This window comes from Chrysemys picta, chromosome 6 (genome assembly GCF_011386835.1).
Source record: "Chrysemys picta bellii isolate R12L10 chromosome 6, ASM1138683v2, whole genome shotgun sequence".
NCBI classification, from domain to species: domain Eukaryota; kingdom Metazoa; phylum Chordata; order Testudines; family Emydidae; genus Chrysemys; species Chrysemys picta.
This window is the reverse complement of record NC_088796.1, coordinates 49,974,257-50,456,096: the sequence shown is the minus strand read 5'-3', so window position 1 is coordinate 50,456,096 and position 481,840 is coordinate 49,974,257. Positions and strand designations below refer to the sequence as shown.

The 481,840-nt window shown below is 42.0% G+C and overlaps 7 protein-coding genes across 25 annotated transcripts; 3 read left to right on the top strand and 4 right to left on the bottom strand.

The window, feature by feature from the left end:
• Positions 1-45,884: 45,884 nt before the first annotated feature.
• MSH3 (mutS homolog 3) lies at positions 45,885-243,985 on the bottom strand. Of its 9 annotated transcripts, none has more exons than XM_005288185.5 (24): positions 243,745-243,983; positions 236,550-236,673; positions 232,507-232,730; positions 230,805-231,020; positions 228,040-228,156; positions 227,111-227,228; positions 224,608-224,753; positions 223,118-223,284; positions 182,167-182,279; positions 181,012-181,126; positions 165,371-165,455; positions 164,601-164,710; positions 142,495-142,627; positions 134,032-134,219; positions 122,801-122,969; positions 112,765-112,829; positions 111,208-111,324; positions 107,613-107,720; positions 102,845-102,959; positions 97,757-97,914; positions 57,210-57,396; positions 56,879-57,008; positions 52,839-53,013; positions 45,885-46,366 (listed from the first exon to the last, which is right to left on the bottom strand). In XM_005288185.5, exons 1-24 carry the CDS (start codon positions 243,889-243,891, stop codon positions 46,273-46,275), a joined length of 3,321 nt encoding a protein of 1,106 aa, XP_005288242.2. In that variant the 5' UTR covers positions 243,892-243,983; the 3' UTR covers positions 45,885-46,272. The 9 variants fall into 9 exon arrangements, with proteins under 9 accessions (XP_005288242.2, XP_042711815.2, XP_065406220.1 ...); XM_024104527.3 differs by lacking the exon at positions 45,885-46,366 and adding an exon at positions 49,569-49,787 and having other exon boundaries at positions 243,745-243,984; XM_042855880.2 differs by lacking the exon at positions 45,885-46,366 and adding an exon at positions 49,569-49,772 and having other exon boundaries at positions 243,745-243,984.
• A 1-nt stretch (position 243,986) lies between these two features.
• Positions 243,987-280,130, top strand: DHFR (dihydrofolate reductase). 3 transcript variants are annotated; one of them, XR_010588806.1, is made up of 8 exons: positions 243,987-244,341; positions 244,934-244,983; positions 245,530-245,746; positions 248,944-249,049; positions 260,815-260,941; positions 275,776-275,846; positions 279,058-279,173; positions 279,983-280,130. XR_010588806.1 is itself a non-coding variant. In XM_042855883.2 (7 exons), exons 3-7 carry the CDS (start codon positions 245,566-245,568, stop codon positions 280,059-280,061), a joined length of 609 nt encoding a protein of 202 aa, XP_042711817.2. In that variant the 5' UTR covers positions 243,987-244,341; positions 244,934-244,983; positions 245,530-245,565; the 3' UTR covers positions 280,062-280,130. The 3 variants fall into 3 exon arrangements, 2 of the variants coding, with proteins under 2 accessions (XP_042711817.2, XP_005288241.2); XM_042855883.2 differs by lacking the exon at positions 275,776-275,846; XM_005288184.4 differs by lacking the exons at positions 245,530-245,746; positions 275,776-275,846 and having other exon boundaries at positions 244,105-244,341.
• Positions 280,131-303,019: 22,889 nt separating this feature from the next.
• On the bottom strand, positions 303,020-312,162 carry LOC135972374 (uncharacterized). Its single transcript, XM_065550150.1, has 2 exons — positions 304,461-312,162; positions 303,020-303,641 (listed from the first exon to the last, which is right to left on the bottom strand). The coding sequence occupies exons 1-2, from the start codon at positions 304,996-304,998 to the stop codon at positions 303,139-303,141; spliced, it is 1,041 nt and encodes a 346-aa protein (XP_065406222.1). The 5' UTR covers positions 304,999-312,162; the 3' UTR covers positions 303,020-303,138.
• A 3,250-nt stretch (positions 312,163-315,412) lies between these two features.
• On the top strand, positions 315,413-324,671 carry ANKRD34B (ankyrin repeat domain 34B). Its single transcript, XM_005288190.4, has 3 exons — positions 315,413-315,553; positions 321,400-321,532; positions 322,124-324,671. Exon 3 carries the CDS (start codon positions 322,167-322,169, stop codon positions 323,712-323,714), a length of 1,548 nt encoding a protein of 515 aa, XP_005288247.2. The 5' UTR covers positions 315,413-315,553; positions 321,400-321,532; positions 322,124-322,166; the 3' UTR covers positions 323,715-324,671.
• A 28,418-nt stretch (positions 324,672-353,089) lies between these two features.
• On the bottom strand, positions 353,090-422,982 carry FAM151B (family with sequence similarity 151 member B). 6 transcript variants are annotated; one of them, XM_065550143.1, is made up of 7 exons: positions 421,895-422,982; positions 417,923-418,048; positions 415,282-415,447; positions 405,607-405,824; positions 397,911-398,046; positions 393,166-393,248; positions 353,090-353,385 (listed from the first exon to the last, which is right to left on the bottom strand). In XM_065550143.1, exons 1-7 carry the CDS (start codon positions 422,181-422,183, stop codon positions 353,207-353,209), a joined length of 1,197 nt encoding a protein of 398 aa, XP_065406215.1. In that variant the 5' UTR covers positions 422,184-422,982; the 3' UTR covers positions 353,090-353,206. The 6 variants fall into 6 exon arrangements, with proteins under 6 accessions (XP_065406215.1, XP_008165715.2, XP_065406217.1 ...); XM_008167493.4 differs by having other exon boundaries at positions 353,090-353,372; XM_065550145.1 differs by lacking the exon at positions 353,090-353,385 and adding an exon at positions 361,769-361,909.
• On the top strand, positions 363,398-365,774 carry LOC135972372 (pre-mRNA-splicing factor CWC22 homolog). The gene is made up of 2 exons (XM_065550147.1): positions 363,398-364,087; positions 365,149-365,774. The coding sequence occupies exons 1-2, from the start codon at positions 363,550-363,552 to the stop codon at positions 365,757-365,759; spliced, it is 1,149 nt and encodes a 382-aa protein (XP_065406219.1). The 5' UTR covers positions 363,398-363,549; the 3' UTR covers positions 365,760-365,774.
• A 4,402-nt stretch (positions 422,983-427,384) lies between the features above and the next one.
• Positions 427,385-479,381, bottom strand: ZFYVE16 (zinc finger FYVE-type containing 16). Of its 4 annotated transcripts, none has more exons than XR_010588805.1 (18): positions 477,763-477,902; positions 462,370-462,478; positions 459,915-462,154; positions 453,942-454,038; positions 452,219-452,395; positions 451,001-451,143; positions 443,461-443,842; positions 442,234-442,356; positions 440,030-440,185; positions 438,937-439,161; positions 438,393-438,771; positions 436,478-436,582; positions 435,243-435,390; positions 434,043-434,123; positions 433,241-433,403; positions 431,274-431,376; positions 430,462-430,626; positions 427,385-429,449 (listed from the first exon to the last, which is right to left on the bottom strand). XR_010588805.1 is itself a non-coding variant. In XM_065550141.1 (18 exons), the coding sequence occupies exons 2-18, from the start codon at positions 462,437-462,439 to the stop codon at positions 429,288-429,290; spliced, it is 4,623 nt and encodes a 1,540-aa protein (XP_065406213.1). In that variant the 5' UTR covers positions 462,440-462,478; positions 479,361-479,381; the 3' UTR covers positions 427,385-429,287. The 4 variants fall into 4 exon arrangements, 3 of the variants coding, with proteins under 3 accessions (XP_065406213.1, XP_005288254.2, XP_065406214.1); XM_065550141.1 differs by lacking the exon at positions 477,763-477,902 and adding an exon at positions 479,361-479,381 and having other exon boundaries at positions 438,393-438,475; XM_005288197.5 differs by having other exon boundaries at positions 438,393-438,475.
• Positions 479,382-481,840: the final 2,459 nt, after the last annotated feature.

Genomic DNA, 481,840 nt, shown 5'->3' with positions numbered 1-481,840 from the left:
TCCCAGCTGTTAACCATTTTAGATAAATTATAAGATCCTGCCATTTTAATATGCTAAAAGAAAATGGTTAGTCTCCCCTTTACCTCTATGAACACTTCCCAAAGGAGTCAGGAAATAAGTGCCCTGTTTACACTATTTGCTGGGGTAGGGAGATATAATGCTTTGAAGCAGAAAGATACACAGCAGCAAAGAATTTTGGCATTTTGTGACATTCATAATCAATCTCTTCATTGTGTCTTTTGTTGAAAAAAATCCATCTGTGACCAAATTCTATGAACCAGTTAAATAAATTGATTTGTCAATTAACTGAATGTGGTTTTGGTATCTTACATAACTGAAAAGTCATTAATTAACTAAGGGTCAAAACTTGACACCCTGAAAGAAAAAAAATGAGAACATGAAAATGTCAGCATATCTCCATGGCAACTGGATTTATATTATATTGTGAATGTTTACATTTGTCTTTCAGCTAGTGCAAATTTGTCCATAGGAAAGTTTCTTCAGTGGTGCCGTTGCCAATTCAAAACAAATACAATCTGACTCACATTTTCCCATATGTTTTTCATTTACACATTCTTCATCACCGATTTTGTCCATGTCATTAATGGGAAACTACATCTTTTAAAGCACACAGCTCTGATTCTGCAGAAAGACTAGTGTGCGGGTAGATAATTTAACATTTTGTTCCATGGTGCAATACTCCACGCCATATATAATGAAACTGTCACATCAAATATTATGTATCTCCTGTGCTGGACTGTCTTTCCGGTCACACCAAAAGATCAGGGTTCTAAAGAAAGCAGTTAGCAATGTTTTAAGGTATCACTTTTATACTGTAGAAAAAGCAATTTCCATTCTTGTATTTAATTGTTTTTTCCAAATCAATTTGAATTATAAGCTCTTTGGGGCTGAGGCCATCTTTTGGTTCTGTATTCCCACAGTGCCTAGCACAATAGACTCATGGTCTATAACTGAGGTTACTAGGTATTACTGCAATATAAATAACATTTATGGTACAAAGAAAGCAGCTAAAGTGTCACAACTGCTAGGCATGAAACTTCCAGGCTGTGGAACAGGCAAGTCTCAATAATGGTTGCTGGGTTTGGTTTGGTTTATTATTTTAAAGGAAAAAAACCCTGGGCACCACAAAAAAACCCCTAAAACACTTAGAATATATCAGCTTGAACAATGCCTTGCCTTCTAACAGCAACAGTAAGTGTGAGAGACATGGGCATGATAGCAAAGTTATATGGTTCTTTTTAAAAATACTAATTGATTTCAGTACAGTAGTTTAGTGTTACAGACACTTTCTACTGGGAAAAAAATAACCTGCTTACCTGCTGAAGTCAATGGAACTATTCACATCAGTATGGTGAGTAGAATTTGGCACACATGAAAAAGGAGGTAGGTGCTCCTCTCACTGAAACAATGTCCTGTCTCTCTGCTGTGTTTTGTCAGACATGGGGTCCAAGAACAGTTAGCTTAAAATGAAGAAGAGCATTCAGTTTGGGCCTGATCTTGATTCAAGCCGAATTATTTGGTAAGCTCTTGGGGTAGGGCCTATCTTTTCTGTGATGGCAGGTTATTGCACTTAAATAACTTCTGGGGGTAAAATTCATCCCTCCCTGCACAAACGCTACATGACAGAGAGCTTTATGGCAGGGAATTCTATAGGGAAAGGCAGATAGTTATCACCCTCCAGTCTCCAGACAAGTCTCGGAGCTGCAGCAGGGCAGCCCCGCTGCAGTTGCTGTTTCAGCCTGGTGGCTGCAACCACCAAATACACCTGCATGGAGTTTTTGGGACACTGGAGATGCATGAACACTGATTACACTAAAGGTGCTCTTCTTCCTAGAGAAACCATCAAACAAAATGATACGTACACAGCACTGGAGGAATATCCTATGCACCTGTTCATATTAGCTTGCGAAGTTCCTTTCCTTCTTGCAATCCTCACCTCTCCCCAGATCTAGAAAAATTACTTTAATCTCAAGATGTGAAAATGGAATTTTTTTTACTCAATCAAATGAAAACAAAGAAATGACAACAAGACTTTCAATAATGCCCATAACAAAATGGATTAAACTTCTCATTACTGAAACCTATTAGGCTGAGTGTGCATCCCATGTCCTCATATGAATAAGGACTCATATATGGGTATGGAAAAAGAATTCTTTACTAGTGTAGAAATCTGTAAAGCAATGGAATAAAATATCTGACATGTTTTCAATTAAGTATTAATTTTCCAATCCCACAGAACAGAAGCTATTTGAATCCTATTGTAGGAGAATCCTATTGTGTGCAGGGCCCTGTAAGTAGTATTTTCAAACTTTTAAATATCCTGTTCATCACTGACATCATGTTGCTGTTTTGCGAGTTCTTGAGACCATACTTGGATATGTGGTTTCAGCATACCAATCAATCTGGATATTCTTCCCAAATTACTTCGGCTGGGGAGATGGTGCAGGAGTTCTTTTCCTTTGCATTTTTAGGCTTTGGTAAAACACATCTAGGATTAAAAATAAGGAAAGAGATTTCACTGAGAATGTCTCAGCATAAAAATTCCATGAGATGTACTGGTTCCTCCTGCCATAAACACACAGCAGCAGGGGGGAAATCCTGGAGTCTGGATTGGTAGAGCCAATCTGAGGAAAGAATTGGAATTGCCATTTCTTTGTCTGATACTTCATGAATCATGACTAGCCACTACATCCTCAGTTCCCTTTATCCTTTTATATTCCTTAGGCCTGGTATACACTACGAGTTTAGGTCAAATTTAGCAGCGTTAAATCGAATTAACCCTGCACCTGTCCACACAACGAAGCCGTTTACTTCAACATAAAGGACTCTTAAAATTGATTTCTGCACTCTTCCCCGACGAGGGGAGTAGCGCCAAAATCGACATTGCCATTTCGAATTAGGGTTAGTGTGGACGGAATTAGACAGTATTGGCTTCCGGGAGCTATCCCACAGTGCACCATTGTGACCACTCTGGACAACAATCTGAACTCGGATGCACTGGCGAGGTAGATAGGAAAAGCCCTGTGAACTTTTGAATTTCATTTCCTGTTTGCCCAGCGTGGAGAGCACAGGTGACTATACAGAGCTCATCAGCACAAGTAACCATGCAGTCCAAGAATCGAAAAAGAGCACCAGCATGGACCGTACGGGAGGTACTGGATCTGATCGCTGTATGGGGAGAGGATTCTGTGCTAGCAGAACTACATTCCAAAAGACGAAATGCCAAAACATTTGAAAAAATCTCCAAGGGCATGATGGAGAAAGGCCACAATAGGGACTCACTACAGTGCCGCGTGAAAGTTAAGGAGCTCAGACAAGCGTACCAGAAAACCAAAGAAGCAAACAGAAGGTCCGGGACAGAGCCGCAGACATGCCGCTTCTACGCTGAGCTGCATGCAATTCTGGGGGGGCTGCCACCACTACCCCACCCCTGACCCTGGATTCCGAGGAGGAGGTACTCTCAGCCATGCCTGAGGATTCTGCGGACGGGGAAGATGAGGAGGAGGAGGACGACTACGAGCTTGCAGAGAGCACACAGCACTCCGTTCTCCCCAACAGCCAGGATCTTTTTCTCAGCCTGCCTGAAGTACCCTCCCAACCCTCCCAAGGCGGTATCCCAGACAATGAAGCCATGGAAGGGACCTCTGGTGAGTGTAACTTTGTAAATATAAAACATGGTTTAAAAGCAAGCATTTTTTAATGATTAATTTGCCCTGAGGACTTGGGATGCATTCTCGGCCAGTACAGCTACTGGAAAACTCTGTTAACGTGTCTGGGGATGGAGCAGAAATCCTACAGGGACATCTCCATGAAGCTCTCCTGGAGGTACTCCAAAAGCCTTTGCAGAAGGTTTCTGGGCAGTGCATCCTCATTCCGTCCTCCATGGTAAAACACTTTACCACGCCATGCTAGTAGCAAGTAATCTAGTATCATTGCATGACAAAGCCTGGCAGCGTATGGTCCTGGTGTTTGCTGGCATTCAAGCAACATCCGTTCTTTATCTCGCTGTGTTATCCTCAGGAGAGTGATATCGTTCATGGTAACCTGGTTGAAATACGGAAATTTAATTAAGGGGACAGAGGTGGCTGTTCCTACTGGGCTGTTTGCCTGTGGCTGAAAAGAAATCCTTCCCTGCAGTTAGCCAAGCAGTGGGGGCGGGGGCCATTGGCGCTGAGCTTTTCGCATTTGGCTAGCAGGGATCTTCCCTGATACCAGCCACGCGATGGGGGGAGGGGTAAAGCGATCATCCCAGAGAATTGGATGGGGGGGGGGTTAGTTTGGTTTCTGCTGCTGCACGTTAACACGAAAACCGCAGCACTCAACGGGCTTTGCTTGGTATGTGGGAAAGGAGGGCACTGCTTTTATGAAGGTTGCAGAAGCCGAAAGACAATGGCTTACCATGGCCGCATGCAAGCCTAATTCTGTTGCCCGGACCTGCGTCTGTGATCTCTAACACCAAAGCCGCAGGCACTCAATATTAAGATGCAAAATGCGACCTTGTACCGAAATCACATGTGCTATATAATGTGAATAGTGTTGTTCACCGTGAAAGAGTATAAGCATTGTTCTGTAAAATGTATCTTTTTAAATACTTCTCTCCCTTTTTTTCCTCCTGCAGCTGCAAATTTTTCAAGCCTCCCTCCTCCGTCACGAAGGCTATCTCAGATGAGGCGGCGAAAAAAACAGACGCGAGACGAAATGTTCTCTGAGATCATGGAATCGACCCGCAATGAAAGAGCTCATCTGAATGAGTGGAAGGACACGGTATCACAGTACAGGAAAGCTGCCAGTGAATGTAAGGCCAGGAGGTACGAACGCGAGGAGAGGAGGGACGCTTGAGATGAGAGGTGGCAGGATGCAACGCTGGGGCTGCTGCGTGATCAAACGGACAGGCTCCGGTGTCTGGTGGAGCTTCAGGAACGGCAGCAGGATCACAGAGTGCCACTGCAACCCCTGTATAACCGCCCTCCCGCATCCCCAAGTTCCATAGCCTCCTCACCCAGACATATAAGAACGCGGGGGGGAGGAAGGCTCTGTGCACCCTGCCACTCCACCCCAGTGGACAGCCCAAGCAAAAGGCTGTCATTATTTTGAACTTTTGAAGTGGCCTTTTCCTTCCCTCCTCCCAAACCCCACCCAGGCTACCTTGTCAGTTCTCTCCCTCTTTTTATAATCAATTAATAAATAATACACGATTTTTAAACGATAGTGACTTTATTTCCTTTGAAAGCAAGCTGTGATTGAAGGGGGAGGGTGGGTTGCTTACAGGGAATGAATCAATCAAGGGGGTGGGTTTTCATCAAGAAGAAAGGTTTCAGAGTAGCAGCCATGTTAGTCTGTATCCGCAAAAAGAAGAACAGGAGGACTTGTGGCACCTTAGAGACTAACAAATTTATTAGAGCATAAGCTTTCGTGGACTACAGCCCACTTCTTCGGATGCATATAGAATGGAACATATATTGAGGAGATATATATACACACATACAGAGAGCATAAACAGGTGGGAGTTGTCTTACCACCTCTGAGAGGCCAATTAATTAAGAGAAAAAAAACTTTTGAAGTGATAATCAAGCTAGCCCAGTACAGACAGACAGTTAGATAACAAGTGTGAGAATACTTACAAGGGGAGACAGATTCAATGTCTGTAATGGCTCAGCCATTCCCAGTCCTTATTCAAACCGGAGTTGATTGTGTCTAGTTTGCATATCAATTCTAGCTCAGCAGTTTCTCGTTGGAGTCTGTTTTTGAAGTTTTTCTGTTGTAATATAGCCACCCGCAGGTCTGTCACTGAATGACCAGACAGGTTAAAGTGTTCTCTCACTGGTTTTTGAGTATTTTGATTCCTGATGTCAGATTTGTGTCCATTAATTCTTTTGCGTAGAGACTGTCCGGTTTGGCCAATGTACATGGCAGAGGGGCATTGCTGGCACATGATGGCATATATCACATTGGTATTCATCAAGAAGAAACAAACAGAACTTTCACACCGTAGCCTGGCCAGTCATGGAACTGGTTTTCAAAGCTTCTCTGGTGTGCAGCTCTTCCTGGTGTGCTCTTCTAATCGCCCTGGTGTCTGGCTGCGCGTAATCAGCGGCCAGGCGATTTGCCTCAACCTCCCACCCCGCCATAAAGGTCTCCCCCTTACTCTCACAGAGATTGTGGAGCACACATCAAGCAGCAATAACAATGGGAATATTGGTTTGGCTGAGGTCTGAGCAAGTCAGTAATGTGCGCCAGTGATCCCTTTAACATCCAAATGCACATTCTACTACCATTCTGCACTTGCTCAGCCTGTAGTTGAACAGCTTCTGTCTACTGTCCAGGCTGCCTGTATATGGCTTCATGAGCCATGGCATTAAGGGGTAGGCTGGGTCCCCAAGGATAACTATAGGCATTTCAACATCCCCAACGGTTATTTTCTGGTCTGGGAAGTAAATCCCTGGCTGCAGCTGTTTAAACAGATTAGTGTTCCTGAAGACGCGAGCTTCATGAACCCTTCCCGGCCATCCCACGTTGATGTTGGTGAAATGTCCCTTGTGATCCACCAGTGCTTACAGCACCATTGAAAAGTATCCCTTGCGGTTTATGTACTGGGTACCCTGGTGCTCCGGTGCCAAGATAGGGATATGGGTTCCATCTATTGCCCCACCACAGTTAGGGAATCCCATTGCAGCAAAGCCATCCACTATGACCTGCACATTTTCCAGAGTCACTACCTTTGGTAGCAGCAGCTCAGTGATTGCTTTGGCTACTTGCATCATAGCAGCCCCCACAGTAGATTTGCCCACTCCAAATTGATTCCCGACTGACTGGTAGCTGTCTGGCATTGCAAGCTTCCACAGGGCTGTTGCCACTTGCTTCTCAACTGTGAGGGCTGCTCTCATCTTGGTATTCTGGCGCTTCAGGGCAGGGGAAAGCAAGTCACAAAGTTCCATGAAAGTGCCCTTACGCATGCAAAAGTTTCACAGCCACTGGGAATCGTCCCACACCTGCAACACTATGCGGTCCCACCAGTCTATGCTTGTTTCCCGGGCCCAGAATCAGCGTTTCACCTGCCCCATTAACAGCATGATCTCCAAAGCGCCGGGGCCCGCAGTTTGAGAGAATTCTGTGTCCATGTCCTCATCACTCTCGTTGCCGCACTGCCATCGCCACCTCCTCCTCGTCTGGTTTTTCAGGTCCTGGTTCAGCATAAACTGTATGATAATGCACGAGGTGTTTACAATGTTCACGACTGCTGTCTTGAGCTGAGCGGGCTTCATGCTTGCCGTGGTATGGCGTCTGCACAGTTCACCCAGGAAAAAAGGCGCGAAACGGTTGTCTGCCATTGTTTTCACGGAGGGAGGGGTGAGGTTGTACCCAGAACCACCAGCGATAATGTTTTTTGCCCCATCAGGCATTGGGATCTCAACCCAGAATTCCAATGGGCGGGGGAGACTGCGGGAATTATGGGATAGCTATGGGATAGCTACTCACAGTGCAACACTTTGGAAGTCGACGCTAGCCTCAATACATGGACGCACACCGCCGAATTAATGTGCTTAGTGTGGCCGCATGCACTCCACTTTCTACAATCGGTTGCCAAAAATCGAATTCTGTAAATTCGGAGTAATCCCGTAGTGTAAACATACCCTTAGTGTTTGGTTAGAAGATGTTAAAAGAGACACGGAATAGGACAGAACTGAAAGTCAGGAAGTCTGACCTGAGGTTTCTTCACCTCATTACAATGCAGATTATATTGTTCTCTCTAATCCTTTGCCAATGTTCTAAGACAGCTTTTCATTATTGGAGAAGAATATTTGTCCATTTCTCGACTAGATTGGAGCCAGGGTGCACTGTGGGTGTTGTACTTACAGGTGGAGAAAAGAAGAGAGAAGTTCTACTGAAATAAATCATAACGCAAATTGAAGGAGGCAGCGTAATCTAAAACATCATATTTGGATACCTTAATTCTGGCATTCAAGCAATGGGGGCCTCTTTGGCATAAACCCCCACCCCCACCACAATTATCTGTCCTTCAGTACACACATCATTCTGACATTGGAAAAATTAGATATGGGATGAAGATTTCCCTTAAATGATGCACAGAATATTCTGTGAAATATACTCTTAACAATCTAAGTTTTAGTCTGAGTTGTTCATCTGATAATTGACCTACACACACACACATCTTTAGATAACAATATTTTTGCCTTTCATCTGAGATTCTGAAAGCAATCTACCAACATTAACATATTAAACATTATAACACCACTGTGAGGTAGGAAAGCATCATCATCTCCATTTTATTGATGAGGAAACTAAGGCACAGCTAGACCAAAGATAACAGCAAGTCAAAGGCAGAACTGAGAAGAGAGTCCAGATTTCTGACAGGTTTCAGAGTGATAGCCATGTTAGTCTGTATCAGCAAAAACAACGAGGAGTACTTGTGGCACCTTAGAGACTAACAAATTTTTGGGCATAAGCTTTCGTGGGCTAAAGTACTCCTCATCGTTTTTTCAGATTTCTGACAGTAACCTCTAGTTCTGGACGCTAAACAATAGATAATAATTGCTCTTAATATTAATGGTTGAAACATTCATCATATGTGGCTGACAAGTTTGCACAAACATAAAATTGTGATCACTGCAATCCAAACACTAGCTGCTGTTAAAGCAGATGATTGGCAGAGATTGTTACCTATTATAAATGTGTAAGGTGAAGGATTCTGCCAGCTGTTAACTTTTATAAAACTGCAGACTACATAAATAACACTCTCCTCTATTACGAGTAAGATGCATTGGTTTTATAAATTCTCTGAAGGTTACATGGAAGTGCCCTTATAAAAACTCTCTTTGTCAACATAGCAACAGACTGCTGGCCATTCAGAGTAGAAGATTCATGAAGTATATTTCATTAATAGTGCAGTAAAGATTTCTGAAGAATGGGAAAAATAGCATCCTTGGCAACAATCAAAACAGACTGCCAACCTTTCAGTGAGTATTATTGTTAGTCTTGTTCAAGATGCAGCAGGGACCTTGGGCCTGTAAAACCAAGGAATGAATATTGTCCATGACGGTGCTTAAAGCAGACAGCCTTGTTCAAAAATATTGTGTACCTGTGTAGCATACACACACACACACACACTGCTAAACACCAGTGGTTTTCAGCATGTGGTCGACAGACCTCTGGGTGTCTGCAGATTATGTCTAAGATTTCCAAAAGGGTTCGCACCTCCACTTAACATTTTTTAGGGGTCCGCAAATGTAAAGAAGTTGAAAACCACTTGTTTAAACAGATAGTAATAAAGTTAACAAGATACCAAATTTGGTTTCTTGCAGGATGTTAAATATAAAGGTATAAACTCAGCAGTCATGACTGGAATGTACTTTAATAAAAGTGTATGACTATTAAAATCTTCCCCACCTCTGGCTGATGTGACATGTCATAACACTAGAGCAAAGCTTAGAAGTCTTCTGGAATGCAAATGTGTTTTTAATACATGACAAATCCAACATAATGTCACTGTGACCAGGGTCCCAGAGAAGCCACACTGAGGTTACTTAATTAGGGCAAACTGCAAAGAATGGGGCAGATAATCCCCAAAGCTGGTGGTCATTCCAGTACTGAGATCCACCAAGCTAACCTCAGACAGCTTCTATAATACCCTACTGGTTAACTTAGCCAAAACACAGTTCTCTTACAGCAAACCATCCTTAGCCCTCCACCCAGACACCCAAGTCAAATATGATGAGGATTACTAAAATCTTATTAATCATATAAGAAAGTTCTACCAATCTCAAAGGATCAGACATATTACCTCCAAGGTTAATGAATATTTCAGATCTTACCCAAATACACACTTGCAGCCAATCCTTATTAACTAAACTAAAATTTATTAAAAAAGAAAAACAATAGAGTATTGTTTAAAAGATCAGTATACCTACAGACATGAGTACCATTCTGAGATCACTTTTATAGTAGAGATGGTGAGCTTTGTAGTTGCAAAGAGTTCTTTCGGAATTAGTCCCTAGATTATATTCCAATGTTCATATTCACGGTGATCCAGATGGGACTGGAGAGCTCAGTCTTATTACTCAAGCTTCCCTTGCATAAAGCATCAAGCAGATCTGAGATAAAAAGGACCAGTACCCAAGACACCTTTATACAATTCCAGACCTTCTCTTGAGAGCTCGGAGTCTTTAGGCGAACAATAGGCAATCATGGAGACTTTGAAGTAGACCTATTTCCTAAGCATTGCTGGTAATTAGCTACAGGGATTAACATAAAACAATTGTCTGTTTTCCACCATTCGCAGGTGATTTGCTATACATTTCAAAGAGAGACAACTATAGTGATATCACTATATTAACAGTTCATTTAAATGTTAAAATCTCCTTTAATCTCTGAATTAACAGATTACAGCATAGACAGGAACTGTTTGATTACATTGTTAAACTCTAACAATATATATGTAAACACACAAAACCACAAACATTTTCTAATAATATGTCCCTAGAGGTTGAATTTGGGTCATTTATCCTGCAGGTTGCTTAACCCTTTCTGGCCACATGTTGAATGAATAAATGAATGTCACAACATTGACCTGAGTAGGAGAATGCCATAGCCTGGCATGATTTAGAAGATGATAGAAAACTGATGAAGATTTAACAGCAATATCCTGTTTAAAAGAAATTTTGGTGTCAAGAATTGAAAATCTTGCACCCAGTATTAAACACAAAGGGCCTAATTCTGATCTCAGTTACACCAACTTTACACCAGTATAATTCCATATATTTCAGCTGAATCACTCTTGATTTGAAGAGGTGTAAGATCATAATTAGTTAAAAATCTTTATTTAAATGCCAGCTTCTTTATGAGGGCAAAATGTGGGCCAGTGTAATTAAAAGTCAGTTGCGGTTTTGCTAGTCAAAAAAGCACCTACAAAATGCATAGCCCTCAGTTTCTAAAACAAAAGTGAAGTTAGCCCCCAAAATCCTCCAAATGTGGCCAGTGACCAGTTTGGGGGGACCACTTCACTGTGTCTAAAGAATAAAATAAATAGAAATAGTAATAAATATAAATGCAACTTCTTGCAATGAAACCTTCAAGAGTTTAGTGAAATCAACTGTGAGCTACTGATGTATGGATCTCAGCTTAACTTTATTGGTTTACTGTAATAGTCATTGAACACAACTATGTATTGCATTTTAGCAGTTGATCAACAATTATAATTCTAACACATAATGAAACTGATTCCGAAGAACTCATTCAAAGGTTAATTTATGCATTTTTCTAAAATTTATGGTATTTCCCGGTTGGAAAAATGGAAGGAGGCACCTGCACATATTGGGGAAGCCTCCATAGGAGGAAAGGAATAAGGGTTTTAGTACTATTTTGTCCAGTTTAAATACTGCCAACACAACTCCCATCAGTACTCTGGACTTTCTTCAAAAATCTCCCATCCAAACACTGGCCAGCTCTAACCCTACTTAGTGTATGACACATAGCCCAGTCTGTCATGGCTGCAGGTACAACGCCAATCCTTGAATTTGACTGAGAAAAACTGTCTGATATCTCTGTGTACTATTATAGCATCTGAGTGTAACCCCTCTATCAGGTGTTGTCAGCAGCAGCAAGGGCCAGGTTCAAATTACCAAACATCAGGAGCTCAAGCCCACACCCAGCAACCCGGGAAAAACGAAATCTCTTCCCTGGGTGTGCTTAACAGACAATACTTTCCTTTTCACAATCATTAACTCTGAATATAAAACAAGGAAAGATTATTAGGGCAGGGGCTTTAGGGTCTGCAGCCAATGGGACGGCGCTTGCAGTGCATGGAGACACAATGTCCCCCTCTCTCCAGCTGCACGCAGAGACGTTTCAGCAGGCCACTTCTGGGAGCAGTGTGGGGCTATGGCAGGCAGCGCCGCTGGCCAGGAGCTCCCTGTGATAAGTGCCTCCTGGCCAGAGCCTGCATCTCACACCCCCTCCTGCACCTCAACCCCCTGCCCCAGGTGAGAATCCCCTCCTGCACCAAACTCCCTCCCAGACCCCGCATCCCCTCCTGCATCCCAACCCCCTGCCCCAGCCTGCACCCAAACTCCCTCCCAGAAAGAAACTAATATAAGGTAAGAAGTAGAGTATTTTGAATTAACTTAACAAGGAGTAATGGTCTCAAGTTGCAGTGGGGGAGGTTTAGGTTGGATATTAGGAAAAACTTTTTCATTAGGAGGGTGATGAAGCACTGGAATGGGTTACCCAGGGAGGTGGTGGAATCTCCTTCCTTAGAGATTTTTAAGGTCAGGCTTGACAAATCCCTGGCCAGGATGACTTAGTTGGGGATTGGTCCTGCTTTGAGCAAGGGGTTGGACTAGATGATCTCCTGAGGTCTCTTCCAACCCTGATATTCTATGATTCTATATTCTACATATTTTAAGACTGAAATGTAACCACAGAATGGCTTTATGTTAATTAAAAGTCAAGTTTAGTATAGCATTAATAGCCTCGATGCCATAATTGTGATCGTTTTGTTTTAAATTAGGAAAAAGATTTGTATACAGGGGCCCCACAAAATGTAATAGCCCCGGGCCCACAGGAGAGTTAATCCAGGCCTGCTCACAGTATCTTTGGCAGTAGTCCTTCAACTCAATTCCTCACCTGCCAGTGTGAACAGCCAATAAGCAAATGTCCCTTTAAGATATCATTTCGCCCTTTCCCCTTCGGTACACACCACTCACAGTTTGGGGTTTGTGTAGTCCAAGGAGAGCACCTGAGAAAGTCTGTTTCTGGAAATTAAAAAGGGGGGTTTAGAACTATAGATAGCTAACAGAGACTTGTGAAGCAAGTTAGGAGGAAGTGAACAGTTTCTGTGCCATTTACCATCGACAGCAATCCTGCCCTAAGAATTAACAAATCTCAAACTGAGAGACCAATAGGATTGAGGCAAAAACAGAGATTCAATATTAAAAAGGAAGTTGCTCTAAGTGGGAGTCAGGGACTAAGTAAAATAGGATTTGAACTATTTCTGACACTCCGATACCATGGTGATGAGCCTGATATAAATGACTACAGTAAAAAGATTGAACTAGAGCAAAAAAAAAAAAAAGAAGAAAAGGAGAACAGAAGAGAAGTGAGAAGCTACTAGAAGTGCGAGTTAAAAACAAAAATTAAACAAACACCACTAGATTAGTTCTCTGTGAAGAGTTGGGAAAGTAAACTGCCAACCAGTAGAGAAAAAGAAAAGCAACTCTTACTGAATGTAAGCAGGGGAATGGTCCTGCTATTATGGGGAACTTTCCTGGCTTCTGCACTACTCCGGTGAAATGGGCTAATGGAGGGATCTGAGTCCTCGCTCCCACTTCCTTTACCCAGAGGCCTCCCTGCCCTTGAGGACTCCCCTTCCACCCTCCTGACTGGCAGAGTCCTTGTAACTCCGACAAGGCTGGGCTCAGGATTCCTGGTGGGCTCGCCCCCCAACCCTGCTGTGGTCACCTAGGACAGGGGCTAGGGTGTCCCCACTCCGGGGTGCTCTCTCCGCACTGGACACTTTCCTGACCCACTGATTGTTTCATACAATTTAAAGCAAATACAAGTTATTTAATCAACAATTAATTTAAAAAAGAATAAGGAAAAATGGGAAAGGTCAAAGGAAAACACATGTGGCAGGGAACATTACAACAGTGTCTCTGGAACGTCAGGGCAGTTCACAGTCTGTTCCTTGTAGGTCCCAGGCCTCCTTCTCAGGCCCTGGCTGTGCTGCAGGTTGGACATTTGCTCTGGTGGTAGCCACAAACCTCCGGGCTTTGGGTGGTGGGACCCTTCTTCCCAGTGTCAGCCCCCCATCGGGTTAAGATCCCCCTCACGGTCTGGCCTGCAAGGACCCTTGGCTAGGGGTGTCTTTCTGCGCTGGGCCCTTTGCCCAGGGTCCCCCCTTGGCTGTCCCCAGTTGCTCACCGCACCCGGCTTCAGACTGCTCCAGCTCCAGCCCCAGCGTTCTAGCTCCAGCTCCACTCTTCCTCAGCACTGATGCTGCTGCTCTACCTCGAACCCCCTGGGCTGCTCCTCTGGCCCCTCCGGCTCTGTGGCTGCAGCTCTGCTCCCAGCACAGGATTTGCTCTCCCAGGGCTGTGTCTCTGGCTCTGTAGCTGCAGCCCTGCTACCAGCAAAGGGTCTACTCTGTGGGCTGCTTCCGTAACTCTGCTCCCAGCTCTGACCTGCTTTCTGGGCTGCTTTTCTGGCCCCTCTGGCTGGCACAGCTCTGTTCCCTAGCTCAGCTTGGGCCCCTGCTCTCCCCTTAGCTCGGCCCCACTCTGTCTGACCCAGGCAATTCCAGCTAACAAGGAGGACGGGACCCACCCTGGCCTCCTTACTCCCTGATTAGTCTGCCCACCCTGTCAATCAGGCTGACCTGGAGCACTGGCCTCTCCCCATTCTTTTAGTACTGGGAGCTAGCCAACCAAAACACCCCCACTGAATGTTAGTAAGGGGATGACAGTCCCCTTACATGAAGACAATGGAAATCTTTCCACTCACTTTAATGGTTGCTCGAACAGACCGTCAGAAACCATGCGGTGTTAGGAAAGATGCACAGAGGCAGAAGCCTGTACTTGTGGGAAGGAGATTTAGGCCCAATCCCGCTTTATTGTATTTGCCAAGGTGTAGCAGACAGTTTCAAACACTAATGAGATTGGTTCTATCAGTGTTGGATCTTATTCTGAGGCAAGTAGACAACCATTTGCAGAAAGTTAGGGGGAGAACACGTGGTCATGGTACATGTACTGATACAAATAACATAAGGAATTGCAGAATACAGGACAGGTCCTAGACAGCACATTTAGATTAGAGTATTAGGAATAAAGGTTCTAGAGCCTCTCCAGCAACTTTTTCTGAAATGTTCTCAATTCGACAGATAGATTAGCTAGGGGAGAATTAAAAGAGTCTCAAGGTGTGGATGAAAAACTCGTGTACAGCAGACGAGTTTAAACTGATTAGGCATTAGGAAATCTTTTGTAGAAGAAATCTTTTACAGAGGGGTAATCTCCACCTTTACCAAAAGGGAACCAAACTGCTGTCAATCAGAGATAAGATTTTAGTGAATGAAGATGAGGAACAATTTAGGGCAGATAATGAATTCGGCCAGAGACATCACAATGACAAGTAAAATTATGCACACAGGAGTAGGATATAAGACAATTAGAGGCAAATTACTGAGGCAAAAGGTAGCTGAGGGGAGATTCAAAGGAGAATTAGATATTCCTAAATAAGAAGAGGATCTGTGGTTTCACTTAGCAGGATAAAATAGTGACAGCCATCATGCTCATGGTCCAGGCACAAACTGATCACCAGCTAGGGATTAGGTAGTAATTTCCTCCAATACTGCAAAATGAAGTATATGCCAGCATTTTTAGGTTTGCTGGCTTTGGCTACAGGATACTGTATCAGACCAGATGGACCATTGGACTGGGCTGGTGTGTTCAGGCCTATAAGTTATTTGTTTCTCAAAAATGTGTAAAAGGCTTATGATGTCTTAAAACAGCAAATGCAATGATAAACAAAAGGCTTATGAGTTTTTGTTCCTGTTTAAAAGCCTTCAAGAATAGGAATTTGAACGTATACAGAAGTGTCATTTAGTATAGTTATTCATTATATAAATACGGTACTTGATTAAATACAAACAAGATTTCCTTGACCCTGTATATGGAAATATTTGCACAGTGGGTCACATACAGTGAAATTAGATTCATATTAATAAAGGACATGTACCATTGTACATCTAGTGACAAAATAGAGACCACAAATAACCAACTGGGGGTAGCAATGTCAAAAGCAGCAAGGCTGAGAAAAAATTGATATTAAACCTCTTGCAGTGTGATGGCACTGTGAAAATAGCCTGTGATATTCTCTGATGTACAGGGGAGTCTTATATAAAACTAGGGAGGTTATGAGCGCCCCCAGGGCCAGTGCAAGGATATTTTGCGCGCTAGGCAAAACTTCCACCTTGCGCCTTCCCCCCACCCCAAATAAATCACATACATTATACACAATACACGGTCACAGAGTAACATGTTATAATTTAGAATTTATGTTTCCGTGCTTTAAGTTTAGCAAATTTAGAAACAAGTTCCTCCAAGTCAATGCTGTGAGCAATGTCATGTTCCAGGGCCGCCCAGAGGATTCAGGGGGCCTGGGGCAAAGCAATTTCGGGGGCCCCTTCCATAAAAAAAAGTTGCAATACTATAGTAATATGTATTCGGAAATATAAAAAATAACTAGTGAAATACATTCAAAAATTAATTTGTAATAATTTGAAAATACACTAAATACATTATTTAAAAACATTAAAAGCTGTAATGGTATGTATGCATTTGCAATTACATAATGGGCTGTCGCTGCCTGGAGGTGGTGCTGCTGTTGCCCAGGGCTGGGTGGGGAGCTGGGCTCTGGGGTGCCCGGCTCACAGGGGCTGGGCTCAGGGATGTGGGGGGGATGGGGTCGGGGGGTGTCCGGCTCAGAGGGGCTGGGCTCGGAGCTGGGGGTCAGGGCTGTGGGGAGGATGGGGTCGTGGGGTTTCCGGCTCAGAGGGGCTGGGCTCGGAGCTGGGGGTCAGGGCTGTGTGGGGGATGGGATCGTGCTCAGCCCTGGCCCCTTCCCATGCTGCTTACCCCGTCTCCTAGGAGCCTCCGACATACTCATGGGGCAGGGGGAGCCTCTGACATACTCGTGGGGGCCCCTTGTGGGGCCCAGGGCCTGTGGCAAATTGCCCCACTTGCCCCCCCCCCCCGGCAGCCCTGAACTCGAGATACCGGGCATGGCAGAGGCTGGAGCAGGGAGAGGGGGGCACTGGGGAAGCTCAACTCTGCAGGCTGCCGTCCTCTCCAGCCACCCACGCACAAGGGGAGCAGGAGCAGGGACCAGCCAAGGACCAAGGGGGCAGGAGCACAGGCGCCTGAGGCCGAGCTGTGGGGAAGCGCTTACCTTGCCGAAGGCCCAGGCGTCAGGGTCCTCTTTTTTCCTCCGCTCCACCAGACCGCTGCCCAAGGCTCTTTTCTTCTCCGTGCCCCCCGCTGGGGCTGACTGTGGAGGCTGAGCCAGGAGGCAGCCGCCCCTTTCCTCCAGAAGCCCTGCTGTCGCGCCCGTCGCCAGGCTCGTGCCACGTGCGCTAAGCAGAGCTGTGGAGCTCTGCCCAGCCACCGGCACCCCCGCCGGCAATGAGAAAAATCGCATGGGATGGAGTGGCCGCTGCGCTGGGAGAGGGAGTCTGAGCCGCCGCCAGCAGCCCGGGGGTTCCCCTGTGTCCGCGCGCCGCCGGCAGCCCGGGGGTTCCCCTGTGTCAGCGCCTGGACACAGGGGAACCCTCGGGCTGCTGGCGGCACGCGGACACAGGGGAACCCCCAGGCTGCGGGCGGTGCGCGGACACAGGGGAACCCCCAGGCTGCGGGCGGCTCAGACTCCCTCTCCCTCCCAGCGCAGCGGCTGCTCCATCCCATGTGATTCTTCTCATTGCCGGTGGGGGCGCCGGCGGCTGGGCAGAGCTCACATGGTGGGCTGACGTGGTGCGCGGCTCAGACTCCCTCTCCCTCCAGCGCAGCAGCCACTGGAACGCTGTAAAAAAATGGGGGGTGCTGCTTTTTGGCACCCCCAAATCTTGGTGCCCTAGGCAACCGCCTAGTTGACCTAAATGGTAGCACCAGCCCTGAGCGCCCCTATAGGTAGGTCTGATGTGACTGCACCTAGAAAACATTACAGTTCCAAGCTTAAAACCCTTTTCCGAAGGGACAACAATTATGTATTATTTATTCATTTGTCAGATGCTGATGATGTGCTTGTTGGATAAGCTGACATAAAAGTCCCTCTCAGCCCCCATCTCAAGAGGACTGCTGTCTGACCTCCTCACACGTGCCCTCTCTCATCCTAACCCTATTGGCCTCTCTACTTTCAATTTGTTTTCCAGTTAACAGTGATGTTTCATACATTCAGGGCTGACCAGTTCCCCATGTTAGATCTGGGGAGGTAGGGATGCTGTTTTTTAAACAATTATAAGCATGGGATGAGTGTTCAGGTAGTATTGACTTGAGTTTTGGGTTTATTTATTTTTATGGTTTCTCATATGGAAAACAAGTCTGATCCTGAATTTGCAAATTTGGTTGCATATCTTGCAATTGTAGTGATTACACTACTCTACAGCCAAAATGCTTCTGAAATAAATGTAGTCAAACTTTACTAATTCTGGGTCACTGAGAACGAAAATGATGCTTAAAATTGTTGATTGGCTCTAGTTTTCAAGATATGCTATTGGGTCAGTATATATGACCCTTGACTTGGGAATGGCGGAGGATAAGTGAGTTATAAAGGGAAGGGATCTCAATTTAAGCCAGAAATGACTAAAATACATCTTTGACTGGATCTATGAATAAATCTATGACTGGGTTTGGACAGTACTTGCTTTTTAGGCAAAACAATTAATGATGCAATCTGAAGCTGGTATTGGGTCATACATGATATGAATTGCATCATGTTATTCCTAGAAGTCATGGATGATGCAATCATAATGAAGCTTACATCACTCTGCTGAACAAATTGCCCTATATCATCTCTAGAAATCATACAGTGTCGTGCTCTTATTTGTCAGGGTTTGATTTTGCAAAGGGACACATTTCTGTTTAGCCAAAGTGAGCAGAGATGCCTCGTACTTGTGTGAACAGTGCAGATAACTTCTGCTATGTTTGTGGTGAAGTGACTTTTGCATCACAAAAGCGCAGTATAACCACTATGGTTAAGAAAGCCTATCACCTTTCTTTTGGCTGCAAAATTGGAGATCAGGACAAGAGGTGGGCCCCACACATATGCTGCAACACTTGTGAAACAAATCTTCGCCAGTGATTGAACAGGAAAAGGAAATCTATGCCTTTTGCAGTGCTAATGATTTGGAGAGAGCCAACAGATCATACCAGCAATTGTTACTTCTGCATAGTGCCTCCAGTTGGGAAAGGTGTGTCAAAGAAGAAAAAGTGGACTGTGCATTATCCAAACATTCCATCAGTTATACACCCAGTACCTCACAGAGAAGGACTGCCAGTTCCTGATGCACCAGAATCATTCTCACTTGAGTCAGACGAGGAAGAGGAAGAGGATGAAACTTCTGGTCCTGAACCATCAATGTCACAGGACCCACATTTTCTCCCATTCTCCTCCTCTGAACCACACCTCATAACACAAGGTGAACTGAATGACCTTGTCAGGGATTTGGAACTACCCAAGAGTAAGACAGAGCTGTTGGGCTCCAGACTACAGCAGTGGAATCTCCTGGCAGGTGATGTTAGGGTTTCCATGTTCCATGACCGTCAAAAGGAGCTTGTCCCATTCTTCTTCGTGGAAGTTGATCTTGTAGCCTGCAACAACATCGATGGTGTGATGGCAGCCCTCAACATCGTTCACGATCCAGATGAGTGGAGACTGTTCATTGATTCATCCAAGACGAGTCTTAAAGCTGTTTTACTGCATAATAGCAATGTTTTGCCATCAATTCCAGTTGGTCATGCAGTCCATATGAAGGAAACCTATGACAACATGAAACAACTTTTGAGGTGCATAAACTATGACCAACATCAGTGGCAGCTTTGTGGAAATTTGAAGGTTGTTGCTCTCTTGCTGGATACTGCAGACTGGATATACAAAGTACTGCTGTTCTCTCTGCGAATGGGATAGTCGTGCAAGAGATTCCCACTACATCAAGAAAGATTGGCCACTCCGACAGTCATTGGAGTCTGGGAGGAAAAGTGTTCAGCATCCACCACTTGTTGAATCAAGGAAAGATTTTGTTACCACCCTTACACATCAAGCTGGGTCTGATGAAGAACTTTGTCAAGGCCATTGACAAAACACAAGCAGCTTTCAAGTATCTCCGTGGAAAATTTCCAAGGTTAAGTGAAGCTAAGATAAAGGAAGGTGTCTTTGTTGGTCCTCAGATTCGTGAACTTCTTCGAGATGATGCATTTGACCATGCACTGCGTGGCAAGGAAAAGATGGCATGGAAAGCCTTCCAGTTAGTGGCAATAAATTTTCTCGGAAACAGCAAAGCAGACAACTACAGGTTGTTGGTGGAAAACCTCCTCAAGGCATACAAAAGCCTTGGTTGCAACATGTCACTAAAGATACATTTTTTGCACTCTCATCTAGATTTTTTTTCCACCGAACTGCGGAGCAGTGAGTGACGAGCACGGCGAGCGATTTCACCAGGACATTGCAACAATGGAGAAATGCTATCAGGGCAAATGGAGCCCATCAATGCTTGCAGACTATTGCTGGACAGTGACAAGAGATGCTCCATTTAATGAATACAAGAGACAAGCCAAGAAGCGCCGAGTAGACACTGAATAGGACTAAACTATGTACATATTAGTTTTTTGCCTTTTGTTTCATAAAAGATTTTATTTATATAACCCTTTTGCTGATTTTTAAAGTGTTACATAAACAGGACAGGTGAAATATTATCATGTAAAGCAACCATAAACACATGAAAAGACCTAGGTTTACAATTTATGATTAAAACTCTACTATCTACACAATATACATAGACATAAAATGTAAAAACTTAAATATCTTAGAAACAGTAGCCAATTGTTTTAATTGTCATATTTGAATTCAGCACATCAAAATACATAATAAATAGCACATTTTAACTCTGAAGCAGACGACTTCTCAAAAATTGTAGACCAGTGTTATTGGGGAAAGGATTAGAGCCGTTGACCTCACGATGTGCTCTCTTCTCCTGCAGAGACTTCACATGCCACTCCTCAAAAGTGGACATGGCCTCATGGCACAGACCTCTCCATCTGGGTCTGTCCAGTGCCACAGGTTCCCAGGTTTTAAGGTGTATCTTGCATGCTTTGAAGTTGGCCTTCAAGGTGTCTTTATATCTGAGGGTTGGTCGACCTCTAGAGCAGGTTCCCATGTTCAGTTGGCTGTAGAGCACCACTTTCAGTGTACAGGACCATATGTCTGACCCAGCGAACTGGAGCCCTGAGGAGCATGCTCTCAGTGCAGGAATTCGGCGCCTCTCAAAGACATCAGTGTTGGGGATCCTGTCCTGACACTTGATGTTCAAGATAGATCTTAGGCAGCGAAGGTGGAAGCTCTCCAGCTGTTTGATGTGGCATCGGTATAGCGTCCATGTCTCACAGCTGTACAGATGTGAGGTGAGTACAACAGCGTGATAGATTTTTATCTTGGTTCTGAGGCAGATTTCATGCTTCCTCCAGAGCCTGGGAGTGTGTCTGCCAAATGCCAAGCTGGCCTTTGCCAGGCAACATGGCGTTGCTGAAAAGTATGCTACTCAGGTAGCAGAATTTCCTGACCGAGTTGAGAGGTGTGCTGTCAGTTGTGACAATGGGAACATGTTGCTCATGATGCTGGTGATCTGGTGCTGGCTGGTACAACTTTCAGGTTGATTGTGAACCCAAAGCATTTTGAGGCATAGGCAAAGCAATCCACGATAAGCTGAATGTCCTTGAGTGTGTGCACTGAGGGTACAGTCACCAGATTAAGGGTACAGTCCCTGGATTAAGTTTAGAAGTGTGAGCAACAAGGGTGATGTTGTGATGGGAGTCTGCTATAGACCACCAGACCAGGGGGATGAGGTGGACAAGGCTTTCTTCCGGCAACTAGCAGAAGTTACTAGATCACAGGCCCTGGTTCTCATGGGAGACTTTAATCACCCTGATATTTGCTGGGAGAGCAATACAGTGGTGCACAGACAATCCAGGAAGTTTTTGGAAAGTGTAGGGGACAATTTCCTGGTGCAAGTGCTGGAGGAACCAACTAGGGGCAGAGCTCTTCTAGACCTGCTGCTCACAAACTGGGAAGAATTAGTAGGGGAAGCAAAAGTGGATGGGAACCTGGGAGGCAGTGACCATGAGATGGTCGAGTTCAGGATCCTGACACAAGGAAGAAAGGAGAACAGCAGAATACGGACCCTGGACTTCAGAAAAGCAGACTTTGACTCCCTCAGGGAACTGATGGGCAGGATCCCCTGGGAGAATAACATGAGGGGGAAAGGAGTCCAGGAGAGCTGGCTGTATTTTAAAGAATCCTTATTGAGGTTGCAAGAAAAAACCATCCCGATGTGTAGAAAGAACAGTAAATATGGCAGGAGACCAGCTTGGCTTAACAGTGAAATCCTTGCTGACCTTAAACACAAAAAAGAAGCTTACAAGAAGTGGAAGATTGGACAAAAGACCAGGGAGGAGTATAAAAATATTGCTGAGGCATGCAGGAATGAAATCAGGAAGGCCAAATCACACTTGGAGTTGCAGCTAGCAAGAGATGTTAAGAGTAACAAGAATGGTTTCTTCAGGTATGTTAGAAACAAGAAGAAAGTCAAGGAAAGTGTGGCCCCCTTACTGAATGAGGGAGGCAATCTAGTAACAGAGGATGTGGAAAAAACTAATGTACTCAATGATTTTTTTGCCTCTGTCTTCACGAACAAGGTCAGCTCCCAGACTGCTGCACTGGGCAGCACAGTATGGGGGAGAAGGTGTCCAGCCCTCTGGGGAAGGAGAAGTGGTTCGGGACTATTTAGAAAAATTGGACAAGCACAAGTCCATGGAGCCGGATGCGCTGCATCCTAGGGTGCTAAAGGAGGTGGCGGATGTGATTGCAGAGCCATTGGCCATTATCTTTGAAAACTCATGGCAATCGGGGGAGGTCCCGGATGACTGGAAAAAGGCTAATGTAGTGCCCATCTTTAAAAAAGGGAAGAAGGAGGATCCGGGGAACTACAGGCCAGTCAGCCTCACCTCAGTACCTGAAAAAATCATGGATCAAGTCCGCAAGGAATCAATTCTGAAGCACTTGGAGGGGAGGAAAGTGATCAGGAACAGTCAGCATGGATTTACCAAGGGCAAGTCATGCCTGACTAACCGAATTGCCTTCTATGAGGAGATAACTGACTCTGTGGATGAGGGGAAAGCAGTGGAAGTGTTATTTCTTGACTTTAGCAAAGCTTTTGATACGGTCTCCCACAGTATTCTTGCCAGCAAGTTAAACAAGTATGGGCTGGATGAATGGACTATACGATGGATAGAAAGCTGGCTAGATTGTCGGGCTCAACGGGTAGTGATAAACGGCTCCATGTCTAGCTGGCAGCCGGTTTCAAGTGGAGTGCCCCAGGGGTCGGTCCTGGGGCCGGTTTTGTCCAATATCTTCATGAATGATCTGGAGGATGGCATGGACTGCACTCTCAGCAAGTTTGCAGATGACACTAATGTGGGAGGAGTGGTAGATACGCTGGAGGGTAGGGATAGGATACAGAGGGACCTAGCAAATCAGAGGATTGGGCCAAAAGAAACCTGATGAGGTTCAACAAGGACAAGTGCAGAGTCCTGCACTTAGGACGGAAGAATCCCATGCACTGTTACAGACTAGGGACCGAATGGCTAGGAAGCAGTTCTGCAGAAAAGGACCTAGGGGTTACAGTGGATGAGAAGCTGGATATGAGTCAACAGTGTGCCCTTGTTGCCAAGAAGGCTAACGGCATTTTGGGCTGTATAAGTAGGGGCATTGCCAGCAGATCGAGGGACGTGATCAATCCCCTCTATTCGACATTGGTGAGGCCTCATCTGGAGTACTGTGTCCAGTTTTGGGCCCCACACTACAAGAAGGATGTGGAAAAATTGGAAAGAGTCCAGCAGAGGGCAACAAAAAGGATTAGGGGGCTGGAGCACATGACTTATGAGGAGAGGCTGAGGGAACTGGGATTGTTTAGTCTGCAGAAGAGAAGAATGAGGGGGGATTTGATAGCTGCTTTCAACTACCTGAAAGGGGGTTCCAAAGAGGATGGATCTAGACAGTTCTCAGTGATACCTGATGACAGAACAAGGAGTAATGGTCTCAAGTGGCAGTGGGGGAGGTTTAGGTTGGATATTAGGAAAAACTTTTTCACTAGGAGGGTGGTGAAGCACTGGAATGGGTTACCTAGGGAGGTGGTGGAATCTCCTTCCTTAGAGGTTTTTAAGGTCAGGCTTGACAAAGCCCTGGCTAGGATGGTTTAGTTGGGAATTGGTCCTGCTTTGAGCAGGGGGTTGGACTAGATGACCTCCTGAGGTCCCTTCCAACCCTGATATTCTATGATTCTATGACAGGAGCTCACTTTATAGCTATTTGACTACCTTGGTGCACGGCCTGAGTCTCTGTAGATTGAACCCTGTAGAGCCCCCATCCAATCTAAACTGGACGTGTACACCTCTGTCAAAGTCCTGGAATGCGAACAAGAGCATGTCAGAAATGACAATGGCAAAGAGGGATGGAGCCATTATACATTCTTGTTTGGTGCCGTTCGTGACAAGGGAGGCTTCTGATGAGTCACCATATTCCATCACACTGATCATCGTGCCATCATGAAATGAGCTGATGACAGCAAATATCTTCTCTGGGCAGCCAAATTTATGAAGGAGTTTCCATAAGCTCTTGTGATTCACGATGGCAAAGACCTTGGTCAGGTCAACAAACACCACGTACAGGTCCTTGTTTTGTTCATGAGCCTTCTCTTGTATTTGTTGGGCTGCCAAAATCATGTCCATGGTGCCACAGCCAGCATGAAAGCTACACTGGTTCTCTAGATACACCAAGTCCACTAGGTGAGAGACAAGCCTGTAGAGAAAAACCCATGCATGGATCTTCCCCCTTTATAGACAGCAGTGAGATTCCACTATGATTGTCACAGCTAGATATGCTTCCCTTCCTTTTGTATAGATGGACTGTGAAAGCATCTTTATAGTCGGGGGGCACAGTATCTTGTTCCCATATAGTCTTGAAAAGGCTAGTGAGTTTCCTGATCAGGTGGGCACCTTCACATTTTTACACTTCAGGTGGAATGCTGTCGAGGCCTGAAGACTTTCCCATGGACAGCTGCTTGATGGCCTTCGATACCTTGTCTAAATAAGGGTCCATAGATAGCTCCTCTAGGACAGGACGCTGTGGGAGTGAGTCAATGAAATTCAGGAAACCATTAAAGCGTTCTGCTCAGTGAGAGACAATATCACCTTTGCCTGTGAGAAGCCAGTGAACATCTGCTGTGAGGTCAGGGGCCGTACTACTACTGGATTTTGAGTTTTGTGAAAGGCCTTAATGTCATGCTTGCCAGCCACTTCATGCAGTTCTGCAGCCTTCTGCTACCACCAATGGTTCTTCATTGGCCTTAATTGGGTTTGTAGTATATGTTTGGCCTAATGGTACCTGGCCTTCTTCATTGCTGATTTCTTGCCAGGATATAGGACTCTTATGTGGTGTGCATGGTTTCCAGTAGCAGGTGTATCTCAGGGTAATTCTCATTGAATCAGTCTTGGCGTTTCTGCCTTACAAAGCCAAGAACCTTGGACGCTGTATTATATGTGATATCTCTGAGCTTCTGCCAGGTTGCATCCAATGTCTTTGGAGTTCTCTGGGACCTCAGCTAACATACTCTCCAGTGTCTGTTCCAACTTTGCTTGTTTGCTAGGGTTTTTCATGGCAGTCACATTGATCTTCTTTAGTGGCATTGATCTTCTTTGGTGGTCTGTGGCATCTTTTGAGGCACTTTGGTGAGAATTGTAGCGACATGATCCTTCTCACAAGCAAATGGTCCTACCCTACCCCTTACTGTCTTGGCTCATCCTTAGCCTTGTCAATCCAGTAGTAGTAGGTGGAAGCGAGGTCAGGGGCTGTACTATTGGGCCATACACAGAATGGAGTCCTTCCCACCTTCTCAAGGTGGGACTTATCAGTAAGTCTGGTTTCACTGAGGGCAGCAGTGTCTATGTTATACCTCTTCAATGTTTTGGCAATAAGGGCTATTATTCATTCCAGTCTTTGGTCATTGTCAAGAAGAGTTCTGACATGCCATAATCCAAATGTCAATCTGTGAATCTTTGTTTTTTTTCGATCACTGAGTTAGATGACCAGCCAGGAGAAGTAGCCTGACAGGTATAGAAAGAGCAAGCTGTGCTTAGGCTTCTTTTTCAGCCCAAGAGCAGCACTGTGCCTAAAAGGGCCTGCTCTGTCACCTCAGGAGGATACAAGCTCCATACTGCCCTGATCTGTGGAGAACAACCATCACCCTAAGGCCACATGTGCAAAGGGTTGTGACTAAGGACTGCCAGCAGCATCCTTTGCCTGTCCCCATCACCACTTCCCCATCACCACAGGACTCTGGTAAGCAGATTGGGTTAAATGTTAAATGAGTTGAGGCTGAACAATCTGTACTATGAATGCATTTATGTGAGAGGTTTGTGCAGAGCCTCTCTTGCCCAAGCAGCAGAGCAGTTGGCAGACCTGAGGGTCTGTACGGGAAGAGTGAGATGTTCCCGCCTTCCAGTAGTCTTGGGTCACAGCATAGGTAAGTGTAAGTAACTCCTAAACCTCCCTGCCAGGATGATGGTGAAGTCTTCATTGACAATGCTGCAGAACACATTAGTGTTTGTGGAGAGCATGGTGATGACACATATGCCTTCTGATGGCATATGAGGGCAACCTGCATTATATACGCAGTCGTTGGCCAGTCACTTCACCCATGGGCAGATGAAGCTCTTTAGCTCAGGTTGGCAATTCATTTAGGAGAAGGACAACTCTGAATATAAATCCTGCACCCAGGTCAGCTGCCCACTTGTGGCATCTATTGCACCAGTGCGGCAACAGCTGCTTGCATGAGAGAATGAGACAGGGTTTGCATGAACCTCGCTCACTTAAATCCATTCAGAGTGCAGGTTGTTAAGCTTTAACTCATTTTAAACAATTATAAGTGGCGTGAACAAATTCACTCTCGCTGCAAGGCCACTTAAACATGCCTATTTTTCCTTCCTATGACTTGCCTCCATTCAGTGGATCAATCCAAGCTAACTAATGTTCTTTTTTTCCTCATCATCTCCACCCCACTGGGGATGACATCTGACTGACCAAGCACATCAACGTTTCTGTACGAGTGCTCCGGTCCCTCTGTCTGTCAGGATCCTGCAACATCACCGTGCCCTTGGTCTAGACAATAGTGGTGATCTTCTCTTTAAGAGGGGCACAGATCTATATTCCCACTAGTAACACTACTTACCTATGCCATGCTGAGGAACTAGACACCTTTTTTAGGATTCAGACTCAGATTTCCTGCACTGCAATATAAAAGCAACCACTGGTCCATCATTCTGACAACCGTTAGAGAGAAAGGGTGTTCTAAATGATAAGTTTAGTATCTCTTGCTTCTAATGATTTCCATCATGGCACAGTATAATTTTTTCCTGTATGGAAAAAGCTATAAATAGGCACTTATACAGAATATGAACTATTCGGAATTCTCCCCGATGATCATTCTTTTCTAATGCTTCATGTGTAGAGGAGTAAATCTACTTCAATATGTAGGCAGAAGAAAAGGCTGAGTACTTCTCTGAAACTTTATTTTGTGTTACATAAGACTGGTAGATATTTATATCTAGTTATTTCCTTGATATTGAAGATGCTATGAGTTTTAAGTGTCCCTAGATATTTGGATTATTATAAGGAAAAGCAACAATGAGTTTTACTTCCTAATTAACAATTGCACATCCAGAATTTGATAGTAATTTATTTTTTCCTCAGATTTTTCATTTCCAAAGGTTTACACTTTTCTTGTAGAATTTTGCAAACACCCAAAATAAATTGCTTGTTTTTTTAAAAATAGGTGTTTGGCCTTTATAAAACAAGATGATCTTCATTAGAATATAACTATATCACTGATCATGAAAAACTTGATTCTGGTTTTTAATAGCTTTCACTTATTTTAACTATGCTTAGCCACAAAAAAGCTTCTAGAGAGGTCAGAATATTAGTGGAGTTCACCAACAGACTTCTTGATACCTCATCAGAGCAACATAAGGCTATATATGTGATTTTTTAGAAGCAAATATTCCTACTAGGAATTGGTCTATATAATTTGTATTAACAAGATTGGCTAACTTCTAAGATATACATTTATGGGCTAATCCTGATTTCTATTGCACTTGTGGTGTGTGTGCGTGCAGAAGTGAGGGTTCACCAAATGTTTTCTCCTTAGCAATGAGTTAAGGCAAGATATCTCTGAAGCTCACAGGGGTGGACAGGGAGTTGTGGTCAGGTAACTTGCCATCCTGCACACTATATTCCCAAGCAGGTGTCGTGTGCAGGTTAGGGGGCATCTGGCCATCCATTTGGTTCTTATATTTGCTAGCAAGTACCAACAGATGGAGGACGCAAACAGTGGCTCCTATATTCAGAGGAGTAGCTCATATGTGCACCTCAGTGTGTTGCTCAGTTCACTCCCCAAAAAGACTGCCTTGCAATGACAGGATTGCTATTGCAGAGTGTGCACCAGCTAACATCTCTGCTTCTCATCACTGCACCAGGCAAGCTCTTACGGATCACATTTCTTATTGAAATAGCTTGTATATATTAGCTGAGTGATATGCATTCAGGCTTGATGTCCAAAACCAATATATAATCTTAGCTTTGACAAATTCTTATTTCCCTGCATGTCCTCCATCTGCAGAGGAACATAAAAATTATGCAGATTCTAAATTACTTATTTTTTCACTGTCCATAATTAAGATTGCCCAACACTTCCTGTTATAAGACCCTAGTTTCAGTTGCTTATAGCTTTAAGTTGGGCGAAATCTTTCATGTTCCTGTCAGCTTAGAATGATTACATTAGAGAGTTTACAGTGGTGCAGCTGTATGGCTGCAGCTCTGCTGCTGTAAACTCTCTAGTGTAGCCATCGCCTAAGAGGAAAGGTGGTATTGAAGTTGCTACACTAACTCCATACTAACCAAGGATTTCCTTATGGATACTGATCCTAAGGAGCTGCTTCAGACCTTGGAGCAACAGAGAGCATCAAAAGCAGCGTCCAGGATCAGAACCAGCAATACTGTCCTAATGCAACAAATAAGCAACAACTCTAGTAAAACCCAAGAAACAGAGTGGTTCATCAGAGAGCAGCATCTTAGAGTCACAAACGCACACAGAATGGATTGTAAATGTAAATTCAAAGGAAGAAAATCATTGTAAGTCAACCAGTTTCCAGTTCTCCATCCTCAGGCAATGATTCAGAAACAGCAGCTGGGCCTCCAGTTTTTTTGGTTAAACAAACACCTTCATTTCCTCTGGGTTTCAGAAAACAAACATTGACTGCTGAAATTCACCTTCAGCTTTGCTCTGTGTAACATAATACTATTCATCCTCAGCTCTCACAATAGTTTCTAACAGTGCAAAACCTTGGCATCGTTTCAGAGAAGGTGAAAATGATCTGGGCATGTCTACACTTTAGAGATCAGTACCTCTTGCAACAGTGAAAATTTTGTTTCTGACACCTAGTAATTAACGTAATATGAATATAGTTCAGAACCAATACATTTTCCCCCCCATTAATGTTCTAGCTGAGAGAAATCTAACTGGTGCCTGTCATGGGGTATACAAACCCCACACTGAGCCAAAAGGGGTTAAAGGCCAGTACTGGGCCCATGTTGCCCTGCCCCTCCAACCCTGCAGAGCATGCTCCAACTGGAGAAAGAGTTGAAACGGGAGAAACCCAGCTCAGAAGGGAAAAGGCTGGGGGGAAGGAGGACAGATCTACCCTGAAGGCTGCTGACAAGGGTGCTGCGGAAGCCTCCCTGAGGGAAGTGAGATTATATGCTCAGCCCGGTTGAGGCTGACAGTTTGGTTACCTTTTATTTTTACCTTATCTGGGACTGAAAGCGAAGAGAGGAAAGCGGCCATAGGAAGTGACCCAGGGAGGGTAACTCAGAGGCCACCTTCAGAGACTAGATATTGTTGACTCTCCTAGGGCCCTGGCCACAACCCAGTGGAATGGGCAGGCCCGGGCTCCCCTACCACTGCCCCCACTACAGGAGGGACTAGAACCACTGTACTCCTCACCACACTGCAGAGTAAAGGAGGACTAGGCTAACCCACCACTAAAAGGCTGACCCACAAAAGGGGGGGGAGAACTAGTTGAGCTAACCACTAGGCTACCTAACCCACCAAGGACTATTATATGTGGTTGTGAATGGTGGCCCTATAGTGTCCCAGGCTTGATAGTAGGCCAAGGGGGAAAAATAGGTGATGTCATAGGTGCTGGAACTAGGGGTGCTGACGTATCCCCTGGTTTGAAATGGTTTCCATGGTATACAGGGTTTACAGTTTGGTTCAATGGCTCTCAGAACCCCCACTATACAAATTGTTCCAGCTCCCGTGCTAGATGTCAAGAAACTGTTAAAATGGGTTCTCAAGAGCCAACAGCAGCATGCTGTCCGGCAGCAGCAACAGCAAATTGTTCCAAAGGCTCTAGCAGCTTGCTGTCCAACAGCAGCAGGCAGCACAGCAACAGCAAGAACAGCAGCAGCAACTCATCCTGCAAATGACGATGCTCCTACAACCACCCAGGATGACCTCAAGCGTAACCCAGGAAGGGGAAATGCCAATCCATGCCCACCCATCCTGGTAAAGTTGACCACTGACAACCCTGATGTGTTCCTTGTCATATTCAAGAGGGTGGCTGTCCTGGCCTGATGGCCCAAGGAGAGCTAGGTCACCCTTCTGGCCCTCTACCTGACTGGAGTGGCCCAGACAACATATCAGGATCTCGGTGCAATGACTGCCCAAAACTACATGCAAAGCAGTCATCCTCAATGCCTTCAGCATCTCACTGGAAACCTACCAACAACAGTTCCACTTTGAGAAATTTCCCCGTGGCATGCGGCCACAGGCAGTCACCCAGAGCCTGAAGGAGCACTGCTGGTGGTGGTTCCAGCCAGAGGGATGTACTGGGGTTCAGGTGGGAGTCATAGAACAATTCACCCAAATCCTTCCAGTGGGGCTGGGGGGAGGCATGAGTGGGTGGAGAGACATCAACTGGAAAGTTTGGCAGAGGCAGTGTCATTGGCAGAGAACTACTGATGTCCCTTGGGCTGGAGGCTCAAACACTGAAAGTCAGCCCTGTGCGCTTCTGGTCCCTACAGAGCGCTGATGCCCAAATCCTACCAAGGTCAACTAGGGGAGCTTGGATACCCAAACCTAATGGAGAGGGGGGCAAAGGCTAAGAGAAGAGCCTGGAAATCCAACCCCACTTAATAAGAGGGCTCCTGCAAGCCTGGACAAACAACGTTATGCAAAGGGATCTCCGCCTTGGGAGAATCAACCAAGAAACCCACTCCTTCCATTGGGAGCTGTTTCGCACGTGGTCAACAAGGACATTTCAGAAAGAACTGCCCATTCATGGACTGTAGTTACAGGCAGGCCTGGACAGCCAATAACAGGGCTCAGAAGAGGGGCCTTGCAAAGATGTTGGTCTCAGTATAAATAGATAGAATAACAGTAGAAGTCTTTAAATCATGTTTTGAGGACTTTAGTAACTCACCTAGATGTTATGGATCTATTACAGGAGTGGGTGGGTGAGGTTCTATGGCCTGCAGTGTGCAGGAGAGCAGACTAGATGATCATGATGATCCCTTCTAGCCTTAAAGTCTATGAGTCTATGGGTCTACATAGGCTGATAGTCTCAGACTGTAGCCAGATCCTGGTCCAGAAGAGGCTGGTGGGAACCGGAGGTAAAGCTGAGGATATACACTACCTCTGTAGGACACAGGTCATAAGACTTCCCTGTATTGATTCCTTCAAGACCAAGAACCATGCTTGAACAAGAGCATATCTTTTAGAGAAAAATTTCCAATCTTTATTTAAAAATTTCCAGTGATGGAGAATCAACCACAACACTTGCCATGTTGTTCCAAAAATTAATTACCTTCACTGTTAGAAATTTACCCCTTATTTCTAGTCTAAATTTATCTAGTTTAAACTTCCCGCCATTGGATCTTGTTATATCTTTGTGTGCTAGACTGAAAAGCCATCTGTCATCAAATTTCTGTACACCATTTAGGTACTTATAGACTGTGATTAAGTCACCTCTTTAACCTTCTCTCTGATAAGCTAAATAGATTGATCTCTTTAAGTCTTTCACAATATGGCATGATTTCTAATTCTTTAATTGCCCTCATGGCTCTTCTCTGAACCCTCTCCAATTTTTCAGAATCCTTTTTGAAGTGTGGATACCCCACCTGGACATGTTATTCCAATAGCAGTCACATCACTGCCAAATATAAAAGTAATATAACTTCTCTACTCCTATTCACCATTGCCCTGTTTATACATCTTCATTCAATAAAAACAGGAGCAACATGTAGAAAAGTTCCTGTTCTTGATGCAGGAAGGGAGCTGAATATTCATGTTGGGATCTGCTTGTCTTTGGATCACAACCAGAGACAAGCATGTTATCCCTATTGGGAAAGGACTTAACCGGTAGAACCACACTAGGAGGAGCACTTGATAGAGCACTTGTACTGTTGAGTGAGAACTGTTCTCAAAGAGTCTGTCAATACATTATCTTTCCCTAGTAATTGACACATTGGATCCATGCAGTCAGGTTACTAATCTTTAAGAACAGGAAATTTCCCTGACAGAGATATGTGTAAAGAAATAGATATGTGTCCAAGGCACAGAAGGGGGAGTACCACCGGAACTTCTAGAGAGATTAGAAAGAGCTCTGTCTCTGGAACCCAAAAGGTGTGTACAATGTACCTCATGGTGTTAGTACAATCAGATAATATTTGGCAGTCCTGTTGTCCAGAGTGTATGACAGGTGGCAAACCTCATTCACATTGTGGCAAGAAAGTAAAGTTCATACAGTGTTAAGTGAAGGTGATCAATGTCTCAGTCCTTAGGTATGACTGTTCCTTCCAAGATGGGATCTCAGAATTAACAGAGCTGAGATGAAAGTTTTAGCCTCATTCTAAGGGAGCCTCTGATCCAGGAATCAGTTCTTAGCCTGTTAGATCCTCAGCAACTCTATTCTTGTAAATTTGGTTCTGAGCAGCTGAATTTCTGCTGGACAGCTTAGCCCAAGAGAACCTCAACAGTTCCTACCGAGAACCAAGGGAATCGACAGTTCTGGAACTAAGTAAATAGCCTTTTAAGACTTCTGCTAGTAAGAGAGTCTAAGAGTGGATCCACCCTTCTCTTCTTGCCTACAGAGTGAGGGTCTGATAAGTGGAGCAGTGGAAGGGGAAAGGCCCTCTCCCAGGCAAGCAAGGTACTGAGTGTGTCTGCCTGAAAATGGCCAAACAGAAAGCACAATGTGAAAATACTGTCCTGTTATTGAGAGATCTATCATGATGGATCTGATCAAAAGCTTGTAATGCATTTCCCCTTTTCTCTGTTGTGAGGATTTCACACTGGATGTACTTGCTCACACCACTATGAAGGTCAGAGAATCAGTAAGGCAAGCAGTTCAGCAAAGATCATGGTGTTGGAACTACAGTACCAGACTCCACTGACCTGGGAGGATCTGAGGTCTTGGTGATACCGAACCACTAGACAAGTGACTCTCAATAGACAAAGGTGTCAGATACTCATGCTGGCTGGATCCCAGACAACCAGATTCTTTCTTGGCAATGGTGCTTGGCAGTCCTTCATGTATGACTGTTGTATCTGGATCCAGGCTCTGGTCCTGGATCCATGTTTGACTGCTAGATCCAGATGAAGGCTTGGTTTTTTGCTCTAGATCTGGATCCATACTGTTAACCACAGATTTGTACTCAGCAGTCAAATCCAGATTGTTTTTTTTCAAGCAATGAATCTGTGCTTGGCTGACAGTTTTCCTATTTATTTAAGCCAAAGCTTACCTCAGCTAATGCAAGGCGTTATGGGATACTTAGCATAAATAAACAGGATTATAATAAAGGTACAGGCCAATTTGGGCTATATAACTGTTATATTAATGCTTAATATACATACTTAAATGCCTGGAATATATATTGCAGATAATATTATCAGCATAATATTAGTCAACAACGTAGAGCTCTGACAACAGAACCTATTACTGGATCTCTAAACACAATCATATATGAAAAATTTCGGAAATCCTGCATTTTGTCTTAATAAAAGATGCATTTTATTCAATACTTTTCCCTAAAATGCTCACTTTCCATATCTGAGCTCTACCAGGTAGAAATTAAGAAAAATAATAAACATTCTTACTATATTGTACATAGACCGAAAATACTTGATAAGTTACCTTACAGTAAATTTCAGCAAATAAATGTCACCTCCATTACAATGAACGGTCCTACTGCAGTAGCTAACTTTTCAACACTATATTCTCTGCAGGCACTCAAAGAATTGCAAAGACTTTCATACTCCTCCCACCATCTTGTTTCTCTACATACTTCTAGACACTTTTGCAAAATAAAAAAGCTTGAGAATTATTCTTCTAACTAAAGAAGTTATATGCCAATAAGGAAGATAATTGGTACTGATAAAATTGAGGATTGACATTGAAGATTCTATAATAATGTTCTTATATAACAGAAAAAAAATGCAGAGACAACGTATATAGCTTTCTCTTTGACTTTCCATGACAACGCTATACCAGTTTTTGTTATTAACCCTCAGCATTGGGATTTCTAATGCACTAAGTTGCAGACAGCAAGTACTGAGGCATTAACATCTTTGTGGTAGACAACATTATCAATAAGGGTGACTCAGGAAAGGCATAGAGAAAGCATTTATGAAGGGGGTGACAATATTTAACGAACAGACAAAAGCTGTAAAGTGTACAGGTTTTCAAGAAGATGGTATCCTTAATATATGCACAAGGGTATTTTCCTCATGTTTCACAACTAAATATCACATTGTATGAACTTTAATAGAATACCTTTGGCACAGGTAGGCCACATCCCTAGACCAAGACTATCGTGAGGATAGCAAAATGTGGATACTCAAAAAAGGAAGATAAAATGCAGATTCAGACAGAGCTTTCGAACTCCCACAGGAACTAAGGACCATCACAAACCTCACCATCTTCCACTCCAAGTGCAAGGCGCATTTGACCTTGCCTTCTCTAACAAACAGCAACATTTGTGGGTGTCTACTGTTGTGACAATTGGTCTATAACTTTTGCCTGGTTGGGAAATGAAGTCAAGTTACATCGCCATCCGTACCAGCTGCAGCTGAATCCCAAACACCACCTGAGATGAAACTGGACCAAACTTCAACAGCAGCAGCTCCAGCTCATCTCAACTTACTTTTTCTCCTTTCCTCAAAAGGACAGTTATTATCAGCTTTGATACCATCTAAGAGACTGTCAAACAAGGGGGTTTTCCTTCTAAAACTCTCTCCTGCTAAAGGGAAAGGAAACAAGAAATGTTAAGATAAAAGCATTACTTAATACTTTAACTTCAAACTGTTTTTACTTCTTTTCTCTATCTTTAATAAAAGGTTAAAAAGATTTGTAATGATATGTTTGCCATGGTACTTAGCAAGCTGAGGTTTCTGTATACAAAACTCCATTAACACCATTTAATGTTGGACAGTGTCTTATGAGCAAGAATGCCAACCTCAGGGCAGACTGTTAAGAAGCAGGGTACAAACCCCAAACTGGTTGTGAATTCTATAGTAGAACCTCAGAGTTACAAACACCAGCGTTACGAATTGACCATTCAACCACACACCTCATTTGGAACCAGAAGTATTCAATCAGGCAGCAGCAGAGACCCCAAAAAAGCAAATACGGTACAATACTCTGTTAAACATAAACTACTAAAAAAATTAAAGGAAAGTTTAAAAAAAAAGGATTTAACAAAGGAAACTATTTCTGTGCTGTTTCATTTAAATTAAGATGGCTAAAAGCAGCATTTTTCTTCTGCATAGTAAAGTTTCAAAGCTGTATTAAGTCAATGGTCAGTGGTAAACTTATGAAGAAATAATAACGTTTTGTTCAGAGATACACCATTCCCTAGGTATTCAAAACTGTGAGGTTCTACTGTAAATAGATTTCACCAACCAAGCAACAAGTCTAAATGCCTCAGGCACTGGACAGCCTTAACATGGAGTTCCAGACAGGCTCCTTGGACATTCCAATCTGTTTTGCCACCCAGGCATGCTTGACTCTGTGATAGATGGTCACTTTACACCAAAGATCACAAAATATTCAGATTACTCCCAGTCCCAAAGTCACTTACCTCAGGTCCAGTTGCATCTTAGATCTCACACCAAAGACAATGTTAGCAACCAATCCTGTAACAAACTAACTAAAGGTTTCTTAACTAGGCAAAGAATTGAGTTATTTACAAAGTGTGACAGACCCAGACCAGTGAGGTACAGGAGTCTGGTAGAGGGCAAATATACTGGTCACTGGATGAATAGTTTTCTGTTCCCTGAGTGACCAGAGCACGGGCTGTACTAGAGTAATCAGGAACCTGCTAGAACCAGTTAAGGCAGGCAGGCTAATTAGGACAGCTGGAGCCAATTAAGAAGAAGCTGCTAGAATCAATTAAGGCAGGCTAATCAGGGCACCTGGGTTTTAAAAGGAGCTCACTTCCGTTTGTGGTGCGAGTGTGAGGAGCTGGGAGCAAGAGGCGCAAGGTGCTGAGAGTGACAGGGAGAGCGTGTGCTGCTGGAGGACTGAGGAGCACAAGCGTTATCAGACACCAGGAGGAAGGTCCTGTGGTGAGAATAAGGAAGGTGTTTGGAGGAGGCCATGGGGAAGTAGCCCAGGGAGTTGTAGCTGTCATGCAGCTGTTACAGGAGGCACTATAGACAGCTGCAGTCCATAGGACCCGGAGTAGAGGGCGGGCCTGGGTTCCCCCCCAAACCTCCCAATTGACCTGGACTGTGGGTTCTTCCAGAGGGGAAGGTCTCTGGGCTGTTCCCCAACCCACATGGTGAATCTCTGAGGCAAGAAAATCCGCCAATAAGCGCAGGACCCACCAAGATAGAGGAGGAACTTTGTCACAAAAGTTAAAGCTGGTAAGCATACACACACACAAATGAGATCCATTCTTAAATTCAAAATGTAATGAAAGCTTCTATAATAAGCAAGCTTTTATGTCCTTTAGGTCTAACCCAAGCCAAGAAGCTTATCTCTTGCTTATGTTAAGGTACCTTTGCCTTATGTTTGTTTATGTTAAGGTACCTTTGGAGTCCAAACAGCATAAAAATACCCTAATTCCTTCTGGTCAGTGATTTTTATCACCACCTCCCTAGACTCCAAGCAGATGGGATAAGCACTTCTGCACGTGGGTGGGTGGGTGGAGCAATCAAAGTCTCTGTTCCACAATGGCCCATTTGGATTCACTAGACATTCCTGGTGGGCAGGAGATAACTTCTGTAGGAATCCAGAATGTTGCATTAGGTGAAGTTGTTTTCCCTGTTTGTTGAGTTACAGAGTTTCAGAACAAACATTTTACAGTTATAGAGCAAACACTTAAGTATTACCTTATAGCATGGGATACAAATTGTATAAGTAGGATTAATACATGCAGCATCCTACAAGCATTTCATAAAGTCTAAACACATTCTTGTAACGCTAATATCTGTTTTAAATGTACTAACCCACAGGTAAGACAGACTGATTTCCAGCTATGCATTTATCAATGTTCAGTGAGGCCTGGGGCCTTGGCATGAGCTGGCACCTGGTCTGCCAGCATCACAGACAGACAGTGACTGGGTAATCTTAGCACCTTTGGCCAAATTATTCTATCTGAATTAATACAACAGTACACACACACGTTTCCAAAACAAAACACTCCACTTCACATACGTTTCCTGCAGAGAGGATGAAAGAACAAACATGTGAGAGATATTATAGTCTTGTTACTAAATGCAATACTGGAAGGCATTCAGATGCTGTGGGGATGAGTGCAGTATAAGAACCTAAAACAGACTAGGTATTCAACTCACCCTCCCCTCCGCTAATCCTCAAATCAAGAACTCAAATTGCAGATCAAATTTACAGATCTTTGGGACTTAACTTCCTCTCCCAGGGAAAGAGGTAGGGCAGCTTTTCACCCTTTTGACTTAAAAAACAGAGTACCACTTAAATCAATATGCTGTCTTTTACTGAAATTGTATTTTAAATTGTATTTAAAATTAAGATTGGTGAAGTGTGCTGAGACTCAATGAATTGAAAATGCAAGTCCTTTTCATATTCTTAAAGGAGATTACCCAGCCTCTCCTCACTCAGTCACTTGTAAAAGCTCCCGTCATGAGCACCACATCAGCCAAGTTTCTACGTCACCCAAACATTTTATCGAAGGAAAGCAAAAAAACTCATTCATACTAAATTAACATCTTCCTCTTTGTCTCCCAGTGTATCTGGTTTCTTTGTCTGTACTTTAGATCATAAGCTCTCAAAGGACAGGGACAGGAAAGTTCCTTACCCAATAATAGCCTGTGTGCTAGCAGTGTCTCTGACCTTTCTGCTACATATAGGCTATTCCCCACTGCCTATAATTTCTGGAGGCATATCAAAGCAGTAGCACAGCTGCGCTAACCACACCCCTTCTCCCACTGACTGCCAGATGATTTATTCCAAAGCTGTGTAAAAACTTGCAAAAAATAATTAGCAACCAATTCCAATGCCAATCAAGTATCCATATACAGTAAGTCCTTGTTTTAAACTATCCAAATAAAAATGTTGACCCTTGGCTGGAGAACTGTCCATGCTGGATAGAATGAAAATTATTGGATAAGAAATTTTCCATTCTGCGGCCTAGCATCTCCCACAATTCTGCTGTGTATGGGAAGCAGTGTGAAGGGGACAAGAGTAGGGAGGGGTAAGAGACCCAATGGAAAGAAAAAGGAACCACGGACCAACAACTGAATCACCATCCTGCAGAAGTCAGAAAGTCCACTCCATGGTGTCTCATAAAAGGTATTAGCCAATGTCCATGTTGCTTCTCTGAAAATTTTGGCAGCAGAAGCACATACTTTCGGCCCATGAGGTTGCCAAGGATCTTGTAGAATATGCCTCAATTCCTTCTGGTACAGGCACTCAAGATGCCTTTTGAGCCATCCTGCCAGAGCTACTAGCTTGGATACTCTAAGGACTGATACACTGCTCTACAGCCAAAATGCTTCTGAAATAAATGTAATCAAACTTTACTAATTCTGGGTCACTGAGAACGAAAATGATGCTTAAAATTGTTGATTGGCTCTAGTTTTCAAGATATGCTATTGGGTCAGTATATAAAACCCTTGACTTGGGAATGGCGGAGGATAAGTGAGTTATAAAGGGAAGGGATCTCAATTTAAACCAGAAATGACTAAAATATATCTTTGACTGGATCTATGAATAAATCTATGACTGGGTTTGGACAATACTTGCTTTTTAGGCAAAACAATGAATGATGCAATCTGAAGCTGGTATTGCGTCATACATGATATGAATTGCATCATGTTATTCCTAGAAGTCATGGATGATGCAATCATAACGAAGCTTACATCACTCTGCTGAACAAATTGCCCTATATCAGCTCTAGAAATCACACAGTGTCGTGCTCTCTTATTTGTCAGTGTTTGATTTTGCAAAGGGACACATTTATGTTTAGCCAACGTGAGCAGAAATGCCTTGAACTTGTGTGAACAGTGCAGATAACTTCTGCTATGTTTGTGGTGAAGTGACTTTTGCATCACAAAAGCGCAGTATAACCACTATGGTTAAGAAAGCCTATCACCTTTCTTTTGGCTGCAAAATTGGAGATCAGGACAAGAGGTGGGCCCCACACATATGCACACATGTGCAACAAATCTTTGCCAGTGGTTGAACAGGAAAAGGAAATCTATGCCTTTTGCAGTGCCAATGATTTGGAGAGAGCCAACAGATCATACCAGCAATTGTTACTTCTGCATGGTGCCTCCAGTTGGGAAAGGTGTGTCAAAGAAGAAAAAGTGGACTGTGCATTATCCAAACATTCCATCAGCTATACGCCCAGTACCCCACATAGAAGGACTGCCGGTTCCTGATGCACCAGAATCATTCTCACTTGAGTCAGACGAGGAAGAGGAAGAGGATGAAACTTCTGGTCCTGAACCATCAATGTCACAGGACCCACATTTTCTCCCATCCTCCTCCTCTGAACCACACTTCATAACACAAGGTGAACTGAATGACCTCGTCAGGGATTTGGAACTACCCAAGAGTAAGGCAGAGCTTTGGGTTCCAGACTACAGCAGTGGAATCTCCTGGCAGGTGATGTTAGGGTTTCCATGTTTCGTGACCGTCAAAAGGATCTTGTCCCATTCTTCTTCATGGAAGGTGATCTTGTAGCCTGCAACAACATTGATGGTGTGATGGCAGCCCTCAACATCGTTCACGATCCAGATGAGTGGAGACTGTTCATTGATTCATCGAAGATGAGTCTTAAAGCTGTTTTACTGCATAATGGCAATGTTTTGCCATCAATTCCAGTTGATCATGCAGTCCATATGAAGGAAACCTATGACAACATGAAACAACTTTTGAGGTGCATAAACTATGACCAACATCAGTGGCAGCTTTGTGGAAATTTGAAGGTTGTTGCTCTCTTGCTTGGTCTGCAGACTGGATACACTAAGTACTGCTGTTTTCTCTGCGAATGGGATAGTCGTGCAAGAGATTCCCACTACATCAAGAAAGATTGGCCACTCTGACAGTCATTGGAGTCTGGGAGGAAAAGTGTTCAGCATCCACCACTTGTTTGAATCAAGGAAAGATTTTGTTACCACCCTTACACATCAAGCTGGGTCTGATGAAGAACTTTGTCAAGGCCATTGACAAAACACAAGCAGCTTTCAAGTATCTCCGTGGAAAATTTCCAAGGTTAAGTGAAGCTAAGATAAAGGAAGGTGTCTTTGTTGGTCCTCAGATTCGTGAACTTCTTCGAGATGATGCATTTGACCATGCACTGCGTGGCAAGGAAAAGACGGCATGGAAAGCCTTCCAGTTAGTGGCAATAAATTTCCTCGGAAACAACAAGGCAGAGAACTACACGTTGTTGGTGGAAAACCTCCTCAAGGCATACAAAAGGCTTAGTTGCAACATGTCACTAAAGATACATTTTTTGCACTCTCATCTAGATTTTTTTCCACCGAACTGCGGAGCAGTGAGCGATGAGCACGGCGAGCGATTTCACCAGGACATTGCAATAATGGAGAAACGCTATCAGGGCAAATGGAGCCCATCAATGGTTGCAGACTATTGCTGGACAGTGACAAGAGATCTCCATTTAATGAATACAAGAGACAAGCCAAGAAGCGCCGAGTAGACACTGAATAGGACTAAACTATGTACATAATAGTTTTTTGCCTTTTGTTTCATAATAAATTTTATTTATATAAAACTCTTTTGCTGATTTTTAAAGTGTTACATAAACAGGATAGGTGAAATCTTATCATGTAAAGCAACCATAAACACATGAAAAGACCTAAGTTTACAATTTATGATTAAAACTCTACTATCTACACAATATACATAGACATAAAATGTAAAAACTTAAATATCTTAGAACCAGTAGCCAATCACTTGTTTTAATTGTCATATTTGAATTCAGCACATCAAAATACATAATAAATAGCACATTTTATCTCTGAAGCAGGAGACTTCTCAAAAATTGTAGACCAGTGATATCTTGGGTGAAAGAAAATGAATAGAGCGCCCAATCTCCTTGTGGATTCTGTATGCTTGATATGAGTCTTCAGTGCTCTTCTGACATCCAAGATGTGCCATAGTCTCTGTCAGTTACTGTGGGGTTGAACAGAATGAAGGGAGAACAATCTCCTGCTAGGCACATAAAGGAGATTTCACTTTAGGCAAGAACATTTCTGGAGTTCTAAGCACCACTTTGTTCTCACTGAACACACAGTGACATTCCTGCATAAATAAGGCTGCCAGTTCTGAAACTTGGCGGGCAGACGTAATGGCAACCAGAAAACAGATTTTGAGGAAGAAGGTAAAATGGCGATACAGATATCAGAGGTTCAAAGGGATGAGTGGTTAGGGATTTCAACACCAGTGGTAGGTCCCACTTAGGAAAGAACCATCTAACTGCTGGTCTGGACAGTCTAACTGCTCTGAGGAACCTGGATACTGAGGGTTCTCGGCCAGAGAGCCCGAGGATCCTGCAAACACTACTGAGGACTGACACCTGGAGTGCTATGGTGATTGGCTGAAGTCCCTTATCCATTTCTTCTTGGAAGAAGTCCACAATAACTTGACTCCCAGGATCTCTTGGATTTACTCTGTGCTCTTGACACCAAACACTGAATTTGGTCCAGATGGGGGAATAAGCTTTTAGAGTGGAAGCTCTCCTAGAAGAGAGCAGAGTCCCTAAACACTTTGTAAGATAGGCTAACTGCAGCTAATGCTTCCCTTTTGTTATCCTGGTAAGGGTATTCCACAGGGAGCTACTGATTTTTAACCACCAAACCCCACCCTACAGATTTGCACTCCCTCCCGTATCTATCACCAAGGGTGATCTATACTGTAAGGGCCACTTAATGATCTTTCCAATGTTGTTTATACCATTAGCTAATTATTGTAAAGTGCTTTGGATAAAAACGCTATATAAAAATAACTTAATAATAGAAGATTTTTTGTTCTACAAATAAAAGCACACAACTCATATTTTAATATCAGTAGTCTTACCTTTCTAATGCGATAGATGTGCCCTCTCCACCCCCACTGCGGCAGCCCCAGAGCGGGGGCTGGGAAGGAGAAGGGTCTCTCCCCTGCCACAGCAGCCACAGAACACATGCTGGGAAGGAGGGCAGTCTCTCTTCAGCAGCCGGAGCCCTGGAGCTGGGGAAAGTTGCCTCTCCGGCCGCCGCAGCCCTGCATGTCCCAAATTCCCCCCACCCTCTCTTCTCACCCCACTGCCCCCTCCCACCTACCCCCTAGTCTCCCCAAGGCCACCACCTCACCTTACACATGTGTCTTCTCCAGGGTCCAGACATCTAATTAGTGGAGCCATGCCTGCACGGCTCCACTAATTAGGTGGGTGTCCCTTAATTCTCATGTGCCGCCGCCCAGGCGTGCACCTTAGAGGGAAATATCCGCGGACCACCTGAACAGTGGTCCGCGGATCAGTTTGACAACCTCTGATGTAAATAATGATGAGGACAGGACAGTCATACAGAGTAATCTAAATCACTTGGAAGCTGGGTCCATTCAAACAAAATGTGTTTTAATACAGCCAAATGCAAAGTTATACACCTGGAATCCTGTGTACAGTTCTGGCATCCACATTTTTAAAAGGATGTCAAAAAACTGGTTAGGGTGCAAAAGAGCCATAAAAATGATTTGAGGGCTGGAAAAAAATGTTTTACAGTGAGATACTTTAAAGTTCAATTTGTTTAGCTTATCAAAAAAGGAGATTGAGGGGTGACTTGATTATATTGTACAAGTACCTTCATAGGGAGAAAACAGTGGATACTAAAAAGCTCTAATCTGGTTGAGAAAGGCATAAGAACCAATGGCTGGAAGCTGAAGACAGGCAAATTCAAATTAGAACTAAGGCACAAATTTAACACAAAGGGTGAATAAACACCAGAAAAAACTACCATGGGAAATGGTGGCTTATTGTCTTGATGTCTTCTAAGAAGACTTGATGTCTTTCTGGAAGACATGCTTTAGCCAAATACAAGTTAGTGGGCTCAACACAGGAGTAGCTGGGTAAAATTCAATGACCTGTGACATCCAAGTTAGACTAGATACCTAATGCTCCCTTCTGGCCCTAAACTCTATGAACAAGCTATTGATCCAAAGCGCCTTCCTTTGGCAGAGCGAGAGTATGTGGACTGGTAGCAATCACCGGAGAGCTTCCATTCTGCGGTTCCTGAGCTAGTCTACTCAGAGAGAACCACAGCTTTGAGTTCTCCCATTCCATTTGGCTTTCTCTGCCACAATGGAGGACAAATGGAGAGAAGGATACCAGCAGGTGGTGCTATTTGGGGACTGAAATTTCAGTCTTCTAAAGGAGAGAGAAAAGAGAAAATGCTCACTAATGCCCCCAAATCATCTCTGTTGGTAGGGTATTCCAGAGTCTTGGGCCTGCTACTCAGATGGTTGTTTTTCTGCCTCCCTGAAGTTTTTACCTCAATGCTATTAGTCAGTTTGTGCCAGATGATTGTAACTGTCATGATGGATCCTAGATGGAGAAATGATCTTTGACATTGCGTGAGCCTATCCATAAAGGGCTTTGTAGATCAAGACCAAAACCCTGAATTGGATCAAGAAGCCAAAGGGGAACCATGTGCAGATTGTGGAACACTGGCACAAAGATGCTTTCTTCATCTGATCCTGTTTCAAAGATGAGCTATTGTCCATGCTGTTATGCAACACATATAGCTTCCTTGTGAACTTCTTTATCCAGACCTAGGTAAACACTCCAATCTGAAAGTAATAAGTGCATGAACTATTGTAGTAAGTGTTTGTGAGGAAGGGATGGGATCTCTCGGTTAGCCAGAGATGAGGGGAGAAGCTTATGCTGACTGCTGCTATTTGAGTATCCAGAGTCAGAAATGCTTCTGTAATATATTTGGAGGATGCTTTGTAAGCTGCAGAATGATTGCACACTGAAAAAAATCTTTCACTAATAAGGTTGACAGTTACTTTTAAACGTAAAAAAATATTTGTGCAGCTTGGGATTATATTAGTTCTTTACACTGTAAAAGCCATAGCGTTCATTGGCATGATGATACAATTTCAGTCATTTTAAGATCCATTTAAAATGCATTACTTAGAAAAAAAACTGGATTATTTTTTATTCTTGTGAATATAATCAGGCAGGTTCTCATCAGCAGTTTCTCCAATAAAATGACAAAATGCATTTTGTTCTTTCCCCTATAGCAAATGTCCAAAATAATAAGATGTTTAACAAAATGAGTGGAGATTTATAGAAATAAAATAGTTCTATACATATGATAAACATTAATATTTTACTAAATTTTAAATGTATGAACTTTATCTTGATTATGCAACTGTCGGTAGCTGACAGGGCAATGGAACGAGCTATGTTGGGAATTTCCCTTCTGGATCGTATCCCAAATGAAGCGATTAGAGAACGCAGTGGTGTGAAAGATATTGTTGTGGAAAGCAGATATAATAAGATACAATTGGCGGGCCACACAGCACGGTTCACGGACAATAGGTGGACCGCAATCATTACTGAATAGTACCCGCGCGAACAGAAAAGACCACCTGGTCGGCCTCCTAGAAGGTGGGAAGATGACATTGTAAAACGTTTTGGACAAACTTGGAGAAGAAAGGCAAGAATGGTGGACGTGTTGTGATAGGCGCAGTCTTAACGACAGCTGAAGACTGATCGATCCAGGTGATACAGGTGATTTTCATAGCAGCAATACTCAAATCACATTTCGATCTGCAAACTTATGCTTGTACTAGAAACATCTAACATCACTTCAACTAAAAAAAAAAAACTTACAGTCAACGGGACTTTATGGATTGCTACTTCCACAGTTTTGGTTGCACCCTCACTGTCTTACGCATTAACATGCTGATATCACTCTCACACACTGCCCTGGAAGAAACTTAGATGTAGTCTTTTTACAGACTCTGCTAGGAAGTGCCAATAGCAGCAGTAAAGCCAAAGTCGAAACTGAAGAGGCAGCAGACCACTGTGAGCACGGAGAGGAAAAGTGAGCTTGAGCACATTTGGTGCTGTGCTCTTCAAGCCTGCTGATAACACCTTTATAAGCATGAGCAGCAGAACAGAAATCCCCTTATCTCCACACCCAATGCATAGTTTTGCTAAAAATTTTAATGTTTAATTTTAAACATTGTTTAAAGGGTGCTTTACCAGAATCTTGAATATTTTTAAAAATTGGCCAATATAAAAATAATCAAGTTGACAATGTCCTTTATATTACTGAATCAAAGGTAAATATGAAACAATGTAGTGTGTGAATGTGAAGAGCTGCATATCCCTAAATCAAATACAGTGAATGAACAGCTGAATTAAAATTTTCCAGTATAACACACACACACAGCAATATTATTTTCTTCAGAAATCAAAGTACAATAATCTTTAAAGCCATTATTTTATTTTAATAAAATGATTTTCTAACAATTTACAAACATAATTATTAATATTTTCTAGTCACACTGTAAACTTTATCAAATGCAACTAGTCGCTTTGCACTTATTTATTCATTTTTTTAATAAACTAAGAGGGTAGGGTAGAGAAATTCCATAAAATGAGCTTGTCTTTAAAAATTAAATGTGGAGTATATTATAATGTTCCTTGTTTTCAAAAGGTAACCCCCCAATAGATATACGGTCCACTTAACGTATATGAAATTGCACATTATTCAAATACATTACTCTGTACAGTAGTATATTTTGAATTGCTCATATTTTGTTAATTACTACAGGCTTCAAATAGGTAGGATCTGAGGCATTAAAAATGGTCTATTCATTCATCTCCAGTTTCACACACACTATTCCATTTTTGTAGTTCCTGGGAATCATTTATATTCCATATTCTGGCAAAAGATTTTAGCCTTTTTCTGAAAAACAAAACCACAAAAATCAAAATAAGGACATGTATTTAAATTTACAAATATATCAATTAGCCACTGAAAACATGGAAATTGTTTTAAAGTATTTTGCATGCTGTAAAAAAAGGAGCAAGACTTATGAGCTCAAAGTAAAATCTTCCAATAAGTCAAAACACTATGTTAACAGTGCCCACTGTAAATATGTGGGTAAAATTTTCTACAATATACATTTAATATTTTTGGTCACTATGATAGGCTCATGAAATGCAACAAATTATCTTCATGAGGCTGCCACGGTACAGAAAGCAACAAGCAAATGGCACAAAAGACTGAGCACAATATATGTCAATGAAGAGAAATAGGAAAGTGCTTTACATAGATAAGAATGTTAAAAACAATACCAACAGTCATTCAATAGCAGTATATATATTGATATATATATATCAACAAGTATATATTTCAGCAATGGAAGAGACTAGAAGAAATTTGAGATATATTCTCATAATTTGTAAGTAAATGCACACATCCAATTCCTTTTTTTAATTTTTGAGACCCAAGAAAGATAGTGAGTCAGAGAAACTAAGTAGCAGCAAGATATTTAACATGAGTGAGAATGTGTTTCTGATATTTCACATGAATATGAAAAGCTAGTGAAGTCCTTAGATATATCCAATTAATTTTCCCATATAACATGCAATGAGGTACAGAAAAAATTGACGAGTCAGCTGGCCTTGTAGGTCTAGTGGTAGCACAGTATATTGCTATGTAAGGATCCAATTTTGATCCTCAAGATCATGTCCACATTTCCAGATGGGAAGCAGCTGAGAGTATACTAAATTCCAGTGGGAAGGAACCACTTCTTGTCAACTGCCCGTGACCCTATCTGTCAAGAGTCGTGTTAACAGAAGAAGATGCATCTACAAGTAAATAATAGATGCATATTATCTAACTGACCATACTGCACAATTCTAAGAAATCTTTGTATCCCAAAAATATGAGTGCTTTTCTTTTTTTGAAGATTTCATTTTAAAATGTAAACATTCAAAATATTTAATATTACTATTAGAACCCTGTTGGGTATTTTTTGTCAGAAAATGCTGATTCATCAAAAGGTCTCAATTTTGTTCTGATGTAGAATGGGAACATTTTGAAATTTCAAAAATTATCATAGGACAGGAAAACCATTTCCTATGACCTAATTACTATCAGCCCAATAACGCTTTTGTCTTTGACAAAGAGTATATCACAAAGTAATGCTGCAGATCAAAGAAATGGAGATATTTCAACAAAAAGGTTTCTCAACTCAGACCAATAATTGGAACCTGGGTCTCTCACATCCCAAGTGTATGTCCTAACCATTAGGATATAGAGTGAGTTGCTTTCTTTTTCTGGCCCAATTAATATTTAATTATACAAAGGGAAACAGATCCAACAGGAGACACTGAGATACACCCATTCTAGAATAGCCAGCAGTCTGGTGAGTCAGGGCACCTGCCCAGGAAATCTCAAAAATGTTCATGGAATAGGAAAACCATTTCCCATGCAGTACTAATTACTATCAGTCCAACAAAGCTTTTGTATCTGACAAATAGCATATCACAAATTATTGCTGCAGATTAAAGAAATGGGGATATTGTAGCAAATCTGCAATTTTCTTATAATTTTAAGAGTCAGAAATATAAAGCAACAAAACTAATTATTATTAAAAATGGTTAAAGTCACATTCTTTGGGTAAGAACATCTGCAAAACACTGATATTATTAAGATTATAAAACTGAAATTAATGGCATGTATAGATATACTAGAAGAAAATGTTTTTATCAAAAAGTAAAAACTGGAACAAAGAATTAGGCACTATACAGATGGAAAACTTCTTATGATATGCAATCGAATGACATGTTTGAAATTTTGGACTAGATAACACATTATTTTAGGCCCCAGATTCTTGAAGGAATCATGAATAAAAGGATGTTATCTGCAAAGTATATGCAAGAGGTCTACAGCAGCATGTGCACTTCCTGGACCAGTAATACCACCAGACATATTGAAACTGGAGTTTACACAATAAGGTACTTCCTTGTTTAAAAACAGGTGAAGATGATGAAACATCAAAATCATCAAAACAAAGACTGAAAATTATATAAAATTATAATACTATGTACATCGCCTAAATTATGCAAGTAGCTGAAGAGTCTGAATTACATAGCAGTACAGTATGTGGACTGTATGCAAGATTGAATAGTAATTTCCACTTTGCAGTTTATTAATACTATTATTATTTATTCTATTATTTGACAAATATACAATGCTATACAATACCAAGTGAAAACATATTTTAAGGCATATGCATACCATTGCAGTGTTAAGGGTCAGCTATCAAGCATAACTCTACATTTCCTGATTTGTGAATACTTGATCTCTCAACTTTTTAACACTTCATTCCAGAAGAAAAGACCTAAAACTTTTCATAATAAACAATGCTTGTGACATTTTCTGAAGAACTCTGATATCCCTATGGTTTGCAGCAGGACTTTTTACATTTAGCAGGGGAATAGTTTTGAATCAAGGAGGTGCCTTTTGCTGTCATAGAATCTTAGAATATCAGGGTTGGAAGGGACCTCAGGAGGTCATCTAGTCCAACCCCCTGCTCAAAGCGGGACCAATCCCCAGACAGTTTTTTACCCCAGTTCCCTAAATGGCCCCCTCAAGGATTGAACTCACAACCCTGGGTTTAGCAGGCCAATGCTCATACCACTGAGCTATCCCCCCCGTAATTCCATAGCACCATGTAATTCCATAGAGATTAGGCAGAGTTGTAAACTGTTGAAAATCACTATTTTCCATCTGTGGTTCCCACAGTTGAGCTTGGTTTTGGCAGCATACCAAAATCTCATAACATTATGGCAGCGTACACTCAGTGCCCTATTGTGTCACTTCAATATTTATAGTTAGGACAAAATCCAAACATGCAAATGGATTATCTGGATGTTGCCTCAGGGAGATGGGCATTGTACCAGAAAGCAGGAGGCTCTGAGTTCAAGACTCACTTCTACTGACTACTGCTGCAAATTTTGTACCCTTCACAAATCTTATTAAGGAAAACCTCATACCCCACTGAAAGATTTCATAAGTTTGGAGCAGAACCCTGACCTCTAATATGGGAACTCAACTCCCATCTACTTAGCCACATTGCCTCTCAGAAAGAACCCACCGTGATTTTCTCTTTGTCTAGGTTGTCTGTAAAAGAGGCCACTCATATATTTCAGTTTCTTGTGGTGTTGTTGTCTAGTGGCTGGTCCACACAAGATAACAGCCTTCTCCTGCTGACAGCTAGCGTAGTTAGTTCTGTAGTTCAGGTGGTAGAATGCTGTGCTGGAGTACTGAAGGCACAAAGTTCAAATCTTGGTGATGATTCCTGGTGAGGGGTTTACTACAGTTGCCAACAAATGAATTTTTTTTTGCTTTTTATCTTTTTAAAAAACTACATATAAAAAGCTATCTTAAAAGAATAACTATGTAAGCTTAATTATAAGAACTGGAAAATTCAGACAAGCCAGAATTAACATTACCTACTCAACTAAGGTTAGGTTATAACACTGCCTTAGCTGGTTTAAATTTTTTTCTCTTTGCATAGCAGTTTTTAATGACTTTAGAAGCTCACACAGCAGATGATAAAATTAAGACATTTATGAGCAACTTGAGGTTTTACATTTGAATTATGGGCCATATAATACTGACAAGTATAAATTACTGCATAATTTTTCTTCAACCCTTTATATATCTTCTATGTATATATTAAGGTTTTATTGTTCTGTTCTTAAAACATGACAGTATAAGAATTGGCTTTAAGCTCTGTAGACTGCTTAGCTTCAAAGGAATTGTTTGTATCCCAAAATAATTAGGACCTAAAAAATTTGCCCTGGAAATCCTTCTGCCTATATTATTTATGATAATCAGAAAGAGCTTGATCTATATTACATAGCTAAGAGCTGGTTTGATTTGACATTTCAGATGAGAATCAGAAAAAATCATTAAAGTTTGTAGAAGTCATCTTACAGTGCAGATCCATTATGTACAAACCAACAACATAAACAGATGAATCCTTACAGACTTCAACATTTTATGAGTCTTTAAATCAGATGTAGAAAAAAGTATTTACAGTACCTATCTGTACTTCTGACTAACCTGTTTACATACAGTTGTTAAAATGTTATAAGGTCTATAAGAAGTTATGCCAGTTAATACACTAGAGAATCATCCATCACCTATTGTATAAGACAGGCCCAACTAGAGCACCCTGTAGTGGCAGACTAGGGCTGAAACAGTATGCCTTCCTCAGTTTCCCTCCTTGAGAGGCCACAGTAACTCCATGCCAGACTTCTTACCTCAGTCATACCCTACTTTGGGGCCAGTTTATTACCAAAAGAGTGCAAAACAGTTGATAACAAAAGATCCCAAACATAGTCCATTTATCACCCCCCTGCAGATAGTCCTTAAAAATCACACATTCTCTCGTCCATCAACATAGCACATGCCAAATTCTAGCATCTTCCAACACACCTGGGCTCCTTATCACTCCTTTTCTGTCTCTCTCCCAGGATAGCCAACCCAGCCCTTCCACCTGGAGCATAACCCCATTCTTCCCAGTGGGAACCTCCACAGACCCTCTGCTGGGAGATCATCCTCACCGTTCCCCTAGGCCCCCTCTCCAGCATGAAGACATCAGTGTATAAGCCCCTTCGCAGCTCCTTTGCTTTCAGCCCTCTCCAGCCCTCAGCTTTGGATCTTCATTTTAGTGGTTAGCAGACAAATTCCGCTGCTACTCAATGGTCTCCAGCCCTGGCTCTTTGGGCTTGAGGAAGTCAGCCAACAAACCTCTCTTGCTGTTCTCCTGCCTTCAGCCTTTCCCCAGGAACCATGTACAGCAGTAATACTCAGGCCTCAGTGGTTCAGGAGCCAAATTAGCGATCAACATTACCCAACAGAGCCACAGTAGTGTGAATTCACTTTTACATTTACTCTCTCTCAATAAACTTCTCACAGCAAAATGACTGACCAAGTATTATATTTTATCAACCACAATTGGTTAATAACATAGTAATTGGTTGGTTAATAATTAAATCACATCGTGTTTTAATATCTATATTAAAGATATATCAAAGAGCCACAAGAGACACATTAAAGAGCCACTTCGGCTCTCAAACCTCAGTCTGAGTATCACTGATGTACAGCTTCCCTCAGGAACCTCCTAGTCTCCTGGGCTCTGGCAGCTCTCAGCTGCCAGTATCTCACTCCCAGGCAGTTCTCACCTGCCCTTCACCTGACCAACTCCTCCACTGTCTCAGTCTCTTCCCATTTATATGGCCCAGGTGCCTTCTCTTAAGCCTAATTGGGAAGCAGATGATTAATTACAGGTACATTGGCTTCTTCCTTCTTAAAGGGTCAGTGTCACCCTGTGACACCTACGTAATGTACAGTATATGTATAAGCACATATCTGAAGTTCAATATCAGTAAAAACATTAAAATCCCTAAATTTCCGGAAAATGTAAAGTTTTGAGGTTTATTAAAACTAATACAAAGATATACTCTTATTTAAATCAGAAACAAAGCTCTCCAGGTCCTTCTCTATTTTTATAAATAGCTAGCAAACTCTAAACTCTTAAGTAAATAAGTTTAAATTATTTTCTAAATTAAAAATATCTGGGCTAAGTATTTTAAGACATCAACTAATCTTTTTAGTACCTATTAATAAATAAAAAGTTATGTAAATAGACATCACATTTATATTTATTTTCTTCCTGAAGTAAAAATATGTTTTAGACCAGTGGTTCTTAACCTTTACTGCAGCCTGTTCTCGCACCCCTTATCAAAAATCGTTGAAGTAGGTCAGTTCTTTAAACCTAGATATATTTTTTGTTTGTATATTACAGTAATTGTTAAAAAAATTATGTTAATAAATACATAGGTTTGATTAAACAAAGTAGTTGTACTTACGTGCCTGTGCTTAATTTTTGTTTTCTATGTTTTACCTTCTAAAAAAATCTGGCATGTCTCGCACCCCCAGAAAGGGCATCTCACACCCCCAGGGGGTGCACCCCAGGTTAAGAACCACTATTTTAGACGAACAAATTAGCTTACTAAAAATTGCTGTAAAAGATTCAAAATTGTTTCTGCCTACACTGTTTTTTTAAAATATGAACTAGACATACTGCATATTTTAGGTAGTTTAAACCTTTGATAGGGTGACTGAATATACAACTAATTTCAGTTATTTAATTTATAAAGCTTTGATTAAAAAGGACAGCATGATTTCATACACTTTTTCAAGAGCTGTTTTCATTGTATCTTAATTAAGTATTTAAGTGTGTCTGGTATAACTCTTAATGCTCTTTCTGATACCCCATTTACTGGAGAAAGCTCCCCTACTCACATCTGAAGGTTTCATTACAAACAGAAGAATTCATCACAATTATTCTGACCTTTTCATATTCACTAATCCCTCAAGCTCCTTTGATTTGTGAGCTGCCTTCTTTAAGATTTCTTCAGGAACATCTGCTAGTTTAGCAACATTTAGTCCATAACTCCTTGCAGCAACTCCTCTAGTTATTTGATAAAGAAAAGTGATAAATTCAGGATTCTCTTCATCTTCAGATCCTAGAGAATAAGTAAAAAAAAAAATCACTATTGTATCAATAAAACTCAAGGTCCTGAAGATTAAGTTGACAGAACAACAACATATTATCCGTACAATTCATAGAATCACAGAATATCAGGGTTGGAAGGGACTTCAGGAGGTCATGTATCCTCCTTAATAACCATACCCTACAAGGAACATTAAGCCAAAAAAAAGATGGATTATTTCAAGTGCCAAAATGTCTCCTAGCTAGCTAGTATACTTTGCATAGCCCCTTTCCAATAGCTTTATTCTCATTTGGGGCCTGATCATTGAGAAGTTTGTGTGTGGAGAAGCTACAGAATTGGGCCCTATCTCTTTGTAAGGCTGGTAAAGTTACTGATACTAATTTAGGCTACATTTACACTGGACACCACTGCTGGCAACATGTAGGATATGTGTAGGTACACATCACAATGAAAAGCAAGCTTCATCTCACTGTGGTATGTCTCTACACACATCAGTGAAAGGCTGTGGCAGCGGAATGCATTTGGAAAAGGCTCCGGCAGCAGGGAGCTGCCAGAGTCTCTCTCTGCAGCCTCCACCCTGCCAGAGCCTCTCCTCACTGCCAGTCCTTTTTCTGTGGCTGAGGCCTTGTCTACACTAAAGAGAAAAGTCGATCTAAGCTACGCAATTTGAGTTATGTGAATAGTTTAACTCAAATTGACGTAGCTTAGACCAACTTAACACGGGGTGATGTCGATGGGAGACACTCTATTGACCACCGATGCATTGATTGCGGCAACGTCGATCCTCTGGTAAGTATAGACAAGCCCTGAGAAAGGCTCTAGCAGCTCCTGTGGCAGGGAAAGGTGCTAGCAGTGGTGAGACAGTGGGACTCTACACTGCTAAAAGTAGCAGTGTAGACAGGGGAGGCAATGCTCGGGCACGTAGAGAGTGGTGTACGATATGTACCCTAAAGGTTCATATGTATCTTTACTCACCTAAGCAATGCCTCACTGGCTACACTGTTCTATATACCCATGTTGCTGGGGTGTGCAGTGTATGTACCCTACACGCTGCCGTAAGTAGTGAGCAGGGTAGACATACCCTTAGAGTACAGTTTAAATACATAAAACTAGTTCTCCAGAACATAATATCATGTCTCTCCAATATTCCTGAACAGACATGGAGGAGTGGAGAAAGTGCCAGGACTCGTGCACGCTGGGGCTCTGCACACCCAGCACACCGAAAGGCTCTCTGGTCAACAGTGAGTTAGGTGCCTGGGTTTGATTAGAGGAAGAGTAGAGGGTGGGGATGGTGGAGCTGCAGTTACAGTTGGAAGTTACAGATAAGGGTGGTCGTCCAAAGGTTCAGGTGGGAGCACAAAAGTCATCACGGCTGTTGCAACCATGATGATTCCTTTCCTCTGTCCCTGTGGAGATCCCCAGTGCATACCCCACTTATTCAGGCTTTGTGTTGAGAACACACAAGATAAATTGACCCCCAATCACTGCCATTCAATCGTTCCTCTTTTCTTTGGAAAACAATGAGGAGCTCTCAGTGGTGAAGCTCAGGTTGACTCATCCTTTGAGTGCTGTTTTGAACTCAATGCCATGGCTTCAAGCCAGTAGAGTTGTCCTCTGCCATCCCAAAACATGACAAAGAAGGGAGGCCGACAACAAAGCAGGAGAGGTTTAACAGAGCATAAAATAGAGGCTGAGCCAAGCAAAAACTTTGCAAAATACACCAAAAAGTCTAACTCTGTTGAAGTTATTCAAATCTGAAGATAAACAAAAGAAAGAGATAAGGGTAGTAATAGACACCGCTGAGCTCCTGCTCACAGCCTATGATGGTGGTGGGGATGTGGAGGGGCGGGGGGGAAGAGATAGGACTGCACCCCTTATATGTTCTCAGGAGAGGAAACATGAAAATACAGGCAGGGTGCATGCTCAGACCAACTACCGTATTTTCCGGCGTATAAGACGACTGGGCGTATAAGACGACCCCCCAACCAACAGGGTGTAAGAGACAAGTTTTGGCGCATACGCAGGGCGCTTCTTTAGCTCTGGGTTTATTCCCAGAATCATTTATTCCCGGCCCTGGCTGCGCGCTCTCATCCATTAAAAGGCGGGATTCCCACCTCTCTGCTCTCATTTAGCGCAGCGCTTCCCTGGGGCCACCCTGCGGCACTTCCCATAAGACTCCCAGCCCTATGCTTCCGCAGAGCTGTAACAGTCGGCTCCAAATCAAGCCAGTCCGCCCCTTGGTTACCTACAAGCAGAGCCAGCCGCTCGGGCTGCCCTGCCCAGGACGTGCACCAGAAGAGGCGCGCTGGCTACTTAGGAGCCCTGGAAGCGAGCGGGCTGCGCTGCACAAGCTCTGGCCATGGGCTTGGACTTCAGTAACGTGCCCGGCTAATTCCCCCCCGCCCCGCGCTTCGCCGCAGGGTCGGTGCCGTGCCAGCCTGCACATTACACACAGACTAGAGCAGCCCCCCCCCCCATGGTGCGGTGTCCGGTGCGATTGGGCACGTGGCAGTGCCCTCCCTCCCCCCACATGTGGGGCTGGTTCGCAGCCCTCTGGGCCCCGCGGGCTGGGGCTGCAGGGGACCCAGCTTGCCTGGCTTCCCGCACAACACGGCGTCCGGCGCACTGGCTCGGCAGCTGATAGGGCTCAGCGCTGTCTCTGGAGCCGGGACTGTGTTCGCTCAGCGTGGTCTTAATCAGCTGAGCCTCGATGGTCCCCGGCTCGCTCACTCTCTCTGTCCGGGAGCCGTCACCCCTTGGGGCAAGATGCCCTCCCGCCCCCCGCTGTTCGCCCCGATCCGCCCCTGGCCTGCTCCCGTGCGGATCGTGGCTCCCTTTCCCCGTAGGGATCCCCCCGCCCGGGCACTCCGCGGCAGCCGCAGCTGGTTCCCACGCTCCTGTCAGGGCGGGAGGGAGCGGAGGCAGCCGCCGCAGCCCGGGAGACATATGTGGTGCCGCAGATTCAGCTCGGAGGTTTCAGCACCCGGCGTATAAGACGACCCCCGATTTCGGAGAAGATTTTCCTGGGTTAAAATGTCGTCTTATACGCCGGAAAATACGGTAACACTGCTATCTAGAAAGTTAATAGAGCATGCACAATATGAAGAAAGGGGTCCATGTTCAAAGAAGAGGAAACATTTAATATTAATTTTCTTCTCATCTCATTAACATAATGAGAATATCACATCAGCCTGATAACCAGACCATAACATTTAAATATTGATTTTTTTTTTGTGTGAATGAGATAGTTTGATGATCAGGCAGGTGATTCCCTTCATTAGGAATGCCACCGTAGGTATGACATCATAAAAAACATCAGCCAATTAGAGCATGACTTTAGACAATCAGTGCTCAAAATGCATATATCCTCATTTCTTGTCATTTAAATAAAACATAACACTAAGGTCAAATTCTACCCGTTACATGTTGGTTGATGGCTTACACTGACAGAAATGAGAGTTATGTGCATATATGCCAGTGCGAGTTTTTGAAGTAATTACAATTAATTGAGCACACTTTTTAAACCAGTTAGCTTGAGAATATCATGTAAACAATAACAATATATAATATTTTAAAATCTGGTGTTCAAAGTGTACTAGGTGCTGGGTGTACAAATAAGGAGACAAAAGGTTCCTGTTCTGATATATTTACAGTTTAAATAAACAATATATCCTCAGGCTAATTAATCATGAAACAAAGAAATAAACATTTTTCAGTTTTCAAGCAAACAAGAGATTTAAGATATAGACGAAGATTCTTAAAGCAGTCTAGTGGATTCAGACATATATCTTTATCATATTTGTGTTTAAATACCCAAATCTCAACCTATATCTTTATATCCATAATACTAGTAATCTCAGACAATTTCATACTGTACCTTTTTGTTGTTCACTTTCTTCTTCATTCACCAGGAAGGCCATGTGGTAGTTCCCAACCTGCTCTGGGTATATCTTTTCTAGATCACATACTGAAGGGTAGTGAGTGACAAACAGTGTCAATGATTTCACCTACAGCAAAAGAGACACATGTATGAATATTTTTTTAAACAGACGTTTAGCACTGGTGTCCTCTTTTCCATAGCTCTTCACTCTGTGAAGCTGAACATGTGCACATTGCTCCACAAAGGAAAAAACCAGCTTGCAGACCTGCTTAGCGTAGCAGTCAGAGTTCCCCTGCAATACAGATACAAATACATTTTAAACACTTACATCTCTGATAAAATGTTCAAGTGTAGCATAGGCAATAGCAATTCCATCGTGTGTGCTAGTTCCTCTCCCCAGTTCATCCAATATTACTAGTGAACTTGAGGTCGCTTTTCTTATTATCTCTGCTGTATCTGTTAGTTCTTCCATGAAAGTACTCCGACCCTTGTATATGTTGTCTGCAGCACCCATTCTGCAACCGAAAACAAGGCAGTTTGTTTAATTTATTAAATTCAGATCAAAAGACCCTGTGTTTTGGAAAACAAGCATAAAAAACTCAATACTTTTGAAAATCAAATTGGCTTCCTATAAAACTTTTCTTCTTGTTCCAAGGACAAAAACATAGGGCTTGAATTATTATTCAACATCTCATACAATTCTAAACCTCTTTTTAAAAAGTTACAATAATACACAGATGCAAAAGCAAAGACATTCTAAACAAAAGAAATATCCTGTAGTATAATGATATGTAAGTAACAAATGTGCCCTAAAGTGATGGGATGTACTGACCTTGCAGGATTCTAGGGAAGAATCTTTCCAGGTCACCAGTAATCTGGCTTGCTCAAAGGCAAGTAAACCCACAATACCTGTATCTGCTTCAGGAATTCTATAAAACCAGCAGAGGTTTAAACAAGTGAGTTTACTTGGCATGTGGTCCTTGTTATTTTGACAATAAACCCTGCTGGAAGAGCATAACCTGCTTAATATCTCTTGAAAAGGCCCGGGAACTTAAGAGACCTGCTAGCCCACAGTAAGGACTCTAGTGAAGATAGACTGTAATGAAGAATGATTCTTCTATGCTTTGGACAGTTTGTTTCTCTTTCTTGTAAGCACTTTTATTAATGTCAAACAGAGGCAGCAGAGCTGGGACCTGAAGTGGAGAGATCCTGGTGGTGTTTTTTTGTTGGTTTGTTTGTTTATTCTGTTCTGCTAAGTGAATCAAATAAATGTCACATTTAAGGCAAGGGGGAAGACTTCATTAAACAAAGTGTCTGGGTGCCTCATTTATGGTGGGGAAATCTAGGCTTTGTTACAGAACTTAATATTCAGAATAGAAGAGGAATCAAGGCATAGCCGACAGTGGCAGGTATTGGTATTCCCAAATGTAGGTGCAGAATCAACTCATGGCCTCTGGAATTTGCGCACTCAAGCAGTGTTTCACTCTGAAGAGACCTCTGGACAATCATCGTAGTTTGGTCTTGCAAAGAGTAATAGTTGGAGAATGGGAATTAATGTAGTAATTTGTCTCAGTTAAAGAAGCACTCTTGCTGACATCCTTAAAATCATTAGAAGAAAAAGATTTAGCAAACATTGTATGGGACTGAAGAGCAGTCTCCCATTACCCAACATAAATTGATGTGTCTTTATCCTGCCACACAATTGTTTCAGAACTGCTCACTTATAACCAAACATACCAGAATGGCCCCAATGAACTCTTTTTTTGTGTCAGGATCGGTATTGACTTGTCTTTGTTTATTTTCACACTTAATTGGATGAACAGAAGCAGAATCTGCTGGATGAAGTCTGCTACATATTGACAAGACTTCCCACGAATCAGACAGTCATGTCAGACTGGGAACACTTGGATTCCCAGTTTCCTGAGGTTAGCTGCCACTACTGCATGGCACTTTGTGCCCAGCTGTGGACAGACCGAATGGCAGTACTCTATAGTGGTAATGGCAGCCTCCCACTAGGAAGCTTAGACACCTTCTGTGGGCTGGGTGGATCGAGGTATGAAAAGAGGCATCATATATGCAAACTACAGGTGGAATGGCTTTTCCTGTGAAACAAGTCCAGCTTCTTGGTCTCTTTGTCTTTAGGTGTTGACCTTTCTTACCCCAGTGAGTCTTCTCATTGGCTGCTGCCACTACCAGTGAGCCTGGTGTGGTATCAGTGTAAAATTGTTCGAACCCTTGACAGAGGACTTGATAGCAGCAGTCTTCTCTCTAAGATGTTGGAGCCAATGAGGCAGGGGTTTGCCACGGTAGTTAGGAGGGTCTAATAGATCTTCATGTATTGGGAGAGATAATGACCTGATATAGAGTCATGGAGAATATCAAGGAGCTTTTCAGGTTTGTCTTGGACTATATTGACAGGAATCTTTAGGGTAGAGATGACTCTTAATGTCTTGAAATGCTTTACAGTCCTGCTTGCAATCCCTCATCTGATCATGTGTTGGTGATATCTGGCTGCACACACACCTCAAACAACACACACACACACACACACACACACACACACACACACACACCGCTCCATAAAGGAAAAAAAAATCCCTGCAGACGTGCTTAGCGTAGCATTCAGAGTTCTCCTTTAATACAGAAACAAATACATTTAAAAGTGTATGACAGATTAAACACTTACATCTCTAATAAAATGTTCAAGTATAGCATAAGCAACAGTGATTCCTTCATGTGTGCTAGTTCCTCTTCCCAGTTCATCCAATATCACTAGTGAACTTGAGGTTGCTTTGAGGTGAGTTATTTGGGACTGAAGTGCAATACTGAAGTAGTTCCGAGCATAAGGAATGCCCCCTAGAGGACAAGACAGTCAAAGATGTAGAAAGCATAGGGGGCTTGTGGCTAATGGAGAGGGTACCAAGGATCTGTATACTTTTGTAGAAGAAGTGGATGGCAACCTGGGCAGCAGTGACCCAGAGATGGTCGAGTTCAGGATCCTGACAAAAGGAAGAAAGGAGAGCTGCAGAACACGGACCCTGGACTTCAGAAAAGCAGACTTTGACTCCCTCAGGGAACTGATGGGCAGGATCCCCTAGGAGGCTAATATGGGGGAGAAAAGAGTCCAGGAGAGCTGGCTGTATTTTAAAGAAGCCTTATTGAGGGCACAGGAACAAACCATCCCAATGTGCAGAAAGAATAGCAAATATGGCAGGTGACCAGCTTGGCTTAACAGAGAAATCTTCGGTGAGCTTAAACACAAAAAGGAAGCTTACAAAAAGTGGAAAGTTGGACAGATGACTAGAGAGGAATATAAAAAATATTGCTCAAGCATGCAGGGGTGTAATCAGGAAAACGAAAGCACAATTGGAGATGCAGCTAGCAAGGGATGTGAAGAGTAACAAGAAGGGTTTCTGCAGGTATGTTAGCAACAAGAGGAAGGTCAGGGAAAGTGTGGGACCCTTACTGAATGGGAGAGGCAACCTAGTGACAGATGATTTGGAAAAAGTTGAAGTGCTCAATGCTTTTTTTTTGCCTTGGTCTTCACAGACAAGGTCAGCTCCCAGACTGCTGCACTGGGCAGCACAGTGTGGGGAGGAGGTGAGCAGCCCTGAGTGGTGAAAGAATAGGTTAAGGACTATTTAGAAAAGCTGGACATACACAAGTCCATGGGGCTGGATGCAATGCATCCAAGGGTGCTGAGGCAGTTAGCTGATGTGATTGCAGAGCCATTGGCCATTATCTTTGAAAACTTGTGGTGATCGGGGGAGATCCTGGACGATTGGAAAAAGGCAAATATAGTGCCCATCTTTAAAAAAGGGAAGAAGGAGAATCTGGGAAACTACGGACCGGTCACCCTCACCTCAGTCCCTGGAAAAATCATGGAGCAGGTCCTCAAGGAATCCATTTTGAAGCACTCTGAGGAGAGGAAGGTGATCAGGAACAGTCAACATGCATTCACCAAGGGCAAGTCATGCCTGACCAACCTGATTGCCTTCTATGATGAGATAACTGGCTCTGTGAATATGGGGAAAGCGGTGGACGTGATATACCTTGACTTTAGCAAAGCTTTTGATATGGTCTCCCACAGTATTCTTGCCAGCAAGTTAAAGTAGTATGGATTGGATGAATGGACTATAAGGTGGATAGAAAGCTGGCTAGATTGTCAGGCTCAACAGGTAGTGATGAACAGCTAGACGTTTAGTTGGCAACCAATATCAAGCAGAGTGCCCCAGGGGTCGGTCCCGGGGCCGGTTTTGTTCAACATCCTCATTAATGATCTGGATGATGGAATGGATTGCACCCTCAGCAAGTTTGCAGATCACACTAAGCTGGGGGGAGAGGTAGATATGTTGGAGGGTAGAGATAGGGTCCAGAGTTACCTAGACGAATTGGAGGATTGGGCCAAAAGAAATTGATGGGGTTCAACAAGGACAAATGCAGAGTCCTGCACTTAGGTCAGAAGAATCCCATGCACTGCCACAGGCTGGGGACCAACTGGCTAAGCAGTAGTCCTGCAGAAAAGGACTTGGGGATTACAGTGGACAAGAAGCTGGATATGAGTCAACAGTGTGCCCTTGTTGCCAAGACGGCTAACAGCATATTGGGCTGCATTAGTAGGAGTGTTGCCAGCAGATCGAGGGAAGTGATTATTCCCCTCTATTTGGCACTGGTGAGGCGACATCTGGAGTATTGTGTCCAGTTTTGGGCTCCCCAATACAGAAAGGACGTGGACAAATTGGAGAGAGTCCAGCGGAAGGCAAGGAAAAAGATTTGGGAGCTGGGGCACATGACTTATGAGGAGAGGCTAAGGGAACTGGGCTTATTTAGTCTGCAGAAGAGAAGAGTGAGAGGGGATTTAATAGCAGCCTTCAACTACCTGAAGTGGGGTTTCCAAAGAGGAGGGAGCTAGGCTGTTCTGAATGGTGGCAGATGACAGAACAAGGAGCAATGGTCTCAAGTTGCAGTGGGGGAGGTCTAGGTTGGATATTAGGAAAAACTATTTCACTAGGAGGGTGGTAAAGCACTGGAATGGGTTACCTAGGGAGGTGGTGGAATCGCCATCCTTAGAGGTTTTTAAAGCCTGGCTTGACAAAGCCCTGACTGGGATGATTTAGTTGGGGTTGGTCCTGCTTTGAGCAGGGGATTGGAGTAGATGACCTCCTGAGGTCTTTTCCAATCCTACTCTTCTAGGATTCATAGGCTCCCGTATCTTTGATAACTAGAATCAACCCTAGAATCCCTGCCCAGTGTGAGAGGTCTGAATATCCTGACCTAAGGTATCTTGCTGGTGAACTTTTCCTGTTATTCTCAGATTCAGAGGAGAAGAAAGAATACTCCCCATGCAGAGGAAGGGCTGTATCAGTTGGTGCCTGGACTGAGTGAGATGTAGTGGGTACCAAGGATGTACTAGATGCTGATGTACCGGTGGAGGTACTTTTAAGGCGCCAGCAGAGTTGAGTCTGAGGACAGAGAGAGGTCCTTAGCTACTAAGTAAACCTTTGGCATCGCACACGTCAAAGTCTGTGATATCTATTGCCAGTGATGGTACCGATGGAATTGGTTGCAGACAAGATGTTCTTGAAAGAGTCGGTACCAGGGCCATTGGTATTGTAGTCATCGATACCAAGAGCCTCAACGTCACAGAGCCACTACCAGGCAATCTCTGAGGCAACAGAGTATCAGTTCCTGAAGCAGACTGTCTACTGCCTTAATGGGCACTACAAGAAGTCTTCTTAGATCTTGAGCTACCCTTAGACTCAGTCAGTTGAGAGGATCTACGGGCCTTGGAAGTGGAAGGGCATGGAGGAGAGATATGTCTCTTCTCTCTCTCCATCTTATTCATTTTTTTCCCCCCTCTCAAAAGTATTTCCCAGAGCTAGACAATGGGTATGCCTAACTTTGAACTGGGGCATGATTTGCAGCTTGAGGAAATATAACTGTTAGCTCTGATCAGCAGAGTGAATGGCAGGAGGTGCTAGCTGCCTTCGGAAGATACCCATCAGAGATGCTAGGTATGTACTTGGGGCAGGTAGCTCCTCCTGCCACTCGTGTGGCCTCACACAAAAGGCAGTCCTTGAATTTTGGAGATTTATGTTCAGTCATGTCTACTAAAGTGTAGTAAACTAAAGAGTATCACCCAGGTAAACAAAGGAAAAAGGAAACTCTATAAAAATTCCTAACAAGACTCTAAATTAGTCTAATCAAAGGAGTCCTGACCAAAAGCTGACCAAAAGAATCCATTGCAAGGGCACTGGACAAACACACACCAAAAGTGAAAAGTATTATATATGGACAAGCATTTGAAGAAGAATCCTTTTTTCTGACTAAACTATCTTTGTCGCCATAGTGAACTTCCTACACTTAACCTAAATGTCCAAATTTGGGATTATTTTTTATTTTTCCTTCTAATTATTTGGATTTTTCTTACTCTTGATTGGCCATCCATATGTCCTAAGTGTGTGATTTTTAACAATGAAGAATCAATTCAAAACTCTCAGTTCTACCTATCATTCACTTTACCATTGTTTACATAGTTTCCATGGAGCCCTCAAATCTATCTAGCAATTTGTTCATCTAATCTACATTTACAGAAATAAAGATTTTAAGAATTTCCTGACTAAATGTTCAAGCTCTAAGCAGAATGAAGTGGCCATTATCTTTTCCTCATTCGTAGCAATGGCTGTAAAAATAAGTCTACCTCAATCTAATCCAACCGATGAAACCTGATAAAGTTTAAAAATGCCATAAAAACTATTAATGTCACCAATGAAGCAGTATGGATCTAATTTTCTGTAACTGTTCATGAACATTATACTTTTGGAAATCCTTAAGATCATTAACAATCAATAAAATCTCAAGAATGCTTAGAAATAAGGGCTATCAAAAATGTCTGTGTTGGCAACCATTCACACACTAAATGCTGATATCTAAAGCAAATCAAATAAAGCATTCGTTCCATTAATTTAGATTACAATATTTTTATAATGTCACAATTTTTTACAGTGATATTTGTGGTTTAAATTATTGATTTTAATACAAATTTAGGTTAGTGATAATCTTTTTTCAACTCTGAATCAACTTCTAGAAGGCTCTATGTACAATCATTTTGACTTAATTTTTTGAATGTCTGGTTTAGCCCTTGTAAATTGTTCATGAAACCATAATTTTATGCCTCTTTTGTATAGATATAACTAATCTCTTTACTTAGAATCCAAATACCTCTAGCACAGTTGAGAACAGTGGTAAATATTGGCTAGGTTACTATCCTTACACTGGTTATGTTCAAGAGAAACGTTACAGATATTCGTTCAGGCCCTGATCCTGAAAACACTTACGCACGTGTTTAGATCTGTGAGTAGTCCCCATTAAAATCTAGGAGTTTGTAGGTATTTTTATCTGGGTGCCCACAGTATGAGATGGGCTACATTTTTATATTTTATGAATAGAAAAAATATATATATATACCCAGCTATATATATATATATATATATATATATATATATATATATACATACATACATACATACATACATACATACATACATACACACTACACCCATTACCGTGATAGAAAATAGTAGATAGACAGAAAAATGTAGTATGGCTGGGAAAACAATAGTGATACCAGAATGGAAGCATCCAGATATCCTATGAATTATCTATAGTGGCCTTTACTCAAAGCCAGAGGCAGAGAAAGATAACCATGGCTGAATGATAGGCGAATACACAAGGGAAATGCATTGAAGAGCAGGATGTAATATTCCAGATTGCAACAGGAATGTTACCAGCTCCATTTAGTTGTTGCTGGCAGGAGTAGCACATTAATATTAAACTTCCAATTCTGTAGAATTTGTTATTAAAAATATTTATAATATATAAACCCAGTAGTATTGTTATATTTTGTAAATGATATTGTGTAAACATGTAATGTGATCGTGAGCTCCTCCTTAAGTGCTGGTGAGAGATTCATCAGTGCAGAGCAAATGGAGTTTGGCTAGAAACAAATTGCTAGATAAGATCCGAAACATCCAAACAAAATAAAACAATTTTTGTACAATTAAAAGCTCTTTATCTCACTATATTCAATATACAACGTAAAACCTTTTCAGTGGTTATTACTTTTTTGTGAAAAGCTCCAAATAGTAAAGATCTTAAGATACAGACAGTAACAGCATTATTGCAAGAATATTTCAGAACATATTATCTGATGTGCAACAGGATGTAGTTCCATTTAAATCAGTAGCACTGAGTGTTTAACTATGTGCTCTCCACCCTGATAACAGATACATGAAAGCCCACTGGGAGAATGATGTCCCTTAGGCTAGGTCTACACTCGAAAGTTAAATCAACCCAGCTATAACTCTCAGGGGTGTGAAAATTCCACATCCCTGAGCAATGTAGTTAAGCAGACCTAACCCCTGGTATAGACAGTGCTAGGTCAGCAGGAGAATTCTTCTGTTGACCTAGCACTAACTACTGCCTTTTGGGAAGGTGGATTAATTATGCTGACAGAAGAACCCCACCCATCACGGTAGCAAATGGCTATGGCTAAGAGGTATAGCGGTGCAGTTGCAGCTATAATGTTTCAAGTGTAGACTAGCCCTTACTGTGTCTTCACTACAAGGGGGGAGGGGTGCTTTCTTAACTCAAGTTAGCTACATTTACTCAGATTTTAACTCAGGTTAGCAGCTCAAGTTTAACCCCATGCTTCTCTCCAGGGTTTAACTTGAACTGCTAAAGGGAGTTAAAAGCCAAGTGGCTATTTCCTCTTTACTATTTTAATCTGGATTAGCTAACACAAGTTAAGAATACTTTGTTAGCTTGTTTGTGGTCAAGACATACTCTCAGGGTATGTTTACATGGCAATAAAACATTTCTGGCTGGCCTGTGTTAACTCACTCGGGCTCATGGGGCTCAGGCTTTCGGGCTAAAAAATTGCAGTGTACATGTTCGGGCTCAGGCGGGAGCCCAGGCTCTGGGACCCTCCCCCCTTGCAGGGTCTCAGAGCCTGGGCTCCAGCCTGAGCCCAAACATTTACACAGCAATTTTAGAGCCCCGCAGCCTGAGCAAGTTGGGTGTTTTATTACAGGATAGACATGCCCTTAGAGACAAACCGGGTGGCTGCAGCCACATCTCGTTAACATGCGTTTTCTCATTGATAACTGAAAACAATTAAACAATACTGAATGAAACTCTGAAAAATTAGATTAGTGAGAACAAAGGCATTTGGAAAATCCTTGTTTCCAGACAGCTCACCTTTTGTATGTAATGAATGACACATTCATTTCCAGTTTAATGCTAAACCAACTGTACAGTTCAACTGAACTTTAACATTTTACACTTTTATGTTGGCAAGGCTCAATTTGCTTTAAAAGCCCATTTGTCTAAAATACAGATTAGGAAATTGGTTCCTATTGCAGAGGAATGATCTGTCTGCATATTGTCTTTACAGTACTGACTGTATCATCAAATAAGGACATTCATGTCCCCTAGGATGGTTTGGATTCCCATGCACCATAGTAAATCCAGTGTGGCAAGGCACCTCCTTTGCCTTGCCAGGCTCAGCGCTTTCCCCCTCTGGCGATGGGGGGGGGGGGGGGGAGGGGGGAAAGGGGAAAGGCCCTGATGTAAATCAGTCTCTCTGCAGAGAGTTTTTATCCTTCACTCAGGTTTTATTTTCCAATATTTACAAGGTGTGCCTCAGGGTAGGCCCAATCAGTACTCTTCAGACAAACAAAGACACACACACACACACAACAAGGGAATATCTTTCCCTGCCTCCTCCCTGGAGCACTGTCCCATTATGCTGGCCTCTGGGTGCCAGTCCATTAGCTCGGTTATTTTCTCTACAGAGAGTAGAGCAGCCTTCCACACAGAAGCCTCTTCTCCCTGCTAACACTAGCCCGGCTGCAACTCTCACCTCTCCTCCTTCTCTTTCACCAGAAGAGGGTTTTTTTAAATGACACAGGCAGCCCTTAATTGGACTCAGGTGTCCCATGTAGTTCAGCTCATACAGAAAAGGGCCTTTAACATTCTAAGGTATATTAATACCTGCCTTCCCCCCTACCACACACTCTGGAGGCTGTCCAGTCTGACTTTGTCAAATCATGTTTCTTCTTGCTGATTTGGGTCATCATTTATGTCCTTTGGCAAGTTTTAACAATGTACACTCAGCAACATTATTCATCAGGAATGATTAACATTGAAGTAAGTACGCTTCACCCTGAATACATCACCAATGTGATTTACAAAGTTAATACTAGTGCCATGATAAAAGAAAGAGATCCTTTCCATGATCCCAAAAAAGGGAAGTTGAGAAAAGAGTACATAAAATACTCTTCTAAAGTAACCTAGCAATTCCTGTCCTTCCCCCACAAAAAAGCATCTGTGGACTAAAATGTCATTTCAAAAATCAATTTACTAAAGTAAAAATAGGAAGTTATACTAAAAAAATGGAATTAGTGAAGAAGACTGCTTTGGTCCTACTTTGAGCAGAGGATTGGACTAGATGACTTCCCGAAGTCTCTTCCAAACCTAATATTCTGATTCTAAGACAAGGTGGGTGAGGTAATATCTTCCATTAGATAAACTTCTATTGGTGGAAGGGACAAGCTTTTGAGCTTCACAGAGCTCTTCCTCAGGTCTGGAGAAGGTAACCAGAGGGTCCAAGCTAAATACAAGGTGCGACAGATTGTTACACATAAGGGGTTCGCAAGTTTTTGAGATCACTGAAAATGAAATGGCCAATCAACACCTCTGAAGATGTAGAACAACGGAAGCTTGCAGGGAGTATGGTGTCTTACAAATTGTTGTAATGGGTCACAAAACCTCTGTTAAGTCCGTGGTTTTCAGTTTTAATTCTAGCCAAGTTATAAATTAAGTTCCCAGGCTTGTTTTTTGAAGATGATGTGCAGGCTTCCTTTGAGGACAAAGACTGAGAAGTCAACTATGGAGTGATGATTTTTTGAAAAGTGTTTGTCCACAGGTGATAGGATGTTTTTATCTTTTAGCATTTTTCTGTGTGAGTTCATTTGAGAGTGTAGTGAATGTCTGGCTTCATCCATATAGTTATTAGGGCATTTGATGCACTGGGTGAGGTACACCACATATAGAACCCACTAGTCTCCCAGTTCCCATTATGCTATGTCAGGGGTGGCAAACTTGTGGCTTCAGAGCCACATGCGGCTCTTCAGAAGTTATTATGAGGCTCCTTGTATAGGCACCGACTCTGGGCTGGAGCTACAGGCACCAACTTTCCAGTGTGCTGAGGGGTGCTCACTACTCAACCCCTGGCTCTGCCACAGGCCCTGCACCCACTCCACCCCTTCTTGCCCCCTCACCTGAGCGTGCAGTGCCCTCGGTCCTCCCGCACGCCACAAAACAGCTGATCAGGAGGTGCGGGGAGGGAGGGAGAGGTGCTGATTGGCGGGGCTGCCGGTGGGTGGAAGATGCTGGGAGCAGGGTGGGGGAGCTGATAGGAGGGTTGCTGATGTATTACTGTGGCTCTTTGGCAATATACATTGGTAAGTTCTGGCTCCTTCTCAGGCTCAGTTTGGCCACCTCTGTGCTATGTGAACATTTAGATATGTGGTAGCCTTACAGCCTTCCCACCTCACCCTTCCTTAAAACAACAAAGGGAAAAATACGCTTCTCTCCATACATCAAACAATACATACTCAGACTCCCATTTCCAGTGGATGTGCCAACTGGAAGGCTGAATTATTAACTTAATTGTCAAAAAAGTGAAGCTCACCTGTCAGAAAGAGAAGGATCTGACAGTCCAGAGAAACAAAGTTGGGAACTGGGTACCTCGAACATTCCACATCCTCTCCTACCGCAGTCATAAATATCTGAGTGCTACATTTATTTAAACACGATTAGCCTTACTACTTTGTCCACAAAGGTGAGATGGAAGCTAGCATGTATTAGAACATTTACATCCGATGGTCAACATGAATTTTTAAGAGTTTAAAATTGGGCGATCAGATTTGGGACAGCGCTCCAGGGAGGAGACAAGGAAAGGTATTCCCTTGTTGTGTGTGTGTGTCTTTGTTTGTCTGAAGAGTACTGCTTGGGACTACCCTGAGGCACACCTTGTAAATATTGGAAAATAAAACCCGATATATTTTTAAATATATAATGAACAATGATCAAGTTGGTAGCTGATTACAAAAGCCATGTCAATAAATTAATATGTAATACCTCTACTAAAAATAAAGCAAAATTTTAAAAGAAAGATAAAGAATCTACAATTCAGCAAGTATTGCACTAATTAGTCAATGGCAGAAAACTCAAACTTGTACAAGTAAGCATTTAAAATAATTATTTTTAGTAGAGGTATTACAAAGTGTGCCTCAGGGTAGGCCCAAGCAGTACTCTTCAGACAAAGACACACACACAACAAGGGAATACCTTTCCTTATTTTCACTAAGCAATTTCTGTGCTGATTCAAATCCATATATTCATGACAAGAAAAACAATTTACACAAACAGAAAGGATAGAATTAACAAAAATAATCCTTATTCTAACTATGACAGAATGCATTACTGTATTTTGAATAACACGGTGCTAGAATGTTTATTTTTCCATTATTCATGAAGAATGTCCTAACTATAAACATTTGCAAGGTTACATGGATGATATGCACTCAAAGCAGACTTTCAATAAAACGGAAGAAATCCCATTTATGAAAAATACGCTCACGTCATCAGAACTATTATACACTTAATATGCAAATTCTAACTGAAGAAATATACACAGTATGGTAACTATTCTAAATGAATGGAGATACAGTGCCGTATAATAAGAGTTTAAACTTTCAGTCTTTCACTTGTATTTTTATTTTTTACAGTTCAGTACTGTGGACCTGTGATATTCCCAAGGACTGGTAGCCTGATGTTAGTCCTTTTACTACCTGACACCATAAGCCATCAGCCCAGCCAGATTTTGTATGCAATGTGTCCCATGTCATTTTAACATCCATTCTCCTAATCCTATCTTTCAGTAAATTTCTCTCATACCACACAGACAAATTGAAATGACAAGTGGAAGTCACCCCTTAAATTTATTACTTTATAGGCATGGTCAACAGAAACATATTAAAAAAGTGCAATACATCAGATAAATTACAAGCAATTTATCCGATGATCACCTTTAACCTTCAGGACGTGAACTGCATTGATTTTTGCTGAAAACTACTACAAGCCACAAGGTACAGTTAAAAACTTCACCTATCTGTGGTCAACATTCTGTAATTAAAAACCATCAACCTAAATTGATAGAACTGGATAGGATTGTGTTAAAAAACTGCAAAACCATTCTAGTCAGTAAAGTCACAATGAAAAAGAGGTTGCCAACTTCAGTACATTCCTAGTGTTTTACATGGCAGCAAGAGAGATTACAGTTCTTCCAGCAGTTCAGCCACCACTTAAAAATCATAGAATCGTAGGACTGGAATGGACCTCAAGAGGTCATCAGTCCAGTCCCCTTCACTCATGGCAGGACTAAGTATTATCTAGACCAGCGTTTTTCAAACTGTGGGTCAGGACCCCAAAGTGGGTTGCGAACCCATTTTAATGGGGTTGCCAGGGCTGGCTTAGACTTGTTGGGCCCCACCACCCAGGGCCAAACCCAGAGCCCCACCACCTGGAGCCCAAGCCAAAGCCAAAGAGCATCAGCCCTGGGTGGCAGAGCTCAGGTTACTGCCCCCCTGCCTGGGGCTGAAGCCCTCAGGCTTCTCTCCCCCTCCTCCCCTCCCTGCCCGGGATGGTGGGGCTCAGGCTTCGGTCCCCCTTCCTGGGGTCATGTAGTAATTTTTGTTGTCAGAAGGGGTCGCGGTGCAAAGAAGTTTGCAAACCCCTGATCCAGACTATCCCTGACAGGTGTTTGTCTAACTTGCTCTAAAAAAATCTCCAATGATGGAGATTCCACAATATCCCTGAACAATTTCTTCCAGTGCTTAACCAGTTAGGAAATGTTTCCTAATGTCCAACCTAAACCTCCCTTGCTGCAATTTAAGCCCATTCCTTCTTGTCTGATCCTCAAAGGTTAAGGAGAATATTTTTTCTCCTTCTTCCTTGTGACAACCTTTTATGTACTTAAAAACTTATCACGTTCCCCCAAATTTTTTCAGTCTTCCCTCATAGGTCATGTTTTCTAGTTCTTTAATCATTTTTGTTGCTCTTCTCTGGACTTTCTCCAATTTTTCCACATCTTTCCTGAAATGTGGCACCCAGAACTGGACACAATACTCCAGCTGAGGTCTAATCAGCATGGAGTAGAGCGGAATAATTACTTCTCGTGCCTTGCTTACAACACTCTTGCTCATACACCCAAGAATGACATGTGCTTTTTTTGTAACAGTGTTACACTGTTGACTCATAGTTAGCCTGTGATCCAATATAATCCCTGTTTGCAGTACTCCTTCCTAGACAGTCATTTCTGATTTTGTATGTGTGCAACTGATTGTTCCTTCCTAAGTAGAGTACTTTGCATTTGTCCTTATTGAATTTCATTCTATTTACTTCAGACCATTTCTCCAGTTTGTCCAGATCATTTTAAATTTTAATCCTATCCTCCAAAGCACTTGCAACTTCTCCCAGCTTGGTATTGTTCGCAAACTTTATACATGTACTCTCTATGCTATTATCTAAATCATTGATGAAGATATTGAACAGAACCAGACCCCGAACTGATCCTTGCAGGATGCCACTCTATATGCCCTTACAGTTTGACTGTGAACCACTGCTAACTACTCTCTAGGAATGGTTTTCCAACCAGTTATGCATCCCAGTTTTATAATAGCTCCATCTAGGTTGTAATTCCCTATACTTACCTCGTGCCAACTACTCAAGGAAGTATGAGACATTAAGTGAGCTCAAGTTTCCCCATCTCAACAGAGGTAACTCAATAGCATAAACATTTGCTAAAATATTTTTTTTTACATTTTTTTTACATCAGCTTTGTGCAAATACATCACTTGTCATTAAAACAACTCTGTTGACACCTCATTCCTTCCAAAAAGGGAAAAACAAGGACCAAGAAGTAATAAGATCCTTGTCACCCCTCCTCTGGAGGGAATGGAAAGACATCCCCTTTTTTCCTAAACAGTCATAAACCTCCTGGCCCCAAGCTAGGAATATCTAATTTCCCTGCAGCCAATCAGTGAAGTGAAAGCAAATGTGGAAGGAATGAGATAAGCAAAAGGGAAGAGATGTGAGTACTTGTCTGCTAAAGCATGTTGGCAACTCCTGTGACCCCAGGGTACTTTCCTCTTTCTCGTGGCTCTAGTTGTAGGCCTGAGACCTGATCAACGCCCCCCACCCCCCAATATTAAACCAGCCTTGGTTGAAATTCAGGGAGTTCACCACTAAAATTAAAAAAAAAAAAAAGAATGTTCTGCTGCTGATAAAGCTCTCCCACCTCAAGAAAGCCCCTAACAAAAGTTACAGCCACCAAGGTTGTAAAGACGCTGGGAAATTAGGGAGAATACAGAAAGAAACAACAAATGGTAAGATAAGCTCTGACCAGTATTTTATGCTGACTATCTGGACAAATAGAGAAGGTCACAACTAAGTTACAACTTGGGCATAAAAAATAAAATGTAAAACACTTGGGCAGGAAGGAGGACACGTGGGTGCCAGTATGTAATTGGTTAAAATTTTTGTTATTTAGAAGAGTGGAATAATGTAATAGGTTTCATAAATTTGAATTTGAAGGAGGTAGCTAGTTTTACTTATATAATGTAAATAAAAAACAATGCTTTTTGGGAACCATTTCCGGACTGTAGTGCAAGATCAAGCTGCTAGAACTCTGCCGCTCTGCACGACCGTGACATGCAGAAGCATCGCTGGGAACCCCCAAATGATTGGATCCTGACTGGCCATCGGGTGAAATTTGTCTGTATATTGGGAATGATGAGCATAAGAGATGTGCTTGGTATATGTATTCTGTGTGTGTTGCTAATAAATAGATGTTTAGAGGATAACTGTGTAAGGCTCTTTCGCTGGGAAAAGGTTCCACAGACCCGTAGAGCCCTGAGTCACAAGGGAAAGGGCGGGTACTTAAATTAACCAGGTTTCTTCCTGAGCCCCGTGGGTAAGGATAGGTGCCTTACTCTCTGAGCCCTCCAAAGGGAAAGGGTGGGTGTGCTTTAAATTGATTGGGTCACGCCTTAAGCCCTCAGTAGGGTACAGGCAGGGTGCCCTTAATTGAGCTGGTAACAGACTGGTGGAGAATGCAGGCAACCTAGGTCTTTTGGACCAAACTAAATGAGCCTTATGCAGCAGTTGGACAGAATATTTGTGCCCTTTTTTGTCAAGAAGCCTGCTTGACAGAATGAATGCTCCAGGAAACAGAGGAAGTGGAAAACTTAAGTTGAAAAGGAGGGGTGGAAATTGGCAGAGGAACCAACCGTCCTTATAAAGTGGGTAGTGGACTGAGGTCCATGCCCATGGGAAGATGACTCTTTTCAAGGAAAAAATGCATTGGCACATGCATGGAGAACTTGAAGTGTGGAACTCCAACACTAAGAGCAACAGTTGCAGCCTCCTTTCCTATGTAAACATATGTGACCCAAAAGATCCTTTCTGTTGACATTGTTTGAACAAAGGATCTAGCAAACACTGTTCAGTAGCACTAACTATAATCACTAATCAAAGAAGTCACTATGTTTAGTGCTATTATATTTCTGTCAAAATGGACAGCCCATTTCAAAGTTTTCTGGAATTAGAAAGTCTGATTGGCTTCTATGAGGTTTTTAAATATTCACCAAGTTTTCAGAAACTTGACAGGACTAAATGCAATGACTTACAGACACAAAAGCAAAATTATAATAGGCAGTTACAAGAACATTTCTGAGAACACTGCTTTTTTATGCACACATGCATAAGTTATCCAACATCATCTCTTATTTTTAAGATTTTCAGCAGTATTTATAACTTGAAAATTATTTGATTAGAACAAGTTAATCTGCAGTCCTTTACCCTATTCCACAAAAATTGGAATAGCACAGAAATATTCAAGGATTTGAGATATATTCAGCTTACTTGGATTCTGTGTTAAAACAATTTGTATAAGGTTATGTAACTAAAATGTGGATGGAATGCTTTATAACACTGTTTTGGTTAATATTTTATAGTTATTTTGAAATTAACACAAATTAAACATTTTTAAATGTTTAAAACTTGTGGTTTTTCTCTGTATAACATTGCTGGGATTGAGTAATATCTTCACTGCATTTCCATGTCCTGCATGCTAGAGGTGTCAATTTGTGTGCAACATGTACATAGAAGCAAGTATGAGATGCCAGGGATGTTTTATGAAGTCTATATTAATCTGTAATTTTGGAAATATGCTATTATCACCTTGATTTTCTATGTAAAAGTGAATGACTAAATAAGCCGTATAAATTGTGTAGATAGTAATGAAAAAGAACTAATCAACGTATAACTGTCTTGCTATTTTTAAAGCCTGGTTTTGGTATTTGAATTTTATTGCTTAGGAAATTACAATAGTGAGAAAAAAAAATATTGCTTAGCTCCCAAATGAAAATCTTACTCTACTGAGTAAAATGTAGTTATTCTGATTGACGTAGCGTCAAGGAAGGATGAAGCCATATTTTTGGTATCAGTGTTCACTTGTCTAGAGTACAATAACATTCTTATCCTAGAAGCATGCTTAAAATAATGTTAAATTGAATGTTTTGTAAAGGGGAAAGTTAAGCAAAAGGTATGGTTCCAAACTAGGTCAACTGGGGGAAGCTGTTCACTATGGTTCCCATCTGCACCAGCAGCACCACTCTGGGTATGTCTACACTGCAATTAAAAACTCACAGCTTACTTGGGCTCTCAGGCTCAGGCACCGTTTAATTGCCGTGTAGACGTTCAGGCTTGGGCTGCAGCCCGAGCTTTAGGACACAGGTGAGCCTTAACATCTATACTGCAGTTATTACTGCCCCTTAACTCAAGCCCCAGGAGCCTGAGTCAGCAGGCACAGGCAAAACACGGGTTTTAATGGCTGTGTAGACATACCTTCTGGGAAAGCTGACCAGGGGAAAACAAAGGGTCAGAATCCTTAAATACTTACACACATGCTCAACTTTATTACCATGAGTAGTAAAATCATTGAAATCAGTAGGACTACTCATGGTAATAAAGTTAAGCACGTGCTTAAGTGTTTGCAGGATCAGGACCAAAGAAAGGATTCAAATGCAGCAGCAAGGGGAGGGAGATAACTGGAGTATTCAACATGATAGATGAACCTTTCCTTTTTAATCTGGACAAAGTCGTAGATAGTCAGAGAAGCCCAATCTAAATGGTAGTTAGGTTAAATCATGGATGAAAGAACTTCACAAAAACCAGGGAAGAGAAGGAGCTTCACTTTAAGTGACTAATCAAACTTTATTGCAACAAAAATTGACCCTGAGCACATGAGCAAGAGAGTCTGCTCAGGCATCTAAATGATAAGATTATCTGTACCACGTCACAGCACTGGTCAACCCCATCCAGTACCCTATATTCAGCTGTGGCCAATCTCTAATACTTCAGAGAAAGAAAAAAAATCCCAGGATACTTCTGGACAACTGTGCAGTGGGGGAAAAAAATCCTTCTTGATGCCTGCTGAAGCCCTGAAGAATAAGATTTTATTATAGTCATTGACTTAATGCAGAGCTGCAAGTGTTACAAACACGTTGAGAACAATGCAGGCAATCCTGTTCTCCTTAGGGACCATGAAGGAAGGGGATGAACAGGGGGATTCACAGATTCACAAACCCCAAAGGCTAGCCTGAACCCCTGCATATGTAGGCCATAGAACTTCTCCGAGAAGCTTGATTAATGCATGTATTTTAGAAAGATCTCTAATCTTTAAAGACACCAATGCATGGTGAGTCCACCATCTCATGCAATAAACTGTCCCACTCCTAGGAAATTGAGTCTTATTTCAAGGTTGAATTTGTCTAATTGCAAGTTCCAGCTGGACCTTGATATGCCTTCATCTGCAAGACTGAAAACCCCCCTGCTATCAGACATCTTTTCCATATGTAGGCACCTAAACAAAGTGATCAAGTCACCTCTCAACCTTCTCTTCAATCAGCTGAGTAAGCTGAACTCCCCAAGCCTTGTCTCGCAAGGTTTGTTTTCCAGCCCCTCCTTTGTACTCTTTCTATTATTTCCACATCTTTCTTGAAGTATAGATAGCAGAACTGGACACACACTATTCTGGTAGCAGTTTTAACAATCCTGTGTACAAAAACAAGACTAGTTCCCTACTTCTATTTGATATTCCCCTTTTCATACAACCAAGGAACTTATTAACCCTTTTTGCCACAGCATTGCACTGACAGCTCACACTGAATTCTATGTCCCTCTCCGGATCACTGCTTTCCAAAACAGAGTCCCTCATCCTGAAGGTATAACCAGAATTCTTGGTTCGCACATCTGACACCCTGCATGCGGCTGTAACAAAACACATTTTGTTGGACTGTGACCATTTAACCAGCTCATTTAGATCATTCTAACAGTAACCTGTCAGCCTCATTATTTATTACCAATTCCCCTGCGGGAGGGGCTGAAACCCAGAGCCCTGAAGTAGGACTCCGGAGGAGGGGCTGAAGCCCATCTCAGGAGTCCTGCGGCTGAAGCTAGGTAGGAGGGGACTAAAGCCTGCTGCCAGATCCTCTCGCTGAACCAGGGGAGGGGGGCTGAAGCCCGCCCCTGAGGGCTGCAGGGAGGGGCCACTGCTTTGCCCCCTCCCCCATCTCTGTGAAAGAGGCTGTTGTGGCCACAGGAGAACCGCCTGGTGGCCGCATTTGAGAAACACTGGTCTAGATCACTGATAAAAATATTTAAAAGGTTGAGAATCCACATCATATTCCAGACTTGGAAAGAATATTCAGAGCAAGCCAAAACTGATCTGCAAGAGCAGAGGCACAGTCAGCATGGAAAATACTTGTCTTCTCTGACTCAAATAAGTGATTTAAAGCTTTGCCACATGAAAGCTAATGACTTTCAATGAGCAAGAGATGCTGTCAATGTAGTATCCATTTATTTACATAAAATAATGTTAATAATTTAGGTGGACTTACCTTTAATAAAGTTTACAACTTTTACAGCCTCATCAAGTATTTGAGTTCCTATGGCATACTTTGCAGCCAAAGTTGCCCAGTAAACTCAATAACATGCCAAGTGACTTGAGGTGCAATAGACTGGATTCTAGTTACAGTGCTGCTATATTTTCCTGTCATAACTCCTCAGTGCAAATATCAAAAATTCCAACTCAGCTGCAAAAACAGATTGTTGGAAAGCTTCAAAGAATTTTCCCCCCTGTAGCATGTCCTGTCTGCAGACAGCAAAACAGGAAGTCCTCAGGAAGTGGATCCTTCCCATTTACACTGGATAATTGTTGAAATCTAGCAAAAGATGGCATATCTATAGTCTCATATATTTATATTGAGAAGTACTGGTTTCACCTAAACTCTTTGAAAATTGTTGGTTAAAATATATGCAGTCATCTCCGAAGTTATCAGCTGATAGCATCATTACAGAGGGGAATTTGCCTGACTGGAAGCAGCAGATCCGAACATAACATTAACATCACCCAAGCCACAGGATGCAATCAATGTTTCCCCAATTATAGGAGGCTTGGCAGCTTTTAGCATTTTTAGTGACATCAAGTACTCATTCTCCATATTCACCTTTCACGGTCCCTCTGCTGCTTCTCACAGTCCCTATGCCCTGTCCCAGCTCCCTGAATCATAGAGGAGCAGTCATTCTGCTTGTGGGCGTGGCTTCAATCTCACTGAAAACAGTGGGAGGTGGCAGGCTACTTTATGAAGGGTAGCCCCACCTCCACATGAAGATAAATTGTAGGGAAGTGGTGGCAATATTGCTGGCTTCAACCCTGGAATTGAGGAGAGTGTTAACCCAGAACTTGACCAAGCTAATCACAGCCATACTGTGTGCAGTCAGCCACTATTAATTAATACAATAGAACACCACATAGTTAAGGGTTAATTTGGACAAGTAGGGTTTTTGGAGGCAAGGTCAAACAACAGCTGCAGGTTTGCTGTTTCTGCTAATCAGAATGGGAGGAGGGGAGAAAAAAGTCAACAAATTATGAGACTGAAAGAAAATAAGTGGATGGAGATCTTGAGTTTGGGCACCTTTGATATAGAAGCTTATTAAGGCTAAGATTGTTAGGAATGTTTTGTTAATAAGTAGTTTATTGAAGTTAGTTGAAGTGATGACCCAGCAGGGGTCACTATGAGCAGTGTGGTTTGTAAAAATTAGTTATAAAAAGACCAGATAACAGCGAGTACTTTGGAGCAGTTCTTTGAAGCTATCCTGAGAGACTTTTTCTTGACACCATATCCCCAGCGGAGAAGTGACCGATATCTAGAAGATAATAAGGTGATAAGTCAGCATGGATTTGTCAAGAACAAATCACATCAAACCAACCTGATAGCTTTCTTTGACAGGGTAACAAGTCTTGTGGATAGGACGACAGTGGTAGACACGGTATATCTTGACTTAAGTAAAACTTTTGATACTATCTCACATGACCTTCTTATAAACAAACTAGGGAAATGCAACCTAGATGGAGCTACTATAAGGTGGGTGCAAAACTGGTTGGAAAACCGTTCCGAGAGAGTAGTTATCAGTGGTTCACAGTCATGCTGGAAGGACATAACGAGTGGGGTCCCCGCAGGGATCAGTTCTGGGTCTGTTTCTGTTCAATATCTTCATCAATGATTTAGATAATGGCATAGAGAATACATGTATAACGTTTGCGGACATTACTGTGACCTTATTGACATGAACTGTGACTGTATAGATCATTTTTCTGGTTATGATTATGCTGGCTGTATGTGTGTATCATTTTTGTATTTGACGTTATGAATACTGGCTATGTACTTGTATCTGAATATGTTTGATTCTAAGTAGCATCAGTAAAGCATTTGGTCAGCTTCTTCAGAAAGGACTATTCTGAGTAAGTGCCCCATCAAGAAACACTTAACTGACAATGGATTTTGGGAAACGCCAATCCACACCTTATCTTTCCTGGGAATGTTCAATCTAATATGTAAACAATGGTGTTGGCCTGCAAAAAGCTGAATCATTCATGGACATGTGACTTGCCCAGGTGGCTACAAACTCCATCTTGTTGCTGTGATTTTGCACAGAAGAACAAAGGGGTTTCCGCCCACAGGAGGGAGAATATAAAAGGCCCGGGAAGCACTCCATTTTGTCTTCAGCTGGCTCAAGAGATGGCCTCTCCACCCCAAAAAGATGCCTGAAAGAAACTGGGACAAAGGACCGTAACTATGGGGGTGTGAGTGATTGCTGGACCCAGGTCATAAACCACAACGTTGGTCTGAAAAGGATTGGGCCCAGACTAGGAAGGAGTCTAGTTTGTGAAAGAAGCTTATTGGAACATCTCTGTGGTGAGATTTATCTGTATTCAGTTTCCTACTGTATTAGTCTTAGACTTGCTTGTTTTGTTTTATTTTGCTTGGTAACTTACTTTGTTCTGTCTGTTATTACTTGGAAACACTTAAATCCTACTTTTTATATTTAATAAATCACTTTTGCTTATTAATTAACCCAGAGTAAGTAATACTGGGGGAGCAAACAGCTGTGCATATCTCTCTATCAGTGTTATAGAGGGCGGACAATTTATGAGTTTACCCTGTATAAGCTTTATACAGAGTAAAAGGATTTATTTGGGGTTTGGATCCCATTGGGAGTGGGTGCTAGAGACAGGAGCACTTGCTAAACCGTTTTCAGTTAAATCTGCAGTTTGGGGGCGTGGGTCAGACCCTAGGTCTGTGTTGCGGCAGATTAGTGTATCTATCTCAACAAGGCAGGGTTCTGAAGGCCCAAACTGGCAGAGAAAACGGGCTCAGAGGTAGTCTCAGCACATCAGGTGACTGTCCCAAGGGAGTCTCTGTGACCAAACCCATCACAAATACCAAGCTGGGAGGGTGCAAGTGATTTGGAGAATAGGATTAAAATTCAAAATGATCTGGACAAACTGGAGAAATGATCTGAAGTAAATAGGATGAAATTCAGTAAGGACAAATGCAAAGTACTCCATTTAGGATGGACCAATTAGTTGTACACATATAAAATGGGAAATGACTGCCTAGGAAGGAGTACTGCGGAAAGGAATCTGGGGGTCATAGTGGACCACAAGCTAAATATGAGTCAACAGTGTAACTCTGTTGCAAAAAAAGCGAACATAATTCTGGGATGCATTAGAGTGTTGTAAGCAAGACACAAGAAGTAATTCTTCCCTTCTACTCTGCGCTGGTTAGGCCTCAACTGGAGTATTGTGTCCAGTTCTGGATGCCTCATTTCAGGAAGGATGTGGACAAATTGGAGAGAGAGTGCAGAGAAGAGCAACAAAAATGATTAAAGGTCTAGAAAACATGACCTATGAGGGAAGATTGAAAAAACTGGGTTTGTTTAGTCTGGCAAAGAGAAGACTGTCAAGTATGTAAAAGGTTGTTACAAGGAGGAGGAAGAAAAAATGTTTTTCTTAATGTCTGAGGATAGGACAAGAAGCAATGAGCTTAAATTGCAGCAAGGGAGGTTTAGGTTGGACATTAGGAAAAAATTCCTAACTGGCAGGGTGGTTAAGAACTGGAATAAATTGCCTGGGGAGGTTGTGGAATCTCCATCATTGGGGATTTTTAAGAGCAGGTTAGACAAACACCTGTCAGGAATTGTCTAGATAATACTTAGTTCTGCCATGAGTGCAGGGGACTGGACTAGATGACCTCCAAAGGTCCCTTCCTGTCCTATGAGTCTATGATTTTATTTCGACACTGCCTGGATTACCACTGCTTTGGGTTTTAAGACCCTGGGTAACAGCCCCACTGACAGGAATGGGAGATGGTGGCCATTTCGAATATTCATTCATAAGCTGACAGCTTTTCATCGTGAGACAGGTAAAAAAGCTGCACACTCCTAAATTGCTAGAGTTACTATAAAGTTGAATGTCCCCTATGCTTCTGACTGCCAGGCGCTGGGACTGGATGACAGGGGAATGGATCACTTGGTAATTGCTCTGTTCTGTTCATTCCCTCTGGGGCATCTGGCACAGGCCACTGTCACAAGACAGGATACTGGGCTAGATGGACCACTGGTCTGAGCCAGTATGACCACTTATGTTCTTATGAGAGCTGGCAATACTGCGAACTCCAACTCACATGACAGTAATGTGCCAAGTATCACCTCTTCCCTTACATGCATAAAATGTGGATTAAAGTCCACAACTTTACAAATAATTTTGTCACGAAACAGTAACCTGAATGTTATAACCAGTTATCCAGCAGCAATGTCTCTCTGGATTCGCTTCAGTTCAATACAGACCCACTAGTCCTTTCCTGAGAATGCTGTATACTAATAGCTGGTCAACAATTTGCCTTCTCCCTTTGGAGAGGAATAGTCACTCCACACAGTGCAAGTAATGTAACTTGTTCCCAACAGAAAGATCACTAATGTCTACATCTCTTGTCCCAATTTAGTTTCCTGAGCTGAGGACCTAGCATTAACTCCAGTACAAGACAAAACAAGAACAAACAGTGCATCCCAAATGGGAAAAAACTCTATCCTCTCTGTACAATGTCAATAACAGGCTAAATTTTCCAGACTAATGTTCATGATGGTGCTTACAGGAAAGCGAACCCCTTGACCCTCATCCAAATGACCTGCTCAGTTAGCAAAGAGGAAATTCCTGCCCAGCTACAAAGCTAGCAATCAGTATTTACTTAAATATTTCTATATTTAAAAACATATTTTGGTGGGGGAGGGGTGTGAAATTGGACTGAGTATGAATGACTTGGACTAAGCTCTATGCACCACACAAGTACTACTACCTACAGATCATAAAAAGGGGAATATGTGATGAACAGAGCCTTGCCTAGGCTCTCTGCAGCCAGATGAATTTCATTTGATTCATTTCATTCACAGCACGCTATCTGTGAATCTTACAAAAACCAGAAAGGAATTATAAAATTGTATAAAAGGTGTATAAAATCCGGGTAACCCACCAGAACTATGTATTGCCCTGTGATGCCTAAAGAGGATCAAGTTGGCTTTGCTAAGATAGCCCGTCAAGCCTGAACTCTAATAGATAACCCAAACTGCATTCCTCTGCCCTCATAGGAACCAATGACCGCTGTTTATATGGACAAGTTGTGTCTCAGCAGGAAGAAAGATAACATACTATGGAACAGGGAGAGAGGATGTACCTATGCCTCACTGATGCCCATTTTTATTCCTCCACCTCTAAAGCATTGAGCTAGTCAATCTATGATAGGTGGCCTTCAAATCCACCAATGGTAACTTGGTTCAAAGTGTATTCAATGCAACCCCATTATGTTTATGTATTTGGGAGCTGCCTTTCCTATGTTGCAATCCAGTTTGGGTGGTACCATATGTCCCCACTGGAATGCAAAAACCTACTTATCAGTGATCAGATATACTTATTCACAGTATGTGTAATCGCAGAAATAAATCCAATGGATAGGTAGGTGGCTTAGAGAGGAAAGATATTTTTATCCCTTTACCAGTCCCCAGAGTGCTCCATTCCCCTTGGATTAATCCTTTCGTTGATAATCTGTGTTTCCAAGAAACAAATTTTTAATTTAAAATTTCCACTCCAGGGCCTTCAGTAATTGGAACTATTAATTAGATTGTTTACTTGAGCATACTCTTACCTTTAAACTATTAAACTCATTACTCTCAAATTTTGTGACTTGAATCTTGATCAGGTTGATAATAACTACAAGACTATCTGACAGCTGTTCAATGGTCTATGTGAGAAATGGATTGGAGATCTCACTACAGGTCCTAGCAGACAAAGTCTACATCAAAATAATCATCATTCTTGACCTCAGATACTGAACTGAGCTCTCACATCTATAGGATTATCTTCTTTGACAGCGTTGTGGCACATATGCTAAAGCAGTGTTGGGATCCTTACACAGCTGCTGTTTTTATTGTACCTCTCTCTGCAGGTAAATAGGATACCTTAGTTTCCACTGCTGTGAGTAGGGTATCTTTCATAAGCATGCACACGAGTTACTCTTAAAAATATCTTGCAGTTTCAGCATTTGAATGACCAGTGCACGAAAGCATACATTAATCTTACAAAGACTAATATGAATCAAGGGTTGTTTTGAACCAAAAATTAATCAATTTGCTACAAGAAAGATTATAGGCTGGGATTTTCAAACAAACCTCAGAGATTTAACCACTCACCTCCCATTGAAGTCAATGGAAGTTGGGCACCCCTCTGAAAATCTTACCGTCAATACAACAGGTTTAGTTTTAAACTATGATTACTTGAAAGTATTCCCCTTTGCATTGCACAAGTGGAAAATAAAAAAGAAAAGCAATCATTAAAATATCCTCACATTTTCATGTATTCACCTCTCCAATAATAAAGCTGTGTTAACCAATTCAGTAGAAATTAAAGTTACTGAAACTACATTTTAAATGTATGTGTATACTTTGGCTCATGCACAAGTTGTGTGGGCATGCAAGTGAAGACTGTTTTACACATGCACTTTAATAAATGTAAGAGATAAAAGCCATGTGTTCTACAAATAGTTTTAATATATAGGATATGGTATATTTTTGGTGTCTCACTTCATGCAACCACTGATGCATAACCAGTGAGGCTAGTGCACTAAAATATGGAGTACTCTTTGTATTCTGCACTTCATAAGGCAAATGCTGCATCCTCCTCTGAGAATGAGGACAATATCATAGCAGTGGAACTGGCACAGTTTTACTGCACAAAGGAAGGGGCAGGATTTTGGGAAACTACCCAGGGCATTTTCTCAGGGTGTTCCAGAACAGCCATTTAAAATAATAGATTGTGGGTGAGATAAAGCAGGGGAATTCAGGATATGCCATTCTGGCTCTCGCTGACTCTGTGAAACAGCATTGCTCCTAATGTATTATCTGGAAGAAGGATTCTTTCCCCTCCCCCTTTCAATGTGGAAATTCCCAGCACCTATGTGAAATACTTGGGCTGGATACTGAGCATGGGATATGTGTCTATATGCTTAATAATGCAGAAGAACTGCTCATATTCCACTTTACCTAAAAGCAAAATATTTGCTTTATTGTATAATCCTCCCTCTACAGATTTACAATTTTGAATATAATGTAGTATTTAAAGTCAATTTAGAGAAGCTATAATACATAACTGCTAAATATAACCAAAAGAATAACTGTAGTAGCAACCTTTCCATTTCCATGGAAACACCACTTAGAATACAAGACAGGAAATGCAGGAATATGTTAATGTAATAAACCTATATAAATTCACACACTGAAATCACTGATTTTGTGAAATCTACAAAAAGGCAGCATAATAAAAAGCACTGATTTTTAAAGATAGCTACGGGTAGCAGTGTTGGTCCTCTTCTTGTATATTAATCTTCAGACGTCATTCCAAAAACAATCCCTCCCCCAAATAGCTAATTTTTTTTAGTAGCATCACCTCTTAAAGGATAAACTAAGGCAGTCACAAAAATAAATATGGAAGTGATATATTCCTATGTCAATAGTTTTTCTCCAAAAGATTAAAAATCTACCTAGTTTGCAAAATGACAAATTATATTCCCACTTGCAAGCTATTTTACTTTCTGTGGCTCAGTCTGTGATAGTGCAGACATGGGTTATGGGTAGCAGTATTCTAAGAAAAAACAGCCTATGGAGGAACAGCAAGAGATCTGAGGCTGAACTAAAACAGAAAGCCTAAGGGTGAGGTAGGGGAAAGAAGATGAACAGAAACCTCTGACCCTTTCAACCAACTAATCCTTGTGAAGACAGATCTTCTTGTGGAAGCCCAGTTCTAAGAAATCTGCTGTGATGGGCTGTGTCCACAATGCTTGCATATTCAGCCACAATAGTGTCTAGTGAAAGAATGCAGGGAACACCAGGTGGCAGCTTTGCAAAGCCTGTCTGCTAATGGCTCCTCTCTCTCCACTCCAGCCCAGAAGATGGCTATGGCTGTAGTGAAACAGGCTTTTAGTCTCTTTATATAGGGAATTTCTGCAGCCTCATAAACCTCTGATACTGCATCAGGTTAATTTGATCTGAACGTACTCAGGCAGCACAAAACTGTGGATCTGTTTCCTCAACGGTTTCTAATCTGTGAAAGTACACTTTCAGGGCACTCCTGAAGTCCAAGATATGCAATGTCTTTGCTTTTCCTTATTTAAGACAGGGAAACTGGTAACCTGGTTAGGTGAAAGAGAAGTAGGATTTGAACAAAAAACAGGCCAGGTACAAAGGGCCACCTTGTGGCTTTTGAAGACCAAATATGGAGGACTACAGGAAAGTACTGAGAGCTCTCTTATTCATCTCACAGAGGCGATTGCTACTTACTACTACCTTCAGGAACTGCAATTACCACGATTAGCACAATTACCACAACTGTGCAGTTATTCAGGTAAATGGCCACATGTGCACAGATGTACATAATTTGTGCATACAATTTCATAAATACAAGTTGGGTGCCAATTTGTATGCACCAACCTTTGAAATCAGGCCCTAAAGACACATATTCAGACACAAAAATTAGACAAATTCAAAATTTCAAACAAGTGTTGGGAAGCATATCAGTTTCTTTACTGAATCCAACCATTGCTAATATTTCAGAAAGTAAACACTACTGTGTAATATTATAAGTAATGAGCCCAATTTTCAAACATATCCAAGGCTGCCCACAGGACATATTTAGAATACAGTTAGGTCCGATCCATACTACAAATTGTAGTAGTATTATACAAGATCATGGGACATCCATGTTTTTATTATTTACTATTTATATATTAGCAGGGCCATAATCAGGTTAGACAACATTGTGACAAGCACCATACCAACACACACTAAATGGACAGTTCCTGCCCTAGAAAGCTAAGAGCATAACTGAAGGGGTTTTTTTGTGGAGAGGGAGAGGGGGTTGTACAGTTTGGATGGCCTCCACCTCAGTAGAAGGGGAACAGGCTGGTTGGCAGAATCAGAAGGGTGCTAACAATAAACATGGAGGATAAAAAGAGGGAAGATAAGATTACTCATTAGCACAGAATCAAGATGTTGAGAACAAAATTTATCAAGGAACCAAACGACATGAAGAGATGCCCCTGCTATTGAATGAGGTCCTTGCTGGGCATGTACAGGCGGTCAGGGAGTCCACTGGCACCACTGGCCCTGCCATGGGGGCTCTTGCCACTGGCTATGCTGTGGCACCGACGGCACCAGCGGTCAAGTTGGTCGGGGTGAGTCACAGGGGGCCACGTGTGGGTCGAGGTCGGGGTTACCAACGATCTATCGGTACCCTGGGAGCGGTACGATCGATGGTACCAAGAACGACATCTGCCACGGTACTGGGACTCCGATGACGAGGAACAGTGCCGCCTCGAGCTACTACTGCTCGAGACGCTGCGACACCTGGGTCCACGACGACACAGAACTGGCGATCCCTGCTGGGAGTTGTGGGCACGGTGCCTCGAGGCACGAGAGCTGGAGCGTGAATGGCGATGGCGCTCATGTCGTGAGCGGCTATGGTAGCTCCGACGAGAAGGGGAGTGTCTACTGCGCCTGTGCCTTTTCCCCCCGATACTCTCTACTCAATCTGGTGGGTGACAAAAGCAGAGGCCGGAGACTGTGTCCTGACAGGACACTGAGCGGAAAGCGGGCCCGAGAGCGGTCCCCTGACCGACTGTCGAGAGCTCAGCAACAGCTTGCCCCTAGAGCGGGGTCCAGGTGCTGGAAGTGCCCCGGGTACCTGCAGAGTCATAATGTCTCTGGTCACCTGCAGGGCCTCTGGCGTCGAAGGCATCCGGAGGTCCGGAGAGGCCTGAGTCGATGCAACCGGGTTGCTCCACTTGACCTGAGTTGGAGCTCTAGAGCCCGGGGGAGAACTGGGGCTGCCCAACGTGGGTCTAGCCTCACCCCCTGCTTTGTCTCGACACCTCTGAGAAGACAGGGCCTTTCTCTGCTTCTTAGATGGGGAGCAATGGAAGGTGTGAGGGATAACTGTGCACCGAAGACAAGGTGCCCGGTGCCAGATCCGCTCGGTGTACCGGGGTTAGGGCCAGTGCCGACTCCAAGAGAAGGGCCCAAAGTCTAATGTCTCTTTCTTTTTTAGTTCTAGGTTTAAAGGACCTGCAGATCTTACAGCGGTCGCTGATGTGGGATTCACCCAAGCAGCGGAGGAAGTCAGCGTGCGGGTCACTTCTGGGCATCGCACGCCTGCAAGACTCGCACGATTTAAACCCTGGGGCCCCGGGCATGCCCCAGCCTGAAGACTAACTAACTAAGCTGAAACTTATTGAACTAACACACACAGGTACTACTAACAATGAAACGAGTTCTGGGACGAGCTGCAGCGAAGCTGGAGCAAGTAGTTCCGATGCACCTTCACTGGCAGCAGGAAGGAACAGAGGGTTGGGGGAGCATGCGGCTCCCCTTATAGCACACTATAGAGGTGCCACTCCAGGTGTTGCAGCAGCGCTCCCCCTACAGGTACCACTAAAGGAAAAACTTCCGGCACTCGTACACGTGGCGAGCACGCACACCTACTGTGGAATAGACATGAGCAAGCACTCGAAGAAGAAATACTTCTGTTCTGTATTTAGGGAAAAAATGATGCAGTCATATCATATGATAATACTTTTTCCATGGTTGGAGGATGTTAAACTGCAGCTACTACAGTTTGATATTTTAAAATCAGGAGGTTCAGATAACTTGCATCCAAGTGTTTTAAAAGAGCTGACTAAGGAGCTCACTGGACTGTTAATAATGATTTTTCAATAAATCTTGGAAAACTGCAGAAATTCCAGAAGACTGGAAGAAAACTAACATTGTGCCAGTATTTAAAAAGGGTAAACAGGATGACCTGAATTATCCAGATCTGTCAGTCTGACAGCAATCCCAGGGAAGATAATGGAGCGGCTGATATGGGACTTGATTAATAAAGAATTAAAGGAGAGTAATATAAATAATGTCAATCAACAGATTTATGGAAAATAGATCCTATTTTTGTATGAGATTACAAGTTTGGTTGATAAAGGTAAGAATGCTTATGTAATACGCTTAGAATTCTATAAAGTGTTTATTTGATACTGCACAACATTTTGATTAAAAAACTAGAACTATATAAAGTTAACATGCCACACATTAAATGGATTAAAAGCTGGCTAACTGATAGGTCTCAGAATGTAACTGAAAAATCATGAGTGGGTGAGTTTCTAGTAGCATCTCACTGAGATTGGTTCTTGGCCCTATGAATATAACATTTTTATCAATGATCTGGAAGAAAACAAAATCACCACTGATAAATTTACAGGCAATAAAAAAACTGGGGGAGTGGTAAATAATGAAGAAGACAGAGCGACCTGAACAGCTTGGTAAACGGGGTTCAAACAAATAATATGCATTTTAATATGGCTAAATGTAAATATATACATCTATGAACAAAGAATATAGGCAATGCTTACAGGATTGGGTACTCTATCCTGGGAAGCACTCTCTCTCAAAAGAATTTGGGAATGGTGGTAGATAATCAACTAAACATGAGATCCCAGCCCAATGATGTGGCCAAAAGGGTTAATGTGATCCTTGGAGGCATAAGCAGGGGAATCTCGAGAAAGAGCAGAAAGGTTATTTTACTTCTGTTTTATCACTGCTGGAATACTGTGCCCCATTCTGGTGTCCACAATTCAAGAAAAATGTTGAAAAATTGGAGAGGGTTCAGAGAAGAGCCATAAAGAATGATTAAAGGATTAGAAAACATGCCTTGTAGTGAGACACTCAAGGAGCTCAATCTGTTTATTTCAACAAAGGGAAAGTTAAGGTGTGACTTGATTACAGTCTATAAGTACCTACATGGGGAACAAATATTTAATAATGGGCTCTTCAGTCTATCAGAGAAAGGCATAACAATCCAATGGCCAGATGCTGAAAGTAGACAAATTTAGACTGGAGATAAGGTATAAATTTTTAACAGCAACAGTTAATACTTAACCAAGGGTCATGGTGGTTTCGCCATCACTGGCAATTTTAAATTCAAGACTGGATGTTTTTCTAAGCAATATGCTCTAGGAATTATTTTGGGGAAGTTCTATGTACAGTAACTCCTCACTTAAAGTTGTCCCAGTTAACTTTGTTTTGTTATGTTGCTGACCTATTAGGGAACAAGCTCATTTAAAGTTGCGCAATGCTCCCTTATAACATCGTTTGGCAGCTGCCTGCTTTGTCCACTGTGTGCAGGATTCTCTGGAAGAGCAGTCCCTCCATGTGGGGATTAGAACTGGGAGGGGCTGGCAGCCCCTCCCCCCATCAACTCCCCTAAATTCCCTGTAAGGTATGTGGCTCGGCAGCTGCCCAGAAGCAGCTCAGCTGTCCCTCCTGTCGTGCTGCTCCTGCCCTGCCCTCTGCCTTGGAGCTGCTCCTGGGAGCTTCCTGCTTGCTGGGGGAGGGGAGGAGAAGGGTGCTGATATCAGGATGTCCCCCTGCTCCTACACCGCCCCCCCCTCTGCTCTGTACCCACTCTCCACAAAGCGGAGGAGAGGGACAGAAAGGAGGGAGCTTGCTGGAAGCTGCTGCTTCCTGTCTGAACTAGCTGATCTGCTTAAAAGGGCAATGTACTTGAAGTGGGTCAGTGTACTTAAAGAGGCAATGCACATCTCTCTCTCACTCATGCATGCATCCCTCAGCACTTTGGAAAGTCAGCACCTGTGCAGACGTGCATGTGCTGTCAGGAGGAGAGAGTGGTGTGCTCCAGCTGGATAGCGTAGGCTCATCATCATGTTCAGTTTTTGCAGGGAAGTGTATGCAGCTACTGCATCTATTGTGTTTCCTCCCTCCTGCCTCAGTCCATGCTGCCTTGTAGATTGTGAGGCTACATTAACAGCGTATTAAACCTTGAGGCCTCAGCCGAGTGCTAGTTCATCATTTAGCAGTAAGGCATTCCCTGGGAAATATTCCACCCTCTTACTCCACCACCTCAACCAAGCTTCACAATCATTCATTGCTGTGTACAATATTGAACAGTTTGTTTAAAATTGTTTAACATTTATACTGTATATGTATATAATGTCTTTTGTCTGGCAAAAAAAATTCCCTGGAACCTAACCCCCCTATTTACATTAATTCTTATGGGGAAATTGGATTTGCTTAATACTGTTTCGCATAAAGTTGCATTTTTCAGGAACATAACTACAACATTAAGTGAGGAGTTACTGTACTGAGTTATACAGGAGGTTAGACTAGATGATCACAATGGTACCTTCTGACCTTGGAATCTACGAAACTCTGTTACATTATGTAGTATATAAGGATTCTTGAGCATGTGGGATCAAACATTTCCATTCATGGTCTTCTTCAAATTGAAATATCCACCTTGCAATTTTAGACCAAGTGTCTCTATTAAGCAGCTTAGCTTTATTTATTTATTTTTTTAAACACTTTAGGCTAATGCTAGTTTCTCCCTGGGATTATTTGGAATGTTGTTTGTTTATTTACAAGTTTTGCTTCATTAATTTTGACTCAATTAGTTAGCTCTTAAGTACCAGCACCATCACAAGAACTTGACTAATTCTTAGAATGTATCAGGGTGGATAAAAATCAGTAATTTTTTTGATAAAATGCTTTTTGAGGAAAACACTTATCTAAAGATAGTTTTAATTAAGATACATATTAGTTCAAAGATATCTCATCATGGAATAGGGATTATAAATTCTAATTCTATAGCATGAGACAATATATTCATGTAATGTTTAAGAAAAGTTTTGTAAATGAGTTCCAATAGTTCATGGATTAGGGACCCAAATTTATGGAGTTCCAGGGGCTTCTGTATAGATTATTTAGGTTAACTTTTCTATCTACCCAATGGGACTCAGTGCTCAGTCTAGAAGATACTATCAGAGATGCTTAGTTTTGCAGTTTTCAAACTGTGGATTTGTGTCTCCAGAGATAACATGCTTGTTAACAGCAAAAATGGTTTTAAATAAATAATATAGAGAGGTGAAAAATAACAGACCTCAAACCTATTGTCCCTCTGCAAATTTGTGTACACAGAGTCAATCCCTTACCTCTCTCTAAAAGTGCAAAGTTTCAAAAATTTCAATTAATAGAATATTATTGGGGGTGGAATAGATCTGGACAAGAAGAAGTCTGGAGATAAATGTGAGAAAGGAGGGACACGCAGTAAAAACAAAAGTGAAACTGTTTGAGTAGCATATTCCAGAAGTCTTGAGGTCTTTCTGAGTGTAGCCTTCATTGATTTGAGATCTACCATACCATTCTCTCACTAGAAGGGAAAACCTATAATGGCACCAGACCATAAACAAGACCCAGCTTGGGAATATTTTAATGAAATTCCTCTATCTGTGGGTAAGGCAGGCATGTGTGCAAAATGCAAATGGTGCAACAAAGAAATGCAAGGCCTGGTTGCCCGAATGAAACATCATCATTAGAAGTGTTCCTTCTCAGGAGGAAGCTGCGTTGAAGATGATGAAAGGAATATGTCTGAACATGCAGGATCTTCAGGTTGGTAAACTTTTTTATTTCATACTTCTTTCCTAAGGACTGCCTTTCTTCCTTCTGGACTATTCTTGAATTCTCATGTTTGAGCAAAAAATATAGTTGTTACTCTATGGTACTATCCTTTTAGATGCAGTTGTGATAAAAAATTAATAGCTGAAATAGGCAGATCTTCCTTTTACAATTTCACCTTTAAAGTAGTACTGAGTGTCAGTGAATGCAATGAGTAATACTAAATGACCAGTATGGTGGTAATAATTAAATAACTGCACTGACTTATTTTGTTTAGGAGAATCCATCCTCAACATATAGGATTCTGAAAACTATCCACCTTCAAGATCACCATCATTTTCTATAGTTTCTGAGTTATCTGCCAATGATAGTGTTTCAGTCACATCGTGTATGTCACATAGCCCCAGTCTATCACCTGTAGCAAAAAGAAAAAAAATTCTCCATCATCCAGAAACAACCATAGATAAGTTTATAAGAACCAGCAAATTACAAAAAGAGGTAATTGATGAAAAAATTGCCCAGTTTGTTTATACAACAAACTCTCCTTTCCGTATGATTGAGAACCCACACTTCATTAACATGGTTCAGTCATTAAGACCAGGATACAGTCCACCCAACAGAGCAAATGTCGCAGGCAAATTGCTGGATAAAGTGTATGAAAGAGAAACTGAGCAGTGTACAAAAGGTCTAGAGGCTGAAATTGTTAACTTCAGTCTTGATGGGTGGAGCAATGTCCACAATGATCCTGTTGTATGTGCTTGTGTGACAAAAGAAGAAGGGAATGTCTTCCTTACAGAAACAATTGATACATCAAGAAATGAACACACTGCAAAATACTTACAAGCAGCAGTAGTAAAGCCTTTAACAAACTGTGGGGAAAAAAATCAAACGTCTAGTACACAACTTGGCCACAGACAATGCTGCAAATATATCCAAGATTAGAAGAAATTTAGAAGTCCCAAGCTAATAACATACGGTTGCAGTGCTCATTTGATGCACCTCCTAGACAAAGACTTCAGTGTTCCAGAAATAAAGGTTAATGTTGAAATTGCAAAATACTTCCGTAACAACCACTTTGCAGCAGCTGCTCTGAAAAAGTGGGAGGAACCAAGCTAACTATCCCACAAGACGTGCGATGGAACTCAGTAGTGAACTGTTTTGAGCACTATATCAAGAACTGGCCTAATCTGATGACAGTTTGTGAAGAAAATCGTGAACAAATAGATGGCACCGTCACAGCCAAAGTTCTCAACATTGGGCTTAAGAGAAATTTTGAACACAAGCTGAGTACCCTGAAGCCTATTTCTGTAGCCTTGAACAAAATGCAGAGAAATAGCTGTTTTATTGATGACGCTGTGGAAATCTGGAAGGAACTGAGTGAGATCTTAAAGAGAGAAATATGCAATGACAGAGTTAAATTACAAGCATTAAAAAAACGAATGGGACAAGCACTGTCGCCAACTCATTTTCTTGCAAATATTCTCAATACTCGGTACCAAGGTCTGAAGAAGAGGAGTTGGCTATGACATGGACATCCAACAATCATCCCTCCATAATGCCAACTATAATAAACTTCAGAGCTAAGGGTGACCCATTCAAGAAATATATGTTTGCTGATGATGTTTTAAAGAAAGTCACACCAGTCACTTAAGCACTTGGATTCAGACAGTTGAACTGATAATCTCACTTTTAACAGCAGTAGCTTCTTCTGCCAGTGTAGAAAGAACATTTTCTTCCTTTGGACTAATTCATTCCAAATTGAGAAATCGTTTGGGACCTGAAAAAGCAGGAAAGCTTGTTTTTCTTTTCCAGATTATGAACAAACAGGAAAATGAAGGTGAAGACGACTGAGTTAGCGGCAGAAGCCAATATTTTAAGTTTCTCATGTTGACCTGGCTGACATAGTCTATTTAATTTTTTTTTTTAATATTTCATTTAACTATTTAAGTTAAAAACAATTTTAACAAAAACAAACCTGATTTTAAAAAACTTGAATTTTTAACTAAATTCAAAAATTCATATGCTTGTTTTGTTAAAATATTATGTTTGCTGTTAAAGAAAAAAATCCAGAATACATAACGTTGTTGATTTAGTTAAATAAAACAATTTAAATGTCTGTCTGGAGATGTTCTCCTCCTAATACAGCATAGCAAGAAAATCCTCCAAATATTAATGATTAATCTGTTGAATTGGAGATAGTTCACCTCCCAATGACTTCATAAATATCTGCTTCAATTATCTTTGGTAAATGAAATAACCAAACAATCATTCATTTTCTGATACAGTTGTAAAACTAATCTGAAAAGTTTTCAAAATAAATCACTTAAAAATGTATAGTGTGTACCTTCTAAAAATGAAACCTACATCTATCTCTGAGTTGTGAAGAATATGTATTAAGTTTATAACAACCAACAAGAATGCACTTTTATGTAGAAATCCATGATTAAATCGAGTCTTCCTGATTTATTTAAATCAATTTGATTTAAATAAAATCCACATTGGAATGTATTCATCTGGTGTTCATATATCAGTTTTTGGCAAATTTCACAGTAATTGAAGAATGCCATATCCAGCTGATTCTGCAAACTAATTTAGTTAGGAAGAATATAATTACCTGGTTGGAATTCGATCAGGACACCAAATAACATCTCTCCACTCTTACAAAAAGAGCTATGGGATTCTTAATGACTACAGCTGGTCAGGATACCAGATGAATGTCTTATGTGAAAGACAGCACATCCAATACCACAGTATTCCCTAATACCGTACAATAATGGAGCATTGGTTCAGCATTGACTCAAGAGGGAAGAGAGTCAGCTAGTGAGTCACTAGTTCTGTTTCCTACAGCATCTAAGTCTTTCTTGGAGGTCTTCCATCAAAGGACTGACACAGTCCAATCCTGCTTAGCTTGAAAGATCTGATGGGAACAAGCACATGGCATGGTTGACATGACTGCAGGCAAAAATTATAAAGGTCTATGCAAAAACATACATCATGCTAAAGAAAATATTTAGCATCAGAGCAATGAATAATACAAGCAGTTGAAACTCAAGACACATTGAATGTGAGTTCAGACTGTGAAACAAAGGACACACAATACACTGACTCTAATGACCACATAACCAAATGCCACTAATAGAGACACTTATGAGATATAAATTTCTCAATATCTCCAAAGATGTAACCTTTCACAATGGCAGCTGAATACAGGTGAAGGAATGGGAGTAAAAAAGCATCCGAGTAACTGGTGGAAAGTGGGGAAAAAAAGAGAACTTTTCTGGACCAGTCTGAGTCATTGTCAAATGACATCCAGTAACCACCCCAAACACACCAAGAAACCTGCTCTCTACAGCTAGGCACTCACATACCACAGAAAATGGTCCCAGTATAAAGTCCGGCATATACACCTTAACATGCTCAAAACCGCCTTCACTAAACAAGGACACTCCACCAGAAAGAAGTAGGTTGCATCATGGAACAGGCCACTCAAATACCCTGAGAAAACCTGCTTCAATAGAGAAATAAAACCCCTTCTGACCGCACACATAGTTGTCATCCACCACCCCATCCTGGAACCCATACAAACAATTACAACCCATACAACCCATCCACCACCCCATTCCTGGACCCCCCTCTTCTGGCCCTCAAGCAACCCTCCAACCTCTCCAAGCTAATCATCAGAAACATGCGCCCCACACCAACTCAAAGGGGCACCAGACCCTGCCAGAACAACACATGCAAAACCTGCAGACATAGCTCCACTGCTACAATGATCAACATCCCCACAACGTACCTTTCAAGATCAATGAGCCCTACACATGCTTAGCACAACATGTGGTGTACCTCATGCAGTGCACTAAATGCCCCAATAACAACTATGTGGGTGAAACCAGACAATCACTACATTCTCAAATGAACTCACACAGGAAAATGATAAAAGACAAAAACACCATATCACCTGCAGGTGAACATTTTCCACATTTTCACTCTGTATCAGTCCTCATCCTCAAAGGAAACCTGCACAACACTTTCAAAAGACGAGCTTAAAGTCATAACTTTGTTAGACACTAAAAATAATGGACTGAACAGAGACACTGGATTTATGGCTTATTACAACAACCTATAACCCACCAACAATCCCCCTTGCTGTCTTCTCACCTCCTCCCCGGCTTCCTTTTCCCCTTACGATTGGAGTGGTATCAACAGGCCACCTCACCTTGAATGTTCCCTTGAAATATGTGTTAACTACTTATGCTAAACAATATGTTCCACCTTGTATTTAGCTGTAACACTCTGAATACATTTTCCAGACCTGAAGAAGAACTCTATATAAGCTTGAAAGTTTGTCTCCCTCACCAACAGAAGTTGGTCCAGTAAAAGATATTACAGTAGAACCTCAGAGTTACAAACTCCAGAATTAAGAATTGACCGGTCAACCACACACCTCATTTGAAACTGGAAGTATGCAATCAGGCAACAGCAGAGACCAAAAAAAAAAAAAAAGCAAATACAGTACAGTACTGTGTTAAATGTAAACTTCTAAAAAAAATAAAAGGTAAAGTTTTAAAAATATTGACAAGGTAAGAAAACTGTTTCTGTGCTTGTTTCATTTAAATTAAGATGGTTAAAAGCAGCATTTTTCTAATGCATAGTAATGTTTCAAAGCTATATTAAATCAATGTTCAGTTGTAAACTTTTGAAAGAATCACCATAACGTTTTGTTCAGAGTTACATACAACCTCCATTTCTCACGTGTTCACAACTCTGAGGTTCTACAATATTTCACCCACCATGTCTCTCTAATAAAAGGGTTGGTACATTCAGCTACCTTTATGCAGGAAGCCAAAAATTATCTTTAAAACTTTCTCTAAATGGAATGTTGTTACCAATGCAATAAATAACATACCTTACAAATTTCCATTTCCCATCAGCAAAGGCTTATTCGGTTGATTAATAACACATTTTGACCTTAGGTTTCTAAGTATGAGAAAACAGGTAGGAAAAAGACAGCTAATAGCTATTTTGATGTTTCAACTCCAATTAACATCTAGTAAGGTAACAAATTGTTTTCTAAATTCATTAGATTGCTTGGCATGAAAGTGTATCATGTGATATGTTGTTCCTTCCAACTATGAAAACAATGAGATATAAAAATGCAACATTTTTATACAATAAAAATATTACTGAGAGATTACACAAACTCCTTTTTTCCCTAACTCTAAAAGGTACTCAAATGCCACAGTAATGGGCACTGTAGGGCCTAGTCTACACTGCAGGGATGGGAGGGGGAATCGATCTAAAATACGCAACTTCAGCTATGAGAATAGCGTAGCTGAAGTCGACGTATCTTAGATCGACTTAGAATCACTTACTTCGCGTCCTTGTGGCGCTGGATCGACGGCCGCCGCTCCCCCGTCGACTTTGCTTCCGCCTCTTGCCAAGCTGGAGTTCAGCAGTCAATGGGAGAGTGATCGGGGATCGATTTATTGATCCCCGATAGATCGATCGCTACCCGCCGATCCGGCAGGTAGTGTAAACTTACCCTAGGAGAGGTTATATAGAAGAGATCTCTCCCAGAGGAACACGTTATTTTTGAAATTTAAATTCTTTGGCTTCAGCAATCTGACCTTTTTGCAGTGTGAGAGAGAGAACCAAAAAGAGAGGCAGAAATGGGGTGGTGGGGGGAAAAGGGGAAAAATCACAGCAGGATGTTTGCTAGAATCTATTACAGCTACAAAATACAAAAATTTGGGGTTTGTTAATATTCTTACAACTTTATTCAGCACTGTTTTTTAAACAAATCTGACATTTTGTGCAAGTTGAACTGGAATGACTATTTTTTTAAAATGAGGTAAGGTACAGTAAAATGAGGTAAGGCTCAAGGATAACACAAAATATGTGGGACAAAATTTTCAAACTTAACTGTCTACAGTTAGACACCACTGTACTTGGCATGATTTTCAGATATGCTGAGCATTTCCCGCTACCATTCACTTCAGTGCAAGTAGCAACTGCCTACCATCTTTAAAAATTAAGCCAGAAAGATTCTGTTTAAAGATTCAGACTTTAGGCATTCAGGTTTAGACATTTTGGCCGGATGTTTTATTGAGGGGTAAGAAACCAGAAAGTGGATAATTCATTTAAAAATAACATAATTTTGAAAAATATAATTGCATATGTAGCCCTAAGTTAAATAATGAAACTGTACTCAGCAGTGCAAAAACTGTACTACAGTAATTCCATTCCACCCTCCACTCCCAGAACATAAAAGAAGTTTTGATCGATTACCTGGTAAAAATACCATCCACAACTCCAACTGTGGACTCCTCTGCAGGAACATAGGAACCAATCTGTGCCATGATCGTGATCAGTGCAACTTGTTTTATGTAGGAGCTCTTTCCACCCATGTTGGGTCCAGTAATTATCATTACCCTTTCTTTGTCCCCCTGGAAAATGCAAAACAGCTGTTCAATATACACTATTGAGATGGAGTGCTTATTTAACTGACAGTATGTTTTACAATGATGTATGTACAAAGGGTATGTTCTCAATATTTAATATGCCTTCTACATAATAAAGTTCTTTTCCTGAGGGGAAGAAGCAGCAGCTTAAAAAGAAAATTATTTACTTCTAATAATAATTCTTTGAAGAAACCATTTAATAGGATATCCACTTTTGTTGCTCCGTGTACAGTGTGACACTAGTGGGAATTCCCCTAATTTTATAAGAATGTTGACTCTGTGCTTGAAAAGGCTGTATTTTCTAATATGATTCGAAATTTATCCTTCCATCCCACACTACATTACTACAGTAATAATGGTGCAAAACACTACGTTTTACAAACCACTACTGCAGCATTAGAACGGCCATACTGGGTAAGACCAATGGTCTATCTAGCTCGGTATCCTATCTTTCGACAGTGGCCAGTGCCAGATGTGTCAGAGGAAATGGAAAGAACAATACAATTATCAAGTGGTCCAGCCCCTGTTTCTGGCCATCATAGGCTTAGGGACATCCAGTGCAGGGGTTACATCCCTGACCATCTTGGCTAACAACCACTGATGGACCTAACCTCCACGAACTTATCCAATTCTTTTTTGAACCCAGTTACACTTTTGGTCTTCACAACATCCCTTGGCAATGAATTCCTCAGGATGACTGTGCGTTGTGTGAAGTACTATACTTCCTTTTGTTTGTTTTAAACCTGCTGCCTATTAATTTCATTGGGTGACCCATGGCTCTTGTGTTATGCCCAGGGGTAAATAACACTTCCTTATTTACTTTCTCCAGACCATTCATGATTTCATAGACCTCTACCATATTCTTTCAAGATGAACAGTCCCACTCTTTTTAATCTCTCCTCATATGGAAGCTGGTCCATACCCCTATTCATTTTTGTTGATCTTCTCTGTATGTTTTCCAATTCTATCTTTTTTGAAATGGGTGACCAAAACTGTATGCAATATTCCAGGGGTGAACGTACCATGGATTTATATAGTTGCATTATGATATTTTCTGGCTTATTATCTATTCCTATCCTAATGGTTCCTAATATTCTATTAGTTTTTTGACTGCACTGCACATTTTGTGAGATCCCTTTGTAACTTTTCACAATCGGCTTTGGACTTAACTATCTTGAGTAATTTTGTATTGTCTGCAAATTTTGCCACTTCACTGTTTACCCCTTTTTCTAGATCATTTATGAATATGTTGAACAGCACTGGTTCCAGTACAAATCTTGAGGACCGCACTATTTATCTCTCTTCACTATAAAAACAGACCTTTTATTCCTACCCTTTATTTCTATCTTTTAACCCGTTACTAATCCATGAGAGGACCTTCTCTTTTTACCCGTGACTGCTTACTTTGCTTAAGAGCCTTTGGTGTGGGACCTTGTCAAAGGCTTTCTGAAAGTCCAAGTACACTATATCCACTGGTTCACCCTATTCCACATTCTTATTGACACATTCAAAGAATTCTAACAGATTGAGATATGATTTGACTCTTCCACAACATATTGTGTTCATCTATGTGTCAGATAATTCTCTTCTTTACTATAGTTTCAACCAATTTGCCTGGTACTGATGTTAGGTTTACTGATCTGTTATTGTCAGGATCAATGCTGGAGCCTATTTTAAAAATCTGCAATTTCATATTTGAGTTCCTGCAGAACTCTTGGGTGAATACGATCTGGGCCTTGTGACTTATTACTGTTTAATTTATCAATTTGTTCCAAAATCTCCTTTATTGACACCTCAATATGGGATAGTTCCTTAGATCTGTCACCTAAAAGAATGGCTCAGGTGTGGAACTCTCCCCCACATCCTCTGCAGTGAACACCAATGCAAAGAATTCATTCATTTCTCTGCAATGGCCTTGTCTTCCTTGAATGTATCTTTAGCACCTTGGTCATCCAGTGGCCCCACTGACTGTTTGGCAGACTTTCTGCTTCTGATATACTTTAAAAAACACAATAACCACCTTTGCTATTAGTTTGTGTCTTTTGCTAAATTGCTCTTCAAGTTCTTTTTTGGACGGCCCAATTATACTTTTGCACTTGACTTGCCAGAGTTTATGCTCCTTTCTATTTTCCTCAGTAGGATCTGACTTCCAATTTTTACAGGATGCCTTTTTGCCTCTAACCACCTCCATTACTCTGCTGTTTAGCCATAGTGGCATTTGTATAGTTCTCGTTTTGTTTTATTTTTAATTTGGGGAATACATTTGGTATTATCATGTTTTCAAACAGTTTCAAATGCAGTTTGCAGGCATTTCACCCTTTTTACTGTTCCTTTTAATTTTCATTTTTATAGTGTACTCATTTTTTTTTGTAGTTCCTCTTTCTGAAGTTAAATGCTACTGTGGTGGGTTTCTTTGGTACTCCCCCCCCCCCCCCCCTCAAGGATGTTACATTTAATTATATTATGATTGTTATTTCTGAGTGGTTCAGCTATATTCACCTCCTGGACCAGATACTGTGCACCACTTAGGACTAATTCAAGAATTGCCACTCCCCTTGTGGGATCCAGGACTAGCTGCTTCAAGAATCAGTCATTAATGGTGTCTAGAAATTTTACCTCTGCATCCCATCCTGAGGTGACATACCCAGTCAATATGGGGATTTTATTGGTTTTTTTTGGTGTGTGTGTGTGTTTGTAGCCCCTCTTATCTCCTTGAGCATTTTACAGTCACCATCACCATCCTGGTCAGGTGGTTGATAGCATATTCTTACTGCTATACTTTCATTATTCAAGCATGGAATTTCTATCCATTGAAATGTGATTCATTTAAGATTTTTACTATATTTGACTCTATGCTTTTTTCACATAAAGTCCCATTCCCCCACCTACAAGACCTACTCTATCATTCTTATATATTGTGTACTCTGACATTACTGCATCCCATTATCATTCCACCAAGTTTCTGGGATGCCTATTATATCAATATCCTTGTTTAATACTAGGCAAGTATACCCATTTTAGTATTTAAACTTCTAGAATTTGTATACAAGAATTTATCAAATGTGCCTTCATGTAATATAACTGAAGGGGACTTTTTTTATTTGGCAGTTTCTCTTCAGTTCCTACCTGTACTTCATCAAGTTCTATCCTTTCCTCTTTACTAGGACCTAAAGTAGCCCCTTTAATAAACCTTTCCCTAAGGAATGCCTCTGCCCAATCTGTCTACTCCTCTGCATCTCTCAGCTTTCTCCCAGCCCTTATTTGGACTGACTATTGTATAACACTAATATTTTTTCTTTCATAAGGACTACCCTGACAACACTTTAAAAGCTGTTGCAAATGTACCAATATTAACTGCCAATATTTTTAAGTATTCACAGTTCTATAACTTCATCAGTATTTTAAAATGTGTCCAGTGATTAACACTTAGACTTAATTCCTCTCCTAATAAAGAGTCTAGAATTCTCATAATTTCTATTTTTAATTTGGATTATTTAAGTGATATCCCTGTTTCTGTACATGAAGAAAGAATCATGGTACTTCTAGGACTCCCATCATCATATCTGACCACCACCCAAATATTCAAAAATGGATATATCTCTATTTCTTATTTCCCAGCCTGTAGAAGAAATAGCTTGTTTACACAAATATGTTTTGAAGTAATAAAATCAACTTTTAGATTTGAAGTCCTATCATAAACTTGATACATAGGAAGAATAGTTCATGAACATTTTCAAGACGAGATCAAGGGAGGAGGAGACATGTTCATGTTATGGCCCTGATAGAAAAGCTCTAGCAATAGTTTCAGGCAGGTAAAAAACACAGTTCAAGGCATTTCTGCAGGCACAGTCTCCTGATAATTCAAACTGTTTTATTTAAAAATAGAAGCATTTTGATGAACTAGGTTCCAACCCACCATCCACAGAAAAGTAAAGAGAGCTGGAAACAACACTAGAATCAACACTGATTATGCCAATATCACCGGATTCTATCTATTGCTTCTGTAACATATGAGTTGCTAAATTATAACATTAGAACATGGCTAACAGAAAAATGTAAGATGATTATTGAATAAAACGCCAGATTTTTTAGAAATACCTTTTGTAATTAGTTCTGAGTTGCAGAAGAATTTGTTAATGTTCATTTTGCACTGAAGCAACATACAACACTTTTATATCAACATTCTTTAATAGCTTTGAAAAATAATTCATATGTAAATGTATGCAGTACAAGGTAGAATATATTTTACCATAGCAACAGTTCCATATCAACACCTACAATAAACATAGAAAAATAAAGTATGCAAAGGCAGCTGATGTTCAGAAGTAGGTTGAAAGTATTTATTTCTGTTTGTACAAAGCAGAAGTGTAATATTACAAAAAAAATTTGAGGTGAATATTTAGTGGCAAGGATTAAAAGACCTTGCAATTCCTGAGAGAGATTTTAGTTTCTCAGAACTTAACACGTCCCTTCCCCCAGCCAAAATCATAATAGATATGTTTCTCAGAAACAACCATATAAAATAAAAATATGATCTAATATTTTTCTGCATTAGCTGTATGTTAATACAAATCTTTTGTAATAATGCTTATGTTCCTTAGAATAACCTCTTAAATTACATTTTTCCCAACCCTAATCATACTGTCTTTTGAGGTCACCTTTTCAATTTGTTTGTGCCACTTGTGTGAATGATGCTGTAAAAGTGTGCAACTGGCTGTTTGAAATCAGCAAAACATTGATAATCAAGCAATGTGGTAAAACAGATGTGGACATGGATTCAAGAGAGATCTTTTGAAATGCAAGCAAGCAGCCATCTGTATAATTAAATTATTTATTTAATTTCCTGGACCAGAAGCAAATTCTAGAATCCTTCCTTTGACTGATATTCAATCCCTCATTATAGCCCCATACTTACGGATAGGTTGGTGCTGTTTGGAACATACTGATCTTGTTCTCCTAGCAGTATATCAATCACAGGGTGTCTGCCATTTTTTATAATTATTTTTTCCCCTTTATCTTGCACAACTGGTCTGCACAAAGAAGTAGACGTCAGTACACTGTTCATTACATTTAATTATTTAGGAATATCATGATGAAATCTTAGGGAAGGCATTCTAAACAGCAGACAGATATCTTTTCAATAAACCATAAACAGATGAAAAATGAATTCTAGTGAAGAGTTATGCAGAATCCATGATTCTCACACAGACGGCAGATGTGTGGATTTGTGGGACTTTTAAAAAGAGGTGTGAAACATTATGGGATGCAGATAAAATTATGGGATGGAGAAAACTGCATCCTGGGGCACTGAAACCATGTTCCCAGTCACCCCTGCGCAACTCATTTGCTCCCATGAAGCACTGCAAACCATTCCCAAAACACACTGCACTAGATGGTGGCGAGTTGCACAGTGGGATAGTTACCCATGGTGCACTGCCCTGTGCATTGATGCAAGCGCTTCTAGTGAGGACATGCATTGCCGACACAAGGAGTGTAAAGTGGACATGCACAGGTGATTTAATTACTGCGGTGACTGTATGTTAATGTAACTTAGGCCTGGTCTAACCTACAGAATTAGGTTGACATAAGGCATCTTACGTTGACCTAACTCTGTAAGCGTCTAGACTAAAACGTCCCTCCCACTACACCCACTTAATAACTCAATCTTCACGAGAGGCATAGTGCTTAAGTCGATGTAGATAGGTCGACACAGTGTCTGTGTAGACAGTGCCTTGCAGTGCTGACAGCTGGAGCCCTGCGGCCCCGGGGCTGACAGGCAGGGCAGCGGGACGATAGCTGTCAGCCCCGGGGCGATGAGGGGATTACAGTGGACGAGAGGCTGGATATGAGTAAGCAGTGTGCCCTTGTTGCCAAGAAGGGCAACGGCATATAGGGCTGTATTAGAAGGAGCATTGCCAGCAGATCGAGGGAAGAGATTATTCCCCTCTATTCAGCACTGGTGAAGCCACACCTGGAGTATTGCATCCAGTTTTGGTGTGTGTGTCCCCCCCCCCCCCCCCAGAAGGGATGTGGACAAATTGGAGAGAGTCCAGTGGAGGGCAACTAAAATTATTAGGGGGCTGGGGCACATGATTTATGAGGAGAGGCTGAGGGAACTGGGGTTATTTAATCTGCAGAAGAGAAGATTGAGGGGGAATTTGATAGCAGCCTTCAACTACCTGAAGGGGGGTCCCAAAGAGGATGGAGCTCGGCTGTTCTCAGTGGTGGTAGATGACAGAACAAGAAGCAACGGTCTCAAGTTGCAGTGGGGGAGGTCTAGGTTGGATATTAGGAAACACTATTTCACTAGGAGGGTGGTGAAGCACTGGAATGGGTTACCCAGGGAGGTGGTGAAATCTCCATACCGTGACAGACCCAGACCAGTGGGGTACAGGAGTCTGGTAGAGGGCAAATATACTGGTCACTGGATGAGTAGTTTTCTGTTCCCTGAGTGACCAGAGCAGGGGCTGCACTAGAGTAATCAGGAACCTGCTAGAACCTGGACTGTGGGTTCTCCCAGAGGGGAAGATCTCTGGGCTGTTCCCCAACTCACATGGTGAATCTCTGAGGCAAGAAAATCCGCCAATAAGCGCAGGATCCACCAAGATAGAGGAGGAACTTTGACACAATACTTAGAGGTTTTTAAGGTGTGGCTTGACAAAGCCTTGGCTAGAAGGATTTAGTTGATGTTGGTTCTGCTTTGAGCAGGGGATTGGACTAGATGACCTCCTGAGGTCTCTTCCAACCCTAATACTCTATGATTCTATGATGAGGCTCCGGCTGTCAATGCCCCACAATGCCTGACTTAAGTCAGTGCAAGCGCACCTGATAAGGATCTGCACCAACAGAAGGAGCATAGTGTGGACACGAAGAGATGATTTAATTACTGTGGTGGCTGTAACTCGATCTAACTTAAATTGATTTAATTTTGTAGTGTAGACTTGCCCTCAGGGTGTCACAGCTAAATACAAGGTAGAACAGATGGTTTAGCACAGGGATCGGCAACATTTTGCATGCGGCCCGCCAAGGTTCACCGCTGCAGGCCAATGGGGGCTGTGGGAAGCCGCGGGCAGCACATCCCTCATCCCACGCCGGTTCCCGCAGCCCCCATTGGCCTGGAGCGGCGAAGCGGCCAGTGGGAGCCGCGGTTGGCCGAACCTGCGGACTTGGCAAGTAAACAAACCGTCCTGGCCCGCCAAGGGGCTTACCCTGGCGGGCCGCATGCCAAACGTTGCCGATCCCTGGTTTAGCATAAGGAGTTGTAAAAGACCACTCAAGGTGAAGTGGACAATTAACACCTCTGTAGTCGTAGGACAAAGGACATTCAGACACATCTAACAAACTATTAACAGCCCAAAAAACACTGTATTAGCATTTCAACTATCAAGAAGAGTTCAGAGAGAGTACTGAATGGGCTTCTCTATTATGCAAGATATTTTCACAGGGATTATTCATAAATGCTGATTCATAGCTTGACAATGTACTTTCAAATTATTGTAAAATTTTGAAATTTAAAAAAGTAAATCTGCCTAACAAATAGTGACTGTGCTATTATGACACACTATTTTAGAAAAATTAATTCACTGTCTATATTTTTCTAGTCATTCATTGAAGTCATTCAAGTTTTTTAAAATTAAATAATTTACGATGGAATGCAATGAAGTATCTTTATAGCAACATTTCTTAAAATTCTGCAAATTTACAGTTTGTGAAAATTGATACAGAAACACAAGACAGACATTATATCCAAAATATTCAAACTCAGAAATGCTAAAGTGAGCTAATGTGAAGTTCCGAATTCCAAACTTTCTTTCAGTAGCCCTCAAAAATTAATTATTGACATCTTCCCTGTGGTTAACACATTAGAGAATTGTAGTAATTCCTTCTGAAGCTTAACTGATAGGCCTGCTCCCTGCCAGTTTAAAAGCTCTAGCCACTGTTTAATATTTGATGAATTATTTAAAGTCCCCATAGTGAATTAATCAGATCTTAGTTTGTTTTCTCATCTGAGTATACAGGAGTAAGATACCAATTCTCTGTAGACCTTGACCGAGATAAGCAAAGTTCTCAAAGGTCCAAAAGTGATCAACATTAGAGAGAGCTGACTTCACTTACACGACACACATTTAAATACACTTCCAAAGGGCTCTTTTTTCTAAAGCAATTTTCTGCTAGCTTGCAGATGAAGCCAGCTCACAGTTTATCCATTTACCTATAATTTATTGAAATTTAATAATATTAAGTAAAATATATTTTAATTGTTTAATATATCCAACTGTTACAATATCTCACAATAGCATTATTATTTATTCCTTCAGTATGACTTAGGAAAAGTATTCTTTTGCAATGATTTTGAGGTATACCTAATTCTACTTTAGTAAATTTGTTGAATATGTTTAGAATATTTTGGAAATCAAGACAAATTACGTAACAGAAAATTATTTAGCTAAATACATTTTTGTTCTACTGTTAATTGTTTCCACTAAGCTTTGTATTTATTTCTGCATAGGAAAGGCATTTGAGAAAAGTTTTAAGTGGGTATACAAACCATAAGCCATCAACAGAAGGGAAAATTTGTGGGCTGATAAATATTAGGACTAATAGTTTGAAACACTTAAAGCTCTCATATAATCTGTGGAAATCATCATCTGCAAATATATATTCTTTGTTAATAGAAATGTTAGTACTAAAAAGAGAAAGATCAAAAATTTTTGTATTCTAAATATAATAAAACAGTCTTATAAGAACGGGGCCCCAGGGCTGCTGCAGGCAGGGAGAGGGCTGGGTGGAGTCCTCTGACCCTAGCCCCAGGGCAGCCTGCACCCCAAATTTCTCATCCCCGGCCCCACCCCAGAGCCCGCACCGCCAGCTGGAGCCCTCACCCCACACCCAACCTTCTGCCCCAGCCCTGAGCCCCATCCCGCACCCCAAACCCCTCATCCCCGGCCCCACCTCAGAGCCTGCACCCCCAGCCAGAGCCTTAACCTCTCTGGACCCCAAGCCCTAACCTCTGCCCCCTCCCACACCCCAAACCCCTCATCCTGGCCCACCCCAGAGCCCACAGCCCCCCACACCCCAGCCCTCTACCCCAGCCCTGAGCCCCCTCCCAAACTCCAAACCCCTCGGCCCCACCCCTGCCACATATCACCTCCATATTGGTGCACAAACAAAATTCATTCTGCACCTGGATATAAAAGATTTGCCGGAACATTGCTTTACACCAATATTGAAAGCTTTAGCAGAGGTGTTATTTGGTATGTCAGCTGAGGACCACTAAATTGAAACAGACTGAAAATTGATCAGCACTGCAGACATTTCAGGACCTACTCCCTGGAAGCATAAAGCTTTGGCCCCAATCCCTACACAGATTTACACAAATTTAATTTGACACACTGTGAACACTTCATTTGAAGACAATGGAACTATGCACGTATGAGTAAATTGTTGTTGATAAAATGCAAGTCTTTCTAAAAACTTGGTTTTGTCTTTGCATTATGTAATTTAGATGGTAAACTCATCAGGGTTGAGACCATGCTTTAGTCTACGTTTGTAAAACAATGCTGAAACTTATAGTACTATCAACATATTTATCAGTACATTTTACTGTACTAAGTACGTCAGATCAAAGCTTATTTTAATATTCTACCTTTTAAATCAATAAACAACAGTTTAAAACTGATTACCTGCAATAGGCTCCTTGTTTAGCAACCTTGGCCAATGAGAAAATGCAGTCAACAGTTGCTAGGTGACTGACCGCCTTCAACACAGAGTGATAATATTCACTAAAATGACTATATATGTATAGAAGGGAGAAAATAATGAATAAAATAAATAAATAAATAAATAAATAACTTCATATGAATCCACATGTATTGTCAAAAAATAGCCTTTGCTTGGCTCTCACAGGGCTCTTATGGTATTAAAATTGCACTAAAATCAAATCTCCCAGCAGTCTGTCAAACTTATAATGTGAGAACTCAATCTTAATCATGATGAACTTCATATTCATAGTGTAACCTGGTATTTTTTCTGCACATTAAAAGGAAGGCAAAATGAAATTAATTAGCGAGTATATAAAGGATCTGCAGCTGATCCCTGCTGCCTAATGGACTCTACAAAAATGCTCCTGTTTATCACAGTGGCTGACTGAACTCTGTCAGTCACTTCAACTGTAAGTTATCGTAAGAAAAAAAAATCAAAAAATGTGTCCTGACACAGGAGCTCTCCAGGGTCTCTGACAAAACAAGGCTCTTCACCATGGAAAGTTCATAATTTCATTTCCCTTTCTGAGTACAGTTCCTTCAGTACATGTATGAAGTTAACAGAGGCAAAAGACAAAGTTTTCAGTAGACTCATTCCCTTAGCCTTAATACATTTCTTCCCTTTCCTGTTAATTAATTTACAGTAGGAAAATGTAAAGGTATCTACAGTTCTACTTGTAAAGTTGGAAACATAACGGAAATACAAAACAGTGTAACTCTGATTTTTCCATCTCTATACTGCTCTAGCAGCAAATGTGGGAAATTCACCAAAATGGAAGACAATTTGAAGGGGAAGAACTCAAAAAATTAAAACAGATCATAAATGAAAGTATCTAAACTCCACAGATGAGAACCAAAGTTAAGAGGCTTAAGGCAAAAAAGATGTGAATCCAATCACTGTCCAAAGAGGTTTAAGCCAAAAAGTCGGAAGAATAACTTTTAAACTAGGGCTGTCAATTAATTGCAGTTAACTCACACTATTTACTCAAAAACATTAATCACGATTAAAAAGTTAATCGCAATTAATCACAGTTTTAATTGCACTGTTAAACAATAGAATACCAATTGAAATGTATTAAATATTTTGGATTTTTTTATATTTTCATATATATTCTATTCTGTGTTGTCATTGAAATCGAAGTTTTTTATTCAAATATTTGCACTGTAAAAATGATAAACAAAAGAAATAGTATTTTTCAATTCACCTCATACAAGTACTGTAATGCAATCCCTTTGTCGTGAAAGTGCAATTTACAAACGTAGATTTTTTTTGTTACATAACTTGTTCAGCCAATCGCTAAGACAAACAAGTTTGTTCACATTTAGAGAAGATAATGCTGCCCTCTTCTTATTTACGTCACCAGAAAGTGAGAACAGGCATTTGCATGACACTTTTGTACATGCTAAACATTTGTGTGCCCTTTCATGCTTCAGCCACCATTCCAGAGGACATGCTTATGACGCTTGTTAAAAAAAAGAATGCGTTTAAATGTGTGACTGACTCCTTGGGGGATAATTGTATGTCCCCTCCTCTGGTTTACCCACATTCTGCCACATATTTCATGTTATAGAAGTCTCGAATGATGACCCAGCACATGATGTACATTTTAAGAACACTTTCACTGCTGATCTGACAAAATGCAAAGAAGGTACCAATGTGAGATTTCGAAAGATAGCTACAGCACTCGACCCAAGGTTTAAGAATCTGAAGTGCCTTTCAAAATCTGAGAGGGATGAGGTGCAGAGCATGCTTTCAGAAGTCTTAAAAGAGCAACGCTCCGATGCAGAAACTACAGAACCCAAACCACCAAAAAAGAAAATCAACCTTCTGCTGGTGGCATCTGACTCAGATAATGAAAATGAACATGCGTCGGTATACACTGCTTTGGATTGTTATCGAGCAGAACCCGACATCAGCATGGAAGTATGTCCCCTGGAATGTTGGTTGAAGCATGAAGAGACATATGAATCTCTAGAGCATCTGGCACATAAATATCTTGCGACGCCAGCTATAGCACTGCCATGAGAACATCTGTTCTCACTTTCAGGTGACTGTAAGTAAGAAGCAGGCAGCATTATCTCCCATCAAACCTGTTTGTCTTAGCGATTGGCTGAACAAGAAGTAGAACTGAGTGGACTTGTAGGATCTGAAGTTTTACATTGTTTTGTTTTTGAGTGCAGTTATGTAACAAAACAAAAAAAAGAAGCAGGCAGGATTATCTCCTGCAAATGGAAACAAACTTGTTTGTCTGAGCAATTGGCTGAACAATAAGTAGGACTGAGTGGACTTGCAGGCTCTAACGTTGTACATTGTTTTATTTTTGAATGCTGTTTTGTTTGCACATAATTCTACATCTGTAAGTTTAACTTTCATGATAAAGAGATTGCACTACAGTATTTGTATTTGGTGAATTGAAAAATACTATTTCTTTTGTTTTTTTACAGTGCAAATACTTGTAATCAAAAATAAATATAAAGTGAGCACTGTACACTTTGTATTCTGTGCTGTAATTGAAATCAATATATTTGAAAATGTAGAAAACATCCAAAAATATTTAAATGGTATTCTTATTGTTTAACAGTGCGATTAATCATGCAATTAATTTTTTTAATTGCTTGACAGCCCTATTTTAAACTGCTATGAAATTCAAAGCCCACTTTTGATAAACAAAGAACAATTTGAGTAAACTCTACCTACATATAAAACTTCCATCATATGGAAGTAGTGAGGGGCAGTATTACTGAAATAATGTTTCTAATGAAAGCACAGTTGTAGATAATAAGATGGTTAAAATCCAAGATGTATGCTTGCAGAGAGTCTGAACAATTATCTGAGACACTGACTGTGGATATTCTGAACATCCTCAACACAGAAACGTATCAGTATTATTATACGTTACAGCAAATTATGCCTTAATTCTTCAATAATTAAACACAATGATGAACTCAGGCAATATTTTAATATACTATAATGTCTTAAAAGGACAGTCAGCTTAAAAATTGTACATTACAAATGTCTTTACCTATGTCACTAAAAACATTTTTGACTATTAAAAGTGAAAAAATATTAAAAATTCAATTTGCTAGTTACAATGGATGACCTTTGTTTTCTTTTTCAGTTACTTTGAACTTGAACAATAAAATCACTAAAGTCAGTTTCACTTTCTTTTTAAATCAGTTGCCTTTCAGGATCTTAGTGCTGCAATATTTAGGTTTAAACATAGCTCCCCAGTATTTGATTTGTTTAAAAACTGATTTCATTGGCATTTAAAATACCGAGGAAACATTCCTGTTAGTCTTAGGTTTTATAAAATCTTATTTTAAGAGCTTTAAATTTAGGACCATATTTTAGTTTAGTTTCTCATAAAGCAGTCTACAAGAAATCTAATCAGCAATTTCTTCTTTTCATTTTGAGAAACATTTTCTTCTCTTGCTTTCATAGTTAGAAAAAACAACAACAACAAAAACCCAAAACAAACCAAAAACCATCAGATTCTACTTTTCATTGTAAACTCACTCTAAAAAATTTAGCCATTCAGCATTGCAGTCAAGGACTAGCTGCTCCCGGAGCTGATTCAGATGTCTGTAATTCTCTACAATAAAAGGAGAGTGGAAACGGCTGACAGCTTTTGTGCTAGAAGAGAAGAAAAAAAAGCAAGGTTACTAAGCAATCAATTATGCCATCAATGTGGAAAATTAGACTAGTTTTCTTATTCTCTGTGAGCCTTGAAAATAAATAGATATAAAAAAATGCATGTTCTATTATTGTAGTGCTGAACTCTCTTGATTCCAATAATCTTTATTGTAAATAAAGTACTTGGTTACTATGGTGCATTCAGTGCAGAAAGCTTCTGAAATACATTTCAGAATGGAATATAAATGGCCAAAGAGCATGGCATACAATATTCTGCTTAGCAACAGAGGTTTATCTTCTTTAAAAAAGCACAAATGGGTGACTTTTTGTGACTAATAGTGATTGTACTTATAACATAAACATCAAACAATTTCACAATGATGACCTCACTGAGGAAGATTTATTGGTAGCCTAAGGCAAAGTTAGTAAACACAGGCTGTGTGTTGATGAATGCTAGTTTGATTTGGGATACCTTTTTAAAAAATAAAATCTCTTTTTTGACATTAGCACACATTATCTTGCAAGTTACAGAGTAATTATAATGTATTGTTTAAGACCTTAGTTATAGGCTACTGTATATACTTTTCTTATTGTTGCTCTTCCATAAACCAATAGCCAAACAGCACGTAACTGGAGCATGCTTTATTATGCCTATTACTGGGTTAGATAATATTAAAGAATATTATTCCTCTCTCGATTACCTTGACCATTCAAGTACTAAGTGACCTTGCTAGTCATCTGTGCAATTGTGATCACATATTACATTTTTCATTTTTAAGGTGCTCAACACACTATTTAAATAATACATCAGAAGTCAGAGAAGGAAAAAACCAATTAGATCATCGAGTCCATCCTCGTCTCATCGACCAGAAACTCCACCCCCCACCCAAATAGCTAAAGCAATTCTTATGTAATATAATCAACAAAGCAAGCAAGGAGTGTAAAATGACATTTTAATGACAATAATTTCATTCAGATAGCCATCTAAAGATATGACATTTGTGTAAGTTTATAGCTCTGAATAAATAAATATAAAACCCACCATGATTATGTGAATAGGGTACTGTGTGTGCATGTATGTGTACACACACACATATGTATAGCATATATATTATGGAATACAAACAAATTAAGAAAAATAATTTGCACACAAATTTCTATTGAGGTGGGTTTTTTTTTTCAGGGTCAAATATAATATTGTTGTTAAAGCTCTATCCTGCTAAACATTTCTTCCAGGAACTCAACTTCCCAGTATTTCACAGACTTTACTATAACTGTGTTACTTAAAGGGTTTTTTTTTTTTGTTTAATTGCTTTTTAAAACTGTTTAAGGTTGGGCAAATAGAAAAATATATACTACCTACATTTTAATAATAAAAGAAGAATTATATTATAGTTCTGTCTATGTGTTTGAACAAAAATTAAAGACATTTTTACATACCTACCAACCTTAACCCAATCCGAGGGTACAGAAGATAAGAGTGAATTCTTGACTTCTATCAGAAACTAAAATAAATAAAAAATGTTTACACTTTAAAGATGTGATTATTAGACTATTCAACCAAGTTCTTCATACACAAAAATGTCTGTGTGCAAGGAATATTATTTGACTCCTGGTAGAGTTCACAATTATGATGAACTATGTCCACATGCTTAAGAAGACACAGCCCAGCCCCAAATATATTCAAACTGGGGGGATTTTGAAGAAAACATCCTGTATGCCTGGGGTCTGCACAAACAAGTTATCTTTTTTCATTCTCACTCCAATCTCCCATACAGAAAACAAATCCCTTTTCTCTGAATACCTGATGGCCATTAACTAGCCAGAGGCTAAGTTCCAGCATAATCCATGCACAGTTATTTCTCTGTATACAGTGGATTTATGCAAGCCCTTTACTCTGACTGGCTACTGCAAATGCCCCTATTCTGACTGGATACTGTGTTTAGAAACCCTCAGTGATAGGTCTACAACTAACAGGGATTCATAAACTCCTGACCATCTTCCCACTCACACTAACCTGAAATATCAAATACAATCCAATTTAAAGAGAGATTACTTTCTAAGTAGGAGTCTTCCACCAGGGTAAATGAGGAATTGGGGAAGCAATACATTCAGAAGACAGGGTTTAGTGTGGGTAATGGGGTAAGGAAAGTGTCAGAAACTGAGGCAGCTATATTTGCTGTGGGCATGGTGACTGAGAATTAAAAGGAGTGGTCAGAGAGTGTGCAGAAATTCATAGGAGACAAGTACAGCATGGGGGTAAAAGTAAGAAGAGAACATTTCAGTATAACAACTTGAAGCTGTGTCCTCTTAACCCAGTGATAACTGGAGCTGGTTGGAAATTTTTCAAAGGAATGTTTTTCCATTGGAAAATGCCAATTCATTAAAATCAAAATGTTGCTGATTTCTTTCATGACAAAAATAGACAATATACGAAGTGACCTTCTCCCGCACTTTGGTTTCCTCCCTTCTCCCCACTACATTCTCCTCCTCCTCTCCAGTCACAGATGCAGAAGATTCTCGTCTGTACTTCTCCTCTAGCCTCTCCACTTGCACCAGGGTCCCCAACCCATCCCATTTTCATCTCCTCCCATACTCTTCTCTTTAACCTACAGGCCTTTCCCCTAACAATACAGACATGCTTTAGTCTCTCCCATCTTAAAAAAAAATCCTTTCCTTAACTCCACTTGCCTCTCCAACCACCACCCCAACTCTCCCTTCTTTTCACTCCTAAACTCACCAAGAACACAAAGTGTAGAGTGTTCACTTTATATTACTATTTTTATTACAAATATTTGCTCTGTAGAAAAGATGAACAAAAGATATTGCAACCTAGAAGTCGAAGCATGAAGGGGCATATGAATGTTTAGCATAGCTGGCACTTAAATACCTTGCAACACCAGCTACAACAGTGCCATTTGAATGTCTGTTCTCACTTTCAGGTGACTAAGTAAGAAGCGGGCAGCATTATCTCCCATCAAACCTGTTTGTCTTAGCGACTGGCTGAACAAGTAGAAGAACTGAGTAGGCTTGTAGGCTCTACAGTTTTACATTGTTTTGGTTTTGAGTGCAATTATGTAAAAAAAAATTCGACATTTGTAAGTTGCACTTTCATGATAAAGAGATTGCACTACAGTACTTGTATGAGGTGAACTGAAAAATACTATTCATCTTTTTTACAGTGCAAATATTGGTAATCAAAAATAATCAAGTGAGCACTGTACACTTTGTATTCTGTGTTACAATTTGAAATCAATATTTGAATATGTAGAAAAACATCCAAAAATATTTATAATAAATTTAGATTGGTATTTTATGATCAGTGCAATTAAAACTGCGATTAATTGCAATTAATTTTTTAATCAAGTTAATTTGTTTTGAGTGAGTCGCTTGACTTAACTGCGATTGACAGCCCTACAAACAACGTATGTTATACAATTAATTAGATACCAGAACATACTACTTTGGAATTTTTAGTCAATTGTGACCTAAATGAAATACTACCAGATTGTCGGGGCTTTCTCGAAAAGAGCCAGAGACTTTTACACTTCATAGTAGTATATTATTATTTATGCTATGCCAGAGATGGTATTTTCTAAATAAGAACAAAAGGTCACTAATTCCAAAACTTTACAATTGAAACTAAATTATCACACCCAGAAAAAATAAGTAATGGGTCAAGGGAGAGATGTGGGAAAGAGTAGGTTAGAACAGTGAAGATTATGTGAAATATTTATTGTTACATATTGTGTGACCCATGTTAGTTATTTTTTTAAAAAGTCAGTAAGTGAGATAGACTTGAGAAAGAAGGGAGGTGTTCTCAGATGAAAGAATTCTGCTGTAAAAAGAATTTTCAGCAGAGATTAGATTAATACACAATCCGACCACCTTTAGGACATACTGCAAGACTCCCCTATTTGATAAAGCTTTTCCACTATAACCACTATGATTTAGATAACCAACCTTCCCCACCACACGAACACAACCCAGCAATCACCCCAAACATAGCCTCCTGTAACCAGGGAAAGAAGAACAAGAACAGAATACTCCATGAAGTCTACTATGGACACACTATACAGCCCTGTTTACCTGGGAAGAATTTAGATGCTACAATTGTCACTATAAAATCCCTAAAATAGATTAATTAGATAATGAGATAGCTACAGGTAGGAGCAACGCTGTGTAGGGGCTTGAAAGTGAAGAGAGTAAACTGTTTCTAACAACAATAGGGTTGCTGGTATGCTGGTTTTACAGCTTTTTAAAACAGCTTGCCTCCTGATTAACTTCAATATATTGATATGATGGAGCACTGCAATCGTCCCATACTCTGTCCATATTTATTATCTAATGAACTCAAACAGCCTACAATCACCAAATTAGTCAGTATGTGTTCCTAACACCTGTAGCAAGAAGTGAATGTAGAGATTTCAAGATCTCCTAGAAATACTGAATGCTAATGCTTTTTCACCCTTTAATTCTTAGCTCAATCAGATAAGCACTTAGAGTATTTTATTAAATGGTAGCTGAAGCACTGCTTATGCCATACAGGAAGCAAACAGTTGCCAGATGCAGCAAATACTTTCTAATCCTTGCATGAAACAAACAGTGCTGCTATCACTAACTGGACAGCCCTCTGTTCTGTTTTGTGCCTAAAATGAATTGCATTAGATGTCTGGAAACAAAAGATTAGATAGATATGGGTGTAACTTCATATGTTATGGAAAAATACATCTGCCAAATGGAGCTTTATCTGAATTCCAAAAGGAAGTTACCACAAAATTTACGTCAATAGGAGTTGTGGACACCTACTGCCTCTGAAAATCATGTCCCGTGCTTAGGTTCTTAAGTATGGCTTTAGAAGCCATTCTTTAAGCATCTGGTTTATAAAATTTTGGCCTATGGTTCTCTACAGGATGATGCGTTTTCTACCCAGAATGTCCTGATTGGAAAGGTGAATAGCTAAAGTCTTTCCTACAGCTTTCCAGGAGAGTATACCCCTCTTCCTCAACAAATGCCAGCGAATACGTCTTTCAAACTAAATATGAACAGCAAAGCTGTGATGTTATGGGTGTAATATAATCGCTCATTGAAAGGTGACAGGGCCAGAAAGAGTTAATTGCCTCCCAGACTGACCTAACCCATGGCTGAACTTTAGAGACTGGTTAGGAAGATATGTAAATGAACAGAGCTTTGAAATTCAAGTTTGCATTGTTAGAGATAGAAGGATAGATGTTTGCTCAGGTCTTGTGATGTAAGCAAACAAGTCTTGTCTATTGCTACAGCTTTGATTCAAAGATCAAAAAAGGAATATTAACATTTAGGAAGATACTTGAGTGAAATAGTATTATTGTCTATAGGTCTCTTTGAAGGTTGTGGTAACCTGTATCTGAACTGTTTAATGAATAAATTACCCTGTGCTAATTGCCAGGATGTTTGGAAGAAGGAGAGTTAAGCCTATTGTTTTCTCAGGCCAAAAGGCTGCTGGAAATGTGTAAGAACCCTGGGACACGATCGTGCTTCATCTCAGATCTGCTTTGGGTTTCAAGAGGAGGAAACCTTAAGACACAAGGATTGAGATCGCCAGTCACTGACTGGAGTCACCCTGAATATGGGCATTGGACTATAACCTATGGACTATTTCTAAAAGGACTTTTGGTAACTACAAGCTCATCTCTGCTGTGTATCTGAACCTCAAGAATTGAATTCAAGTCCGTATGTATATTGATCTTTTAACCAACTCTCTCTCTTTTCTTTTTTTAATAAACTTTAGCTTAGTTAATAAGAATTGACTATAAGCGTGTATTTTGGGCAAGATCTAAGTTATAATTGGACCTGGGTATATGGCTGATCCTTTGGGATTGGAAGAACTTTTTCTTTTATATGATGAGATAAGATTTTCAGTAATCAGCATCATATCTGACAGGTGTGTCTGGATGGAGGCCTGAGGCTGGGTACTTTAAGGGAACTGCGTTGTTTGGACTTCTGAGTAACCAGTGAGGTACTACAGAAGCTGTTTTGTGCTGGCTTGGTAAATCTAAGTATTGGAATATCCACCAGCGTTTAGGGTTTGTCTGCCCCGTTCTGTTTGCAGTGCACCCTAATTGAGTGACCTCAGCAGGCTCTGATTGACCCTAATTGAGTGACCTCAGCAGGGTAGCACCGTCACAAAAGCCAAAATGGAAAATAAGTTAAGCAGAGATTTCTAGGGTGCATCCATTACAGAGAAGAACATTACCAGTAATTCACTTTGTCAGAGCCCTTCCTCTTCTCCCATCCTGCGGATAAGACAACAAGCCACATAGCACTCTCTACGAGGATGAGTGGAAGGCAAATAGTGAAAAGCAGAGGTACAGTTATAAGTTAGAAGAATACTCAATTCCCAGCCCTTCAGTAAATTTTAAATGCATCAATTCCCAGCACAAAGAGAATCCCGCATAGCGCAAGGGGAGGAGGAAGGGATTCAGGGTGGGAGAAAAGTAGGGATTATGAGAAACTGAATTACTAGTGAGTAATTTTCCCTTGTCATTCATTCCCTTCTTCTCCCATCTTATCAATAAATGTAGGCTCAACCAGCGGATATAGAAAGCAGTCTCCTACGAGGAGACGGGCTTGCATGAGAAGTGACTTGAAAATCTTTAGGAGTTAACTCTGCCCCATCACCTAAATTCACCTAAGAAAGTGTGATGAAATTGTTAGGCAGGAATTATGTGACCCTTGAGTTTTTCAGTGTAGGGACCTCAGCCCTCTTAGCCCGGAGGTAAAAAGGTGGAGTCATGAGCAAATGTTCACAAGTCAGATTAATACATTACCTTAGTTAATGACTGATACAGGATTGGTAGCCAGCCATCCTACTTTGGGTCTTGGAAATGGACAAACAGTTCTTGTCTTCCTAAAGCAGCTCCCCCTGTGGGCATACACCTTTACCCCGCTATAACGCGACCTGATATAACACGGGTTCGCATATAGCGTGGTAGCAGTGGGGCTCTGGCGGCGCTTTAAAGGGTCTGGGTCTCCGGCTGCTGTGGGGAGCTCCAGGCCCTTTAAATCACCGCTCGAGCCCTGCTGCCGCAGCCGGCGATTTAAAGGGCCTGGAGCTCCCCGCAGCAGCTGGAGCCCGGAACTCTTTAAATCACCACCAGAGCCCTGCCGCCCCTACCCCGATATAACGGGTTTCAGCTATAATGCGGTAGGGATTTTTGGCTTCCCACGACCACGTTATAGTAGGGTAGAGGTGTACCTCTGGGCAATTATGAACAGGGGTCAGGAGGACATCACCACTCTGCTCTTTCCATATTATTATATAGAAAAGAGGTTTTGGCTAGATCAGAGGGGGGGTCTCTAGGGAGGTTCCAGTATGGAAAAGGATGAGAATTTCTTTTTCTTAAAGTTATAAATTTGTTTCTGAAAGTTGTACCAAGTAGGTAAAATTCAGTGGCTCACTCCTTATCCAGAGAATGTAGTTTCTTTAAAGGAAATGAGAGGGATTTGTGTATTGGGTAAACAGGGCACAGGCTCTTTAACAGGGATGTTCAAAACTGTTCAGGAAGAAATTACTGAGGCAATTGAAACACCACCTTGTTATGTGAAAGACTAAGAATGAAGAGTCAAATTAGAAAGCTTAATTCAGCAACATGCTAAACTGAGGTTTAGCAACTAAATGAGCTACTTTCATAGTCAACACAAGCAAGATAAACTTTCATGCATGTCTTCACAGACTCGGAAGCACAGGAGGTCAGTTCAATTAAGGGATAATGCATCTCAAAACTGGTCTCTGTCTTTGAACTTGGAGGAATAAAGGACAGATGCAAAAGCTTACTGGACCTCTGAACATCAAGACAGCTGAAACCAGAACTCAGAAAGGAAAGTTCAGACTCAAATTGAAAAGAAACTCTCAGACTTGTACTACGGAACAACAGGAGGGTGCATGCCTATTGATTAGAAAAGTACATGCAGACCTATGATTAATCTCCTTGAGTGAAGGCTTGAGGGTGAAGTGCATCTCTGTATTTACTTCACTTATTTTTCAGGATATAATGTTCAGGGAGATGGAGCTGAATAATTGAACTAGATTCTGGAGAAAATCATGAGTGATTAGGTGGGCCCCAATATGTGCTTCACTGCAACATCTTGGAGTTTGGAGGACAGGGATTCTGAAGACACTTGAGGCAACTAGGATGGATAATAGGGAATAAACTTCTTCCCCCAATTCCAGAAAGAATCCTGACAATGGGCTAAAGGCCCAAGAGAATCTGGTGTCCCTGGCACACCAATTCACAGAAGGAGTTCCGCACCAATGGGAAAATACTCCCTAGTGCACACCACTTTGCCCCAGGACAAAGGAATGGAACGTATGAGCTCTGGGATTCTCTTTCTCTTTTACCAGAAAGATAAAAAGTAGCAGATAAAAACAGAGCTAAGGTCTGAAACATAGGTCTGCTCTCAGTGCTTCTGGGACAAAGGGAGTTGCAACTTAAAGCCATTATAAAACAACTATCACCTCCTGATTCTCCATATAAACTATCTGGTGATTCCAGATTGTATCCCTCGTTCTGTAGCATTCCCTACAAAAGATTCCGGGTGAGTCATGTGACACTCCAGAGTCTCAGTCTCCCCATCCATAAAATGAAGAAAACAATCCTTTTCTGTCTCCCAGTGGAGTTAACTGTCCCCCCAGTCTCTCACACAACCATTGTGGGTTATGGGAAAACTTGTCTGTTCATCCCACGGGAGTTGACTGAAGTGTTTTGTGTCATTTTAGCCCCCCAACACAGCCAGCTGACCCATTATGTGTCCGCATGCTCCCAGAAGCCAGCGCCAGCAACATGGATCCTGATCTGGAGGAAGAATTTCTCTACCTCGCACTGTTAGTTCTATTTCAGGAATCAGGCAGAGCCCCTGTAAGACACAGGTGGACATTTTACCAGCAGTTTTTAAACTGACAAAGGCACTTCTCAGAGAGTGATTCTCCCCAGGCAGACTGGTGCTTCTGGAGCAGGGCCACAAGCACAGACTGGTTGGATCACATTGTCACGTGGACCTGGGATGACCAATAGTGGATCCAGCACTTCCGTGTGAAGCAGCATATATTCCAGGAGGTTTATGATCAGTTTGTCCCAATATTCCAGTACTAGGACATCCTCATGAGAGAGGCCAGGCTGATCCAGAAGCAAGTTGTTGTAGTCATCTGGAAACTGGCCATCCTAGAATACTATAGTTGGCAGCCGGTATCAAGCGGAGTGTCCCAAGGGTCGGTCCTGGGACAGGTTTTGTTCAATATCTTCATGAATGATCTGTAGGATGGCATGGATTGCTCCCTCAGCAAGTCTGCAGATGACACTAAACTGAGAGAAGTGGTAGATACGCTGGAGGGTAGGGATAGGATACAGAGGGAGCTAGACAAATTAGAGGACTGGGCCAAAAGAAATCTGATGAGCTTCAATAAGGACAAGTGCAGAGTCCTGCACTTAGGACGGAATAATCCCATGCACTGCTACAGTCTAGAGACTGAGTGGCTAGGCAGCAGTTCTGCAGAAAAGGACCTAGGGGTTACAGTGGACTAGAAGCTGGATATGAGTCAACAGTGTGCCCTTGTTACCAAGAAGGCTAATGGCGTTTTAGGCTGTATAAGTACAAGCACTGCCAGCAGATCGAGGGGCATGATCATTCCCCTCTATTCAGCATTGATGAGGCCTCATCTGGAACACTGTATCCACACTACAAGAAGGATGTTGAAAATTGGGAAATGTCCAGCAGAGGGCAACAAAAAGGATTAGGGGGCTGGAGCACATGATTTATGAGGAGAGGCTGAGGGAACTGGAATTATTTAGTTTGCAGAAGAGAAGAATGAGGGGGGATTTGATAGCTGCTTTCAACTACCTGAAAGGGGGGGGTCCAAAGAGGATGGATCTAGACTGTTCTCAGATGACAGAACAAGGGGCAATGGTCTCAAGTTGCACTGGGGGAGGTTTAGGTTGGATATTAGGAAAAACTTTTTCACTAGGAGGGTGGTGAAGCACTGGAATGGGTTACCTAGGGAAGTGGTGGACTCTCCGTCCTTAGAGATTTTTAAGGTCAGGCTTGACAAAGCCCTGGCTAGGATGATTTAGTTGGGAACTGGTTCTGCTTTGAGCAGGGGGTTGGACTAGATGACCTTTTGAGGTCCCTTCCAAGCCTGATATTCTATGATTCTATAGATTTGTGACTAACCAGTTTGGAGCTGGCAAATCAATTGTGGGGGTTGTTGTGGCAGAGCTTTGTGAGGCAATCAGGACTGTGATGTATCCAAAGACTGGAGGCATTACAAATGTTCCTGAAATAATAGCTGGTTTTGAGAGAATGGGCTTTCCAAACTGCACTGGGGCCTCTGATGAGACTCACATGCCTATAATTTGGTCTTCGCAAGGAGCACATAAACCACTGCAGCATAATTATACAGGCTCTAGTCAACCACAGGGGTTGATTCATGGACACTAACATGGGTTGCACTGGCAGGGTGCGTGATGCGAGATCAAGGTTAGGCTTGACAAAGCCCTGGCTGGGATGATTTAGTTGGGGATTGGTCCTGCTTTGAGCAGGGGGTTGGACTAGATGACCTCCTGAGGTCCCTTCCAACCCTGATATTCTGTGATTCTATGATTCTACAGGATAGCAGATGTACCTAGGGAGATTGTGGAGGCTCCTTCATTGGATATTTTCAAAAGGATGCTGGATAGCCATCTGTCTTGGATGGTTTAGACACAACAAATCCTGCATCTTGGAAGGGGATTAGACTAGATGACCTTTTCTATCCCTTCTAACCGTATGATTCTACTCCCCCATTGGTCTGTGTATACCCATCTGCTATCTTATACTTATCCTGCAAGCTCTCTGGGACACAGATCATATTTTTGTTCTGTGTTTGTACAGCATCTAATACAATAGGTCCTGGTCCATTGCTAGGACTCTTAAGTACTACAGTAATAGAAATAATAAATAAAAAAGAATGAGAGAAGAGAGGGACAAATTACAAATTTTTACCAGTTCCTTAAAGATTATTTTTCTTTTCTGTAAAATTCTTTTAATGCTGTGCTTCCTGGTTCAATAAAAATATCCCAGAATATAACATCAGAAATGTTTTACCAAAAGTCTCAATGCAACCATGTTAACAGTCTTTGGAAGCCAAATACTGATGGAAGCAAACTATTCATGAACCAAACTGAACTGTACTAAAAAGAATTCCATCCCCACAAAACCCTGAAGACACTGCAAAGACAGAATATCCATGGTGAATTAAATAAAAAAGCGGTAAGGTAAGGACAATATTATTAAAAATAACAAGACAATAAGACAATGCATCCCAACAGACTTCTTCTCGCAGCCGGAATTGTTTTTTATCTAGTGACATGGTTTAATTAATCTTTCAGGTAAATGTAAGTTATTTTTTTGGCATGCACTGGTAGGCATATATAAATATCACTTAGGTCATTTTGTGTATTACCTCTTGTCCTGACACTGTAACATACTCTGCATGAGGGTTCTTTATCATTTGTCGTATTTCTTGCAGATGAAATTGGATCTGGGAAATCACCTTCTGAATGTCATCCTTCTGCTTTCTGATAGTAGGGAAGTCTGTAAGATCCTTGAACAATTGGGTTTTATCTCCAGTTCTATTTATAGGAAACAGAAAAATGATGTATTCCAGAATTCTGTTTCGATATAATTGTTTATTTCCATCAATAAACACAAGTTATCTGGTACCCATATAGTTTTGAGTGTACCATATTATGTATTTGCTCCTCTCTCCTTTCAAAATGCATAAAACATGTAACTTCACAAGGAGAAAAACATGCATTCCACAGATATGGTCTAACTGAAAGAGTATACTACACTTATAAATTACACACAGAATAAAGCCACCCATGTTAGTGTTTTTAAATCAAGCACTCAAAAGTTAGAAAATGACAGAATGAAGGAAGCTGCCTGTGCACCTTTATTTTGGCCCCCTTGTGCGTATGCATTATAAGATTGACTTTGATTACATGATCACATACTATTTTTCCACCTTAATAAGTCACTACCATCCCCACCTATAATAGAAATATTTCTAATTTTAGAACAAATACAAAAATATAATCTTCTGATGTCATAGCATAGCTGCCACATTTGTAATCTGATCAGAGATAGAAAAGCTGTTAGCACATCAATAGTACAGCTTCTGTGTTTTTACAGACCTAGAAAAGACATATAATAAAGTGGACAGAAGGATGCTCACACCAGTTCTGAGAAAATATGGAGAGTCTGAGGATTTAATAACTATGGTGAAATGCCCCATATAGATCACCTACAACAGTAATCAGAACATGTTTTGGGACAACACACCCCTTTGAAGTGAAAGTGTATAGTATATAGAGCAGTATAAACAAGTCACCGTCTGCATGAAATTTTAGTTTGTATGGACTTCGCTAGTGCTTTTTATGTAGCCTGTTGTAAAACTAGGCAAATATCTAGATGTGTTGATATACCCCCGGAAGACCTCTGTGTACCCCCAGTTGAGAACCACTGGTTTAACTAATTGTAGTATATAGAAATAGTGTAGTCATTTAAGTAGTTTGTGAGTTCTGTAGTGGTGCTCACTGTTTTTTAAGTTTTAGAAGTCACTAGAAACGACTCAGAGGAGCAATCTGCATTAAGCTAGGCCTTGTATATTTACATATAGTTAATTAACATGATTATTTGGGAGCCAACTGTGCCAAATTAGTGTCGTCTTATTATTTCTGTTGTGCAATACAACACTAAACATAACACACTTTTTTTATATCTGTAACACAAAAACCAACTTTGATAAATTTAGCCTTTTTTCCTGTTCTGGGACAGCGGGTACGGCCAGCGGTAGTTGCAGCGGGGCAGCTACCAAAAGGTCCAGCAGCATTCTAAACCAGTGTTGGCGAGGCCACTTGGGGGCTATTAGGATAACCTTCACCCTTTCCTGTTTGATCTTCATGAGGACTCTGTGGATCAATGGCACTGGTGAGGTGGTGTACATCAGGGCTCCTGATCACGGGAGCAGGAAAGCGTCTGATAGGGATCCCCTGTCCATCCCCCAGAGTGAACAGAACATGTGGCATTTCCCATTCTGACAGGACGTGAACAAGTCCACCTGGGGAGTTCCCCACTTCCAGAAGATAATACTGACCGCCTACAGATGGAGCAACCACTCGTGGCGAGATGAGAAGGTCCTGCTGATATGATCCACCAAGACGTTCCTGGTGCTAGGCAGGTGTGCGGCTATCAGATGAATGGCATACCACACACAAAAATCCCAAAGGCAGAGAGCTCCTTGACAAGGGGCTGAAGATCTGGAACCACCATGCCTGATCATATAATACATTGCGGTGATATTGTCCATCAGGACCTGCACCACTTTGCCCTTCAGGTGGAACAAGAAAGCCTGGCAGCCCAGGCGAACCACTCTGAGATCCCTGACGTTGATGCGGAGGGCCAGATGGTCCCGCAACCAGTGGCCGTGGGTGCTCAGCTCGCCCAGGTGGGCTCCCCAGCCCAGGTCTGAAGCATCGCTGACCGACGGGGTCACGAAGGGGACGCCCTCCAACACCAACCTGGGGTCCAACCACCAATCCAGGGATGATCTGATGTGGTTTGGCACCCTCACTACCCAGTCCAGGTCGTGCCTGTTGGGGATGTAGACCTACACCATGTGCTGGAGATGGAGCCAAGCATGACTGACCACATATGTACACATGGCCATGTGGCCCAACAGCTGCAGGCAGGTGTGAGCTGTGGTGAGCAGGTGGTTCTCTACATGGGAGATCAGGTCCGACATGGCCTGAAAACACGCTTCTGGAAGGAAGGCTCTGGCTGTGTGGAATCGAGAACCGGCCCAATGAACTCTATTTGCTGGATGGGCAATAAGGTGGATTTTCTCTTGTTTATTAACAGGCCCAGGTCACAGCAAGTGGAACGCACCAGATCGAGGCTCCTCTGCACTTACTCCTAAGACCTTCCCTTGATGAGCCAGTCGTCGAGATACAGGAAGACCAGACTCCTCGACATCTCAGCTAAGCAGCCACTGACGCCATACATTTTGTGAATACCCTGGGGGCCAATGAGAGACCAAAGGGCAACACCGTGAATTGAAAATGACGCCCATCCACTATGAAACGGAGGAAACATCTGTGACCTGGGAATATGGGAATAAGGATCCGTCAAGTCGAGGGCGGCGTACCAGTCTCCTGGATCCAGGGAGGGGATGATGGAAGCCAGGGAAACCATGCAAAACTTCAACTTTTTGAAAGGCTTGTTGAGGCGACACAGGTTCAGAATGGGTCTGAGTCCCCCTTTCGCTTTTGGGATTAAGAAATAGTGGGGTGGCACCTGGGTAGAAAAGGTTAAACATCCTGCAAAATAAATAATCCTCAAAAGACACATGGGGAGATAATGTTTGTGTTTTTGTGTATTTACATACGTATGGGTAGGGTGGACAATGTAATTAACTGTTCCTGTCTATGCTGTATTCTAATATTTAAATGAATTGTAAACATGGGATATCTCAGTATTCATCTCTCTTTGAAATGTACTGTGAATGGTGGATGAACAAGTAAATGGCCTTATGTTAATTTGTATAGCCAAATACCGGTGATGGACCTCCTTCATAGTCATCCTAATTACCTTTTGTTCACTGAGGAAATCACAACTTGTCAAAGACGACATGAAGTTATATAAAAGATCCTTGGGTCCTGATTCTGTCATCTCAGATCTGCTTAGACTTCATCAGGGCAAGTTTGAGTCACAAGACTGAGATCCAAGTTATGCTGGTACGCCCTGAATATGAGATTAAGACATTGGACTATGACCTATGAACTGAATTCTAAAGGAACTCTTTGCAACTACAAAGCTCACCATCTCAGCTATGAATCTGCACTTCAATGAAGTCATGTCTGTATGTATATATTGATCTTTTAACCATTCTCTCACTTGCTTTTTAATAAATTTTAGTTTAGTTAATAAGAATTGGCTGTAGCATGAACTTGGGCAAGATCTGAAACATTCATTAACCTGGGAGGTAATGTGTCCGATCCTTTGGGATTGGTAGAACCTTTTCTTTTACATGATGAAATAAGATTTACAGAAATTTTCATCATATTTAACGTTGGTACCTGGATGGAGGCCTGAGGCTGGACCATTTTAAGAGAACTGTGTTATTTGGACTCCTGAGTAACCAGTAAGGTAATAAAAAAGCTGTTTTATGCAGGCTTGTTAAATCTAAGTATTGGAATAGCCACCAGTTTTGGGGGGTTTTGCTGCCCCTTTCTTTGCAGTTCACCCTAATTGAGTGACCACAGCTGGCTCCCCACTAGGACCCTGGTCACAGGCCCCCTTTTGCTTTCAGGATTAGGAAGTAGCGGGAATAGAACCATTTCCCCTTCATGTCCCGAGGGACCTCCTCCACTGCCCACAGGCGCAGGAGGTTCTCGACCTCTTGGACGAGGAGTTGCTCGTGAGAAGAGTCCCTGAAGAGAGATGGAGAGGAAGGGGCGTCCGAAAATTGCAGGGTATAGCCCTAAGATATTATGTCCAGCACCCAGTGGTCCGAGGTGACCTGCGAACAGACCTAACGGTAGGCATGAAGATGGCTGAGGAAAGAATAAGGTGGATCTGGGGAACTGACTGAGGTGTCACTCTCAAGCTCACCTTCAAAATGAGCGCTTCTGGCCCCTGGGATGCTTTGCCGGGTTGGACTGCGTGGGTGAGTGAGAGGAGGAAGGGCAGCGACAACTAAAGCTCATGTCTCTATCCTTTCTCCTTGCAGGCACTTGATGAGGCTGCCAAGGCCTTGGTGGCTTGGGCGGCTGGAACTGCTTCTGAGCAGACTGTGGCATATGCATACCCAGCGAGTGAAGGGTGGCTCAAGTGTCCTTCAACCCATGCAGCCTCGCATCCGTTTGTACAGAGAAGAGACCATTTCCAAGGAATGGACGGTCCTGGATCGAGGTCTGCATCTCTTGGGAAACACTGGCGGTCTGAAGCCACCGCATCCCACACCATTTGGAGGGAGCACCTAGCCGCTGCGGTGCTTTCCTCCACTACGGTGCCGAATTCTTGGGCCAGACCCTGCGGGAGGGACTCCTTTAAACTTATGGAGGGAGTCCCATAAATTAAAATTGTACCTGCCCAATAGGGCCTGATGGTTCACCACCCGGAATTGGAAGTGGAATAAATTTTTCTCCCAGAAAGGTCCAGTCTTTTGGCCTCTTTATTTTTGGGAGTTGAACTAGTGTGCCCCTGCTTGTCTTTTTCATTGGCTGCAGAGACAACCTGTGATCCTGGAGGTAGATGGATATAAAGGTACTCGAACCCTTTGGCCGGGACGAAGTACTTTTTTTCGTCCCTTTTGGAGATGAGAGGGATGGAAGACAGGGTTTTCCAGAGGGCCTTGGCAATTTTCAGGACCACATCATGCACTGCCAGGGTAGCAGCCAAGAGGACATTGAACAAGTTGTCCACCTGTTCGGCCATCTCCTCCACCTGTAGGCCCAAGTTCTAGGCCACCCGTCAAAGCAGGACCTGGTGTTCCTTAAAACTGTCCAGCGGGCTGGCCCTCGAGGGTCCCCCACCTACCTTGTCTGGGGATGAGGATGATGACTGACCACCAGGGGAGGATCAGGGGCAACATCTCCCATGGGGGAGGGGGAGTTTGGGGGTAGGTGCAGTCTCTACCCCAACTTCTGAGTGGGTCTGTCAAGGTTCCCTCCCCACTCTGAACTCTGGGGTACAGATGTGGAGACCCGCATGAAAGCTCATATTCCACCAGCTTAGGTTAAAACTTCCCCAACGCACAAATTCCTTTCCTTGGCCGGTATTGCTGCCACCACCAAGTAATTTAAACAAACATTCAGGGAGGGGCCACTTGGAGCCCTATCCTCCCCCCAAAAAATATCCCTGCAAACCCCTTCACCCTCTCTCCTGGGGAGGCTTAAGAATAATATACCAACCAATAGGTTAAAGTTAGTACAGACCAATCCCTAGTTTTTAGGACACTGAAAATCAATCAGGTTCTTAAAAGAAGAATTTTATTAAAAAGAAAGTAAAAGAATCACATCTGCAAAATCAGGATGGGAAGGTAACTTTACAGGGTAATAAAAGATTTAAAACACAGAGGACTCCCCTCTGGACTCAACTTTACAGTTACAAAAAACAGGAATAAAACTACCTCTTAGCAAGGGGAAAATTCACAAGCTAAAACAAAAGATAATCTAACGCATTTCCTTGCTTTACTTACAATTTCTGTAATCTTAGATGCTCATTTCAGGTATGTTTTTAGGAGATGTTTTTTCCCTGGTCCCTCTCTCTGTCCAAGAGAGCACAAACAAAGAGAGCACAAACAAAACTTCCCCCCATCAGATTTGAAGGTATCTTCTTTTCCCATTGGTCCTTCTGGTCAGGTGCCAACTAGGTTAATTGAACTGATAAATCCCTTACAGGTAAGGGGATTCTGTACCTCTGGCCAGGAGGGATTTTATGTTACTGCATACATAAGGGTTGTTACCCTTCCCTTTATATTTATGACAGGATCTCATGCACCGAGCCCAGTGCCGCCAGCTGTTGCTCCGAGGCGGTGGCAGATGACCAGTGCGAAGGAGGCATCACCATGACTGGCACTCCCCATGCACCCCAATAAGGCCACTGTGCTAGCCACTGACCGTGCTGCCAAGGCGGCACTGTCGACGTGGTCTTGGGTGCCCAATGGCGCCGATGGGGTCTGAGCGAGGGGTTGAACCTCCCTTCCGTGCCAGAGGAATCCCCTTCCAGCGACCACAGTGGAGCCGTTGACACCTGAGTCTGCCTGCTGACTGTTGCCACCAAAGATCGGTGCCTGTAACAAGGGAACCAGTGTTGGAGCCGGGGTCACCGGAGACGAGACAGCGAGTGCTCCCACTGGGCAGGCGACCGAGATCTGTGCTGAGAGGACAACCGGCAGGAGGGCGAACGGTGCCAGTAGTACCGAGACTGGCACCTCCCTTTAGGCAATCCACGCTGAGATGGCAGGGACCGCGATTGTGGTGCCGAGGACCGAGGGAGAGCTCCAGAGGATCTGGACTGCAACTCCAGCAATCTGCAGTGAGTAGGTGGAGAGCGCTGTCTCGTCTTGGGGATCAGCGACGCTCCATTGCCCCCTGAGGGGTCTTAGCATCTGGTTTGCCCTTGTGGGAAGCCATTGCCGTTTCCTGCAGCGTGTGCTGTGTTGGCGGCGCAGGTGGAGGCCTCTGATCTCTCGGCACCAGGGGAGCTTGGGAAGGCACTGGTGCCGTCAGGGGTTTGGGTCCCATACTGCTCCCAGTAGTCGGTGGTGGAGCTTCTAAGGGGTTAAGGACCCCGACTGGGGAGACATGGACAGGTGGCTCTGGAGGGGCCGGGCAGCCCCTGCTGTGTCCCTTCCTATGGCCTGTCTTGCCTGGTGTTGGGGAGCTGTGCCTTCTTGCTTCCTTCTTGGGTGCCGAGGTACTCGGCGAGTCTTGGCGAGATGGCTTGGAAGCCAGATGAAGGGCAGACTCCATGAGGAGAGCCCACAAACAAATATCCTGCTCCCTCCGAGTCCTGGGCTGAAAGTTCTTACAAATATGGCACTTGTCCTTCGTGTGTGATTCCCCCAAGCACTTGAGGCAGCTGCTATGGGGGTCACTTACAGGCATAGGCCTGTTACAGTGTGCGCTGGGCTTAAACACGGGAGACCAGGGCATGCCCTGCCTGGGGCAAAGCTGCCGCTGGGACTCTAACTTCTAACTATATTTAGCAACTACTTAACACTAACTACTATAAACAAACTATTTACAAGGCCGTAAACTATTTACCTAAGACTCGAGTCAGTAGAGACAAAACCACTAGCCCTTGCTATAGAAGGAAAGGCACTCCGACCCACCACCACGGGCGGTAAGAAGGAACTGAGAGGGCGTAAGGTTGGCAGTCCCTGGTATACCGACGCATGGACACGGCATTCAAGGGGGCGCCACTGCTGACCCTACGGATATCGCTAAGGCAAAAATCTCTGATGACCGCGCAAGGGGTGCACGCATCCCTAGAATGGAATCAACATGAGCAAGCACTTGAAGAACCATCAATAAGGAGCTGGTACCAAATACAAGGAGTTGGGAATAAGGCCTCATGATCAGCCTTCAGTACAATCCTGTTTGTCACATTGATGGTCTACGTCAACAGGAATAACTCAAATGGAAAAAGCTGAGACGTTTGTATCTGCAGATGACATAGAAATATAGGCATCCTCAAAAGAAAACACTAGAGGAAATTGCAAATCAGTGGTATGACCAGCTAGACAGGCATGGGATAAAAGTGAGCACAACTAAGATATAGGTCACGTGGGTCAGTAGAGGTGCTGCAGGGAAATTGGACAGAGATTAAGTAGCAGGGATAATCCGACTAGCAAACTCATGTACCTTGGTGCCTGCGTTATGGAAGATGATGAGTTTGAACACGAGATACAGTCTAGACTCTAGAGTGCTGGGAGAGTGTGGAGGTGTTCTTCATGACAAGCATACTGAGACTGAATGACCAACTATCCAGAACAATGGCGTTTCCTGCAGTGTTATATGGTGCACGACCATGGGAAATTAGGAAACAGCAGGTTCAACTTCTACAGGTGTTTGAGATGAGATGTCTGTGTGTCATGAAAGGAGTTACTTGAAGAGACAGATTTTGAAATGAAAGTATTAGGACGGAAGTCAAAGTCCCTGATGTAGCTGATAAAATCCAAGAAGTGTGACTCTGCTGGTTTGGATACATAGAGAAGATGAATGAAGGGGACCTGGTGAAGACAGCATAGTAGGAGAGGTTAGTAGAAAAGAGAGCCCAAGGAAAGCCAAAATAGTGATGGATGGATTGCATCAAAGAAGATGGGAAGCAGGTGTACCTTAGCGACCTTGTGCACTAACAAAGATGACTGATGCTTGCATGACAACCTGACTCCAGTCAATACGATAAGGGGAAGAAGATTATTATGTCATAGCTGTGAAATCTGATATCTGAAGAGAAAATAAATCCAGGCATGTTACAAATAGTAAAAATAACTAAAAAACCCTACTTTATTGTACCTAACCCAAATTCCCTTTTCACAAAAACAAAACTTGAACTAGAGCCAATAGCATAACATTGAGATGAGCTCTGACTCGGAGATCCTAATATAGATATTATACAGGAGAAAGTAAAGCCTGCATTTTATAATACTGTATTTTTCAGAAACTCTTACTGCTGATTAGACCTATTTTCAGAGGAATTGTAGGAGAAAGACAGCTGCTAGCCGGCTGCTGTCATTGCCTTGTGCCGCCACCTACTGAAAACAAAAAGGGCAAATTTCCAAAAATGGCAACTGCAGATATTTAGGCATTTTTAGGGTTTTAGAGTCAGTAGTACTTTTCAAAAGAATTTTTAGGAATACAATATAAAATATAATAACAAAAACAACAACACACACAGAGTGTCTATATATATACAAAATACATGATGAACTGTGGTAAAATACAGGTTTTACTGGCACAAGTATGAAACTCCTGCATATGTTTGAAATGCATAACAAAGCCATGAGTGAGTTTTCCTGGTTAACAAAAACAAATTCAAATAAACCATTTGCATTATGGTATGTGATGATATTTTCTGTTTATATTCTTTTAGAGGAAACTTTGGATTTAGAAAAAAATTAGACTAACATTTTCATTGGTACTATTTTTTGTATTACTCCATCTACAACAGCAAGCTGTCTTAGTTACCATGTACATAGTGATAGAAAAATAAGAACTTATATTTTTAAAACTTCTAAAAAGTAGCTATAGTAAAGATTTTCCATAAATCAGGTGGTATGATGATAAGGTCTTCTATCTCACACCCTGTCAGACCTATAAATGAATGCTACATATCAATAGAAAACCTATAATCCCAGCTATCCAACAGGACACAGCAAGTGTTTCTAACCTTTTAATTCTCTAATTGCCCTTAAATCTGTCACTGGTCCAAGAGCAAATATTGGCAGTCCTAGATTTTGGCTCAGTTAATTTTTCAATCCCTGCTGCGGAGAAAGATGAAAACATTTTTTGTAAATTATTTTAAAATTAACATCTATTTTAAAAGTACTCAGAGATTTGGAATATGAAATGTAATCCTGTTAAAAAATAGATTAACAGGCAAATCATGAAGAGCACATCAAGAGACAGAAGGTGCAAAATAAATAAAATTAATTTCAGGGCAGCTTATTTTGTTTGAAGCAAGGGATTTATTGTATTACTGTGCTGCCCAAATATAGTATAAATAATTATATACATAGCACTTTTCATCAGAGGATCTCAAAGCATTTCACAAACTAAGTCTCATAACACCACTATGAGGTAAGTGGTATGTCCATTTTACAGATATGGAACCTTCAGAAAAAGGTTGAGTGAAATTTGCCCAATTTCACACAGGCAGTTGGGGCAGAGCTGGACCTAAAACTTAGAGGACACACAATTTCAAGCTCATAATGTCCATTCTATAAACATATTATGCACAAAAAGCTACACTGAAAGAATATTCAAGTTTTAAAGTCAACCTCTCAAAACTGGTGAGGAAAGCAAAGGGAGAGCATTGAGAACACAGGAGAGACTGTTTCCCTTCTCTGAGTTCCTGTGCCTGGCATCAGACTGCCATCTGGAACTAAGGAGAAGCAATTGCAGGGAAAATCCTGCTTAGCCCCTGCAGCCCTAAGTTGGAACATGCTCAGTTGTTCTGTGGGGCTAGTGTATGAACAATCCAGTCAGCACACAGGCGCTGTGAGGGGATGGAGCATGCTTAGCACAAGCAGTATTTTCAGAAAATTTAGCTGCTGCCATACTCAAAAAAGTACCTACTAAGCACTTGTGAACTGAGAAAAGGCTCATAACCTGACCTTATTTGGACAAATTTTCACAGTGATGGGGAAAAGGCACATCCCTGACCCCACAGCAACCCTCTCTGCCAAATTTAAAGTCTCTGCTCCAACATACGAAGGTTCTCAGCAAAATGGTTGTAAGAATTTTTTTTTCACATGGACAATGTATTTTCCCCCGAACCTCATTCTCAGAAACAGCTGAACCATTGCCGATACAGACTAACACGGCTGCTACTCTGAAACCTGTCATTCTGGGTGAAACTTTCCAAAAATACTGAGCCTGAAACATTCACCCAGCATGGAAAATTTCAGCCTGAATGGTACTAAGAGTGACACAGCTCAATACAAGATGGAACAGATTGACATAGGTGTTAATTACTTTTGCTAAACAATCTGTTCCATCTTATATTGAGCTGTGACACTCTTATTACGTTTCCCAGACCTGAAGAAGAGCTTGGTGTAAGCTCAAAAGCTTGTCTCTCTCACTAACAGAAATTGGTCCAATAAAAGATATTATCTCACCCTCCTTATCTCTAATATCCTGGGTCCGACATGGCTACAACACTGAATAGGTACCCTGAATGGTTTAAGTTTGGCAACATTATAAGCAACCAAAAACAGGTCTTTTAATGGAAAGTGTCAGGCAACTTTACATATATGTGATTCTACCTGAGCCATCTATAATGTACATTTTGTATTTATATATTACATAAATAAGATAGATTAACCAACATATACAATTCATATATCAAGTAAGTTCAGTAAGAAAGACTACAAGGCATGAAAGAACTGTTTTCTTTACTTACTTGGCTGCTTCTTCATTAAGTATCTTTAAGTATTGTTTCACGGGGCAGAGAAGCTCAGGAATTTCCAAGAGGGCCATCTGCAGTAAAGGAGCTTTCACTTGGCAACGTATAGCTGGAAACAGTGCTTGGAGTTCTGTCTCCAGGCGAGACAAAGTGCTGACTATCAAGAAGAACTCTTGAGTTGAACACTGAAAGTGGAAAAAGTTTTAGTTTAAATTGTTACAACATTGTATGTTCCAGGATACCCAAATTACATCTTGTTTAAATTAAACAATGTTCATAGTTAATTTTTACATATTGAAATACTACTTGATGATCTTATGTTCAAACAGTAAATCTGATGGATTAATGACATATTTATCATTTGTTACTTATTACAGAAGCACCAAAACGGGGCCCTATCGTGCTAAGCACTGTATAAACATGGAGTAAGAAAGAGTCCCTCCCCCAAAGATCATATCATCTAAATAGACAAGACAGACAAAGGGTGAGGAAAAGGGATATAACATATAAGCAGAATGAGCAGTAATGAGGGAGCAAACGGGGTTTGCAGCAAACAACCAATAAGAATACTGAAGAGAATGTCCAGAGTGAAAACTGCAGAAAGCAGTCTGATGCCATCATCAATATCCAACAGTCCCTGCTTAAATTGCTCCTGGAACAACTTTTACCAGATTTAGTCTCAAGCTGGCTCCTCTCTGCAGTTTCTTTCCCCAACACCACATGGATCGGGGGTAGAAGAGACATCACTGTATAAGTCCTAATGCCCCCAGAAAATAATGGGTTTCCTTGCACAGTTCTGGGTCTGGGGGTGAGCAGGAGAGTCCCGCCACCTCTTCCCAGTGCAGCAATACTAGCTTAAAATATCATTCTCTCCCTTTCTCCCCTTAAGCGGGGTGTTATTAGTGATGACCAAATGTTAGATGATTCAACGTAGATCACAGATCAAATGACTTCATATAGTGGATTTAGTTTACTTGCACTACTAAATCTGTTGGACATCAGAAAACTTAAATGTATTTAATCAGTCCTAAAATCACTTATGAAAGCATTAAAGAGTGTGAAGATATGCTGCACAACGATCAGAAAACTTCCTTTTAGACTTTGTTAAAAAGTATGTAAAAGCGTGTATAGTATATGAAGGAACATGGAGTAGGCAAAGTCAGCAAAGGCCTTTACACCATTGAGAAGGGAAGCTTTCCAAAGAGCTGCAGAGCTACAAATATAAATATTGCAGATACCAGAAGATAATGCTCAGAAACCATCCATCAGTTTCTCAAACAGATAAAATATCCCAAGATATTTGCATGTAAACATTTATGGACTCTGATTTTAGAGAGACAACTAACTATACATATAAAACCACAAAAGAGATGCTTTATTTTCATATTAGTCTATGAAAAGATTATATATGAGACAACTCATTCTCATTGGATCACTTATAGCTCTCTGTATGAAGCGAAGATTATATTCTGGTTGGTCCATATCAGCTTTTCAAAAAGGGAAAGCATCAACAGACCTCCCTTAAAAACTGAATAAAATAATTCCTAGTGCTTTCAAAAATTGCTCCCTACAAGCTAAACACAGATTGGGTAATCGATTTTTTCAGATGGCTTCTGAGGAGCATTCCTACTGGAAATAAAGACTTATCACTGAGAACTATCTTACTCACTTTCTTTTATGTGTTACTGAAACCAGAATGAGATTACAGTTATATCACCACCAGCTTGATCTAAAGTTATCTTTAAAAGGAAGTTTCTACGTATCTCGAGAGACTAGTAATTACCTTAAATTCTACAGCTCAGTTTATCTATATACTATTTACCTATATACTGTTTTCAGTTAATAAGAAATTAAGACTTCTATACTTTTATTTCCTTTTTCCAAGGTGAGTATTAGGTTATCCTAAATTAATACTTCTCTGAGTATATATCCAAGTCATAAAACTCTGTAAATTAATTACATGCATATTTGTACCTGTATTTCATTAACAAATTTCAACTTAATTGTCAACAATTTGGTATCAATAAATGAGTCAGAGTGCTGAGACTGGAAAATTTACTATGCTCATTTATCATAAAAATGTAACAGGAATCTTTACAACTCACATGAGAGTGATAGTGTCTTAGACAATTAATATAAGATTGAATTAATAAATTATGAGGTGTTTATGTTTGCTTTAATATTTGATCTATTAGGTATATATTTTAATGATCTTTTGTATTTGATACATTTTCTGAATGTATAGTTTTAATACCCCTTGCTATGTGATATATTGTATATAATTTACACAAGTCATCTTCTTTGGGTTTTATTTAAAACCAAATAACTTTCCAAATTCCCTCACTTAATTTCTTTTTCTTTAACCCTCCTATATATTCGCATAGCCCAGAAAGACAAAAGCAAAAAAAAAAAAAAAAAGTATCTATCCATTTGAAATTTGTTCCATCATGTGAATCAGAAAATACAGATTTTCTGCACAGGATACCCCGAAGAGAGGCAGAGGTCTGTTAGATGCTCTCCTTGGGTACATCTACACAGCAATTAAACACCCGCAGCTGGCCTGGGTCAGCAGGCTCAGGCTGAGGGGCTGTGAAATAGATTTGTAGACTTTTGGGCTCAGGCTCGATCCCAAGCTGTGGGACCCCGCAAGTAGGTAGGGTCCCAGAGCCTGGGCTCCAGCCCAAGCTCAAATGTCTACACAGCAATTTTTAGTTCCACAGCCTGAACCTCATGAGCCCAAAGCAGCTGACCCAGGCCAGCCACAGGTCTTTTATTCCAGTGTAGACATACCCCCTGTGACTTGATGGTATGGTACAAGTTAGAGATGGAAAACACCTATTAGTTCATCTCCATGCAACTGCAGATTGTTCTCTGTGGTATATTTCCTAATGTTTTTGTGTAGTCTAATTTTTTTGTTCAGTCTTACAACACTAAAAACCCCAAGAAATGGTGTTTTTGCTAATTTTCTTAGAAGCCTAATTCACAGCCTACTAAATCTCACTGAGTGGAAGTTTTGTGTGATATTCAACCTAAATATTCCTTTTCTTAAATAAATCCCAGTACTTCTAGTCATGTCCCTTTGCATTCACACTAAATAGCTCCTCTGCCCCCTTGCTGTTAATAATTTTCAAATACGTGTAGCCTTATGTACTCCTCTAGTCATCATTTAACCAAGCTAATAATCTTTTGTCAAAGCAATCCACCCTGCCTCCTGAAGGTATCTGTTGATCTTTGCACTCACTGCAACTTATCAGAAAGATGTTAATGTGGTATTGTCTTACCCCATCATGTAAACACAGTGAAAACAAAATAAAACAAATAATGAAATGACCCTTGAAGTCACCATTCACAGAAAATCTCTGCTATCCAGACTAAATAAATATCAAACTTATGCATGGAATCAAAATTCAAGGTAAAACATGGGGTGGAGAAAAAAAGCTGAAGTCGTCATCTCTACAAACTAAAATGCAGACAATGGATAAGATACTGCAGTAGATTCTTGATGAATGCTACACAGGAAGTAACAACAGTAGAACAAAGCATGGAAGGTATAGACAACTGAGCTAATATTAATCACAAGAGTAACTTCTTGGCCCTATGTAATTTAACATTTTTATCAGTGACCTGGAAGAAAACATAAAATCATCAATGATAAAGTTGGTACATGACACAAAAATGTGGGGAGTGGTAAATAATGAAGAAGAGCACAGGTCACTGACAGAGCAATCTGGATCACTTGGTGTGCGGATCACACATAATATGCATTTTAATACAGCTAATTGTAAATGTCTACAACCAGGAAAATGTCCACATCTAGTCCATACTTATAGGATGGGAGACAAGGTGGACAGGGGAAAAAAAAAATCAATGATTTTTTTTTAAATAAAGGAATCAGATTTTTAAAAATAATTTCAATATGATTTTTTTATTTAAATTAAAATAGGTTTATTTTTTAAATAAAAATGTGTTTTAAATTAAATCTTGAATTTAATTAAAAATATATTAAAGGCCTAAACTTATTATAATTTTGTTGTCAATATGAACGTGTTTTGTATCCAAAATGCTTAAGGTTGTTTTGTTTAATAAAAATAAATGTTATATGTTGTTTTGTGTGTTTAATTAATTTCCAGTTACCATCCTAATGCAGCTCGACACAAAATGTGAGCAAAAAGTTAATTATCTAGTAAATAAAGCAATATATCATTCACCATTTTCTAGCATACTAAAAATGTACAATTAATAAGAATATGAAAATAATAAGCTACACAATTGCTTAAATAAATGTATATAGTTATAGTGTACCCTCCTAGGTAGCAAAAATATGTACTAAATCTAGTGTAAAGGCTCTATTTAGTTGTAAATCAACATGTTTTCATGGTTATGTCAAGCAATGAGAATGCACCTTTCTTTAGAAAATAACTGAAATAAAATGGAAAAGTTGATTAAAATCTATTATTAAATTGAGGCTTTCCACTTGGTGATTTAAATCAATCCACCCTGATCTGAGACTCTATCCCAGGTAGCAGTGAAAAAGATTTGGGGGTTGTGGCAAATAATTAGCAGACCATGAGCTTCCAGTGTGGCACTGCGGCCAAAAGAGCTAATGCAATCCTGGGATGTATAAATAGAAGGCTCTTGAGTAAGAATAAAGAGGTTATTGTACCTCTTTTTACACTGGCGCCACCACTGCTGGAATACTGTTGTCCAGTTCTGGTGCACACAATTCAAGAAGGATAAATTGGAGAAGGTTCAAAGAGCCATGAGAGTGATAAAACGATTAGAAAAACATGCCTTATAGTCAAAGACTCAAAGAGCTCAATCTATTTAATTTAACAAAGAGAAGTGGGTCTTGATTACAGTCTATAAGTATCTACATGGAGGGAACAAATATTTAATAATGGGCTCTTCAATATAGCAGAGAAAGCCATAACATGATCCAGTGGCTGAAAGTTGAAGCTAGACAAATTCAGACTGAAAATAAGGCGTAAACTGTTGACAGTGAGATTTATTAACCATTGGAACAATTTACCACGGGTCATGGTGGATTCTCTAGTACTGATAATTTTTAAATCAAGATTGGATGTTTTTCCTAAAAGGTATGCTCTAGGAATTATTTTGGGGAGTTTTAAGGCCTATATAATATGGGAGGTCAGACTAAATGGTCACAGTGGTCCCTTCTGGCCTTGGAATCTATGAATCTAGATTCCTGCCTGATCACATACTGTCCAAGAGTGTGAATCCACTGGGATTGGTATCTTTGGAGAACTGAGCTTTTAGATACTATTTTATTGCTAGCAAGCTTATAGGTAAATAGTTTCTGAGAGATAATGAAAATACCCCTTATTTACCTACCCAGGTTGTTACTGCATAATACTCTGGTTTGATTTTAGCAACAATGCTGAAAACTGACAGTTAAATATGATACCTTTGAAAAACTGGTTCATTTAGAGTATAAATTGGAACAGAAATGTAATACTGAAAAAATTGGGCTCCATGTAAGTGGGATTCTATCTTCAACAGTTTTTTTTTTTCAATGAAAGATAACACTCACCTTTATTATAAATCAGAAGCTTTGAAAAACAGTAAGAAAAAATAAATAATGTATATGAAGTAGGTTTGGTGGAAGTCAGCGTCTGTTAAAGATCCTCCCTAGATTACACAATGATAATTTTAAACTAACTTTGAATGACCTTTAGTTAGGGTTACCATACGTCCGGATTTTCCCGGACATGTCTGGCTTTTTGGGCCCCAAATCCGCATCCAGGGGGAAAACCCAATAAGCCGGACATGTCCAGGAAAATAGGGAGGGAGGGACCGGCGATGCTCGGCGGGGGCTGGAGCCGCTGGGGCCGGCAGTGCTCGGCCGGGGGTCGGGCCGGCGGTGCTCGGCCGGGAGCCAAGCCAGGTGGGAGACGCCGGGGCCAGAGTCTCTTGGCCTGGGCCGGCCGGAGCCGCTTGGCCGGGTGGGCCGGACTGGGCTGCGCCTCTCCGCCCCAGCTTGCCTGCTGCTTCAGGCTTCCCGCGAATCAAATGTTCGCGGGAAGCAGGGGAGGGGGCGGAGTTGGGGCGGGGCCGGGAAGGGCCGGGGCTGGGGCGGGGCTGGGCGGAGTTGGGGCAGGACCGGGGAATGTCCTCTTTTTGGACCCTTAAAATATGGTAACCCTACTTTAGTATTAACTAGAAATCCATTAAACACTAGAACAATAACTCATAGCTAAGGCTACATTTTAGTTATGGGTATTTTTTGGAAAAGTCGTGGACTGGTCACAGGCAGTAAACAAAAATTCATGACCTGTCCATGACTTGTACTATATAACTCTAACTAAAACTTGGGCCAGGGGGCCACGGTTGCTCTCGGGGGGTGGCCCAGGACCACCACTGGTGCTGGGGGCAGGGGCAGGCGGCGGCGTGTGGCCCGGGACCCCCGCTGGTGCTGGGGGGAGGTGAGGAGGGAGTTGGAGAGGCTGGCAAGGCTCCCTACCCAGCTCCACGCAGCTCCCCAGAAGCGGCCGGCATGTCCCTGCAGTTCCTATGGAGAGGGAAGGCCAAGGGGCTCCGCTCACTGCCCCCACCATGAGCTCTAGCTCTCCAGCTCCCATTGGCCGGGAACTGCAGCCAATGGAACCTGCGTGGACAGTGCCTCCAGGCAGGGGCAGCGCATAGAGCCCCCTGGCCCCTCCGCCTTGGAGTTGCAGGGACATTCTGGCCGCTCCTGGGGACAACCCCTCCTCCCCTCCCCTCCTCCCCCCCACACACAGGTAAGCGCCACCCCGCACCCCAACCCCCAGCCCTGAGCCCCCTCCCCACCCAAACCATCATCAGCCCTGGAGCCAGCCATACTGGCCGCTGCGGAAGTCACAGAGGTCATGGAAAGTCACAGAATCCATGACTTCCGCGACCTCTATGACAGACACAGTGGACAATGGCTGTGAACAATGGCAACCTCTCCACCAATGCTGAAAATGGTTTGGCTGCTGTTGTGCAGAAAGTATGCAAGACACCATATCGATGTGCAATGTCTAGTGCTCTTTCTTGAATACTGTTAAAAACAGTACACTAGCAGCCAAACTGTTTTCAACAAACCCTGAAAGCGGGTCAGAGAGATCCATTGCTCACTGCCACTGTCAACTATAGGTTATCATCCAAGTGAAAAGCTTTTCAAATGAGAAAATGGGACCTAAAAAGGCACTTTATGTGACTGTACAATATCACCCCTCTCGAATTCTAATTGCTACCTTTGGGTCTCTTAATGATGGTATACTATTTTTGGTTTAGAAAAAGTGAGGTATTTCATTGTAAGGCCATTGCATCCATTTTTTTCCTCTGTGACTGCTCATGTTAACCAGGCTAGAAAGGAACAATTATTTAAATCTGCATTTAATATTGTTGATCTAAAATTTGTGATGTTTTTGCCTTGGATAAATGCAGTTGCCACTGAAACGTCTGCATATTTATCACAGATTGAGTTAATGTGATCCAGGAATAGCTGGATTTGAACCAGCTTTTTCTAGTGGATTAGTATTTTTTCCTGCAATATATTCAACTAATTTAGAAATAAGAGACGTGCCTTGCACTCTTGTGATTTAGACCCAACCATGCAGAGCACTGCATATGGGTAGCCCTCTGCAGTCACCCACAGAAGTCCACTTGTCTCTGCATGGGCGTAACACATTGCAGGATTGGGGCACTAGTTATTCAAGTGCTGACTTTCAAATTTTGAAAAAGACTTCTCTTTTTCACCACACCATCTACTGAAATTATAACTTTGCTATCCCTCTGCCCACTTTTTTTTTTTATCCAAAAAGAATTGCCAACCTCTCTAAATATAATGGGGAAATAAAAGAACATTAAGTACAGCACACATGCTATTAGCACATTAACCTGCTTCAACTAAGAATCAGCAGTGTCTCATTACAAGTAATTTTTATTAAAATGTTCAAGCAAGATCTAAATTAAAGAATTTATAAACATATTAACATTCAACTGAAAACAGTAACAGTTAACTACAGCAAAGTAGTTTTCACTTATTGATGTGATTTTAGATAAACATACACCATTTAAAATGTGTTGCTTTAAGGAACAACTGAATGCCATATGATTCCTCACCTGCTAATGCACCCAACAGCTATCATATGTCCAAAGAAATCTATATATTTTGCATCAGTGACATGACCAAAATTTGTAATTGTTATCTAATACTGATATGGCATTTCTGCTTAAAACAATATATTGTCGATCCAATTGGTGTAAAACTGGATTCTACTGAAAGGAAAGAATGTTTGTTATTTTGTCTCCTATCCTGCTATTGTGTGAAACTTAGTCTTAAAGTTAAGAAAAAGTAATTTGAAGTGGATATGTTTAAACATTTCCTGTAAAACTTATGAAAGCACATTTAAGCATACTGACAAATATTTAGAAAACAAGAGTTGGTGATAATGCATTTGATAGATAACTATTTACCTTTTTGTGATAAATACTACAGAGTCCTCTCTCTATGTCTGGCATCTTACACAGATGATTTTGAATATGACCAAACACACTGGATTCTGACAGGAGAATTTCAGACACAGCATCAAGTCGGGCATTTATTTCACTGTAAAACAACAATCATGAGATCTGTAATGAAAATTCCAACTTCTTCAAGGAGGGAACGTGGTTGTCCAACATTTTGGACTATGGCTAAGCCCATGCTATCATATTTAAAGTAACATAAAATGTTTAAGACATTACTTATATTTGAGCATGATTAAAATGATCAAAAATCTCAAACACATTCTGGGAATAATTTCCCCAGAGCTCCATGGGGTAGGGTTGTCAAGGTTGCCTACACACTTCTAGGGCCTTCACTGTTCTGGTTACACTGAATAGTGCAGAAACAAGGAGCAGCATGTACAGTGATTCCCACTGGACTCTGTTCGGATATGAATTGTGCCAGGCTCGCTTACAACTATGACAAGCCCCATAGGCTATGGTGGTAGAGTTTATAACTTTAGCGAGACCTACAATCTGAAGTTTACAGCACTTTAAAACCACATAGACTTTATCAGTGTATCTTATTACTTTAATGAAGCCTCAAATATGGTACTGCTCAGACTGAATAAAAGCTTGTTTTTCTTCCCCCACCACTCAAGAACCACATTTGAGGCTTTCCATTGAAGTTCTAGGTTCCCCCGACACAACCTTTAGAAGTTGTGACTTTGGAGTAGGGGTGAAGAAATACAGGTCTGATAGAAGTTACATACAAACTCTGTTCATACTCTTGGGTTTTAAGAGCATGAAAACAGTGCATGCACTTCAACCACTAAGGAAATTCTCAGGAAAAATAAATTTAAGGAACACTGACCATTGAGATTATAATTCCCTTTAAAATAATGTTTCTATATTTTTTTAAAGAAATGCTTAAAACAAAAGAAAGTTGCTTTCAAGTTTCCAGCTCTACCTCTGTTCCTATATCCCCAACTACTCTCCATGTTTGTGTTATACATCTCATTACCGTACCCCATCCACATTTCCAAAACAGACCACAGTGCACCACAATCCACACATCTATATCAGTGGCGCATATCCTCTGCGGCACGATGGACATATTGACAACTTGCCAGGATCCTAAAGGTTCCACCTAATTTGCATAAAAGTCCCTGTCCAGATTTGGATAATGATGTTTAAATTTAAACAAAGACATGTTAGCTAACATATTTTAGTTTATTGGCGTTTAAACACTTATTAGAATCTCATCTCTAGGGATGACTGCAACCAGTCTTCCACAATTATACTGGACAGAATAATATTGAGGGATTTTTTTTTAAGTATGGATGTTATCATTTATGAAGGATATTAAAGAGAAAAGGTGGGTGAGATAGTATCTTGTATTGGACCTGAAGAAGAACTCTGTATAAGCTCCAAAGCTTGTCTCTCACCAACAGAGGTTGGTCCAGCAAAAGATATTGTTCACTGAGATTGTAACTTTTTGGGAAAGGGACCTATCTTTTTTTTTTTTTTTTTTTTTTGGTAAAGCACAACACAAACCCATATATTACAGAAATAATAAATCTGCCATGCCAATCGCCACTACAGATCACTGAAGAAGATCACTACAGATCTGTTGCAAATTCAGGGAAATACCAGGATTCCATACTTTCCAGTAGATTCAAGATCAGGGCACTTGGGCCTTGAAGGAAGCTAGCACCTGCAAGACCCATATACTTGAAATTCCATTGATACACAAATTAAAATGAGCATGTCAGATATGGATGTGCAATCAATACACATTAATATGTTACTAGCAAGAAGTAGATCCCTTTCTTTGCTGCATCCTCAAACTTCAAAGCAATGTCCTCAGAAAAATCTGTAACCCCTTGTTGGCAGACAATTGGGTCAGAGTTCAATTTGTAGACTTCTCAGCTGAGTGTGTCTGATTTGCTTCTCCCATACAAATGTAAAAAAAAGAAAAAATCTCCAGTGATGAAGGGCCTTGATGACTGCTATAACTGCAGAACTTCAAAATGTGATGTCAGTGATGATTTCAACTCCAACACTGGCCTTTTTGAACCAATGATTTTAGGCAGGCAATGTACAATCAAGAAAAACAATTTACTGCTTGTGGTGTCTACCTTCATATTCAAACTGGCTATATTTCATATAATTATGACGAGACAAAGCTGAGGGGTTGCAAACACTTTGGAGGATAGAACTAAAATTCAAAGGGATCTTGATAAATTGGAGAACTGGGCTATAGATAAGAAAATGAAATTCAATAGAGACAAATGTAAGGTCCTACACTTAGGGAAGAAAAAACAAAGGCACAAATCAGAATGGGGGAGAACTAGCTTGGCAGCAGCACTGCTGAGAAGGATCTAGGAGTTGTGGTGGATCACAACCTTAACATGACTCAACAATGCAATGCTGTTGTCAAATAAAAAAAAAGGGGTGTGTGTGCAATTTTCAGTTGCATTAGCAGAGACATAGCATGCAAGTCACAGGAGGGGATAGTACTGCTCTACTCAGCGCTGGTTAGGCTTCAGCTGGAGTACTGTGTCCAATTTTGATCAACAATGTACAGAAAGGATGAAGAGAAACTGAAAGGATTCAGAGGCAAGCAACAAAGATAATTAAAATGGATGGAATGCAAGCTATATGAGCAAAGGCTGAAGGAACTGGGTATGTTTAGTTTGGAAAAGAGGAAATTAAGGTCGGACATGATAGCAGTCTTTAGATACTTGAAAGGCTGCCATAAAAAAAGATGGAGAAAAGTTTTTCTCTCTTGCCATAGAGGGCAGGAAAAGGGGCAATGGCTTCAAGCTACAGGATAGGAGATTTCGATTAAATCTCAGGAAAAACTTCCTAACTGTAAGAACAGTAGGACAACGGAACAGACTGCCTCGGGAAGTCATGGAATCTCCTTCACTGGAGGTTTTCAAAAAGAGGCTGGATTGCCATCTGTCTTGGATGTTTAGACACAACAAATCCTGCAACTTGGCAGGGGGTTGGACTAAATGACCCTTTCGGGCCCTTCTAATCCTATGATTATGTCTCCTAGTATATTTTTAAGACAGAGCAATTGTTTCTTTTCACAGCAAGTAAATGACAGAGCCCTTGTTTTTGACAACTATTTTCACATTAAAAAAAAAAAAAAAAAAACCATGTCTATTAAAAAGTCTTCACAAATATACTTTCACCTGCTGATATACATTGCTAAGCAACATTTTCCAACTTTTTTAACATTCCTCCACCTGTACATGAATCTCTAAAAGAGTCTCCTTCTGTCTCCTCACGCTGGTCCAGTGTCCACGAAGAACGGGTTTGTTGCAGCCACACTTCTTTTCAGCAATTCTTCCCCCCAGGGCTGGTTCTAGGTGTGGGCAAGCAGGACAGTCACCTTGGGTGCCAACTTCCAGAGAGTGCTGTAACTCTGGGTCGTTTTGTTTTTTTGTTTTGCTTTGCTCTGATTGGTCCACCATTTCTGTTCCGCTCTGGCCAGCTGAATTTACTTTCTTCCTCTGCTGCTTGGTCAGACGGTTGAGGTTAAAGCAGATGCCAAAAACATTTTTCCCCTAGCCAGCAAAACAGCTAAGGCCACTCCTGCTTCCCCACCCCACCCACTCCTACATTATCCATGCTAGCCTGTCACCATACTAACCTTTCACCACACAGACACAGGCCATGATTCCTGTGCTCTTCTGACAGTGGCAAGTGACAACCCCAATTCCCATGATAGCTGCAATCAAAAAGTCCATTTCCCTACTAAACCCTAACATTCTTAAGTGTTTGAAAAATCGTATTTTGTCAGCTGCAAATGTTAATGTTAGTTGCAAAATGCGCCCTCTGCTGCAGCCTTTGGATTTCAGTTGTTTTAACTTAAAGAGAGTCCTTTTATTCTCTCCCTTACCTACCAGTACTCCACTCCTCTAAGATAATTTGAGGTTGGAGGCAGCAAATTGTAGGCCTCAAAACTAAGAGGCATTTTGTAACTTTCTCTTCTATATCACCTGATCATAATGGATTAGTTGGATACATCTACTAAAATGATGAGCAATAAAATAGTTAACATAAAATATAATGAGGCATCAGAGTTATTTTTTTCCACTGAAATGAATCAGATTTCTCACACCTATCAGGGCTACTGTTTCAGGATGTCTGCATAAATTCAGAAGTTTATCTTCACAATCAAGAGTTAATAAAAAGAATGGTTACGTACCCTAGAGTAACCATGGTTCTTCGAGATGTTGTAGCAAGCGTGGATCCATTCCATCTGGTGTCCAATCTCCACCTGTGGCCAATCTCTGATGCTTCAGAAGATTAAGAAATAGAATACATACAAGCGCCAACTGTACACTGGGGGGGGGGGGTGGATTTCTTCCTGAAGTGGCTGACTGAAGCATGAGATTTAACTGTAGTCATTCAGAAGGAAGGAATCTGATAATGACCCTAGGCTCAGTCCAAATCTGTAGCCAAGTTCTGATATTTGGTGGCAAACAATTCTATCAAAGAGATCCCCAATGTAGAATATCAGTTCCATGACAGATCTATGCAGAAGCCATTTGTGATTGGTCACTGACTACCTTTGCAGCAAGTCTACTAGATTGCTGCTGACTCCCAAGAGTGAAGGTTCATTGGGGTCACCTGGTTTTGATAGCACCAATTCCAGAACTTGATGACTTCTTGACAAAAGGAGGCAAGAAACATGCAACCTTTGTTTAGTAGCTGTCTGTGAAGTTTTTCACTCCTGTGTTCCAGAGGATAGGCAGGAACGTGATACAAGAGTCTGATGATGCTAAGCTCCCAGACATTCTTATGTTATTCTGTGTTGCCTGGGGACCAGGTTCCTTGGATCTGCTGGTGGTGGGGAGGAAGTGAAAATGAACACTCATTTGTCTAAGGTTATACTGCCCTATGCCTGATGGAACACGGCAAGGCAGCTCCTGAACACTGGCTCCTGATTAGTTCTGGTGTAGTCAAGATGGTCCTGTCAAATATGCTGTCTGGATGACGAGGTGGGATGCGGGAAAGAGGAGGCAGATGACAGGCCTCTCGTGGAGCATTGCAATTGTTTCCACAATGGGTGTTCTGGCTGTCTTCCCTGTCAGTATGTGTGAACACACAGTTTCTGTTGAAGCTGATATTTCTAGGGCTTTCTGTAGAAGATTGGTTTGTATATACCCAGCGATCTCAGGGTGGCCTTGAGTCCTTTAGGGAATGGAACACTTTTTTCAATATTTTCCACTTAAACAAGAGGTCTTGTATGTTGTCCTGGATCTCTCCCAATACCTCAGATGCTAACAACCAGGCAGTTCACCTCATAGTCAGAGTGCTGACTATAAGTCTTATCGGAGACATCCCTAGCTTGACTGTACGGTATTCCAGCAACCATTTATCCTTCTCTGATAATCTCCTTTAACTCCTCCCTTGCATTTTTGATAAGCAGGAACTTATGTTTGGCAAACAAAGCCTGACAGATTGCCACACAGATTTGCTGTGAGGTGGAGAAGTAGATCCAGCTTTTTGTGGTCCTTGAGCACTAATTTAGATTTTTTCCTGCTCTGCTGCAACTACCAATAACCCTGGATTTGGATGGAAATAAAAGCACTGAAAGTTTTTCAGGGGCATCTGTTAGCATTTTTCCATGCATTTCGATGTGTGCTGGATGGTGGCTTGAGTTTGCAAGAGCCCTCTGTTCAGCTCTAATATGCCCTCATTTAAAAGAAGAACAATCTTGGCTGGGGTTGATGCAGTCAAGATGTCAAAGAGTTTTTGTCACTTCTCTTGTATGACCATTGTTTTGATACCAAAGGTCTTCACAGTGCAAACTAGGAGATCATGAAATGTCTTAAAGTCATTGACCACTAGAGTGGGGGCTTGTGTGACCTGCTGGGTGACAATGATGACTCCTTCAGTGGAGACTGGGTATGCAGTTATTCCTCCACTGCTCCTAGCTCTTGAGTGCCATCTGGCTCTAGTGTCAGTGGTCTGGATAGTGATGCCATGAGGGAGTCTGATCTCCTCCCCTTCCTGGACCTACAGGATGGGAACCCGCCACAGGACACTTGAGATAATGGTCCCCCAGCAGAGTCAGTATGGCCTAGTATATGGGTAGTGGCCTTGTTGCGGCTAGTAGGCCCAATGCCATTCGTCTCTTTTGTGGTGGTGCCCTGAGAAAAAGATCTCAGATCCTGGCTCTAGATTCATTAAAAATATAAATAGCTGGCTTTATGATGATCAGGAGAACCGCATGGTTAACTGCCTGCCAGGTGCCCAGGTTATGAATCTCTCAAGACATGTAGGACCTCCATGGTAGCATTCTCTGAAATGCTTCCAGTTTCATGTGCAGGGTCAGTTATGCAGGCAGAACTGCAGGGTCTCAATACATGGATGAGACAATGGTGTAGAGAGGAGGGGTTTAGGTTTATTAGGAACTGGGGAACCTTTTGAGAAAGGAGGAACCAATACAGGAAAGATGGCTCTCCATCTGAACCAAAATGGAACCAGGTTGCTGGAATATAAAATTTAAAAAGTCATAGAGGAGTTTTTAAGCTACTGGGGGAAAGCCAACAGGGGGAGTTTTAAAGGGCTGGGGGGAAGCCAACAGTTGCAAAGTAGGACTCAGCTTGGACAAAGACATCTCACAAGGGAGGATCTGTTAAAGGGTATTCTCTAGCTCCTACTAAAGAGGAAAGAATAGAAGTTGATAAAGAAGTCAGGAATTGGAACCAAGGGTCAGGACCAGGTTATCTGGAGTTAGGCAAGCCAGGTGAAAGGCTGGGCCCACAGGTGAAATAAGGAAGGAGCAAGGCTCAGAACAAGCTGATGCAGGAGCTATCGCAGTCATAGGCCAATGTTTTGAGCAGCTGCTGAGCTGCTGCTTCTGGGCTTAAGGGCCAGTCTGCTGACTCCTCCAACCAATCAGGAAGTCTACTATAGGCCAGCTTCGTTTGTTAGGTTCCCCAGAGACTGGCTCTGCTGCAGGCCCTGATTTGACACATCCTGTATAAATTGGAAGCTAGACTACAATTGCTCTGTTCATTCTGCCAATAGTGACTGGAGATCGCATCACCCCTATACAGTCCAGAAATAAATCTTATCCCATTCATTACACATATGATGGCCACAGACCCCAAAATATTCCATAATCCCAAAAGGGAGCTGTATTTCTTCTCTCTCTCCACAGAGGAATAAAGAGAGCCAAAGTATGCAGGCCCAATCTAGCAGCCCTGTTTACACTTGAAGCAACATGAGAGTGCCAGTTTCAACTATTCACCTTCCACTTCCGTCAGTTCATTTACCATATCACAAGAGGGTTTTCCCCTAATCTACGAGGTGTTGGCTATTTTGGTAGATTCAAATAAATTTACATCAGATTTACTTGAAAGGTTTTGAAACAAACCAATCTAAATGGAGTGCTATAACTTGATGCTTAATGTTTTAAGCATTGCAAGACTTGCTTATTAACACTGTTAGAATTAAAGGCAAAAAGAAAATTCAACCACATTTTGCTCATGGATTAATATGGTAACTGGAAAAAATGCTTTTGTAGAAGAAAACTCTTATACAAGATATGCACCTAGCGATTATTTCATATATACATTTAAAGAAAAGAAACCGTTGGGCCAACTTTCACAAACAAAAAGGAAAGTAAAACTCAAATGTAATAGGTGGCACCCACTTCTCACAAGAATCCCTTCTGGTCAGGTGTGTCTGCTCTCTTTAAACAGTCCCAGCCCTGGTATTGAGCTATCCCCCCAGGGCTTCCTCTCTGGAGGTGATGGTTTCGCCCTCTTGGTCTGTTCTGGTTCCAGCTCTCCAGCTGGGCCTCTCAGCAGTTCAGTTCCCCCTCCAAGGATGTATCACAGTTCAACTGTAGGCTACTTCCCCAGTGGCCTATGGGAGGGACCCAGGCCTGCTCACTACTCTGGTTCCCAGCCCAAGGACCCTAAGAATAGCAGCCACATGCCATCATGTCCCTTTAACAAAAATGCCTTCGATTCCCGGAGCCACTTCCCCATGACCCCAGCCTTCACCAATGCTTAACCCTTACCTCAGGACTCTTTTATGGTCAGGCCCAGCAGCCAGCTACAAGCTCTTCCTCATCCCCCAGCCACTGCCAGCACGGAGTTGTCCATGGTGCTGCAGTTCCCTTTGGCCAGCCAGGAGCACCATCTGTACTCCTCTGGTTCCAACAAGGAACTGACTGTCTCTGGCTCTGCAGCTCCTTTTTATATAGTCCTCCTGAGCCCTAACTGGCTGCTCCCTGAAGCCTCTCTGATTGGCTGCTTCCCCTGAAGCCACTGTACTGCTTGGAGGATTCCTCCTTTCCTAGGTGGCAGGACACTGAGGCCTCCAGCAAGGGGGCTTTGGGCCTAGTCCGCCCTGTCACGCCAAGTTACATCTTTTTGTGCAGCAGTTTCAAACAGTTTATCACCTAAATTACCAAGGGAAGTGGTGGATTCTCTCTCACCTGTCTTCAAATAAAACTGATTGCCTTTACAGAAGATGTACTTCTGCCAAACAAGTTTTTGGGCTCAATATAGGGATAACTGGGTGGAATGTAATGGTTTCTGATACACAGGAGGTCAGACTAGATGATCTAATGGTCTCCTCTGGCCTTAAATTCTATGAATTTATGCTCCTCCCATTCTTCTGGACATTCAGTGTAAGCTCTGCATGTAACACCAGCAGCAACTGGTGAGAGTCTCTACACTACAACTATTAGATGGGAAGGACATTGGACTATGTTAATGATGGTGATGAAATAACTGAATATTTTGAGTTTTGGAGATTTATGAACTTTACTAGGCAATATCGTCAACCTCAATTCCATTTTAAAGAAGAATAAAGAAAAGCAAAGGATAACATAAAACTACTATTGTGACTCCTTTCTGAATTAAAGATTGTTGGATTGCAAAAAGTACACTGTTAATTTATAAACATACACTACTCCAAAACAAAAGTCAACAGTTTTATTATTTCAATGTATTTTAGAGGTAGATTTAAAGCAAAAGAATTACATTTTGAAACATATTGTCACTTTATTTAAATAATTTATTATAATCTGTTCTGGTAATTGTATGGTTTCAATACGTAAACTAGATGCAGATATTCAAAAATAATCCTCCCTTCAGAGGTTAATAGGTACTTTAATCATCCTCACATATGGCTATGTTACTGTAGCTCCAGTAATCTATCACAAAATAAGCATCCATACAGTTTGTTTGTTGTAATCCTCCAAATAAGAAAGGGCCAGAAGAACATCATCAAATGATCTATTTTTTACCTGTAAACAAAACATGTTTTGCTAGATTTCTATTTCAAGAATCACAGATCTGGCAGGGACCTTGAGAGATCTTCTAGTCCAGTCCCCTAAACTCAAGGCAGGACTAAGTATTATCTAGGCCATCCCTGACAGGTGTTTGTCTAATCTGCTCTTAAAAACCTCTGACAGAGATTCCACAACCTCCCTAGGCAATTTGTTTCAGTGCTTAACTACCCCGACAGTTAGGAAGTTTTTCCTAATGTCCAACCTAAACTGCCCTTGCTGCAATTGTGTTTGCAATTGAGTTGCTTCTTGTCCTATCCTCAGAAGTTAACAGGAACAATTTTTCTCCCTCCTCCTTGTAACAACCTTTTATGCACTTAAATAAATAAATATGGAGATATACCTATCTCATAGAACTGGAAGGGACCTTGAAAGGTCATCAAGTCCAGCCCCCTGCCTTCACTAGCAGGACCAAGTACTGATTTTTGCCCCAGATCCCTAAGTGGCCCCCTCAAGGATTGAACTCACAACCCTGGGTTTAGCCAGCCAATGCTCAAACCACTGAGCTACCCCTCCCAAACTATCATGTGTGCCCCCTCAGTCTTCTCTTCTCCAGACTAAACAAACCCATTTTTTTCAATCTTCTATGTTTTCTAGACCTTTAATCATTTTTGCTGCTCTTCAATTTGTCCACGTTTCCTGCAATGTGGCACCAAGAACTGAACACAGGCCTTATCAGTGCTGAGTAGAATGGAAAAATTACTTTGTGTCTTTCTTACAGCACTCCTGCTAATACATCCCAGAATGATGTTCGGTGATTTTTTTTTTATTTTTTTTTTTCGCAACAGTGTTGCACTGCTGACTTATATTTAGCTTGTGATCCACTATAACCCCAGATCCCTTTCCGGAGTACTCCTTCCTAGGCAGTCATTTCCCGTTTTGTATGTGTGTAATTGATTGTTTCTTCCTAAGTGAAGTACTTTACATTTGTCTTTCTTGAATCATAAAATATAACTCCATAAAGAATTTTCTTCCATCCATGTGTGAAATAAAGGTTGAAAAAAATCTACGTTATCAATATTATAAAAGTGTGCTCTCAAATGTACTGTTCAATAAAAATTCTAAACATTTTTGCCTCTTTTAAAGTCAACTAGAAACAGACTAGAATTATCAGATATTTAACCATGTTGGAAGAATTTTGTTCCAAGATGAATATTAATAGTCAACATTATACCTTGGTTCTTAATCTGCTTTTATATTTGTACAACCACTTGCATAAGCTTTCTATCACTGGAAAACCTAAATCTAAAGTTTGTAGATATTCTGCAAACAAGGTAGCCATTACTGGATGATGTGAAATTATCCTACATGTTAGAAAATACTTATTTAGGTCTTTTATTCAATTGCACATTCCTCTGTCCTTTTCACATAGTCTCGAGTCAGCAATTTGATTTTTAAACTGGATTTTTCCAAAATAAAAGCTAGAATAATTTAGTCGATTAAATTGGATGAATGACTTATGATAAATCTCTTCATTTAAGTGCAGTACAATACAACATATACAATGCTGAAACTGTTCTGTAAACTATATAAACATGAGAAAATCTCTAATCAATTGATTTTTAGAAAGAGTTTAGTATTTTAAAGGGACTGGTTAAAATCAAATCCTGAAATATATTCTTATTTTATACTACCACAAGGTATGCAATTGGTCCAGTAAACTAAACAATAACTAAATAAGCATTTGTGAATTTGGTTCCCAAAAAAATCCACATTGTATAATACTGCATTTAAAGGCATCACACAGGAATGTGGTACACTGAGTTACTTACTAAATTTTTAAATTATGTCCTACTTACCAGTGATATAGGTCATCTTAGTTCTAACTTTTACATTATATAAAGCAAAATTAAAATATTACAATTTGTATGTGACTTGCAATTTTTATATGTGGGTTGCAATAAATTATGTTTAAAACATAATGGTTTGACTGAACATTAAAATATAACTTTCTTTCATATAAGGTTTTATTTTATATACTGTACATGTAGAAGTTAAATAATTTCAAATAAAGAATTTATCAGAAGATTCTTTTTACTTACACTATATTGCCCAAAATAACTTGGGCTTTTTCAGCCTAGAAATGGTTGCAAACTATGTACAGTGGATGTATTAAACTAGGATCTGCCATATCACAGCCAATTGGGAAAAAATTTAAATCAACCAATCAGTACAATTCAATGTACAAGAAGTTCAATACACATTAACCTATAAAACATCACATGCTACTTTTTGCAGATTATGCCATACAGGTAGAAGATTACCAATTTTAACAACAATTCAAACAAAAAATCTAATATTCTATTTAGGTGAAGAAAATATCTGAATTTTAAATTCACATAACTGAACAGTTAGACGAGAACAGCAAAACAGAATAAAATATTTGTGTGTGCACATTATGATGTACAGCGTTAAGATTCTCAGGACTAAGGGTCTGCAGTTGGGCCTGGGATCAGCTAACTAGCCGCAGCTGAAACCCCTAATTGGCCAGATCGCCTGATTGGCAAAGTGGTATTGCCAGGACCACTTTTAAGCCTACCTGTAGCAGTTGGCCAGCAGATACTTGGCCACAGCTTTGATCTCTCCTGAGTCTGCCTTGTCCCCAGTTGTGGCCCTGCTGTGCCTCCGCCCTGTCCCAGCCCCTCCTCCTGGTTCTGACTCCAGTTCTGTCTTTGCTCTGACCACTAGGCATGGCCCCCATTGTTTCAAATATTAGGCCTGGCTGCCCATATCCCAGTCCATGACAAAGATGACCTAAAGGTTTCTGTTTTTTACATAGTAACAGGTCTTACCTTCCCTCTTCCTGGTGAAATAATCAAAAAATCTAATATACCTTTTCCTTAAAATGGGGTATTGGGAGAGGTGCAATGCAAGTTTTGATCTTGATCTGCAATTGGCAAAAGTCCTCCAGCAAAAAGAGTGAAGTCAGGACCTGGTAATTCTAATTCCCTTTTGGGGAGGGCTAGAAAAGAATGGGGTTTTTAAAACCTTTTTTTAATAAATCATAAAGGAGCACCAACTAGGACAAACAATATATTTTTGATTTGACAGTCCTCAGACTTAGTTTGATTGTAGGAGAATTTGTTTCCTCACTTTGAATCTAGTTTTACATACACAAAGACTTTCCATATCTTAATTTGTTAGTGGCTTTACTTTACAATTTCTTTGACTAATTAATTCACACCTTTTTTCAGTTTACCCTTTTTCTGTTTTTTTTCTTGATGTTTCTTCAGAACATAGCTTACTGAATAAGACTGCATAATAGTTTGTGGGGTTAAAAATAGTGGGATGCTACTCTTTCTGTTTCAGAAGGAAATAAGGAACAAAATGTTTCCCAGAAATACACATTGTCTTAGTGGAAGAAAACTAGTTCAATTGTCCTGTGTTTTTTTCTGTTTGTGGTTTGCGCAAAATTGGTTTGCTTGAATCTTTTCTTATTCTTGTGTGAAGTTACATTTCTTTTTCAGAAAAAGAGTTTTCAGTTCATTTAAGACATAATTTGAAGTCAAACATCAAAGCACTTTTCGGTGTTATGTGCATAGCAAATAATAATAGATTAATAATACAACGACTAATCACTCTTTAGCTACACAGCAATTCCAGTGTAATTACAATGTGGTTATGATTTTTGTAAATCTGTAATTATCACTAATTCAAACAACTAGGTATTTAACTATGTAAGGGAATTACTATTACCACTTCTCTGGTTTCGTACTTAATACAAGTGTCTTTAGAACCCAGGTACAGGAATTACATAGCATTTATGCTGTAATTACTTTAAGTTATTAGTGAACATTTAGATTATATGCATTAGTGACAATGTCAGGTATCAAAAAGTATAACAAAGGTGGAGTCATACCTTAATTACTATGTAACTTCAGTGAAATTACAGTGTAATCTAATAATAAATTAATCTATTCCTTTAGTTCTGTTCACCTGTTCTTTCTACACAGAAAGGCAATCTAATACATCTCTCAATTTTACAATTACAATTTTTAAAAAAAACACTAACGCTAAATAACTAAAACTTGCTGCCATTTGAAAACAGTATTCTTGAATGGATCTAAAATGATTACTAGTAATATGCAAGTTTTATGAATTTCTATTGCCACATCTGTTAAAAGAATATGCAAAACATCCAAATGATAATCAAGCACATTTGGTTATATTCAAAAACAAATAAAATGTATTTCTGCCATTTGTGCCAAACAAGGGAATTGTTAGCTACGTTAGCGTACATGAATGAATGAATGAATGAATGAATGATTACTGCATTTACATAAAGCTAGAAACAGCGTACAATGGTACCAAAAACACAGCTAGCAAACTGAATAAATTCATGTTAGTAGAGAAAACGGTTGCATCATGCTAACAGACTTTAAGATCTCAGAAATATGTTATAACCTTCACTTATGTACTTAATATTGATAGTGATGCTACAGAATCTTTTTGATTAGGAGGAAAATTTAGCCCATTAAATCCTATGACAGGATTGACAGTATTATCCCGTAAGATGAAACTCTAGTATTGAAAGGGGTATCTAGTGAGCTGTGAACAAAGTCCCTCAAATAACTTGTTCTGCTACCCAGCTGTCTTACTGTGGAGTCAAGGGAGCAATGATGCAGTTAAGCTTGAAAAAATATTTCCATTCTAACTTTAAATTTGGATTCCCACTTTACCCTCTTTCTCTCTGCTCACTCAATACATTTAGTTTGAAACTTCTCAGGTTTTAGTATCTTAGGCCACATTATAATTTTCGGGTACGAAGAATCAAAAACTGATTAACCAAATTTAGAGTTAGGAAACTTTGAAAACTACAAGGTTTTTCTTCTAGGGAAAATTGTTCTTGCCATTTCTGTAGTATGTCTCTTCAAATAAAAGCAATCTTGCTTTACCAACTTCAAATTTGTTCTATGCATCAGTGTTTGACGAAGACTTGTGTATATTGCTGATTTTGCTATTCTTCAAAAGTCAGGGCATTAGTGTTATCAGGACACTAGTCATTTCTCCCTCCAGTCTGGTCAGTAGTACCAACAGTATTCAGATACAGATCTCATTAATTTCAAAATATCCAGGCAGTATTTTCAATTGAGACTGTAATGACAAAACCCTTGTGAATGCCACATTTATGAAATTCAGACATCACAATAATTTATACTTTACAATTTTCATCCACTTATGCCAACATACCCTATGAAACTTGTAAGCCTTACAACTAACCACAGTGAAAAAATAGAGGGATCACTAAAGATAAAGAAAAAATATAGTGGCTTGGGCCACTATGAAAACTCCCTGTGTTCTTGGTTCCTGTCCTAGCTCACAGTCCACTTCTGCTTCCAGTTTGAGGACTTGATTCTGATATTAATTCTGGCTACGTTAAAGACTGCATCTCTGTCTATTTGCAAATCTCAAAACCCAGAACACAGCACATTACAGCCAAACATAGCACATTCTCAATCAGATCCAGCTATGGAACAAACTTATTAGACTAATCCAGAGAGTCTGGACATCCTGGGGTCATGCTACAAAACAATCGCTTTGATGGATCTTTCCTACCATAAGCAGAATGGTATTTACAACAAACACCAGCACTTCCTCAGGAAAACCCTACCCAACTTAGGCAGAGAGAAGAGCCAAAGACTCCACAAAGCTCACTAGGGACCCACCTATGCCAATCTATTAACTCAGGTGTTATGGTAATGGGCACTAATACAAAACCCTTAGATAAATAATAAGAATATATTTTAGTTATGTTTCCAACATCAATCATGCCTATAATTTGCCCCCTCTTCATTTACACACCACACCAGATCTATTCATTAATCCATCATCCTCTTCCACTTTTGCCTAAGAATTCCGTTTCCATAACTTGCTAACCATCACTCACATTTATGGTATGGGCCTGAAACAAGCATCTTTCAATTCACCCTCCATTTTCATTCCAAAGACATTATCTTTCTCCTTACCATATTCTTGGATCACTTTAACATGTACATACTCTTGAAATCTAGAACCCCTTCAATTCTTCCAGAATCAGACCAAACAACCACTTGAATGCAATGCTACCCACACATATGGGCCAGAGATTCTACAGTACCCCATAAAATAGTCATATTGAACTAAAAATCACTTGGTATGGTATATTTATCTTAATTTCTAGTTTAAGCACCTATTCACAGCTCTAAGTGCTTTTATACACTTAAATTATATAACCACTATAATAATATATTCACCATATACAATATAATAGATCTCTGTACAAAATATGACAACCACATTTCTAGGCCTAAAATGACCTTACATTTGACTTCTCACTAGAGCTGTTGGGAGGATGACAATTCCATTTTGTGGCAACTTTTGAGTTTTTGAAGTTTGTTTTTGTTCCACTGTATTACAACATATATTCCAAACAAGAGAGTTTCAGTTATAATTTCTCTGCATGAACCTGTGTGCACGTCACTGTAAATAATAGTGCAGAATGGAATGGAATTAAGAAACACATTCAGAAATGGAGAAACAAAACAAAAAAATTACTTTTGTGACTCCACTTGAAAAGAGAAATGTGATCTACGGGTTTGACCACAGAACTTCCTTCCACACTGAGAGACATGGGCTGGGGAGGGAAAGACTCTCATTGCCCGTTCTTTTCCTGTGTCAAATCAAAGAGCACCGGGGAGGAGGGCAGAGACCAGGACAGCAGTCTACTAAAATTGGTTTTGCTGGGGTGCAAGAAAGAACTTAGGTTGCTTCAGGCTGTGAAGTTGGTCTTTAAACTTCCAAGCAGCTGCACACCCCTGCTTTTCCTACTAGTCCCACCACTAATCAAACCATTGTGAAGAAGAACAGACAGATGTGTTTCTTCCTTTTCCCTCTTCAATTCTTAGGGCTGCAGCGGTTGTGGAGCCAGTGCCTTTGCTCTGGCACCCTCTGCTGACAACCACCCAAGCAATTTCCAACAGGATGTAGAGCTCCTGGAGTGCCACAAAAGAAATTAAGTAACTATTTTAAAACTATTTTAATAAAATATATAGGGTTACCATATTTAACAAATAAAAAAAGAGGACCCTCCACGGGGCTCTGGCCCCACCCATTTCCCACCGCCAGCCCCGCCCCAACTCCGCCCCCTCCTCCCTCCCACTCCCAGCCACACGAAAAGGGCTGCCCGAGCGCTACCGGCTTCACGGTTTGCCGGGCAGCCCCCAGACCCTGCACCCCCGGCTGGCGCTTCCCCAGCACAGCTGGAGCCCGGGAGGGGAAGCCCCCAGCTGGGGGCGCAGGGTCTGGAGCTGCCCGGCAAACCGTGAAGCCGGTAGCGCTCGGGCTTCGGGCAGCCCCCATGCCTCCGGACCCAGCGCCCCCGGCCGGGCACTTCCCCTCCCGGGCTCCGGCGGCGCAGGGTCTGGAGGCATGGGGGCTGCCAGAAGCCCGTAGCGCTCGGCTCCTAAACAGAGCCGAAGAGTCAGGGGAGGAGCAGAGCAGCCGTGGGAGGGGAAGTGCCCGGCCGGCATTTTCCCGGACATGTTCGGCTTTTTGGCAATTCCCCCCGGACGGAGGTTTGATTAACAAAAAGCTGGACATGTCCGGGAAAAAACGGATGTATGGTAACCCTAAAATATACCATGACTGATATATCATATTAATATGGTCATATGCCACGATTCATTTTTACACCAGGTGAGGTCCAGAAGTTCCATCCATCCTTTCTAATCAGAAAAGGTCAGGCATATAATCATAGAATATCAGGGTTGGAAGGGACCTCAGGAGGTCATCTAGTCCAACCCCCTGCTCAAAGCAGGACCCAGACAGATTTTTTACCCCAATTCCCTAAATGGCCCCCTCAAGGACTGAACTCACAACCCTGGGTTTAGTAGGCCAATGCTCAAACCACTGAGCTATCTCTCCCCCTTATTAAAATCAGATGCTACACTGGAGCTCTGGAGAGTACTAAATGTTATATTTACTTTTGTAAAAAAAGCATTCAAGGTGACCTTGGGAATTATAGGCCAGTGAGAGCCTTACGTTAGTATCAGAAAAACTGGTTGAACTAAAAAAAGTTATACAATACCTATAAGGAATATGATATGATAACCAGCATGGCTTCTGTAAAGGAAAAAAGAAACTCGCTAATATATTATGTTTTTTTGAGTATGCCAACAAAATAGTGGAGAACTGGATGATGTAATTTTTTTTTTTTTTTTTAAAAGCCCCTGACAAAAATCATGTACTACATACTAACAAGGAAACTAAGCAGACGTGGTTTAAGAGGTGAAATACTATAATGGATTAGAATTTGGCTGAGACAGAAAACAAAGAACACCGTAGGAATAATGGTCAATTAGCAAAAAAGCAAAAAGATAACAATGGGATACCTCAAGCTTCCATTCTAAAATGTGTAAAGGGAGGCAAATGGAGGGTAATTTTCCAGATAAAATAAAATTATTTAGGTTAGCCAAGTCAAAACAGATCAGTGAAGACCACTCTTCAATTTTCAGCTGCAGTCAGAAAAGCATGCAAAATGTTAGGTTGTATAAAGAATGGGACAGAAAAGAGTGACGTTATTTCAATGGTAGGATCTCAGCTGGAATACCAGGTTCAATTCCAAACATCCTAGTCTCAACAGATATAAAAGAAATGGGGAAGTTCAAAGACAGGCAATGAAAACAGATGAAGACATGGAAAGAATTCATTATTATTATTATTTATTTGCATTCCAGTATTGCTATAGAGGCCGCGTACAAGATCTATGAGGGATATTAGAAAGACCAAGACAGTTCAGTTCAAAGAGGAGAGGAACAACAGGGAATACACTAGAGCAGTGGTTCCCAAAGTGGGGTTCGCAGGACGTTTCAGGGGGTTCGCAGGAAAAAATTCATTAATGGCGGCCAGAGGACCCCGGCATTGGAGGCAGCAGGTGGGACCTGGTTGCAGGGCAGACAACCAGAGCCCCAGGAAGAGCAGGGCCGTGCAGTTGGGGCTGGCAGCCCAAGCCCTGCCCCCGTCAGCGGGGGAGCCGGCAGCCCGAGCCCCAGCGCTCCGGCAGGGCTGGCAGCCCCAAGCCCCAGGGAGAGCGGGGCCGGGAAGTTGGGGCCGGCAGCCCGAACCCTGCCCCCGTCAGCGGGGGAGCCGGCAGCCCCGAGCCCCAGCGCTCCAGCGGGGATGGCAACCCCGAGCCTAAGGGAGAGCGGGGCTGGGCACTTGGGGCCGGCAGCCCGAGCCCTGCCCCTATCAGCGGGGGAGCCGGCAGCCCGAGCCCCAGCGCTCAGGCGGAGCTGGGAGCCCCGAGCCTCAGGGATAGCGGGGCTGGGCAGTTGGGGCTGGCAGGCCGAACCCTGACTTCCGGCAGCGGGGGAGCCGGCAGCACCGAGCCCCAGCGCTCAGGCGGAGCTGGGAGCCCCGAGCCTCAGGGATAGCGGGGCCGGGCAGTTGGGGCCGGCAGCCCGAGCCCCAGCGGTCAGCGGGACCTGCAGCACAAGCTCAGTGGAGCTCAGTTGACCGGGGCGGTCAATGGGGTCCAGCAGCAGGAGCCCCAGGGGGTGTGGATCCAGCAGCCCAGGCCCGGGTGTGGGGCCAGTAGCCTGAGCCCTGTGGTGGGCAGGTTGGCAACTGAGACCCCCAGACCTGCAGGTGGCAGCTCGGACTCCTGTCTTTGTCAGACAGGGGAAGTTGGCATGGAGGGCAGAGTTAGCAGGAACAATGCTGTACGTGGGGGGTGGTCCAAGCTAATTTGTCCCTCGCAGGACACCCTCCTAGGGAGAAACCTCGTGGCGGAAGAAAAGCTGTTTGGGAGCCAAACCAGCCGGAAGCACATTGTAGCCAGTGTAGCAGTGTTAAGGTGCCTCTGTAATTGTCATTCTCTCTGGAGTGCTGTTTTGCTTCAGTGAGACTTGAGTGAATCTTCTCATTTTCTAGTTTGTTGGTTGTTAGCAGTCTGTCTGTGTTGTTTTTATTAGAACTTTTGTACACAAGTTCAATGGATAAGTGGCTGAAAAAGGAAAGTGTAAAGACGCAAGAATCAGCTAGTGTTTCCTCAAGTCCACACTGTGGAAAATCTACGTCTAATGATTATGATGGTCCTGGAAAGTCACTTACAAAGAAAAGAAAATATGATGATGATTATATAAAATATGGCTTTACATGCATTGGTGATCAAGAATGTCCAAAACCACTGTGTGTGATTTGTGGTGATGTTCTAGCAAACAGCAGCCTCAAACCTTCTCTACTTCGGCGCCATTTAGAAACTAGGCATCCTGCACAACTCGACAAGCCTGTTGATTTTTTCAAGCGAAAATTATCTGAGAGGAAAAGTGACATTACCAGTTTTATATCCAAAGCAAGTACTGATAATGAAAATGCACTTGAAGCATCATACCGCGTGAGCTACCGAGCAGCTAAAGCATCAGAAGCCCATACCATAGCAGAGAGCTTGATTGGTCCATGTATAAAAGACGTAGTTCATTGCATGCTTGGAGAAAAGGCTGCAAAAAGGATTGACATGGTACCTTTGTCCAATAATACGTTGTCACGAAGAATTAATGACATGTCAAATAACGTAGAGACCACAATTGTACAGAGAGTGAAAAATAGTCCATATTATGCTATACAGTTGGATGAATCAACTGATGTAGCTAATCTAGCTATTTTGCTACTGTTTGTACGTTATGTGAATGAAGGTCTGGTTGAAGACGACTTGTTGTTTTGCCGACCACTGGAAGAACGTACAACTGGAGAAGATATCTTCAATCTGACTAATGCATATTTTCAAGAAAAGGAAATAGATTGGTCCCGTTGCCTAGGCATTTGCACTGATAGGGCCACATCAATGACGGGGAAGTATACTGGATTTGTAGCTCGAACAAAAAAGGTTGCATCAAAAGTCTCTTGGACTCATTGCAGCATCCATAGACAAGCCCTCGCAACAAAACACATGCCTGAGGGACTGAAGGAAGTGCTGGACAATGCAGTGAAAATGGTGAATTTCATAAAATCATGCCAACAAATTCCAGAATATTTCACATACTTTGTGAAGAAATGGATAGAATACACGATTGTCTGTTGACCCATACTGAAGTTAGATGGCTCTCATGGGGCAAAATCCTGGTGCGCTTGTTTGAGCTTAGAACAGAAATCCTAGTTTTTTTCAACAGCCACCCTTTCCACCTTGCCAGCTGTTTGGAAAATAATGTCTGGCTCCAGAGCCTAGCTTATTTAGCAGATATTTTCTCAAGAATTAATTACCTAAATTTCTCTCTTCAAGGTCTCAATATAACAGTTTTCAATGTGCAAGAGCGAGTTGAATCCATGATAAAGAAGTTGCAGTTCTGGGAAAGTTGTTTGGAAAACAAACAATCAAACTGAGTGTTTCAGTAATCTTCATTACTTCCTGGCAGAACATAAACTTCAGTTGGATCAGTGCACTAAAACGAATATAACTGCACATCTAAAAGGACTTTGCACAACATTCAGGGATTACTTTCCAGCTATATCAGGCGATAATGACTGGATTCGCAACCCTTTTGATGATACCACTTTCTCAACACAGATATTGAACACTGAGGAAAAAGAGAAATTGATTGAGATCTCCTGTGATTACGAACTGAGAAGGAGTTTCAGAAATCTGTCATTGATCAACTTTTGGCTGAGTTTAAGAAACGAGTACCCCCTTCTGGCAGAAAAAGCTGCTGCAGTTTTGTTACCATTTTCAACAACATACTTATGCGAGAAATCGTTTTCCTCGTATGCACATCTGAAAACGAAATACAGAAACAGATTTGATGCCGAACCAGACCTGAGACTATCTTTCTCCAAAGGTTCCGGACTTCAAAGAGCGATGCAGAGCAAAGCAAGCGCATCCATCACACTGAGGAAATTTAAATTTAAAATCCTGGAAATATTCATTTTTAGAAGGGGGTTCACGAGATTTCACAATTTAGAGAAAGGGGTTCGCGGGCTGTTAAAGTTTGGGAACCACTGCGCTAGAGGTATTACAAAAAACGTATTTTCAGAGAAGTTAAATCAGGTGTTCCTATTTACTCGGTCAAATACTACAAGAACAAGGAAATGTTCAATTAAATTAAAAGCAACACATTTAAAACTGATAAAAGAAAATACATAATTTAGAGACATAACAAAAATATCCACAGTTATATTTAATAGAATAAAATAAATTAGGGATATAAACCTTCACATTTCAAGGCACAGGCCAAGCACTGAGTGGCAGGCTTAGGAAGAAACTTTCCCTATGTGCAGCTTATTGGGGGGGAATAACTTAGTGGTTTGAGTATTGGCCTGCTAAACCCAGGGTTGTGAGTTCAATCCTTGAGGGGGCCACTTAGGGATCTGGGGCAAAATCAGTACTTGGTCCTACTAAGTGAAGGCAGAGGGCTGGACTTGATGACCTTTCAGGGTCCCTTCCAGTTCTATGAGATAGGTATATCTCCATATTTATCCTTTGAAGCGTCTGGTATCAGCCACTGTCAAAGAAAAAGATACTGGTCTAGATGGACCACTAATCTGATTCTGTATGACAATTTCTAAATTCCTATTGTTATTAGAACCTTCTTATATGTGCCGTGGCAAAACAGAAATTGACAGATTTACAATGTTCACAATTTAACATAACATGAAGATCAAACTTTTACCACTTAATTACCTATCCTACGTTTTCTACGGACCTCAGATCTTATGAAAAAATAAAGCTGTGCTCAGCAAGCATTATGATTCATAAAGCGCAGGCTAATTCTAAGATAAAGAGTTACTTTACCTAGATTTCATAAGAGGTTGTGTCACCCATTTCTTTAGTTTCCGACGTCCAAAGGAAGTTTTGGTATGATCCAAGACCCACAATAGGCTGCCTTTTGTTTTCATATCAGTCTATGGTAAAAGTAGCAAGACTGTTTTTTATTAATTGAATAATTGAACATATACCTTAAATAATTACACCAATCCAAGTATTAAATAAAATTCATTTCGTTTAGTTTTACAAATACTAGAATTGAACAAGGGCCACTTGTATGCAAAAGTGTTATGTAAAATATCTTCAACAATGAATCAGAAGATATTTAAGATTATTTTTTCCCCTCTTTTAGCAAGCATGCTTTCTCACAAGACAGCCTCACAAAATGATAGAGATGAATTCTACAAATTAAATGAGGTTTGTAAGCATGAGCCAGTGATATGTTGGCAGTGGGAAAAAAAATTCCCCACACTAAAATGCCTGGAATGAAGTTGCTCAAGAGCTTCCAGACTCAGGAGGAGATTTTCAAAGGCACCTGTGGCAGTGGGATCCTTAACTCCCATTAGAAAATCAATGGAAGTTGAGGCCTAACTGCCATTTGTGGCTCTGAAAATTCTCTCCCTTTACGATCTGGTCCTATTTAAAAGCATTTAAAGTTTCTGGGTGAGATTTTCAAATGGGCATAAGGGATTTAGATGCACAACTTCCATTAATTTCATTGGGATTAGTGCAGTTAAATTCTATAGACAGCTTTGAAAATGTCAGACTCTATCAATAAATTATTACATTTTCCTCACCTGATTCTGTAAGATTTCCAGATTTTTCAGTGTTGTCCCATTAATTGTCATGTATTCAGCTTCACTTGATAACTGTTTAAAGTTACTGGGAAAAAACATTTCAGACGTCATATTGCCAGGGCAGAAAGAGACATCAGTGAAACACAAACATCTTAAATCAAACATTGGCTGTGTGGTGCAACATCAAGTAAAAATGGAAAGCAAATCAAATAAACTATACTAATAAAATAACTGCACGTAAATATCATCTTTCAACTAAGGATCTCAATCATGTGACTGACAGGGAAAATAAGGCACAGAGCATCTGAGCAACTAATCCAAGGTCGCACGATGATCTAACAACATAGCTCAAAATAAAACCCAGTTCTCAGATTCCTAGTCCGGCACACTAGCCACCCCTCCCATCTGTAGGCCAGCAGGAAAATGAATGACATGTATTCTTTTACCGGTGTCTAGGGAAGTTTCTATGATGTTTCAACAGAAGAACAGATTTCAGTTTATTTCCCACTATCTAAACAGCATGTGCAATACAGATAACACAGATGTCCTGAGTTCTGAGTTCTAAGAATAGATTTGATCATAATCAGCCATCACAATTATTTAGGGGAAAATAAACATTAGGATATGTTTAATGATTCCATCCTACTTTTAGTATGATGTTACCATGACCAAAATGATATGGCTTTGACTTCTTGACATATTACTCAGCAGAACAGACTAACAGGTTTCTAATGTTTGTACAGCAATTAAAAGCAACTCACAGAATGAAGCCCATCTTAAAAAGTAATCAAGTAAGATATGAAAGTAATTCCTTATACTCAGACACAGGTGTGTAGTGGTTGGGACAGAAAAGGGAGCGCAAAATATTCACTAACATGTTTTGACAAATGAAGTCATGATTGTCTAGCTTAATAATACTGTTGACTGCTCCTTGTACAAAATCTAGGGCACTTGTTAGTCCTCTTAGTTTGGAGAGAATGACTTTTCAGATAGGATTTACAAAATACACCTCTATCCCGATATAACGCGACCCGATATAACATGAATTCGGGTAAAGCAGCGCTCCGGGGGGGGGCGGGGCTGCGCACTCTGGTGGATCAAAGCAAGTTTGATATAACATGGTTTCACCTATAACGTGGTAAGATTTTTTGGCTCCCGAGGACAGCATTATATCGGGGTGGAGATGTAAATCTCCCCCTCCCATTAGACTGTAAGCTCTTTTGGGCAGGAACTGTGTTTTCTAACGTGTCTATAAAATGCATACCTTCGTGTTAATGCCACTAAATAAAATAATTATTACTAATAATCATTATTCTGGATTACAATGCCTTTTCATTGGTAAAGTCAGATAAAGTCAAATACCAAAACAATCTCATATGCAAAACAACTGCATCTTCCAAAATATACAATATTATGAGCAGCAAAACAATCAGAATCAAAGAAGATTATGGTTGAAAGAGACCTCAGGTGGTCATCTAGTCCAACCCCCTGCTCACAACAGGACCAACCCCAACTAAATCTAAATGCTATTCGTTTATTATGTTCAACCATGAGCTGTTGCTATTAGCAAAGCATTAAGTAGGGGTTCTCTTCATTTGGTTCTGAATATCTTTATCCAAACCTGAGTCCCCTACTAAACTTTTCAAAAACATCACACCACATCTTCTTAAGATCCAGTAGGTGAATAACCGACAAACAGAATTTTATTTCCATTTGATGTGTTCAGATTTGTCATAGTATGCTGTTCAACTCTGTCGCCACTCAAGCACATCTGTTCAGGGACTCTGTCTCTTTACCTGTTCCTTAAAGCATAAAGGATGCATTTGGATATTACATAAATAAATTTATAAATAAACAGTTGTAATACTTTGCTCTCATTTTGGTTGCTGGGCTTAGTGTGTGGGTGCTAGGGGGTTCATGTTGGTGGCCTGTGAGACACAGGAGGTCAAACTAGGTGACCTGGTGATCCCTTCTGTCCTTAAACTCTGACTGTAAATACAAAATATGTCCAGCAAGCAGTAACAGCAAGTTCCAGAACTAACATAAATGAAAGTACCCTGCCTCCATTCCCTGAAGCTTAGCTCAAATGCAAGACAAAGTCTCCAAACCAGGGAGGCGCCATATCACTCAGTGGCAAGGTCCAAAAGTGAGCCCTCAGAGCTGCAGGCACTGGGGAGAACATGCTAGGTTTGCTTCTTGATGGTACCATGCAAGATACTGGACAAACTGAAGCAGGCTGCAGTACCAGCGATTGAACCACACTCAAAGGCTGTGACACCAGCACCAGATGAGTGAACTCCTGCACCACCAGGAAATCTGGCACTGAAAGGCACAAAGATCTTGCACCGTTGCATACGCCTCCATTGTCATTGGTACCAAGAGGGTCCCCTGATGCTGCTGTTGTTGCATCAAAGGGTGCAGTACCAGGGGCTGAGATGATACCCCAGCAGCAGTCTGTCTCAACGGCACCAGCCTGGGTGCTGGAGTTGACGAGCCAGCATGAGGTGATATCAGCTCTGCGGAGCACCTCCTCTCCGAGGAGCCGTTATCCCATTTTCCCGCATGCTTGCTGGTTGACAGTGCCGAAGAGCTCAATCATTTGGATGAGTCCTTGGAACCCCTTTGCCGGTGTTTCTTTTTTGGCACCAGGGAAGCAGAGACACGCCATGAATTGGCAATGACTGGAGCAGTACTCCTAACCGAAGTTGATGAACTCAATACCCATTCCAAGCGGGAAGGCTCTGAAGACAGACGCAGGGTGCCATGACAAGGTGATGAAGTCTCATCTCTATCCTTTATTGTTCTGGATTAAAAGTCCCTGCAGATCTGGTGCCTGTCACAGACACAACCCTCGCTGAGGCACGTTAAACACCACGAATGACAGTCAGTCATCGGCTGGGATTTTCTGCAGTCACTGCAAGACGTAAAGCCTGGAGACCAAAGCATTCCCTGGTACCAGGTGTCAGTACCCAGAACAACTAGGAACTGACTGAACTACCAACCATATTAACTAAATTATGCAAGATCAGAAAAATACAAAATAAATACTAGGGCTGTCAATTAATTGCAGTTAATGCATGCAATTAATGCAAAACAAATTAACTAGATTAAAAAAGTCACGAGTAATCGCAGTTTTAATCACACTGTTAAACAACAACAGAATACCAATTTAAATGTATTATAAATATTTTTGGACATTTTTCTACATTTTCAAAAATACTGATTTCTATTACAACACAGAATACGAAATGTACAGTGCTCACTTTATATTTTTTTTTTAATACAAATATTTGCACTATAAAAAGATAAACAAAAGAAATAGTATTTTTCTTTAAGGTTATGAAGCCTGTTGTCCCTTTTCTCTGAAAACAATTAGGGACCTTTGAAAGCAAAGTCCTGGATAGTCTGTTGGACTCTAGGGGTTGCCCAGATGACAACAACCACGAACACCTTCTCATAGTAACAGCTGATGCCATGGTTCAAGCAGCTGAATCTGCATTGTCCAAACTGTTCTGGAAAACAGTCCTACTGACCAGCTTACTATCTACCACCATGACTGCAAACTCCTACCTACAGTTCTCTGGTAACTTGTCTTGAAATTTTATAGCACTCCCCAAGAGAGTGAAGTCACGACGACTCAGGAGTGCTTGTTGGTTTGCATTTCTGAGTTGCGGACTTCCTGAGGAATAAAGTTTGTGCCTCTTTGTCCAGCATGTTGTCCTTGTCTCTCCCACTCATTGGCAGCTGCCACCACAAGAGAACCAGGGTGGGTGGGAGTGGGAGCAGAAATGTTCAAATCCCTGCAAGGGGACGAAGTATCTCCTCTCAGTTTGTTTTGCGATGGAAGGCAAAAAGGTGGGTGTCTACCAAAGAGCCTTAACTGGCTCCATAATGGCTCCATAAAATCAGAAAAGCTACCCTGGCTGGGGTTGCCAATACCAGAATATCTACCAATTTGTGAGCACTTTCATTCACCTCCTCAGTCTCAGTGTCAAGTACAGAAGCCACCCTCCTCACAAGATCTTGATAAGCCCTGTGGTCCTCTGGTGGAGGGTCAGTTGTTGGCTCATAATAGCCTCATCTGGTGATGAGGTATAGGAAACAGCATGCATCTAGGGTGGTGGCTGATATTTGACTTGCGGTGAAGAAGCTGCCTGGGTGACTTCTAGCTGCTCGGTACCAGTGAACGATGCACTCGGTGCCAATGTTTTTGGTGTGCTCTCCATGACAGTGAGCAATACAGCAGGGGGGAGCGGGGTCCTAACTGGAGGGAGAATGCCCCCATCGCATCCAGAACAGCCAGTGATATGCACCTGGAACCCATCCTTGCCTGGGCCATTGATCTTTAGAGGGAGGTTGCTGCATAGCACATGGTCCCAAAGTCTCTGATGAGAGGGTATGTTACCCATCCTGGATGGGATACAGAAGACATCTCCTCCAAGACCAAAGAAGAGTGGGATACTTCTGACAATGGAGTGGCAAATGCAGATGGGTCTGGTGAGAGGTAGCCCAAGCCCAGGGATGGTGGAACCAGAAAAATCACTGGAGGTTTTCCTCTCGAGAGCGCAGGCTTTTGCATAAGCTTGGGTAGCAGTACCGCAGGATCTTGACATAGTGAGGCATGAGAAGGAGGCACTGGTACCATCCTTGGGCGTTCTACTGCTGGTGATACCAGTATGGAGAGACTAAGCAGGTCCCTTGTGGCTGCATAGCATAGCATAGCAAATTAAGGGGATACAGCTATTCAACGGTCCAGATTATATCCCGGAAAATGTCACACTGGGGTTCAATGAATGTTGCCTGCAAGACAAGGTTAAGACTCACAGTCTCGAGGAGTTTGCTGGTGAGGTGGATAGACTGGTGTGGCAGGAAGCAAGCTCTCTTCTTGAGGGAGAGATAACAGCGTCCTATAGTTCTGCACTCCCCGAGAGAGAATCACGTAAGCCCCATGCCATGCTTACTTCTCAGAAACATCATATTATAGGTATGATAAAGACATGTACCGATCTAAGCTTGAGTAATGTGGGACCCAAATTCCAGGGGCAGTTTTGTGTTTAATCAACCTGACTCTTGAGCTCACCAGTGAAGAGTGGCACAAGGCTAGCAACCCTGATGTGGATGGGGACTAGGTACAGGAGTCCAGGGATTCCCAGAATATAAGGGTAAGTCCGACAGCCAGGCCCTGAAGCTTTGAGAGTCAGGGTTGTGTAGAACTGAAGGGAACAGGATAACTGCTCTCTGATTTATCCTGAATTAGTACAAGACTCTCAAAGTGACAGAGGAAGGATGATACCTCAGTTCACCCCACCCAATTGCCTTTACTGCTATAAGACAGCAACAAAAAGAGTCCTGTGGCACCTTATAGACTAACAGATGTATTGGAGCATAAGCTAACATGACTGAATACTCACTTTGTCTGACGAAGTGGGTATTCACCCACGAAAGCTTATGCTCCAATACATCTGTTAGTCTATAAGGTGCCACAGGACTCTTTGTTGCTTTTTACAGATTCAGACTAACACGACTACCCCTCTGATACTTGCTGTAAGACAGTAACTCTGTAGTTAAATCAGGAAAGCAAAAAGGGAAGGCTCCTAAGTACAGCCAGAACATGGGGAAATGGAGCTCAGAGATAGGAGCAGATCACACTAGGGCAGATGTTGTAACAGCACCCTAGGAATAAAAGACACAACTGAAGGAGAACATCCCACCATCAGTCTTGGCTATTGACTGGTTCTCTCCTTCAGGGATTCTATCTACTTGTGAGCGCTACCTACATGGTATCTGACCCACCCCCATCACTACAGTAATATGGTAATATCCAAGCAGGCTAAATGATTACACTGCATAGACAACTTCTCCCGTATAAGGACAAGCACCTTCTATCCCTCATCTTCACTTCACTAATCTCTTATTCTCTTTCATTTACTTTCTTCATTCTTCTATTTGCCAGAACACACCACTTCGGAGAGGCAGACTGGACAGAATAGATGCACAAAAGTTCTAGGCTGAGAAGAAAAAGAAAAAGGAGGAGGGAGGACAAAGTTAGTCCTAAAAAGGGCTAAAAAAAATGACTACTTTGTGTACTGCTTTCTGGCAGCTAGAGTCATTCAGCATATAAGTGTAATGCTGTCTACAAAATGGAAAAAAGGAAAAGGGAGCACAATGCAGATCTTGCTGAGTAACTAACAATGAAATTCACCCTCTCTGTACAGAAGGTGTGCAGCATAAGGTGCATGCCCCATATAAACCCTATTCTAAGAGCTTAAGTGGTACTTTACGTCATGCATAGACTCTGTACTGGGGGGTGAATTTCACCGTATGTGGATAAAATTCTTGTTCAGTTATTCTGAAGTTTTCCTCCTTAAAACTCTTCTTTTTTAGTTTATGAAAGTTTTGAGATGGTATCCACAATGCATACACGTGAAATATTTCTGACTGCAGATCCTGAAAGTTGCATCATTTACTGGCCACTGGTCCCCACTGTACTCTCTAAATTACTCAAACAGGACATTTTTCTGGAAGTTGATGAATTCCTTTCAAATAACTGACACCAAACTCTAGGAAACTGTACTCTAAGAGCTAACCAATACGAAGATTATAACCAGCATGCTTTTTGACTGTTGAAAGTACTAAAGAGGTTTTCAAATGCGCCAATGGGAATTAGGCACCCAACTCCCACTGATTTTCAATTAAAATTCTGTGCCTAACTGCCCTTTGTGCCTCAGAAAATCTCCTGCTAGATGTTATTCACCCTTTTGATAGAAATCACACAGAAATAAAGGGTCATCTAGTCTTACAATATTATAATTAGAATATGCCTCTGTAATAGAGCTGTTTCCTTATTCACTGTTGTATTTAAAAGCCTCTCCTGAAGAGTAATAACAAATCTGGAGTACTTCACGCAAGAGAATCACCTCATTACTTATGTGGGAAAAAACTATCCTGAAAACTAGTTCCATAATTCTCTAAGCAGTCAAAACTGATGTTTAGCAGTTTGCAGGAGCTCTTCATAACTCAAAGGAATGTTTCCTTTGTCTAAGCCTGCTTCCATTAGATCTATAAACTTCTTAGACTGAAAGTTGTATCTCACAGCACACATCATGCTCACTGACTCATTAGTAGATGCTCATTGACCTAAATTCTCTCAGCAACTTTAAGTTGTCTGTCAGTGTGGCAGAAGCATTTATTTTATCTGCTTCATGTAGAATTGCAGAAAATAACAATCTGATACCGCTGCATAAAATGCATTCCCTTTCCAGAAATTAACTTTATGGATTATTTTACTGACATCTTTAATGTTTATTTTTAATATGACTGAAGTTGTAGTTGGCCCAATATTTCTATATGTAACATGTTACTAACAATGAGCAGAGCCCCAGGAAACAAGTAGCTACTAGAAAGGGAGTCCCCATATTAGATAGTCAAGGGAGTATAGGTGACCGGCATCACTTCTTTCAACGAAGTAAAACAGAAGACAAGTTTCTTAGTACAATATCACCAATTACCTCAACACTATGCATTTTCTTTGTAGTGTAACTCTAGGATATCAGGAAATCTTTAAACTTTCCATTCAGGTGCTTTCTTTGTTCATACATTCAGGTCAGGCCTGTTATGTCAAGAGTCACCTATTACATTAATCCTTTTCCTTCCCATTCTGTAATTATACTCAATTTGGAACTTGCAGCTAGTGCAGAATGTGGCAGCCCACTTGTTAAGCAAGGTCTAACACTGAGAGTACATTGCACCTGTACTACTGAATGATTTCCAGGTGAAATTTAAGGTGTTTAAAGTCCTAAGAGGTTTGGGTCCACACTATCTGAGAGAACATCTGCCTTTTTGTGTGTTATTGCAGCAGTGGAAATCATCGAAGGCACTTGAGCCAACACCGTCCATGGCAATACAACACTTTCAAGAATTATAGGTCCTTGACTTTAGAACTCACTCTGCTCCTTTGTTTAGGAGTACTCATATTTGGTGATCTTCTGCACACAACAAGATGGACCTACCTGTTCAACAGGCTCTTTTCAGGTAAATCTGTGGGATGGACTGGAGTGCTGTGACTAAGATGCTGCTTGAGGGATTTGGCATGTTGGTATGGGAGATGATATTTAGAGTTGGGGAGATATCATAAGGCTTTTTTTTTCTTATCAGATCTACAAGGCTTGCTGAGTGTTCCGTTGTTAATATTTTGTATATTTTTTTGGATGGAGGAAAAAGGGGGGCTTTGTAGGAGCAAACCAAATCCAAATAAGCCAAAAATCCAAATATGTTATTCTACACCATGTATATTTTATAAGCGTAAGCAGTTTAGAATCAACCCAATATTAGAAAAATGTTAGAGATTGACAAGCCCAAATATCATCTCTTCTAAAATTCAGATTTTAAAAATTCTCTGTAATGCATAAAAAAAGACGGTTACTCACCGTTGTAACTGTTGTTCTTCGAGATGTGTTGCTCATATCCATTCCATTAGGTGTGCGCGCGCCGCGTGCACGATCGTCGGAAGATTTTTACCCTAGCAACACCGGCGGGTCGGCTGTGGAGCCCCCTAGAGTGGCGCCTTCATGGCGCTGAATATATACCCCAGCCGACCCGGCGCCCCCTCAGTTCCTTCTTGCCGGCTACTCCGACAGTGGGGACGGAGGGCGGGTTTGGAATGGATATGAGCAACACATCTCGAAGAACAACAGTTACAACGGTGAGTAACCGTCTTTTCTTCTTCGAGTGCTTGCTCATATCCATTCCATTAGGTGACTCCCAAGCCCAACTTAGGTGGTGGGGTCGGAGTGAGACATTGCTGTGTGCAAAACCGCTGATCCAAAGGCAGCATCGTCCCTGGACTGCTGCACTAGTGCATAGTGTTCTGTAAACGTGTGGACTGACGACCAAACCGCAGCTCCACAAATGTCCTGGATCGGAACTTGCGCCAGGAAAGCCGTCGAGGACGCTTGGGCCCTCGTGGAGTGAGCGGTGAGGTGCGGTGCTGAGACACCTGCCAGGTCATAGCAAGTCCGGATGCAAGACGTAATCCAGGAGGATAGGCGTTGTGAGGAGACCGGTGAGCCTTTCATTCGGTCAGCCACTGCAACGAAGAGTTGCGTCGTCTTTCTAAAGGGCCTTGTGCGGTCAATGTAGAAGGCCAGGGCCCTGCGTACGTCCAGGGAATGCAAACGTTGATCCTGGCGAGAAGCATGTGGTTTAGGGTGAAAAACCGGGAGAAATATATCCTGGTTGATATGAAATGGAGAAACCACCTTAGGGAGAAAGGCAGGATGTGGGCGGAGCTGCACTTTATCCTTATGGAAAACTGTGTAAGGGGGCTCGGATGTAAGCGCCCTGAGTTCAGAAACGCGCCTTGCTGAGGTGATGGCTACGAGGAAGGCTGTCTTCCAGGACAGGTACAGAAGTGAACAGGTGGCCAGTGGCTCGAATGGAGGACCTGTGAGCTTGGAGAGAACCAGGTTGAGGTCCCACGTCGGAACGGGCTGACGTTGTTGTGGGTACATCCGGTCTAAGCCCTTGAGGAATCTAACGACCATCGGGTTAGAGAATACCGAGGACGCGAGTTCCCCTGGATGGAAGGCCGATATAGCGGCCAGGTGAACTCTAATTGAAGATATCGCCAACCCTTGCTGTTTTAGGGAGAGGAGATATTCCAAAATGAGAGGGATAGGTGCGTGCAATGGGGACGTGGCTCGTTGTTCGCACCAACAGGAGAACCGCTTCCACTTGGCCAAGTATGTGGTCCGTGTTGAGGGCTTCCTACTGCTCAGCAGAATCTGTTGGACAGAGTGAGAACACTGTTGCTCTGCCTGGGTGAACCATGGAGCAGCCACGCCGTGAGGTGGAGTGATTGCAGGTCGGGGTGACGCAGCCGGCCGTGGTTCTGCGTGATGAGATCCGGATACAACGGAAGCGGGATCGGTGTCTGAACCGAGAGTTCCAACAGCGTGGTGTACCAATGTTGTCTCGGCCACGCTGGAGCGATCAGAATCACCTGTGCCTGGTCTCTGCGCAATTTGAGCAGTACCTTGTGGACCAGAGGAAACGGAGGGAAGGCATAAAACAGGTGGTCTTTCCAGGGAAGGAGAAACGCATCCGAGAGGGAGCCCGGAGCTCGACCTTGCAGGGAGCAGAACACGTGGCACTTCCTGTTGTCTTGAGATGCAAACAGGTCTATCTGGGGAAACCCCCACTTCTGGAAGACGGAATGTATGATGTCCGGACGGATAGACCACTCGTGCGTTTGAAAGGACCTGCTGAGCCGGTCCGCTAAAGTGTTCTGGACTCCAGGGAGGAACGATGCCGTGAGATGGATTGAGTGGGCGATGCAGAAGTCCCACAGGCGAATGGCCTCTTGGCATAGAATTGACGAACGTGCTCCTCCTTGCTTGTTGATGTAAAACATGGCCGTGGTGTTGTCGGTGAGAACTAACACACAGCGGCCACGTAGGAGATTGAGAAATGCCTGGCACGCCAGGCGCACCGCCATCAGTTCCCGAACATTGATGTGTAGGGCTAGCTGAGGTGCAGTCCACAGGCCCTGGGTATGGTGCTCGTTGAGATGGGCGCCCCAACCCAGAGATGAAGCGTCTGTGACCAGGTGCAGAGAGGGTTGTGGGGCGTGAAACGGCATCCCCTCGCAAACCACATTGTGATCTAGCCACCATGTGAGGGAGGTCAGGACCGAGTTCAGGATTGTGACCACCATATTCAGGCTGTCCCGATGTGGGCGGTATATTGATGACACCCAGGTCTGGAGTGGGCGAAGCCGAAGTCTGGCATGCCTGGTTACGTACGTGCATGAAGCCATGTGACCCAGGAGGGTAAGGCACGACCTCACCGTGGTAGTTGGGAAGGCCTTGAGTCCCTGGATGAGGCTCGTGATGGTGCAAAAGCGATTGTCTGGCAGGATGGCTTGTGCGCGTCTGGAGTCTAGAACCGCACCGATGAATTCTATTCTCTGGGTAGGTTCTAGAGTGGATTTGTCCTTGTTGAGTAGGATACCCAACTTGTTGAATGTGCGCACTATTATGTGGACGTGATCGCGAACTTGTTCCTTGGTGCGACCGCGTACCAGCCAGTCGTCTAGGTACGGGAACACCTGTATCCCTTGCCGACGAAGGTACGCTGCCACGACAGCCATACATTTCGTGAAGACCCGTGGGGCCGAAGATAGTCCGAAGGGAAGGACTGCAAATTGGTAGTGCACCCTGTTTACCACGAATCGGAGGAAGCGTCTGTGAGGCGGGTAAATAGCAATGTGAAAGTATGCGTCTTTCATGTCGAGGGCGGCAAACCAGTCTCCAGGATCGAGGGAAGGGATAATGGCCCCCAGAGAGACCATGCGGAACTTCAACTTTACTACGAATTTGTTGAGTCCGCGCAAGTCCAAGATGGGTCGCAGACCTCCTTTGGACTTGGGGATGAGGAAATAACGGGAATAGAATCCCCTGCCCCTTAAATCCACCGGAACCTCCTCTATGGCCCCCATGGCGAGGAGCGTAGAGACTTCCTGTATAAGAAGTTGCTCGTGAGAAGGGTCCCTGAAGAGGGACGGGGAAGGGGGGGAGGAGGGGGGGATAGAAGAAAACTGGATAGCGTATCCCCTCTCCACCGTGCGGAGGACCCAACGGTCCGAAGTTATAAGGGACCAAGCACGGTGGAAGTGGGAGAGGCGATCCCGAAAGGAGGGGGGCTGGATCCTGGGGGATGACTGGGGCGCCGTCCTCGACCGCACCTTCAAAAGTTCTGCCTGGGGCCTGAAGGTGGTCGAGGTGGCCCCTGGTTCTGGCCAGGTTGAGGGCCGGTCCACCTTCTTCTACCACCTCGCCCTCGCCTTCGGGCCGAGTCCTGTCTCTGACGAGGCGGGGGGGGGTAGAAGCGCTGAGGCTGCGGCCTAAACGGCCTGCGCTGGGGGCCCACAACATGCATCCCCAGGGAGCGCATGATTGTTCTCGAGTCCTTGAGGCTCTGCAGGCGAGAGTCCGTCTTATCCGAGAACAATCCATGACCCTCAAAAGGCAGATCTTGTAGGGTTTGCTGCAGCTCCGGAGGCAAACCCGAAACCTGAAGCCAGGAGATCCTGCGCATAGCGATACCCGAAGCCAGGGTCCTCGCCGCTGAGTCTGCAATGTCCAAGGAGGCCTGCAAGGAGGTCCGAGCCACCTTCTTGCCCTCCTCTACCATGGCTCCAAACTCTTCCCTGGACTCTTGGGGAATCAACTCCTTAAACTTCCCCATAGAGTTCCAGGAGTTGAAATTGTAGCGGCTCAGTAGCGCCTGTTGGTTCGCCGCTCTAAGTTGTAGCCCTCCGGCTGAGTAAACCTTACGGCCAAACAGGTCGAGTCGCTTAGCCTCTTTTGATTTAGGCGCTGCAGCCTGCTGGCCGTGGCGCTCTCGTGCATTCACTGATTCCACCACCAGTGAACACGGTTGGGGGTGGGTATACAAGTACCCATAGTCCTTAGAGGGGACAAAGTATTTTCTTTCCACCCCTCTCGCTGTGGGTGGAATGGAGGCAGGAGTTTGCCATATCGTATCCGCATTCGATTGTATCGTGCGGATCAGAGGTAACGCCACCCTCGATGGGGCATCTGCTCCAAGGATGTTCACGATCGGGTCGTGCACCTCCACTATCTCCTCCGCCTGCAGGTCCATATTACGGGCCATCCTACGCAGGAGATCCTGGTGAGCCCGAAGATCTATCGGAGGGGGACCCGTACATGAAGTGCCCGCCACTGCCTCGTCCGGAGAGGAGGAAGAGGATGCCTCCGGTGGTACCGGATCCAAGGGGGGGTCCTGATCCCCTTGCTCTTGGGCCGGGGCATCACCTGCACTTGGGTCCCTGGTGTCGGGTGGCGTGGACACCGAAGCCTCCATGCCTCCTGGCGGAGGCCGAGAGATGGTGGATTCTGGGGCCCTTCTGACCGAGTGACCCGAGCGAGAGGTCGATGGTATTGGAGCCCCTTGCTCTTGGTGGTACGCCCACGGGGTCCAAAACGACCAGTGAGAAGGTCCATGAGAGTGGTCCTCTGCCATCTCTTGCCAGTGGCCGAAATTTTGTTCCTCGGCGTGCCCTTGAGGGGGGTATGCCGATCTCGACAGGTCCTCCGAGGACCGAGACACCGATCTAGACGGCCATGGCGGTGCCGAGAGAGATGAAACCATCCCGGTGGGCTGCGGTGCCGCACGGTGCCGGTCCGGAGATGATCTATCTCTGTGCGGTGCCGGCGATCGGTGCCGGGATCGCGACCGGTGCCGATGACCTCGTCGGTGCCGGGAGTCGGATCTGGACCTCGACGAGGACCTGGAGTATGCCCGGTGCCGGGAGCGACCCCTCGACGTCGAGCGTCGACCGTAGCGGTGCCGAGAGCTACGTCTCGACGTTGATCGGTGCCGACGATCATATCGGTGCCGAGACGAAGAGCGGTGCCGCGACGAAGATCTTGGCCGCGAGTACGACCGGTGCCGAGACGGTATTCGGTGCCGGGACTGCGAGCGGCGTGGGGACCTGCTTCGGGACCTGGATCGGTGCCGAGGTTCCAGCCCTTGTGATGGCGGGCGCATCAAGGCAGGTTTCCCCCTCGACTGGACCGTGCGAGTCAACGGTGCAGTCGGTGCCGGTGGTTGAGGCGGTGCCGGCTCCGTGAGAGCTATTAAGTCTCTCGCCGCCGCGAAGGTCTCTGGGGTCGACGGGAGGCACTGTATCACCGCCGGCCTGGGGGGAGACGCTATCTGCACCGGACTCAACGGCCCACTTGTCTGTCTGGTGTGACTCTCCCAGGGACAAATTTAAAACTACTTAACTAACTTACAACAAACTCTAAGACTATAACTATAACTACAACTATGATACAACAAGATAAGCTAGGGAAAGTGGAGAACAGCTAAGCAGCGCTCCACAGTTCCAACGACCGTCAGGGGCGGTAAGAAGGAACTGAGGGGGCGCCGGGTCGGCTGGGGTATATATTCAGCGCCATGAAGGCGCCACTCTAGGGGGCTCCACAGCCGACCCGCCGGTGTTGCTAGGGTAAAAATCTTCCGACGATCGTGCACGCGGCGCGCGCACACCTAATGGAATGGATATGAGCAAGCACTCGAAGAAGAATTCTAAGTTTTCAAAAAAAGGTCTGCAATAATGAAAAGGACATTTGTCAGCTGCAAAATCTACCAACTAAACCTAAGTATTCTGTGTGCTTTGGTTTATTGCCACGCCCACTATTGCTGTCCACCTGCCCACATTATTTTTACAAGACAGTGAGGTAGTGAAACTAGATTTTTGTAAGAGAACAAAGCTATTTCGTGGCATGTAGGAAGCTCCAGGAGGAAGGGGGAGGAGCAGGGATGGGGCACGCTCCGGGGAAGAGGCGGGGAAGAGGCAGGATGGGGTGGAGCAGGGGCAGGAAGAGGCGGGGCAGGGGTGGGGACTTGGGGGAAAAGGTGGAATGGGGGCGGGACCTGGAGTGGAGGTTGAGCATCCCCCAATTAGAGGGGAAGTCAGTGCCTATGCATTTAATGTCTTTCCCATAAATTTATTACATGGTAGTTTACCCACCAATATGGTACCACCCACTAAACTCCCTGGATTTGTCAATGTGTTTTAAATTTTTAAATAGGTGACCAGATTCAGACTCAAAAAGCTCATAAACATTTGGATACATTAAATACACATGTGCTTCAAAAGCTAAAGAGAAAGTGCGTGAAATATTTTTGTAGGAAAATAAAATATCGGCGAGGCTCATGGTCATAAAAAAAATCTTTAAAATGCAGCAGCAGACTTTTGTCCACAAAACCAAACAGAAGTAAAGTTGAGATAAGATGTCTGGGCTTTATTAACAAACTTTTTCATTTCCCATGACAGTATCAGTTTCTGCAGCTTGTTTGTTTTTAATTACATTTGGCTGTAGTACAAGCCAATTTAAATATTGTTAGTACTGACTACAAGCGTATTCTTTCCTATTTCTAATGATTTTTATTGAATATCACTTGATGTTTTGTTAGTGTTAATTAGGAACTCAACTGTAGAACATCATGTTTACAAAGACCAGGTTTATCCCAGAAGCAGGTGCACTAATTTTGTAGAAGGGAAGTTGCCAGCTAGAATTTACAAAATGGCAGATGGTTAAGGTCCTACTTCATTCACAATATTGCGGAAATTGTAGATCCTGCAATATTAGTCTTCAACCACAATTCTGATTTTAATTAGCTTACTTTTCACACTTCACAATTTTGCATACATTTTGAGTATGCAATTAGTACTGCACTAACATTCAATGCCTGTAAAATGTAAAAGGCTAAAGTGACTGGACTTGATTTCTACAGTAATTGTATTAAGACTTTTAGTCTTCTGAATTTTAATATTGTACTTTTTTTTAATTAACATCATATAGTTGCAGCAAAATGTCTGACTATCAAAAAAATTAGCAAGCATGACATAATACTTGAGTGTTTACTCTGGCTTTTCCAAATTACTGCTATTAATAAAGGTCCATTATTACTTTTCCGCAATTTTCCATGTCTTGTCTGCAACTCAGCCACAATTATTTGAAGATCATCCCGCGATTCAAGTAGGGTCTTACAGATGGCACATTTTTATCATTATTTTGATTTTCTGAGATTTATATAAAATAACTTACCTCGGGTTGTAAAGTATCTTTTCCAAATTAAATTCTTTGAGGTACATAATTACTGCTGCCAAAGAGCAAATCACAGGCTTATCCAAGTTTAGGATTATAGACAGTTGTTGAGAACCTGCAAAAATATGATTTCCTTTGTTAAATGATTGCCACTAAAAATTGAGACATGATTATCTATTTTTCAATTCAGTCAAGTACAAATAGAAGATTTTATTGTGAAAGCGTTAAAAATATTGTTTATAAAACAACAAAAATGAACTTTCAAAATAACATTTACAAACTGGGACAGAGCAGTTTATGAATTTGTGTGTTGTTCCAATGCAAATGGGGATATAAAATACTGGACTTTGCACTCAGTTCCCCCCACTCTCCCCTAGAAATTGCTGATCATCAGTCCAGATGATTTATAAATTTACAGACTAAGGCCTTGATCCTGCAATCTGATACATGAAGGTGGCACTGGCTCTGCACGGGTGCACATGATTGCCCATGCAGATCAGGACCTGTTTTGTAAAGTTGCTTTATGAAAGTAGAATTTTGCTTTTACCTATTACTCTCTACTATAACCTCCACCCCAATACCAACAGTATCAAATTTTGCAATAAAATACAGCTCAACATAAAAAGGACTTTTACCAGACTTTACTGCAGAGAAACTGAAACAAGCATAAGCGTGCTTTTTAAACGGTTTCTTATTAGCAGAGTGTTAATTAAGAAACATTTTCATAGGTTTTTGCCAAATTTTCTTCACTTTTTACACAATGTGCGAATTTAAGTTTTCAAAGTAAGTATCTTCAGATTGGGAAAAAATATTAAGAATTCTTTACTACTAGCCTACTGCTCACTTCTCCAGATCACATCATCATTCTTGAAATTTGTGAAATTCCACATCTACTCTCATTCTTCTCCAATTTAGTCAGAGACATAATAGAGGTAACTTCTCAGAAATATCTACAGTACTACATAGTCTTTACATTTCTGCCTTTTTCCAGCTACTGTACTTGTTTCGCAACTATGTACCAGTTCAGAGGGTAGTTATTAATAAATATTTGTATTAGTCAGACCTAGCGGTCCAAGCTCCATTGTACTAGCCTGTATTTGTCTATATAGCAACTAACCAGCACTATAAATTTCAAAGACTTTCTGAATGAAGTACCTGTGGTATCAAGCATTCCTCTTGCATAAAAATCAGTAATCAGCTGGAAAGCATGGCTGTATTCAAAATAAATACTTTCCATCCTTTCTATTCGAATTCTGTCATCTTGTAAACTGGAATGAAAAAAATAATGCTCATTAGTTTTCAATTCTTAATCTCCTTTTACGAACTAAAGAAGGCTCAGACTTCAACTCAATATTTTTTTCCTCTTTCCTCTCTTTTTATTACTAAGAAGCCAGGGGATAGTAAATGAAGACATCAGTTACGGCATCTAATCTAAGAGGGATTCTAAAACAATTTTAACTTTTTTTTTTAAAATTAAAAACCTGCCTTCTCTCCATAAAACACTCTGTATGACTAAAGTTATACTCCCAAAAGTGATTACCTAAAAATGGCACCTTCCTACTCACCGGGCTGTAGTCCACGAAAGCTTATGCTCTAATAAATTTGTTAGTCTCTAAGGTGCCACAAGTACTCCTGTTCTTCTTTTTGCGGATACAGACTAACACGGCTGCTACTCTGAAACCTCACCAGATCAGTTTCCTGAGTGTTTTCAGAACTATATCTTCTGATTTTAATGATGAAACCAATTTTTACAACTCAGAATTGTAAAAACTCTCACAGTCAACACAGTTAAGAGGGAAGGAGCTGATATCTTCCTGGGTAAGGGCTTCTCTACACATGAAACTTCATGTGGAATAAGGTAGGGTGTGAATTTCAAGCAGATTACTATTCCTGACTAACTACATTTGTCAACGCTCTTATTTCAGAATAAGAATCCCTTATTCTGAATTAGCTTAATCCACAATTAAACTACTGGTAATTTGGAATAAACCATCCTTATTCTGGAATAAGAGCATCCACACAAAATCAGGAATAGTTCATCGGGAATGGCTGTTGTGGAATAACTCCTTGTGACACGGTGTACAAATCCTACACCAGGCAAGAAGGGGTTAAAGAGCAGTTTTAGGTTTAGGCAGCCCTGCCACACCTGCAAGGCCTATCAGTCTTGGAGAAGGAGCCTTAAAAAGGGAGAAGCCCATTTCAGTGGGACCCATCCCTGGGAGATGGACAGATCTCCCCCCATAGTTCCCAGGAAGGAGCACTGTGGAGAATGAAGCTGGCAGAGACTTCCTACATGATAGACCTGAGGACATTGAGCTGGCCTACAGCTCACTGGGTATCTCCCAAAAGGAGGGAAGCCACTCTCCCCCAACATATTTCTGTCTTGTCCACCTGTTCATTTCTGACTGACAACTATCTGGGGAAGGGAGCATCATCTTTATTTGTCTGCACCACACCCAACACAATGGGATCTTGATACTTCAGTGGAGTTTCTAGATGTTACAGTACTATACAATATATACAAAAGGAATGGAATGTTTTTCAGACTGATAGGAGGGCCCTTTTTTGTGTATGGGTCCCATATATTAAAAGATGGAGAGGTTACTCATCTTGTCCAGCAACTGGAGTTCTGCAAGATGTCTCTCTCTGTGGGGGCTCCACTTCAGGCATGCCTGCACCACTGATCAGAGATTTTTGGTGTTGGTGCCCATTCAGCCCCATGCATGTGCCCCACACATCCTCATGTCCGTGTTAAGACTATGTTGGGCTGCATGGGCGAACCACTCTCAGTTCCTTCCCCACCACAAAATCCTACCAAGAGAGACTCCAAAGCAGAAGGGAAGGAGTGCAGATAGTAGAGCACCCACAGGGACATACATCTCAAATAACTCCATTTACTGCACTTCTTTGAGCAGTGTCCCTGTGGGTACTCTACTTCAGGTGACTCCCAAGCAGTACCCCTTTAAAAAAGGGGGAAGGGATTGGAGCACAGTCCAATATAGGAGAGAGAACTGAGTTGTCTACAGCAGCATCTGATCGTGCTGCAGGTGCCAAGGCATAATGATTAGAAAAGGTATGAACAGAGGACCAAGCTGCCATTCTACAGGTGTCTGCAATTGATACATGCTTAAGTAAGGCTATAGATATAAATACGAATCTGCTATCACTCTTGAAGGGGGTGGACATGATTTCTGATCACTTTTTTTTTAAACCACCACCATTGACACTAGTGCAGTGAGATATTATTTTCCTTCTTGTTCCTTTAGCTTGTACCAACCTACATTTATATCTACTCTAATATAGTCATTCATTTTGCCAGTGATGACCCTAGGTCTAAGCTACCTAATTTAATATCTATGGTCACCTGAACAATTTGCAAGAAGTCCATCTTAGTATTAAATTCTCCAACATGCACTGAATGCTACCTGGAGCACAGAAGAGTGCAGGCCTTTGAGGCAGTCTTGCAAGAGAGCAGGTCTTTAAATCCTACCCACCCAGAGGCAAGACTAAAGAAATCTTTTTAAAATGGGATTTTATTTTTAGGCTCTATTTATTGTGTCCTCACAATAGTGTCTGTTTTCAAAACAGTGAAGTTTAGGAGTGCCTGGAGAGATAATTTCTTGAAATTGAATTCGAAATAGGAGGTTTTCCTCCACATACTCATAGCCCCACCCACCCACCCTTTTGATAGTTGGCTTGCTGGTTCTGCCCCAGCATTGATTTTTTTAAAGTTTATATCTATTTTTAACAATTATTAGTGTAGTTTGCTGCAGTGAAGTGTCATTTTCTATCATGATACATCAAGTGAATTTCTCTGTCATTGATGCTGTATACAAGTTATCTCCCTCTATATAAAATTTTGGCAAATGAAAGCAACAAACAGTATACCTTGGGTAAAATTTGAAACTTGCAAAGTCACTGAGACTTAGGCTCCTATTTCACTCAGGCACTTTTGGAAAAGTTCCTCTTGTGTCAGAATAATGTTACAAAGGTGCAAGCAAAATAATCAAAGCCTTTAGAAGAAAAAAATTCCATTTATAATATAAGAAATACCTCAAAGTAGAGCACATTTAAAATCAGACAAAAACCAACTCAGATCTTTGTTAAGATCTTTAAGATATCTGGAATATGAATTCTATAGTATTATCGAACATCCGTTTGATACAGATGTAACTGCTATACTTACATAGTATGCTAACAATTTTATGTTTATTAATCCAGCAGCTACCCTCCCTAAAATTCACCAAGACACTAGAAAAACAAAATTTGCTGAAGAAATCATTGATGTTTTTATCCTCTATTCAGTGACATTATTATCCTTAGGCCATTTTTCTGATTATAGCCAAATCACTTATGATGACACTACTCCAGAAACCAATCCCAATTTAAATCAGAATTTTCAACTTCCAGTCAACTTTCATAATCATCATTCTTGTCAAAACCTCTATAAATGAGTTGCTGTTAAACACAGTTTGATATTGATAGTTTCATTTACTTCTGGATTTAAAATTGAGAAGGACCATTAGAAGAAGCCGTTACCCAAAAATAGCCAGTCAAAGAAACCGAACATTTCTAAAGAGAAAACTTTTTTTCTTTTTGTGCCACTGTATGTGTTTTGCTGTTATTCCCCCTATAGCCTGGTGTTGAGCACACACCAGATAATTATAATTTTTAACAAAGTGGAACTCTGAAGTCGTCTAAAGTAAATATCCTTTCTAGGAGGCAAATGGTGGGGAAGGTAACTAGAGTTCATTGTGGAAAGCAGTGTATTAAATTCAAGTGAACTGAAGGAAAACCTGATTCTTTCAGTATTTTTGTCTTTTGTACTGTGTTTAATATGTTTCCTTAAGCACCTAGAAGCATATGTACATTCAAAGACATTTAAGAAAATTGCATGTAGTTTTATCTGTCACTCTGTTAGAAAAAATTGTGTGTTCATTGTTATAATGGATATCTTAATTTCATAGTCCCTTCAACTATAACAGTGGCTGATGGACATATCTAAAAGTTGCCCCAGTAAAAGATACTGCCTCATCCACCTTGTCTCTAGTATCTAAAAATCAACATTTAACTCTTTACAAGAAATAAAAATGGAGACTACTGTTTTGTTTTCTACGTACAAGTGCAGCATAGCACACAGGAAAATCAGTAAAGGGCCCTATTGGTTCATTCTGAACATCAGTTCTTCTGAAAGAGAAAAAGGTAACAATTTTCTGGTGTGGGGGGTTTTGGTTTTTTTAACCAACTAAAATGCATACAGAGCAATTCCCCATGTGATACACATATTGCAGATTTAGAAAGCATAATTTGTTTCGTATAGTGTGCTTAGTGATAGACAAGGCACTAAGACACAGACGAGGCACTAAGACACAAAGTCCCTGTCTGAAAGAGATTGGTTTTCTTAATAGTTGTTAAACAGTATGTGAACAGGCCCTAGTTTACAGTATTTCCTTAAAATTCTTTACTCCTGAAGTGGTCAAATAAAATATAAAATTATGGTTTTCATTTTACCAATTAGTAAATAGCTGCTTTTGATACTTATTACTGAAAAATAGCTTTCAAGTAATGCCAATTTTTTTTTTTGTAAATTAGTGTTCTGTTTTATAGTTTCATAGAGTTTAAAGTCAGAAGAAACCATTAGATCAAGTCTGACCTCAAATAATACTTTTAATACTACCTCCTGTGCACAAAATGTCCTCCTGGTACATGAAGCCTCTACCCCTTCACTCAGTTAAACCCCTCCTATAAAAAAATGTATTCCATGACATCAAAAGAAACTAGATGACTAAATCATTTACAGTAACTCCTCACTTAAAGTCGTCCTGGTTAACGTTGTTTCATTGTTACATTGCTGATCAATTAGGGAACATGCTCGTTTAAAGTTGTGTAATGCTCCCTTCTAACGTCATTTGGCAGCCGCCTGCTTTGTCTACTGCTTGCAGGAAGAGCAGCCCGTTGCAGCTAGCTGGTGGGGGCTTGGAACCAGGGTGAACCGGCAGCCCCCTATCAGCTCCCCACTCCCCTAAGTTCCCTGTGCAGCAGCTGCCTGCAGTTCAGCGGTGTCCCTCCCCCCACTGCCATGTGTGGCTCCTGCCCTCTGCCTTGTAGCCGCTCCCCGAGACTCCTGCTTGCTGTGCAGGGGGGAGGGAAGGAAGAGAGGGACTAATGTCAGGGTGTCCCCCTCCCCCCTGCACCCTACTTACCCCATCTTCCATAAAGCAGGGCTCAGGATGGAAGGAGCTTGCAGCAGGGAAATGTGCATATCTCCCTCCATTCCTGCTGCCTTGCAGAGTGTGTGAGTTAACCTTTGAGGGCTCAGCCCATTGCTAGTTTATCATTTAGCAGTAAGGGAAATATCCCACCCTCTGACTCCTCCACCTCAACCAAGCTTCACAATCATCATCATCATCACTGTGTACCAGTATTAAATTGTTTGTTTAAAACTCTGTGTGTGTGTGTTTTCTTTTGTCTGGTGAAAACAATTTCCCTGGATCCTAACCCCCTCATTTACATTAATTCTTATGGGGAAATTGGATTCGCTTAACATCGTTTCACTTAAAGTCTCATTTTTCAGGAACATAATTACAATGTTAAGTGAGGAGTTAAATAAATAAAATAAATAAATTTAATTACTGTACTTATCTATTACATTTATCTCCTGAGTGAACTGTCATTTGTGTGTCTAAAGGGGTGGTCAAATATTGAGAAATGAGGTCTGAAGGACACTGGTAATAAAGCTCAGAGCTGATATGAGGAAAGATCGGATAATATCATTTCTGCTAACAGTCTCTCTCACAGTTCTGGACATCCTGGCTACTCCCCCATCTCTCTGCAGTTCACAGAGTCAGATCAATGTTTTGGCATGGTCTGACATGGTCTGGCCATACCCCCTCTGCTCCTGCTTGCTACCAGATAAGTTATTCTCAAGCTGTACAAACTGTATAACATATTAACAAATATTCCAGAGATAACTATATAACTATGTACATTAGACAAAGGAGGAGTCTTATGGTAACAATTCCACTTAATATCTGATGTTTGGCTCATGAGCCTTCCATGGTAAGTAGAATTATAAGAGATAAGCATTGCAAGTTTCCCCTTTGACAGTACCGAAAGGCAAACCATCTGAGGTAAATGGGACTAGCACAGTACTGAGCGCTGCAGTGACCTTGCTGTTTTCCCCATGTCTGCTGGCACTGACTGTGACAACTCAAACTGCCAGCAATACTGACACCGACAGGCTTAAGAGATCTCTGGCTATTCGAAATGCCTCTGGTACTGAGATGGTATCAGTAAGATGCGATATCCCAGATGTCTAAGATGCTCCCTCTGGCTCCAGACTCTATGGTACTTCCCTAGGTAACAGAGTTAATGGTGCTGGGTTCTGCAGTGCTGAAGCAGTGCTTAGACTTGGACAGCACTCTACTCTTAGACTTTGGTGCAGGGGATCTTCCACTCTCAGCAGTCTGCTTAGAAGCCTTTTGCCTCTTCTTAGGCACTTAGGATGGTGAGCAATGTTGGGACTCAAGCACGGTAGGAAACACACTCCTGACCAATGCCGAAGCACTTGGTGCAGAGTCTGACCAACCTGGCTCAGATGGAGGTTTAAAGGCCACCTCCATGAGTAGAAACTTTACAGTGGCTTCATAGTCTTCCTTTGTGCAAGACTTAAAGTCCCTAGAAATTTGGCAATGCTCCCTGATACAAGCCTTCCCGAGGCACCTGAAGCAACTTGAGTGCGGGTCACTCAGAGGCATAGCCTTATTGCAGGAAAATCCAGTGCTTTAAGCCAGGTGAACAAGGCATCTTTTGGCACCAGAAATCAACCAAAACTCTCAGATGGGGTAAAACCTAACAAGCTGTACTAAAAACAGTAACACTAAACTATGTACAACAAAACACAAGGGTACACAGTATAAAGAATCCACTGAGAGCACTTGCAAAATCAAGATGAGCAGTTCCAGCAAACTTCATGGGTGGTAAGAAGGAACTGAGGGGGCCTGGGGTTGGCCGAGCCATTTATACCAGCACCACTGGCACATAGCAGCAGAGGGCATTCAAGCTACCCTGACGGGAAGACTTTCCAGCAACAATGCACAGGGCGTGCGCACACCAAGAGTGAAATGGACATGTGCAATCACTTAAAGAAGAAAAGTAAATTTGAGGCAACTTTAATCTGTTAATTCCATTTCAGATACCTAAAAATATTGGTGTGCCCTGTTCTTATTAAGATCTAGTTTTGTTGGGTAGAAATTTTAATCAGCATTGAATATTGTATCCTCTTCATTAATTCCTCTTTAACCGCAACCATAGCAGAGCTAGCCTTCTGCCATAGTAATTGTGATTCCTTCAACATACTTAGCAAACTTGGCTTGAAAAAATAAAATTGTTTTTCGCAAACAGTTTAAGTTACACTAGCTTTAGCTTCCATTTGCTCCTCTTTGATTTTCCTTCACTTTTAAACTTGTAAAAGGTAGAAGTGTGACCTTTAAATCCACAGAAATCTAGTACTTTAAAAAAAAAAAGGTTCAAATCCTTTAAAACTTCAGATCAGATTAACAAAAAATTGCACTGCCATTGACCAAAAAGCAAAAGCCAGAGTCTCAATCAATTCTTCATTGTTTATAATAAATTTAAACAAAATATGGATTTTTAAAGTCACTAACAACACTTGCCTGACATTTTATACCTAGATATGTAGTAGTGAACATATATTGTAGTGTATTTCTGATATTAAGTTAGAATATTATAAAAATAAAGTACATACAGTAAATATAACACTGCAGGCTTTTTCCCCTGCTAAAACCAGATCATATAATGCAAATAGGCACAACAAAAGAAAACGCCTCACTAAGTGACAAACTATAGTCCACTGAAAAGAAATAGAGAGCTATCATTCATGGAAAAAGAACAGGAGTACTTGTGGCACCTTAGAGACTAAAATTTATTAGTGCATAAGCTTTCGTGGGCTACCACCCACTTCTTCGGATGCATATAGAGTGAAACATATATTGAGGAGATATATATACACATATCCTCAATATATGTTTCACTCTATATGCATCCGAAGAAGTGGGTGGTAGCCCACGAAAGCTTATGCTCCAATAAATTTGTTAGTCTCTAAGGTGCCACAAGTACTCATGTTCTTTTTGAAGATACAGACTAACACGGCTGCTACTCTGAAACCTATCATTCATGGAAAACAGCCTTTATTCACAAAAGTAGTGTATGAGTCAAAATAAAAGGTCTCATTTACACAATTGCTCCAGAACTGTGGAATTTGTTACCAGGGGATGTTGTGAAGGCCAAAAGTATAACTGGGTTCAAAAAAGAATTAGATCAGTTTGTGGAGGATAGGTCCATCAATGGCTATTAGCGAAGATGATCCAGAATGCCACCCAATGCCACCTTAAGACTCTGATGTTTCCAGAAGCTGGGAATGAACAACAGGGAATAGATCACTTGATGATTACCTGTTCTGTTCATTCCCTCTTGGGCACCTGGCGTTGTCCACTGTCAGAAGACAGGATACTGGGCTAGATGGACCTTTGGTCTGACCTAGTATGTTCATTCTTATGTACTGCCAGATGCTGGACTGGACGACTGGGGTTGGATCAGTTGATGATTGCCCTGTTCTGTTCATTCCCCTTGATGCATCTGGCATTGGCCATGTAGAAAAACAGAATATTGGGCTAGATGGACCAGTGGTCTGGTCCAATATTGCCATTCTTATGTTCATGTTATGTTTGGAAGAGGGAAAGTAACTGAAAGGAATTATATAATCATTTTAATCAGCTTTTGATTTTTTTCCCCAAAAGCCAGTTATAATTCACACCAATGGTAAAAAATAGGACATAATCTCTGTAATAAGGCTATTGCAAAACACTGTCGGATCAGCTCAATTAGAGAAATTAATAAGAAATGGTCAATATCACAGTTCCACAGCCATAAAATCTATAGTGTCAGTTTCAAACCATGTTTTATATTCCTGGTATATTCAGCTCTAAATTTGGAGACAATGATGTTGCAATTTCTAAATATAATTGATTCAATATTTTCAAAAGAAATATTAAAACACAAAAGCAATTTTTGATAAACACAACTAAATCTGTTTACAGGGTTATTGTAGCTGTGTTGGTCCCAAGATATCAGAGACAAGGCGGGTGAGCTAATACCTTTGATTGGACCAATTTCTGTTTGTGAAAGAGACAAGCTTTCAAGCTTATGCAATCTGAAGAAGAGCTCTGTGTAAACATGAAAGCTTGTCTCTTTCACCAGCAGAAGATAGTCCACTGAATTATATAACTCATAATATATAATTACATAATAAGTTATTACCTAATCCACCTTTTTTCACAACTAAATCTGTACTAATAAGCAAAATGTTTTTAAACATTACCTCATAATAAGTGACATAACTGAAAATACCACAGAATTTGTTTTTATGCGGTGCTTTTCACATTAAAAAGTGTCAAGCTGCTTTAGAAAGTTTAACAGCCAGACCGCACTGAAAATGCCTACAAGGACAGAGGAGAAGGAAACATACATCGGCATGGAAATAAAATGAGATGTTAAACAGCACTTGGGACTTGGAGATGGGCACTTGGGACCTTGGGTTAACATCTCATTCAAAGCACAGCATCTCTAATGCTTCTTCATACCCTCACTTCTTGTCCATAGCACTGCAATGCAGAATCTGCAGATACAAGTCCAAATCTTGGTTTAAAATTTGAACCTACAACTTTTTGTCCCAAAAGACTACATTATTAGAATATACATGTTTTATTAGACAGAGACCTGAAACTGGCATATATCTCTATGAGATAGGATATCTGAACCAAAAGCAGTTTTCTTTCCCTCTGTTCTTCTATGGTATATTACCATTATAATTTTAAAGATATGTCTATTGAAAAAAGCTTCCCTCCTGCCAGATCCTGCAGTGAAGCCATAATCATGTGTTTGTCATCACAGTATGTTGCCACAGAAAGACTGCATCAACAAACTCAGTATTATGACTTAACTGTAGGGAGGAATATACTTCATTCAAATACAAATCTTTGCTACAGTAAATAAACAAGAAAAACTATACCTGACCAAGCCTATAAAAGATGGACACGTTCAATGTTTAAGTATTTTTCCCAGCCCATACTGAAGTCCCCTTTAAAAGCTGAGTATGAGCTGATCTCTGTAGCAGGAAGTGGGCCTGAAACATAAGCCCTTGTATCAGAAGCCTGAACTAAAGTAGTGGTTAAAGCTTTGCTGCTATAAAGCAAAGTTAAGTTGTGAACAAGAGCAGGCCCTGCTCACAGAATCTGGCAAGAACAGGGCTGATATTGCAGAAACACACAATCCTAAGTAGTGCTGGTACAAGAATATACACGCAAACACATTCCAGAAGGGTGGGTACCAGAACACCCTGATACCAGCACATTCCCCAAAGATAACAGGAACACCCTACCCATCGTAAAGATAAGGTCAGGATGACAGCATGATGGATAGAGATGTTTTGATCAAAACAATAAGTGGCACCCAAATACGTCAGAGGGACAATATGTAACTTTTTTGCATTGGGGTATAAAGAGGTATCGCTGAGAAGATGTCGGGGTCTGGCCGAGGGGATAATGGAAAGTCCTGCCACTATCCGAGCCGGTCCATTGTCAGGAGCATACGTGTGCTAATGTACCTGTAACCATTAAGCCTGGGCGTTAGCATTGTGCTTTGTCAGCAATAAATGTGACCAAGTTCCTTTGCTGAAAATTGAGTCTGTGAATTTATTGGGTAGTTCAATTAAAGTCGGCTGTCTCTGCTCTCTGCGCAGAGCTGGGGAAGCATACAGAGAGAACACACACACACAGCCAAACAACTATCAACAACCTTGTGTGTATTTATTGTTATATAAATTATGAAAAATATCACTGGCCCTCCGAACACATTCAAAATTATTTGGAACCTATATGCACAAATGCAAAATATGTAGTACTTTTTCCACAAACAAACATTTTCTTACGTAAGGCTGTGGAAGTAAAATATGTAAAATTAAACACGACTATAAAAAACAACAGATTTCTGGCGTCACTATTTAAGGAGGGTGAACTTCTCCTAGAATCCAGAAGTTAAAGCATTTATTGCACAATCTAGCAGTTACAAATTTTTACACTGAAGTGTGGACCCTACATTTTCAAAGGATACAGATGAAAGGAGAGTCCTAGACACTTACTCTCAGAGCTAGAGGGTAAAGGGGAAGCTGCCAGGAAGCTAGTGTGTGCTGTTGAAATGAATGTAACAAGAGAAATACTTTTGGTGAGTAAATAACACAGGTGAAGAGGATCCTCTACATGTCTGTTAGAACTTGCCTCCATTCTCCCTGCTTTAATTTCCTATGCTTTGGCTACAATCCTACCTGTCAAGGACTAAATTCCCCATCAAAGATGTAACTTCTGCTCTTTCGTTAGCCTGGTTGAATAATACCAGGAATTCCAAACTCTCATTTATCCCCTATATGAATAAGCTGTTTCCACAAACAGAAAAACAAAACACAAACAACTCCTGCACAATTATGTAAACTACGCTGATAGCTCCCAAACTGGAGTCTGGAGTCCACAGGGCTTGTGGTCTGTAGAGAGATGGCAGATCACACAGTGCTTCATCTTTGTTTCCAGCCAATTCTAAAGATGGCCCAGCTCTTTGTTGCAAAAAAGGAGCCTGAAGGCCTGAATGCAGATGGCAACAAGTTGGAGAAGCCAGCCTAACTGCTTCTAATAGGGTCACTGCTACACTAGAGAAAGAAGAGAAAAAATACAGAACCCCCAAAAGAGGACAAGAATCCAGAAAAGCAGCAAATGAGGCAAGCATGGCAGTCTCCCCGGTGGAGCAGAAGGCTGCAGTTTCTATAAACATGTAACGTGATGCCTAATGAGGGCAGAGGGAGCCTAGGAGGCGCTTGGTCTATGCTTTGCCTACAGTAGGAAAACTGACTAACCACTATTTGGAAATAGATGGTAGAATTAAGTAGTAAAAATTAAATGTTATATTAAAAAATTCTGCACACAGATCCATGAATTTGGGTTAATGAGCAGCAGCAAACAAACCTAGAAAATAGAAATGGACAAAAGGCATATTCCAATTCTGATTTTACTACAAAAGGAATGCTATAGTTAAGAACCAACCAGCTTTCCAGGAAATTCTCTCACATGTGCCTGGTACAGATTCTAGGAGAAGAAACTCGAACAGTTCTCATAAGTGGCAGATATCACCTTATACTCATCTGAAGTAAAACCTTCTGCTTTAATAATGCTGTTACAAAATGGACTTTGCTTAGCTGATACTGCATATGATCTTCTGGGATTCCACACAAGTATCAAACAATGATGAGCTAAACAGAAAAGTTGGAAGGTCAAAATAATTGAAGACCAAAACATCTGATTTTAATTTAGATCTGAAATGAAGGCTTCTGTATCACTGCTTTCAGATTACAGTGACAGGTCATTATTCTTGGCAGTCAGGCAGAAAATTTGCAATCATTCTTGAATTTCTTGCTTAAAACAGCCTGTTATTCTAACTAGTTAAAAAGGAAACATACTTGTCTTGAATATTCAGATAGGTTTTTTGTTGTCTAATTCTTAACATTTCTTATTTACACCATTACTTCATGTTCTTTTCTTGGCAATTGATGTCTCATGTTGTAAAAAGTTTTGGGAGTTGCTTTCTTTATAAACCGTATAGACACAGAACTTTCATATTTTCAAAAATCCATTCCGCATTCAGTGTCAGGTAACAATTTAGCAGCAGTTTCTGAATGTCAGCCATGTTGAAAGCCTGAAAAGTCATCAGTAGCAAGACTGAACTTTAAAGAGCCATAATGAAAATTCAGTAAGAATACTGGGATTTCTTTAAAGAAGTCTTTTATCAGTTCTAATTTCATAAACATTTTATTAGCATGTATATCTATAATTAATTACAAATTTCTTAAGAAAATTTAGTTATTTATTTGTAAGGGAAAATATATAGAAATACCACCCCTCTCAAAGCCACTTTCTCTAAGCGCTAAACATTAAGTAACCTACTCATCAAGGAATGTACTTACTTTTCTATATGTTTTTGTTTTATATTGTTTGCTAAATATAAAATAGCACACTATTTATACCTAAATTCTTAGCAAAGAGGCCAGCATGTAAACTCTCTGCAGAATTGTCACACATAAATCATAAAGGAAAGGTGGCAGAAACACACAGTACAGCTGTGGGGGGAAAAAAGGTATTCCAGTATATTAGTGTTGGTATACAAGGCAAAATTCTACACTCAGAGCCACATAACAGCTTTTGGAACTGACACTTTGCTCTCCCTACACACATAGGGTACCTAATGACAGCAGTGGGAATTCTGTAACAGAAAGAGCAAATTACCAGGAGAGAGGTTCACTATGGAAATCCGAAGGCAGATTGCACTATGGGCAAATCCTGCTCCACCATCTCTGTAGGCATGAAAGTCCCCTTATTCAGTATAACTTATTGTAGAGTTTGGCTGTACTGGGCTGGTGAAGGACAGGATTGGCAGAGCCAACATAGGGGCCGTATATGCTTGTACTCCAGAGAGTACAGTTCCACAGCAGCTCCTTTTGCGCTGTTGAAAATGGTGGGAGAAGAGATACAAAGTGGGCCAACAGATCCTCTGCTACACAGTTCTACCAGCAAAATAGGAAATAAAGGTGCTGTCAGGGAAACTGAAGTCTCCGTAGCTGTCATTGAGCTTTTGTGTAACCACTTCGTAGCCTTCCCCACAAAACATCTCAGCTGTGTGTATCTCGTATACTCAGGCTGTGTTTGGGGGACAAGATGTGTGTCTTAGAAACTGAATTATGGAGAGGAATTCACCATCCTAGAGTTCTACTAAGAAGTGTCTGGCTTATAAAACTTTAGCAGACTATCCAACAGGCTAGGGACTGCAGATCATTTGTCCATAGGGAACTAAGATTCAAATCTGGTTGCCCAGCAAGGAACTATGATTGTCTGAATTTCTGGACTGAGATCTCATTCTCTCAAGAAAATGAAATATAGTTGCTGCTGTGATTATTTAATAGCATTTCTCTGTTTGGCACTATCACACAAAAATTTCTCATTCTTTGGTGTGAGAGACTCATCTGGTCTTTAATTCAGTTTTATCCTCACTTTAATATAAAATGCCACTAGCAGAACCAATTTGAGACTGAGTCAGAACTGAGGCTATGTAATAGTTTACCTCAAATTCAAGTAAAAATCCCAAAACCTACTTAGTATTACCGACAACTCTGTAAATTTTGGGGACAGGAACGGTCTTTGTTTGTGGCATACAGTGCCTGTACTGGGACCTCTAGATGCTACCATAATAAAAGTATTAAGTAACAAGATGTTGCGCCTGACAACATCAGTTAAGTCTGCAATTGCAAAAGGCTGTAAAAACAAACACTAGAGAAGCTATACCATCCTAAAACCACATCCTATTGTGTACAGCAGAGGCATCAAGTAATTAAATTGTACTTTATTTTACTACAAAGTGAAACCTAGCTTAATTAGAAATTAAAACTATGTTGGTCTTTCTAGCAAAAATAACAGCCTTTGAACTATGTAGCCTGTAGCTCACAAACCTTATTCACACTTTTAAAAAAACATCCAGCTGTGTGCTGCAACAGCAACTGGTTGCAAAGTTTTAAAAATTGTTATACAGTCTCCTCTATCTTGGCTGGAAAATTAAACTATTGCTTGCCTTTTTACAAAAGATAACTGGCTCTGAGCTATCCAACTGTAGCTACAGAAGACACCCAAACTCTAACTTGTCATCACAGCCCTCTGATTAGGGCACAAATAACACATTTAAACTGAGGCTCAGCTTCAAGCCCACTCAGAGGGAAGTTTTTCCTGGTCTCATTCCCTTCTTCCAAGTTATTACTCCCTGGCTGTAAGGGTTGGAAGGAACCTCAGGAGGTTACCTAGTCCCACCCCCTGCTCAAAGCAGGACCAATCCCCAACTAAATCAATCAGCGAGGGCAGAGGAGGCTCCCCCAGCTACTGCTCTGCCTCTGCTGGTCCGGGTGCAGAAGTGCTCTAAATTACTATTCAGACCTATCTTACATTCTTATACACACCCCAAATGTCACACTAACTTTCACAAACACATAATGAGATTGAGGGAGAGGCTTATGTAATGGAGAGGAGAGGGAAAAGGAGAGAGTGGCTGATGGAGAAGAGGCAATAATTAATGTATGCTAATTGGATGAACAAGAATGGAAAGTGAGCCAATAGAGAGAAAGCAGGAGCAAATTAAGAGGTAAATTAAATAACAGAGGAAATGGAAGTGAGAGACTGCTCTCGTAGCTTCTAAACTTTAACTCTGGCACCCATTCATCACCCATACATACACGAAACTGGTTGTATTATTATTGATTTTAGGTCATTTTTAATCTACAGGCACCTACGATATTTTTTTTTTATTGCTACCACCAAATAAAAATCTGACTCTCAGAAATACTAATATAAAAATGGGATAAGAACTTTCAAGGATTCTGCAATTAAAGCCAGGTGGTGCTCCTTCAGAGATGGCCAACATCTGCTTAGTTTCTGGCTAGAGAAACACAGTTGCAGAGTCTGGTCACAGTTTGTCTTGCTATGGCCCAGTCAGGGCTGCAGACTCAACAAGTTAAAGGGGTTGGTAGGCCACCTCTTTCCCCTCTGTGGGTCACCAGGAAAACAGTCCTGAAGCTGCATCTAAAGTCTCTAAGAGACTGACTTAGTAGTTCCTGATGGTTCCCAGCTGGGTCCTCATTCCATGGTCCGAAACAAGACAGTTTCTCCTTTGCACTTCAGGAAACTAATTTTCATAGATGGACAAAACATTCATATTTCACCCTTGGAAAGAAGACTTCAGCTCACTGAGGTGCTCAAATATGTCAGCTAGACAGACTACGTGTGCTACGCAAGGTAAACTACTGAAAGCATCACCTTCAGTAGAAGCCCATCTATCTCTGTCAGTATGTGGGACAGGGCTGGGAGTGAGTCATTGCTGCTTCAGTGGCCATCTCTGAAGTACCCGCTGAGAAAGCATTCCTGCTGCAGTAGTGAAAGGGAAAATGCAGCCATTCATCAAAACTGATTCAAGAGTTTTACACAGTATTTTAAAGATTTATAACTTGGGGGCGGGGGGGAGGAGGAAGTGGACTACTACTGTTGGATCCCCAAAAGACACACACAACTTTAGTTATGTAGCACTCCCAACTACTAGAACAGGACATTCTGTCTTACTGACTGTTGGTGTTATGTTCTAAAGAGGCCTCACTACTAGTTGACAGCTTAGCCTATCTCCATCCTACACAGAGAAAGGACAAGCCCACACGTATGGACTGCCCAGTATGTCTTGAACTGAGAATTTATAATTTAAAACAAACTGCTTGAGGAGAATCTGGCACAGGGTGTTTTTCATGTGTTGAAAAAAAATTTACCTTACATTTGTTTTGCCATGTTTTTAATAGAAGTGTCTGGACAGAAAACAGGGGACAGCTGGTGACTCAATTACTGTTCTAATTTATGCTTTGATAAGCTGCTACAGATTTAAAAACCCATTAAGTGTGATGAAAATGGACTTGTTGATTTTCCAATTAATTATTTTAGGCTTCCCTTGAAGATTTACAGAAATGCTAAAATATATTGACTTTTCTAATTTATGTATTAAATATTCATAACGATTTTTTCTGTAATTGTCCATATGTATACAATCCATATTTATATTGTTCCTTTAAATAACTCCCATAATTAAAAACACTTTAAATCAAAGGTCAAACAATAATAGGCTACTCAACTTTATTTCAGACTCTATGAATAACTGACACAGGGAAAAGGGAGAGCTTTCACAGCAGGTCACTTCGCAAAGTCTAATGTAGTGTGTAACATCCAGAGGCTACAATAAATGTACTTTCCATGTAACTGCTTTGCAAGTTTGTTGCTATTTTGTGACCAAATAACTGATAGATTTAGCTAGCAGAGAGCATTTGAGAAATGATTTTACAAATAAAGAATAAGTTTCATATAAGTAGATGAAGGCAGATTCAGCTTGATGAATTGCTTGATCATGCATGATCACAAACATGAATCAAGTTTCTGAATTGACTTGATATTTCTGTCTGGTACGTTTTGAGAATCTGAGGCCTCACTTAAATGACACACTATCTCTGGCAAGAATTCAGCTCAAGTCATATTTCCAACACCACTTGACGGTGTACCAAAGCTGCAGGGCTTTACATTGCAGAAGGAAATAAAAATGGTGAAGTGTAAATGGAAAAAAAACCAGCCCTTCGTTCTTCTTTTTAGCCACTTTTCTTCATAGTCATGAAAGAAAGACCACTGAAAACCTACATACTGAGTCCTTGAGCTTGCCTGCCCCCAAGTGTGCGGAAGAGGTAGAGGAGAAACACAAATGTTAACTATCAATACAAAACATTAATCCATGTCCCTTCTTTCTCACACACCTGCCTTTACTATGGGCTAGTCTACACTGGCAACACTGAGCACTGTGGTCGCAGCAGAGCGCTGGGAGAGAAAATCCCACCTCCACGACAGGTGTAGCTCCCAGCGCTGGTGCACTGTCTACACTCGTGCTTTACAGTGCCGAAACTTGCTGCGCTCAGGGATGTGTTTTTTCACACCACTGAGCAAGAAAGTTGCAGTGCTGTAGATTGCCAGTGTAGACAAGCCCTAAGTGACTAAGCAAGGAGCTACTATCATACAACTCAAATGCACAGAAAGTGTTTTGCTAATCTGCGTTTCCCCACCATGGTTTGAATGCTCAAAGTTCAAGAAACCAAGTGGGTTATGGTTCATAGAAAGCTCCTCCGCAGATTACAGAACACCAATTGTTTCAAAGACTATTTCCTATATTTGGAAAATTCTTTTATTCATTCTTGTTCTCCCCCCTCCCCCTCGCAAAAAATGAACAGTTCTAGCTGCAGGCTCAATTTCACTTTCATTTAACCTTTTCCACATGCACATCCAAAAGAGGCTAACTAATTAAAAAAAAAAAAAATCAAGTGGACAGGGATCCATTTTGCGAACAGGGGCCGCTAACAGGGAGTTTCGAGAGGGAGTTCTCCAGATGAAGGAGGAGCAAATACAGGACCCTTGGGGTAAGTGGCTGTCTGTAGTGTGTGTTTGTGGGTTACTTGCTGTGTGGTCTGACCCAGTTTGGCCATTCTTATGACACCCCAGATCATCAAAAATTGACCAATACAATAAAATAGCCTGTTACTAGAAGCAATTGGGATTCAGCTTCATTCATGATAGTGTTTTATAAGTCTTTTCTAAAGGAAACTGTTTTGAAGAATAATCTGTTAGCCATAAATTTGGAAATCCAGGAGCCCAAAGTGAGTCCGACGATTTTACGTGTGTCAGAAAAGAAACCAAGGACTCAAACAAATGCAACTTTAAAAAATAAGTAATGCTCTTTCATAGAATCATAGAATATCAGGGTTGGAAGGGACCTCAAGAGGTCATCTGGTCCAACCCCCTGCTCAAAGCAGGACCAATTCCCAACTAAATCATCCCAGCCAGGGCTTTGTCAAGCCGGGCCTTAAAATCCTCCAAGGAAAGAGACTCCACCACCTCCCTAGGTAACGCATTCCAGTGCTTCACCACCCTCCTAGTGAAATAGTGTTTCCTAATATCCAACCTGGACCTCCCCCACTGCAACTTGAGACCATTGCTCCTTGTTCTGTCATCTGCCACCACTGAGAACAGCCGAGCTCCATCCTCTTTGGAACCCCCCTTCAGGTAGTTGAAGGCTGCTATCAAATCCCTCCTCATTCTTCTCTTCTGGAGACTAAACAATCCCAGTTCCCTCAGCCTCTCCTCATAAGTCATGTGCTCCAGACCCCTAATCATTTTTGTTGCCCTCCGCTGGACTCTTTCCAATTTTTCCACATCCTTCTTGTAGTGTGGGGCGCAAAACTGGACACAGTATTCCAGATGAGGCCTCACCAATGTCGAATAAAGGGGAACGATCACGTTCCTCAATCTGCTGGCAATGCCCCTACTTATACAGCCCAAAATGCCGTTAGCCTTCTTGGCAACAAGAGCACACTATTGACTCATATCCAGCTTCTCATCCACTGTGACCCCTCTTTACTTTTATCATCATTTACCTTTCACTCAGATCCTATGCTTTTAAAATATGACGACGACTCAGGAATTTATGTTTAACAAAAACTACATTTAAAGATGTTCCTGACAAAACTGATCAATGCAGTAAATGGATTTAATGATAAATCTAAAAGGCACAATTCCATACTTCAATCAAAATGCACAGTAGGATAAACCACTAGAAAAACATCTGGAAAAATAAGGCTATCCCACTGTTACATATCAGTTTCTTTCCAGGATTTTCATTTTAAACCAGGATGGATAAAAATCAATGATATTTATTTAAATCGGATTTTTTTGATAAAATGCTTTTTGAGGAAACAAAAACTATCTAAAGGTAGTTTTAAATTAAGATACATTATAGCTCAAAGATATCTCATCATGGAATAGGAATTAGAAATTCTATTTCTATACCACAAGACAATATATTCATGTAATGTTTAAGAAAAGTTTTGTAAATGAGTTCCAATAGTTCATGGATTAGGGACCCAATTTTATGGGGTTCCACAGGCTTCTGTATAGATTATTTAGGTAAATCTTTCTACGTACCCAATGGGACTCAGTGCTCAGTCTAGAAGATACCATCAGAGATGCTTAGTTTTGCAGTTCTCAAACTGTGGATTTGTGTCTCCAGAGGTTGTTAACAGCAAAAATGTTTTAAATAAATAAATAATATATAGAGCTGGGAAATAACAGACCTCAACTCTATTGTCCCTCTGCAAATTTGTGTACACAGAGTCAATCCCTTACCTCTCTCTAAAAGTGCAAAGTTTCAAAAAGTTCAATGAATAAAAGATTGTTGGGAGTGGAATAAATCTGGACAAGGAGAAAAAGTCTGGAGATAAATGTGAGAAGTGAGGGACATACGCTTGTTTTATTAAAATATTATATGTTTGCTGTTGAAGAAAAAAAATCCAGAATACTTAACGTTGTTGTTTTAGTTAAATAAAACAATTTAAATGTCTGTCTGGTGATGTTCTCCTCCTAACACAGCATGGCAAGAAAATCCTCGAAATATTAATGATTAACCTGTTGAACTGGAGATAGTTTACCTCCCAATGACTTCATAAATATCTTCTTCAATTACCTTTGGTAAATGAAATAACCAAACAATCATTCATTTTCTGATATAGCTATAAAACTAATCTGAAAAGTTTTCAAAATAAATCACCGTTTAAAAATGTATAATGTGTACCTTCTAAAACTGAAACCTACATCTATCTCTGAGTTATGAAGAATATGTATTAAGGTTATAACAACCAACAAGAATGCACTTTTATATAGAGAACCATGATTAAATCGAGTCTTCCTGACTAGTGATTTAAATCATGATTTAAATTAATTTGATTTAAATCAAATCCCTGTTTTAAACCAACGTAGCAATGGATTTATGATTAAAATAGTAATGAGAATCTCTTCTACAATGTGTTAAACAACTAAAATATCATTTTAATTAACCAATCATAACTTTTTCACATGTTAATTACACAGTAGTTAGTGCAAGTTGCCAGGTTAAATCCAGCTCAGCTTCATAGCGGCAGAACACTACAATCTGATGGTTATTTGTGGGTTAGTCCAATACCCTCTCATTTAAATCCTCCTGAAGATTCATTTCTACCTGTGCATACAAGAAGTGGGTCAAAAATCAAACTTTTGTAAGTATTTTATTTTGAAAACTCCTAACTAATGTGTCCATGCATTCACTGTATAGCAATTCCTGATTTTCCTCTCATTCCCCTTCTCATTGTTCCCACTTGTGTTATGTCTAAATTAAACTGTTAATCCTTCAGGACTGGTACTTTGTCTTTTTATCTGTACTATGAGATGACTAGCAAATCTCTGGACATTGTAGTACAATATTATTGTAAAATACAGTAATATTAATAAGCTAATCAAAATGTGTTACTCACCTTCATCTACTTCCCAGTAAACAAGTGACAACATCAAAATACCACCACCATATTTAACATCCTTGCTGCAACCTCAGCAAACAAAGGATTGAATTAACATGGAAATTTAATTATCTGGTACTACTGTTGCCTTTTCATACCTGTTCAGTACAAGACTTCAGCCTCCAAGGGCTCCCTCCAGTACTTTTTAAAGGCACTACATTTACACTTCCTTAAAGTTGCAGAGCTCTATTCTGCATTCCTTGCACACACAAGATTCCCACTAATGTCAAGGTTGCTACTGAAACCAAGCCCAGTTCAATGGTGACAAACATAGCATCTGGTGACTATAGGGAATCCAAGACCTCACTGGTAATTAATCTAGATTGTGATCCTACAGTAAGTGCAAGTTTAGAGCATAGCCAAGCACAGTAAGTGAGGCGCATTTATTTTTCAACTCTGGAAACCAAAATTGGAGTCAAAACAGAATAACTCTGATGATCTTAGCCAACTGCAGTCTCCAGCTATCTGAATCACAAAAACACCACACTGTTTGGTATAGTTGGCAGTTTGTATTCTGCCTGGCTCAAACCAGGGCTATTTGTCATTCATTGTCATAAGAATTAAATCCACTCACAAATTTAATTTAAAATCAATAGCTCTCTCTCTCTCTCTCTCTCTCTCTCTCTCTCTCTCTCTATATATATATATATATATATATATATATATATATATATATATACACATACACACACACACAACCACACACATATCCATATATATATTCATTCATTCCAAATAATAGTTTAACAATTACATGATAATTGCATTTTAATACACAATTACAAATTCTTTCTGTAATTAGGCAAGCTCAAAGCACCAGCATTCACCCTGACACCAGCTATAGCCTCAGGATTGATCCTGGCTGTGTCTGAAATCTGTTGGGCCACATTTAATTCCATAAACAGATTGACAGCTCAAAATTTAAAATGCAGCGTGTACACTATTTTTCAGTCCTTTACAGCTCAGGCTTGAAGTCTCACTGTCCACATGTTAATTCTAGAACTTTGCACCAGTAACATGATGCCAAAATTTTACCAAGGAGTAGTTCCCTCAAAAATGTCCTGCACCTGTGAGCAATACATGACCTTATACTGGTAGTCAGTTAGAGAATGTGTCCCTTATAGCTCAAGATGTACAGGCCTCCACTAACTGCTAGCAATCTCTCCAAGCTGGTATGAGGGGCTCAGTGTAGGAGAGAACAAGGCCCCTTGACGGGGGGGGGGGGGGGGAGGGGGCACGCTTGGCAACAGGATAGAACCCCTGTTCTTCAACAGCTCTTCAAACTCAATGCTAGGGCTGAGGCAGGCAGTCACGGGGCGAAGCTGACTGCTTTACACCCATTTGGTGCATGAGCAGATGGTCTATAACGCTTTCAGGTAGCACCGCCATGTCTGTTGCCAATTGTTTCCTCCCTACTACAAACACATCACTGTGCACAACTCTCAATTTTTGGTGATTTTTTGGGACACCCCTTAACTGACTTACTGTACATTAAAGAACTGAGTGTGGGAAAGCGGGGGTTTCTTCAGATTCACCAGCTTTCTGAGGAAGTGGAACCCAGCTATATGTTCTTAATAACATTGATTTACATAGGCTAACATCTTCCAGGCTCTCTCTGCAAGTCAAGGAGCTAGTAGCTCAGGGTTTTTTTTTTTTTTTTTCTTTTTACATGAAAGCTAAGATTTTCCTTCATGGAACCTAAAGGCCATCGCTAACAAGAAACTTATAAAATTTCACTGAAGCCCATCAGAATATTCCTTACAGTATACCACAAAGTTAAAAAAACTGTGATATTACCCGTGTATATACACATAGGTGCAAATATCAATCCTACTCATAAGTCTTTAAAAACAAACCAACTATTCTTTCATTAGGGGAATGAGGAAAAATAATTAAGTTGTATATGCAACATAAAGCATGTTTTACAAAGTGTCTTAACTTCTTCAGTTTTGTAACTAATTCCATTTGGTATCTATCCAAACCCTTCTGGCCTTCTCAGAAAATTACAACAGCTTAACAGATCAATTTGCACTGCAAATCTGAGTTTTAGGTATTTACACAATTGATTAAAGTCTTCTGTTGCCCTTAAATTAAAAGCTTCATTTCTATCAGCTTCCACTTAACCCATATCCTTTTTTCCCCCTCTTAGACACAACTTGAATTTATTTTAAATTAACAATTCAACCAATTTGCTCTTTATGGTGTTTTCTTGCTCCGCCTCAAGGCTTGGCAACAGCGTGTTTAGCAGCAAGTGACTCACAAGGCTCAGGAGAAGCAGGATCTGGCATGCAAACCCTAGTACCTTGCAAATGTGGCTTGAGGGGGTCCCCTATTCACTTCTCAAAACCCTGCATAGAACCAAAGCATTGGGAGCCTGGAAAGGGGCAAATGGAGTCCCCTTCACTCCCCCAAACCCCTGCAGAAGGTCACGGTGCACTGGTAACCTAAGCTGGAGACCGCTTCTCTCCCCAAGTTGAACAGTACCAAGAAGCATGTGGCAGCAGAGCAGGGGCGCAAGAATGGGGGGGAGATACAGCTAGACCACTAAAAATAGACTGTAGCCACAGCACCATGAACAGCGGGATGAGCTAGTTTCCCCAAGTATGTGCCTAGGGTCTTGGACAGGTACAAACTCAGGCAGTTAGCCTCTTCCGCCGCTGGTGCTGCCATGGCTACACACTGTTGTAAGTGCACTAGTTCAATCAGAAGCAGTGTGGGTATGTCTCCTCAAGCTATTAATTATACCTCTAGCTCCAAGTGCAGACATTTAGGCTCATGCAAATTTCCCTGCTGAAAGGTTCTTAAATGCAATATGGAGTCAATAAGGCCTTTTTTTTTTTTTTTGGCATACCATTAAAAGAGAGCCTATTACAATATTGATTATTTTAAATTAGCACATTAAAAAAACCCTCAAATATGTCCCTGTTAATACCTGAATTTGGAAGCACATTACTAATTATGCATTTCTAACAGCAGCTCTAGTTATTATTCTAGATGATGTCCAGAAGGGAAAGTCCACACCTGACAACAGGATTTACTGAAAGCATTTTACCAACACTACAGACAGGGTACATCAAGTTGTAACCTAGAGACAATCATCATAAGCCTGCCAAGGACAAAACTAAACTATTACAGGTGACCTTTAAAAAAAAAAAAAATCCACCCATGTTTGTTCACTTTTTCAGTTTATGAAATTCATGTCCATGAAAACCCACTTCTATTTTGTATTGGTCAAATCTATTTTCATAGTTTTTTATTAAAAAATAATGAATCTGACCTCTCTTACACCTCTCCAAGAAAAAAAGAGAGTAAGGGGTCTTAAGCGCTACCTGCTGCTGATATCACTGCTTTCTGCATGCCAAGCAGCTGCAAATAGCATTCCCTGTTTCTTTAAAAATACACTCCCCAAGATTTTCAAAAATAGGAACCGAAAGTCTAATTTAGACTCCTAAATCCTAAAAGTGCCTAAACAAGTGACCTGATTTTCAAAAGAGCTAGGAACTCACTAGCTCCCAATAAGGTCAATTAGAGGCAAATAGTGGAGAGGCTAACAGAGGGAGTTATCATAGAATCATAGAATATTAGGGTTGGAAGGGACCTCAGGAGGTCATCTAGTCCAACCCCCTGCTCAAAGCAGCACAAGTTGCCAACTAAATCATCCCAGCCAGGGCTTTGTTAAGCCTGACCTTAAAAACCTTTAAGGAAGGAGATTCCACCACCTCCCTAGGTAACCCATTCCAGTGCTTCACCACCCTCCTAGTGAAAAAGTTTTTCCTAATAACCAACCTAAACCTCCCCCAGTGCAACTTAAGACCATTACTCCTTGTTCTGTCATCTGGTACCACTGAGAACAGTCTAGATCCATCCTCTTTGGAACCCCCCCAGTTTGCCTGGGATCTGTCCGAGAGGAGCTACGCTAAGTGCTGCATTAGGGGGGCTGTGCTGGGAGCTGGAGGGGGTGAGTATCTGAGTGTCTGCTGCAGGGACAGTTTGTCAGTTTGACCGTGTGCTTGATCGTTTGAAAAATGTGAATTGGGAGTGCTTTGTTCCAGGTGGGTCTTGAATGGACCTGATTGATTGAGTGGAGGGTAAGGCTTTGAGTCAGGACAACTGCTTCAAGCTAGCAGCCTTATAAAAAGGCAGCCAGTTGTGAGGCAAACAGCAGAGAGGCTAACAAAGGGAGTTTGCCTGGGGAGAGCCCACTAGGATTTCATCTACTCAGAGAAGCCTGTAAGTAACTGCAACAGTTGAGGAAGCTCTTAGAAGGAAGGTAATATGGATGGTGAGCCATCAGCTGTTGTGACCTGCACAGGATGTGCCATGTTTGTCTTTCTTCCACAGGACAGAAGCGACTTAGTCAGTACAGTGCAAGCTGGTCTTCATATTGGAAGGGAAGGTTCAAGGACTGGAGAAACAAGTATTAACCTTGCATTGCATAAGAGAAAATGAAGATTTCCTGGGTAGATATCAGGATATGCTTCTGCGGGCACAACATTCTGAAGAATCAGAGCAGGCTGCGCCATGGGGACAGAAGGACAGTGAAGAAAATTGGCAGCATGTGACCTCCAGAAGAAGGAAGAGGAGTATCCATGTACCAACAATGCAGATACAGGTGAGCAACCGTTTTCATGTTCTCTCCACAGGTCCTAATGCGGAGAGTGGACTAGATGATACATCTGAGGGAAGGGAGCAGAAGGAGACTCCACTGACTGGAAGGCATGAGATGCACTGTCCTAGGGATGGGGGTTCCACTGACCACCACTCCCAAGAGAAGGAGGTAGGTGGTGGTGGTCAGGGACTCCCTCTTAAGAGGGACTGAGTCATTTATCTGCCGTCCCGACCAGGAAAACCGAGAAGCGTGCTGCTTGTCAGGAGCTAGGATTCACGATGTAACAGAGAGACTGCCGAGACTCACCAAGCTCTTGGATCGCTACCCCTTCCTGCTTCTCCACATGGGCACCAATGATGCTGCCAAGAATGACTTTGAGCAGATCACTGCAGACTACGTGGCTCTGGGAAGCAGGATAAAATAGTTTGAGGCACAAGTGGTGTTCTCTTCCATCCTCCCTGTGGAAGGAAAAGACCCAGGTAGAGACCATCGAATCGTGAAAGTCAACGAATGGCTACGCAGGTGGTGTTGGAGATTCCAAAGCCTTCTCTTCGACCATGGGATGGTCTTCCAAGAAGAAGGATTGCTAGGCAGAGACGGGCTCCACCTAACAAAGAGAGGGAAAAGCATCTTCACAAGCAGGCTGGCTAACCTAGTGAGGAGGGCTTTAAACTAGGTTCATTGGGGAAAGGAGACCAAAGCCCTGAGATAAGTGGGGAAGCGGGATACCAGGAGGAAGCACAAGCAGGAGAGGACTCCTGCCTCGTACTGAGAAAGCAGGACGATCAGCGAGTTTTCTTAAGTGCCTATACACAAATGCAAGAAGCCTAGAAAACAAGCAGGGAGAACTGGAAGTCCTGGCACAGTCAAGGAATTATGATGTGATTGGAATAACAGAGATTTGGTGGGATAACTCACATGACTGGAGTACTGTCATGGATGGATATAAACTGTTCAGGAAGGACAGGCCTGGCTGAAAAGGTGGGGGCGTTGCATTGTATGTAAGAGGACAGTATGACTGCTCAGAGCTCCAGTATGAAACTGCAGAAAAACCTGAGTGTCTCGGGATAAAGTTTAGAAGTGTGAGCAACAAGGATGATGATGTGGTGGGAGTCTGCTATAGACCACCAGACCAGGGGGATGAGGTGGACGAGGCTTTCTTCAGGCAACTAACAGAAGTTACTAGATCACAGGCCCTGACTCTCATGGGGGACTTCAATCACCCTGATATCTGTAGGGAGAGCAATACAGCGGTGCACAGACAATCCAGGAAGTTTTTGGAAAGTGTAGGGGACAATTTCCTGGTGCAAGTGCTGGAACCAACCAACTAGGGGTAGAGCTCTTCTTGACCTGCTGCTCACAAACCCGGAAGAATTAGTAGGGGAAGCAAAAGTGGATGGGAACTTGGGAGGCAGTGACCATGAGATGGTCGAGTTCAGGATCCTGAAAAAAGGAAGAAAGGAGAGCAGCAGAATACGTACCCTGGACTTTAGAAAAGCAGACTGACTCCCCCAGGGAACTGATGGGCAGGCTCCCCTGGAAGAATAACATGAGAGGGAAAGGAGTCAAGGAGAGCTGGCTGTATTTTAAAGAATCCTTATTGAGGTTGCAGGAACAAACCATCCCAATGTGTAGAAAGAATAGTAAATATGGCAGGCGACCACCTTGGCTTAACAGTGAAATCTTTGCTGATCTTAAACACAAAATAGCAGCTTACAAGAAATGGAAGCTTGGACAAATAACCAGGGAGGAGTATAAAAATATTGCTCAGGCATGCAGGAGTGAAATCAGGAAGGCCAAATCACAATTGAAGTTGCAGCTACCAAGGGATGTTAGGAGTAATAAGAAGGGTTTCTTCAAGTATGTTAGCAACAAGGAGGTGGTCAGGGAAAGTGTGGGCCCCTTACTGAATGGGGGAGGCAACCTAGTAACAGAGGATGTGGAAAAAGCTAATGTACTCAATGCTTTTTTTGCCTCTGTCTTCACGAACAAGGTCAACTCCCAGACTATTGCACTGGGCAGCACAGTATGGGGAGGAGATGACCAGCCCTCTGTGGAGAAAGTATGGTTCAGGACTATTTAGAAAAGCTCCACTGCATCTGAGGGTGCTAAAGGAGTTGGCAAATGTGATTGCAGAGCCATTGGCCATAATCTTTGAAAACTCATGGCAATCGGGGGAGGTCCTGGATGACCGAAAAAAGGCTAATGTAGAGCCCATCTTTTAAAAAGGGAAGAAGAACGATCTGGGGAACTACAGGCCAGTCAGCCTCACCTCGGTCCCTGGAAAAATCATGGAGCAGGTCCTCAAGGAATCAATTTTGAAACACTTCAAGGAGAGGAAAGTGATCAGGAACAGTCAGCATGGATTCACCAAGGGCAAATCATGCCTGACTAACCTAATTGCCTTCTATGATGAGATAACTGGCTCTGTGGATGAGGGGAAAGCAGTGTTATTCCTTGACTTTAGCAAAGCTTTTGATATGGTCTCCCACAGTATTCTTGCCAACAAGTTAAAGAAGTATGGGATGGTTGAATGGACTATAAAGGTGGATAGAAAGCTGGCTAGATCATCGGGCTCTATGGGTAGTGATCAATGGCTCCATGTCTAGTTGGCAGCCAGTATCAAGCGGAGTGCCCCAAGGGTCGGTCCTGGGGCCGGTTTTGTCCAATATCTTCATTAATGATCTGGAGGATGATATGGATTACACCCTCAGCAAGTTTGCAGATGACACTAAACTGGAGTAGTGGTAGATACGCTGGAGGATAGGGATAGGATACAGAGGGGTCTAGACAAATTAGAGGATTGGGCCAAATGAAATCTGATGAGGTTCAACAAGGACAAGTGCAGAGTCCTGTACTTAGAACGGAAGAATCCCATGCAATGCTACAGACTAGGGACCAAGTGGCTAGGCAGCAGTTCTGCAGAAAAGGACCTATTGGTTACAGTGGACAAGAAGCAGTCCAGTGTCCCCTTGTTGCCAAGAAGGCTAACAGCATTTTGGGCTGTATAAGTACGAGCATTGCCAGCAGATCGAGGGACGTGATCATTCCCCTCTAATCGGCATTGGTGAGGCCTCATCTGGAGTACTGTGTCCAGTTTTGGGCCCTATACTACAAGAAGGATGTGGAAAAATTGGAAAGAGTCCAGCGGAGGGCAACAAAAAGGATTAGGGGGCTGGAGCACATGATTTATGAGGCGAGGCTGAGGGAACTGGGATTATTTAGTCTCCAGAAGAGATGAAATGAGGGGGGATTTGATAGCTGCTTTCAACTACCTGAAAGGGGGTTCCAAAAAGGATGGAGCTAGGCTGTTCTCAGTGGTACCAGATGACAGAACAAGGAGTAGTGATCTCAAGTTGCAGTGGGGGATGTTTAGGTTGGATATTTGGAAAAACGTTTTCACTAGGAGGGTGGTTAAGCACTGGAATGGGTTACCTAGGGAGGTGGTGGAATCTCCTTCCTTAGAGGTTTTTAAGGCCCAGCTCGACAAAGCCCTGGCTGGGATGATTTAGTTGGCGATTGATCCTGCTTTGAGCAGGGGGTTGGACTAGATGACCACCTGAGGTCACTTCCAAACCTGATATTCTATGATGCCCATCACTTTAGAAAAAATCAGGTCCTTTTTTTATGTGCCTAAATCTGGATTTAGAAGCCTAACTTCTGGCCCCTTTTTTTTTTCCTTTAGTAATATTTTGACCATTAGTCTTAGCCAGTTTTACTATTCCTATTTCAAAAAATGGCATACTGCTGTATATTTAATCTTCTAATGCCTTTCAAATTTTGCTGAAGGAGGCTCATAAAGTGACACTTTCTCTTTGAATAAATGCCAATTGTGGACCTACGTATTTTTGCAAATGACAGTGTCAATATAGCAATTCAATTATTCCCCCAATTTATATAAACAAATTTAAAAAATAATTTAATCCATCAACAATAATGTGGGAAGAATTCTTACAATTCCAAATCAGAATCACCTCATACTACTGTTCTCAAAAAGGACGAGGGTGAACAACAGTGGCAGGTAATCTTCAGCCAACATCAGACAAGTTCAGAGCACATATTAAATATATTTACAGCAAACGAAACAGACATCCCAGAAATGCCACAGCGCTTGTTTAGTGCACAAGCTGATGAACCCTGTCTTATGTATGGTGTTTGCACTGGTTTATGAGCAAAGCAAACTTCATTAGTAAGCATTCACTTCATAGACTTATAACGACATGATACGCACATTGGAAATTAAATTATTGGGGGTTACATCATGTAACCACGCCACTGAGATTTTTCTTTAATCCTAAAGCAGTGACATCTCTTGGACGTTCAAACATTTCTAATGTAAAACAAAGTTGCGACTCCAAATTATTACTACTGAAGTCAGCATTTATTTCTATTCACCATCCACTCACATAAAGGACCTCAATTTTATTCTTTATGATTACAAAGGGAAAATTACTTACTAGTTATTCCCTTTTTCCCCATTCTGATAGCTGACTGAGGGACAGAAAGCATTATGGTGCCACCTACTGGAAGCAAGGAGGCAAAAGAATTCCTAAATCCCACCCCTAAGCAGTGTACCTCAACCTCAACCTAAACATCCTACCTTGAGTTAGAGAAACTTCTAGAGCTACAGGAAACAATACACAAGACAGGAAAAATAGTACTAAACAAGCAAGCAAGACCACATTAGTTAGAAGGGAGCAGGGGATGTAGGATGGGAGAAGAGACAATTACAGCAAACAACAACCGGTAAATTATCTTCTTTTGTTCCATCTCTCTCACTTTTCTCCCCTTTGACAATGGATTAATGGACAGACAGCAGGTGTAGCAAGCAGTAACACTAGGAGATGTACACCTCTACCCCGATATAACGTGACCGATATAACACGAATTCAGATATAACGCGGTAAAGCAGTGCTCCGGGGGGGTGGGGCTGCGCACTCCGGTGGATCAAAGCAAGTTCGATATAACGCGGTTTCACCTATAACGTGGTAAGATTTTTTGGCTCACGAGGACAGTGTTATATCAGAGTAGAGGTGTATTTACCTTCTTGTGCTGCTAGCAGGTCTTTAGACAGCAAAAAGAGGTAATCTGAGAAGCAGAGAGGTCAACTGATACATGTAAAGGAGCAGAGAGATGCCCATATTGCCATCTTACACACCTTGAAAATCAATGCTTCAGTGCACACTGTCCATGAAGCAGAGCCTTCTCTAGCCAAATGTCATCTCTCAAACTCAGAACAAGACATCCTGGTGATCTTGATCACAGACCACAAGAACACACCCTTCAACCCTTCTAGCAATAATGATTTTGGATGCTACTTCGCCAGAAAGATAAAACTTGAGTACAAGTTTAACATCCAAGAAGTGCAGCTCATCACATAGTAGCGGGGAATATCCAGGTTTGGACAGAAAGGAGAACAAATTCCAGACAAAGCTGAAAACCTACCTTTCTAGCAAGAACTGAAGGTATGTAAGAGAGAATCTGATACTTAAAGTCACTCACTTGTCAGGCCACTGTCACTGCAATAAGAAAGGCCATCGAAATCTGCCCTAAGCATGCAAAAAAGGTTGTGTCAGAATCTGCAAGATGAAGTACACTCCCCCTGAGGGACTCTCAGATCAATCACTGGTCTTTCAGACCCTACTTGAACACTGACCAAAGGAAATTCAAAGCCCATTGGATGTGCTGCAATAGGGAGGATACAAACACAAAACCTAAGAGGTGAGTGCTATGGTAGAAAGGCCACTGAGTACACTGCAGAGATCCCTCTGCTGTGAGAGGGACAGTGCAACACAATGCACTTGTAGAGAAATGGGGAGGGAGAAATGAGCCCCACAAGAAAATAAAAATTCCACTGAACCTATGATTGCCTAGGCTCGCTAACCAACGCAGAAAAATTGAGGAAAAAGGTGCCACTGAAGAGTGGCAGGGGAAATTAACCTTGCCCAGTGACACAGAAATAGAAGTGCTGGCTTCTGCACTCCCAGCTTGGTGAGGGAAGGTAGAGACTGCAGAGCTAGGAAAGGACTTATAAATGGGTCCCTAGGCTGTGGAGTGCTTAAGAGATTTTATACAAGCAGCCAGAGCCTTGGTTTTACATCTCAAGAAGGAGCAGAGGCAGGAGAAATATTTGCTAGAGCAGGACTTACTAGCAGAGAGATCCACTGAGACACTTCAGATCCTCCAGAAGTGTGGAGGAAGAAAGTTGGATTGACTATGGAGCAGAGCTGCAAGTCCAGGTCTAGTTTAATTATATTTTCTCTATGTATTCAAAAATTATACCTGCTTAGAAAATAGGTTTTGACCTTTTTTTTTTTTTTTTTTTTTTTTTTTTTTAAGTGAAAGGATGTGATTTCACAGACATGTATTTTTTAAATATTTAATCTTTACTGGCATTCAACATACCATCACTTGCTGTCACTACTAGTTCATGTTGACATAAGTCATCATCAGAGTTCCCCCACACTATATTGGACACTCTCAGAAGTCACAAATCTATTGTAGTAGACACCAGCTTACCAGTTACACCTTAGGATCACCACAAAATGCTGAGAAAAGAAGAGAAGTTTGTACACAAAATATCTAAATTTGAACAGCACAAATCTGTTTTCTCCTGCCAATCGCTAGTGCAGGCATGGATAGATCACTAAGGATGAGAAGTGTGCTACCCCAAACTTGCCAACTGAAAGATTTTTTTTTAAATCAACATACTACTCTTATGTGATGTCTCCAGCTCATGCCTTAAATTTCCTTTACTCATGCCAACTTATAACAACTGGTTGAGAGACACTGTTTGTCATCTACTCCCACAACAGCACTGGGCACCAGCTATTTGTCTCCACTTCTCAAGAATAAATTAAAATATATCTTTCATTTCTTAAACTTAAACTTATGCAATCACATAATTAACAGCACTGATATTCAATCAATCAGTGCTCCTACTCATGCAACCTCAAGACCTTTAGAGTCACATGGTCAGTACACTCAAATCAATACATTATTTTTAGTAGCAACTAGACACCTCAAGCAGAACCCCATTGTACTACAAATATGAAATAAAAAGCTAGTACTACCCCAATGAGTTTACAACCTGGTGTTTGGTAAGACACAAAAGGTGGGAGAAAAACAGATGGAAGAATAGGGTACTGGTGAAACATGCATATTTTGTACCATAAGCAGTACTCACTGACCCCCGCTACCTACCACAGTCACAGGGGGTTTAACAGCATCAAGACAGAACAAACTGAAAGAGGGATTTGGGAGAAGATAAGGGAATTGCTTTACTGATTTTTTTTCTGCAAATTTCCCCCATGCTTCAGGGACAGCACATGCAGAACAACTAAGGTGTCTGAGAGACTGCCATTGGTGGGTGGTAAGAGCTAAGAAGGTTGTTGAGGTGAAGAGGGCATTTAGTGCTGCAGTGAGCTAACTGGGCAGCTAGATAGGGAGGGACTAAACTGTAACATGTCTTAACAAATACAGATGACAAGCTTCTGTTTGATGCAATGGAGAAGGAGGAGCTAACATAAGGTGATTTGGTCAGAACTATGAGCCATAATGATCTTAGCAGCTGCATTTCGAATGGATTTGAGGGGAACATCATCACAGTAGTCCAGGCCAGAGAAGATAATGATGCAATCGTCAGGACAAGATGACAACAGCCTGGATAATAATTTTGGTGATGTGATCAGAGAAAAGGCCTCATAGCCGATATGGGTATAGAAAGAAGGCTGAATCAAAGATTACAGACTCAAATAGCTGAGAGAATGATGGTGGTGTCCACAATGATGGAAAAAGAGTGGAAATTCCAGGACTCTGAGGCAAAGATCAGGATCTTTGCTTTGGCCATGCTAAATTTAAGTTCATAGCTGGATATCCACGAGGAGGTGTCAAAGAAACAGGCCAAGATATTGTTTGGGGCACAATTAGACAGCTTGAAGTGGAGAGGTAGACTTGTGAGAAAAAAAATGAAGCCATATTAAATCAATTTTTATGTGGATTTCTATACCTCTGCTTCAAAGAGTTTTTGAGAAATACTAAGGGACATAGTTTACCAAGAAAAAACATTAACTGGGAATGAAAATCTGGGTAGCTAGCTAAAGTGCTGCACCCAATAATTTAACAGTAAATAGATACCACAATTCAATGAAACTGGTTACTCTTTTGAGGATTCTAGGGTGAAATCCTGGCTTCACTGAAGTTAAAGGCAAAACTTCTATTGACTTCCATAGGACCAGTATTTCACCCTAATATTCAGAAGATGCCACCTTAACTTTTTTCCTGCTGTCACATCCCCATATTAAAACAAAAAAGTCAGTTAACGACTACGATAAACATACATGCTGAGCAACCAAGTAATTTTATTTCTGTAGAACTCATCTTTCTTCACCATGTCCACTCACTGTTTGTTACTGCCACTGTTTTGTCATACCTAAATTTACACTTTAAGCTCCTTGGGGTTGGGACCATGTTTTCCTGTTTATTCTGCAAAGTATATAGCACTCCACCACTAGTACACAATAGTCACAAGAATAGTTTACTTATCAATCACATTCTCTTCAAGACCACCCAGGAGACAAACGTAAAAGAACACTGTTAGGTTATATACTGTATTTTATTAAAAAATAATTTTCCTTACTTGTATTAGAGACAGCGCAGGTAGCAACTCTTATAGTTAAGGTTGCCCAACTCTTCTCGTTATAAAACTGTTTTCCGTTGTTTATAGCTTTAACAAACTTTAACCATTTAGGATAAAATTTTCCATGCCAGATGTGCACCTCAAGAGGTATTTTTCTGTTTTTCTTTTTTTGAAAATTTCAGCATAGATTGTTATGCCATTTCTGGGGGCACCAACTTTTTTTGCCCATGTTAATGAAGAGTTGTAACTTTTTTGCTTGTTTGTTTTTAAGAAGTTCTAGTGCCTCCGTGTTTTGGAGCAGGGACTTGAAATTTAGCAGAGGCATCACCCTAGTGTCGAAGATGTGCCTTTTGCTGTTCCTGTGGGAAAATGTCAAGTTATGAGACCTCTGAAAAAATGTCAATTTGCACATTATCAGCAGAGGTTTCTTACCTTGGCATCTAAATCTCCGAAGATTTCCTCCTCATTAAGCATGCTGTAGCCCCTCAGAGTCTGACCAGACTGCACTGTATCATAATGCATAAGCATAATGGAGCTGAATTAAGATTGCATGCCATTTCTTAACTTTTGAGTGCTTGACTTTACAACCTTAACATGCTTTTAATGTAGATTTTTAATGTAATTATTAATAATGCCTTAGAGTAAAACAAAGAATTTTTAAAATATAATATAATCAATATTTTTCTGTTTATCTTTTGTACTTCATTTAGCTTAGAAAATGAAAACAGACTAGCCAGTTTAAAGGGAGTTTCATTTTCTGATTTAAATGGACTAACAGTGATTTAAACTGATTTGTGGAAATGCTTCTGTTACAACCATGAAGCATCAGTGTTCAAGCAGTAGTGCTTCTTGCTGGTTGTAGGCCAATCTAGGACTCTAGTAAGGATTTTCAGTAGATTGTTCATTTGTTTTTTGACAAACGAACCTTAAAGAAACAAGTACCTTCCTGTATAGCTGTTTTATGTCTTTGTTAAGCATTTCTTTGCAGTAAATTCAACTGTGATAGAATTTGTGGGTGTAATAGGGTGGCCTTTAAGGGCAGGAAGCCTGAAGCTAGTCAGACCCATACAATTATCCCTGAACTATTAGGAAAGGAATAGAAAAGAAGACTGAAAATCATAATGTCACTATATAAATCCATATAGTGGAACTGGAAAAGGTTCAGAGAAGGGCAACAAAGATGATCAAAGGTATGGAGTGGCTTCCATATAAGTAGGTCCCTACCAAATTCATGGTCCATTTTGGTCAATTTCACAGTCATAGGATTTTTAAAATAATAAATTTCATGATTTCAGCTATTTAAATCTAAAATTTCATGGTGTTACAATTTTAAGGAGTTGGGGGGTGGGGAGGGTAACAAGGTTAATATAGGGGGCGTGGGGTACTGCTACCCTTACTTTCTCAACCATAGGATGGCTGTTCCATGAACAGGAACTGCTGGAAAGAGATGGATTCCACCCAACAAACAACATGAAGAGCTTCTTGGTAAGTATTTTTTTTTAAGTTACCTTGACAAGAGGACTGGAAGTTGGGGGGGGGGGGGGGGAGTAGATGGAAAAATTACAGTAGGATCATAGGAGGAATCTGCTCAACATCTTAGATTTCTATACAACAAATGCAAGGAGTATGGGGAATGACCAGGAAGAACTGGAAGGCTTGGTACACAGCAAAATTATGACATAATTGGCATCAGAGATTTGGTGAAACAAATCCCATGACTGGAATATTGACATAGTGGGATATAGCTTATTCAGGAAGGGTAGGAAAGGGAAAAATATCAAGAATATATAAATTTGTTCTGAGGTTCAGAAGGATGAGAGAGGCAGACCAGTGGAAAGTCTCTGGGTGAAGATAAAAGGGGAAAAAACAGGGGCAACACCATGGACCACCAAATCAGGAGGTGGAGATAGATGAGGCATTTCTAGAACAAATAAATATCCAAAACACAAGACCTGGTAGTAATGGGGGACTTTAACTATGCAGACATCTGTTGGAAAAGTAATAAGGCATTCCCATAACATTCTCGTAAGCAAAGTAGGTAAATGTGATCTAGATGAAATTACCATAAGGTGGGTGCAAAATTGGATAAAAAACTAGAGTCAATGAGTAATTATCAATAGTTCGTTGTCAAACTGGGAAGACATATCTAGTGGAGTCCTACAAGAGTCTGTCTTGTGTCCACTACTAATCAATATTCATTAATGACTTGGATAAGGGAGTGGAGGGCGTGTTTATAAAATATGCCAAAGGTTGCCAAACTGGCTCGTGAGCCAGTTGCGGCTCTTTTATAGTTAAAGTGCGGCTCTTGGAGCCTCCCACGTTTCCCACATTTCCACCTACCAGACTGGGGACGGGGGGGTGCGGGAGCTCAGGACCTCTGCCTTGCAGCGGGGTGGTGGGGTAGGGGCTTCTGCCCAGCAAGGAGGGGGGGTCTTGGGGCTTCAGCCCCACAGGGTGTGCCTGCCAGGGCTCGGGGCTTCAGCAGGGACAGGGTTGAAACCCTGAGCCCGAGCAGGCACCTCCTGAGGTGCTGAAGGCCCAACTCCCGGCAGGCGCGCCCCAGCTCTCAAACTTCTGAAGATTGTTGTACGCGGCTGGGCACATCAGTAAATTTGGCAACCCCTGAAATATGCATATGACACCAAGCTGTGAGGGTTGCTAGCACTTTGGAGGACAGGATTCAAATTCAAAATGACCTTGACAAATTGAAGAATTGATCTGAAATCAACAAAATTAAATTCAATAAAGATAAGTGCAAAGTACTACACTTAAGGAGGAAAAATCAAATGCCCAAATAGAAAAACAGGGACATAACTGTCTAGGGGGTAATACTGCAGACAACGATCTGGCAATTATAATGGATCACAAATTCAACATGAGCCAATAATGTGATGCAGTTGCCAAAAAGGCTAATATAATTCTGGGATGTATTAAGAGAAGTGTCATATGTAAGACATGAGAGGTAACTGTTCCATACTTCTTGACACTGGTGAGGTCTCAGCTGGGGTACTGTGTCCAGTTTTTGCTGCTAAACTTTAAGAAAGATGTGGACAAATTGGAGTCCAGAGAAGAGCAACAGAATGATAAAAGGTTTAGAAAACATGACCAATTAGGAAAGGTTAAAAAAATTAGGCATGACTTGAAAAAAAGACAACTGAGAGGGGACCTCATAGTCTTCAAATATACAAGAGATATTGTAAAGAGAATGTCATCAATTGTTCTCCCTGTCCACTGAAGGTAGCAGAAGTAGTAATAACAGCTTAATCTGCAGCAAGAAAAATGTAGGTTAGATATTAGGAAAAAAATTCCAATTAGAAGGATAGTTAAGTGCTAGATTTCAGAGTAGCAGCCGTGTTAGTCTGTATCCGTAAAAAGAACAGGAGTACTTGTGGCACCTTAGAGACTAACAAATTTATTAGAGCATAAGCTTTCGTGGACTACAGAAGTGGGCTGTAGTCCACGAAAGCTTATGCTCTAATAAATTTGTTAGTCTCTAAGGTGCCACAAGTACTCCTGTTCTTTAAGTGCTAGAGTACTTTACCAAGGGAGGTTGTAGAATCCCCATTGTTGGAGGTTTTTAAGAACAGGTGGAAAGATACCTGTCAGGAATGGGCTGGGTGTAATTGGTCCTGCCTCAGCACAGAGGGATGGATTAGATGACCTCTCAAAGTCCCTACATTTTTATGATTAAAATCATTGATTTAAATCAATCCACCCTAAAACTAACTTCCATTGTCCAAGAAAATCAAAGAATAGATGTCTGAGATTCCTCTTTCATACTCTCAAAGGCAAAGCTGGTATCTGAGCCAGTTCCACATAGTCAGTGCATCAGTGAGGTTTGAGGGTGGGCCAAGCTATGGACATCAAGCACACAGTTATGTAAATCCAGCGTCCATAAATCACCACCTGAGAGATGTGAAGAACTGAGGCCTTTATTTCAGCCTAAGACTTCAAACAGCTGCTACGTTTCTCCTATGTCCTGCCTGCAATTTGGAGGTGGATTTCATCCCCCAGCTCTCATAGAGTTCTACACACAGAGTCTGTTTATTTTGGCTTTGTGCAGGAACAGGGCATGTGAATTTCATCTTTTCTGCACTGTATTTCTGACAGAAGCCATTTCTTGGCTGAATATCATGGATTTTACACAATTTTAAAAAGAGCCAGTGATATTGTTCTGCCTACAACCTTGTCCATTACTTACAGTATCTTTTTCCATACTAGCTGTATACATGGGCAACAGGACACATTCAATCTCAACTGCGTATTTGACACCTCCACCATAAATTACCTTCGGAAAGTCTCTGACTAAATAATCAAGTGCAAGTCCAGCACATTCAAGAAAAATGAAAGTACTGAATTACATGTGGTTTGGCCAGAAAATCCAACTTGAGGTATTTATGGCATTTTATTCTATTTTTTATTGTAAAGTACATTTAAAGCTGCCTTCCACCACATTTTCTAATTAGCTAACCCTGGCATTGGACATGCCAATTGCAAGTTTGTAATACAAGACTCCAAAATCAGGTGTGTAGTCACAGTGCTAAAGTAGTGTTTCTCTACAGTGGTGATGCCTTTGAAGGAAATCCTGTGTTAATGGTAATATGTTGGAATATCTGCAACTCCACCCATGCTGAGGAGCTATATTATACCTTTTGTCGGCATGGGCAATGAACAGGCAATCACCTTTTTTTTCTTTTTTTTTTCTTTTAAATAAAAAAAAACCCCTAAAACTGCAGACAAATTTGACTCAGTCAACAGGGCTGAGTCAAATATATATACACCTCTACCCCAATATAACGCTGTTCTCGGGAGCCAAAAAATCTTACCGCGTTATATTGAACTTGCTTTGATCTGCCGGCGTGCACAGCCCCACCCCCTCGGAGCACTGCTTTACCACATTATATCCAAATTCGTGTTATATCGGGGTTGAGGTGTATATTAGATCTAATGCGACATAAATGTTTCCAAGCAGGAGGGGAAACAGCATTTTGTCCAATTCGTATCTGACTAGTACAAAGGACTATCAGAAGTCTCTCATATCTCTAACCAAATATCATCTAACCAGATGCACTTTGTAACTGTGGTAAATATAATTGGATATGCTGGCTGCTTAACACATAACAAGGATGAAATTTTTGCAGGTAACATGAAGTATCACTTTCTCTTATACAACTGAGACAACTCCTAAAGAGACACAAAACTGTTCATTTTAGCTGCCTGATAAATAATGTTTAGGACACCTTTTTTGCCAGATTATGCATAAAAGTAAGATCCTAATATAACTATCTGAAATAAAAGTATAACAAAATGAAAATCTTAACATTTCAAATCTAATGTTGAAACATCTGGAAAAAACCTGAAGATCAGCAAAATGTAGAGTCTTCTCCTTAATTCTGAGGAATTCTCCTGAGCTTGCAATAATTGTGTCAACATTCAGTCAATTTAGGAATTTGCTATCCAACATACGAAATAAAAGCTTAAAACATTACTAACAAAACTAGCAGCTGCATTATTTTAAACCGAAGGTATTTTCCCTAGAACAAGAAGTCTATCTTTTTACAAACTGGCACTGTGTAAATTGCTAAAAACTGTCAATAAACCCTTTTGAAGAGAAGTCTATCAATCAGGATATTGTTTTCAAGAAAAAAAAATCTGTTCGTCAAAGCATCCGCTAATCTATTTTTCCATTTGGACAAAGAACAAGTCTTGTTCCCAGCTGCCAGCAATTCCAAACCTCTACAAGTTGGCTAATTTGTTCAAATATTAATATACATCTCTTTCCCATAATTAGGCATCTGTCACTGAATTTTTGTCTTGTCTGGAAATGCAGATTGCACACAACCAATAATGTTTAAATCTAGACAAGGAGAGCTACATTTCAAATTCATATTTTCCTGTTCCTCTAATTCCTATATAAATACAGGAAAGCTGCCGCTACAAATCTATCAGTTGAAAAGAGTAGCAGTCCTACAGGATGAAGTTCGGGAACTCATGGGACCTGCCAAGTTCCAGCATCATCTTTGACTCCCTCTGTGAAAGAAGAAAATCTCTATGGCTTCTTTAAAAGCTAAGAAAACAGTTCCTTGAACATTTGTATACTTATCTTTTTTAAACCATTAAAAAATTAACACTACATTCTCAGAAAAAAATGGCAACCATAAGGAGTGTCAGCAGGACTTTGCAAGCTCACAAGCCACATTTAGAAAGATGGCGTGCTCTTGTCCTATGGTCCCATGGCTATGCTATCCAGCTACAGCTTTATAGTCTATTTTTATCCCAGACTGAATACCACAATAAATTTGCCATTCAAAAGGAGCTTCCAGCCTTCTTTTGAAGCATCTGTCATTAAAAATATAAGGGAAATGTTGAAATGTAAATGATGGAATGGCCGTAATACTTCTGTCCCACCAGTTTTAAGAGAGTCTTATAGGCTAGGAAGTTCAAAAACTTTCCAACAGGTATTTAATTCTCCATGTCTAATTAACAAAAAGAGTGCTATAGAGGGGAAAAAGCCTCAAATCATTCAGAGAACTTAAAGGTATAAGATACACAAGCGGCTCAACATCACATTCAGATACCACAGTGATGGGCACATTAGAACTACTTTTATTAGACAGATAGATCATGTCAGTTAAGGGGATATTTATGCAAACAGTGAACTGTGAAAGTTTCAAAGAAGCTCTTACTTTAGAAACCTATGCATCACTGCTGGCTTCCAGATTCAAAGTTGCAACATAATGTAACAACATACCTTACAGAGGTTATACTGCTGATGAGCCTCTCAGATTGATCCGACAAGTCTGATGGAAGCAGTAGTTCAACTGGCTGCAGGCGCAAAACTCGACTCTCTAATTCTAAGCGAGATGAGGAGTCCTGAAAACTGTCAAAAACCACTTCCCCTGTACTGGGTTGGACTGCCTGTCACATACAAAAATATATAAACAGAGTGTTCACCCTGCCATTGACAAACATTGTATTTTGCTATGGCAGCAGAATCCAAAATGAGTCACTTTTGCTTGCTTCTGAGTGTGCACAACAATTTTTGAGCATCTACCAGCAGGCACATGTAAAACTCAGAGACTAGTTTTGGTTAGTCAACCGTTAAGGTTTTAAAAAATCAGCATGGAAATTTCGCACACACTTAATGGTGTGCTACACAAAAACAATGACTCCACCAGTCCCACAATTTCTTGGTGACATTGGAAAATTAAAAATAAGTACATATTTCAAATGTAGAGAACATAGATCCTATCCTAACAATTTTGAAAGCCCAAATGTTAGACTAAACAGGATGATAATGATGTCTTAAAATATGTTAAGGAGTTTTAATAGCACTGGTTCATTTTACATGTCATTGCCACTATTAAGGGGCAATGCAAATCCACCTAATTGAAAATCTATGGAATTTAGACAGGATTCTCCCTAAAAATGAGATGTCTTTCTAAAATGTGCTTTTACAACTGAGGAGGGACAAGGTGGTTGAGGTAATATCTTTTATTGGTCCAACTTCTGTTGGTGAGAGAGACAAGCTTTTGAGCGAATCTCTCTCTACTATCTTCAGACTGACACAGTACACCACCACTTATAACTGGGATAGATACACAATGGGGTGGTCAGATATCACAATGATAAGTACAATAAAAAAAAATAGAAATAAAATGAATGAATGAACTATCAGTAGACAGAGTGTCAGTTCTCATTTAAGTCACTATTTTCCCAGTTATATAGTTCTAATTTCAGAATCTCCAAGGAAAATCAGAAGTTAAAGTCTAAGAAGACTGTGAATCTCTCATTCCTAACTTCTGTGAAGGAAGAGCAATTTACTGAGGAAACAGGTGTAGTCAGCAACAAGTGTAAGCGTTTTGAACCCTTACGAGGGATAACATTTTAAACATAATTTACAAAACATATTTTAACTCTAACATTGTATTTTTTTTGTATTTGTATAAAACACTGTTTTCAAGCAATTATGCATGAGTAAAAGTGCTATGCCTTGTATACCTGATATATAAATCAGGCTAATCAACTCAAGTGTTTCTGATTATTTTTTATATAAAATGTCTCATTCAATTCACAACTGAATTGAAAGATATAAATACCATTCATTAAAAACTTTGCATGATGTCTTATAAACACCATTACTGTCAGGGGAGACAATCACAAAGGAATTTTAAAACACAGAGATAAATCACAAAATAAGCCCTAACCACAAACTCAGATTCCTCAAGGAAGACAACTTACCATTATGCCTATGACAACATCCCCTTTCTTCTTGTCTCTTAAGCTTTCTTTATTTTCACAGATACAAAGAAGATAGTTATCGGAGACATCAGCTGTTATTTCTTCAACATCTACAGGATCATCTAGCTTCAGCAAGGGGTTCACATTTGATAAATATTAAAAAAAACAACAAATAGTTCACATGGATAAAACCAGCCATGGTTGTTGAAAACAATTTGTTTTCTGGGATAAACATATTACCCAGCACAAACACCAACTTGACAGAGGACAGCCTCCTTCCTACATAAAGCTGACTCAGGTGCTGTGATACTGGTCAATTTCAAATCCCTGACAGCACCAAAATCAAAGTCAGTGGTGATCTTAGGCCCTGCCCCCTGACAAAGCCCCACAGTGTATGCATACATATCATCATCTCAACAAAACACCAGTCTTTATACTACGTCTGCAGTCTTCCATTCAAACAATAGCAGGCTGCTGCAGATACTAAATTCCCTACTGTCTTTGTGCTATCCCTGCTCAGTAAGTAGCACTTTGACTAAGTAGCCTACTAGCCAGCTTGTAAAACTTGTGCAATTGACAATAAAGAGCAAAATCTGCTGATGAGTATCACAGGCCAGGAAGCTAGGACCTGATGTAGTAGCAAGTCTGCAATGGGGACCACCAGTATCCTAGCAGTAGCAGTGGAGAGCAAAAGATCACCTGCATTTATTTATTCCATTCAAACCACACACGGTGTTAGTCATTCAGTGTTGTTCCTCACTCCACTGGCTTTTACCTGAGCCTTCCAACACATTTCAAGAGTAACTAGAGTCACACTGGTGTCTCCGGCAAAAAAACGCCAACAATGGTATTTTATTATAATGCCCTTGCTCCATTAAACAAACTTCTAGTACCCCTTTCCCTAACTGCAGTTTTAGGATGACCTAATCAAGAAATAAATAGAAGATGTGTTTTCTTTTGTCTCTTGTCTCCCTCCTGGCACACAGGATCTCACAAAGAGGGCAAGTGTACCAAACCTGAAGAGTGGTTTTATAAAGCTAGCAGGAAGTAGATAGGACAATGGGTTTAGTCACAAGAAGAGGGAAGTGGATGAGACCACACATCTTACATTGTATAGAGCTAGCTCATCCTGATTTAGTGAGTTCAAGTCAAGTCAATTTTCTTCTTTAGCATTAAGTACCTAATAACTACTTAGTGTGAAAAATTTAAAAGAACCTGTGGGTGCTGGTTGGGGATGGTCACAAAAAACAAAGAAATGGACAAAGTAAAAGGTAGAAAGAAATAGCTGAGCTAGTCAAAAGCCATTTTTAATTCATTTTGATAGCCTATTTCAGTTACAAGAATTAAGGGCAGGCTAACCAATGTTAGATTTTTCATAGCTCATTGGCTTTAGATTCAGGCTCACCTCATTTTGTATGAAACACTGTTGTTACAGTGTCAATAGTACTTCTCCCCTCTTTCATTATTAGGCCATAGGACCCACTTGTGTTGGATTTAATTATGTTTAGAGGTGGATACAATTAAAACAAAGTGCTGACTCCAGACTCTTAATCCTTCCCCCTTTCAAGACCTCTAATTAAGAATTACTAATGCTACACCTACCAACTGGTCAAAAAGCTGGTCAGGACATTGCCAAAGGCACAGCATAAACCCTAGCAGTCCATTTTCTCATTTGAAAAAAAATGAACTGTGGGGACAATGTAATCTCTGTTATACTGCAACACACTTAAAAACCTGAGAGATTTCATTCTTCATGAAATCTGGATGAAGTCCACAGCCTACTTTTGAGTATCATTAGCCTTGTCTTAACAGAACAGCAAACCGATCAGAAACCTTATTTGCTGCTGCCATAGATTTCCTTTTATATTAAAGTGTTGGCCACTAAATATGCACCAGTATAAGGGATTTACAATTTGACTTTTTTATTTTTATTTTGTCATATAAGTAATTCCCCCCTGGGCTATGCAAACAGAAAATTTTGCTCTCATGTTTACTGCATACCCAAAAATATTAAAGGTTAAGGTAAGGAAGCCCTTGATTCTCAAAGTCTCATTTCTAGCAACAAAATTCACGATGCTGATTTCCAGAGGTTGATTTTTTTTTTAAACTACTGGAACTGGATGCACTGTCATTTCCAAAAAGTGTTCCAATAATGCAATCTCGCAATAGATTCCGATGCTATTGCAAAACATCTGAAACGCACAAATATTGACAGTTTTAACATTTCACCATCCTCTATTTTCCAGTCCTATTGAATAATTTCTGCTGTAAATACAGAAGTGACAACAGGTGCAATACAGCCAGAACATTCCCAATGCAGAGGGAAAAAAAACAGTCAGCACTTCCCACCCACTCCCATTACTTAACAGGAACATGCTCTCTTATACTGAAGGACTATGGCAAGAAATCTCAAACACACACAACTTATACTGAACACTGCATAACACAGAGCACAATGAAGGTTAGTATAAAAGCAAAATAATTAACACATAAAAAAAGATATCTTCTCCAATAAGTGTAGATTTGGTATAGAGAGCAGTCAGTTTTCGAGTAAATAGAGAGCTTTTATTTTCTCCAGCTGCCTTCAGTGCTGCAGTTTCCATTTGTTTTACAACTCCCACCTATAATATACACAAATAGAAAATGTTAACTGATGAATGAAAAAAGGATAACCAACTTTAAACAACAACAAAAATTTAATTTAAGCGATCCAACTATTAAACCATAATGTGCTTGTGAGTGGAGAAGGGCTAGAACCAGCCCTACTAATTCAGCCCATCAAGTATGACAGAATTGCAGCTTACCTGCAACTTCCTTTCTCCTCTTGCCCTTACTGTCCCACATTCTATACTGAAACAACTTAGCTTAGAGGTTGATCACCTGTCACCTGCTGCAACAATTCTTTCACTGTAGATAGTAAAGTTCACCAGAACATCAGGCAATAAGAGGTACAAAAAAGACTCACATGAGCATGAAGGGGAAAGGAAGGGAAAGAGATTAGCAACAGAGAGATTAACAACAATGGGAAAGAAGAGAGGAAAAAATATGGGTTGGGAAGAAAAAAAAGAGGAAAACAGAAAGGAGAGAGAGAGAGAGAGAGATGGAGAAAGTGCTTTCTGTCCTACTTTCTATCACTCATTGACAGGCAGAACTGCTTCCAGGAAAGTTAAATGGACCCTGAAATATTGTGAGATCAACAGAGGAGGCCTAAATCAACATAACTAAAAATCATAAAAATTCCAAGACATTGCATATAGAAAGCATTGAATGAAAGGGAGTTTGTCATGTGTTTTTCCAGTAAAATATTAAAAGGTTTCATATTTTATATCTTTCAAAAAAGTGAGACAACATCCATATGACATCAACAAATTCTTTCGGTAAGGAATGAGACTATTTTGGTTTTAACAATATCTAATTAAATCTAAAAATGACCTTATATCCTTTTGCTACAAGTCGCCGTACATGAACAAATAGTCTGTGAGTCGGTATACTGGCAGTCATAAAATTGTGATCCTGATGACAGTAAATGTTTAGCTCCTTCGCTGCAATCTGCAAAGTATGAAAAAAATAAATCAGTCAACAATTCAGGTCACTCTTACTTCACATTCCCTGTCTAGCTTCCTTGATAACTATGATAGAGTTGTGTGAATACAAACTTGTCAAAAAGCAATACTGGAAATCAGCTATTAACCAAAGTTATGGCGGTGTGTTGTGGAATGCTAAGCAGAAGAACTGAATTACTAGAAGACTAAGCATGAAGCAAGAGTTCACAGTCTCAGCATCCTAACCAGAACAAAGGACTCCACTCCCACAGGCTTTACTTGTCAACTTATCAGGATGGATAAAAATCAATTATTCTTTTTAAAAAAATCAAATTATTTTGATTTAAACTGTTTTTTTTTTATTTAAATACATTTTCTGTTTTAAAATAAACCCATTTAAAATTAAAATTGAAAATACAACAGGCTACATTCAAGACCTAAAATTACTATAATCTATTAAAATAATTTAAATTAAATACAAAAAATAAGAAGCGGTACCTATTTGCTGCTGAAGTTTTAAAGATCATCAAACCACTGAACTGATGAAAGTCACTGGCTAAGCACCTGGAACCAGAGTTAGCTGAAGTGCTAAATGAGTTTTTGACAGCAGCGGCATCTTCTGCAGGTGCAGAAGGAATATTTTCTTCATTCTTATTTAACTAGTTCAGTTAAATGACCAGTTCATTCCAAGTCAAAAAAACAATCAGAAGTTGAAAAAAGCAGGAAAGCTTGTTTTCTTCTTATAATCATTGAATAACAAAAGCTAGGTTTGAAAGGATGAGATCTACTAGTCTTGAAAGAATAGTTCAATTTACTAAATACAGATAACACTTCCTTTGTTTAATAAATCAGTTAGCTTTAAATGCAAAACATGTTTTGATAAACTCCACTAAACTTTTTTTTAAATGTATCCAGTACATTAAGGGAGTTTTATTGAACTAATAAAAACAATTTGAAAATACTAGTGCACTTTAATTGAATTTTAATTTCTACAGAGTGCTTGACTCAAAACACAACCAAAAAATTGATCATCTAGTAAAGAAGAAATGCATCATTCACCATTTTTTTGCATAATAAAAAAAATAAAAATTAGAATATGAATAAATGTATGTTAAGTTATATAACTGCTTAAATAAATATGTGCTGATATCGTGTATCCATTCTGATTAACAAAAGGAAGTACCAAATTTAGTTGGCTATAATTAGTTGCAAATCAACCTGGTTAAATGGTTACCAACCAATGAGAATGAACCTTTCTTTACAAAGGTAACTAAAAAGTACAGAAGCAAAACAAGATTAAAATTGTTAATTTAAATCAAGTGTTTCCTGCTTAAAAATATGTTTTAAATCAGTGATTGAAACCACTGACTTAAATCAATCCACCCTGCAACTGATACCTTGAATGAATACCAAGGGCCAAAGAGTTCCCATTGAAGTCCAGTATAAGAAAGCAGTGTAAGTTATGTTACCTTGATAAGCCTAAATAACTATCTAGCCCAGGGGTTGGCAACGTTTGGCACGCGGCTCACCAGGGTAAGCGGCGCGGGTGAGGGATGTGCTGGCCGCGGCTTCCCGCCGCCTCCATTGGCCCGGGACGGGGGCCGCGATCGGCCGAACCTGCCGCGTCAGCAGGTAAATAAACTGGCCCAGCCCCCCACGGTGCTTACCCTGGCGAGCCGCATGCCAAACGTTGCCGACCCCAATCTAGCCCTTGAAACTGCATTTCCACAGTAGCATCCAAGCACCCTCACATGAATAAAATCACAACAGCTGCTAGAAACATGACATTATACAACAACTCAGACATTTTTCTTTCCAGATGCCAGCCCTGTGTTCTGGACAAGCAGATGGGTTTTAACCAACCTGAATGGGCTTCAGGACAGTAAATCTGCTAGCAAATTGACAGACCAAATACCCAGAACAAAGACAACTGGAAAAATGAAGCCTCCAATGGCTAAGCAAAAGTAATTTTCCCTTTGCTCCTAATTATATATGGAAATAGCTCAGAACAAAGGCTAAATCAGTATTAATGATTTAGAGAGATGAGAGAAGGATGTTTATTGGCCATTTTGTAGTTTGCAGACATGTAAGCCATGTTCCTTTGAAATTTTTACCTGTTCATATAGATTACAGTTGTGCAGATAAAGCACCAGATACAATTTCATACCCAATTGTGTCAAACATCCCCTATTAATTTCTATATAGCCCTCTATTAATGAGGGTAGTCGCTATTTGCACAAATATATGCAATTAGGGCACTTGGACATTGCATTTTTCAGAAGAAATCATCAGGTTACAGTCAAGCTAAATATTTTTATTCTGATCATTAGTTCTATACCATAATACAGTTCACCCTTAATTTCTTCAGTTTAACTTTGGTAAACAAGGTAATGTTATTGTAGTATTTAATATTTGCTAATTTGTCAATACTTCAAATAGGGAATACTGTAAATATTGATGTACCTTTTATGTGGTACAAAGACAATTTGTAATGGACACCTTTAGATTTAAAGAGGGCAGATCTTTTGAATCTTGATTACAAGTGTTAGAAAAAGTTTTTTAAATTAAGGTTATCAATGTCAGTGGCCCTACACACAATGTAACAAAGTAATATAAGGTGAGCAACAGTAAGTGCTCTTGGTAAAAGTTACTTACCTCTGCATCTTCTCCAAAGAATCTATACTTATATCCACATTCCACGCACAAAATAGCATCTTTATACTGTTCTTTCATTTCTATGAACTGGAGTTCTAGTGGAGTGTATATGCTTTTGGTTCTTTTATTAAGGAGGTTTGTATTAGAAATATTTTGAGAGCCTTCAAAACTCTTACATGATGCTGAAAATTGATTAAGACTAAAGCATGACTGTTCCTGTGAACAAAAGAGGTATTACAATAATTATGGAGGAACACTCAATTACTGAATACTTAAATTACACTTTTAAAAACATACAGTTCCAGCATCCAGAACTGGCTGTCATACAACTGTACTGAATATATTGAAGCATTATTTCAGGTTAAAATAACAATTCTGTACCTACTGTCAGCTAGTGCAATATATATGCATAAACAATAGCCCAATAAACTTAGAACAGAGATCATGAAAGGAAAACAAAGGATAGAAAGGGAATAAAGAAAAGTTCTGTGACTGATCACGACTGCACACACTCAATCCCACTCCACACAATCACCTTCCAAGAGGTCATCAATTGGCCTCTTCTTCTTCCATCAGTTCTCCATGTAATCAAAATATAAGTGTCAAATCTTATCAAATTTGGTATCTTTCCTTCAACCAAAAATGCAAGTTAACTGATATAAAGTGGGCAAAATAAGTATGGAAGATAATACAGAAGTGCTGGAAGAAAAGCTCTCCTCTGCTGAACAATAACCAGCCAATCCATGAAAAGCAGCACCTCAAACAAGCCGTTATGTGCCTTGGCCTCTAAATCCCCAATCCCACAATCTGATCCATGCAAGAGATTCTTGTGCCCATATGGAGCCCAATGGAAATCAACGAGGCACCAGGCTGATACAAGGTTCTCCTACTTCAACCAGATTGCAGGATCAGGGCTCAAATACTTAGCAAGTACTCCTATTATTGCCTGTTTTGAGAGCACAGGGACCCTATATTCAACTATTTGGTTACTGTGCAGATATCATTCTGAAGTTTTTTCAATATAAGCCTATCTCAAAATACGTTCTGGTCTAACCACATCTTCCCCATTGGGGAACATTATAGAGTATTATAACAACCTTGAATCCCGCTGGGATACGTTACATTCCAGTAATAATTTTGTACTAGTTTCTATGTGAGGAAATTATGAGAATTCTTGCAATCCTTATTATAACACCTGAACTGAACAAGAACTCAGCTGGAAGTCACATTGGAAAGGATGTGTATGTGAATGCAAATAATCTCACCAACCTCCAAAGTACAGGTTGTTACCACCATTTTCTATATTCTAATCTTTAAACATTTCTTATTTAAAACAAATTTCATTAAAACTTCAGAGTGGTAACCGTGTTAGTCTGTATCAGCAAAAAGAACTAAATTTGAAAGTCTCTAAGGTGCCACAAGTACTCCTCGTTCTTTTTATTAAAACTTCAGTTGCAAAAACTGTTTAAGAATGTCACTGAAGACTATCAAGCGCTGTTTTGCTTACTGTGTTAAGAGTTCAGTAAAATGTTAGAATATGAATGTCAGATTCTATCATTGGTACAGTACTGCATAATTTCATGTTGCATTCTGTCACACTGAACTTAAGAAAAACCCAATAACAAAGCCTATATTTTAAACATAAAAAGCACTCCAAACTGCACTATAATTCAATGATTCCTGGAACAGAAGCACTGCATACCTTCTCACTGATCTGAGAACCTGTGTCCTGACAATGAAGAGCACTATTTATTTCCAGGGTTCTTTCCACAAAAGTCGGACATTTTTCCAAGTGCACAGATTGACTCCCTCGTAAAGTATCCACCTGGACTCTGTTACATGGGTGCTTTGAATCACTGCAGAATTCTCTCAGTTTGTCTAATGTTTTCACACATATGCAGGGCCTGGCACATTTCTTAGGCTCTTCTTCATTAGTAAAAATACACAAGGAAAATGTATTAGCAAATTACCTTACAATTAAGATTTCAATGAGATTGACATCAAAGATGAGAAAGACAAGATAGATAATATCTTTTATGGGAACAACTTCTGTTGGTGGAAGATAAAAGCTTCTGAGCTACACAGAGCTCTTCTTCAGGTCTGGGGAAGGATGGATAGTGTCTGTGCTAAATATTAATTGGGACAGGTGGTTAAGCAAAAGGAGTAATGCATGTTGCAGGCAGTCACTTGAAATGAAGTGGACAACTGGGAGTAGATTGTTCTGTGTAAAGGGTCTGGAGTAGATTGTTCTGCGCAAATGGTCTGGAGTGGGCAATTAAAGGGTACCAGGCAGTGTGCTGCATTACAAAAGAAGAAGGCACTCAGTATCTTACCCAACCTCATTAATCTAGCATAAATATTCATCTAAATAACTAGAATAATAAAACAGAGTAACTATTTGTGTAACTGTAGTAAAGATTACATTCACATTAACATTAAACCATAATCAGTCTAAAACAACTAATATTTACATAGCTACATAAAGAAACAGGGTTAACTTAAAAATCACACACTGACAATTTTTAATCTACTCTTGCTACAACTAACACCTACCTGAGGGCTGGTCTACACTAAAAGCTTACATGGGTATAACTATGTCTTTCAGGGGTGTAAAAAAATCTATACTTGTGAGAGATGTAGCTATGCCAACCTAACCCCAGTGTGGACAGCTCTAGGTCAATGGAAGAAGTCTTCCATCAGCCTACTTACTTGCCTCTCTGGAAGGTGGATTAACTACAGTGACAGGAGAACCCCTCCTGCAGCTGTAGTGAGTATCTACAATGAAGTGCTACAGCAGTACAGCTGCATTTGTGCCACTGTAGCGTTTTAAGTAGCGTTTTAAGTGCAGAAATAGCCTTAGTGCTGCTGTAGCACATCAGCGTAGATAATCCACCTCCCAGAGAGGCTGTAGCTAGGTCAACAGAAGAATTTTTCCACTGACCTAGCGCTGTCTACAACAGGGATTGGGCCGGCTTAACTACATCACACAGGAATGTGTCTTTTTCACACCCCTGAATGATGTAGCTGGGTCGACTTAACTTTTTAGTGTCAACCAGGCCTTAGATAATGTCTTGAAAGACATTAGAGAGAAAAAAATTCCCAGTTTGCTTATTTTGTGAATGCAACAGAACTTTGTGTATAATCAGCTTCACTATTTCCCCTGTATAATCCGGGAGGTCCAGGTCCACAAAGAGACTAACATTCAGGCATCTAGAAAATCAGTGGAACAACAAAGCAATCACAAAGCCTGAGCTAGGTGCCTAGCCTCCTTAGACAATGAATGGGGAGAGACAGGCACCTAAGAAAGAGATCCACAAAAGCCAACATACTAGGTGGGGAGCCACCTAAGGGAGATGCCAAAGAAAGGGGGGTGTCCAGGCTGCCAGGAGACAATAGTCTTTGGAGCCAAGGGACTGGATCTCCCACCTCCCACATGAATGCCCTAACCACAGGGCTACAGAAGCGTTCTCAGTCACACACTTATCGAAAGAGGAACAGCTGCAACAGAGGAGACTGAAGAATACTCTGACGGGAGTCTCCTATAGCACAGCGGTTAGGGAATCCTCCTGAGAGGTGGGAGATGCCTGTTCAAATCCTCTCTCCCCCTCAGACAGAGAAAGGAATTGTATCCGAGTGCTCTAACCAGTGGGCTAAGTTATATGCAGTGGTGAAAGTAAGCCAGTACGGTGTACCGGTAAGAGCCAGTATGCCGTGTCGGACCACGGCTTCCCCAGGCTGGCAATTTAAAGGGCCAGGGGCTCCGGCCGCTACAGGGAACCCCAGGCCCTTTAAAGCGCTGCCCGAGACCCACTGCCGGAGCCCCAGGGTAGTGGCGGCAGGGCTCTGTCGGCAATTTAAAGGGCCCGGAGCTCCGCTGCAGTAGCCGGAGCCCCTGGGCCTTTAAATCTTGAATTAAAGGCCCTGCCTCTTCTGGTTGAGGCCACACCCCCTGCTCAGGACTCTGGCGTACCGGTAAGTCCTTTAAGTTACTTTCACCCCTGGTTATCTGGGATGCTCCTCCTCCATCTGGATTTTTGAATGGGGCCCAGTCAAGTACACATACTCAGAGCACACCTACTGGGCCATGCTCTGCAAGGATATCTATCCTCCCCTGATATGAGAATCACATTGCCTAGAGTGGGCAGCAGTGCACAAGCCCACAAGCAGAAACATAGGCATCTAGGGAACTTTTACAGCAAAAATGTAGGTGCTGACTGAGTTTAGGCTTCTATAGGATTAGGTGGCAGCTGAGTGGGGGTTTTGTGGATTGTAAAAGTGCCTAAATCTAGGGTTTGGGTGCCTAAATACCTTTTTGGATCTGGGCCTTAGCTTCCCCTGTTTGTGTGTATCTCACACAGAAGGCAAAAAAATGCTTTTATTTTATTTTTAATAGAGCAAAGTAATTGCAAAGCTACAAAATCAGTGGGGATCTGAGGCTAGTGTACCATCTGAAACTACTTTAGCTACTTATTTTTTAAACACACTATATTTCAAGTTGATAGTACGTCTCGACATTTTTTCACTCTTATTTCTGATGTACTTTCAAGCTCTATAGAAGTGCTGTTCCACATCAATACAGTCCCTTTCTATTTTGAAAAGGATTCTTTCCTCAAAATCTTTAATGGCGTTAATTTAACGGCCTTGTTTTTTTACCAACATTAATTTGTTAGTTAAATGCTTGGTGTAGAAAGAGAACATAACTTTTTTCTTAAATTAGTTTCAACATAATTAGCAGCTATGATTTCTCAACAACTAATGGCACTTTAAAATATATACATTGAATTCAAAAGCCAGTCCCTAAACCAGGGGTCTCAAACTCAAATGACCATGAGGGCCACATGAGGACTAGTACATTGGCTTGAGGGCCGCATTACTGACACCTCCCTCCCCTGCCGCCCTCGGCCCCGCCCCCACTCCACCCCTTCCATGAGGCCTCACCCCTGCCCCGCATCTTCCCACCCCTTCCCTGCCCCCATTCCAACCCCTTCCCCGAAATCCCCACCCCAACTCTGCACCCTCCCTGTCCCCAGGGGGTGTCGGAGGGGTGTGGGGTGTGGTGGGGGCTCAGGGCAGGGAGTTGGGGTGTGGGGTGCAGGAGGGGTGAGGGGTACAGCAAGGGGTCAGGGTGCGGCAGGGGGCTCAGAGCAGGGGGTTGGGGTGCAAGAGGATGCAGGAGGAGTGCGGGGTGAAGCAGGGGGTCAGGGTGCAGGGGGTTCAGCTACAGGAGGGATTTGGGGGGGAGAATCTGGCCCTGCGCGTACTGGGGGCAGGGCAGGCTCCCTGCCTGCCTACCTGCCCTGCCCCCGCAAGAGGCTGGAACGTGGGGAAGGCGGGGGCGGAGGGGCTGTGTGTTTCTGTTGCTTGAGGCACCGCCGCCAGCAGCTCCCATTGGCCACGGTTCCCTGTTCCCGGCCAGTTGGAACTGCTGGGGGCGCTGCCTGAAGCAACAGCCACACACAACCCCTCCACCCCCCTTTCCCCACGTTCCAGCCTCTTCCCGGAGCTGTGCAGGGCAGGGCAGGCAGGGAGCATGCCCTGCTCCCAGTGCGTGTCCAGCCAGAGCCGCTCTGGTAAACACTGGGGGAGGGGGCTGCGAGGGGCTCGCGGGCCACAGAAAATCACCCCGCGGGCCGCGTGTTTGAGACCCCTGTCCTAAACTATATGACAATGTAATTTTAACTTTTGACAATTAATAACTTTTACTCAGTTTCAGTGCCTGCAAGTTTTTGTTTACAATGAACTCACCAACGTCAAGAATCTTCACTGCATCATGGCCTTCCTTTCTATTAGTTTGTACTGGTTTTGTCCTCTTTTTACTAGGTTCATTGTTTTCAACAGCTCTTCTCTTATTTCTGCCAGACTTAGAAGTCTAAAACATTAATTTTTTAAAAGTTAGTTTATTTTCTTCCCTTGTCATATGCTGGAAGAATGAAAAATAGACACCCAAAGAACAAACTTTATCTCTGCACAATAAAGTAAAAACACCAATTTAATTTTCTACATAACACTTAGAATTCTTTGCTATTTTACTATTAACATTTACATACATAACAATTTACATATTAACTAACTGTATATGTATGTATACAATGATTTTTATAATTGGCTAGATTTCTTCCAAACAGATAAAAAAATTAGTTAATCTTGGGGGAATTCCGTGCCACTGCATGTGCACATAATGAATGAGCCGCACATAATTTTAATTTTTTACGCAGAAAAAAGCTGGTCAGAAAGTTGCTGCAGTTCTGTCTTTTGCCCACCAGAGGGTGCTGTGGTGCTAGAACAGAGCAGCAGCTCCTGGCCAGCTATGGAAAAGAAAAAAACTGCCTTCTTCACAGTGCCTGTCGGGCCAGGTCAGGAGACAGGGGCTAGGAGGTCACAGATGGGTTCGTACGGGCTTGTGGGGGAAGACAGATTGGGGCAGAGGCTGATTGGGAGTGGAGGTGCAGAGCCACAGGGGGAAGGGAGGTGCAGGGCCACATGGGAGAAGGGAGATGGCTGAGTGAGATCACAGAGACACATAGGAACAGGGGAGGGAGTGCAGACCCACATGGGGATGGGGGAGTGGGTGTCTGAGTGGGACACATGTGAACAGGGTGTACAAGAACACATGGGGGGGGGCAGGGGTATCTGAGCGGGGGTGGAGGAGCACATGAGGACAGGAGCAGATGTACCTGACTGAATGGGAGAGGCTAAGGGTCAGCCAGGGTCTGCATGGGGGAAGCTCCCTAACTATCCCTCCCTGCCCCCTCTCCCCAAAAAACCTGTTCCATAGTTTTCCTACCCATACCCAACAACCCTCCAAGTTCACTCCCAGGCTCCTTCCCAGCAATTACTTCCATCTCCCTCAGCTCCTCCGTTACCCCTGACTCCCCCAAGTTTTTGCACTGCTTCTGCAGAGTGCAGGAAATACGGTTCTGTATTGTAGTTTAAATTAATTATTACTCAGAGTTCTGTATTAATATGCCTAGTGAGGAATCTATTTGTTAAAAAACATTTCCTGAATCTTTTTTTGTCTTTATTGTTACAGACATACTTGCTGACAGGTATTATGAAATAATGACGAAAAATAATTGAAACTGGTGTGATTACATTGTGTTATTTCAACAAAAAAAATATGCAGAATTTGAAAGTACTGGGCACAGAATTTTTAAATTTTGTTGCAGAAATTTTAATTTTTTGGCACAGAATTCCTCAAGGAGTAACTAGTGTATTCTACAGACAGTAGACAGAACAAGGTATTATTGCAACATAGCTCCAGTCTCCAGGTCACTGGCTCGACTATGTCTACATGTTAGACAAAATCCTTATCCCAATAGAATAACTGGTGCAACATCCTTTGACTTTAATGGGACTAGGTTCTGACCCTTTGTGACCAACATTACCATTAGAAAACTTTTCACTGCCCTACCTGAAATGACTTGGGCCTTCACCCTGCAATGAGGTCTGCACAGACGCCCTCAGGCTTACAGGGAGCTCATTGGAGACTAATTTAGGCCACTGAGGCCTCCTAATGCCATAGGTGATCTTAACACTTTACAAGCAGATAAAAAGGTAAAGTTCTTGATCCCCTCAAAGCTCACAGTGAATAGATATCCACATTATGAACCTCCGCACAAGTGGTATGTTTATTTGCTCTTTGGTAGAGAGGACAAGAATTAATAGTGCATGTAAACTGAACAGGATTGAGGGATATTGGTTTGGGTAATGTTGCATCTGCCGTCAGGAGAGAGAAGATTTTAGTTACCAGGACTATCCATCCAGCATCTTCCATCCATAACTAATCCACTTACAAAATTATCTTTTCTGTATCCATAGCACTTTGTACATAGAAAGTGTGATGAATACATATTTCAATGTTAATTTATCAAAAAGGATTTTAACTATTTGTTGCTACTCATACCAATGAGATTTTTCCTATGTACTCATATTAATATATGTTTCAAATATGAGTAACATTTTTTTTTGTTGGTGGAGACTTGACTTTGAGAACTCGCCAAATATATGAAGACAGATCTGAAACCTTTAAAAGGCTTACTACCATGGTCTATTTTAGTATGATTTCTGGGGGGTTTTCCTTTAAAAAGTATTTTTGACTGCTGATTCTTAAACGATGTAATCAGACAAAACGATTAGCTTTAACTTTCTATGGTCAGTAAATTGATCCGAATATTATAACATCTTCATCCATATAATATTCTGACTGATAAAGACTGTATGTGTATACCGGTTTCCGTTATTTCTTTATATTTGACTATTTCTTGTAATATACAACACATGTGCATACTTCATTCTACAGTTCCAGATATGTATAAAAGCATGTATGAGGGTCTCTTTTGGCACTTCCAACAGTGGTAACATTTTACACGACAGTTTAAAACAGATGGTATGTCACTGAGGAAGTCAAAACTTAATCTAATCCTGCACCCAGTTCAAGGTCTGCTATAAAAAAAGCCACTTGCCATGATATCTATGGCTCTCTGAAAGCATTGTCTGTATGGGATGTGCCCCTTACCTCCCTACAGAGCTGAACTTCTAGAATTTTCTAAAAAGTATTGCCCAGTGAGGCTGCATGAGCACCATCTTCTGAATTGTTCTAGCCAAAGGTTATATCATGGCCATGTGGCCTCAGTTGCCTACTTCTACTTGCTAAATTTCAGTCCTACAAGCAAGGAAATCCAAGGAAAGGGGACAGTAGGCTGATAGCAGAAGCAACACTTTCAAAATACTGTAACACTGTTTCTTCATTGAGCAGAACTCTGTGGGAATCTAGCAAACAACACAGTGCTAAAATGGGTTATGGGGATCTAATTAAAAAGATTGTAAAACTGCCTTCCCAAAGTAAACATCAGTTCTAGATGTCATGTAAAGAGAGTATAGTCATGTAAATGTGGACACCACACAAGATAGCAGCCCTGCACATTTTTTACAGTGGAAACATTATGGAGGCATAAATGTTGTCTTAGCCCTGACAGTCCCTGAGGCTCTCTGAACTCACTTGGACACCTTAGCTAATGCATAACATGTCTAAATGGGATAGCCTAATCCACTTAAACAGAAGTAGAAATAGCATTCCCTTTACACAGCCTTCTAAATCTCTTAGAAGTATCTAAATAAAAAGCCCTCTTTAGATTAGATTCCCCAAGGTGGAATTAACCATAAGGTTAGTGGTCTGAACTTGGATATTATTTTTTATTTAAATTTGGGATGAGAACACAAGACAATTTTGTCTCTTCAAAACAAAGTTAAAGAAGGACCACCTATTAAAACGTGCAACTCACTCGCTCTTCTCACAGATGTAACTCTGATTTAAAAAAAAATCCTATCTTTAGTGACAAAAAGGCTCAAAAGGTGAGTATATCATCACGGCAGCAGCAGACTGATGTTCATTGTAGAACAAGATGTCTGATTGCTAGGAAGCTGATAACCACACCTTTCAAGAATCTTTTGAGGGTGAGAAGACTAAAAAGAGTAGAAAAGCTGACTGGCAGATATGTTGAGATAACACTGAAAACACTCTGACAGATAAGGAAGCTCAAAGACTAAAAAACAATGAAGACTCTAAAATACATTATATGGGCATGGAACACCAACTGCCCACAAAGAAAACTTTTTCCCCTGTTGAGTAGCGTAAATGTTTTTCTAGACTGCAGCAGAAATCTCCTAGACATCTATAGAGCATGCCACATCATACTCCATGCTGCAAGGTAAAGTGATTCTAGATTAGAAGACAAGACTTGAGAGAGAAGGTCTGATGATATTGGAAGAAATGAAGGCTCCTGAGAGAGAGAAGACAGAGATATATCTGCATACAAATACGTCAGACCCATGCTTTATTCCTGAGGGAATTCTGCACCACTGTGCACATGCAGAATTCATGACTCCCGCAGATTGTTTTTTTCTCTGCAGAAGATATATTCTGCTGAAGAAGTGCTGCAGCTACGCCTTTTACCCACCAGGGGCTGCTGTTGCACCAGAACAGAGGGCAGCCATAGCAGTCAGTAGCCAATAGGGAGGAGGAGGGTGCTGTGAGGAACGCAACATGTTAGGAGGCACAGGGGAGAAGGGGACAGAGCAGGGCATGTGGGGCTGCTGGGGAATCAGACTGGGGTTCAGAAGGACTAGTGGGAGGGACAGACTGGGGCAGGGGGTACAAGGACACATGGGGATGGGAGAGCAGAGGGGCTGAGGGTCTGTACTGTAGTTTAAATAAATTATTACTCAAAGTAATAATGCGTCTGACGAAGTGGGTATTCACCCACGAAAGCTTATGCTCCAATATGTCTGTTAGTCTATAAGGTGCCACAGGACTCTTTGTTGCTTTTACAGATACAGACTAACACGGCTACGCCTCTGATACTCAAAGTAATGTATTAATATGCCTAGTAAGGAATCTATTTGTCAGAAAACATTTTCTGAATCTTCTTTTGTTGTCTGTATTGTTACAGACATTCCTGTGGACAGGTATTTTGAAATAAATGAGCAAAACAATTGAAACTGCCATGCTTCTATTGTGTTATTTTGAAAAATAAAATATGCAATATTTTAGGCTCAGAAGTCTCCCAAGAGTAATGCTTGAGCAACATCAATTTACATTAACTTTCTTTCCAACAATGATAAAAGGACCTGCTCTGGTGGTTTCTTAAAATCCTAAACCTCCCTCACTATTAGTAAAGTTCCAGAACCACAAGTCTCAATTGTCATTGCCAGTAAGCCACTGACCCCATTCTATCTGGCACTGAGTTGGGTGTCGGGGTCATTCCTGATTTGCCTTCAAGCTGAAAGCAGCCTGCTCTGTCCCTTCACAGGAATAGACAGCTCTTCAGATGTTATTTCCAGATACTGAGTTTGAAAGGTCTCCTCATTAAGGAAGGCACTGAATCAGTGCTGTTTGTTGATGCAAGTTTACAATACAAAGGTCCTCCAAAATGAGCAGCAAACAGAGGAACGGGAAGGGAAAAACAATAATTCCTGCCTCCAAATACATGGAAGGGCAAAATGCTCATCACTTAAATCTTCCTTTCTTACCTGTGTCTTTAGAGGTCTGATCAACAATGACCAGAAATGTTCCAGGACAGTGGGTCAAGAATAGAAACATAGTTGTGCAGTTGAGCAAACTACTTAACACTTACTATCTATAATACAGTTAATAAAATTTGGGAATTTTTTTTTTTAAAAAGACTCTAAAATCACTCCAGACACAAAAGTCCTTATATGCTCACCTGACTCTGGAAAGGGAAAAAAAAATTAGGCACTTGGGGTCACACAGTTCTTTTATAAACTCAGCTGCAAATATCAGCTGCTGCAAAGATAGTACTTGTGTGGGCCCAAAAAAGCATTGCTTTCCAAAAAGCTTCCAAAGCTTAGAGGAACTGGAGTAGGGGGGTGCAACCCACGGAGTGGGAATATGCAGTAACCGCTTCAAAGAATCTTGAGTTTTACATAGGACAACTCTCAGAAAATAAACTTAAAGCAACCTTATCAAATCCTGAACACCCACTAAATCAGGGAAAATATTTTTTCTTAATTTTTTAAATTATCATTAATCACCATGATACAGAGCTTGGTAAAAAAAGATATTGTGCCTAGGCTGAGAGATTTGCATAATTTGGAAAAGTTGATTTTAAATTTAGTTCCTTTCAGTTTTCAGCTTTATACAAACTAAATATAAGCAAACAAATGACATGGGTTTCCTAGAAGCTTGAGTTCATCTTACACTTCAGTGTTATGTGTGTTTGCAATATCTCAGCGCACAAGCAAATGGAGATAAATGTAGACTTTCTGCTTAACTGCATTTCCTGGCTATTTTGAGTTCTCTGTCAAACCTTACATTATCTAGATTTGAATTAGGGAGAAGAGAGTGAGATGTTACTACTCTCTCTGCCCTAGATAATCATATACACAGAAGAAACAAAGTTTCGCCTCCTTAGCGCTTACCAAGTAGATATTGTATGTGATGAGTTCACAATGAAGTTTAATTCAGGCTATGTCTACATTACAAATTACTTCAGTATAACCTATGTCACTCATGGTTATGAATAATCCACCCCCCTGAGCAACATAAATGATACTGACCTAAACACCAGTGTAGACAGTGCTTGTCCACAGGACAGCTTCTGCCACCAACATAGCTACCACCTCTCACAGAAACAGGAGTTATTAAGCTGACAGGCGAGCACTCACCCATCAACTAAGGGCTTACTTTGGTGTGGAAAAGCCACTCCCCTGAGTAACGTAACTTACACTGGCCTAGTCATCATTGTGGACAGTTCTATGTTAGCGGGAGAAGCTCTCCCACTGACATACCAACTGCCACTCAAGGAAGTGGAGTAATTATACCAACAGGAGAGCTCTCTCCTATCAGAATAGAGCATCTGCGCTAGCAGCACTGCTACATCAGTACAACTGTGCCGCTGTCACGATTCTAATTTCTAGTGTAGATCCGACGAAGTGGGCATTCACCCACGAAAGCTTATGTTCCAATACATCTGTTAGTCTTAAAGGTGCCACAGGACTCTCTGTTGCTTAGGGTAGATTAGTCCTTAAGAATATCGTCATCAGAAGCATTACAGTGTAGACAAGACAGCAAAACACCACAACCGGGGACTCTTCAGCCATACAGCTCTGGTAGTGGTGTTGCTGGCGGGAGGGATGAGGGAGCTAGCCCAGCATTATAACACCAATTACCCAGGCACCACAGCAGTTAAGTGGAGGTGGCATGAGGGGCTCCGAGGCCCCGAGAGACGCCCGGTAGGTCAGGGCCCACCGTGGCGCTGGCAGGGGTTTGTTTATTGCAGTATGTGTGGCCACACACCGACCCAGGGTCACAGCGCGTTAAAAAAAACCCGCCCCGTGGCTGCTGCCCCACACCCGCCCGGCCCAGCGGCCCCTCTCCCTACACCCGTCACGCCGGCTGCCACTGCGCCCCATCCCCGCGCACCGTGTGCGGAGCCGCAGCCTGGAGCCCCTCGCCGCCGCTCGCCTCGGAGCCCGCTGAGGACCCGGCTACGCGCAGGGACCCCACCGGCCGGAAGAATTTACTCAGCACCGACTGTCCGGGGCCGCGGGGCTCTCGCCCCCGCGGCATGGTTGGGAACGCAGGAACCCGCAGCCAGACCCCGCAGGTCCCTGCGCGCGCCGCCGAACACAACAGTGACGCAATCACGGCACCACGTGCAGGTTGGAAAGGGGCGGAGTTAGAAGGGAAAGAGGTTGAACTGCTGCCGGGGTGGGGCTCTGGAGAGAGAGGTGATTGGTGATGTCCGGTCACGTGACGCTTTGCAGTGAGCGGCGTGTTGTCCCTCCCCTTCTCCCCAAAAGGCAAGCACGGCAGGCCTGTGTCGCTCTGCGCATGTTCAGCGCTTCGAGGCTGGACTGTGGCGCGCTAATGCCAAAGTCTGCACGAAGCGGGAGGCTGAACAGACGGGAGGTGACAGCAGAAAGGAAGCGCCATGGTCCGTCCCTTAAACTGCATAGCCGCCGTGTGCCAGAACATGGGCATCGGGAAGAACGGAGACCTCCCTTGGCCCCCACTCAGGTAGTGCGACCCGGGCGAGAGCTGCGCAAACGGACTGCAGTCCTAGCACGCGGTGCCGTCCGTGTCCAGGGGTCGGGTGCCTCTAAAGGGAGCGTGGCGTGCGGGATGTGCAGTCTGCGGGGAGGGGGCTTTCGGCGCCGCGAGACAGGACAGAGGCGGCTCGGCGGGACTACGTGGGGCCTTTTGCCCATGGGTGTCTGAAACCAGACAGGTTAGTAGCAGCGGGACAGGGGCCATCTGCTGGGCTGCGGCGTCTCCTCCAGGAAACGAGCGTGATGGGTCTCAGGCTCGTTCCCAACAGTGGGCGGGTTCGAGGCACGGCGCTGGATTACTCACTGCCCCGGGACTTAGGTCGCAAAGGTCAGGCTTCAGGCATGGCTATACGCAGCCTTCCACTGTTGCTTTCTATGCATCTGTCATAATGCATCCTAGATGAATCGAGGACTTCAGCATGGCACCTCAGGGGCAATAAACTTGCTTACATTTATTTAAAATTCACTTAAAATCTATTTTTATTATCAACAAAAGAAATCCAAACACATTTTTCTGAGTAAACCTACATTGTGATTTTTTTTTCTTGTTCTATTGATAGGAATGAGTTTACGTATTTTCAGAGAATGACCACAACAACCACTGTAGAAGGTAATGTTTGTGTTTTCACTTTTTATGCTTCTACTTATTAAAATTAGTTTCTGTGATGTCACTAAATTGAAAAAAATAGTAACTTTCCTGTCTATATTGCCTTTATTATTTTAGTATAAAATAAATTAATACTTGTATCTTTTCATATTACTGTTATATAGCTATTTACACTGATCATGTCTACTCTGTGTCTTACATTGAACCAAGTATACTTAACAAATAAGTATGCCTGTCTACTTAGTGCACATGCTGTATTGAGATAAATTTTCATAATGGGTTTTTCTAAGAATGTAATTTGACTGGCAGAGTAAAATTCTAATAATTTGCAAATTACAAAGCATAATTAAGCTATAGAAATAGGTAGTTTTCGTCTTGCTTTTACCTACCTGTTAATAAAAGTAGCATTGGAACTATTTAGTTTATTGCAGACTGTAACACTTTATATTCTGAAAAAGTTTGCTTTGTTTTCTCTAAATCAAAACGGGGGACCGTTGCTTTTGGGCTTGGGAAACTAGCACTGAGTGGTGGGATTGCATCATTATGCAGGTCTGGCATGACGAGCAGTGGCTGCAGAACTTTGGGATGCAGAAAGCCACCTTCCAGGAACTGTGTGTGGCGCAAGGACACCAAAATGAGAGCCGCCCTCTTGGTGGAGAAGTTCGTGGCGATCGCTGTGTGGAAGTTGGCAACTCCAGACTGCCATTGGTCGGTCGCGAATCAGTTTGGAGTTGGAAAGTTGACCATTGGGGCTGCGTTAACGCAAGTGTGCAGAGCTATTGACGGCATCCTGCTATGAAGGACTGGGACTCTTGGCAATGTGCATGAAATAGTGAATGGCTTTGTGGCTGTGGGATTCCCTAATTGTGGACGGGAGATAGATGACACACCTATTCCAATGGACAGGCAGGGATGGTGTCCCTAGCCTCTGTTTGCTAGAAACTGGGAATGAGCAACAGGGAATGGGTCGCTTGATTACCTGTTCTGTTCATTCCCTCTGGGGCACCTGGCGGTGGCCACTGTTGGCAGACAAGATACTGAGCTAGATGGACTTTTGGTCTGACCCAGTATGGCTGTTCTTATGTTAAAACTTTAAACTGAATGTTTAAAAATATTCTATATAATATTGGGCTGAATATCAAAACTGCATAATTAAATTATGGCACAGATTTTTTTTTTTTTTATAAATGACTTTTTTAGGGTTTAATTTAAAAAGAGTTCTACTTGATCCCACTACTTTCGTGTGTCATCACATTTAGGAATCTTGGTTCAGATATGACCTTGAATAACCTTGGCTCATCTGGGGTGTGTATGCCAGGACCATATTAAAGATGGCATGTTGTGATTTCTGGAGGGGTTGTGCAAAAATTATATTGCTCTGTGAGCAATGCCAGCTAACTCATTATTAGAAAACTTTCAACCTTCTTAACTGGATAAACCCTAATGTTGATATATTAGCATATGTCTTAACATACACTAGACAATTATCACAGGTCAGTTGTGTGTTTTTGTATTCCCCATAGATATTGTTTGTGTAGTGCTGGTTCTAAACTGACAATGCTAGTTATGTACATATATAAATTTCTTTAAAAGTGTGATGAATTACACTTACATGGCTAAGTTTTCAAACGTCTGATTTGTCATTAAACTTTACACAGTAAACCACTTATTGCTTTTAAAGTCCTAACCATCTCATTTTGTTTAGTGGTTTGGATTGTATGAACAATTGAATGAGTTACTTTGTAATTTAAATTATCTAATCCACAGGTCCCCAAACTGTGGAATGCGCCCCTGTAGGGGGTTGCGGAGGAATGTTCAGGAGGCACAGCAGGGCATGGGCCAGCACCTACTGCGGGAAGGGAGGGAGCGCTACCCAGTCCCAGCCACAGCCCCCTTTCCCCTGTCCACGGCCCCAGCTCCCGAGGGGGAGGAGGGAGCATGACCATGAAAAGTTTGGGGACCACTGATCTAATCCCTTTTTTGAAAAAAGCTCTTATTTCCATAGCTCATTTTCTCTCTGAGATACTTCCTTACATCCTTGTAATACACTTCCTTTTATAAGGGCTTGTCTACACAGATGCTGTGCATCTGGTAAAGCACTGTATGCAAACTACACCAACAGCGTGCATGTGGAAAGCCTGTTCCATTTTTTTCAATTTGAATTGTCTGTTCATATGGTGATGGCTTTTTGCAAATTGAGGGTGTTGTGCTCTCAGAGGGTATCCCATGGTTTTTTGCTTCATTACAGCATGCATCCTGGGACTGTTTTCACTGAGTCAGAATGGCTGCCACCATGGGGCACCCAGAACAGAAGCTAGCAAGTTAACACAATAATAATTAGTAAATTGTAAAGATACACCTCTACCCCGATAGAACGCTGTCCTAGGGAGCCAAAAAATCTTACCGCATTCTAGATGAAACAGTGTTATAGCAAACTTGCTTTGATCCGCCAGAGTGCGCAGCCCCGCCCTGCCGGAGCACTGCTTTACCACATTATATGCTAGTGTTTTAGATGCAGATTAACTCGACTTGAACTAGTGCAAAACTTCCATGTAGTCAAGCCCTATTGAACATCCTAATATCTAATGTTAATTGAGAGGGGTTTCCTTGCTGTAAATCTAATTTAAAGATATTGCGACAAATTTTACCTGATGTTTTCATTCTTGTAAATTTGCCCAACTATGATGGAATGTTCTTGAACAGTGTTCCTTTTAAAGTTATAAATGCTTCACCACAAGCCTAAATCTACCCCCTTTCATCTCATAGTGCAATAGTTATGCATGACATAATTCAGATACATATTGATATGTATCTTTCTATTTTGTTTTCATTGTTGCAAAGAGAAACCTCAAAGTAAAATGCATGGCTTATTAGATTTCAAAATGAAAGTATTAATTGGTGGGGGGGGGATGCAGACTAGTTCAAGAGTTTATACAAAATAGCATTATCACTTGTAGCTGGGGTCCCAGATCTTACAAAAAGAAAGTTTCCCAACAAGTAGAAGCTTTATCTTTACCAGCATTATTGTGCTTGTGTAGCTTCAGTTTACATTTAATTCTATGCATGACTGTCAGTGCTTTCAAATGTACACTTTAGTTTTACACAGTGCATCATGCAGTGGTGGTGGTCTACTAAGCTAGTACACTAAATGCTGGTGTGAATAGTCTAATTTTTGCCACTAACGTTTTAAAATGGTGATGTTAAGTTTGACACACAGTCCAGCTTTGTAAAACAGTCCCATTTAGGTTCAGGTTGTAGGTGAGTTTGTCTCCTAGCTTGCACTAGCTTTCTGGAAATGTTTGCAGTGGCAAAATCGTTTTTCTATAATTTTGTGGGATATAGATCCTACATTTTTAGGGAAAGAGATATTTGAAATGCTTTTAAGTTTAAATATCACATACTGAACATGTTATACCTTGTTTCTAGTGAAAAGAATCAGGGTTCCAGGAAGTTAGGGCCAAATCAAAGCATCCACGAAGCTGTCCTCTTTTGGATAGTATAGATACTCTGTTAATCATAAGTCATACAGTTTTATATTTAAAACTTACTTTTTGTTTGGCTTTTTAAAAGAGTGCATACCAAGGCCTTGATCCTGCAAACACGTATGTATGTTACTTTTATTCACATGAGCAATCACAGGATCTGGGCCTAAGTTTGATCTTTTACTTACTTTTAGTCTTGCTAATGTTTAAAATTTGCACTTGAACATAGGTTTCAGAGTAGCAGCCGTGTTAGTCTGTATCCACAAAAAGAAGAACAGGAGTACTTGTGGCACCTTAGAGACTAACAAATTTATTAGAGCATAAGTTTTCGTGGACTACAGCCCACTTCAACATATTAACTGTTTAAATAGAATTCAAAGGAGATTGGGGGGGATAAATCCACTAGATGTCACTAAACCACCACCTCTGATTCTGTACTAAGTTGAAACAGTTTTTAAAAAATGTTTTGTATATTACACAGGTAAACAGAATGTGTTGATAATGGGTAAGAGGACCTGGTTCTCAATTCCTGAGAAGAATCGCCCCTTAAAAGACAGAATTAATATAGTGCTTAGCAGAGAGCTCAAGTAAGTACAAATCCTGATGATCTCATAAGTAAATGATAATCAGGTTAACTTTGATTACTATTTGTGTAGTGTGTTAGTGTTTCATAACTTAACTTTGGAGTAATACAACTATGAAGTGTCTGTCTTAAACTACCTGGAATCATTTGTAAAATAACATTTTGTGGAGGGGGTAGGATAAACAGAACATGCAGCCTGTCTTTTATGTTCCTTGTAATAGGTCCTGGCCGGGGCTCGACCCTTCCGGGCAGGAGGGGAGCCACACCGACTCACTACTGTGGGAACAAGCAGTCAGTTAGTCCAGAAGCTCCAGCCCTCTGGTGCAGGGGCGGAGCAAAGCCGACAGCTAGCTCAGGGCTCAGGCCCTCAGGTGCAGGGACTGAGCCGACAGCAGTTAGTTCCAGGCTCAGGCCCTCTGGTGCAGGGGCTGAGCAAAGCCGACAGCTAGCTCAGGGCTCAGGCCCTCAGGTGCAGGGACTGAGCCGACAGCAGTTAGTTCAAGCCTCAGGCCCTTAGTTGCAGGGGCTGAGCAAGCAAACAGGTAAGGAGCCCAGGCCTTGGATCAGGGCGGGGCACACACAGTTATGGCTCAGGCCTTTTGGTGCAGGGGCTGAGCAAGCAAACAGTCAAGGTACGCCTAGGCTCTTACAGCCGAGCGTTGGGTGAGGGGGAAGCCTGCCACCTGTGAGCGGGGGTGGCAGGGGGGAACGCAGGCCCACCCACTCCACTGCGTTCCAGCCCGGGGCCCTAGCAGCGGTGACTGCCGCTGCTGGTCAGTGGGGTATCCAGACCGCAACACACTGACATTGGGTCACATTCGTCTGCAGCCTGACCGGGGTCGGCTATCCCCGGGCTACTTCCAGGTTCCCCCTCAGGGCCTACCTCGTTCGTCGCACCGGGCTCAGGCCAGTCCAGCTGCATGGGCTCCTCTCAGCCAGGGCTTGGTGGCAGGTCTGGCAGCTCCGTCGGGAAATAAGGCCAGTTGCACTCGGGCAGCTCCTCCGGGTAGCAGCAGGGGCGGAGGGGTTCTGGTGCAGTCTTGCCTTCAGGGTTAGTGTGGGGGGGCTCCCAGGGTTCCTCCCAGCGACGGGAGCGGATGGGCTCCGACGGCTCCTCCTCGTAGCGGGCCCGGGGTGGCTCGGGCCTCGGAGGTCTCCTGGCCGGGAGCTCCAGGCCGCACGTCTGCTCCCTGTGGTGGCTGGCCGCTGACTGAGCTCTGGCGGCCGGCCTTTATACTTCCTGTCCCGCCCCTTGACTTCCGGGGGGCGGGGACAGGCGGTGGTGGCTCCACCCACTCTGGTGTCTGCACGGGGGCTCCCTCTTCTGGGCAGGAGGGGAGCCACACCGACTCACTACATTCCTCATATAAAACAACGTCTGTTAAGTTACCTATCTTGTTGATTTGTATAGAAAATCCTTTTTGTGTTTGCCTGTCTGTCCATCCTAGGATTCTGAGCTTCTTGAGGCAGGGACCACTCCTTCTTGTATGTCTGGAAAGAACTTAGTGTGGTTCTTTAATAAAATAATTTCTTCTATTGTATATAGGCTTTCATACCACACCTCACCATGGTACCGCAAATCATAGAATCATAGAAGATTAGGGTTGGAAGAAACCTCAGGAGATCATCTAGGGAAATAAAAGATAACTCTGCCTGATAACATAATTTTAAGAGTGATAGTTTTGATATTCAGTTATGCATATTAAGGAACTTTCTCTGTAGCTATTGGTGGTTCTGAGTGCTAACTTTGTCTTCCTGTTCCAAAAGGTGCTAGCAAAAGTTGAAAGATTTTCCCAATTTTCTTGCGTCTAATGAGTAAAATGTATTAAGTGCAAGATATGATCAAACTTCAGACTTAGCTCATTGGTACGAGAACTGAGTAGCATGTCAGTAGCAAAAGTTTGAAAATCTTACTTGGTCCTTAAAGTTGAATAATTTTCCTCCACCTGATCCTGACTTGTTTCATAAATGTGGCTTATTATAGGTGCCGACTTTCTCAGTTCCTGGGTAGTGCTCGGCCCCCGCTCCTCCCCCCAGCACGTTCTGTACGCCGCTGAACAGCTGATCAAGAGACGTTCTGGGAGGGGGGGGCACTGATCCACGGGGCTGCTGGTGGGTGTTGAGCACTCACAATTTTTTTTTTTTTTTCTGTCCGTGCTCCAGCCCCAGTGCACCCACGGAGTCAGCACCTATGACTCTCATACTTTTTCCTTCAATCAGCTTTCTGATACTTGTATTAAGATTAGTTCTTCTTCAAGTAATTGCACATGTCCATTCCACCATAGGTCTTTAGTCTGGCCAGTTTTAAATTTCAGTACTGGAGCTACGCTTCCATCTCCGGGGTTTAAATCATGTTGTTCATGTAGCAAATTGATGCCAGTGAGTGACCCACACCCCAGCTGCCTGAAATGCTTGAGGAAATCCCATGTGAGTGACGAGTGTCACATCTGCAAAGGATTTAAGACTAACTCAGAGAAGGACAGAGTGTCTTCATATAGAGTCAGCATTCTGTCTATCCTTAGTGCCGTCCTTTTCAGAGCAGGCATCAGATACGTAAGAGTTTGTCCGAGTGCTCTGCCTGAGTTGTCTGTCATTGGAGCTGAGAAAGAGGCACAAGATTTCTAGGGACTTGGTACCTAACTCAGCAAGATCATCAGTACTGAACCCTCCCTAAAGGCAAGAATTCCTGGAGGGACTCTAAGAGGAGGCACTTCCCCGAATACTCTTAATCTAAGAAGAGGAGGTTGTTAACCTGTGCCAGCTCCATTGAGATGGACTCCTGAAGTATTCACTGTAGCTTCTTCAGGCTATCTTCTGGAGAAACTGCAAGCCCAAGAAACTATGCTGGTACAGTTGACACTGGAATGGTACGCAGCTACTAGAGAGCTACTTAACTTCTCAATATTGGTTCCAGCGGGGCAGGAAGGCTTCCAGCTGGTTCTGTTGATTAGGCTTCCAGCCTTCAGGCTTCTGAAGCTTGCAGTGCCCTTGCAATTGACTCTTTCCTTGCCTCATAAAACAGTACTGTCAAGAAGAGGGAAGCTGGCTATGATTTCCCTGGTACTACCATCTCCAGAGTCAGGCGCTCTCTCTCTCTGGTGACAATGAGTTCTGCTCCCCTGTTATCAAAGGTCTGAGTCTTCATACACCACAGGTTGGGTCTTATGTGTCTCAACCTAGGTACAGTGTGCATTCTCCATCTGAGACTTATGTGCCATGGGTCTTACAGCAGCCACCTGTCAAGGAGCAATGGCCTGGTTAAAAATGGACCCCAGGACCATGTCAGAGGCCTTTCTGGATCCTATGCAGTTTTTCCCCCAACCTGCCAGGTCATCCCTTCATCCACCTCAGTCTATCTCCTTGGGTGCACGATGAGTGCATCAGCACCAGAAATGTCATCTTCCTATAGTTGATACTAGGACTGGTACCAAGCAAGTGGAAGACATTCCAGCAGTTTCTCCAGCACATGGAAATAGAGCAAATGCTGTCTCAGCATCCATCTGCATCCTCTTACTCATGACCAGATGAGGCTGTAGAGGCAATGAGTGACTCTTCCACATCAGAAGATTATAGCACTCACCAGGACTTATTAAAAAAAAATTGGGCACTACTGATCGATGAGGCAATTTTGGCGCCAATCAAGGTATTATAATAGACCCCATCTTCCCTCCCCACTCCGTAGTGAAAAAAAGGTGGAGAGGAGCTACTCTGTCCATTCTAAGGGTTTTGAATATCTGTACAGACACACCCCTCCAGGCTCTTTAATAGTTGCCAGAGCTAATGCATTGGAGAGGCAAGGACACAAGGCATGCACTCCAAAAGGGAAAGATTCAAAGAGGCTAGATCTTTTTGGTTGAAAACTTTATTCTACAGCAGATCTGCAGGTTTGCACTGCAAATCAACAGGAACGTCTAGGTCAGTATGACTTCACCTTGTGGGATAACATATTGCAGTCCTAAAGACCGGTTACCTGACAGCTGCAGACAAGAATTCATTGTGATTATGGACAAGGGCAAACTAGTGGCTAGAACAGCTCTTCAGGCCAGCTTGGCTGCAGCTGACTCTGTGGCTCGAGTCATGGCATCTGCCCTAACTATGAGAAGGTGTTTGCGGCTGCAGTCTTCTGGTCTTCTGCCAGAAGTTCAGCAGCAGTGGCGCCAGAAAGGGGGGCTCCATGGGGCCATGGCCCTCCCACTTTTGAAAGTGGACAGGCCTGGCCCATCCACTTTTCACCATAGGCCTGGCCCCCCGCCCCTCCTCAACCCGCTGAGGCCCCGCCCCCAAGCTCAGCAGGAAGCAGGAGCCCGACCCAGGTAAGAGAGGCCCGGGGGACCCAGGCAGCTGAGGGAGCCGTGGACCCTCCACCTGCCTGGGGTGGGGATGCCTGAGAGCAGCCCCTGTCCCCGACCCCCACCCAGGGCAGATAGAGTGTCCATGGCTTCCCACAGCTGCCCAGGCAGTTTTTACAATGGCCCAGCTGCGCTTCTCCTGCTCCCAAGGCCCCGCCCCAGGCCAGGCCAGGTGGGTCGGGGTAAGAGCCATGCAGGCAGCTGTGGGAAGATGCAGACCCTACATCTGCCTTGGGCAGGGGACATGGGGTGGGGACTGCTCTCAGCCTCCTCCCCACCCCCACCCCACCCCCGCAGGCAGATTGAGGGGCCTAGGCTCGCTGACCCAGCTCTGGCTTCTGGCTTGGTTGGAGGGACAGGGCCTCGGGAAAGAGGAGGAGTAGGGGGTGGGGCCACAGAGGGAGAGAGGCCTCATTTTTACACACACACACACACACACACACACACTTTTTTAGGAAGAATTCATCACTCCTGTTCAGCAGACCATCCAAGACCTCCCATATGAAGGACCTTTCCTTTTTTCGGACAAAGCAGTTGATAGGCTCCATAGCCTAAAAGATTCAGAAGTGATGCTGAAGTCATTTGCCAGGCAACCACCACCACTTTCGTCTCTTGAAGCAGCTTGTTAGTCCAAACAAGGGTTTTGACATGTTTGTTAAGGACAGACTACCAGGCCCCATAGTGCCATCTGCTCCTGCCACCCTATTTGCCAATCATTTATTCCACTTCCTAAGGGCTTGGTCCCACGTCACTTCAGATCTGAGAATCTTAAGCACGATTGATTTGATCAAAGACTCTACATGCTCTCTTCGCCAATCAAAGAAAGAGCCCACATGTGTGGTGACTCTGTCAGCTTGTTTTCTGTAAGAAGAAACTGTGAGTATGGACTCAAGGAAAGATCCTTCATCTCTGGACTATCTGCTCTGTTAGAATTCAAAATAAGTGAACAAGAAGACTGAGATCCCCAGAGTTATACTGGGTAGCCCTGAGAGACTTTTAGAAACTGACAGATTACTACAGCTCTGCTACCATTTGGAAGACTTTGACTCACCTGTACATATATTTTACATGATTTAATGTCTCAATAACTTTTTCTTTTTCTTAGCTAATAAACCTGTAGTTGGTTTACTACAGAATTGGCCTACCAGTGTTGTCTTTGGTGTGAGATCTAGGATGCAACTTTACCTGGGTGAGTCTCTGGTCTCTTGGGACTGGGAATAACCTGGAATAATTGTGGTGGTTGGTTGGTTGTTTTTTTTTTTTTTTTTTTTTTTTTTTTTTTTGTGTGTGTGTGTAAGTGACCATTTTTCACATAGTCCAGCTTGCCTGGGTGCCAAGATAGACTGGAGTATCTCAGGGGACTATCTGTGACTCCATCATAAGACTATTGTAGTACTTTGAGTGTTCACATTTGGTACTGGATTTGTGAAATCCTAATTATAGAACATACCACCAGTTTGGGATGTCTGTCCTGCTTTTGACAGTCTGCCCTGATGTAGGCATTCATGTTGTGATTCACTCCAGACATTGGGACAATAGTTATCCTAGTTTCCATTATTTCTTCACTGGAGCAAGGGGACTAGTACACTGCCCATGACTTGAAAGACACTTACTTTCATGTAGCGAACCACCAGAAGTCTTTCAGATTCATGTTAAATGGGATCCACTACCAATTTACAGTGCTTCCATTTGGTCTGTTGGGAGCTCCTTGCATTTTTACAAAATGCATGAAAGTGATAGCAGTATTCCTTCAAAAGTCAGGGGTCCACATGTTCCCTTACCTGGACAACTGGCTAGGGAGAGGCCAGTCCAAGTTTCAAGTACTGTCCAGAATAGCCATTATCCAGTCTATCTTTGATGCACTGGGTCTCCTAGTCAATGTGGACAAATCAATTCTGAATCCAGTACGGAGAACAGAATTTATCAGAGCAGTCCTAAACTCTACAAAGGCCAAAGCTTTTCTACTGCAATCAAGGTTTGAAACACTGTGGAGCTTAGTTCTGGAACTAAAATCACATCCTGTCACTAAAGGATGCAGCTGCCTCAGGTTCCTAGGTACATGCTGCCATGCTATGTAGTGCAGTATGCCGGACTACACCTCAGAAAGCTACAAGGATGGCTAGCTTCAGTGTATTTCTCCAAGCAGTCATCGCTTAGACATAGTGGTTCTAGTACCAATACTAATCTTGTCCTCTCGAGATTGGTGGACAGACCATCTGCAAGTTTGTATGGGGGGGATTCCCTTTGCTCCCCTGCAACCAGCACTTACCTTAGTCACAGATGCATTGTCCCTGGGTTGGGGAGCACACATGGAAGGAGGGGTCCTATTACCCGCAAAAATTCTCTGTTACTCGTACACTCTAGGGGCACCCATCCTTACCCTGTTCCTAGGGCTCAGGAACCTTCTGTGGGTTTGCAGGACCTTTTACCAGTGGAAAAAGCCTTACACAGAAATATCCTTATCCTCTATTTATTAACAATTACCAAGTGGAATACACATGCTAAGCATACAATGCTATGCTCACCACTCCTGATCAGGCAGGCAGACTTACCCTGTTAGCCAGACAAGGTCAATCTTGTCTGGATTCTGGTTGCTGCACATCATGTTCGTGCAAAGGATTCTTAGCAGCTTTGATCTTAAGCTGTGTCTTAGAGGTGAGTTCTTCTTCTTCAGGTCTTTCCTTCTTCTTATTCTTCTGTTCCTTCTGCTGGTCTCCTTCTTGGACCCCAGTTTATATAGTGAAACTTGAGTCCTACTTAGCTATACCTTAACCAATCATTTTACTAAAATATTACTAAGCAATTCTCTAATCAATCCTAACATATTGTAAAACAATCATACCCCACCACCTTAATTGATTTACACCTAGCAAAATTAATTGTGACAGAAACAATCAAAGAACCAGAGATCATACCGACAAAAAATAGAGAAATGGGGACCATAAAGACAAAACAATAAAGAAATGAGGATTTCATAACCATAACTATTGATAAGTGATTTCTTGCCAGACCGAATGCTATCAAACTAAGTTTTCTTTAACCATTTTAAGATCTGTTTCTTTATCTGGTGATGGTGGGTGCTAGTAGGATAGGATCACCTTAACAGCCCGATATTAGATTGTTTTAATGTAACTTAGATGGAATGTGAAAATGAGACTTTCTGCTTCTTGGCTAATGGCTGCTTCTCTCCTAATGTGGCTACAGGAAAAGGCCTTATCCGGACAGTCCCTGCAGACTGAGGGTCTTTGGTTTTTCCAAGACCTGAAGGCTCATATAAACGTCAGAGACTTGGGAGTTGTCCATCTTGCAAGCTTGGCCTTTCTTCCACATTTCAAGGGACAGAGTTGCTGTGTTGTCTGTTAATACTAGCAGATTATGTTTTATATGACTAGATAAGGAGGGTATTCTACTCAGTTGTTCCAGGAGGTTATCCTCCAGTGAGAGTTTTACATAGTTGGCTCCATTCACCTCAGAGCTGCTTACCTTCCAGGGGTGCAGAATATGCTCGCAGACCAGATGAGCAGGTCCTTCTCCTGTCACTAAGAGCGGCCATTATGCCTGGACATGGCCAGATCCATTTTCCGACCATAAGTGACTCAGCGGGTTTGCAACAGGGACCAGTAGAAATTTCCATCACTTCTGTTCCCCCAGAGGGTGGGGAGGTGTCACAGTCCAGGTTTATTGACAGGTGCATTTCTGCAGCCCTGGAGGAACACCTTACTATATGCCTTCCGTCTAATTCTTTTACTGCCCAAAGTCTTGTCCAAGATCAGACAGGGCCATGCTCACCTTTATAGCACCAGAGTGGCCTTGGCAGCACTAGTTCTTGACCCTGCTAACCTTGTCAGTCAGACCTCCACTGTCTTTTCCATTGGAACCAGACACCTCCTCCACCTCAACCTGCAGGCCCTCCACTTGACAGGCTCGATGTTTCATGGCTAAGGCTACATTTTAGTCACAGGTATTTTTAGTAAAAGTCATGGATAGGTCATGGACAGTAAACCAAAAGTCACGTCCCATAACCTGGGTAGAGGAGCAGCTGTAGGGGGTGGCCCTGGGGATGCCAGGGCCCAGAGGGGACGCCACAGGTGCTTGGGGGGGCGGGTTGGCAGGGATGGGGCAGGTTCCCTACCCAGCTCCTGGGAAGTGGCAACCTCCAGCTCTTGCTGCCTCCACTCCACCCCAAGCCCTGGTTCTGCAGCTCCTATTGGCTGGGAACTGTAGCCAGTGCCTGGGGCGGGGGCAGCGCCTGTGGGGAAGCAGGTGGAGCTAGGAGCTGAGAAAGGGGAGCCCCCTGTGGTAAGCATCACCCTGCACCCCAATCCCCAGCCCTGAGCCCCCCCACACCCAAATTCCTGCTGCTGGGGGATTGGGGGCGGGGGGCAAGATTGCCCCAGCAGCAGCCAGTGCGACTGGCCCAGGGGCTGCTCAGGCGGCTCCCAGGCCAGCCGCACAGGCTGCTGCAGAAGTCACGGAGGTCACGGCAAGTCATGGAATCCGTGACAAACCCAGAGCTTTATTCAGGGCTAACACCATTAGAAAAGGCTTGCAAAAAGTACTTATAAATAGTAGAAAGCCTTCAGTTAGGACAGGGGTTCCCAAACTTGGTTCGCCGCTTGTTCAGGGTGAGCCAGTTGGAATGCTTCCCTATTCAACTAGGGCACGTGCAGCATCTGCAGCTTTTCTGGCACAAGTTCCTATTCTGGACATTTGCAAAGTAGCAACTTGGTCATCAGTACACACATTTGCTTTTCATTACGTTATAGCCCATCAGTCCAGGAACAGTAAGATTCAGGCCTTTTGTTCTACAATCACTGTTCAAATAGACTGCAGGTCCACCTCCAGATCAATCTGCTTGTGAGTCACCTACAGTGGAACAAACGTTTGTAATCAGTTGAAGAAGAAGAAATGGTTACCTACCTTTCCATAACTGTTGTTCTGTTGAAATGTGTTGCACGTGTCCATTTCATGACCCACCTTCCTTCCCATCTCTGTTGAAGTCTGTATGGCAGGCAGAAACTGAGGGAGGGGGAGGGTGTTGTGGACCGCTCCACCCTTTATATTTTATATCTTCATGCAGAGATGCACAGCAGCAGAGGGCACTCAAGGCACCCTGACAGGTAACGGAAGTGGAGGGGAATCTGTCAGTCATGCGCTGGGCACACACTCACCTGAAGTAGAATGAATGTGTGCAACATATCTCAAAAAACAACTAGTAAGCATTTATTACCCCACATAACATCATTATTCTAGTTCCAACACACGAGAGGACAGCCTAATTGTTGTCCATAATGTTACTTTATATAAGAGAGAGAGGTTAGGGTATTTCCAGGAGTCAGGGAAACTAATTTTATTCCCAGTCACTTACGACTCTTCGTAATAAAGGCTACTGGATTGCTTAATGAGATATAGGTGAAGTGCTTACCTATGCCACCAGTTCATATCCAGTCCAGGCCAACTACAGAGGACCCCATGCTGCAGTGTGTAATATACAGGCAGATTGCTGGGCTCACATGGAGCCCCATTGAAATCAGTGGGTATCCATATGGGTTCAGCAGTCCATCTTCATACTATATAAGGATTGCGGGATCAGGATCAAAAGGTGTTACCCTCTGAGATTTATTAATGTCCCATGTCATAAATTTAATTTTAATCCAGTTCTCAGGGAACAGGTATTCCGTGTTTCTCATTCTCACGTGCATACATCATTATAATTGGCATTAATTGGCCAACTTAGTACCCAGGTCTGGGCCTGGAAACTATTTTACTCTCATACCCCTGGAGCTGGCTCCTCTGGAACATTGTTGGTGGGACAGTCATGGTTTGTTCTGCACCTGTTCTGTGGATGACCCCAATATCCAGAGCAATCAATTCAGCACTCTTCATATGTGCATTCTTGAATTCACTTTAACTTCTTATATATGTGTATGTCAAATCTACATGCAGACATTTTGAGCCTTCTCATACTCTCCCTAGTTCCTGCATTTCATCACATTTCTGTAGTTTCTTGACTGCTTGGTAATTTGATTGCTTTTGTTACTTTTTGCGAGTTTTTTTCTATTTAGTTTTGTTTCATTTTGGGTAGTAATAGCCTTTAAGGGGAAACATATACTTCCAGTTTCTCAGAGCCTTGCTCCATGCTTCTCTTAAGCTACCACACTCCCTAGTGACAAGCAACTCCCCTTTTAACAACAAATGTTAACTTGTAAACATCCATAACCAGAAGCCAATAAATGTAAACATCTTGCAGGTTGGATAATTCTTCATGATTCTTTCTCCACTCTTCCCCATTTTGAGATATTCTATTAATTTATTTCCCTACCCTGCTCAGTAGAGCCAAATAAAAGTAAACTGTAACACATCCAAACACTCTTGAAATTATGCACTTCACATTGTAAATGCTATTCATAGTAAATTGTAGCCAAAATAAAGTAGAAAGGAATCCCACTGGGGAAATGTGTAATGTAGATTAGAGCTTTTCCTAAAGTGATGAGGATGTTTATTCATTTTGCATATAGCAGTCGGTGAAGTTAATTTTTGCAGCTGCTAGAGCCATGCTCTATTGTTATACTTTTCTGTGCAAAGATTGTTGTTGTTTGCGGGGCAAGGGGGGGTTAATTGTTTTCATTACTAAGGAGACAGGAAGTGCATTAAACCAGAATCAGAAACCTTTTTATTTGACCAAAATTGTTAAAACAGTTCAAGAGACAGGACTGTGTGTTAATGTTTGAGAGAACATGTTGACTTCAGGAAATCTGATAGATAGGCCACCCAAACTATAAAGAGTAGCAGCAGGGAGAAAGTATGTTTTCATCTAATTATAGCTACATTACACTGTGCTGCCCATAACTGGGTTAAGCAATGTCACACATCTGCTCCTAGACCTACAGCATTTAAAAATTTCAGCAATCATCCAAAATTTTAACTTTCTCAAGAGGATACCCTATTCAGTATTGCATCCCCCATCAGCCATTGTATCGGTCTACAAAGAGAGGGCCCAATCATGCTCTTCAACAAAACAAACAAACAAAAGCACCTGGACATACACAAACAACCCTAGTGTGTTGCACATAATTCTGTTTTGTTTATGGGCATTTCACTAGAACAGTGGCTCTCAACCTTTCCAGACTACTGTACCCCTTTCAGGAGGCTGATTTGTCCTGTGTATTCCCAAGTTACACCTCACTTAATTAGTTGTTTGTTAAAATAAATTGCTGATTTGTAATGCAGAAGATTCTATTCCACTGTATGGTGGGAACTTTTAATTAAACTTCTTATTTTAAAAAAAAAAAGTCTACCTTGTTGCTAAAGATGGTGTTAAATGTGAAATGTATTTGGACATGTTTATAAACAGAAATTTAGACAAAATATAAAGTAGCTACTTAATTTACACTAACTATCACAAACTTTATTTTTCTAGGGAAACACCAAAAGGAGCACATTATCTCGCCAAAAGTCTGGATGATGCTTTAGTTCTTCTGGACTCACCAGAGTTAAAAAGTAAGATAGACATGGTTTGGATCATCGGAGGCAGTTCCATTTATAAGGTACAGTTGGAACACTAAATTAATACTCTTAAAATGGTATTGTGGGACCATGAGAGGCGGGAGCCAGATGGTTCAGCACTTAGCTCACGCATATAATAACTTGTTATTGTATTGATCAAGTACTTAGGACTAGCACTGGGGATGCTCAAACCCATATTGGCTGGCTCCAACTGGACAGGCAGCTACTAGCAACAAACTCAAGAGTTGACCTTTTTATACCTTATTTATCAGACCTATGACTATTGCCACTATTTCTCAAATCCTTTCCTTTGCTAAAACTGGTTGGAACCATCTTTGATAATTGGGGCCTCTTCTTCGAAGTCTTTCCTCCTATCTTATCAGCCATATTCCAGGTCCAGTATTTGCAATCAAACATACCATCTTTCAAGGCCTTTCCAAAACTGCTACACATCTGCACTTTACACAAACTGCAAAGCATTTATACACTTTTAGCTAAGCTAATTTAACCATTTACATATACTTATCTAATCCTACAGCTGGGCTGCAGGAATGGTCCTGCAATTGCAGCTCATGGACACTAGAAGGTACTGTGGACCTGTATGTGAGCAAAAGGGAGTCTGGGAAGAGCAGGCAAGCAGTGAGGCAGTGGCAGCAACAAGCAGAGATGGTAATGGAGAAGAAAATGAGCGGTGTACCTAGTGTTCTCCACCTAGCAACCAGCCATGCCCCTTGCAGACACTCCCATCCCAAGCCACTCATCTTTCCCCACCCACACAACAGGTTCCAGCTGCCCCAACACCATCCCTATCCTCACAAAGCCACCTCCTTAACCATCATCAGCTTCCTCTGGGCACTCACTCTCTCCACACATACACCCCCATCCTCTGCTTCTCTCCAAAGCTATCTAACCATCTCTAGTGAACATCCCTATAAACCTAGCTACCCACAACCACTGAGCTTCTCCCATCCCCATTTTCTCGCTCCTCCCCCTTGACATTCCCTTCCACAAACTTAGCTTTTCCATAGCTAACTCACAGGCCCCCTTATCCCATTTTTCATCTATTCACCTCACAAATCCATTTGTGCCATCTTCCCACCTAAATACTTACCTACTTTCCAGACACCCTTCAGTACCCACCCACTTACTACATTTGCCAAATTGTTTTGCAAATCTGTTTCCTATCCTGACCACTGTTCGGGGCAAAGTGTATTGGACTTAAGCTGAAGTTTAGGATCAGATACAAATTACTTACAAATAATTCAGTGTGCTAATTGTCATATTTATAACTATTATGCACCAAGTGTTGCACATGGGGCTGCACAAAACTTGACAGCTATAAACAGACACCAAACCCCTTAGAGAGACGAAGTAGGGACCAGCACAGCTGCAATTACACTGCATACTACAATCCCCGTTCTCAGGAGGCTGTAGAGTCGAAAGAGAGAGAACATTTCCTTTCCCTTTCAGCAGGGAGGCGCTTGAAAGTTTTCAGACACCCTTTTAACCAGATGATGTGAAAGATGACCCCTTTCCCTCCAGACAGGATCCAGGATCCTGTTAAGAATCACAACATCCTTCCCTTTCCCAGCAGCTAAGATTAATGGGGAGCTGGGCTTCTCGCAAGGCCTTTGCCTCAGGATTTCTGATAGCTCACAAACACACATTTACTTTTATGTATTTTCCCCTAGCTAGTAGATTTAGTCTCGTAATGGTTTTGAGCACAGAAAAAGATTATCACTGATCATCGATTCTAGATCTATGTTCTGCCAACCTCAGTGTGTTTACAAAAAGGTATTTTTCTTGAACCCCTTCACTATAACTGATTAAAGTAAATTTATATCTTTTCCCTGTAATGGAGAGTAAGGTGTCATTAAGTTCTTATGCAATCATAAGTTCATTTAATAATGGTAAGAAACACATTGAAAGATGATTTTTTTTTAAAAACACATTATTATCACTAATTTGCAATCTGGAAATCATTTAGTGCAGGTTCCCTCCCCCCACCCCCAAGACGCTTACCTAGCTTTATGCCCAAAGTGTCTTGACAACTAGTAAAGGAAAATGTAGAAATAGTATTTCCCCTTCATTACTCAACATCAGAGCCCTCTGCTTCCATTTTTAATGGAGATACCTTTTTTTGGTGGAACTCTTTTCAGATTTGGCATAATTACAAAATAGGAACAAGAGAGTTGACTTGGCTTTTGTCTGCAATTCAGAAGAAAGGGCAAACTAAGCAGAAGTAATTTCTTCTTGCACATCCAGTGGTTCAAAATATGCATTTTAATGTTCCCTCCTCTTACAGTGAATTAATTCTGCACTATAGGCGTCTAACCTCGTTAACTATTTTAGGGTTACCATATTTAAAAAATAAAAAAAGAGGACACTCCACGGGCCCTAGCCCCACCCATTTCCCACCCCCAGCCCCGCCCCAACTCCGCCCTTTCCCCCAAAGTCCCCGCCCTAACTCCCCCTCCTCCCTCCCAGCCACGCGAAAAGGGCTGCCCGAGCGCTACCGGCTTTACGGCTTGCCGGGCAGCCTCCAGACCCTGCACCCCCGGCCGGCGCTTCCCCAGCGCAGCTGGAGCCCGGGAGGGGAAGCGCCCAGCCGGGGGTGCAGAGTCTGGAGGCTGCCCAGCAAACCATGAAGCCGTGAGCACTCGGGCTTCAGGCAGCCCCTATGCCTCCGGACCCTGCGCCCCCGGCTGGGCACTTCTCCTCCCCGGCTCCAGCTGCTCTGCTCCTCCGTGGACTCAGACTTCGGCTCTGTTTAAGAGCCAAGCTGCCCGAGCCAGCGCTACTGGCTTCGGGCAGCCGCCATGCCTCCGGACCCCAGCCGCTGGCTGGGCACTTCTCCTCCCCGGCTCCAGCTGCTCTGCTGGCGCAGGGTCCGGAGGCACGGGGGCTGCCCGAAGCCGGTAGCGCTGGCTCGGGCAGCTTGGCTCTTAAACAGAGCCGAAGTCTGAGTCCGGGGAGGAGCAGAGCAGCCACGGGAGAGGAAGTGCCCGGCCGGTATTTTTCCCGGCCATGTTCGGCTTTTTGGCAATTCCCCCGGACGGGGGTTTGATTGCTGAAAAGCTGGACATGTCCGGGAAAAGCCGGACATATGGTAACCCTAACTATTTTATCTTGTGCACTATTTTGTGCTGCCTTGTAGACAACTATGCCATTTGGATCCATAGCACACCTAACCTAGTTTAGAAAAATAATAGATTGTAAGGTTGATCAAGCCACTTTTGATCAAGTCTGTTTATTGTATCAACATAATAGAATCTGATTTTAAATTTAACTGTTTCTATTATTTCCAATATCTAATCAAGACATTTTATGAAAGCTTGTAACTTACTGAGAAAAATCTGACAGTTGTGCATTTAAACTAGCATTATGATTTTAATTACAGTAACTCCTCACTTAACATTGTAGTTATGTTCCTGAAAAATGCGATTTTAAGCAAAACAATGTTAAGTGAATCCAATTTCCCCATAAGAATTAATGTAAATGAGGGGATTAGGTTCCAGGGAAATTTTTTTCACCAGACAAAAGACTATATTGTGTGTGTGTGTGTGTGTGTGTGTACACACATACACACACACACAAAGTTTTAAACAAACAATTTAATACTGATACACAGTGATGATGATTGTGAAGCTTGGTTGAGGTGGTGAAGTCAGAGAGTGGGATATTTCGCAAGGAATGCCTTACTGCTAAATGATGAACTAGCAATTGGCTGAGCCCTCAAGGGTTAACTCTCACATTCTGCTGGGCAGCTGCTGCACAGGGAACTTAGGGGAGCGGGGAGCTGATAAGGGGGCTGCCGGTCCACCCTGGTTCCAAGCCCCCACCAGCTAGCTGCAATGGGCTGCTCTTCCTGCAAGCAGTGGACAAACGACGTTAGAAGGGAGCACTGCACAACTTTAAACGAGCATGTTCCCTAATTGATCAGCAACGTAACAACGTTAACCGGGACAACTTTAAGTGAGGAGTTACTGTATAAGTGTTTGATGAAAAGTGTAGGTAATATTTTTAGTATTTACATCAGGGATGTACCTTAGTTGGGTGATAAGGACGTCTAGAAGATTACCATGTGGAGGTAGAAAATTATCTGTGGTCCGTGGATACTAAATACCTGCTGATAATTTAAATGAATCATTTTATCCATAGATAGTAGATTTTTAAAGCTTTATTTTGATCATACTACTTTGTGTGACTTAATAAAGGTATAGGGCCAGCTTTTGCTTATTAGATGCAGGCCCATGTTGGAGCCAGTAATGAGTCACCACCTCTTCAATTCAGGAGACAGTGTGCCTCAAAGACAATGCTGCCTGGAGATCCTGAGAAGAACAGCCATTACATCACCCTTTAAGATAATGTAGCCTGTGCTCTTCTCATCTGGTCAGTGTGGGGGACCCTAGCCTCACCTCTTCTCTGCCTCTTTTGGTGTAGGGATACTTAGGTGAGCTCATGGACTACAGATGTTTCTGTTCTCTGAATCAGCATGCAAGCAAAAGAGAGGAAGGACTAGGAGATGTCTCGTGACAAAGCTGGCTTAAAAAACATAACGGGGAGTCCTTGTGGCACCTTAGACTAACACATTTATTTGGGCATAAGCTTTCGTGGGCTAAAACCCACTTCATCAGATGCATGGAATGAAAAATACAGTAAGCAAGTATAAATATACAGCACATGAAAAGATGGGAGTTGCCTTATCAAGTGGAGGGGTCAGTGCTAACGAGGCCAATTGACTTAAAGTGGAAGTGGCCTATTCTCAACAGTTGACAAGAAGGTGTGAGTATCAGCAGAGGGAAAATTACTTTTTGTAGTGACCCATCCACTCCCAGTTTTTATTCAGGCCTAATTTGATGGTGTCCCGTTTGCAAATTAATTCCAGTTCTGCAGTTTCTCGTTGAAGTCTGTTTTTGGAGTTTTTTGTTGAAGACTTGCCACTTTTAAGTCTGTTATTGAGTGTCCAGGGAGATTGAAGTACTCTCCTACTGGTTTTTGAATGCCACAATGCTTGATGTCTGATTTGTGTCCATTTATTCTTTTGCGTAGAGACTGTCCAGTTTGGCCAACGTACATGGCAGAGGGGCATTGCTGGCACATGATGGCATATATCACATTGGTAGAAATGCAGGCGAACGAGTCCCTGATGGTGTGGCTCGTGTGGCTAGATCCTATGATGGTGTCCCTTGAATAGATATGCGAACAGAGTTGGCAAGGGGTTTTGTTGCAAGGATTGGTTCCTGGGTTAGTGTTTTTGTTATGTGGTGTGTAGTTGCTGGTGAGTATTTGCTTTAGGTTCGGGGGCTGTCTCTAAAGGAAATATTGTCCAGGGCATTCTGGCTTGCCCCCTTTTCACTTCAGTAGAGCCTTAAAGAAGCAAGATCTTTCACTTCCTATAGACCACAGCTTAGCAGCATATAGAAACAACCAGGGTGGAAGCTCTCAGAATCTGCTTATGATCCAAACATCATCTTTGACTTTGTCAAAGAATCTACCCTTTCTACACTGCTAAATTGGAGGAGGTTGTGGTTAGAAAGGAGGATCCCAATATGGTAAAGGTTGAGAACTACTGTGATACACAATACTTTTTGTAATTAAATGTAGCAAACAACATTCAGAAATCAGGTTGAGAAAGGAAACTGATCCAGGAACAATGTCAGATATTATTTTAAATAAGGAAAAATGGGTGTGGGGGGTTAGTGGTACTGCCACATAAAAAGTCAAATTTCAGTGTGCAAAAGGATCTGTAAATGTGGAGTGTCTGTTTCTTCACCTAAAACAGCAAAGCATTGGTTAAAGTTCACAACTTTTGTAGTCTTATGTATCTTTCTGTTCTGCTGGAATCCACTTTAGATCCAAAGCTCCCAAGTGGAGTGAATTATGTGTCCAACTTACTTGGGGTGCAATAGATTGGATTCTAGTTGCCAGATCACTGTGATTTCCTACCATAACTCAGGAATAATCATGGCAAATACCAATGCAGAAATGCCACCCTAACTCAGCTCCAAACACAGATTGCTAGAAAGTTTCAGATCTTGTCAGTGGGTTGCAAAAATAGAAAGTCTTCACATATGGATCCTTCCCACTCTCACTGAGCAAATTAAAGTTGGGCTGCAGACATCTGTGGTTTCATTCAGTTCTATAGAGATGTGGTGGAACTGCTCACCTGAACTCCTGTGAACACTGGCCGCCATTTCCTGAATTTGTCAGTTGATTGCATCCTAGGAGGGGAATTGCTTTAACTTGACTGGCCGCAGCAGCAGATGCCTACGTAAGATTAGTTACATTGAGATATGGGTTGCAGTCAATGTTCCCTGTTTATGAGGCTTGGCAGCTTTTACTATTCATAATGATACAAAGTCTGATGGTTAAAGGATTTCATATTTACCGGATAGCCACGTATTAAAAAAGGATTCTGCTTTTATGAACCCATAAGCCTTCAGTTGAGGAATTCAGTGGATGGATGTTTGATCTCCTCTTGGCTCAGTGCTCCCTCTATTCAATGGCTGTATGCACACCCAGAATCCTTTGTCCACTACCATAGCACACCTTTGAAGCGTGTCAGCTACTGCAATACATTCTGGTGTATGCTTTGGTCTGTGTACCCTGGAGAAGAAGCTGGAAGCACACACAGAATGAGGGGGAAATGGTAGAAAAGGGTGAAGGGCAGAAGGAGGACGGTTGTGACTACTCTGCTGCCTGGAACACTGCAGAGAGCATGCACTGTACCCTAGTTATCTTCTCCTTAAGAGGAAGCTGCAGCTAGCTCCCAGCAGGGCAGGGAGACAAATCAAAGTGTCGGATACCTGGCTGTAGCAAAGTAGCAAATTCTGAGGGAAAAATGCTGTGCCATATTGGACAAATATCAGTTTCCATATCTGCAGAATTTGCAGAGTTCATAGGGCTTTGACCAGAATGTAACAAGCCACACCTATGGTATTGGTTTAGGCTACCTGCCAATCCTGACAGGCACCACTGCATCAGTTTATGATGTTTTGTTGTTTAAATTCTCATCTTTTGTTTTGTTCTAAACACAAATATTTTTAAAATGGAGGAAGTGATAGCCTAGTTGTGACGCCCCTGAAATTTGTTCACGACCCCATTTCGGTTTGCCATGTATGCAGTGAGAATCACTGGTTTAATCAAGCTACAGTGGTTCTCACAATTTGCTCAGCAGATCATTGATTAACCAGTAGACCTAAAGAATAAATGGGAGGAGCTGGTCAAGTTTTTAGGTTGACTAGCTAATAACCATGCAGGTCCTTCAAAGGTTCTAAAGTAGTGTTACTTATTGAAAGAAATGTGACTCCATTTCTTTATAAATTTTATTTAATACACTTAAACCAAAAATAAAATCAAGAAAATATCAAAGTTGTTAATAATAAACTAAATATAAAGCAACGCAGCTATCAAGGTCAAATCAACAAATTAATCAACATCAAAATGGAATTAAATCATAAAATGAGTTAAGTCATCAAAGTAGTTCTAGAAATAATCATTCTTTAAGTTTTAAAGGGGATTCTAAGAAAATTATTATCCATTTGGTTATAAACCCAAACTAAAGAATTTTACCAACTTCAGTCTAATCTGTGAGTGGCGGATTAAAAGCTTAATACTGAAACCAGATTAGGTAAAGTCTAAACCACAACTTCAGAGCCAGTTAAGCTTCCTTCTTAGAATTCTATTCTGTTGTGATGGTTAACCTTTTCCTTCAGCTTGAACAGAGGTGATATTATTGTGACTGTAATAACCAGGGTTGTGCGGCACCTAACTACCACCTGCCCTTAGCGTGAGGAAGTCTTGTCTGTGCCTGCAACGGATCAGCTTCTGAACTCAACCAGCCACGGCAACACAAACACTCCCCCCTATGTCTAAAACAGGCCTTGTTCTCTCTTTACAATTTAGCAATAGGTACGCTACAACCCTCAAGCCCTTAGATCATCGCCCTGGAGCGTAAAGCCCCTATTCCACTGGACACCAATAGTATTCACAGATCTGCTGCTTCCAATGAAGCAGTACACACAAGCTTACCAGTTGAGCAGAGCAGAGATCTGTTGTGTAAAACATAGCACTTAGATAAATTTTCACTTGTTTTCACTATAAACTTAAACAAAGGATAGAGATTCAATTGATAGCAAGTAGAAATATTGGAAACAAATTGTTACATACAAAATAAAATCATAACAACATTCTGGAGCCTAGCCTTAATTAAAAGATATTCTCAAGTATTGCTTACCAGCCAGGCAGGTTGCAATCCCTTTTTCAGAAGACAAGACATGCGGTCAGCTTATTTCCAAGGTGAAGGATACAGAGTGTACTTCTGTACTCCAAGATATACCTCCACAATCCATTGTCTTCATTCATAAATAAGGCTAAGGTTTTGTCAGGGATATTTTTAGTAAAAGTTACAGACAGGTCACTGGCAATAAACAAAAATTTATAGAAGCCCCTTACTAAAAATATCCCTGACAAAATGGGGAGGTGAGTTCAGCTCAGCACCCTCTGCTACTGGGGCTCTGGGGGTCCCTGCCTGCTGCAATGAGTGGGAGCTCCAGGGATTGCCCCCCTGCACAACAGCTCCAGGGGGTTCCCCAGCCCCTGCAGCGAGTGGGCGCTCCAGGGTCCCCCCTCTCCCTGCAGGGGCTGGGCTGCTGCAGGTTCCCCCAGCTGCCCACCACACCAGGGTGGGGGCTGAGAGCTGCGGGGGGGCCAGCTGGGATCTCCAGCCCCAGGGCAGAAAATGTCACGGAGGTCAATAGAAGTCATGGATTCTGTGACATAATCGTGGCCTTGCTCATAAATGACTGCCTAGGAAGGCAAGATGTGGACAAATTGGGGAAAGTCCAGAGGACAGCAACAAAAGTGATTAAAGTTCTAGAAAATATGACCTATGAGGAAAGATTGAAAAATTGGGTTTATTTAGTCTAGAGAAGACTGAGCCTGGACAGAACAGTTAAGTACATAAAAGGTATAATATGGAGGAGGGTGAAATTGTTCTCGTTAACCTTTGAGGATAGGACAAGAAGCAATGGGCTTAAATTGCAGCAAGGGTGGTTTAGGCTGGACATTAGAAAACACTTCCTGTCAGTATAGTTAAGCACTGGAACAAATTGTCTAGGGAGGTTATGGAATCTGGCATTGGAAGTTTTTAAGAACAGGTTAGACAAACACCTGTCAGGAATGGTCTAGTTATTACGTAGTCCTGCCTCAAGTGGAGGGGACTGGGACCTATTGAATCCCTTTCAGTCCTACACTATAATTCTATAAACAGAATCCTCTCCTGCTGTTGCTCTCTCCCTGCAAATTTCTTATCTTGTAGACTTCTGTAGTCTTTCAACAGGTGTCAGGCTCAGTATGCAAATAGACCTCTGATGTGAGACATACAATGCTCAATACACACACGACAGAAGGCTTATCTACACTTACATTTTATAACGCTCTAATTTGCTGGCTCAGGGGGTGTGAAAAATCACCCCCCTGAGCACAGCAAGTCTGAGTGCTTTAAAGCGCTAGTGTAGACAGGCTCCCAACACTCAGAGCTAATCCCCTCATGGAGGTGGATTACCAGGAGCACCACTGGGAGAGCTCTCTCACGACCACACTTGCACTTCAAAGCGCTGCCAAGGGAGCATTCCCACGGCAGCACTTTGAAGTTTCCAGTGTAGACATACCCAGAGAGAGAAGCATTTGCAATCTCCTGCTTGAAAGGACCTTGTTTAAGAGGTCACCTCTTGGTTACCTGCCTTCACTCCAAGGCTTGGAGGACCTATTTAAGGAATTACATATCTATACTGAAAATTATCTCACACATGTAACCATACTTCCAAATCCTAAGATTAAAAATGTAAATGGGTTGGGTTATCTCCCAGCTAATAAAAACAAAAGACAAAAAATAGACAAAAGAAAAAGATACAGCTCTTCAGCTCTCACGGTCTTCTGGATTCTCAAAGGAGCTAGAACTTCAGACAAGGATGCAGCTGATGTTGTTTTGACACAGTGCTTTTTGCTGGCAGGCTTCCTTCAGGCACAGGGATGGACTGGCAATTTTAAAATCAAAGTTTTCTAAAATATGCTGTTGTTCAAAAACAGGAAATAATTCAGGGAATTCCTATGGCTTGTGTTATTTAGGAGGTCAGATTAGATCACAGTGGCCCCTTCTGGTTTTATGATTATAAAAAGTCTGGAGTGGCTTGTTTGTCAATGTAACTTCCTCTCCTTAAAGTGGTCAGTCTTATGAAGACAGACATTCCAGAATTACTTCAGATTGGCTGCTGACCTGAAAGGCAAGGCTTCTCAGCCTTATCCTTGATTCTCAGAGTTTGCAAACTTCACAACACCTCCCTCCAAGTTCTTAAAAAAAAAAAAAAAAAAAAAATTAGGCATGAGGCTTACTATGGAGCATTAGATTTGGTCCAGTGAGGTTCAAATAATATTTTATTTCTATCTAAAGATGACTGAGAGGTCTCACTTAAACTACTAATTTTTAAAATATTTGGGATTTTACATACCACAGAGACTAAAAATTCACAATCCTCCAAAAATATAAAAAATCCAAACATAAAACAACTTTTGAGGATGCAGACAGTCCTGTGTGGGTTAAAGGTCTTATGGTGGTATTAGGTCACCCATTTATGTAAAGTCCAATACAAATATCCTATAAAAATAACTGATGAGAAAAATTCCTAGCAACAGAACCATTCATTCACCCAATGAATGTAACAGGGTTCACGACCCACCCCTCTTCCTGGGGGCCACTTGACCTCACCAATAAGGCTCAGAGGCTTCAGGGTTGTGCAGCACCCATGTCTTTATTTACTTAAGGTTGTCCCACCACCATTGTCCATCTATATCAGGGGTGGGCAAACTACAGCCCCTGGGCCGGATCCAGCCCCTCCGGGCTTTGGATCTGGCCTGCAAGATTGCCCCCCGTGGCGCCGCAGGCCCTGCGCCGCTCTCAGCACTGGCCAGCCCAATGTTCCTGCAGCCCCTGGGCCCTTGCCTCCAGGCACCGCCACATGCAGCTCCCATTGGCCGGGAACAGGGAACCACAGCCAATGGGAGCTTCAGGGGAGGTACCTGGAGGCACAGCAAGGGCAGCACGTGAGGAGCCCTCCACCCCCCCCACTCCTAGGGGCCACAGCGCTTCTTGGAGCAGCACAGGGCCGGGGACAGGGCAGGCATGCAGGGAGCCTGCCCTGGTCCCGGTACATGCCGCTGCCACCCCAGAGCCCAAATCTCTCCTGCACCCCACCCCCCAACTCCCTGCCCTTAAGCCCCCTGCCTGCACCATGCACCCCTCCTGCACCCCAACCCCCCTGCCCTGAGCCCCCTCCCACAGTCCACACCCCTCCTGCTCCCCAATCCTCTGCCCTCAGCCCCTTCCTACACACACAGCCCCTCCCACATTCCCTTCCACACCCCTACCCTAGCCCTGCATACAATTTCCCCACTCAGATGTGGCCCTCAGCCCAAAAAGTTTGCCCATCCCGATCTATATACAAGCTTTACAGACAGAGTCAGCCTTCAGCTAGGAGACCTCCAGCTCCCTCCCTGACTGACTTCTCCCTTGCTGCCTCCTGCCATCTGGCGCCCTCCCAGCCTTTATAGCCCTTAGCTTGTCAGGCCAGCAGGTGTTGCCAATCCTCAGGCAGGCATCAGGTCTTTCCATCAGCCCCAATCTACTTCCCTTGATTGGAGCTGACCAGACAGAGGCTAATTAGGTGCTTTTTCACCAGCACCCTGCTACACACTCACCCAGCAACAAAACTAAAAAACACTGAATATATGACTAATGTCCTCGCTTGTCTTGCATACAAGACCCTTTTGCCCAGTTTCAATATTCTTGTATAGGTCAAACAGTTTATCTCCTGAAGTTTTTAACTTGATAAAGGGAAGTTACTTTAAAGCCTCTCAACATTAAACATTTAAAATACAAGTTGTTTAATTTTATATACGATCTGTTCTCAGGCTATTTCTCTCAGAAAACCACAGCAGCCAAACAGTCAAGGATGTTTCCTAGATAACAACTTTCATGTATTATTTGATTATATTTTGGAAATATTAAATATTCTGTTAATTTGGCAACAGAAGAAAATAGGAAGACTTATTGTATTTGGTGGGAAGATTGTATTTTGGGTTGGGTTTTTTTTTTTGGTTTTTTAATTAGGCTGTGATAATGGAAAATAAAAGTTTTAATACATAACACCTTTGGCAACAGTGGATAATTTTCTGCAATGAGCTTTGAACAGGAAAACTCTAAATGCATGCATATTTCTTGTATTTATTTTAAACTAGAAAGTGAATCAGTTTTTTGTTTGGTTTTCATTAAAGATTCTCTTTTGTGATGCTGTTAGACTTGAAGCTGAGTAACACTACAGTGGCTTCTAAAAAGACTTATTATCCAGTATTCACATATCCAGGTGTCTAATATAAATATTTATGTAATAAGTAATTCAAAATGGCAAATATATTCATGTGTTTGGTGAGTCTTTTCTCCCAGTCTTATTTTTGCATTAATTAAGAAGCATCCATTCATACTTGCTTATTCTAGCAAGTCTCTTGCGTATGATTAACTACCTTCTTTAATTGAGCACTTGTTGACTAGCTATACAGGTCAGCAGGTTCCGAAGCCCTTGTGTGTTGTAAATGCCACATTTGCTAAGCTTCAAGTTTCAGTACACAATAAGGCTCTTCTTTCCTTTGCAGGGGAAAGAAAAAGCTTAATAACTTGCATCACTATCTTTACAGATACTTTAGAGGTTTTTTATCATATTAACATTTTAAAATGAATATTTTCTTTTCTTTCTAGGGTTTTATACCACACAGCATCATAATATCTGAGCATTTTACAGATTTTAAAAAGAAATTCATAGCATCTGTTTTTCTCTCTTGCTATTCCGTGTGGAGAGAAACTTATTTAATTTCTGTGCTTATTGTGGGGGAAAAACTAGGTCATAAAAGTGTGGTTTGCCTTTTGTTTTTGAGGTGGAGAGTTTTTTTTTTTGTTGTTGTTCTGATGTATCCCAGCAGTGAGATCCACAGTTACGGGACAGCTGCAGAGAAAGCTCTGTTTCCTATGTTCATTAGTCACACTTTTGTGGTTGACAATTCTATTGTTCCAGTAGAACTTCTGTCAAAGAACATCATCCAGAAGTTGATATGGTCACCAAAGTAGGTTGGGCCATTTACAAAGAGGGCTCCAGAACTCAGGACTGAAGTCTCAGACTTTACACTACACCTCTATCTCGATATAACGCTGTCCCAGGGAGCCAAAAAATCTTACCGCGTTATAGGTGAAACCGCGTTATATCGAACTTGCTTTGATCCGCCAGAGTGCGCAGCCCCGCCCCGCCCCCCCCCCCCCGGAGCGCTGCTTTACCGCGTTATATCCAAATTAGTGTTATATCGGGTTGCGTTAATATCGAGGTAGCGGTGTACTTAATGGAGAACCAGTATAAAAAGCAGAGTTCTTGTATCCTCTATCGATTGTGCTGCTAAGCAGGTGAACTCGTATAGCTTGAACTCCTTGGAACCTTTCTAAGGCTGATAATTTGATCCTTAGGTATATTGCACTGTAGCAATCAAACCCATAGATCATAAATGTGTGGTTCACAATAGCCAGTCTGATAAGGGATTTTGCCCTTCTTAGATAGGCATAGATGGAAGAGTGCCTTTTTCATAAGCATAGCTATTTGTGTATCCATTATCAGTGAGGAATGGAAATTTGTTGTCCTGTGTAATACAGGAGATCTGACTGGATGATATAATGGTCCCTTCTGCCTTTAATCTATGGAGAAACTCTGAGGCTGCAGATGTATGCAACAATCTGAAGATAAGCAAATTTGATGGAGGGTGGAGTTATGGTGGCACTGTTACTTTTTTTGCACCAGAATTACCTTTGTCTTACATAGAGTTAGTTTCAGACAGATGCTGATGAAACCTGGCACTTGGATAGCTGAAAAATATTGTTTACCTCATTTTATTTCTGGCATCTGAATTCATGTGGATGTAACTTCCCCTTGTGGCTTCAAGTAGATGTAGTAGGATGAATGAGATGATGAGGTGGAAGAACAATTTCCCCCTTTAGTTGGTTTCAGAGTAGCAGCCATGTTAGTCTGTATCCTCAAAAAGAACAGGAGTACTTGTGGCACCTTAGAGACTAACAAATTTATTAGAGCATAAGCTTTCGTGGGCTACAACCCACTTCTTTGGATGCATATAGAGTGAAACATATATTGAGGAGATATATATACACACATACAGAGAGCATGAACAGGTGGGAGTTGTCTTACCAGGCCAATTAAGTTGGTGACACTAAATGCCCGAGATCCAGTATTGTAAGAATGGATCTGTACCCCAGTCCGTACACAAGAGTAGCTCATCTATCAGCATGACACGTGCTGCTGTGGTCTTGTCTCAGCCACAAACTAGATTGGGGGAGGGGGTTACAATATTAACAGTAGACAGATGGAGTTATTTATTACTGTTTAAAAGCTGTATTTTCTTTTGTAGGCATGTCTGTTTAAATAGTTGAGATTTCTCCAGTATTCGTTGGTGGTAGGTTTTAGATGAGTACTGGTATCCTTACACATACTTTAGAAAAAAAGGCTGAAACCTTGCAGTATATTTTTTAAACAAAGACTTTTAACATGAGAAAGAATCACAGAACTATAGGACTGGAAGGGACCTTGATAGAAATGTAGTTATATATTCATGTTATCCCAAAACAACCTGCCAGTTCTTATTCTGATGAATTAACATATTGGTTTGACATTCTCCTGGAAAAAATGATGAAGGCAAAGGTTAGTATGAGTCAGAGATGCAATCGCAAATCATGTAAATATAAAAGGCTTTTAAATTTCCTTTTCAAAAGGTACTTGCTGAGATGGTAGGGGAGGATTTAGAAGACTGTTCTTTGAAGAAGTAGTGGGGGAACTTGAATGAGTAAGTGTACCAATATTTCTGTTTTGGCAGAATGAGCAGCTTTCTAGCCAATAGATAATTGGTCGAATCTTTAGGTGCAAGATAGGGCCCTCCCCAATTCATGGTCCATTTTTGTAAATTTCACAGTAACAGCATTTTTAAAATCTTGAACGTCATGGTTTCAGATATTTAAATCTTAAATTTCACCGTTTTGTAACAAAACATGCATATATATTTAAAAACAACAAAATATAAACATGTAAAGCCCTTCATACTCAGTGTTTTGCGAACTGGGGGTCCCAAACCAAAAGGGGGTTGCAAGGCTATTGGGAGGAGTGGTCACGGTATTGCCACCCTTCTTCACCGCCTTCAGAGCTAAGTGGCTGGAGAGCAGCGGCTGCTGGCCAGGTGCCCAGCTCTGAAGGCAGCATAGAAGTAAGGGTGGCAATACCGTGACCCCCTACAATAGCCTTGCACCCTCGTTTTGGGTTTAGACCCCCAGCTTGAGAAATGCTGTATGCTTTTACCCTATAGTATAGGGTACTTTTATAATAGAGTGTAGAGAACCAGATTTCATGGTTTGTGATAAGTTTCTCCTGGCTGTGAATTTGGTAGAGCCCTAGTGATAGAACAGTGGTTCTCAAACTTTTGTACTGGTGACCACTTTCACATAGCAAGCCTCTGAGTGCAACCCCCCTTATAAATTAAAAACACTTTTTAATATATTTAACACCATTATAAATGCTCGCTACAAAGCCGGTTTTGGGGTAGAGGCTAACAGCTTGTGACCCCCCCCCCCCATGTAATAACCTCACGACCCCCTGAGAGGTCTCAACCCCCAGTTTGAGAACCCCTGTGGTAGAGGATTCCAGCTGTGGACAACATATGTAGTGAAAGTCGTGCAGTTTTGCTGTGCAGGGGTGGGTGGGTGGGCGAGCTATGCACTGTCTTTTGTCCCTACTGAAGCAAAAGCAATAGGACCTAGTGCAGATTTCCACCTCAGTCACTCAGTTTAGTTACTGCAACTTGATGGGAGGATTTTTTAGTGCCAACTCACACAGTTATCACAAACGTTGTGGTATTGATAGTTTACTAAAAGTTCCAGCTTTTGCAGACAAATGTTTACATGAGAATCCAAGCTTTCATGTATTTTTTAAAGTTATTTTCAAACCCTTATTAGTGCAGAAAACAGTTTGAAAATGTGACCCAACTACACCTTATAGTCTCAAAAATCAGAAGACAAATAAAGAGAATTTTTTAAAGTCTCATAATTTTTGAATGTTTGGGATTGGCAATAGGAAGGCAAACTCAAGAATAAGTCTCTCAGATACTTGTACTTTGTTTTACATTGTCAGCAGAAGTAAGGGAAGTGAGGTAGGTGTGACTGGTTCTCCCCCCCCCCCCCCCCGCCCCCCCCCCGTGCCACCTGGAACTGGGTTATCATTGAGTCCTCTGTCTCACCAGCCCGGACTCCCTTTCACACTGTTCTGCTGTGACAAGCTGCAAAGCCCTCCAAGTTTGCCCTCACCCAAACAGCCACAGGCAGGGCCACACCCAGCTCTGTTCATGAACACTGGGCTAGCCACTGCATGAACCAACAATAGAGAGGCTCCAGCCGAAATACTTCCAGCTCCCCAGACTAGGACCCCAGGGCCATACCATCCTGCCCTGGTCAAAAACCTGACCAGTATGAATTTATTACCTAATCTACCACTTCTACAAAGGTAAGTGGATATGTACCAACCATTAGAATAATAATAATAAATGGAGATATCCTATCTCCTAGAACTGGAAGAGACCCCGAAAGGCCATAGAGTCCAGCCCCCTGCCTTCACTCGCAGGACCAAGTACTGATTTTGCCCCAGATCCCTAAGTGGCCCCCTCAAGGATTGAACTCACAACCCTGCATTTAGCAGGCCAATGCTCAAACTACTGAGCTATCCCTCCACCCTTGTTCCTGATCTGAGATTTTTTTTCCCCAAGCACTTCACCCAAACCAAACTGTTTTAGTTAAATATACATAAAACAGATTTATTAACTACAGAAAGATAGATGTCAAGTGATAGCAAACAATGTAAATTACCATAAGAAATAAAATAAAAACACAATCTAAGCCTAATATACATGATAGGATTTGAATCAAGCAGTATCTCACCCTGTTAAGTAGTACAAGCAGTTTGCTGACATTTCATACAAAGGCAGGGCTTTCTTCTTTTCTGCCTGGGACCAGTACTCCCCCTCTTCACGCCCTCCCCCCAGTTCAGTCTTTTTTCCTGTAATATTTTCAGCTGTTGTGTTGTAGGGAGAGTGAGGTCTCTTCATGTGTCACTTCCCCCTTTTATATCTTCTTCCAACTTGCTGGAACGCTCTTGCTGTGATCTGGGTCAAACAGTCTCCATTGTGTAGTGCTATCTCTGAGAGGTTTCTATTGTACTCAGTTCCTGGGGTAATCCTTGTGAGTATGTATTTCCTCAGTAGGCCATCAACATTGTTTGGCCTTTTTATTGTTGTACCTGAAAGGCTGCTTGTGGGTGTTCCCAACCTCACAACATGTTTCAGTAGCATATACATAGCAAAACTTTATAACTTCATATACGATAGCACATACAGCTTAATAGGATATTAATGTTCAACAGATTAAGACTTTTAGAATGATACCTTCCCAGGGCATACTTTATACAAAACAAAATCATAATGATATCATCATGGTGAATATTGGGTGCAGCGTGTTTCTTTGGGGCACAGAGTGTCACACTAGGTATTATCACCATTTAAAAATGAGACTGGGGTGAAAAATTAATTACTTGCCCAAGATCATCCTTTAAACTGGAAGGAGCCAGAAATAGAACTAACATTTCCTGACTACCAGTCCCATAATCACTATACATAGAAGACACTGTATACATAGTGTCAGAATTTGTCACAGTAACTGTATAGGGAACCATAAATGTTGCCATTCTAAAACTCTGATCTCTTGGTTCTTTTTGGACATTACACTGGGGATGTTTGGTGCAGATACTGAGGACAAGAATGTGGGGAAATGGCAAAGAAAAGTAGCATTTGAAATGAGAAAGCTACTGGATACTTTTTAATATATACAAGTTTCACTAAAAATAATTCTCAATCAAAATCTACATTAAAAATCTCCATGACAAAAATAATCTTCCATTTTGCCTAGTTGTGGTGTTGTAGAAAGAAACTAAAATTTTAATCCTTTGTTTTTGTTTTTCAGGCAGCAATGGAGAAGCCAGTTCACCAGCGATTGTTTGTGACAAGAATTTTGCATGAGTTTGAAAGTGACACATTTTTTCCAGAAATTGATTTGGAGAAATACAAACATCTCCCAGAGTAAGTATCAAGATATGTTGTTAATCTGGTATGAGAGGCTACAGTACACCTTCAAAGTTGATTCTGAAGTCTTTCATTTTTTCTGCTATTTGAATTATTTTTTAATTTCATTTAGGGCCATGTTCTGTTCTCATTTACTGCTATGTACATTTTCAAGAATTTTTTTTATTTGAATAGTATGGCCCAGAAAGAATATGCCATGTCTAAGGGAAAAGTAATTTAATTCAAAAGAATTAATTAATGGAGTCCTTGTCCAGTGTAGTAAAACAAATTAAGGCTCCAATCCTATAGCCAAAAATGTAAGCCTGATGAGACTGCTCACCTGTGTAAAGTTACACAGATGTGTAAATCTTAGCAGAATTAGGACCTTAATTTGTTTCACACCATTTGACAGAAAAACACCCTACAGTTGTCTCTAAGGGCTTGTCTTCAGTTCCACGTTAGCTCGAGCTATAACTCAAGTTTTGCTCCTAACAACTCCTGTCCACAGGCACGAATCTCTTGTTCAAGTTAAGTGGTTCTTTAAGATTGATCTATCTGGACTGTTTGGAGGAGCGGGGAAGTGGTTGAAGCTCAAGTACTGCTGATGCTGGAGCTAGCAATGCAGTTGGGATGCAGCATCTTGAATTTATCAGCTGCTAAATCTAATCATTCTGCTACTAATCAAATCACTTGCTAAAAAATTGATATGTAATCACCATTCCCATGTTATGGATGGTGTTTTGGTTTTCAGACTTTTCCAGTTTGTTAAAAGTGTTACAGATGATAGTCTATTAAATTATGGGGTTTTGTTTTTCTCCCCTCCCCAGATATCCAGGAGTCCCTGCTGATGTCCAAGAAGAGAATGGCATCCGGTACAAATATGAAGTGTATGAAAAAACTGTTTAGACATAGTTAATGTGAGGTTTATTGCACTAATGCATACTGTCAACATACATTAAAGTTTCATTATTTATACATTTTGTATGGTTACCAGAGAAACCACAATTCTTTGAGTCTAGGCAGCTGATCAAAAGCACATTCAAGTTAATGGAAAGACTCCCATTGACCTCAGGGGGCTTTGATCTGGCCCAAAGGATAGGGAAATAACTGTGGTATCTCCTACCTTGTGTGATGACTAAAAGTAAATTTTAACTTTTTTAATGGCAGCCACAGTGGTATATTACACACTAAACAAATATACTTTATCTGTTTAAAAACCTTCTGGTATGGAGAGGGATGCTTTGCCATAGCCATATCTTACTTGAAGGCTGCTGCAAGAGGTAGACAGTCTAACCCTTTTGGCAAACTGGTCCATTCCAAACTCCACACACAAAAAAGTCAACCCTGTGAATCAGCAGTTGTCAGCAGAGGAGAAACTGTTAAGTTATAAGCAACAGAGGGTATAGCTTTCGTGGGTAAGAACCTCACTTCTTCAGATGCACGAAAGCTTATGCTCCCAATACTTCTGTTAGTCTCAAAGGTGCCACAGGACCCTCTGTTGCTTTTTACAGATTCAGACTAACACGGCTACCCCTCTGATACTTGATAAGTTATTGTAATAGATTACATCTTATGATGGAATTTACTGAATTTATGGGTCTGGCAGAGGACCATTAGGGGTCCTGTTCAACCCTCCTTACTCTGAAGTTAAGGAGCGTTTTGCCTGAGTAAGGAATACTAACTAAAGGCCTGATCCAAAACCCACTGAGTCTATGGAAAGACTACCATTGACTTCAGTGGACTTCGGCTCAGGTCCTATCACCCTAAAGATAGCATTTGTGATTTATGTTCCAAGTACCATAAATGTTCCTTGGTAAATAGGATCTTATCATAAAGGTAGTGAGTTCAGAAATGAATTTGAGACCTCTATTCTCCAAGGTTACAAATATTTAATGTAGGTGAACATTCCTTAGCAGGAGATCTGTAGAGCAGAACTGACAAAACTTGAGTATGAAAAGAAAATTTACATACCAAAACCAGGATGGGTGACAGTTCCAAAAACTAATTTGAAGTTTCCTAATATATTATATACATTTAGATATAAACTCAACATAAGCAATGTATACACCATTCTTTTCGCTCATAGTTTATGTAGTTACCAAAAACCTGAGTGGAAAAAAATAGTCTTGGTTTGTGTAGTTGAGTATAATTTTTATAAGCCAGAAGCCTGATGGTTCAGTTAGCTTTTTTAAAACCCCCCCCCTTTTTTTTTTTTTCTTTTTTTTTTTCCTTTTTTTTTTTTTTAATTTTTTAAGCTGGGGATATTCTGAAGTAAAAATATGCTAAACAGAAATTACAGGTGCCAAGGTAGGAAAATCAGTGTTGATAAAGAAGTATTTATAATACGTCATAAAAAAGTTGGATAGTATTTTTCAGAACTTTAAAACATGAGCATGAAATGTCAAGTTATGGTCAAAGCAGCCCCCATAATTCTTTTCCTGAGCTATAGGTAGAATTTTTTTCCCCCATGCACGAGAATCAGGAAAAAAAAACTAAATAGGCCACATTTCCAAAAATGCAAAAAAATATAAAGGCTGCTCTTATGTGGTGCTGAGAAATGTTGATGTGTTGCAACTCACTGACTTTAACAGGGATTGAAGACAGCACTTCAGCACCTCTTAAAATTAGACCATTAGTTGTAGATCTGAATATAAGCACAGGACCTAATCCTGCAATGTACTAAATCAGAGGTGGGCAAACTACAGCCCACGGGCCACATCCGGCCCACGGGACCCTCCTGCCCAGCCCCTGAGCTCCTGTCCCGGGAGGCTGGCTCCCAGACCCTCCCCCACTGTTCCCCCTCCTCCCCCCGCAGCCTCAGTTCGCTGCACCACCAGCGTAGTGCTCTGGGCGGCGGGGCTCTTGCTGAGCCGCGGCCTGTCCTGGTGCTCTGGGTGGCACGGCTGTAGCACCACCAGACACCAGTGCTCCAGGCAGCGCGGTAAGGGGGCAGGGAGAAGGGGGGTTGGCTAGAGGGCAGGGGAGTTCAGGGTGGTGGTCAAGGGCTGAGGGTGTGGATGGGGGGGCATGGCAGGGAACAGGGGGGTTGAATGGGGGCAGGGGTCTCGGGGGAGCAATCAGGAAAGGAGGGGTAAGATGGTGCGGTGGGGGGCAGTCAGGGGCAGGGGTTCTGGGGGCAGTCAGGGGACAGGGAGAAGGGGTGATTGGATGGGGCAGGGATTCCAGGGGGGCAGTCAGGAATGAGAGGAGGGGTTGGATTGGGCAGCAAGGGGTGGGCAAGGGACAGGGAGGGGTGGATGGAACGGGGTCCTGGGGGGGGGGGTAGGAGGAGGCAGGAGTCCCAGGGCAAGGCAGCAGGGGGCAAGAAGCGGGGGGGGGGAGGGGGGTCGGACCACGCCTGGCTGTTTGGGGAGGCATAGCCACCCCTAACCGGCCCTCCATACAATTTCAGAAACCCAATGTGGCCATCAGGCCAAAAAAGTTTGCCCGCCCCTGTACTAAGTGCTTCCTGCACAACTTGAGTGCCCTTACCTCTCATTCAGTGAAATTATGACTTTCAGCATAAGGGCACTGAGCAGCTTAAAAGACCAAGCTCTAAGCAAGGAACATCACAGATAGTGTGGAATTAGATCTTTAACCCATCACTTAAATAAAAAGTAGCATACCCTTCAATTACGTGGCAAACAGAATAAAGGAAGCAGGTAGATGCTAAACTGAACCCTGTTACTTCAGTTTCCCTAGAAACCAACCCAGGGTTACACTTATATTGGTTTTATTAAATGCTGCTATTGGATCAAACAGAAAAGGGATGGAGCTTATTCATGCACGTACACATTCATTGTATTCATACCCTCATGCACCCACACACTCAGACAGGCGAAGAGTTATTGAAGACAGCAAAGGAAGCCAAGGCATAGTAGATCTGGTGTGTCCGCCTGTAGTCACGGATCCGGGCCGGTGAGCAGGTCAAGAAGCAGGATTCTTCTGGATTGCATTCTACTGGATTGAGCAGAGGCTTTACATAACAAACCCAACTTAGTTTAACTGGACATTTAGACTTGAATTGTGTTTTAAAAGGACAAGTATTAAACTTCGAGAACCTATTGAATCAAAAAGATCAGCGTTATGAAGTCAAAGTTTCTGAGCTTGATTATGTACATTACTTACAGTACATAACTTAAAGGTATGGTGGTAGGAAGAGGGTAATTTAAGTCTGAAAGCATAACATGCTAAGAAAATACAAGCATGCTTACTTAATAATTCATGGTGATATGGAAGCAAGAGGTTGTTGGAACCCTTGACTTGTTCTGAGTGACAGACCTGCCTCTCCTTCCACACTGAAAAGTTCCAGGGAAACTGCAAGTCCCTATCCTGGTGCCCACTCCTCTGCGTTTATAGAATGATCTGACCCTTTGTGTCTTTAAAGGAAAGCATAGCAAACCTATAATCATTCATTTTACTGTACTCTATTAGCTTATTTCTCACCACGCAGGAGCTGAGGAGCTTCTTCCCTTCCTTGTCAGCCACCAACTGAGCTAGGTTCTCCCCTTTTAGCTCTAATCTCCAGGCCTGACACCTTCTTCACTTGTAGTAGGGCAGGGTTGATTTGAGCCCATAGGGCTCTGGTTAACCCCTTCTTGGCCAACGTGGGGTTTGGATTTTGTGTTTGATTGGTTCTGATGGACGTTACAGTAAAATGATCACCTATTGATTAATAGGTATGAGGGAGTTTAAAATTGTATATTTACACATCAAGGAGCTGAAAGAAGGTATATTTATTATCTTTAACTCACACCCTGTTATTTTTCTTGTTAAACATCTCCATCTGCTCAATGATATGTGATATAAACCATTTTAGTTTCCTTAAACTCGTGTGCTAAAGCTAGTTGTGATGTGAAAGAAGTGGAATGTAAGTTACACATTAAGTGGATGCAAGTCTGCCATTTTTGAGGCAGTCTAAATTAATGTAGTTTACATATTCTTCAAGTCCTCTAAATATTAAATTACTTTGAGGTTCCCATTAGATCAATCTGATTTGCCATAAACTTACATTGGAATCAGGAGCAGACCCAAGTTCTTGAAGTCCACCAATGAAAACAAACACCAAATTCAGTGAAGTTAATGGGAGTGCAAGGACCTAACTAGGACAGAATTTGGCTCCTAAATATGCAATCAATCAGCAATTTCAGATATTGGAATTTGTGATCAAGCCACTCTTAATGTACTCAAGTTCAAGTGCTGAAAAGATGGAAATGGAATGAAACTGGGCTCTGTTCTTCAACTATGGTAATTTCTTAGCAGTGAGATGCCTGGCAAATTTACTTTTACTCAGATAGGACATGGAACATTTTAATTGCCTTTATTTAACTGCCTTAACATTTAAACTTGCCTTATATTCATTTCAGCTGACACTGAAGATTGCTCATTTAGTCAGCTCTGTGAAAGATAAAGTAGTTATTGCACATATCTTCTAAAACAGGGGTGGGCAAATTACGGCTCAGCCCGTCAGACCTTCTAATCTGGCCCTCGAGCTCTCGCCGGGGAGCGGGGTTGGGAGCTTGCCCCACTCCATGCGTGCCATAGCTCTGCATGGCTCTCAGAAGCAGTGGCATTTCCCCCCTACAGCTACTACACGTAGCGGCAGCCAGGGGCTCTGCACACTGCCCCCACCCCAAGCGCCAGCTCCGCAGCTCCCACTGGCCAGGAACCGCAGCCAATAGGAGCTGTAGGGGCAGTGCTTGCAGACATGGCAGCACGCAGAGCTGCCTGGCTGGCGCTGCACCTCCACGTAGGAGCTGGAGGGGGGACATGCCACTGCTTCCAGTAGCTGCTTGAGGTAAGCACTGCCTGGAGTCTGCACCCCTGAACCTCCTCCCCAGCCCCAATCCCCCTCTTGACCTCCAAACCCATCAATCCCAGCTGGAGCACCCTCCCAAACCTCTCAGCTTCACCCCAGAGTCGGCACCACCAGCTGGAGCCCTTATCCCCTCCCACACCCCAACCCCCTGCCCAGCCTGGAACCCCCAAACTCATTTCTGGTCCACCCCAGAGCCCGCACCCCCAGCCTGGAGCCCCTGAACTCATTTCTGGCTCCACCCCAGAGCCTACATCCCCAGCTGGAGCCCTCACTCCCTCCCACACCCCAATCTCGTGAGCATTCATGGCCTGCCCTACAATTTCCATACCCAGATGTGGCCCTCAGGCCAAAAAGTTTGCCCACCCCTGTACTAAAATAACATTAGCAACACCATCAGAAGCAAATGATGAGCAGTTTTAGTCTAGTGACAGCAAGCTGAGGAAAAAAACATCAACTTTGTTACAAGCAAATCAAGAGATGAGTTTTATTGTGTCCATTTTTAACTTTGCATTTTCTTCCTTTATGCTCTATTTAAGAAAATTCAGCACAGATTGAATAATGCCCATAGCTTTGTACTGTTTTAATTGTTTTTAAGATTGTTACTAAATGCATTTTAAGAAACTGGAAAATGTTCTGCCTCACTTTCCAGAGAGACCGAGCACCACAATTTGCATTGATTTCAGCAGGAGTTCTGAGTGTTCAGCACCTCTGAAAAATCAAGCCAGTTTGGTGTATCTTACTGGACTAGTGTGCATGAAACTGAAGAAATGGTTGTATTCCTCAGCTTTCTTTCCCATGTAGTTAAGTTTAGAAACTACTAAAAACTATATCAGATTTGCCCACAGAACAATATGTTAACAATTACATTTTCTTATTCTTATTTAGGTTGAGCCAGTATATCTCATGCTAATTTCTTAGCTCATTCCATAGATCTGCACTGAATGCATGACTGTGCAGAATTAACATTTTGGCAATTATTCATCTGACTTAAACCATGTAGAAAATGCCAGCGGTCTTAAGGTTAATGTGTTCATGTTTAACTTACTACATGTGAAAAACTTGGTAACTGGAACCTATGACTTATGAATAGATTTTAAAAAAAAATAGTTTTAGGACTAGATTGTGCCATCCCTTATTCATGCTGAATAGTACCTTAATACAGTGGTTCTCAACCAGGGTTACACATACCCGTGGGGGTACACAGATCTTCCAGGGGGTACATCAATTCATCTAGATATCTACCTTGTTTTACATCAAGCTACATAAAAAGCACTAACAAACTCAGTACAAACTAAAATTTCATGCCGCCAATGATTTATTTAAACTGCTCTATATACACTATACACTGAAATTTAAGTACAATATTTATATTCCAATTGATTTATAATTATATGGTAAAAATGAGAAAGTAAGCAATTTTTCAATAACAGTGTGCTGTGCCACTTTTGTATTTTTATGCCTGATTTTGTAAGCAAGTAGTTTTTAAGTGAGGTGAAACTTGGGGGTACTCAAGATACAAGCAGACTCCTGAAAGGGGTACAGTAATCTGGAAAGGTTGAGAGCCACTGCCTTAATACACAAAAAACAAAGGGGATTCCTTGCATAGTAAGGTACTACATAACACAAGTGAGTGTGACACAACCTGGCCCTTAATTCTTAAATACAGAATGCTATTAGCTGTTTCTTCATTGCTGATGGTACACCTGGAGAGTTGTTTTTGCTCAGCTGTACTGCATAAGGGATTTAAAATTAATGTTGGAATGGAATATTGGAATTCTTTTCTGATATCACTGCCTTCATGTTTCGCTCCATGAGGGAATGGCAAGTGATTATGCTTTGTTGTGTATATTGTTACATTTATGTGTGTTTGTTACAAGAGGATTGAATACCAAGAACATTTCAGGGTGGTAGGTAAATGAAGCTAATGTCCAATTCTCATGTTTGAGAATATTTCGTTACTCTATTTTAATGAAAAATTCTACTTCAAAAGCAATTTCCACCATATTCATGCTATAAGGAACCAGGATTTTTTTAAGTGACAGTATATACACAGAGTATTTAATGTTTAAATGTTTTAATGTTCATTCCCAGATACTTTAAGATATTCACCATGTGGAAATCATTTCTTAAGACAGGTCTTCCGAACATTTACCATGAACAATTATTTTCTTAGCTACAAGACTGACAAAAAAACTGAATGGCTTTTCACCGCAATCCTGATTTTTCTCAATGTAATGGATTGCTCACAAGTAACTTGGACATCAGATTTCTTGTCCATAGGAATCAGAAGAAATTAAGTGGAAAGAGTCTTTAATTGATTTTTTTCCCCAAAAAATAAGGGGAGAACAGAAAAAAGACAAAAGAATAAAAAGACAAAGGAATAGGAAGGGAGGGAAAGGAGAGGAAGGGAAAAGGTTGGGGGGGGGGGGAGAGAATAACATCTGTTTCCATCTGCTAGGAATTAATCAAAGGTTTCTAACAAATAAGCTCAAATCTTCTCAAATTTGTTTGAGGTTTCTGTTCTCCGAAACATTGCCTGCTTTTTAGCTGCCAGGTCACCTGTGCGCTACAAGCACTGCTGTAGAGAACCAAACTTTCCATGAGTCTGAGAGTTTCGAAGATGGTGGGATATATCCCGAAACACAGTTCTGGGAAATAATTTTTAAGGCGATATCCATTACCTGCCTAGGGAGGCTGTGGAATCTCCATCATTGGAGATTTTTAAGAGCAGGTTAGACAAATACCAGCAAATCGCGGCCAATGTAAACAAATTGTGGACGGTCAATGTAAACAAAACTGTCTCACGACCCGCCAACGGATTATCCTGACAGGCCACGTACGGACAGCAGGTTGCCCACCACTGGTCTAGATAACATAGTCCTGCCATGAGTTCAGGGAACTAGACTAGATAACTTCTCAAGGTCCCTTCCAGTCCTATGATTATATTAATCTTCCAATCTACTTCTACGCAGAAGGATTGTATCCTGGGAAGGCCCAACACGTGTCAAGGCTGTATCCCCACTTTGAACTTTAGGGTACAAATGTAGGGGCCTGCATGAAAACTTCTAATCTTAACTACCAGCTTAGCTCTGGTCCCGCTGCCACCATTCCCAATGGATTCCCTCCCTGGGAAGCCTTGAGAAACCTTTCACCAATTCCCTGGTGAATACAGATCCAAACCCCTTGGATCTTAAAACAAGGAGAAATTAACCATCCCCCCTCCTTCCTCCCACCAACTCCTGGTGAATACAGATCCAACCCCCTTGGATCTAAAACAAGGAGAAATTAACCATTCCCCTCCTTCCTCCCACCAACTCCTGGTGAATCAAGATCCAAACCCCTTGGATCTTAAAACAAGGAAAAATCAATCAGGTTCTTAAAAAGAAGGCTTTTAATTAAAGAAAAAGGTAAAAGTCATCTCTGTAAAATCAGTATGGAAATTAACCTTACAGGGTAATCAAACTTAAAGAGCTCAGAGGACTCCCCTCTAGTCTTAGGTTCAAAGTACAGCAAACAAAGATAAACACTCTAGTAAAAGGTACATTTACAAGTTGAGAAAACAAAGGAAAACTAACACACCTTGCCTGGCTATTTACTTACAAGTTTGAAATAGGAGAGACTTGTTTAGAAAGATGTGGAGAACCTGGATTGATGTCTGGTCCCTCTCAGTCCCGAGAGCGAACGCCCTACCAAAAACAAAGAGCACAAACAAAAGCCTTCCCCCCCGCCCGCCCAAGATTTGAAAGTATCTTGTCCCCTTATTGTCCTTTAGGTCAGATGCCAGCCAGGTTACCTGAGCTTCTTAACCCTTTACAGGGAAAAGGATTTTGGAGTCTCTGGCCAGGAGGGATTTTATAGTACTGTACACAGGACAGCTGTTACCCTTCCCTTTATAGTTATGACAACATGTGAACCACAGTGGCTCCAGAAGACCGACATCTCCAGCAGCAGCAGGCCAATGCACTGTAACCTATGTCCAGACCAGTGAGAACAAAATATAACTTTCTGCTGGATCAGCCTTAGTCATAGACCTGTAGTACAGTTTTTATGATTTACAAGGCATTCCCCCATTGGCTAAGATTGAGAGATATCCACAAATTTTTGTTCCAAGCAGGGCCGGCTCTGGCTTTTTTGCCGCCCCAGGCAAAAAAGCCTCCTGCCGTCCCCCAGCGGGGAGCACGGCAGGGGAGGGCCGAGCCCCGACCGGCCAGAGCGCCGGAAGGAGGGTGGAGAGCCCGGCCGTGGCCCCACTCTCCCCGGCCGGCCGGAGCGCCGGGGAAGGGCAGCCCCGCTCTCCCTGACTGGCCAGAGCGCCACCCCCCTCCAGGTGCTGCCCCAAGCACATGCTTGGAGGGCTGGTGCCTGGAGCCGGCCCTGGTTCCAAGCCTGGCACAGGCAATCTAAATTAGAGAGGGTCTTTTGGGGTCAGGAAGTTGTAACAGGCTACAGCTAGTTGGGTGAACCTACAGAGGTCTCTCCACATCAACAACAATTCTGGAGTCTCTGGTGCTCCCGCCATATCATCTCTTGAAGGACATATCTGGTCCTGCTTAAGGAAAGAGTCATTCTTGTACAAGTCATTTCAAGTATTCAGGTCTGAACACTTAGTATAACTAAGGCTTTGTCTGATTCCCCTGCTCACATACACACATGCTAGCTTTCATCAAGCAAGCAGAAGTAAAAATAGCAGTATAGCCATGGTAGCACTGGTAGCAGCAACAGAGAGATGGCTGAGGCATGTCAAGCACTTACTCACCAGTTTCAGACAGGTATGTCCTCAGCATGGCTCGGCTGTGCTTCCACTGCTACTACCAGTGCTTCTCTGGCTAGACAGACATTTATACTCATGCTAGCTTGACAAGAGCTAGCACGAGTATATTTACATGAGCAGGGGAATCACATTCAGAGCTTGCAGTGTAGACATAGCCTATCAGAACTGAATATGGTTTTGTAACCAAAACAGCATCCATTTTGAGAGCTTCAGTAAAATCAGTTGTAGAAAAAACATTGTGTATTCTACTACTCTGGGGACTGAAAGTACATAACTATTAACAGCACAAAATTTCCATTTTGAATTAATCAGTGTACCATTTTAATTATATCTTGATAACTTTGGAACAAATGTCAACAAAAAGTGAAAATAGATCCCCTTTATAACTAACATGTACAGTATTATTTAAAGCTTGTGGTGTTGCTTGGTCAGCTAATGAAGAATTATTGAACTTTAGGAACTTTTGGGAACTCCACCTCCCAGTGACCATCCGGTGATAAGTATATAGTGGTCACCATGAAAAAGCTAGTGTACTGGAGAGTGGTAGCAATGATACCACGTTTTCATCCCTAAACTCACTCCAGAAAGTAAGTGTGATAACTATCTGGCATTTGGTTGCAAATGCTGACTTTAATGTCTGCTACTGTACATTGACTGACTTCACAATTAGAACTCCTAAGAGGACCACATCTCCTAAAAAATCAGTTCCCTGACTTGAAAAATTTTGTATTTTAATTAACAACCACCACTCATCCCCTTAAAAAATATTACAATCAGAGTACTATAAATAGAAAATATTAATAATTTAAATTTTAATGTAATCCTCTCTGTGATTATTTAGTTTGTTCCAGGACAGTTTCCTGTCACTAGAAGCCAACCTCTTGTGCACAAAAGCTAAAATGAAAAGATGGTAGGTAACAGCTTCCTTATGTGCCATAAGCCAAACACCCAAAGTACCTTATCGATACACAATTTAGCTCTCCCCCATTAGTCTGGCTAATTGACTTACATGATTTTCTAACTTCTGACTGTTATGACAGTCCTTCATGCTGTTAATAGTACTGTAGCCTCGGTAAAAAGGAGTAAACTTTGAAGTTCAAGTTTTTTAAATGAATTATTCTAATACGAAACACAGGTAGTTGTCCCAACTCTATCTAGGCTCTCAACAATTGATACATAGCCAGCTTCAGATAATGACTAATATTTCATTAAAAAACTTCCATCTTAAAGAAGTCAGATTTTTCACCTAAATCATTGAATACAAGGTCAGTGATGTACATTTTGTCACAGCTGATTGCACTGCCTGTGCTAATGGTTGTTCTGATAAAATCGCTGGGCCCAATTCTACACCAACTGAAGCGAATTATATGAGCTGAGGGAGAGGTAATTGTCAAAATCATACTGCAAATTCCCCATTAATAATACATTCAGTAAAGATGATGATTTAATGAATGTCTCTATTATATGCCATTCTGCAAAAATATAAAACTGTTTTAATAAAAAATATTATACTTGGGTAGCACCTTTGATATTAGAGGATCTCTGTGTGCTCTCCAAACTCTAATTAAGACTCACAACAGCTCTGTAAGGTAAGTGTCTCTATTTTATAGACTGAGATATAGAAGTTAATGCATTGCCCAGGCTCATGGTAAATCAGTAGCAGAACTGAGAATAGAAACCAGGTCTCTTAGACACCTAATCTAATGCTTTAATCATTTGACTATCCTCCCTCATTGTTATGCTGCTAATGTTTCATGAGTGCTGTGTTGTCCTATGCAGCCTTTTCTGCTGTTTTCAAAAAAGCATTTTTAATTTGTTGTTTTGGTGATTTTTTTTCTTGCTGATAGATGCACTAACAGATTAGATTAGCAAAATAAGGGATCTTTTGATCATATTTCTTTAATTAACCTTGTGGGGAGGAGAGATATGCATTGTTTATGAAAATGTGCCCTTCCTGTGAACTGAATTTTAATTATTTTTACATCTGCCTTGTTCATTTCAATTTAGTACGAGTACCACTTCTTTTTATAATGCACTTTAACTGTGAGTACTCAACAATACCTCAAATAACTGCCACTTTATGCTGTTTGAACAATGTGCTGTGGGAAAATATGACAAATTCGCATTTTAATTATTTTTAAACAAATGTTCAAACTGTAGGTCACCGGGGTCCTGTCCAACCATTCTCTAACATCAAAGACCACGTTACACATTGCAAGCAAAGTATAAATTTTACTTCAGATAATCTTTCACTACTGCAATCTCCTCCTTTCTGGCATAGAAGACTCACTTTGGCACACCTGTTTAATCTGCTCAAAATGCTTCGGAAAAATAATAATGTGACACTTTTCTGACTATGTCTAGCCCCTCTTTTCTTCCCCTCACTGGCTTCCCCTTCACTTTGTATCAAATTGAAGCTCCTTTTCTTAGCCTTCAAGGCCCCACTTAGCCTTGCTCTTGCCTCTATCTTCCCTTGTGGGCTGTAGTCCACGAAAGCTTATGCTCTAATAAATTTGTTAGTCTCTAAGGTGCCCACAAGTACTCCTGTTCTTCTTTTTCCTTGTCTCTTTGACTCCCATCACTCTGCTTAACCAACATAACCAACTGAATCCTTCATGACTTCTCTCACTCATCTCCAGACCTTGTTCCATACAGCTTGGAACATCCTTCCAGACCTGGTCTGCCTTTCTCCTTTTGAGTCAGTCTTTAACACACTTCTTCAAAAGCCCTATATACGCCTAACTGCCATCCTTCTACACCTAGAGAGAAATATTGGCTAATCAATCTGAGAACTGATAAGCAAAATGTTATAGCTAGAATAATTTCATATACCCAACAAAGAAACTAAATATGTCCCAAGCTATGTATGGTGGCAAAACTATTTCTAGGGCTTTTAAGATACAGGATTTTATCTTTTGTGATTGGAACACCATCTTCCTCATCCATCCCATGTGTGGCATACAATGTGGGAGACCCCCAACATGAAGGACACCAGAGTAAATGATTTGTAATTAACATAGTTTTCTACAACTCTGCATCCTTCCTCCATTCATGAATAAAATTGGATGTAAATAACTTACAATAATGAAAGGGGCAGAACTGGTCTGTATGTGATGAAATGGAGTCCAAAGTGAATGCCTATCACAATGAAGAACAGAATAGTCTCCTACAAATGTATCCACTTAACTGCTCAGAGAAGGTGAATGGTAAATGTGGGTCTGTTCAGGAACCATGTTCAGAGAATAGATAAGTTACCCACTTCTTTGACAGGTTTTTTTTTTAGATAGTAGGTACTCAGTATTTTCTAAATCAGGGATTTTTAAGATGTCTAAAATTGGCAGAAAAAAAAAAATCAAGGTATCCAAAATTCACTAGTCTCTTTTGAAAATACAGTCCATAGTCAGAATTTACACAGGACATTCTTCAAGTTTGTATCTGTAGCTACATTTTCCTACTGTTCTCCAAAGAGCAACAGGATACAATTGCCACATTTGTCAGGTACACTTAAGCAGGACCTTACTCCCATAACTCTCCCACTCAAAGTGGGCAACAGATTTTTATTTTGTTGCTTGAAGCAAAAATTACTTATCCAAAATACAACTTTCCCACGTTGTTTACTCTTGTATATTATTCTCCAGATTACTACATGATGCTGTAAGAAGCCATAGATTTTAATTGTGTTCTAATACATGGGAAAATGTGGGTTTTTTCCCCTCAGCTCTATGCAGTTAAGTGCAATGAATAGCGTAGCATGGTGAGTGACAGCATAAGTACCAGTCACCAAGGAAAGTATAGTACAGATATAATTTAATCCCCCTCATTCATGCTTTCCAGAGAACAAAGTGTTCTAAACATGTTAAAAATTAAATATCAAAGAATAATAAGTGCTAGCAAGAGACCTAAAACCAGAGGGTCTGCACTATAGGTGAAAAAAGCAGACCATTGACATTACTGTAACTTGCCTGTTTCTACTAAAAATTTAGAATTGAGTTGTGGGGCACTTTTTGCATCAAAAATGGAAAGCTAGTCATTTTAAATAACTTTGTTTGTGGGTCAATGTTCTAATGCACTGCCACGATCAGACTGCCCTCATGAGCAACATCAGGCACATTTTAACAATAGACCTCCATAAAGTATTTGTGGAGAATGAGGGAGAGATCTGTATTTTGTATCACTGTTATATATACACTCAGTTTACCTCTTTGATATTATTCTGTATGACTCCATGGAGTTAAATCAAATGAGGTTGTTAGGGGAGAACAAAATGGAAAACAAAACAAGGACAGATAAGGCATCTCCAGGGAAAATACCAAGGGTCCTTAAGAGACCGTAAGTGACCTATTAATTGGGATATGCCTACCTGTCTGTCTCCAGCCAGGTTAACAGGCTGTCTTTTCAAGTCCAGAGCCTAAGATAAAAAGAATACTAAGGCTATGGCTACACTACGCAGCTTTTAGCAACACAGCTGTGCTGCTAAAAGTCATGCAGTATAGCTGCTGTTTGTTGGCAGGAGAGCTCTTCCAAAAAGCTTCCACCCCTCACGAGCAGCTTTATCAGCAGGAAAGCGCTCCTCCTGACAAAGCGCTGTTCACACCGGCACTTTTCAATGGTAAAATTTTTGTCGTTCGGGGGGGGGGGGGGGGGGGGGGGGTGGGGAGGGTTAAACACTCCTGAACAAAAAAAAGTATTGCGACGAAGTGCCAGTGTAGACATACCCTTATATGTTAAAAACTCTTCCCTAGAGAAGGGGTGTGAGTAGGCAATTGCTGCTCTGAGAGATGGAGAGAAACCACAGGAGAGCTGTCTGTTTCTCCCAGCCCTGAGATAAAAAGTAGCTGGACTAAGTGGTGCTTATCAAAATTTACCAGGAAAGGATTAAGTTCAGGTGAAATCAGAGGCATATACACTGTTTTTTATTTTAACTCTTTCTCTGCTTCTTATGAACATTTGTTTTGAAGTAGAAATATTATAGTATTTGTTAAATTGTATAGGCCTTTCCCATAAAACTATTATCAGAAATGCAGAAGTAAATTTTTTTAAAGTTAGTCTTTGACATGACCAAAAAAAAAAAAAAAACAACAACCTTTGAGTGGAATACACAAGGTATTTCAAGCTTCAGGTAGAGGAGTAAAAACATATCAAAAAATTATCTGACAGCACAGTAGTATTAAACATCTAGACTGAAACAAAGAAATAGCATGCCAGCTCTGGGTTCTTCTGGGGAATTCTTACTGTAACTCCAGTTTTCATTTGTATTTCTCTCTTTAACCGAACCTTTCTTTAAAATATTTTTAAAAATAAATTGAACTTTTTGTAAAATTTTCCACTTTCAACATTTAAGGGATATGTATTTCAATAGAAAAGGATTATGGATGATCCTCAGCAAACTTGGTTGCCCACCAAAACTGGTAGAGATCATTAGTTTATTTCCCCAGGGGATGCAAGGTCAGGTACTTTTTAATGGAGATCTCACTGACTCCTTTCCCATTTCAAATGGAGTCAAACAAGGCTGTGTCCTTGCCCCTGTACTGTTTAACCTCTCTTCACTCAAGTTCTCAACCATGCTACAAACAGGTTCAACAGAGGTCTATACATCAGATACAGACACAACGGTTCAGTCTACAATCTTATAAGGCTTAAAAGCAAAAACAAAAGTAACAGAACTGATAATAAGAGAAACGCTCTTCACGGATGATTGTGCCCTCCCAGCACACACAGGGGGAGATTTCCAGTGCATCATAGATCGCTTCGCTGAAGCATCAAAATTGTTTGGTCTCACAATCAGCCTGGAGAAAACTGTGGTGTTGTATCAATCATCTTCACCACTCCATGCCATATTTCCTAACATATCCATTAGTGGAATCCAACTAAAGCAAGTTGATAATTTTACCTACATCGGCAGCAACATCTCTAATGATGGATCTCTTGACAAAGAAATCACAAACACGATTCAGAAAACTTCTCAGTCACTAGGAAAGCTACACAGAAAAGTCCTGAAATCCCACAACATAACCCTCTTAACAAAAATAAAACTTTATAATGCTTTTGTGCCCACATCTCTCCTCTACAACTGAGAGACCTGGACACCATATACATGGCATATCAAACAGCTTCTATATGCAGTCTCTGCATATGATTATGGGGATCCACTCACAAGACAAAATTACCAACCTGGAGGTTCACCAAAAATCAAATGCCACAAGCATCAAGGCCATGCTGATAAAAGTCCAACTATGCTGGGTTGGACACATCATTAGGATGCCTGAATATCAACTCCCCAGAAAAAATTTCTATGGAGAATTGGCACAAGGACATCGGAATCAAGGCAGCCCCAGAAAGCGCTACAAGTACAGCATCAAGAACTGCATACACTTCGGTGCAATAAAATCAGATGATCTCGAGAAGGCGGTGTCAAATAGATCAGCAGGGCAAAACACAAACAAACACTCAGAGCTTTCCAAGCCTTTGAAAAGAAAAAAAAAACACCACCAACAACACAGAAATAATCAATTGTTAGCTGCAAGAGAAAAGTATCACACTACTGCTAAAGCTACCAAGATGCTCACCAATGACTTTGCCTGATCTGCTCACGAGCATACGCGTCATGCTTTGGACTTCAGAGTCACTCCACAATCCACAAAAAGAGAGAGCATGAAAATGTCATCGTCGAACCAACGGACTACATGAGAACCATTATCAATGACAGTCACAATTTCAAATAACTAACGAGTGAATATATCTGGTGCTAGAAGAGTTAAATTCTATTTCTCAGCTGACTTGTTAGCAATTTACTTAATTCACTTAAGCATTTTATTTCAAGAGAATTCTAGCAAAACAATAACCACCCATCTGTTACACAATGGTCTAACAAACGTGAGCTGTGAACCATAATTTCAGGTACTATAAAAGTGGAAAGAGAAAGGGAGATGGACTCAGCAGCATTACAAAAATATAAACTCTTAATTTTAGGTCCCATAGAAACTGAAATAATTTGTTACAAATGTACCCAAACAATGATAATATAATTATGACTATCTTTGAGACCTTCTGGACGATGGAGAGATACTGGAGGACTGGAAAAGGGCAAACACAGTACCTATCTATAAAAAAGGTAATAAGGACAACCAGAGAATACAGACCAATCAGCTTAACTTCAGTACCCAGAAAGATAACGGGGCAAATAATCAATCAATTTGTAAGCACCAAAAAGAAAATAAGGTACCGTATTTTCCGGCGTATAAGACGACTGGGCGTATAAGACGACCCCCAACTTTTCCAGTTAAAATATAGAGTTTGGGATATACTCGCCGTATAAGACTACCCCTCTTCCAACGCACACCAAAAAAAAATTAAAAAAACATCAGATTTGATTTCAATATTGTAATTTTAATTCAAATGCTTATGACATGCAGGTACTTAGCAGGAAAACTGTCACTTATAAACATAAGGCTGTTTGTCATCAAACATGTAAACATAAAACAGTGCAAGTGGATTAAACTTTTCCTAATTCACTCTAAAGCTGAAAGGAAGGATAAGACAATAAACCCATGGGAGCTGCCATTCTGTTTGTTTTCTAAGCTGTCAACCAAACTGGAACTGATGATGATAGGAGGAAGATAACAAACAAGAGAGAGAGCAGCAAGTGCCGGGCAAGTCCCTGGCGAGTTAGCAACGCCCATCATAACTGCAAGCTACGGTATTTTTACAGGTTTTGCTGGCGTGACAGTTTCCCTTTAAAAGCCTTCAAAATCCTCCTGTTCGTCATCTGATATCATAAGTACATCAATGACATCTTGTGATACATTTGTAAGGCAGTCATCGTATGGATCGAATTCCGTATCAGATGGTGTGGTCTCAGCTTCGGCTTCCTCTTCATCTTGCCACAAGTAGTCGTCCTCCATACCATCTAATGAATTTGATATGCCACACTTCTTGAAAGACTTGATTACTGTTTCTGCATCAATATCATTGCAGGCTTTTATGACAAACTTGCACAAAACATCCAACTGTGGAGCACGCATGTTTCCTCCTTTTGTGAATGACTTTTCGCCGCTAACCATCCATTCATTCCACTGTTCTTGAATGCGATCTTTAAATGGCTTGTTTAGGCACACATCCAGTGGCTGTACCAACGATGTCAATCCTGCAGGAATAACTGCCGCATCTGTGTTTAGTCTTGCAAGCATTTGCTTGGTGCTGGGAGTTAAATGAGCCCTGAACATATCCCACACCAGTAGACTACATTTTTGAATAAGTCCACCTGGTCGCCTGCTCCATACATTATCAAGCTATAGCTTTACCCCTTCTTCATCCATCCAGCCTTTTTCATTCACATGTACAAAACAACCAACAGGGAACTTGAATTTCGGCATTGTTTTTCTTTTAAAAATAATCATTGGTCTCAGTTTGGCGCCATCAGCTGTGCATCCTAGTACCACTGTAAAACTGGACTTCTCATGTCCTGTTGTTTTAATTAAAATTGTTTTTTCACCTTTTTGATGGACAGTTTTATTTCCAACCATATCAAAATTCATTGGAGTTTCATCCATATTTCCAATACTACTTAACGCATGGCCATGTTTAGTGCGCTGTTGTATTACGTATCGATGGAAACTATTTACTTTGCTATCAAGATCTGCAGGTAATTTTGGGGCAATTTTCATCTTTTTGCCTCAGTACCATATTATGCCTTCCCATGAATCTAGTACACCAGGATACAGTGGCCTTAAATCTGTTGCTGTGATCTGGGTTAGATTTGGCCCACTGAAGTGCAAACAAATGTATTTTATTTCGTGTCACTACATAACCGTTTTGGCGATGCTCATTCACCATGTCTGCTACATGTTTTTCGAGTTCTGGCCAATGTGGAGTGCCTCTTCTTAATGCACACTTACCCCTTGGCATACTCTTTAATGCTTTTTCATTTGCTTTCCAATCCCGAACCATCTTTTCTGTTACTCCATATTGTCTTGCAGCAGCGCAGTTATTATGTTCCATGGCAAAGTTTACAACTTTAGTTTGAAACTGGCTTCATATTTCTTTCTTCTTGCTGGTGGAGCCATGATGGGGTTTTGACTGTTGGACATTTGTATACTGTACTGTATGTACTGGTGCTATACTGTATGAACAGGTACAGATACTGGTGCTGTACTGTATGTGGTACCCAGTATACAACAACCAGCCAATCACGGCAAGTGATGTACCTTACCGGCGATTGGCTGGTTGTTGTATACAAAGCCTGCTTGGATTGGTCAGCTCTCCCTGCCTGCCCAGCCCTCCCTGTCTCCAAGACTATCAGAGCGGTAGCGCAAACACGCCTCTTTCACCCGTCTGGCCCGCCCTTGTATCCTATTACCTCCTTCTCTGCCTCTCAGATCTCGCACATGCGCGCCTGCGCCGCTTCACTGCAGTCCTCAGGAGCGAGATCTGAGAGGCAGAGAAGGAGGTACGGTAATAGGATACAAGGGCGGGCCAGACGGGTGAAAGAGGCGTGTTTTTCTGGGCACAGCGCCGCTCTATCTCTTTTTTCCATACCCCGGGCGTCCCGGACGCCTGCAGCTTGCTCCGCCCTTCACTTACACCTTCCCGGTGAGGCGCCCCCTCACCTCGTCATCGGGCGGGGATGCGGCCGCGGCCGTTTTTGAGCTCCCCCCACCATATGCGGCGACCGCAGATTCTCCAGTCCGGCTCGGAAGTTTCAGCACCCGCCCTATAAGACGACACCCGGCGTATAAGACGACCCCCGACTTTTGAGAAGATTTTCCTGGGTTAAAAAGTAGTCTTATACGCCAGAAAATACAGTAATAAATAACTGGCAACATGGATTTGTCAAGAAGAAATCATGTCAAAGCCACCTAATATCCTTCTTTGACAGAGTAAAAAGTTGGGGGGGGGGGCAAAAAGCAGTAGATATTATATATATTGACTTTAGTAAGGCTTTTCATATGGTCTCACATGACCTTCTCATAAACAAACTAGAGAAATATAACCTAGAGGATCTACTGTAAGGTGGGTACACAACTGACTGGGAAACCATACTCTGAATAGTTATCAATGATTCATAATTGAGCTTGTGACAGATTGGATCACAGAACCCCCCTTGGGAGCTGCCACCTGATGTGCCAAGACTACTTCTGCCCCTGCTTTCCTGCCCTGTCAGCTTAGGACTTCAGTGCCCTGCCTGGTTTGAGCCAGACTTGCTAGCCTGCTGCAAACCCAGACCCAGGTCTGAATCACATCCCCTAACAGCTGTAGGCTTACCTGAAAGCAGTTAGCAGAGGTGTTCTTGTCTTTAACACTCAGATGCCCAACTCCCAATGGGGTCTAAATCCAAATAAATCCGTTTTACCCTGTATAAAGCTTATAGAGGGTAAACTCAAATTGTTCACCCTCTATAACACTGATAGAGAGATATGCACAGCTGCTTGCCCACCCAGGTATTAACGCATACTCTGAGTTAATAAGTACAAAGTGATTTTATTAAATACAGAAAATAGGATTTAAGTGGTTCCAAGTAGTAACAGACAGAACAAAGTAAGTCACCAAGCAAAATAAAATAAAACACGCAAATCTATGTCTAATCAAATTGAATACAGATAATCTCACCCTTAGGGTATGTCTACACTACGAAATTAGTTCGAATTTATAGAAGCCGGTTTTATAGAAATCGGTTGTATACAGCCGATTGTGTGTGTCCCCACATAAAATGCTCTAAGTGCTCTAGTCGGCGGACCGCGTCCACAGTACCGAGGCTAGCGTCGACTTCCGGAGCATTGCACTATGGGTAGCTATCCCACAGCTATCCCACAGCTATCCCACAGTTCCCGCAGTCTCCGCCGCCCATTGGAATTCTGGGTTGAGATCCCAATGCCCGGATGATGCAAAACAGTGTCTCGGGAGGTTCTGGGTACATGTCGTCAGCCCCTCCCCCTCCGTCACAGCAACAGCAGACAATAGAGTCGCGCCTTTTTACCTGGGTTACCTGTGCAGACAACATACCACGGCAAGCATGGAACCCGCTCAGCTCAGCTGAGCTCACCGTCACCATATGTCCTCTGGGTGCCGGCAGACGTGGGACTGCATTGCTACACAGCAGCAGCTGCTAACTGCCTTTTGGCGGTAGACGGTGTAGCATGACTAATAGCCGTGGGGCTGGCAGCCGTAGGGCTGCATTGCACCAGCCCCTTGCCCTTTGGTAGAAGATGGTATATTACGACTGGTATCCGTCGTCGTCATACTGCAGTGGCTGTCAATCATGGGCACCTGGGCAGACATGCTACTGTCTCGATGATGATGGCTATCAGTCGTAGTATACTATTTTCTGCCAATTGCCCAGTATTGTCTGCTAAGCACCCAGAAGAGGCCGAGGGCAATCTGGGTGCTCGCAGACGTGGGGCTGGCAGACGTGGGGCTGCATTGCTACACAGCAGCAGCCCCTTGCCTTTTGGTAGAAGATGGTATATTACGATTGGTATCCGTCGTCATCGTACTGCAGAGGCTATCAGTCATGCTGCACCGTCGGCTGCCAGCTTAAGATGTAAAAAATAGATTTGTTCTGTATTCATTTGCTTCCCCTTCCTCCGTGAAATCAACGGCCTGCTAAGCCCAGGGTTTTCAGTTTAATCTTTGGGGGGACCATTCTGTGTGACAGTTGTTTGTGTTTCTCCCTGATGCACAGCCACCTTTCTTGATTTTAATTCCCTGTACCTGTACGCCATGTCGTCACTCGGCCCTCCCTCCCTCCCGCCCGCCCTCCTTCTCCTGGTCCGTCAGATACTAGTTTCGCGCCTTTTTTCTGACCAGGCGCCATAGCTAGCACTGGGATCATGGAGCCCGCTCAGATCACCGCGGCAATTATGAGCACTATGAACACCACGCGCATTGTCCTGGAGTATATGCAGAGCCAGGACATGCCAAGGCGAAACCCGGACCAGCCGAGGAGGCGATTGCAGCGCGGCGAAGAGAGTGATGAGGAAATTGACATGGACATAGACCTCTCACAAGGCACAGGCCCCAGCAATGTGGAAATCATGGTGTCACTGGGGCAGGTTCATGCCGTGGAACGCCGATTCTGTGCCCGGGAAACAAGCACAGACTGGTGGGACCGCATCGTGCTGCAGGTGTGGGACGATTCCCAGTGGCTGCGAAACTTTCGCATGCGTAAGGGCACTTTCATGGAACTTTGTGACTTGCTTTCCCCTGCCCTGAAACGCCAGGATACCAAGATGAGAGCAGCCCTCACAGTTGAGAAGCGAGTGGCGATAGCCCTGTGGAAGCTTGCAACACCAGACAGCTACCAGTCAGTCGGGAATCAATTTGGAGTGGGCAAATCTACAGTGGGGGCTGATGTGATCCAAGTTGCCAGGGCAATGAAAGACCTGGTGATATCAAGGGTAGTGACTCTGGGCAACGTGCAGGCAATAGTGGATGGTTTTGCTGAAATGGGATTCCCAAACTGTGGCGGGGCCATAGACGGAACCCATATCCCTATCTTGGCACTGGAGCACCAAGCCACCGACTACATAAACCGCAAGGGGTACTTTTCAATGCTGCTGCAAGCCCTGGTGGATCACAAGGGATGTTTCACCAACATCAACGTGGGATGGCCGGGAAAGGTACATGATGCTCGCGTCTTCAGGAACTCTGGTCTGTTTCGAAAGCTGGAGGAAGGGACTTTCTTCCCGGACCAGAAAGTAACCGTTGGGGATGTTGAAATGCCTATCGTGATCCTTGGGGACCCAGCCTACCCCTTAATGCCATGGCTCATAAAGCCGTACACAGGCAACCTGGACAGTAGTCAGGGCCTGTTCAACGACAGGCTGAGCAAGTGCCGAATGGTGGTGGAATGTGCATTTGGATGTTTAAAAGCGCGCTGGCGCAGCTTACTGACTCGCTCAGACCTCAGCGAAAAGAATATCCCCATTGTTATTGCTGCTTGCTGTGCGCTCCACAATATCTGTGAGAGTAAGGGGGAGACATTTATGGCAGGGTGGGAGGTTGAGGCAACTCGCCTGGCCGCTGATTACGCGCAGCCAGACACCAGGGCGGTTAGAGGAGCACAGCAGGGCGTGGTGCGCATCAGAGAAGCTTTGAAAACGAGTTTTGTGACTGGCCAGGCTACTGTGTGAAACTTCTGTTTGTTTCTCCTTGATGAACCCTCCAACCCCCCCCCCCCCCCCACGACCCGGTTCACTCTACTTCCCTGTAAACCAACCACCCCACCCTCCCCTCCCCTCCCTAATTCGAGCACCGCTTGCAGAGGCAATAAAGTCATTGTTTTTTCACATTCATGCATTCTTTATTAATTCCTCACAGAAGTAGGGGGATAATTGCCAAGGTAGCCCGGGATGGGTGGGGGAGGAGGGATGGAAAAGGACACACTGCATTTTAAAACTTTAACTCTTATTGAAGGCCAGCCTTCTCATGCTTGGGCGATCATCTGGGGTGGAGTGACTGGGTGGCCGGAGGCCCCCCCACCGTGTTCTTGGGCGTCTGGGTGAGGAGGCTATGGAACTTGGGGAGGAGGGCTGATGGTTAAACAGGGGCTGTAGCGGCGGTCTCTGCTCCTGCTGCCTTTCCTGCAGCTCAACCATACGCTGGAGCATATCAGTTTGATGCTCCAGCAGACGGAGCATTGACTCTTGCCGTCTGTCTGCAAGCTGACGCCACCTATCATCTTCAGCCCGCCACTTGCTCTTTTCATCCCGCCATTCAGCACGCCACCTCTCCTCTCGTTCATATTGTGCTTTTCTCATGTCCGACATTGACTGCCTCCACGCATTCTGCTGTGCTCTATCAGCGTGGGAGGACATCTGCAGCTCCGTGAACATATCGTCCCGCGTCCTCCGTTTTCTCTTTCTAATGTTCACTAGCCTCTGCGAAGGAGAAACATTTGCAGCTGGTGGAGGAGAAGGGAGAGGTGGTTAAAAAAGACACATTTTAGAGAACAATGGGTACACTCTTTCATTACAAGGTCGCATTTTTCCTCTGCCTGCCGGTTTGGTATGAGAGATCACTCACGCAGTGCCCCAGGCAACATATTTCGGCTTGCAGGCAGCCATGGTAGGCCACAGTCTTTTGGCTTTTTTAACCTTCTTAACATGAGGGAAAGGTTTCAAACAGCAGCGCATTTCCCATATCAAGGATGAATTGGGTTGGCCATTTAAAATGGGTTTTCAATGTAAAAGGAGGGGCTGCGGTTTCCCGGTTAACATGCGGCACAAACCCAAGTAAACCACCCCCCCCCCCCCCACACACACACACACACAATTCTCTGGGATGATCACTTCACCCCTCCCCCCACCGCGTGGTTAACAGCGGGGAACATTTCTGTTCAGAAGAGCAGGAACGGGCACCTCTGAATGTCCCCTTAATAAAATCACCCCATTTCAACCAGGTGACCGTGAATGATATCACTCTCCTGAGGATAACAAAGAGAGATAAGGAATGGATATTGTCTGCATGCCAGCAAACACCGGGACCATACGCTGCCATGCTTTGTTATGCAATGATTCCAGACTACGTGCTACTGGCCTGGAGTACATGAAGGAGAGCTTTCTGGAGATGTCCCTGGAGGATTTCCGCTCCATCCCCATACACGTTAACAGACTTTTCCAGTAGATGTACTGGCCACGATTGCCAGGGCAAATTAATCATTAAACACGCTTGCTTTTAAACCATGTGTAATGTTTACAAATATTTACAAAGGTACACTCACCAGAGGTCTCCTGTGTGCCCTGAGGGTCTTGGGTGAGTTCGGGGGTTACTGGTTCCAGGTCCAGGGTCACAAACATATCCTGGCTGTTGGGGAAACCGGTTTCTCCGCTTCCTTGCTGTTGTGAGCTACCTACAGTACCTCCATCCTCATCTTCCTCGTTCCCCGAACCATCTTCCCTGTGTGTTTCTCCATTGACGGAGTCATAGCACACGGTTGGGGTAGTGGTGGCTGCACCCCCTAGAATGGCATGCAGCTCCGCGTAGAAGCGGCAAGTTTGCGGCTCTGCCCCGGACCTTCCGTTTGCTTCTCTGGCTTTGTGGTAGGCTTGCCGTAGCTCCTTAATTTTCACACGGCACTGCTGTGTGTCCCTGTTATGGCCTCGGTCCTTCATGGCCTTGGAGACCTTTTCTAATACTTTGCCATTTCTTTTACTGCTACGGAGTTCAGCTAGCACTGATTCATCTCCCCATATGGCGAGCAGATCCCGTACCTCCCGTTCGGTCCATGCTGGAGCTCTTTTGCGATCCTGGGACTCCATCACGGTTACCTGTGCTGATGAGCTCTGCGTGGTCACCTGTGCTCTCCACGCTGAGCAAACAGGAAATGAAATTCAAACGTTCGCGGGTCTTTTCCTGTCTACCTGGTCAGTGCATCTGAGTTGAGAGTGCTGTCCAGAGCGGTCACAATGAAGCACTGTGGGATAGCTCCCGGAGGCCAATAACGTCGAATTCCGTCCATACTACCCCAATTCCGACCCGCAAAGGCCGATTTTATCGCTAATCCCCTCGAAGGTGGTGTAAAGAAACCGGTTTAAAGGACCCTTTAAGTCGAAAGAAAGGGCTTCGTCGTGTGGACGTGTCCAGGCTTAATTCGATTTAACGCTGCTAATGTCGACCTAAACCCGTAGTGTAGACCAGGCCTCAGAGATGTTTCAGTAAGTTTTTTCCTCAGACTGGACCCCTTCCAGGACTGGGCACAATTCTTTCCCCTGGTACAGCTCTTGTTCCAGCTCATGTGGTAGCTAGGGGATTCCTCATGACGACTCTCCCCTTTGTTCTGTTCCACCCATTTATATATCTTTTGCATAAGGCGGGAATCTTTTGTCCCTCTCTGGGTTCCCACCCCTTCTTCTCAATGGAAAGACACGAGGTTAAAGATGGATTCCAATTCAGTGACATGATCACATGTCACTGTAAGACTCCAAGCCTTCATTCCAGCCGGACTCACAGGAAGACTTGCCTGCAAACAGAGCCATCCATAGTCAATTGTCCTGGCTGATGGGAGCCATCAACATTCCAAACCACCATTAATGGCCTACACTTTGCATAATTACAATAGGCCCTCAGAGTTATATTTCTAGTTTCAGATACAAGAGTGATACATTTATACAAATAGGATGCCCACACTCGGTAGATTATAAGCTTTGTAATGATACCTTACAAGAGACCTTTTGCATGAAGCATATTCGTTACATCATATTCATTCATTAGCATATATTTATAAAATCATATAGCGTGCAACGTCACAGAGCTGGAAGGGCATATTGAGTGGTGTGCCACTCATAGATCTGTCCTGAGTCTGGTTCTATTCAATATGTTCATAAATGATTTGGCTCATAGCATAAAGAGTACACTTATATAAAGTTGGGGGATGGAACCAATTTGGAGGGGTTATAAGCGGGTTGGAGGGCAGGATTAAAATTCAAAATGACTTTGACAAACTGGAGACAGTCTGACTTAAATAGGATGAAATTCAATATTGAAAAATGCAAAGTACTACACTTAGGAAGGATTAATTAATTGCATAAATACAAAATGAGAAATGACTACCTAAGAAGGAGTACTGCAGAAAAGGATCTGGGGGTTATAGTAGATCACCAACTAAATATGGGTACACAGTATAATGCTGTTGCAAAAAAAAAAAAAAAAAAAGATGACCACTGTGGAATGTATTAGCAGGAGTGTTGTAAGCAAGACACAAGAAGTAATTCTTCCAATATACTCAGCACTGATAAAGCCTCAATTGAAGTATTGCATCCAGGTCTGGGCACCACACTTCAGGAAAGATGTAGAAAAATTGGAGAAAGTCCAGAGGAGAGCAACAAACATTAAAAGTCTAGAAAACATGACTATGAGAAAAGCTTGGGGGGAGAGGGAAGACTGAGGGAGGACACAATAGTCCTCAAGTATGTACAAGGTTGTTATAAAGAGGAGGGTGAAATGTTGTTCTCCTTAGCCACTCAGGATAGGACAGGACAAGAACTAATGGTCTTAATTTGCAGCAAAGGAGATTTAAGTTAGCAAAAACTTCTTAAGTGTAATAATAGCAGGAGCGCCGCCAGCTTTTCTGCCGCCTCTCACGGAGGAGGTGGAAGGTCCCATCCCGAAATGCCACCCCCCACAGAGGCAGAGGAAGGTCCCGCCACCAAAATACCGCCACAGTCGCCGCCCCCCCAAATTGTAGCACCCTAGGCGACCGCGTAGGTCACCTAATGGTTTGCACCAGCCCTGAATGGTAGTTAAGCTAGGGGAGCAAAGTCCTGATCCAAACCCATGGTTCTCAGATCATCTTCACATATGACAATCCCTCTGCATGCCCTGATCTGTGATCTTTCACTTGGTAACATACCCTTGCCCCACTTCTGAGTGGGATAAAAATCAATGGTTCAAAAGTTAATGCTGTTCACCAGAAACCCAGACAGAAGCATGCAGAATCAGATATCACAATGCTGGGCATGGTATAGGAATCTTAATATTAGATATAGCTGCTGCTCCAACCTCAAGCCAGCCACTCCCCCTGAAATCTTGTGGAACCCCAAAAGTTATGGCTATGTGGAGGAGCTACTGGTGGATTAGATACAGTAAGTAGCTCTGTACCCTTTCTTCTAAAATTTTCAGATCCTTTCCATATCTTGCAGTGAAGGGGAGAGGAGGGCTACAATATTTATCTTGATCTATCACATCAGAAAAAGAAAACAGAAGATTAGAGCAGTGGTTCTCAACCTTTCCAGGAGTCTGATTTATACCCTTTTCAGGAGTCTGATTTATCTTGCATACCCCAAGTTTCACCTCATTTAAAAACTACTTGCTTACAAAATCAGACATCACAATAACAATACAAAGTGTCATAGCACACTTACTGAAAAATTTCTTACTTTCTCATTTTGTCTATATGAAATTTTAGTTTCTACTGACTTTGCTAATGCTTTTATGTAGCCTGTTGTAAAATCAGGCAAATATCTAGACGAGTTGATGTACCCCCTGGAAGACCTCTAGGTACCCGTAGGAGTACTCAGATCCCTGGTTCAGAACTACTGGATTAGAGCAAGAAAGTTCAGTAGAAAATAACAAAGACCTAGAATCACTCACTACAGTGGTTTATGCACAGATGACCCAGACCTTTCAGGCGGGATTGTACTCAGGTGGTGAGCCTGAGCAATCTACCCATGCTATCACTGTCACACTGCTACTTTTAGGCATTTGCTCAAGCAGAGCTAGCAGGGCTGGCTCCAGCTTTTTTGCCACCCCAAGCGGTGAAAAGAAAAAAAAAAAAAAAACACAACCCGATTGAGTTGCCGCAGAAGAGGAAGAGACGGAGTGAAGGACCCGCCGCTGAATTGCCGAAGACTAAAGCGGAGCGCTTGAGCTGTTGCCCAAGGGCCACTGAAGACCCGGACGTGCCACCCCAATAACAGACGGCGTGCCGCTCTAGGCAACCTGCTTCCTTCGCTGGTGACTGGAGCCGGCCCTGAGAGCTAGTCAGGGCCAGTGCTACCATTTAGGCAAACTAGGCAGTTGCCTAGGGCGCCAAGATTTGGGGGCACCAAAAAGCAGTGTCCCCAATTTTTTTTTATAGCATTCCTGGGCTGGGCTGCTGTGCAGTTGCCGCTTCACTGTTTGGGGCTGCAAGCCTAGGAGGGGGAGGAGAATTAGAGCCAGGGTGGCGTGCTCAGGGAGGAGGCAGAGCAGAAGTGAGCTGGGGTGGGGAGCTGCCACATGGCCATGAAACTTCCTTGCACCGGCCCTGGAGCTAGTGTGTATACAGCTGCACAAACTGAGAATTACACCTCCCAGTTGTTGTGTAGATATACAGTGAAGGAATCTTCCCCTTACTTTTACTTCTGACCTTATTAATTAAAACAATGCCTGAGATTTATGGATATTTAGAGTGACTGCTCTGATCAAACAAACAAAATACAGGGATTTAGGTCCCCTAGTCAGGAATGTGCTTAACTCTCATTGACTAAATTGAATGGAAGGATGTGCATGTGCTTGAGTGCATTCCTGAATAAATATGCTTTCCTGAAATGGGATTGATTTAAGCACATGCTTAAGTACGGTGCTGAATTAGGGCTGGCTTGAAAAGGCAGGTAGCATGAAAAAAATCTAAAAATATCTAAAATCAGGATGGAAGAATTTGGAAAGTGCATGGCTAATTTAGCAATCCTAGTGCAAAGTATTTTCGTTTAGCAATTAAACTTAATGTGCTATTGATACCAAATGGAAATCTTTAATTAAAAAAACAAAACAAACAAAACAAACAAAAAAAACACACAGCCCTTATTTAGAAACTATTCTGCCTATAAAGTAGGTCAGTGATTTTGTGTTTTCTTCTTTAGTTTTTATTATCAACGACATTTGCAAGAAAACAGTATTTGATACTTAGAAGTTCTCTGTTCTTACTGATTATTCTTCCCCTGAAGTCACAGAACCCCTTTTTCTCCATAGATAAAACTTCTGGTGGTACTTAAAAATACAAGTAACATCCTTCCATGGTGTCAGTTACATTGAATTGCAGCCTCATGGAAAGGGAACTGCTGCTTAGGTGAAAGAACCACAGGAAACTCAGACCCTATCCCATAGGCCTTCAACTTCACCAGATCCTGTGCTGTGTTGCTATTGATTCCTTAACTGCACCTTAGCACTGGTGTTCCCTTTTCAGGGAGTAGTGTTGTGATGGGGAATTTAATGCTGGTCTGAGTAACAAACATTTAGTATGGATTTTCCACTTTTTAAGGGACGTTCCTCTTAACGGCTACTTCTCTTTTGTTGTCAACAATCTTCAGTATTCATGGATCCCACAGCGTGCTCTACTTTGTTGAGAGCAGAAAGTCACTATCTCATGAGTGGTGGTGAAGAGCAAAATTAGAAGATTGGAGGGTGGACAGCAACAACTTGCTACCCACGATGTTCAGTCATCTAATTACTACATCAATCTAGATATTGACTTGTAACATATTAAAAAACAAACAAACAAACAAAAAAAACTGCCTCTCACACAGTCCTACCACAGCATGGTAGTGGGAAGGCCCACTATAACATTAGTCCTACAGTCCCTTCTTTACAGTGTTGTAAGTATTTTCACAGCTACTAATAGTGATGTCAACAAACAAAAGACTAGACTGTGACTTCAGGTGAAGAAAAAATAGCAGGACCAGATGAACTCTTAAGAAACTAAAATACTAGTTTAATGCAAATAGTAATTAAAAAATAAAGTGAAAAATATGAAGTATAATTGCCTCTAAATAGAATGGATCAATTTAATCTGTAGAGTAACTTCATTTAAGCCAGTGGAGTTATACTGGGCTAAACTAATCCCCAGTGTATTTCAAAGTTTTCTGTGAGGCTGCAGCAAGTCTTAATAAAGTGTTGCACTGAATCTCCAATACATTATTTTGGTAGAGCCTGCTTGAAAGAAACTCCCAATTTTATGAAGTACAAGGATACAAGATACAGTAATCTAATCTCTTTGCCTAGCCTTCTTGTCATTTTTTGATGTTGAGAAATTCTCAAGTGCAGACCAGCATCCTTTTTCACTGAAGAGTTCAGGTTGTCAAGAAAATGCTCATCAATTTAAAGGTATTCCACTTCAGAAACCAAAAATTAGAAACCCTCATGTTAGTTCTTTTTGATTAGATCATTAACCACACCGAGGGTCATCTCACACTAGAGAGATTGTTTTATTAAAAATGCTTTTGGGCTAGCTGCTATTTCAATCAATTAAATTGACTTCAACACAGGCTTAAGACTCAGACAATTATTTGATGAAAGGCACTTTCTTCAGATGGGCTGTGATTTTTCCCCTTACTAATTCTGTTCTTTTTTATGTTAGCAGGTACACTGTCTATTGCACAATTGATTATTTACTTTTCTACTATACATTTTCCATTTTCCTTAGAAAGTCTTGACGTGTGCTAAAAACATATATATATTTCTGCTATAATTTTATATTTCCTTCATATGAAAAATCCATATCCTTCATTTGGCCATCTGGCTACGGTGACTGAATGCAGAACAATAAAAATAACTTCTCAGAAAAAAAAGCTTTATAGTAAAATCTTGAGCATGTGGTTTGTGTATGGATTTCAAACGTGAGCCTTTAAATACAGAAAATAACTGCTGATGTCTTGACATGGTATATACACTTTTTGTCTTAATCAAAAAACACAATCCTTGACCAGAAATTATATAGGAACAGGTGTTTTATAACATAGAATAGGAGGAGTCCTTTGCTACAGTCTGATTATACCAATATGCCTAGTGCTACAATATCATATTTTCTAGACGTGTATTCTTTTACAATCTTTAGTTTTGGTGCCAGTGCACACATTTGGGGGGGCAGAGGGAAATAAACTCTAGACATTTCCATACCATATTGGGGCCAGATGGTTAATTCTATAATAAACAAAATGCTGACAAGAGTTAATAAAGGCTATGAGTCAGATACTTAACTGGTGTAAAGCCATGTAGCTCTAATCACTTGGCTTAGAATACAGGAAATTTAAAGGTAAATTCTGCCAACTGAGGTGTCAATGGAGCAAGATTTTATTTGTGCAACATACTCTATAATATTGTTTGAAAGACCCATGTACCTCACTTGTGGCTATTACTCATGCAAGTAATCCCACGGTCTTCAATAGGACTAGAGATAGAAAGTGGGTGAGCCAATATCTTTTATCAGACCAACTTTCATTGGTGAGAGAGAGAGAGAGAGACAAGCTTTCAAGGTTATACAGAACTTTTCTTCAGGTCTAGGAAATATACTCAGAGTAGACTAGTTCTTTAAGTGTTGTAGAACTGGGTTTTTTATTTAAGCTCCTAAAACACACACACACACCAAACACCAGAGAGAAAAATATTTGTCCTGAAAGCCAAAAGCATAAACTAAAAATGTCACATTTATTTAAAAAAGACACAGGGGGTTATGTTCATGCCCAGTGTTACTCTGCTGAAGTAAACAAAGTAACACCAGTGTAAGTGACAGGAGAATCAGGCCCAAAAGTTTCATTTGATGCAATCAACATTACAAAAATGGTCCAAAGACAGTAGAGTACAACTTACATAAATTACACAGTGAATAGAAAACTTGGTGTCTATAACTATAGACAGAGAGAGTACCAATATAATTCCATATAGAAGTTCTAATGACTCTGTACTCCAGAGAGAGTGGTGGCTTATCATCAGGACCCAAAAAGAGCATTATTACCTTTGATTCTTGTTGTTCAAGATATGGCTTTCCTCTGTACTTTGCTACTGCTCTTCTATCTTTAGCCTTCTCAAATGGTGTCTATAGCTCTTTATCAGAGGGGTAGCCGTGTTAGTCTGAATCTGTAAAAAGCAACAGAGGGTCCTGTGGCACCTTTGAGACTAACAGAAGTATCGGGAGCATAAGCTTTCGTGGGTAAGAGCCTCACTTCTTCAGATGCAAGAAGTGAGGCTCTTACCCACGAAAGCTTATGCTCCCGATACTTCTGTTAGTCTCAAAGGTGCCACAGGACCCTCTGTTGCTTTTTATAGCTCTTTAGACATCCTTTCCCTTTAATTTTTTTAAACAAGCAAGTTAATTCTGTGTAAAAACTGCTTCTTGAAAATATTTTATTGTTAACTGTTTGTTGATTCATTACTGTCAAATGTTCTAATACAGTAACATGTAAATTTATACATAAAATAATAAGCAATTAACTGTCTTGCAATTAACTTCAGATCATCTTTTTATTCACCAGAACGAAGCCAAAATAAGGAACAGTATTAAGAATGGTTTACTTTAAAGAAATAAATTTATATTTATGTGTTTATATACCTGTTTCTAAAGTTTAATAGTTATTTATAAAATTCTTTAACTACACAAGAGAAGAATGGCTCCACTTTTCCTTTGAAGAAGTTCTTAGCACTGTGTGAGTAATATTAAAAGGAGCTAAAAAGGTAGGAGTGCTATAGATCATCCAAAAGACAAACAAATATGTGGAATAGACTGATAATAAACATTGACATCATCTTCATAATAATATGTATTGTGACAAAGTTCCTCCTCTGCCTTGATGAGTCCTGCATTTTTTGGCAGATTTGCCCGCCTCAGAGATTCATAGCAGCCCTCAGTTTGGCCATTTCTGCTAGAGGCTCAAGTCTGCCATTCATTCAGCTAACCTCATCACTAGCCAGCATGGGGGAAAATGGAGAACAATCTCCACAGTCTCTAGTGGACCACCTAGTGGATTGGGGACAGGCCAGATCCCTTTCCAGATTAGGCCTTCTCCTCTGGTCAATTCCTCTTATGTTCCATCGGGAGTTGGAAGGATGGGGGGGGGAAACCCCAGACCCACCCTCTACACCAGGTTCCAGCCCAGGGCCCTATAGATAGCAGTTGTCTACAATGTCTCCTGTATCATCTGCAGGACAGCTACAACTCCTTGGGCTACTTCCCCATGGCCTCTCCCCAACACCTTCTTTAGCCTCACCACAGGATCTTCCTCCTGAAGCCTGATCACACTTGTACACCTCAGTCCTCCAGCAGCACACCTTCTCAATCCTTTTGTATCCTCTACTAACGGATGAGAGGTCCTTTTTAAACCAGGTGTCCTGATTAGCCTGCCTGCCATAATTGCGTCTAGTAAGTTCTTAATTGGCTCCAGGTGTCCTAATTAGCATGCCTGTCTTAATTGGTTCTAGCATGTTCCTGATTGCTCTAGGGCAGCCCCTGCTCTGGTCACTCAAGGAACAGAAAGTTATTTATCCAGTGGCCAGTATATTTGCCCTCTACCAGACTCCTGTACCCCACTGGTCTGGGTCTCTCACAAAATACTTACAGTAACTTAACTAATACTTCCTCAGTGCTGCTATATTCCCTTATTTAATATGTCACCCTTTCTTGGTTTTAATATAACAAGCAACATACTATCAATTAGTATGTTTATATTTATGAAAATGTAGCTAAAAGGGAACAAAAATATTCAACATGAATTTCTAACAATATTCCTAAAAGTTCACTTTTCTGAACTGTTGAGGTAGTTTATTCTTTCTTTTTAAAATACTCTTCCCTCTGCTATCCTAAGCATACTAATTTAATGAGCAAGGCATACAAGGACAGGAGCCAGAACAAGTGGGTGGGTGTGTGTAAGAGCTGCAGTAGCTACAGTGGGGAAAATGCTCCCAGTAGAAGCATTGATGAACCATCCAGAAGTGTACACCGCCCCCATGTCTTATATAATGCACACAATAACAGGTCTGAGAAGAGCAGTAACCTTTCTAAAGAGTGAGCGTTGTGTGCCTATGCTTTCCCCAGCGTGTTCAATAAAGAGCTGGTATTAACAATGGGAGGATAGGTGGGAGGATAGAGAGAAAAAGTAAGCAGAGATCATTAAAGAGCCAGCGCACAACAGCAAGCGTGTCCTTGGACAGTCTTAAAACTTGGCTTTTCAGACGTCAAGAGCACAAAGAAATTAAGCTCTTCCCGCGCAACCTTGAGATGTTTGTTAGCACGGGGCGTTATTCACAATAATTCACGCAGTTTTAAGCTTTAGTCATAATATTGACCTGACCTCATCACATGCAATTTAAAAGGTAACAGAACACGATTCTGCGACACCGCCCCCCTTAAAACTCACCCCTGCCGATGCCTCGGAAGACACTTGACAACGGCGAGGCAGTTGCTGCGCTGTGGCTGCTGCTTTGTTTTCCTGCACTGGCTGTTTCGCTGTTCCCCTGGTCTCCCGCCTCCCACGCGTGTGCGTTGTATTCACCTGGTGGCTTTTGCCACCTGCTGCGGCTGTAAACTCCTTGGGGCAGTGGCTGCCTAAAGAGTCCAGCACGTGGCGCAAGGGGCCTGGATCCCCGATTGGCTCCCCCAGTAGAGAGACATCAGGGGGAAGAGCAGCCCGACAGCGGGGGCTGCTTCCATTAGCTTTGCTTAAATAAAGTTCACAGGTTACGTCTTGGCACTGGGCCGCCGCTGAGGCGCGAGGGTTTGTGGCGGGAGGCCCCAGGGGCCGTTCAGAGCGCGGAGGGGAAACCAGTAACTGCCCAGCAGCAGGACACGGGCGGAGGGCTGGGGTAGCCATTACGTGGCGAGGGGAGATGGCCGAACAGGTGGCTGAGGGGCAGACCGGTGAGAGATGGCCGTTTGGGGGGGCGGCCAATGACAGGTGGCCTTTGATAACGCTGAGGAGGGAGGGGGCAGGTTTCCGACAGCAAGTAGCTGTTTAGAAGGGGGTAGGCAGAGAGGTGAGAACTGGCCCTTTAACGTACGGGGGAGGAGAGCAGGGTGGGTGACAAGTGCCCATGGGGGTGGGTTCCGGGGCTGGAGAGCGAGTAGTGGCAGCCGTTCAGGGGGTGTCACAGAGGCAGCGGAGGGGCGGCCGACACGTGTCAGTTCAGGGGCCGTTAGGACGCTGCGGGAGGTGGGTAGTAGGTGAGGGGGTGGCGATAGCAGCCTGTTCTTTCTGCGCGCCGCCCCCCTCCTGCCGTCCTGGTCTGTCCCTCGGGCCCTCCAGGGTTAGCGCTGCCCCCGCCGCCTCAGACACCTGCTCGCAGCGCCCCGCTCCGCCCCCCAGCGCACGGGGCGGGCAGAGGCGCTCGGGCTGGGAAACGTTGCCGCTGGTCCCCTCGCGCAGGGCTGGGCGCGCTGCGCACAGCGCGGGGGTGGCAGTTGCGGAGGCAGCTAGGGGCAGGGGCAGGCAAGTGGCAAAGCAGCAGCAGCCGCGAGAGGCGTTTCCAGTGCCGGGGCTCTCGCCGCCGCAGCGCCGCGCTGAATTCCTGTGCACGGAGCTCGGCTAGTCCTCGGCCGGACTCCCGGGGGCTGGAGACGCGCCTGCCCCGCAGGTAAGAGCCGTCTGGATGCGCCGCTTCCTCGCTAGGGCCAATCTCTCCTCTCACCGCCCCGCCCGCCCCGGGCGTTGTTGCTCTCCTGGATATCGGGATTGCGCGGGCTAGGGGTTGCCTCCGTCTGTGCATTTGTCCTGCTGGGGCCATTCCCCTTTTGCAACGCTCTCCCTTTCTCTTCGGTGTCTACTCTCTGCTGGTGGCGCAGGAACTAAATGGCATAAAGTTAGTGCACTGCCGCTCACTGCCCAGCAGCCATGGGGAAAGTGGCTAGGAAAAAGCATGAGATTTTAAACAGCTCAGACTCCGAAAGGCTTCCCCCGTCCCCCACCGTAAAACAGCTGTTGAAGAAAGCTCCTGATTACCTAGCTGGCCCTTGACTGTCTCCAAGTTCATTATTTTGTTCTGCACCCAAAATGCGTAGCCCTAAGGAGTTTCCTCAATATTTGTAAATCTTGATGAATCCTACCCTTCAGCTCAAAGCCACTTCATTTGCTGCCCGTATTAGAACAGTGTTCCCTCTCGGGGAGCATCTGTCTCCCCACCACTGCTTCGCTGGCTTTACCAAGAGCGTTGCAGGCGACAGGACAGTTTGTTACGCTTTAAAAAAAAAATCGGGTTTGTTCCCACGTTAATCACATTCTGGGATCCAGTGGCGATATGAAGCTAATGCGGGGGTGAAATAAATGAGATGTTTTTTCACACGTTTCAGCTGGGTTTGCTGGAGAAACTCAACTTTACATTTTTCTTTCAGTAGCAAGATAGAGGTCTATGCTCTGCAGTTGAAAGGATATTTGTGGAATTTATTTAAAATAGGTCAGTTTGCAGTTCAACCACGACGTCCACGCTGGTTGTTTCTGCAGCGTTCTGTTGACTCAAGTGATGAAGAATGGAAATGCTATTCAAGAGCCCAAATAGTTTCCATTGTAGCCTGCAGGCTCTTATCGAAAAAAGCATACTACGTTAATCTAAATAGCTCCCTCGCTAGAGAACCTGCAGGTGCATTAACGTTATCTCTTCCAGCATGAGGTAATAGGGAAAAATCAAGAATTGCAACACTGTAAAGAAAAAAACTCTATTTTTACACTCCGAAATAAGAGATGTGCTTAGCTCTTAATGTAGCTCATTTTGGGGTTACAGACATTTTTATTTCCTGTTTCAAAATGTTGTTAGGTATGGTGCGCTTACAGTAAGTGTGGTCACAAGCCTGAAGAACAGTTCCAGTTAGATTGTACTGATTTTTGCCTTGCCTTGTTAGCTCTTCTTGCAGCTGCCTGTGTCTAAAGGTTATTGGGATTAAAGAATCCAGCATGCTTTGGGATGTTTTTGTTGGAACAAGATTCTGTTAGGCACTTCAAAGATTAAGAGCAATTCCTGGTCACTGGCCTTTCAGTGGGGAGGCAAGAAATTTTTAATGGAAAGGTTTAAAATGTGTGTGTTGTTCTAGACTTGCTTTATACTTTTCAGGCATATTCTCTGTGGACTTTTAAAGAGAAGTTGAATTTTTTTGGGGTAGGGAGATCTGGCAAAACAGGAATAAATTGGCTAGGTCACACTAGGATGCCATGCTACAAGCACAAGCCAGAGCAAGAATAACCTACTGCAGAACCCCAGACCACCTTCTCTGACCAGTACAGATTTTCTTTCTCGCCCACACCACACCCCACCACCAGTTCTCGGAGAAACAGAGAATTCATTACAGTTATATAAAACCAATTCCAGAAAACTCAAGTTATAACTCAGATTATATACAGGAAACAGAGACTGTGATGGAGGAGACTGTGCTTAATAAGGTGGCTGGAGCACTCCAAGCTTTCTTAAAGACAAGAAATCTTTAGGCCTGGTCTACACTACAGAGTTAGGTTGAACAAGGCAGTTCTCATCACCCTAACTCTGTAAGTGTCTACATTACAGTGATGCTCCTGCTAATGTAAGTTGCCTACTACATCAACTTTAGCTATGGCTACACTACAGACACTCAGGATATATCTATACTACCCACCGGATTGGCGGGCAGCGATCGATCCAGCGGGGGTCGATTTATCATGTCTAAACTAGACATGATAAATTGACCCCCAAGCACTCTCCCATCAACTCCTGTACTCCACTGCCGCGAGAGGTGCAGGCAGAGTTGACGGGAGTGGCAGCAGTTGACTCACTGCAGTGAAGACACCACGGTGAGTAGATCGAAGTATGTCAACTTGAGCTACGTTATTCATGTAGCTGAAGTTGTGTAACTTAGATCGATTTTCCCCCACCCCCCAGTGTAGACCAGGCCTAAGCTGATGGGAGAGAGGTCTCCCATTAACTTAATTACTCCTGCGGTTTGTGGGGGCTGTCGCTATGTTGGTGGGAGAAGCTTAGGTTGGTGTAACTTACGTCACTTAGGAGGTGGCTTATTCACACCCCTGAGCAACATAACTTATACCAACGCAACTGGTAGTGTGTACATAGCCGTGAGAGGCATAGTGCTTAAGTCAATATAGTTAGGGTGACACAGTATCTGCGTAGACACTGTGTTACTTATGTTGCCTGTTGGCTGTCAGCCCCACAGGACTGTTGTTGTTGTTGATACACTGGCAAATTTTGATAGGATCTATAGTACACAAAGCTGCAATGAATGAGATTTAGGCAGGGCTGGCTCCAGGGTTTTTGCAGCCCGAAGCAGCCCCAAAAAAAAAAAAAAAAGCTGCAATCGCGATCAGCTCTACCGCTGCCGCTTCAGTCTTCGGCGGCAATTCGGCAGCTGGTCCTTTGCTCCGAGAGGGAGTGAGGGACCCGCCGCCAAAGAGCTGGACGTGCCGCCCATCTCCATTGGCTACCCTAAGCAGCTGCTTGCTGGGCTGGTGCCTGGAGCCGGCCCTGGATTTAGGAATATTTTATTGTTATGGGATATGCAATTCTAGTTTAACATATCAATCTATGATGAATTACAGTATCATGAATTGGGTTTCTGTTGGAATTGTGGTATTTTGGTCTGAACAAACATATTTATACATCAGTCCTTGAGCACAGGGCTCCTGATGGTGTAAAATGTACCTAAGAGGGAGCCGAGAGTTAACCGGTGCAGGCTCAAAAGTGGGTGACAATGGCTGGGGAAGGGTGTGCCCAGTGCAGCCAGGGGATGCATATTCCCATAGAACCTCTGTCAGTGTGGATCCTCTGCCAGAGGATCAACATTTTGGTTGGGTAGCACCTGGTGGAAGATGTTTATGTTCCCCTAGGAGGAAGGCCTCTCCAAAGCACAGCTGCCCCAATGATATCATGAGTGAATCAAGACCAATTCCATATTATATAGTTCATAGTATAGCACTGAAGCATTTTCTTTTCATTACGTTGTGCTTGACTTTTGAAGTTCCAGGTGCTCATCACTTCTCAGGATCAGGCCTCTTATTTCCTTTCCCCCTCCACCCCCCAAGTGGAAAAATATTGTTTTTTAGAAATCAAATCCTGCTTGTTTTACTCATGTGAGTAGTCAAAATGACCTGTAATGAGGCAATGTGTCCCAGTGGATAGGTGACTAGACTGTGAGTTGGGAGCCCTGGGTGCTGTTCCTGGCTCAGGCAACTGACCTGTTATGTGACTCTCTGTGTCTCAGTTTGATGCTTTAGTAGAGTGCTTTGATATCTACAGATAAGTGCTACGTATTTTTACACACATGAGTAAGGCAAGCAGTTCAGGCTCTATGATTTATATTGTAGATATGAGATAAATGTTAAAGCATCTATATTTATTTAGATTCTCACATATTATTGGTGCCAAAGATATAGAAAATAACTTTTTAAGCCAAAAAAGTTAAAATTCGAATATTTGTTACCTAAAATATATTACTATTAAATCTGTTTTTGGAAACCTAAGCATAAGTTTTTACTGGATACTATTTAATTTAAGAATAGACCAGGTGGGTATGGATGCATTATCTAGCAAAAATACACCTTTCATAACAATGAAAATTAAGGTAGAAAATATTGCATCATATGCTAACGTACTTTTAACCACTGAAGCAATAGACAACTACAGTACTCTGGAATGTCCCCTCCCTCCTCTCCCCTCCTCCCCTCAGTTTTTGCCAGTGATCACACAGAGGAGAGGAAATTTACCCCTGTGTGGGGGATGAGCACAAGGCCTATGTACCACTTAAGTCCACAAAATAGGGCTTCTGTGGGATAAAAGTGGTGAACAAACCTTGTCCTGGCCCTCTGTGCAGAAGTGAATGTCATTCCAAGGTGAACACTTGGTTTCTTGTCTTCTCCCTCCTTCCCCCCCCCCCCATGAAGAATATTGGAGGACTGCTCCTTTTTAAAAAAAAAACACTACCATATATGACTACATTCATTGTTTTGTAATAAAGTCAATGATAGGATGTAATGTTAAGGAGGCAACACAGCATGAGCCTGGATTAATACAAATGTTTTAAACCATCTAACTGAAAGCTCTCATTGCATATGATGATACTGGATTTTGCAACTTCCTAAAACCAGATAATTTACATCTATACAGCATGTTCAAGTAGAATGAATTCAACTGAACAAGAACATTCCTGCAATAGAAGTTCCATTATGTTTATTTAAATTGATTATATTGAAACTTGCATTTTGAAAGTGTTATTAAAAAGTCATCCTTTGATTCTCAGGATTCAGAGTAAAGCTCCAACGGACTAAAAAATGAGTGAAAATTGTTTTTTTTCAGTTGGGTTCTGAAACATTACAAGCATTTTCATTCTATGGGTCATTCTATATATTAAAATACGAGTTTTTGAACTTTAATGTTGTCTCCTGAAGTTCTCTATGAAAAATAGCATTTTATCTATGAAATAGTACAAATTGCAATGTTATGCCTATACAGTTAATAGTCATATGTTTGAAGAAACACTGTGCTACAGATAGAAACGGAATTCAGTTCCATTAGGACAACATTGTAAAATTACTAAGAGTATAGTTGTAGTCTGAAAAGTTACTTGTCTTGGTATTCAGGAGGAATAAAGAATGTTTGTTTTTTAATTAAAGAAAAAAAACAAAGGAATTGTTTAATATAAATATTGTTCAAATAATATTGAAACAAAAGAAATGTAGAGAATCAGCTTCTTTGTAATAGTTTGTTTTATGGTAACTAATACATCAGTATTTTTCCCTCTGCTTTTACAAGAGGAGAGGAGTAAAAATTATCTAAACCTGCTAGAAGGTTCCTTTGCAGAAGGTTCCCTCCTGCCCTCTAATACCTTGAAAAGCCCTTCACAACAGCTCCATGTAGTTAGAGTAGGAAAGGTAGAACTAGTGAGCACCCGCGACAGACAGACCAGAAGTAGAATTGCTTGTGCTGAGGGCCTAGAGACCAGTTGACTTTAAAAAGAAGCACATGCAGCTGGGCCTTGATACTAGAATTAGGAGCAAGTTTATGGTCCTACTGTAATTTAAAATTACTCCCAAATTAAATACATCAGTTAATACCACAATATGATGCTATTATAGAGGGGAAAATGTAACCAAGTGTTCATGTCAGCTACAACAAAACAAATCCATTACTTTAAAAATGGAAAAGGATACATTTGAGACATTTTTATTCCTCTTAAATTGTTAACTTTTATCAATAGTTTTTTAAATTGTCTGATTTTGTGTTGAATCTATATTGATACTTTAAATTGTTAATATTTCAGGGGTAGGGGGTAGGTGAAGTAATTTATCTTTCCTTGGTTAAACATAAAATTAAGTTACTTTTAGTTATATCTTTAATGTCTACTGTAAATACAAAATAAAACAAAACATTTTTCATTACAGTGAACTCCTACTCCATGAGTTTAAAATATCACAACATTTTACTTTTGTTATCAGATGTTTGTTTTCTTTTAGAGTTAGTATTGTATGCTGAGACACTTGATCCTTCTCAGTCCAGTGAGCCCCAAGATGGATGAAACGTACTGTATGTCACCCAATTATTGCTATTTCAGCCTCAGGAGTGTATTTTCAAAGCAGCACAAGGATGGTAATATATACTCAGAATTATTATTTTTTTGTATTAGACATGTTTACTAATTTTCCTAATAGTCTTTAATGTATATTTCTTAATGTAGAAATATTTTATTAGTATTTGATTTTGTTGTTCCATTATCGCCCAGATTTGTTATATTGTTTTTTGTTTTTGTTTTGCATTGTGGTTTTCCTAAAAAGAGTGTTTGAAATGTGATATAATATCTAATGCTGATGTGAGAAAATACTGTAGGATTACTTCTGATCTTGTGTCCATTTGTATACACCAGGAATAGCTCCAATCTGAGTGGGATTATATCAAATGAGTGAAATCAGTGTAAAGCTAGTGTAAGTGAGTGTAGAATCACTTTGTATATACCGTATGGGGTGTCATATAGGCTACTACTGAATAAGCATGAACATTAAACAGGGAACAGTTATTCCTTAAAGATGTAAATCAATGATTTCATATGGCAATGTAATTTAATATTTAAAAACGTTGTGCTTGTTCATGAAAATGGAAAGATTATATTTTCACAAATTACTATCAAATAAGGAAATTATAGGCTGGTTAATCTTTTTCCTATTCGTTCTCTCTGAAAATTAGGTGTTATTTTCGACAGCTAGGGAAGAACAAGGGCACGACTGGTATGATGGATGAAGCTGTAGAGGTATCAGCTGATGGGAACTCCCTTATAAAAGCTGTTTATCAAAGCAGACTTCGCCTCACAAGACTGTTGTTAGAAGGTGGAGCATACATTAATGAGAGTAACGACCGAGGTGTAACACCTTTAATGATTGCTTGTAAGACACAGCATGTGGACCAGCAGAGTGTTAGCAAAGCAAAAATGGTTAAATATCTGCTGGAAAATAAGGCAGATCCAAATATACAGGACAAATCTGGAAAGACAGCCTTGATGCACGCATGCTTGGAAAAGGCTGGCCCTGAAGTGGTTTCTTTGTTGCTGAAAAATGGAGCTGACCTAAGTCTGCAAGACCATTCTGGTTATTCTGCACTTGTTTATGCAGTAAACTCTGAAGACCGAGAGACCCTGAAAGTTCTCCTAAATGCTTGTAAAGCAAGAGGAAAAGAAGTAATCATCATTACAACAGACAAGTCTCCATCTGGAAAACAGACAACTAAACAGTACTTAAATGTGCCTCCTAATGACATTGAGGAATGCCATTCTCCAACTGCCTGCACTTCCCCATCAGAAATAGAACTTAAAACATCTCCACTTTCAAATTCACGTGAAACAGAAAAACCTCTTTTTAGCTTTAAAGATCCAGATCAGCCTGGAAGCATGGAAAATATATCTGAGCCAGTCTCTCCTACTAGAAAACCAAATTTAACACATGTAGGACCCAAGCTGGCACAAGTGCAGCGTCTGCATTCTGAGTCTTGGATAAAAAGCTCTCTGTTCCATCAGAATAAAATTTCCTCTTTACAAGAAGAACTTCAGGATATAACTCCAGAGGAAGAACTGTCTCTGAAAGTCAATGGTCTAGCCTTATCCAAGAGATATATTACTAGACACCAAAGCATTGATGTAAAAGACACTGCTCATTTGTTGAAAATCTTTGATGAAACTGGCTCAAGAAAGTTGTCATATGAGGAGATAAATTCTCAGTCACTTTATGCCGAGGGAAACCATAGCCAGAGTGAAATTCCTGTGGATCAGGATTCAGATTCAGTGCAAATGAGATTTGTTTCAACCCTGAGAAGTATTATTCAAAAAAGAAGTTTAGGGGCAAATCACTACAGCTCTGATTCTCAGCTAACTACTAGTCTGAGTCCTGCTACCACAGAAGATAGCAAATCACTTCTAGGAAAGAAAAAGGTTCTCTCTCCTTCTCCCTCTTTGTTATCGAGTTCCAGAGAATTGCTAGAGAACATGCCTCCTGGTCCACTGAACAGGAGAAACCATGCTGTTTTAGAGAGACGAGGGTCAGGAGCCCTCTCTTTAGATCACATTGCCCAAACTAGGCCAGGTTTCCTTCCACCTTTAAATGTGAATCCTCATCCTCCAATTCCAGATATTAGTTTTAGCAACAAGATTTCTGGAATTGTTTCTTTTGGACAAAAAACCCTAATTCCAACAGCACCTGCTTTTCCCAAGGAGTTCAAAAGTAACAAAATGTTGGTAAGGAGGCAGTCATTACAAACTGAACAGATTAAGCAACTTGTGAATTTTTAACACTGTACTAAAGTGTTAATAGATTTATACAACATGTACATGCAGCTTTATTCATTTGGAATAAATATTCCCCAAAGCAGAGAGCCCACACAAGGTGCTCTGCACCACAAAGACCCTTAACATGGGATTCTTGGATGGACTCTGAGATGAGTTTCATCTTAGATTTAGCAGATAAGTGTGTTCAGCTAAATTTACTCTGCTGCTATAATCTGCAAAGTGACAAATAATATATTTTCACCATATTTTTCATAATAGAAAACTAAAACACTATGGGCCTGATTCTCTGTGGCCCCATACTTTGAGTCATTGACACAAAACACTTATTCTGATTTGGCAGCATTTTACACCTAGTCTGTACTCACTTTGCACAGATATAAGTGACTACATAAAATGCAGGGTGATAGAGAATTAGGCTATATGATAGCTATTCTCTACCTACATTGATGGAACTATTATCAGAAGCTGATTAGTAGGAGTTACAAGCCCCTAAGGAATAGAGAACGGGCTTAATGTGGGAAAATTATACAAAATAGCTACAATTCTGAAGTAAAACAGACTACAAAACTGATACAAAATAATGTACAATTCATGTTTTTATTAAACCGCTTCAATTTAAAAACAATCAATAACATAATATTTCTGAATTATTGATTTTTTTTAAAATATGGCATATTCAATAATGGAGTAACTTATTAAACAAAAATGGATAAATGTTTCATCATGAGCTGGACTAAAATGTCATACTTTAAGATTTCCAACATGTATGTTTCTTTCCCTCTTAAAGGACAAAAGCAGAGACTGAACTTTAATACAAATCTTACGGATACTCTAGGTTTTGACTCTTATTTGGCACTTTTATCACCTCAGTTCTAAAAGTCTATACATTTTAAATTTGTTTTATTGTCACATACTTTATACAAATGAATCTTTTATTCTTATTAACATGGTGGTTGTGAATTATACTGAAACTAGACACTTGCTTCTAGAAATATTCAGTAGATATTTGTGGTTTTGCAGCTTTAGTCCTAATCCAAATAGTATTACAAAATGTTTTCTAACAAAAAAGTTAATTATTGTGCCATCAGTATAAGTATGTTTATTATCTATTTGAAACTTACAATCCCTATCATCCCCTTTGATGCAAAAACACTTCCTCAGTTGGAGAAGGCAATACTAGCCCCAAGGAAAGGATAAGTGCATGTTTTGTATTCATGCAGAACCTAACAATCTGTAGCAAATGCTAGCCTCAACCCCCCCTCCCCCCCCAGATTTTAGAGCATGGCATTAGCTCTTGTACAGCCTGAGCTGGGCCCCCTAATCCATGGTAGCATGATTGGCTGTGTGGCCAGGTGATCTTAGCCAGGGACTAAACCCATGACATGTCCCAGCCTTTCTAGGAGCAGCTAGGATGAGAACTGAAGCCATTGATTTAAATTTAGTGCATTAACTTCAAAAGGATTTTCCACAGGAAAATGTGGTTTTAAAGGTGACTGTTTCACCTACAGTGATTTCTCTCAGACTATTCCACTTCAAATTCCATGGAACCTCAAATGTATAGGGACTGCTGGTAGTTGAGGGGAGTATACACTGTAAAGATCTGCTCCCTCTTTTCTACCATATCTAACTCCATTCACGCATGATTACCACATTTTTCCTTAACTCTGCACCATGCAGGGGCCATAGACGTCTGTTTTGGAAAATGTTTGTTCTTACTTGTTTTTTGTGAACAGCTTTTTTTTTTTCAAAGCCAGCTTTTTGATCCAGACCATTCTTCCAATGAAAAGCTTTTGTTACTTGCAGTTTGGTAGGAAAACTATCTTCACAAAAAACAACTATAAAAGGATGTTAAGATTGCCAAGTCAAGCACTCAAAAGTTAGGAAATTCCAGAAATAAAGTTGTCCATGGGTTTCATAGCACTGTCTGACAGCAGAGGACTTTTCAGACTCAGGAATCATAGGACTGGAAGGAAGCTTGGGAGGTCTTCTAGTCCAGTTTCCTGCCACTCAAGGCAGGACTAAGTATTATCTAGACCATTCCTGACAGGTGTTTCTCTAACCTGCTATAAAAAATCTCCAATGATGGAGATTTCACAACCTCCCCAGACAACTTATTCTAGTGCTTAGCTGCCCTGACAGTCAGGACGTTTTTCCTAATGTCCAACATAAAGCGCCCTTGCTACAATGTAAGCCCATTAAGAACATAAGACGACCATACTGGGTCAGACCAAAGGTCCATCTAGCCCAGTATCCCATCTTCTGACAGTGGCCAATGCCAGGTGCTCCAGAGGGAATGAACAGAACAGGTAATCCTAAATGATCCATGCCCTATCGCCCATTCCCAGCTTCTGGCAAACAGAGACTAGGGACACCATCCCTGCTCATCCTGGCTAATAGCCATTGATGGACATATCCTCCATGAATTTATCTAGTTCTTTTTTGAACCCTTTTATAGTCTTGGCTTTCACAACATCCTCTGGCAAAGAGTTCCACAGGTTGACAGTGCATTGTGTGAAAAAATACTTCCTTGTTTGTTTTAAACCTGCTGCCTATTAATTTCATTTGGTGAAATTAGTTCTTGTTATGTGAAGGAGTAAATAACACTTCCTTATTTACTTTCTCTGTACCAGTCATGATGTTATAGAGCTCAATCATATCCCTCCTTAGTCATCTCTTTTCCAAGCTGAAAAGTCCCAGTCTTATTAATCTCTCCTCATATGGAAGCTGTTCCATACCCCTAATGATTTTTGTTGCCCTTTTCTGAACTTTTTCCAATGTAACTTTTTTGAGATGAGGCAACCACATATGCATGCAGTATTCAAGATGTGGGTGTGCCATGGATTTATATAGAGGAAATATATTTTCTGTCTTTTCTATCCCATTCTTAATGATTCCCAACATTCTGTCCACCTTTTTGACCGCCGCTGCACACTGAGTGGAGTGCACATTGCTTCTTGTCCTATCCTCGGAGGTTAACGAGAACAATTTTTCTCTCTCATCCTTGTAACAACAATCATGTCCCCTGTCTTCTCTTCTGACTGAAAAAAAATGGATGTGTTTAATCTTCCCTCATAGGTCATGTTTTCTAGACCTTTAATCATTGTTCTCCTCTGGACTTTCTCTAATTTGTTCACATCTTTCCTGAAATGTGGTGCCCAGAATTGGACACAATATTCTAGTTGAAGGCCTAATCAACACGGAGTAGAGCAGAAGAATTACTTCTTGTTTCTTTCTTACCATACTCCTGCTAATACATCCCAGAATGATGTTTGCTTTTTTGCACTGATATTACACTGTTGACTCTATTTAGCTTATGATCCACTATGACCCCCAGATCCCTTTCTGCAGTACTCCTTCCTAGGCAGTAATTTCCTATTTTGTATGTGTGTAATTGATTGTTCCTTCCTAAGTGGAGTACTTTGCATTTGTCCTTATTGAATTTAATCCTATTTACTTCAGACCATTTCTCCTGTATGTCCAGCTCACTTCGAATTTTAATCTTATTCTCTAAAGCACTTGCACCCACTCTCATCTTGGTATGATCTGCAAACTTTATAAATGTACTTTCTATGCCATAATCTAAATCACTGATGAAGATATTGAACAGAACTGGACCCAGAATTGATCTGTGTGGGACTTCACTTGAAGCTTGACTGTGAACCACTGATAATTGCTCCCCGGGAATGGCTTTCCAACCAGTTATGCATCCACTTTAGAGTAGCTCTATCTATGTTGTATTTCCCAAGTATGTTTATGAGAAGGTCGTGTGAGACAGTATCAAAAAGCCTTACTAAAGTCAAGGTCTATTGCATATACTGCTTTTCCCACCCCCAATCTACAAGACTTGTTACCGTGTCAAAGAAAGCTATTTGGTTGGTTCGACATGATTTGTTCTTGACAAATCCATGCTGACTGTTTCTTATCACCTTATCTTCTGGGTGTTTGCAAAATGACTGCTTAATTATTTGCTCCATTATCCTTCTAGGTATTGGTGTTAAGATGACTGGTCTGTAATTCCCTGAATTGCCCTTATTTTGCTTTTTATAGATTAGCACTATATTTGCTCTTTTCCAGTCCTCTGGAATCTCTCCCGTCTTCCATGACTTTTTGACAATAATCACTAATGGCTCAGATATCTCCTCAGTCAGCTTCTTGAGTATTCTAGGCTCTATTTCATCAGGCACTGGTGACTTGAAGAAATCTAACTTGTCTAGAAGATCTGTGTAGCCCCTGATTGAGAACCACTGTTCTAAGCAACTGAACAATCTCTCATAATGGGAATTATCAGGCAACCTTCACTATAGATGGCACTATCAGCTCTGCCTATAATACACTAAGATTGGATCTCTAAGCAGTTCTGTAAAAATAGCATTGTGAAGTCCAACATTTTTGTTTTGAAATGATTCAATATCAAACTTGCTCAGTGTACAAATGAAGACCTTTTTCTTAAACTACCAGTTCTGCAAACTCAGCCAGTCAAGTCAAGCTGAGTTTTTTCCTTCACATGTCTATTCACTGGTAATAAAAGTGGTAGGATAAATTAAGTCTTTAGTTAAACCTGTGCAACACAAGTGATTTCAAATTAAGTTCCTACTGCCACCTGGGTATCCTTATTGCTTAAGAGGGTTGGTATAGGTATAACTAAATTGGAATTTTCTACAAATTGTGAATAGAGCCCAGCTCTCCTGAATCCCAGTCTAGTGCTGTATCTCCCAGCAAACACTGCAAGAGAATATGACTCAGAATACGAATAAGGAAGTAGCAATATGGCTGTGGTGGCATGGATGGTAGCTCCGACTAGCTGCCTGAGTTTGTATCGAGGGGATCAGGCAGACTTGTACTCAGGAAACTACTCTAAGCCACTGCCATGCAGCAATTTTTAGCATGATAGCTCAAGCAGAGCCAGCACCTGTTAATCTATGCTGGGAAGCATGCTCCCAGGTGCAGTGTAGACATAACCAAGAAGACCAGGGCTTTATTTTGCCATTCTTGCCAATCAAGTAAGCTTTGATACATTGCTTGGAGCACTTCATTTTTTGCTCTGGACTTGACGTTTTGTAATTCCATTTTGGTGCTTTTGTGTCATAGCTTTGACATTTTTTTGTCCCGAGTGTTTTTGCATATCAGTACATTTCCATGTCTGTACTGGGCTATCTTGATTATCACTTCAAAAGTTTTTTTTTTTCCCCCCCTTACTTAATTGGCCTCTCAGAGTTGGTAAGACAACTCCCACCTGTTCATGCTCTCTGTATGTGTGTATATATATCTCCTCAATATATGTTCCATTCTATATGCATCCGAAGAAGTGGGCTGTAGCCCACGGAAGCTTATGCTCTAATAAATTTGTTAGTCTCTAAGGTGCCACAAGTACTCCTGTTCTTTTTGCGGATACAGACTAACACGGCTGCTACTCTGAAAACAGTACATTTCCAGTGTTCACTGCTCCTGTGGCCTCCTACTTCAGCTATGTTTGGTGCATTTATTTTCAACTCTCTCCATGCCTCTTACCCTGATCTTTAGATGTTCCCACTCTACTTGAACACTTCAAAACCTTATATAACTTATACATTTTTTCCCCAAGATGTAATGCGCCTCTGGTTGCAAGAAGAGGGGGAAGTAAGCCCAAAGCCTTTTGGAAGTAGAATTGTGGTCCAAGATGCTCTCTTAAGAGAAGACAGCATGAGGGCCTAACTGCCCCTATCAGTAAAGGGCTAGTTCTTCCTCTTATACCTTCACTATTAAACACTATTTATTATTTGTATTACAGTAGCACTTAGGGCCCCCAACTAAGTTTGCAGATTCATTGTGGTAGGCGCTGTAAAAACAGAGTAAGAGACAGTCCCTGCCCTGAAGATCTTGCATTCTATTCCAGGAAGAACATGTTTCCCGAGCACAAATTGTTCTTGGAAGGCTTCAGAATGTTTAGGTAGTCTGCTACTTACAACAGCTTCCAGGGACCTACCACTCAGAGACTTCAGGCCTTTCACTCGCTGGGCCTAGATTCTCTGATCTATGGCCTGAGTAATATTCAATAGAGCTACTCCACCTGGTGTCCAAGAAACCCTCCACATTGTCCCTTCTCCTCCCTGTCAGAAAGCTCTTGGGAACCTCAGGTAGACACATTGCTAGAAATCCTGTTGTTTCTTGGTGTGGGTACATGTTCCCCTCTCTGGACAACTGGATAATCAAGAACATCATTTGAAAAGTGTCTAAGAATCAGTTCATCTCACCATTTGAGTATGGGAGTCACACTGGTCATGATAAAATATCAAAGTCCCAGCTTGTCCTCAGGAGACAGTTGGAGCCTGGCTAGAGATGACTTGACTCAAAGCCTTCCTGCCTCAGTACAGGATCTTAGATATCACCTGTCTAGCAAAAAAGATTTGTCCAAGGCAGCAGGTGTTATCTTACAATGCTACAAATGACGAGTGTGATGTCAACAACAATTTTGATATTATCCTCAAGACAATCTCAATAGATCCTAAGATTCCAGTGGAAGCAAGTTATGTAACATTACATCCCAGCAACTAATGGAAATCAGGGACAATCTCCATTTACAGCTGGACTTCCAAATTCAATTAGTACGCATTGTAGTGACATGCATTTAGCCTGGAATGGAGAGCCAATGTGAAGGATCTGTCAGTTGGTCTCTCCAGGAAAAGTTACTGAATAATAAATACATTTTACAGTCAGCTTATAAGAAGAAATTGTATTTCCTTAGCACTTTAGAAACTGGCTAAAAGGAGCCTGTATCTTCTGCTGAGCTATTTCAGACAGACAAAAGTCTTTAATGTTAGGGGAGTTCTGCCCTGTACCTACCATGTTGGGAGCACAAAAGCCAAGAGTGATATTCCAGTGAGATGGTATTTTCAGTGATGGGTAAGTAATTTTCCATGTAATCAATTAGCTAAGGTTATCTTCATAGTACAACATTAGGCCCAATTCTCAATTTAGTTCAATGGTGTAAATCAAGAATAATCCTACTTAAATCAGTGGAATTACACTGCCATAAAACCTGTGTAAGGCCGAGGAGAACTAGCCCATTTTGTCAGTCATTTACGGGAATGTACACAGAAAGAGGAAAGTATTTTATTTTAATATATTAGCCGCTCATTTTTAAATGGTGATAAAAACAACTATTTTGGGATTTTGCAACGTACCTAACTCTTTAAGTGTTGAATTAAATTCTGTAAGTAAGTCTAACCAATAAATGAATGTTCCATTTTAAAAACTGTTTCTCAGAAAAGGTTCTTGTCTTAAGATTTCCTTCATGTTTAAGAGCATTCAAACATCATACTGTTACTAAGTGCTTTTGACTTTAACAACTTATGATTTGAGCTGTGCTATAAATAGGACCCTACCAAATTCACAGCCACAAAAAATGCATCACAGACTGTGAAATCTAGTCCCCGACCCACAATCTTCTGTGAAATCTGGTCTTTTGTGTGCTTGTACCCGATACTATACAGATTTCACAGGGGAGACCGGTGTTTCTCAAATTGGGGGTCCTGACACAAAAGGGAGTTGTAAGAGGGTTGCAAGGTTATTTTAGGGGGGTCATGGTATTGCCACCCTTACTTCTGTGCTGCTGCCTTCAGAGCTGGGCGACTGGAGAGTGGCGGCTGCTGACTCAGGGCCCATCTCTGCAGGCAGCAGCGCAGAAATAAGGGTGGCAATACCATATCATGCCATCCTTTCTTCTGGTTTGCTGCTGGCAGCAGCTCTGCCTTCAGAGCTCGGCTCTCGGCCAGCAGCCGCCACTCTCCAGCTGCCTAGTTCTGAAGACAGCACCACTGTCTGCATCAGTGCAGAAGTAAGGTTAGCAGTACTGCAACTCCCCCTACAATAACGTTGTCACCCCCCACAACTCCTTTGTGCATCAGGATCCCTACCATTACAACACTGTGAAAATTCAGATTTAAATAGCTGAAATAATGAAATTTACGATTTTTAAAATCCTATGACTGTGAAATTGACCAACATGGACTGCAAATTTGATAGGGCCCTAGTTATAAACTTGCCAAGTGTACTTTCTTGCAGAATGTGAACATCGAGTAAAATATTTTAATAAAACAGATCATATAATAAATCGTATTTAAGTATCTAATTTATTTTTTCTTTCGTCTGTGTATGTGTCAGTACAAAGTGTGACCAAAATGCATCCCTTGCCTGTTTCATTTAGGCTAAGTACTGAAATTTCTTGCACATGAGTTCTTATTCCCCAAAAAATTATCTTTAACTGAAATCTGAAATGTAATACGGCATTTGTAAAATGCCAATAGCTTGTCTGACCAACAGGTCATGAGTATTTTGTCCCCATTCTAAATATGTGAAAAAAATTATACACTGTGCAAAAAAAGGCCTGATACAAAGCTCATTTAACACCATGAAAATATTCCCACTGATTTCAGTAGCCTTTGGCTCAGCCCCTATATGCCCCGGAAAAAAATGGGGACTGTATGGTAATTACTTTTACAGACATGAACTGACATGGAGAGAACATCCAAAAATAACTGTCCTTTTGTATAATAATTTAGGGGAGGTTTCAGCCAAGCAGCTTCAGTTTTGGTATTGCATCAGTTGCCTCAACTGTACTGCCATGTCTTACCATAAGCAGCCTAACCACTTGTGGTAAATGTACCATAGAGGGAAGCTCCAACCTTATCCCAGTGGGTGGAGCCCACTCCAGGGTTCTCATGTCTTACTCCAGGAGCCAGACCTAAGGTCAGATGAACTAATGACACCCTGTCCCGTCCCCCCCCCCCCACCCCCAAGTGTTATGAAAACCACAAATGCATTTGCCATGGATCAACCTCATTCATGATCTATAAAAATCAATCTAATAAATAAGGATCTTTTACACATATTTGACTCTGACCCAATGAAAGCAAGAGTGGAAAAAACACCCTCCTCACCCCAAAAGATCTAATATATGATGACTGGACAGCATCAGACATCTGTCTCTGACAGGCTTTCCACCCTGTAAATTGCTGGATTTTGTTCAGTACAGAACATCATGGAGATGCATAATGTGCTTGGTGCCTCTACACTCTCCAACTGACAACATGAGAACTAATCTAACCATTCCTTACCTTTTTCATACAACATTAACATTTAAAAATGCTAAAAAAGTCTTATTGGCCATATGTGGCTATTTAAGATGCAGCAATCCATTGACAGTCTTCAGTTAGTCCAATCCTGTTCTCTGTTGAAAGGATGTTGGCCCTGCCATGGAGCTTTTTGGGGTGGTAGTAGTGAGGAATAATTCAAATGGAACCATGCTGATCATGACCAGAATTTCTTAGGAGCAGATGGGTGGGGAAATTAGGAATTGCGGGGATTCTGATAGGGATGCAGAAGACTGCAGTCAAAAAAGTTAAACCCATTTATCTTACTTTTAGCTCAGGTCACCGATCAGTTCACTTTGATTATTTATGATCTACAGAATCAATTCTATAGTTTTGTTTTTATGGTTAAGACCAACAGTGGAAAACTGCTGCTAGTATCAGATGCTAAATATTTACAGTAGGAGGTCTTTGAGAAATGCCAAAATACTTAAGAAATAAATAGCCATATAGAAAATATGACAAAATGGTAAAAAATACTAATGTATTTCATTTTTTAAAGCATTTATATTTCAAGTAGGTATATCTTTAAACAGAACTGCTGTGATCGTAAAAATGGAAAAGATGGTTAGTCACCTTCTTGTAACTGTTGTTCTTCGAGAGGTGTTGTTCATGTCCATTCCAATTAGGTGTGCGCGTGCTGCATGCACAGTCATCAGAAACTTTTTCCCTTAGCAGCTCCCGTCAGGTCAGCCAGGGAGCCCCCTGGAGTGGCGCCCTCATGGCGCTCAATATATGACCTGCCGTCCTGACCCCCCTTCGGTTCCTTCTTGCCGGCTACTCCGACAGAGGGGAAGGAGGGTGGGTATTGGAATGGATGTGAACAACACCTCTCGAAGAACAACAGTTACAAGAAGGTGAGTAACCATCTTTTCTTCTTTGAGTGATTGTTCAAGTCGATTACAATTAGGTGACTCCCAAGCTCTCCCACAGGGTGGAGTCGGAGTTAAGGAATCTACCAAGAGCTGCATTGTCTCTAGCGTGCTGTGTGATGGCACAGTGGGTGGCAAAAGTATGCACCGAGGACCAGGTAGCTGCTCTGCAGATCTCTTGGATGGACACCTGGGCCAGGAAAGAGGTGGAAGAGGCCTGAGCCCTTGTCGAGTGGGCCGTTATCCAGGAAGAGATGCGCTGTGAGGAGACCGGAAGTCCGGTCCGCCACCACTACAAACAGCTAGTCTGACTTCCTGAAAGGCTTTATGCGCTCAATGTAGAACGCTAATGTCCTCTGCACATCTAACGAGTGAAACTTCTGTTCCTGTGAGTTGGTGTGCGGCTTGGGGTAGAAAACAGGTAGAAAAATGTCCTGGCTGAGGTGGAATTGGGATACAACTTTGGGGAGAAAAGCTGGGTGCAACCTGAGTTGTACCTTGTCCTTGTGGAAGACTGTTAGGGGGGGTCGGAGGTTAATGCTTTTAGCTCCGATACCCTCCAGGCCGATGTGATTGCAAACAGAAAGGCTACCTTCCAAGAGAGATACAGAAGGGAACATGTACCGAGTGGTTCGAATGGGGCTCCCATAAGCCTAGCTAGGACCAGATTGAAGTCCCAAGTTGGTACTGGTGGGCGAGACTGAGGGTATATGCGTTTCAGGCCCTTAAGGAAACGGCCCGCCATAGGATTGGCGAAGACTGAATGCCCCAACTCTCTAGGGTGGAAAGCTGAGATGGCCACGAAGAAGAAGTGATATTTCTGTGGGTGGGTAAGCATTCTTTTAAACACAGGTTATTGCTTTTAGTAAAGTATACACACTATACATTTTGGTAAGCCTGACTTTTCAAATCATACTGCAAGCTTTAAAAGATGAAAGAGAAAACAGTATGTTTCTTTGGAAACATCGAAACAAGGTTAGCTGGTTTTAATTTTCTCTACAAAATTTCACAACACAATAGAACACAAAATATAGATTAGACAAAGTAATACTAACCTCACAAGAAACAACCATAATCTGAAAATGCATATTCAGCTTCTGTATAAAAAAAATAAATCAGTGTACTTAGGACAGTAAATTATTATACAAAAAGGAGGATTATGCTAGATTTTTTTTACAAAGTGGTTCATGATGTGCGTAGTGTTTAAAAAATAGTTTGAAAATATCCTTTTCTCGGTATGAGGGAATTTTCCATGTTCATTTTTATTTCATCCACAAGCATGGACAAGAATCCAGTATTTACTAAGGAGTAGAATCACAATCTGATGCAGTGACTCTGGATACATCCAGACCCCACTATTGGGCCCATAGCCCCCCAGGTTCTTAGCAGCAGCCTTAGCCACTGCATCACCATGATGCACTTAACCAGTACCCCTGAGCAACATTAGTGCTAATGGCCTCCAGGCCTCTGATTGGATGGACAGGCAGCACATTCACTGGGTATCTGGACTATATAAAGGCTCCAACAAGAAGAGAAAGCTGTCTGAGCCTCAGACGAGTGCCTGCTGGTTGCTCCCCAGACTGCCTCACCTGATCCTGCCTTGCTGCCTCGTCTGACTTGCCTCCCCAGCCTACTGGTCCGGCCCCTAGGATTGGATCTTCTGGCTACTGACCCCTAGAAGAACTCTGACCATTGTCCCAGGCTGCTTCTGATATGCACTGACCTGCTGGCTACCCAACCACCCATGCACATGACTACTGCTCTGGACTATCCCCAGCCCACCTCAGCTACTGGGCATTACAGGATATTAGACTACGGTTCAGGGAGTCAGTGGGTTTTCACCAGGTTCTGCCCATGTATATTCCTCAGCTTTTTCTTCTGCACAATAGGACACATTCATCTGACAGTGCAAAGGAGCACCTTTGCCTTTTTGCATGGAGCTTGCACTGCACAGCAGCCCTGTGCGGGCTTGGCTGGGAGGACAGGGCAAGACTGTCTGGCAACTTGTGAAAGCTTTTTAATTGGCTTGTAGGGAATGGCATCATTCTTTCTCTCTCTTCCAACCATCTCAGTGCTGCCACTGTATCACTTGGTATCATAAGACAGAGGTAACGTGATAGGATAAAAGGCAAGGACAATAATAGGACAAGAAAAATAATGGAATAGTTTTACCTTAACACAGTTTGGGTTGAGAACTACAATGATTGTGCTAACAGAATCTGTACCCTAAAGCAACATAATATATCCACGCCAGAAAGATCTGTTCCAAAGACATACAGAGACAAGGATCTCAAAGTGCTTTAACCATTAAGCTTCAAAATAACCATATAATATATTATAATATAGGTATAAATAAGGCAATATACAGCATAAGGTGAAGTAAAAAGCGGTGTTTTCAGTTGTTGAGGACCAAGTAATTTTGTCCCCAAAATTACTACAAAAATTACTAAAAATGGATACCCTACAGAAGCAAGAAATGGTAGGCCAAATCTTAATAATTATCCTGTGTCGATTCAGAGACTCCCACTATTTTAGTGATGTGTGGTTCTTTCCATGCCTTATGGGACATCACAATTAAAGACAAGCAAAGTAATCACTATTACTTTGACTATTTTATTATTTAAAAAGGGAAATGAAAAAATAAAAATAAACATGGTTATACCGGTTACAATCTCTTCTGTGTGGAAAGCTTTCAAGAGAGATTAAACCTTTGATAGTGGGTCCTCCTTTGGTAGGGATGCTCTTCTCTAGGTAAGAGAAGACCAAGATATATTATTTCTCAAGTCAGTAGTAAGTCCCGTCTCAATATATCACAAGCTTTGTCCATATGGGGAGTTTAATCAACAATAACAAGTTCAGTATGAAAATGCCTGCAGAGATACAATGCAATTTATTAGAGTGCAATGACTCTGCATTTATTACAAACTCTGGAATCCTCTTTCGAAGTGTGTTATGTTTGATGCAAATTGAGTTAGTCCAGTGTATTGTTCATGTGCATACAATGCTACCACATATTAGTTTGGCAGTCCTCCAGCTGCTGTATCATACTGCTTTGCGGACGTCTGTTATTGACTTTGTTTACCTGCGTGCCTTCCACTGTTCTGAGGTCAAGTTGACCAGATGTTCCCTACCCTGTTTAAAAATTGGCAGGGGGGCATAATTTGTCCATTTGCTCCTATCACATTGCTGCAATATCACTCCAGAAGTCTTCTGACATGCCTCAAGCAGCTGCTTGGAGCTGTGATGCAACCCTAGATCTCATCGCTATCAGTGCAGCAAGCGCATACAGCCAGCCACCAGAATAAAGATCTTTTTGTGGACACTGCTAAGCAAATGAATGCGAGGGGCCACAACCAGGATGCTAACGGATGCTAACCAGGGATGGATACAGAGCAAACAGCTCATAAACTCAGACTTTAAGGCCTCAAGGGACCATCATGGTCATCTAGTCTGACCTCCTGCATACACCCATAACCTCTGGCTGAGTTAGCTTCCTGAAATCATGATTTAATGACTTCAAGTTGCAGAGAATCCACCATTTACTCTAGTGACCCATGCTGCAGAGGAAAGTGAAAAAAAACCAGAGTGTCAGGAGGATTTTACTTTTTTCCTATCAACTTTTTATTACATATATATATATGCACACACACACACACACAGAGAAAAACTATACATAAACGTCTCATAATATATTAACTATTTACTACATAACCTTAGCAATAGTTGAAACATTTAATTACATATAATATGGTTATATATAATATTTGCATTACACAATTTACAAATGAAGAAAGTTTACAAACGTCCAACTAGTTAAAAATATTAACATAAGAATAGAAGCAAAATTCAGAGGAAGGGGTTAGAAAGGGCAAGGAAAGGAAGTGGTTAGAGAAATTAGGCTCATGCATTTAACAGGATCATTAAGATACTTCCAGGAAAGCATCCCATATAGCTGAGAATTTTTCTTGGGTATTGGTTACAGTATACTAATTCTTTTCATGGTGGCCATGGCCAAACTTATGATGTTCATGTGCCAGTCTTCAATTGGTGGTTGCTTTTGGGATTTCCATTTGATAGTACTAGTCTTTTAGCAATTATTAGTGCTCTGCTGAGCCGAAGTTTTTCAGAATTATTTAGCTTCCAGTTAACATCGATTAGGTTTAATATGTTACAGTTGCTTGTCACAATTTTATTTGATAGGAAAAAAATTAACTCTGCAATGAAGATCTGCCCAAAACATGCAAGTACAGAAGAATTCCCAGAGCATATGAATTAAGTAGCACCTGCAGAATCACAGCACCAACATTTGTCTGACTTAGTAGCACCTTTTTCTTAATAGTTGGAAAGGGTTCCAATGCATCCTCTGTATCATTTTTTGCTGGATTAATCTTAAACGGAAATCCCAGGAATAGTTCAGAGCACTGGCTGAAATTTGTTTCCATTGATTAGTAGAAAAAAATTGGCCTGGTTCCTCCTCTTATTTCTTTTTTTGGGAATCTGTGTTTAATTCAAATTTGCTGGCCAAGCGCGCATGCAGTTTTGCCATACATCTTGGCAATCTGGGTAATATTTGGAGAAATGAAAGCAGTTCAACTTGATCAAGGGTAGCACAGGCATTGGGCCAAACAGATGGGAGACAGAATGTTTAAGTTGAATATATTGCCACTCCTTCTTAGTCTCTAGATTGAACCTTTCTTTTAATATTGTAAAAGGAGGAAAGTATCACTTTCAACAAGTTGACTGACGGTCAAAATCCCTTTCCTTATCCAATCTGGCCAAATGGAGGGGTTGCCTGCTATACAGAGTTTCGAGTTACCCCAGCTGAAGGCCTTTGTATGTAGAAGGGCATGATTTTTAAATTTAGTAGCCATTGTATGCCAAGTATTCTGACAGCCACAATAGTTGACAATCATTCTGTTGGGAATTGGTAGTAATCAGAGTGCAGCACATTGGAAAGGGATGAAGGAACAACCAATTCTGCTTCCAGCTGGAGTCAATCAGGGGTTCTACAGAATGCGGGAATGAGCCACTGTGCTGCTTGGCTAAGAATTATTGCCTGATTGTAAAGTTTAAAGTTGGGAAATCTAAAACCATATGATTTGATAGGGATCTGCCATCTTTGTAAGGGAATTCTGGGTTTGTTACCATCACCCCATGAGAAGAACCTAAACATGTTGTCCATTTTGATCAAATAAAAAGGAGAAATATGGATATGAAGGGAATTCAGAATATAGAGGATCCTGGGAAAAGCATTCATTCTAATTATGCTTATTTGTCCTCAGATGGAGAGAAGTAGTGCCGGCCATCTATTTAAATCATTTGCTAACTGCATGATTCATGTGGCTAGGCTTTTGACTTTCGTTACAGAACAAGATGCCAAAATATCTGAGGTTTGTCTGCTGCCATCTAAATGTCCCTATAAAAAAGCCACTTCCAACTAAATCCAATGAGATCTTAATTGCTTCCAATTTATCCTAATTTATCTTTTAGCCAGAGAATTTACCAAAGTTACCTATTGTTTGTAGGATAGATTGACCCAGATTTTTAATAAATAGAATGATGTCATCTGCATAGTTAAGGATTTTTGTTTCCTGAGTCCCTGATTTGATCCCTTGAAGTTCCATACTCAGTGGTTCTAATGCTAGACTGAACAGGAGAGAGTAGAAGGGGCATCCCTCTCTAGTTCCCCAAAACAGATCAAAACAGGATAGGGAGAAGATATTTTGCTATTTGTGAGGGTATGAGTGTTGGGTTTGGAATATAACAGCTTTATCTGTGAAATAAAGGATTTCCTCAACCCAAATGTATCCAGTGTAAGTAACAGATATTGTGAGTTCACTCTTGTCAAAGGCTTTCTCTGCATTGAATGAAATGCTTGCATGGGAATTTCTAGAATGTTGATGGAATGCCATAACTCTAATCAACTGATGTGTGTTATCTGAACCAAGCCTTTTTAAATTAAATCCCACTTGACTGGGGAGTACATCACTCATTATGTTTTCAAGCCTCTTAACAAATATTTTTGGAAAGTATTTTTATATCTGTATTGATTAAGGAGCTGGGTCTATAGCTGTTACACTTTTGCACATCCTTACCCAATTTTAATAGTATACTAATTAGGACTTGACTTCCCTCAGAGCAGGAGGTAACATATCTTTCTTTAAGGCATTTTTGTAAATGTATAATGGCTAAGGGGTCAGAATTTCTTTGAAACTTTGATAGAATTCTATCGATAGGCTATCAGGGCTGTGGGTCTTGCCCAGACTCATTTCCTTCGTGACCTTGATTATGTCCTCTGATTGCAAAGGAGAGGCCACCCTGGCTTGCTGCTCTTCTGAGATTTGTGGGAGATTAAGAGTTTTAACAACATTACTCAGTTCTTTAGAGTCAAGTGGTGAATCATTATTCTAAAGAGCTAGATAAAATTTCAAAAATTGATCATTGATTAGTAAGAACCTGCCCTGTATTGGGATCTTTGATCTCATTTTTAATCTGTATGTGAGAATTTCCCCCACTCTGTCCCCTGACTCCCAGTATGGTGGTTTGAATCTAAGAAAAGCAAATTCAGCATGTGCTGAAGTCAGCCTATTTACTTCATCCAAAAGATTTTATTTTTAAGATTTTTCTTGAGAAGGGTAGTTTGCACATTCTAAATCCATAGCTTTGAGTTGTTTGATCAATTCCAGGAGCTGAGTCTACCTAGCCCTCTTCCTACCTGCTGAGTAGGAAATGATCCTGCCCCTAATAAAAGCTATTAGGGGCAGTGTATCCCATAGGGTGGATCAGGATCTTTCTGGTATGTCATTTGTTTAGAAGAAAAAACAAATTTCTTCTGTGACAGTTCTGAAAGTATTTATTTTTCATAAAAGAGGAGTTCAGTCTCCATCTTTTACAAGTCCAATAAGTATCGGGAGGGGAAAACTGTAGTATCATTGGGAATGATCAGAGATCATGATAAACTTGTTTGCATTATTAAGCATGGAGTCTACCAGATTAATAAAAATCAGAAAGAAATCTATTTGTAAATATGCAGGTGGGGGTGGGGGCAAGTAAAATCCTTCAGGGTAGGTTCTGCAACTGCCATACATCTTTTAACCGCAATTCTTCCACATAATGTTTTATAATGTTCCTAGATGTGACTGTGTACAGTGGGGCCAGCCTAACTTGTCTAAAAAAAAAGAGTCCAATCCCTCATTAAAAACTCCTGGTATGATGATTTATTCTAGTGGGATAGTAATTAATTTAGAAAAAAACTCATTTAAAAAAAATTTGGATCATTTTAAGTTAGTCCATATAGATTAATTAAGATATACGTAGAGTGAGATCTCAGCCTTCACCAGGAAAAATCTACCTTCCTCATCTTTATTTACATCTAGAATGTGTAGTCTTTTGTTAAATAATATTTCTACACTTTTGGCTGCAGAGAAGAAATTGTTAAACACCCATCCATCCCTCCTAAATTTCTCTGCCTGAAAGTCATTAAGGTGGGTTTCCTATAGGAAGATATCTGCTTTCAATGTTTTCAGATGAGTAATCATTCTTTCTTTTTAGTCGGTGATTCACCTCTTTGATGTTCCAGGGAACACAATTTATAATATTAGCTAGAAAGAGTTTTTAGGTCAAATATCTCTTTATCAGGTGCCTGAATAGTGTCATTGCTTGGGCCATTGTTAGTTCCAAATTTCAGAAAAGTGTGTCTGAGTTCCTCCTCACTGCTCTGGGGACATGAGAGGGAGGGAAAGGGGAGAGGATGAGGCAGACCAGGAAAGGAAAAAGATTGGTATAATGGGGGAAACAGAAAAACGGAGAAAAAGAAATGAAGTGATGAAAACTGACCAAGGATCACAAACATATATAACTCTTATCCAAACTGAAACAAGATCTAAGTCTAGGAGGTTTACAAGGAAGTGGTCTCGTCACGCAAAGAAGTGGTCTCCCCACCCCCAATACACTCAAATGGGGTACAACTGGTTTCCCTTTAATTTCACGAAGCAGAAATAGTCTTGTATCAAGGAAAGGCATGGTTTCTGCACTATTCGCAACAAAAGTAAAAGAGGGTGGAAGGGAGAAGAAGGCTGGCATCTAATCTTAAGAACAAGTCTACAGCGGATATATAAGTTAACTGGCTCTGTGGATGAGGGAAAAGCTGTGGACGTGTTATTCTTTGACTTTAGCAAAGCTTGAGATACCGTCTCCCACAGTATTCTTGCCAGCAAGTTAAAGAAGCATGGGCTGGATGAATGTACTATAAGGTGGATAGAAAGCTGGCTAGACCATCGGGCTCAACGGGTAGTGATCAATGGCTCCATGTCTAGTTGGTAGCCGGTATCAAGCGGAGTGCCCCAAGGGTCAGTCCTGGGGCCGGTTTTTTCAATATCTTCATTAATGATCTGGAGAATGGCATGGATTGCACCCTCAGCAAGTTTGCAGATGACACTAAACTGGGAGAAGTGGTAGATATGCTGGAGGGTAGGGATGGGATACAGAGGGAGCTAGACAAATTAAGAGGATTGGCCCAAGTGAAATCTGATGAGGTTCAACAAGGACAAGTGCAGAGTCCTGCACTTCAGACGGAAGAATCCCATGCACTGCTACAGACTAGGGACCATGTGGCTAGGCAGCAGTTCTGCAGAAAAGGACCTAGGGGTTACAGTGGACGAGAAGCTGGATAGGAGTCAACAGTGTGCCCTTGTTGCCAAGAAGGCTAACAGCATTTTGGGCTGTATACGTAGAAGCATTGCCAGCAGATCGAGGGACGTGATCATTCCCCTCTATTCGGCATTGGTGAGGCCTCATCTGGAGTACCGTGTCCAGTTTTGGGCCCCACACTACAAGAAGGATGTGGAAAAATTGGAAAGAGTCCAGCGGAGGGCAACAAAAATGATTGGGGGGCTGGAGCACATGACTTATGAGGAGAGGCTGAGGGAACTGGGATTGTTTAGTCTGCAGAAGAGAAGAATGGGGGGGGGATTTGATAGCTGCTTTCAACTACCTGAAAGGGGGTTCCAAAGAGGATGGATCTAGACTGTTCTCAGTGGTACCAGATGACAGAACAAGGGGCAATGGTCTCAAGTTGCACTGGGGGAGGTTTAGGTTGGATATTAGGAAAAACTTTTTCACTAGGAGGGTGGTGAAGCACTGGAATGGGTTACCTAGGGAGGTGGTGGAATCTCCTTCCTTAGAAGTTTTTAAGGTCAGGCTTGACAAAACCCTGGCTGGGATGATTTAGTTGGGGGTTGGTCTTGCTTTGAGCAGGGGGTTGGACTAGATGACCTCTTGAGGTCCCTTCCAACCCTGATATTCTATGATTCTAAATTACACAAATTGTTTAAATATTCTTATTCCAACACAAATAGATCATTTACAGATAAGGGTTCATTAGCAGAACAGTTCTGCCTCAACTTTGCCTCCTAGAGCCTTGTCCATGCTGGATTATAGTGTGAATGTCATTGCCCAATAGTTACATCAGCAATGTAAATCAGTGTGATGGGGTTGCTCTACTCACCACTGGACGTACTGCCTCCTGGTGATTCTGCAGATCAGCTCGGTCATGCCAACACCCCTTCCAGCAGTTACACTCCATCAGTTTCTCCTCTGCAGCCCCTTTCTCACTCCAAGAACTGTAATGTCTTCTTCAAGACTCAGCCCTCCGGCCAGGTCACTATTGTGGTTCCTTGTTCCGGAGAGAAGTGTTTCAAAGCAGTCTCAGGCAGTCTTCTGCTTCACTGCCTCACAATGCCACTCCTACAGTGGCAGCCAGGGGAACCCAGGCCCACCATCTACTCAGGTTCCAGATTCGAGACCCTCTACACAGAGGCCAAGGTCCGTTCCCTGCAACTTGCTGCCTTTCCTTGAGCTGCTTCCAGACCTCCTGGCCCTCCCCACTCCTCTGGGTTTGCCAGTCTTTTCACTCCCTCCTCCCAGGGAGTAACTTTAGGCTAGTGTTTTTCAAACTTTTCTATACAAGGGACCGGCTTGCTGCCTTCCTAAACTGTGTCAGGGAGATCTCAGTGACTGGTGCCAATCCACCAACTGGTGACTGAATTGCCTAAAAGAGTGTTTGTTTCTCATCTCTGCAGCCCCCACAAACATAGCTCCCTTTTCCCATCACTGCAGACTCCTTCCCTGCAGCCCCCAACTCCTGGGCTTTGTACGGGCCCCTCCTGGTCCTGTCCAGCTGAGCATGATTTAATCTACCCCTACTCCCTGGCTCCTCCTCCAGGTGCAGCCTGGGGAGCTAATTGGCCTCCCTGGCCATCTTCACCCTTTCAAGCCTTGTGTGGGGTAGACAACCCATCTCAAGCAGCATAACATTTATTTCAGTTCATTTAACAAAAATAAAAACTAAAGAAAAGAACCTGAACGAGCATTGAGAAAACATCTGACAGTCTCATAACAACACATTCTCAGTAAATTAGTGAATCATAACCAATAATAATCATTATTCTTGGATAGGGTTTTAGTAGATCAGATTTCTTTACATTTGGGGAATTGAAAAGATTTGTTGTTAAACTGAAATTGTCATTACATTGTTTAGATCTGGTATCTCTATAGAGAATCTTTCCCAGGTATCTGCCTGGCAGTTCTTGCTCACATGCTCAGGGTCTAATAGAAAGACATATTTGGGGTTGGGAAGGAATTTTCTCCCTCGTCAGATTGGTAGAAACCCTGGGGGGGTTTCGCCTTCCTCTGCAGCATGGGGGCTGGGTCACTTACAGGTTTAAACTAGTGTAAATGGTGAATTCTCTCTGTAACTTAAAGTCTTTAAACCATAATTTGAGGACTTCAGTAACTCACCCAGAAGTTAGGAGACTATTTCAGGAATGGGTGAGGTTCTATGGCCTGCAATTTGCAGGTCATATTAGATTATCACAATGGTCCCTTCTGACCTTAATGTCTATGAGTCTATAAGTGTACCTTTAGGACAAATGAATTGAATATTTCCAGATTTACTATAAACCCCAAATCTAGGAAATTAGATGGGGATGAAACAAAAGGGAGGGAGGGAGGGAGGGAGACAGGGAGATTAAAAAGGAGGGTGGGGAAAAGATTGGAAAAGGTACTAGGAGGGAGAGTGCCTCAGACAGAAAACAAAAATCACACTTCTCTGTTGACCCATGTCAATAGATGGATATAAAAAGTTTCCAGGTCCAGTTAAGCAATTTGCTTAGAGTCAGGATTGCAAAGGTGGATATGCTCCTGGTGACTGGAATCATGAAGGGGTAGGGTAGAAGCAAGCAAAGCAGGTACATCCATATTGTTTGTACTCCAACCTGCTAATTGCAGCAGCCAGAGCCCATTGTTGCTTCCTGAGTTTGGATGGAGGGTCAAAAAGATCTCTCTCTCCACCCACTTGCTTCCTTGCTGGCTCCATCTAAAAGTTCAAAAAATGAAACATGATAGTGGCTCCAACAGTCAATCTCCCTACTCCAAATTGGTTGGCTATGGACCAGTAACAATAAGGGGTGGCCAGCTACCAGATGGCAGTGGCGACCTGGTTTTTGATGAGTATGGGCACTGCATGTTGATACACTGCCAGTGCAGCTCAGGACGAGCTGAACACAGATCTCAAAAAAGGTCACCTTTGCCATCCTTAAATTCTCTTACCACTGCTGGTCATCCCATGTCTGCAGAATGATCCTTTTCCACCAATCAACACTGGCTTCCTGAGCACAGAAATGGTGATGCGCCATGTGAAGCTGCTCCAGGAACGGCTCTTGTAGTAGCTCAGTGTCTTTCTCATCTTCCTTCTTCTGTAGCTGGAAGAGCTACTGTTGCAGCCAGATCATCATCTGTTTGGTGCTGTGGCAGGCAAAGTCCAAAACTGAAGCCAAAATACAGTCCAAGCAGCCTCAGTGTGTTCTAAGTTACCAGTATAGCTGTGTGGTGTATTGTTGTGTCCATGTTGGCTGACAGCAATTCAAAAATGGGACTAGCCCACCCAGAGAGAGAAGCAGCTTGGGACAGAGAGAGCGGAATCATGGGATTTTTGAATGTCTTCTGTAAAACATTTCTCAATCCTAAATATTCTCCTTAAAGTTCAAAGAATTAAGACAGAGTGTTTATAAAACAAGTCAGTTTCAACAAGCATATTTCAGGAGTTCTTTGTGTGGGTTTAAACTAATGGTTTTCTTTGCAAAGGGAAAGGGGGTAAAAAAGGCCATTTTTATGACTTAATTTATTGCTGTGATAACACATCCCAAGCATTACGACTCTGGAATAGAGCCTTACGTTATTTTACACAACTAGGTCTTTCTTTTAAAATGAATATTTTACAAACTTTATTTTTTTAAGATAAGGATATTCTCTATACCAGAATAGTATCTCTTTTTTGAGACTTGGTGCTTATCATGGGTTGACAGAAAGCAAAGATCTCACAGAAATTTCTAAGCTTGAACATTTCATATAATTAAATGAGCAACTAAAACATAAGCATGTAATCTGTTTTCTCCAAGCATCATAGTAATGGGAATAATTGTATCTCTTAAAATTCAGTAAATGCACAGGCAAGTTTGTAATAAATAAAGGTTATTCACTTGTAGTAACTGGAGTTCTTCGAGTGGCCTCTGCACATTAACATTCCACCAGTCATAGGCAGCTCAGATGGTGGAACTTAGTTAACAGTGCTCATTGGAGTGCTCACACGCCTCTCCTATCTCCAATGTGCTCCTGAACAGTCTAAGAGAGTGGCTATAAAAGGGGCACAATTGCAGCCTCAGTTTCTTCCTACTGCTTCCTCTAAATGAATCAAAATTAAGACTCCGAGGAAGAAGGGAAGATGATCAAGACGTGTGATTATGTAAAGGTACATCTCGAAGAACTCCAATGACAGATAAATGACCTCTGTTTCTTCTTCAAGTGACCTCTGCAGATGCCCAGTATGCAGTGTTATACAGGAAGGTGGGATGAGAAGTGTTAATTAAAAAAATATTGCAATACTGGTCTATCAAATTGAGCATCTGTTCTGGACTGCAGGACTAATGAGTAATATACTTGATCAAACCCATCTAGCTAATGATTGTGGTGATATTACCTGCCCTTTAGTATTACATGCATAAGTCACAAATAGTTTTGATGTCTAAAATTTTTAGTCCTATCAAGGTAATAGGCTAAAGTTCTTTTTATGTCTAGAGTATGTTAATCTGTCTCCCACTTATGTGTATGAGGTATGGGGGATAAAATGGTACGTTTATGGACTGAGTGATATGGAAATCTGTAAACACTTCTGGAAGAAATTTTGGATGAGAATGTAAAACTACTTTATTTTTATGAAGCACTGTGAATGGAAGTGCTTGTAACTCACTTATTGCTATTACATCTGCAAGGAGAATAAGAAAAACTGTCTTAATAAATAAATGAAATAAAGAATATTGTTTCTTGTCTATTACTCTCTGTAATAGGGAGATTGGAGGAAACGCACATAGGAGAATGTGGTTCCAAGGATGGAGAAAGGCATCAGATGGATCGATCATATTTCCATGACCTCAAGCAAAATATACAATCCCAGTTTGGTTGTGTCTGGGGTTGACCCCAATAAGAGAAGACTTCATGTATCGCTGTGTCTTTGAATGACCATTTGTGATCATCCACCTTTTGTCTATTCAGTTGGTTTGTCAGACCATTCTGTTGCCCCACCAGACGCATCACTACAGAGTTAAGCTTCTGTGTACTGCACAATTCCCATACTTTTACTGCTCTTCTGCATAGTTGGGAATGATGAGCACTGCTTTGCCTGTTTATGTAAAACATTGTAGTCTATGATCACCTGTATCATGCCCAATGCCCTCTCTTAATTCCACCTGATGCATGTTACAATTTTTGTTGACCTTGAGCTGTGAGACTGCCTCAATGGGCATCCCAACCTGTGTTGGCAGCATCTGTCATTATTGTTGTGAATGACAGAAGGTGATTGAAGAGAACTTCTCTGAGTACATTTTATGGAACTGTCCACAAGTTTAGAGGCAGCAGGATACTTTTGGGAATGGTAATTTTTCATGTCAGACTGTCTACACCTTGTTTGTAATTAGTTGATAGCCAATGTTGCAATGTTCTCATTTTTAGAAGTGTGTATGGGGAAACGTATGTTGTTGCAGCTAATATGCCAATCATCTTGGTGTAGAAGATAATCCTCTGAGAGAATACTTTGTGCAGGGTTTGTATGGATGATTTTATGTTTTGTAATCTGTCCTGTGGTAGAAACGCTTGCTTACTCACGAGTCCAAGATGGCATCCAGGAAGGCAATTCTCTGAAAAGGATGAAGTAGTGATTTCTTCTGATTTATTATAAATTCTAGATTGTCAAAGAGAATGCAAATTCTAGATTCTTGAAGAGAATACACTTATGTTGTACATAAGTACATTTATAGCCCCGATGACTCTTTATTAGCCAATCACCTAGATAGGGAAAGATGTAAATTTCCAGCCTTGGTAGGTGCCTAGCTACTGTTAAAAGGCATTTTGTAAATACACTGGGGGCAGTAGATGTCTGAACAGAAGGACCCTGTATTTAAAAAAAAATCACAGGTGTTTGCGATATGACTGTCTTATGGCAATATGAAAATCTGTGTCTTATGGGTTGAGGGCTGCACATCAGTCTTTCTGGGAAAAAGTAGAAGCAACAGAGGTGACAGTTAACATTCAAAAGTGGAATTTCCTTACAAACTTGTTGAGTCTTCTTCGGTCTCATATTGGAGTTCTCTTAGGTCTAGTATCAGGAAATACCTGGAATAAAATCCTCTGACCCTGAATTTACACAGAAACTATTCTATAGCTCCTATTTTCAGGAGACCCAGCACCTCTAAACTTAACAGGTTCTTACGAGAAAGTCCCGGAATGGGGGTATGGGATCAGAGAGAGGGAGATTCTCAATTTGAGTTGAATATCCACCGAGGATCATTTTTATTATTCATTTGTGTAATGTTATGGATGACCACTGTGGAAATATTGGCTCGGTCTGTCTCTGAAGGAAAAAGAGTGAGGCTATGAGAAGACTGGTTTGCAGTCCTCAATCTACATTTCAATATGAGGTTTTATGTTCTAGGAAATTTGCCTGCTCATAGTTCTTGGTTTAGTATTTCTTCTCCTGTAACGGTATGGTTGAGGAGGCTGATAATGCCGGTGTTGAGGAGAAGACTGCCTTCTTTGTACACTAAATGTGGAAGAAAGAGGAGGATTGTATCTCATTCACACTTTAACATTTCATCTTTCTTAGAGATGAATAAACCTCCTATATCAAAAGATATTCTACCTTTGCTTTAGGTCCAGATGATCTGAGCCAAGCATATTTGCATCAGCTGTCTCTATGAGCAGCAGTTCTGGCAGCAGTGTCTAAGAAGTAAACTGCAGCATGTAAAAAATCTTTTGCTACTTGTTGTCTTTTCAAAATGATGGCATTGACCAGCTTTCTCTGTTCCTTTGGCAACAGTTCAGTAAAATTTGACATTTTGTCCTAAAGATAAAACTGGCAGTGAGCCATCACCACTAATTCATCATTCATAGACCGAGAGTAAAAGAAAACACCTTCCTTCTCAAGACATCTGTTCTTTCACAGTCTTTATCTGACTGTGTGGAATGCACCTCTCCACTCCTGGATCTTTGTATAGTAGTTTCTACTACTAGAGTATTAAGTAATGGGTATGTATGAAAATAAAAAAATCTTTCTTGAGGTAACTAATACAGCTCGTCCCCTTTTTGGGTACAGGCTGGACTGAAGGATTTGCCCAGACAGACCTTGCATGTTGCAAGAAACCCTCTAAGAGTGGTAATGATATTTTACCCAAAGATTAAGCACCCAAGATGTCAAAGTAGCAGCCATTCTCTGCACTAACTCTTGGGAAGCTAGAGTATCTTCCAAAGGAGAAGGGGCTGAAGATATCCCCATAGTCTCATCTGGTGATGTATATATGTCCATTTCAGGATCTAATTTGGTAAATTCCTGAACGGTTACTTGCTCTTTAGCATCTGAAAATGATTTTTGGTGAATTGCAGGAGATTGTACAACTTATCTGATTAATACCATCAGATCCATGATCTGCAAAGCTAAAGGAACCAGTTCCAGTGGCACTGGAGGCTGCATATGTCATCAGTTGGCTTGCAATTGTTGTGGATCTTTATTAAAAAGGTTGGGTCTACCAGTAAGGTAACCTATACCATGGTGGTATTCTCCATTCAGATCAATAGCGCAAGCACAGATATGGTTCATAATTGTTATCGTAAGGATTCTCAAGAATCAGTTGAGAGCCCAAAAGTTTCATTCTCAAGGAATGCTGGAACTGAAATTAGCCTGGATCTGATTCCCCTTCCAATTGCTGATCTCAGATCCAAGAAGAAACCAATGGGAGATGATAATGGTCCTGGAACCAGGGAGAAATATCTAGCTAGGGAACCTAATGGTGTCTTAGATGCATGTAAAATAGGTGAAAATTGTTCCTCCACTTTTCTAAATTTTTCCACAGAAACAGTTTAAGTTGAAGATACTTTCCTCTTCCTAGGGTCAATAATTCTCAGATCTAAGCATTGAGGCGGCATTGGATTTGATTGGTGCACTTGAGCTCTAACAATAATTGAATGGCCAGAACTGGAGGGGGCGGTCAGGGGACAAGGAGCATGGGGGGTTGGATGGGTCAGGGATTCTGAGGGGGGCAGTCACGGGCAGGAAGTGGGAGGGGGCGGATAGGGAGCAGGGGGCAGGCTATTTGGGGAGGCACAGCCTTCCCTACCTGGCCCTCCAGATAGTTTCGCAACGCTGATGTGGCCCTTAGGCTAAAAAGTTTGCCCACCCCTGCCCTAGAATGTTCAGGAACAAATAGGGAAGAGGGGATAGGGCTGTGAGAGTATTCTAATTGGCACTCCTAGCTAAATCCACAATCTAAGTTGCTTGCACCTGGTGCATCGTAAGAATAGGAATACGCAGACACCACTCAAAGAAGAACATTATAAGAATTATAATATTAATAACTATTTTTGCATCAATATTGAGGTTTATCCCCCAAAGTGTAACTCCATCCATAGATGAGGAGGACAAATGTGGTAGATGTTTAACAGTTAAATCAGGAGAAAAACTGTATTGAATTGAAATTGCTAGGCAAATTTAGATAGACTGTATTTTACCCGAACTGTGATTTGATAAGGATACTTTGGCTAATATTTCAATATTTATGTAATGTACCACGTGATTTTGAATGGGCACATGGAATCAGGACCTCAGTTTTACATCTTATCATAAAGATGTCCTCTCCATTGAGCACATTGCTCATCCCCTCCTGCACCATCAAAATGCTACAGCATTGATTTAGTACCAACTCAAAGGTCTTGCCCAGACTAGGAAAAAAGGTCTTTTAGAAAAACATATTAGCTAACATGTTTTAATTAAATGCTATTTAAACAGGAATAGAATTTAATGTGAACAGTGTTTAACACCTTTAAAACTATTTTTGCTGGTCCTGGTCAAGCCTATGCTCCCACATTTTCTTTGGAAGTGCAGTGACAAAAAAGTACCATTACTAAGAGCAAAGCAAAGGGAAACCATAATTATGGGCAAATTAAAATATGTAATTTTTAATCAGAATTGTAGACTGATGAAACACCCTGATTGTGAGCTGATTTCTTGTGGTTCAAGACAATGGGAGTTTTGCATGAGTTTGTTAGCAAAACTGATATTTATATCACGGTAGTGCTGGTCTGGGAGTGTTCTAGAGAGAGTTTGATGAATGAGTGGTGGATGCTGAAGCTGTGATGGAAGTCTATAAGGAAGTCTGTCAAGAGAATGAAAATATCCTCAACATGTCAATTTCGATACAGTATTAACTTTCTGGACATCAACATCAGCTTCAACAATGGAATCATACAGACAACTATATACAAGAAACCCACAGATCACCACACTTATCTTCAAAGATACAGTAACCACCCCAAACACCAAGAAATCTTATCTATATCCAGGCCTTTAGACACCACACAATATGTCCAAGGACAAATCCAGGATACACACCTGATTTAACACTCTTAAAACCTCCTTCACTAAACAAGGATACTTCATCAGAAAAGTAGATCGTATCCCAGAGTGGGCCACCCAAATACCTCCAAAGAACGTGCTTCAATACAGGAAAAACAAACAAAGAAAAAAAAAAACCTCTGACAACATACCACTGGTTGTCACCTACCACATTAAAACCCAAATGGGATATTATTAAACAATCAAAACCCACACTTAAAGGGGATCATATCCTGAAAGAAATCTTTCCCAACCCCCTCTTCTGGCCTTCAAACAATCCATCAATTTCATCATCGGAAGAACGCTCCCACAGACCAGGGCCCACCAAGTCAAAGTGGCACTGGACCCTGCCAGAACAGGGTGCAACATATGCAAAACCTGTGGACAGATCTCCACTACAATAATGGCCAATACCCGCACAACACACCTTTCCAGATCTATGGGTATGTACCACGTGCCTATCACAACATGTGGTACACCTCATCCAGTGAACTAAATGCTCCAATAACAACTATGTGGGTGAAACAAGAGAATAACAACAATCTCAAATGAATTCATGCAGAAAAATATTAAAAGGCAAAAACACTATATCATCCATGGATGAACACTTTTCACAAAACAATCATTCCATATCTGACCTCTCAGTCCTCATCCTCAAAGGAAACCTGCAGAACACCTTCAAAAGACGAGCCTGGGGACTGAATTCACAACTTTCCGAGACACTCTGGATTTATGGCTTATTACAACAATCTGTAACCCAGTAACACTCCTTCTGTCCTACAACTGCAGGGGTGTTAACTGCCCACTTCACCTTGAACGGTCTCTTCCAACTTGTATTAACTCCTTGTGCTAAACAAGGTGTTCTATCTTGTATTTTGCTGTGACATGCTGAGTACCTTTCTTAGATCTGAAAAAGAGCTCTGTGTAAACTCAAAAGCTAGTCTTTCACCAACAGGGGTTGGTCCAATAAATGATATTACCTCACCTACCTTGTCTCTCTAATATACTGGGACCAATAAGACTACAACAACATTGCATTGCATTGAAATGTATGTTTTCTAAACAGTAGTTCCTAATGAAACTATTTTGTATTACGCTGGAAAGATGATCCCCACTAATGTGGATTTCCGGAAAAACAGTTTGTTTTTTAAAGAAGTCTCCAAACACTTGCAAATCTTGTTTCTTGTGCTACTAAACTCATTCATTTTTTTGTAAAAAAAAAACAAAACAAAAAAACACACAGCATCCAGCAGTTGTGTATCATCTGATGCAGTATAGGTAGCAATTAATATCAATCACCCTAATTTTAAAAAACAACCTAAACATGCTGAATCCAATATTCTAGTAATTTGTACAATTTTGTTTGAAAGAAAATTTTCCACAAAGTTATTAAATTCATTTTATTTAGACTGTCTAGTTAACTAGCTCTGTCTTTTCAAACATTCATAACAGAAATTGTATCAGATACTTGTTGGTACGTTTCAAAACAGTGGCTGAGGAAAGTCACTATGTAAGCATCTTCTTAGCATACGTGCAACGTGCTTCAGGTGATCCATGACCAGGATTCATCACCGAATTTGGTCCGCTGGTTAGATCATTAGCTTCCCTGACCTGGGCCAGGTACTGACAGGCAGCACGACACATGAGACTGCACAAAGGGACCTGAAAAATTCTAATATAGCCTGCTGTTACAAAAATAATGTTGATATGAAACAGATAATATGCAACAGGAGTTGAAATTAAATTTTCCAGTTTCCAATCATAACACAATAAAAATCACAAGTGAAAGCTTTGTGCACATGTGCTTGATGAGATAACATCAAACAAGTCTAATGGAAAGTTAAGTGCAGAAATAAATCTATTACAACCTTAACAAAGGGCCTGTGATCACAGACAGCTGGGTGATAAAAACAACAAAAAAGGTTATAATTATGCTGGAAGAAAATTACACTTAAAAAATATATAAAATAATTCAGAAGCTGAATATTGAAGATGACCATAGAGAATACTGTTTTTTTAAAAAGTGGTAGGTGGCAGTTGCTTTCATTCAAAAATAAATTTTAAGCAGTGGCAAACTCAGAAAGTCAGATTCTGTTTTACTTTAATTATAATACATTCAGGGGTGAAAGTAAAATTTCTCTCTTACTGGTACGGGGGGGCAGCTCCCCGCGCCACACCCAGAAGAGGCGGGGCCTCGGGCGGAAGGGCAGGGCTAGGGGTCAGCGTCCCCCAGCCAGCTCGCCCACACCGCCTGGGGCTCCAGCGGCCATTTAAAGGGCCTGGGGCTCCGGCCACTGCTGCAGTAGCTGCAGTAGCAGCAGCAGCCGGAGTCCCGGACCCTTTTAAATCACCGGCCCCAGGGTAGCTGCTCCTTTGGTCTCTGCTGTCGGCCTTAAAGTGCTGCCATGGCCCATACTGCCTTACTTTCACCCCGAATACATTCTACTGTGGGACATTTATTATTTGAACGGTTGTAAAAGATACAGCAGGCCAGCTCTAAACTGCAAAGTGTTGTATTATCTGTTGTGAAAATTTTGTTAAGTTTATATAAAATATGAATAAAAAATTATGCTAGACTCACAATGTAACTCTTTTTAAAATATGTAAATTAAAGATTTTTCATCAGTCTGTTACTTCACGTGAATATCTTCCAGAGTTTTAAATGGAGTTACTAAACTCAAAAGAACATGGATGAAAGCCTAGTTCCATTGAAGTCAATGGAAAAAACTCCCTTTGACTTCTCGGAGCCAGGATTTCACCCACAATGTCTAATACCAAGGACAAATAAAAGTCCTAAGATTTGGTTGAAACTTAACAACAGACATGGAGCAATACAATACAAGGAAAGGATTCCACAAAGAGGAGGCATAGCATACAAAGAGATCCACTCCCAAACACAGAATTCCTAGTACAAGGCACAATCCTTGACATAGGAGAGAATGGTCAGAAGTAGAACAGAAGAGAGGTAGCAGAGAAGTAGACTATTAGAATTGATCTACACACAAGTTTCCACCAAAATAACTAAATTGGCTTTAATTCACACCTTTTATTAAGTTAATGCAAGTCTGTATGTGTGTCCTGGGGAGTCCTCTGAGGGTCAGAGACAAACTCCCTGGTAAAACCTGGGCAATTCTTCTAGGGCGGGCCACCTCCTGTTACCCATTAAGAAGGGCTAAACTGATAACTGGTTTACAGTTATAAGCAGGCCATTATTGAGGTGCTTCAAGTCCAAATTTGGGGATAACAACATGACATCCCTGGTGGGCCCACAGCACTATTTGAAGCCTAAGGGAAGAGGACGAGTGACACCAAGCAGTAAAAATTTTATTTTTGTTTATCTTAATGAATTGTCTTGAAAACCAATTTCACAAAGCACATTAAGGATATGGAGTCCAAGGTAAGAACCTTGTTGTTATAAAAATTTTTTAAAGGGTATTTGTTAGAAATTGTTGTTATACTGATGCCTGAGCTGAAATCCTAAAAGAAATTAGGAAGCCCTGGAAAGTGTTTGAGGCTGGTGGAAGGATCAGTAGTTTAACTGATGCTGGAGCCAATTACCCCAATAAGATCAGACTAGGGCTGGTGGAAGAGTCAGTTTAGAAGTCAATTGAGACAAGGGCAAGAAGGCCCATGGGAAAAAGAATCGGGCACCAAAGGTATAAGGCCAGAGGGAATAAGATTCTAGGGTCAGGCATCCAGTATCCTGGATTTAGAAATAGCTACATTAATAAAAGAAATAAAAAAATTAAAAAAGAAAAAGAGACAAAGGATAAAGAAGTAGTTAGCTTAAAAGCAGAAGCTGATACATTAAGAGCAACTATGTTAATTCAGACGGTTCAGATTATTGAGTCACAAAATGAAGTAAATGAAATTAAAAATGAGTGGGAAATATTGGTTCAGGAAATTGAGGAATGGAAACAAAAAGCAAAAGATAGGCAAGCTGCAATGAGACTTGTACTCTTGGATGCAGGTGAAAAGAAAGAAAAAAATAATGCTGCCTGTAAAAGGTAAATATGTACATTAAAGGAGTAATTAAGAGCAAGTAAAGGGGTAATAGCAGCAATAAAATCTGGGAGTGATGAAGGAATAGAGTCAGATGAGAAGGATGTATCCTCCTTGTTGTTATGACTATTCCAAGGAACCTCTACCAGGACCTTATAGTTCATTAAGTGAGGAACTAGAAGAACTACAAAGACTACCTCCCCTAGCTTCTAGCATTACAACCACAGTGATTAAAACCACATGGTAATGAGGGAGGACAAGAGGAGTGAACAGAAGAAAGACCATATACCCTGGAACAAATTAGGGCCTTGGGAAAGTCTATGGGTCCTCTAACTAGAAGTACAGTAGTTGGATGGTTAGCTAACACATCGCGAATGCCTGAGTTAACAGGGAGTAACTTCTCAGCTCTAATAAAAGAATGTATACAATCAGAAGTTTTTGTTGGACTTCCCTATGAAATACAGGGTGGAGGACATAGAGAAAAACAAGATAGAGGAAGAAATCTTGAAATTTTTCTTCTCTAATGAACACCTGGTCGTGTGGCTCCATAGGGAAAAACAACAACCAAGAGATGATAATATATGATGTACTTCAATTTAAAAGAGCTTTATTGTTAGGGTTTAATTCAGCATTAAGAATGGCTATGGTTTCTGACCATCCAAAAACCACTACATTACAGGAAATAGAGAAAAAAGTGAAAAGACCCTACATGAAATACAGAGGGAAACATTCCAGCCTTTAAAAGAAAACAAAATACTAAGGGAACCATATTATCCCCCCAAAAGAAAAGACAGGGTATCAATGATGAAGTTTTCCAGTAATGATCCTCAGGAAAAAGGAAACCAGCAAAGCAAACAAATAAAGACAAATTAAGAAAAGAAGAAAATAAAAATAAAAAGTTTATTTCTCATGAAAAGAGAAATGTGTGTGATTTAGGAATGAATTGGCTTTGGAGAAAATTGTTACATTACGAACCTGGAGACCAAATTAATGGTTTACCCACCAAAAAATTATTTCAAAGGTTAGCCAACCATGAAAGGAGCATACCTAAGCTCCACCAGGTCTCAAAAATTAGGTATAGGGAGGCCGAGTGCCCCCATCTCCCCGATATCAGCAAAAGATCATGCTGATTTTGTGGCACATTTACAAACAGATGACTGGGGGAGACCCACTGTATACATGGAATTTAATAGGGGAGTGTTCGGACAAAATATGTTAATAGATATGGGTGCCACAGTTTCCTTAGTTAGTACTAGAAACAAAAAAATTATTTGGATCCTGGTAATAACAAGAAAGATGCAAGAATTTAATGAAGCAACGAGTAAAGTACCTTTTAGTGCTCCAGTTCATTTTCAGTTAGGGACAAAATAAGATAGGGAGCAGTTCGGCTTAATAAATTTGGATGCCAATGGAATAATCAGTGTTGACACCCCCCCTTGCTCTACCCTGACTCCGCCCCCTCCCTGCCCCTATTAGAGCCCTCCCCAAATCCCCACCCTGGCCCCGCCTCTTCCCCAAGTGCCGCTGTGTTCCTCCTCCTCTCTCCTCCCTCCCTCCCAGGCTTGCTGCGCGAAACATATGTTTCTCGGTGCAAGCGCTGGGAGGGAGTGGGGAGAAGCAGGACGCAGCGGCCTGCTCAGGGGAGGAGGTGGAGGCAGAGGAGAGCTGGGGTGGGGGGGTCGGGTCAGGGAGCTGCCGTTGGGTGCTCCACACCCACCAATTTTTCCCCGTGGGTGCTCCAGCCCCGGAGCACCCACAGAGTCAGCGCCTATGAGTGTTGATATGTTGAGAAAGCTTAGAGTAACAGTAGATTTAGTAAATAAGGTGTTATGGTAAATACCTTTTGATAACATTAGAACCATCGATCAACCAATTGTTATTGAAGCAGGGTATAGGTTAGCTACTATGAAAGCAGAAGAAGAACTGAAATGGCCTGATTGGTCAGCAGAAGTTTTGCAAATTGCACAAAAGCATAAAGAGGTCTGGGATACTAATAAAGCCAAATGTGGAAAAACAGAAGCAGAGGTGTTGATTACTGGGCTTGATCTCCACCCCAAAGACAGAATAAATATCCTAAAGAAGCAGAACCCAGTTTAATAAAGACTATTCAAGGATTTTTGGATCAAAGAATTATAGTAAAACAACAGAGCACAAATAATGCTGCTATTTGGCCAGTTTTAAAGGCAGATGGTAAAACCTGGAGGTTAACCATTGATCTTAGGCCTCCGAATAACGTAACCTCAATGACTGCTCCTGTAGTAGCAAAGTATCCTGAAGTGATTGTTTCCATTATGGGAGGAGCACGGTGGTTCACTGTTTTAGATTTAGCCAATGCATTTTTTGCAATCCCTTTACATCCAGACTCCTGGTACAAATTTGCCTTTACATTCTATAGAAGACAGTTCTGCTTCACTTGAACCCCCCAAGGATTTCATAACTCACCTGCTATCTGTCATATGCATGTGAATAAGATGTGGGATAAAATGCCCAATAAGGATAACATCATATTGTATGAGGATGATATCCTTATCAGCACAAAATCTAAGGAAGATAATTTGGAAATATTAGACCTAGTGTTACAAAAAATAAAAGAAACAGGGTTCAAAGTCAGTCCACAAAAAGCTCAAATATGCCAACAACAAGTCAATTACCTGAGAACAACATTGGGACAGGAAGGGCGATCAACTGACAAACAAAGGGTTGAATTATTACAAAAATTGCCAGCTCCAACAGATGTATCCACTTTAAGATTGTTTTTAGGGATGACTAACTTCTCTAGAAATTTTATAGAGGATTATGCAGAAAAAGCTAGTCCATTGTATTAGTTATTAAAGAAAGGTTATTAAATAAAGGTAGTAGATGGGAGTGCAGATCAGAACAGCAAGAAGCTTTTACTCAGCTTAGAAGAGCTTTAGCTCAAGCTCCAACTTTAGCATATCTATTGTCAGTTAAGGGGAAAGCGCCGCTTCTCTCTGGCCGATGGCTGCGTGGCTGCCCCTGCTCCTCCTGAGTCCTCTGGCCTGTGCTCGCAGGGCCACATTCCGAAAGGGGCTTTAGAGCTGCAGGCCAGGGCCCCGGGGCCCCCTTAGCCCAGGGCCCTGCAGCCCCTAAAGCCCCTGCATTCCGGGTGGCCCTGCCTGCTGGGGGGGGGGAGGGGGCAGCTTCCCCGCTTGCTCCCTCCTAGAAAGTCCTAAGCGCTGCCAAACAGCTGTTTGGCGGCGGAGGGAAGCGCTGGGAGGGAGGGAGGAAGGGGGAGGAGGCGGAGAAGAGGAACTTGTGCAATGCTCCCTTGTAAAGTCAGCCAAACGACGTTATAAGGGAGCATTGCACACCTTTAAACGAGTATGTTCCCTAATGGAGCAGCAACGTAACCTCGAAACGACGTTAAGCAGGAGGACGGAAAGTGAGGTGTTACTGCATAGGATTGATATATTTAGGATTAGAATATTTAATATTAGTATTGAAATAGCTGAAGAGGATCAAATTAATACAGTAATAGTTCAATAGAATAAAATTAATACAGTTAAAGTTAAATAAGATTTAAAAATAAGTATAGGATAAAGTAAGGAGGAAGTCTGTTTCATTAAAAAGTTTGTTATTAAGAAAAAGTTATAATAAAAGTTATATATATTTGAAATCAAAATAAATTGCTTTGTTGTTTGGAAAGGATCTCTCTCATTCTATATATCTTTCAGAAACTAGACGATAGAAGATGGAGTTCTATTCATCTTGGCTCTTCTGGGCATTTGTGTCTACGGGATTCTGCTATGGTGGTGCGAATTTAGACAAGACACCCATGATTTGATGGGCCAAGTCCCATCCCTACAATAAGGCCTTTACCAATGCTAATGAGGCATGTGTGTTCACAATCCCAAAGATAGAGAATAAACCAAGGGCGGTAAAAGTATTAATGGGACCTATCAGAATTATAGAATTCATGGCACAAAATCATATGGGGAGGGTGCTTATTACTGATGATGCCCATAAATATGATATTCTATTTAATCCTCAAGGAAAGGAGTATTGATGTGGCAAAGATCTGGTGAGAAATCACCATAATCCTCAGAATGCACATCCCTAATGAAGGGATGGGACCTATACGTGGTAGAGTAGTAAGGATTGGCCCATGGCAGTATGTACTAATGAGGGATTAAAGATAATTGCATGCTCACCAAATCTTTTAATAAGTTCAGAAAGAATAGTAAATCAACCCCAAGTGCTTCTCGCAGATATAAAGACAACAATACAATGCATCAGACCAGAGCCATAACTAGCTATTTTTGCACCTGAGGCAAGAATATAAAATTGCGCCCCTCCCCCAGCGCCACCCAGCCCCCCCGAAACAGCCCCCCCCAGCACCGCCCATCCCGCGGAAACAAACCCTCCTTCCCCAACACTGCCCCACCGAAACAGCTGTGGGGCGAAAAGGAAGGTTGGGGGGGGGGGAAGAAACGGCACGCATAGGGTGACCAGATCACAGCAGTAAAATAGGACCCGCCCCTTCCCCGCTTGGCCCCACCATCACACCCCTCTTCACCCCCTAGCCCCTCGCTGGCTTGCTGCGTCCCTCCTAGTCAGTCCCCCACCCACCACTCACCTCCTTTCACCTTCTCCTTCCCCTGCCAGAAACCCCCATGCCCACCCCTAGAACCCCTGCTGGCTCACTGCTTGCCTCTTTGCCGACCCGCCGTTTGCCCACCCACTCGCCCCCAACTCACCGCTCGCCCCCTCGAACCCCCAAGTATAAAGCCTCATTCAAAGACCCAGAGATCACTATATTACTACACACAGCAGTCAATCAATGCAGTTGTAGATAAATCTCTGCATTGTGCATTTTTGTATAACTTATATATGACTTTGTATTGAACCTTGGTAATATGTTATAGCGGGCCCCTAAGGTAGTATAATTAGGGAAAAAGAAAAATGTCTTTTTGCTAGAAGTAGAATAAGATCTTCCCCCCACTTTGTAATCAGTTGCCCTGTTGAACGAATGAGGTGTGAATGAGGAAGGTGTGGAAGGCAGGCACCTCCAGACAGCTGCAACCCTTGGAGAGGGGCTGGAAGCCAGACCAAGGACAATCAAACTTGTCAAGTGGGCTGATTAGAGAAGAGCAGACATACTGACGGCCAGGAGGGTTAGAAGCAAGCACCTTCCTTTGAGAACACCCGCTTTGCAGCTTTGGGACAACCCCCAGCCCAGAGAAAAGCAGCAAAAAGGACCAAAAGACACAGTCCCAGATTTTGAATCTGGGAGATTTGCCCCCCTCCAGCCACCGACTCGCCACTTGCCTCCTCACCCGCCCCCCAAGTATAAAGCCGCATTCACAGATCCAGGGAGTCACTATATTAATGCACACAGCAGTAAATCAATGCAGTACCAAAAATTAAAATACTGAAAATGGATGCTGGAGGGGGTGTGTGGGGAAGGGGTGGGGGTGCAGGCTCTGGGATGGATTTTGGGTGCTGGTTGCAGGCTCTGGGCTTGGGCAGAGCCTCTGGGTGCAGGAGTGGGGTGTGGGGGAAGGGGGTGGAGTACAGGCTCTGGGATGGAGTTTGGGTGCTGGGTGCAGGCTCAGGGCTGGGGCATGGGTGGGGTGCAGGAGGGTGGAGGGGTGCAGGCTCTGGGAGGGAGTGCAGAGGGCTGGGTGCAGGCTCTGGGACAGAGTTTGGGGGCCGGAGAGGGGGTGTGGGCTCTGGGAGGGGGTGGTGGGTGCTGGGGGGAAGGGGACTGCCGTCACATGTGGCTTCCTTCCTCCCCTGCTGCACCTCGCCATAGCCTCACTGGGGGTGGGGGATGGGGTTGCCCCTTGCCCTGTTTGCAGGAGTGGTGGCTGGGGGTGGGATGAGGGGCGGATCACAGGGTCAAACACTCACCAAAGCCCCAGCAGCTGCTCAGGTGAGTGAGGTCCACTGCCAATGATCCTGTCTCCCACTGGAAGCCCGCTCAGCGTCTCCTCCAGGTGGGTGCCGGGGGTGGGAGGGCTGCAAAGCACGTGTGTGCCTCCTCCCTCCTCCCCTCCTGACGTGCAGCAGCTGGTTGCTCGCCCTCAGCCCTCTGCAGGCCAGCGTCTCTTATTGCCATAGAGGCAGCAGCAGCCGGGAGAGCCACGCAGCTTTCCTTCCGGCAGGGATGCTCCAGCTTTTCTGAACCCCTCGGCTTTGCGCGCCCGAGGCAAGTGCCTCACTTGCCTCGCCCTTGTTACGGCACTGCATCAGACACAATACAACAACCACTGTCAACAGTATTCAAGGGTATACTTTTACAATTCAAAAAAATAATAAGTCTAGAGCAATAATAATTATGATGGGGCCCATAAACGGTATAGAGCAGAATCAGGAAGACAGGAAACTTACTATGTATTATGATGCTCATAAGTATTCTATTACATATGCCTCTCAAGAACGAGGACACTTAAATGACTCATCCTGATTATCACACTTCGCCAAAACCATCAAACTGTGATTGGGATGCTACTGATAATATGGGTAAAATATACAGAAGAGTAATAAGAGCCGAGCAATAGCAATGTGTAGTGATAGATGGACCTACAATAATTGCATGTTCTTCTAATCTTACAATACACCCAAATCAGAACTCTTTATGTGCTATTGTAGCATGATATGTCCCTAAGTGGAGTATAAAAAGTACAAGACTAATACTTATACAATGATATCATAAAATTATTAATCAAACAGAAACTAAATTTTAGATCATTGATCCACCGGGGAGGGACTAGTAGAATAGATATTCAATTTTAATTACGGGCTTAAGTTGTATATAGAAGTCAGTTAAAGCTACAAGTACCTTCGTATGCACATATAATAAAAAATTAGTGCGAGGAAGGAAGTTCAGGTCAAATTTTATTTCACTATTGGTGTGAAGCGGAGGAGGTGAGGAGGTGGAACATGGAGGATCATTGTTCCTCAATTTAATTATCATTTTACTATCTCATTGATATTTAAACTCGAGTCAACTGATATTGGTCCATATGTAGTAAAAGAAGATATTAAGAAACAATTAATAATAGACCCCACCTATTTCCTGAAGAAAGTAACTGTAGATTTAGAACCTATGGCTATTTCGCGTCAGAACCCACAATGTAAAAACTATGTTAGGCCTTTATTTGAAGGATGGAAAAGATGGATGGAAACCCAACTTTTATTGAAAATTCCTACCAATAGAATGAAAAGAAGTTTGGTGGATACAATATTAGGAGGAACATGTACAGGATTGAGAGAAAAAGTGTTGGCTAATAATTAAACTCAATGGGACAACATCTGGGAGCAATGTCTAAACCTCTAGTAACATCTTTAAATGATATAGATATTAGCCATCATCTTATAGCAACTTTGCTTCCTGGTTGGGAAAAGTTACAAAGAGCAGATCATTTGACCATGTTAAACACAGTAGAGGTGTTACAAAGTAATGGCTCTCTAGCACTGGCATGTATACAAGCACAGACTTGAGCCTGGTCTACACTACGACTTTAATTCGGTTTTATCAGCGTTAATTCGAATTTACCCTGCAACCGTCCACACAACGACGCCATTTATTTCGAAATAAAGGACCCTTTAAATCGATTTCTGTACTCCACCCTGAAGAGCGGAGTAGCGCCAAAATCGATTTTAACATTTCGAATTAGGGATAGCGTGGCCGCAATTCGATGGTATTGGCCTCCGGGAGCTATCCCACAGTGCATCATTGTGACCGCTCTGGACAGCAATCTAAACTCGGATGCACTGGCCAGGTAGACAGGAAAAGCCCCGCGAACATTTGAATTTCATTTCCTGTTTGCCCAGCGTGGAGAGCACAGGTGACCACAGATAGCTCATCAGCACAGGTAACCATGCAGGCCGATAATCGAAAAAGAGCACCAGCATGGACCGTGAGGGAGGTACTGGATCTGATCCTGGGAGAGGATTCAGTGCTAGCAGAACTTCGTTCTAAAAGACGAAATGCCAAAACTTTTGAAAAAATCTCCAAGGGCATGATGGAGAGAGGCCACAATAGGGACTCAGATCAGTGCCGCGTGAAAGTCAAGGAGCTCAGACAAGCCTATCAAAAAACAAAGGAGGCAAACGGTCGCTCTGGGTCAGATCCGCGGACATGCCGCTTCTACGCCGAGCTGCATGCAATTCTAGGGGGGGCCGCCACCACTACCCCACCTGTGATCGTGGATTCCGGGTCGGGGATAGTCTCATCAGCTACACCTGAGGATTCTGCCGAAGGGGGAGAGGAGGAGGAGGAGGAGGATGAGCTTGCAGAGAGCACACAGCACTCCGTTCTCCCCAACAGCCAGGATCTTTTTCTCAGCCTGACTGAAGTACCCTCCCAACCCTCCCAAGCCAGTATCCAAGACCCTGACCCCATGGAAGGGACCTCAGGTGAGTTTACCTTTTAAAATATAAAACTTGTTTTAAAAGCAAACGGTTTTTAATGATTACTTTTCCCTGAGGACTTGGGATGCATTCGCGGTCAGTTCAGCTACTGGAAAAGTCTGTTAACGTGTCTGGGGATGGAGCGGAAATCCTCCAGGGACATCTCCATGAAGCTCTCCTGGAGGTACTCCAAAAGCCTTGCCACAAGGTTTCTGGGCAGTGCATCCTTATTCCGTCCTCCATGGTAGGACACTTGACCACGCCATGCTTGCAGCAAGTAATCTGGTATCATTGCCTGACAAAGCCTGGCAGCGTATGGTCCCGGTGTTTGCTGGCATTCAAGCAACATCCGTTCTTTATCTTGTTGTGTAATCCTCAGAAGAGTGATATCACTCATGGTAACCTGGTTGAAATACGGGAACTTAATTAAGGGGACAGAGGTGGCCGTTACTACTGGGCTGTTTGCCTGTGGCTGAAAATAATTCCTTCCCCGCAGTTAGCCAAGCGCAGATGGGAAATTGGCCCTGAGCTTTTCGCGTTTGGCTAGCAGGGATCTTCCCTGTTACCAGCCACGCGGTAGGGGGAGGGGTACCGTGATAATCCCAGAGAATTTATGGCGGGCGGGGGGCAGCGGGGGGGGGGTTAGTTTGGTTCCTGCAGGGATCTTCCCTGATACCAGCCACGCGGTGGGGGGAGGGGTACAGCGATCATCCCAAAGAATTCATGGCGGGGGGGGGGGGGGTTAGTTTGTTTTCTGCTGCTGCTGAATGTTAACAGAAAAACCGCAGCACTCTACGGGCTTTGCTTGGTATGTGGGAAAGGAGGGCGCAGAAGCCGTAAGACAATGGCTTACCATGGCCGCATGCAAGCCGAATTCTGTTGCCCGGACCTGTGATCTCTAGCAGCAAAGCCACAGGCACTCAGTATTAAGAGGCAAAATGCGACCTTGCACAGAAATCACATGTGCTATGTAATGTGAATAGTGTTGGTCACCATGAAAGAGTATAAGCATTGTTCTGCAAAATGTATCTTTTTAAACAATTCTCTCTTTTTTCCCCTCCTTACAGCAGCTGCAAATTCCTCAAGCCTCCCTCCTCCATCCCGAAGGCTATCACAGATAAGGCGTCGTAAGAAGAAGACGCGAGACGAGATGTTTGCAGAAATTATGGAATCCAGCCGCAGTGACAGAGCTCATCTGAATGAGTGGAAGGAAACTGTTTCAAAGTATAGGAAAGAAGCCAGTGAACGTGAGGACAGGAGGGACCAACGTGAGGACATGAGGGACCAACGTGAGGACAGGAGGGACCAACGTGAGGACAGGAGAGATGCTCGAGATGAGAGGTGGCGGCAGGAAGATCAGAGGAGGCAGGATGCAATGCTGGGGCTGCTGCGTGAGCAAATAGACATGCTCCGGCATCTGGTGGAGCTTCAGGAACGGCTGCAGGAAAACAGACTGCCGCTACAGCCCCTGTACCCCCCTCCCCCCTCCCCATGTTCCGTATCCTCCTCACCCAGACGTGTAAGAACGCGGGGGGGAGGCTCCGTACACCTTCCCATTCCACCCCAGTGGACAGCCCAAGCAAAAGGCTGTCATTTTTTTAACCTTTTTTTAGTGGCCTTTTCCTTCCCACCGATCCTCCTCCCAAATCCCACCCGGGTTCCCTCCCTCTTTTTCTAATCTATTAATAAAGAATAAATGATTTTTAAAGATAGTGACTTTATTTGGTTTGAAAGCAAGCTGGGGGAAGGGGGAGGGTGGGTTCCTTACAGAAAATGAGTCAATAAAGGGGGCAGGTTTTCATGAAGGAGAAACAAACAGATATTTCACACTGTAGCCTGGCCAGTCATGAAACTGGTTTTCAAAGCTTCTCTGATGCACAGCGCTTCCTGGTGTGCTCTTCTAATCGCCCTGGTGTCTGGCTGCGAGTAATCAGCAGCCAGGCGATTTGCCTCAGCCTCCCACCCCGCCATAAAGGTCTCCCCCTTACTTTCACAGAGATTGTGGAGCACGCAGCAAGCAGAAATAACAATGGGGAGATTTCTTTGGCTGAGGTCAGAGCGAGTCAATAATGAACGCCAGCGACCTTTTAAACGGCCAAATGCACATTCTACCACCATTCTGCACTTGCTCAGCCTGTAGTTGAACAGCTCCTGACTCCTGTCCAGGCTGCCTGTGTATGGCTTCATGAGCCATGGCATTAAGGGGTAGGCTGGGTCCCCAAGAATAACTATTGGCATTTCAACATCCCCAACGGTTATTTTCTGGTCCGGAAAGTAAGTCCCTTGCTGCAGCCCTTTAAACAGAGTAGTGTTCCTGAAGACACGAGCGTCATGAACCCTTCCCGCCCAGCCCGCGTTGATGTTGGTGAAACGTCCCTTGTCATCCACAAGTGCTTGCAGCACCATTGAAAAGTACCCCTTGCGGTTTATGTACTCGGTGGCTTGGTGCTCCGGTGCCAAGATAGGGATATGGGTTCCATCTATCGCCCCACCACAGTTAGGGAATTCCATTGCAGCAAAGCCATCCACTATGGCCTGCACATTTCCCAGAGTCACTAACTTTCGTAGCAGCACCTGAGTGATTGCTTTGGCTACTTGCATCACAGCAGCCCCCACCGTAGATTTGCCCACTCCAAATTGATTCCCGACTGACCGGTAGCTGTCTGGCGTTGCAAGCTTCCACAGGGCTATCGCCACACGCTTCTCAACTGTGAGGGCTGCTCTCATCTTGGTATTCTGGCGTTTCAGGGCAGGGAACAGCAAGTCACAAAGTTCCATGAAAGTGCCCTTACGCATGCGAAAGTTCCGCAGCCACTGGGAATCGTCCCAGACCTGCAACACTATGCGGTCCCACCAGTCTGTGCTTGTTTCCCTTGCCCAGAATCGGCGTTCCATGGATAGAACCTGCCCCATTAACAACATGATCTCCAAAGCACCGGGGCCCGTGGTTTCACAGAATTCTGTGTCCGTGTCCATGTCCATGTCCTCGTCATGCTTGTCGCTGCGCTGCCGCCGCCGCTGCCTCCTCGCCTCGTTTTTCTGATCCTGGCTCAGCATAAACTCCACGAGAACGCGCGAGGTGTTTACAATGTTCATGACTGCTGTCTTGGGCTGAGCAGGCTCCATGCTTGCCGTGGTATGGAGTCTGCAGTGTTCACCCAGGAAAAAAGGCGCGAAATGGTTGTCTGCCGTCCGTTGCTTTCATGCAGGGAGGGAGGGAGGGAGGGAGGAGGTGAGGCTGTACCCAGAACCACCTGCGACGATGTTTTTTGTCCCATCAGGCACTGGGATCTCAACCCAGAATTCCAATGGGCGCGGGAGACTGCGGGAACTATGGGATAGCTACCCAGAGTGCAACGCTGCAGAAATCGACGCTAGCCCCGGTACTTGGACGCACACCGCCGAATTAATGTGCTTAGTGTGGCCGCATACATTTCGACTTTATACAATCTGTTTCCCAAATTCGAATTATATAAATTCGGATTAATCCCGTAGTGTAGACATACCCTTGGACTAATGATGTGGTGAAAGATATTATATGAGACGGAATGAGTTGCATTTTACCTAGCCTAGAAATAAGAAGTATAATGTGGAAATAAAAACAACAAAGAGTCTGGTGGCACCTTAAAGACTAACAGATTTATTTGGGCATAAGCTTTCGTGAGTAAAAACCTCACTTCTTCAGATGCATAGAGTGAAAGTTACAGATGCAGGCATTATATACTGGCACATGGAGAGCAGGGAGTTACTTCACAAGTGGAGAACCAGTGTTGACAGGGCCAATTCAATCAGGGTGGATGTAGTCCACTCCCAATAATAGATGAGGAGGTGTCAATTCCAGGAGAGGAAAAGCTGCTTCTGTAGTGAGCCAGCCACTCCCAGTCCCTATTCAAGCCCAGATTAATGGTGTTGAATTTGCAAATGAATTTTAGTTCTGCTGTTTCTCTTTGAAGTCTGTTTCTGAAGTTTTTTTGTTCAATGATAGTGACTTTTAAATCTGTAATAGAATGACCAGGGAGATTGAAGTGTTCACTTACTGGCTTGTGTATGTTACCATTCCTGATGTCCGATTTGTGTCCATTTATTCTTTTGCGGAGGGACTGTCCGGTTTGGCCAATGTACATGGCAGAGGGGCATTGCTGGCACATGATGGCATATATGACATTAGTGGATGTGCAGGTGAATGGGCCCCTGATGGTGTGGCTGATGTGATTGGGTCCTCTGATGCTGTTGCCAGAGTAGATATGGGGACAGAGTAGGCAACGAGGTTTGCTACAGGGATAGGTTCCTGGGTTGGTGTTTCTGTGGTGTGGTGTGTAGTTGCTGGTGAGCATTTGCTTCAGGTTGGGGGGTTGTCTGTAAGCGAGGACTGGCCTGCCTCCCAAGGTCTGTGAGAGTGAGGGATCATTTTCCAGGATAGGTTGTAGATCGTGGATAATGCGCTGGAGAGGTTTTAGCTGGGGGCTGTATGTGATGGCCAGTGGTGTTCTGTTATTGTCCTTGTTGGGCCTGTCCTGTAGTAGGTGATTTCTGGGTACCCGTCTTGCTCTGTCAATCTGTTTCCTCACTTCCCCAAGTGGGTATTGTAGTTTTACGAATGCTTGATAAAGATCTTGTAGGTGTTTGTCTCTGTCTGAGGGGTTGGAGCAAATTCGGTTGTATCTTAGGGCTTGGCTGTAGACAATGGATCGTGTGATGTGTCTTGGATGGAAGCTGGAGGCATGTAGGTACGTATAGCGGTCAGTAGGTTTCCGGTATAGGGTGGTGTTTATGTGACCATCACTTATTTGTACTGTAGTGTCCAGGAAGTGGATCTCTTGTGTGGACTGGTCCAGGCTGAGGTTGATGGTGGGGTGGAAATTGTTGAAGTCCAGGTGGAATTCTTCAAGGGCCTCCTTTCCGTGGATCCATATGATGAAGATGTCATCAATGTAGCGCAAGTAGAGGAGGGGCACTAGGGGACGAGAGCTGAGGAAGCGTTGTTCTAAGTCAGCCATAAAAATGTTGGCATACTGTGGGGCCATGCGGGTACCCATAGCAGTGCCACTGACTTGAAGGTATAAGTTGTCCCCAAATCTGAAGTGGTTGTGGGTGAGGACAAATTCACAAAGCTCACCCACCAGGCTTGCTGTCGCCTCATCAGGGATACTGTTCCTGACAGGTTGTAGTCCATCCTCATGTGGAATATTGGTATAAAGTGCTTCTACATCCATGGTGGCCAGGATGGTGTTTTCAGGAAGAACATCAATGCATTGTAGTTTCCTCAGGAAGTCGGTGGTGTCTCGAAGATAGCTGGGAGTGCTGGTAGCATAGGGTCTGAGGAGAGAGTCCAAATAGCCAGACAATCCTGCTGTCAGAGTGCCAATGCCTGAGATGATGTGGCGATGTGGAAATATGCCTCCAAAGCCGAGGGCAGGTCTTCACTACGGGGGGGTGGGGGGGTGGATTTAAGATACGCAAATTCAGCTACGCGAATAGCGTAGCTGAATTCGACCTATCGGAGCCGATTTACCCCGCTGTGAGGACAGCGGCAAAATCAACCTCCGCGGCTCCCCATCGACGGCACTTACTCCCACCTCCGCTGGTGGAGTAAGAGCGTTGATTCGGGGATCGATTGTTGCGTCCCGACGAGACGCGATAATTCGATCCCCGAGAGATCCATTTCTACCCACCGATTCAGGCGGGTAGTGTAGACCTAGCTTGAGAAAAGACTCTATTCTTGGTGGAAGATTGTGAACTTCACATACAATCCTCAATTGAACCAAGCAACTACATATATAATTATGATGTCCGATGCCCATACTTGTTATACCAACAGAATAAAAACCAGCAGGATCTTATTAAGAGGGATAAGGCAAAGATGCCACATTTATTGTAAATATAATGATAAAGCAAAAGATAAAAGTAAACAACGTTGTTTGACTACTTATTCCTTATATACAAACACACACACATATATATAGAGAGAGATTAATTCACACAATCATTCATTCACATTCTGTATAGGTGTTATAGTTACCAGCCTAGAAGTTGCTCATGCCAAGTTACTGGCCAGGTATCTTGGTCATGAGGATGGAGCCGAGTCTGTGTAGATGCACCTGATGCTCCTGGAGGTTGGCAGCAGAACCAGAGACTCAAAATCCTCAGTCTTGAGAGTCCATTCTTATAGGAATTAATTCCTATGTTAGTCTATGGGAGCTGTTTCATTCTGCTGTTGCTGACTCAATCAGCAGATGGCACATTCCTGGGCACGTTCCTGGTGGCTCCAAACTGTCCAAAGTTTGTGTTTCTCATCCTTCCAGGTGATGGGGTGGATCCCAGTTTACCCTCCGGGGGTTCTGGTGGTCCACTTTACACATTCTTCGGCCGATGGATACTCCCTTTCTAGGCTGGCACCTCCCTAACCATTCATGTACATCAAGCATTCATCAACATACATTCCATAACTTAACCATATTTTAATTTACTGTCTCCACCACTTTCAGGGTGTGTGCTAATTCATTTGAGACTCCCAGCCCTTTAATCTCAGAGGGTGGAGGTCTAGGAGCCGTTGCTGTTACAATGAAGTGAAAGTCACTTAACGGCTTATAGTGTTTGTTTACATTGTATCAATTACTTCAAGAACAAAGTCAATTAACTTGTTTGTAAGTTTTACATAGTAATAAAGTATCTTTCACAGGATAGATACAATCAATGGTTTCTACAAACAGTAGCTTACAAGTTTTAACAGAAGACCCAAGAGATTTTTGTACTTGGTGAAACTGTTGGATTTTAAAGTGTGGGGGACAAATTATTGGGGGGGTCACTGTCACTTGGGGGAATCACTGTTAGTACCTTCTTTAATATCCGTACATACTGAATGGATATCTCCTATTGCATCACTTGGGTTAAACGTTAACACCAGTGTGACGCAACCAATAAAACACAAACTCTCAGTGATAAAATCAGACATGGAAAACTGTTGAACTTAATTGAATGGAAGAATGCAGACTTGTGTATGTTTGTAATAACGATGCAATTCAACCTTACGATGTATGTTTAAATAAAGAAAGAGGGAAATGTCACCATCAGCTAGATCCTTTTCCATTAAATGGATCAGTTATCGTATATGTCGGAAGAAAATGTGTATGTATCAGAAGCTGGAGTACATTGTTTAAAGTAAATCATATATATAGTGTAACTCATGACCCTCATGAGAACAAATGCATATATAATATCACTTCTGTAACTGGCCACGATTTCAAGTTCACCCTGCCTGAAACTGAAAATGAGGAGATCAATGACCAATACCAACTTTGTAGGAGAATAGCCCCAATACCTTTAGGATTAGATATAAATTTAGTAAAGGAATTGGTAAGCCATCTTGAACTACAAAAGCAGTTATGAAAAGCTCAGGAAAATGCACAAAGAGTTATAATTGCTGTCCACAACTCTACCAAGAAAATTGAATAATTGAACATATCAAAGATATTACAAAACACAGCTGGTGGGAAGTGTTTTGGGGATTATCTCCCACAGCTACAAAATTCTTGAACATAATTTTACATCTTACTGTCATAGTTTTGGCATTGCAAGCAATAATGACTATGATGCTCATTATTTTGGTGTGCTGGAAAGGAAGGAAATTCAGGCAACTAATGCATATGTAGACACCCAACCTTAAAAGAAATTACTATGGCACACAGATGAGTGTGATCAAAGTGAGAATCGGGAAGGATGAGGGATTGTGCCAGTATGAAGATATGTTGGCTCAGTTTCCTGCAAAGGAAAGCCTTGAGCCTACACTGGACAAAACCACACACTCCTTGAACTCACAAGATTATGAAATGCTGAATCTGTAAATGAGTTTACGAGTTCAGCAAGGAAGGGACCATAGAGGGAGATTTTTACTTTGAATGTTCTAGGATATCCGGAAGCACCCTAATAGAAGCTTGCAAAAAAACCTTGGAATGGGTTTAAAGATCGTGAAATTACATTTCTCCTAATTGTACTTAGAAAGAGTAGTGACAGTACTAGGATCCTTTAGTTTGCATCAAATAGTAATTAGTTTTAAGATTAAGGCTCTAATTAAGTAGAAATTAATGATAGTTTTAATTTAGAAAATCCAATATGGTGGACCAAAATGGCAGATATGGGGATGATATAGTAGGGGGAATGATCTTCCAGAACTTTCTAGAACCTTCTAGAAACTTCCAAATTCCAAGATGGTGTCATGGGGGTGAAGTCACATGTGAGTACATGTGACCAAGCACATGTAAGTACACATGAGCTAGGCAGCTGGCTAAGAAAATATCACCCCATTGAAACAGCAACCAATCAGAGGGTGAGAGAATGTAACGCCACTGAAAGGCGACCAATCAGAGACATGCTGCATAGGCTGGAACTTATATATAAGGCCGTCAGCCAGCAGGCTGAAGTTGTAGTGGGTTTGGGATCCTTAAGAAGAACAGAAGCTGCGAGGCTCCTCTGAAGAAAAGAAGCCATCTGAATAACATCTACCTGGAAAGAAGAAGGTTTTAGCTAGACTTTGGGCACGGTCTTGTGAGGCTTTGGGTGGAAGTTGCTTTGGGGTTCTGAAGAGCTGCCGCCTGCAAGAAGCCTCAAACAGCAGAAGCAGCAGCTGCAGAGGCAGCTAGAGAACCCTGAGGTTGCCCTGGCAACGGCTGCTATAGCAGCCAAGCCAGCAGCCTCTGCCAGCAGCAGCTCTATAACTGCCACTGGAAGGCAACCGTCATTTCCTCAGTTGCCTGCCAAAACCAGCTTTGGCAGCAACTGGAGAGAGAAACAACACCCCTGACACCCACCTCGATTTTAGACAGAGCAGAAGGACCTTCAGGGTTCAAGAAGTACTCGAGACCGGTAGAAGTAGTGTAAGAATGTGTGGGTTTTGCCTGTAAATAAAGCTGGATACCAGTAGTCTGAGTGAGATCTTCCCCTACCCATCCAATAGCCACTTGGCCAGTGCCTATTGGATGCTAAATGTTAATGTTACATGTTAAATGTTAATATTAGTGTTCAGCGAATGATTACATTGTTATACGATATATATAGTCTGTGCTGTTATTTGCTGTGCCTTCTTGCTTTTCTGTAACTACCAAATTCTTTCAATAAATGATTATTTTGGTTTTCAAAGAATTTCTGCTTGTGTGTGTGTCAATCCTTAAGTGGAAGGAAGTATCTGTGTCCTTTCTGGGGACAGCAAGACTAGTTTGCTCTGGGGAGCACTCTGCAGGTCAGAGACAAGCCCCCTGGGAAAACCCTAGCAATTTCTTTAGGGCGGGCCACAACCTTATTTACCCTTTGGTTAGACAAACTTATAGGTAATTTAGTTGGCGTCTAAATTCTTAGGGTAACAGCTGAGGAAACAGAATGGCCCAATTGGCCAGCACATGTACTGGAGATTGCACAGAAGCATAAAGAGGTTTGGGCCACCAATAATACAGAATGTGGGAAAATTAACGCAGAAGTTCTAATTACTGGACCTGATCCCCAACCCCAAAAGCAGTATAAGTATCCCAAAGAAGCAGAACCAAGTCTAATGAGACTATTCAAGGGCTCTTGGAGCAAGGGATTATAATAGAACAACAAAGTACAAATAATGCAACCATTTGGCTGGCTCTGAAAGCAGATGGTAAAACCTGGAGATTGACCATTGATTCAGACCACTGAACAAGGTAACTCCAATGACTGCCCCAGTGGTAGCTAAATATCCAGAAGTAATAGCCTCTAATATGGGAGGAGCCCAGAAGTTTATGGTTCTAAATTTGACAAATGCATGCTTTGCTATACCTTTACATCAAGATTCTTGGTATAAGTTTGCATTTACGTTTCAAGGACAGCAGTGTAATGAAAGATTTTGCTTTGAATCCTCTGAGATACCTTGCAGCACCTTAACAGAGGCGTGCAGAAAAACCTCGGAAGGGGTTTAAAGACACCGTAAAAATCACTTCTCCCAATCAGCATAATTAAGGGGGTGTCGGTAGCAGGACACTTTGACTTGCATAAAACAGCAGTTAATTTTAAGATTAAGATTTTAGATAAGTAGAAATTAATTATAGTTTTAAATTAGAAAATCCAACATGGCGGATCAAAATGGCAGAGACAGGGATGACGTAGTTTAAATTTAGAGAGTGGAAAATTCAATCTTCAGAGGGAGGACCTTTGCTTTACTAAAAATGGGTCAGAGGGAAGAGCTGTATCCAAGATGGTGTCAGAGGGAGGAGCTTAGCTTTCTAAAGATAGCATCATGGGGGAAGAGCTCTGTATCTAAAAATAGGATGACGTCAGGGGAGGAGCTAGAAGCTGATTGGCTGAGATGAGCTGACCTTGAGAGAGCAACCAGTATATAAGGCCGACAGCTAGCAGGCTGAAGTGTAGTGGGTTTGAGGCTTTGTGGAAGAACAGAAGCTACCTGAAGAGAACAGATAGCTCCAGAAAAAGCAGCTACCTGGAAAACGAGGGTTACCATACATCCAGATTTTCCCGGACATGTCCAGCTTTTTGGTCCTCAAATCCCCGTCTGGGAGGAATTTCCAAAAAGCTGAACATGTCCGGGAAAATAGGGAGGCATGGTAAGGGGACCTGCGAGTGGCTGCAGCAAAACTTATAACTCCCGCGATCTGCCGATTTGCGGGGGCACAGAGGCAGCGGGCAGCATCCGAGCGCACAACTGTCTCCTCCCCGGGCTCCAACTTTCCCGGCTCCCGCCGCTCTCCACCGTGGGCCGGGGCCGAAGCAACTTCCCCGGCTGGGGGCGCAGGGGCTGGAGGTATGGGGGCTGCATGGCAAACCCTGAAGCCGATAGCGCTCGGGCAAAAGATGCTCGGCTCTTCAGCTGCACAGAGTTGAGGTGTCTCCAAGCAGCAGCAGCCACCACCGCTGCAGGCGAATCTGACTGCAGCTCGCAGCCTGCTGGAGCCCGCTCTAAGGTAAACCCGGGACTGGGGCAGGGATGCCAGCAAAGCTGGGAGTACCATGCGCCGCTGATTGCACAGGAGGGGGGCAGCGCTGGGGAAGCTGCTCCGAGGAGTCGCCAAGAAGCACTGACTGCAGTGGGGGAGGAGGGGAGGGCAGTGTAAAAAAGGCAGGAGCGTGCAGAGGGATCGGAGCTCTGGCTGCGATGGGCATCGGGCTGCCTTGCCTGCAAGTGGATCAGAGCTCCCGGGGCTGGGGTGTGCTGTATGACGCTCAGCTCCCCATTTGTGATGAGAAACAGCAGTGTGGTGGATCATTGCAAAATTCCTACCCAATTAGAGCTGCGGGGGCAGGGCTTGCAGGTGCTGGCTCCGACAGCTCCCATTGGAGCTTTCCCCAGCCAATGGGAGCCACTGAGGTTGGCTTGTGGTGGGCGCAGCACATGGAGACGCTGACTGCCCCTGATCCTAGGAGCAAACACAATGCCAAAACGAAAGTGTAAATTCACTGCAGAACTGAAGACGAAATTCCTGTGTTTTCGAAGTGGCAGAGATGAATGGGAAGCTGAGTGCATGGTATGTAGACTGGTACTTACGTCTCTGTGAAAAATAAAGGTGCTAATGATTTACAAACTCATGTGGACTCAGACAAGCACAAAAAAGCAGTTCGAGGAGAGAGCTCATCAACAAAATTGACAGATTATTTTGTAAAACCAGGCAGCGAATCAGAGGATGCTGTTACTGTAGCAGAAGGTGCATTTGCATTTCACACTGTTAAGCATCATAATAGCTTTAAGTCAATGGACTGCACATCTGTCTTGTTGAAGAAGACATTCCCTAATTCTGAAGTAGCACGGAAATTTTCAAGTGCTAGAACCAAGACAGAAGCAATTGTTATCTCTGTGCTTGCACTGCATTCTGTTGATGTTGTTCTGAAAACGTTTGAAGAAAATGACATAGCTTACTGTGGAATTGCTACAGATGGAAGCAATCACGGTTCAGTGAAAATATTTCCAGTAATTATTCAGTATTTCAACTGGAAGAATGGCGGTTTGCAGTCAAAATTGATTGAGGTCCAGAACACACCTAATGAGACTGCCAACACGATTGCTCATTACATAAAAGAAACACTTGAAAAAAATGGTTTGTTCAAGAAGCGTATTGCATTTACAGGTGACAAATGCAATACAATGTTTGGAGGACTCCGGCGTGATGAAGATGTAAAGAATATGTTTGCAAATTTAAAGAAGTTGTTGCAGAAGAGAACATTAATTGGTGTGGGTTGCCCAGCACACATTTTGAACAACTGTGTTCACCATGCAGCAGAAAGAATGAACGTTGACATTGCGAACATTATTTTTAAAATGTACCAATACTTTCATATCTACACTGTCCAAACTGAGCGGCTGAAGAAGTACTGTGAGTTTGTTGATGTTGAATACAGAAAGGTGCTTTCTCATAGCAAGACATGATGGCTGTCATTATTTCCAGGCATTACAAGGCTGATACAGATGTTTCCGGCCTTGAAGTCATTCTTTCTATCACAGGACAAACCACCTATAGAGCTTAAGACATTTTTTGAGTATGAATTAAGTGAGATTTACCTCTGGCACATGCATTCACTCATGAGTGTATTCCAAACTTACATCCAAGAAATCAAAAGGGAAAGCAATTCTGTCGTGGAAGTGCTGAACAGTTTGAACTCGGTTCACACAATCCTTCTTGAACGCAAGACTCACAACTTTATGTCCCTGAAAGTTAAGGGACTACTGGCACAAAAGCGCATGGAAGGAATTGATAAAGAGTGTGACAAATTATGTGCTGAAGTAAATAATATGTACAGCAGATGCTTAGAATATTTGGAGTTGTGGCTTAGACCCCTGGAAGACTTCTCTTGTTTCAGTTGGGCCTGGTCTACACTACGAGTTTAGGTCGACTTTAGCAGCGTTAAATCGAAATAAGCCTGGACACGTTCACACAATGAAGCCCTTTCTTTCGACTTAAGGGACCCTTTAAACCGGTTTCTTTACTCCACCTCCGACGAGGGGATTAGCGATAAAATTGGCCTTAGCGGGTCGGAATTGGGGTAGTGTGGACGGAATTCGACGTTATTGGCCTCCGGGAGCTATCCCACAGTGCTTCATTGTGACCGCTCTGGACAGCACTCTCAACTCAGATGCACTGACCAGGTAGACAGGAAAAGCCCCGCGAACGTTTGAATTTCATTTCCTGTTTGCCCAGCGTGGAGAGCACAGGGGACCACACAGAGCTCATCAGCACAGGTAACCGTGATGGAGTCCCAGGATCGCAAAAGAGCTCCATCATGGACCAAACGGGAGGTACGGGATCTGCTCGCCATATGGGGAGATGAATCAGTGCTAGCTGAACTCCGTAGCAGTAAAAGAAATGGCAAAATATTAGAAAAGGTCTCCAAGGCCATGAAGGCCATAACAGGGACGCACAACAGTGCCGCGTGAAAATTAAGGCGCTAAGGCAAGCCTACCACAAAGCCAGAGAGGCAAACGGAAGGTCCGGGGCACAGCAGCAAACATGCCGCTTCTACGCGGAGCTGCATGCCATGCTAGGGGGTGCAGCCACCACTACCCAAACCGTGTGCTATGACTCCTTCACTGGAGAAACACACAGGGAAGAGGGTTCGGGGTACGAGGAAAAGGAGGAAGAAGATAATGTGGACAGCTCACAGCAGCAAGGAAGCAGAGAAACCGGTTTCCCCAACAGCCAGGATATGTTTATCACCCTGGACCTGGAGCCAGTACCCCCCAACTCACCCAAGGCGTGCTCCCAGACCCTGAGGGCACACCGGGGACCTCTGGTGAGTGTACCTTTGTAAATATTACACATGGTTTAAAAGCAAGCGTGTTTAATGATTAATTTGCTCTGGCAATCGCGGCCAGTACAGCTACTGGAAAAGTCTGTTAACGTGTATGGGGATGGAGCGGAAATCCTCCAGGGACATCTCCAGAAAGCTCTCCTTCATGTACTCCCAAAGCCTTTGCAAAAGGTTTCTGGGGAGGGCTGCCTTATCCCATCCACCATGGTAGGACACTTTACCACGCCAGGCCAGTAGCACGTAGTCTGGAATCATTGCATAACAAAGCATGGCAGCGTATGGTCCCGGTGTTTGCTGGCATGCAGACAACATCCATTCCTTATCGCTCTTTGTTATCCTCAGGAGAGTGATATCATTCAAGGTCACCTGGTTGAAATGGGGTGATTTTATTAAGGGGACATTCAGAGGTGCCCGTTCCTGCTCGGCTGAACAGAAATTTCCCCCGCTGTTAGCCACGCGGTGGGGGGGAGGGGTGAAGTGATCATCCCAGAGAATTGGGTGTTGTGGGGGGGGGGGGGATTAGTTGGGTTTGTGCTGCATGTTAACCCGGGAACCGCAGCCCCTCCTTTTACATTGCAAACCCATTTTAAATGGCCAACCCAACGGGTGCTTGCTATGGGAAATGAGGGTGCTACTGTTTGAAACCATTCCCACATGTTAAGAAGGTGAAAAAAGACTGTGGCTTACCATGGCTGCCTGCAAGCCGAAATCTGTTGCCTGGCACTGCGTGAGTGATCTCTCACACCAAATCGGCAGGCCCTCAATATAAGAGGAAAAATGCGACCTTGTAACGAAAGCACATGTGCTGTGTAATATGAACAGCAAAATTTAATGTGAAAGAGTGTACCCATTGTTCTCTAAAATGTGTCTTTTTTAACCACCTCTCCCTTCTCCTCCACCAGCTGCAAATGTTTCTCCTTCACAGAGGCTAGTGAAGATTAGAAGGAGAAAACGGCAGACTCGGGATGACATGTTCACAGAGCTCCAGATGTCCTCCCACGCTGAAAGAGCACAGCAGAATGTGTGGAGGCAGTCAATGTCAGACTACAGAAAAGCACAGTATGAACGAGAGGAGAGGTGGTGGGCTGAATCGCGGGATGAACAGAGCAAGTGGCGGGCTGAAGATGATAGGTGGCGTCAGCTTGCAGACAGAAGGCAAGAGTCGATGCTCCGGCTGCTGGAGCATCAAACTGATATGCTCCAGCGTATGGTTGAGCTGCAGGAAAAGCAGCAGGAGCAGAGACCGCCGCTACAACCCCTGTGTAACCAACAGCCCTCCTCCCCAAGTTCCATAGCCTCCTCACCCAGACGCCCAAGAACACGGTGGGGGGGCCTCCGGCCACCCAGTCACTCCACCAGATGATTGCCCGAGCATCAGAAGGCTGGCCTTCAATAAGAGTTAAAGTTTTAAACTACAGTGTGTCCTTTTCCTTCCCTCCTCCCCCACTCATCCCAGGCTACCTTGGCAATTATCCCCCTAGTTGTGTGCTGAATTAATAAAGAATGTATGAATGTGAAGTAACAATGACTTTATTGCCTCTGCAAGCGGTGCTCGAAGGGGGAGGGGAGGGTGGGGTTTTTGGTTTACAGGGAAGCAGAGTGAACCGGGTGGGGGGGTGGGGCAGAGGGTTCATCAAGGAGAAACAAACAGAAGTTTCACACCTTAGCCTGGCCAGTCACAAAACTCGTTTTCAAAGCTTCTCTGATGCGCACCGCGCCCTGCTGTGCTCTTCTAACCGCCCTGGTGTCTGGCTGCGCATCATCAGCGGCCAGGCGATGTGCCTCAACCTCCCACCCCAACATAAATGTCTCCCCCTTACTCTCACAGATATTGTGGCACGCACAGCAAGCAGCAATAACAATGGGGATATTCTTTTCACTGAGGTCTGAGCGAGTCAGTAAGCTGCGCCAGCGCGCTTTTAAACGTCCAAATGCACATTCCACCACCATTCGGCACTTGCTCAGCCTGTAGTTGAACAGGTCCTGACTACTGTCCAGGCTGCCTGTGTGCGGCTTCATGAGCCATGGCATTAAGGGGTAGGCTGGGTCCCCAAGGATAACGATAGGCATTTCAACATCCCCAACGGTTATTTTCTGGTCCGGGAAGAAAGTCCCTTCCTCCAGCTTTCGAAACAGAGCAGAGTTCCTGAAGACGCGAGCATCATGTACCTTTCCCGGCCATCCCACGTTGATGTTGGTGAAACGTCCCTTGTGATCCACCAGGGCTTGCAGCAGCATTGAAAAGTACCCCTTGAGGTTTATGTACTTGGTGGCTTGGTGCTCCGGTGCCAAGATAGGGATATGGGTTCCGTCTATGGCCCCACCACAGTTTGGGAATCCCATTTCAGCAAAACCATCCACTATGGCCTGCACGTTTCCCAGAGTCACTACCCTTGATATCACCAGGTCTTTCATTGCCCTGGCAACTTGGATCACAGCACCCCCATAGTAGATTTGCCCACTCCAAATTGATTCCCGACTGACCGGTAGCTGTCTAGCGTTGCAAGCTTCCACAGGGTTATCGCCACTCGCTTCTCAACTGTGAGGGCTGCTCTCATCCTGGTATACTGGCGCTTCAGGGCAGGTGAAAGCACATCACAAAGTTCCATGAAAGTGCCCTTACGCATGCGTAAGTTTCGCAGCCACTGGGAATCGTCCCACACCTGCAGCACGATGCGGTCCCACCAGTCTGTGCTGGTTTCCCGGGCCCAGAATCGGCGTTCCATGGTATGAACCTGCCCCAGTAACACCAGGATTTCCACATTGCTGGCGCCTGTACTTTGTGAGAGGTCTATGTCCATGTCAATTTCGTCATCACTCTCGTCACAATCACCCCCTCGGCTGGTCCTGGTTTTGCTTTAGCATGTCCTGGCTCTGCATATACTCCAGGACAATACGCGTGGTGTTCATAGTGCTCATAATTGCCGCTGTGATCTGAGCGGGCTCCATGATCCCAGTGCTATGGCGTCTGGTCTGAAAAAAGGCGCGAAACTAGTATCTGACGGAGGGAGGGAGAGAGGGAGGGACGAGTGACGACATGGCGTACAGGTACAGGGAATTAAAATCAACAAAGGTGGCTGTGCATCACGGAGAAACACAAACAACTATCACACAGAATGGCCCCCCCCAAAGATTAAACTCAAAACCCTGGGTTTAGCAAGCCGTTGATTTCACGGAGGGAGGGGGAAGCAAATGAATACAGAACAAATCTATTTTTTACATCTTAAGCTGGCAGACGACGGTGCAGCATGACTGATAGCCCTCAGCATGTTCTGGGTGCTTGGCAGAAAATACTGGGCGCTTGGCAGAAAATAGCATACTATGACTGATAGCCATCATCGTCGAGACTGCCCAGGTCCCCATGATTGACAGCCACTGCAGTACGATGACAACGGATACCAGTTGTAATATACCATCTTCTACCAAAAGGCAAGGGGCTGCTGTTGTGTGCAATGCAGCCCCACGTCTGCCAGCCCCACGTCTGCCAGCACCCAGATCGCCGATGAAGGCTACCATTCATACTGCACCGTCTACTGCCAAAAGGCAATTAGCTGCTGCTGTGTAGCAATGCAGTACCACGTCTGCCGGCACCCAGAGGACATATGGTGACGGTGAGCTGAGCTGAGCTGAGCGGGCTCCATGCTTGGCGTGGTATGTTGTCTGCACAGGTAACCCAGGTAAAAAGGCGCGAATCGATTGTCTGCCGTTGCTCTGATGGAGGGGGAGGTGCCTGACGACACGTACCCAGAAGCCCCCGCGACACTGTTTTGCATCATTCAGGCATTGGGATCTCAACCCAGAATTCCACTGGGCGGCGGAGACTGAGGGAACTGTGGGATAGCTACCCATAGTGCAACGCTCCGGAAGTTGACGCTAGCCTCGGTACTGTGGACGCGGTCCACCGACTTCATGCACTTAGAGCATTTTATGTGGGGGGGGACACACAGTCGGCTGTATACAACCGATTTCTATAAAACCGGCTTCTATAAATTCGACCTAATTTCATAGTGTAGACATAACCTTGGATTACCCTGACTGAGACACCGAATTGGAGTGATGTGGAACCTTGTATCAAGTACCTGACCGATAAGGGGGTGCAAATTGATGACATGAAGTATTTTGATCAGTTCAGCAACCTGAAGAAGTTTACGGAAAGTTGCAACTGTGATGAAGAGTTCAGTAATTTGCTAGCACACCAGAAGTGGACCAAATATTTTGAGAAATCCAAAAACATTGAGTGTCATTCAGAACTGATAAAGATTGCACAGTTCCTCTTTGCTATTCCTTCTCACAATGCAAATGTAGAGCGAATTTTTTCACTGATGCAAAGCCAGTGGACAAAGGAAAGGAACAACTTGAATGTTGAGTCGTTGAAAGGAATTCTACTTGTACAGTACAACTTCAGACAAACTTCTTGTAAAGACTTTCATGCCTTCTTAAAGAGCAAACAACCACTGCTGAGAAAAATGCGATCTGCAGAGAAGTATGCGTGGGCACATGAGGAGAAAGAAAACTGAAGAACTGGTGAAAGGAAAGGACTCACTACATATAAAGAATTATGTCCGGGAGGAATTTTTAAATAGCTCAAAATGTCCGGGATTTTACCAGGCGGGGAGGAGGATGCAGAACCTCTGAGCCCGGGCGGCAGCAAGGAGCATTAGTCTGGAGCCCCTGCTGGGGTGCCTTGGCCTTGGGAGCCAATGAAAGGGGGAGGGGGAGAGAGAAGGGGAGGGAGAGGGGCCCCGTGGAGTGTCCTCTTTTTTCAATGTTCAAATATGGTAATCCTAGGAAAACCAGCAGCAGCAGTAACACAACTCCAAAGGTCACCACGACAACAGCGTTCATAGGCGCTCAATCAAGCAGCTACCTGCAGGAGCAGCAGCAACTGAACCTTCTAGAAGGCAGCAGCTTTAAGGCTGCTATGCCACCAGAAGGCAGCTACCTGTAAAGGCAAACACCGGCAGTTCCGAGACAGACAGCCACGGTGACCTGCAGAAATAACACCAACCACCATCTCTGGCATGGGCACCATTGAACCTGACAGAGCAGAAGGACCTAAGACGAGTCAGAGGGATTTTGGTGTGAAAGTCTAATTATTTCTTTTAAGAGTGCCCAGGTGTGTCTGTTAATAAAATTGGATACCTGCTTCTGAATAAGATCTCCCCTACCCATCCTACGACCACTTGGCCAGCGCTCACATGATGCTAAATATGAAATGCTAAATATTTAGTGTTAAATGTTAATGTTAAGTAATTTTTTTTTTAATCTGTGACATGATAATGGTTTCTCGTATGTGTATATAGATGCTGCGTATACTACATTGTATTAAGTACGGTATTAGATTGTAACACTAAGACTAAAGCCTTTGTGTATGCAGGATCGTTATATGCTTCTTACATTGAAACAACTGTATTCTCTGTATGTGTTAGATATTTTATGCAGTTTGTCTTTTTTTGCTGCATCACTCGCCCTCTGGTAATACCCTGGCAATTCCTTTAGGGCGGGCCACAACCTTGTTACCCTTTTATTAAATTAGAAGTGCTATCATAGGCTAATTTAAATAGCATCTAAAATTTAGGGTAACAAATTTAGTGTCCTTGTATTGGTGGCCTGAAGGTGCTATTTTAAACCCTAAAGCTTGAAAGCCTTACTTCAAAGTCAAGGAGGGTACAACACTCCCTATTGGATAAAAGGACGATTGACACCAAGCAGTAAAAAAAATTTATTTCTTCCTCTTTCTCTTCTCTTTCTTTTTTCGACAAATACAGATACATACCCTACACATTCACACACACAATAACAATATAAACACACCCCACACATGCACACTCAACATGTACAAATACACAAAACCCACACACCAACACACACACACCCAACACGTACACATACCTCACACACCCACATACACCACATACCCAGCATACACACACAGGGCTGGAGCAAGGATATTTTGCACCCTAGGCGAAACTTCCACCTTACGCCTCCCACCCTCCCCCCTCCCCCCGGAGCATCGCTTATTATAAACTTTCAAAAATGAATACTGCATAATATGGCATTGTTCATTAGAATTAATACATATTCGGCTTGAACATTTATTAATTTCATTATTTAGACTACATATTTAATGAAAATAAATGAATAACCTGACAGGGTGTGGGGCTGGCTGGCTGGCTTGGGGCAAGGGGGTGCGGTAGGTGTTGGCTGGAGACAGGGGTGTGTGGGGCTGGCTGGCTTTGGGCAGGGCAGAGGATGCGGAGCTGGGGTGCAGGGTTGGCTGGAGACGGGGGGTTGGGGCTGGTGGCTTCGGGCATGGGGGTGCGGCAGGGGTTGGCTGGAGACGGAGAGTGGCCTGGATTAACAGGGAGTGATCTCTCATCTTTAATAAAAGAATGTAAGAATTCAGATGAATTTGCTGGACTCCCCTATGAAATATAGGGAGGAGGAGAAAGAGATATAGATAGGATAGAGGAAGAAATTTTGAAGTTTTTCTTTCCTGGAGAAGACCCAGTGGTATGGTTCCATAAGGAAAAGCAATGACTAAGGGAAAGGCCAGAGCCATATATAGCTAGAAAAAGATTATTCTATAAACATTCAGGAATTCCCCAGTAAGGCAGATTAATATTATATGATGTCCACAATTTAAAAGAGTATTATTGTTAGAATTTAATCCAGCAATAAGAATGGCTACAATTTCTGATGATCCCCTCCAGACTCCTTTACGTGATATAAAAGAAAAAGCAAAGAGATTATATGAAATACAAAGGGAAACAAGTTTGCCCCCTAAGGGGAAGAACAAAAAAGTATCAGTAATAACTTTTTCTAATAATGGTCCAAAGGGACAAGGAAATCCACAAGGCAAGAAGAATAAGGAGGGATTAAAAAAGAAAATCGAACTAGAAAGTTTGCCCCTTATGAGCAACAAAGGTTTGATGAAGAAAGAAATTGGCTCTGGAAGAGATTATTACAATATGAACCTAAAGAACAAATTCATGGGTTATCTACAGAAGAACTACTTCAAAGTTTAGTGAATCATGAGTGGAGCATGCCTACGGCTCCACCTAACCCTAAAGGTCAGGCATACGGAGGCCGAACGCCCCCTATCTCCCCAATATCAATAGAAGATCATGCTGACTTGGTAGCACATTTACAAACAGACGACTGCGGGAGACCCACTGTTTATGTGGAATTTGATCGGAGAGCGTTCGGACAGAATATGTTAATAGATATGGGTGCCACATTTTCTTTAGTAAGTACAAAGAATAAAAGTGTATTTGAACCTCCTGTAATGTCAGGAAGCTACAAGGATTTACTGAAGCAACGAGTAAGGTACTGTTTAGTGCTCCAGTTCACTTTCAATTAGGAACAAAACAAGGAAGGGAAGAGTTTGGCTTGATGAATTTGGATGGTGATGGAATAATTGGTGTTGATATACTAAGGAAGCTTAGAGTAACAGTAGATTTAGTAAATAAGGTGATATGGGAGATACCTTTTGATAGAATTATAACTATAGATCAACCAATTGTAATTGAAGCAGGGTATAGGTTAGCTACTATTAAAGCAGCAGAAGAAATAAAATGGCCTGATTGGCCAGCAGAAGTTTTACAAATTGCACAAAAGCATAAAGAGGTCTGGGCTACTAATAAGGCAGAATGTGGAAAAATTGAAGCAGAGGCAAGGATTAATGGGCCTGATCCCCCATTGCAAAGACAATATCAATATCCTAAAGAAGCGGAACCTAGTTTAATGAAGACTATTCAAGGACTTCTGGAGTAGGTTCTTATAGTAAAACAACAGAGCATAAATAATGCTTCTATTTGACCAGTTCTAACAGCAGATGGTAAAACTTGGAGGTTAACTATTGATCTTAGACCCCTCAATAAAGTAACGCCAATGACTGCTCCCATAATAGCAAAGTATCCTGAAGTAATTGCTTCCATTATGGGAGGAGCACGGTGGTTTACCGTCCTGGATCTCGCAAATGCGTTCTTTGCCTTCTGGTATAAATTTGCATTTACGTTTCAGGGATGAGAGTTCTGTTTCACTAGAAATCCCCAGGGTTTTCATAACTCACCAGCTGTTTGTCATATGCATGTGAATAAAATGTGGGATAAAATGCCTAATAAGGATAACATCATATCCTATGTAGATGATATCCTTATCAGTACAAAAACTAAGGAAGAGAATTGAGAAATATTAGATCAAGAATTACAAAATCTGAGGGAAACAGGGTTCAAGGTTTGTCCAGAAAAATCTCAAATATGCTAGCAACAAGTGAATTACCTAGGAGTAACATTAGGACAGAAAGGATGAACACCAGATAAACGAAGGATAGAATTATTGCAAAAGTTACCAGCCCCAACAGATGTGTCTATTTTAAGGTCATTCTTGGGGATAACTAATTTCTCAAGAGATTTTATAGAAAACTATGCAGAAAAAGCTAGCCCATTGTAACACTTGTTAAGGAAAGGTAAGAAATGGGAATGGGGATTGGAAGAGCAGGAAGCGTTCACTCATCTTAGAAAGGCATTAGCACAAGCCCCAGCCTTGGCATATCCAAAAGAAGGACAGCCTTTTGTATTACAATTGGCTACTACAAACATTTGAATAAGTGCTATCTTAAGCCAAGACCATGGTACAGGTCTTTGACCTGTACTGTATGCTTCAAAGACTCTAGATGGAGTAGAACAAGGATTTATTCCTTATGAAAAAGAGGTATTGGCGTTAGTTTGGGCTTTGCAACATTGGGAATATCTAGCAGGACAATCCCCAGTGCTTCTGAAAACATCCCATTCACCTCTAAAATACATGCTGACAGGGAAAATTAATGATGGGCATGTTTCCAATCCCAGGTTAACAAAATGGACACTAGCTTTGTTAAATAAAAATATAGCCATGGAAAAGATTCCAAGTCTATCTCCAGTCTCTGATGGTCTGCTAATAGAAGCAGAACAACATGAATGTTCTTTATCAGAAATTCCCCCTGAAGCACCTATATTATCAGAGAATATCAGACGAGAAGTTTTTTAAGGGTCAATGTTTGCCACATTCAGTGCAAGCTGCCAAAATTGTAGCAGTAATAGTGGTACTGGAGAACATGCAAAGAGATGAAGCTGATTCTGACTGGGTACTGAGAGCTGTACAGTAACTCCTCATTTAACGTTGTAGTTAAGTTCCTGAAAAAGGCGACTTTAAGCGAAACGATGTTAAGTGAATCCAATTTCTCCATAAGAATGCATGTAAATGAGGGGGTTAGGTTCCAGGGAATTTTTTTTTCTCCAGACAAAAGACTATATTATATATATATATATACACACACAGTATAAGTTTTAAGCAAACAATTCAATACTGGTACACAGTGATGATGATTGTGACGCTTGGTTGAGGTGGAGGAGTCAGAGGGTGGGATATTTCCCTTACTGCTAAATGATGAACTAGCAATTGGCTGAGCCCTCAAGGGTTAACTCTTTCACTCTACAAGGCAGCAGGAATGGAGGGAGTATGTGTGTGAGAGAGAGAGAGAGATGCGCATTTCCCCTTTAAGTACACTGCCTTGTTAATTAGATCCTGAGCCCTGGTGTGTTCCCCCTGCTCTATGGAAGATGGGGTAAGCGAGGTGCAGGGGGGAGGGGGACACCCTGACATTAGCCTCCCTCTTCCTTCCCTCCCCCCCACATAGCAAGCAGGAGTCTCGGGAGCAGCTCCAAGGCAGAGGGCAGGAGCAGCACATGGCAGTGGGGGGAGGGACAGCTGAACTGCAGGCAGCTGCTGCACAGGGAACTTAGGGGAGCAGGGAGCTGATAGGGGGAGCTGATAGGGGGGCTGCCGGGCCACCCTAGTTCCAAGCCCCCACCAGCTAGCTGCAACGGACTGCTCTTCCTTCAAGCAGTAGACAAAGCAGGCGACTGCCAAACGACGTTAGAAGAGAGCATTGCACAACTTTAAACGAGCATGTTCCCAAATTGATCAGCAACGTAACAACGAAACAATGTTAACCAGGATGACTTTAAGTGAGGAGTTACTGTAATAGATTGGATACCTCAATGGGAGAAGAGGGGTATAAAATCAGGAATGGTAAACCTATTAGTCATGCTGAAAAGTTAACTTATTTATGGGGATTAGCACAACAAAGAAAAGACAGTTACCTTTTCCGTAACTAGTGGTCTTCGAGATGTGTTGCTCATGTCTATTCCACAGCACGCACACCTACTGTGTATTCCACAGTAGGTGTGCGTGCTTGCCATGTACACCGGTGCCGGAAGTTTTTCCTCTATCAGTGCAATTCCAGAAATAAGTGCAAAACTTCAGAATAATAAAAGTCTTAATGGGACCTATAAGGGCTATAAATGTTATTGCACAAAATCACTCAGGCAAAACGCTTATTGCAGACAATATTTGTAAGTGTTTTATTATATTTGCCCCTCTAAGCAAGGAAACCTTAGGTTCCCATGACCACCCCTCATCAGAGTCAACAAAATGTGAATGGGTAGCTATAGAAGGAAAAGGTGCAATACGGGGAAAGACAGTAAGAACCGGACAATGGCAATGTGCACTAATAGACAAGTTTGAAATACTCGCTTGTTAGGATAGTCTCTTGGTAGCCCCAGAAAGGATAATAGTATCCCTTTTGTAATTAAAATACCAACAAATAGCATCCAGGCAAAAGAAGGGAAAAATAATATTACTATGATGTGCGAATGGTCCTCGGATATAGATAAGAAGAAATGGAGTTTAGTACATCAAACCAAAATATTAAATATGAAAGAGGGTCATACTCAATGGATAAACCCACCTACTCCATGGGATAAAGGGAAAATTATCCAAATTTCTGTAATATTAAGTGGACAAAAATGTCAATGGATTTGGGTAAACAAGGGAGAAACATGGGCACATATAATCGATATGTCATTGACACAGCAAAATAAGACAATTATAAATGATGGCCAAGGGAAAGGTAAATCTATGCTATGGTACATAGGAGGAGGGATTTGTGTATGAAATTACACTGGAATAAATAACTGTGCACAAATTTTAGGGAAAAGCCCTTCATGTGCTTTCATAGCATGGTATGCCCCCAAATGGACAAAAGATAAAGAATTATTATTAAAATAGGCTCACAACAATGCTAAAATGAAGGATACTTTATTTAATGTCATTGATCCCCAAGGAGGAGTCAGTAGAGTAAGCACTCAATGTGAAACACGAGCAAAAGTAGTATTTAGGAATCAATTGAGTCTGCAAGCACCTTGGTATAGACCAGGGATCGGCAATCTTTGCCTACGGCCTGCCAGGGCCAGGCCACTTTGTTTACCTGCCGCGTCCACAGGTTCGGCTGATCGCAGCTCCCACTGGCCGTGGTTTGCTGTCCGAGGCCAATGGGGGCGGTGGGAAGTGGCGGCCAGCACATCCCTCAGCCCGTGCCGCTTCCTGCAGCCCCCATTGGCCTGGAGCGGCAAACCGTGGCCAGTGGGAGCCGCGATCGGCCGAACCTGCGGACGCGGCAGGTAAGGAAAGCAGCCTGGCCTGCCAGGGTGCTTACCTTGGCGGGCTGCGGGCTGCAGGTTGCCAATCTCTGGTATAGAAAAATAATAGGGGGTAGAGAATGTAAGGGAAATGGTACAAGCCAAGTTTTATTTGTCTATTGGGATGAAGGTAGTGTAATTAAAACAAAAAGACGTGGAAATGGAACATGGAGAATTACTGGCCCTCAGATCAATTATACTTTTACTATTCTATGGATATCCAAACCTAAACCAATTAACATTGGTCCTTATATAGTAAGAGAGGATGTTAAAACACAATTAATAATAGACCCCACTTATTTCCTGAAAAAGGTAATAATAGATTTAGCCTCTATGAACATTTCATCCATATAGCCACAATGTATTAAATACACTGAATCTGTTTGTGGGATGGAAAAAATGGACAGAAATCCAACTTTTATTAAAAGCCACCACTAATAGAAAAAAAGAAGCTTAATAGATACAGCTTTAGGAAGAGCAGGTACAGAACTCGGAGTGTTGAATAGCATAGATGCAGAAGTATTGGCTAATAAATTAAATGCAGTAGGACAACACTTGGGAGCTTTGTCAAAACATCTACATAAGCACTCGCCATCACCTAATAGCGAGTTTATTCCCTGGCTCAGAAAAATTACAAAAGGCTGATTATTTAGCCATACTACATATCGTAGAGGTATTACAAAGCAATGTATCCATGGCACTGGCTTGCATACAAGCACAGACTTGGACTAATGATGTGGTGAAAGACATAATAAGAGATGGGATGAGAGGAATTTTACCTTTAAAAATAAGAAGTATAATGTGGAAATATGCCACTAGGGTGGAATAAAAGATATATTCCTGGTGGAAAATGATAAATTTCACATATAATCCTCAAATGAATCAAATTACTACATACAGTCATAATGTCCAATGCCCAAATAGAATGGATATCTCCTATTGTAATGCTAGAGTTAAATATTAATAATAGTATAATGCAACCAATAGAACAAACACTATAGGCCACAAGGCAAAACCGTACATGGAAAACTGTGGAACTTGAGGCCTGTATGGAAGAATGTGGAATTGGATATATTTGTAATAGTGATAAACATACATCATATGGCTGGATTGTAAGTGACTAACTGGGAAAATGCCATTATCAGCTAGATCTTTTCCCATTTAATGGATCCTTCGTTATATATATTGGAAATAAATGTGTATGTGTTAGAAGATGTTGTAAATTGTTTAAGTTAATCATGTATTCAATGTAACTCATAACCGTTATGAAAACAAATGTTGTTGTAATATCACCTCGATGATTGGTTGGAATTTCAAATTCATGCTACCTGAAATTGGTAATGAGGAAATTAGGGATCAGTATCAGATATATAAAAAGGTTGATCCAATACCTTGGAAATAAATATAAGTTTAGTTAAGCAATTAATGGATCATCCTGACTTACAAAGACAACAACAAAGGGCTCAGGAAAATGCACAAAAGGCTATGATTACTCTTCACCACTCTCTAAGAAAACTGAGCACACTATAGAGTGTATAAAAAGTGATACCAAAAATAACAGGTGGAAAGTGTTCTTGGGATGGTCTCCTAGAGCAACAGGATTCTTTAATACAATTTTACAGCCTGTTGTGATAGTATTAGCATTTCAGATTATGATGGCATTTATACTTATTATCCTGGTGTGCTGGGTCAAACAAAATTTTAAGCAGCTAAAGCATGTATAGTCCACAAGCCTTAAAAGAAACTATAATGGCACACAGGAAAGTGTGACCCTAGTGAGAATCAAGGATGGTGAGGAATTGTGCCAGTAAGAAGAGGTATCTGCTCGGTCTGACAGGAGAGCCTTGAGCCCATACTGGACAAGACCAAACATCCACTGAACTCACTATTTAAACAAGTGGTGGGTTGATAAATAAGTATATCACCCACCAAGGAGGGGACTGATACAAGAGGCTTTTAGTTGCTCTATGCTGTGTAAAAAAATTAGCAGCACCATGGAGAGGTGTCAGCCGTGCAGCTGTCAATATGCAAAGAAGAGAAAAAACACTGTAAAATTCACCTCCCCCAATTAGCATAACAAAAGTGGTGACAATATCATAATGCCTAAACATGAATAAAAAAATGTAGTTAGCTAAAGATTTAAGGCTTTTTGATAAGTAATAAATAGTGATAGGTTAGAGCAGGTTTCCAAAATGGCGGCTGCAACGATTTTACATTAGAAAAATTAAAATGGAGGACTCAGGCTGAATTGACCAATAGCAGACAGGTAACTGGGGTGAAATTAAGTTCAGCAGGGTGAGATTAAGGGATGGGTCAGTCAGGTAAGAAGGAGGTTCTCAGCCAGGTCTGGCTCAAATGACAGGTAAAGCTGATTGGCTGAATAGTTATCACCCCATAAAGAGGAACTATGCTAATTACTAGTATTGAGAGAGAGCAACCAATCAGAAAAGATCAAAAATAGTATACAAGGCAGAGAGATGACAGGCTTCAGGGTAGGTGTGTGGGTGAGCAGGAGAGCGGAGGAGAAGACAGCAGCAGACTGAATATCACTGAAATCCTTGACCGAGCACAGAAGGACCATAGACGGTGCAGAGGGATTTTAGAAAGAAAGTAAGTATAATTCCTTCTTAATGATAAGGAATGCATGGGACTGATTGTAAATAAAACTGAATGTCTGTGTCTGAATGGATTTTACCCCACCATTCTATGATTGCCTGATCAGAACTCATAGAATGTTATTTAGTAATGTCCTTTAATGTGTAATATTGTAATGCAGTTTTATACATATGTAAGAGAGTTCTGTATGTTACATTGTAATAAGTTTGGTATTATATTGTAGCATTGCATTAAGGCTTTATACATATGCATAAAGGGTCTATGTGTATTGTATTGTGCAACATTGTATCAGCTATATAGTTTATGTAGTCTGTCGTGTCGCCTCCCTATATGATTTCTAAATGCAATGCAACTGTACTATGTTCTGGGTTATGTTTCACAATGCATTCTTTCTTGATTATTAAATGTATTGTAACTGAATATTTCCTTTACATAAATGTTACTTTGTTTTTGAAGAATTACTGCTTTAGCGTCAATCCTTTGAGCGGAAGCCTGTATCCGGGTCCTCTCATGGTTTGACAGAACTAGTCTGTCCTGGGCAGACCTCTGAGGGGCAAAGACAAACTCCCTGGTAAAACCTGGGCAATTCCTCTAGGGCAGGCCACCTCCTGTTACCCATTAACACAGGCTAAATTGACAATTTGTTTACAGTTATAGGCAGGCCATTATTGGGTGCCTCAGGTCCAAATTTTGGAGTAACATGTGAACGTAGGAATAAGTGTCCTATTTCAGTGCTCTTATTCCAAAATAAGAGTGTCCACATGCAGACTTGCACTGAAATAACAAAAGAAGTAAATTACAATAGATTTAGTTATTATGGTGTACATTTGTGTAGATGAGCCCTTAAAATAAACCCACTGCTTCACAGGAAACTAGTGGAGATGAGTGTGTAGAAGAAATCACAGAAATGTAGATCAGGAAGGAACCTTGAGAGCGCATCTAGTCCAGTCCTCTGAGCTGAGGGAGGGCCATGTATACCTATACCAGCGATACTCAGACCTCAGTTGTTCATGAGCCAAATTAGCAATCAGTATTACCCAAAAGAGCCACAGTAGTGTGAATTCATAGTTTCATTTACTATTTATAGTGTCAGTGTCTATTTCCTTTATATTCATACTTCTATTCCTATGGCCTTTCTGAATTCAGAGTTTTGTGGTTCCAAAATATCATAATAAACCCTACTTTTATCCAAGTTCTCTCTGAGGTAGAGCAGGTCTTCTATAGAGTACTCATCGTGCCTTCCTGTCCAAACAGTCAGGCTGTACCTGTATTAACAGAGTTATTAAAAATCCATATTTTTATCTTAGTACAACGCATGAGACACATAGAAAGGCTTCTAAAATAATTAGGACTCTGGTATCTTAATTTCAGATACAACTACATATACAAAACTAAAGGATGTTAAGGTTGGAAAGTCAAGCAATCAAAAGTTAGGAAATAACAGAATTAAGGTTGCCTGGGCACTATTAATTCAGCATCCTTGTGCCTGTGTATTATGATACAGTATTTAATTACATGATCACATACACCTCTTGGGAGCCAAAAAATCTTACCGCGTTATATCGAACTTGCTTTGATCCGCCAGAGCGCTGCTTTACCGCCTTATATCCGAATTCATGTTATATCGGGGTAGAGGTGTACTATTTTTTCCCACCGGATCATAAGATAGATGATGCTCAATGGTATCTATTCAATATTTCTTTTTGTTCTCACCATTCTATCCCTCTCCAATGCTAAACAATTCACTTAAACCAAACGCTTCATAGGTGGTCACTGATTGTGTTCCTGCAGTTTCTGGATGTTCATCTTGAGATATCTGGGGCCGTATTTGCCATAGTGCTGAATACTCATTGGAACAACTGAAGTCAATTGGAGCTATGCACTAAAATATAAAGTACTGCAAAATGCTAAGTATCAGGGGGTAGCCGTGTTAGTCTGTATCTACAAAAACAACAAGGAGTCTGGTGGCACCTTAAAGACTAACAGATTTATTTGGGCATAAGCTTAAAGACTAACAGATTTATTTGGGCATAAGCTTTCGTGAGTAAAAACCTCACTTCTTCGGATGCATACCTATGCATCCGAAGAAGTGAGGTTTTTACTCACGAAAGCTTATGCCCAAATAAATCTGTTAGTCTTTAAGGTGCCACCAGACTCCTTGTTGTTTTTATAAAATGCTAAGTACTCTTAAAAAAAAAAATCAGGTCCTAGGTTTCTCAAATTGGACACCCCAAATTAGTTGACACTTGACAATTTTGCCCTTGACCTCTGAGTTTCAGATCCTCCTCTGTAAATGGGGATAACACCACCATCTTACTTCACAAGGGTGTAGTAAAGATAAATTTTTTAAAGTTTGTGAACTACTCATACTATGGTAAGTGCTATAAGAACAGCCAGGAGGAAGTTAACAATTCTGTATTCAGTGAAGGCCCTAGCCACACACTGAATGGTGAGGGTAAAAAAAATATTGAACAGCTACCCATTCAGTGAGCACCATCCATCGTGTCCACTGAATAAAAAGGTCCTACAGGAAAAAGTAATATGTGATCATGTAATTAAAGACTATATCAGGGGTAGGCAACCTATGGCACGCGTGCTGAAGGCGGCACTCAAGCTGATTTTCAGTGGCACTCACACTGCCCGGGTCCTGGCCACCAGTCCGAGGGGGCTCTGCATTTTAATTTAATTTTAAATGAAGCTTCTAAAACATTTTAAAAGCCTTATTTACTTTACATACAACAGTTTAGTTACAGATTATAGACTTATAGAAAGAGACCTTCTAAAAACATTAAAATTTATTACTGGCACGTGGAACCTTAAATTAGAGTGAATAAATGAAGACTCGGCACATCACTTCTGAAAGGTTGCCAACCCCTGAACTATATCATAATGCTCATGCACAAGGAGAATGACTTAAGATTCCACCTTAATACTGGCATTTCCTAATTTTGAGTGCTTTATTTTGCATGTTTACTGTTCTTTTAATATAGTTCTTTTGTATATAATAAAAAGCAACCTGAAAAAACAAATTCTATTAAGAACAACCATATTGACCCCTGAATGGGTCATGGGCAGGCTTGGAACCTTTACATCCACAGCACAAACCTCTACTACATAAGCTAACAGAGTAACTGGTAATGGTAATAGGTTGTTACTAGGGCTGTCAATTAATCACAGTTAACTCACACGATTAACTCAAAAAAATTAATCATGATTAATTGTAGTTTTAATTGCACTGTTAAACAATAGAATACCAGTTGAAATTTATAAAATATTTTTGGATGTTTTTCTACATTTTCAAATATATTTATTTCAATTACAACGCAGCCTACAAAGTGTACACTGCTCACTTTATATTTTTATTACAAATATTTGCACTGTAAAAATGATAACAAAAGAAACAGTATTTTTCAATACAAGTACAGTAACTCTTCACTTAACGTTGTAATTATGTTCCTAAAAAATGCGACTTTAAGCAAAACGATGTTAAGCAAATCCAATTTCTCCATAAGAATTAATGTAAATAGGGAAGGTTAGGTTCCAGGGAAATTTTTTTCACCAGACAAAAGACTTTGTGTGTGTGTGTGTGTGTGTGTGTGTGTGTACACACACATATACACATACATACACACACACACTATAAGTTTTAAACAAACAATTTAATACTGTACACATCAATGATGATTGTGAAGCTTGGTTGAGGTGGTGAAGTCAGAGGGTGGAAGAGGGTGGGATATTTCCCAGGGAATGCCTTACTGCTAAATGATGAACTAGCACTCGGCTGAGCCCTCAAGGGTTAACACATTGTTCTTAATGTAGCCTCATGCTCTACAAGGTAGCACAAATGGAAGGAGGGAAGACAGCATGGCAGACAGAAACACACACTCTATGTGAGAGAGAGAGAGAGAGAGATGTGCATTGCCCCTTTAAGTACGCTGACCCCACTCTAAGTATGTTGCTTTTTTAAGTAAATCAGCAAGTTGAGACAGCAGCTGCTGCCAGCAAGCTTCCTCTGTCCTGAGCCCTGTCGTGTCCCTCTCTGCTCTATGGAGATGGGATAAGTGGGGGGCAGGAGCAGAGTGGAGGAGACACCCTGACATTAGCCTCCCTCTCCCCCCCCCACTTCTGAAAGTGCAACTTATAGATGTTTTTGTTACATAACTGCACTCAAAAACAAAACAATGCAAAACTTTAGCGCCTACAGGTCCACTCAGTCTTACTTCTTGTTAAACCAATCGCTAAGACAAACAAGTTTGTTTACATCTAGAGGATACAATACTGCCCTCTTATTATTTACAATGTCACCAGAAAGTGAGAACAGGCATTCACATGGGACATTTGTAGCCAGCATTGCAAGGTATTTATGCTAAACATTCGTATGCCCCTTCATGCTTCAGCCACCATTCCAGAGGGCACGCTGATGATGCTAGTTAAAAAAATGTGTTAATTACATTTGTGACTGAACTCCTTGTGGGAGACTTGTATGTCTCCAGCTTGATTTTTACTGGCATTCTGCCATATATTTCATGTTATAGTAGTCTCGGATGATGACTCAGCACATGTTCGTTTTAAGAACATTTTTGCTGCAGATTTGACAAAATGCAAAGAAGATACCAATGTGAGATTTCTAAAGATAGCTACTGCACTCAACCCAAGATTTAAGAATCTGAAGTGTCTTCTAAAATCTGAGAGGGATGAGGTGTGGATCAGCTTTCAGAAGTCTTAAAAGAGCAACATTCTGATGTGGAAACTACAGTACCCAAACCACCAAAAACAGAAAACCAACCTTCTGCTGGTGGCATCTGACTCAGATGATGAAAATGAACATCCGCACTGCTTTGGATTGTTATCGAGCAGAACCTGTCATCAGCATGGACGCATATCCTCTGGAATGGTGGTTGAAGCATGAAGGGGCATATGAATTGTTAGTACATCTAGCACGTACATATCTTGTGATGCCGGCTACAACAGTGCCATGAGAACATTTGTTCTCACTTTCAGGTGACATTGTGAACAAGAATTGGGCAGCATTATCTCCTGAAAATGTAAACTAACTTGCCTGTCTGAGTGATTGACTGAACAAGAAATAGGACTGAGTGGACTTGTAGGCGCTAAAGCTTTACATTGTTTTATTTTTGAATTCAGTTATTTTTTGTACATAATTCTACATTTGTAAGTTCAACTTTCATAATAAAGAGACTGCACTACAGTACTTGTATTAGGTGCATTGAAACATGGTATTTTTTTGTTTTTATAGTGCAAATATTTTGTGAAATACACACCACGCTTATTTTTACTATATAATTATAAAATAAATCAGTTGGAATATATCTGATATCAACTCGATTGAATGACAAGGGCTATCGAATGGAACTCCTTCCAGGGTTTCATGAAATACATGTAATGTATTGTATTCATTTCATAAAATGTAAACACTGAATCTAATACAAAGTATATAAAAAATGCAACCGTTTAAATTGGTTTGAATTGATTCCAAATTATGAGATTAAACTATTGAGTCTATTTGACTACATTTGTGATGAACTTAGTGCAATGTGTCTTAGTTTCAAGCCTTTGCAGATTCAGTTATGAAATAATTTGAAAAATAAGGTTAGTAGAATACTTTCTGCACACATAAATTGCCTCACTTTATTATGGCAGACCGAATATCTTTAGTCCATTTTTTTTTTAAATGGGAAAATTCCCATTTAAAAAAATCATTTCATTTTGCTCTTTTATTGATAATGTAGTAGCTATCTTGAATGCAAATTAATATATGACAAAATAAATTTTAAAACTGAATATGGTATTTTGAAAAAAATGCTTTTTAATATGGTTTGTAATGTGTGTATATAATAAATGTGTAACATCTGACTAGTATCTGCCTTTATCATGCAAATGACTAAACAAGAAGTCCTCAAACTTACCTGTTTGACTTCTGTAATAACCAAAGCAACTCAGATGTTGACTGTTGTACCAAAGCTGCTCTAACAGGGAATGTTACAGGCTGAGTAAGTCCATCACATATCTGAGCCATCTCTTTCACCATTGCCCAACTGTATCCTATTGGAAAGATCATTTGATGCAGTATTAAGAAACTCTCCACATTCTATCAGAATATAAAGGTATCATGATTTATAAAATAGTTAGAAAAGATATACTGCTATTCCATACTGTCGACATGTGGATTTTGTGAAAATCTACTATTTCTAAAAATGAAATTGAACAAAAAAAAGACTATGAACAAAAATGAAACTGACTACTCATTTTCACTGTCCAAGTTCAGAAAAATGCCAGAAGTAAATATCAGCATAAATAGTGAAAAATAAATTATATTTGTAAATTCTGTGTTTCAGTTATTTAAATGTTATTTGTAATATTGTCAAATAAATATTAGTTGAGGAAATCCTGGCCCCACTGAAGTAACTGGGAATTCTGCCATTGACTTCAATGGAGACATGATTTTTAACATGACAGTGACCCTTTAAAATAAAAAAATCTTTGAAAGAATAAGAAAAAAAAGGTAATTCTAAAATTATTTCAGAAAGAATAAAAGAAAGAACCGACATCATTTTAAGTTATACAGAAATGAGGTGGCTAAAATATTTTAGTTAGGGCTTGGAGAAAATATGTTTAAAAGCAAGCAATTTAACACAGTTTAAAAATTGCTTGCTTTTAACATCTATTTTTGCAAGCTTCGAAGCTAGTAAAAAAATTTTATTTGTTCTTTAATTTAATGGAAAGTGTCAGGTAACCTTAACCACAGGCCTTGCTATCTGTGCCACCTATAACATCACAGTGATAAAAACCACTAGTGGCCAGCAGCATCTTGTCTACACCAGTGCTCCCATTGGTGAAGTTGCACCAGTGTTAGAGAAGTGCAAACTTTTGGGGAAAAGATTAAGGTAGGCCCAGTCTTTACGTAGAACTGTGATTTAATAAGCAGGTAATAACCACCCCAAATATCCAGTTACAATAAGTGCAGTTACACTGTGTCCATACAGTCACATTTTGCACAACAGTCAAGCATCAAATGTATTTGTACATTCACACCTATCACACAGTTTTCCTCTGTGTGTATGAAAGCACTCTGGGGGAAAAAAATCAAGCTGATATCACATAGTGCCCCAGCCAGGAATTAAATGCCCAGGCAACTTTATCCACAGAGTACCAACACCACCACTTGGGGCAATGCACTCTGGGATGTTGTATTGCACAGAGAGGTAGGAGAAAGAAGGACCAGACAGCCCTGTCACCGAAACATGATTAGCTGCTCCTGCCTAAAAACAACACAACAGTGTTACAACCTGATTACAGGAAGACAAAAACACACCTAGGCTGCCAGCAAGGGCAATACATAGTTAACTGTCACCTTATCTTACTCTAACATTCCTCTTACTTACATACTATGCCAGCCTCTTCTGAAAACAAAGTTACATGAAAAATCTCTCAAAAGCAGAAACAATTAGTTAGAATCTGTGTGTCCAGTACTAGTTATGTTGTACCAACCGCCTGTACCTGTGTGAAGTTTTAAACTAGCAAGTGTCAGAATGAGTGCCTTTGGCTGCTAAGTATTGTTTTTGCTGTTTTTTTTACAAGTGCACATATCATAAGCCTTCCATTTCCGATTCTCAGCTTTGATGTGAAAATGTAACTGTTGCAATCATAGAAGATCAGCTGCTTTTTTATATTATAAAGTGAGGTAAGAATGAAACAAAAGCTCCTGTCTGAGGGTATGTCTACACTACGAAATTAGGTCGAATTTATAGAAGCCGGTTTTATAGAAATCGGTTGTAAACAGCCGACTGTGTGTGTCCCCACATAAAATGCTCTAAGTGCTATAGTCGGCGGACCGCGTCCACAGTACCGAGGCTAGCGTCGACTTCTGGAGCATTGCACTACGGGTAGCTATCCCACAGTTCCCGCAGTCTCCGCCGCCCAGTGGAATTCTGGGTTGAGATCCCAATGCCTGAATGATGCAAAACAGTGTCGCGGGGGGTTCTGGGTACATGTCGTCAGGCCCCTCCCCCTCCGTCAGAGCACCGGCAGACAATAGATTCGCGCCTTTTTACCTGTGCAGACAATATACCACGGCAAGCATGGAGCCCGCTCAGATCAGCTCACCGTCACCATATGTCATCTGGGTGCCAGCAGACGTGGTACTGCATTGCTACACAGCGGCAGCAGCTAACTGCCTTTTGGCGGTAGACGGTGCAACATGACTGACAGCCGTAGAGCTGCATTGCACCAGCCCCTTGCCTTTTGGTAGAAGATGATATATTAAGATTGGTATCCATCGTCATCGTACTGCAGTGGCTGTCAATCATGGGCACCTGGGCAGACATGCAACTGTCTCGATGATGATGGCTATCAGTCATAGTATGCTATTTCCTGCCAATCGCCCAGTATTTTCTGCTAAGCACCCAGAAGAGGCCGAGGGCGATCTGGATGCTGGCAGATGGGGGGCTGCATTGCTACACAGCAGCAGCCCCTTGCCTTTTGGTAGAAGATGGTATTTTACAACTGGTATCTGTCATCGTCGTACTGCAGTGGCTATCAGTCATGCTGCACCGTCGGCTGCCAGCTTAAGATGTAAAAAATAGATTTGTTCTGTATTCATTTGCTTCCCCTCCCTCCGTGAAATCAACAGCCTGCTAAACCCAGGGTTTTGAGTTTAATCTTTGGGGGGGGGGGGCCATTCTGTTTGACAGTTGTTTGTGTTTCTCCGTGATGCACAGCCACCTTTGTTGATTTTAATTCCCTGTACCTGTACGCCATGTCGTCACTCGTCCCTCCCTCCGTCAGATACTAGTTTCGCGCCTTTTATCAGACCAGGCGCCATAGCTAGCACTGGGATCATGGAGCACGCTCAGATCACCGCGGCAATTATGAGCACTATGAACACCACGCGCATTGTGCTGGAGTATACGCAGAGCCAGGACATGCCAAAGCGAAACCCGGACCAGGCGAGGAGGCGATTGCAGCGCGGCGATGAGAGTGATGAGGAAATTGACATGGACATAGACCTCTCACAAGGCACAGGCCCCAGCAATGTGGAAATCATGGTGTTACTGGGGCAGGTTCATGCCATGGAACGCCGATTCTGGGCCCGGGAAACAAGCACAGACTGGTGGGACCGCATCGTGCTGCAGGTGTGGGACGATTCCCAGTGGCTGCAAAACTTTCGCATGTGTAAGGGCACTTTCATTGAACTTTGTGACTTGCTTTCCCCTGCCCTGAAGCACCAGAATACCAGGATGAGAGCAGCCCTCACAGTTGAGAAGCGAGTGGCGATAACCCTGTGGAAGCTTGCAACGCCAGACAGCTACCAGTCAGTCGGGAATCAATTTGGAGTGGGCAAATCTACTGGGGGGGCTGCTGTGTTTCAAGTTGCCAGGGCAATCAAAGACCTGGTGATATCAAGGGTAGTGACTCTGGGAAACGTGCAGGCCATAGTGGATGGCTTTGCTGCAATGGGATTCCCAAACTGTGGTGGGGCCATAGACGGAACCCATATCCCTATCTTGGCACCAGAGCACTAAGCCACCGAGTACATAAACCGCAAGGGGTACTTTTCAATGCTGCTGCAAGCCCTGGTGGATCACAAGGGACGTTTCACCAACATCAACGTGGGATGGCCGGGAAAGGTACATGATGCTCGCGACTTCAGGCACTCTGCTCTGTTTCGAAAGCTGGAGGAAGGGACTTTCTTCCCGGACCAGAAAGTAACCGTTGGGGATGTTGAAATGCCTATCGTTATCCTTGGGGACCCAGCCTACCCCTTAATGCCATGGCTCATGAAGCTGTACACAGGCAGCCTGGACAGGAGTCAGGACCTGTTCAACTACAGGCTGAGCAAGTGCCGAATGGTGGTGGAATGTGCATTTGGATGTTTAAAAGCGCGCTGGCGCAGCTTACTGACTCGCTCAGACCTCAGCGAAAAGAATATCCCCATTGTTATTGCTGCTTGCTGTGCGCTCCACAATATCTGTGAGAGTAAGGGGGAGACATTTATGTTGGGGTGGGAGGTTGAGGCAAATCGCCTGGCCGCTGATTACGCGCAGCCAGACACCAGGGCGGTTAGAGGAGCACAGCAGGGCGCGGTGCGCATCAGAGAAGCTTTGAAAACGAGTTTTGTGACTGGCCAGGCTAAGGTGTGAAACTTCTGTTTGTTTCTCCTTGATGAACCCTCCACCCCACCCCCCACCCGGTTCACTCTACTTCCCTGTAAACCAACCACCCCACCCTCCCCTCCCCACTTCGAGCACCGCTTGCAGAGGCAATAAAGTCATTGTTACTTCACATTCATACATTCTTTATTAATTCATCACACAACTAGGGGGATAATTGCCAAGGTAGCCCGGGATGGGTGGGGGAGGAGGGAAGGAAAAGGACACACTGCATTTTAAAACTTTAACTCTTACTGAAGGCCAGCCTTCTGATGCTCGGGCAATCATCTGGGGTGGAGTGACTGGGTGGCCGGAGGCCCCCCACCGTGTTCTTGGGCGTCTGGGTGAGGAGGCTATGGAACTTGGGGAGGAGGGCTGTTGGTTACACAGGGGCTGTAGCGGCGGTCTCTGCTCCTGCTGCCTTTCCTGCAGCTCAACCATACGCTGGAGCATACCAATTTGATGCTCCAGCAGCCAGAGCATCGACTCTTGCCTTCTGTCTGCAAGCTGACGCCACCTATCATCTTCAGCCCGCAACTTGCTCTGTTCATCCCGCGATTCAGCCCGCCACCTCTCCTCTCGTTCATATTGTGCTTTTCTGTAGTCTGACATTGACTGCCTCCACGCATTCTGCTGTGCTCTATCAGCGTGGGAGGACATCTGGAGCTCCGTGAACATATCGTCCCGCGTCCTCTGTTTTCTCTTTCTAGCCTCTGTGAAGGAGAAACATTTGCAGCTGGTGGAGGAGAAGGGAGAGGTGGTTAAAAAAGACACATTTTAGAGAACAATGGGTACACTCTTTCACGTTAAATTTTGCTGTTCACATTACACAGCACATGTACTTTCGTTACAAGGTCGCATTTTTCCTCTTATAGTGAGGGCCTGCCGGTTTGGTGTGAGATATCACTCACGCAGTGCCAGGCAACAGATTTCGGCTTGCAGGCAGCCATGGTAAGCCACAGTCTTTTGGCTTTTTTAACCTTCTTAACATGTGGGAATGGTTTCAAACAGCAGCGCCCTCATTTCCCATATCAAGCATGAATTGGGTTGGCCATTTAAAATGAGTTTGCAATGTAAAAGGAGGGGCTGCAGTTAACATGCAACACAAACCCAACTAACCCCCCTCCCCTCCCACACCCAATTCTCTGGGATGATCACTTCACCCCTCCCCCCACCACGTGGCTAACAGCGGGGAACATTTCTGTTCAGCAGAGCAGGAACGGGCACCTCTGAATGTCCCCTTAATAAAATCGCCCCATTTCAACCAGGTGACCGTGAATGATATCACTCTCCTGAGGATAACAAAGAGCGATAAGGAATGGATGTTGTCTGCATGCCAGCAAACACCGGGACCATACGCTACAATGCTTTGTTATGCAATGATTCCAGACTATGTGCTACTGGCCTGGCGTGGTAAAGTGTCCTACCATGGTGGACGGGATAAGGCAGCCCTCCCTAGAAACCTTTTGCAAAGGCTTTGGGAGTACATGAAGGAGAGCTTTCTGGAGATATCCCTGGAGGATTTCCGCTCCATCCCCATACACGTTAACAGACTTTTCCAGTAGCTGTACTGGCCGCGATTGCCAGGGCAAATTAATCATTAATCATTAAACACGCTTGCTTTTAAACCATGTGTAATATTTACAAAGGTACACTCACCAGAGGTCCCCTGTGTGCCCTCAGGGTCTTGGGTGAGTTTGGGGGTTACTGGTTCCAGGTCCAGCGTGACAAACATATCCTGGCTGTTGCGGAAACCAATTTCCCTGCTTCCTTGCTGCTGTGAGCTATCTACATTACCTCCATCCTCATCTTCCTCGTACCCCGAACCCTCTTCCCTGTGGTTTCTCCAGTGAGGGAGTCATAGCACACGGTTGGGGTAGTGGTGACTGCACCCCCTAGAATGGCATGCAGCTCCGCGTAGAAGCGGCAAGTTTGCGGCTCTGCCCCGGACCTTCCGTTTGCTTCTCTGGCTTTGTGGTAGGCTTGCCGTAGCTCCTTAATTTTCACGCGGCACAGTTGTGCGTCCCTGTTATGGCCTTCATGGCCTTGGAGACCTTTTCTAATATTTTGCCATTTCTTTTACTGCTACGGAGTTCAGCTAGCACTGATTCATCTCCCCATATGGCGAGCAGATCCCGTACCTCCCGTTTGGTCCATGATGGAGCTCTTTTGCGATCCTGGGACTCCATCACGGTTACCTGTGCTGATGAGCTCTGCGTGGTCACCTGTGCTCTCCACGCTGGGCAAACAGGAAATGAAATTCAAACGTTCGCGGGGCTTTTCCTGTCTACCTGGTCAGTGCATCTGAGTTGAGAGTGCTGTCCAGAGCGGTCACAATGAAGCACTGTGGGATAGCTCCTGGAGGCCAATAACGTCGAATTCCGTGCACACTACCCCAATTCCGACCCGCTAAGGCCGATTTTATCACTAATCCCCTCGTCGGAGGTGGAGTAAAGAAACCGGTTTAAACGGCCCTTTAAGTCGAAAGAAAGGGCTTCGTCGTGTGAACGTGTCCAGGCTTAATTCGATTTAACGCTGCTAAAGTCGACCTAAACTCGTAGTGTAGACCAGGCCTGAGTAACACCAGTATGCATAAAATGAAGTGAACTATAATTAAATATTTAAACCCATATTACACTTCCTTAGATAGTCAAATTCGTTTTCACTTTTTAAAATTTCACTTTTTAAAAATTCATGGATAATCAGCATGCAGAAGTGAACACGGCCTAATTTACAAAACCCTTGCAAAGAATTCAGCTTCACAATTTAAAAAAAATACAGTAAGACATTTTAAGGATCTTGTTTGAACGAACAAACTGTCTTGAACCATCTCATTGTTCCTAATTATTACAGAAGTCTGAACAAGGATTAATTTAATAGAACATTCATACTAAGGGCTGATCTTGCAGTAATTAAGTGGAAGTTTTGCCCAAGATGGGACTGAAATATTGACAGCTGGAAGGACTGACAGCAGCACTAGAAAAGCCTTGATACCCTAGGGAACAGGTTAAAAAAATAAATACACCTCTATCCCGATATAACGCGGCCCGATATAACATGAATTCGGATATAACGCGGTAAAGCAGCGCTCCGGGGGGCGGGGCTGCACACTCCAGCGGATCAAAGCAAGTTCAATATAACGCGGTTTCACCTATAACGCAGTAAGATTTTTTGCCTCCCAAGGACAGCGTTATATCGGGGTAGAGGTGTACAGTTAACTTCAGTAACAGAAATATAGTGGATCTATACATGTTCATAAACCCTATTTCCCAATTCTATACTAGGTTGCAAAATGACAAATTTAATAAAATTATTGTCTTTTAGTCTATTTTATTTATACTAATTACAGTTTTTAAAAACTGACAGATGTATGCAAAAGAAATTGCATCTATGTTATTCAGGCAAATGTGGAGGCAACTTCAAGCCTTGCAGTGTGTAAATCTTCCATCTTTACCTTTATTGCATTGTTGAGGCTGCCACCCAGTTGTCCAGCCCAACGATAAGGTCACATCCGGGCAGAATGAAGTTACAGTGTCTAGAAATCTTTTTGCATCCACAACAGTGTTACTTCCATTAGGTCCAGGGAGAATGTCTGCATTAATCCAAACAGGTCGCCTCAGATGCAACTTTATGCCTTCAAGAAGCATCATAGAGGGCTTCACCGCTGCTAGACTGTAAAGATAAACACACTATCAGCAAGACAACAGATTCCTAGTGATATGATGAGAAAAAATACAATACACACACAAACACACACTCTATTGAAACTGTTTCTACAAGCTGGGGCTAGTTCAGGCCAGGGCCGGCTTTAAGCCGATTCGCCTGATTCCCCGGAATTGGGCCCCACGCCTTAGGCGCCTTTTTAATTTTTTTTAATTTATTTATTTTTTTTAATTTACATCTTCCGTGGCCCCGCTCCCCTGGCCAGAGTGCCGGCCGGAGCGCGGCAAGCCCTGCGGTCCCCCCACTGTTGCGGCTGGAGCTCCAGCCAGAGCGCGACAGCCCCGCGGCCCCTGCAGGAGCGCGGCAAGCCCCGCGGCCCTGCTCTTGCGGCTGGAGCTCCGGCCGGAACACAGCAGCCCCGTGGCCCCGCAACCCCGGCCGGAGCATGGCTGCCCCATGGCCCCGCGACCCTGGCCGGAGCGCCGCAAGCCCCACAGCCCTGCTCTCCCAGCTGGAGCTCCGGCCAGAGCGCGGCAGCCCCACAGCCCCGCAACCCCCCTCCCCTGGCCGGCAATCCGAAGTGCCGCCAAAGACTGGGAGCGCCGCCCGGTGAGTACAAGTCCCAGGAATCGGGCTCCGCACTTGCTAAAGCCGGCCCTGGTTCAGGCAATGCTGTTAATCAGCTGCTGGGGACCCCCTGTTTATGAGGCCCCATCCCAATCCTATCCAGATTACAAAGCTCATGTGGGTAAAGTTTATGCCTCACTGTTGCATGGTATGGAGTATGGCATGCTTCATGCTCACTGAGAGCTCTGGGGTGAGTTGCCTGATAAATCAAGATGTCTTCCTTTTCTTTTCATTGTGCCCTGGTTGAGATTCCCACCTTCTCCTATTTAATAGGATACCTCCACCTACTATTTCTCTGTCTAACTCGCAAACATGTATACCTACTCTCTTCCTTTCCCCACTTGGCATATTTAAGACAGATGGATGAGAAATGTCACAGGCAATCTTGGGTACTGCATCTGAAGGATCTATTTGCTTTGCTGTGCAGGGGCTCCAAATGTCCCTGAACTAATACTGCTACAAGCTACTGAATCCAAAAGATAAATACCAGGCATCTCAGAACATACTTTAAAAGCTTGCAGATTTCCCAAGACAAAAGGAAAGAATTTTTTTCTCCCTAGAAACACTTCATAGGTGGAGCTTCTGCCTGCCTCTTCCTGTTCTTACCTTAATATTCCAAGCTCTTGGAATTAAGCGGCACATAAGACCCAAACTGATATTATTTGTATTATCGTAGTGCCAGGAGGCCTACTCATGGTCCAGCACCCCATTGTGCCACCACAATGCCAGTGTCCAAAGCCAGCATAAAAAGTGGGATTATATGGTCAATCATGCTGATGGAGCGGATTAAAAAGAGAACCAACAGGAGTAATACTCAAAAGTTTTCTGTATATATACACACACTGTACAGATCTCTAATACTGGAACAGCTTTATTACTCCTGGGGGAATTCTGCATCACTGCGCATGTGCAGAATTCATGGCCCCTGCCGATTTCTTTGCTTACCCGCAGAAAAATGACTTCTGATGGAGAAGCAAAGGGAAGCTGCAAAAGCGGTCATGCGCCCACTCTCTGGCAGTGTAGACAGGTTTGTTTGGGCACCCAGAGCAGCCGGTAGAAATGTAAATCACCAGCGGGGTGGGGGGGGGGCTGGGTAGTCATGTGAGAGAGAGAGAGAGACAGACAGACAGACACACACAGTGTCCCTCTCACTCGCTATTGCAGCACTCTTGGCATGGAGGGGCAGGACTTTGGGGTATTTCTGAAGAGGTAGGTCTGGGGCAGGCTCTGTTCCCTCAGGCAGAAGAGAATGTAGCAGCCTGCCTGCTTAGTGAATTGTTCCCATTGTTTTTAGTGAATCCTCCAGGAGTATAAAACAGGTGAGAAATTTTAAGACTCCTTTACATTGCCAGAGTGGTATAAAGTAGCCTTACTGTAAAGAACAGTATGGCCTTATAAATGCTTATAGTGCTATAGTGATTAGAACTGTGCTCCGTGAACTGTTTGCTACTGACCTTCCTGGAGATGGTCAGGAGCCAGTATAAATTCTGAATTTGAGTCCCCAGCCTTCACTTGTTCTTCCCTTGCCTATGATGTAACACTTAAGCATGTGACTGCATATATTTGTTGACTAATAATTAGAAGTAAAGTGTCAATACTAGCTATAAAAAGCAACAGAGGGTCCTGTGGCACCTTTGAGACTAACAGAAGTACTGGGAGCATAAGCTTTCGTGGGTAAGAACCTCACTTCTTCAGATGCAAGTAATGGAAATCTCCAGAGGCAGGTATATATCAGTGTGGAGATAACGAGGTTAGTTCAATCAGGGAGGGTGAGGTGCTCTGCTAGCAGTTGAGGTGTGAACACCAAGGGAGGAGAAACTGTTTCTGTAGTTGGATAGCCATTCACAGTCTTTGTTTAATCCTGATCTGATGGTGTCAAATTTGCAAATGAACTGGAGCTCAGCAGTTTCTCTTTGGAGTCTGGTCCTGAAGTTTTTTTGCTGTAAGATGGCTACCTTTACATCTGCTATTGTGTGGCCAGGGAGGTTGAAGTGTTCTCCTATGTATATTGCATTCCTGATATCTGACTTGTGTCCATTTATCCTCTTGCGTAGTGACTGTCCAGTTTGGCCAATGTACATAGCAGAGGGGCATTGCTGGCATATGATGGCATATATAACATTGGTGGACGTGCAGGTGAATGAGCCGGTGATGTTGTAGCTGATCTGGTTAGGTCCAGTGATGGTGTTGCTGGTGTAGATATGTGGGCAGAGTTGGCATCGAGGTTTGTTGCATGGGTTGGTTCCTGAGTTAGAGTTGTTATGGTGCGGTGCGTGGTTGCTGGTGAGAATATGCTTAAGGTTGGCAGGTTGTCTGTGGGCGAGGACTGGCCTGCCTCCCAAGGTCTGTGAAAGTGAGGGATCATTGTCCAGGATGGGTTGTAGATCACTGATGATGCGTTGGAGAGGTTTAAGCTGAGGACTGTAGGTGATGGCCAGTGGAGTTCTGTTGGTTTCTCTTCTGGGCCTGTCTTGTAGCAGGAGGCTTCTGGGTACACGTCTGGCTCTGTTGATTTGTTTCTTTATTTCCTGGTGTGGGTATCGTAGTTTTGAGAATGCTTGGTGAAGATCTTGTAGGTGTTGGTCTCTGTCTGAGGGGTTGGAGCAGATGCGATTGTACCTCAGTGCTTGGCTGTAGACGATGGATCGTGTGGTGTGACCGGGGTGGAAGCTGGAGGCATGAAGGTAGGCGTAGCGGTCGGTGGGTTTTCGGTATAGGGTAGTGTTAATGTAGCCATCGCTTATTTGTACGGTGGTGTCCAGGAAGTGGACCTCCCGTGTAGATTGGTCCAGGCTGAGGTTGATGGTGGGGTGGAAGCTGTTGAAAGCATGGTGGAATTCTTCCAGGGCCTCCTTCCCATGGGTCCAGATGATGAAGATGTCATCAATATAGCGTAGGTAGAGAAGGGGCATGAGTGGACGAGAGCTGAGGAAGCGTTGTTCCAGGTCAGCCATAAAAATGTTGGCATATTGTGGGGCCATGCGGGTGCCCATAGCGGTGCCACTGGTCTGGAGGTATATATTGTCACCAAATAACCAGACTAACACGGCTACCCCTCTAATACTAGCTATATTACTATTAGACAGAGGGGGTTTGGGGATTTCCTCCGATGCTCCCCACTCCCATTCTCCATCCACTGTATTGTAGTTTAAATTACCACGATAATTGAAACCAGCTGGATTATATCACATTTTTTTGACAAAAATATGCAGAATTTTAAAATATTGTGGGCAGAATTTTTATTTTTTTGGTGCAGAATTCCCCCAGGAGTACTTTTTCCAAAGAGCTACTGTCCAAAAGAGCAGCTTCTCTCATGTTACTGTCCTGACTGTGCTTGTATTGCGTGATTGTATTTTTAAAATGTTTTTATACTGCAACATTATTTTAAAACCTTTTTGTAAAACATTGCATTTGACTGAAAACTTGTTTTGGCTTGGAAAAAGAAGAGTGAATTGAAAATGAGTTATAACTATAACTATAACTATATATATATACATATATATATATTTATTTATTTAAGAACTACTACACTTTCCCCTTCCTTCTCCGTTTCTGGCTGACACCTACAGAGTCTATAACAATAAAAGACTTTAGCCTACCCATGTATTCTGTATATTCATAAAAACATAAAATCTGTAAATGTCAAGATATAGTTCTATTATTAAGGACAAAAAGATATAAACAGCAATTTACAACTGTCCTTCAAGTTTTGCATTTCTATTGCACATTTGATCATGGCCTTCAAAATGTGGGGGTAGAATCGCCACATAGATTGTAAAAACAGCTACTGTGAATGCATATTAAGGCACAAGTGTCTGGAATTTTCCATCAGAAAATTATTCCAATGGAAAATTTCCAGCCAGCTCTACTGATTATTACTCCCATTTTTTTCCAGTGCTGGATGGGTTTTCGCCTTTGCTTGCATGTTAGTTGAGCTGACACTTAGAAGAGTTGTCAGCTCTATATCTTCTAATGTACTTTTGTTGAACCATGCAATGCCTGTGTTCTATCCATCTACCCTTTTCCTCATAATGAAATTAATAGGAATACCAAACAGGAGAGGTGAAAGAATGACATCACTTTCTATGTTGACACATTTGCTCAAGCCAGTGTTTATTTTAACTGTGCTTGTTGCCCCTTGCTATAAAGCCATGTTGATGTGATATGCCAAAAAAATTAACAACAACACTTCAAGATGCATCAGCCAACCAGGACCAGGGCAGTCTAGCCTAGTGGTCAGAGCGGGCATCAGGAACCAAGTACTAGAGTCAGAGCTATAGTTGGAAGCTGGAGACAAGGGTCAAACTGGAGGCCAGAGCCAAGGGTCAATCTGGAGTTGGTAATCAGAAGCCAAAGCCACAGGTCAAGGCGGAAGTCAGGAACTGGAGCTAGCAGAATAGCAGGCAAGGAAGGGTTCAAGACAGCGGAAGGACAGAGGCAATGCTGGGGCAGCAGGAACAAGGTAACACAGGAGCAGGTACAGTGATGTGCATGAGCACTGAGCAGCCAGCAAACTCCTGCTGGCTTAAAAGCAGGTGTGAGGCTCTGTACCTCAGGGGAACACCCTACACCCTCATGTTCATCTTTATAAAATGATTGTGTGGTATCCAATGCAAAGTTTGTCATGTTGACTGTCTTCGGAAGGTTCATGATGCACTGAGCATGGCTGTTATAGTGATGTTATAGTAAGGTTATAATTTCATGTATATAGTTATGAGGCTGAAAATGTATCCTCATGGCTTAAAGCAAGCCCATGCAAAAACTCTCTAACAGAAAGGCAGTTCACGCCTCATTGGGGAATGCATGGGACAAACCCAGCCCAGCCTCACAGGAACCAAGGACACTGGCTTAGGCAGCAACAAAAGAATCTGTTGGACTCTCAAGGGAGTACCCCCCTTCCTCTGGTCAGTTTGGAACTGCGATGAGGTAATGCTCACCTGACGCTGAAGGGGGGTAGGGGGGCAAAGCCAACAGGGAAGAAAGGACATGATAAAAGGGAGAGACATTTGCCATGCTCTCTCTGTCTTTTATCAAAGGAAGGGCGTGACTCCCTCGAGAGTCCAACAGATTCTTTTGTTGCTCCAATCAGGCAATCTGGTGCAGGCCACATATACTGATAAGGCTGCCTGGAGATTAGCTCTGCTGCAGGCCATAATTTCTGACAAGATGTTCCAGAGTTAATCACAATAGAAACTGTCAAATGCTTTCTTAAAAATCTATGCAGTTTATGATGAGTGGTTTTTGCCATTCGATACTTTCTTCAATTAATCTAGGTGAAAATCTGGACTACACGTGATCTCCTGGATCAAAATCCACCCTGCTTTTCCCTTAGCTTTGCCTTAGCTGTTTCCTTTAGTACTCTTGGGGGAATTCTGCGCCACAGCACATGCGCAGAATTCATGCCATGCACATAATTTTTTTTTCCTCCACAGAAAATACATTCTGCCAGAGAGGTGCTGCAGTTATGCCTTTTGCCCATCAGAGGCTGCTGTGGTACCAGAACAGAGAGCAGCTGCTCCCGGGCCAGAGCAGCCTCAGCTGCAGATCGGAAAGAGAAGAGGTTGTGTTCCTCACAGCGCCCTGCTTGGGGACCAGGTCAGGAGGCCTGGGATATGGGAGGATGGACAGCATGGGGCACATGGGGCTGCTGGGGGGGAGGGGTCACAGACTAGGGGTCAGAAGGGCTAGTGGGGGAGACAGACTGGGGAAAGGGCTGAATGGAAGTGAGGGTGCAGGAACACATGGAGATGGGGAAAGAGGAGCAGCTGAGTGGGGGTGCAGGGACACATGGGGACGGGGGCAAATGTGCCTTACTGAATGAGAGAGGCTAAGGGTCAGCCAGGATCTGCATGGGGGAGGCTCCGTAACAATCCTCCCACCCCAAAAAAATCTGTTTCATACTTCTCCCACCCACACCCAACAACCCTCCAGGTTCTCACCTAGACTCGTTCCCAGCAATTACTTCCCTCTCCCTCAGCTCCTCCGTTATCCCTGACTCCCCCAAGCCTTTGCACTGCTTCTGAAGGATGTGAGAAATATATTTCTATATTTCAGAGTAGCAGCCATGTTAGTCTGTATCCGCAAAAAGAACAGGAGTACTTGTGGCACCTTAGAGACTAATAAATTTATTAGAGCATAATCTTTCGGGGGCTACAGCCCACTTCTTCGGATGCATATAGAGTGGAACATATATTGAGGAGATACATATACACACATACAGAGAGCATGAACAGGTGGAAGTTGTCTTACCAACTCTGAGAGGCCAATTAAGTGAGAGAGAAAAAACTTTTGAAGTGATAAAATGTAGAAACTCGGAAATCCTGAGGTAGATTCCAGATTCTGAAATGGATTATTTCTAGTGGTTATTTATCCTTCTACCCTTCAGCCCAGCCTCTGTTTACGAACAGAGACACACAATCTCTCCAGACCCCAGATCCCCCCCACACTCTCTGTCTATCCACCCCACCATCCCGACTTTTGTGCCCTACCCTCTCAGCTCCTATACACCACCATGACTCCTGCACTCTTCTGCTCCTATCCCCATGGACTCTCTGCAAATGCCTCCATCCCTCCTTATATACACCCCTCTCCTATTAAATATCACCCCCCAAAAATCCCCATTAGCCCCAGAAAACCCTTCCCTACGCTCAAATATTCCCCCTCCCATATTGAGATCCAGCACCCCCCATCAGTCCCAGTGGCCCCTCCCCTAACCCACCTTATATATTCTCCCTCCCACACTGAACCCCAACACCCCATCTAGCCCCTCTCCTCCAGTGGGGTGGGAAGTCCTGAGGGGGGGAGTCGTGTCCTACCGCTCGATGAGTGGCCCTTTGGAAGGGTGACCAGGCCAAATTTAAATGAGTAGCACTGTGACCATGGACTGGGTTGCAATGCCCAGAGCAGGGAACTGGCCGCAGCCCTGCAGGACAGGAGCTGCTGCTGTATGGTCAGTTTTTCATTTTATGTTGGTTTTAAAGGTTCTTTTCCTTTCTGTGCGTTACTTTGCATTTGTGAAAAACGTGGGGATTTACCAATCTGTATTTGTACCAGGCTAGTTACCCCTTCACCTCCATGCTGCCTGAATGCCAGTGGGGTTGAGTCCGCTTTGAGAGCCCTAGGGCGAAAGTCTCTCTGATCTCAGCTCCAGTGCCTGATGCAACAGCGGCCCCTAGTAGCCAGAAGGATAAATTGCAGGGAAAATCCTGCACCTGCATCCCTAGGTTGAAGCATGCTCACTACAGACGGAATCTTTGAAGAATGTTAACAGTCTCTAACGAATCTTCACTAAGCATGTGCAAACTGCAATTTCCAGAAGCTTACAACTTAATCAAATTTGAGTGGATTTTCACAGGAACAGCAAAAGATACATCCTTCACATAAAAGCAACCCACTGTTAAATTGCAAATCCGTGCTCCAAAGCATACAGGCATGAGGACTTCTTGAGGAAAAGGTTGTAAGAATTATTTAACAACTTCTTTTCCCCTAATCTCATTCTCCAAAACAGCTAATTTGTTCTCAAAACAAAAAACAAACTAACAAAAACAGTAGCCTAAGCTAGATTCCCGGCATGAAAATTTTCAGTCTGAACTGTTAAAGTTTGGCAAAGTTATAAGCAACTGAAAACGAGGTATTATAATGGAAAGTGCTAGGCAACCTTACTTACTGGTGATGCTACCAAATCTGCCATATGCAATAATTACTATACAATATTTTAAAATACAGTAACTGTTTATTGCATATGCAATATTATTGGTAGTCTAAAATATTTTAAAGCCTTGGGACCAACAGCTTCACTGCATCCATTACTAAAAATAAGTTGTGTTTGAAAAATAGTTCTCTGGTGCACACATTCATCAAAAGAAACCACACACACAAAAAAACACAACAGAGTTTGGGTACTGTTTGGGATTAATCATTTCTGATGGTACTGTATTTCATTGCCAATTATTATGTTTGATTGTATTTCACCATTCAGTAATGCATACATTATAGTAAAATGCATTGTTAGTAAAAGTTCTGTAAACAGAAGTTTGCCCTACAATGGGCAGCACCAACATACAACCAGTTGGTGGTAACTATTAATAAATAATAATAATAATGCAGAATCCTTGTGAATCTTTTTGTAGAAGAGCGGACTTCACCCCTGTGGCGCCTCCTGCTGGTTACTTCCAGGAATTAGCTCTTCCAGCATCCAAAGCGCCCCCTGCAGGCTGGTGATCCGCCTGTCCTCTGGCCCCCATGTCCCTCCCAGGGACCCTGGTGCTCTTATCCCAGGGTTCTGCCTCCTGCAGTACCCCACAGTCTTACTGGGTTTCCCCACCCCAGGGGAACCCCCACTCCCTATCCCCACGTCGCCCCAGTCGTGGCTACTGCCAGTCTCCGTTTAGCCCCCGCGCCCCGGGGCAGACTGCAGTCTATCAGCTGATCATCATAGGCAACACGGGGTTTGGACTGGCTGCCTTTACCCACCCTCCAGCTGCCCCTCTGCAAGTCCAATACCTAGGTAGGCCTAGGACTAGGCCCTGCAGCCTGGGGAATTGCTGGCCTAGGGCTTCCCAGCTCCTAAGGCCTTTCCCCAGCCCTGCCTCACTCTAGGTTCCCTGGGTGAGATCCCCAGCAGCCAGGCCTGTCTCCCTCTCCAGTCAGCTGCTTCTGGCTTCCCAGGCCTTCTTATAAGGCCCAGTTCCTTAGTTTGGGGCATGGCCCCAGCTGCAGCTACTTCCCCAATCAGCCAAGGTTTTACTCCCTTTCGCAGCCCCAGCCCCAGCCCTCTGCAGGGCTTTTCCAACCCTTTCAGGGCTGGAGCCGGTGTTCACCCCGCTACACTTTTACATACCTCTTAAAATCCAGCTTGATGCCTTTTTTAGTGTTCACAATCTCATTTAGCCACGCCTGCAATGTGTTGTCACTGTTTGTTTCAGGAGGATGAGCCATGATTGGTTCACCATTTCCTTCTTCTTCACCACAAAGAAGAATATCTGCTTCTACCATATGAGCAGCACCTGTTCATTTAAAACATTAATATTGTGACATATCCAGATCCCCAACTTTTCAGATTTTGTGCATGTGTATTATATATTACACACAAAAACAACATTAAAATAACATTATAAGGTGGCAAAGTTAAGCACTCCAAATGCCAGAATTAGGGTTGCCTGTAGGGATGATGTACACACAGTCTGGTCAACACTAAAAGTTGTGAGGGGATGGAGCATGCTCAGTTACTCTGTGAAGACAGTGTATGCTCAGTCAGTCACAAATAGGAGCTATGAAGGGATGGAGCATTCTTAGTCATTCTGTGGGTATGGTGCATGTGCAGTCTGGTCAGCACTAGGACCTAGAGGGGATGGAACATACTCAGTGAAGATAGAATTTTAGGAGATTTTAGCGGCTAAACTTTAAGAAGTCTCTACTAAACCTGTGTGAACTGCAGTTTTTCAAAGGCTTATAACTTTGCCAAATTTGCATGGATTTTCACCCAGAAACAGAAAAGGCATCTCTCTCATAAGGCCATTCCCCTACCAAATTTCAAACTCCTTCTACACAGTATGGGTGTGCCAGAGTTTCTCAAAGAAAAGGTCTCCAGATTTTTTTAATTTTTAATTTAAAAAAAATTATCTTTCCTTAGCCCCATTCTCATAACTGACTGAACCATCCTGGCTGAAAATTTCCAAAACAATTCAGCCTGAGACAGATAGCCAGCATGGAGAACTTCAGCCCAAATGTTAAAAACAGCAAAGTTCTAAGAAAAGGAAAACAGGCTCTTATAAAGGAAAGTGTCAGGCAATCTTAAGAGGCAGCCCCACCTATAATACATATATATATGCATATATATTCATGCACACACACATATTTTAAGTTACTTAGATTTAAAAACTTGAGACATAATATGAGACATAACTTTACTTTCAGTAGGCAGCAGAGTAGCTGAGTTACCTATTTTCCTAATTCCTTTACAAATCAAATTAAATTCCACTGGAAACAAAATCTAATAATTTGAAGTAATTAAATTTTCATGAAAGGAAAAAACAAAAAAATACAGTTCAGAGCTTCTAAGAAAGATTATCCAATATATTCACATTAAAATATTTTAAACATTTATTTTAAAAAGCAATAGAAGAAGATGATCTGTTAATATAAAACCATAAATCCTTGGAACCCTAGACTGTTTTGGAAACATGGAGTCACCAGATTTTGCAATGTAACTGATGAATAGATCACAGTCATCACTATCAACTGAGCCAAAAGACCAAGATCACCACTGTCACTCCAGAAAAATGAATGAAGCCTATTGGCAGATGTTTTTGTATTCTCCAATATCTTGATGGGAAGAATAGATTTTGGTGACATTTTGGGTAGTTATCTGCATCTGTGTATCACAGAATAGCTCACACAAGTTCAATTCAAGTGTGCAAAATCAAAATTCTTCAATCATTGTTCTTCATTGTTGGCAGATATCAAGTGAACTCAGGAGTGGATTCAATATTAAGACTGGAACTATTCACATAACTACAGAAATGCCCCACTTTGGTCAGATCTTCTTGGGTATATATGTATCTGTCACCACAAAAGGAACATTGGACTTATTTCATCTAAATGCACTGTTCACATACATAAGTAGAATTTTGGACAGTGGCTTATCTGCCAGCAATGAGGACTGACCAGTTTGCACTTTGAAAGTTCCACTCAAGGTCTGTTAATAAATGACATCCTAAACTGGATAGGGACAAAAACAGGGTGGTCGCTTAAGAGAGGACAACAGAGAGTAGTTGTTGATTTAGTGAGACAAAATAACTGGTTAGCAATTATTAAAAATTAAGCAGAAAAAAATCAGGTGAATAGTCATAGTCAATGACATCTTGAAATGTACTATGCTACTTCAGCTCATGACAAAGGTACAAGTTATTTTTGGATGCAGCATTCACCAGCTGTTCACCTGCAAGACTGTTAAGTTCGTGCCTTCAATAGACGTGAATACATCACTTAAGAAGACAACCTGGGTGACGGACTATTAATTAAACTAAAACTAAAAACTATTAATTACCATATCCATACTTGTGCTTTGTCAATAGGGTGACAGCACAACTAAGCTAACTTTTATGGTCACAACAGAGACACATTCTACATTTAATAGCCAAGTCTCAACATCCTTACAAATGTGGATGGCAGTTCAGTATGTGGGGTAACAATCTTGATAACAGTTAAATCACTTGCATTTGGCAGATGTGCTTCTTGGGGGTGTAAAATTATCAAAGTACTCATTTAGGAGACAAATAAAGATTGTTTCCCCAAAAGAACCAAACTGAGTACATGCTTTCCACAAATCCAAATGGAATTTAATTACATCTTAACTTTGGACACTGAAACACTTTATTCTATGTTATGTCACCAAACTAAGATTATAGCATCATAAAAATATTTTATGTGAAAACAATGATAGATAGATTCGTTTTCCAAAATACACATACAATACTTACTTTGTATTGCCTCTTTCATTTGTGATTTATTGTTTGCTGCATGATACCAGATAATTTCTGCTCCATCTCTGGTTTTAATCTGGTTAGTGTTCAGAAAATAATCCAATACATTTCCACTCCAAGTTCCTATGTCAATAATATTTAAAGTAAGTATACTGCATACATGAAGAAAAGTTTTAAATACTTTCTTACCACTGCAACTGGAAAAGGAAGAAAGACATCAGACAAGAGAATAAGCAGATGCCTTTCCAATCCTGCTGTAAAAAACACAATCAACACACTACATGAAGTCCAAATTCAACTTCTTCCTGGGGATTTAGTTTACTAGCAAAGAAAATAAGATAAAAACCTTCTCCTGGTCTTGGCTGTTCCTAAGGTTCCTCCCAAAAGACTACTCAGTCCTCATCTTTAATCTTCTCTTTTCATGCCAGTAGCGTAGCTGGGGGGGGGAGCAGGGCAGCGGCTGCTCCCCCACTAAGCACAAGTGACGCCTTGTCAATTTCTTGGCGCCTTTTTAATTTTTACTTACCCGGAGGGAGCAGGGAGAGCGATCAAAACAAAAAAAAAAAGGCGTCACCAGCTGTGGCGCTTTTACTCACCTGGCGGCACTTCAGCGGTGTGCAGCGGGACCTTCACTTGCTCCATGGGTCTTCGGTGGCATTTCAGTGGTGGGTCCTTCAGTGCCGCTGAAGACTCGGAGCGCCGCCGGGTGAGTAAAAGCACCGCAGCGGGTAGCGACTTTTTAATTTTGATCGCTCCCCGTTCCCTCCGCCTGGCTACGCCCGTTTCATGGTGTAATTTGCACTGCTCTTATAAACAGTGAAGTAGCACGTAACTTGCTAACTCTGCTCAATAAATTAGCAGGATTAGCAGCTACTAACAAACAGAGTGGGTGTGTGACATCTTGGACAAACTTTATTTGAGTTTAATATCTTGGGAGTCCATTGTATTAAAAATGCTATTGTCTGTGTGTTACTGAGGGATTGTATGTATTTCCACAGAAATTGGCTGGGAACTGCAGCCAATGGGAGCTGCAGGGGCCGTGCCTGCAGGCAGAGGCAGCACATGGAGCTAGGAGCTGAGGGAGGGGAGTTCCTGTCGCCCTTCCGGGGAGCCCCCCAGGTAAGCACCACCCTGTACCCCTATCCCCAGGCCTGAGCCCCAAACTCCTACTTCTGGGAGGTGGGGGGGCCCTGAGACTGCCCCAGCAGCAGCTGGTGCAACTGGCTCAGGGGGTGCTCGAGCTGCTCAGGTGGCTCCTGGGCCAGCCACACGGGCCACTGCAGAAATCACGGAGGTCACGGAATCTGTGACAAACACGGAGCCTTACTTATGACTGTGACAATCACATTACTGTACCATCTCTGAGAAGTGAGGCAGACTTACTTATGCAGTCTGTCTTTTGCTGGGAAAAATCACAGTAAAGTCACGGAACTGTGCAATATCCTGGTCAGGAGGGAGAGAGATGCAGGTTTCCACCCAAGAAAGGCAACAGCTAGGGAGCTAGAAGCCTAAGAATAGGTGCCCTTGCTGAACCACTAAGGGGAAACACAAATTCCCCTGAACTGTGACAAGGTGTTTCAGTAAAGGCTGCCAGTTTGTTACAGGGAGGAAGTGAGAGAGGAGCTAAAATATACAGGGGCGGGGGGGAGAGAGAGATTGAGCGGAAAAGATTGCTATTGAAACCAAAATTCCCATTTATCCATAATTCTATAATACTTTCTCATCTGTTGTTGTCTCTTCTTCTGCTTTCTGTAGAGGGCACATTCCTCTCAACCATTGGCAGGAAAATGATGGCATAATAGGTTCCGTACTACAGAGATTTTAAGTGTAACTATAAAATCTCCCTGGTTTTATAGGTGCTTCAGTTGCCCTTATGATCCTCACCATTATGGCATCTTTCTTTCATTCACCTGAACTGTGTTAATCTATTCTTCTAGCATCACCCTAGAAGCATCAGGTAGTAAATTCTGATCATTGTCCCATTGTTACAATGTACTTCCCATTAGACCTCTGCTTGGGACTATTTTTAATTCCACTCCCACTGTTATGCCAGAGGGTCCCACTGCAGGGCTCACTAATCCCATACAGGGCTCTACTTACCATACAAATTCCCTGTTGATTCAGCAGGAAACAAAAATCTGATAAACACAGATAACTCTCTTCAAATTAAGTTAAGGGTGCAGTCTCCCAATCTGAGGGCATATTATCTTTCAAGAGTGAGAGTTTTTAAAAACAACAAACCACCTGATGTAGAGTTTAGTTGCATTTCTCAAATAAGGCACCAAAACTATTTTCATTTTGCCACCTGGATATACCAGCCCACCATCTTCCTGATGTATATCTACTATCAAAACTGCAACAAAGAATGCTCATTTTAGAATTTGTTTCATATATATAGAGCCCTGCAAATCATGGATATCCATTTTATATCCACAGACCATTTTTGTGGATCAGATGCAGACACAAATTTTGTATCTAGAGCCCCACAAATCTATGGAGATCTGCTTTATATCCATGGTCTATTTTTGCAAATGCAGATACAAATTTTATGCAGGGGTCTACATATATAGATCTTAGATACTAAGTGTGATGATTTGCCAGCATGCTAACTGATGTTTTTTTCACTAAACTGTTCTCATATGATTGGGGGATGATGTCTGTTAAAGTAACATGCTAACTTTGTCTAATGACACGTGGATAATTGGCTGGCTATTATAGGGCTCTACTCTTAATGAGGAACGAGAGATGACTGCCTGTATTCAGTGCATTCTGCCTCAAGCAGGAATTCATAGAATCCTTTTGTGTGTCCTGTGTAAACAAGGCTGTAAAGCAGCACACCACTCTACTATTAAGACATTCTAGTTTTTCTGATCACTAATAAAATTGGACTGTTACAGATGGGTCAGATAGTTTGGGTGCCTTGTTTGAGAACTGCAATCCTGAGTTTATATTTTCTTCAGATCTCAATATTTGTGCAAAGTAAGCCACGCTCACACTGCTGAGTTACCTGCAACTTCACTTCACCGCCACAAAAATTCAGTAAGAAAATTTCTTTAGCATGGAAATGGGGAGCAAAGAAATCTTGGGGGGGGGGAAGACGTTTTCCCCTTCTTGAGGCTGGCTGGAGCAGAGCTTCATTAACATACACCTTTTAAAATCCTTAGAAGGATAGCCATATGGGGCCTGCCAGGAGCATGCCAAGTCCTAGGAACTATAGGAAAATTATCAGGAGCCCTCTCATACTCCAGGATCTATGTTCATGGACTCCCAGAGACAGGAAGCTCCCTAGCAGCAGAGGGCAGCAGGCTTTTAGCTGGGGCCTGAGGTGCGGAGTAGAGAGGTCGACATAGGGAGCGAAGGGGCAGCTCACGGCTCCCTGGGACAAGACAGCCCATGGAAGACACAGGAGCGTTTCCTCCCACCTAACGCGGACCGCGGGTTTTTTAACGATGCCCCGCCGCCGCCATGACGCAAACGCGCTCAGATTCATGACGTCATGTCACGAAGCAGAAATTCGAAGTTTCTCTCCCCTCACGTATATTCTCCGGTTCCGGCCGGCGGGATTTCCCCGTCATTTAGTCTGGGGGTCGGTTTTCTGCCCTGCCGCTCTGCAACTTGCGTCTACCGGCCAGGCGCCCGCCCGCAGCCAGCGCCTCTGGGCAGAGCCTCTTGCCCGCTCCCCAGTCTGCCGCCCCCAGTCGGCTCGGGAAGGGGGTTGGTTACCACCCCAGAGCAACGTACGCAGCGAGCGCCGAGGGGCTGGGCACCGGCGCTGACACCTCAGCGGGTCGGGGCCGTGTGACGGGGCGTCTAGGAGGACTGGGCTCAGACGGTGCCTCCGGCGGCTGCACCACTCCCTCGCCCTACCCCCAGCCAAGCCTCCTCGCCCTCGGGCTGAGCCGAACAGCGGGTGGGTCACCGCAGCCCCTAGTACAGCGGCCTGCCCAGCGGGGGGCACCCGGCTCTTACCGAGCTCCCGCTCCATGGCCGGGCGCAGGCGGCTGGGTCCTGCCGGCTTAGCCCCGCCTCCTGCGGCCGGGACTCGGTTCAGCCTGGGACTCGGGGCGCAAGGAGCCGGGTTTGCTGCCGGACCAGCGAACAACGGTTGCTCCCGTAGGGCAGCGCAGCACCTCGTGACCGTCTTCCCGGGCGGGGCGCCCTGGAGCTGGTGCGGAGGGACCCGTCTTCCCCCGCGAGAGAAGCGGTTCTTGCTGCTTCCTTCCCAGGTGCCAGGGCCGGAACCCCGCTCAGGGCACATCGCGGCCCGCCCACCCCGGACACGCAGCCGTGCGGTTCGGTGAGGCCCCGCCGGCGGGTGCTGCTGGGGCAGGCCAATGGCAGCAGGGTGGTGGGGCAGGAGGACGGATCAATACCCCAGCCCCCCCCGAAACGGCAATCCAGGGGCGATGTTAACGGTTCAGCATAAACCGAGCGCGTGCTGCCATCGCTACGCCACGTCTCCGCAGGGGGCTGTGGCGGCCGCATCACTGTCCAGCGTTCAGCGATCGGCCCTGTCCCCTTCGGGCTAGGGCCGGGTAGAGGTACCGCTGCCTGCTCCAGCCCTTACACTTGTTAAAAAACGGTTACGGGGCACGAGCCCTGAGCCTAGAATTCTGCTAAAAGGGGGCTACTGCTCGGCCCTACACAGCTCTTATACGTGCTTTCCCATTTTTAAACACGCAGTACCGAGCCTGATTTAATGCCTAAACTGCAGCATAATAAATGGGAAACCACCTTCCACGCTTCTCATTGGCAAAACTAAGATGAATGCCATCACTAACGGAGCTGTGTGAAATGGCACAGGCTTTTTATATTAGGGAGTGTTAACACCTTTACAAAACAGCCTGTAAACAGAAGTAAAACAATTATAGCGAACGCTTTAGTGTAAAGAAACATGCAGGAATATAATCAAAGCTCTGTGAAAAGTATGAGACTAGATGTTTCTGGTGCAATTATTAAGAGTAAAATTTATAACTTTTCAAACATTAATATTCAAGAAATGGGACAGCTGTACTGTTATGGACATGTGTATTTTGATTACTGAATAAATAGTAACCAAAGCATCTCATTGTGTTGGGTACATAATTGATGTATTATTTTTTCTCTAACTTCCTCATTTTGTTGGAACCATTCCTTGAGTTTTTGAACAGTTTTTCTTTTGTCTGTGAAAAGCCTTCAGTAGTAGAGCTAGTAGTAGAAAAGAGTAATTAATTTCTTTGAAAGGGATCATTTCCACAAGGAAGGTCCTGGAGCATGTGGTAATAAATATCCAACCATTTGTAAAATTTGATTATAAATTGCACCCTAGTAGGCAGACTGGACATGTCCATCAGATGAGTAAAACCACCTCTTTCACAATTTCTCCAATATTTATCCCCATCCAATCTGTTTTCTAACGTGACCTGCATGACGTATTATTGAAACACTATATTAAATGTGCATTCATCATGCAGATGATGAGGTTGCTGGTCCTCTTTTCCAAATCAAAACTCATTCCTCTAGGGTAACTTATCTATCCAAATCCTATTCTGACCATGTCATAGATGGACATTTATTTATTAGGAAAGTTGTCTGCAAAGACAAATTAGTTATATTTTTATTTCTCGCAGAAGCCATCACTTCTATTAAAGTTAGTTCTCTCTATGAAACAATACGTATAGAAAGGTTACTAACCTTGTGCAGTAACTGGAATATTCTGAGAGGTGTGTCCCCATGGGTGGTGTATATGAGCCTTCAAATGGTGATTTTCAGCAGTAGTCATTCAGTCGGCACAGGTGCTTTAGCAATTCTTGTGACCCATACTGAGGATACATAGGGCTAACAGATAACCAGCCTCAGTTCCTTCTCTACTACACAGTCCCATGGAGACTAAATTCTGAAGCAGAGGGAAAGGAGGGCAGGTAGTGGAGCACTCATAGGAACACAAATCTCAAAAAAACATTACAGTACAAGGTAACCAACCTCTCTTCATTTGAGTAGTGTCCCTATGGGTGCTCCACTTGATGTGATGCCCATGCAGAACCCTCTGACTGAGATGGGAACTTTGGAACCTGGTCTAGAACTTTACAGACTGAAAAGGTAGCATGGATTGGGGGCAGACAGTTTCACATATTCAGCAGTTGTGGCTCTCACAGGTCAGTGTGTGTAACCAAAGTGGATTGAAATGGACATGAATATTCTTTCCCCTTGTAAAATTCTGTTAATTTGTTTTATTGTCTTCATTTTTAACTTGCACATAGTTTCTTTACTGGTTTTGGTATGCAATAAATGTATATTTTTTGGAAATTCATCTTGATTTTATAACATGCTGCAGCTGAAGAGCCTTTAACAAGGAACAGTTTCAGCTCCCAAAACTTAAGTACAATAATAGAATTCAATGGCTGGAAGTCAAAGCTCAATAAAAGTAAAACTGGAAATAGTGCAAATTTTTAACAGAGGATAATTAATCATTGGAACAATTTAGCAAGAGATGAAGTTTTTTCCATAAACTTGGTATTTACATGGAGACTGACTGTTTCTGAATATGCCTTAATTCAGGGATGTCAAACGTATAGCCCCAGCCTGTGGATTGGCTCAGGTCCAGAGGACATTTCCCGCTGACTTACTGCTCCTTCTTCAATTTACAAAGGCATCCACCACCATACATTTACTTGCCTTCTTCATGTTGGCTGCTACATTAACCCTCTAGGTCATCTGTTCACAATCCAATACAGCACTGGCTTGCAGGATCGCACTGAACATACCCTCCTCTTTCTCCTCAGGGTCCGGCATTCCAAGCAAGTGGAGGGGCACCCCTCAAGGCTGCAACGACAGTAGTTACAGATGATACACACACTGATGTATCACTTTCCTTTGTGACTATAAAAGTGAAAGCTAAATTTCACAACTGCCTTTCCTTACTCCTATAAGCATTTTAAATAAGACATGCTTATTGACACGATAGCTTTGGAGCACCCCTGCACATCACAGTTCTCCGTTCTCCAGCCCCAGCCATGACTATGAGCCAGCCAGAACAGGGGTGGGAGGAGGAATGAAGAGAGAGTTGTTCTGTTGCATAAAACAGAATTTCAGCCTTTATTTCCATGAGTATGAATACAGGGTAATGGCACTATTTTCCACAGGAGGCAGCGATTTTAACAAAGCTCTCACTCCTGAGTTTAAAAAAGGCACTGGTAGCACAGTGGCTGTGGCATCGCAAAGCCACCAGGGCCTGTATGCTGCTAGCCTGTTTACTGCAACAGTGCCTGCCAAAGTCATCACAGAGTGGGGTAGGAAAGTATCCTTCCAGAGTTAGAAACAAGGCTGTCATCCCTAGAAACTGTCAGGAGAGGACTGCAGAGTACCTCCAATGAAAGTTTTATCAAGATCACTCAGGAGGATACAAGACACAGCCTGTGTACTTGAACAAACTACTCCACACCTCCCATCCCTCAAATTCGACAGGGGAATGACAGGCGGATACCAACTTTACCCCCTTTGTTGTATTGCTACCTTGTCTAGTACAAATAAAATGAAAAGTCTATACCCATGTCCTGCTAAGTTGGAGTGTGGCCAAGCACTATATGTACATTTAAACACTGCGAGGAAAAATGCACACATACACTTACCCAAGGTTCCTTCCACTGCACTGGGCTTGTCTGTGCTTGGCCGGTGGGACTGGCTAGACTCTGGTGGAGTCTCAACCAGGTCTTGGCTCACAGCATAGGCATAGTTGGACCCTCACCCTGCTGCAGGTCCCCCATCCTCTTCTTCCTGCTTGCTGTTAACTGCAGGGTCTCTGTCTCCAGCTCCTCAGAGGGCTCTACAGTAGTCTGCCGGGTGCTGGTGGGGTCTCCGTCAAGTATGACATGCAGCTTGTTGTAAAAATTGGCAGATCTGTGACTTGACAGCAGATCAACTGTTGGCCTTTCTGGCCTTGTAGTATGCCCGCTGCTGTTCCCCATTGTACCCCCTGACCTGCTTCCCCTGTGAAATCTTTTAGTAAATGTCCATGTTTCTATGACAATTCCCTATCTGTGCCTGCACAGTCTCTTCTCCCCATAGGCTGAGGAAATCCAATACCTCCCATCTGCTCCAAGCAGGAATGCATCTAAAGTATTGAGCCAGCCTAGTCAGTTGAGCACTTGCGCAAAAGGAAGAGCTGCTAGGTGTGCTCTCCAAGCTGGGCAATCAGGAAAAGGCATTTCAAAATACAGAAGATTTTTAAAGGGGAGGCTTGGCTTCTGGTTTCTGATCCCCCTGGGCACTGGAGTTCACAACTGTGAGACAGTCAACAGTGAGACAGCTGCTGGAATACTATTGAGGTTGAAAGAGATCACACAGTGTCTACATTTGCACTGTGTCAACCTCAGTAGGTCAACCATGGCTCAACACTATTTGGGAAGGTGGTGTTACTGCATCACTCTAACGGGGTGCTCACATTGGCCAAAGAAAAATTTCAGTGTAGAGACATACACAGCTAGGTTGATGCAAGGGGACTTATGTCAATATAACTTTCTAGCGTAGACCAGACCTTAGTTATTTTGGTGTAAGTCTGTGGATTGTCCCCACACAGATGCAAAATAATTAAGTTGGGTTTTATTTGTATCTGTTATTTTGGTGCAAGTTTGCATGTGAAGGAGACTGATGATAAATTGTTAATGATACTTTCCCCATCCTGCAGCAACAGCCTACGTTGACACACAATTAAGATAAAGGGATGTTTTGTTGGGTAGTCCACACACTCAGTCTCCAGTAGACTGTGCAGAGCTTCAGTTTGTATTCAGTTCACATTTAATAGGGTGTTTTTCATAGGCATTAGGGCTAAAAACAAAAAAAATTAAAGCATAAACTGATTAACCTGATGTTGGAGTGCACGAGGCCCTCTCTGCTCCATTCTTTTATGTCCATCACTGATTATACTACTGCACCTCTCTTAAAAGAGCCTCAGTATTTGGCCAGGAGTCACTCATGTGGTTGTCTTCCAAACCAGGAAAGTTACTATGGGTATGTCTATAGTACCCGCCGGATCAGTGGGCAGCGATGGATCCAGCGGGGGGTTGATTTATCACGTCTAGTCTAGACGTGAAATCAATCCCCGAGCACTCTCCCATCGACTCCTGTACTCCACCGCTGCGAGAGCTGCAGGCGGAGTCGACGGGGGAGCAGCAGCAGTCGACTCACCGCAGTGAAAACACCATGGTGAGTAGATCTAAGTATGTCAACTTCAGCTACGTTATTGAAGTAGCTGAAGTTGCATAACTTAGATCGATTCTTCCCCCCCCCAGTGTAGATCAGGCCTATGAAACATTTCATGATGGTCCATTTATTTGTTGGTAAGTTACAGGCTATTGTCTACAGCTGTATTTGGAAATAAACACAGCAATTCCTTTGTTAAGAACAGTCTACGCTCCAAGTGCAATAGCAGAACTAAGCAAAGAGAAACTTTGAAGACAGAAAAAACTGACAAAATATAGGAAATGTTTGTCAAATATATGTTTTTTGTTTTTAAACAGAAGAACAATGTTATTTTCTCTCATCTGGTAAGCACTCAAGTCAGTTTTATTTGTTAATGATAATTATTAAATGAAATTGAAACATTAAATGGCAAGAGTTTAAGACATGAGTCTAATTTCAAATAACCAATATGGCAACAAAAAAGAAAATTAGTCTGCAAATTGCTTTCATCTGCTATAACTGTACATAACATTGACAAAGGACATGACAATGGTCAGTTGACTACTGTTCATGTTTCAAACACTGCTTGTCCCTGCTCTCCTCTTGTTAACTACTTTCAGAAGGCTGGACATTCATCTTGTTCATGCTGCCTATGTTAATGTCTTTGGCTGGTCCAGAGAACTGCAATTTATCTCTGAACAAAAAAAGTGTGTGCATTACTATAATGAAATACCTAGTTTCTTCTAGCCTAAGACTTTAAATTCTGAACGTTTCCATTAATATGGGTCTTCAAGCTGTGAGCAACAGGGCTGGTGACATTTTTATTTTATTATTTTTTTAAGTTACTAGTTGCGTTTTTGATACAAAAACCATATAAATATCCCCTATGAGAATCAAGAAGGCATCTAGATGTTTAGATTTTTAATGATCTGTCAGTCTAAAACTCTAACAACATTTTACTCAAATGATTTGGTCTTGTATATAGCGTGTTCCGATTCTCTTCAAAGTGAACAGGTACGTTATGCAATAGTTATCATACCTGATTGGTGTTCACTGAACCTCTGTACTCAGGCACAAATTACAAGCATCATCTTAGTTCTTAATTGCTAACACCCCAGTATCAAAAATATGTACTATACAAAGAACCTCAAATATGCCCAAGCAATCCGAACATGAAAATTCACACTTAATACATTTTCTCCCTGAAAAATAAACAGGGCTACCAAGAGGTCTCAGAAGTTAGAGATGGGAGCAGAGAAGATATTACAGGTTTCATGCCTGACTTATTGCTACATGATTACTACTTTAAGGGTCATCTGGCCTGTTCTTAATCACTCTTGGAGGTCCCAAATTACAAAGGTATATTTAACCACAGGGGGGGAAAAACAATTAGTGTAATACAAAAATGATACCCAACAAAGTTAGATAAGTCATTATAAATACATAAGGAAATCAGCTACACTATAAAGAGACTCAGTTTAAAAGCACAAGTTCCAAAAGCACCAACAAACATGTCAAATGTCTTGATTTTTAAGTCAGGACAAGTCCAATTATGAAATCTTAAAAAATCCCCAAAACCCACAACATACTTGGCAAAGTTTTGTTTTCTATTCTTCCCAGACAAGCAATATCCAATTGTGCAGGCAAATTCCTTGTATTATTAGTACACCGTATCTGTTGTTTGCAGCCAACCCTCAGAGATTTTATATTTGGATCTCAAAAGCAAGCAACAGTTCTGTACCAATTCAATATACTTTATAAGATTTTTTTAAAAATGTAAATATAGCCCATTTGCACATCTACATGGAGTGTCCCAGATTTAGGTTACATCTAATCATAAAGACTGTTACTAAAATATTTGCTTGGGTTTAAGAGGTATATGGCTTAACCTTACAATGCACATAGTAAATGCTACAGTTTGCTTAGAGGTAATGAGTCCTTTGCCTTTTTTCAGTGACAGTATTAAGTGTAAAGTTTCGGAACCTTAGGAAATCTTAAACTCAACAATTCTTCTTTTATGCTGGAGATGGAGGAGAGTTGGTTCATTTTTTTTAGAAACAAAACCCAGTTTAAAAATCTATTACTAAACAATTTTTTTTTAAATAAATCTTAACATTTTTTTAGTGTTGGTAGCATTACAGCTTTGGTGTTGGGTTAGTTCTAGCAAATCAGATTATACATAGTATAATATATGCTGTCATTTATATTAAAAGAGGTATTCTGTAAGAAAAAATATTAATTCCATTTCCAATGGTAAGCTTGTGGGGTCTGATGTCCCACCATGGATCACAGGAATCAGAGCACTGTCCAGGTCATTTAGATAATGCTGTGGAAGAAGTTGGCCTCCAGATCCTAACTGATACTCAACCTAAAATAAAAAGAGTTATATTAAGTTGATACATTACATATTATATATTAATACAAGCCAAAAGTAGAGGTGCAGTAGATGCAGTATGCAAACATCACCATCAGTATAAAACAAATTTCAGCTCAAGTTTTCTGTTAGAACATAAGAAAGGCCGTACCGGGTCAGACCAAAGGTCCATCTAGCCCAGTATCCTGTCTACCGACAGTGGCCAACGCCAGGTGCCCCAGAGGGAGTGAACCTAACAGGCAATGATCAAGTGATCTCTCTCCTGCCATCCATCTCCATCCTCTGACAGACAGAGGCTAGGGACACCATTCCTTACCCGTCCTGGCTAATAGCCATTAATGGACTTAACTACCATGAATTTATCCAGTTCTCTTTTAAACTCTGTTATAGTCCTAGCCTTCACAACCTTCTCAGGTAAGGAGTTCCACAAGTTGACTGTGCGCTGCGTGAAGAAGAACTTCCTTTTATTTGTTTTAAACCTGCTGCCTATTAATTTCATTTGATGACCCCCTAGTTCTTGTATTATTCTAAAAAATGGTAATGAAGAGACTTTGGGCAAGACAACACATTCACGGGCAAGAAGGTTTTGTGTTTAGAACCGTGAGACACCGCCTTCTGCTCATAGAATAACCTGCCTTCAACACTTCAAGGTACTGCTAGTTCAGGATGCAAGCAACCAGAAATATTGTGAATTAGTTACTTAATGACAGACCATTGAAAACTATCAAACTTTAAATTGTGGTGAGCTGTAAATAAACTGCATCTCTCTCAGCTAAGATCTTGAAACATGACCTAGAGTAGTTTCTCTAGGAGCAACAGGGATTGAATCTAATTCTCAGACTTGTGTTCTGACTTCTTTCCAGGTACATCCATTGCTGGTAATGGACTTTGCATTTGGCACTGTGGGAAGGTTTAAAAGGGCTAGAGAAGCTATACCTAAATACCATTATTTTAAAGGTGATGATATTAAATAATGTTATATATATCTGCAATAAACAAAAATTACCATATCGGTATCAATGGAGACTCTGAGACCTAGCTTATTCATCCCATTATTTTTCAGCGTTTTGAGATGCGGGCAAAGAGCAGCACTGCAAGCTACAGCAATCTCTTTTGCAAACTGATAGGGTGTTGCACTGGATAGCTCATGGTCCTTTAGGATATAGAACACCTGAAAGTATAGTAAGGACATGACATGATTAGTGGCTTTTTTTGTAAGAATTTCAAAGTTGTCAAAATGGCTCAATGTACAGTATCACAAGATGCAGTAAAATTACCTACACTGGTTTATTGGCAAAAGACTTTCAGCTTTGGAATTGGGTAGTTTATCAGTAGCAAGACAGTTCTAATATAACTGTTCATTTTTATTATATATATTATGATAGTGCCCAAATGTGCTAGGTGCTTTCAAAAACTAGGAAGAGACAAAAAGTCCCCAAACAGCAAATACTGTTATTACTGTTGGAAATTATCCTCACAATTAAAACACTTAGTGAATTAACAAGTAGCCACGAGAATAACTGGATTAGAAGTTTCATAATTGCATCTAAAGTTAAAAAAAAAAAAAAAAAAGGAAAGTATATCACCCCTATTTAAAAAATAAAATCGCTTCTATCCACACATTTGATATGAAAGTCAGAGAGAACGGCAGGAACATAGTTGGCATGTTCCTACAGCTGCATGCCAAAACTAGTTTCTAGTTTCTGTGGTAGCACCTTCCCTTTATCAGTATTATTAATGCTATTTAGAACAGCAATTGGTATAAATAAATCTGATATTTTAACATATAAAACTATTTACTAGTATTAATTTACTTACTTCGGTACACTTCATAAGTTTTTCCTCAGTTTCAAAATCTCCCTGTAGTATTCTTTCACTTTGAATTCCTTCCATTGACTTTCCATCTACTGGGCTTATAACTCTATAGAATAAGTGTATAATAAATTAAAACTGAACCAGAGCATTCTTTCATCTAAAAATCAACTGTTCAACTTAAAAACCCATTGCTTTAAGTTAAATCAAACTTCAAAAGAATAAAATTACAGCTCTTCTCTAATGATCTCAATATATAAATAAAATTTGTAGTATTAAAATACATACAAAAAGAGAGGCTATGGTATGTGTGTTTTTGACTGTAAACATTTGCTATTTCCATTCTATATAAAATTTAACCCCATCTCAGTTCTAGATAAACACGCACACTTTACATACGAGTACCTAATAGACTAAGATTAACCAGGTCAGTAGATCTCCAGCTTTTCCTTCTATTTCCTAAGAGTACCTTTTGTGGACCACCTCCCTGGGGCACTGTGTATGTGTTCTGGTTGGTCCTATGAGTCACTAGAAAAAGGACTAAGTCAAGACCATAATTTGAGAACTACTGTTTTATGATATTGAATTATAATGCAAGAGACACTAATTTTGAACAGTAATCATGATTTATTCAGACCCTCTATAATTAGGGCCCTACCAAATTCACGGTCCATTGTGGTCAATTTCAAAGCCATAAGACATTAAAATTGGTAAATTTAATGTTTTCAGATGTTTGAATCTGAAATGTCAGTGTTGTGACTGGGGGGAGGGGGGTCCCGACCCAAAAAGGGAATGGGGGAGTCCGGAAACCTGTTGTAGGGGGATCATGGGATTGCTTCTGTGCTGTCTTCAGAGCTGGACTCTGAAGGCGCAACCACAGAGCATCCTGCAGCTGCAGGAGGTTCCCTGAGGTGGAGGTGGGTCTGATTCAACATTACACACACTCACACTCTCTCCCTCTGGATACGTGCTCTCCCTCCTCTGCCCAGCTGGAGCTAGGAGCCCCCTTTGCTGAGGCACTCCTAGGAACAACGGGACATCGGATGTCACGGGGAAGGGCTTTTTTCACGGCCATGAAATTGGTAGGGCCCTAACTGTAACAAAACATTCTCTAAGCCACGTACAATGAAACTCTTAATCAGTGGTTTTCAACCTGTGGTACATGGACCCACAGGTCTAGGATTTCCAAAGGGGTCCTCCATTTGAAAATTTGTAGAAGTCCGCAAATGAAAAGAGGTTGAAAACCATTGTCTTAAACCAATTCATATGTTATAGCACTGATAGTGCCCTGACAGTCACAGCCACTGGGGTGGGGAGGGCAATCTTGCAGCCCTCACTGAGTAGCCCCCCTCTATCTAATGAATGACATTGTTGAACTCTGAAGGGAGCCAACCAGTCCTCGTCAGACAGATGGACTGTGACTAAAAACAGGCAACACCATAAGAAGACCCTCTTCCCACCACTCCCAAACCAGGCAGTTATTAAAATCTCAACAAAGAGTCCTGTGGCACCTTATAGACTAACAGATGTATTGGAGCATAAGCTTTCATGGGTGGTGAATACCCACTTCGTCAGACGCAGCTTTCGTGGGTGAATAACCACTTCGTCAGATGCATCTGACAAAGTGTGTATTCACCCACAAAAGCTCATGCTCCAATACATCTGTTAGTCTATAAGGTGCCACAGGACTCTCTGTTGCTTTTTACAGATCCAGACTAACACGGCTACCCCCCTGATAATTAAAATCTCAAAAGGCCATTATAGTCTAAAGTTGTTCTCATAGTGATATCTAGAGGTGCACAGGCAGTTTTCACTCCTATTTCCTTGGCAGCTTTAAATAGCAAGATATTAGTTTTAATTACAATACTTTATTTTCCATTCTTTAAATATCCATCTTTCATTTCAAGAGAGGTGGGAAGAGAAGAGAAAATTCCAACCACCATACACACAGCTTTAGTAACAAATATTCATACCCTTGGTTTACTTTTTCTTCACTCTCTACCCAGCAAATATCTACATATTCTTTTATTTCTTCTGCATCCATTTTGCCACATGTAATTTTAAAGTCCTTTTTGTCCCTTAAAGCTTGACGTAGACCTTCCATTGTCTCTGGAGTTATTTGTACCATTAGTCCATCTAAAAGAGAAACAGTAAAAGTTCCCACTTTCCTTTACAGAACAAAAAGGGAAGAGTACTTTAATAGAACCTTTCCTAGTCAATTGATCTTCTTGAATTGTTTAAGAAATGCAATTTCACAAGCCTGTGAGTAGAATATTGACTTTTTTCCTCATCACAATGTGAAATGCTATATGAAAAATTGTTAATTCAATTTTCAAAGCTTTTTTGGTGAACAAAAAGGTAGACTAATGGAGCGGACGTTCCATCCGGTCAAAGTTTATTTCATGAAGTTTGAACAACTTAGTGAGCTACAAAATGTGACACAAAAGTAGAGGTAAAAACTTAAGCATACAGGAAACAACTGAATTAAATTCTCCAATAAGCTTCTCATGTTGAAATTTTTTACAAAATGACAGGTATTAAGTCAAGAGGTCCAAAAAAGCCACATAGTAAAAGTGTCCAAACAAAGTATGTCCTAAACTACGAATTTACATATCATGATTTATGCACAAGTATTTTTTTTACGTTACAAACCTTAAAGAAAAAGTTTAGTTTACAATGGAACAGACTCTTAATCACATCAGTATTATGCAGAGTAGTGTTCCAACACCAATTCTTTGCCTCTTAATAAGGAATCATTTATGATGCAATTCATACCTTCAACTATACTTGATTTAGCAAGAAATCCTGAAGATGTTTTTAGGGCTCCATTGAATACTACAAAACTTGCACCTGTAACTAAACACAAAAGTAAACACATCAGGTACTTCATATTGTCCATTTTTATACTTAGTGAGTTAACAGTCATTTTGAAAGTGTAAAGCACTATACATCAAGTGCTAAATATTATGCTACACTGTAAGTGCACATAAAAGTTCTTTAGTTATAGGAAGATGTGCTGATGTGGCTCCTGCTAGCATCAAAAGAATTCACTCCTTGAAATCAGGCCCAGAAAAATACATTGATTTTGCTAACTTTTCGAGTTTTAGGAAGACATGCAGCATCCCAACAAGATGCTGGCAGTCATATAGGCACAGTAGCCAAAGAAGAAAACTGTGAAAGAATAGAAAATATGTAGGACCTAAAATTTGTTTCTTGCTTATACATGAAGTTACCTCTAAAATTAGGTTTTAATTTCTGGAACATTCTATTAAGTAAAATAATGAATCCACTTTACATTGGCACTAAAACCTGTAAAAACCCATTTACTTCACCATTAAATCTTCCCCTTGTCACTACAGACTACTTGTGTGAGCTTGCTAGGCATTGATTAATGTTTTCAAAGCACTATACAAACAAGAATTTAACTACTGTTAATTACTCTTATTAGTCTCTGGCCTAGGATGTAACTAGACAGATGTAAAAGGTATGTAGCCACCTAGAATCTGAAAGATATTCTGCAATTTATAGCAATTTTAAGAGTGTCAAAGTAATGGACCAGAAGCTATTCAACAGCACCCCTTTAAAATGTAAGCTGAATTAATCTAAGAACTGTATGATGTGGTCATGAAATACAAAAAGCTTCTGAAAAGGGACAAGTAACAGGTCAAAAGATAGAGTGAAATTTGAATAATTTAGTGTAAATGGAATGTTAAGTGGAGGTTGTCAAACAATGCTTTATGTAATTAAAGTATTTTTGCTAACCACTGTATGTCATACATATATGTCATGTACGCTTTTATTATTGTTTAGCTGCTTCGTATTGTGGTCAAAGCATTTGGAATTATACAGAAGCATCTGCTCACACAAACTACAGGAATACACACCTTTTGTTCCTAGTAATCCCCTAAAACATTCGAGTGCACATACCAGTTTCAGAGGTTTGATAGAAAACTAAAAACATAAAAAGCCACTTACCTCTCCTAGGGTGGCCAGTAGCACTGTTTGCTTGTGTCTGATAGACTCCATCACTCTGTACACAAACTAAGTGAGAATCTGCTTCAGTGCTAAAACTGGCTCCAATGCTAATAACATGCTCATTAGAAGAATGTATTACTTTCATTACCTGCAAATACAAAATGTTCATTTAGAAACTAACATTTCTGCAACAAAATCTTGCTCTGTTTTGTTAAATTCTCTGTGGACTCTGGTTGTGTAACAGCTAAATACAGCATTTTACCTGAAAAATGCTACTAAGAAAATAACTGCCTCTATATGTAAGCATTAGCTTTCTCTATAAAAAGCTGAAGTATAATTTAAACTTTAAAATCTTTTTTTAGAACTGACTTTTTATGGAACTTGCAATAGCTTATCGGGGTAAATTGAGGGTTTACTGGTGACCATAACTTCAAAGTTCTACTACTTGGGAAAAGTCAATCTGAGTGAGTACTCCCTAACCAAGTATACTACCAAATATTAAGGATCTCCCAAGAGACTTTCATTTTTTATGTATAGGACAACACAGTTTGCAAAATCTGGAAGAATCCTAAAGCTTCATAGCCTAATAGGGTCCCTAAAAACAGAACAAGAGTTTATTATTTGTTTCTATCAAAGTTCCAAGCAGATCTACAGTAAATGTGCAAAAACAGTACGAATTTTGAGAAGACTGAAATTTGCAAAAAACTATTTGAAATAACTTATATATATATAAAATAAATAAATTAGGCTTTTGTAAAGCCACCTTTTAAACTACAACAAAACTTCACAGTAGAAGAAGCTTAAGGCCTAAACATCCTTGGAGGAAATTTCAGTGAAATCTTTTTCCTCCTCATTTCTATTACCAATTAGCACCTATACTAATCACCAACCTTCCTGCTTAACATCCCAGCAGGGCCTAGGCAATATTGCTCACCTATTAGCACTAAAGCAGGGAGTTAGTCCATAGGGAAAAGGTGCTTGGGGTTTTTTTTGGTTAGACACAAGTTTAAGAATTGAAAAATTAGTCCACTGAACAGTGAACAGAAGCAAACACAGGCCTCTCTGATTTGGAGAAGACAATACCCTCCAATGAAGTGTTTTGCATTTTGCAGCTTCTAGTCAAATTGGTGTTCTTGTCAACTTCTCATCTTTAAAGATTTCAGAGGTATTATAAGAGGAAAATGGAAGGGTTAGATTTCCTGAATAAATTGTATGATCTACAAAATTATACTCACTTCATCGTATCTCCTCAGAGGGATTTTAATGCAGCTTTTACCCATTTCCATATGGATAAATAAATTATCTATGGTATGCAAGGTATATTGATAATTTCTAAGATCCTGTAACAAACAAAATACTTTATTAACTGACTGTTTATGCAGCATAAAGTTTTAACCACTGACATATCATAATTTCTAAAAACTAAAACACACTGCATCACTTAAAATCTACCCATAACAGATATTTGCATAAGTCTTCAGAAGTTTATTTGAGCTAAAGGAATCTCAGTTAGCTGCAACAGTACTGTTACTGGTGAGTGTGCCCATACTAGGAAAAACGAAGTGATTTTTTTAACCATGTTAGTTAACATATGGTCACTCACATGGTAAATTCCTATTGTGGTCAATGCAGTTACAGTTTTATTTAGCATTTACTAGTGTTTACCTTCATCTGTTAACACATGTTAAAACTACAACTGCCTTGTCCACAGTAGGATTTTACCATGTATCAGCGAACACATTGTAAAAACCCTTTTCCCTAGTAAACACAAGCTCTGCAGGCCAGTTACCACAAGGCAACAATCACAAATAGCCATCTAATATACCATAAGCTTCAGCTGGACTGTATCATTTTAGCAATATTAAGGATGTGCATGTCAAATGGATTTCTTTAAACAGAAAGCTAGTGATCACCTTAACGAAGGATACTGCCATCTTTACATAATGTTGAGTTTTACAGTAAAGTTGTTTAAATATATACTTTGTAATTCTCATCACATTTTTTTGTCCTCAGGGCACTCTTGGAAATAAGAAGAATACTTGCCTCCCATTTTACAGAGAGGGAAACATGCTAAGTGACTTGCCGGATACAAACTATGGTTTAATTGAGCAGTGTAACAGAAAGTAAGTAATCTAATCATCTCAACATACTAGTCGGTGGCTCCAGATCTTGTCAAAACGAACAGATTAAAACAAAGCTAGTATTTATAACAAACCAAAAAAGGGTAGCAAAGGTTTCTAAAAAGGGAACTTTGCCCAAAACACTTGTTCTTATTTCAGCTTTCCAGAAAACTTCTACCCTGGGCCAAGAAACTGACATTTAACATGTTTCAAATATAACCAATTTGGTTATGTTAAAGAGTGTCAAGCCAGCATCAACCTGAACTACAGAGATTACCGTCTATTCAAAAATCTTGCCAGCAATAGTTATCACCATTCAACTGAAAAAGTTGTTGTCCCTTCTGGGCATGCACTCTAAATAGTTTTAACCCTTCAAGATCTAGTTTGGATAAAACGGGTAAAAGTTCATAATGGATAAAAAGTCCAGTGTTATGTGTTGTCACAGAGGACAAAAGATTTAATTATGATCAAGTCCAAGTACGGCCTTACTAGAGAATGCTCATACTCTTAAATGAAGTAGTTTGTAGTCTCCAGCTTGTTTACATTTCTCTAAAAAAGTGTGTAGGTGAGCTGTTTGCAATAAATCATATATCAAGGCAGCATGCTTTTAAATTTGGATCATGTCACATTACTGCTGCAACCGCCTGAAGAGCAAAAGTTTATCACTCTCAAACCCAAGTCTCCTAGATGTCAGGAGAGCTAGTCACCAGATCATTGCCTAAAGCTTTCTTACTGAAAGAGCTGATTAATATTAACTACTTATGTTAAATGAATAAACCAAAATTATATTAGTATATTTCAATATCAATAATTAATCTGAAAGGCACAACTTAATACTATTCTAACAGAGCATTTCATTGTGTGAACAGACTGAAGTCTAACTTGTACATCACACCTAAATTAAACCGTGTTAGAACATTTTTCGCTAAAAGACAAATAGTTCAACTTCAAAATTGTGAGGGTAACTTCACACTCATCTGATGTATAATTAGGAGGGTAAGGAAAATTATGTAAAACACTGTTTACTCACAACAAGTAAGTTCATGATTGTATGTCCTATCTCCCCAAAGAGAGGCTTTCGGTGTCTGATACTTGTTACAGGAGTTGGGTATGCTTTCACAGGAAGAAAAGAACACTGTTACACATAAAGACCAAGCAAAATACTCTAACCCAATTAAAATATGTAACTTTAAAAAAAAATAATAAGGTCAGATGCAGCCTTTCATTCTTTACCTTATGTAAAACGATAGACTTTAGCACTCATTGCAGGGAAATGGTATCAGAAAACAGACAATATCTGTGCTTACTTTGATTCAGCAGCACAAGATGCCTGTATAGCAAATGTGAAAGAACAGCAGCCCCTAAAAGCAGGAAGGGTTGCATTGCAGTGGCAACAGCCAGCCTGTAAACTGGGGTGAATGTACAAAAGTACAAATTTAAGTCCCAAACCTTTGAAGAAACACATTTGTATTTAATTTTTGAAGGCAATGGCATTCACAGTGCATAAAGTTAAACACGTGCATAAGTCTTTACAGGATTGGGCCTTAACATGCATATTTAGTGTTAAAACTCACCTCCGTATTCTGCTCCCAATCTCAACATTAAGCGAATTGGAAAAACCTTTGCCCACGGTATTTCCAGTTTCTGAATGAGAATGCCACAAAGGAAAGGATTATTTGGTAACAGGAGATTATCAAGTTTCTGAAAAGTTGGTGCAACAAACAGGAATCCTCCATGATCCTTGCTACCAAGAAAGCTTTCAGTGAAGGTAAAATTTTCCAAGTTTCCTATGTATTTTCCTGGTGAAAGAGAGATACAGTTAAAATCTTCACCGTAAAAAACAAACATGTTAAGTATGCATTCTTATACATGTTGGTACCTGGAAGAAATCCACCCATTACTATGTGAACACTGTCTCTCTTGTGCATTTTTGAAGTAACAGGGTGCATATTGCAGCTTTTCAGGATAACAGGATACAGACCTCTGCCCCCCCCCCATCTTTATTGAAGTCCTTTATAGTTTTGTACAATGCATTACTGAAGTACTTGCACGTTAAAAAATTGCCGTTTTTAGAAGCCAAATGTTCGAGACAATATTTTTAGCACTTTTGGTACTATTGACATGGTATTGCATTTTATTCTAATCACTTTATAAGTCAATAGAACCCAGTTTCAAAACCCCTTTTTCAACTCAGACAGATCTTTTTAATAAAACTAATTTACAAAACAATTAACACTTCAAAAAAATTCTGTTGGGCAAGTCTATGTACATACAATTAGTTAACTTTTGCAAATTAAGCTCTAATTCAAGAAAACATTTAAGCATGTGCTTAACTCTATTCAGGATAGCACTTGTCTTCCAGAACCAGAGCACAAAGGATTTACACCTACGACCCATCATACCAAAGTATTAGATTAAAAAAAGAAGAGAAGACAAAAATGCAATGAAGCAGTTTACAGGAGAACTAATACGAAAAAAAGGAAACATTCCTAAATTAAATCCCCTGTATCACTTTGACAGAATCTGAGGAAATAGTTATGAGCACGGAGAACTTTCAAACAAAATTAGTAGGAACCCTCTAAGAATGCAACACCATTTATTTCCTGCTTTGTGTTAAAAGTCAGCAATAAGACACTAATCTTAAAGCTACAAATTAAAACTCCATACCTTTCACTGCATCCTTATATATGTCAACAAACAATGTGAAGATTTCTTTAGGAACAGCATCTTCATTTGGCAAACATACCAACATAATGATAATTTCTGCCTGACTCAAGCTATGTAATCCATTTGTTGAGAAGTACCAGCACTTTTCTGAAGAATCTTAGTGATAAGAAAAAATATTTTTTTTAAATTCACATATATGATACTCAGTCTTGGAATCAAATATATTAGAAATAATCATCTGTGGTCCTCTGTCCCTTTAATCCTACCACTGCAATATTGCGGTCTTAAAAAAAAATTGTAAACTGAAATTTCAGAAAGCACTGGATAATGCACTGCACAGGAGAGAGAGTAACTCTCACAGGGACACTTCTCAGGCCATATTGTCTAGAGACCCAGGGGGTAACACCATGAATAAAAAACACTGGAGAAGATGTTTCAATAATAGGCATCAAAAAAATCTGATAGGATACAGGTTCTGAAGGAACCGTACACGCTTCCTTCCTCACTGAATCAAGGTGCTGATTAAAGAAAGTTTTAATTGCAAAGGCAAACTTCACTATGGAACCCAAGGCAGAGGCTTGTATCTTTGAGCGAAACAAGTAATACGTCTTCATTTATCATATCCTCTTGCATAAATAAGTATGTTGCATGTTTGCAGCACACGCAGGTGCCACACTTATTTCTGTTTAAGTGACTAATGAAAAGGCATCAAAAACTCAGTCATTTTAAATAAAAAGACCAGAAGGGACCATTGTGATAATTTAGTCTGACCTCCTGTGTAACACAGGCCATAGAACTTCTCCAAAATAGTTCCTAGAACATCTCTCTCAGAAAAACATCCAATTTAAAAATTGTAAGTGATAGAGAATCCACCACAACCCTTGGTAAGTTGTTCCAATGGTTTATTACCCTTACTGTTAAAAATTTGCCTTACTTCCAGTCTGAATTTGTCTAGCTTCAACTTCCAGCCGTTGGATCAAGTTATATCTTCTTATGCTAGATTGGAAAGCCCATATTATTAAAAATTTGTTCTGTACTTAGGTATTTACAGACTGTATTTTAAGTCACCCTGAACTTTCTCTTTGGTCTGGTCCCCACTAACCCCCCACTTCGGACTAAGGTATGCAAATTCAGCTACGTTAATAACGTAGCTGAATTCGAAGTACCTTAGTCCAAACTTACCGCAGGTCCAGACGCGGCAGGGAGGCTCCCCCGTCGATGCCGCATACTCCTCTCGCCGAGCTGGAGTACCAGCGTCGACGGCGAGCACTTCCGGGATCGATCCGGGATCGATTTACCGCGTCTAAACCAGACGCGATAAATCGATCCCAGAACATCGATTGCCTGCCGCCGGACCGTCCAGTAAGTGTAGACGTACCCTATGTTAAGCTAAATAAATTGAGCTCCTTGAGAGTCACTATAAGGCATGCTTTCTAATCCCTTAATCATTCTTGTGGCTTTTCTCTGATCCCTCTCCAAGTTATCATCGTTCTTGAATTGTGGACATTGGAACTCAGCAGCATTCCAGCAACAGCTACACCAGGTCCAAATACAGATGTAAAATAACCTCTCCACTCCTACTCAAGAGGCCCAGGTTCACATTAGCTCTTTTGGCCACAGCACCACACTAGACGCTCATGTTCAGTTGACTATCCATCACAACTCCCAAATCTTTTAAACAGATATCTTAAGTTGCTGTAAAATGAACAGAAGTATCCTTTCATTATTTACACAGCAGGGTCTCCAGAGCTTTATTCAAACCTACAGATAAAAAAATCCCAATTAGACAGCATCTTACACAAATAAGTTTGAAATCTGTGTACAGTATGCATCAAAAATGCAGCACACATTTCTGGGGAAAACATTCTTATAAGAGCATTCTTATTCCTTCCCAATGAAAGATATTGTTACGGTGAATACAGCCCTGCATTTGTCCTACAAAGGATACAACGACCAAGTAGGCACATAAATAAATTACAAAAGGGGTTAAAAGTTGCTTTGAAGCACACTGAAAAAATTACTTTAAAAACCTTAAATTTACAAGTTGGATAAAATAAGACAGCATATATCTCACAATTGTGAAAATGTTTGAATTTTATCTGCTCAACCATGAAGATCGGTGAATTTAGTGTTTACACATTTCAAACATAATGAACCATGGAACATATGTAAATAAAAGGAAACAATGTACATTACCTACTTACAAGATACTAACTTGACATTCACAAGGAGGTTTGCATTTAGGATAAATGTTAATGGATTAGGTCCTCCTTCTGCAAGAAGCAAGGTGACCTGCTGATGAGATGGGTGTTCTTCCACCAGAGGATCTAAATAAGATAAGGTCTGGATTAATCCCATACACCAGCCAATATCCATTTCCTCTCTATCTATAAAAGACATTACAAACTACAATGTATGAAATATGGTACTTGAAACTTCCATCTTTCTACTTAAGGAAACTGCTAAAAACACATTCTCTTGAACCTAAGGCAGACATATAGCAGCCAATGAATAGCAACATCACTTGTTTAAAGATTACTAGACCATATCACAAACAAAATAAGACAGTAGTATGTTGTCAAGTCATGCATAATATACAGCACCCAGGAACATATTGGTATCTTGCCAGGAGCTTCAGGGCCACAATTAGCTTGCTAGACATAGGCCTGGCTTGACATGAGTGGTTGAACATGGGTGAGGCCTCATTTCTTGGGAGACAGGATTAGAAAGGTAAATGGATCAGCAGACTGGAAACAGTATGTCTGTACTAGTTAAGATAAGGGGCAACATCCCGGGAACCATTTATGGACAAGATAATAATGGATAAGATAAGCCTGGAACATAAAATGAGATAAAGAGTAAGTCGTGCATGCTGTACAGGGATTGGCTCCTACAAAGTGACCAAGCCAATCACAAAATATGTAATGCAATGTATAGTAAATATAATTATATATATGAAGAGGTTTGCTGTGTAACTTTGGATGTATGGTATGCCCTATACCCACTCCCTATGCTTGAGTCCCATCATATCAGGGTAACTTTGCTGTGTACCAAATAAAGGAACCTGAATAATGAGACTGGAGTTGAACTGAGAGTGGAAGAGTTCTTGCTAAATAGTACTAATAAACTCCTCAACACCATATGTGGTCTGCAACTTGTGCACCAGTATTATGCTTCATATGCAAACATACTTGGGCTCAAATACTAATTGATACTGTTGTGGTTATGCTCATGTTTTTTTTTCATAATATACAAGTTCATATAAGTGCAAGTTCAGCTACCAAGCTGGATCCAAAATACCGCAAAATAATGTGCATTTTAAAACAATGTTAATTTGGCTTCTGGAATGTCACAGTGTATACATGAAAGTCCATATATTTTTAGAAAGCTTGCATCCAGTAAACACTAGTATTCCCCAGTCCAAATTTTACCTTTTCCTTTTTCTCCAGTTGCAAGTAAGAGTGGTGGCAGTCCATCATCATCAGGAATAAGGCTGAACTCTTTGCTAACACAGTTTCCAATACCACATAGCATTCTGTAGTCTGAAGGACTAACAGGTGAATCATCATTAGTTTGGTTAACTGTGGCAAGACTAGGAGACTTCTCAACTTTTGTAATAAAAGGTAATTCATCAGCAGCTGGAATTACAGAGTCAGGACTATGCAACATCTCAGTTTTCCCTGTAGTGGGCAACTGGTCATCATCTGGAGCAACATGTAAGGAACAATGGAATTTCTCAGTTCCTGCAGTAATTGGAGTTTCATCCTTTGGTTTTACATCAGTTACATAGATGTCATCTACCGGACTTGCAACCTATGAGAAACAAAATAGATTGTTGATTAGATTTGTTATTCAGCATCCCTGAACAGCACTAGTATTCTCCTATATTAGTGTTTCAAATGCAAAAGCAGACAACAAAGAGGGTATACAGTCATATAGAGAATCTTAGGGGGCATTTTCCTAAAACAGAAAGCAAGCCACATCTCTGAAAATTACAGCACTTTTGTATCTTTAATACATATTACGGAACAGGTAAATATATCTGAGTCTAAAATAATTAGTATAATATTTAGTCTGATATTTACCTGTTCTATAGTAATTCATACCTAAAAATGGAGCATCTATTATTTTCGAGTATGACACAGTCAGTAGACACAACACAACACAACCAAGGATTACATTACTAGCCACAAACAACTAGGCAGAGTTACCAGTATGACTTTATTTTGCAAGGCTCTTGAATACTGTAATTTGCCATAATTTGGACCTGAAGTATCTGCAGACAGTTATCTTTACATGATTTACTAATAGCAGCTTACTCCAGCATTTAATAGTACTGCCCGTGTCTGCTCTAGGTGTCACATCTATGCTGCCCCCTCGGTGAATTATGTAAAGCTGACAGGGTGTGAAGATACGAAGCAGCACAAAAGGACATCAGTTTTTCCCATATGACTAAAACTAAAATCCCACACTATCAGCCCAGGCATTTCCCTCCTCCCTTCTTTTTCCATTTCATCGATGCAGCTCTCCTGGAATTGGCAGTTTCCCAGTGTGCACTGGGTTGTGACAGAAGTGCCATTTGTTTTAAGCACTGGTAAACGCTACGCACATAGAAAACTGAAAACCAAAAAATTACTTTCTAAGGGCTTGTTATTTCATGAACAGATGAGGATAACATTTTAAATTTGCAAATTTATACAACAATTGAATATATCAAGTTGTATCCCTCTCCTGCCATCTCTCCAGCTCTCTTGCTTTCTTAAACTATAAGCTCTTTGGAAAAGACCAAGTCTTTGTAAAACAGTTGGCACAATGGGACACAACTTCAATGCAAGTAATAACATTTTTTGAATTATAAAGAAAAAAAAGTGTTGGCATGATATGGCAGGGCAGGAAGGGATGGAAAGTCAAGAGCCTCTCTCACTTCCAGCAGAAACAATCAAGAGACCGGCTCCCTCCCTGTGCCAGCACCATAAAAATAAGGCATGTGAGTGCACCATACAAAATACAACCACCCTACCCCCCCAAAACACCCTCACCTTTCTATTTAGTTTGAACATCGAAAAGTCAGATTATTTTCAATTCTAACTTGGTGCACCGGGGCATTAAGCGACTCCTGGCAGAACCAGGTTAGTTTTTAAAGACAGAAGCAATTTTCTATCTGATCATTTAAAAAAAAAAAAAAAGAAACTTTTACTGTCAACGTGTTAATAAAGACAGAATTCAGAACTCTATAAGATAGAAATACTTATAGCCAAAAACAATTACTTTAATACTATGCAGAAGAACTGGAGTCATAACATTTTCTACATAACGTTCAACTACATAATTTTAAAGTTTCAACGGAGACACAATACACTGAACATACTCCTATCCACATCGTTTCTGTTTAAATGTGGTCTCGTCTACAACTTCAACATAAAAACTGAACAGCTACCCAAAAGCCTTTCCAGAAAGCAGGGTGGATTAAAGAAAAATAAAGAAAGAAAAAAGTTGAATAGTTTAAAATAAATCAGATTTTTTATTTAACCTGGATTTTGATTGTTAATTATAATAATTTCTTTTAAAAAATAAACCTGTTTAAGATTAAAGCTGAATTAAAAAAAAATATGTTAAGACTAGGGCTGTCAAGCGTTCAAAAAAAATAATCAATCTGTTAATTACTGTTAAACTATAATAGTATATGATTTATTTAAATATTTTTGGGTGTTTTCTACATTTTCGAATATATTGATTTCAATTACAACACATAATACAAAGTGTACACCACTCACTTTATATTTACTTTGATTACAAATATTTGTGCTGTAAAAAACAAAAGAAATAGTATTTTTCATTTAACCTCATACAAGTACCGTAATGCAATCTCTATCATGAAAATTTAACTTACAAATGTAGAATTATGTACAAAAAAATAACTGCATTCAAAAACAAAACAATGTAAAAAACTTTAGAGCCTACAAGTCCAGTCAGTCCTACTTCTTGCTCAGCCATTCACTCAGACAAACAAGTTTGTTTACATTTACAGGAGATAATGCTGCCTGCTTCTTGTTTACAGTGTCACCTGAAAGCAAGAACAGGCATTCGCATGACACTGTTGTAGCTCACGTCGCAAGATATTTACATGCCAGATGTGCTGAAGATTCATATGTCCCTTCATGCTTCAACCACCATTCCAGAGGACATGCTTCCATGTTGATGATGGGTTCTGCTCACTAACGATCCAAAGCAGTGCAGACTGATGCATATTCACTTTCATCATCTGAGTCAGATGCCATCAGCAGAAGGTTAATATTCTTTTTTGGTGGTTCGGGTTCTGTAGCTTCTGCATCAGAGTGTTGCTCTTTTAAGACTTCTGAAAGCATGCTCCACACCTCATCCCTCTCAGATTTTGGAAAGCACTTCAGATTCTTAAACCTTGGGTCGAGTGCTGTAGCTATCTTTAGAAATCTCACATTGGTACCTTCTTCGCGTTTTGACAAATCTGCAGTGGAAGTGTTCTTAAAACGAACAACATGTGCTGGGTCATCATCCAAGACAGCTATAACATGAAATACATGGCAGAATGCAGGTAAAACAAAGCAGGAGACATACTACTCTCCCCCAATGAGTTCAGTCAAAACGTAATTAATGCATTTTTTTTTTTAAATGAGCGTCATCAGCATGGAAGCATGTCCTCTGGAATGGTGGCCGAAACATGAAGGGGCATATGAATGTTTAGCATACCTGGCACGTAAATACCTTGCAATGCCGACTACAAAAGTGCCATGCGAATGCCTGTCTCAATTTCAGGTGACGTTTTAAATAAGCCGGCAGCTTTATCTCCCGTAAATGTAAACAAACTTGTTAGTCTTAGCGATTAGCTGAATAAGAAGTAGGACTGAGTAGACTTGTAGGCTCTAAAACTTTCATTGTTTTGTTTTTAAGTGCAGTTATGTAACAAAATAAAAATCTACATTTGTAAGTTGCACTTTCACAATAAAAAGATTTTATTACAGTATTTGTACGGGGTAAATTGAAAAATACTATTTCTTTTATCATTTTTACAGTACAAATATTTGTAATAATATAATACAACACTTTGTATTCTGAGTTGTAACTGAAATTAATATATTTGAAAATGTAGAAAAACATCCGAAAATATTTACTAAATTTCAATTGGTAGTCTATTGTTTAACAGTGCAATTAAAACTGCGATTAATTTTTTTGAGTTAATTGCGAGTTAACTGCGATTAAATCGACAGCCCTACTTAAGACCTAAACTACTTATAATCTCTTAAGCATTAAAAGTAAGTAAGTTGAATCCATGAGCCTCTATCAATAACACTGGCTTTTCTATACACAGAAAGCAGCAGGGAAAAACTAACTTTTGAGGCCAAGCTTTATAAATATGGCACAGTAAGTAATGTACTACCTTAAGAGCTTGATCCTGTGGGGGGCCCAGGGGCTGTGCTAATGGGTGCAAGAGACTGGCAAAGTCATCACAAGTGCTGGGACCCAACCTCTGATTCCAGGAATCATCATCATGTCTCTCATCAGGATCATCCACTGAGCCCACCTAGCTAGTCTCATACTCCTATTTTATAGTTTCTCCCTACCAGAATTCTGATTGGCTCAGTTCTCAAATTATTAATATTTATGACTGCACCCACCATGGAAACTCACTCTCCAGCTCACGGAAAAACACTGATCTGCCTAGTAACTACCTGACCTTGCTTCTGAGCACTTCAAGCAAATGGCCTTCCCCGGTTCCTTGCATGTGTACACAAACAGAAATCCCCCTCGGTCTCTAAACAAACAAAATACTGCAATGCAAAAGGCATGCAGGTTACATAAGCAGAAATCTTGGACTATAGTTAGTTCTTTTGTTTTTCTGAGGGTTTAGGTAGTTATTTAACAAAGGAGAAGGAGCAGGGTGTGTAACCAGAAAGGAGCAACACTAGTGTAAAAGCAGGACACTGTGAGAAGAGGAGACAATATTCTTTGAATTGCAGCCTTTAGTATTTACACACCTGGGAACTGGAGGAAAAAACTGTCATGGCTGCATATTGTAAAAAAAAGGACTATTTGGGAATATTTTCAAGAAATTCAGGAACCTCTGGGCTGGATAAAAAAGGAACATGTGCCAAATGTAAACAGTGCAACAAAGAGATGCAAGGCCTGGTTAACAGAATGAAACACTATGAAAAACGCTCCTCAGAAGGCAATGACTTTGAGGATGACGATGTGGACATGTCTGAGCAATATGTATCAACTGGTTAGTCAACTTATTTTGGTACCATTCTTATGGACTCCCTACAATGTCTTAATATGCTAGTAAATGACAACTTAGATTGTCATAAATTTATGTTTTGGGTGAATTACTTAGTTACAAATTTCAAAGTGTCTATTCAAAATGTAATTGGTTTATTAGTTTGTTATGAGAGTATTTATCAATTAAATTTTTACTATTACTGCTGGACTTTTGGAATGATTTTTTTATTGCTCAGTGTAATCAGACATTCTAGGTGAAGATTTCCCGTTTAAAAGTAAAGTTTATTTATAAAGATGGATGTTCATATATGTAAACATCTATCATCTGCAATATCTCCTGGTACCGCCAGCAGTGCTGCAACTAAAGATGTCAAACAGTAAATGACCTGTTAATAAAAGAAAGATTTTCTTCATTATCATCAACCATCATATTCAGCACCAGCAAATTCCAGAAAGGCTCTAGATTGTTCAATTCATTTATGCAACAAATTCTCCCTTCATCTTGTTCAGAACAAGCATTTCACTGACATGGTTCAGTCATTATGACCAGACTACACTCCACCTAGCAGGACAGATATTGTTGGGATGTTGCTGGATATAGAGTATGAGAAGGAAATTGATCAGTGTGCAGAAAACATTGATGGGAAATTTCTTTATCTGAGTCTTGATGGATGGAGCAATATACACAATTGTACAGTAATATGTGCTTGTGTGACAAAGGAAGATGGCATTGTCTATTTTACAGAAACAATTGATACATCAGGAAATGCCCATACAGCAGACTACTTAAAAGAAAGAACTGTAAAAGCTACAACAAACTGACCACAAATTAAAGTGTCAAGAGCGTAGCTTTTAGGGTGACCAGATGTCCCGATTTTATAGGGACAGTCCTGATATTTGGGGCTTTTTCTTATATAGGCTCCTATTACCCCCCACCCTCTGTCCCGATTTTTCACACTTGCTGTCTGGTCACCCTAGTAGCTTTGTCAAAGATAATGCTTCAAATATAGCAAAGATGAGAAGAAATCTAGAAGATGGTAATGAAGGAAACCTAAAATATATATATGGGAGCTGTGCTCATTTAATGTATCTTTTAGCCAAAGACTTAAGTACAACTCCAGGAATAAAGGAAAATGTTGAAACTACAAGATTCTTCCATAACAACACACTTTGCTTCAGCTTTACTGAATAGAGCTGAATAATCCAAACTAATTCTCCCCCAAGATGTATGATGGAATTCAGTGGTTGACTCTTTTGAGCTTTTTATTAAGAACTAGACTATTCTGATAAATTGTGAAGGAATTCATGACAAAATAGATGGAACTATCACAATGAAAGCAGTCAACTTCAGACTAAAAGCAAAATGTGGACAATATGCTGAATATACTAAACCTATTTCCATTGCCTCGGACAATCGGCAGAAAGATTGCTACTGATGCTGTTGAAATTCGGAAAGAACTTCAAAAGATATTGCAGAAAGATTTACCCAACGACAAAGTTAAATTGCAGGTAGTGAAGAAACAGATTTACTCCACCTCATTTTCTTGCCAATATTTTCAACCCAAAGTCCTAGAGTAGGTGCCTAACTCCTGAAGGAGATGCTGCTATGGCATGGGTATCTAATAATCATCCATCAATCATGCCAACTATGATAAATTTCAGGGCTGGAGGTAAACCATTCAAGCAGACATGTTTGCTGATGACATTTTTAAAAAAGTCACACCACTGAACTGGTGGAAGTCACTAAGTACCTGGAACCAAAGTTTGCTGAAATACTAAACCAGCTTTTGACAGAAATAGGTATAGAAAGACTCTTTTTCATTTGGACTAATTCAGTCAATGTTGAGAAATCTACTGGGAGTTGAAAAAGCATGAAAACTTGTCTCTCAACCTATGAATAAAAATGAGGAAGGAGGGGATAAGATTTATTAATTTTAAAAGTCTGAAGGACAACTAAGTTACTTAGGAGGCTGCTGTCTCATTTTCAAGAGACTTAGGCGAGTAGGAACTTAAGCTCCAGTCAGTCACTTTCACTTAGGCATATTTGAAAATTTTCCCAGGCTGACCTGAAATAATGAGTTTAGTTCACTGACTACAGTTAATTGCTCTATTCCTTTAATGAATCATTTAATTGTAAAATATTAAACTTATTTTCATAAGAGAAGTTTATGTATCCAAAACATTTAAGGTTGTTTTGTTTAGTAAGTTGTGTATGCTATTTTGTGTTTAATTAAATTCCAGTTACCATCCTAATGCAGCTTGACACAAATAATGAGCAAAAAGTTAATTACCTAAATAAGCAACATATCATTCACCATGTTCTCACACACTAAAAATGTACAATTAAAAATAATTGAAAACATTAAATTATACAGTTGCTTAAATAAATGTATATAGTTATAATCTAACTTCCAAGGTAGTAAAAAAAGATGTATCAAATCTAGTGTAAAGGTTCTATTTAGTTGTAATTCAACATGTTTTAATGGTGTTATCAACCAGTGAAAATGTATCTTTCTTTAGAAAATAACTGAAGTACAAACGAAAAAGTTGATTAAAATTGATGCAACCCAACTGGCCAGAGAGGAGTCAAAGCCACATAACACTGCAGTTATGAGGGTGTCATCTTAAATGGGCAAACAAAGCTGTTTAAAGACCATCAACTTTTTATTTATGAAAATCATGGATCAGTGTATACTTTTGAGAATATACCATATGCACCTCTGGTAAGTCAGGGCTTACTGGACTCAGCTCTTGCGAAGACCTCTTGACTCCAGAAGATAGTTTTGTTGTGTCTGCGACTTCACCATTAGGCAAAATACCATCTGCAAACCAGACTCTCCTCTGTTCTCTGGCGCACAGCCCTAAAATGGGTTAAAAAAAGAACACTAATTTGGTATTACCACAGTTTTCCAGCAGCAAACGGGTCTGTATAAAATTTCAGGCTTTTTTCCAAATTAAGATTTTACATTAAGCATGTTGGATTTAGTATGAACCACAATTATAGTTCAGAGATTTTTGTAGTGCAAGTGATGCATCTTTCTACATATATTTCTCCAAAACGTGGGAATTTTCGGATTTAAAAGTAGTAAAAGTTACTGGAACTAAGCAGTCACCCTACACACAAAACTGGTATTCTCTCCAATCAGTCAAGCAGAACTGTGGGCAAAGATATTCCCACACCAGCAGCAGAAGTAACCAAGCTATAGTTAATGCATCAATTCCTATTTAGTTAAAACAGGCTGCTATTTACTTAATCAATTACCTCTGGAGTAGTAGAACTATGGCAACATATCATGGATACAAGACAACAGTTTATCAACAAAACAATTCATATAACCTACCACTTTTTGTTTTAAAGATACTCTAAGTACATCTAATCTTTTATCAGTGACATTTTTGTAGTAAACAGCCAAAATTCAGAAGTGTAGTTGACATATATGAGATGAAGATGTGCATTATCCATTATCACTTCTAGCCAGAGAATGTTTTGTCACCCAACTACTTGCTTTGTTTCAGTATTATTTATATTACTGTAGTACCTAGAGACCCCATGTGAGATCACAGTCCCTTGTGCTATACATTGGACATAGTAAGAGACCCTACCCTGAAAAACTTACAACCAAACTAGACAAGATAGGGGTAATACTTCCTTTAGCTATTTTACAGATGAAGAACTAAGACAAAGATTGAGTGACTCGCCCAAGCTCACACAGGGAGCCTGAGTCCATGGCAGAACTCAGAATTGAATGCAGGTTTCTCTGAATCCCAGTCCAGTATCTTAACCCTAATAGCCTTTTCTGAATGGCTACACTGATCAATTAAAGAAATCTAGCCATTCTGCAAAGGCATCTATTCTATGTATGTGTTGAAAGAGTATATGCTGAATAGCTTAGAAAGTTTAGATAACAGATTGCAACTCAAAATTATTTAACTTACCATCAGCACCTGGTTGTTTAAGTACAGAGATAGGTAACAAAACAGAAGATGAAGGAGAATTAGGTGTGCCAACTGTCTGAGCTTCCTGCAAAGGTGGAACAGTAGAACAACATTCAGAGGAGATACTGGAATTGGGGATAGGACCAGTTGGACTCATCATCCTTTCAAATGCCTGTGCTAAAAGGAAAAAATGCACTTAGTGTTTAAGATCATGCCATTTATTAAATGTTTACAGCTACCTCAAATTTTAAATTAAATATTCCTGTCTGCTGTTTTTCTTCTAAACATAGAAATGGACACTCATTGTACAGCCTTTTGCTTCAGCAGTGACCATACATCAAACCATGTAATTCCTGCAACCACACATGCTTCATTTACAACAAAAACAACGAGGAATCCTTGTGGCACCTTAGAGACTAATACATTTATTTGGGCATAAGCTTTCGTGGGCACAACAAAAAGTTAGCACTACAAAAAATAATTTTCCTTCTGCTGATATTCACTCCTTGTCAACTGTTGGGAATGGGCCACATCCACCCTGATTGAATTGGCTTCGTTAGCACTGACCCCCTACTTGGTAAGGCAACTCCCATCTTTTCATGTGCTGTATATTTATACCTGCCTACTGTATTTTTCACTCCATGCATCTCATGAAGTGGGCTATAGCCCTCGAAAGCTTATGCCCAAATAAATTTGTTAGTCTCTAAGGTGCCACAAGAACTCCTCATGGTTTTTACTGATGCAGACTAACACGACTACCCCCTGAAACCTATCATTTACAACAGTACTCAAACGGAGAAGGATATTCACAGAGACTGTAAAAAAATAGACGAAGGATTTCCCAACTTAAGTAGTGATACTATGTTCTTCTGTATATTAATCACAAATCACACTAGCTTCATTTCATGCTCAGTTGTGAAAAAGTTTGTGAAGTACTGACAAATCCCATATTCTCCATATTGGGAAAGATAAAGAAGGGTCTATGGTGGAGTTTCAATACCAAGCAGGAGAATATTAAAAGTAAAATCAAGCTTTAACTGGGATAATCAAAAAGGAAGAAATTAATTTGATTCATGATTAAAAAACCATGTTAAATAAAACAGGAATGCACTCCTCTTTTATCTTTGTTAAATGTTTCAATACAAGAAATTAGGGCTTCAGTTTGTCACTCTTGTTCCCAATACTAATAATGTCACATCTTCGCACAATTTAACCTTCCTCAAAAGGACTGCACAATCTTGCCTAGTCCATTTAGACAAACATTTATAACACAAGTGGAGGCATAACAGAGTGGACTAGGGGGACATGGTCTTGGGAACAATCTGATGAAGACTTCTTCAGCTAAACAGAGGTTGAAAATGTTGCTTGCCTCAACACACAGCCTTGGGAAAGGAATTACATGCAGTATTTTTGCAATTTAGACTCCCCACCACCCAACCAAACAGCAGCACTCTAGCTGCATTAGAAATCCTATGCTTTTCCATCAAGTATATGCATAATTACTGTGGCTGTGGCAGAGAATGAAGATGGAAGATTGAAGTCACTGACATCTACTAGACAGGCAAATTTTATCAACATTTCAATCACAGTCTTAGAAAGGAAACGCTTCCTCCTGGGTACACAGATTCATCCTTCAGTCCTAAAATAACAATTTTGCTTAACTTTTCTCCTTTGATGAAAGTAATAATTACAAGTAAATAAAACCATGGTCACAACTTTTTACCTTTATTAATAGATTTGTAACAGCCAATACAGACTCTTGCTTCCTTTTCAGTGTACTGCAGCTTACACTTCCGATTGCAACAGACACCACAGAACACCTGGGTCAGAACAAAATCTAGTTTAAACATTTTACGTGGAGATGGTAGTGCCACCTATAGTTAAGACAGTCTTATAATGACACGTGTCAGGCAATTTTTACTTACTTGTATAATTACCAAACTAACCATTTAAGCTGAAATTTTCCATACTGGGTGTCTGCCTCATGCTGAAATTTTTAAATTTCAGCAAAAATGGTGTAGCCATCTCTCAAAATGAGGCTGGGGTGGAAATTTTTGCCCTCTCTCATAAATACATTTCCATAACCGTTTCTCATTGAGAAGCTCTAGATCCTCATGCTTTGGAGCAGGAATTTGAAGTTTAGGAAGGACTGCCTTTATGTTGAAGATGCACTTTTTGCTGTTCCCATGAAAATACACCTAAATTTGGCCAAATTATAAGCCTTTGAAGGAAAGATTTTAGGTCTCATGAAGGTGGCCACTCCTTAAATGGGGAAAAATGCATTTACAATGACCATGAGAAACCTAGAAAGTGTAGGATGAGAAAAGATGGGTTTGACCTTAATGTAACTTCTGAGCAGATATTACTGCCATATGGAACTTTAGAGAAGTTAAGGATAACCCCCAAGACTTAAAGGTGCAGAAGACGCGGTAAGACAGCAGTGTTCCCAGCCTAAGACTGAGCAAACCTTTTATCCAGTGGCCCAGATGGTAAACCCACTTGCATTTTTTTTTGGTCTTATGTTAGACTGGAGTCCTCCTGGATTGTAAGAAGATGGTCTGAACCTTCAAAGAACAGGAACTTCATTATGCAGCAGATTATCCTCCATACTGCTAGGGGAAGTGTATCTAGGCTGAGTGGCAGAATCCCTCTCCTTAATATTGAGAGCAGGCAGCAAGCATGCATATTCTCTGGCCACCTGCAGAAGACCTGGATACCAGTACTGACAAGGTCACAAAGTTGGCTCAATCGAGCCTGATCTTCCTTATGACCCTGGGCATCAGGGGAATGGAACAGAAAGCATATAGAAGATGTTGGCTCTAGTCCAGCAGAAATGCATCTGAGAAAGAGCTTTTGTCTGTGTGCTCCTGTGCAGTACACTTTGGTGCTCTGTCCCAACTCAGAGAGATCTATTATTGAGTGACCCCATTCACAAAATACTGCAATAGCCACCACTGGTTTCAAGAGCTTCTTGTGTGGATGGTTGATCCTGAATCCTCTTGCTGAGCAAGTCTGCCTTCACATTCACTTTCCCAGCAAGAACTACTACAGGCAGATTTGGTTCTGGATATGCTACATTTACGGTTTTCTTGCCTCTGCAGATAGGAGCTGAGAATGTACTCCTCTCTGCTTGTTGATTTAACACATGACCATGTGTTGTCAAGCACCTGTACTACACACAGCTGCAGGAATGGACAAAAGGCTTTAATAGCCCATTACACTACCCTGAGCTCTATTACTCTGATATGGTGTCTGGACTCCAGGTGTTCCTTAGATCATGTATTTTGATACACAACCCATCCCAGATTGGAAGCATCCAAGGTGATTGTGATGGCAGGAAAAGGAAAAGCAAAGGGTCTCCCCTGAAGATTTTGTCTGTTTTCCACACAATTAAACTGTTGGAGCATTGGAGAAGGGATGGTCAATTTCATCTGTACATTTAGTGTGTAATAACCTACCACCCATGTTCAGATGAGCAAAGGTCATGGCATAGGTCGATGAGGAATCAAGCCCACTAGTCTACGGAACTGCTTGGTTTGTACCAGTTTTTCCCTGGCATCTGTCAGGGAGTCTTGAATTATGAAAAGTGTTGTAGTAAAAATGTATGTCCTTCAGCTAGTCTGAGACACATCCTGTCTTCTGTTTTATACAGGTGGAGATAAGAAAGAAGAGAACCAGATATCCTTGGCTGGACTGAGAAGGCCAGAGCTGATAGGCAGAGCAAGCTTCTCCCTGCTCTGCATCTGCAATATGTCAAACAGGGGATCAGATGTCTCTGGTGAAACTGTTTGCAACTTGAGAGCATTTGCCTACCTCCCCGAGTTCCTGAAACTGTTCATTTATCAGGAGGGGAAATGGATGAAGCACCAATCTATATGTTTCACCAAAGGTGTCTCATCCAATTCCTCAGATATAGGCAGCTCCTCCCGCAGTTGTGAGGGGTCCAGGGTTAGTATTGGTGTCAGCAAGGAAGGGTGAATCAGTGCCAGGTGAATAGGCAGCTGAGAGAGGATCAATGCCAAAGGAGGAATGGTGCCACAAGAGGTATAGGTGCCAGCGCACAAGTCAGTACCAGAGCTGGTCATGTTGCCAAAGTCCCTCATGTGGCCCTACATATAGAATTCAAGAGGGCCCTGCATGAGATGCTTCCATGATGTCTGGATCTGAGGCAAGGGCAAATGTGCAGAGTATCAAGGTCAAGACAGGGGACCTTAAAGGTTCATTTCCAAAAGGGTTGGAAGTCTCTGAGATGGTTCCAGATTGAGACCAGAGAATTTGGTACAGGAACAGAGACAGGCCGCAGAAAAGTACATGATAGGCAGCGGGGAGAGGGTCTAGTAGTCTCAATGGTGGACTCCCACTCAGGTCTACAGAGATCGAAGGGGTTACCAGCATCCAGATCAATGAAGGGTCCAAGTTAGTTGAGGACAATACACTGGCTCCAGAGGAACTTAAAGAGATTACAGCTGTGCATATGAGAGTTTCCAAGGCCTTCATATGTCAGGAAATACAAAGAATAGCACTTGTTCTCTTCTGCTTTTACCCTCTTGTAATGAGATTCTTTGTCTCCTTCCTTTAACCCCAACAGGCATTTGCATGCACTTACTGTGCCAAGACAGAGGTATCAGTGCTGGAGGGAAAGTATGGCATTGGGGCAAGGGCAATGGTGTCAGAAGTGGGCACCAAGGTGGGTGCTTCCTACATCACTTCTTATAGCTCTTACAAGGCTCTGGGCCATAAAGGCTCTGAAGGCTCCGGGGATAAAAGTCAGGCTATGTACACTGAGTTTTTCTACGCCACTCCTAATTACAAGAAATTGGTATATTAGACTAAGACCTAGCTTGACTGGATAGAAGCAGGTTCCATTCATTTTCTACAGTAACAGTGAAGCAACTGCGTACATTGTGGGGGAGTCTATACCCTTATAAAAAGGGCTATGACGTCACTCTCACACAAGATCTTATATACCACAGAAGGGGCCAACGGATATGGCTTTTCAGGGTGCTTTTGCAGCTCAACATCAGGGACTATATATCCCACATCTGAGAATATACAGGAGCACCTCAGGGTCTCAGTTTTCACATGCTCAGTAGAGACTTGTTAAGAGTTTGGAAGCTAAGTTTTCTGAAAATGCCATCTGTACTGGACATGCTCTAGCCCACGCTCCAAGAGCTAGGCAGGACTTTAGCCTGGAACATCAACTACCAAAGGACCATTTCTCCTGTGCTCTCAGGAAATATGGATGAAGAAACAGCTGACTTCAACGCAGAAGAGACAAGAGACAAGCACAGATGGGGAGTAGATTCATATAACTAGCTATGGGGAAGGAGAAAGACTGGGATTGGCTGGGCAAGAAGACTGGGATGGGACTCTGATGGGGGAGCACTAAGGAAAAAAGACAAACTAGCTAGGCAAGGAGAATGGTATGAGGTATTGGGGGCGGGGGGGGAGAGAACTACTGAGACATGAGTGGGATGGAAGGGACAGACACAGAATGGGTCAGGCTTGGGGGAAAGAACAGGGGCAGGAGGATCTGTGACCACTAGAAAACACAGTTCTCCAGAACTTCAAATGGAACCAACCTTCCCAAATCTCAACTTATTTCTGTCATCAGCAAAACAGCTGTAAAACCTACCACCAAAATGAGTGTTCATCCTCTTTTAGTGTCTGGTTCACATACCAGATGACAACCTACTGCTGTCAGTGAACAGTTACCATGAGCCCAAGTGGCAGATGTCTGTGCTGTGAATCTAAAGGGTCCAACCCTGTTACTCACCCTGTGGTATCAATATAAATCTATGAAATAACTTTTTTCTTTTTTTTTTTTCAGATTTCCTTTCAAAAAAGCTACAAACAAAATTATAGATAAAAAGATGTGAAAAAATTAAGTTTGTAAAGTCAAGTACTCAAAAGTTAGGCAATGTCAAAATTAATATTGCCCATAAACTCATGGTCTCCCTAGGAGTATGCATTATGATACAATTGCCATTACATAATCACATTCATTTATTTATTTCTAAACAGGACTCCTGCCTCAGTCACAGCACATGTTAGAACTGCTCTGAGGATGAAACAGGGTTGCGTAATGAAGGAAATGTGTATAATACCACTGCCTTATTTGCTGCAGAATTTAGAAGGCGTGTAGTGAATAAGGCTGGGGACAGTAGGTTAAGACAGTTGAATGATCCTCTGGAGAACCGGATTCTCTCTCTGCCTCTGCCACAGAGTTCCCATGTGATTCTGGACAACTTGTTTAAATCAAATTTACCCCATGTGCTTAGATAGTGACCATCTGTGAAATGATATGCAGAAGTGCTAAACACTCAGCTCGAACTAGAATCTATGGGAGATGTGCTTTGAACATGTGAAATGGTAAAAATATGTTACGTGCTTTGAAAAAAATCAAGCCCTAGGCATCTCAAATTGGGCACCCAAAATTAGTGTACACTGTTGACCTTAATCTCTGTGCCAGAGCTTCCTGTATGTAAAACAGGGATAATACTGTCACCTTACAGGAGTGAGGTGAAAATAAAATGTATTATTATTTGTGAAGCACTCAGATAGTGATGGAGTGCCACAGAAAATGAGGAAATGAATTATGTATTCGGAGCAGGCTCTAAATGATGTGCAGTAAATAAGGTATGGGGCCACACACTGAATCAGGATAATATAAAATATTAAATAGCAGCTTGCTGCTCATTAAGCACTATTCATCTTCTGCACTGAATGAGGCAGGGGTTCTTAGTAAAAAATAGTATGTGATCATATAATTAAAATCTAAGACTATTGTAATGTATATGCCCTAAGGCTCAAATTAATGCTGTACAGGCTTAGACTAAGCTCTTTGGGGCAGGGATCTTTTGTTCTGTGTTTATACAGCCCCTAGCACAGTGGGATCCTCATTCAAGACTACGGCTCCTACATGTTATGATGATATCCTTAATTCTAGCATTGCTTAACTTTGCAGTGCTTAACTTTGCAGTCTTAATATTCTTTTAACTTAGTGATTGTGTGTAATATTAGTTCCATAGCACATCATTGACATACAGTGGAAAATAAATAGCAACTGAAAATAGCAAATCTTATTCATTATACCGACCTCTTTACAGATTACCACAATCAAGAGTAATTATGAGTGGTCTTCCCCACATTCCCTGTACTTTCTCAGATTTCATTAAGATTTGAAATACTAAGATTTATTATTCCATCATTTAGAAGGTAGAAGAAACACTTTGGATATCCAAAGAAAAAACTCCTTAGTAATCAGCTTAAGTTGCTCAATAATAGGTCATAGGGCGAGATTTTTCCCAACTGTATTTTCACAGTAAAATCTTATATCTTTGCTTAATACTTAGTATTTGACAATCACTGAGTCATCTGTAACTATAAAAATATATAGTTAATTTAATTCAAAAGTTTCCTAATGAAAAGTTGATAGAGCCTAAAAAAGTAGCACTAAATATCAGGCAAAGGAAGGAAAAACTAAGTCAGAGTGGTTTTATTAGATTGAAAACCATTGTGTTATGGCATCATATTTTTCATTTGAGGACCCCTAAAATTTTTGAATGGGGATGCAGACCCCTTTGGAAATCTTAAAACAGTTTGCAGACCCCCATGGACCACAGGTTGAAAACCCCTGCTGTAACACAATACATGGGCAAAAGCAATTTAATGCCAAGCATTTTTCATAACTTACTTTCCCACATGCACGACAGTGGTGTCTTCTTTTTGTAAATGTGAACTTGACTTGGCAGTTCATGCAGTTGGGTGCCTCTGAATCGGGGACCCAGGGTGGCTGTTTTTGTCCCAGAACTAGAGGTGTTTTAACAGGTTCTATGCTTGCAGGCACACAACTTCCGCCTGCTTCCAAGGAGTTTTCTGTATCAGACTGATTACATTTGGAGCTTATGTCAGTACTAGTTTTGGTTTCTGAGAGAGGGGCCTTTGGGGGTATGGAATTCACTTCCTGGAATTCAGTCGTAGGCATATTTGGCTTGCTGAGCTCTCTCTCAATTGCAGTTCTTTGAGGAAGATTAAGCAACTGTTTAGGCCTAGCACCTCCAATATTTACGTTCTGATGGCTAAGAGTAGGGACAGGTACTTCAATAGGAGTCTCAGTTATATGGTTAGAGGCCTCTTGTTGAATAGGATACGTACTTTTTTCTGGGGGAGACTCCAATTTATATTCAATATCAGCTATTCTACAAGTACTTTTAATACTGGAAATCTCTCCAATCTCCTCCAGTTTTGCTTTTGTTTGTGAATCATTGACCTTTTTGAAATCCAGGTTTGCTTGATTTGCATCAGACTCCAGCAGATCATCCATACCTTCTTCAAAGGGCTTTGAATTATTGGGCTGAAGACACTGTCCAGATAAGAAGGCATCAAGCTCAGCATCACTAATCAGTGAATCACTTTTAATTAAGTCTTCCTCAATAGTTAAGTCAGCTAAAACTGGACAAGTAACACTTTGATCATGACTGTCAACTGGCTGAATACCATCACTGCACAGTTCAATTTTAGATTCTCCAACAGGGCCAGCAGCGTGGATTTGGGGAGAATCACCTTTATTAATTTTGTTGTCAGATTCCCTCTTCTTTCCAGCTATAGTTATAGCTTCTTCTACAAAGCATTGGTTGATTTGGTTTAGATATCTTTCCTGTTCAGAAGGTTCCCTCTTTCCAGAGGATTCCATATTGGAGAATCCATGCTTAGATTTTCCTGCATGCATAGTCACAGTATCACTGATGACATCTGCCTTTTCATTCTGATGTATGTGGCCACTTTTGTCTTCTGTTACAACTAATGAACCACATATGGATACAGCAAGTGGAAGACATGACAATGAGGTTTGGATATCTTCATCAGTTAAATGTGAAGTTGAAACACTGTGCAATATTTCATTGGTATTAAGTTCTGGACTGCACAAGTTTTCTTCTGCACTCTTCATCTTATCTAATACTACCCTATCCTCTATTTGAGATGAAGAATCTGGTAGAACACATTTTCCAAATAATTTTAAACTGCTTTTGTGTAATTCAGAACTCTTTGGCAGATCAGAAGGCAAGGATTCCCCATTACCTTCATCTTTTGAATCTACATTTTCATTAACACTCTCTTCAGGTGACTCTTGACTTATCACACAGCACAGACTTGCATCTTTTAATGATTCACAACGCAGCTTTTCAAGGGTTGTGTCATCTTTGGGACTGAGTGCATTTGGGGTCTGTGATGTTACAAAGGCAGATGTAGAGTTAAGGCCTGTAATTTGTTCCAGCTGATCGAACACCTGATTATCCTTTAAAGTTTCTGTCCTAATTTGATTATCACATGAATCTGAGAGCTTTGCTTTACCATGATTGTGTGTTTTAAAATCCAACTGGCTCAACTCTTTTGTTGCAACATGTCCCTCATCTTGTAGTGTTGTGTCCCCACCATTCTGTTGTTCTGTGCCTGAAACACCACCGAAAGCTACTGACAAACTACAAACTGTAGCTGGTACTAAAGATAAATCAAACCCAACCAAAGAGTTCTCATTGCATTGGAAGTCATCTGGCTGCAGCTTCTGAATATCTTCATTACTACTCGTTGAATGGATCAAATTACCTGTGTCACTGATGAGATCACATACAGGTATACTACACCTCCCCAGGCTCAAAGGCTGAATTTCATTTGAGGCACCACCATCCACAGTAGACAGAAGATCGAGTCCAGTAACATTTTTCTCATTTTGTGCTGAGGAATTCAGTTCAAACTTTGCTGTATTTGTTGTAGCCTGACTGGCTAGAGAGAATTCTTCTGACATACTACAACTGCTAACATATTCTTGCACTTTTGGTACCAGGAATACAGGTTGTAAGTAATCCAATTCTGAAGAGACTGAATGCTGTATTGAATCACACTGGTTTGCAGCTGTTCTGTAGCAGTCAAGTTCATCTATTTAAAAACAAAAAGGATCAAAAGCAAAGTTTATAAAACTGGTTCTTCACACGGCACTCCCACCTCGCAAAAGCTTTCTTCAAACAAAAAACACCACTTAAGAAGAACAGACCAAATTTTTTTCACTTCCTCTTGGTCTTAACCATTTAAGTTTGTTTTCCCCAAACAACAACAACAACAACAATAAAAAGTAGCACAAAGATCCATCTAACCTGTATTTTGCTCAAATTCATCAAGTACTTTGTCCAAGTCACAGACTGCTGCTTTAAAGTAACTGTCCATTCTAGTTATGGCTCTAGTGAAACTTGAGTCCTCTTGTACCTACAAAGAAGAATGTGCTGTTTTATTTATTCAAAGGATTGGGTGGCAAACTTGCAAATTTTAAATAGCTCCTTCCCTTCTCCCCATATACAGAATCCAAGATTATAAACACTGCATTGTAAAATCCTTTATGTTCAAGATGTTCTCAAGAATCCTCACAAAGACAGAAAGAAACACAGGGATTTAAATGGCCTTGCCAAAACTGAATCATTTGAAGGCATTTGCTGTACTGTCACAATTTCATAGTTTCAAAGAGTTTAGGGTAGGAATGAACCACAAAGAACGGACACCACTTGATCATCTAGTCTGACCTCCTGTGTATCTCAGAAGATTAAATTTCACCCATTAACCCATATATTGAACCCAAAAAACTTCAGATCAAACCATTTCAGTCCTCAGGAAGCTAACCTGAGGTGCGCCACAGGCAGAAGACAGGAGAAACTTGAGGTGCCACCAATGCCCTAAGGATAGGGATGGGGGTGGTGGACAGAATACAACTGGCAAATTGTGTATTGGATAGGAAAATTCCTTCTTGATCCCTGAAAGCAACCAGCTGAAACCCTGAAGCATGAGATTTGATTACAGTCAATGTCTTAGTGCAGGCTGCAAGTATTATGAGTATGCACAGGGCAATGCAGAGCTTCTTGTTCTCTCTATGGCACATTAAGGGAAGGAATGAACAGGGGGAGTCACAGACTGCAAAGCCTGACTCCTGACCACCTACAGAACACAGAATTCCTCCCAGAACTGGATTAAAGTATATTTTTTAGAAAAAGATTTCTAATGTAATTTTAATGATCCCAAGTGAGGGTGAATCCACTATCTCCCCCGATACAGTGTTCCAATGCTTAATTACCCTCAGAGCCAGGAAGTTGCATCTTATTTCAAGGATGAAGTTGTCCAACTTCAACATTCAGCCACTGGATCTTGTTATGCCTTTGTTTGCAAGACTGAAAATCCCCTTACTATCAGATATCTTTTCCATGGGTATATACCTGTGCACAGTGATCATGTTACCTCTCAAACTGAGCTCCTTCAGTTCTGGGTTGCAAGGCTTGTTTACCAGTCCTGGGATTATTTTTGTAGCCCTCCTAACTCTTTCCACTATTTCCATATCATTTTCTGGAAGTGTGGACACCAGAACAGTACACAGTTTTCTAGTAGCAGTCTTACCTATGTTGTGTACAGAAGCATGACCACTTCCTTATTTCTACTTGATATTCCCTTTTTATACATCCAGAGATCACATTGGCCCTTTTTTGCTGCAGCATTGCACTGAGTGCTCATGCGGAGAGTGATCTACAATCATCCCTAAAACCTTCTATGAGTCACTGCTTTCCAAGACAGAGGTATAGCCAGCATTCTATGTTCCCAGATATATTACTTGCATTTACCTGTATTAAAAACACATTGTGATCATTTAACCAGACTATTCACGTCACTTTGTAACAGAAACCTGCCCCTTTTGTTGTTTAGTATTCTACTAATCTTAGTGTTATCTACCAACTTTATCAGCAAAGATTTTATAATTAAATGGAAGTTTGTATTAGAAGGAGGAGGAAAATGAAATGCAACTGCTGTTTAGATGTATACACATTTGCAGAATGTACTGAAGTGTATGCGCACAGGCAAGAATCAACAACTCAATTATGTTTGAGTACAATAGCTAAGAAACTTTTTGAATACATAGTGTCTCCTTTGGGTTACTATACTCACAGCCATGTATTACTCACTCTAACTGACATGCAGTCTTTAGTGGGCTGTGTGACTTGTCAACTAAACCCTTTATTTGCCTATAAAACAGGCATAGCATAGACAGCAGTAGTGCAAGTGTCCCAAATTGTTTTAACCCCATTTCTCGTCTCCTTTCCTTGCCCATTCAGTCAATCATCTGCCTCTGCACCTAACACTGCAAAAAAAATGACAACCAGTTACAAAATAACCACCACATTTGATATGTGGTCTCCTGGCAAGTGAGAACTTGACTGAGCCCACAAACTCATTTCATATAGGCAATAAAGAGTCTTCAGATGGCAACAACTTTCAGCTGTTACCCATTTGATGTCATTTAGACTAATGATTTGGGGCACAAAGCTTATTTCTATTAATATATTGAGAAATGTAGTCCAAGACAAAACTACTTTAAGTAAATATTATTTTATGTTCTGCCTGCTTTAGTTATTCTATGCATAAAGAAAGTTACAAGAATTGAGGGAAAAATGACGTTACCAATACTAGACAGATGGGCCTAGGTGGACACAGGCCTTCTTCTATCCCCAAGTCAGTCTTCAATAGTAACCATTAACTTATTCCTTTGCATGATAAATTATTTAACTAGATCACTTTGCACAAATAAGATTTTTAGAAACATTACATAAAAAGAAAACTGTAGTGTAAACATTTATTTTAGAAGCTACCACTTCATGTTTAGAACTTGTATTAGAACTGAGAACCTGTACACTTGCTTTTAGTCTTGTCACAAACAATTTTTTCTTCTTATGAGAAGGGATATAAATGATCAGACCTACAAGCATAAGCTCACCACTAACTGATGGGGGTTAGGCACAAACTTCTCCCAAAGACAGGTTATTCTGTAGTTGTCCACTGTGGGCTTTCTTGTACCTTACTCTGAAACACCTCATACGGGCCACTATGAAACAGGATACTGGACCAGAACTCTGGTCTGATCCAGTATGGCAATTCTTATGTTTCTATACTATTAAACCTTCAAAAATAAAATATTAATACTGCCTTAAAACACTACCTAAAAATTTACTTTTATATGCACACTAATAAAAATTACTGAAGAGCTTTATGAACATTGACTTTCAATATCAGAGTTTAGAGTGTCATTATATTATGCAGCACCGAAATCTGCAACCCACATACAAAAACCTTGTAATTCAGACATATGTCACCTATGAATTATGAGTAAAGTAATTATATTCAAGCTGCAGAATGGGGAAGCTGTTGGAGAAAGAGAAGACAAATTATCTGAATTATCTTAATTTTCTTCTGGGGCTCTAGTCAATATATTAGCCACTCATGCTTCAGTCTCCAGGATTAGGTTCTGGAAAACTGTCAGTGGAATTACAGCCCTATAACTAAGTTACCCACTTACTGTAACTGACTACTTGAACATCTTTTATTATATATGTTAAAAATACAGTAAGCAAAGTATCTAATTACACAGCTCCTGATGTTCAACATTTTTAAAAAATTCTATGTTTAGAGTATTTTAAAAGGCAAGACAGGACTAGATAGCTTTAAGCAACTGTTTTATCTTTTATTAGAGCTTGAATTTGTGTTTCTGTGACAAAAAGATATTTAGGACAAATAATTAAAATCTTATAACTGAACTGTTTACAGCTCAGCCCAATATATACATAGAATAAAAAGGAAAACACATAAGAGGTTTTTCATTAATGGCTGCTCACCTCCTGAAGAAAGATTAATAGGATTTATACATTTTACTGATTAAAAAAAATTAAGGGGTACTGAGGCAGAGTGAAAAGATTAAAGGATTTCTCAGACAAATCTTTGTCAATCTCACACTGAGCCCAATGAACGTCAATCCACATTTTTTTCTTAGAGCATAAACCTCTCTGGGGCAGGGACTGTACTCCTTTGTATTTGAACAGCACCAGGCATAACAAGGACCTGACCCTTATTGATGCTCCTTGACACTACCAGATTAGAAACAAATATTTATCCGTAATTGGTTGTGGAAGACTGCTGCTGAACACAACATAACATACCCCTCCCTCAGGGGGCTAAATGCATTACAGCTTTGGATCACTCCTAGCCTCCACCAGAACGGGTTGAAAGAGGCAGAAAGCATCTGGGAGGACAAAAGGCTGCCTGAGTTTGGGAGGGGAGATTTGCGGTAGGTATGCATGTGGCTTTTTTTAGTTGGGGAAGCTTGTATAACAAGTCCCACTTGTACTGAAGTTGTGAAGAGCCTGCATGCGAGGTGGATTCTGCCTCTGTTTGTGTACTTGCTTGATTATGAAAAGAACACTGTAGAGAGAAAGAATGAAGGAGCATGCAATAGAACAGCATGTGTGGTTTGTGACTGGGGAAGAAGTGGATGAAAGTTGGGGCCGGGGGGAGACCCAAGATGAAACTGGGGATAGTAATAGAGAAATCGGGAATTGAGAATACAAGATAAGAAAGGAATAGAAGAGGGTGAGGTAAGAGACTAGAAACTTGGGGGGAAGGAAGACGAGCGCACAACATAGAAGATGACAGACAAGAAAAGGACATCAAGGGGAGAAAATAGACTGAAAAGAGAAAAATAGGCAACAGAAGAAAGGAAAATTTAGAGTTAAAGGACAAGAACATAGAATGGAGATAAAGTAAATTTTTACTTAACAGAAAGGGTGAATGGCAAAGTGAGGTAATAACCAACCAAGTTTTATTTATTTATTTAAAGGGATGGCTCATGTATGCTATAAGAACAGAAAGAACAGGAGTACTTGTGGCACCTTAGAGACTAACAGACTAAGGTGCCACAAGTACTCCTGTTCTTTTTGAGGATACAGACTAACACGGCTGCTACCCTGAAACCTATAAGAACAGAAATTCACCAGGGCCAGCCCCAGCTGTTTAGGCTGCCCGTCTCCCAGTTTTATCTTTAGGTCAAACAAAATTCTCTCCTAATTTCCCCACAACCTTTTTCAGTAGCTGCTTCTACAAGCACCCCAGTTTTTGGGAAGTATCGTGGTCACTTCATAGATGACAGTCCTTCCTGTTGCAGAAAGTTGTGCTGGCAATTCAGTACTGGGTGCTCTTTCCTTTAAGCCAGTACTCAACTCCTAGCATGACACTGGGCAAGACGATGCAGGGGTAAGAGGCAGAGCTATATGGCTGGAGATGTTTTTAAGGTGAGAAATAAGTCTGAGCCCCTCACTACCTCTGATCAATCCCATGAAATCTTAAGAAGAGAGGGAGCATTAACTCCAGTGCCCAAATTCTAACTAAAATAACTACATTCTGACTACGTAAATCCTCCCTACCTTTTGAATCAGATTTCCCCCCCGCCCTCCTTTCCCCTCCTAAAAAATATATGTAGTGCTGTCAGCATCAAATAGATGGCACATTTCCATCCCAGAGGTGACTAAATGAACATGTACTACTGCTATGTCAGTTTGTGGCATTTCCTAGTGATGTATTTAGTGGCAGCAATATTTCATGACAAAAGAATTTTACTTTTATAGCACCCATAACAATTGCCTGATTGTTTGTGGTAAGCAACCACAAGACGCTGTGTATGAATTATTTGTATTTTTATTCTCCTAAAAAAAATCTTCACCAGTTTTTTTTTTTTAGTTCATAGTGAACAGGGCACCTAGGCACAAGAGGACTTTTTGTTTAGGACAAAGATGGTAAAGGCTCCTCCTGACTGTTCAAAGGAGACAAAAAGTATTTTGAAAAAAATGAAACCTGCTTCTCAAGAGCGAGATCCTTACATTTTATTTACCAAAATGAATGAATGGGGGAACACGTGAACACAGATGGATAGACAGGGTGTTCAATTTCAGGGTAAAAAGAACGTCTGATGTTTTAGGTTCTTTATGAATGCTTACGGTTTCATGTTAGCATACACTTAGAATCTGGATTCCAATACTGACATACAACCATTATTTTACAATTGTGTATTCAGCAATTAGAGGATAAAGATGCCCTAGAGGGGTTTTTTCAGTAACATTTTATTTTTATTAAGGTACCATATTTATGCCTGTAAATTATTTCAATAACTAGAGATGTTTCTTTTTAAAAAAAAAAACTTGTATACTATTTGAAGGTTATGAAAAATCTCTTCTTCTGGTCCTTCAAGAGTCTATATTCAAAAGTCTGAGAGAACATATAGCACCATTCTGCTCTATGACATTTGATACCCGTTCAAAAAGTAGTGCTTTCACAGTAGGTTGCTTGAAGATTAGCATGATGCCACTTTTCAAAGCAAAAAGTTTCATACAATAGGGATTGCATATTGGATTGTAGGAGTTCAAGCAACACTCAGGGTATGTCTATAGTGCAATAAAAAAACCACAGCACCAGGGCTTGGGGACTATACAATTGTAATACAACCATTCAGGCTTGCACTGAAGCCCAGGCTCTAAGACTCTCCCCTCTTGCAGAGATTCAGAGCCTGGCTCCAGCTCAAGCCTGAACATCTACACAGCAACTTTATAGCCCCACAGGCTCTCACCCCCCCCCCCTCCCCACGCAAGCCTGAGTCAGTTTACTCAAGCCAGTCACAGGTCTTTTATAGCAGTGTATACACACTCTCAGTTATCTGTCACTGAGCATGTGCCACCACCTCAAGAGAGAAACTCGGGCGAGGGGGGGTTAAATATTTATGAACTGGAAGGTTGGCAGTTGTAGCTACAGATGGCAGTCTCTTACAAATTTTAAGGGGGACAAGGTGGGTGAGGTAATATCTTTTATTGGACCAACCTCTCTTGATAAAAGAGAGAAGCTTTCGAGCTACACAGAGCTCTTTTTCAGGTCTGGGTAAGGTACTCAGTTGTCACAGATAAATACAAGGTTGAACAGATAGTTTAGCATAAGTAGTTAACACATATTGTAAGGCAGGGGAAGGCAACCGGCGGCATGCGAGCTGATTTTCAGTGGCAGTCACACTGCCTGGGTCCTGGCCACCGGTCCGGAGGGCTCTGCATTTTAATTTAATTTTAAATGAAGCTTCTTAAACATTTTAAAAACCTTATTTACTTTGCATACAACAATAGTTTAGTTATATATTATAGACTTATAGAAAGAGATCTTCTAAAAACGTTGAAATGTATTACTGGTACTCAAACCTTAAATTAAAGTGAATAAATGAAGACTTGGCACACTACTTCTGAAAGGTTGCCAACCCCTGTTCTAAGGGACCATTCAAGGTAAAGTGGCCCATTAATACCACTGCAGTCAAAGGACAAAAAGGAGGGTTAGTGGGTTACAGATTGTTGGAATTAGTGTCTCGCAAAATTATAAATTTAAGCTCCCAGCCTCATCTTTTCAAAGTGTTGTACAGTTTTCCTTTAAGGATGAGGACTGAGAGATCAGATAGCGTCATCAATCGCTCTGTGAAAAGTGTTTACCCACAGATGATCTGGTGTTTTGTTTTGTTTTTATTTTAATCATTTCCTGTGAGAGTTCTTTCGAGAGCGTACTGATCATCTGGTTTCATCCACACAGTCATTACTGGGGCATTTAGTGCATTGGATGGATGAGGTACACCACATGTTGGCACAGATCTTAAAAGATGTCTCATGCAAGGTGCTGATCATTGTAGCAGTGGAGATATGAATGCAGGTTTTGCATCTGTCAGTTCTGGCACAATCAGATTTGTAACCCACTAACCCCCTTTTTAGTCATGTGACTACAGGAGTGTTAACAGGCCACTTCACTTTGAATGGTCCATTATGTTTCTGTATTGTAGTTTACATGAATTATTACTCAAAGTTCTGTATTAATATGCCTAGTAATGAGTCCAAAAACATTTCCTGGATCTTTTTTGTTATCTGCATTGTTAAAGACATATTTGCTTACAGGTATTTTTAAATAAATTACCAAAATAATTGAAACTAGCATGATTATATTGTGTTTTGACAAATAAAATATGCAGAATTTTTAAATATTGTGCGCAGAATTTTTTAAATTTTTTGGTGCAGAATTCCCCCAGGAGTAAAAGATGTTTTACACAGTTAAAGACTGTATGGCCTACGTCTATCCTATTGACTCACAAGGACTTTCCAGTTATTTATCCTTGGGTGCCAGTCAACTCCTTTTTAAAAAAAAAAAAAAAAAAGCTGATCATGAATGTTCCAAGGAAATATTTACCAAAAAGGTATTTCTTCCAGTTATCAATCCATTCATTTTGTAGGTTGAGCACTGTTATAATTGAGCCTACAAATTTACCCTAATACTGAGCATAGCTGTAAGCATGAGCAAAAGTTTATAAAATGTCAAGAACAAAAGTTAAAGGGAAAATGTCTGAAAGGGTGACAAACACTGAATGAATCCAAGAAAAAAAGGCCTACTGTAACAACTCAAGAACTTGTGTTAAGATCATGTCTGGTAAACAAAAGCAGCTTGGAATCAGAAATCAGTGAATCAAAATGGGTGTGTCAGAAATTAAGCCTAACTGGTGGACAAAATAATGAGAAGATGAGCTATTCCACCCATCACTCCCCTTTTGGAATCTTTAGAGAAAGATTCTGGGGAGAAAGAACAGGAGTTGGCACCTGTTCTTTTTGCAGATACAGACTAACATGCCTGCTACTCTGAAACTCTGGGGAGAAAAACTGGCTACTGAAGTGAGCTTCACGATCAGGCTGCCATCCCCATCATCTCGGGGGCCTTTGTTATCCTACTGAGAGATGTCTTCACCAGATCAGGCCAGAGAGGGATCCAGATGACATCCCTATCTCTGCTGGCTCTGGCTGAATCCCAATCACCACCTGGGATGTGAGACATTGTCAAACTCCCCACCCCTTTGTGTTTTCTTCTCCTTCCCAATTTACTAACCTTCTCCTTTTTCCTTCTGTTTACAAAGAGTCTGTATTAGCTGGCCAAGACTGTATATTTTGCAACAATGCTGTGACCAGAAAGAGGCAACTAAAAGCACTGCCCTAAACTCATACCAGCATTGCCTGTTTTATTTTCCAGTAGTGATGTTGCAAGTGAGAGTCAACACCAGAGACCGAAGCTGTATTTTCTACTTCTGCTGGTCTTTCCTGTCCTCGTGTGTGTGTTTGTTGTGTTTTGTCTTAAAGGAAATGAGATCAAACTTAACAGCAACAACAACAGCTCCAGTTATTTCAACTAACTTATCTTTTCCTCAAAGACAGGTTTCAGAGTAGCAGCCGTGTTAGTCTGTATCCGCAAAAAGAAGAACAGGAGTACTTGTGGCACCTTAGAGACTAACAAATTTATTAGAGCATAAGCTTTCATGGACTGTTCCATTCTATATGTATCCGAAGAAGTGGGCTGTAGTCCACGAAAGCTTATGCTCTAATAAATTTGTTAGTCTCTAAGGTGCCACAAGTACGCCTGTTCTTCTTTTTCCTCAAAAAGACAGTTTTTACCATATATACTACCATCTAAAACAGTGGTTCTCAAAGCCGATCCGCCACTTGTTCAGGGAAAGCCCCTGGCAGGCTGGTTTGTTTACCTGCCGGTCTGCAGGTTTGGCTGATCACGGCTCCAGGACAATGGGGGCTGCAGGAAGCGGCGGCCAGCACATCCCTCGGCCCGCGCCACTTCCCGCAGCTCTCATTGGCCTGAAGCGGTGAACGGCGGCCAGTGGGAGCCGCAATCAGCCGAACCTGCGGACGCAGCAGGTAAACAAACCGACCCAGCCCGGCAGGGGCTTTCCCTGAACAAGCAGCAGACTGGCTTTGAGAACCACTGATCTAAAAGAATCAAACTAGGGAATTTTTCCTTCTAAAAACTCTTCAGTTAAAGGAAAAGGTAAGAAGGGGGGTTGTTAAAAGCAAGCCTTCATACCTTACATTTCAAATCCTTTAACTGCTTTTCCTTCTTTTCTGTATCTTTAATAAATGGTTACAAGGATTTTTAACGGCGTTTGCACCATGGTACTAAGCAGGCTGAGGTCTCTCTATACCAAACCCTGAACCTTGTTTAAAACTGTTTAATGTTGGGCAGTGATTGGTTTATGCCAACATCTTTCATTCCTTGGGCCTATTTATTCTATCTAAATTAATGTAACAGCACCCCTATGGTACATATGGGAGATAAGGGTGTTTGCTAATGTAAATAACTAAAAGTGCATTCCACTTTTCTACGTACACATTTGGTCTACTTGGAAACAAACCCACCATAAAACCTTAAACTCACATTCTCATTGTTTTAAACTTACCCCAACATTTTAGGGCTAGCTTCCTTTTCCAAGCCATTTTTTCATTCTTTTGTGCCTTAATTTATGGAGTACTTGCACTGAACATCCGCTATACACTTAAATAGTAGTAGAAAATAATCATCATACAAAAACTTAATTGCAATATCAGCAAGTACATATGATATATAGTGTAATTACATGTACTAGTAATACACCTATATAGCGTAAGCCAGTACATGTAGAATAGCATGTATAAAACTACAGAATTCAAATAAGTTACATCTTTAAAAAAGGCCTCTGGAAAAAGTATGACCTTTAATGACATCTTAGAATATACTAAATATGCTGGTCAAATATCCTTGTTTCCCCAACCAAAATGAATACCAAAAAAGCTTGTTAAGCAAAAAGCTTAAGTGGATAGAAAACAAGAGGAACAGTGTGAATCTGATCAGTCATATCACATGCCAAAGCCATGTCTCAAGAAACTCCTGCTACAGCACTTCACATTCCACAAACAGAAAGTTTATATAAAGAAATATTAGCAGGCATTTTACCCAGTTCAAGCTGAAATGTGAGGAACTCATACTCTGTACACAGGGTTGCATTCATCTGAAGTATATAGTATATGAGAACACTTGAAAAATAGCTTTAAACAGCAACTTTAAATTCTAATTACTGATTTTATATTTTATAGAAGACAGGCACATAGATAACATTTCAGTTTTCAGAACGTAGCCTCTCTTATGGGCTTCCTAGTCCATCCCTTTGTTTAAAAAAAATAATGTTTGCGGGGGCAAAGACCCACCTTCATTTTGAGTTTTGTAAACTTATAGACTAGTCATAGGTCAAAATTACAAAAATATCTATCCACTTGATCTAGAGACCAAAATAATATTTTAGTGTTTAATAGTAGCTAATGTTTATGAAGACCTGCGGAGGGGGAGGGCACTATGGCCCTAATCCAGAGACAGATCTTTGCAGACTCCACTGGCTTGTGAAAATATGAAACCCTACTGAAACAAGGGCCTACCCTGCTGATCCAACTGCAGGATCAAGAACTACATTATTTAAAAGAGCAACAGAGGGTCCTGTGGCACCTTTGAGACTAACAGAAGTACTGGGAGCATAAGCTTTCGTGGGTAAGAACCTCACTTCTTCAGATGCAAGAGGCATTTGAAGAAGTGAGGTTCTTACCCACGAAAGCTTATGCTCCCAGTACTTCTGTTAGTCTCAAAGGTGCCACAGGACCCTCTGTTGCTTTTTACAGATTCAGACTAACACGGCTACCCCTCTGATATTATTTAAAAGAGTATGCTAACTCAGTTGTAAGCCAGGTTTAAACAGATGCAAGAGTGTCCATATACAAACACTATGTCTTCACTGCAAAAAGTGTGATTTTAACATCAAGATAGCTATCTGGATATAAAAATCCTAGAGGAGACAAGGCATGGAGGGAAGAGGTAATTGTGCTCTGTCTCAACAATAATTTTACAATAAGATAGTTTTCTAAATCTGTGCAACATCATATCGTTAAACCAGTCCAACTCTGTGTTTAGACCAGATCCTTTTTAACCTTTCTTCACTAATTTTTATGGTGCAATAAAAATAAGATGCCAAGAATGGTATCAGGGTTGGGCTGTTTTTCTCCTACCCCGAAGAGTCCCTACAAGTCCCTAATGATCACCTGTTCTCCAGTATTCCCACACTTCAGGAGGACTTACAGGACTTCAAGCATGGAGGTGCACAAAGTTCTGTTTGTCAGCTACCTTTGGAGTTCATCAATATTGCTATTTATCTCACAAGAGGTGGTCTAATTCACTACTGTCTGATTACTACTACAAAATCTTCAGAATGTGTTATTAACCACTGGCTACAGCACTCCTTGTTGAGCAGTACAAGGTATTACCTATACCCACAGGTTTGGTGCTTACTTCCTCTGCAAAGTTAATAGTTGGGTCAGGAAGTTAAGAAAAAGAGGTACACGTTGTGGAAGAGTTTTCAAACATACAGAAAGCAAGACATATGAGCACTATTAACTGTAGGAATATGGCCTTGCTTGGAAGTAATGTTGCTTCATACTTAAACTAGAGTGTACAAATTCCACTGACAAAGATTTAACTCAAATTATACAAAATATTATAGTTCCTGAGATAAAATAACCTGACATCTTTGGCCTCTTAGCACTTATTATATGGTAAGAGAAATGACTCCAGGAATACAATGCCTGAGGCCTGGTCTACACCTAAAACTTAAGTTAACCTAGTTATGCCGCTCAGAGGTGTGAAATATTCACACTCCTAAATGATGCTGTTAAGCTGACCTAATTTCCAGTGCAAATACCACTAAATTGATGGAAGAATTTCCATCAGCCTAGCTACCATTGCTCAAGTGGGTGGATTTACTACAGTGACAGAAAAACCCACTCCATCCCTGCAGTGACTGTCTATCTTACAGCAGCGCAGCTGCAGCCTGGCCACTTTTCTATTCTCACCCACCCCAACACCAAATAATTTGTGAAACAGTCTTTTGAATATACAGTACAGAAAATTGTATGAAGTGAGCAACGCAGTGGAAAGAAGTCAACCATCCAAGGCAGATCACTTGTTTTTGTTATCATTGTTCCAGGACCCCAGCAGAACAGCTGGGCCATCAACAGCCAGTTCAATAATTGAAGAATGCATTTTCCTAACAGAACAATTAAGTCTCTTACTGACTGTGTCTATTGCTCCAATATTCCCATCTGCATCAGCTTTCATTACTCAGCTTTAGAAAACCAGTCATAGATGTACCATTATTTCAACAATTCTGAAAGATGACCAACAACTTTTCCTCAATCTAATAGCTAAATGTTTCTTCTGCTGTTGCTGATTCCTGTCTTTTGTGATAAAATAGGACTACCGACTATCGTGTATAACAATTTTCTATTAGAAAACTTCTAAATGATCCAACCCTGGAAGCTAATACTTAGGCAAATTTAGACACTGTTGGGAACCTTTAACTGCAATATTCATTCTTCTAAAATAATACACTATTAAGAATCAGCTTCAGGAATTAAGATATGTGTATGTTAAGGTAGGTTGTGTGTCTGCCACGAAAGTCATGGATTCCATGACTTTCCGTAACCTCTGACTTTTGCAACGGTCAGTGCAGCTGGCTCAGGAACTGCCCGAACACTCAGCAGCAGCAGCAATTCAGGTATAGGAGGGGGTTCAGGGCTGGGGGTGTGGGGTAGCACTTACCTGGGGGGAGGGAGTGACCAGCATGTCCTTACAGCTCCTGACCTAGGCAGAGGGGTCAGGGTGCCCTGCGCCTGCTGTCCCTGCTTGCAGGCACCACCCCCGCAGCTCCCATTGGCTGCGTGCAATTCCTGGCCAATAGGAAAGGCGGAGCCAGACCTTGTGTTGAGGGCAGCGCCCGGAGCCTCCCTAGCCTTCCCCCCCCTTAAGAGCTGCAGGGACACACAAAGCCAGGTAGGGACCCTGCCAGCCCTCCCCCCTCAGTGCCAGCAGGAATCCCCGGCCATGCACCGCTGCCCCCACCCCCCAAGGGGTCCCAGGCCGCACACCTAGCACATATGGTGCCCCCAGACTGCCCCCCAAAGCACCTGCGGCCCCCCACCCAAGTTTTAGTTAGGGGTATATAGTACAAGTCATGGACAGGTCACGGGCTGTGAATTTTTGTCCTAGACTTTTACTAAAAATACCCATGACTAAAACGTAGCCTTAATTTTAAGATAGCATGATTTTTATAGACTAAAAAAATACCTGTGCCACTCAAGTGCTCCACAAGCTAAGGCTGCTTTACATATACATTGTTAATTAAATCATTCAGTTGTTGGTCAATTGTACTCACTAGTTCAGGGGTCAGCAACCTTTCAGAAGTGGCAAGTCTTCATTTATTCACTCTAATTTAAGGTTTTGCGTGCCGATAATATACTTTAACGTTTTAGAAAGTCTCTTTCTATAAGTCTATAATATATAACTAAACTATTGTTGTATGTAAAGTAAATAAGGTTTTTAAAATGTTTAAGAAGCCTCATTTAAAATTAAATTAAAATGCAGAGCCCCCCGGACTGGTGGCCAGGACTGTGAGTGCCATTGAAAATCAGCTCGCATGCCACGTTCGGCATGCGTGCCATAGATTGCCTACCTCTGCAGTAGTCTATTTTGAGCAAATCAAAATAAAGCAAAACATCAGTTTATACTTCTCCAATAAAGCAACTGAAAATAATTTTCTGCTTTTTATGGTATGGCAGATGGCACAATTCAATAACCTGACTTCTTGAGAGTAATCACCTATTATACAGTGCCTGTGGAGTGCAAATTGCTTCAATCCAAGTTAAAGATGTCTAAAAAAAATAGCTGGTCTCCACAATAACAATTTGCAAACAAAGTACCAGTTGCCAATATTTAAGGGTGGTGTTAGGTTTGTCAACCCATTTTACTCCACCCCACCCACAGATTTTCAAAGGTTGTAATAATTTACATCATATCTGCCTAGATTAGATAGTAAATTCCTTATGGCCGAAAGTTTCTTTCTACATTTCTAAAATTTCTCCTTCCAATTCATTAAATACCTTGCACATCTAGCAAGCTATACAGATAATGATTTCCAGGACTACTCATAAGTCTTTGTTACTAAACTATAAGAAATACGGTGGCAGAGACTAGAAGAAACTATTCATGCTCTGCAAAAGGCTTTCAGTTTGAAATGGGAACAGCCAAAGAAGTTAAATATGTTCAGAGATCACTCACTTTACACCCCCACTCGACAGAAAGTTAGTTTCTAAATACGGTATGAAAGAGAAGCCAGCTGAGACTCAGAGGGGACAGAAAGAAGAAAGAGCAGGAAACATTATACTGTGATCCCGCAGCAGTCAGGGGTCTCCCTGTACTGGGAACATTCAAGAGTCTCCACAAAGGAGGAAGGAAGAGCTGTGGGGCAGGGTGGGAGGGCTTGGGAATGGAAAGCGGCTGTTTAACACACACCAGAGAGGGACAATGAATCCCAGGGGCGCTCACCAACTGGGACAGCTTTCCAGAGCCTTTTGAAAGTCCAACAACAGAAGCAAGTGGTTTGCGAAGAGCCTCGCACCCAAATCCTCCACCACCAGATTCCAGGGACCCCTCATCACGGGAGAGGGGGGAAATAAGCCACCTTCCCCCATACCCCACTCACGCCAGGAACTAACCCTGCCCCCCCAATACCCTCCTCATCCCGAGCGGAAGGGGGGCCGAACTCCCGTCTCCTCACTCTGCTGGGGAGGGGGGCACTGACCCCGCCGCCCCGAAGAGGCTGCCCGGCCCCACGGACGCGGCGCGACTCCGTGATGGGCTTCTTCGCCGCGCCTCAGGGCAAGGGGCCGGATCCCTAGGAGCCTAAACCGTGCCCCCTCCGGGGCCACCTCGCTCACCTCATAGGCGCCCCTCCCTCACTGGCTCCGGGACGGCGGCCCCGCACAGAGCGACAGCCGCCACCGCTTCGCCGCTTGTTTGCGTTTTCACGGGACTCGCTCAGGTTCTTCCGCGCATGCGCAGAGCCTAGTTCTCCTTGGCCCGACAGAGGCTGCGGCCATTCCTTGGAAATTCCTTTCTGCGCCTGCGCAGAATCCTCCACTTCCCTCTTGAGGGGCGTCTTGCCTGCCGGGGGTGAGTTTCTCGAGAGCCTCCTGCTGCATGGTGCAAGGCGGCGTCCAGAGATCCAGCCCCACCCCGCCCCGCCGCCAGGGCACAGGAGGCGCTGCAGAGACGGGAAGCTGAACGGCTGGAGTCCATGAGCAAAATCATCCTTCAGGTCCAAATTTGCTGCTGGCTGGTAGCTGACGCCAGGCGGGTCCCCGCACAGATCTCACACCCGTTTAGTTAAAATGCATTAATCTGTTTAGTGACACACACATTCAAACCGATTTCAGTATGTCCACACTGCAGTCAGCACCGGTTTCGCTACCTCAGTGGGCAAAATATCAGTGCAAGTTTTGTGTGAAAAGAAGCCCTCAGTTCTTGTCCCACCTCCTTAGATTCAACAATTTTAGTATAAATTATGCACCAAAACCTACGTTAAAGGACTATTCAGGTTGCAAAAACAAAGCAGTCAGATGTTAAGAATTGCCAGAATTAAGGTTGTCTCTGTACCCTTATTTTGTTACCCTTATGTGAATATAAGGTTGCCAACTTTCTAATGGCACAAAACCAAACACCCTAGCCCCGCCCCTTCCCTGGAGGCCTCATCCCCGCTCACTGCTTTCCCCCATCCTCACTCACTTTCACTGGGCTGGGGCAGGGGGTTGCAGTGCAGGAGGGGGTGAGGGCTCCAGCTGAGGGTGCAGGCTCTGGGCTGGGGGTGAGGGACTTGGGATGCAGGAAGGAGTTAGGGGTGGGGTCGAGGGATTTGAAATGTGGGAGGGGGCTGCGGGTTGAGGCCGGGGGTTGGTGTGTGGGAGCATAGGCGCCGACTCCAGGGCTGGAGCACCCAGGGAGAAAAAATGGTGCATGCTCTGCACCCACTGGCAGCTCCCCGCACCGCCCCAGCTTGCCTCTGCCTCCTACCCTGAGCGCCCCTTCGCTGCTTCTCCCCCTAGCTCTCAGCGCTTGTGCCGCAAAACAGCTGTTTCGCGGCGGCAAGTGCTGGGAGGGAGGTGGAAGAGGGGGAACTTGGCGCACTTGGGGAAGAGGTGGGGCCAGGGCAGGAATTTGGGGAATGGGTCCAAAAGGGGCAGGGAGGGGGCAGAGTTGGGGTGGGAAGTTTGGGGAAGGGGTGGAGCTGGGGGGGGGGGGTCAAGCACCCACTGGTGCCAGGAAAAGTTGGTGCCTATGTGTGGGAGGGAGTACAGGCTCTGGGCTGGGGTGCAGGCTCTGAGGATGAGGGGTTTGGGGTCCAGGCTGGGGGTAGGGCTGAGGGATTCGGAATGCAGGAGGGGGCTGCAGATTGAGGCAGGAGGTTGAAGTGTAGGAGGGGTTACAGGCTCTGGGTTTTGGATGCAGGAGGGGGCTCCGGGTTTGGGCACAGGCTTACCTCGGGCGGCTCTTGGTCAGCAGTGCAGCAAGTTTAAGGCAGGCTTCCTGCCTGTCCTGGTTCCGTACTCTGCCCCAGGAGCAGGTCCAGCTCCTCGGCAGGGGGGGGCAGCAGGAGGCTCCAGACGCTGTACTTGCCCACTGGCACCGCTCCCCAGCTCCCATTGGCGTGGCTCCCAGCCAATCCGAGTGTGAAGCCAGTGCTCGGGGTGGGGGCAGCATGTGGAGTCCCCCACCCCTCCCCCCCACCAAGGAGCCAGACTTGCTGGCCGCTTCCAGGGCACAGCGCAGTGCCAGGACAGATAGGGACTAGTCTGCTGTAGCTCTGCAGCACCACAGACCAGAAGGGGGGAGGGATAGCTCAGTGGTTTGAGCATTGGCCTGCTAAACCCAGGGTTGTGAGCTCAATCCTTGAGGGTGCCACTTAGGGATCTGGGGCAAAATCAGTACTTGGTCCTGGGGGCTGGACGCAATGACCTTTCAGCTCTATGAGATAGGACTTTTAACTGCCCAGGCAGCAGTGCTGAGCCAAGCCACTACAACCCCTTTTCAACCAGACATTCGGTTGAAAACTGGACACCTGGCAACCCCATGTGAATGCCTTATGATACAGGCTTCAATTCAGTGGTCCTCAAACTTTTTTTTCATGGACCACTTGAAAATTGCTGGGTCTCAGCAGACCACTTAATGATCTTTCCAAATGTTGTTTGTATCATTAGCTAACTATTGTAAAGCACTTTGAATAAAAGCACTATATAATTTTTTTTATAATAATTAACATTTTTTTGTTCTACAAATAAAAGCACACAACTCCTATTTTAATATCAGTAGTCTTACCTTTCTAATGCGATGGATGTGCCTTCTCTGCCCTGCTGCAGCAGCTCCTGAGCTGGGGCTGGGAAAGAGGGGAGTCTCTCCCTCTCTCCTACACCATAGCAGCCACAGAGCTGAGGCTGGGAAGGAGGGCTGTCTCTCCCTGGCAGCAACAGCCCTGGAGCTGGGGAAAGTCGCCGCTTTCTCTGGCTGCCACAGCCCTACACATCCCAAATTTCCTCCACCCCCTCTTCTCACCCCACTGCCCCCTATTCCCCCCCAAGGCCACCACCTCACCTTACAAGTGTATCTTCTCCACGGTCCAGGCACCTAATTAGTGGAGCCACGCCTGCACGGCTCCACTAATTAGGTGGGTGGCCCTTCATTCTCTTGTGTGGTGTCACCCAGGCGTGCACCTTAGAGGGAAATATCCACGGACCACCTGAATGGAGCTCGCAGACCACAGTTTGAGAACCTCTGAATTACATGATCACATACTATCCCTATCCTTGGACAAGGAGACTGTGATGAGGAGAGGGGAAGGTGGAGATTAGGATTGGCTGGATGAGGAGACTAGGACTAGGCCTTAGCCAGCATGTGGAGGAGACTAGGGTGAGGGTGAGGGAAACAAGAGGGATGGACAAACCTGGGACAATGGTTGACTGGAGGGACAGAGGCAAAAAGTCTGTGAACACAAGGGCACACTGCCATCCAGAATCGGCTGTGGAACCCAAGATTCCTCACTCTCACCATTCTTCTCTATTTACAGCTGCAATTGAAGTCAACAGGAGTTGTGCTCTGCTTATATCAATGCTACATGAAAAATCAGGCACTAAGTGACTCAAATTTGGCACCCAAAATAAGTGGACACTTTGGATCTTAATCTCTCCTTGCCTCAGATACTTATTTGTAAAATTAGAATAATAATAGCCTGTCACCTCAAAGGAGTGTTATTAAGAAAAATAATTAATGTTTATGAAACACTCAGATACTATAGTGATGAATGTCACAGTTTCAGAGCAACTGCACCTGGATTTCTCCCACTATAGTCTCTGAAGGGCACCCACTTAAAGGTTTCTGGGTCCACCTCTTCTGGGTGGAGACCCACATCTCCCTCCATCCTGACCAGGGATTTTAGGGCTGCACAGTTGCCTGCCTTACCATATGATATCCCCAGCAAGCTGTGCTTCCTCTCCAAAGGCTGTGACCAGTGTATTGCCTGCAATTATAAGTTACCACACAGCTCCTTCTAAGTAAGTGTGTTTATTCTTATGGTAAAAAGCATTACAGAGAAAACATATTAAAACAATCAAAGTTCTTACATACATGTTAAAAAGCTTGCCAGAGGTCACCCTCAGCTCCAACCTAGGGTTCTGGTAGGCATGGTTGCTCCGGGGCTGGAGCACCCATGGGGAAAAAATGGTGGATGCTGAGCACCCACCAGCAGCCTCCCATCAACTGCCCCTCCACCTCCCAGTGCTTCCTGCCCGCCGGCAGGCCCTGCAGATCAGCGCCTTCCCCTTTCTCCCCACACCTCCCACCTGCCATAATCAGCTGTTTTGCGGCACGCAGGAGGCTCTGAGGGGGAGGAGGAAAAGAGCAAGGACACAGCGTGCTTGGGGAAGGGGGCGGAACTGGGTAGGAAGAGGCGGGGCAAGGGTGGGGCTT

What these genes read in the sequence shown, in the direction of transcription:
- MSH3 (XM_005288185.5), bottom strand. Translation starts at nt 243,891, where the DNA reads ATGCCGCGGGGGCGAGAGCCCCGCGGCCCCGGACAGTCGGTGCTGAGT. An exon ending in AGGCTGCGGCTCCGCACACG is followed by an intron (nt 236,674 to 243,744) that starts GTGCGCGGGGAT and finishes TTAATGTTTTAG; the next exon opens with ACTTCTAAGTCTGGCAGAAA. An exon ending in TTGAACATTTTATCAGAGAT is followed by an intron (nt 57,009 to 57,209) that starts GTAAGTGTTTAA and finishes CTTTTGCTGTAG; the next exon opens with GTGAAATCATTGACACTGTT.
- DHFR (XM_042855883.2), top strand. Translation starts at nt 245,566, where the DNA reads ATGCAGAAAGCCACCTTCCAGGAACTGTGTGTGGCGCAAGGACACCAA. An exon ending in GTGCTTAGCAGAGAGCTCAA is followed by an intron (nt 249,050 to 260,814) that starts GTAAGTACAAAT and finishes TTATTTTTCTAG; the next exon opens with GGAAACACCAAAAGGAGCAC. An exon ending in AAATACAAACATCTCCCAGA is followed by an intron (nt 279,174 to 279,982) that starts GTAAGTATCAAG and finishes TCCCCTCCCCAG; the next exon opens with ATATCCAGGAGTCCCTGCTG.
- LOC135972374 (XM_065550150.1), bottom strand. Translation starts at nt 304,998, where the DNA reads ATGGAGTCCCAGGATCGCAAAAGAGCTCCAGCATGGACCGAACGGGAG. An exon ending in GGGCACACAGGAGACCTCTG is followed by an intron (nt 303,642 to 304,460) that starts GTGAGTGTACCT and finishes CTCCTCCACCAG; the next exon opens with CTGCAAATGTTTCTCCTTCG.
- ANKRD34B (XM_005288190.4), top strand. Translation starts at nt 322,167, where the DNA reads ATGATGGATGAAGCTGTAGAGGTATCAGCTGATGGGAACTCCCTTATA.
- LOC135972372 (XM_065550147.1), top strand. Translation starts at nt 363,550, where the DNA reads ATGCAGGCCGATAATCGAAAAAGAGCACCAGCATGGACCGTGAGGGAG. An exon ending in CCCCATGGAAGGGACCTCAG is followed by an intron (nt 364,088 to 365,148) that starts GTGAGTTTACCT and finishes CCCTCCTTACAG; the next exon opens with CAGCTGCAAATTCCTCAAGC.
- FAM151B (XM_065550143.1), bottom strand. Translation starts at nt 422,183, where the DNA reads ATGTGCCCTGAGCGGGGTTCCGGCCCTGGCACCTGGGAAGGAAGCAGC. An exon ending in ATCAAGCTGGATTTTAAGAG is followed by an intron (nt 405,825 to 415,281) that starts GTATGTAAAAGT and finishes TTATCTTTACAG; the next exon opens with TCTAGCAGCGGTGAAGCCCT. An exon ending in GCCTCAACAATGCAATAAAG is followed by an intron (nt 398,047 to 405,606) that starts GTAAAGATGGAA and finishes TCTTTCCAATAG; the next exon opens with GATACAGTTGGGCAATGGTG.
- ZFYVE16 (XM_065550141.1), bottom strand. Translation starts at nt 462,439, where the DNA reads ATGGACAGTTACTTTAAAGCAGCAGTCTGTGACTTGGACAAAGTACTT. An exon ending in ATTGGGAGCAGAATACGGAG is followed by an intron (nt 438,476 to 438,936) that starts GTGAGTTTTAAC and finishes TTCCTGTGAAAG; the next exon opens with CATACCCAACTCCTGTAACA. An exon ending in TAAATCAAGTATAGTTGAAG is followed by an intron (nt 433,404 to 434,042) that starts GTATGAATTGCA and finishes TTTCTCTTTTAG; the next exon opens with ATGGACTAATGGTACAAATA.